The sequence below is a fragment of the Lissotriton helveticus genome, chromosome 3_1, assembly GCF_964261635.1.
Source record: "Lissotriton helveticus chromosome 3_1, aLisHel1.1, whole genome shotgun sequence".
NCBI classification, from domain to species: Eukaryota; Metazoa; Chordata; class Amphibia; order Caudata; family Salamandridae; genus Lissotriton; species Lissotriton helveticus.
The window spans coordinates 956,405,390-956,982,105 of record NC_136061.1 but is presented as its reverse complement, the minus strand read 5'-3'; the positions used below and the strand labels follow the sequence as shown (position 1 = coordinate 956,982,105).

At 46.0% G+C, this 576,716-nt stretch overlaps 1 protein-coding gene and 1 long non-coding RNA gene across 5 annotated transcripts; one reads left to right on the top strand and one right to left on the bottom strand.

Moving 5' to 3' along the window:
• Nucleotides 1–129,009: 129,009 nt before the first annotated feature.
• On the top strand, nucleotides 129,010–520,866 carry MLPH (melanophilin). Of its 4 annotated transcripts, XM_078681361.1 has the most exons (17): nucleotides 129,010–129,143; nucleotides 253,659–253,880; nucleotides 303,677–303,813; nucleotides 358,934–358,972; nucleotides 359,932–360,014; nucleotides 366,323–366,451; nucleotides 367,290–367,491; nucleotides 379,127–379,347; nucleotides 385,507–385,590; nucleotides 403,136–403,324; nucleotides 413,011–413,202; nucleotides 432,700–432,855; nucleotides 436,054–436,146; nucleotides 437,092–437,199; nucleotides 444,002–444,059; nucleotides 501,055–501,152; nucleotides 520,539–520,865. In XM_078681361.1, the coding sequence occupies exons 1-17, from the start codon at nucleotides 129,034–129,036 to the stop codon at nucleotides 520,560–520,562; spliced, it is 2,145 nt and encodes a 714-aa protein (XP_078537487.1). In that variant the 5' UTR covers nucleotides 129,010–129,033; the 3' UTR covers nucleotides 520,563–520,865. The 4 variants fall into 4 exon arrangements, with proteins under 4 accessions (XP_078537487.1, XP_078537489.1, XP_078537488.1 ...); XM_078681363.1 differs by lacking the exon at nucleotides 366,323–366,451 and having other exon boundaries at nucleotides 520,539–520,866; XM_078681362.1 differs by lacking the exon at nucleotides 385,507–385,590.
• Nucleotides 276,641–325,007, bottom strand: LOC144823134 (uncharacterized). Its single transcript, XR_013608741.1, has 4 exons — nucleotides 324,573–325,007; nucleotides 306,565–306,650; nucleotides 279,989–280,084; nucleotides 276,641–277,293 (listed from the first exon to the last, which is right to left on the bottom strand). It is a non-coding gene; the product is annotated as an uncharacterized LOC144823134 (long non-coding RNA).
• Nucleotides 520,867–576,716: the final 55,850 nt, after the last annotated feature.

The following is a 576,716-nucleotide window of genomic DNA, read 5'->3' as shown; positions in this document are numbered from 1 at the left end:
TCACTACTCCTAAAAAGAAGTGGGAGAACACTAAACAAACGCTTCCTAGAGAGAAGCATTCCCAGTCCAGAGAAAGATCTCCTCAACGAGGAGGTAGGTCTCCCCAAAGGGAGCCCTCTGAAAAGAGGTACAACCTTAGAAATAGGGATACTTTAAGGAAATCTGATAGATATCAAGATAATGATACACATTCCTCTCGTACCTTTCAGACTTCACCGCAGAAATCGGAACGAAGAGGACGGTCAGAACAGAAAGAAGAACGCGTCAAGTCCAAAGACAAAGAACCCGTTCACCAAAGTAAAAAAGCTACATTTGCCAAAAAGAAGGTAGCAAGCATAAAGATTAGACATGCCGAGGATTCTGAGGACACAACTCAAGAACGGGGAATGGGCTCAGACAATGCTAGACAGCGCAGCAGAAGTATCCATACTTCACAAGATCCTGAAGGATCATCTGGAGACAGTGGACTTGAATGAATTCATTCAAGTTGAAACTGCAGATACCAGGGTTACTGTACCCCACAAGTTATATGAAGTAACACTCCGGATGGAGGGGGACATAACTAGAAAAATAAAAGATCTCTTTTGGGACAAGCTTTCCAAGGGCTATGACATACTTCTAGCTGAAAGAGACTGGCCACCTGCAGTTGTTAGGGAGTGCCCACACGGCAAAGAGATAATTATGCCAGCCTTCTCAAATCACATTCCAATTCATAAAAAATATACATATGCCAGGAAATGGGCAGTAGCTCAGGCTCCAGCATGATATAAAAATCACGTAGGATGGGATGAGGATTCCCCTCACCACAAAATCCAGTTAAAAAATCAACCTACTGCTCAGAGGCAGTATCCAGATAAACAAGAAGCTAAAAAACAAGTCAAGGAGATCTTAGATCAACTTGAATATCAAGGGGTGATTGAAACATGCACCTCATCTATGAACAATCCTTTGTTTCCTGTCTCCAAACCAGACAATTCATATCATCTAGTTTTGGATTACAGACACCTAAACTCTTGTTGCAAAACTTTTGCAGTACAAAATTCACATAGTGCAGCACTGATGAATAACATCGTGCGCAAAAAATATAAAACCACATTAGACATTTCAATTGGGTTTTTCTGTCAAAATATTGATACTACGGACATTGCTAATGCATCAAACGCTGACGGTGATGATCCACACTTATGCACTTTTGATCTGCTAACTGAAGTGGTTCCACTTTCACCTACCACGGTAGACAGTTTCTTTGCCAGCCTAGATAATCTGATGTTTTCTCCTGACACTCCTGAGAATGACTTTTGATTGTTTCACACAGCGTTCCCTGAACTCTGCAATTCGGCCTTCATTTTTCAAAACAATGCATTAAGTTTAACTTTTTTCAAAATATAGCTTTTTGGCACAGAGTAATCTGGTTAAAGTAGAACTATTCTTAGAGAACAAGATTTTGTTTTTGAACTTCCTAAATGACAATATTTGGCTTCAACCTCGAAAACAAACACAGTTAAAAACTTATGCTATGGGATAGATTTCAGGTATCATTTGATGAATGTACTTTCGTTTTATTTAATGAGAGGATATATGCTCATGATTTATGCTTGATTTCAGATGATGCCTATAAATTTTGCATACAGTATATGCTCATTTCATGTGAACAAGCCTATTCAAATGCATTTTTGTATTTTGGGGTGGGATTGTGAACACTTTGCTTTAGATATGTTCAGTGTTATTGAACTTAATAATCGTGGAGTGGGCGTTATGTGGGAATTTAGGACCCTAGTCTAATTTTCCCGATTCATGCCCATATATAGGCATAAATCACCCAATCCTTATATAGGCATAGGAATCATTGCCTTATTTAGTCTTAGCCTGTGCAGCCCAAATACGGCATGGCTACTTCCACAAAACTCCGAGAATCCACAATGATTTCTTGGAAAAACCAGCGTTCAGCAGTCCGGGACTTCACCCTGCTTGAATACTAATTTATCCAAGCACTCCTGGCGTTTTCAAGGAATCGAGGCACTAGTGACAATATTATGTCCAATCTTACGTCAAACCCGGCACCTTCAAAGTATAAATATTCCCACATTTGCCCAGTCAAACACACGGTGGTTTAGGAGCAGATCGACTTGCCCGACGCCCTGCTGCTGCAAGTGCCGAAGGAAGCCGACCCTCCAACTGACGCACTGAGAAGACGATGTCTTTTCCCTTGCCGAGAAATCCAGCTCTGGTGTTTCCAGGCTACCCTTGCGGGTTGCTGGGAGATCGAGTCCTGATAGAGAGATACAAGACCTCTATCATTCTAAAACCAAGGTACAGAGCTGATTAGACCCTTAGAGAATTCTTGGAACAGAGTCTTGGCAGAAAATTACTAGACTAAAGCTACACCACACTTACTCCTCCCTCGTACTAGACTTAGGTTAGGTACACCGGGGTACACCGGGGTAGGCGTATTTTAGAAGCACCAGTTGAGTACTTTTAGCCACTATTTTATCACTGTATGTATGTTATGTATTCTATGTTTATGGCTTAGAAACCATATCATGCTCTTACAGCACTATTTTATAATACTATTCGTATTATATGCATTGTCCTTCTTAACTAGCATTTCAATTGTAGCAGTGCATTTCTTATGCTTAAGAAATAAGACTGTTCAATAAATACTTTTATTGAAAACGTCCGTCTCTCTATTTCTAAGCAACTCTGGTGAAACGAAGCATGCACATCTGACTGAGTGAAATAGCCATCTATTGTTTCCGCGACTCTAGAGATATGTTTCATTCTGGGGAAACAAAGTTGTCATGTTATATGGTTGTCAGAGACTAATCCCTTCTTGTTTATTCGAGAAAGTTTCTAGTGACCTCTGAGCTAGCTGGCACTCACAATTAAGTCTAATATATTCGGCAGAGACCTAGTCGACTTAAGACCTACGGCTAAGCTGCAGGATATATTATTCCAATGTGCAGAGCCTATTGGGAATATAGGAACTACACTACAGTTTTATATTAACTACATAGTTTAACACTAACCTGATTAGTGAGCGAATGTAGTTCTGACAACTACTCTAACTGACTTCCACGACGCTCGGGAAAACAGGTACTGTTCCAATTATTTCTTCAGTGAAGTGCGCAGTGGTATGTTGAAGCACACTTCACCAGGTGTTCTGAAGCCTAAAAGACTAGACTGCTAACAGCGGTGTGCTGTTGCAGTATGTGCATGTTGGCAGCCATCATGGAGTTCCATCGGTGCCAACAAGCACTCCAGCTTGAGGGATGAACTGACTTTTGATAATTTAGTAGGGGAGAGATGGTAGCCAGCGTTGCGTTAAAAGGAGGAATCCTCCCGTGAGTCCTGACACATATTCACCTAACTATAACATCACTGTTACTTTTGTTTTTTCAATGAATATGTATTTATAGCCATGAACAGAATTTAAGTGCTCACTTAGGGAGGTGCATGCGAATCCAAAACGTTTCTTCACAAACCAGACATTACATGTTTTAGCCCAGAGATCTTCATCAAATGACCTCAACAAGAAATGTCATCAAACTATAGAGTGAAAACATAGAAAGTGGACAAGTCAAAAGTGCGGACACCATATTGGAAGGTCACATGGTAAAGCAAATACATACAATAGTAAAAGGAAAACAATATCTCATTATTATTGCAGGGAAGCATTGATAATCAGGGAAAGAGAAATACAACAATGTAGTGCAGGGATCACAACATCACGCCGCAGTGGGCATAAATATATGACAACCGAGTTAAAAATGTATTAACCAAAAGGTTATAAGATCCTTTCCTCCCTTAGTGAGCACCTTAATTCTGCTTCTTGCGCTATACATATATTACCTACTGGTGGTTGCCAGTAGGTAGTTACAGTTAAATATCCCAAATATTGTGTGCCTATAGCTATTGGAGCAACATGATTTAAAGGCCTGACATCAATTGCAGTGCCAAGGCCACATCCCATTTATAAAATGCAAGCAGTACCCAGACCAACATTAGGAATTAAAGCTGCTTTGTCTCCATACATAAGGCGTTCCGTTGAGCAGTTCGGACTGTAGCCTTAGCTAAAGTGTCCTATGGAAAATTGATTTTGAAACTTTTATTTTTTCAATTTCTCAGCAACTACTGACCAGATTTACACCACTTAAAAAAAGGTGACTTTCTGAACCAAGACTGAAGGACAGGAGGAGGAGCCAAGATGGCGATCGGGATGGCTGCATAAACGCTTGGCTCCGTGAGCCCTCCCGCCCCGCACATATATCCTGGCGACTAACCTGAGCAGTATTTGCTGATCTAAGTAGGTGAAGGGAAGCATTCACTTACCGTCTGCTTCTGAGGCTCCACCGTGCAGTAGACCCGAAGAAATGTCCCCGATTGTTTGGCGGCCTTCGAGGTGCTGAGACCGGGATCTCGAGTACGGAGAGTGTCCCGCCGTGACTGCAACACCAGTGGCCTCTGGTTGCGCTGGGAAGCCGGACGGAGAGAACCTGAGAACTGAGAGCCGGAAGAGATGTTGCCAACCCACTCCCAATAGTGGGTTGCCCTGCGGGAGGTGAGATATAGCTGGGCCGGAGAGAGTCCATGGTGCCCAGTTCCCCTTCGGTGTGATACCCGGCCATGTTAACAGTCCCCTCCGGGAACCGGTGGGTGCCTCCCGGGGAGCAGCAGGGAGCTTGTTTAGCCTTTTGGTGACTCTCGTTTTTGTTGCCTGCCCCGACTATTGAGATCCCGCTGTGAATCCTGCTGATTCCGGGGGTTGGACCCGATCCTGAGGTGAGGTGGAGGAGAAAGAGACCGTGAGGGCTGAAATGGCGGATGCTGCCTTCTTGCGCGCCCCTCATCCGGGCAGAGAAACCGGTGCACAAGAGAATCCCGGGGTTTGGCTACGCGAGAAAACACCCACACCCAGAAATGTACTGGCTGCACTAACAACCCTGCAGACTACCCTGATCCGGGAGGCCCGAGAACTGGGGAAAAGGATGGCCGCCATTGTTTACCCGCCATTTTGTAATGGCATGGATCGCTCTCAAGGAGGCGCCGATGTGTCTGCCTCTGATTCATTGACATATTCCCCGGCTGAGTCTACGTTCTTGGAGACGCGGATGGCTCTGGTTCGTGGGCTTGCTGAAGATACACCTGTTGCACATGTGATTGTCTCATCGGGGCCTTTCTCTGATCGGCGAGTGGGGGAACTGCATCGATCCACGGTTTGGGCGGCCCCGGCGGGGTTTCGGCGCTTCCCGCATCGTGTGATTCCTTTTCCATGTCAGGCGGGACTGTGTTCGGACTCGAGACTGTTGGCGGTGTTGCTATTGTCGCGCTCAGACTTCCGCCGTGCATCGTCGGCGAGATTTCGGTGGCTGGGATCCTGTGGACGAAGACACTGCCCGATCCTCCCGGTGCAATCGGACCCTTTGTGCTACTTTGTATCCCGTCTGAGGGATGGTTCAACGTTGGTACTATTGACAGAAGAGGCCAGGGGTGAATTCGCCTGGGACATGGAGGGACTCATAGATGGTTGATGGTGATTTAAGGGGCGCTTAGCAGGGATGTAATTGATTGCGTTGTACGTGATTGCTGTTATTTGTACTCCTTTTACCGTTGCTGTTTAGACGTTTTTTGCACGTGGAGGTGGGAGGGGCCGGATAACCAGATCGAGGGCCCTTCTCCTGTATTTTTTCTCTTTCTTTTTCTCTTTTTCTTCTCTGTATTTCGGGTCTCTTATTTAGGGCGACAGGCACGCTGCTGGGTGGGTAGGCCGTAGCCTTCTGCAGGGGTGCAGGGTTGGGGGATGGGTTTGTTATTTTGTTCTCTCTTTGTTTCTATGGCCCTTTGCCCTTTTCCTTTTTCGATGTCGTCGTCTTCCATGTCTCCCATAGTGTGTTTCGCCTCGAGGGGTGGGGCTAGTTCGCCATGATTGCTATGTGCTTATTGCATCTATCCTGACTCTTGTACCCCGTCTCCCGTCCCTCACAATCTATGTACATCACTGGCGTAAGACTTTTTGCTTTTAGTTAGCTGAAATAGGGGCGTGTGTGACTGTGCGACATTGATTTTCACTTTATTTTTCGTTCTTGTAAAATGAACCGTCTCAGATCCTTATTATTGCATGGTAATTTCAATATATGTCATATCCTGGATGCTAATCAGCCTTTGAACTCCGGACCGCTGTATATTTTTACACTACGTTACTCTTTACCCGATTTGAATAGCGGCCGGCCGGATTGGTTGTAGGCCCATGTATGTATTTCCGTGCTACGCAAATAAAGGTTCTTTAAAAAAAAAAAGACTGAAGGACAGCTGCACCTGCGACCTTGGTCGTGAATGAGGCTGTTACCCCAGGAAACAGATACCATACCACATTTTAACGGCTCCCACACCACGAACTGCGTTAATGAAAGAGCTACTTGTCCACACCCCACACACAGTATTCACTGCATGAGGCACCCCTCCATGGGATGCCCTTGACACTGGTATTAAACGCAATTTATATGTCCAATTGTTGCACACACATAGGACACATCGCTCAGAGCTGTGGCATATCATCCACATAACTGATGCCGGTCAGGAGAGTGCCGGTTCTAGGAGACCAACAAACGTAATGGCAGGCCATCCCGGGGACATGCAGAATCCCTGTCATGTGGAACTGTACCCAGGGCCGGACTGGCCATAGCGGGCAACGGGCATTTTCCCGGTGGGCCGCAAGGGTGGGGAGCATTTTTGTTACCAGGGGCCGGAAATATTGCCCCCCTGTAACAAAATCGACTAAAACCAGCCCTAGCAAACCGCTCGGCCGCACACCCCATGGCACCCAGGTGGGCTGGCCGAGCAGTTTGCCAGGGCCAGTTTCGGTTCCCAGTCCGACCCTGACTGTACCGTGCACGTGGCAGTGCTGCAGATCACTTACCGTGTGAGCTTCCACCTTGAGTACGTCACCTGCGTCCAGCCCTGGTTCCACTGTCGAGCATACATATTTGAGTGTCCCATGGAGGTCTGACTATCCAACACAACGGTAGCTGAACTGGATTATGACTTGTGTCTGTGGCCCCTGTTGGCCCACGAATAGGAGTGTAACCGGGATTCCCGTGCGTGGGATGCGTTGATATGTGGATTATCTGCTGGCAGTAGTGGATGGGAGATTGCCCAAATCTTCGTGTGCTGTGACCACATCGAGGCGCTACCTTATTGGACTGTGGTGCGGATTGGTGAAACGGCTTGCACGCAGCACATATGTCCGGACCAGTTAATGGATTAGGTCTCCCTCATGTTCAATGAACTCGAGAACGACGTACTTCTGGAAATGATTTCACATGAGTCATGCAGCTACAACTGATTGTAACCCAGAGCACAGGTCCCAACACCTTGTTGCATCTCGGAGAAATGGTCACATATCCCATCACAACAGTGGACATGTCAGCATTCGGCCGGACTCAGAATGCATGTGCGTGTACCTACGCATGTTGGTACGCACCTTTGCAAGGTGATGCAGATCCCTTGGGCTGTGACTTTTGTTCCCTGACACGGGCAATGAGCAGACAGCGAACATCACATAACTCGTCCAGGAAGGAAAGCTGGGCTGAGCTTGTTGCCACCCATAATGATCTGTGTTCATTTTTGCATCCCCATATAGTGCACCTCGAAATGTACTTTTGCTTTCTGTTATTGTCTGATGCATTTGTCTGATGGTTCTGGCACTTGCCTTGCCCATACTGACATGCACATGCTAATAAAACATACGCTACTTCACCAGTGTCCAACTGTGATGAGTGTTGATGAGAATGACAAATTGTGTGCCTCGTTGAGCATTGTCCGTACACAGGGAGGGACTGACTGACGCTTGTACATTCGGGGCGAGTCCCTCTAGCCAGCCCTACCTCTGTGCGATAGAGATTGTGGTTGTGACTGCTGCTGATACAACTATGCCCTTACGTGTCCTCAGCAATGTGAGTATGGTGTCCAACTTCCTGCCAGGTGGATCAATGTGATCCATCATAACAGGCAGTGTCTACACAGATGTGTGTGAGTAGGTAATGCGAACAGATGTTATGTTGCAGCATGTGATGACACTGCTTTGGGCCTGCCACCGACTTTGACATTTCTACACACAGCTCCATTTTATACATGTACGTGGGCCTACGTTGGGGGATTGCGAGATTGTTGTTCATGTACAATGAGACCACAGCTAGTTCACCCCTTCACAGTAAACTAATTGGCCATGTGTGTCAGGCTCATAGATGTGCATTGATGTGTTTACTGGGGTGTATTTTTTGTACAATCTATGTCCCTATATTCATCTAATATTTTGAGTTTGAGTGAACATAGACATGACACATCTGTGTGATTCCGAATGTTTTGTTCACATTCTGTGGTGTGTCGGAGCTGGAGCAGTATAGGGTCATGCAAAGCCCACATTACATGTTTGCCCAGTGGTGGCCAACCACAGTCGTTGGGGGAATGAACAGTTACACTTAAGATAAAGAGTTTAGTCTGCAGCCGGATTGCTGTGTCATTGGCAAACAGAGTGGAAATAGCAGTCCATGTCGGGGTCCAGGTGAATGTCGCAGAGTGTTTCGGGGGACAGTGGTAGGTGTTGTTCTAGGGCAGAGGTCTTCAAACTTTTTGATGCCGAGACCCCCTTGTAAAACCTTTTTAGGCGTAAGGACCCCCTTCCGTCAAAAGTTTCTAGAAACTGGTACTCCTCATCATCAACAACTATCGACAACCATAAATGCGCCTGTTAAACCTCATCACATCCATCCATCCATTATTCATCCACCCTTTCATCCTTTCATACATCCATCATTCATCCACCCACCTTTTTACACATCCATCCATCATTCATCCATGCAGCCTTTTATCCATCCATACATCCATCCTTCGTCCATCCACCCTTTCATCCTTACATCCATACATCCATCCTTCATCCATCCACCCTTTCCTCCATACATCCATCCTTCATCCACCCACCCTTTCATACATCCATCCATCCATCCACCCATCATTCATCCCCCACCTTTTCACACATCCATCCATGCATCATTCATCCATGCAACCTTTTATCCATCCATACATCCATCCTTCATCCATCCACCATTTCATCCTTCCATCCATCCATACATCCTTCATCCATCCACCCTTTCATCCATCCATCCTTCATCCATCCACCCTTTCATCCATCCATCCCTCTACCCATCCACTTATCATTCATCCACCCACCTTTTCACACATCTATCCTTCATCCATCCACCCTTTCATCCTTACACCCATCTGCCCTTTTATCCTTACATCCATCCACCCTTTCATCCTTCCATCCATACATACATCCTTCATCCATCCACCCTTTCATCCATCCATCCATCCATCATTCATCCACCCACCTTTTCACACATCCATCCTTCATCCATCCACCCTTAACAAATACCAAATTTCATGTTAATGACTAATAGCAGCAGACATAGGCAAGTATTGCGGTCAAACCATAAAGTAGGAAGCAACTGCACACCGTTTGCATTTTAATCCATGGTTAGTCTTTCCAAAATCGCTCTAACCCACAGGTTTTATACAGCTCTTAGCAGCAGGCACATTAACGTACTCAAATATTTTCCCATAATGTGTGTAACTTGGAGAACACGGCTATTAGCCATGAGTTTTTACCTTCCCACTTGTGCCAGCAGCGCTGAGCTGGAGGTGGCTCCCAGGCGCTATAAATCATTATCAAGGGCAGTTGTGTGTAAAATCAGGCTGCTTACTTTTACTTTATTCGCTGCAGGATGTTTGTTTTCCTTATTCAGTATCACTTCCGAGTCTCATTCCAGGCACACTGACCTACATCCCAGCAGTCCCTTGCTTATCTTGTATTTCCCCCGTAGGCCCCATCCTCTTCCCCAGAAAGGCTCTGCTTGAACTGCTAATAAATGTGCTACACCGCTTGCACTTTCCCAGCCTCTGGAACTCCAGCTTTTAAACTGCAAGAATAAAGCTGCCTCTGATTAGAAATCCCTGTCTGCAGCATGATGCCCTCCAACCCCTGGTATTGCCATTATTATTGTGCATCAGTCCATATTAGTTTCCAAACTGTGTGCTTGTGCACATCTTTTCGCGGCGCCCCTGGCTACTTTCAATGGCGCACTGGGGTGCCCTACAGCCTCCTCCCCGAGCCACCCCACCCCGCTCCCCCCTTGTGTATGTGAGCCGAATGAAACAGCTTGGACACACACAAAGCCACGCCACAGTACTTCACAGGTCTTTAAACGACCTTTTACTTGTTAATGAGGCTTTGATGTTTTTCACACCTCGGTGTGAATTAGGCCTCTGCCGCGAGCACCCTCAATCAGCCCAGCGCCACTAAGGCAAACCACATGTTTCAAGGAACTGCTCTGACAGAATCTGCGACCCCCTTCCCCGGACTCCACGACCCCCCTGGGGGTCGCGCCCCACAGATTGAAGACCTCTGTTCTAGGGCATGATGCATAGGGCTGAATCAGACAGGAACAGGCCATTTGGCGGGGATGGATGCTACTACCTCCATCTTCACGTAGTCATTACCATCCAGTCACTACTAGGGGTGGGCGTAGTACTCCGCTCTTTCCACGGAGTGTGCGTAGTGTTGCCTACTTCTAGATTCGCAAACTAGGCGTAGTAGGCAACACTACGCACATGCCATGGAGGAGCGAAGTTCCCTGCCACCCCCCAAACTCCCGCACTCTTCTAAATGCCCTTAATATAATTTTAAAATATTCTAAAACTAGAAAATGACTTACCTTCGATGCGGCGTCCCGGGGCTCCCTCTTCCTGGTATCTTGCCGACTTCTTCCTCACAAATGCACATACGCGAGTGCCCGCGCATGCGCATTTCTTGCGAGAAATGCGCATGCGCGGGCGTTTAGAAGAGGGCGGGAGGGAGGCTGGCGGTATGCGAAGTGTGTGGGTGCGCGTAGATTCCCCCCCACTTCGTGGTGCTTCGTGTAGCCCCACTACGCCCACTAGGCCCAGGGTTAGTCACTACCCATGTACTCCTGCTATGAATCAGGCTCTAACTTCTGCACTGCTACAATACTCCATGCACTATCCATCCAGACATGCACTATCCATACAGACCTCTAACCCCCTACATTCTACTGATTCACTCCTCCAATTACCCAGGTAGTACCCATGCAATCCAACAATGACCCTGGCTCTTCCCATGCACTCCTCCAATCGCCCATTCCACACCATGTAGTTATCCAATCACTCCACCAATACCCAAGGACTAATACATTTACCATGCACTCTCTTTGCAGTACTCTAATCATCCAGTCACTACGCATGTACTCACGGAAAGACCCAGGCACTAACTAATGCACCAGTACAATTCTTCATGCACTGCCTATGCAGACCTCTAACCACCTACTCACTACTGATTCACCCTTCCAATTACTCGGGTATTGCCCATGCAGTCCAGCCATCTCCCTGCCACTTCCCATGCACTCCTCCAATTACCGAGGCAACACCATGCACTTTTCCAATCACAACACCAATACCCAAGCACTTATAAATTTACCATACACTCTCCTTGAGGAACTCTAATCATCCAGTTAATACCCATGTAGTCATGCAATGACCCAGGCAGGTGAACATGCAGTGCTACAATTACCTGTGCACTGCACATGCAGACCTTTGAATCAATCTCTATACATGTATCACCCAGATATTAGCATGCCTGTTATTTCTCTTTTTTAACCAGATGAGGTAGTTCTGAAAAGAACTCTTTTTTTTTCTTCTTTTTTGTTTTTACATTTTTTGGTGTTTAATTTAAACAATTTTGTAATTTTTTGGGGTGTTTTTAAAAAACTGAAAAAAGCAACAGGCTAAAGTCTTAACTTTTGGAATTATAAAGTTATTCCAATAAAACAACAACAACAACAAAATAGCAGCGATGATGCCTTGCTGCAAAACAAATAGCATCCACAGATTGCTCACCACAACATAATATGGCTTTGCATTTTATGCAGTGCTGTTGCAAGTTGGCAAACTCGGTGCGAATGGCCGGACCTTGAGACGAGGTGCTTGACGCTCCAGAAGTACTGGGACCAGCTACCTGGTCACCTTGCTGCATGTTTTCTTGTGCACTTCGTAGCTGCTCTCATGCAAAATATCTAGGATGAATTGTCTGCAGGTGCTTGTACATACTCGATGTCCCACACGAGTACTTTTTGGTCACTTCCTCTTGACAAGATCCGAGGACATAGAGTACAGCTCACCTTCCGAGCATTAACTCTGCTTTTACCATCTGGGATGGTGAAAAACTTCCAGACAATGGATTCAAGTCTTTTCTTGGGAGGTGGTTGTTCGATGTCTTTATCATCAGATAGAAGTTGTGGATCCGGATTAGAAAAATCCATTTCAATAGTTTTATAGTGAAAAACACCCAAAAAATGGACAGAATAGCTGCAAAACGACAAAAGGTGTCTGTCCAGTGATGCTGCAGAGAGAATGACTAAAATGGGTGGGGTCCTTCAATTGTTACAATGGGAAAACTTATGAACCAATGAAATGCTTTCTTTTACAGTGACATGGGAGTCATGCACCCGGCGCGCAACTAGCACGCAACTAGTGCGCACGCGGCGCGGCTTCACGAAAATATATTTAACAATAATATACGTTTATTACAAGTACAAATATATTATTTTTATGAATAGTTTAGATAATGTCTTGCTCTCATATAAACATTAAAGATATATATATATATATATTCACTGAAAAAACCATAGGTTATAGACCATATATAGTTAGGAATTAGCATTTACAAAACCTTGAAAATTCACTGAAAAAACCATAGGTTATAGACCATATATAGTTAGGAATTAGCATTTAAAAAACCTTATTTTACTCACACAAAACCATTGAAATTCCATATATAGTTAGTTGCACTAACTATATATCGTGCACCCGCAATCCACTGCTGATCATGTCACATATTACATCATTCATGACATGGTCAGTGACATCACTGATGACATCACTGATGACATCTCAAATGACATCACTGATGACAACATCCAGTGACTGTATTTTTCTGTAAAGTTAAAATATGTCTTGAGTGGATGTATAAGTGTCTGGATGAAGGATTTAGTAGGTGCATGACTGACTGTATGAGTGAGTGATTAAATGTGTCTCACTGAATGCATGGGTTAGTGACTAAACTGTCTTAATTTGTGCATCATTATGTCTGTTGTTCTGTAAACTGCTGCATGTGTTGATCATTAGCTATACGAGAGGCTATATGTGTTATTAATTGATTGCCCAAGTATTTCTATGGGAGATTGAGTTTGTGTGGGGGTGGCTGGAAGGTGTGAGACTCTATGCATAGATGTGTGAGCAGTTTATTCACTAGTTGTATGAGTTCAAGAGTGCATGTGGAAACAGCTACATGGGCAGTTGACTGTGTGCATGAGTGTATTGATGAGTGAATGGATATCTCAATGCTACATGTCATAGTAAGTACATATGTAAAACACAGTACATGTGAGAGTTGGCATATATAAATAACTGTGCATGAGAGCCACTGAATGAGTGAGTGGTTGTATCGATCATTGTGAACTTGTATCAGGGATTGTATAAGAGAGTAAATATGTGTTAGTATATGTTTCAATAAGTAAGGTGTGTTTAACTGTATAGTTGAAGAAATGGAGGTGAGATTGTTTCTTTGCATGACTGACTGGGTGTGTGAGTAACTCCATGGATGAGTGGCAGTGTGTGAGTGTCTGTATACACTGAGTGTATCTAAGGTTATATTAGAGTCTGAAGAGGTTTATCGTATTAGCACAAGAATGATGTCAAATGAGATGTCATCAGTGATGTCATCAGTGATGTCATTTGAGATGTCATCAGTGATGTCATCAGTGATGTCACTGACCATGTCATGAATGATGTAATATGTGACATGATCAGCAGTGGATTGCGGGTGCACGATATATAGTTAGTGCAACTAACTATATATGGAATTTCAATGGTTTTGTGTGAGTAAAATAAGGTTTTTTAAATGCTAATTCCTAACTATATATGGTCTATAACCTATGGTTTTTTCAGTGAATTTTCAAGGTTTTGTAAATGCTAATTCCTAACTATATATGGTCTATAACCTATGGTTTTTTCAGTGAATTTTCAAGGTTTTGTAAATGCTAATTCCTAACTATATATGGTCCATAACCTATGGTTTTTTCTGTGAATTTCATTGGTTTTTTAACAGCTAATATCTGTAGCTGTAAAATGTATTCTTCTTTAAATCCAAAAATATATTTTATATGTTTATGAATAATTTTTTTTTTAAATATTTTTTTTTCTTCGTTCCCGCTTCGCAAATCGGGAAGCTTCCCGTTAGCTGACCTTGATGCCGCGAAATAGACCGCGAGCCGGTAAACGTTTCTTTACCGCAAGTGCCGCGTTACAAAACAACATCGTGACGCCTCCCGTCCGCATGACGTTTCACGTTGTCGCGTGATACGTCATATGACGTACTACGTTAGCGAACTGGTACGCGAAGCGAGTCGCAAAGCGCAGGTTTCTGGAAGCAAACCGGGAGGCCCTGCAAAGCGCTTAACGTAAACACAGCAAGTCATGTGACTTGGTAATAACACTTTTCATTGGTTCATTTCACTTTTGGTTTCCTAATGATGTAAGACTAGGTCATATAATCTAAAATGAACACTTTTGATTGGTTGAGAACTCTTGTTTTTCGCAAATGATGAAAATCCCTCCTTCTTTCCTCACTCTGACTTTCATCATTGTGAGAGAAAGACCCTTTGTGATCACTGAGCAATGGCTTCTTTAGTAGCTTCAGCTGGTGCTTCCCCACCACCTCCACCACATCCAAGGAAGAGTGGACCACCTGCTCAAGTTATAATTCAACAAGAAGAAGAAGAAGAGGAACAGGAGGACGAGCACGAAGAGAGGCAGTTTTTGCCTGAGCAGCCCAGGACGTCTCACCGGAAAGAAAACTTCATTTGGCAATTTTTTAAAATTCCCAAAGGTCAGAAAAAAGTAAATGCAAGATACGTAACTTGCCTTATATGTCAAGATAGACTGTCCAGAGGGACCGACAAAAAATACAGTTTCGGAAACTACACAATGCATCGCCATATGACTAGGTGGCATCCTAACAACTACAGTGCTGCACAGTTTCGGAACGACCTAGATAATCTCCCTATTATGGCCAGAAGATCTGTTGTACCGGAAGTAACGGGACCAGAGGGCAGGGAGATGGTGCCAAATATACAAATGAGATTTGGTGAAGTAAAACACACCTGCGTATTTTGCGATGGATTCATTTCCTACGGAGAAAGAAGCATCACTCTGATCAACAGAGCTATTGACTATCATATGCAAGTTTGTCCGAAACGCCCAAAATAATAAATACTTCTTTTTTTTGTTTTGTTGCTCCTGTTGAGCCCTTTACAATGAATCGTTTTCATTGCCCCCTCCAAGAAAAACCCAAAAAAATATAAAACTGTTCCGAAAAATTCAAAAACAGTAAAAAAATGTTCAGAAAAATAAAAAAAAAAGTTTTTTTCAGAACTACCTCCCCGTTATTAAAAAATTGGTACAATATTTGGAACTGTGCCAACCTCTATTTCTCTTAGTTCGCTTCCTAGTTCGCTCGCCGGTACGCGAACTGGAAGCGAACCAAAAACAGTAAGTATAAGGGAGGGAAACACACACTTATGTTAAAATAAAGACAGCTATAGGGGAGTAAACTAGAGATACTATTACCCGTAATCCACTGCTGATGATGTCACATATTACATCATTCATGACATGCTCAGTGACATCATCAGCAGAGGATTGCGGGTTTTTTGACAACATGCCTTATCCACGGTTTAATAACGCTGCCTTTTGCTTTATATAAGTTTTCAAATTGTATGAAATATATACCAATAGGTCGTTATGAACCTTTAGGTAGTGCTTTTCTTCATGAGGTCTGGTCGCTTCCATACACATACAGATGTTTCAAAGATGATCAAGAAGTTTATCTGAATGGAGAGGAATGCACTGAGACGCCAGATCATTCACTAATGTGTAGGCACATACAGTTACACGGTTCATGCAACAAACACCGACCAAATATGGGTTGCGTGTTGCAAGGCACGCCAGTTCCTGCTATCATCCCCACGTTCAAGTTGTTGGAAAATGGTAGTTATTTGATGCTCAATAATGAAGATTGTTCTGAGTTAATTAAAAGTATTCCTTTTATCGTAACAGTAAGTGAACGGGTTATTTGCTGCAGAAATGTTCTATTTCCTCCCACACATGAACATAGGGAGTTTTCAATCTGGCCACAAATACCAACCTTGGGACACGTTTCAACGGCATGGCAAGAATAAGAGCTCTTTTGTCTCAGAGAGAGGTGGCCTTGAGTTCGGCCCGTGAAACTTTCGTACTTCACATAGCGAACACCCGTACAGAGGTGCACACCCTTTTCAATTAAGATTTGCCTTTCAATTTCAGCAACATGTTTCCGACTATCTTTAACGCATCCTCCACAAAGTCCCTGACACACTTTTTTAAAGTTGTTACCAGTGGCCTCGTGACTTCATTTGAGAAAATCTTTGGAGTCATCCCTGCTTCCTTTCATTGTATTTTCTGCACTCTGGTTCGTGGATTGGCATTTTTACTTGCATTACCAGCGGACGCTCTTGTGCTTTTTTACATTTTTAAATATGGATGTCCCTCCTATGCAACCTCCGACCCTGCAGCTGCTGACACTGTTCCGCAATCGCATGCTAGAATATTATGGCACAATGCCGTTGGCGATATTAAGCACGGCATATGGATTATCTTTTCGGTTCTCCTACTTCACCTGTATCCAGCCTGTATTTCACTGCCTGACCTGTGATTTCGATTGGGCCATTGATTTGTGTCTCTGCGGACCGGTTTCTCCTGACGTCGACTTTAATCAGCTGATGACTCCTATCATTACTCACGAGTTGGTTTGTCCTGGCGAAAGGATTATGGCTGTGGCATTGATGCATGGACTACTTGGTCCCTGGAATTTACTGGCGGCAGCACAGTCTTTCTTGGAACAGAGCTTTCTTGAAAACCCACCGAGCTGTCCTCTGATGGTGATAGAGGATCCGGTGCTGGGAGAGCACGTATGTTCTTTTCCGCTTTTAAATTGGATGGCTGAACTGTTTTCGGATGAAGACGGTGACTTCCTATTGGAGGCTGTTGCAGCTTATTTTGCATACACAGTTATGTCATAGACCTTTTTCATGTTTGATATGCTGAGTACTAGCATTTCATTGACAATTCATTAACTTATTTGTCAAGTTTTTATTATTTACCTTGCCTATTGGCTTAAGACTCGATAAAGTACTTGGCTGTTTTATTTTTCTTTAGCATTAAATTTTCCTAGTTTTTAATGCTTTACCTTGCGGACCGTCCACATATAAACTTGCAATCTGCTCTCATGAGATGGCACTTCTATTATCTTATTCAGTTCGTTTCCGGATCATGAGGAGGTGTCATCTAGGTCCTGGATATCTTTACACCGTGTTAAGTTAGCATGGGCTCATTACCGGTTTAAACGCCATTTTTCCTTTTTTGCAACTTCTGCACACGACACTTAGTTGTTGCTTTAGCTTTCCACCTAGTAGTTCATCGTGGTTTACATGAGAATAATATGTTATTGGTCTACTATCTGCTTTACTTGTTAAACTATATCTGTACAGCGAGTGCTAAAGTTTCAAGAACAACACGATACAGAATTGTTATGAGGTCTGATCTCCACGACTTCATACTCATAACATAAGTGCAACTTCTGCCAATTCTGGGCATGAGGCGGGTTTTATATTGCTTTGCCGAACACACATACACAACAGTTGATGCGGTTCACATGAAGAGAGAGCTGGTGTATGCTGATGTGATTCCTTCAAATCTAAGACACTAAAGTATGGGCACGCCCTAAACCAACACAAAGAGACCTTCTTAGCAAATAATATAATATGTGTATTAGGGAGGGTGAGATATAAGCAGCCGCGGGCCGTGGAGGGAGTTACGGTGAGGCAGGGAGGCGGGGAGGGGGAGAAGCAGGGTGGAGCCCTCTCTACCTTGCCCCTCCCCCTCCCCGCCTCCCTGCCCCACCGTAACTCCCTCCACGGCCCGCGGCTGCTTATAAGTGTTGCTAACTCTTATTCATTTACAGCATGTTAACATACTGTCACCATTCGCTTTTTATGTACTAGTAACTATGCTGGTAATTTTGCTACTGATAATATGTGTACTTGTATTCTCCACCCTGCTTCTCCCCCTCCCCGCCTCCCTGCCTCACCGTAACTCCCTCCACGGCCCGCGGCTGCTTATAAGTGTTGCTAACTCTTATTCATTTACAGCATGTTAACATACTATCACCATTCACTTTTTATGTACTAGTAACTATGCTGGTAATTTTGCTACTGATAATATGTGTACTTTTATTATCTAAGGTACTACGCCTGAGAAGACGGCATTAGTAAATAAACATTTCAAATACACATCTGTTCTTCTTAACTCCATTTTCTGGTTTCTAAGAAATCTATAACGACCGACTGTTCATGAGTTCCACGTATCCTGAGGTACTATAAGTTCATATTCTGGATTGTCTAAACATTGAGAGTTTGTTATATCCAATGTGACACTGTACCTAGCTTGCTAAGGAGTTTTTGATTACTAACGTGAGTTTTGGGACACCCTAATTCGCCGAGGTTCCAATCCTCTGTCCACAGTTCTGTGTGAGAACAGAAACCCTGCGACAGGGGCACCCCCGACCCTTGCTGGAGCTTCATCACACTTGCGATACAACTCCAGCAATGCATTCGCCGAGGTTCCAATCCTCTGTCCACAGTTCTGTGTGAGAACAGAAACCCTGCGACAGGGGCACCCCCGACCCTTGCTGGAGCTTCATCACACTTGCGATACAACTCCAGCAATGCGCCACCTTTACGGCACAGATACATCACGCATCTGTGCTGTTTTTGCCCCATGATGCGCCGCATTGTAAATGCAGCACACCATAGGTGACGGAACAGCGGCACAGAATGACTAACACATCCCTGGTGATGCGCCAGTCATCATAAATGTATCCCTATGCTTCTTATCTTGTTAGAGATGAACCGCCATATATATCATCAAAGTTTTTTGCATTTCCTAAATAGCGAACTTTAAGGAATAAATAGCGATTCTTTACCATTCCTAGTTTGCGATGAGCTATTTGCTAATTAGCCGAATGTAGCCCAATGAAGCCCAATGTAGCCCAATGTAGCCCAAAGATGGCCGCCAGACACACAAAAAAACAAATGTAGCCCAAATATCAGCCAGATGTAGCCCAACTATAGCCCAGTGACAGAATGACCAATCAGCTTCGCAAACCTCCGTTACGCGAAGCGGAGCGCTGTTACAGATATATATCTTTTTTTGAACGTTAATTTCTCAAAATCCACTGGAGCACATATATTGAGACCTAGCAAAGGCACATCGGGCTACCAGTCCCTACAATTTTGCCAAGTTTCGTGCAAATCCATTCAGCCGTTCGATTATTATTATTATTTTTTTTTTTTGCCCCGCGGGGCCCTTTTAAAACCTCCACATCAAACCTAGGGGGTCAGCGAGGATCTACTATTCCCCCTTATGGTCATTTGCCCCTTCGCTTTGGCCTCCTCTTGTCTCTCGATCCTACCGAGAGACAAGATGGCGGCCGCTACGGACTGTTTGGAATGTTGACAGACGCCAGAGAACCAATCAGCTTCGCTTCACAAAGCTCCGTTGCGCGAAAAGTACGCGTCCTGGGCCGCTGCCCGGTCCGCTGTTACAGATATATATCTTTTTTTAAACGTTAATTTCTCAAAATCCACTGGAGCACATATATTGAGACCTACAAAAGGCACATCGGGCGACCAGTCCCTACAATTTTGCCAAGTTTCGTGCAAATCCATTCAGCCGTTCGGGCTAAAAGTGAGGCCAACCGCCCTATGGAAAACTCAATGTTAAAAACACGTTTTGGGACCCCCCTTTTTTCTCGGCCCCCACTGGACGAACCCCCCCCAAATTTTCAAGGGCTGCTCAGAAACAAAATGTGCCATTTTCCTGAAAATTTCAGCCAATTCCGTCCACAAACGCCAAAGTTATTAGACATAGAATTTTCAAAAAACCCATAGAGAAAAAATCCTAACTATATATACCTACTGGCGACCGCCAGTAGGTAATATATATATATATATATATATATATATATATATATATATATATATATATATATATTATATATATATATACAAAAAAGAAGGAGAGAACTCTGGACCAGCGACACTCTAGATCTGCTCACCTCAAATGTCTGTTTTTCTATCAAAGTTTTTAAGCATAGGATTAGCAGAGTGCTATCCATGCCGAGATAGAAAATGACAAAGTCTTTTGAAATTTATACAGCAAAGTCTTTAAGCATAGGACTAGTACAGTGCAGTCCTTGCCGAGCTGTAAAATTTCAAAAGCCATTTATCACTCCAGGCACAATATTACAGCTTTGAGTTAGTAAAATACCAACTCAAGCCAACCTGAAATGAGTAAAAGCAACCCCTGACACAGTGTTTCACTCTAATTAGAGCTCTTCAGAGAGGTATAGCTTTGTCCAGACACAAGGGAGCACCCAGTATTAAGTCAAAACAAAACCCTTTCAGGCATAGAGTGACGCATAAATTATGCAAAAAAGAAGGAGAGAACTCTGGGTAGGTCTCAGTTTAGGTGGAAAGCAGCCCCTGTTAGAGCACTCTCAACACCAGCGACACTCTAGATCTGCTCACCTCAAATGTCTGTTTTTCTATCAAAGTTTTTAAGCATAGGATTAGCAGAGTGCTATCCATGCCGAGATAGAAAATGACAAAGTCGTTTGACATTTATACAGCAAAGTCTTTAAGCATAGGACTAGTACAGTGCAGTCCTTGCCAAGCTGTAAAATTTCAAAAGCCATTTATCACTCCAGGCACAATATTACAGCTTTGAGTTAGTAAAATACCAACTCAAGCCAACCTGAAATGAGTAAAAGCAACCCCTGACACAGTGTTTCGCTCTAATTAGAGCTCTTCAGAGAGGTATAGCTTTGTCCAGACACAAGGGAGCACCCAGTATTACGTCAAAACAAAACCCTTTCAGGCATAGAGTGACGCATAAATTATGCAAAAAAGAAGGAGAGAACTCTGGGTAGGTCTCAGTTTAGGTGGAAAGCAGCCCCTGTCTAGCGCCTACATAGGTGGGACCTTTTGATTAAATAAATATGGCGATCTGTTAAACACCGTTGTTTCTGTACTTTACTTTATGCCACTGAGGAAGAGCAACCATTACGCTCGAAACGCGTCTGGCAGTTCACATGTTTTGGGGGAGTGATGAGAAACCGTGTGTGCAGCTACCGGCTGTGGAGTGCGTATACTCCCTTTGGCGTGATAACTCCTCCGAGGCACTCTCGATTTTCTCATATATATATATGAGAAAATCGAGAGTGCCTCGGAGGAGTTATCACGCCAAAGGGAGTATACGCACACCACAGCCGGTAGCTGCATACACGGCTTCTCATCACAGCTGTTCGTTCACATGGTGATTAAACTTGAATAAGGCCGGGTGAGAATTTAGATTTAAATACTGCCCATTCAATCCGTGGTCTCTCTGCAGAGACTTAAAACATCTAATTTGTGACTATCAGTGAGGAACTAACATCGCCGGCTCCTCTTTAGACTGGTTTTGTATGCAGTATGTATTTACAGGTGTTCGTTCACATGGTGATTAAACTTGAATTTCACGAACGAGGGACGAAGGTAACAGGCGTTTTGTGGCTACCTTCTGTTTAGAGGTCCTTCAGCAGCTAGGGGGGCATTTCACTGGGGACTGGCCTTCGAGAAAACGGCCCAGGCCGGTGCCCATGATAGAGATCAGTAGGGCAGACTCAGTCAGAAATCACCCTTACGCCTGAAATCCTGGCAGGAACGTGACAGGAAGAGTTGCAAGCCAAACTCTGCTCCAAAAAAGTAAATGTAAAGCTGGGGAAGAGTCTGGCAAAGAACTGTGGTTGTCTGACTGACTCCTTCCCAGTTCTACAAGGCCCCTCAAGGAAGTTCGTTCATCACTGTAAATTTGTAATATTTTCTTGTACATCCTCACCCTACCTTGCTGTGTTTGATATTGTGTTTTTGCCTTCTATGGTTTTACCCTACCTTTTCTAGTCTCCTGTTTGTTTTTGTAACGTTCTAATTTGTACCATTTTCCTCATGTAACTTAACTGCTTCTATTGTGAAGCGCTCTGACACCTTCGGGTAAAGTACGCGCTATATAAAAATGCATTAAATAAAAATAAAAATAAATAAATACAAGCCCTTCAGAAACTTTGCTTGGTAGAACACCGCCAGGTTTCCCTGCAGCCAGTGGGCCGCCCATCTCTTTCCTGCGCCGCAGGTGGATCTGGGCTAATCCTGCTCTGATCTCCTCTCTGCCCAGTGCCAGCCCTGCCCCATGCGGGCACCGGTCCCGCCCAGAGGAGTGTCCAGGACGCCCCGTCCCTCCCGTTTGTTTGGCTCCAGCAGGGGAAGTGCGTCGCCGTCCAGACTTGGACTAACCGAGCATGTGACGCGGGCGGGTGATGAGAGGGGGTGCACCGGGCGCAGAAGGAGGCTTTCCTGCCTACGACTCTGCCAGCCGCCGCCTGCCACCGCCAAGGTAAGAAAGCAGGGGCACGTAAACTGCACCAACTCTTCTCATCTGTATCCCCGAGCTACATCATTTCATTGCGTAGCACTGTCTGGCATTACCCGGGATCTGGGAAGGGGTCTTTAAAGAACACTGCATCATTATTCCTGACGTCATTGGGACTATTGCTGTGTAGAACTGGTAACAGTGTACAGTGGCCCCATGCGGGACAGAGAGTTAAACCACATACTGTATTTATTTTGGTGAGAAAATGAACTCGGTAATAGTAACCTAAGTTATTTGCATGTTTAGGAATCCTGGAGTGCGACAGGCGCTACACGAAAGACGTCCAATGTGCTCATTTATTTTTAAACTGTTTATGGTCTAAAGGGTTTAAACTCCATGCAAAACACGGATTCCGACCGCCACAGCACACCTTTGACCCCGTTATTGAAACATTCACTCTTTAAATCGGTGAGAATCATTCTCTCGCCTTGTTTCTTGAGCTAACGTCAAAGGAGAAATGTTGCAATTCCTGAATCACAGACAATGGTATTAGTGTACACAAAGAGAATGTGAGTTTTGTTGGAAGTCAACCATGATTAGGAACCAAAACTTAATTGCATTTACAAAACAGGTGGGAAAACGGATTCATTCCCTAAAAAGAAGAGGTTCATAGTTAAGCAATGCAGTAGGGTTTCAAGGCTCAAATCCGACAAAAATTCAAGAAAATAAGACATACTGATGCCGGGGTGAATGCACAGATTATTGGTCTCATTTATGCATTCATGTTTTATATATTGTTTTGTTAGGCACTCGGACAGTAGTAAAGGGCACTTTATGGGGCACATAAGGAAGAGGGGGTGCTCACGCTGAGTTGTAGTCAGATGCACATGATCCACACGACATAAAAGACCATTTGCCTCAGCGAGTTGAGCGCGTGTTGTTGATAATTGGAGATTTGCAGGTCTTAATCTTGAGTCCTGCAAGGCCGAGCCAGCCTTCCATCCTTTTGAGGGTGGTCAGTTGAGTAATATTGATACTTGCTATTTTTAGTGCTTAGAAATGGCATAACAGGAGTACAAAAGAAGTTATTATACTAATCTATGTAAAGTGATGTTGGCCTAAGCAATACATCTGGAAGAAATGGAAGGTCTTTAGACCTTTTTTTATATTTTCTGAAGTTCGTCTCAAGGTGTAGAGTCGAAATGTTGGAGCATTGCAAATACAGGGATCTCCACCAACCCACTCGTTTCTCCCCTGGTGGAAAAAGAATCGGTTGTCGGAGGCTGAATTTAGCTATCACTTGGAATGGTATGGAAGCAGAAGCCTTATTAGCTGCTGTTCGAGGTACTTAACTTTAAGGGTTACAAGTCGACTAGAAGATCTTGACTGCAACTGTCAGGAACAGAGATAACAGACATGCTTGCTTTAAAATGTTTTTACAAATATTCAAAGAGGTGACCCCTTTCCATTTGCGAATGGGTTACCACCTACCTGAGGTAGGTGGTAAAATGCGAATAATTTGCAACTGCATTTTAGTCGCAAATCATTCACACATACCACTGCGATTCGGTATTGGGAAGAAACACCCTAAACACCCCCTTCCTAATACTGAATCACAAACTAAATTTGTGATTCTGTGATGGGTTACCGAATCCCAAATTGGGCTTTGTACATGTGAAAAAGCTTTTTTTGCAGTCACAAATGGGTCGATCCGGCAAATTGGCCCATTTGCGACTGCAAAAAGCCTCTGTATTTGTGGCCGTAGTGCCATGAAACCCTTCCGCCGTTCATGGGTAAGTCTTCTCATGCAGTTTACAGAGCAAGGATTGACAAACTTATGGTTTTGTCTTGACTTCTGAGAGCTCAATGTTGGCACGAAAATAGATGCACTTATTTTCCAGTGAGCTCATTGACAAGTTAGGGACTGCTCAGCTCCTGGGTTCATTTATCTTGAATTCTGGATACTGGCAGATTGACCTACCACAATTAAACAAAGGTCCAAGGATAATGTTCTGTTCCACATCAGTGAGTGATTAATTCAGTTTTAGGCACCACCCTCTGGGTTAAAGAACACATCTGCCATTTTACATAGGTTGATGAAGATTTTCCCCTCTGGACTGGACACATTATGTATCAGCTACTGTGCGAGACACTGTAGCAGTGGTTAATTTGTAAAAAATGAGTACTCTTGTGAGGGGGCAGTTTGCTCCCGCCCGTTTCTCCTCTTAGTGCCGCCTAAAACAGAACCAACTACTAATCATGAAAGTGGGGAGAGGATGTGGCATAGTGGCCAGAGCTGCCGGCTTTAGCGCTGGGGAACCTGGTTCGAGTCTTGGCTCAACATCCTTTGATTCTGGGCAAATCACTTAATCTTGCCGTGCCTAAATGAATGTGTCCTTAACTGATGCTCATGAAAATCACTGGTGTTGTTATTAACTGCTGGTGCTGAGCAACAGAAACCACCAGCTCAAATTAACACTTCACTCTAGTTTTCAGTTCCAGCTGGGAGGACCCCTTGCTATACCTCGGGAACGTTTTTCAGGGCCTCCAACATACTAAGCTCAACATTAAGCCTTCCATACGCAAGTAAAGTAAAAGTCAGAAGAGGCTGGGAATCTACAGCCTTTCCAGGCCAAGCTCTAGATTTTTCTTGACTGTGATCCCCTTGCCACTTAAGCACATGCATGTCCCATCTAGTACCCCAAAGGCATTGCAAAAATTATTAGCACAACTTTTGAAGAGCACATTTAGGGCATATGTATCAAGGCAAAATGGGTTCTCAAACGCCGAAATTCGCAGAATTCCGGCGTTTGCGAACCCATTTTTGCTAAATGGTATGTATGAAACATTTTTGGTGCAAAACAAGGAATCGCTAAATTTGCCATTCCTTATTTTGCGATTGCATTTAAGGGATTGCAAATTTTGCGATTCCTTAAATGCAATGTATCAAGGAAAAAAACATTCCAAAATGCCATTAAGGAATCGCAAATTACCACCAACTTCTAGTTGGTGGTAAGTTGCGAATTTTTAAAAAAAAGCATTTTTTTAAAAATCAAAAGGTGCCATGTGACGCTCATACATGCCCTAAGGGCATGTATGTGCGCCATATGCGCACACATGTCATTTTCAGGGGTGCAGCAGGGTGTTCTTGAGACACCCCTGCACCCTTGAAAATATTCACAATTTGCGATTAGCAAATTGCGATTCGCAATTTTCCCCTTCATTCCTATGGGCCTCCTGGCCCATAAAAATCAATGGGAGATTATTTCTTAATTGTGATTAGCAATTTGCTAATCGCAATTAAGGAATTTTAAGGAATCGCTAAAAAGACGCGATTTCCTACATACATACCATTTTGCGATATCTAAATAGCGATTCCTTAAAAATCGCTATTTAGGAATCGCAAAACGGAATGTTGATACATATGGCCCATAGTCCTTTGTTGCTCCATTAACTGCACCTCCAGGAAACACCCAGTGAAAGCCTTCCAAATTGACGAATGTCAACAACTGTTCTAGAAGAGGAAAAGCTCTTTTTTATAATGCACATACTTAAAATCACCTTATTCTAGTTAGCCCTACAGTGTACAGACTGTAGCATCAAACCATGGTTTAGAGCCATACATTGCTTCCCAGTCGTGCATGAATACAGGCTCTCAGACAACCAGTATATCCAATCATTTGATGACCCATCAAGACTTCTGAAGTGTGGTCTTTATGTGGCCCTCCCTCTCTTTTAATCTTGAACCAACATGGCTAGCTACCTTCTACTTGCTCCTGGCCTGTCTGTCAGCCTGCAAAGAAACAGACAGCCAGTAAAACAATTGGAGCAGTACTAGCCCCACACACATCCTGAGATTATGGTACCACCCCATTGACAGGACAGCACACACTTGGAGGAGAAACTTATCAGCTGGTCAAGAGAGATACTGGTACCATACTGGTGAGCCATCCATGTGGTCACCCAGCCTTGTGTTACAGGTTGCCAGCAGCAAAGTGCCAGGAACCATGTACCCTGGACTCTGGGTGCCCTAATGGGAGCCTGTGTTCAACATCTATCTTGCTCCTGAAAAGGGGCCACTCTGGGCACCTCCACATTGTAATATATCCCGCCTGAGGGCATTGAAAAGAGACCATTGACCACCATCACCGTGCTAAAGATGGTATCATGGTCTGCTATGCTGGCCACTTCATCTACATGCAGAATAAATATGAGCTGTCATTGCACAGTGGACACTACCGAGGTCCGGCACTGGTGGGATTGCAAAGAGGCTGAAGAAATTCAACCATGATTGTCAGGAACAGTATATGGCACTGTTGTGCACCCTTGTGGCTGTAAACATGCCAGTGCCCAGTCTCCAATGCACCCTAGAAAATAATGACAATTAAATTAAGGAATATAGATGGCACCCTTTTGTTGGCCTCTGGCTCCTAACCAAAGGCTAGCCAGGTCCGTGGGCCACTAGGGCATCAGAAAAGCTTGACGATAACATGAGCAGTCAGAAAAATATCAAGAAACATCTCACCACTTGTCTAAAGACTTAGGTTGAATTTGCTGACGGCGAAAGGTAAGCAGCAAGGAAAGCCAAAGGGGAAGTGAAATATGGAAGCAAAGGGTCCCAGGGAGTCATTTTCTCACTATATCCTCCCAAGTCCACTCAAAGAGTAACACCGCTCCATAAGCTAACATTGAGTCATCCCTTTCTGTGTATGTCGCACTATAAGCATCATGAGTTATGCCCACAGAGGGGGGGGCGTGGCTACGCGCGCAGCGAGACTGGCTGCACACTAGCGGAGCTCCGGCGTGATCCCACACTCAGGGGTTAAATTATCCGGCGAAATTAACTCGTAGGTGGCCCAAACTTGCAGCGAGTGGTCATGAGGCGCTGACACAGCTTCGGACCAAATCTTACGGTCCACCGAGCCCCGGGACCGCACCGGCACCAGTGAGGCCGCCATAGCCGAGGAAGAGATCGCGGACCCGGCCAGACCCGACAGGAAAGCCCGGTGCTGGAACCGGAAGAGTGGGCCTCACGGACGAAGCGCCCGAGTGACGCGAGCTGAGGCGGCGGCACTGGGACACACCAAGCGGACCGACCACCGGCAGGTCATCGGAGGCGGAGGCGACCCGACAGGCAACGCACGGAGGGCAGAGGAGGGGCGCATCACCGGACAACTGGGGCCGCCATCCGGACTGCTGCGGCGGACCTGGACGCGAGGAGGAGCCCATCCCCCACTCGGCCCAGCACTGTGATCAACGGACCCGGGAACGGTCGGGTCGCCTGCTGGGCTGGCCGCCCACTAGGTTCCGGCGGAGCAGAGCCCGGAGGACCCGAGTGCCCCTCGGATCGGAGATCGGATTCCTGCCGCCGCCTGCTGTGACCTTGGGTGGTGAGTGCCGCGGCGCGCAGCATACCAGCAGCAGCAACTGCCTGACGGACACAGGGCGTGGGCTCACCGCGCCACAAATAGCGGAGCCTTAGCAGCGCCTGCCCGACGGACACAGAGCATAGGCACACTGCGCCCAACACAGCGGAGCTTGCCGGCCCGGACTCGCGCGGCAGCAAAAACCAGGCCTGGCACGCAGGCACCCAAGAGACACCTACCGGGGCGCCCGGTGGGCCGTGCACGCGATCCACAGCGCAGGACGATCGCAGGGTAGCGCCAGAGGGAGCCGCTGACCAATTGCAGGGCTCGGGGTCCGACTGACCACGTCATCCGCCACAGCCACGGACGACCGGAGGGCACTACTGCTGACCACGCGCACAGAACTGTGGGGGCTGCTGGGTGTGGTGAGCGCCGTGGGGAGACACTGCCTGCCACGTGCTGCACACCACTCAGGTGCCCTTGTGATCACGGCGTACCTGGACGCCCGACGCGGTGGGGAGTAAGCACGAAGCCCAGAACGCACCCAACTGCGGGAGGGGCACAGCATGGCCCATTGCCAGAGCCTGTAACCGTATTGAGCGGACTAACGGCCACCGCCGAATCACGCTGCGCTTTAGACGGCTCGACCACACAAGAGGCTCTAAGACGACCGTAACCCGCTTTGGAAACGCCACCGAAGCACCAGTCAGTGGCTCTGGTGATCGGCGAGACCACGGACCACCCCCCCATCCGGATCCACCGAGAATCAGTTCCCTCTCATGTCTGGAGGTGCCGGGAAGCGCACAGGAACGGGGAGCACGTCCCAAAAGGGCAAAATGGATAAGCCACAGAAGCAAACGGACCCGGATCCGGTAACGGCCAGACTGGACTCGGTACTTGCGGCCATGGAACGCCTGGAAAATTCCATCCAGTCCACCCGGACATCCCTGGAGGCGAAAATAGACGGAGTCGCCATAGACCTCACGCACTTGAAGGAGGACCATAAGAAACTAGCTGAGCGCACCAAAACCCTGGAAACCACAGTGACGGGCATGGAACCTCGTGTCGCCCAGTCGGACAAACATATTAAAGACCTCCTCAACAGGGTGGAGTTCCTGGAGGACAGGGCAGAGGATGCAGAAGGGCGGGCGAGACGCAACAACGTCCGTATAGTAGGTTTACCGGAAAAATGGGAAGGCAGAGATCCGACCGCCCGTGTAGAGGACTGGCTACGCACCCTGTTACCCGAAGGCACCCTCTCGCCATATTTCGTGGTGGAACGGGCGCACAGAGTCCCGACCAGGCCACTCCACACCGGCTCTAACCCACGCCCTTTTCTGATCCGAATCCTGAACTATAGGGACCGAGACACTGTACTACGAGAAACGCGTAAACTAGGTACCATTCAAGTTGAAAATGCAAACATAATGTTTTTCCCGGACTATACAATCCAGGTGCAGCGCCAGAGACACTCATTCCTACTGGTAAAGCGGAGGCTGCGCCAACTGGGACTTACATACTCCCTCCTCTTCCCAGCGAAACTCAGAGTGATAGCGAATGAGAAAACACACTTCTTTGACTCCTCGGACGACGTGGAAGCCTGGCTGGACAATGGGACGGACAAGAGTACGGGAAGATCAGGAAACCAGGACAGGCCTAGGAGACGCAGGAGGTCCAGGAGGAGACGTGGCGCCAGGTCACCCTCCCCAGCGGCCAGCAGCATCCAGCACGGCGCAAGCCCACCGGAAGAGGAAATACGCAGGGAACAGCGGGAAGCCCTACGGATGGTCTCGGAGCTCAGCGGCTCCCCGTCACAACGTTCCCCGCCCGCCGCCAGCCCTGGGGTATTACCGAGCGACGACGAGGCGATATATGGTCTCCCGGATTCGCAACTCTCAGGTGGGCTACCAGACGTCACCCCACAAACGTCGGACCTGTACGGCTGAAGAAGTGCCGCACTGAGGGGCTCTCAGCGATGGAAACATTAACACGGTACTGCCTGGTGGTGACGGACGATGAACACGCAGTGAGTTAAGATATCGTCACGCTTGCAATGATCAACTGCGGAGCGGACGCCCCTTGGTGCTCACACCAAATGGACCACCACATTGCAGGGTCCCTAAGGGTGGGCGATGGTTATCAGCTACAAACTTGACCAGGGTGGTGCCCCCGTGTCGTTACGAATACACTGCTCCATAAACGGTGGGCCAACCTGTTGGCCGCTCAGACCTATAATCACACCCCCCTGGGAGGGCACTCACGTCTTCACGCTCAACAGACACTCACTGGCTGCTTGGACTGCGTGATGGACAGCAACCCCCCAGAACGGATTGTTCGCATTTTTTGCAGAATGTTTGGACGGCTGCCCGTTTGGCAACCGACCCGATGGTGTTATCCCCAGTTAATGTTTACCCCCCTTTTCCCTATTGTGAATCGCTGCATGTATGGCCCACAGGAGTGCTTGCTAGACTATTCAAGAGGTGGCTCGGACAAGGGTGGGGAGGCTCTGAACGGGGATGTTGGAGGGCCCATTGAGAGGGTGCTTGAAGCGAGGGGGAGAGCGGGAGCGACTACCTTGTTGGACGCTGATGGCTGAAGTCATAATGTGTACCTGGAATGTACGCGGAATACACACACCCGCACGCAGGTACATGATTTATTCATACTTGAAGAGACACAAGGTGCCGATAGCACTCCTACAGGAGACACACCTGACGGCCCCAGAGGTACACACCCTGCGCAGGCGGTGGCGAGGTCAGATTTATGCGACTGGGTTCTCCTCTTATGCCAGGGGGGCGCTGATATGGGTGAGACCAGGGCTCCCGTTTGAAGTTGAGGACTCACACATAGACAAGGAGGGGAGGTTGGTGGCAGTGAAGGGACGCCTAGATGGACGACCGCTGGTGGTGGTGTCGCTCTATGCCCCTAATACAGACCAACAGAGCTTCCTCGAAAAGGTGTCCACAACCCTGGCGCGCTGGCACGGGATCCCCTGGATATTGGGGGGGGACTACAATAGTGTATTGGATGCCACACTGGACCGCTCATTCCCACCTCTACCCAGCGCACCAGTGGTGGGTGCCATGAAAGCTCTTATAGCCTGGGCCTCGCACTGGAACTTACATGATGTGTGGCGTCACCGAAATCCAACGGCCAAGATATATTCGTACTACTCAGGAGCCCACACCCTGCACACCCGATTAGACAGATTCATGCTCACAGATGATCTACTCCCGCTAGTGACGGAAGCGCTTTACATGGGTAGGACACATTCTGACCATAACCCACACATGTTAACGGTCTCATGGGCGAACACCCGCCCCCCTGTCCCCAACTGGAGGCTGCAGCCGGACCTCCTGCTAGACGCACCCTTCCGGGGCTCACTGTTCGCGCATATTGTACACTACTTTGAGGATAATGCAGGTTCAGCCACCTCCCTACAGATGGAATGGGAGGCGTTCAAAGTGGTCATTAGGGGTCAGTGCTTGGGCACTCAGGGGAACCTCAAACGGCAGGTGGAGAGAGACTTACATAGGGTGGAGGAGGAATTGAGTCGACACGAACGGGACTCGGTGGGAGGACACATCACTGGGCTTCAAAAAACGCAGGCGACCCACGAAAAACTGCTAGAGAGGCTCAGATGTCTGAATTTCGCGGCTCATGCGGCGCGCACACACGATAGGGGGGACAAACCCGGTAAGTTGCTGTCGTGGCTCATCGCTAGGGAAGACCGGTCGAAGCCAGTCACAAAAGTACTAGACGCGAATGGGGTGCCCTTACATACGCAGTCAGAGATTCACGGAGCATTCACCACACACTACAAAATACTGTATCGCTCTAGCTTGCCCACACCCGCCCCGGACACGGAGGAATACCTTAACCAGGTACTGCTGCCGTCCCTTACCGATGCCCAACGTACCGTCCTAGCGGCACCCATTGACCCCGAGGAGCTCCGGGAAGTCATAGCGGCGCTCTCCAACGGAAAGTCCCCTGGCCCAGACGGACTCCCAGCGGAGTTCTATAAAGCATACCAGGACCTCCTGATTCCTGAACTCGTCAAACTGTACGAGACGGCTCTGGAAGACTCCTCCCTGCCCCCATCTCTGAGTGAAGCTACCCTGGTCTCCCTCCTGAAACCGGGTAAAGATGAGACACTCATGGGCTCATATAGGCCCCTTGCCCTCTTAAACACGGACTACAAGATACTAGCCTCTACACTAGCGAGGAGATTGGCCCAATACACACCTACCCTGGTCCACCCTGACCAGAACGGGTTCGTACCCACACGCAGCACATCGCACAACATCCGCCGGCTGTTCAGAGTGCAGGAGTATGCGAGAGGCCCTTGGCCACTATCGGGTTGCATAGTGTTAGACCTGGAAAAGGCATTTGACTCGGTGGAGTGGCCGTTCCTTGGGGCGGTTATGCAAAAGTTTGGACTGGGAGACGCATATCTGGACATGGTGGGACTCCTATACCAAACGCCAACCGTTCGGGTCCGGATAGGGGGCCTGATATCGGAGGCCATAAAGGTGAGGCGGGGCACACGACAAGGCTGCCCGTTATCGCCTCTACTCTTCTCGTTGGCCATGGAACCGCTGGCGGAGATACTGAGGATGCAGGGCGCCGAGTGGGGCATCCCGTTGATTGATGGGGTACACGCGGTTTCCCTATATGCCGATGACCTACTCCTCTACGTCAGAGACCTAACACGGATACCCCCGGGACTCACCGATGCTCTCCGTGAATTCACAACACACTCGGGACTGAGGGTCAACTGGGGTAAGTCCGGGGTCTTCCCCTTCCACCCGGATATGCAGGAATGCGCAGTACAGCTAGGAGACACAACCCTGACATGGTATGCCGGTACCTTCAAATACCTGGGAATCCACATATATAGGAATGCAGCAGATATACTGGATGGCAACCTGATTCGAGCCATAAATTCCTTGCGGGCCCAGATCCAATTCTGGGGCACACTCCCGCTCAATGTCCCGGCCAGAATCACCCTGACCAAAATGATAGTCCTACCTAGACTCCTGTACTATTTTTCGAACATACCGGTGTATGTCCCAGCTCGGGTCTTCAGAGACTTGGAGACCCTAACGCGAACACTAATCTGGAATGCGGGGAGACCAAGGGTGGCCCTGAAGAAATTGTATGCCCCGGCGTCCTCGGGGGGGCTAGCGGTCCCGAACCAGGAGCACTACTACCTTGCCGCGCAGCTCCAATGGGTGGTGGCCTGGCTTGCGGGTAGGAACCTAAATGACACGGCCTCAACGGTCCCAGCCTTGACTCACGCGGAAGCTCTCGCACTGTTCCACCCCCTCAGGGGCGCGACACGCGAGACGCAACTACACCTAGCAGTAGCACTGAGATGCTACAGGCGTGCACTGCGATTGACCAAGGAAACTACCCCCTACGCTCCAGCCCTGCCGCTGGAGGGACTGCCAAGGCCTGGGGGAGTGGTGACTGCAGCGCGCCTACATGACTGGGTGCAGGTGGGGCTTGAGACACTGGCGGATTTATATGGCGACGGGCCATGGTACGGTTCGAGGGGCTAGTGGAGAACCCAGGACTGCCAGCGGGACACTTCCTGATGCATGCATCAATGATACGGGTCCTAACGGAACACTGGGGCGATATGTCCGTGGAACCCGAGACACACCTCTTAATACAATACCTGCACGTTATGGGGGCAGGGTCGCATGTTGTGCACTGGTTAACACAGGCGCTGAGAACCCACACAACAGCCCCCCTTCAGTCGCTCAGGGACAGGTGGGCCACAGACAGGGGGAGGGACTGGTCGGATAAAGAGTGGGAAAGGATCCTAGAGGGCCCGCAACACGTTCCCCGCAATTCGAGGTTCAGAATCATACAGTTCTATATCATGCACAGGGCATATCTGTCCCCGGACAAGATTAACCGCTACTTTGGTTTGGATACCTCCAAATGCCCGCGATGCGCGCTACTGAATGCGGATCTCCTGCATATGCTGTGGGCATGTCCCAAGCTGCGGACGTACTGGTATGATGTTAACACGCTGTTGACGAAAGGGACGGCACTGGGCCAACGTCACGGCTGGGACACCTGTGTGCTGGGCCTCCTCACCAGGACAAAACATAACAAAGCACACATGAGGTTCTGGGACCTGGGGCTGATAACCGCCAAAAGACTCATAACCCGTCACTGGAATGCCGCGGAACCACCCCTGATGAAACATTGGAGTGCCTCCCTCATCTACTGGGCAACCGCAGAGGGAACGGTGCTCCGTAGGGAAGAGACGGCGGGACGGAGGGCCATACCGATAGCCCAGACATGGGAGGGCTTCCTGAGAGCGTTCACCAGGGCCTGCCACGATAAAGGGGTGTTGTAAGGAGATGGCTCCTCCACAGTGGAACGGAGGGGACATGACCGGGCCACAGGCTGCGTAATGAGAAAGGGGAGAAACGGGAGTCACACGCATACGGACAAGCCTCTTCTCCCCTCTCCACTCCCCCCCCCTCAACTCCTCCGCCCATCCCGCCTTGCCCTGCCCCCCCTCCCCCCCCCCACCTGTCAGCGGAGCCCGCATACGCAGTCGGCCCCACCGATACGCCCCCACCCGAGACCTAGAGCTACCACACACCACTAGTACCTCCTACCTGAGCACACTCGAAGCCAGCACCCTGCAAGACTATTACACCCGAAACTGACTAGACAGGGCCCATACTGCAACACCCCCCCCCACTTACCCCGAGATCGGAATCTTTACACCCTCACCTACTCTCCTGTTTTTCCCCAGTTTGCATTGGTGGTAACTACGGCAAGGACACCCCCAAGTTGACCACGCTGGGTCCGCCTTTCCCACACACACCTTTCACTTTTGACACACGGCGACGAGACACAGGAGTGCAGCGCACATGCAAGCCACTGCCGCAGCCTATTACCTCGCGGAGGCGTCCCACTGCACCTCCTAGCCGACCACAGCACACATACAAGATGCCTGGAGCCAGGCCCGGTTGGTTATTCACACTACTGGGGGACATCATGCTATATCGCTAACCAGTGAGTGGAGAACAACGGGGATGCGGCTGGCCATCAGGCTACCCGCCTTGACGGGTGAGGTCAGGCACCTTAGTAGGGCGGGCAGGGCGCATTGCATTATACAGTAGCAGTGAAGCAAATGGTTTGTTGAATGCAGTGACCGCCCCATGACAACGAATGGAGTTCTTTAACAACGAGTGCATTTATTGACTTTCAACCGTCGCCAACATTCGCATTGATGATGTACGTGCTACTCCAACTGTTGTTTCCCCTTTGATTATGCACACAAGACTCGTAACTGTATGCCACGTGTACCAATAAAACAGATTTAAATAAAAAAAAAAAATTTGAATCTTCCAAAAAAAAAAATAAAAAAAAAAATGAGTTATGCCCACAGAGAACAAGAATTCCAATTTCTCATTGGATTGTATGAGCTAATGGAGTTGTGAGGAAGCAGTAGCTCGACCATTTTTGCCTGACATAATTCCTCCTGAAAAGGTCTGACCAGAACTTTCTAGTTTTCTTTGCAGTGTTCCGTTTGTGCTACGTTATTAATCACGTATATTACAATAGATATTAATACCTATATCTGGACAATCATGTGTCCTAACTTTGGTAACGTGTGATCTGTGGCAACTGGAAGCAACCTTCACTTCTCAGCCACAGCTGCGACTGGCGAGTCAAAGAAGTAATGGAATCTTCAGTAGAAATGGCGGCCAAGGCTGGACTGGCTACTGGGCGTTTTGGAATGCTGCTAAGCTGGGGTCTGATTTTGTTGATGGGGACCTGTGTGTGCTGAATTACATTCGTTTTGCTTTGTTAATTTCAAAGCACACACAGGTCTCCATCAATGAAATCAGCCCTCACCGCAGTGAAATCAGCCCCCAGCTCGGCAGCATTCCAAAACGCCCGGTAGTCAGTCCGGCCCTGTTGGCGGCTGCCAAATATTGATGGCTGTTTTAACCACTTCCGTGCTGATGACGGAACCGCTCCGTCATCAGCCGCGGTAGCGCTGTGCTGATGACGGAGCGGTTCCGTCATGGCCCGCTCGACGCGACTGCGCGGCGCGTTCCATTGAGCGGGCGGGGCCATGACAGAACTGTTCCGTCATGAGCACAGCTCAACCGAGGCTGGTGACGGAGCGGTTCTGTCACCAGCATGGGCGCGCCGCGTGGCCCCCCGCCCCCTTAGCGCTGCGGCGGAATAGCCGCCGTAGTGAAGGTGTTAAACCATTTTGGAAAAGTCAGTCATAACCCATAATCAACATCTATTGGTGGACAAGGGTGAGACACCCCATCACGTTCTTGACCATTGCTCTTGTATTTTGATGCGGCTCTTGGTGTCACCACCAGCACAGACAAAGGAGTTTCTGGAATGTTTTATAAAGGTGGACGACAGGGGTTCATGTTTATTTATTTGAAAAGTTTTATATAGAGCTGGCTAGACCCGGAGGCATGAGAGCGCTTTACAATAGGATCAGCGAGTTACAGGTTACATAGTTACATCAATTAAATCAAAGAAACACGGAGGAGGGGGAGGGAAGGAAACTCAACGCGGAAACAAGGAAAACAATGTTAGATGACCGGCTGGGTAGGTGACCAGGCATCAGCTCCACCGTGCTTCGGCCAAGGCTGCTCGTGCACCGAGGTAAGCACAAACAGTTTTGGTATCGGCCCAGGGGGCATCGTCAAAGGTCCGTCGAAAGTTCCATCAAAGTTCCACCGGGCATGGGCCCTGTTGATCCTGCTCCGTGGTGTGTACAATGTTCAAGGTTTCAGAAGATCAGCGAGTTACAGGTTACATAGTTACATCAATTAAATCAAAGAATCACGGAGGGAGGAGAAGGGAGAGGGGGAGGGAAGGAAACACAACGGTGGGCGTTGAAGAGAGCAAGTGCCAGTGCCCATACATGATGGCACATGGCACACCACTTGTGACGTCAGTGACCTGGGAGAAGCAGGCTAATGTGTCGATCATTAGCTACCAATGGAAGGTCACTGAAGAGCAGCCAATCCGCTTCTGTTAGGAGACTTTACCCATTGGTGGAGAATGTTGTGGTCCATCCTATGAAAGCCCGCACATAGGTGGAGGAAGGAGATCAATACGCAAGTGTCGCCCCTGGCCCTAGAGATAAGAAGTTCCTCAATAAGGTACACGGGCAGTTTGGAGCCCTGGCATGGACGCAAACCTTGCTGCGTGTATGGAATTCTCAAGGCAAGAATCCTGGGAGTCCAACTCTGAGTGGACGCCTGTGGAAACAGAGTTATCACAGTGCAAGTATTTGGTGAATAAACATCGCTGTGTCGCTTCAGTGGAAGAATGTATATCCGGGAACAGAAACATTTAAATATATCAGATCCAGCATGAGGAAGTGTCTTAACCTCACTGTAACAATATCTGCCATAAAGCGCTTGCTATATTTACCTTGCGGAGGAGTGGTTGCCAGAACGAGTGTACCACACCTAAGCTCTGTTATTATCAACGTGAAATATGCCACGTGATAGTGGTGGGTAAGAAACAACAGCCTTTCCATCTGTGGTTAGAAATACCTCGGATGGTGCAAAAATGCAGTTTTACCTGTACCCAATCATCACCTCTCTACATATCTAACACCGTTTTTTTCCCTTTTCAGTTTAAACGGTAACCCGAAGACATGTTATTATTGCTGCCTTTCTAGAACGAACATCTATAATCGATCTGAATGTTAAAGTATTTCTCACGCATTTAAAGTACGCATTTTTCTCAGAAATTGAGTAAGATTCTAAAACTAAATTACGCACTGGAGTAAATCAGATTTTTTCTTCGGTGTCGCTAATGAAAGTATGTTTTGGGTGTGGTACTTGAAATAGGCTTTTGGTCTGCCTCTGGTTTTGCTCAGCGCTCAAACCAAGAAGTACGTGTTCACTACAGGACCGAGAGAGAGAAATAAACCGAGCCATCAAGTGAAGGTTAGAAGGACAATCTATATTTTACACGTCCTTAATCCTGGCTTGCTGCCAGCAGTTTGTGTGGCCTCTTTTATAATGCAAATGAGTTTCTGGCCACTGCCATTTTAATGACAATGAATATATAATGTGTGGCCCCAGAGTGCTACAAGTGCCTTGAATCCTCAGCTTTAATGTGTTTTTTTGCGAATCTGTTTTATTGAATTGTGACAGTAGTACAGCATAGATCATATGAAATGGAAGCCGTGTTGGGCGCCACAGTCAACATACAAGGCACAATAATGTCATATAGCATTGTTACAGCTCATGTTTGGTGTTATGTACAGTGGTCAGGCATGTGATTGACAGATATATTTGCGGCCCCTATGCGAAGACAGGTGAGGAGTGAGGGACAGGAAAAGAAGGAGAGAAGGAAGGCAGAATGATCACATCATTACCACCAGGTCCCTCCTGTTCTCATCCCCTTCATACCTACTATTAAGATAACCTATCTCCCAGACAGAAAAAAAGAAAAGCAGGAATGCTGGCACACCCCTCCCCCTCCCTACTGGGAGTATATAAGGGTACAGTACCCAGCATGCCTCCTGTTCTTTTTAGGGCTCGGGCCTACGTCACACTGCGTAGCAGTGTGGGCGGAGCCCAAGAGTCCTTGTGTGAGGGTGTCCGAAATCTTACCTAACACATTCCTGGCTGCTCGTGAATTTTTGTCCTTTTTTTGCCAGCTGCATGACAATTGGGCTTCGTTTTTCGAAGAGAGCACGCAATAGGCCATAGGCGATAGCGTAGCTCCGCCTATGGCATATTGTGTGCGGTCACGCGCAGCAGAAGGCCATATTTCGTCAATTATCGCGGCTGTCAGGGCCCGCGGTAATTTAAGACAGATGCTGGGCGCACGTTTCTTTTTTTAAAAATCCATTTCACGGAGCTCTCCCTGTCAGCGCCTCTTGTCTGTGTCTACGCTTTACCCATCGCGTGCAGCTCTCTACTCCCCCCCCCCTTCTGTTCCGGGGCCCTCGGTACATCTAAGGCTAACTCGATACAATATTTTCATTTCAGTAATACTCTCTGAATATGCAGTCTCACTGCTAACTGTATGTGATGTACTCGAATGAGCCTAGGGCTCGAATGTAAGGCTTACAATGCACATGTGGTGTGTCTGCTAAAATTGCAGAACGCATTTGAACCCGCTGGAGTCACATACAATCCATCAGTGTGTCACCCGTGCTGCAGCAAGACGCTTCCATTGTTTGTACCCAGACCATAAACAATGCAGCCCCCCCCCCCCCCCAATCACACCGACGAGGAGCTGTGGCACATCTAGAAGCCCCTTCCTGCTCACCTTCTAATTTGAGTGAATCCCACAACAATTTCTAAGCACGGCCAAAAGGTGAAATTTAGCAACGAGAAACTCGCCTTCATATACATATACATCTCACACACACACGCACAGCTGTAAGCAGGTATATGTGAGTATTTAAGAGCCCCCCCCACCCACAGAAAATAAAACTGTGTCTCCAATCAAAATTAAGGGTGAAATGTTCCCTCGCGTCCCTTCTGCTGTAACGCCCTCTTGTTCCCATGGTTAGCAAATATCCTGGCATAGATTACTCACAGAAATATGAACACGGTGTGGAATGTGCATCGTGTGCAGTGATGCCAGGGCCCTGGTACAATGCATGCGCACAGTCCTCTCCCCTCCACCCCTCTCCCGTCCACCCCTCTCCCGTCCCGCTGTGCTGCCCTTACCTCCACTTCGTCCTCCGGTTCTGGAACCAGGTCTTGACCTGCGCGTCCGTCATTTTGAGGCCAGGTACTTCTGCCGGTGGAAGCGCTTCTCCAGCTCGCAGATCTGCAGCCAGGTGAAGGCTTCTTCTTCGGAGGGGTCCTGTTCTGATAGGGATGACCTATACGGCGTGTTACAGTGAAGGGGGAGAGGGCCACTGGATGGGAGACAGACGGCAAAAGCAAGCAGGCGAGAGATCAGCAGGGTTCACAGAGCGGGCCAGAGACAGACAGTGCCCGGGGGCTGGGCTCAGGGGGCGAACAGCACAAAAGCAGCAGGCATTAGCAGACTGAACAGTCCGATAGGGTCTTTTGGGGGTACCCTGGCTGAACGTGATCTACTGGGGAGGCTGGTGTCGGCTGGAGTCTGTCACATGTCAGGCGCTACCCATGGGAAGAGCCTGACGTTCATGACGTGACCGGCTCTATTTCATCCTACCGGCCTTTCTACCTGCAGTCACCCCAATTTATGTAAGAGGGACCCCACCTCTCCTCCTAAAACGTACGCACACAAGTACATACACACACACACAGAAGGTTCATGTCCTCCAGGTCTATTAAACTGTGGTGCTGTCTCTCTTGTTGTGTACCCGGGAGTGCACCTCTCTCGCCGCCATTGCCGCCCCTCTCTGCTGTGAATGTGCTCTCTGTTTGGGGGGTGCCTTTCTCTGTGCGTTGCCCCTGTGCGAACGTTGTGATAACGTGTCGCCCTGCCTCGTGCTGGTGTGTGTCCAGCCTGTTCCCGTGTGTAAGTAGTCCCAGTGCTTGAAAACACACATTTTGATGAGTGATTCGTTTGGACGTTTGTGGCCTGCCTGAGGTATGTATGCAGAGTGAGCGGGCACAATACCACGCTCAATGCAGAGAAGCGTCACTAACCGTGAGACACTGCTGGTACCTGTAGCGGGGCTCTGTGTGCTGAGTGCGAGAGTGACAGTGAGTGCAGAGTGAGTGCGAGAGTGACAGTGAGTGCAGAGTGAGTGCGAGAGTGACAGTGAGTGCAGAGTGAGTGCAGAGTGAGTGCGAGAGTGACTGAGTGCAGAGTGAGTGCCAGTGAGTGCAGAGTGAGTACCAGAGTGACAGTGAGTGCAGAGTGACAGTGAGTGTAGAGGGAGTGCAGTGACAGTGAGTGCAGTGACAGTGAGTGCAGAGTGAGTGCGAGAGTGATTGTGAGTGCAGAGTGAGTGCGAGAGTGACTGTGAGTGCAGAGTGAGTGCGAGAGTGACTGTGAGTGCAGAGTGAGTGCAGAGTGAGTGCGAGAGTGACTGTGAGTGCAGAGTGAGGGCGAGAGTGACTGTGAGTGCAGAGTGAGTGCGAGAGTGACAGTGAGTGCAGAGTGAGTGCGAGAGTGACAGTGAGTGCAGAGTGAGTACGAGAGTGACAGTGAGTGCGGATGAGTGCGAGAGTGAGTGCAGAGTGAGTGCGAGAGTGACTGAGTGCAGAGTGACAGTGAGTGCAGAGTGAGTGTCAGAGTGAAAGTGAGTGCAGAGTGACCGTGAGTGCAGAGTGAGTGCAGATTGACAGTGAGTGCAGAGTGAGTGCAGAGTAAGAGTGAGTGCAGAGTGAGTGCAAGAGTGACTGTGAGTGCAGAGTGAGTGCAGAGTGAATGCCAGAGTGACTGTGAGTGCAGAGTGAGTGCAGAGTGACTGTGAGTTTAGAGTGAGTGCGAGAGTGACTGTGAGTGCAGAGTAAGTGCAGTGAGTGCAGAGTGAGTGCGAGAGTAACTTTGAGTGCAGAGTGAGTGCAGAGTGAGTGCCAGAGTGACTGTGAGTGCAGAGTGAATGCGAGAGTGACTGTGAGTGCAGAGTGAGTGCAGAGTGAGTGCCAGAGTGACTGTGAGTGCAGAGTGAGTGCGAGAGTGACTGTGAGTGCAGAGTGAGTGCGAGAGTGACTGTGAGTGTGAGAGTGACTGTGAGTGCAAAGTGAGTGCGAGAGTGACTGTGAGTGCAGAGTGCAGAGTGAGCGCCAGAGTGACTGTGAGTGCAGAGTGAGTGCAGAGTGAGAGTGAGTGCAGAGAGAGCAGGGTATGCTTGTGCGCTTACACGGTGCACTGACACACAGGAGCTAAAACAAAGAACAGCTGAACACATGTCTTGGGAGCTTCATGGAGGCAGCCGGCCCTCTGTGAGGGGAGCAGCAAGGAGGGGACGCCCCAACCAATCAAGCGCACCTACTCACAACCTACTGTACGATTACAACACAGGCCAAAGGGCAGAGCTAGGTCTTTTCGCATTATGTAGGGTGAGCAGTGTGTGAGCGTGCAAGGTGAACAGTGTGTGAGCGTGCAGGCTGAGCAGTGTGTGAGCATGCAGGGTGAACAGTGTGTGAGTATGCAGGGTGAGCAGTGTGGGAGTGTGCAGGGTTAACAGTGTGTGAGTGTGTAGGGTGAGCATTGTGAGTGTGTAGGGTGAGCATTGTGAGTGTGTAGGGTGAGCAGTGTGTGAGTGTGTAGAGTGAGCAGTGTGTGAGTGTGCAGGGTGAGCAGTGTGTGAGTGTGCAGGGTGAGCAGTGTGTGCAGGGTGAGCAGTGTGAGAGTGTGCGGTGAACAATGTGTATGTGTAGGGTGAGCAGTGTGTGTGTGTGTGTGTAGGGTGAGCAGTGTGTGTGTGTGTAGGGTGAGCAGTGTGAGAGTGTGCGGTGAACAGTGTGTGTGTGTAGGGTGAGCAGTGTGTGTGTGTAGGGTGAGCAGTGTGTGTGTTTAGGGTGAGCAGTGTGTGTGTTTAGGGTGAGCAGTGTGTGTGTGTAGGGTGAGCAGTGTGTGTGTAGGGTGAGCAGTGTGTGTGTAGGGTGAGCAGCGTGTGTGTGTGTAGGGTGAACAGTGTGTGAGTGGAGTGTGTAAGGTGAGCAGTGTGTGAGTGTGTAGGGTGAACAGTGTGGGAGTGTGCAGGGTGAACATTGGGTGAGTGTGTAGGTTGAACAGTGTGTGAGTGTGCAGGGTACGAAAACTCGAACTAAGTCCACCACACACACACACACATAACATCACACACATAAGACCACACACATAAGACCCCACACATAAGACCCCACACATAAGACCCCACACACTCACCACCACACACTCACCACCACACACTCAGTGCAAACTTACTCACACTCACCACCACACACTCACCACCACACACAACCACACATGCAACCACACACGTAAGCACACACACACACACAACCACACCGTCAGTGCAAGCTTTCACCAGACACAGACACCATAAGTCGTCTGTGCAGGCTTCCACCAGGCACACACCACCAGACGTCAGTGCACGCTTTCACCAGGCACACACACCACCAGCCGTCAGTGCAAGCTTTCACCAGGCACACACACCACCAGCTGTCAGTGCACGCTTTCACCAGGCACACACACCACCAGCCGTCAGTGCACCCTTCCACCAGGCACACACACCTCCAGCCGGCAGTGCACGCTTTCACCAGGAACACACACCACCAGCGATCAGTGCACACATCAATTGTTAACGCATCCACAATTAACTATTGTAGCAATCGCAATATGGTGCACTTTACTTTTAAACATATTCATCTAAAGCGCAGCATACAACTATTGCTACAATTCCAATCCAACCCACATAATTCCACTAAACACCACATGCATACACTCAATAACACATGGCTAAAAGACATTGCCATTTACAATGCCATTAGCTCTAACTCAAATAAATCCGAGACCTATTGTATTTCCAATGCTTGTTTCTGTCTTCCATCAGTTTTCTGCATGGATCCAGGAGCCTGTTGGCTCCTGGGGCTTCCCTGTTGCTGGGCTTCAGGTGGGGCTGGTCTTCTGGGTTTCCCCTCCTGCCGGGCTTGAGGGGTTCCCTGTGGATGCCTCCTGGCTGCTCCGGAGTTCTTCCTTTTTTTCTGTCCTGTGGTGGCGCTGGGGGTGTCCGGTCCAAGTCTCTGTTCTGCCGGGCTTTTCAGAGTCTCTGCGGTGTTTTCCTGTTGCTCCGGTGGTGCGGCGGCCCCAGTACGGCTGGGGCGCTTCCTTCCGGAGTGTGCCCGACTTCCTTTGTTTGAAGCAGGAAGTCAGGCGTTTCGATGGCGAGGACGGCTGGCGGCTGTGTTTGGGGACGTTGCTGGTCCTTCCTCGTCAGTACCGTGTAGCGGATGTTCCTTTCTTTATATTTCAGTGTTCCTGATCTGTTCCTGCATTATTTTGTGGCTTGCTGGGAGTGAAGTGCTTTGCTTCTCTCTGGTGCTGTTGGAGCGCTGTCTTTGCTGTTTTTTGGCGGCCATTGCCTTCCCTGTGATCCAAGAGCTTCTGGAGGGTCCTGCTCTACGTTTTGTGTCCTGCTGGAAGTGGTGGGCTTCGGTCCCTCGCTGCTTTCCGGTGCCTTGTCATGGGGAAACATGCGAAGAAGAGCAGGCATGTTGTGGAGTCCTCCTCTTCTTCTTCTTCCTTGTCCTCGTCTCCTTCTCCTGCGCAGTCCAGGCATTGTTCCAGGCGTGGTGATGCTAGATTGAAGGAGCTGATTAAGGAGACTTTGTTGGAGATGGGGGGTCCCAGGTCCGGGTCCAAATCCAAGTCCGAGTCCAGGTCCAGTCGTGCTCTGTCTCCTTCTTCTTCTTCTTCCTCTGGGTCTGAGGATGGATGGTTGGAGGGTGATGTGGTTAAGGGCAAATATGTGGATAAGGACATGTTGTCGGACTTGTTGAGTCATGTTAAGGCGAATATGGGGTCCCCTGCTGATGATGTCCCGGGTACTTCGCCAGTTCCAGTACACTGCTCCTGTGGTTATGCCTGTCCATCCTTGTGTGAAGGAGGTTTTGGATTGGGAGTGGAACGATCCAGATCGTATTCTGCTTCCTCGCTCCATGCCTAAGCTCTATCCTCTTCAGGATATGGCTAAGGATTTGCCGGACTCTGTTCCTGTGGATTCTTTTGTGGCGAGTCTGGTGGGGCGCACTTCATTGGCTGAGGATGCTGTTGTGCGTTATCCTGTGGACAAGAGAGTGGACGCCTCCCTGCGTAAGGTTTATTCTGGCTCTCATCTGGCTCTGCGGGCTGGCATCTGCGGGACTTATGTTGCTCAGTCTCTGCTTTCGGACTTGAAGACTTTGTATGGTTCCATGGATAATGCCACTGACTGTTCTGATATTCGGGCTCATGTTGAGCGTCAGGTGGAGTTTCTGTCTGACGTTTCCTTCGACGTGGTGCGTGCTTCTGCCCTCTCTGGGGGTGCTTGCGTGGCTGCTCGTAGGAACTTGGGGGCAGATTTATGAGGCCCTTGCGCCTCTTTGCGCCGCAATTGCGTCACTTTATTTGAAGCAAAGGCGGTACAAACAATGCACCCTATTTACAACGTGAAGCATCTAGCCATAAGGAGGCGTTCCTGCGCAGGGGGGGGCGATCCTGCGCAGGAACGCCTCCTGAAAGTGGCTGAGTGAAATCTATAAGATTTCACTCAGTCACTTTCAGGTCAATGCTGCGTCAAAACCCTGCGCCTGATTGAAGCAGGCATAGGTCTTGACGCAGCATTGTGAAGATGGGGCACCCCCGAGCCTTGCTGGAGCTGCATCGCGCTTGCGACGCAACTCCAGCAATGCGACACCTTTACGGCACAGATGCGTCACGCATCTGTGCCGTTTTTGCACCATGGTGCGCCGCATTATAAATGCGGCGCACCATAGGTGGCGGAGCTGACACTGTGGCGCACATTAACTGGCGCATCCCTGGGGATGTGCCAGTTAACATAAATCTGCCCCTTGGTCCTGAAGGACTGGAAGACGGATTCAGCCCAGAAGTCTGCTGCACTGCGTTTGCCCTTTCAGGGTTCCATGTTGTTTGGGGCGGAGTTGGAGGGCAGGTTGCATCGGCTTTTCAAGGAGAAGAAACATTCTTCGTCTTTCAAGCAGTCCTCGGCTGCTCCTGCTTCTTCTAAGCCAAAGCCCTTCTTTCGTCCTTCCTCTCACAGGCAGTTTTCCAGGGGTCATGGTCGTTTTAAGCCTGGTCGGGGTCGGGACCGGAAGGCAAAGTCCCCCCCTGCGAAGCCTCGTTCCTGACTATCTGGGGTCCGAGGTCGGATCCTTGGTCGGAGGTCAGCTTCGGTTCTGATTCCGGCCTGGATGTCCTCCTGTTCAGACTTGTGGGTTCTGGACGTTATCTGCTTGGGGTACCTCCTGGAGTTTTCCGTCCCTCCTCTGGACTCGGGGGTCCGTCCGACTCCCTGGCCGTCCTGTCGGGTCAAGAGGGAGGAGTTGTCTCGGGGGGTCCAGTCTCTGTTGGACAAGAGGGCTGTGCAGGTGGTTCCTCCTGGGGAGCGGGGTCGGGGATTCTATTCGATCATTTTTCTGGTCCCCAAGATAACGGGAGGTTTTCGTCTGGTGCTGGATCTGAAGGCCCTGAACAAGTTTGTGCTGCGGGTTCCTTTCAAGGTGGAGACTCTTCAGCGGGTGATCCATCTGGTTCTCCAGGGTCATTACATGTGCACTCTGGAACTTCAGGATGCCTATTATCACGTGCCTGTCCATCCACTTTCTCGTCCTTTCCTGCGGTTTTGTCTTCTGAGGGTGCTTTACCAGTTCATGGTTCTTCCCTTCGGCCTGAGATCGGCTCCCAGGGTAATTACCAAGGTGGTGGCTCCCTTGGTGGCTTTCTTGCAACTCCAGGGGATGATGGTTTATCCGTATCTGGACGATTGGCTCCTGCATGCTCCCTCCGCGGCTCTGTTGTTGAGGGATCAGGGGTTGGTGTGTTCGGCCTTGCGGACCATGGGTTCCTGTTGAATCTCCCCAAATGCCAGCTTCTGCCATCTCAGGACTTGCAGTTCATTGGGGCGCGTTTCCGCACGGATTTGAATCGGGTCTTTCTGCCAGTGGCTCGTGCTGTGACCCTGTGTTCCCTGGCACATCGGTTTCTGGTGGGTCGGTCCTTCCAGGTCCGTCTTTGGTTGCGCCTTCTGGGTCTGATGGCGGCCACGGTGTTCGCGGTGCCTTGGGCGCGTTTCCATCTTCGTCCTCTGTGGTCCTACCTACTGGCTCGGTGGGATCCCTTGTCGGGGGACTTGTCCCTTTGGGTTCCTGTGTCCCTGTCGATCCTTCCTGCCCTGCGTTGGTGGTCTCTGTCGTCCAATCTGGACAAGTGCTTGCCTCTGCAGTCTCTGCCTCCGGTGGTCCTTGCGACGGATGCCAGCGCTCTGGGCTGGGGGGCGACTTTGGGGTCGGAGTGCCTTCAGGGTCGTTGGTCCCTCCTGGAGGGTCGTCAGTCTTCGAACTGGCGGGAGATGTCTGCTGTGTGTCGGGCTGTCCGGGGGTTTCGGCTCCTTCTGATGGGCCAGCATGTGTTGTTTCGGTCGGACAACTCGGTGACGGTGGCCTACTTAAATCACCAGGGCGGTATCCATTCTCGGTCCCTGAACGCGGTGTTGTCCCCCTTGTTTTGCTGGGCGTAGTGCCATCTTTTGTCCCTGGTGGCTGTACATGTCCGGGGGGTGGACAATGGGGTGGCAGATGCCCTCAGTTGTTTTTTTCCTGCCTCCCTGGAGTTGGCCTTGACCCCGGTGGCCTTTCGTCAGGTGTGCGTGAGGTTTGGTCTTCCATTTCTGGACCTCTTTGCTTCCCGGCTCAATGCGCAGCTTCCCCGGTTCTTCTCCCGGATTCCTCAGGAGGGTCTTGGGGGGTGGATGCCCTGTCCCTTCCTTGGCCTTCCCGCCTGCTTTACGCCTTTCCTCCTCTGGTTCTGATTTCTCGCTTTCTGTCTCAGCTGCTGATGGAGGATCGGGAGGTGGTGGTGGTGGTGCCTTTCTGGCCCCGCAGGTTCTGGTTTCCCACTCTGATGCTATTGGCTGTTCAGGGTCCGTGGTTCTTCCCCTTCCCTCCGTCTCCGTTGCGGTCCTCTCCGATGTTGCCCCTGCGGCGGCTTCGGTTGTCGGTTTGGCGGTTGAGAGGCAAGGGTGGTGGAATAGGGGTCTCCCGGAGCATTTAGCCTTGGCTATTCAGCGGTCTCGGAAGCCTTCTACCCTTCAGTCCTATGGTAGGCATTGGGGTAACTTTGAACGTTGGTGTCTTGGCCTGGCATTGTCTCCCTTGGTTTGTCCTTTGCCGGATGTTCTTCAGTTCCTTTGGGATGGGTTCGAGAAGCGTTTGTCTGTCTCTATTCTCCTGGCTCAGTGGGCTGCTATCAGGGCTTTTCTGGCCCCTTGGGGGAATCTGCCTGATGTGGATGGTTTAGTTTCTCGTTTGTTGCGCAGTTTTGCGCATTCCCGCCCTGTGGTGCGTCCTTCTTTTCCTCTATGGGATCTTCCCTTGGTTTTGAGGGTTTTGGTTGCTGCTCCCTTTGAGCCTTTGAAGGAGGTTGACATGAAGTTTGTCACCTTCAAGGTTGTTTTTTTGGTGGCTATCACTTCATCTCGTCGCCTGGGGGAGCTGGGTGCTTTGATGGCTCGGGAGCCTTTTCTGTCCTTTTCTGCTGATGGTGTGGTCCTTCGTTTGGATTCCTCCTTCGTTCCTAAGGTTTCCTCCCAATTCCATCGCTCTCAGGAGCTGGTCCTGCCGGCTTTGTATTCAGCTCAGGTGGACGAGGACGACCTTCCTTGGTCCTTGCTGGATGTTTGCCGGGTTTTGCGGGTCTATGTTGATCAGACCCGTGCCTTTCGGCTTTCTGACTCCCTGTTTGTTTCTTTTGGGGCTGTCTCCAGGGGTTGCCATGCTTCTTCTTCTTCCATTGGGCGTTGGTTGAAGCAGGTTATTTTTCTGGCCTATTCTCTTTCTGGTTTTCCTCCCCTGGCAGGGGTTCAGGGGCGTTCTACTCGGGGGATGGCTGCTTCCTGGCCGGAGGTTCGAGGGGTGTCCCTTTCTGAGATTTGTAGGGCCGCCACTTGGGCTTCTGCTAATACCTTTGTTAGGCATTACCGTATCCAGAATGTTCTGGGGATGACACTAACTTTGGTTTGGGGGTTCTTCGGGCTGTGTGTTCCTGATTCCCCTTGTTTTCCTTCTACTGTGCTGTTGTTTTCAATAAATTGCTGGGTTTTGCTGTACTGCTGTGTCCTGGTGGTTTGTTGTTTGATGATGGCCGGTTGCTGCTTGGGTATTCTCAATAGTAAGTATGAAGGGGACGAGGACAGGAGGGACCTGGGGGTAATGTCCTATTACTTACCGGTAATCTTCATTACTCCGGGTCCCGTTGTCCTCGTCCCCTTCATACCATCCCTCCCTCCCTCCCTCCCTCCCTCCCGGGCTTTCCGGCCCTCATCTTGGGCTTGGTGTTTCAGGAGGCATGCTGGGTACTGTACCCTTATATACTCCCAGTAGGGAGGGGGAGGGGTGTACCAGCATTCCTGCTTTTCTTTTTTCTGTCTGGGAGATAGGTTATCTCAATAGTAAGTATGAAGGGGACGAGGACAATGGGACCCGGAGTAATGAAGATTACCGGCGGTAAGTAATAGGACATTGTCCACATATTGGGTGCCTTCCATTGCACAAATGTTGGCGAATGTCCGTTGCCGCCCATAAGTGCAGGTACTGTCCCATGAAGCCAGTAGGAGCACTGGTGCTCAGGTGCGAATGAGTGCCAATAACAGATTCATTATTAACGGCAGAAACTAGGAACTGTATATGCAAAAAGAAAAGGGGTAAAAGAAATAAAAGGGAGAAGTGCACAGGGTAAACGACAAACATTTAACACTAGCCCGTAGCCCCCCCTCTTCGAGTATCCGTACACTACATGGTTCATAGCTCATTGAATCCTCAGCTTTGATAACAGTGGTGCTTTGGTGTTGACCTGATCCATGCTAGTCCTTTGATCACTCGATATTTATAATAGCGTTCTGGTTTTGTCCTGACCATGTGCAAAAAACAGCACTCCGTTTAATGGCAGAAGGATTTCTGTACGCTTCCAGTATCAGGTATCCTGTATTCTAGTTTTATTGACAGAGGGACCCAGGCCTGCTACCTTGTTTCAGGATTACCTTCGGCAGGACCGGCTTTAGCACTGATGGTGCCTGTGCGAGAATTTTTGTTGGCACCTCGCCACGGATTCGCTCACTACCACCATTTGGCAATGCCCCCCAAGTCTCCATAACCACTGTCTCTTAGATTAATGTAGTTTTAAAGCGCCACTCATACTAGTTGAAAGTGTCAGAACTCTTTACATCAAACAAACATTGCACAGAGACAATCATAAGTGTGTAAATAAGTGTATAGGAAATGTTACATAAGACACAGGCCTAGAAGGCGTAGGAGTCACATGTCATCCATACTGGTAGGCAGTATAATTTAAGATTCCTTGAATTTAAAATGTACCATTGTTAGGGGTTTTCTTTAATAATAAGAATTGATTTTTACCCAAATGAACTCTTTTTGCAATATTAGGATAAGGAAAGAATGGGCAAAAAAACACTTAGATGTAATATATTCCTTGCAGTTTGCATGCAGCTCACTGCTCTATATTAGGATTTTACCTTTTAAACTGCAAGTGACAAAAGGATCTCTCTGACAAAAGTGATAGCCCATTGGCCTATTTTTAGTGAATGCACTTTGGCATCTGAATGGGACACCTTCTTTGCAAAAGGCGAATTAACCTTCTGCGCTATGATGAGTCAAAGGCTTCCTCTACCAGACAAAGCTCGGTCTCTCTCCAGGAAGAACATTAATCACCTGTGTTATTGTGACATTTCTATTGATGCTTTAAAATTGCTGGGACAAGGAACGTGGCATATGGTGCCTTTAATACAATAAACAAGGCGCCCCCACCCCATATCAGCGCCCGGTGCAGTGGCACCGATCGCACCGCCCTAGAGCCGGCCCATACCTTTGGTGTCTGTGGCTTTTCCTTCGATTCACTGCAGTTCTGGCCTTACCCGTAACCCTTGGTTTTAATTTAAGTGCCGTCCAGGCCCGTTGGCAGTCAATTTCTTGACTGCTGCTGAAATCAGGCAGGGCTCAAGTCCTATACAAGCATTGAAAATGCAATAGGTTTCGCCTTTGATTAAGTTAAAGCCATTTGCTTTGCTGTACAATACCATTAGCAAAGCAAATGGATTTAACTTAATGAAAGGTGAGACCTATTGCATTTTTCTTTTTTTTTAATTCAAATCATTTTTATTGAAGAGAAAGGGAAAACAAAAGAGTACAATACAATAAGGCTTCGAATGCATAGATTGAATCAGATGCGTCGTTCGAAAACAATACATGAAACTAAAAGAAAATCAAATTCTGCTTGTCTGGCGCTGCCTGTAAACAGGACTACATGTGGATAATTACAGAACAAAATAAAGAAATAGAGAATAGAAAACAATTACGGTTACATAACAATCCAAGCTATCAACAATGCGGTCAGGTATGGACTCCTGCTTCGACTAGAACTCTCCAGAGAGTATATAGCATGAAGTAGTACATCAAAGAGGGTCAAAATGAAAGGAAGACATATCAAGTGAATTCCAGAGTCTTTTGTTGGAGGGTCTCCAAGTGGCAGATTGCAGCGCCGGATTATCCGCACCTCTCATGAAAGAAAGCCAGTCCTGACAGATTTTAAAGTTAACCTCTGCTGTGTTTTTCCATTTACACAAAATCACTTTACACGCCAGTGTTAGCATCAAATCCAAGAGTTGGCGATCTTGTGTGTGCGGCAATTGTGGATCAAGGGCTCCCAATATAACATATACAAATTCCCTCACAGGATTTATATCGAAAACATGGTGTATGCAGTCAAAGATCTTCCCCCAGTAGGTCTGTAGTAAGGGACAGTGAAGGAGCATATGGGCGAGATCACCGATCCCTGACTGAGAATTCCAGCAAGTGGGGGCGTCCCTCAAATAACATCTAAAAAGTCTATCCGGGGTCCAGAACGTCCTGTTCAACAACATGTATTTAGTCTGAGAGAGGATTGGGGACACCTTGTTGGACAAGGCGGTTCTATGGATCGTATCCCAGTCAAACTCCACCCCAGTAGAATTGGGTTCTGACTCCCATTTGATTTCAACCTGTCTATGGGATTTCCTGGGGAGTGGGAGTAGGAGCTTATACACTTTAGAGACAAAGTGGCCAGCGTCTAGGAGACGAGGCAAATGGGTCACAAGCCAGGGTGTGTGAGGGGTAAGGCCGCGGTTTGGTATGATAGCTTTCAATTTCAAGAACCCGTAGAAGTCCATGGGCGTTAGGTCATATGTTGCCTGTAAAGTCAAGAAAGGAAGGGGGTGAGACCCTTCATAGAGGTCCTTCACCATGTTGATGCCTTTCTTGGACCAGGATTCCCAATAGAGAGTTTTGCCGTCAGACTTAAGACAGGGGTTTCTCCATAGGGCCAAAAATGTGGATTTTCTGATTGTTAAGTTAGTTTTGTGTGCCTGGTCGAGTCTTAATAGGGCTCGTCTGGTATTCAGCATAATATATTTGGAGTGAGGCAAGTGGGACAGATCCATAGTTAGCAGGGACGGTAAAGGTGCCGGAGCAATGATAGATTTCTCAATGTTTAACCACATTGGGACATAAGATGGGGAGTCTACCAGCCATTGCGCCCCCTGTTTGCAGAAGAATGCTGTATGGTAATTCCTGAACGAGGGAAGACCCAGGCTGCCCTTTTCTTTTGCTAGTTGCAGCTTTTTCAGTGATACCCTGGCTTTCTTGCCCTGTCACAGGAATCCGCCAAACAGTTTATCCACCTTAGTTATAAAGTCATCAGTGAATGACATAGGGAGCATGCTGGCTAAATAATTCACCAGCGGGGTGGACATCATTTTAAGGGTTTCAGCCCTGCCCCACCAAGAGAGGAACTTGGGTGACCACCCGTCCAGTAATGAGAAGATCTTTTTTAGGGTTAGTTCCTCATTGACTTTTAAAGTGGAGATTAGATCTTTATTAAAATCAAGTCCTAGGTACTTAAAACAATGTGGCTGCCTAGTAAGACCGGAGCTTCCAAGGATATCCTTATTACCGATATTATTAAGGAGTTTGACCTCTGTTTTGTCCTTGTTCAGTTTGTATCCCGACACCCGGGAAAACTCATCAATGGTTGCCATAAGTGCGGGGATGGCCTCCTCTGCTTTCTCTGACATAATAAGCACATCATCTGCATACGCGGTGAGTTTTATAGTACAATCCTAAAACGGAATACCGGCAATCGCATCATTATTCCTTATGTGATAAAGGAATGGCTCGATCGCCAACAGAAACAAAGAGGGAGACAGGGGGGACCCCTGTCTCGTCCCCTGTTGTAACCGTAAAGAGGAAGAAAAGGAGCCGCCCGCCCTGACTTTTGCTGTAGGGCAAGAGTGGAGAGACATTACTAATTTCGTAAATGTTGCCCCCAGGTTGAACTTATTTAAAACTGCTTCCAGGAAGGACCAATCGACTTTGTCGAAGGCCTTTTCGGCGTCTAGTGTTATTGCTGCTGTGGGTGTGTCTAGGAGTTTCGCTTTCTCCAGAACATGCGCTAACACCCTAGTGTTGTCTCTGGATAGTCTGTTCTTTAGAAAACCTGCTTGAGAAGGGTGGATTAGTTGAGGCAGTACACGTTGGAGGCGAGCAGAGAGGATCATGGCTAGAAGTTTACAGTCAAGATTAATTAGGGAAATGGGCCTATAATTTTTCGGGAGAGAGGGATCTTTACCATCCTTTGGGAGAACTGCGATTATAGCTTCAGCCAGTGAGCCTTTAACTTCGCCTGTGTCATTTATCTCCCGGAAGAGGTGGAGAAGAGGTTCCACCAACAGAGAAGGAAAGGTTTTATAATATTTAGCTGTAAAGCCGTCTGGGTCGGGGGCCTTTCCGCACTTCAAGGCTTTAATCGCTCGTTCTATTTCAATAGTGGTGATCGGTTCATTAAGGCGTAGTTGCTCTTCAGATGAGAGCATTGGGAGGTCACATTCGTTTAGGTAGTCCTGAATCTTGTCCTCTTCCACAGAAATATTTTTGGAATAAAGAGCCTCATAAAAGTCTCTAAATACCTCCGCTATCTTGTCTGGGTCTGAGTGAGCGTTCCCTGATGCGTCCTTAATGACATTAATTGTGTTCTTTTGCACTTTAAATTTCAAATATGCAGCCAGACTCTTACCCGCCTTATTTGATTCACAGAGTTTAAACCTCCTTCTTCTGTCCAACCAAACTCCAGCCCTCTCGCTCACTATTTTATTATATTCATACTTCTTGTTCGTTAATGCATTCAGTGTCGAACCCTCCTTGTTTATCTGGTGTTTACTTTCTAGGTCTAATATTTCACGTTCTAAATTTTCTAAGTTCATATTGTGGTCTTTGTTCATTGCTGATCGGATTTTAATGCATACCCCCTAATAGTGCTTTTCAGGGCTTCCCAGCGGACAAGATCAGAGGTATCACCTCTCTTGTTAATGTCCAGATATGAGTTAATAGCAGACTGGATAGTGTTCCGGTGCTGCTCCTTGTTCAGTATCTCATCATTCAGACGCCATGACGTTTGTCGGGAAGAGGGTTTCACATTACTGATGGATAAGGAAATGCATGAGTGATCGGACATAACTCTTGGCTCTATTGACGTATCTTCTATCCTCGGGACCCCATTTTGTGTTATAAGAATGTAGTCGATACGAGAATAGGAGTCATGCGGGGAGGAATAGAATGTATAGTCCCTGTCCGTGGGATTTTGTAGTCTCCACGCATCAACAAAGTGGAAGCGATTGCATAAGTTAAGAAAAGCTTTGTGGGATTTATTCGGCCTAAAGGTGCACTGTGAGTCTCTATCTAGGGTAGGGTCCATGGGAAGATTAAAACCCTCAGCCAGTAGGTGTACTGCCAAGTCCAGAATGGTCTCATTTTGTTTAGCCAGGTCCTCCCAAAATTTAAGGTCTCTAGTGTTAGGAGCATAAATGTTTGTGACATAGAATTCTACATTGTCTCTCCTAAGCTTAGCTGTAACCCACCTCCCTGTCTCATCTGCTGTGGATGAAAGAAGTTCAACCTTTGATTTTTTTGCTATTAACACCAGAACTCCGTTCTTCTTACCCACCGCTTCAGCCCCCACAACCTCGGTATAATATTTATTCCTTAACGTGTAAAATTGTTTAGCATCAATTTTTGTTTCTTGCAACAGAACAATATCCCCTCTCTGTCTGCGCAAGTAGTCTAGTATCTTTTGTCTCTTTATGGGTTGATTCAAACCTTTCACATTCATGGACAGTATTTTCAATTTGTCCAGAGTTGCCACACCAAGCGGCGTATCAAGTGTTGAGTGCACCATCAGAAGACATTACAGACATTACACAATCTGCTTGACCCTTGGTCAGGCTTTTTGTATGTGATTCACCTCGTGTATAGCTATTGATGCACCCTATAGACATGCTAAGTACAGCAGCAGACCAACCTAGATGGTAAATAGTCATATAAGCTTGTGAAAATGACATGCAACCGTCAAATAATATCATTACAAAAAATAAGAGAAGTAAAAGATACGTACACATAGCCCTCCCATGGCCCCCTGACCCCGCCACCCCGCCCTCCCCAACAGTAAATAGTAGGCATGGTGACTTGAGAAAAATCGCAGCGGATTCCTCCCATGATTATATAACATCATATAAACATTGGAACTGTTTCATCAAACGATAAACTTTGCTAAATATAACAGGATATGTAATCTAGCGACATATTCAAATACGCAAAGGTAGAGGCAAGGGTCCTGCCATTTAACAAATATGGGACCAGTCTGGTGTTTAGGGTAACTCAGTGGGCAGACTTGTAATCTACTCCACAAATAGAAATCAGTGTAGCTCTAGACGTAAAGGTCTATAGTTTTCAATGAGGTTTCCTGACACCTTCTACCTCTGCGGCAAGGACAGCTTTTTAGAAACATGTTACCAAGACAGGTTACAACATTCCATCTGAAGGATAGGTCTCACTCCATCACCCCTTTGTGGATCAGTGGACAACAAAGCAACCGTTTGTAATGCATGGCTTCGCAATAGGACAGTACAGCAAGGGGCATTGGGACCGCCATGACACAGAACGAAATGAACATGATCATAACCACCGTGTTGAATTGTAAATAGAAGTCAGTAAGGCACCCATAGTTATCCATTGAAGTATCAGGAGCACTATTCCATCATTATGGGCCAAAAATGACAATAGACCTGGCAACGTCATATCCAAGAAAAGTCTCACCAGTGATCATAGCATAGGAAAATATCCTAAAGGGTGTCTTCACCTAGAAAGACTGTATACAAAGGATACTCATTTGTAGCCGGAAGCTGAGGCTGCCATAGTACCTGGGCTGTTAGTGTCCATATCTTGTTCATCGGGACCATCTAGCATCCGTTTGAGTTTCACAGGACCTGAAAAGATGTGAGGGGATCCTTGTATGATCACTCTGTATTTCGCTGGACCTATGAAACCATACTGGTATCCCTTTGATTTAAGCTGTGGACGAAGCGCCAGAAATGCCTTCCTCACCTCCACTGTGTCTTTGCTGTAATCCTGTGAGATGTATACTTTGGCGTTCTTCCATAAGATGTGGTTGTGTTTTCGAACAAAGGTAAGGATCTGCTCCACATGCTGGTATCGTAATGGCTTGCACACAATGGGTCTTGGACCTTTTTGGGTTTTAGTAATCCTACCCGGTACCCTATGTGCCCTATCAAATTCTAGAGGCTGGTGGAAGGACAAGTTGGTGGCCTGTGTGAACCATGATTCCAGGAACTGCACACAGGAGCCCTGTGAATCCTTGGACCTTTCTGGTATGCCGAAAATGTGGAGGTTCCCCCTCCGATTCCTGTCTTCCAATTAAGCAAGCTTCCTTGTTGTTAGATCAGAGGCTATGTTCAATCGCTTGAGAGCTCCGCACGTTTTGACTTCAATATCTTCCAGCCGGCTAATCCTTGATTCTGTCTCTGTGAGCCTTGCATTGGTCTCTCGTATGTCCTGTCTTATTGCCACTACCTCTTCTTTAGTTGATTTGGCCTGATCTTTCACTTCGTCCAGTCTGCTTAGTATCATTTCTATTGCTTCACTAGTGTCTTTCTTGCCTTTAACGGGTGAGCTTGGGTTTGAGTGGTCAGATTTGACCCTTTTCAGGGTTTTTTGCTCCTTGTTCTCCATTACACCGAACATAGGCACTAATCGCCGGATCTCGGAAACTTATGGGGTCAGCAATCGCAAGATCGTGGGAATTAGGAACTCCTCACTCGCCAATTCGTAGGTATATTGTGGCGTGGCTAACTAGCCGTCAACGATTGAGTAGCAAGATCACAGGTGTAATTGACCACTTGAATGATAGTTAGTTCGACACACTCATAAGAAATGGTAGTAGTACAAAGTTCCGTATATATGACGCCAAGGGTATTGCCCTCAGGTAAGTGCGTGCAGTAATTAACAGTAATTAACAGTCGTGGCTGCCCTGTTAGGATAATCACGAAAACACATGGATCACAAGAACAATGACACCGGACTACCTTAGTGCAGGTCGATTCTGATGGATCTCCTCTCTACAGCGTCGGTAAGTTCAATAGCGCAGATAGCACGTGGGCCCCTCACCAGAAATGTACAACCATAAACGTTGCCGGTAACTACGCACTCGTCCTCAGTTTGACAGGACTGATGTGTATGTGTACATCATAGAGATCGAGTAAGCCACAATGCAATGCCATATATTCATTCCTCTGCAAATGCATTACTCTCATTTCTGGAATTGGTCGGGCTGCTGAGCAATTCGTTCGCTCCTGTTGTTATAAAATGACGCGTCCGCCATTTTATAAGCGCTTCCCTCAGCCGTGACAGGCCAGCGTTGTCGCATATCGTATAGAAAATGCGCATTGAACATACACCTCAGGGCATATAGCTGTAGTGGTGCGACATATGGATATGGGGAATCTTGTGGATACTTTCAAAAATGAATGTCTCTTGCTCGTCCCTCTATATCATATCGGGAACATCGGGAGCCGTCAGGCATACAGATCCCTTCATTAACCCTTTAGTAGCCACTGCATTACTTGGTGCCGGGTTTATGTCAGTTTTTTTGAAGGCCCACTGTTATTAGAACCGTTGTGGAGTAGATCTAGCGCAATTTTCTGCGCACGGTCACCTAATCAAGACTGATCCGCGGTTGTCAGTACTGGCGCCGCCATCTTGGGGAAGCTCCGTGTGTGGATTTGCTCGGACTAAATGGTGGCAGAGAGAATGGTGCAGGGTACTCACGTGCGGGCCCTGGGACCCCCGATGTTCGTCACCGTTTCTGATGTGGCCTGATTACATGCGGCCCGTGAATGTGGGAAAGTGTTCGGCCTCCGTCTGGTACCTGCGGGAGCCGCCGAATGTTCGTACGTCCTCCGGCGTCCGGCGCCAGGCGCTCCGGTCTCTCTCACAATGTGGTGCTCCCTGGTCACATTCGCACTCGAAAATCAGTTCATCTTGTGCCTCTCACGTTCCGGTCCCCGAATCTGGAAACGGGACCGGAATTGGATCAGCGGAAGAGGTTCCAAATCCGTCATCCAAACCTCGTCACGGGAGGAGAAAGCCCTAAGCCGCCATTTCTCTCGGCGTCCAAACCACGCCTCCCGACCTATTACATTTTTAATGCTTGTTTCTCACTGCAGGGATTTTCGACCTGTGCTTTTGTGCTGTGGATTGGAATTACTTGCCGCTGAACATGAGCCAGCCGAGCACATAAAGGATAACTCTTAGATTGGGCCTTGCCACCCTGGTGCTGTGCCCATTCCCCCTGCAGGTGCAGCAGTGAGGCAGGTATCATGAAGTGAACCATTGGTATGGATGGAGTCTTGATGTCGGATCGCAGGTTCCTCGTTCCTCGCCAGCACTCCGGTCGCTGCGTAAATGTAGGGCATGCTGGGTAGGCAAATACCCTTGCGTCAAGATACAACAAAACTCCCAATGGCTGTCCTCCTGTCTAGGAAAACCTTCCCAGATCCCTGGAACTCGCTGCAGCTCAGAAGCCGGCAGGCGTTCTTCAGCCCTTTGTTCCTGATACTGAACGCATAACTGCCAACTTGAAGAACAATGTTACAGTGTGAGGAGGGGTCGGGAAGTACCTCGTTTGAACCCCACCTGCCCCAAAATACCCTCCTCCCTAAAAAAAGCTTGCTGAGGCTGGAGACTTTTTCTTGTCCCCTTGATTCTTCAGCGGTTCGCACTCCACTCCACTCCACTCCGGAGTGGGACTGCTTGCCCTTTGCCTCTCACACAAAGGCAGCTACCTTTTTCGGCAGATAGACTATGCATTTGCAGGTCAATGTTTGTAAATGACTTCTGATAATTGAATACTCAAATAAGACACACACGTCAGCCTAATAGAAATGTTTTTGAACATGTGTGTGCTGGGTATGTGCTGGGTACAGTACTCAGTTTCTTTGAGTGTTTTCAGTAGAGGAAGCATTGGGGAGGTAGTGTGAGAAGATTGGTAGGGAATTGCATTAGGAAAGAAGGTAGTGTGTTCGCATGTAGGAGCAGGGATTAGGATATTAAAAGGCAAGTTCAGACCTGTAAATATGTATTTTTGAATGCAGATAACAAATGGATTGAGCCCACCACACTTCCTTCTCCCATGCAATTCTTCCCAATTTATATTTAAAATTGGGTCATGTGAACTGGACCCAACTAATAATTTAAAGAACTTGGCTCCCATGCCACAGTCTACAGAAAGGGAAGCCAAGCCGGCAGTCCTCCTATTTGTGCAACACGAAGTCATGTGTTCTAAAAGCAATGCAACAATTCATATTAGTGATTTAATGTAGGTGCTACCGCGATCTATGTCGCGTACACAGGTGGCATGCACTCAACCGTTCATCATTTCCCAAGTAATTAATTTTGTGCACGGTCCATAAAATTAGTCATCTGGTTAACAGCACTAAAATGCAATTGCATAACAATGAAATAAAAATATTCAACAGCAAGCACAAAATGCAACTATTAGCAGTGGGGTGTGAATCTATCCTTTGAAAATCAGTACATATGCAAATCCCCTCAGCTTTGTTAAAACGCCTTGGCCGCCTAAGATCGTCTTGAAATAACTAATAATTAAGTCCAACAGTGAAGCGACTGTGCTTCACGACGTCGCCAAAGCATCTTTAGGGCGCATTTGGCCTTAATGTAGTATATATAAAGTGATAGTCGGCTCAGAAGTTGATGCACGCCCCCTACAGGAGAGTGAACATAAGCATTAGGTCACTAGCAATGTACCCGGTTAGACAAATCAGTTAGTAAATACCACAGAGTTGAACCATATTAACACCTGCTATATAAAGAGTGTTTACACTTCTAGGAGCTTGCCGTATTTAATAATACATTATTGGTAAACCCATCATCAACATAGTGCCGTACTTTGCAGTGCTTGAACCGGCCCTCTAGGACGTTAACATACTGCGCTGCATTGACGAAGGTGGCAGGAGACAGCCCTGGGGAAGAGGGCGTCCAGGGAACATCCAACTGCCCCGTTTCGAACTGGAACATCTTTGATTAATTCGTTATAGCGCCTTGACGGCGAGGGTGGCACAACAAATAGAATTAAAAGAATAATTCAATGATGCAAGCAGATCTTCAAGTCGGTGCTCAATAAAGTATGATGTCGCTTTCTTAATAACCTAGAAGAGATGCAACGAGGGCTCAGTGATCTACGGGTCAAGTGTTCCCAACAGAGCCTCCAGCATCCCGAGACAGCCACCCCCCTCTTTTAGTTTTCCCTCCTAAAAAGAAAAGGAATTTGGAGTAGGAAAACAATCCCGAAATCTTGAGGAATGTGGTTTCAATTCCAGACAGGCCTGTGAGGGGATCTCTCTGTTCCCCCTGAGGTGGAGGAATGCGGAGCAGGAACTGATTGGAAACAGCAGCAGGAAGGGGCGGGCCTCCACGAGGTAGAGAAGAGGTATGTTGGAGGTCCTCAATAACCAGAGAAAGCTGGTTTTCCAGGGGTGTCCTCAGCAGCAAGCTGCCTTCAGCATGCTAGCATGGCAGAAGGTAAGAATCAGAGGAGCTTTGGAGCAGACAGTGGTTTTCAGCGCACTTCCAGTGCAACAGGAGGTGCTGAGTTGTCTACCGGGGTAACAGGTATTCGTGGACTGCAGCAAGGGGTGTTCCGATGCCCTTGGCCGGGCAGCTGAGGCATGCGGGGTTCTTCTTCGGTGGTACAAGGTGCGTGCTCGGGGCACCATGCTTGGCTGGCTCCCACTGGCCCCAAACTGCCGGGTCCTGTAAAGGGGAGGTGGTTGTAGTCTGCGATGCGATGGGCAGGGTCCAGCAATGCCATCTGCACTCAGTGGTCACCAGCCCCAAAGTAAACTCTTGGTAGCAAGCAGTGTGCGTGCTCAGTTGCAGGAAGCACTTCCTCCGTTCCCCTGCCCCACCCCGTCCAAAACTACCTGCACCCTGTGAGCTCAGCCAGCTCATTGCAGAGGCCATCACATAGCTGAGCCAGGAGCTGCTGCAGAACACTGTCACCGTTTACAGTGTTAAACAAGCGCAGTACACTTTAGGTGAAAGCGCGATGCGAAAGTTTACTTTTGAGAAGGCTCCTGATGAACGCAGGCCTCTTGGTTTCACACCATGGGCCTGCAGAGCTCTGGCTGGACGGGCGGGCGGGCCTCGAGGGAGGGAAAGCAAAAGAATGCAGGAGGGAGGGAAAGCGAAAGCACCCCACCATGTACGCATTGGGACAAATATATGCGCGTGCACATCCCTACGCTACTTAAAGTAAACAAAGATGGCGTTGGGCTGTCCACATGCGCGTGCATATTTTTTTCCCTGCACGTGCATGTTTAGCTTTGTGGATGGCAAGAGCAGCTATCTTTGTCCAGGCTGAATCGATTGCAAAAGGTCTTCTCCATAGCGAGAGCAGCGGGCGAGCGCAGCGCATGCGCTGCTTTCGCCAGGCGAGACCTAAAGAAGAAGTGGGGTACTCAGCAAGCTAGGCAGAATGGGTGTGACAGCACCATGTGTGACATTACAGGAAGTGACATCACCGGGTGTGACATCACAGAAAATGACATCATCGTGTATGACATCACCGGAAGTGACCACACGGCCCATTTCATCGCACCTGACATCACAGGAAGTGACATTACAACCCGTGACCTCACATGAAGTGGCATAAAATCTTAAAACCACACATACGTTTAGTAGGTCTATCACAAGTACATTTAAGCGCATTACAATATTTAACAAAGTAAAATTTTGCATTGGGATCGGGCCAAAACATTGACGCTACCCTGATGCAAAATTTAGGCCTCAATTGATACATTAAATAAAAGTGCCACAAAGAAATTGGCAACAAAGAGAAACATGGCATTAAATCTGTTCTGCGTAATTGGCTGCAATGTCTGTATTTTAAAATATCTTATTGAGTTAAGCAACCTGCTGTAAGAGATCTTTGTGTGACAGTTAAGTCTCTGGGAATAATAATAATGGTAAAATAACTCTGGAGGATAGCTTATTTGCTGGTGAGATCTGTGTTTTACCCAGTTCTTGTTTTGAATCAAAGTAAAATAGAGGGTTAATATGTCTCCTGCAAAGCACATTATGTAACACGCCGTTTACAGATTTTTATTTCACATAAATGGGTCAGTGGGTTACAGCTTTTAAGGCAGAGATAATTTTGTTACTTGCAGTTCATAAATTGTCATCCATCTAATATAGCACAGGGAAGTATGAACGACGTGTGGCTCCCACAAGTTATAAGCCTAACTGTCTTATGTAACACATTGTTTATATTGATGTAAACATATTTGATTTACTGTCGATGTATATTCTGTATATGGTATGTAAAGAGCTCTGACACCCTGCATTGGGATGAGTAGTGCCAAAGCGCTATAAAAGAAACAAAACAAAATATTGGTATTTGAATTATTGTTTGTGTAAATACTATGGTGCCCAACACATCTGTCATTCTTACACTGCATGCACATATCTTGTAGACAGGGACTGAAGAAAGTCAAAGGCATTTCTCTCGTAAGTACCTGTCAAGTGATAAGATGTAAGCCTTTGTTTCTCCTCCATTTCATCTAGGTGTGAGGCTCCCGATAGCTCCCAGACAAGAATACGCCAACAATAAGAGGCCTAATGGCCCCTTAACTGTGGCTTTTGTTATGAGGAAGCTGGAATCTGATAAGCCCCTTCCCCATCTGCACCTTGCTGCTCGGAAGGAAAGCAGACAAGATGCAGGCACTGTTGAAAATGTCCCAGTGTCTGAAAATTGCACAGGGACAAGTTTAGCATATTTCTAAGCATTAGGAACGCGGCACTCCGCTGAAAGTGCCCAGCTTTGCAGCAGAGTAGACAGCACCTACCCTCTGAAAATAGTGGGTACCCGTGTCGAGCCTCGACTCTAGCCCCGAGATCAGGCCTTCAATGTTAACAACAATGGAGGTCTGATATGCTGTCAGAGTGTTGTGCCCCCAGTTTACAGACAGCAAGGTTCTGGTTTGCTGTAAGTGTCTTTGGTCTGCAGTTTTACTGACAGCAGGGTTCTGATTTGCTGCCTGTGTCTGGTTTGCTGTCAGCCAGGCCTTTAAGTGTAATGCAGAAAGTTGAGGGGTTTCTCTAAAAGGGGCGTTGCCTATGTATTAAAGGGCGAAGCTTGAACACATTAACTACATTTCAGTGATTTCCATAGTGTGCCACCCGACTGGTATTTTGCTACCTTTCGGAGCTTTCTGTTATTGCATCCTGATAAATTTATTTATTTAGAGATTTTTTTATAGTGTGAACAAGACCCTTGCAGGTATCAGAGTGCTTTATGACACAATAACTGACATACATCCCAAAGCATATATCCATCTGGAGAGAATGCAGGATTAAAACCTCAAGCACAGCATCCCTTAGAAGAATATAAGACAGCACAGGTGCTTTTGTCATCAGAAATTACTCTTGATAGGACCCTAGATCGACTGCAGGTATCCAAAAGATATGACTAGGTCTCCTCACCCACTTATTGTTGTAGCATGGTTCATAATTGGCAACCTACTCACGCCTAGGTAGGTTGATTCCAAAGTGGGGGAGTTCAGATACAATCAACAGGACAATTGCAAAGATCCAGACACATAAAAAATATCTTGGGGTACACTCCTTACGGAATTTCCACTATATTAACGGGGTACCCCAGTTATGATTAAAAGCTTTCATATGGATGGTAAATGAGACATCATGAACCATCTACCCACTCATATCGTTTCTACATGTTTTGATCTTTCATCATGCCCATACGAGTCAACTGCCTTCATCAGGGCTCTACTGGTGTTGGGGGTCCCTGCTTACGTTTCACTCATTCCATGTATCGCACTAAGGAATGTGAATAGTGTTTCCTGACCTGCTTGGCAGTATTATGGAACATGCAGAGGCATGCATATGAAAGTGCTTATTTGTAATTGACTTGCAATTGCGTAAACAACACCCCTATGACTGGAGGACTTACAGCCTGATTCATGAAGCTAAATTGCACTCGCAAAGGGCAAGATTCTCAGAATCTTGCCTTTTGCGAGTGCAATTTTGGCATTTGGGATTCACAATCCCAAATGCAAAAATCGCTAATGAAGAATTAGCTAATATGCGAGGATTAGCATTTAAGGAATCTCTAGTAGAGATTCCTTAAATGCTATTCATGACACTTTCAAAAATTGCGATTTTGCTAATTTGGCCCGCTATTTACCGAGAGGTCAGACCTCTCGGTAAATAGCAAAAACTCAGAAAAATGCTTTTAAAAGCATTTTTCTAATTTGCATGTTGCACACACACATGTCCTTTGGACATGTGTGTGCGCAACACCTGTTGAAAAGTGCATTTTAGGGGTGCTACAGGGTGTCCTTTGGACACCCCTGGCACCCTTAAAATCGCTATCTTATTTGCGAGTAGTAAATTGCTACTCGCAAATAAGGGATACTCCCCATTCATTCCTATGGGCCTTTTGGCCCATAGGAATGAATGGGGAGTTATTCCTTTTTTTGCGAGTAGGAAATTTCTACTCGCAAATAGAGAACATGTAGGAATCGCTATTTATTTAGCAATTCCTACATGAATGCCGTTTTGCGTGTCCTCAATAGCGAGTCGCTATGATTCGCTATTAGTGCCACGCAAAACGGCCCGTACATGAATCAGGCTGTATGTTTTTTAATCAAAATGCCATGTTGCAGGAGAGGATATATGTGTCAACATAATCGGTAGATTCAACTTGCTCAAAGGACATGCCCATATGTCAAATGAATAGGACAACACATTACATTGAAATTGAACAAAAACAAAAACACAAATACTTGTATGAAGAGTTGCCTTTAAAACTGATCCTGCTGGGCAATTCTGTTGAATGTTACTGTCATTCTGGTCTTTGCATGCGTAATTATTGGGATGTGCTCTTTAACTGTTCCCACTCGTTCAGTGGATTTTTGAGGTGCTAGCTTGCCAATATCCATGCATGAACCTCTCTTAGTAGAAGTAGAGCATCATGCTTGATAGCCTGGTAGCGGCTATGCCAAACGACACCCACTGTATGGAAGTCGCTTAAGAATTCTGTCAAAATTAGTTGTCATGATCAATATATTATTGAGTAAATCATCTCACAATGTGGAAATCGTCATGCAATATATGTGTACTCTCTGGGGATATCTGTGGTACCTTGTTAATAAAGTGGATATGCCCCGTAGAGTATACCCAAAGACATTTTTATGTAGCTGGTCCCTGCAATTTTCAGTTGATTTTACTTGTACTCCAGCACATTGTTTGAGTACAGCACGATGGTATCTACCTATCTTTGTGTGGACAGGTGACTGATGATGAAACATGCCACAAGACTAAGTGGGTGAGGTGAGCTATCCATATCTTTTGGATGCCCAAAGTTCTTGGAAACCCTGGTGGGTAGCTACGTGCTAAATAAGCATTCAATAATAAAAATAACATTACCTGCAATCAGCCTAGGACCCTATAAGATGTCCTTTGTAATAAGCCAAGCATTTGTGGGGTGAGATATACACTATGGGCCCGATTCACAGAACTAACTTAAGACAAAATCCTAAACTTACTACTTTTGGTATTCAAAGGAAGGCACTTACTACTTTTGGTATTCACAGAATGGATTTACGACTAGTAACTTTGCATCCACATTCGGGCCGGAAATTACGGCCCAGAGGCAGAGCTTCCGGCCCAGAGGCGGAGCTTCTGGCTTGGAGGCGGAGCTTGCGGCCCAAAGGCAGAGCTTCCGGCCTGGAGGCGGAGCTTCCGGCCCAGAGGTGCAGATTTCAACCATGGCTAAATACCCACCTCTGAGCCGGAAGCTCCGCCTCCTGGCCATAATTTCCGGACGTAAAGTTAGTAGTCGTAAATCCATTCTGTGAATACCAAAAGTAGTACATTTAGGATTTTGTCTTTAGTTAATTCTGTGAATCGGGCCCTATGAGGCGATTCATTTGAAAGCATGCTCTAGAGAAGAGTAATATGGTACACAACGGAAAAATGCAGTAACACTACGGTCTAGAAATAGCTAGCACTCTTAGGGAATGCAATATTAAGTAAAACTTATCAAATAGAAATAGGATTTAAATCGCTGACATGGATTAACTCAACTTTTTGTACATTAATTGCTCAGAAATGTGAGTTAATTGACTGCAAAGTTAAGGAGGTAAATACAGGGCCGATCGGGTAAAGTTTTTAATTACTACCGGTTCTGAGAGGGACCCAGGCCACTTAAAGCTCTATTGTCAGTGTCTGGTGTCTGCAGTTTTACAGTCAACAGGACTCTGTTTCTCTGTTTTGCTGTCAACTCCTGGTGTCTGCAGTTTTACTCCTAGCAGGGTTCTGGTTTGCTGTCTGTGTCTGATGTCTGCAGTTTTACTGAGAGCAAGGTTCTGGGTTGCCCATGTCTGGCTTGCTGCCAGGGTCTGTTGCCCGCAATTCTACTGCCAGCAGGATTCGGGTTCCCTGCCCGTGTCTGGTACGTACACGTTTACTGAAAGCAGGGTTCCGGTTTGCTATCAGTATCTGGGGTCCACAGTTTTATTGACAGTAGGGTTCTGGTTTGCTGCCAGTGTCTGGTGCCTTCACTTCTGCTGATCGCCGGATTCTGATTTGCTGCCCGTGTCTGGCACCCTCTGTTCTACAGGGGTCTGGTTTGCTGTCATTGTGTGCAGTTTTACTGACAGCAGGGTTCTGGTTTGCTGACAGAGCCTGGTGCCCCCAGTTTTACTGACAGCAGAGTTGTGGTTTGCTGTCAGTGTCTGGGGCCCACAGTTTTATTGACAGTAGGGTTTTGGTTTGCTGCCAGTGTTTGGTGCCTAAACTTCTTCTGATAGTAGGATTCTGATTTGCTGCCCGTGTCTGTCATCCTCAGCTCTACTGATAGCAGGGCTCTGGTTTGCTGTCAGTGCCTTTGGACTTCCATTTTAATGAAGGTAGGGTACTGACCCTCATTCAGCATTTTAAATCTTGATTTCTAATAATAATGGGGTTCAGGCATGTTGTCTGTGTTTGGATGCTCGGCTTTAATAACAATGGGGTTCTGATCTGTTTGGATCTTGGTTTTAATTAATGTTCAATTCTAACCTCTCGCTAGTCAGAGGCCCCCAGATTCCATTGAAAAGGGTTTATGGCTTGCTGCCAGTGTCCATGGCGACTCATTCTTTAAAAGAGTAGGGGCCTGGCCTGCTTCCAGTGTCCCGAACCCTGAGAAGTGAGAAATTAATTAGGGACCATGAGGAAGTGAAGCGCCTTATACTTCGTATCTTGCACCAGTGTGTGAAACCACTGGTTCTGGGAATTAACAGATGAGAGGGAGAGGGAGCAAGGGGGATCTTTTAGGCGGCAGCTTAGAGGAGGGCGCCATCTTGGATGTTCTTGGGATTGTATTTTACCAAAGAAACAGCTGTTTTGGATCAGTGGTTGGCTTTCGAGCAAAAATCCTCAGTCATGGTGGAGTGGACGAGGGCCTGGTGAGTGGCTGCTACTTAGTCATTTGGACATTGAGCAAAGAGCAGGCTGGAAGCGGAGCTATGTCGTTCGACGTGAGTTGAAATGTTCATCAGCTGTGTAAAGCTTAGAGGGGCTTATTTATGAGCCCTTGCGTCACTTTTTGTGACACACCAGCGGTGTAAAAAATGCTCCATGTTGCATCATATTTACAAAGTGACCTATCTAGGTAGATGCGTCACTTTGTAAACCTCTGCGCCACATTATACCTGCGCCAGGTATAATGTATGTAGGGTGGGCGTTCTGACCCAAGTAAGCCTGGTAGAAGTGATGCAGTGAAATCTATCAGATTTCACTGCGCCACTTCTAGGACGCAGATGCCTCACAGGAGGCGTAAGACTGACGCAGGCACATTGAAATGGGACTTGCCCATTTTCGTGACACACTCCAGCAATGCGTCATTTTTCCGCCTACATATACGTCAGAAATACTGACTTATCTGTAACTCTTTGGGACATGATATAGCATATATGACGCATCCAGCATGTCGCAAGGAGGGCGCAATGAAAAGGACGCATCGCTGTTTTCACGCAGCGATGCTTCACTTTCTTTTATGAATGAGGCCCAAAATGCCCGAGTAATCCACTGCACCTTTTTGGACCACTTGTTAATTGCAAAACTGTCTATTGTTTGATATAAGTTTGGTCATCCCAAAAGAGGAAATGCCTTCCTTGGGCATCCTATTCCTTTATTTCATTTTTACTTAGATTGAAAGTAAGCTGTCGAAATACATTGGGTTGCTCACATTTGCAGAGTAAACCAAAATCGGTATCCAAAATGGATAAAGGGCATTAAGTGCGAATCTTACTCATTATATAAAGAATGGCAAAAATGTAATATTGATAACACCTCCAGACTTAGGCCTAGATGTAGGTAATAGCAAATTACCGAATGGTAAATACCGAATTTTACCAATTCGGTATTTACTAATCGGTAATTGCTATGTAGGTAAAAAATTCGGAAAAAATACAGAATCTGTAAGATTCGGTAATTACCGATTCGGTAATTACCGAATCAGTATTTGCCATTGATTCCTATGGGCCTTGAAGCCCATAGGACTCAATAGCAAATACCGATTCGGTAATTACCGAATTGGTAAAATTACCGATTTTACAAGGGGGACAGGGTGTCACTTTGACACCCTGTTGCACCCCTGTTTCTGGCTTGTGTGCGATGTGACACACAGACATGCCCTTAGGGCATGTCTGTGTGCCACATGGCACAGGTGTACATGCACAGATGTGCATGTACACTGGAATTCGTTATTTACCATGGAATAGTATTCCATGGTAAATAACGATTCGGTAAGGGCCTGTGGCACTGATTACAGTGCCACCTACATATTGATTTACAGAATCGGTAAATTTACCGATTCGGTATTTTACCGATTCTGTAAATTTACCGAATCGGTAAATATACCGATTCTGTAACATTAAGGCCACCTACATGTCAAATCCCAAATACCGGTCGGTAACGGCCGAAATCGGCCGTTACCGACCGGTATTTGGCGACCTACATCTGGCCCTATATGTCTTAGCTCACAGTAGCATTGATAATAACATCTACAGAATAAATGAATTAATTTCTTGATTCGCAGGTCAGATTCATCAAAATGCGTTTACAATTACCTACCTTACAGGTGTGCATGCAGGCAGCAGGTCTCCAACAGTGAACTGAGACAATGAGTTGGCACGTAAGAAAAAACACTATTAAAGTAAATGTAAAGTACTATACTCGATTAGGGGGGCTGGGGCTGATCCTCGAGAGAATAAAGAATGCACACTATCGCAGAGATTGAGGGAATACATGATTTAAAAAATTGTCTAACATTTATAAACAAAACATTATTATGTCCAGAAACAAAGAACAGTTAACACGCCAAAAATAAACACAAGACTTGGGAATGCTTTTCACTTGAAAAATATTTACCAGAAACAAGATTTATTTTTAAAAAAATAGAAAAAGGGAGTGAAAAAAGGAGTCTTTTTCGTGGTTATGAACTCCCCCAAAACTCTAATGCACTCAAAGCAGCATGGAAGAAAAAAAATATGGAGTACCTCAACTTGTGTGCAAAATATGGTAAAATGATCTGAATAGTTCAAATGTACTCTTTTGGAAAAGGGCACCAGTACTACCCAACAATGAGAAGTGTGCATCTTCTTATTACTTTGGGGAGTTTCTCGACCAGTGTTCAAGTTCAAAAGACCTTTATTCGAATTCCTTAAAATTCATAAAAGTACCGAACATAATTCATCAACACACCATAATAATATATATACATACAAACAATGAATAAAATGAGTAAAATAAACATACATATGACATTCTATTCCATACAGTGACAATACAATATATTTCAAGGCAATATGCTGGATTTCCATAATAACACTAATAAAAGCTGATTTACAATACTCAGGGGTTTTCCATCATCTTGCGTGCTCGTATAGCCAGTCTTAAGAAGGAGCTAACACGGAATGTTAATTCATCACTATCCAGAGCAATCAACATGTTATATGAATCTTGGAGCGTCCGCGGTCTGGATTTTTTAAAATACGGAGTTAAAAACCATTTGATATACACAAGATAAAATTTGCAGAAAAATAAAAAGTGCAAGTCATCCTGAATACTCACGCCGTCACAGGGGCATAAAATAGAATCAACACTATGACAATGTCCTAGTGGAAAAGACAACATAAATTTTACTGTTCCTGCCCTTAAACGAAACAACAATGATCTCTCCCAGCTAGTCATAGGCAGCGAGAGATAGGGCGGCAGAGTCTGTCCACACAATCCATTGCCTATGTATTTCATTACAGTTGATTTTTGTGATTCGCTCCTAAGCCTTTCACTATTGTAAAGTGCATACAGTGCATTCTTAACCTCAACTTTGTCCTGTAATTTTATAGTTGTAGGATCAGTAAACAAAGTACCTCTACCAACTTCATTCAGTGATTTTGAAACTTCAGACAACCATGGAATTCTCATTCCATGGTCGCAGTTTAAACAATCCTTTATAATATTCTGAGTAAGAGCAGCGGCATCATTCCTCCAGATTCTAATCCAGAAAAGTGCCGGTCTTGCTCTGATAAAATCACTAATATGTGGAAGAGTTAATTCACTATGACAAATGAAGGTGGATGAGGAAATTGGTGCACCCAGCACTTTCCTGCAGAAGCGATTTTCCTCCCTTTGGATGCAGGAGCTGTTTCTTGATCCCCATACCTCTGCTCCATACGTGGCAACAGGTGCGCACTGTAATTTAAAAATCTTTAAAATAGCCCTAGTGGCACCTATTTTCTTTGGGCGTGGGAGGCTCAAAACAGAATTGTTGGCTTTCGAGAACTTGCTCGTGGCGTGGGCCATATGCCCACTCCACGAGCCGTTCACAGCGAAAACCAACCCTAGATATGGGAAATTAGGGACAGATCCCAGTTTGTCTGTGCCTAACTCTATAGTGTTGAGTTTCCTTTTGCCAGGGCCACAGGACATGATAAAAGATTTTTTAAAATTTACCTTTAGATCCAGATCCTCCATGAACTTAACAAAACTATGTACAAGCAGACGAAGAGCATTAGGAGTGCGGGCCATAAGCACCGCATCATCTGCATATAAAAGCACTGGAAGTGGCTTCCCTAAAATAAATGGGACATCTCAGGTGGCTTTTTTCAGACAGGTGGATAAGCCGTTAATATAAATGATGAACAACAGGGGTGCTAAAACGCACCCCTGTCTCACCCCCCTCCCTATCTCAATGGCTCCTGATACCTCTCCGCCCATCCCGATACGTACCCGTGCTTTCAGGTCAGTATGGAGATAGGCTAAAAAATTTACGAGAGTGATATCAAGACCATTAGTTGAGAGAATGGACCAAAGCTTTGATCTATTGACAAGATCGAAAGCGGATGAGAGATCCATAAATGCAAGGTAGGTGGGGGAGGAACGGGCAACACTGTATTTGTCAATTATCAGTTTTAAATTTAGGCATTGTTCCACCGTTCCTACCCCACTACGGAACCCCATCTGACACGGATCTAAAAAATCAGTGTCATTTGCCCAATCCAATATTCTATGAAAAATTATGCGACCCAATACTTTTAAGGTATTGTCCAAAAGGGAGATAGGGTGATAATTCGCAGGATCAGACCTATCTCCCTTTTTGTAGATAGGGACAATAATACTTGTAGCCCAAGTAGTCGGCATAGCTGTTTTTGGTAGACTATTAAAAATATTGAGAAATATGGGTGTCCACAAATCAACATCATATTTGATGATATCAATTGGAAGACCATCCGGTCCAGGTGCCTTATTTCCAAGACTCTCTTTTATGGCTGTTTTAACTTCGTGCTCTAGGATTAGTAAACCACTTGATTGATCAAGGGTAGGTGGAGAATACTCCTCAGTAGGGGCTGCATAAATGCTAGAAAAATGGGTCTCCCATGCTGAGCTTGTTATGTTACAGCTAATTTGGGTAAGTTTCTTTCCCATTTCCCGTGTTTTTCTAACAGCTGTCCAAAATGGGCCGCTACCACCCAAGTTTGCACTGAATACCAAGGAATCCCATTGATCGGAAAGTAAATTAGCCTTACGTTCTGATATTTTAGCTTTATAATTCTTCCTGGCTAGTTGGACGGTGGCTTTACACCTTGGTTTCATAGAGAGAGCCTTCCTTAATTCTCTATTTGCCAAGGAGCATGCCGAATCGAACCACCTTGGTTCTTTACCTTCCTTGGGTAGTGGAACAGACAAGAGGGTTTTGATGGCTGAACACAAGACTTCAAAATCTGCAATTAATTGATCATAGTTGTCACTTGGAAATTTGCAGGAGTCAATCAGGTGCGGATATAGCAATTGTACATTAGTTAAGCTAGCCTCACAATCCACTCCCCTCCATTTTAACCGTAGGCCGTCAATTGATGGAGTAATGTCCCTAGCACCATTTAAGTTTTCAAAAATCGGGCTTGGAGCAAGATCCAAAATTACGACCAATGGATTGTGGTCACTAAGGGGTGTTTGTACCACAGAAGTTTTTACTATACAATCTGTTAACAGTGGTGACGTAAATACATAGTCAATAGTAGAACTACTATTCGCGCCAATATATGTAGGAGCGTAGGGGGAATCAGGTTTTTGTCCTATTTTCAAAGCATCATCTAAATCAAATTCAATGAGCAGTTTGAACAATTCAGAACCCCTGCGCTCTGCTGGATCAGAGTAAGTTTGATTAGCAGATCCAGCACTCACTGCTAGTCTTGCATTGAAATCACCCCCTATCAAAATGCCTGACTTATTGTCAATTGCAAGGGAACATTCCAAATTACATAAAACCTTGGATAATGCCAAAAAGTTCTTGTTCGGTACATGATAAAAGTCATTGTTATAAAAGTTTATTAAATAAATTGTGGTCTTTGACTTCTGCCTATATTCAAGAATCTGGATGTTGGAATTTTCCGGACCGTCGTACTGCAGGTTTTTAATTGTACCACCTGCAAGAATCTTGATCCCAACAAAAAGGCCACCCACTGCTCTGCCAAAACTTGGTTTAGACGACGTTAGGCTAAAGCAGTGATAGCCCTCTATATACAAATTACCAACAGCCCATGTTTCCTGAAACATAAGAATATCTGCATCATTAATTATCTCAATCCATGCAGGATCTGATAGTTTGGATTCCAGTCCTGCAACATTCCAGCTTAGGATTGATAACCCATGAATATTGCAATGATTGCCTAGCCTGACCCTAGTGCGAGTACTCACTGCTTTTCCAGAACTGGTGTTAACAGCAACAGTTTGATTACTGTGAGCGGGTTTTAATTCCAGGGTTTCTAAAGTGCCGTTTGAAACCTGACAATCAACAGTCGAAGCTGAATGTCCCTCTTGTATACTCACTGTAGCTAGGCTATCAATGTCTATTTTAGGCATTGTATTCAGTCAATCCTGGTCATCTAGATTAGAAAAATATTGAAAACGATTATAAGTGGGAATGTTGAATGTTGGCCTTGCTTCAATTGTCGGTTGAAACGAATGAAGTTCGGGGGCTGGATAAGATCTATCTCTATAATTAAATCGGTGCATGTTTGGGAATTGAAAATGATGCGGAGGTTGGATAGGGGGTACTAAGATTGACATCTGGTTTGGCATCTGGTTCCGCCAATTATTATGACCATTCAAATGACCAAAGTCCTGACTTTGTAAGAAGAGCGGTGATTTGAATCTTGCCCCAAAATTCAAATCTTGATGAGGGATAGTAGGGTGGCTCTCCAGGACTTGGTCCTGGGGTATCAAGTGTCTGTAAAAATAACCTAATGGAAGGAGTGTGGTGTTGAATTCCCGGGTTGAGGGTGATGGGGCATTTGCTAATGTTTTCTCTGCCCACTGTGGATTCTTAAAATTAATTGTAACACAATCGCCCTCAAACTTTTTCCTGAGTGGGCCTATCCAACCCACCCGCTGAGTATTAATAATTTCCCTTGCACCTTCTATGGGGAAATTGCAATTTGCAATTAGCCAATGTAAGGTTTTGTTTTTAAGAGACGAGGGAGTTTCTTCTTGGTCCTTCCTTAGTTTGGAAACATTAACTAGAACAAGGACATAAGCCCCACATTCTGGTGGTAAATTAATGCGAGAAGGGGCCTGTCTAAGTGTTTTTTGTAACGGTTGGGCCAGGATGGAACCACCTCCGGAATTCGGGGGCTGGCCCGCCGTAGGCATGCTTATATGTTTTGTGTTGTTATTATCCTTCCTTGTAACTGGGGCTGCCTTGTCACAGTTAACTATTGGTTGACTGACACTTATCCCCTTCGGTAATACCGGGGCAGGTTTGGGTAAATTAGCTTTGTTTGTGGATGATACTTGGGAGACATTGGAATCAGGACCGACTGTTTTAGTGGAGGTAGGTTTGATTACATCATTTGCAACAGTTATTTTAGCTAAGCTCCTAATGGGCGTGATTAGTTCCGCTAGTTGCTTTTCTATCCGGGTGAGCCTACTTTCGATAGGGGATAGATAGATACTAAGAAGTTCACCCAGTTTTGCCAACATATGATCATTCACCAAGTCGGTGCAGTCAATTATTTTACCATCCTTTACTACTGTCCCTACCTGCTGCTCCGTTTCTTTCCTTTTTTCAACCTCATGCTCGTCACGATCATTAGATGTCTCCTCAGTCCTACTTATATTTGGGTTGAGATTAAAATTAATATCATCCCCTTGATATTGAGGCAGGACATGTTTACTGACCTTAAGGGTTTTAGACGTAGGTGCGTTTTGGTTCTGTTGCAATTTCTGGATAGCACCCTCTCGTCTTCCCCTTATTTCCCTAGTATTTTCTACTGATATAATTTCAGGTGAGGGGGTCATATGTAGGTCAGGAGTCTTCTCTAAATCTAAACTAATGTCTGTGTCGGAGTCTATCAGGGGAATGGAGGCAGATAGATTTACTTCGTTTGGGATGGTGTGGATATCAGCACACGTATTTAGCAAAGGTCTATTATCTGTGGGCAAAACCTGGATAGGGGTAGGTGCGGAAGCAATGAGTCCCAGGGAAGAGCGTCTGGCATGGGCAAGATCTTGTGAGACCCTACGTTCCAGAATAGATATACCCTGATTTATAGCGTCATTTGCCTTAATTATAAAGTTATCAATGGGGCCAGTTTTGCTGCTTTTGCTGTTACCCCCGGCAGCTGCAGTTCTGCTACGACTTCCCCTTGGAGACATGTTTACAATAGGTAGCAATAAACTGTAGGTATAATCACCTAGTGAATTCAGAGTGTAGGGCCTTTGCCAAATACTGCGAGATTCAAATAACAAGTTAACAAATACCAGGTACCTAAGGCAAGTTGTGCGTGGACTCACAATCTGTAAATCAGGTCACAACCAGTAACTGCTAAGTAGTATGTTCTTTCCTCCCGATCCAATAATATGCAATGTGCTCCAAGAAACTTAGTCCTCAGTACAGTTACCCAAACACAAAGTCAATAACACTAACAGCCTGATACCTTGTTTGAAGACGTTAGAGGGCTGGACCCGTCCCGTCCTCCTCCGGCCTAAGAGGGCCCGCCCTTTGCCCGGGCTTAGCCCGGCGCGGCCCCGCGCGCTCCCGCGAGGCGGGAGGGGCAGCTGTGCTTTAAGCGCCTCCAGGCGCGGAAGTCCGGTGAGGGAGAAGGCGGCGCCCCAGAGGCTGCTGGGTGGTGTAGTTCCCGCTCAGGCAGCCGCGTTGGTTTGCGGCGACGGGGAACCACACACACGAACAGCCGGTCGGTTCAGCGTCTCTGGCCCAAGATGCTCCCCAAGGTGAGTGTATTCCCCGCTCTGCCGGAGGGGCAGCTGTGCTTTAAGCGCCTCCAGGCGCGGAAGTCCGGTGAGGGAGAAGGCGGCGCCCCAGAGGCTGCTGGGTGGTGTAGTTCCCGCTCAGGCAGCCGCGTTGGTTTGCGGCGACGGGGAACCACACACACGAACAGCCGGTCGGTTCAGCGTCTCTGGCCCAAGATGCTCCCCAAGGTGAGTGTATTCCCCGCTCTGCCGGAGGGGCAGCTGTGCTTTAAGCGCCTCCAGGCGCGGAAGTCCGGTGAGGGAGAAGGCGGCGCCCCAGAGGCTGCTGGGTGGTGTAGTTCCCGCTCAGGCAGCCGCGTTGGTTTGCGGCGACGGGGAACCACACACACGAACAGCCGGTCGGTTCAGCGTCTCTGGCCCAAGATGCTCCCCAAGGTGAGTGTATTCCCCGCTCTGCCGGAGGGGCAGCTGTGCTTTAAGCGCCTCCAGGCGCGGAAGTTCGGTGAGGGAGAAGGCGGCGCCCCAGAGGCTGCTGGGTGGTGTAGTTCCCGCTCAGGCAGCCGCGTTGGTTTGCGGCGACGGGGAACCACACACACGAACAGCCGGTCGGTTCAGCGTCTCTGGCCCAAGATGCTCCCCAAGGTGAGTGTATTCCCGACCAGTGCAGTAGAGGTGCGGGCATTAAGACGAGTGTATTCTCGACCAGTGCAGTAGAGGTGCGGGCATTAAGACGACGTGGCACTTTAATCTTGCTCCATCAAGATGATGGCATAGCTTCACGGGCCATTAGCCACGACTTCACAATGCTAAGTCACTGTGCAGTCAGATGAACCAAGAGGCCCTGCATCACGCGGGATGGGTAAACCCGGATGCAGAGGTTCCACAACTGAGGGCTGCTTAAGGGACCGAGAATCTACCCAGCTTTACAGTTTTCAATCACCTTCTTTTGGTTCACACCACCTCAATGTTATCCTAAACTGCCCAGATACCCAACACATCTCCACTGTATGCTTGAAAAACCTTACCTTAAATAAGCATGAATGTCAATCAGATTGCAAACATTTTGATGAAAAGGTAAAGAATTGGGTTGCCATGGAGGCACAAGTGCGATGGGGCCCCCTAAATATCACTTCTCCTTTCCTGAAGTATTTAAAATGATCAACAAGCATTGGATAGGTCAAAAGGCTTACGTAATCACTATAGCGGTGACAAAAGCAACAAAATAAATCCGCTGCAGTGAATAATAAAGTTTAAAAAAATCAGTTATTCACACAGTGCGTATATAACATATGGATGAGAAATAATTAAATGTGTGTTTATAGTATATTTTTCAGATGTACAAACAGCTTTTTATGCATTTCAAAGGAGGCCAGCAATCCAGAACAGGAACTGGCTAAGCAAATAAAGCTCTATTAAAGGGGCTCCCTATGAACAGTCTTAAAGCAGAGGGTGATCACAGTTGAAGTGTGCGGATCCTCGATTTCGCGGATTTATAGACTACCTCCCTTCGTGCTACGTGGACATCTGCCGTCTAGTGACATTGCAAGGGCGGTCAACTTGTTCCTACGTATTATTCGGCTGATGAGTGGGTGTGTTACAAATCAATAAAAAGAATCATCATGGCCACTGCAGCATAGAAGTTTGCAAAAAAAAACTCCATCGTTCGTCTCCTATGCTTTGCCACAATGTGGAGCACTTTTTAAACAATACTAAAAGCACAACAGAGAAGAACGCATGGCACTAACGAATGTGCATATGCTCATGTTGTGCAGTATTCAAAAAAACTGATACGCCCAGCGGAATTATGCTCCCATTAGTGAACTGACAATAACAAGTGCCATCCCATGAATGATCTACGTGGTCAGTCATTTTAATGCAAGAAAAAGAAGCATTTGCAATGTAATAGTTCCGATTGCATTGCAAATGCTTAAGTTTAAAGCTGAGAGCGGCCCCTCTTCATGGACACCGCGCTCGGTTTCTTTATATATTTCTTAACTTTAACACTGAGCGCGGTGTCCGTGAACCGGCGCCGTGCTCAGTTTCAAAGTTAAATTTAAAAAAACAAACACAGAGCGCGGTGCACTCTCATTAGTACCGCGCTGAAAATGAAAACAAAAGAGAGCTTAATGAGTAATAAAAGAGGATGTGTAACACTGACAGCAAACGATCCAATCCCGGTGGGCGGGGCTAAAAGGAGACAGGGTGGCAACAAGGAGGGATTAGTACTTCATAGATCCGGACCTTTGAAGTACTAATCGATAGGGCACTGATTGACACAGTGCAACGGATGTTGTAGCACACCATAAACGTGAAGAGTAATCTGTTAAACCTTTTGTGTTGAAATTAGTTTAATTTCGAGTGCACCGAGATAAAAAAAACTGCTAACAAGGAGGGATTGACATGTCTTCTGTGCAATCATTGCACTGCCTTTGGCATAATTTGTGACGCCAAACGACGCACACGAATGAAAGCTGAAGGCGGAGATGGGACACGGCTTCGGAATCCGTATTAATTCCAAGAAGCCCTTTGCATGGCAGACAGCGCATGCGCTGCTGTCGCCAGGCCGAGACCTAAAAAGTAGATGACACATTGCCACTGCTTAGAAATCCATAGGGGAGGCAGCACCGCACCTTCACTCCCCGTCAGGGCAGGCTTTAGCACTGGTGATGTCCGGCGCAACATTCTTTTTTGACGTTTTACACGAAGAGTCGTCAAAGATTAGCCCCCAGGAATACAGAATTAGACTTTATTTTTGGAACTGCAAGTATTTTTTTGAGAAACGGTACCACGATTGAACACACCTTGTTGTATACACTATGAAAGTCATAGAAATGATTTGTTCTGTTAATTCGAATCATTACAATAGTAAAGATGTAGTTACATATCATAAAACATTAAACTATTAAAATTGTCGGTAAATCAGATTTCATTAAATACTTATTTGCCATGCAATGCAAATATACTGTCACGGATATCACTCTTCCGTTTTTGCCTTTGTGCATCCCCAACTCATGTTTTGCCCTATACTGTCTATATATGGGCATAGCATTTCGATTAGCGGGGATTAACGGACACAAAATTAGCTTTAAGGTGTCATGTGCTTATGTAAACCATTTAAGCTCATAGTGAAAGTGCCATTTGCTTGAGTAAACCATTCAGGCTCAAAGAAACAGTCTTAGATCAGACTGCCGGTCTCTTGAAGATTAAAGTAAAAGTTCTGTGTGCTTATATAAACCCATAAAACTCAAATTCTGCGTAATGCTGTATTGTGCAAATCACAGACTCAATATCAATCAAACTCTATACGCCCTTGACCAACGTCACAGGACTTTAATGCAGTAGGCAGTAGAGGCGCGGGGAGCCATTTCCACTTTCTTTAATTCTGATATTGCTAATTAAAGGTGTTTTAATAATCAGCTAAATAACTGTGGACCTACACCCTGCTTGCACTCTATAATGGCTTTCTTGATCGACCTTACCCTAAATCGTTTAAAACTTAAGCTTAAAAACTTGGGGCAGATTTACAAGCCCCTTGCGACACATTTTGCGCAGCTGTTGCGTTACTTTTGTGGCACAGCGGTGGCGTAAAAAATGCTGCCAATTTACAACGATACGCATCTAGGGAAATGCGTCACTTTGTAAAGCCCTGCATCACACCATATCTGTGTCAGGTATGTATGCAGGTGGGCGTTCACACGCAGGAAAGCCTCATAAAAGTGACGCAGTGAAATCTTCAAGATTGCACTGTGTCACTTCTAGGACGCCACTGCGTCAAAACCATACGCCTGCTTGAATCAGGAGTAAGGAGTGACCCAGTGTAGTGGGTACAGGTCACAAAATGCATTGCTGAAGTTGAGCCGTGCTTGCTCCAGCAATGCGTGTCTTTTGCCCCAACAGACGCATCAGAATTTCTGACGCATCTGTCAATCCTTTCGCCATGGAGCGCCGTATTGTAAATACGGCGCATCCATGGTGGCACAAGGGAATTCAATTGAAAGAGAGGGTTTTTAGGATGGGGGAAATACCGGGCGCTCAGCTCCTGTTCTACGCATAGAGATGGAGATGGAGCACAGGAAAACTGTTGTCACTGGACTGGTGCTTTCACGTCTGGACTATTGTAACAGCCTTATGCTGAACGCCCAACATGGCCTACTAAACAAGCTCCAGATCCTGCAGAACGCAGCCGCCCGCCTGATGACCGACACCCTTAAGTTTGCCTCGGCAGCTCAGGATCTGATGAAAACTCCACTGGCTGCCAGTCCGAAAAAGAATAATCTTCAAAGCACTCTGCGTGGTCTTCAAGGCTTTACACGACCTTGGCCCTCGGTGCATGAAGTCACTCTTCCACTGGCATAAGCCAGCAAGAAATGTAAGATCCGGAGAGCAGGCACTGGTATCAGTTCCTAGAGTCAAGAAAGCACGATGGGGAGGCAGGAGCTTCTCCCTAGGCACGGCAGCTGCTTGGAACAGATTACCACTCAATCTCAGACAATCGTCGGACCTACTATCTTTCAGAAGAGCGCTTAAGACCTGGCTCTTTACTCACTAAAGCCCCCTACCCACACACTGGCTCAATCACGTTAGCGCCAGGACACCTCCGGGTAACAGTGCGCTTTATAAATGTGAAAAATAAATAAATAAATAGGTATCATGTAGAGATGGTAAGGACGGTGGTGCAATAAGGCAAGGGGATGAGCGCTGTAACCCCTCAACAAGTGTGTAGTCAAACCACACGCCTAAACAAAGACAACTGAATGCCTACTGCATACACCAAAAGATAAGTACAAATTTGTGCCACGATGGACACCTGAATGTTCAAATTGCAGCTGTCAGAGAGAACACCAATGTCTTTTGTGATCAAATCTTCATTTAATATTCTTTAGAGCCAGCCGACACGTGTTTCGTCGCATTGGAATGTAATGATTCCGCGACTCCTCAGGACTGAAAGATTAGGGTGGCGCACCACAGTCCGCTAGGCCGGTGATATTTCCAACCCGGCCCCGCTCGAGACCAGGTTAAAAGGTGTGGGTCCGTTCACAAGGGGAACCTTGTTGTCGGTTAATCGTCATTAAAAATAATCTATGGCGATTTAATCGGTGTTGGATTCTTCAAAAAGGATTTTCTCTTGTTAAATATTAAGGTAATGGCTGTCCTGTCAATGGGATGACATAGGTCAGGGAGTGCGAGAGCTCCCAGTCGTTATATTGCCCCGGTGCGGGGAAATACTTCGGAGCGCGTTCTCCGGCCGAGTTGCGGTGAGCCTTGTTCCGGGTTTCGGAGCTAACCCGGAACACAGAACTAACTTAAGACAAAATACTAAACTTACTAATTTTGGTATTCACAGAAGGCATTTAGTAGTAGTAAAGTTAGGATTTTGTCTTAAGTCTGTCTTAAGTCTGTCCTAAGTTTGTTTTAAGACTGTCTTAGGACTGTCTTAAGTCTGTCTTAAGTCTGTCTTAAGTCAAACTTAAGACAAAATCCTAACTTTACTACTACTAAATGCCTTCTGTGAATACCAAAAGTAGTAGGACAGACTTAAGACAGACTTAAGACAGACTTAAGCAGACTTAAGACAAACTCAAGACAAACTTAGGACAGACTTAAGACAGACTTAAGACATACTTAAGACAAAATCCTAACTTTACCACTACTAAATACCTTCTGTGAATAACAAAAGTAGTAAGTTTAGGATTTTGTCTACACTGTAGTCGAGAAAGCACATGTACAATGATGATTTGTGAGCTATTGCCTTTTTGGCTAATAAATTAATAGCAGTTATATTGGCAAATGTTTTGCAGCCTTCTCTGAAGCCGGTCTGAAAGGTTGGCAAGATATTTCATTTTTTGACCCTATCTTCTAGCGCGGCCAACCACACTCAGTCAAACACCTTTGCTCCGTTGTCATGGAGGGGCTATTGTCCTATCATTCGCAGGGCCACTTTTTGTGGATTAGATGCAGAATTCAGGGATTATTTCGCTGGCTAAAATTCCTTTGTATGGTATTAATAGAGGAGTACACCAAGACGTCGATTCCGATCCGGTAAAATTAACATCCGTACGAATCGTATCCGGAGCCATCTCTGTACGACTCGTACACACGTTGTACGACCCGACGAGTACGATCCGGACCGGGGTAAAAGGATGCGAGTCGTACGGTCCACGTCAGGTAAGGGCGATTCGTACGGAAAAGCGCACAATCACATAGACACCGTACGGCGCGTAAACCCCATGATCGCAGGGGTACGGCGCGTATCCCTGCGATCATGGGGGGTACGCGCCGTACACCCAGCATACATGGGGTACTCACCGTACACCCAGCGTACATGGGATACGGTGCGTACCCCATGTACGCTGGGTGTACGGCGCGTACCCCCCATGATCGCAGGGGTACGAGCCGTACCCCTGCGATCATGGGGGGTACGCACCGTACCCGGGGGGGGCTTTCCATACCTGTTTTGGCGCGAACTATGCTTTTACGGCTGTTTTATGCTCCCGTAAAAAAAAGGGTCGTACGGTGCGTCCCCGACACGTATCGTACTTGCTGGGTCGTAAAAACCAGCCGCTATGTCTCGTACAGCGGGTTCTGAGGGAGAATCGTACGGAGATTAGAGTCGTACGGACTCTGTACGACTCGTACGGAGTACGGCTCCTGGTACGAATCGTACTTCGTCGGACGTACGGGGGACGTTGCAGGGTACGATTCGTACGGGAGAAACGCTCCGAACGGCTATTCGGAGCGCTTTTTACCGGATCGGAATCGACCCCCAAGTATCTAGATGATGTTTAAAACCTGCCATAGGAACTCCATTTGGACCGGGCACACCACTGCTTCTTGAAGATGATACAATTTTTACTATATCCACTTGGGAGATTGCCAGCATTGAGTTGATTTTGAAAGGCTGGTCCTCTGTCAGCAACTGGTCCCCGGTTTAAATTATTCCTGTGATTTTTATGTTGGTCTTAATTTCTAAAGAGACGCAACTGGGGCTTTCTGGAGGCATTTTAGATGCAGGATGATCATAATGCAATTGTAAAAAGTGTTTTTCCCATGACGATGCAACTATGTTCTTTATTACAATTTGAGGACATTCTAGATTGTGATTTAGCCTCTAGAATTCATTATTGTCTCGAGTGAAGGCCCATTTACAGATATTATACCATCTCCTTGTTTCAAATCCTGACTTTGCTTCCCAGCATTACGCTCTGCATTCATATTTTAGATCTTTAATGATTGGTTTGGTGTCGACATGGCAATATTTAGAGAGCTATTTTAGCAGTTTGTTAAGTTCTTCTCTTAATGCTCTTAATTCCTCTGTGTACCATGTATCTTCTTCTGGCTTTGTGTGCTGCCCATGCCTGTCTGGATTCAGCAATCTTCTTCGATTATGAGTTGGAACCCCATAGCCTGATAGTGAGCACGAGGTAGACGTCCTATACCAGGCGGGTGGATTGCTTTCCAAAACTGGCTATTTAGCTGAGGTATATGGCCTACCATTAATCTGGCTCTCAAAATGTCTCTTTACACCAATGGATACGACTAGTGGAGTTTTGGAAATCCTGTCTAGACAGTCTAAGCGTAGTAGATACTGTGAGACCTATGCATATAATGTACACGAGACAAATGAAAGACTCTTGACCTCTTGATTTTTTTAAAACATTGTCAACTTAATTGGTTTACATTTAAATCAGGAAGAAGATAATGTTGGAGGTGCAAATTTTTCAAGAGCTGAATGAACGTAGTAGTGTAGAGTTCATGTAAATAAAGAAAACAGGTGGCGCTGAGCAGAAGCAATGCAAGTATCACTCATCTAGCAAACTGGTTGATTGCTGGCAGTGCATGACTCTCACACACTCAACAGGTACTGTGCAGACAACAGTAATGCATGTTTTGCTTGCACAAGAAAACAGTCAACATCCACTATGTTTGGACCTCTCCCTGTGGGTTGAACTGGGTGCGGAACCTATTAGAGTAAATAAAGCTGGTGCCCGTGCCATCCACCTTTTCCTTTTTTTTTAAGTTTGATTTTATTTAAGAACAAAAAGAACAGAAACAGAAAAGGAAGAAACAGTCAAAAAGTTATAACCATACAAGTTATACAGCGAAAAAATAAAAAGTGACAGAAAAGTTACAAAGTATATAAGAATAATTTTAGAAAAATAGTCGAAACTATGCATATATAAAATACATCGTAAGCATAACAAATGTAAGAAACAAGAAAAAATATGAATAATATATCAAGCAAAAAGTGAATGATAAACAATTAGATAAAAGATTAAGGGCAAGGGGAATTTAAGGGGGTTTTCGAACCTCAGCAGACCTAGTGTGAGAGGTGGAGGTTGGGGGAACAGTGGAGGAGAGGAAATTAACCAAAGGTAGCCGAAGGAGGTCTCTTTTGATTGCTAGGGAAATAGGGGACACATAATTAGTATCAAGTCAGTGGTGAAAACAAACTGCGTTCCACCAAGAACGAAAAGTGACGTTGTGGGCGTGTTTCCAATTGGAAGTAATGATGTGAAAGGCAATAGCTATCAAGAGGTCAATAAGTAAGTAATGAGATGAAGGTTGAGGGAAAAAGGAAGAGAGAGAACCTAGAAAAATGTGAGTAACAGAAAAGGGAATTTGAATCTGAAAAATCTTTTGAAGTTGGGACCAAACAAGTTTCCAAAATTGGAATATGCGAGGGCAATCAAATAGCATATGTTTTAAATCAGCATTAGGACATGAACAAGACCAACAAGTAGAGAGAGTGTCTGTTGAAAAAGCGATAAAATCAATGGAGTAAATAAAATCCAATTATAAATGAAAAAGAGGGTTTGGGTGGTATTAGCAGCTCTAGAGGTTCTATGAATCTTAGACCAGATCTTATCCCAAAAGGAAATTGACCAGTCGTGGGAAAAATCCTTCTCCCAAGCTAATTCAATCTTTGTCTTGGCTGTGACCGATGAGAATTGAAAAGATTTATAAAGAAAAGAAGCAGAGGAGGAGTGATCTAATACAAAAGATATAGGTCGATGGATAATGGGGATATCATTAGTGACCGGGAGATTTTGAAGGTATTGAATAAGGAAGGGATAGAGCGAATTATACTGTGGAGATGAAGGTAGAGAGAATTGGGACTGGAGTTCAGAAAAGGAAAGAGACTGATTATGAGAAAGGAGTTGAGAAATCCATTGCAAGCCTTTAGAATACCATGCCTTCCAAAAAATAGAAGGATTACGAATTTTGAGTGGTGTATTATGCCAGATAGGTTGATCACATAAAGAATGAAGAGAAGGGTAAGAGGATGGTAAAAAGGGGATAAGAAGCTTACGAGAGTGGGACATATTAGGATTGCGAAAATAAGTCATATTAGAAGAAAAGGATAAGTATTCACGAAAGTCAAAGGGAGCCAGAAAGGAAGATTCTATTTTTAGCCAGATGGGGGGGGTAAAAGGGAAGATCAGAGGAAAGCCAACAGGATGTTTGCTTCAAGGAGAAAGCACGGTAATAGGTCTTAAAATCAGGGAATCGAAGTCCAGCATGAGGTTTAACCTTTTTCAAAGAGGCTAGAGATGTACGCGAAAGTTTACCTTTCCATAAGAATTTAAGTAAAATAGAATCGATCTTCTTAAAATAAAAGTTAGGAATATGAATAGGAATCATGGAAATTGTATCAAGTATAAGAGGTGATAACATAATTTTTATTGAATCCACCCCACCAGGATAAAAAGAGAGGATTCCAACGGATGATGGCAGCAGTCAATTTTTTAAATATATAGTCAAAGTTTATTTTAAGGGTGTCAGATATATGAGGAGCAAACCAGACTTCCAAGTATTTGATCTTGGATGGTTGCCAAGAAAAAACAGACTGTTCAAAAAGGTGTTTTTGGCATAGAGGATTTAGGGGTAAGATTTCGCATTTGTCAACATTAAGACGATACCCAGACACACTGGAAAAAGAAGAAACCTGTTGAAGAAAGAAAGGAAGGGAAGATTGCGGCTCGGAACAGTAAAGAAGGATATCATCAGCGTAGACCGAAAGTTTAACTTGTTGAGAACCAAAATGAAAACCAGAGATGTTATCATCGAGACGGATCTTGGTGCGGAAAGGTTCTAAAGCCAAAACAAATAACAAAGGAGATAATGGACAATCCTGTCGAACACCTCTTTGTAATGCAAAATAATCCGAAACTATACCATTAACAAATATTGATGCCTGAGGACCAGAATAGAGTAAAGAAATAATAGAAATACATTTTGCTGGAAAGCCTGCCCATTTGAGAGCATGAAACATGAAGTCCCAACTGATCCTGTCGAATGCTTTCTCAGCATCTAGAGAAATAGCGGCCAGGGGCTGACTTATTGAAGGAGCTTTATTTAAAATATCAAAAAAGACACGTGAGTTATCAGAAGAGAGACGTCCCTTAACAAAACCTGATTGTTCAGGGCCAATTAAATCAGGTAAGAGAGGGTCCATTCTAAGTGCCAAAATCTTAGCAAGAATCTTGTAATCTGTATTCACTAAGGAAATTAGCCGGTAGTTTTTGCATAGTGAATGATCTTTGTCATCTTTAGGGATTAAACAAATCAAGGCTTGTTGAAAGGTACCACACAAAGAGCCGGAGTCAAGAAAGGACTGAAACAACAGTAAAAGCTTTGGCAAAAGAAGTGAAGCAAAATGATTGTAAAATTCAATGGTGAAACCATCGGGACCGGGGGCTTTTCCACGGCGTAACACCGAAACGGCATGAGAAATTTCTGTGAGAGAGATATCAGATTCCAAGGATCCAAAGTCAACGTGATCTGAAGGAGGCGAAGGAATGTTTTGAAAGTAGGATAAAAGATCAGATGGAGTTGGAATAGATTCCGGAGTGTAAAGTGTTTTGTAGAAAGTGACAAATTCATGTAAGATATCCTTGTCCTTAAAGAAAGAAACACCAGTAGAATTTTTGATACAATCAATTTTCGTCCGTTTCTTCCGTACCTTCAAATAATTGGCTAATAGTTTCCCCATTTTGTTCTGACCTCCATAATAACGAGAATTACATTTTAATAAAAAATTGGAGGCAGCCTCAGTGGTCAGTTTGTTAAAAGTAAATTTAGCATCAATGAGATCTTTAAGAGAGGATTCAGTATTGGAAGTATAATAGACATGTTCTAGTCGCTTAATTTTATTGAGTAATTGAGTGGATTGAGCTTACAAAAGCATTTTCTTATGTGACACATAATTAATTATAAAACCTCTAGAAGCCGCTTTAAAAGAGTCCCACACCATAGGGAACGAGGAATCAGGGGAATAATTGATGGTAAAAAATTCTGTGGCAAAAGCAGTACATTTTTAACAAAAAGTGGGGTCAAGAAGTAAAGAATTATTAAACCTCCATCTACCTGAATATGGGGAAAAGGGAAGGAGATCAATGTCAACATGGACAGGAGCGTGGTCAGAGACTAAGATAGAGCCAATGTCAGAGTGGACAGCATGTTGAGCTAAAGGTTTGCTGAGAAAAAGATAATCTATACAGGATTGTGAATGGTGGGTAGGGGAATAAAAACTATATTCTCTAAGATCAGGATGACATAATCTCCAGATGTCAACAAGTGCATTGTTGTGTATAGAGGCAACAAATTGTGAGTGCATCTTAGATGTAGAGAATTTAACTTTGGAAAATCTATCTAGGATTGGGTCAAAAATTTGGTTGCAATCACCACCAAAAATAATGTATTCCTCAGGGAGTGAAGCAAGTTTTTCAGAAATGGTAGGCCAAAAGGATTTGTCAACACCAGTAGGAGCATAAACATTAAATATAACAATAGGAATCTTATCTATACGCAATTTAACAATCACCCAACGACCATCCACATCGCATTCATGAGAAACAGTGGACACAATTAACTTTTTATGGCACAATATCACAACCCCATTCTTCTTGCCTGCAGCAGGAGAGTGAAATACATGACCAACCCAATAACTTTTAAGTTTCAAGGCTTCAGTCTCTGAAAGGTGAGATTCTTGAAGAAGGGCAACATCATTTCTAAGTCTGGCTAAATGGGATAACACCCGTTGCCTTTTAATTGGGTTATTTAAACCTTTGACATTCCAAGTGGTAACCCGGAAAATGTATCAGAGAGAAAATATAAGCAATAGTATGCTTACTAGTACAAAAAAGAAAAATTGTAGGAGAAAATGCAAAGATGAAAAAAGAATGAGATAGAATGCAAAGAAGAAAAAGGTGTGAGAAGGCAGAGAAAGAGAAATAGTATGAAAAATGAAAGAGAAAAGGAGCCAAGAGATACCAAAAAGGAAGAAAAGAAGGAGAAAGAAGATAATGAAAAAAGAAGATAGTACATGTCAAATCCAGACAACTGAGAGACATACCTACAAATACAAACGGAAAACGGGGGTGATGGCGCCAGACAGATGACGACGACAGCAGCCAGAGAAGCATCACCAAACGTCCGCTGGACTACATCAAAGTGTCGTGTGACAGTAGGGAGAAGAAGGGATGTTTGAAAGAAAAAAAAACTGTGAAGAAGAGGAATAAAATATTATAAAGTGGAAGTAAAAAGTTTGGGAAAACATAAGGTAAAGAACATAAGGTAAGAATATTATATAAAATGGTTTAGAAGAGCAAACCAAATAACAATTAAGGCAAGAAAGACAATGCAGAGACAATTATGACATATAGGGCGGAAGCAACAATTCAAGGAATTCGTGAAGTGTCCATGACGACAGCTCCATGTCGGCGAAGGGATTCTTGAAGTGCCTCTGGATCATCAAATGTCGTAGTCTTGTCTTTGTAGGTAACTTTAAAAAGGCATGGATGTAAAAGTTCAAATCTGGCATTGAGTGCACGCAATTGTGGACGGAGATCAAGAAACTTCTTCCGCCGGTCTGCAGTAACTTTAGCCACATCTTGAGAGAGATACAACCGGTGCCCTTCCCAAGAAAGTTGCTTTTTAGACTTTGCAGCTGCCAGAACTTGTAGAAGGTCAGTATATTGTGGAAACAGCATTATGACACAGCGAGGCTTAGTGGAAATTCTCGGACCAAGTCTATGCGCCCTTGAATGTTGAGTGAAAAGGAAGCAGGTATATCCAAAATTTTTGGAAGAAAGGATTGGAAAAAAGTTGTTGGATTGGAACCCTCTGTGTGCTCAGGAAGGTCATAAAGACGAAGGTTGTTCCTGCGATTGCGATTTTCCAAATCCTCTGCCTGCCGTTTAAGAAGGGAAACATCCAACTCCAGAGCAAAAATCCGAGAACATGAAGCTTGAAGAGATTCCGTCGCCTGTTCCACAAGGAGAACGCGAGAATCCAAGGAGGACCATTTATCATGCAAAAATTGTATTGTTTTATTCGTTTCCTCCATGAAAGGTTTAAGAGAACGTATTTCTGCAAGAATTAAGCCCATGGAGGCTGTCGAAGAAGAGGAGGAGCCTGGAGAAGGGGGATCCTTTTTCGGCCGTTTAGTCGATGTAGTTGTTGGTAGTTTACTCATGGTGTGTGTTTTGGGAGTAGCACCAGAAGAAGAGTCGGACCTCTGCAAGGGCAAATCTTCCGTGCCTTGCAAAGTAGAATCAGAGTCAGAACCTACAGCAGGTTTAGTAGAAGCGTAAAGTTTAAGCTGACGTAGTTTCCCCATCGACATATAGCAAAATAGGGGAGAATATGGCAGGAATCAAAAATTTGCAGTGATCTTCATGCAAAAAGAGCGCTAAAATACAAACATTTGATGCTGAAGATAATTCACTGTCATCATATAGTTATTTAGAGCTGTAATAACCATATTCTAGACAGGAGCACTTCTGCGTAGTTCAAATGACGCATGAAATCTCAATGGTAAAATTCAGAAACATGAACAAATACTCCGCAACATATTCTGTGGAGAGTTTAAGGCCATGAGATTGTTGCTGTATAATTATCACTCATGTCCATGCAAAATGCAATGAAGAGCTGGTATTCTCATAAAAACAATGCTTCTCCGAATAAAAAGGAAAGAAGCAATGAAATTATTCCATAATAGCCGCAGTAGCAGAGTTCAGCAAGATCTAATGATGCAAAAACGACAGTTTCTGCCGTGACAAACTGGAATTGCGATGTAAATCCACAAAATCGCGGCTGAGGCTGACAGGGCTCACCTCATCTTGAGGGAAAGAAAACCGGTGAGTTTGGTAGATGGAAACAGGATTTGTCAAGTGGAGAAGTCCGAAACTGGGACTCAGTGCCGGAGCTCCGCTACTACGAGTCCATCTTGAGCGGCGCGCAAGCCACGCCATCCAACTTTTTCATAACACTTTTTATTGGTTTTTCCCAACATCATCACAACCATTAGCCAGGGACCACCAGCAAACAGCATCATATCTGACAGTTTCAGGTAGTCATCAGATGCATATTGCTGTTACTCTTGGTCTACCCGGTGCGGCCTTCCCAACTGTGTCATTTGAATTATGGTGTGCCCCTATGGCGTTGTCATTTTCTCTGTGTGCCTCTCCCATTCTCCATCCAGGCCTCTCCCCACTCAGATTCCCAGGGAGTCACCTTGTATATCCTTCCATTTGGACCAGATCTTGTCAAAAGTCCGGGGGCACCTTCTCAGCTTGTAGACTGTGGCTTCTGCTTGAATGCACCCGTTCTTGTTAGTTACCCATTTGTCCGTACTCAGTAAGTTTTTTTGGGCCCCCTAAAGCAGAGCAATATCACTTTTTGCTACCACCAGGGCCATGTTGAAAAACAGTAGATCATATTTGAAAAGTGTGACATCTCACCACAATCCTAGGAGTACCAAAGGTATTGTGTAAATATGATCTTATCCTCTGCCACCCTTGATATGTATTGCTCCACTCACACCCAGAATGTAATTGGGGCAGCTCCACAGAGTGTGGCTCACAGTCCCTGTATTGCAGCCCCACGCTGAGGCATTGGTCGTCACTGGCTAAACCCATTTTTAAAAGTTGTGTTCGGCTACAGTTGACTCTATGCAAACTCCTAAGTTGTACCAGACGAGGCCCCGCTTTTATTGCAATCTCCCTCAGGTAGCGAAACACATCTGCCAAGTCCGCATCCTCCAGAGTTCCTAAGTCTTGTCCCCATTTGGTTTCCAGTTTGTCTAGTGGGCATTGACAGTCTGTCACAAGTGTTTGGTGTATGTGTGTAATTGCATGTTTGTGTAGCGGCATTGCCAAGATCCGAAACTCCAAGGGAGTTTCTTCTGCCGTGTTCGTCAGTAAGTCTGTGTATTCTCTCAATGTTTGTCTCACTTGGAAGTATCTCAGAAAGGGCCTGCCTGCCAGTTTGTATCTTGTTCGCAAATGTTACCATCCCAACATCCTCCAAGATATCCCCTACTTTAGAGAAACCTATTAGATCCTACTGGGGGTGCGCTTCCAAATCCTGCATCTGAGGTAGTATATTGTCTTCCCATAGTGGAGTTTCTAACTTCAACGTTGTCTCTCATCCCATCGCTCATGTGGCTGCTCTTCACAACTTGAGAATCTTAGTTGTTGTCGGGAGTGCTTGGGTGTTGCTCCCCCATACAGTAGACTGAGATAGTGACACGTTATCCATTGTCTCTTTGTCGTCCATCAGCACTGGCCCTGTTCAAGAAGAGAACACTCATTCATTTTCCACCAGCAGCAGGCTCACCCTTTAAGTGGATTTTAGATTTAGGAGAGCAATCCCTCCCTCAGAGGGCCCTCTCATCAGGTTTAGATGGGTTATCCGCGGTACACCGACATCCCATTGCAATGTGCGTGTGGTGGACTCCACTTCCCTGAAGAACGCATCTGATATCTCGTAGGGAGTATTTTGGAGATGTATAGAGTAATTTTGGGAGAGTGATCAATTTATTTGTACAGCGCCACTCTGTTTAACAGAAATATAGGCAATTTTCTGCAGTGGGCTACAGCTTTTTTTAATTCCTTGCGTTTTTTCTCAAGTTCTGTCCGTGGAATTCCTGTGTGTCAGTGGAGACATATATACCTTGATATAGTTGTTGTACTACTGGGATCACTCCCTTCCCTGGTCCCTTCCAGGGGAAGATTGGGTCTATCATCGATTTACGCCAGTTAATGTGCCTGTGTGTTTCACATATATGGCGAGATTCTCCAGCATCCAGCTATTTGTGGATATCGTCCGCATATAGAAATATCCTGTCGCTCCATTTGGGGGTCCAGTTGATCTCTCTTATAAGTGCATCCCCCACTTTGCCAGCAGTTCCAGGGCGATCGTGAAGAGGAGCAGGGATAGTGGGCTCTTCTGTCTAGTTCGCCGACCCAATGTAAAGCAAGCTGAACAAGTGCCTTTAACGTTAAGTCAGGCTATCGTTTCTATGTAAAGTAGTCACACCAAGGCCAGAAATTCCGGGCAAAGCCCCACTTTATGCAGGATTACCTGCTAGTAGGGCCATTCCAGGGAGACAAATGCCTTTTTAGAATTGAGCTGGAGCAAGATAACAGGTACCTGGATCACCTGGCATCCCTTCAGGCATGCAAAAAGTTATCTCAAGTTATGTTGTGAAGACCTCTGCGGCATGAACTCAGACTAGTCCAGGTTCACCAATTTGAGGATAATTGTCCTCAGATGGTTTGCCAGTATTGTAGCCATCACCTTAACCTCTGTACTACTAATCAGGGCTATCAACTTATAAGACGTGTAGTCATCCCTAGGTTTACCACTTTTATGTATGACGACTATCGTCGCTTTCCTGCGATCGTTTGGAAGACACCCCATTTGTTTGTGCTTTTGAACATCACTAGCATAGTCCTTGTTGTTTTCCCCGGCAGGCATTTAAAGAATTCAGGTGGGAACCCATTTGGTACTGGGGTCTTTCTACTGCTCATTTGCATGATTGCCTCTCCCAGCTCCCTTTCTCCTGCTCTAGTTGCACCATGTCCTCCCCATCAAGACGCAGGATAGGGTTGCCTGTAATGAAGCCCGCATGCCCTCTGGGTTTATATGCAACTTTGAGCTATAGAGTTTACAGAGGTGCTTCCGAAACACCTCCACTATCTCCTCCACAGTATATAACACCTTCCCAAGTCTCTTAGACGAATGTTGTGCCCCCCAGGCCCTCTTCCCTGCTCACCAGTCATGCCAGCATTTTCCCCATCTTACTGCTGAATTCATAAATCCGGTGATGATAGACCTCGTAATGTTTTCACAGGTCTTCCGCTACCAACTGACTATAAAGTTCTTTAACCAGCTGTATTTGTCCCACCATCGAGGAGTCAGGGGCCTCCATATAGTTTGTCTCCAGTCTCCCAGTTTAGAGTTTTCAGTTTCTTTATGTCTGTTCTACTTCTTGCTCTGAATGTAGAACTCCGGCATGTTCTACTGTAGCCCCGGTTGGAGATACCATGATGCTGCTGTCAATGTGTGCCTTTCCCACTCTCCCTGAATTGCAGTATAAAACCCACTTGGGTTCATCCAGGATCTCATGAGGGTGAGTAGGAAGGAGCGCTCGACTGGGATCGCTGCTCCTCTGGATCCCAATGAGAAACCAGAGTGCACCAGTACCTTATATTTTCCCCTGATCAGGAGTCCACAATTATTTTCTGCTAGGTGTGTCACTTGCAGAAGTACTAAGTCGGGGTTTTGTCTCACCTTGGCTACCAGTCGACTATTTAGGGCATTCACATTATTTATTTATGTATTTATTTATTCAAAGTTTTATATAGCGCGAACAAGATCCTTACAGATATCAGAGCGCTTTACAAAGACAGGGTAGGGGCAATAGGAAATAACAGAGAGAATGGGAGCAGTATAATAGTCGCTAACATGGTAGGATAATAATAACATACATAGAACATATCAATATACTATCAGGTAAACAGTAATAATAATAACATACATAGGACATATCAATATACAATCAGGTAAACAAGTAGTATCAGGAGAGCGAATCAGTAAAACAGAGTGTATCATATATTGGTCTGTAGTAAGAGAGTAGGGTGGGAGTGTACCCATCAGGTAGAAGTATAGTGCCAAAGGACAGGTGAACAGTGATACAAAGCAGTGCAGAGTCTCTGATCCAGCACCTATTAGGTTCAGGAGATCTTGGCCAGAAGGATGGTTTTCACCTCTTTCTTGAAGAGTGCAGTGGAGGAGATAAGCCTAGTTTCAGTAGGGAGCGCATTACAGATCCTGGAAGCCATTCCTGAGAAGGAGCGCTTGTATGTTTTCTCTTTCCGAAATCTAGAAGGTTTCAGGAGTAGATTTTTTGTACTTCTATTGGCTCTAGAACCTCCTGATATAGATAACTTTTGAGCGAGGTAGTTGGGTGCATTGTGGTGCACGGCCGCGTGTGTCATAACTGCAATTTTTAGTTGTATTCTGGCTTCAAAAGGCAGCCATTTCAGAGACTTTAAGTCTGGGGTTATATGCGAATGTTTTCTTGAGCCAGTAATGAGTCTTGCGGCAGCGTTCAGGGAGGCTCTTAAGGGTGCTGTTGTGGATAGCGGGAGTCCGCTGAGGGCCACAATTCCGTAGTCTATTCTAGGGATGACTAGAGCTTGTACGGCAGTTTGGAAGTCTTCGGCTGGGAGGAAGGGTTTAATTTTCCTCAGTGTGTTGATTTGGAAATTAGCTCCTTTTGTGGCTTTGCTAACGTGCTGCTGCATGTTGAGCTTGGCGTCGAGTGTAATGCCTAGGGATTTCGCCGAGTCCACGATGGTCGGTTGGACATTGAATGCTGTTAGGTTATTGAGCCAGGATTGGGTGGTGGAGCTTTTCGCCGGGGGTGAGATGAGTAGGAACTCAGTTTTCAAAGCATTTAGTTTGAGGTGATTATTGGCCAACCAAGATTGAGTGTTAATAAGCGTGGAATTCAGATGTTTGATCTCTTCCGGGGATTGTAGCTTTAGGTAAAGTTGTGTGTCGTCAGCGTACATATGGAATTGGACATTGGAAGCTTGGAGCAAGGTGGCGAGCGGTTCCATGACGAGGTTGAACAGTGTGGGGGAGAGGGAGGATCCTTGTGGAACACCTAGGTCTGCAGGCACAGGAGTAGATAGCACATTGTCGATCTTGAACTTCTGAGACCGGTTGTGGAGGAAGGACGAGAACCACTTGAGAACAGTTCCCGATAGACCCATTCTAGTGCTTAGCAGCTCCAGTAAGTTCTCATGTTTGACCGTGTCAAATGCTGACGAGAGGTCGAGAAGGATGAGGAGGCAGGACTCATTGCGATCAAGAATTTGGAGGGCGTCATCAATTATGTGTGTCATAGCTGTTTCCGTGCTATGTTTCGCTCTGAAGCCTGATTGATGAGGGTTGAGGAGGTCAAAATGGTCAATGTGTTTTGTTAGTTGGAGTTGGACACATTTCTCCAGCAGTTGGGCCAGGGTGGGGATATTGGTGATGGGCCGGTAATTGTTTAGGTCAGACGGATCTGCTGTAGGTTTACATTCCATTGCAACAGTGCCCTGATCGCCTATCTTATATCATCCTGGCCACACACTTGACCCCGTCTTCTCCACAGGCTCTCACGTCACCTTCGACCACACCACCGAACTCCACTGGACCGACCACCGCTGCATCCATTTCACCTTCAAGAAACCAACCACGCACCACTGCACCCAACAGCTGCCTCGCCGCTGCTGGAGCAAAGTCTCCGAAGACCAGATGATCACCTCCCTCGCCAAGAACCCAACCACTGACCCCACCAACCCAGACACCGCAGCCCGCAACCTCAGACAGTGGATCAACGACTGCGCCAAACCCTCCAACAGCCCCGCCAACAAGAGAGCCACGTGGTTCACCAACGAGCTCCAGGCCTCCAAACGCGCATGCCAGAAATTGGAGAGACATGGCTCCCCAAACGCACACCGGACAACCACGCAGCCCACAAGGACGCCACCCGCAGACACCACCACCTCATCAGATTAACCAAAAGATCCTCCATCAGAGACCGCTTGGAGAACAACGCACACAACATCAAAGAGCTCTTCAGCATCGTAAAGGAACTCTCCAACCCCAGCGCCAACGTCAACGACATCCCGCCCTCACAAGAACTGTGCGACTCACTAGCCGTCTTCTTCCACCGCAAGATCGCTGACATCCACGACAGCTGCAACACCACGACCACCCCGACTACGCCAGACTCCACCCCCCCTCCGAACACCACCAGCACCAACCGCCTGACCTCCTGGTCCAACGTCAACGACGACGAGACCCGCAAGGTCATGAACTCCATCCTCTCAGGATCTCCGTCTAACCCATGCCCACACCACGTATTCAACTAAGCAGGCGCTGCCACCGCACCCCAACTACGGAAGGTCATCAACATCTCCTTCGAAACAGCGACATTCCCGGAAATCTGGAAGCACGCCAAAATCAACCCCCTCCTCAAGAAGCCCAAAGTGGACCCCAAGGACCTCAAAAACTTCTGACCCATCTCCCTGCTCCCTTTCCCGGCAAAGGTCATCAAAAAAATCATCAACATGCAACTGGCCCGGCACCTGGAAGACATCAACATCCTAGACCCATCCCTGTCCGGATTCGGACGAAACCACAGCACAGAGACAGCCCTCATCGCTGCCACAGACGACATCAGGCACCAACTAGACAACGGCGAAACATCAGCCCTCATCCTCTTGGACCTGTCAGCCGCCTTTGACACTGTCTGCCATCGCACTCTAAAGACATGCCTCCTAGAAGCCGGAATCCAAGAGAAGGCCCTTGACTGGACCACGTCCTTCCTCTCCGGAAGAACCCAGAGCGTCTGCCTCCCACCCTTCCGATCCGAAGCCACCGACATCATCTTTGGCGTCCCCCAGGGCTCATCCCTCAGCCCGACGCTGTTCAACGTCTACATGGCCCCTCTCGCACAAGTGGCCCGCCATCACGACCTCAACATCATCTCCTACGCCGACGACACCTAGCTCATCCTATCCCTCACCAAGGGCCCACGCACTGCCAAAACCAACCTCCACAAGGGAATGAAGGCCGTCATCGACTGGATGAGGAGCTGCCGTCTGAAGCTGAACTCCGACAAGACAGAGGTCCTCATCCTCGGTCCCACCCCCTCAGCCTGGGACAACTCCTGGTGGCCGACCACACTGGGAAAAGCACCAACACCCACCGACCATGCACGCAACCTAGGATTCATCCTCGACTCCTCCCTCTCCATGTCGAAGCAAGTCAACGCCGTCTCCTCCTCCTGCTACAACACCCTCCGCATGCTCCGCAGGATCTACAAGTGGATCCCCACGGATACAACAAGAACGGTGACACATGCCCTCGTCAGCAGCAGACTGGACTATGGCAACGCACTCTACGCAGGAATTCCAACCAAACACCTACGACGACTACAACACATTCAAAACGCCTCTGCCCGTCAATGTTCCCCACCGCAGCCACATCACCCCCCACCTGAGAGACCTACACTGGCTCCCCGTCGACAAGAGGATCACCTTCAAGCTCCTCACCCACGCACACAAACACTCCACAACGCCGGACCAGCCTACCTGAACAGCAGACTTAGCTTCCACACCCCCACCCGCCAGCTCCGCTCCGCCAGCCTCGCAGCTGTCCCCCGCATCCAACGAACGACCTCCGGCGGCAGATCCCTCTCCTACCTCACCACCAAGACCTGGAACACCCTCCCTACCCACATACGGCAGACACAAGACCTTCTCGCCTTCAGAAGACTCCTCAAGACCTGGCTCTTCGAGCTGTAGCAGCTTCCCCCCCTCAGCGCTTTGGGACCCTTAAGGGTAAGTAGCGCGCTTCACAAATACGCTGATTGATTGATTGATTGATTGGTCCCAGTGGACCATACTACACATCCACAGGCTGTATCTTGTCATTTGTTGTGTGTCAAGAACCTCAGTTGTTGCCAATCTTGATAGCACCTGTTCCCTACCCTCCATTTCCCAACCCTCCTTCTTGCTGTCTCTTGCTGCAAGTTGCAAACTACTTGTCTCCCAACTGCGTAAGGCACTTATTGACCCTCCCTGAAAAACATCAAACCTGTGTTGCGAGTCCTTTAGGTTCAATACCATACTACATCATTCAAACCGGCCAGCTGAACCGAGACTTTATGGAAGTTGTGTGTGATCTACTGGCCTTGTATCATCATCCGGCCTTACTGGAGTGTCCATATCAGTGACCCCTCTTTAGCCGTCATTGTGCACCCTCATTTTCTGCCGCTTTGGACCATACCCTCCACCTGTTGATTCTTGGATGTTCACTGCCTCCTCCGCCTCCTGGTTTCAGAGTTACTGCCTTGTCATCTCTTTCTCTGTCTCTCTCTCTTCTTCACCCAGTTGGTGTCCAGCCATCCAGCCAGTCTCCCACTACATCAGAACCATGTTCTGCAATCCGTGATCATGCTTTGCGGGGAGCATCATAGGGTATTGTAAGTTTCTCTTGCGAACTTCCACTTTGACCCTGGTAAATGTTGATCTCTGTGATTGTGCCTTGTGCGTGTAGTCTGGGAATACCATTATGGTCTAGTTTCCCACTCTCAATGGGGGGTGTAACCGTGCTGCTTGGAGGATGGCATCCTGGGTCCCTCTGAGGAATACCCAGCACCCTGTGCGTCCTTTCTATTGCAAAGTGTAAGATAGATCGGTAGGGTGCATAACCTTTCAAATAAATTTCTTCAAATAGGTCTTATCATTGACTCCCTCTACCTTTTCCAGGAATCCCATAAAGAGCACGTTATTTCTGCAGGACCTATCTTCAGCGTCCTCCGCTCTATGGGGCAGCCTGTGAGTTGATTCCTTAAAAAGATCTACCTACATCTGCATGGTGGCATGTTCTCCAATTGTGCTTTACAAAGAGATTACTCTCTCCACTGTTTTTTTCACATTTGCACAAATCAGAGAAATGTCCACTGCAACAGTGTCATTCTTAATTTCTAGCACAGACCATGTGTCTTTTATTGGAAGCAGCAGTCCTGCGAGCGATGGTGCTTGTTCACGGGCCATTTCTTTTTGCCGTGTCTGCGGTTCTGCTGTATCTTTCCCATGACACTCCCAGCCTAAAGGCATATTTGTATAACTTGGCTGCCAATAGTGGCCTGAGCCCCTTGTCTGGCACCATCACTGCAAGTTCAGAGTGTTTTGACAGTAGACTCCCCTTGTGCATGACCGTGTCGTGTACACCACCATTATGTCTCTGATGGGTAAGTGGGGGGAGTCCCAGGCTTCTCGCTCACCAGCAACCCCAAAGCCCAAAGAATAACCCAGTCTTGGCTCCCTACTTTTTTCCCATTCAGTGACCCCCGGTACCACCAATGCTGCTCTTCTATGAGGCAGAATCTGGCAGTGTCCTCAGCAGTTTGTTCATTACGGTCCGCTCGATGTCGGGCCCATGTTGCAATCTTGTGCTGGGACATATCCCACGGACCCATGCGGCTCACGAGTGGGTGCCCCAACGCTTCACTCTCATTGATCTCTTGGTGTGCTGTCTTACGGAGCACCCATGCTGATCAGGGGCCACCCGGCTCCGTCCTTGCCCTGATCCTTGGCCCCCACCTTTGGGACTCCAGCACCTCTATGAGGTGTGCCTGCTGATGGCAGAGTGGGCTAAAGAACGATGATGGATTAAACCCAGATCAGTTGACTGGGGGTGAGTGCTTGTATTGTCAACGCTCCGTCCATCACCACCTTTGGTTTTGCTTTGTTCGCCATAAGTTGGCAGGGTATCCTCAGACGTGAGTCCCTTGCTCACTTTGCCACTGGATTCAAGCAAGCCGGGCTGAAGACGGCTGTAATGCCAGAAACCGGTCCTCGGAAGCTTGTTTCCGGTCCAGGGAAGGCATGGCTTGGCAGTTCGGGCTGGACTGTTCCCATGAGGCACAGGGTCAGACTGATTTGCATATGGCCATGTCTGAACTGGGGTGGCAGAGTGGGCTAAAGAACGGTGATGGATTAAACCCAGATCAGTTGACTGGGGGTGAGTGCTTGTATAGTCAACGCTCCGTCCATCACCACCTTTGGTTTTGCTTTGCTGATGGCCCCCAGGCCTCGCAACGCTGCACCACCCTACTCGCTGTGGACAGCACAGTCTCAGGTGCAAGCTGTGCCAGGTTGTGGCTCAGCGTCCCATGTGGTACACAGTTAGGTCCCTCATTGCTCTACCTTCTGTTTTTCCCCATGGGAGCTGTCTTATATGGGACCTGCGCTGCTTAGGAGCGGCCGGGTGCCATCTTTGTGGCTCTGGAGCGAGTCCAGGATGGATTTTCCCACTTCCACTGCGCTTCCTCAGTACCCTGACCTCGCCTTCTGTCTTTCACAGGTGATGATGTGCCTCAGTGTCCAGTATTGTGACGGATGTTTTGCTGGTGATGGTCCTCATGGGCCAGAGCAACGGCAGGTCACGACATGTTGAATCAGCGTCGTGACCACGCCTCTTGGCCGGCAAGTTTAATTACTAATCCCACTGCAACAGTGTCAAGGACTGGACGATGAAAATGTTTCTTGAGTTTTCTTCTTAGTTGCCCAAAGAAAGGATGAGTCCTCACAGTAGTCACAGTGCCACACTGCACTTAGTATTCATGTGAAAGGTGTGGCGTGTCTCCATGAGAGGGAACCAGATTCGAGCAAGAAGCCAAAAAGGGTAGATATTGCTGATCCATTCCACTCGGTAGTTTATGAGGCCTAGGTGCTGATCCCCACAAGTTACACCCAATGACTCTCAGGGTTTAAGGAGAACCTCTCAAATGTTTGGCCTTTGACCTCTAAAATCATGGATCATCTCCACCATCAGGAGTTGTAGAAATTGAGAGCTCCCTCTGCCGCTATTTTCATTGTGTCCACTCTCTCCAAATGCCACACTACCTTCCAATGGTTGCATCCACCACAGCTTCGAACCCGATGCATTCGAAATGTAGACTGACAAAACATGTCCTTCCCTCTGGCCCTTACCTGCACTGCAGTGCAGCAGTGGCATGTGAGAAGCTGTAATAATTACTCACCACTATCCTCATGTCTTCAGAAAAAGCAAGCCTAGCCTGTTAAACACATGGCGGTATTTTATGTATGTCACAAGCCTCACCATCGGCCTTTAAGAGGGAGGTGGTGCTAGTGGCATTGCTAGCTCCCGTGCACTGTGAACCACTTAATACAATTTATAGCATCTATTCTAGCTATATTTTATGTAGTGCTTCCTCTACTCATAACAAGGAGAGCCAGCACTTTGTAGCTGGTACAACTATATTCCACAAAAGTTACTGACTAAGTGGTTGGTTCTCAATCTAGCATATTTGATAGGAGCTTTAGTGTTGTGCAGGATGACCAAAGTTCTCCCCTTACTGTCTCTGTGCCTTGGTGTGTAGTGGAGAGAGAAATGATAGGAAGCTTAAACTTTTGAAGCACTGTTCTTATTGGTTGGAATGCTGTTGGTCTGAACTGCAGCATATTTGGGAGTGTTTACTGTTGTGCATTATGGATAAAGCCTGTTCATACTATACTCAGGGCTTTAAGTGGGCCGGGTCTCACCAGTGCTGAGCACCAGCAGTTTTTTAAAGGTGGCCTCGAAACAGGTCTCTAAAGGGCTCTGTTTTGTGCCCTGGCACAGGCGGTTCGTTTTTTTTTTTACGTGCTGCTGTGACAGCAGGTACATTGATGTGCATGTGCTCACCCTTCTCACTTCTCACTAGTGAAGAAGTTATGGCATGACGTCTTGCAGGTGAGCGTTTTAGGGGAAGGGAAATCCTGTAAAGAGAGTCATTTTCTCTCTGGATTTCCCTTCTCTTTTTCGTGGTGTCACCAGGGCTTTAAGTGGAAGCTTTTTCAATACTACGTACAAGCCATACTTGCTGCTTATTTATCTTATGCAACTAACAAGCATTGACAAAGCCAATAGTGTTGACTAGGTATGATGTTACTTGTTGTATCATATATCTAGATTCAATGCCAGAAACATCAAAATACAAGCCGGGTGGCACACTATGCTAAGCACAGATTTTTAGCTTATGTGTTTCAAGCTATGCCCTTAATTACATTGGCCACGTCCCTTTGAAGGACCCACCCAAGTTTTTTCAACCCACTTAAAGCCCTGACTATACTCTTGCATTGGTGTCCAGCACCTGGATACCCTCACAGGCCACACGTAGTGCTCTACACCCACATTTCACCCATGAAATGCCCTCCCAGGGCAGAGCAATGCAAAGCAGCAACTTGCACTGCCTTGAGTTACTCCAGATTTTCTATGTCAAGTAGTAAATCTGACTTAAGGGCTTGCATTGGCCTTGCGTTACCTTGCTTGACGCAAGGGCACCACAAGCCCATGATAAATCTGGCCCTTCATGTCAGACCAATTCCTTGAGAGAAGTCTGACTAACAAGACATGGCCTCCTCCTGAGAATGGACAATGTGTCTGAAGTCAGGCACGTTGCCAAGTTCATTGGTACCAGATCGAAATCACTGTCAAAGTTGATGAAGGACCTGTGGATTTCTGCCTAGACTACCAGAAAAAACTCAAGTCATCTACAACACCAACGGCATGATCAGTGTTTTTTGCAAGAAAGTGGCAAGAGAGGATACATAGCTGCCAAGGTTTCAGAATGCGATGTGTGACATTTTCATAATTTCATTGTAATTATGAGTGACATTTCAACGTCTATGAGTGACACTTTATTACGAGCAAAATCATGCAATAAAGAGGAGGGAAACGTATAAAAAATCAGAAATTACACTCATTTGAGTGACGGGAACCTCTAAAAAGATCTTAAAACTACTACAAAGCACCAGAAATGGAAGGGCACTAACCAGAGACATACTGCGTGACTGCAGTTCTCAGTAACAGAAGGCAGGCAGGCAGGCATTGTAGCTGCTCAGAAGATCTAATTGATTTTATCATTGATGACTGGATGCTAGCCTAAAAAACAAAGGTCATAGCATAGCAAGTGCCACTAGGAGATTATACCATAAATCAGGCCTCTCCGAGACCGGCCAAACTAACTTTGTTTTTCATTTCTTTGAGGATTGACTAGAGAACATGCTGAACATTTAACACAACAGACACCATCCCAAATGCATGCATTTGCTACGGTGCCACTTTCAGGGCTGGGAGCCAAGAGCCCCTCTTCTACTCTGTTGGTAAAGAGGGTATTGTTGTACCCTATCAAACTCAAAATAGTCCCTGGTTATTTGTGCACATTGTTATCATAGCCTATTTTACACTCTGTGTTATATTATTTAAAACTAATGGCATGCATATTCATAGTGCTGCCAGAGGCTAGGACTTCATAGCACTTCAAAAACATGTTCCTAATTTCAAATGCATCAACAAGGGTTAAATTCTGTGTTGATGTTACAGACACCTGTAGTGATCCCATTAACCAGCTGAGCTTCCACGAGCTAACAGTGCATTCATTTCCCACCTGCTAGTTTAACTTTCATTTATGTTCATTAAATGTGTGTACATTTTATTTTATATGCAGTTACCTGCAGGTAAAAGGAAAGCAGAAGAGTTAAAAAATAGTTTGTTTTTAGCCCCGTCGCTGGCCCTATTCCCATTGCACTCGGGATAGCTTCATATTCTTTCTTATGACCCGCTGGTGAAAATACGAGCTCTATGAGCTCTGCTGCGCTTTTTGAACCACACTGAAGTCTCCCTCTGACTTTCCCCACTGAATCTAACACCTGTTGTGCATTTCCTCTGGACTGCACCCTTCACCCTGGGGTTAGCAGCCTGCGAAGAAAAAAAGACATTGAACGAAGGAGGTCAGGTTTGCCTACTGAACAAAAATGTACTTTGAGTACCGCACGACAATGCCAACATAGCGTGGAAACTGGGATTGCTGCAGCTGGGCTGCGGCAGACCATGAAGCCGGCCTGAAGAAATAAATGATAGCAGCCGATCCAAACGTCTTGCACGGGGGCAAATGGAACCTCCGGATCTTGGCGGCCGTTCGTTACGGTGTTTACAGTCATTCCAGCCCCCCTATGGCATTTCAGTTACGCATCTAGTACACAGTAGTGTATAAGTGTGACAACACCGTACTAAAGTGCCTAGAAATACTTACTGCCTTTCTGTCACTGTGTGTTCATTTAACAGTTGGGCAGCACCCGGACAGCAGTCCTGTCAAGTGTCACGCAACTGGTGTGACACTCACGCATATCAGTGCGGTGATCCGCATCACCGCACTGAATGCATTTGTCACGCATTTTGCCAGCTGTGCCAGCGGCGCGCCAGCAGCTCTTGTGGGCCCGGGCTCTCAAGTTCTGAGAGTTATGCTGCCTGCGCAGCTTATTGCCGACTAATGTGTGCCGCCTAAAGAAACCACAGACTCACTGCAGCAGCTCTGACTGAGCTGAGTTCTCTGAGCGGCGCCGCCGCGCTACAATGTATCTCTGCTGCTAGTGCCTCTAGAGTCCGACGTCGACTCCCGTTTTCCCGTTGCCCTGGAAACTTAAACTTAATGCAGATACAGTCAGTCTGCAGGGGCCGGCCGGCGCCCGGCCTGCCCGCAGTCGATACAGCCTCAGAGCTGTCAATCATGATTCAACGGTCATGGCGCAACAGGGCGCCAGGATGATAAATCCGGATGTGCCGGCCTGGGACTGCCCGTCACGTCCGGAGGAAGCAGGAAGTAAAGCGGCGGGTGATTAGAGAGTGGTGCAGGCAGGCGGGCGGCGCGCATGCTGTGCACAGTCCTCGTCACTCTTAAGCATGGCCACCCGCCGCGGCCCCCTGTGCAGCCGCCCCCCGTACAGCAGGGTCTGCAGCGCACCTTGATCACTGTGGCAGCCGCAGGCAGCTCAGCTGTGCCGGCCGCCGCGGCCGACACAGGACACCGCTCTGGCCGCCACCAGGAATCGAAAGAAAACTGCGAGGGCCCGGCGGCCGGGCGGTGCCCCCCCGCCGCGGCAGCACAGCCGCCCAGCTTAACTATCTAAGTAAGTGTCTGTCAGCCGGTGTTCATGTTATGGTTTAATGGCGCATGAGACTTACTCTATTCTAAGCCTGGCTCGGCTGCAGAGTCACAGTCGACACAGCTGTCCGGGTGCTGCCCAACTGTTAAATGAACACACAGTGACAGAAAGGCAGTAAGTATTTCTAGGCACTTTAGTACGGTGTTGTCACACTTATACACTACTGTGTACTAGATGCGTAACTGAAATGCCATAGGGGGGCTGGAATGACTGTAAACACCGTAACGAACGGCCGCCAAGATCCGGAGGTTCCATTTGCCCCCGTGCAAGACGTTTGGATCGGCTGCTATCATTTATTTCTTCAGGCCGGCTTCATGGTCTGCCGCAGCCCAACTGCAGCAATCCCAGTTTCCACGCTATGTTGGCATTGTCGTGCGGTACTCAAAGTATATTTTTGTTCAGTAGGCAAACCTGACCTCCTTCGTTCAATGTCTTTTTTTCTTCGCAGGCTGCTAACCCCAGGGTGAAGGGTGCAGTCCAGAGGAAATGCACAACAGGTGTTAGATTCAGTGGGGAAAGTCAGAGGGAGACTTCAGTGTGGTTCAAAAAGCGCAGCAGAGCTCATAGAGCTCGTATTTTCACCAGCGGGTCATAAGAAAGAATATGAAGCTATCCCGAGTGCAATGGGAATAGGGCCAGCGACGGGGCTAAAAACAAACTATTTTTTAACTCTTCTGCTTTCCTTTTACCTGCAGGTAACTGCATATAAAATAAAATGTACACACATTTAATGAACATAAATGAAAGTTAAACTAGCAGGTGGGAAATGAATGCACTGTTAGCTCGTGGAAGCTCAGCTGGTTAATGGGATCACTACAGGTGTCTGTAACATCAACACAGAATTTAACCCTTGTTGATGCATTTGAAATTAGGAACATGTTTTTGAAGTGCTATGAAGTCCTAGCCTCTGGCAGCACTATGAATATGCATGCCATTAGTTTTAAATAATATAACACAGAGTGTAAAATAGGCTATGATAACAATGTGCACAAATAACCAGGGACTATTTTGAGTTTGACAGGGTACAACAATACCCTCTTTACCAACAGAGTAGAAGAGGGGCTCTTGGCTCCCAGCCCTGAAAGTGGCACCGTAGCAAATGCATGCATTTGGGATGGTGTCTGTTGTGTTAAATGTTCAGCATGTTCTCTAGTCAATCCTCAAAGAAATGAAAAACAAAGTTAGTTTGGCCGGTCTCGGAGAGGCCTGATTTATGGTATAATCTCCTAGTGGCACTTGCTATGCTATGACCTTTGTTTTTTAGGCTAGCATCCAGTCATCAATGATAAAATCAATTAGATCTTCTGAGCAGCTACAATGCCTGCCTGCCTGCCTTCTGTTACTGAGAACTGCAGTCACGCAGTATGTCTCTGGTTAGTGCCCTTCCATTTCTGGTGCTTTGTAGTAGTTTTAAGATCTTTTTAGAGGTTCCCGTCACTCAAATGAGTGTAATTTCTGATTTTTTATACGTTTCCCTCCTCTTTATTGCATGATTTTGCTCGTAATAAAGTGTCACTCATAGACGTTGAAATGTCACTCATAATTACAATGAAATTATGAAAATGTCACACATCGCATTCTGAAACCTTGGCAGCTATGGGACAGCTGTGTCGACTGTGACTCTGCAGCCGAGCCAGGCTTAGAATAGAGTAAGTCTCATGCGCCATTAAACCATAACATGAACACCGGCTGACAGACACTTACTTAGATAGTTGAGCTGGGCGGCTGTGCTGCCGCGGCGGGGGGGCACCGCCCGGCCGCCGGGCCCTCGCAGTTTTCTTTCGATTCCTGGTGGCGGCCAGAGCGGTGTCCTGTGTCGGCCGCGGCGGCCGGCACAGCTGAGCTGCCTGCGGCTGCCACAGTGATCAAGGTGCGCTGCAGACCCTGCTGTACGGGGGGCGGCTGCACAGGGGGCCGCGGCGGGTGGCCATGCTTAAGAGTGACGAGGACTGTGCACAGCATGCGCGCCGCCCGCCTGCCTGCACCACTCTCTAATCACCCGCCGCTTTACTTCCTGCTTCCTCCGGACGTGACGGCCAGTCCCAGGCCGGCACATCCGGATTTATCATCCTGGCGCCCTGTTGCGCCATGACCGTTGAATCATGATTGACAGCTCTGAGGCTGTATCGACTGCGGGCAGGCCGGGCGCCGGCCGGCCCCTGCAGACTGACTGTATCTGCATTAAGTTTAAGTTTCCAGGGCAACGGGAAAACGGGAGTCGACGTCGGACTCTAGAGGCACTAGCAGCAGAGATACATTGTAGCGCGGCGGCGCCGCTCAGAGAACTCAGCTCAGTCAGAGCTGCTGCAGTGAGTCTGTGGTTTCTTTAGGCGGCACACATTAGTCGGCAATAAGCTGCGCAGGCAGCATAACTCTCAGAACTTGAGAGCCCGGGCCCACAAGAGCTGCTGGCGCGCCGCTGGCACAGCTGGCAAAATGCGTGACAAATGCATTCATTGCGGTGATGCGGATCACCGCACTGATATGCGTGAGTGTCACACCAGTTGCGTGACACTTGACAGGACTGAAAGGTGATCGGTATAATGAAAGTCCTCACTTGTACAATACCGGAAGTGACGAGGGGGATGCTTTGATGCGTTTGTCACTTCTCGCATTCCTCCGGTGCCCTCTTCTTAAAACATCACTGAAACCACTGCTTTTAATGGAAATCTAGAAGCGTGGGTAATCGCTCTTACGGGCACCTCTTTGTTCCTGTGGAGTGTTGGTAGTCTCCCATTAGATGTATTGCAGCATTAAACATATTCTGGATTTCTCGCGTGCCCTGTTCATCTGTCCCCTTCCTACACATTCATAATGATCCTAGTGTCTAGACACAAAAGGGTTAAAAACCAAGGACAGAGCTCAGCCATCTTTTTTGACGTTAAACGTATTTCTGGAACGTAATGTCCTGTCAGCGCGGCAGCGTGCGTCATTAGGCGATTATATCTCTGTTCTCGCTTTTTGTTCAACTCATTAACTGCGGAAGTGGCTTCATATTCGGCAGCTTTTTTTTCATCTCAAACAGATAGTCCTTTCTAAGGACTAGCCTGCGGAATATACACATGCGATCAAAGTAGAGAGCGTATGTGATTTTTTAAACTATGAAAAGATCTTTTAAAGAGATAAATCCGTCACACTTCATCCAAATAAACAATGAGCCGGATATTCCAGTCTGGTCGTAGGCACGACACAGCTCCTAAACCTGACAGGCTGGTGGCCAGACACATTTTTTTCTGTTCATGTGCATTGTGCTAAAGACAATCTGGCCATCAGTAAGAAGCCAAAATGTGATTTCTCCTTGTGCCAATGACAGTCATTTTGAATATGCAGGAAATGGACAAATCATGAAGAAGGTACACGAGAAATCTATGTGCCTAACACGAGTTTTTTTTCATTGTATTTTTGTCCTAGTGAGAGTAGGTTCCAGTGGCGTAACGAAACTTGAGGGGGGCCCCCTGCAAGATAAGTGGAAGGGGCCCCTGCGGACTCAATCAGGAGGTCTCCAGCCAGGGTATTGTGCTGAAGGAGCCCTTGGAACTTTCCCCCCAACCCCACACCACAGGTGCTTCGGGTGCCTATGTTACCCCTGGCCTGCTGCTCCTGCTGCCTTCTCCTTTACAGTCCCTGCTTGGTCTCTGTTCTTGTAGCCAGACATTTTGAGTGATTTGTGGTGTTAAACAGCCACGGATCGTGCTGGTCAGACCTGATTGTCACATAACAAACAGAAACCTAAATTAGTGATGGTCAAAACGGTCCCTACCAGAAGGACAAGGTTGCATCAGTCCACCTTAGTGGTATGTGTCCTCATCTGGTATGTCCTATTGACTGCAAAACTTTTCGCAGTCCTAGGTTATAATTTCCCCAGCACGTAGAAAGGAGCTACTATGAGTAGCTCAAGATTACAACCCCTAGGTTCCTATGTGTGATGAAACACAAGTCTTAATTTTTTGTGGAAAAATGATGGGAATTGCAGTGCAAGTGAGTAAAGCTGTGAGAAAGTGAATTTTAAAATTGACTATCAGGGCACTCAACAATTTTAATAAACGCTGTCCTGATGCCAATGATAACAAGCATTTACAATGCAACGGTTTCGCCTTTGTAAAAGTGCTAAATAGTGAAATGGTTCGGATACAGGACATAAAGAGAGTGTGCAGCCATCAACAGAAACAAGTCACATGTTAGAAGATAACACCTACAAAAAATTCACCTTGCATAATGATTGATAGATGCCAGCACAGTGTGTTAAATAAAGCATCTTATGGTGTAACTAAACCCAACGCATTTGGTAAAAAGAAATATCCTTGAACCATACAATGGAAGGCAACCAAAACGTGAAACTAGCTGTGCTACTTAAAACATGAGGGTATGGGGATTCCCACCAATCAAATAAGTCTCACTCAGTTTAATCAATACATGGAAGCATATGTGAAATGGGAGTATAGGGCCCCAAGCCTGTGGCAACATAAGCATGCCACATCCCACAACATCCGCCAATATCTGAATGTGAGGTCTAGGCCTGGAACAATAAATGTATGGGGGGCATTCAGACCAACAAATAGGTACAGGGGTGCTTCATTGCCTTTCTGATGAAGCCCATGGACCTGTACCAATGGCAGACCCAAATCAATTGAGAGTTGAGGGGACCTATGACAATACAAACTTTGCAGCACTTTAGTCCTGTACCAACTGCTATGCGAGAGCATCCAGGTCCTGTCACTACATGTACTGCAACCCTTCCCTTCAGAGTTGTGCGAAAAGCACGGGGCCCTGTCTAGACTGGGATAAGGGGTTTCAAATGGCCACAGACAATAATATTAGGTACCACCTAAGGCCAGTGGTAAGGACTGCATGGGTGCTCCAGCTCATGAACCAATGATGGGTACCATTGGCCTGTTCCAACAGTGCACACAAGTACAATCTGTTCTGTGCCTGTTGAACGGTACACCCAGACCCAGGTCATTTAGGGATACTGAAGCCCCAGGACATGAGCCAAGTGACTCATGGGAAACGACCACCAGCCTACATATAAGCTACCTATAAAACAAGCTGGTCTGCACACTGTGGAATTGAGAATACCCAGAACCTCAGCCAATGGGCTATCCCAAAACAAGGCAAATGATTTTAAATAGTTCTACTATAAAGACTAGGGTTTTCGAGATCCACAGTTTGGGAAGCACTGCCCTGGAAGACGTCTACATCTAGTTAAACACCCGCATCCCTCTGGAGTAGGGGTTTACTAACCTACTATGCAGCGCACCCCATTAATTAAAATAACCAGGCTGGGATCACAAAAAGACAAAAGAATAATAATTTTCCTTGAATAGCTAAAATTGTCAAAATTCATCGTTAGGCAACACATTGTAATGGGGCTGGGGGACATTCTTTACAAGACGTGTACTTTTAAATCCTTATTCTGCATAGATGTAGTGTAAAATGCTGAGAGTGAGCAAAGCAGATCAAGGGTTGAGAACGTCGATAAATTATGGGGAGAGGAAGGTGTGTCAAAATGATGCTCATGTGTATCACACATTAGAATTTAACATTACATTACAAAGGTACCAATGATATTGGCTTGTTGTTCTCTTAAATGTATCCTGTATGGACAAAAGGCCACAGGTTTTAAGGGAGAGTTATTTGGCATATTTAACATTGTATACTTTGCTGCTGATTTTACTGCAGTACTTATCCTTCTGCAGGAAAACTGGAATTGATTGCGAAGTATGTCACAGTGGTTACATTAGGAACGCTCTTTGGGGTAAAGGGGGGGCACAGTCTGCCGAATAATAAATGGGATCCGTGAAAGAAGAAACAGTTCACTCTCAAGGGCGCAAACACCCCACCATTTTAAACATGTAAACACAATTACAGCGCGATGTTTGCAGCCTGCCAGTGTGGGCTGCCTCGCATTCCTTTTGGTTACTTTTTGTCGTAATCGTTTGCACTGCAACTAAAAGAAAAGGGCAACAAAGGGACACCGGAGGAACGGGTCAGGTTTACAAATAAAGCCTCAACACTCACCCTGCAAGTGACGCCCGTCACATAAGCGCCCGGATCTCGGAGTGGGAGGTGGAGGCCTCTGCGCCCGGCTCACTGATGACGCAGACCAACAGAGGAGGAGGCAGCGGTGAAGATAGAAGACGGACAAGGATTGCACAGTCTTTTGTGTATTTGTTCTTCTCTCTCTGCTTTGGCCGCCCTTTTGGAATAGAAACAAGGCAGCCTCACGGTGATACGAACATTGCTACTCAACTCAATAATCCATTAACCCGTTATTTAAAGAGTTGTTCTTCAAGTCTGTTTTTTTAAATGCATTTTACAACAAAAAATGCATATTCAAATTGCTTTGAGATGTAATGAATTTGGTAGTATATTCAACCAGACAATGAGAACTGTAGCTAACTTTCATCTTTTAAGTACGCGTTTCATTGATCTCTGGTGTGCTCTCAGACCACAGCCTTACAGCTTGGGAACGGGAACTACAACTCAATAACACGCCTAATAAACAAGTCAGGTCCCGGGCCGCGCTGTGATTGGCTGACGTCACGGGGGTGTCCCGGCCGGCAGCCAATCACAGCGCGGCCCGGGGAATGACGTCACGGGGGTGTCCCGGGCCGGCAGCCAATGACAGCGCGGCCTGGGACAAAGGGGCGGGGCTTAAAAAAAGCCCGAGAAACGCCCCCGAATCGCGTTTTCCCCGAGAAAGCGCGATTGACAGCCTCTGTCTCCCAATGGCTAGCCTCCATTTATGGAGCTAGCCAATGAGAGGCAGAGGCGGTGCCGACATCCATACTGTAGACAAAAGTTTTCGATCTGGGAGGGGCACTTCGTGCCCTCACCAGGTCGAAACCTAAAAACAGTGCGTATACAGTTTTGACAGAATAACTGTAGGAAGTCAATGTAAATGACAGGTCTACATGTTTCAGCCTATAGATAAAATCATCTAGGCTTTCGTCAGGACCTTAACAGATGGAATCGCTACTGCAATCTATTGTGAAAAATGTGTGAAACAACTAAATATTAGGTTTCAAAAAATAAAAAGGGTTGGTACAGTACAACCTATGGTCACCTGTGTAACTTGAATGTAGTTTGATATCACAGGAGTAATGGACCCATTCCTAAAACACAGAAAAATCATGTTTTAATTATCATGACCTCACATAGGTACATTGCTGTCAGAGAAAGATAAACAACACCTACACATCACTTCATTGATGACGTTGATGTTTCCACAAGTCGGTAATGTGGCCCTAGGTATACCTAGGGCCACATCACCGACTTGTGGAAACATTTTAATAAACAGCGTTTATTAAAATTGTTGAGTGCCCTGATGGTCAATTTTAATATTCACTTTCTCGCAGCTTTACTCACTTGCACTGCAATTCCCATCATTTTCCCACAATAAATTACTACTTGTGTTTCATCACACATAGGAACCTAGGGGTTCTAATCTTGAGCTACTCATAGTAGCTACTTTCCACGTGCTGGGTAGATTTTAACCTATGACTGCGAAAAGTTTTGCAGTCAATAGGACATCCCAGATGATGATACATACCACTAAGGTGGACTGATGGAACCTTGTCCTTCTGGTAGGGACCGTTTTTACCATCACTAATTTTGTTTTGAGGTTTCTGCTGTTGGAATAGATTTGTTTCTGTTTTGTCCAACGGTTTCTGTTTGTTATGTATCAGTTAGTTTGGGGATTGAATTCCGTTGGGTCTTTAAATATTTTCCCCAGGACCCCCCTTTTAAAATAGTTTGTGACAGACCGGATTGTCACTTGTTTGTGGCCTTTGAGACTGATAGACCAATGGAAACAATTTTTTAATTTGTCCAAATGGTCTCCTTTCTTTACCTGTGGTATTCTCTGAGACTTAGGTACAGCTCTTTGAAATGCATAGCCCTATATAAAACTCCACAATATATAAGCAGAGATCCCTCTCGAACAATGAACTGCTGGCTGGTGTTCGTTGCATCACATTTCTACTAGGATTCTAGAAATCCGTTCCAGATGTCGGCGTCTTCAGATATAGCCATCAGAGCCCTTCTGGTAACGGAGAATCTTCCAGAATGAGGTGCCCAGCTCATCTCGGGGCCTGCATTGTTGCTAAAGTCAAGAGCAACATTAAAGGATCATCTTTACTTTGTTCACATTACATCACAAGAAGATGACATCACAGGTCCTTAAATCACGCCCTGACCTAAAATACAAAAGATGCTTAGTGAAGTGATGACCACTCTTTCTAGAAGTAAAAAATCCAGAATACACCTGCATGGTTCGCCTTTCAGTATGGGACACATATTACGTTGTACACCTGACCCCATACCTATTGAATACTCACTGGAGAGACAAGAGAGGAGACTGAGGACAGGGATAATGTATAAAAGTTATAATTCAATGATATACTCTACACAAGTTATAAATAAACTGAAGCACTCCATAGGAGACATGACTCCGTAGTCCAACCTATAAAACATATAGGTACATTATATGATGGAGTGACAGGTGATGGTGGCCTTCGAATATGGTGGATCTCTAAAGAACAGCAGACGTGGCCGTGACCATTTATTTCACAATTATAAAGCGAAGTTAAAGTTAAGACAGTAGCATGGTTCGAATCTTCAACCGAGGACGTGCCCTCAAAATGAAAACGTAGGGTAGCATAGAGAAGGGCACATTTCTTTCATACGTTGGTATCAGCTGTAGGTGAATTATTTCTGTACTCGACAAACCCCAAGGTGTAGACTTCCTTGTTTCATGTTCTGGTTCTCTGGTAACAATAGATGCAAACTGAAGGTGTCTGTATTAATGCTGGTAATAGCAGATTCCAGGGAGGCTTCAGGGCCCTGGACCTAATGTTGATTGCCACCAAGTTCAGGTTTTGCAGCACAGGTAGGATAATATTATGCTATTCTATGCCACACTATGTTGCGTTATGCTATGTTATGTTGTGTGATGCTGTGCTGTTGTCTAGTAGCTACACACAAGGTGCATGATAGGCACAGATGCACCTCCATGTTGTGCAGTCCTTCGGAGGGGCTCCTAGAGCACAGGCTGAAGATGGAGGAGATACCTTGAGTAATAGAGGCAGGGTAGTTGGGAGCTGGCTGTGTGGGGGGGGGGGTCTTACACCATGATAGAGGCATGGAAAGGCCAGAGGATTCACACAGCGAGACGTGGGAATCAATGGTACCTGCCCCTTCCAGCTCTTCTACCCCACTGTCCTCCACACACACCATCAGCTGTACCACAGGGCCCTTGTAGACAGCTGCCCTACCCTGTGCCTCCCTCACTCTCACATAGAACCAAGCAGGAAACGACACTTAAGGGCATGAAGAGCTGGCTTGTGACTGTTTAGTACACGTCATCCCCCATTTCTGTAAAGGCCAGCAGGCTTCTTGGAACAAGGAGGTGTTGTGTCCTGCCTGGTGACTAACTGTACAGCGTGCTGAAGCCCTCACAGGCCAAGCATTACCCAACTCCCTCGACACACCCGGTGTCACGTCATCATCCCCCGATGACCAACCTCCTCGAGTGTCATTCAGAAGGCTTATCTCCTCAGAGAGTGGAGCAATTAAGGACACAGATGTAGTGGTTGGGCAGAGGGAAGCTGGAACTACAGGGATGTGGATGTCTAAGCTGTATCTGGAATAAACTTCATCTTAATGAAATGGATTTTGCATGCCTATTTACTACAACAGAGTACTGCTTCAAATGGCCCAGTATTGTCCCATACTGAGTACCGGCAGTTTTTTATTTTGAGATGCAGAGTACCTGCACACTTGTGTTGCATCAGCAGTTGTTGCATCAGCAGTTACATGCATGTGTCGGTGCGTGCGTGCGTGGGTAGAGGGCCTTCCTATAAGGTGTTTGTGTGCATCTGTATTGTCCATGTGAATCTGTTGGTGTGTTGCGTGTCTATATGTTGTTGGTGTGTAGCTGATTCTGCACATTGTCATCCAGGTTATATTTTAAGCTTATCTAATGAAGATGCAACTGGGGAGTGGAGGAAAGGAGGAATGGGTGACAGATTTGGGGGTCATATCAGGGGACAATGGCGCAAAAGATCAACCATCTTCTACCCGAGCAGGAAACTGTGCAGATGCTGTGAGCACTGCCCAGCTAGTGGGAGCTAGCCTCCCAGGTGGGCTGGCAATGGCCTTTCCCCACTGCCTTATGCCCACCTCGTTTGTGCCTTTTCTGCTGCTCTAACGAAAGCCTGGGGGACAATTTTTACCCGGATGAATGTCACCTCGGTGAGAATGAGCAGAGGGCTTATGAATCTACGTTGCCCAGTGGATATAATCTTTATTGTAATGTGCTAAGGCTCGGTTTCTCAACTCTCTTCATGGGAATAAGAGGGAGTCACAGGGTGGCTGGAGGTGGGGCAGGGGGGGGGGGGGGCGGGCAACAATGTATCACATAGAATGAAAGGCCTTTATGTAGTTATTTTTGTGATTGCATTTTTAGGGGGTATGATGTTTAAAAGTGGACTAAGAGATATGTTTGTTTTGTGTTTTTTCTCTGAATATTTATTTTCACATTTTTTACCCCAAAATGTAATAATAAAAATCTTTGTAAAAAGAGTCACAGACGTGTAGTTTAATAAAGCTTTATTAAATATTTTTAAGTAATCAATAATAATAAACATTATACTGTGTGTATTATTGAAAAATACAATTAATTAAAATTATTGCTAATTTTGGGAGAAAGAAGATAGATTTGCTTTATATTTAGGGAGTTGGGTGGGAGAAAGGGAAGTTGTGGCTAGGCCCTGTTGCCAACCGTGTGGGATTGGCTGACTGCAGTGGTGGGGGATATGGCAGTTGCATGCCATGCCCTGCGGTCAACCCACAGCTGCACACAGCCAAAGGCTGTTCGTGGCGGTGACGTTGGCTTTACGTTTGGTAATAAAATAATACTTTGCATTAAAAAAAAATAAAGGTTAAAGTAATTTTAAAGTTAGGTGAAATGTTCAGTAACAGCATGACGTTTTACACTCACTATGTATAGTTATAGTTACCTCAAATAACTATAACTCATGCCCTAGGGTAACTATAACTCATGCCCTTGCCATGCACTGCTAATTACTCCACATATTACATCAGTCATGACATCTTCTATTACATCATTGATAATATAACTGAACATTTGCAATGAAATTATCGATGAGAAAACTGTGCATGGCAAGTTATAGTTACCTTAGGGAACAAGTTATTGTTACTTGAGATAACTATAACTAGTGGATTTCTATGTTTTTTAGAGTTTAAAACGTTATGTTGTTACCTACCTATAATGTTACCTTAACTTTTGTTTTTTTCAGTGAAAATATTTATATATATTTAACGTAATGCTGCATTTAATACAGAGAGAAAATGATGTTCACTGTCATGAGGAAGGTTGCGAGCTGCAACTAAAATGCGTTGATGTCTAATTTCCTGTGAAATGTGAAAAAAATTCTTGAAATCCACTGCAAAGTGCCATTCTCATTCTTCACAATTTTTTTTATTTTTTATATTTAGGACCTACTTTCCTTAGGAAAGCATTTTTGTTTTTCTAATAACTTTGGCATCGTTTGACAAATCTTCACAACATTTTCAAAACTACTATGGCAATCCCGTCAGAGGGTGTATGGAAAGTTTTTGGGGGGGTTTGTCAAGCGGGCTGAGCAAAGGATGGTCCCAAAACACGTTTTCCCCATGCAATTTCCTTTTGGGGATTTATTCATGAATACAGCCCAAACCGCTGAACAGAATTACACTAAATTTGACAGAAAGCTAGATCTTTGTCCAGAAAGAGTACTTTTTGTAATTTGGTGTAAATTCGTTCAGTAGTTTTGGAGTTATTAAAGAAAGACGATTTTTGTATTGTTGGAGACGTGTATCCACCTCTTATCCGACAGATCTCATACTGAGATTTGATTGGCTACCACTACTTCAACCAGGAAGTGGAAGCAGCCAACTTGGGACTCGGCTAAGTCCAAATTAAAAACACAAGGGGGCAGGCTAGGAATGCCCTGACCCACTAGACCGGGTGGAGGAGTACCACAGGGACTGCTGCCTGGGGCCAAAAACAATTTTTTTTAAAGTTTAAGTTTGATGCGAATTCATGGAGGATCTGCAGATGCACTGCATTTTTTTTTTGAAGGGTGAACTCCATGGTTTGTTTCTTTTTGTAACACCCTTCCAGGTTGGCCAGGTCCTGGGGAAAATCAATATATATATATGGTAAACATCGTTTACAACGATGTTTTCACAACGCGGTACCTTTACACCGCGGCTGTGACAATGCAAGTCGTTACCACGACTTGCGCTGGAGGGCGCTCAAGGTCTAAAAATAGTTAATTTACTATCCTAACACCTTCCCTAGGGTCCACGGGGACTGGTGTTAGAATAGTAAATTAAACTATTCGAAATCCGCGCCCCCCAACGCAAGTCGTGGTAACGACTTGCGTTGTCACGGCCGCGTTGTAAAGGATATGCGTTGTGACGGTACGCGTTGTACCGTCATATATCCTTATATATATATATTTGGGAGGAGAAGGGAGGCGCATCCCCTAGAGCCCAGACACATCTGTAATGGGGAGAGGGGCCACACTGCCCCATTCCCGGTCCGATTTCGGACCCGGGGACTCCGTCCACTGGGGTCCAGCTTACTAAGTGGAGGGGGTGCCACACAACCCCCTTCCGTGAGCCATTAATGACTTTAGGTACCCCATCCCCTAGGGCCGGCTCATATGCTATGTCCCGAGGTGCCTACCTCTGGAACATAGTGGTTTCCCTGCCCACACTGGGGGGGGCAGGGAAACCTATGGTTGCTGTCGCTTGGCAGGCCTAATTTCAAAGCTCCAGCCACGCGGGAGCAAACACTAAGTCCTCTCCCAGCCAGCGGAAGCATGAAAAATGCTCCTGCCTGCTGGGAGGGGACTTTTCATCTGTTTCCCTGCCTACTGATGCGGTCAGGGAAACAGATGAAAAGGTTGCTCCCGCCCACAGGGAGCAGTATTTTTAGCTGCTCCCTATGGGTGGGAGCAATGCCAGCTACTGCTGGTGGGAGCTGGCTGGGGCTGCGGGGCCCCTTGGGGCTCCCCGCCGCCCCCAGACATAGTGTGGTGGGTGCCCTGGATAGGCACCCATCGTTTGTTGGCCGGGCCCCAGAGATGGGGACCCTGGGGCGGAAATCTGCCCAGAGAGGCGGGCTGTGTGCTTTCTCCCTCTATTTGGACTATGGCAAGGCCCTGAGAGGGAGTACAAGCCCCCACCTTGACCATAAAAATAGTGGCGGGCCCTTAGGTATGGGGTCCTTGGGGCCAAATCAGCCAAGGGAGGGTGACGCATGCCCTCACTCCCCATTAAATATGATGCCGGGCCCTGAGGGAAGGGGTCCCTGGGGCCAAAAGCGAACCTAGGAGGGGACCTGCGGTTGACTGCCATTGGGTGGTTGGCCACAAGGCCTCCGAAAGGCCAAGGCCTTGCGGTGAACCTCCCCCTCCCCCCCACTGCGTGGGTTTGGCTGCAAGCTGGGGGTTGACGGCGGACCTGGCCAACCCCTCGCTGTGCATGGCTAAATGCCATGTGCAGCAGTCTTTGGATTAACTTATGGTAATTAAATATTACTTTACATTAAAGAAAACCTATAAATTCCCTGGAAAAAATACAAAAGTTACAGGGACTTTATAGTTAGGAAATACAATTAAAAAAACCTTAGGAATTCACTAAAACACCGTAGGTTCAGATTTTACACACATAAAACCATAGAAAAACAGCAGTTATCATTATCTAAAAAAACTATAACTCATGCCCTAATGTAACTATAACTCACGCCCTTGCCATGCACTGCTATTTATCCCACATATTGCATCAGTCATGACATCTTCTATGACTTCATTGATAATATCACAGCAACATTTGCAATAAAATTATTGATTAGAAAACTATACATGGCGGAGGTGCGAGTTATAGTTGTCATAGCGCACAAGTTATAATTTCTTGAGATAAATATAAGTGCTGAATTTCCATGTGTGTAAAATCTAAATATAACGGCCCTGTAACCTTTATTCTTTTGAGCAAATATATATATTATATATATATTTATGCATATATATATATATATATATATAGCAGCTCCAGTTTCCTTACAATACCCAGCCGGGTTTAAGGAAAAGACAGCACTCACGGGTACAGCAGTATATCAGCAAAGGGTTTTATTCAGAACAAACGCGTTTCGGGAACAAAATCCCTTAATCAGTGTTTACATCGGAATACGCTGTGCAGCACCATTATAAATGTTTGTAAGAATGATGAAAACAAGCAATGGACTATGCCACAAACGCAATTTAGCGCGCCATCTTTGAATATGTTATAGTTTAACATTTGTCATAGGAAAATGTCAGTTAGGTCGGATAAACCATCATTCAAGCCGTGTATCGGCACAAATACACAATCGCATATAATAGCCAAGCAATAATATTTGTTGGACAAAATGAATCCAAACTCTAAGACCCTGAGAGCAAAAAACGTTGACAATCGCAACGTAACAACCTTGCAATGACCACATTTTTAAAAAATAGTCATGTCGGGCGGAAATCTTGCCGTGGATCGGCAATTGCAGCCTTCCATTGGCTGCTGAAATCTCAGGTAATTAACATGGAATAAACAAACCTCAGACAATTCCTATGTGCATCGAAAAATTCACATTTAGGTGCCACTTTAATCAAAAAACCCCATCTTTGCCGGATTATTACACTTAAACCAGATTATTCCATCATACAGTTTCACATATAAAATACTGCTATCTTCTCTTCAACCCAAATGAGATGCCAGTTCTTCTCCCATATTCAAACCTCTTGGCGCCCTTGTCTCTAGGTCAATGATGTAACGAGATTCTAATCTCTTGAGGATTTGCAATCTATTACCTCCTCTTGGACTCTCACCAACATGGTCCAAGCAAAAGTATCTCAGGAGATTCCTGTCACTATTGTACTTGATAGCGAAATGACGGGCCACCGGATACGAAAAGTCTTTATTTACGATGACCCTCATATGCTCCTAGCACCCTTAATTTGACGGGATTAATAGTACTTCCAATGTACCTTAACATACAAGGGCAGACCAGACAATAGACCGCATGGTCAGTGTGGCAGGACATGAATTTATTAATTTTCTTCCCACCCCTGCAGCCTGTTACCTCATATGTTAATGTTCTCTTGCTTTCCGAGCAGGCCTTGCATTTTCCGCAGGGGAAAAAACCTTTGGCATCCTTTAGGGTCCCTAGTTGTTTTTCCAGAGGTTGTAGGTAACTATGGACCATCTGATCACGTAGTGATCTTGCCTGCCTGAACGTTATCAACGTTTTTTGCTCTCAGGGTCTTAGAGTTTGGATTCATTTTGTCCAACAAATATTATTGCTTAGCTATTATATGCGATTGTGTATTTGTGCCGATACACGGCTTGAATGATGGTTTATCCGACCTAACTGACATTTTCCTATGACAAATGTTAAACTATAACATATTCAAAGATGGCGCGCTAAATTGCGTTTGTGGCATAGTCCATTGTTTGTTTTCATCATTCTTACAAACATTTATATTGGTGCGGCACAGCGTATTCCGATGTAAACAACGACGAAGGGATTTTGCTCCCGAAATGCGTTTGTTCTGAATAAAACCCTTTGCTGATATACTGCTGTACCCGTGAGTGCTGTCTTTTCCTTAAACCCGGCTGGGTATTGTAAGGAAACTGGCGCTGCTATTTTACACGCGGACACCATCGCGTGACAGCACCCGCTTTGAAGAGTATATATATATATATAAATATATCTGTATATATATATATATATATATAAAAATATATATGAGTATATATATGCGTACATATATGTGTGTGTGTGTGGCAGCAGGTATTGTGACTTCAGAACTCAACTGTAAGAAGATATTATAGTGGAGGACCAACACAATTTCTTTTTAATAGGCCACTTGTTACGTTATAAGCCACTGATTATGAAGAAATTCAAGAGTTTTTTAATACAGGGATTGCAGAATTCCATGTATTATAAAGAAATTAGAGACGTGTTTTTAATTCAGAGATTGCAGGGTGATGTAAGCAACTTTATATATTGCCTGAGCCATTAGAAAACACAATAGGAAACCTCAAAATGTTCCACCTTTATTGGTCGAACATGATTTTGAAATCAAAAGAAAATCTCTTAATATTTTAATTAGTGCTTTCTTTCTTATTCTATTCTTATTTATTTTTAATAACGCAACATGATAAAGGCCAAGTCAGTGTGTTCAGTCCTGAGACTGCAGTTGTGGATTTAATTAATTTTAATCCCTAAATGCCACTCACTGAAAACAATGTATCTTTGTAAATAGCTCAGAGCAGAACCCATATACATTTCTCATAACCGCGTAGGTCTCTGGCTTATAATTTGGACCCGCGCCCTTGCAACTCCGAAACAACAGCACTTTCTTCTCCCAGCTGTTGCAATCCAGGAAGCTGAAGAGAGCCGGAACAAAGACCCAGACCGGTCAAGATGGAGTCTAACTGGCTTAAAAGAAGGTGCTGGGATACGCCGAGGTCCCCAAGTCTTGCCTGAGCGTTTGCTGCCCTGCTAAAGCTACTTTCTGGCTCACAAGGAAGATTCAAGTAACATTCTCAAGCAATGCAACAGAAAGGTATATACATATTAGAAGTTCAACTCAACAATATGCTTCACAGACCCCGACCCCTATCTACTTTTCCATTTCCAAAGGAAACAATTGAAGGAAGCACCTTGAGAAATTAAGGACAGCAAAAAACATCTACCTACTACCAGCGGCTGCTATCTAAGAGACATACAAAACACAGGAATTCCATTAAGAGGAGGCACCTTTTATTCACAGGAGGTGAATGTAGTAACTTATTTGTCTCCTTTGTATATAGAAAATAAATAAGATTGCTTTTTATCTAGTTGATCTCATCATTATTTTGGGGATTGTGTAACCCACAAATGACTGTGTGCAATGTCCATGGGGCAATTTGTTGATGTGTTGAGAGCACACAATCCGTCAGGAGAGTGGGGAATGGCAGGCAATGATGGAAGCGCTTAACCTAGCAGGAGAGTGGGTGGTCAGTTATGGAACAAGTAATACTGCTTACCTCCTGAGATGCCAATCAAGGACTTGTTTTCAAACATACCCATCCACAAAATGCCATAGGTTAGTCTCAAATGTGATGGATCACCAGCAAGCCAATGTCTGAAGGAGCACGCCAAAACAAGTTTGCTGACCCAAATACCCTTTCTGTATGCAGCTTTGTATGTTGTATAGCGTACACTATGTGATATGTGTGTAGTGTGGGGTGGGGTGGGGTGTGGATACATGAGGTCTGCCGGGCAGCTAACACTGTGTGTAGTCAGACCCCAAAATAAATCAGTGATAGCAGATCCGCCATGCTGTTTTGTGGAAACTGTCACCACCTACTATGCTTTCCCAAAGACTGTTTCAAGCATTCAAACAAACATAACTAATGTCTCCAGATGCTAGGAGTTGTCTCTCAAGAGACAATTCAATGTGTAGAATGTAGTGCATAAAAGGTCAGTGCTATGCACTGTGATCCTACTTTCACTTGCCCCACCACAAGGGGCAAAGTTTATGGACATCATTGTTGTGTATGACTGATGTTGTGCAAATGCGAGACTCCGCCTCAAATTGCATTTCTACTGCATCACACTGGTAGGTTCTGATCAGGTAACATGACCACTTCGCAGTGCTGTCTGGAACATGTTTGCCTGCTTTGATCGAGGCAAGCAGCTGAGAATCAGCTGAGTTTCATGCCTTTTAGGCCACCTCCAAGAATAGCCTGCCGTGCTGTGGTCTATTTGCTATGAACAGTATCATTGTGTCGATGTTCTGAATGGAACCATTTTGTGATATTATGAGTTAACAGATCACATTGTCACTGTCTGAATCCCACGAGACTGGTAGCTTGAGGCATGCCTATTCCTGGCAATAGGAAAGCTAATTAGCAAGTTATATTATTTTTTTAATTGCTAGTTGTAGGCCTTCAAATACTGTGCATGACAACAACGTCCACGAGTTTCACTCTCTGTAAAACAGAAAAATATGGAGAATTGATTTCCAAATGATGCTTTCTCTATATCTTTTTCTTAGTTAACCAGGTGTAATTTTTCAAGGCTGGAACACTGTGGCCGGTTGGTAGGAGTGAAAGTCTTTAATGTGTGATATATGAAGTTTTTCTTTCCTTATTATTATCAAGAAGAACTTTTGTGCAGAACATTAATTAATACAATGCATTTTGTTCATATTCTGTTTCTGGTGAAAAGATGGCAGTAATAGTGAATATACAAGTAGAAATTTATAGTGTAGCTATATTTACCAAATACATGTGTCCAGGCGAAAAGTGGATAGAAAGCAAGAGAAATGTACTTAATTTGATGTAACATTTGAGGGGTATATTAACAAGGAGCTATCGCTAGCATCCAAAGTCGTGATACATTTACCCCATCATTCACAAGCTGGTGCTAACAGCCCACAGCACCAATTTTCCTGCGATAGCAGCCGCAAAAAACATCGCCACAAAGGACCCCTGCAACTATCACTAATGAGATGCAGAGTAGGCGTTCCCGTGATAAAAGCGGTTACGAAACCAGACCTCAACATTCACAACGACCAGCCAGACCGGCGATAAGTACACAAAACACGTGATAAGGCACGTTAGCAGCAGGATATTTACACCTGCCTTGACCTGGCATAAAGTCGGACCACAGCCCACATCCACACCTGAAGACAAACAGATGCCATAGAGCAACTGAACATGCAGCACGGACACCCAAGAGGGCCACAACACCCACCAACACAACACCCAGGACCACCACTCCCTGGCACCCCCGGACCAAAGACATGGCACATCAGCTACACCGAAACATGTATGAAATAATCCGCCTGATATCACACAATCACAACTGGTGACATGCATGTGTCATCACAGAAATTAGCATCACACATTCACTTTTCAAAGCAAACAATGAAACTTTATTGAAATTAACACAGAAATCAGATGATGACACATGGTGGCTCCCCTCGACACAATCCGTAAGTCACAGCCTACAAGACAAAAAACATGATGAGAAGGTGTGTCCTGCGCACATCAAAGGACAGAGAGAAAGCGAAGGAGAGAGAGAGAAGGAGAGAGGGGGAGAGAGAGAGAGAGAAGAGAGGGGGAGAAAGAGAGGAGAGAAGAGAGGAGAGAGAGAGAAGAGGATAGGGGGGAGAGAGAGAGAGAGAAGAGGGGAAGAGAGAGAGAGAAGAGGGGGAGAGAGAGAGAGAGAAGAGAGGGGAGAGAGAAGTGGGGGAGAGAGAGAGACAGAGAGAGAAGAGGAGGAGGAGGAGGAGAGAGAGAGAGAGAGAGAGAGAGAGAGAGAGAGAGAGACGAACCTGCGCACCCAGGCCACACTGCTCAACTGCTGCCATTGGTGTGTCTCAAACCACTTGCCTGTACGTATAGCAGTACACCAGGTCACACATCTGAGACAGAGCTGTCATCTGAAACAGAGTCCATAGACATGACTGGCACAGTACACACACTTGCACAAGCACACCAAGGCAGAGGCATCCCAGGCCCTCCCGCCGCCCATCGGAGCATGCCCGCCCATGCACACACGGGCCTCACTGCTCACCTTCTGCCACCGGTGTGTAGACTGCAGGTCCCACCACATGCCGCTACAAGCCACAAACCCAGGGCCAGTGGACATGGCACCCTCCACACCATGCAGCCACGCTGTGCAGGCCACCAGGTCTCATGTTTGGTGCTGGGTCTTGATTACACCATGGGATGGGACATGCCAGGGCACCCGGCAAAATCGCAGCCTCCACAGCCACTCAGCCCAATGGGTACCACTAACTCTGTGATCCCGGAAGCGAGGCCACGTGGCGGTAGGCCCGCGCAGCCCGCTGGTGCAGCCTACACTGCGTTCCAGCAAGGCACACTAATCCTGAGCAGTCTGGACCACCGGGATGGGCCATCATCGCGGCTGCACACCTGCTCAGCACCTCAAGGTGCCAATGACTCAGTGCACCCTAAGTCACCGTCCCGTGGTGGGGTGCCTGTGCCGGCCGCAATGCAGCATGTGCCACAAACCCTGTTCAACCCCAGTCAGCGACACGTGGTGGTAGGCCCATGCCGGCCTCAAGGCCTTGGGTGCGTCATTCAGTCACCATCGGCAGAGGGGTATGTGACGTCGTCGGCCCCATATAGTTACAGGTTCACATGGCCTGTGACACCTGTGCCGTATGGGTGTGGTGTGCGTGCAAACCTGCCCTCAGGGAGTGGCTGTGACATGCTGAGAACTAGACCAGTGACCTGCACACCACCAGCGAGTACGCCTGCGACGGGTAGCAATGAGGCCTCCCCCTGGGAGCGTGAGCGGATTGTTCTGACCTGCCGTACGCCGGAACAGCGCAGCCCTTGCAAAAATGACTCGTGGGCAATGGGCGTGGTTCAGTCCATGTCCGGACAAGAAAGTGGCTGGTGCGTATGTCCTTGTTGTGGTGTCCATGGGACCCGTGCACACATCACTATGTAGCACCCTTAGACTGGCTTCCCACAGGATGGGCATCATTGACGCAAGGGAAATCACTGGCCCTACATTCATCCACAAATACATACATTATTGATGAAAGACATGACACAGCAGTACGTCACTGGATGTTTATTGCACATCCAGTGCAGTTCCGCAGCTGGAGTGGTACAGGGCACTGCCGAATACACCACACCATTAGGCCCGTGGAGGGCCAGCCAGAGTCCATCTGTGAAACACAAGTACTGCGGAAGAGGAGGGGTGCAGTCCGCAGTCTGGTCGCCGTGCCATTGGTCATCAAACAGGATGGGGCGGTCCATGTCGCTGTCCAAGGTGAGTGCATCTGAGTGAATCGGGGGTCAGTGGAAGGTCATGAGGCCATATGCGGGACCAACCAGGAACAGGCCAGGTGGCGGAAATTAATGCTACTGAGCCCTTCTGATCACAATCCCATCCATGTCCTCCTCCCCGGATGTGTGCCCTGCCCCACCTGGGGGTGTTGCTTTACCGGCTGCGGCACTGTGTGCCAATGACACCTCGTGCCAAAGGTGGATTGTCGGCCGCACTGTGTACCAATGACAACTCAGGTGCCGAAGGTGAATTGTCGGCTGCCCTGTGTGCCAATGACACCTCAGGTGCCGGAGATGGATTGTCGGCCACAGTGTGTGCCAATGACACCTTAGGTGCCGGAGGTGGATTGTGGCCGCATTGTGTGGCACTGTAACATCAGGTGCCGGAGTGGTTTGGCATGCCGCACAGGGAGGCATGGACACCCCAGTGGGCAGAGATGTCGATGGTGTGGGGGCAGCAGCATTCAACATCACCACGCCTTGTGGCAGTAATGCCATGATGAGGATCTGCAGGGCATGGTAGATCCCAGCTACATTCCGCTGATGTGTAGCGGCGGCTGCCATCCTTTCCACCTCCAACCGCACCCTGTCCTCCATGAGCCACCGAATGTGTGTCAGCTCACGGCTGGTATGGCTGGAGCCACTCTGAGCGGACAGGTGTTCTTCTCTCCGCGTCATGACTCCAGCGATGTCAGTCAGGGCTCGTTGGAGACCATGGAGCGGGACTACACACCCAAGGATGGCGTCAAGTTAAGTTGCCATGTTGCCAAAGCCCAACCGCACCTGCTCTGCGGTCTCCCTCTGGCACTCCAGAACACGGCATTGGAAGGCCATGTATTGTTCCTTCGGGTTTTAGGGCAGTGCCAGGGATGTGGGTGCCTTCTGCTGGGTGCTTTGGCTAGTAGGTGGGGTCTCCTCGATGTAACTGGCCTGCCCTAATCCTGGAGGTGAGTGGTGGATGAGGTCAATGATGTCTTGGATGGATTGGGTGATGATGCTGGTGTCCTCCTCGTCATCAGTGAAGAGTGGCTGGAACTTCTCTGCAGGAGGTGTTGATGGTGCCCCTGCGATGTGATGGGGAGATGGTGTATTACAATGTGTCCACATGTAGGTAGCCGCATGGTACATGTTGACATTCAGACAGCGTGTCATTGTACATTGTGACAGTCTGTAGATCTGGGTGAGGACCCAGAGTCATTGTGGGTGTGCACTGTGCTCTGCTTGATTGTGCATGTGTGCCATTGTGCCCATCTCCACCCGTCCCCCCAGTATCTGGTGCTCACTCACCCTGTTGTGGTTGTGTTGTGCCTGTCGAGCAGTGTCCGATCCCCCGACTCCGGCCACAGTCTCCACACTGATGACTGTCAACAACAGCTCCTCCATGTCATCCAGCACGAGCTGTGGCGCTGGCCCCCCACCTCCAGTCTGCGTTGCTGCCTTCTGGTTGGCGGAGAGTTTCTCCTTGGTCCGCGGCTGATGTCATTCCATCACCTCTTGACCTCGTCCATTGTCCTCTTGTGCTCCCCGACAGCATTCAACTTGTCCACGATGTCCCGCTGTATTCCATTTTTGGTGCCCAATGACACGTTGGAGGTGACGAACAGTTGTTGATGGTGTTCCATCACCTCCGTGACTATGATCCTGTTCACCTGCGGACTGAACTTCGTCTTTCTCTTCCTCTTGTCCTTGTCCTTCCCTGTCCCCGAGGTCCCGGGCTGGTCATCCGGGGTGCTTGTAGGGTTGCGCTCGCTCCGGCAGCCTCCATGGTGCTTGGGTGTTGGTCAGTTTGTGTTTGGGTGTTTTTTCTACTTTTATGGTGATTTTTCCCACCTGCCAGGTATTTGTTGCAGGCCTGGCGCTGCTTATCGCTGGTTTTCTCATCACGCTTGGCCCATCGCATGTTTTTTGGTGTTGTGGTTTGTGTTTTTGTCTCCATCGAGGTGGTTGCTTAGAGGCTTTGACTTTACCTTACTTGGCACAATTAGCAATATTTTTATTTTAATGTAATAACAAACTTGTACAAGTGTTTATTGGCCCTTTCTATGAGCACACAATGTTGTTTTCTCAAGCAAATGTATTTTAAATGACTCACTTATTTTGTTTGACATCTTTTTAAATTGGGATTATTTATTATTTCTTTTGACAATTTGTGTGCCCAGAGCATACAATTGATTTTCTGTATTATATGTGCTGGCTACATTGCCGATGTTTCGAAGGCGATACTACTGAATAAATCTAATGATAAAAGACAAGCAAGAACCTTTTTGGTAAACTATTTTTAGCATTTACTTGAATTCACTTTGTCTTCCACTGATCCTGGGGATCAACAACAGCGGCACTTGGTATTTTCACCAGCAGGATAAATTATGTCACTAATTGTGTCTTATCACCTATCCTTTGACAAAACCGAGTGTTTTTAATTATTTTCTTGTTGAACATTGGAGTTTCATTAAAATGTGGTCTAACCAGTAGGAAACAAGGAGCAGGACCTCTGACCACAAAGAGTGTGGATGGAAAATATCAATGTATCTGTATCAACGTCTTGTTGGATAAAGTACTATACTAAGAAGTGATGCTGGGCCTTTTTATGTGCAATATAGCTCAGTCCTGATTGTATATTGAAACCTGAGTAGTGTAATTAAGTCCAAAATAATGTGATGTACTTAGCGAGACAAAATGAGAAAGGATTAAGTCTGGTCACAACATTTTTTGGTAGGTCTTGTATAAATTCCAGTGACTTAACTTTGGCCAAAGATGGGCCTAAACCTACATGGAATAATATGATTTCCGCGCTTGAAACTCAATGAGCTCTGCGACTTACCAACAGGGTGTTAGTTGTAATAAAAGTTCAAACTCACACTCAGTCTTTTACAGTGTTTAGTAATGTGGGCAGGCTGAATGAGCCTACTGGCCCTAATGTTCTTTCAATGTCTATGCATAAATGTTCTGAACTGCTGGGGTGAATGCTTGGGTTGGGGTGATATTTCCAATCTACCTATATTTTGTTTGCATTATTGACACCATTTGTTGGATAGGGATATACCCGGTTACACTACATATTGTACCGTAATACAGGTGGGGTGATGGTAGGTTTTTGGGGAAACTCCATCTGCTCCTTTTGAATACGCAAGGGCGCCTCCAGTGAGTGATATACTACTAACAGGGTCTGTCAGGGACAAGATATAAATTAAATGGACAATTTTGTATTTTGCTTCTGCATTTCCTATCTTAGTCATTGCTGTTTATGAGTGACTTACCTGCTTCTGTGTCATTCATTTATACAGGTTACAAGGAGTGTGCCTTCCCTCTGCCATGGGGCGTAAAATCGACCTTTCCAAACTGTCCGATGAGGAGGCACGGCATGTGTGGGAGGTGGTTCAGCGTGACTTTGACTTACGAAAGAAAGAGGAGGAGCGATTGGAGTAAGTATGCTGACCAAGGAGGAATTACAAGTCATGATGCACTATGTCTTCTGTCAGTAATGCAGATACTGCTACAAACTGAGGTCATCATAATTACAAAATCTAGAATACTTCATAGATCGCTAGACATTGCCTATTCAATGTAGGGTATTGTGCAGAAGATTATGAAGCAGTTGCCATACTGTTAATATATTGTATGTGTTATGTATCCACAATATGTATTGTTTATTGCGCTGCCATTGTAATTTAGATCACTCACAGCTGCAATTTGTGTGGCTTGGTGTCAGTAGCTTGTACAGTGTGTAAGCTAGCCAAGCTTGCATGTGTGGATTGCTTTTGTGTATTTTATACAGGAAGTATCGGGAATTGTGAGTGACATCCAGAAATACGCTTCGATCCTGTCAAAGCAAATGTAATCATTCAGGGAACAGGAGAGTGATAGAGATAATTGGGACATGATTCGATGAATGAAGAGATATTTTCACTCTTGGATGAATGGTAGAGGACTGCTGGACGATGTCCTGTGTCACATGCAGTTGATCAGTCTAGTAGAATAGGAGTGGCATTTAATTCTCTCAAGTTGTGAGTGTGACTTGAGGTCATTGCAGTAAGTAATTAGAATTGATTCAGTCTATACACGAAGGCAAAACCATGTTTTTGAGTCTGCTAGAAGGTTGCTGGACACCGAGAAACCTAAAGCGGTGCTGCCTTTTCAAGAAATGTTGCCAATGAACATAGATTTGCAAATAATCTATATTTTTCTGTGTCAATGATGTCAAATCGAGGCTTTAGCAGCAGACACCTGATCTAGAAGATCTTGAAATTATGAAAGAATGACCAGTTTAGAAGACCACATTATGAATCATTCTTGCACGAGCCACAGTGGAACATAAAACAGCCAAAGGGATGGGGGTCAGAGAGAGATCCGCACTTCCCGGTTAGATTCCACATAACCATCATATTATGCAGAGGAAAGCAAGGTGAAGGCTTTGTGGCTGTATAGTATTTGATTTTTCTTATGGTATTTTGGGTTTCTTAATCACCAGGATGTTGCTTGAAATTTGTGAGTATAATCATGAAATGGCCTCATACTTGCAAAGTGTGTAAACAAGAATTTTATCGGCTCTGTTTGTGGGGCAGATTGCATGAATTCAATTAGCTCTGAGATTGCCTATTTATTGCCACCAGGACCTGTCATTTAGAGGATTCCCTACAACTAAGGGTCCTTGACTGTGGAAAGGCAGATTCTTTGCAGCTGCTTGAACAGTTTTCCTACACTGCAATAGACCCTTGACATTGCCCCTCTTTTAAAAAAGTTGCAGGCTTCACTCTTTGTGAAGCTTGTGGGTTTGTTTTGGACAATCGTGTTTTTATGAGTCTTAACCCTTTGAAAATTCACACATCTTTTTCCTTAACCCTTTGTTCTTGTCCTTCAAGTTTCCTGCCCCATGACTGTCCGCCCATGTGTCTAATATTCTTTGGATCATTCCCACGGGTGTAACACGGTGCCAGTTTTAAAACTATAGGGCCTTTCTTGCCCTCAAAAATTATCTTCCACGTCACAGTGTAATACTGTAGCAAGCTCCTCCAACAAACAACACTTGAGAAGTCTACTAGAATAACCATATCAACAGATGTGAATGGGACATGTCTGGAGCGGATTGCTATACAGCAGATAATGGCAACAACTATTCCCCAGTCACTGACAATAACAATTCTAATAATAGCCAAAATTAACCCTGATCAAGTATAACCAAATGCACTGTGATGTGGGACATCTTCTTCTGCACTAAGGTGTGTTGCTGTGTGGGACAGCGTTTTGTGTAATGTAATATGGTATCTTGAGTTAGAACATGACATTGTCAAATGTGGCACAGTGTGATGTAGTGTGCAAGTGCGTAGTGTATCGTGGTATGGTTTTATATGGTGTGATGTTGCAGTAGTATGTGGTATGGTGCCATGTAGCGAGAAGTCTTAGTGTAAGGTGCCCTGTTGTCAAATAGTTGGGGGATGTGAAGTATGAAGAGTGTTGTCCTGTGGTTAAGTTCAGTGTGACATGGAATTGTGTGATGTGGCATGGGCTTTGTGTCTTATTATGAAATGTATATCATGCAATATGATCTGATGTGTTTGGTGTCCTAACTATGGTTTAGTGAAGCTTTTCAAAGGAGAATCTTCTGCCTAAAGAAGGGGCCTCGTGTCTTCTAATATCACACTTGAGGGGCCACACACAAACTACTACTTTGTGGCATAGGCTGAGTTTCCTATAGCTGTCCAACATGAGAGCTTATTGAATATTGATTTTTTTTTTCAGTGATTCCACTTACTATGGAGGCTAAGGTTGGCATGTTGTTGATATTGTCATTTGTACTGAGTGTTTTTATCTTTGAGATACACTGTTTGATTTAGTCACAAATATAGAATTTTGTACTGTGGTATTTTGTGCTGTGGTGAAGTGTGGATTGATGTATTGTTCTGTAGTATGACTTAGATTCATGTGGCATTTGATGATTGTATGTAGTGTGGGGAGTGCCATATAAGTGATTTATGGAATGTGTTTGTTAACGGTATGGTGCAATATGATGTGAGGTATTATAGCAAGATTCATATTGGTATAATGTGTTGAGAAATAAAATGCTGTGTATTGTGTTTGTGGAAAGATGTGCTACTGTACAGTGTGTTGGTGTGCAGATGGTGTGATTTGGCGTTATGCAGAGTGGCATAGTGTTATGTGGTGTGTGGCATTCAAAATAGTTCATTGTGTTATGTGGAGTGGTATGTTGTGGCATTGGATGACTTGATGTTAAGTGCTTAAAGTGATGCAATGTAATGTAAAGTATTATTCTGTATTGAAGATGTGTATGCTGTGATGTAGTGTGTTATGGTATAGTACAATGGTGTATGGTGTGATATGGGCTGGTTTGTTTTGGTGTGATGTGGGATGGTAAGATTTGCTCTGGTGCTGTATCAATTATATACTGAAAACAATCTGTTTCCAAAGAAGAAATACAAAATATCGCTGTCCTTTTCAATGTTGTTTCATGCTGGCAACCACGAGAGCCTGTCTGATAGGTTTGCCTATTAGAGACAGCACGGGGAATAATAAACAAGGATATGCTTTCGTGATGAGGTTTAAATAGCTGTAGATGTTCACATGGGTTGATGCTATAATGCTAATGTTTTACGGTTACTGTATTGTTTTATTTTATATAGGTAAACATGCCAAAACCCTACAGACACTCAAGTGTACACTTAGAGTTAAATAAATCTGGAACTATACTGACAGACTTGTAACCACTCTGGTTGAGTCTAGGTAAAACCTGTACGTGTCTATATCGTACAAATATGTGGCATTCTCCAGGCTGATAAACTCTCTAACCCTCACACAAAGACCACAGATCACTAGCTGGTCATGAGTGAACATAATTATGATCCTGCTTGCTAAGCAAGTTGAGAATAAGCCTATATGTTTATTTATTTAATTATATATGTATTTTTACAACTGTACATAGAGCGGACTTCACCTGAAAGTGTAAGAGTGCTTTACATAAGAAATGGTAAATTACATAAAGCAAAGAAGTTACACAAGCATTACAAATGACATATAAAGATAGATGAAGGTACAGTGTGTTACAAGCTAATCATAATGTACACATATGAAGAATCAGCAAAATATACAAGTTACATTGGCATGGAATGTGGGGCTGCAGAATTATTTGGCCACTGTCCAGATATAAGTAGATTGAAAATGTTAATAGGTAGGCCACCAAATTAATCAGAGGCACACAGATCGATAATTAAGCGAGGCTCAAAGATTTGGGAATCTTTTCTTAGGGAAAAAGGAAACCAGACGAATATTAATTAGTTAACTCGGTCTATCAGAAGTGTCTTTAAAATCTGTCTCTATCACGTAACACGTTATTATACTCCTATTATGTGAAATGTTAGCAACTGCATATGTAATGCTGAGTGCATCAACTATTTAATCAAATATGTATGTCATTTTATATTAGCGTGAAAGTTTCTGTGACAAGGTATATGCTTGCAAACTTTCATGACTCGAATAGCCCTGGAAGCCATGAGCTCAGTGTTGTATCTTGTACGTTTTCCAACGGTGTAACCTTGTTTCAAACATGTACAAAAGGGGGTGGTGATGGACGGAGCATCTGAGCCAATCAAACACTCACACTCAGTCAACAGATCTGGGTTTAATCAATCACCGTTCTTTAGCCCACTCTGCCACCCAAGTTCAGACATGGCCATATGCAAATCAGTCTGACCCTGTGCCTCATGGGAACAGTCCAGCCCGAACTGCCAAGCCATGCCTTCCCTGGAGCGGAAACAAGCTTCCTAGGACCGGTTTCTGGCATTTCAGCCGTCTTCAGCCAGGCTTGCTTGAATCCAGTGGCAAAGTGAGCAAGGGACTCACGTCTGAGCATACCCTGCAAACTTATGGAGAACAAAGCGGTACAAAAGGGGGTGGTGATGGACCGAGCATCTGAACCAATCAAACACTCACACCCAGTCAACAGATCTGGGTTTCCGGTCTAAAGAACGGTGATGGATTAAACCCAGATCTGTTGACTGGGTGTGAGTGTTTGATTGGTTCAGATGCTCCACCCATTACCACCCCCTTTTGTACCGCTTTGTTTCAAACCTGGCAAGGGAAGCATGATATTGTGAGAATAAAAGTTCCAGTTTTGTGCACATGAATGTTTTCTTCTCCTCTGGGCTGTTTTGTGCTTCCTTCAGGGGAAGATCTTGACACCTGCACATTAGATGTTTTCACTGAACGCAACAAGTTTTTGTCACATGATCATGCTACATTGACTTGTATTGAGAGAAAATGTATATATACTAGGTAGTTTGCAGTGGCGGCTGCCACATACAAAAGATAGTGGGGCGGGGAGGGCGTGTGGGAGAGGGAGCGTGGGGGGAATAAAAATAAACTTTAAAAACTTACCTCAAGTTGACAGCGTGTCCCGTGTCGTGCCGGGTGCTACTTCTTCCATGTCCCAGCAGGCACTGGGGCTGCATCAGACTCCCTGTCCAGCACACAGATTGGCCTAAGCAGGCTAAAAAGATGCCCTGCTCAGACCAAGGGAGTCTGTGGGGTTTCTCCAGCCCGGCTGCTCAATGCAGCCAGAATGGAGAAACCTAAGTGTGCATGTGTGTTTTGGTCAGCCTGAGATGGCTAGTCAAACACACCTGTGAACTTAGAGAGTGCACGTAGCACTCCTCCTAACCCCTCCCATGCCCCGCCCATCCTTGCACACACTAGCTGAGCCAGCTACTTAAAAATAAAACGATAATCAAATGTTGTTTTATTTTTTAGCGGCTGGCTCTGCCAGTGGTGCGATGCTCTTCCACCATTGCGGAGGAGCCGTTTGTGTATGAATTTTAGCTCTTAGCTCCAACTGACCATTTTAAAGCGAGCACCCTAGTCCGGTGAAATGACAACTGTCTTTGATCATTTGCTGTGCTGCTTGCTATTTTAAATTAAATGCTAGTTGGACTTTACACCTCCCGACTTGTGGTATTTTATTTTGAACATGGGGACTTGTTCAACCGCAGAACACCTGCGAGTAAACAAGACCACCCGTTAAAACTCCAATTATTAAGGGATTGTTTTGCATTGTGAACGGTTGCTCGCTTATTTTGTCATATACTATTGTTCCTGCGAGGTACAGTGTGGAACTGAAGAAGGCTATTTCCAGGAGTGACCTGAATGGGTCACAAATCAGTGTCAATAATTAGAACAGTGAGTGCTAAGAATCGAAGACAATGGAGTTCACAAGCTGCACAGTCCATGAGCAGGGAAAAAGTCCATTAAATGTGCAGTGACTAGCAAAGTGGAATGCTGATCTTGGTGTGATATGAAAAACAAAAAGCATTAGTATGAGCATTAATTGAATTGGGAGCTTGCGTCCAATCTTTAGTATTTGTAATACTTTGTAATACTTTGATATCAGTTAACATCATGAAACAAATTAAGTTGCTAAATATATCACTACAAAAAATCTTTCCATTTTTGAAAACATTCTAACAGAAGCGTTTTCCTTTTCATACTGGTCTATTCCCAGTTCGTTTAATAGTGATGGTGTCGATTTAATGTATGGAGCATCAACGGCATTGAATACACTGGAGCACATTTACTGATACTTTGCACTGGATTTGCATCACAAAAGTGGCATCGTTGCAAAGTGAAGAACTGGGATTTACTCTCCAGTGCAAAAGTTGTTCGTAGCTGGAAAGTAGTCCTAAAGTAACACAAAGTAGGACTGTGCTACTTTGGCAGACAAATTTGGATCCACACTTAGGCCCTGATTACGAGTTTTGGCTGTCCAGGAGCATGCGACATGCCACCACCCCACTCCAGGACCGCCGAAACTCACCGCAGACGCCTGCTAGATTAAAAGTAATCTTGTGGGGAGGAGCTTCGCGTGCAACCAAGATGGCCGCGTGAGCTTAGGGCTCCCGAGACCCTCGCAACCTCCGGCATATATCCTGCGGATAATCCTGACTTTTCTATACGTCTCCGTGAAGACGAACCACGGTAGACGCGAAAACTGCAATCAGAACTCGAATCGGGCCCGGGGTGCCGAAGTTGTGCCGATTGAGAGTTGCGGCCTTCTGCCTCCGCGATGCCCAGCAGTGGGGTATGTGTGGTGCCCGAGATGAAGGTGAACAACATCGGCCAGCTGTGAAGGAGAAGACCGGGTGGGCCTACTTTCACTTTCGTTTTCGCTAGATGAGACGATCCCGCATGAGCAGTTTCCAATCTCCTGCCGTGGCGGTTTGACTTGCGCTCCAGTGTGAACATTTATGAGTTGCTCGACTTCAAGGCGACTCTGGAGCCACGCTCTTGGATCGATTTCGGATTCCTCGTCGGCGACTTGGTGAACCATATTCCTTGACCTCGCCTGCATATTGGGTGTGGCCTGCTACTTGGCTCTTGTGTGTTGTCGCCATCTGGCCTTTGTTGTAACCGTCTTCACGGCTCCTCGACATGGCTGGCAAGCCAGAGGGGGACAAGCAGAGGTCTAAGACCACTCGACGAGGTGGCTACACCCAAACCAACATCATGGATCGTTATGCTCAGGCGAAGGTATCACCCGGTGGAACGAGTAAGGCGCCCGAGGGAACAAAGGAATCGTCGACCCCGATGGCAGACCCCACTTTGCAGTACGTAATGGTCGCCATTGATGGGATCCAATTGTCTCTTGGCAAACAGATGGAAACACTGGCTCATAACCTCGACACTGTTGCCATAGATATGAATTTGATACGCACGGACCTAACGAAAACCAATGAGAAGGTCAAATCACTTGATATTAAAACCTCTGCCCTGACGGGTGATGTTGTTGAGATTCAAACGGAGGTCCGCAATTTGAGGGCCTCTAATGATTTCCTTGTGCGTCGCCTGGAGGATTTCGAAGGAAGATCTAGGCGGAACAACGTTCGCATCATAGGTGTTCCGGAACAGGCCGAAGATTCTGCGACAGATCTTTTTGTTGAGAACTTGATCACTAACCACCTCGCCCCCAAAGGGCTCAGTAACTTTTTCGCTGTGGAACGTGCCCACAGAGTCCCTGGTGGGAGGCATAAGACCGGGGCCCCTCCGCGGCCTATTATCGCCCGGATTTTCAATTTTCGTGACAGGGATGCTATCCTGCAGGCTTCACGTTTGAGTGGACCCATGAAGTTTGAGAACACCACCATCAGCTTCTTCCCTGACTTTACTCAGGCAGTCCAGAAACAGAGACTCAGATTTCTGGGGGTGAAGAGGAGGCTTCGTGAGATGGGACTCAGATATGCCATGCTTTTTCCGGCTAAATTGCGCATTGAACACGCTGAGCGAACTTATTTTTTCGACCGACCAGAAGTGGTGGCCAACTGGCTTGAGTCACTTCCGGCCCGCCACCCGCACGATGGGCAGAGCGGTGGGACTGAGGGCGGAACGCCGGATCAAGAATAACTCTTTTACGTTTGTTTGGCTCCTGGGTTCCTGCAGACTTTGCACTATGATTCGTTGACTGTGCAGTAAGATTCACCAAGACACTTGAGGAGGGGTGGGGGGAATCGGAGGGTCGTTTTCCTCCTCTACTTAGACTTTCCGTAGATTAGTTGGGATGTGGGGGCAACAGGCACACTGCAAGTTGGGGTGGCTTTTTGGTCTTACGCAGGGGTGCAGGGTGGGGGGTGTTGTAACGGGGTGTGGTTGGGGGGGAGGAGGGATTTGTTTGTTTTTGGAGTTTTGTTTTTTGCAAGGCAATGCATCGTTTACATGTCTGGTTCAAGTGCTGACTGTTGCGTGTGGCTGGAATTTCCGCATTGTATGGGATGGGGGGTAGGGGGCTGAAACTATTGAGTTGGAATGTGAACGGGCTGGGGGATAGGATCAAGCGGGGTATAGTGCTGCAGTTGATTAAACGTCATTCCCCTGATGTGGTCCTGCTTCAGGAGACACATTTGGTCGGAAACACGTGTCATGCAATGAATAGGAGGGGTTACCGTTTGGTTGCTCATGCGGGGTTCTCCTCGGGCTCCCGAGGAGTTGGTATACTCATTAAGAATTCATTTCCTTTGGAGATCGACACAACGATACTGGACGATAGAGGCCGCTATGTTGTTCTTACTGGCCGTTGGGAGGGTAAGACGTTGTCCCTGGTATCAGTCTACGTTCCCCCCGGGTTGCAATCCACTACCTTTGCGGACCTAGGGCGGACTCTCCTAGATCTCCCTGTGGGGCCATTGATACTGGGTGGTGACTTTAATGCGGTTGTCTCAGGTACTTTTGATAGACACCCACCGAGAAACCTCAAGGCTACACGACTTTATTGGTACTTTGGGCCTGGCTGACTGCTGGCGATTGCTGCACCCCTCTCAGCGACAGTATACATTTCACTCTGGTGCACATGGTAGTCTTTCGAGAATTGACTATGTCTTGGTACCTGCCGCACAGGCGGCATCTGTGGCGGACGTTAGGCACATGGCTAGAGGAATCTCTGACCACTCTCCTGTTTGGCTCCGAATTGAACTCTCCGTGGGATCGGAAGGGAGGGTTGCGCCAATTAATCCCTGGTACCTTCGTAACCCTAAAACACGGTCTGACTTGATAAAATCACTTTACTTATACTTCCTGGAAAATGAGGGTTCCGTGTCATCTGCGATATCGCTTTGGGAGGCCTTTAAGACGGTTTTGAGGGGACAGGCTTTGTCGCTAATCTCAGGTGTCAAAAAACAAAGAGATGAGGCCGTAGTCGAGATTGAAACGGAAATAGCAGACCTGGAGTCTGTTCTGGAGCAAGACCCTACCCGCGCAAACATGCATCTATTGCGATTAAAACAATTAGATTACAAGGCGTTGGTCACTGAAGCGGCCAAGACTCTGTTCCGTGAGCAACAGGGCCGCCTCTATGATGTGGGAGATAAGGCAGGGAAATTGATTGCTTGGCTGGACAAAAAGGAGAGAGTTAATCGCGTAGTGCCTGAGATTGAGATGGATTGCGGTACACGGGTGTCTGATCCGATTAAGATTGTTGAGTGCTTTGCGGACCACTTTACAGCTGTGTATTCTCCGGTTTCGGACAGACCGGAAGAGGACTCCCACTTATTGCTGCGAGACATAGCCCTCCCCAAGCGCACTGAAGAAGATAGGGATCTTATGGACTCTGCGATAACCGCGGACTAGGTTGCCATCGCAATTCGTTCCTTGCGTTCTGGTAAGGCCATGGGACCGAACGGATTTTCGATAGAACTGTATAAGTTGCGACCTGATATGATAGCCCCCTATTTGAGAGATATGTTTTTGGAATATCGTAAATGTGGCACTCTCCCTCGGGACCAGCGGCTGGCGACGATTGTCGTTATTCATAAGGAAGGGAAACCAAGAGATAAGTGTGGGTCTTATCGGCCTATATCGCTCCTGAATGCCGAGCCAAAAATTCTGGCTAAGGTTCTTGCGAACCGATTGATCACGGTCATTAGTGACCTCGTTCATCCGGATCAATCCGGCTTTATTCCGCACCGGAATACCGCCCTGAACCTCAGAAGGCTTCATGGAGTTCTCGCGAGGGCGACGTCATTGCGTGAACCGGCCATTTTGGCGTCCTTGGATGCCACGATGGCTTTCGATACTATCGAGTGGCCGTATCTGTGGGCAGCACTGGCCAAGTTCGGTTTTAGTACCGGGTTTATTGGATGGGTGCGACTTCTTTATGAGGACCCCCTGGCGCAGGTGGTGGTGAATGGTCGAGTTTCGGTTCCATTTGATCTTGGGCGCGGCACCCGTCAGTGATGCCCGCTTTCACCCCTTCTGTTCGCCTTGGCCCTAGAGCCCCTTGCCGCCTGGGTTCGTTGAGAGCCATCTATAAGAGGAATTCGGTGGTCCCCTGAACACGAAGATCGTATCTCGCTTTATGCGGACGATATTCTGTTTTATCTGACCTCGCCCAGGAAATCCTTGATGGTTTTCTGTGATGTCCTAGCCTCCTTCGGGAGGAACTCGGGTTTGATGATCAATTGGGCGAAGTCCTACCTATACGTGATCTCAGGTGACCCGCCCCTTCCTCCATGGAATTGCCCCATTCAGGTGACACAGGCAGGATTTCAATATTTGGGTATTTGGATTACCGCAGACCCCGTGGCTAGATACAACCGCAATCTTCTTCCGCCCCTGGCTAGGCTACAGCGTGATGTCTTGGGTTGGCGTAGGCTCCCACTCTCCCCACTAGGGCGCGCTGCCCTTTTTAAGATGATGTCCCTACCTCGGTTCTTATATGCGCTCCAAAACACGCTAGATGTGGTCCCCGCCAGTTATTTTCGTAAGATTGAGGGCCTTCAGAGGAAATTGATATGGGATGGCCGACCACGTATTGCTCTGGCAAAATTAACACTTCCGTGGTACGACGGGGGCATCGCCCTCCCGGACATCAGGAGGTATTATTGGGCGTCCTAACTTGGTGCCATCAATCATGGTATGTATGGCCCTGCACTGAACCCGGCATTTGCGATGGATAAACTGTTGCTTCCCGGGGGTAGCTACTATAGAGCTCTATACTCGACATCGGTGATCAGGTCATTGTCTGGGCCAATTAGAACGGCCGTCCGCGTGTGGCATGATGCTACCGCCTCAATGGGCTGGAGGGGCCGACTGTCTCTTGCGACCCCACTCTTTGACTCTGAAAGGCTCGGTAATTTGTGGAAATCCAAGGGGTTTCGGAAAGTGGGATCTCATTGGAATTAGCAAGGTAGGAGATTTATGGGTTAAGGGACAAGTGAAGTCTTTTGATGTTTTGAAAACGGAATTTGAGCTGGGTGACTCGGAATATTTTAGATATATCCAGATCCGTCATGCTTTGATGTCGGTTTTCACTAGCGGTGAGTCGGTTCCCTAATCGACTCCACTGGAGGATAGATTGCTAGACGGTCACGTTCCAGACAGTACAATCTCCCTGGTATACAAAAAACTGATTAATGACAGATCAGATCTCCTGCTACCACTACGTGACCGATGGGTCCAAGACGGTCTCGAGTTAGATGAGGAGGACTGGCAGTCAGCTGTCTCCTCGCCTAAGGAGATTGGGATTCCTGCGAGGCTTCGACTGGTCCAACTTAAGATTCTGCATAGGGCATATGTCACTGGTCCCCGTCTAGTCCGTATGGGTTTTTCTGATGAGGGGCTCTGCAAGCGGGGCTGTGGCTCGGTGGGGACGTTTCTTCATATTCTTTGGGAATGTCCTGAGATTGTTGCATATTGGAACGGAGTATATGAGGTGATGAAAGAAGTCACGGGTGTCTCTCTCCTACCGGAAGCCAGGCGCTGTCTTTTGAATGTCTGGGAGCCCACGGATTATAATGTGGCTCAAACTCAACGGGCGACCCTGGGTGCCATGATAGCAAAACGTGACATTGCACAATTGTGGGGCTCGCACAGACCACCTCAGGTCGAATTTGGAAGGAAAACATGGACTGGTGCATGTTTCGTGAAAAAACTGTATATGTGGCCCGGGGCCGTCCACGGAAATGGCAGAGTGTGTGGGGACTGTGGAACGCTTACCGAGGAGATATATGCACTCCCCCAATGATAGATAACGTTGATACTCCGATGTCTCCCTAGCCCTGCATTCACTGATTGTAATTTTGATTTATTGTTTGCCCCTATGAATCCCCCCCCTACATGTAATGTTGATTTTTATCTTATTTACTGTCTGGCCTCATGCTCGTAACAGCACTCTGTATTTTGTTTATGCCTTGCTTGTTTTTATAATCAATAAAATTAAATACAAAAAAAAAAGTAATCTTGTGGTCTGGGGGCGGGTGGTTTGGTGGTCCCACAGGAGTGCTATTTAAAGGCTCATTATTAGCCTTAAACACCACCACTGCGGGACCACCAATGCACGTTCATGCATGGGAAGGAATGCGCCATGTCATGCATTCCTTTCTGTGCAGAAACTGGGCGTGCAAATCTACTGGGGGCACTAAATGTGTGCCCCTGCATGCACCCCATGCACAGGGGCCCCACAGGCCCTGTATGGCTCCCTTTCTTTCCTCACCACCAGCAGTTACATGGAGGAAGGACCTCCATGACACCGCTGGTGGTAAGGACAGTTGTAATATGCTTGGCAGTGCCTCAGGGCACCACCAAGCATGTTACAACCCTCAGACCACCGCGGGACCAACAGGGAACGTGGTTCCCTGGCGGTTGCGGCAGTGCACTGGCGGTCTAACAGCCAAAGTCCTAATAGGGTGGTCGGACTGCCAGTGGCGCAGTGGCTGGACTGCCACTGCTACATCCCTGCGAGTCTGGCGGTTCTCGGACCGCCAGACTCATAATCTAACTTGTTCATTCTGTCAGTTAGTATTTCACCCAAAATATGGGATGGAAACTGTCTTGCAGAAAATGAGGAGAATAAACCTTAGTAGTGACCCATGGTTATATTGTTGGGCCTGTTCCTAGCCTTTTATATGTTGGACTGTTCAACAAACTTTCTGAACCTCGTGGTTGAAACTATCCCTATAAAGAAGACAGCAATAGGTTGGTATTAGACAGGACCGGACTGGCTACCGGGCATTTTGGCATTCTGCAGAGCTGGGGGCTGATGTCACTGCGGTGGGGGCTAATTTCGTAGATGGAGACCTGCGTGTGCTTCGAAATCAACAATGCAAAACGAATTTCGTTTTGCACACGCAGGTCCCCATCAACGAAATCAGCCCCCAGCTCTGCAGAATGCCAAAATGCACGGTAGCCAGTCCGGCCCTGGTATTAGAGAGTGCAGACCTGAGTCCCTGTTTCTGGAACTCGGGGTCCTCAAAGTCAGACTATCCTCCAGCTTCCTTTATTGTGATTTCTTGCAATTTGCTGCACTTCATTCAAAGGATTTATAAGCATTTCTTGATCCAACAGTCCGCACAATAGCAATACTGATATTCATCTGCCAATGTCTGAGATGCTCAGTACCATGAACTACAGAAGTGGAAAGTTGGGCACCAACACGGCCTGCCAAACATTAATGACCACCACTCCTCCCCTGCTCTGTGAGCAGAACAACGCCACCCTCTAAATTGCCACAGCAGGAAAAAATTCAATGATAATAACATTGAGTTATTATTATTTTATTTTTCCTTTATTTAGACTGCTGAAAAGAAGTGAGGCAACGCTCCTCCGCCTTAGCAGAGGGACCGCCACTGGAAGGGAAAGTTTCTAGCAGTGAAGACATGTGAAAAAAAGGTATAATGGAGACTAAAGACAAGTGAATGTACAGCTCTCACTTCAATCCCTCAGTACTACCTTGCACATTGACATAATTAATCTACACCATGCACTCACCTATCCCAACACTAATGCAAAACATCAGGCAAACTTTTACCACATCCCACGGCAGTAGTTTACAGGCACATTAAACATCTACCATTGATTCACCACCATTCTCAAACACCACTAATCCCCCCTCATTACTGCCACCAGGCACTATTTTCCTTTATGTCCAGCTGCCACCACACTCTACTCACCCACATCCTCTACAGCAGACCCTCTACAACTACCTCATCTCAAAACATCATAAAACCCTCACTGTGACACCAGCCCACTCCTGCGCACCGCTCCGTTGCTTTGTATGTCAGTTGGTGCTGTGTATGCTACATGAATACATTTGTCAGATACATAAAATAACCGCATACATTGAACCCAACAATATATGGTCGGGAAACAACCTTTACAACGCAACTTTTACAACGCACTACCATTACAACGAAACTTTTACAACGCATACCATTACAACGCATGTTTTTACAACGCAAGTACTTTTACAACGCATGCCATTACAACGTAAGTATTGGTAAGTATATAATTATATTTAATATTTTATATGTTTGGTTTTTTTTTAAGTTTTCAGTTTTTGGGTAAAGGGGTATTTTTAGGGTTCAGGGTCAGTTTTCAGTTTTTGGGTAAAGGGGTATTTTTAAGGTTCAGGGTCAGTTTTCAGTTTTTGGGTAAAGGGGTATTTTTAGGGTTCAGGGTCAGTTTTCAGTTTTTGGGTAAAGGGGTATTTTTAGTGTTCAGGGTCAGTTTTCAGTTTTTGGGTAAAGGGGTATTTTTAGGGTTCAGGGTCAGTTTTCAGTTTTTGGGTAAAGGGGTATTTTTAGGGTTCAGGGTCAGTTTTGGGTTTTTGGGGTACAGGGGTATTTTTAGGGTTCAGGGACAGTTTTGGGTTTTTGGGGTACAGGGGTATTTTTAGGGTTCAGGGACAGTTTTGGGTTTTTGGGGTACAGGGGTATTTTTAGGGTTCTGGGTTAATTTGGTTTTTTTTGGGGTACAGGGTAAAAAAAATTAAATTAATTAAATTAAATTAAATTAAATTATATTAATTACAATTAATTTAAAATAAAAAAAATATTATATACTTACCAATACTTACGTTGTAATGGTATGCGTTGTAAAGGTATTTGCGTTGTAAAAACATGCGTTGTAATGGTATGCGTTGTAAAAGTTTTTGCGTTGTAAAAAATTAGTTGTAACGGTATGCGTTGTAAAAGTATGCGTTGTAACGTCATACATCCATATGGTCTGATACTCATGTAAAGCGCTCTGATACTTCCGGGTCTAGCCAGCTCTATATAAAACCTTTCAAATAAAATAAATAAATAAATAAATAAATACTGCCTTTTCCACATGTTACTCACACAGTCACCTTACTATCGCTTTCCTTTCACTATGTTAAGACTTTCAGCGCTAGCCACCGCTCTTTTACTCAACACAGGCTACCTTTCTTAGTTCCCACTGACACATCCCTTGTTTGCCTTTCCCTGTACATCAGTAATGACCCCAAAGCTCCAGTAGTAGCCAATCGCCTGCAATCCTGTGCCTGTGTCAATTTGGATAGAAAGCCGATGCCCGTGGGCTGTGTACACGCGGAGTCCCCGTCAGCCTCTTTCAAAGAGAGGTTCTGATCCGGTACATTGTGTGTGCAGACGGTGGCGTCGAGGAAGTGGCCAGCAGCACATTCTTATCACGTGCTCTCTCTTGTCCTGTGATTGGACGCGAGAGAGTGAATGAGCAGTGATACAGAAGTGGTGATTTAAATCTTATCTTTGTCACTTTTTCCACTTTAGTCGCAGAGCAGACAAGGCATAGGCAGGACCTCGGCAATGAAACTTGCGACTAACATGGCCGTGAGTCCGATAGTTACAAGGTTTAGACAATGCAACATCCACACGTACAAAAAGGCCTCACCTGTGGAAGGCAGGTGCAGAACAAATACCAACAACAATGCAAAATGAAAATGCTGACTGGTCAAAGAGGGAACAGCGGTGTAAATACATATATATGGATATGCACCCCGCGCACTGACTCTTGATATTACACTACAGGTGTGCGAACTCTTTATGATTCACGCTGAGTTCCTAATTATTGGTCTATCTGTAGTTAATGGTATTTCAACTTCTCCAACTCCTACGTGCATGCGTAGTTTTCTCTTCCAAGTGTTAGATGGCGTAGGTAACTGATTAGTATTTTGTATGCTAGTGCATAACTTGCTTAGCTTTTTATCGTGAAATATCTGAAGTTATGCCCTGCTAGTTGTTCACAAGACTTTGTATTACATCCATTTGACTGGTCAAAAAACTAATTTGTGCAGGTAGCTCAGGAGCATTTTGTATGTGAGTGCTTACCTTCCTTAATCTTGAATTGTAAATGAGTCAACACAAATTACATGCATGTATAAAATGCTCACAAATGTCTCACAATCCGAAAGGCCTACTCTTTTTGGCACTTTAAACGTTTATATGTTATTCATCGTTTTTAGAGAAATAACCAAAGTTCATGAGAAAAAAATCCTCGCTAATTTGTGCAGTCCTATATTGCACACAACAAAGGACAACTATGAGCAAAAATGCCACAGAGTTCTGTTTTGGTATAATTTGTTTATTAAACAGTTTTCATTTCAAACATTTCCCACAATATAAAAATCACAACTCTGTTGAGATCTATTATATCTTCATTTACATATTTTTCAGATGCATGCCCAACACAGCCGCAATATTTTACCTTTCAATAAAAAGTCCTTCTCATAATCTCAGAAATCCTGTTACATCCTTATGTCACCAACCTGCTAAAAATGTCTTACACTGTTTTTCCCTAGCTTTCCCCACGTATGCCATAATTTCACGAAGGGCCAGATGTATAAAGCTATTTTGTGATTGCAAACCCTACAATTCCCAAAATCACAGAGTTTGAGATCACATAATAGCTTCTATCTATTTACTTATACTTTAGCCAGTTGGAAAAGCTGTTCTGGCTTGCAAAATAGGTTTGCGTCCATTCTGAATCACAAATAGTAGGGGGCATGAAAGGGGCATTCCCTCCTAATAGAGAGTTGCGATGGAACTATCAAGGATTTGTGACTAAAATTGAAGTCACAAACCATTGATCACATACCAGACCTCAAAGAAGGTGGTAGCTGATTCTCAAAGGAGGAGAGACCCTGTTTGTGAATGCTGTCTGCAGTCTCATGGGCAGAGACAATAGGCCAGAGGACTACTAACTACTCCATCTGATGTTTTCTCTAGTGGGAGCCTTTTTTAGGTCGAAACCTAGCGTAAGACTGCGCATATGGGCAGTCTCGCTGGTGAGATTTAGTGTTATTGGGGAGATTTCACTAGCTGACTTTAAGCCCCGCCCCACTTTCCCATTGGCCGGTGTCACCGTTCATGCTAAACGGTGGCCAGCCATTGGGAAAGAGCTTGTGGTGATGTACAGTTTTCTCTTTTTTGTCCGTCCCACTTGGACAGACTGCCCTGACTTCCTTCTGCTGCAAAAGGTTTGTTATCTTTATGGGGGGCCAAACAGATGGCCTCATAAAGATAATAACAAACCTTTTGCAGCAGAAGGAAGTCAGGCAGTCTGTCCAAGTGGGACGGACAAAAAAAGAGAAAACTCGGCGTCGTGAAGCTATTGCTTCTGGGAGTGCCACAGTTATGTTTTACTTGCGCTGTTGGTATTATTGTTCACGTGTATTTTACCTTTGTAAAAAAACTGAATCACAAGGTCTATTCCATTTGCATTGGGAGCCTCGTTATCCGCCCCTCTGTTTACTTTTTCAACATCACCTGATGGGTGCTTTGACCGTGAGCAGCTGATATTTGTCTCTCACGGTTTCAATAAAGCTTCCCTATCCCCTTCCCTTCCCATCCTATCTGGCCAATCAGCACCCGTCTCTCTGCCTGACAGGTGCGGCACGGGCACCTTTGTCGCCGTGGTGACTGCGGGGTCCTAAGATTTGAACCGCTGCTAGCCAATGGGAGCAGAGGAAGGGTAGTGGCGTGGGGGGCTTGAAGCTGCTCTGAGTCTGGCGAGAAGGAGCTGGGAGGGATCAGGGGAACAAGAGGTTGGAGAGGGAAGGGGGGCGCAGGGGCAGGGATGCTGGTAGAGTTAGGGTCTGCCGGAGGTTGCTGATGGGGTGACAGGAGCTTCACCGCTGTGGGGGTGGGGGCAACATTTGAAAGTGGATTGGAGGAAGGGTGAGGATTTTTGGTGTGGATGGCTCGTGACTTGTAGTGTAACTGGGAGCAGCAGACAGACTATCTGGGCAGACCAGGCAGCAGAATGGGAGGAGAGTGACGAGTTACCCAGGAGGGATGATGGTGCCTGGATGTTGAACAGGAGCAACACGAGTGGGCAAACGGGCCAAGTAAGTCAAGGGCTGGCAGGAAGTGGACAGGAGTGACACAAGTGGGACAAAGTACCACAGGGGGAGCTGGGCTTAGTAGGTGAAAGGTTGGTAGGAAGTCAGTGGGGGATTCCGTGAGTGAGTCTGTGAGTAGATTGTTCAAGTAGTGCACAGTGAAAAGGTGTTTATGTAGCGGGTGGAGGGACGTAGAATCAAGATGGAATATGACTGGAAAACGTGGGCAAAAACTGTGAACTTTAACGACCATATGCGTGTCATGTGGCTAGCTTTTGGCGTTGCAAGTCTGCTGTTACTGACGTTTTTTCTGCTCACTGGCAGAAAAAATAGATTGTGAGACTGCTTGCTGATGTCGGTCAGGAGGGTGCGCGCGAGCTGTGCTCAAACTGCCTCGCAGAGGAGGGTGGACGCGAGCGGTGTTGCCTTGGAGGTGAATGTCGAAGATGCTTCCTCGATTCTCGACATGCTGCTGTGTTGCGGCGGAGACCTCTGCACAAGTGTTGCAGCCCACAGGCTCCGGGTCCTGGTGCAGAAGTAATCCCTTGCTACCCCCCCTTGCAGTGTTGGTATGTAGAGCACGTCAGCAGTTGTAAAGGGTAACAACCAATGGAAAGAAACATTGTGCTTTGGGCAGCTGCTGGGCTTCTCTGGTTGGTCTTGGGCTGTTGCTGTCCTGTTACCCATCCGCTTCCGGAGTCTAAATGAAACCACATGTTAACCTGCTGTTCGGTTCCCCCGCCCCTACAGCTGCTACAACTGGTATTGCGAGATGAAGATGCCTCCTTGCGTGCACCTGTTTACCCAGCCGTGTGCACGTGGCCTCGTGTTCCCGTTAGTGCCATCTGTAGTTGTCATTGTGTGGTTTGTTACTTTACGTAATACGCCCATTCAGGGAGATCACCACCCGCACCAGCCGCCTGACCGCCTGGTCCCACGTCAGCGACGAAGACACCATCAAAACCATGAACTCCATCCACTCCAGATCCCCATCCGACCCCTGCCCTCACCAGGTCTTCAACAAAGCCAGCACAACCATCGCACCCCACCTCCGGAAAACAATCAACAGCTCCTTCGAGACAGCAACCTTCCCGGAAAGCTGGAAGCACGCCGAGATCAATGCACTCCTGAAGAAGCCCAAGGCGGACCCCAAAGACCTCAAGAACTTCCGGCCCATCTCCCTGCTCCCGTTCTCGGCAAAAGTGACAGAGAAGATTGTCAACAAACAGCTAACCCGCTACCTCGAAGACAACAACATCCTGGACCCTACCCAATCCGGTTTTCGCAGCAACCACAGCACCGAGACCGCCCTCATCGCCGCCACTGACAACATCAGGATCCTGATGGACAAAGGAGAAACAGCCGCCCTCATCCTCCTGGACCTATCAGCAGCCTTTGACACAGTCTGCCACCGAACCCTATCAGCACGCCTCCATGACACCGGAATCCAAGAGAAGGCCCTGGCCTGGACCACATCGTTCCTCTCCGGCAGAACCCAGAGCGTCCGCCTCCCACCCGTCCGCTCAAAAACCACAGAGATCATCTGCGGCGTCCCACAGGGATCCTCCCTCAGCCCGACATTGTTCAATATCTACATGGCACCGCTCGCCCACGTCGCACGACAACACAACCTCAACATCATCTCCTACGCCGACGACACCCAGCTGATCATATCCCTCACCGAAGTCCCCCACACCGCCAAAGCCAACCTCCACAGAGGAATGAAGGCCGTAGCTGACTGGATGAAGGACAGCAGACTGGGACGACTCTTGGTGGCCCACATCGCTAGGCACAGCCCCGGAACCCACAGACCACGCACGCAACCTGGGGGTCATCCTCGGCTCCACCCTCTCCATGACCAGGCAAGTCAACGCCGTCTCCGCGTCCTGTTTCAACACCCTCCGAATGCTCCGCAGGATCTTCAAATGGATCCCCCCCCCGACACAAAAAAAAACATCACCCAGGCCCTCGTCATCAGCAGACTCGACTTCGGGAACGCCCTCTACTCAGGAACAACAACCAAGCTCCTGAGACCACTACAACGAATCCAGAACGCCTCGGCATGACTGATCCTCAACGTCCCCCGACGCAGCCACATCACACCCCACCTGAGAGGCCTGCACTGGCTCCCCGTCAACAAGAGGATCACCTTCAAACTCCTCATCCACGCACACAAAGCCCTACACAACACCGGACCTACATACCTCAACAACCGACTCAGCTTCTACACCCCTACCCGAAGCCTCCCCTCAGCCAACCTCGCCCTCGCCACAGTTCCTCGCATCCGGAAAGCCACCACCGGCGGCAGATCCTTCTCCTACCTCGCCGCCAAGACCTGGAACACTCTTCCCACCAGCCTACGACAGACTCAGGACCTGCTGGCCTTCAGAAGACTTCTCAAGACCTGGCTCTTCGATCAGTAGCAACGCCCCCCCCCCCCAAGCATTGAGACCCTCACGGGTATGTAGCGCGCTTTACAAATGCAGTGATTGATTGATTGATTGATTGAGGGCCAAACCCTTTATTCTTCTTGTGATACAAAACAATTGGCAAGGGATCAACTCTTGGCAAAATACAAAAATAAAGGAGTGGCCAAGGGGCACAGGAACACAATCTGGAATTGAAGTGCACCCGTTTCAGGAAGCAGTACACTTGATCGGTCAAAATATCAGTGCAGTGCAGCCAGTGGATGAAGTGGGCTGGCCTATTACTCCATGCTGTATAATGCGGTAGATGAAAGCAAAATGCCAGTGATATTTGAATAAACCAGTCGATAAAGATGGCTAATCAAAACTCTGAGGCTATGACGTATGCTCTCTACTACTCTACTACTCTCTACTACTCACTCTACTACTCTCTACTACTCACTCTACTACACTCTACTACTCACTCTCTACTACTCACTATCTACTACTCACTCTACTACTCACTCTCTACTCACTCTCTACTACTAACTCTCTACTACTCTCTACTACTCTCTCTCTACTACTCTCTACTACTCTCTCTCTACTCACCCTCTACTACTCACTCTCTGCTACTTACTCTCTACTACTCTATTACTAACTCTCTACTACTCTCTTCTACTCTCTACTACTCACTCTCTGCTGCTCTCTACTACTCACTCTCTGCTACTCACTCTCTGCTACTCACTCTCTACTACTCTCTACTACTCACTCTCTGTTACTCACTCTCTCCTACTCACTCTCTGCTACTCACTCTGCTACTCTCTACTACTCACTCTCTACTACCCACCCTCTACTACTCACGTCTACCGCTCTACTACTCACTCTACTACTCTCTACTTCTCACTTATCACTCTCTACTACTCTATAGTACTCTCTACTACTCACTCTCTACTACTCTACTACTCACTCTCTACTACTCTACTACTCACTCTCTACTACTCTACTACTCACTCTCTACTACTCATTCTTTACTACTCTCTCCTACTCACTCTCTACTACTCTCTCTCTACTACTCACTCTCTACTACTCACTCTCTACTACTCTCTACTACTCACTCTCTACTACTCACCCTCTACTACTCTCTACTACTCACTCTCTAATACTCTACTACTCACTCTCTACTACTCACTCTCTACTACTCACTCTCTACTACTCACCCTCTACTACTCTCTAATACTCACTCTCCACTACTCTCTACTACTCACGCTCCACTACTCTCTACTACTCGCGCTCTACTACTCTACTACTCAATCTCTACTACTCACTCTCTACTACTCACTGTCTACTACTCACTGTCTACTACTCACCCTTTACTACTCATTCTCTACTTCTCATTCTCTACTACTCACTCTCTACTAATCACTCTCGACTACTCTACTACTTACTCTCTACTACTCACTCTACTAATCACTCTCTACTCACTCTCTACTACTCACTCTCTACTACTCACTACCACTCTTTCTCTTCTACTCTCGACTATTTATTTATTTATTTATTTATTTTATTTATTTAAGAAGTTTTGCATAGCGCTAGCCTGACCGGAGGGTATCGGAGCGCTTCACAGCAATTGTATAGCAAGACATGCGAGAGCATAACATAATACAATAAGCGAGCAAAGGGAGCAAACAAATAGCAAAACAGTGAGACAGTCCGGGTGTGAGTCGGAGTAAAGAGGATGATGAGTGGTCCATTACAAGGACTTGTTATCTCACAGCTGGGGGGTACAGTGTCCTTTTCAGCATTCCGGTGGATCCAAACTGATCGCTGGAGATCGATCGAGGAAAAGGATTTTGAGCTGTCTTTTTAATTTTGTGAAGGAGGGAATAGTTCTTAGTATCTCCATCGGTACGCTGCTGCCCACATCCCCCCCATCCCAAATAACACACAGACACCAGGTATGTGGAAAAGAAGCTGCAGGTTTATTTGTTTGTACAAATAAGAGGTGGGTTATCTTAAATGCGATCCCGTCCGCCCCGCAACCCCTCGTTGCAGGGTACCTGAAGTTTAGCCAAAGAGAACACCTGCGGCCATAGCCCAGGGTTGTACCTGGGAGGATCTACTCCTCCCACCGGTGGACCTATCATCCACCCACTCCGCCTTCTGAACAAGGGAGAGTTAACTCACACCTTCCCCAGCTGGACGGAGCGCTATGGCAAGTCCCCGGTTGTTCAGGTTTACAACCGCCCTAAGGACTAACGGGGCGCCGTCGTACCCCAAGTTCCCAAGAAGGACCCCTTGGAGCATGTATGACTTTGTATGGTGCGCCTGCACTGGAGGCTTCAGGTCCTGTTCCTGCGCCTGTCTTGTATAGGGATCGCCCTGTAACTCCTCCACAGCCCTGGGCGTGGCGACCGCTGCGCCCAGAGCCCCCCACCACTTAGCTCCTTACTTCTCCTTATTTGCACCCCGCTGCTTCCAGAGCCTCCCCCAGGTCTAACAGGAATATAGCCATGCCTACTTTGGACCAGTGCACCCCATCAGATTCCCAGCAGCCAATGGATTTAGCATGGAGCAAACCGTGTCTTATGTAACCCATCCCACGCATCTCTGTGAATTTAAGCATAGCTGCGTTTACGCGCCTGCGGGTCACTTCTAGCGCCCCCTGGGATCTGGCCCTGTGCCACCTGGGTCTAGGAGTTAGTTCTGACCACAACCAGCCACACGATCCCATCTCACTGCTCAGTATGCTAAGGTCCCTCCTCATTGCATCCAACAGCCGCCTTTTGCCTACAGCTGCTAAGTCATTCCCCCCCAGGTGTATCACTACTATGTTTGGCCGGAGGCTACTCTCCTTCAGAGTCCTGCGCAGCGTACCTAGGAGGTCTGCCCAATGCATGCCCGGGAAACCGAACCAAGCTATCCTGGTGTTGTTGAAACCATGCTTCCAGGGAACTGCCTCCACCCATCTTGCAATTCTCGTGACATAGGAATGCCCCAACACCCACACATTCGTTCCTGCAATAAAGCACAATGTTTGCAAGTCTTAGTTTATTCGCACTTAAATCCAATGTACAGTCAAAAAAGGGGCCGCAAAAGCGTGGCCAAATCTTCACACTTCAAACTTAAAACCTTATATAATCAGAAAAGGCTCTAACCATGGCATATATACACTTTATACACTTTTACTCTCCCTACCTAATATTCTCTGCGTCATTTCTAATAGAAGGATGTGTTCCACTTACTGGTCTGACATATATTTTGTAGTAATTGGAATCCCATTGGCCCACTCTTTTGATTGCCTCTGCTGGCAGCCCCTCCCTGAAAGCAGTGGTGGCCACCCCAATCCGGAATGAATGGGAGCTGTACTTGGCCCCCCCCCTGGTGTATCCCGCTAGAAATAGGCAACCTTGCATTACGTGCTCCACTTGATACTTTGTGACCGGGGAGCCGTCCTTGTGTATCAATAATAACCCATCCGTGTGTGGGCGGCAGGACAGGAAGGCAGCCAGAAGGGCCACCGAGCAATAGCTGTTGTTACCCAGGCGATGCAGGGAGATGCCCCTTCCCCTGCCTGCCTGGTCTGTTTTTGAGTACTGTAGGGATATTTCCACTGATACAGCTGTCAGGCGCACATCTCTCATCTGTAGTGCCCTGGAGTTGCTTTCTGTCTTAGAGCGGGCCACCAGTTCACCTATTCTAAAGGCCCCAAAGAACGCTAAGCTGAAAGTGGCGGCAAAGAGTATTGCCTCGTAGGCGGACTGGGTGACCGATGGGAGGGCCTCCACCATCCTCTGTAATGTCTCATAATCAATGGGGGCCCTCTGGTCAAGCTGCGTGGGCACCACTCTGGCCCAGCCTTTTAGCGCCGCCCTGATCGTGAATAGGGCAGTAGGATCGTCCTGGCCGTGCAGTGTGGCATGGTGCCCGATGGCAGACAGGTGCCCTGCCATCCATGAGTGGCTCTTCCCCTCATCTTTGGCCCAAATCATAAAGGCCTGCACCCTGCCTGACCTGGGGTATGATGCTTGCTCCCAGAGGCCCATTATTTCACAAAACTTATCCACGCATGCCTGATACCTCCTCATAGTCCGTGGTGCTAGGGACATCTCGCCTAGTTTTCTAATGCGCTGTGCCACCACAGCAGGCGCCAAAGCCGCGCCGGGAAAGGCGTCATCTCTTCCCTCGCTCTCGGCCATGCCTCCCGGAAACTCTGCCAATGAAAATGTGGAAGAGCATCAGCGGCCGTGTTTTGTGCTCCTGGAATGTGTCTGGCTCTACATTCTACATTGTTGTACAGGCATACCTTCACTAATTCCCTGAGCAAGCTTAGTACGAGCGCGCAGCTGGCTGACTGGGTGTTAATTGTTTGGACCACGGCTAGATTGTCGGACCACAAGACCACCCTTTTTGCAGTTAACATGGCCGGCCAGAGGTGGAATGCCACCACAATTGGGAATAGCTCTAATACAGTTATGTTCGCTGTTATTCTTTTCTTCCTCCAAGCGTTCGGCCACTTCTCTGCGCACCACTCCCTATCCAAGATTGCGCCAAATCCTTCCCTGCCTGACACGTCAGTAAACAGCGTCAGTTACTGGCTGCTAGTCCAGGGTTCTCTCCAGATTACCGAACCATTAAACTGTTGCAGAAACTCCCCCCATATCTTCAAATCCTCTTTCACGCCCATGCTCAGCCTCACCTCATGGTGTCTCCGCTTAATCCTGGCAGCAGCCCTGGCCAGTCTGCGCGCAAACGCCCTACCCGCGGGGATCACTTTGGTGGCGAAGTTTAACCTGCCATGTAAACTTTGTATGTCATCCAAAGATACTTTTTCCTGCCCCAACACTGTTTGGATCTGTGAGGCCAGTTCACTGACTTTGTCCGCCGGGAGCCTGGCTTCCCCTGCCCTGGTGTCAATCTCTACGCCCAGGAAGACTAGTACTTGCGCTGGCCCAACTGTTTTCCCCGGAGCCAAGGGCACTCCTAATTGCTTGGTAACTTTCTGGAATTTCGCTAACGCCTCTGCGCACTCTTGTGAGTCCTCTCTTCCTACAAACAGGAAATCATCCAAATAGTGAGTCAAAGTTCCAACTCCCTCTGTTGCCTGCAGTACCCACTGGAGGAAGGTGCTGAATGCCTCAAAAAACGCGCATGAAATAGAGCATCCCATCGGCATACATTTATCATAGTAGTATTCTTGCCCCAGCCTGAACCCCAGTAGGTGCTGACTGCTGGGGTGCACCGGCAGCAGGCGGAAGGCCGATTCTATATCCGCTTTGGCTAGCCATGCCCCCCTGCCTGCCCTCCTTACCAAATCCATGGCCACGTCAAATGAGCAGTAGGACACTGAGCACACTTCCTCCTCCAAGTTGTCGTTGACCGACTCGCCCTCGGGGTATGACAGGTGGTGTATTAGTCTGAATGCGCCAGGGTCTTTTTTGGGCACTATCCCCAGGGGGGAGACTATGAAATTAGCTAGTGGTGGCTGCAAGAAGGGACCCGCTACTCTCCCCAACTCTAATTCCTTCCTAACTTTCGCTCTCACCACCTCTGGATTGTCCTTCGCTGACTTCAAATTTTCAGCGTCTCGCACCTGCGGGGTTCCTATATGAGGTATCACGAAGCCTTCTGCAAAGCCCCCCAGGAGCAGTCTCCCATCTACTTTGTTAGGATATTTGTTGAGCAGGGGGATCAGGCGCGCCAAATTCACAGGAGAGGGACCCTTCACTGCTATCGTCTGGATGGATGTCTGCATGGGGGGGCTGACTGCCAGGCTTTGGGGAATGCTGCCTAATGCAGAGGCGGTGCACTGTGTGTTAAGGGGGGTAGGGGAGTTGTGCGGTGGGGTGGGCGGGGGCTGCACATGCGCACTACTTATTCTGCCAAGCGCCACCTCTCCCCCCGTAATTTCCTCCCTGCTTCTGTCCTTTGTGCGACCTACATGAACCTGCCTGATGTTGCCCTCCACAATTACTGCATGTGTGTGTGAACTTGCAGGACTTCCCCCAGTGGCAGTGCCCGCTGTTGAATAGCCTGCAAGATCCGGCCTGGGGGCTCCCGCCTCCCCTTCTCTGGCCCCTCCCCCGGTGGCCACCTTGAAAGGGAGGGTTGCCTTGGTCAGTCTGCTGCTGAGGGCGACTTTTCTCAGTTGTTGCCACCTGTGTGACCTGCACTTTGCTGTCTGTTGTACCCCCTTGCAGTGCTCTAGACCCCATGTGATCCATCCATAGTTGCACCTCCTTGTGATCCCAACGCATCTTGGGAGATCTGGACATCTTCTTTCTGAACTCCCTGTCGTAGTTCAACCAACCTACCCCCCCCCCCATTTCTTTGCCTCTACATGTATAAGTCTGCCATACTGTACTAGGGCGGGCCTTGATCTGAACATTTTTCCATAATTATGGAAGATAATATGGCGAAAGCTTCCAACCAATTGTCAATAGTTTTCTCCGGCCATTGTTGAAACTTAACTTTCTTTTCATCCTCCTTTAACCCTGCCCTGCGCACGTCAGTTCCTTGTTGCCCTAACATTAGTAGCGAGAATATATCTATGAACTCCCTCTTCCAGATAAGTTATTTCGCCGCCAGTGGAATCTCCCATGCCAGGGAAGAACGCCCTGACAACAAGGGAGCATCATGCACCACCTCCTCCTCATCCTCCTCGTTCGGTGGCGTCGCCGTGGTTGGAGCTGGCACAGGGGGTGAGGGAAGAATCGGGGCTACCGGGAGGGTTGGCACCGTACTTAGTGCGGTAGGTGTCGTTGGGGGTGCGTGTGCCGATAACTCAGGTGCCAAAGGTACTGACGTGGGTACGGTGGGTACCGGGGCGTCTGGAAGCAGGGTCGTCGGCGCAGGGGAGGATGTTGGATCAGTTACCTTTGGTGCAGGTGCCGCATTGAGCTCTGTTAGCGGAGCCGCCGGGGCCCCCAGAGGGGAGGTCCCACCGCTTGGACGAGCAGGTGCGGGGGGGCTGGGGCCCGAGCCCCATACGTTCGCCGGGCACCCCCCCCCACCCCTGTTTGCTACACTTTCTTTCATTTCTGCCATAAACATGTGTAAGGTGGACATGATCTTACCCAGATCGCTCTTTGTGGCGTATTCCGCCGTAGGCTGCGCAGCGTTATGCATGCCCGAGGGGCCTGGTGCATCATGTACCATTGCCATTGTCGTTTTGGGCCCGCCCTTCTTATTCGGGGGGGCTGGAAATTCTTTGTTGGTAGTAACACGCGCTCTTTTAGACGCACAAGGATGTCCTGCCCCAACCATGTTATCCTCCTCTATGGCTATAATGTCATTATGGTCACACGCTTCAAGGGTGCTGTCATTGAGCAGCTCGGTGGCCCAAGCCAGGCCATTGGTCTTGACAAGCTGTAAGAAGGTCGCCGCTTGCACATCTGCTGCCGACCCGGGTGCCGATCTTTGTCCGGACATCTCGCGTGGCCTCACACTCCTGTAAGAAAAATGGGCGGTGACCAACTGACTTAGCGCCATCTGAAAACACTGCCTGTTTGGGAGGCGTCTAAACCCCCCCCCCCTTTGCTTTCACTGCCACCTTGTCTTTTGTGTACTTACTTCTTGCCCTTGCGTGCTGCGATGCCTAATGAACGTCGACCGGTCTTCGAGTGATGATGCGATCGCTACCGATTTTGTGTCCTGTACCTGTATTGCTGTGACAAAAGCATTGTTTCAGAAACTCGTCCTAGCCTCCTCAGCCCTCCTGAGGCAGAGGCAAGAGGACCAGGAGATTACGCCGGTCACCCGGGGGCGTGTGTCTTTACCATTTAGGTCCAAAAGTTGACCGCCCCCCCCACCTTGTCTCGCGCTTACCTTCTTACTGTGCCTTTGCACTGTGCTCTTGCGGTCCCGTGGAGCTCGCCCGCCCCTGCCTGTAACAAGGAACACGTGTTACACATCTACTAATATCATCAGTCATAGACATCACATCTAATGGAGAAAGGCAGACCTCAACGCACAAAAAACATTAAAATTGACTGTCCTCCCTAGCTGCACATCCATGATGGCATTGTCGAGACCTTGTCGCACTCGGTGTTCATGTCTCGCCCTCCAAAATTTTGTGTCTCCTTATTTGACTCTATAATTACCCGCTGACGTCGTGCCGTCCTAAGGTAGGTCCTTGACACATTAAAACACATTCTGTCTTGTTAATGCTGAGATATTAAGTGATTTATCCAGACTCACAAGATGTCTCATTCCATTACCGAAGCTCGTACCGTTATAAGATAGGCCCTTATTCCCTTAGCACATACATTGTGTTTGCTAGTGTAAGGTATTGAGTTTTCAGCCCAGGATCCCCGGATGATAGCCACCTTGCTGAGACTCGAACCCAGTTCACCCAGTTCCACGCGTGCACCCTAGCCGAATGCCAACAAAAGCGAGTAAAAACGTTAAAACGTCAGTGCCCATTCTACCGCTGCGGGGTCGAAATCGTCCGTGCAAGAGGCTGCTATTCCCGTGCGGTGTCTGCGGCAGTTATGAAGCCAGTAAAATTAGCGAACCCTTCACCGTGGTGTAACTGCCGAACTGATTGGGTTCGAGAACTTAGTTTACGTAACACTGGTACTCGTTAACAGCAAGCTCTGCCCCCAGAGGGGGTGCATTGTAGTGAATAAACAGCTTTGCCTTAGGCTTGATAAAATGTAACATATATTAATCCCTTGAACTGCGACACAAATTGAGGCTTGCATAAGCACTTGGGGTCTGAGCTGTTTGTCGCGCTTGGCTAGCTTACCAATTGCAATGCGTGATACTACAACAAAACTTGACCTAAAATAAACGATTAAAATGCGTCACAGAATGGGGCTTGCCGAAGCGCTTTGGGTGTGAGCTATTTGTAGCGCTTGACTAACTTTACCAGTTGTAATGCGTGATACTACAACTTATTCCTAGACTTGAAATAATCGTGATCTCATGTGCACATTTCGTGTTTCCTCAACAAAATTGCAATACATGATGTATGACACGCAGTCCTTCTCAACTACTCTATTAAATTGTAATTAATGCTTAACGCATTGCTCCTGCAACCGGCAGGCAGCGGCGGGGTCCGAACCCTCGCCGGTATAGAGACTGGAGCCGTAATCCAGCGCTTCAGACCACCCGGCCACGCTACTCTGCCCCCTTAAAGCGCCGGGTCAGCCATGCTGTCTTGGCCCTCAACCGCGTCGTGTTTACACAATAAAAGCTGTCTCGATCCCTTTCTAAATCGCCCACTACCCTTATATACGAATTTTAACTCCGAAATCCGAGACTTTGGGATGCCAGCTACCGCTATTTAAGACTTTGCTATTTAGCCTTTGCTGTGTGTGGGCTGTAACGCGGCGGCCTCTTGTATGCAGAGCGTTGTTCCAACATTTTGCCCTGGCCCGCCACGTGGCCGAAGCCCGCCCGGCCTGGCCGCGGCCTTTCACCTGCCTCTCGTTGAGCCCTCCACCTAACAACATCTTTGCTGCTGCCCTGCTGACCCTCATTCCCCCGACATCACATAAACCGCACACGGACCTTTAGCCCCCCCCGTGATCGAAGTCACGGGGCCCCGTACAACTTGGGTTTTGCCCAAGGACAGGGCCCAGGGGGAGGCCTGCAAGTGTCCGCTTACCTCAAAACGACGCTCGATGACCAGAGGGGAGAAGAAAGGGGGGTCTAGCGTCTGGCGGGGGGAGGGGCTCCTAAATCCGGGGCTGCTGCGGGGAGCAGCCAAGGGACGTCTAGGTCAGAAGGGGGGCAGCAGCAAAGAGAGCGTGCGAAAGGAGGGGCCACCCTTAAGAACCCCCCGTTAGCCCCACCCTTCGCCCCGTCCCCTTAGTGCAGCGCCGCCCTGTAACCCCCCCGCGCCCCCTCCCGGGGATGGGCCTCCCGGCTGCCCTCGGACCTCCTAAGGGGCCTGCCCTCCTACGGGGTCCCCTGCAGGGACCACGGGCATCCTGCAGATGTGGAGGGGAATAGAGTTCCATATTTTGGGTGCGTTGTCAGCGAAGGATCTTGCCGCGTTTTTCTGTTTTCGAGGTTTTAGCGGGATAAGCAGTAAGGTATTGGAGCTTCTGAGGCTCCTGTTCTGACCTGCTTTATTGAGTTTGGACACCAGATAATGGGGTTTGCCTATGTGGAGGGCTTTGTGGGTGAGGCAGGCCGTTCTGAAGTTCCCCCGCATTTCTATGGGTAGCCACTTGAGTTCTTTGAGGGCAGGAGAGATGTGGTCGAATTTCTTCAATCCCGTTACCATTCTAGCCGCCGTATTGAGGGTTGTTTTTAGCGGAGCAAGGTGTGTTTTCGCAATTCCAGAGAGGACTGCGTTTCCATAGTCCAGTCTTGACAGTACCAATTCTTGAGTGGCTTGTTTGAGGTTGTTAGTAGGAATGAAAGGTTTTATTTTGTTTAGTAGCTTTAGATTAAGGAAGGCGCTCTTGGCCAAAATCTTAATGTGTTTGGTCATGTCCAGTTTTGAGTCTAGCGTGATGTTCAGTGATTCGGCAGAATCGGCCAAGGAGAGGTTCCCGTTGAGCGCATCGATCTCCTTTAGTCACTCCGCCACTTGAGGATTCTCTTCTTTGTTCGAGATGAGGAGTAGTTCGGTTTTGTCCGGGTTCAGTTTTAGATGGTTGCTTGATAGCCAACGTTGCGCATCTCTGAGTGTTTCATTAAGTCTTTGTATGTCTTTGGCAGAGGAGATTTCCAGGTAGATTTGGGTGTCATCAGCATATAGGTGAAAAGGGATGTTAGCTTTCCTGAGTAAGGCGGCGCGGGAGTTCCATATAGATAAATGAGTATGGGGGAGAGCACTGATCCTTGGGGGACTCCTCTCACGACTGGTTGCAGGTCGGATTCAAAGCATCTGATTTTGATTATCTGGGAGCGATTGAGAAGGAATGAAGAGAACCATTTAAGGACCACCTCGTTTAAATCCGCTCTTTCTTCGAGAGCTTTGAGGTACTCACTCTACTCCTCTCTACTACTCACTCTACTACTCACTCTCTACTACTCTCTACTACTCTCTCTCTACTACTCTCTACTACTCTCTATTACTCTCTAGTACTCACTCTCTACTACTCACTCTCTACTACTTTCTACTACTCATGCTACTACTCTCTACTATTCACTCTCTACTACTCACTCTACTACTCACGCTCCACTCTCTCTCTACCTCTCTCTCTACTCTCTACCTCTCTACCTCTACCTCTCTCTACCCGCACACATATGCACATATATATATGTATATGTATTTATATGCATATATATGCATATGCATTTACATATATGTAAGTGTACATATATATATTTACATATATATATATATAAACAAATATATATACATCTGCATATCTATATAAATACAAATATGCATGCATGCATACATATACATATATGCATACTTATGCATGTTATGTACACCAAAGTATGAAAAACACTAATAAAGGCAAAGCTAAAAAGCCACCTAATTACAAATAGAATTGCTTTAACTTAAACGAGGGCGAGACCTATTGCATTTTCAATGCTTGTTAAACAAAAGCAGCACTGTTTCCTTTAAAAACAATTGCTCTGCTTAAAAAAGATATCCATTTGGGAATGGAAATATAAGGATGCTTTTCTGCTGTTCTTTTCAGGCCACCATTCCTGTGTTTGTAGCCAAATCACAAAGCGTCATAAATAGTGACCTGCCTATTATTAATATTCATTAAGCAGGTTGTTATGAAAACCCTTCAACTGGGGAGTATGCATTATGGCATATTAGTACATAGTAGTATTGCAAAATTAAAGAATGAACACAAAATGTAGGTGCATAATTTGCAATCACATTTTGCTACCAGTCTTTTAGTACATCTGGCCCTAAATCTCAAACCCCCCTGGTGTACATATAGGTTTTTTTCAATTATTCAGGAATTGATTTCAATGTCCCCCTTCCGCCATTGGGTTTCACTACCTGACCTTCAGTTTGGACTTCTCTACTCAAGCATTGTCCCAGTGTGGCCTTCCAGTCAGGGCTGACTGTTCCCTTTTCACATTGCCAATATGTACCATGGTTTCGATGTTGCAACTTTTTGAGTAAGTACCTTTGTCCAACGCATGTAATGTATATTTTTGTCCACCCTAAGCGTGGAAGGGTATACTCAGACATGAGTCCCTTGCTCATTGCACCATCAGGATTCAAGCAAGCCGGGCCGAAGACGGCTGTAATGCCAGAAACCGGTCCCCGGAAGCTTGTTTCCTTCCCAGTGTAAGAATTGGCTTTTGTAGTCTGGTCTGCCCTGTTCCCATGATGCACTGGGCCAGGGACAGACTAATTTGCATACAGCCAGGTTCTGAAACTGGGATGGTGCAATGAGCTAAAAAACGGTGTTGGATCTAGCCCTGATCTCTTGACAGGGTGAGAGTATTCTGCTTAATTCAGAGACTCTGTCCCTCACCACCCCTTGTTGTAAATATTTTTGTCCACCCTAAGCGTGGAAGGGTATACTCAGACATGAGTCTCTTGCTCATTGCACCATCAGGATTCAAGCAAGCCGGGCCGAAGACGGCTGTAATGCCAGAAACCAGTCCCCGGAAGCTTGTTTCCTTCCCAGTGTAAGAATTGGCTTTTGTAGTCTGGTCTGCCCTGTTCCCATGATGCACTGGGCCAGGGACAGACTAATTTGCATACAGCCAGGTTCTGAAACTGGGATGGTGCAATGAGCTAAAAAACGGTGTTGGATCTAGCCCTGATCTCTTGACTGGGTGAGAGTATTCTGCTTAATTCAGAGACTCTGTCCCTCACCACCCCTTGTTGTAAATATTTTTGTCCACCCTAAGCGTGGAAGAGTATACTCAGACATGAGTCCCTTGCTCATTGCACCATCAGGATTCAAGCAAGCCGGGCCGAAGACGGCTGTAATGCCAGAAACCGGTCCCCGGAAGCTTGTTTCCTTCCCAGTGTAAGAATTGGCTTTTGTAGTCTGGTCTGCCCTGTTCCCATGATGCACTGGGCCAGGGACAGACTAATTTGCATACAGCCAGGTTCTGAAACTGGGATGGTGCAATGAGCTAAAAAACGGTGTTGGATCTAGCCCTGATCTCTTGACTGGGTGAGAGTATTCTGCTTAATTCAGAGACTCTGTCCCTCACCACCCCTTGTTGTAAATATTTTTGTCCACCCTAAGCGTGGAAGGGTATACTCAGACATGAGTCCCTTGCTCATTGCACCATCAGGATTCAAGCAAGCCGGGCCGAAGACGGCTGTAATGCCAGAAACCGGTCCCCGGAAGCTTGTTTCCTTCCCAGTGTAAGAATTGGCTTTTGTAGTCTGGTCTGCCCTGTTCCCATGATGCACTGGGCCAGGGACAGACTAATTTGCATACAGCCAGGTTCTGAAACTGGGATGGTGCAATGAGCTAAAAAACGGTGTTGGATCTAGCCCTGATCTCTTGACTGGGTGAGAGTATTCTGCTTAATTCAGAGACTCTGTCCCTCACCACCCCTTGTTGTAAATATTTTTGTCCACCCTAAGCGTGGAAGGGTATACTCAGACATGAGTCCCTTGCTCATTGCACCATCAGGATTCAAGCAAGCCGGGCCGAAGACGGCTGTAATGCCAGAAACCGGTCCCCGGAAGCTTGTTTCCTTCCCAGTGTAAGAATTGGCTTTTGTAGTCTGGTCTGCCCTGTTCCCATGATGCACTGGGCCAGGGACAGACTAATTTGCATACAGCCAGGTTCTGAAACTGGGATGGTGCAATGAGCTAAAAAACGGTGTTGGATCTAGCCCTGATCTCTTGACTGGGTGAGAGTATTCTGCTTAATTCAGAGACTCTGTCCCTCACCACCCCTTGTTGTAAATATTTTTGTCCACCCTAAGCGTGGAAGGGTATACTCAGACATGAGTCCCTTGCTCATTGCACCATCAGGATTCAAGCAAGCCGGGCCGAAGACGGCTGTAATGCCAGAAACCGGTCCCCGGAAGCTTGTTTCCTTCCCAGTGTAAGAATTGGCTTTTGTAGTCTGGTCTGCCCTGTTCCCATGATGCACTGGGCCAGGGACAGACTAATTTGCATACAGCCAGGTTCTGAAACTGGGATGGTGCAATGAGCTAAAAAACGGTGTTGGATCTAGCCCTGATCTCTTGACTGGGTGAGAGTATTCTGCTTAATTCAGAGACTCTGTCCCTCACCACCCCTTGTTGTAAATATTTTTGTCCACCCTAAGCGTGGAAGGGTATACTCAGACATGAGTCCCTTGCTCATTGCACCATCAGGATTCAAGCAAGCCGGGCCGAAGACGGCTGTAATGCCAGAAACCGGTCCCCGGAAGCTTGTTTCCTTCCCAGTGTAAGAATTGGCTTTTGTAGTCTGGTCTGCCCTGTTCCCATGATGCACTGGGCCAGGGACAGACTAATTTGCATACAGCCAGGTTCTGAAACTGGGATGGTGCAATGAGCTAAAAAACGGTGTTGGATCTAGCCCTGATCTCTTGACTGGGTGAGAGTCTTCTGCTTAATTCAGAGACTCTGTCCCTCACCACCCCTTGTTGTAAATATTTTTGTCCACCCTAAGCATGGAAGGGTATACTCAGACATGAGTCCCTTGCTCATTGCACCATCAGGATTCAAGCAAGCCGGGCCGAAGACGGCTGTAATGCCAGAAACCGGTCCCCAGAAGCTTGTTTCCTTCCCAGTGTAAGAATTGGCTTTTGTAGTCTGGTCTGCCCTGTTCCCATGATGCACTGGGCCAGGGACAGACTAATTTGCATACAGCCAGGTTCTGAAACTGGGATGGTGCAATGAGCTAAAAAACGGTGTTGGATCTAGCCCTGATCTCTTGACTGGGTGAGAGTATTCTGCTTAATTCAGAGACTCTGTCCCTCACCACCCCTTGTTGTAAATATTTTTGTCCACCCTAAGCGTGGAAGGGTATACTCAGACATGAGTCCCTTGCTCATTGCACCATCAGGATTCAAGCAAGCCGGGCTGAAGACGGCTGTAATGCCAGAAACCGGTCCCCGGAAGCTTGTTTCCTTCCCAGTGTAAGAATTGGCTTTTGTAGTCTGGTCTGCCCTGTTCCCATGATGCACTGGGCCAGGGACAGACTAATTTGCATACAGCCAGGTTCTGAAACTGGGATGGTGCAATGAGCTAAAAAACGGTGTTGGATCTAGCCCTGATCTCTTGACTGGGTGAGAGTATTCTGCTTAATTCAGAGACTCTGTCCCTCACCACCCCTTGTTGTAATTATTTTTGTCCACCCTAAGCGTGGAAGGGTATACTCAGACATGAGTCCCTTGCTCATTGCACCATCAGGATTCAAGCAAGCCGGGCTGAAGACGGCTGTAATGCCAGAAACCGGTCCCCGGAAGCTTGTTTCCTTCCCAGTGTAAGAATTGGCTTTTGTAGTCTGGTCTGCCCTGTTCCCATGATGCACTGGGCCAGGGACAGACTAATTTGCACACAGCCAGGTTCTGAAACTGGGATGGTGCAATGAGCTAAAAAACGGTGTTGGATCTAGCCCTGATCTCTTGACTGGGTGAGAGTATTCTGCTTAATTCAGAGACTCTGTCCCTCACCACCCCTTGTTGTAAATATTTTTGTCCACCCTAAGCGTGGAAGGGTATACTCAGACATGAGTCCCTTGCTCATTGCACCATCAGGATTCAAGCAAGCTGGGCCGAAGACGGCTGTAATGCCAGAAACCGGTCCCCGGAAGCTTGTTTCCTTCCCAGTGTAAGAATTGGCTTTTGTAGTCTGGTCTGCCCTGTTCCCATGATGCACTGGGCCAGGGACAGACTAATTTGCATACAGCCAGGTTCTGAAACTGGGATGGTGCAATGAGCTAAAAAACGGTGTTGGATCTAGCCCTGATCTCTTGACTGGGTGAGAGTATTCTGCTTAATTCAGAGACTCTGTCCCTCACCACCCCTTGTTGTAAATATTTTTGTCCACCCTAAGCGTGGAAGGGTATACTCAGACATGAGTCCCTTGCTCATTGCACCATCAGGATTCAAGCAAGCCGGGCCGAAGACGGCTGTAATGCCAGAAACCGGTCCCCGCAAGCTTGTTTCCTTCCCAGTGTAAGAATTGGCTTTTGTAGTCTGGTCTGCCCTGTTCCCATGATGCACTGGGCCAGGGACAGACTAATTTGCATACAGCCAGGTTCTGAAACTGGGATGGTGCAATGAGCTAAAAAACGGTGTTGGATCTAGCCCTGATCTCTTGACTGGGTGAGAGTATTCTGCTTAATTCAGAGACTCTGTCCCTCACCACCCCTTGTTGTAAATATTTTTGTCCACCCTAAGCGTGGAAGGGTATACTCAGACATGAGTCCCTTGCTCATTGCACCATCAGGATTCAAGCAAGCCGGGCCGAAGGCGGCTGTAATGCCAGAAACCGGTCCCCGGAAGCTTGTTTCCTTCCCAGTGTAAGAATTGGCTTTTGTAGTCTGGTCTGCCCTGTTCCCATGATGCACTGGGCCAGGGACAGACTAATTTGCATACAGCCAGGTTCTGAAACTGGGATGGTGCAATGAGCTAAAAAACGGTGTTGGATCTAGCCCTGATCTCTTGACTGGGTGAGAGTATTCTGCTTAATTCAGAGACTCTGTCCCTCACCACCCCTTGTTGTAAATATTTTTGTCCACCCTAAGCGTGGAAGGGTATACTCAGACATGAGTCCCTTGCTCATTGCACCATCAGGATTCAAGCAAGCCGGGCCGAAGACGGCTGTAATGCCAGAAACCGGTCCCCGGAAGCTTGTTTCCTTCCCAGTGTAAGAATTGGCTTTTGTAGTCTGGTCTGCCCTGTTCCCATGATGCACTGGGCCAGGGACAGACTAATTTGCATACAGCCAGGTTCTGAAACTGGGATGGTGCAATGAGCTAAAAAACGGTGTTGGATCTAGCCCTGATCTCTTGACTGGCTGAGAGTATTCTGCTTAATTCAGAGACTCTGTCCCTCACCACCCCTTGTTGTAAATATTTTTGTCCACCCTAAGCGTGGAAGGGTATACTCAGACATGAGTCCCTTGCTCATTGCACCATCAGGATTCAAGCAAGCCGGGCCGAAGACGGCTGTAATGCCAGAAACCGGTCCCCGGAAGCTTGTTTCCTTCCCAGTGTAAGAATTGGCTTTTGTAGTCTGGTCTGCCCTGTTCCCATGATGCACTGGGCCAGGGACAGACTAATTTGCATACAGCCAGGTTCTGAAACTGGGATGGTGCAATGAGCTAAAAAACGGTGTTGGATCTAGCCCTGATCTCTTGACTGGGTGAGAGTATTCTGCTTAATTCAGAGACTCTGTCCCTCACCACCCCTTGTTGTAAATATTTTTGTCCACCCTAAGCGTGGAAGGGTATACTCAGACATGAGTCCCTTGCTTATTGCACCATCAGGATTCAAGCAAGCCGGGCCGAAGACGGCTGTAATGCCAGAAACCGGTCCCCGGAAGCTTGTTTCCTTCCCAGTGTAAGAATTGGCTTTTGTAGTCTGGTCTGCCCTGTTCCCATGATGCACTGGGCCAGGGACAGACTAATTTGCATACAGCCAGGTTCTGAAACTGGGATGGTGCAATGAGCTAAAAAACGGTGTTGGATCTAGCCCTGATCTCTTGACTGGGTGAGAGTATTCTGCTTAATTCAGAGACTCTGTCCCTCACCACCCCTTGTTGTAAATATTTTTGTCCACCCTAAGCGTGGAAGGGTATACTCAGACATGAGTCCCTTGCTCATTGCACCATCAGGATTCAAGCAAGCCGGGCCGAAGACGGCTGTAATGCCAGAAACCGGTCCCCGGAAGCTTGTTTCCTTCCCAGTGTAAGAATTGGCTTTTGTAGTCTGGTCTGCCCTGTTCCCATGATGCACTGGGCCAGGGACAGACTAATTTGCATACAGCCAGGTTCTGAAACTGGGATGGTGCAATGAGCTAAAAAACGGTGTTGGATCTAGCCCTGATCTCTTGACTGGGTGAGAGTATTCTGCTTAATTCAGAGACTCTGTCCCTCACCACCCCTTGTTGTAAATATTTTTGTCCACCCTAAGCGTGGAAGGGTATACTCAGACATGAGTCCCTTGCTCATTGCACCATCAGGATTCAAGCAAGCCGGGCCGAAGACGGCTGTAATGCCAGAAACCGGTCCCCGCAAGCTTGTTTCCTTCCCAGTGTAAGAATTGGCTTTTGTAGTCTGGTCTGCCCTGTTCCCATGATGCACTGGGCCAGGGACAGACTAATTTGCATACAGCCAGGTTCTGAAACTGGGATGGTGCAATGAGCTAAAAAACGGTGTTGGATCTAGCCCTGATCTCTTGACTGGGTGAGAGTATTCTGCTTAATTCAGAGACTCTGTCCCTCACCACCCCTTGTTGTAAATATTTTTGTCCACCCTAAGCGTGGAAGGGTATACTCAGACATGAGTCCCTTGCTCATTGCACCATCAGGATTCAAGCAAGCCGGGCCGAAGGCGGCTGTAATGCCAGAAACCGGTCCCCGGAAGCTTGTTTCCTTCCCAGTGTAAGAATTGGCTTTTGTAGTCTGGTCTGCCCTGTTCCCATGATGCACTGGGCCAGGGACAGACTAATTTGCATACAGCCAGGTTCTGAAACTGGGATGGTGCAATGAGCTAAAAAACGGTGTTGGATCTAGCCCTGATCTCTTGACTGGGTGAGAGTATTCTGCTTAATTCAGAGACTCTGTCCCTCACCACCCCTTGTTGTAAATATTTTTGTCCACCCTAAGCGTGGAAGGGTATACTCAGACATGAGTCCCTTGCTCATTGCACCATCAGGATTCAAGCAAGCCGGGCCGAAGACGGCTGTAATGCCAGAAACCGGTCCCCGGAAGCTTGTTTCCTTCCCAGTGTAAGAATTGGCTTTTGTAGTCTGGTCTGCCCTGTTCCCATGATGCACTAGGCCAGGGACAGACTAATTTGCATACAGCCAGGTTCTGAAACTGGGATGGTGCAATGAGCTAAAAAACGGTGTTGGATCTAGCCCTGATCTCTTGACTGGCTGAGAGTATTCTGCTTAATTCAGAGACTCTGTCCCTCACCACCCCTTGTTGTAAATATTTTTGTCCACCCTAAGCGTGGAAGGGTATACTCAGACATGAGTCCCTTGCTCATTGCACCATCAGGATTCAAGCAAGCCGGGCCGAAGACGGCTGTAATGCCAGAAACCGGTCCCCGGAAGCTTGTTTCCTTCCCAGTGTAAGAATTGGCTTTTGTAGTCTGGTCTGCCCTGTTCCCATGATGCACTGGGCCAGGGACAGACTAATTTGCATACAGCCAGGTTCTGAAACTGGGATGGTGCAATGAGCTAAAAAACGGTGTTGGATCTAGCCCTGATCTCTTGACTGGGTGAGAGTATTCTGCTTAATTCAGAGACTCTGTCCCTCACCACCCCTTGTTGTAAATATTTTTGTCCACCCTAAGCGTGGAAGGGTATACTCAGACATGAGTCCCTTGCTTATTGCACCATCAGGATTCAAGCAAGCCGGGCCGAAGACGGCTGTAATGCCAGAAACCGGTCCCCGGAAGCTTGTTTCCTTCCCAGTGTAAGAATTGGCTTTTGTAGTCTGGTCTGCCCTGTTCCCATGATGCACTGGGCCAGGGACAGACTAATTTGCATACAGCCAGGTTCTGAAACTGGGATGGTGCAATGAGCTAAAAAACGGTGTTGGATCTAGCCCTGATCTCTTGACTGGGTGAGAGTATTCTGCTTAATTCAGAGACTCTGTCCCTCACCACCCCTTGTTGTAAATATTTTTGTCCACCCTAAGCGTGGAAGGGTATACTCAGACATGAGTCCCTTGCTCATTGCACCATCAGGATTCAAGCAAGCCGGGCCGAAGACGGCTGTAATGCCAGAAACCGGTCCCCGGAAGCTTGTTTCCTTCCCAGTGTAAGAATTGGCTTTTGTAGTCTGGTCTGCCCTGTTCCCATGATGCACTGGGCCAGGGACAGACTAATTTGCATACAGCCAGGTTCTGAAACTGGGATGGTGCAATGAGCTAAAAAACGGTGTTGGATCTAGCCCTGATCTCTTGACTGGGTGAGAGTATTCTGCTTAATTCAGAGACTCTGTCCCTCACCACCCCTTGTTGTAAATATTTTTGTCCACCCTAAGCGTGGAAGGGTATACTCAGACATGAGTCCCTTGCTCATTGCACCATCAGGATTCAAGCAAGCCGGGCCGAAGACGGCTGTAATGCCAGAAACCGGTCCCCGGAAGCTGGTTTCCTTCCCAGTGTAAGAATTGGCTTTTGTAGTCTGGTCTGCCCTGTTCCCATGATGCACTGGGCCAGGGACAGACTAATTGGCATACAGCCAGGTTCTGAAACTGGGATGGTGCAATGAGCTAAAAAACGGTGTTGGATCTAGCCCTGATCTCTTGACTGGGTGAGAGTATTCTGCTTAATTCAGAGACTCTGTCCCTCACCACCCCTTGTTGTAAATATTTTTGTCCACCCTAAGCGTGGAAGGGTATACTCAGACATGAGTCCCTTGCTCATTGCACCATCAGGATTCAAGCAAGCCGGGCCGAAGACGGCTGTAATGCCAGAAACCGGTCCCCGGAAGCTTGTTTCCTTCCCAGTGTAAGAATTGGCTTTTGTAGTCTGGTCTGCCCTGTTCCCATGATGCACTGGGCCAGGGACAGACTAATTTGCATACAGCCAGGTTCTGAAACTGGGATGGTGCAATGAGCTAAAAAACGGTGTTGGATCTAGCCCTGATCTCTTGACTGGGTGAGAGTATTCTGCTTAATTCAGAGACTCTGTCCCTCACCACCCCTTGTTGTAAATATTTTTGTCCACCCTAAGCGTGGAAGGGTATACTCAGACATGAGTCCCTTGCTCATTGCACCATCAGGATTCAAGCAAGCCGGGCCGAAGACGGCTGTAATGCCAGAAACCGGTCCCCGGAAGCTTGTTTCCTTCCCAGTGTAAGAATTGGCTTTTGTAGTCTGGTCTGCCCTGTTCCCATGATGCACTGGGCCAGGGACAGACTAATTTGCATACAGCCAGGTTCTGAAACTGGGATGGTGCAATGAGCTAAAAAACGGTGTTGGATCTAGCCCTGATCTCTTGACTGGGTGAGAGTCTTCTGCTTAATTCAGAGACTCTGTCCCTCACCACCCCTTGTTGTAAATATTTTTGTCCACCCTAAGCATGGAAGGGTATACTCAGACATGAGTCCCTTGCTCATTGCACCATCAGGATTCAAGCAAGCCGGGCCGAAGACGGCTGTAATGCCAGAAACCGGTCCCCAGAAGCTTGTTTCCTTCCCAGTGTAAGAATTGGCTTTTGTAGTCTGGTCTGCCCTGTTCCCATGATGCACTGGGCCAGGGACAGACTAATTTGCATACAGCCAGGTTCTGAAACTGGGATGGTGCAATGAGCTAAAAAACGGTGTTGGATCTAGCCCTGATCTCTTGACTGGGTGAGAGTATTCTGCTTAATTCAGAGACTCTGTCCCTCACCACCCCTTGTTGTAAATATTTTTGTCCACCCTAAGCGTGGAAGGGTATACTCAGACATGAGTCCCTTGCTCATTGCACCATCAGGATTCAAGCAAGCCGGGCTGAAGACGGCTGTAATGCCAGAAACCGGTCCCCGGAAGCTTGTTTCCTTCCCAGTGTAAGAATTGGCTTTTGTAGTCTGGTCTGCCCTGTTCCCATGATGCACTGGGCCAGGGACAGACTAATTTGCATACAGCCAGGTTCTGAAACTGGGATGGTGCAATGAGCTAAAAAACGGTGTTGGATCTAGCCCTGATCTCTTGACTGGGTGAGAGTATTCTGCTTAATTCAGAGACTCTGTCCCTCACCACCCCTTGTTGTAATTATTTTTGTCCACCCTAAGCGTGGAAGGGTATACTCAGACATGAGTCCCTTGCTCATTGCACCATCAGGATTCAAGCAAGTCGGGCTGAAGACGGCTGTAATGCCAGAAACCGGTCCCCGGAAGCTTGTTTCCTTCCCAGTGTAAGAATTGGCTTTTGTAGTCTGGTCTGCCCTGTTCCCATGATGCACTGGGCCAGGGACAGACTAATTTGCACACAGCCAGGTTCTGAAACTGGGATGGTGCAATGAGCTAAAAAACGGTGTTGGATCTAGCCCTGATCTCTTGACTGGGTGAGAGTATTCTGCTTAATTCAGAGACTCTGTCCCTCACCACCCCTTGTTGTAAATATTTTTGTCCACCCTAAGCGTGGAAGGGTATACTCAGACATGAGTCCCTTGCTCATTGCACCATCAGGATTCAAGCAAGCCGGGCCGAAGACGGCTGTAATGCCAGAAACCGGTCCCCGGAAGCTTGTTTCCTTCCCAGTGTAAGAATTGGCTTTTGTAGTCTGGTCTGCCCTGTTCCCATGATGCACTGGGCCAGGGACAGACTAATTTGCATACAGCCAGGTTCTGAAACTGGGATGGTGCAATGAGCTAAAAAACGGTGTTGGATCTAGCCCTGATCTCTTGACTGGGTGAGAGTATTCTGCTTAATTCAGAGACTCTGTCCCTCACCACCCCTTGTTGTAAATATTTTTGTCCACCCTAAGCGTGGAAGGGTATACTCAGACATGAGTCCCTTGCTCATTGCACCATCAGGATTCAAGCAAGCCGGGCCGAAGACGGCTGTAATGCCAGAAACCGGTCCCCGGAAGCTTGTTTCCTTCCCAGTGTAAGAATTGGCTTTTGTAGTCTGGTCTGCCCTGTTCCCATGATGCACTGGGCCAGGGACAGACTAATTTGCATACAGCCAGGTTCTGAAACTGGGATGGTGCAATGAGCTAAAAAACGGTGTTGGATCTAGCCCTGATCTCTTGACTGGGTGAGAGTATTCTGCTTAATTCAGAGACTCTGTCCCTCACCACCCCTTGTTGTAAATATTTTTGTCCACCCTAAGCGTGGAAGGGTATACTCAGACATGAGTCCCTTGCTCATTGCACCATCAGGATTCAAGGAAGCCGGGCCGAAGACGGCTGTAATGCCAGAAACCGGTCCCCGGAAGCTTGTTTCCTTCCCAGTGTAAGAATTGGCTTTTGTAGTCTGGTCTGCCCTGTTCCCATGATGCACTGGGCCAGGGACAGACTAATTTGCATACAGCCAGGTTCTGAAACTGGGATGGTGCAATGAGCTAAAAAACGGTGTTGGATCTAGCCCTGATCTCTTGACTGGGTGAGAGTCTTCTGCTTAATTCAGAGACTCTGTCCCTCACCACCCCTTGTTGTAAATATTTTTGTCCACCCTAAGCATGGAAGGGTATACTCAGACATGAGTCCCTTGCTCATTGCACCATCAGGATTCAAGCAAGCCGGGCCGAAGACGGCTGTAATGCCAGAAACCGGTCCCCGGAAGCTTGTTTCCTTCCCAGTGTAAGAATTGGCTTTTGTAGTCTGGTCTGCCCTGTTCCCATGATGCACTGGGCCAGGGACAGACTAATTTGCATACAGCCAGGTTCTGAAACTGGGATGGTGCAATGAGCTAAAAAACGGTGTTGGATCTAGCCCTGATCTCTTGACTGGGTGAGAGTATTCTGCTTAATTCAGAGACTCTGTCCCTCACCACCCCTTGTTGTAAATATTTTTGTCCACCCTAAGCGTGGAAGGGTATACTCAGACATGAGTCCCTTGCTCATTGCACCATCAGGATTCAAGCAAGCCGGGCCGAAGACGGCTGTAATGCCAGAAACCGGTCCCCGGAAGCTTGTTTCCTTCCCAGTGTAAGAATTGGCTTTTGTAGTCTGGTCTGCCCTGTTCCCATGATGCACTGGGCCAGGGACAGACTAATTTGCATACAGCCAGGTTCTGAAACTGGGATGGTGCAATGAGCTAAAAAACGGTGTTGGATCTAGCCCTGATCTCTTGACTGGGTGAGAGTATTCTGCTTAATTCAGAGACTCTGTCCCTCACCACCCCTTGTTGTAAATATTTTTGTCCACCCTAAGCGTGGAAGGGTATACTCAGACATGAGTCCCTTGCTCATTGCACCATCAGGATTCAAGCAAGCCGGGCCGAAGACGGCTGTAATGCCAGAAACCGGTCCCCGGAAGCTTGTTTCCTTCCCAGTGTAAGAATTGGCTTTTGTAGTCTGGTCTGCCCTGTTCCCATGATGCACTGGGCCAGGGACAGACTAATTTGCATACAGCCAGGTTCTGAAACTGGGATGGTGCAATGAGCTAAAAAACGGTGTTGGATCTAGCCCTGATCTCTTGACTGGGTGAGAGTATTCTGCTTAATTCAGAGACTCTGTCCCTCACCACCCCTTGTTGTAAATATTTTTGTCCACCCTAAGCGTGGAAGGGTATACTCAGACATGAGTCCCTTGCTCATTGCACCATCAGGATTCAAGCAAGCCGGGCCGAAGACGGCTGTAATGCCAGAAACCGGTCCCCGGAAGCTTGTTTCCTTCCCAGTGTAAGAATTGGCTTTTGTAGTCTGGTCTGCCCTGTTCCCATGATGCACTGGGCCAGGGACAGACTAATTTGCATACAGCCAGGTTCTGAAACTGGGATGGTGCAATGAGCTAAAAAACGGTGTTGGATCTAGCCCTGATCTCTTGACTGGGTGAGAGTATTCTGCTTAATTCAGAGACTCTGTCCCTCACCACCCCTTGTTGTAAATATTTTTGTCCACCCTAAGCGTGGAAGGGTATACTCAGACATGAGTCCCTTGCTCATTGCACCATCAGGATTCAAGCAAGCCGGGCCGAAGACGGCTGTAATGCCAGAAACCGGTCCCCGGAAGCTTGTTTCCTTCCCAGTGTAAGAATTGGCTTTTGTAGTCTGGTCTGCCCTGTTCCCATGATGCACTGGGCCAGGGACAGACTAATTTGCATACAGCCAGGTTCTGAAACTGAGATGGTGCAATGAGCTAAAAAACGGTGTTGGATCTAGCCCTGATCTCTTGACTGGGTGAGAGTATTCTGCTTAATTCAGAGACTCTGTCCCTCACCACCCCTTGTTGTAAATATTTTTGTCCACCCTAAGCGTGGAAGGGTATACTCAGACATGAGTCCCTTGCTCATTGCACCATCAGGATTCAAGCAAGCCGGGCCGAAGACGGCTGTAATGCCATAAACCGGTCCCCGGAAGCTTGTTTCCTTCCCAGTGTAAGAATTGGCTTTTGTAGTCTGGTCTGCCCTGTTCCCATGATGCACTGGGCCAGGGACAGACTAATTTGCATACAGCCAGGTTCTGAAACTGGGATGGTGCAATGAGCTAAAAAACGGTGTTGGATCTAGCCCTGATCTCTTGACTGGGTGAGAGTATTCTGCTTAATTCAGAGACTCTGTCCCTCACCACCCCTTGTTGTAAATATTTTTGTCCACCCTAAGCGTGGAAGGGTATACTCAGACATGAGTCCCTTGCTCATTGCACCATCAGGATTCAAGCAAGCCGGGCTGAAGACGGCTGTAATGCCAGAAACCGGTCCCCGGAAGCTTGTTTCCTTCCCAGTGTAAGAATTGGCTTTTGTAGTCTGGTCTGCCCTGTTCCCATGATGCACTGGGCCAGGGACAGACTAATTTGCATACAGCCAGGTTCTGAAACTGGGATGGTGCAATGAGCTAAAAAACGGTGTTGGATCTAGCCCTGATCTCTTGACTGGGTGAGAGTATTCTGCTTAATTCAGAGACTCTGTCCCTCACCACCCCTTGTTGTAAATATTTTTGTCCACCCTAAGCGTGGAAGGGTATACTCAGACATGAGTCCCTTGCTCATTGCACCATCAGGATTCAAGCAAGCCGAGCCGAAGACGGCTGTAATGCCAGAAACCGGTCCCTGGAAGCTTGTTTCCTTCCCAGTGTAAGAATTGGCTTTTGTAGTCTGGTCTGCCCTGTTCCCATGATGCACTGGGCCAGGGACAGACTAATTTGCATACAGCCAGGTTCTGAAACTGGGATGGTGCAATGAGCTAAAAAACGGTGTTGGATCTAGCCCTGATCTCTTGACTGGGTGAGAGTATTCTGCTTAATTCAGAGACTCTGTCCCTCACCACCCCTTGTTGTAAATATTTTTGTCCACCCTAAGCGTGGAAGGGTATACTCAGACATGAGTCCCTTGCTCATTGCACCATCAGGATTCAAGCAAGCCGAGCCGAAGACGGCTGTAATGCCAGAAACCGGTCCCCGGAAGCTTGTTTCCTTCCCAGTGTAAGAATTGGCTTTTGTAGTCTGGTCTGCCCTGTTCCCATGATGCACTGGGCCAGGGACAGACTAATTTGCATACAGCCAGGTTCTGAAACTGGGATGGTGCAATGAGCTAAAAAACGGTGTTGGATCTAGCCCTGATCTCTTGACTGGGTGAGAGTATTCTGCTTAATTCAGAGACTCTGTCCCTCACCACCCCTTGTTGTAAATATTTTTGTCCACCCTAAGCGTGGAAGGGTATACTCAGACATGAGTCCCTTGATCATTGCACCATCAGGATTCAAGCAAGCCGGGCCGAAGACGGCTGTAATGCCAGAAACCGGTCCCCGGAAGCTTGTTTCCTTCCCAGTGTAAGAATTGGCTTTTGTAGTCTGGTCTGCCCTGTTCCCATGATGCACTGGGCCAGGGACAGACTAATTTGCATACAGCCAGGTTCTGAAACTGGGATGGTGCAATGAGCTAAAAAACGGTGTTGGGTCTAGCCCTGATCTCTTGACTGGGTGAGAGTATTCTGCTTAATTCAGAGACTCTGTCCCTCACCACCCCTTGTTGTAAATATTTTTGTCCACCCTAAGCGTGGAAGGGTATACTCAGACATGAGTCCCTTGCTCATTGCACCATCAGGATTCAAGCAAGCCGGGCCGAAGACGGCTGTGATGCCAGAAACCGGTCCCCGGAAGCTTGTTTCCTTCCCAGTGTAAGAATTGGCTTTTGTAGTCTGGTCTGCCCTGTTCCCATGATGCACTGGGCCAGGGACAGACTAATTTGCATACAGCCAGGTTCTGAAACTGGGATGGTGCAATGAGCTAAAAAACGGTGTTGGGTCTAGCCCTGATCTCTTGACTGGGTGAGAGTATTCTGCTTAATTCAGAGACTCTGTCCCTCACCACCCCTTGTTGTAAATATTTTTGTTCACCCTAAGCGTGGAAGGGTATACTCAGACATGAGTCCCTTGCTCATTGCACCATCAGGATTCAAGCAAGCCGGGCCGAAGACGGCTGTAATGCCAGAAACCGGTCCCCGGAAGCTTGTTTCCTTCCCAGTGTAAGAATTGGCTTTTGTAGTCTGGTCTGCCCTGTTCCCATGATGCACTGGGCCAGGGACAGACTAATTTGCATACAGCCAGGTTCTGAAACTGGGATGGTGCAATGAGCTAAAAAACGGTGTTGGGTCTAGCCCTGATCTCTTGACTGGGTGAGAGTATTCTGCTTAATTCAGAGACTCTGTCCCTCACCACCCCTTGTTGTAAATATTTTTGTTCACCCTAAGCGTGGAAGGGTATACTCAGACATGAGTCCCTTGCTCATTGCACCATCAGGATTCAAGCAAGCCGGGCCGAAGACGGCTGTAATGCCAGAAACCGGTCCCCGGAAGCTTGTTTCCTTCCCAGTGTAAGAATTGGCTTTTGTAGTCTGGTCTGCCCTGTTCCCATGATGCACTGGGCCAGGGACAGACTAATTTGCATACAGCCAGGTTCTGAAACTGGGATGGTGCAATGAGCTAAAAAACGGTGTTGGATCTAGCCCTGATCTCTTGACTGGGTGAGAGTATTCTGCTTAATTCAGAGACTCTGTCCCTCACCACCCCTTGTTGTAAATATTTTTGTCCACCCTAAGCGTGGAAGGGTATACTCAGACATGAGTCCCTTGCTCATTGCACCATCAGGATTCAAGCAAGCCGGGCTGAAGACGGCTGTAATGCCAGAAACCGGTCCCCGGAAGCTTGTTTCCTTCCCAGTGTAAGAATTGGCTTTTGTAGTCTGGTCTGCCCTGTTCCCATGATGCACTGGGCCAGGGACAGACTAATTTGCATACAGCCAGGTTCTGAAACTGGGATGGTGCAATGAGCTAAAAAACGGTGTTGGATCTAGCCCTGATCTCTTGACTGGGTGAGAGTATTCTGCTTAATTCAGAGACTCTGTCCCTCACCACCCCTTGTTGTAAATATTTTTGTCCACCCTAAGCGTGGAAGGGTATACTCAGACATGAGTCCCTTGCTCATTGCACCATCAGGATTCAAGCAAGCCGGGCCGAAGACGGCTGTAATGCCAGAAACCGGTCCCCGGAAGCTTGTTTCCTTCCCAGTGTAAGAATTGGCTTTTGTAGTCTGGTCTGCCCTGTTCCCATGATGCACTGGGCCAGGGACAGACTAATTTGCATACAGCCAGGTTCTGAAACTGGGATGGTGCAATGAGCTAAAAAACGGTGTTGGATCTAGCCCTGATCTCTTGACTGGGTGAGAGTATTCTGCTTAATTCAGAGACTCTGTCCCTCACCACCCCTTGTTGTAAATATTTTTGTCCACCCTAAGCGTGGAAGGGTATACTCAGACATGAGTCCCTTGCTCATTGCACCATCAGGATTCAAGCAAGCCGGGCCGAAGACGGCTGTAATGCCAGAAACCGGTCCCCGGAAGCTTGTTTCCTTCCCAGTGTAAGAATTGGCTTTTGTAGTCTGGTCTGCCCTGTTCCCATGATGCACTGGGCCAGGGACAGACTAATTTGCATACAGCCAGGTTCTGAAACTGGGATGGTGCAATGAGCTAAAAAACGGTGTTGGATCTAGCCCTGATCTCTTGACTGGGTGAGAGTATTCTGCTTAATTCAGAGACTCTGTCCCTCACCACCCCTTGTTGTAAATATTTTTGTCCACCCTAAGCGTGGAAGGGTATACTCAGACATGAGTCCCTTGCTCATTGCACCATCAGGATTCAAGCAAGCCGGGCCGAAGACGGCTGTAATGCCAGAAACCGGTCCACGGAAGCTTGTTTCCTTCCCAGTGTAAGAATTGGCTTTTGTAGTCTGGTCTGCCCTGTTCCCATGATGCACTGGGCCAGGGACAGACTAATTTGCATACAGCCAGGTTCTGAAACTGGGATGGTGCAATGAGCTAAAAAACGGTGTTGGATCTAGCCCTGATCTCTTGACTGGGTGAGAGTATTCTGCTTAATTCATAGACTCTGTCCCTCACCACCCCTTGTTGTAAATATAGAAATGTGGAGCTGGTCAATGTATATTATTCATGTTTATTGCATTGAAATCAATAAAATAGGTTATAAAAAAAAATTGCCAATATGACCACAAAATCTCACCATGCTAAGTGCTTTTGTCCAAAAAACTAGGAATGGCTTAAGGTGCCATTCATGACATGGGCTAACTGTCAACACGGTATGATTATGCAAATAAATGAAGGAGGAATGATCATCCACATTTGTCAACAGTGTTTGGACATTCTGTAAAGTCTCTACCACATTTTGGATCTTTGGCAATTTGCTGTATTTATTTGGTATATATGTTTAAAAAACGTAATACACCACATTACCTTTGGACTACTATTTTAAAATACCCCCATCTCATTTGAAATATATGCCTCGCTTCCTATATTTTATACTGCATATATGTATTGTGATAAAACGAAACACACTACTGCTTCCCGGTTCTGTCCATATTAGAGGGTGTCCCCTAAGACCCCGCTACAATGATTTCGCATTTTTGCAGTATTTAAAATTATATTGAATAATTGTGCAAAAATATAAATACATTATTCTATGGGACACATCAATAATACCATTGCTCTAGAGTATTGAAATGTGAAGACATCTCCTTTGATTAAACATACTTCACCCCATGGGTTAAGAATTACATTGGTCAAATTCTGTTTGAAATGTATTTTATCCATGGGCAGGACACGGGGTTCGGTGCCACGCAGAGGAGTTTACGGCATGGGAAAACTGGGCAACTGCCCGGTGCTCCACCTTCCAAGGGACCTCCTGGTAAATGTTCAGAGTAATGCTATGATTTTCATTGTTGCATCAAGAATGCCAGCCTTGATTAGGGATTTATTTGTGATTACACATATCCAGCAAATATATACATGTGACACAACTTCAAGTGCAATGTAATATCTGCTAGCCTAATAAATGATCCACCAGGGTGTGCTTACTGCGACTTTTCTGCGATGGCAGGACCAGCTGGACAGATACTCAACTGGACATAAAATATTGTTGTTCCAAGACCAATGACAGCCATAAGCGAAAAGAAAGGGCTTCATCAATGCAAGCTCACATTTTCTCTTGGTGCTCTTAGAACCTCTGCTGAGGCCGCCCCAGATCTGATTAATTGACATTTTCTGGTGATAAATTCAAAGTTGTTTCAAGCGGGGCCGCAAAGCAAGTCTTAACCGGGGCCACAGAAAGCCTTTAGATGGCACTGCCCTTGAGTGAGGCAAAGAGTGCGCCTTGTGTGCCCCGCCTACTTGAAGGCGCTATTCGGCGTCCTGGGGCTTTGTCTTCTGGGAGGGACGGTGCGCCACAGAAAGCTATTTCTGTTGTTTGTTGGGTAATAAATCAGCACGTGTTTCTCTTACCCAGTTGTATGTCAGACAACACGACCAGAGGCGGGGTGTTGGTCTAACTTCGTATGATATGTTGTGTTTGCATTCCTGAGGTGGGAGGAATGGTTAAAGGTCGCGAAAGCGCGTCTGAAAGTGTGACTGATGGTTTAGCAGAACAGGAAAACCTGGCATTCGGTGGTAGTTTTTAACCGCAAATGTGTGTAGGAAAGGCGGGTCCACTAACAGGTACCAATTAGACAATATGACCATATGACCTCAAAGTCCAGACGGAAGAGTGACGTGAGGGAAAGAAGCATGAATTGCTTAACTCATTATGAGGGGTGAACACCTGCTTAGGCCTTTCAATACAGGCAACTTAATACATATCACTTCCGCCAATGAACAACTGGAAAATGTATGGTCAGAAATGGAATTAAAACACTCAACTGAGCCAAACGTCGTCCCTCTGTGATTAATACAGTACTTGACAAAACCCTCTCCCTGCAATTTTCTGCTGGCAAATTTATGCAGCTCAAACCTGTCCAAAATCACTGAGGGAAAATGGCTAGTAAACAATGAGAAACACAGAATCCGGTGTGGCAAATACCAAATTGAACATGTTATTCCTCATTTACCACGTGTGTAAATACCTCAGTGCATTCCAAGACCTTCATAATTGAGGCATAATAATTGACGACATTAAGACCTGAATCCGAGTAGTAAATTCATTTCCAATCCCTGTGGAAACAGGAACTTGAACTTTGAAGTTAGATTTGTTTGATATTTATCACGCCAATCAGTTTTCCCCAGATAGATTTGTTAACACCAAATCGGTGCTGGCTGTAATGTAGCTTGGAAAAATGCAGCAAAAAAGGTCAAACCTGGCTGGTGACCATCATTCAGATTATACTTGATTGCTCATTTTGTGGGTGGAGGGGAGGGGGTTAAGTGGGCAGGGGGGGTGGGGGGGGTTTGGGGATGTTTTCGGGAAGGGCATTTATTTTGAGGTTGGTATGGGTTCTTTTTTTGGTTGGGTTTTGGTTATCATTTCAGTCTTCAACACCATTCATTGCAGAGACAGACAGGGTTAGTAAGATTTTTGATAGTGCACATTTGATCCTTTGGGGCAGCATGTATTATTTGTTCTTTGTTTATTTTTTTGTGTAACCTTTATGCATGTGTTAAATACTATAGTGTATCACAATGACCAATACAACACATTTTAGAATTGTCTCACTAAATATCTGTGGCTTGAATGGCGCTCGCAAACGACTTAAAGACTCCCAAGGTCTTAGACTTATGGGAGCGGACGTAGTTTGCCTCCAGGAAACTCACGTTGAGGGTTCGCAATTACACCTTCTGAACTCATTAGGATTTAGCCTATTGGGGGGATCTCGCAGGGTGCCCGGATAAAAGGGGCAGGCAATCTGGCTCAACGCGACCGTTTAATATGGCCCTCTCGCATTAAATCTGATCCCCAAGGGAGGTGGGTTTTAGCAGAATGCCGGCTCAACATGGAATCCTCTTTCACCCTCTGTTCAAGCTATGGGAGTACCGCAGACGATCCTGGGGTAATCAACTATATTTCCGAAGAGTAGGCACAGTACTGGGCACACATGATGAGAATATTATAATGTTAACATGGGTTTCAAAGCATGATATAAAAGCAGTGGTCAACACCAGTATAAGTTCGAAAATAATTTTTATATATTGCAGCAACGACTGTGTTGATCAGAACAAAACCAGCCGACACGTATTTCGTCACTAGGAGAGGTCCTGTGACTCATCAGGGCTGGGAAGAATACAAAACATTGGGTGAGTGGAAGGAAGGGGTAAAAATAGGGTAACCTAGTCGTTGACTTTCACAGGGAATGGTGAGGAAGGAATCACCCTAGGTGTTGCTAAAAAGAGGAAAGAGAAAAACACTGCGAGACACGTATGGTGCGAGGTGACTCTTGTGAATGTGCCGCTCTCATGAGTCACTGTTCATGCTGAAGGTGCGGGAAAACACGGTAACACTGTGACTGTTTGTGAGTGTGCCGCTCTCATGTAATGGTAACCATGATTAAAAAAAGCGGGAAAACATGTAAAACAAAGTTGTGTTGTGAGAAGTTAGCCTGACAAATGATGTCCACTAGTTCTAGTGGGCACCTTGCACCAGTCTAATCGACCCTTATTGATGGTGGTTGTAAAGTCAACCTTATAGAAAGCTATCCTAGTGGTAGCATGAACCAGCAGTCATCAGGCAAAGACTTCAGTAGGCGAGTTAAGCAAGTTGTTTTACCATTTATAATCCCTTGGGTACCAAATGAAAGGACACCACTCAAGATATATATTAAATATATATGTATTTAATCTAAACACAACCCCTCTGCACTCTTTATGAGGTCAGAGGTAAAACTACAATACAAGTCACACAATTAATATACGATAAGTTGCACAGTATACGTTATGCCCTAGGGGCCTCAAAAACCATATACTAAAATAGTGGTATAAGAACCACAAGAGAATTAGAAATCAGGCCTAGGGCCTGCGGAATCTCTGGGGCTACTCTAAACAACCAAAGGTTAGGAAGGAGGAGGCCCACGGGAGACACGTGCAGTGTCTATACACAGGCGTGGGTTACCATTGACTTTCTATGGTGATGGTAAAAGTTACAAATATACAATTTAAGGACACTTCCGGATGGACTAGGATGGAACCCTTCTAAACTAAGACACTTTGCGAGTCAAGACCCACAGGAGCACCGGAGTGCTCGTGTTACCTCACCCAGGGAAGCCAGGTGCATAGGTGTCTTTTCGTGTCAGGTTTCGTAGTCGTTTTCTATGGAGAGCTGCAAAGAAGTGCTGCAGGCGACCAGAGGAAAAGTGTCCGGGTGGATCCAAGGGTGGATCGAAGATCTGAAGAACCTGAAAGAAGAAGGGACAGAGTCTGGGTCACTAGCCAGTAACCAAGAAGAAACCAGGCGATGTCGGGTGATTTCAGGTGAAGAAGTCGAGTTTGTCTCTTCAGCCACGAGGTCAGGAGGCATCGATGATGAACAGGCGCTGGATTCAAGCTGTTCCATAACAGATCTAGTTGACTGCTGTGTCGGTATCCAGATTATACCCAGCATTCCTTGGCACCCGCAGCCCATGCAGGATGTCAAGATTGGATCTGTTTCAGACCAGCAAGGTCTGTGGCACTTCTCCTTTGCAGGGAAGCTGGAGCAAGCCTGGAGCAACCAGGCAAGTAAGTTAAGTTCAAAGAAAAGTCTTCAGGGAGCTCACTAGCCAATGGGCAAGGAACCGGGAAGATGCGTCAAGCTCAAATGCAAAAGCGGGACCCACAGAACACTCGCGGAGTGTGGGGGCCTGGGCTTCGGTGCAAATGGTGATTGGGACTGAGGCTTCAAGCACCCCAAAGCACAACTTGGAGATACCTCGTTGAAGGAGTGCAGCTTGCAAAAGGCAGGATGTCCAGGAGTTCCGGTCCGACGTCTCTCGTGTCCGCCATGTGTCTCAGCTTTGCTGTGGGTGTGGGTCGGGGTCAGAGATGTCTGGAAGTCCATGTCCTGGGTCACAGATTCTTTAGGATCTGGCGGGAGCCTCAAAAATGCAGACTGGCAAAGTTGCTGTTGGTGCCTGTTTGAACAGGGTGGTCACTCTTTGACCACAAGGGAGAATTCTTCCGTCTTCCAGTCGAAATGGAATGTCGAAGGTCCAGGATTCTGTATCAAAGTTTCGTCCAGGGTAATCTAAAGTCCTAGGGACACAGCTCCCATACTTATACTAAGTTTGTGGGCTGGACTACCTGAAAAGGTCCCTCATATGGGTGGACCTGAGCAGGGGCTGTTTACACCCCCTTCCCTTTGTCCAGTTTCGTGCCAGAGCTGGGGCTGAGTGCCCCAGCAACTGGTTTGAACCGGGCTATGCATGGACCATCTTGTGTGCCCCATGCAGTGTCTGGAAAGCATTCACTGAATGCAGCCGAACCCTGCCCCAATATACTACAAGCCTGTCTGGGGAGGTGCTGGTACCTCCCTGGACAGGAAACCTATTGTCCAAGCCTCTCCTGCCGGAGTTTCGTCCAGCAGCAGGAGGTCAGACTCGTGTCTGGGGCAGCAGCATCCATTTTGTGATGCTGGGGCTCTGTTTAACTTTAACATGTCTTTTCCCTCTAGAAGGGTGGAATGCTATCCCCGCCACCAGGACTGGCGGGGGGTGGGGGGGGGGGGGAAGGGGATAGTATTCCAAAGTGTTTGACACCTTACACAACATGTTTTGATAAAGCCAAACCAAAGTTAGCATTAACCGCGAGGATTATAATGTACTTAAGAGTATATGGTATGGCTATATCATAGAACAGCTATAAGGAGATGGTTCCGAAAGCTGCAGAGGGGCTCAGCTCATGCTAGGGCACCCTCTCACATAAAACCAAGCACTCTGCCTGCAGGATTGTTAAGGCCTGCCATAGGAGTGACTTATAGGTGTATATGTGTCCGTATGTATATATAGATATAGGTATACTATATCTAAGTAAGGGGTGCTTACACCACCTTACCCAGGCTGTGTGAACAGACCTGTTGTGTCAGTTTGGATGGCAAACCAGGGGTGGCACAATACATGCTGCAGCCCCTGGTAGGCCTAAGGTGCACCTATGCCCTGGGTACCTATGGTACAGTATACAGGGGCTCACAAGGGTGACCGAGTAACCAATCTGGTATGTACCTAAAGTACATGGTATCAATTTAGAGAGAGAACAGCTGGGCTGTGGGTCTGATTGGCAGGACCACAGCCACACTAAAGTCGAAAAACAGGAGAATCACAGCAAAAAGTGGGGGTAACCATAGGAAGCAGACCCTACTCTCCTACAGGTGTGACATAAAACACAAGTGCGAGCAGTAGTGGATGATTGGGTGCCAGGGATTATCCCAGTGGACAACATGAAAGGTGCACAATCGCGTCGGTGGAAATGGTATCATACTAATGGGCAGTGTGCGCCAACATTAATCATCACAAAATATTTAAATTTTTAAAAGAGAGCCTCGTATAGAGCGGGGCGGTCAAAATAGATGTGGCGAAAAGGAGGAGTGAGAGACCCGTAGGGCAGGAATGCCGGATAGTACGCCGACACGGGAACGTGACCTACTAGAGAGCTGGGTGAGCAGCTAATGAAAGGTATAGAGCCTGTTACCTCTATTGCGGGTGATTTTGCACCTGTTTTTTATGCCACACCACTTCGTTTTACATGTTTTCCAGCGTTTGTTATCATGGTTACCATTACATGAGAGCAGCACACTCACAAACAGTCACAGTGTTACCATGTTTTCCCGCGCCTTCAGCATGAGCAGTGACTCATGAGAGCGGCACATTCACAAGAGTCACCTCGCACCATCACGTGTCTCACCTAGGGTGATCCCTTCCTCACCAGTCAATGACTAGGTTACCCTATTTTTAACCCTTCCTTACACTCACCCAATCTTTTGTATCCTTCCCAGCCCTGATGAGTCACGGGACCTCTCCTAATGACGAAATACGTGTTGGCTGGTTTTGTTCTGATCAACACAGTCGTTGCTGCAATATATAAAAATTATTTTCGAACTTATAGTGGTGTTGACCACTGCTTTTATATAATGCTTTGAAACCCATGTTAACATTGTAATATTCTCATCATGTGTGCCCAGTACTGTGCCTACTCTTCGGAAATATAGTTGATTACCCCAGGATCGTCTGCGGTACTCCCATAGATTGAACAGAGGGTGAAAGAGGATTCCATGTTGAGCCTGCAATCTGCTAAAACCCACCTCCCTTGGGGATCATATTTAATGCGAGAGGGCCATATTAAACGGTTGCGTTGAGCCAGATTGCCTGCCCCTTTTATCCGGGCACCCTGCGAGATCCCCCTAATAGGCTAAATCCTATTCTAGTGACGAAACACGTGTTGGTTGGTTTTGTTCTGATCAACACAGTTGTTGCTGCAATATATAAAGAAACTTTTCGAATCTATACTGGTGTTGACCACAGCTTTTATATAACTCTTTGAAACTGATGTTAACATTATATTCTCATCACATGTGCCTAGGACTGTGCCTACTTTCACAGTGTGGATCCTGTGATTCACACATTCCCGGGGGTTATCGGGTTATTCCCCCGACCTCGCAGCACCATCCCAATACAGGTCCATAGATAAGTTCATGCAAGAGCCCGAGCGCCAGTCTTCCTGACTTTACTAAAAACTCTACCCCTAAACCTATATTTCCAAAAAGTTAGTCCATTGGCCTTTTCCAGTTATTATTAGTGGAGATTTTAATATCAATTTAGCTAGCAATTGGGGAACAAACAGCCATCGCAACTATACGGGTAGGAAACCCAAAGTCTTTCAAGCCTTAAAAAACTTAATACACACACATGGGCTGATGGATGTTTGGTCCAACCTCAACCCGAACCAGCCGGGATACACTTATTATTCAGCCCCACATAATTCTTTTGCCAGATTGGATTATTTACTGATATCAACTTCCTTACTTCTTGAAAGTAAGATAGATATCTTACCACACATTTTGTCAGATCACAATCCTTTGATCTTAAGTCTAAGGAGCACATCGTTTGCAAGCCAGTTTCGACTTGGAGCTTTGAGAGAGCATTATCTAAACCACATGAAAGGCTGGATCCAGGACTTTTTGGAAGTCAATACTGGATCAGCTCCAATTATGGTTCTTTGGGATGCCCTGAGGGCAGGCATTCAAGGGGAGACTTTGCAGTTCTCCTTAACCCCTTCCCTGCTCATGATGAGCTCAGCTCGTCATGAGTTGTGCCGCTCGCACGCTGATGACGAGTTGAGCTCGTCATGTAACGCGGCTTTTTAAAAAAAGCCGCACAGCGCGAAAAAAGCCGCCGCATGCATGCGGTTAAGGAAGATTAAACTTGAGAGGGAGCAGATTTTAGAACTCCAGAAAAAGCTGGGCCAAGCAGAAGAAAAACTCATTGGCGCGTTTCAGAAGGGGGCAGATATCGAACCCGCCCAGTTAGAATTAGCCATCAATAGGGCAGAAATTGACTCAATCTTGGCAAGAAAAGCTGCCGCGAAATGTGTCACTGCAAGGGAAAAGATATACGAATGTAGCGAGCAAGTCGGCCACCAGCTAGCGGTAAGAACATTGTTCTGCATTCTGTCCATCAACAGTTGTTTTTGCATTTGTCACCCCGAGTGGGACGGGTATGCTCAGACGTGAGTCCCGTGCTCTCCACGCCACTGGAGTCAAGGTATCCTGGCTGAAGACGGCTGATAGCCAGAAACCGGTCCTAGGATGCTTGATTCCGGTCCAGGGAAGACATGGCTTGGCAGTTTGGGCTGGACTGTTCCCATGAGGCACAGGGTCAAGGCTGATTTGCATATGGTCATGTCTGAACTGGGGTGGTGTGGTGAGCAAAAAAACGATGGATTTAGACCCAGATCTCTGTACTGGGGTGAATGTATGACATTGTTCTGCATTCTGTCCATCAACTGTTGTTTTTGCATTTGTCACCCCGAGTAGCACGGGTATGCTCAGACATGAGTCCTGTGCTCCCCACACCACTGGAGTCAAGCTATCCTGGCTGAAGACTGCTGATAGCCAGAAACCGGTCCTAGGATGCTTGATTCCAGTCCAGGGAAGACATGGCTTGGCAGTTCGGGCTGGACTGTTCCCATGAGGCACAGGGTCAAGGCAGATTTGCATATGGTCATGACTGAACTGGGGTGGTGTGGTGAGCAAAAAACGATGGATTTAGGCCCAGATCTCTGTACTGGGGTGAATGTATGACATTGTTCTGCATTCTGTCCATCAACTGTTGTTTTTGCAGCAGTAAGAACAAGGCAACATCTTACTACAAACGGGATACACTCTATACAGACACCCACAGGGGATGTCACTAGCAAGCCTAGCGAGTTCAGGGTGGCCTTTCGCGACTACTACTCTCGATTATATACTGAAGAAGGTAATGATTCTCAAGTTATTAGACAGGAGGAGATACATAAATATCTGGACTCAGTGTCACTGGCACATCTTGACATCGAGGACTGTAGGCAACTAGAAGACCCCCCCTCCTGGGATGAAATAGCTAATACCCTGGTAAATTTACCAGACGGTAAGGCGGCGGGCACCGACAGCATCCCGGTGGACTTTTATAAAGTTTTCTCCACTCAGATCAGCGGAATTCTTACGGCTTTGGTAGAACCGATTTTTAATGGGGCCACCCCTCCAGCCTAATGGGCGACAGCCAAGATAATTATCTTACTTAAAAAGGATAAACCCCCCCTTAGAAATGGGCTTGTATCGCCCAATCACACTCATAAATCGTGACTCTAAAATCTATGCTAAAATCTTCGTCTCCCGACTATCTACTAAACTTGAACATCTGGTATCCATTTGGCAACACAGTTTTATTCTGGAGAGGGGCACTACCGATCATATTCGGAGAACCATCACCCTGTTTGACACGGCACAGATTTCAGTAGACCCAAAGGGGCTTATACTACTTGACGCCGAAAAATCAGTCGATCGGGTCTCCTGGCTGTTTCTGTGGCGCGTCATGAAAAGGATGAACTTTGGCCCTAATGCCATGTAAGCCATTAAAGGTTTATACCTCAACCCTACCGCTAGGGTTCTGATAAATGGGCAATTAACCGAGCAATTTGAGATTACGCGCGGAACTCGACAGGGTTGTCCCTGTTCCCCGCTGCTCTTTGCTATATACATAGATCCCTTCATCAGAAAGCTCATTAACAATCTAGAAATCCCGGATATAAACAGACATGGACTGCATACCAAAATTAGCCTTCGTCACGCCTGACCCCGAGAAGGCTGTTAAAGCCATAGACACGTGAAGCACAGCATTTTGGGAAGATACCGGGGTATTCACTTAATAAGGGAAAAACCGAGATTGTCATGAATAGGCAGATCAATTGGGCTTATCATAGAGTGGTAAAAAAAGCCAAATACCTTGGGGTAAATATCCTGGCAGATACCGACTTAATAGTGAACGAGAACTTGGAGCCTCTTGCTGCAGATACCAAAAAGGCATTGAATAGGCTCAACAACCTACATTTGACTATTGTGGCCCGTTGTAATGTTATCAAAATGATGGTCTTCCCCAAAATGTTATATTATGTTAGAGCTATCCCTCTTGAGTTCACAAATCAAGCTTCACAGAAATGTGACCATTTGTTCTCCCAATTCATTTGTGTGTATTCTCAGCCCAGAAGATCATTTACATTTATTTCTCTTCCTCTCGAGAGAGGGGGTTGGGCCCTTCCAAACTTGCGACTATATTATTGGGCTACAGCTTTACAAGGATGCACCATATTGCTCCAAGAACAATTTCTACCTCCCACATGGTGCTTCCGTCACCATTTGAACTATTGGGTCCCGAGGCTAAAGGCTGTCTGTGGAGCCAATTAGCGTTTGGGTACTTTAAGAGGGTAAGATTCAAGACCCTTATCGGAGCTTACAAGGTATTCATGGCCATGCGAAAACTTCTTGGGGTGGGTAGACTAAATTATTATACCCCCACCAATAACAACTCCACATTTTTGAGAGTTCTTACTTCCATAAATGGTATAGCTCAGGGATAAAATCACTAGGGGCCCTGTACTCACCCAGTAGGGTCTTGACCTTTGAAGAACTTCAGGGGAGATTTAATTTGAGCCATAATGAGGTTTGTAAGTATTATGCAATTAGGGACTTTCTTTCATGAACTCGCAGAGAGTTTGTCTGCACCCTGCGTTCCCAAGGCTAGGGTCTATTTATGCCTTGTTAAACAGACTCATGCCTGATGATATGGCCTCAATTTCTAACAAATGGCAGCAGAAATTAAAAATCTTTGACAATACCTTTTACCTAGCCTTTCGATGCACTTAGAGCGACCTCCTATAGGCCAACTTAAAAGCACAATTCTATAAAAACCTGCTTTTTCCTTTATTATACGCCAAGCAGAATTGCCAAGTGTGGTTCCGGTAAAGGCACGAACTGTCCCCGATGTGCTGAATATAGTGCATATGTTTGCCTTGTGTATAGAACTAGGACCCTTGATTACGCAAATACAAACCTTTTTAAGTAAAGTAGTAGCACAGGATGTTTTGCTAACTCCCACGACCATCCTGCTGGGGATTTGTGACTTTATTAGCAGAAGGGAAGGTGGGGCCTTTATTTTTGTTGCCATGGCCACTTACAGGCTTTGTATAACCTCTGCCTGGATTGATTCAACTCCCCATTATTTTCGCACTGGTTGGCCCGGTTATTGTCAATAGGGAATCTGGAGAGGGCTATTTATGCTAAAAAGGGGTCACGAGCTAAAAAAAGGGAACTGTAATTTGGGAACCTCTGTTTAGATGACTTTCCCAGGTCAATCCATAATCAGTATGGTGTATTGAGCCATAAAGGTGGAATCGAATTGTATAGCCCCGTCTCTTTTGCATTCAATCCTATTCTGCAAGCATTGTACACATTCTAAAATGCTGCATTATATGCTCCGTTTTGCCTTTCGCGCTGTTTACACTTTTTTGTACGTTCAGCACTGGTCACTTTAACAAAGAATTACTCAAAGGTAGACTTCTAACATTATGCTTGAACTTTCTGGACTAAAATTACATGTAGTCCAGATGGTGTTTTAAATTAATTCACGCTGGAACTGCGGACTGATGTCCGGCGCAATCTGATAATCACTTCCTTCTTCTTTTGCTCTTCCTTTCATCGACTTATTGTATCTGTGACTTTATCAAGGGGTAGGGTGGGGAGGTGGGGGGGGGGGGGGGAATGGACTGAAAGTTTTGTATCTTTGAAGGTTCTCTTTTGTAAATTGCATACTAAAAAAAAAAGTCGAACATGCAGAAATCGGTGTGGGAAAATATGTTTTGTCATGTTATTCCTCCTTCCCATGTCAACAACTGAGAATAGGTGCTATTACAACACTTGTTAAATACTGCACCAAGGATTTACCAGGGGCAGTAAATATTAACACTATTCCACATAAAGTAAAAATGGGGCCGCAGAGGAAGGGAATGTCCTATTACTTACCGGTAATCTTCATTACTCCGGGTCCCGTTGTCCTCGTCCCCTTCATTAATAACAAGTGAGATATGTCCATCTCACGACAGAAAAAAGAAAGAAGGAATGCTGGTACGCCCCTCCCTCTCCCTATAGGGAGTACATAAGGGTACAGTACCCAGCATGCCTCCTGAACCACCAAGCCCAAGATGAGGGCCGGAAAGCCCGGGAGGGAGGGAGGGATGCAATGAAGGGGACGAGGACAACGGGACCCGGAGTAATGAAGATTACCGGTAAGTAATAGGACATTACCCCCAGGTCCCTCCTGTCCTCGTCCCCTTCATTAATAACAAGTGAGAATACCCAAGCAGCAACCGGCCATCATCAAACAACAAACCACCAGGACACAGCAGAACAGCAAAAACCCAGCAATTTATTGAAATAACAGCACAGCACAAAGGAAAACAAGGGAATCAGGAACATACCGCCCGAAGAACCCCCAAACCAAAGTTAGTGTCATCCCCCAGAACATTCTGGATACGGTAATGCCTAACAAAGGTATTAGCAGAAGCCCAAGTGGCGGCCCTACAAATTTCAGAAAGGGACACCCCACGAACCTCCGCCGAGGAAGCAGCCATCCCCCTAGTAGAACGCCCCTGAACCCCAGCCGGGGGAGGGGAACCAGAAAGGGAATAGGCCAGAACAATAACCTGCTTCAACCAACGCCCAATGGAAGAAGATGAAGCACGGTTACCCCTGGAGCCAGCACCAAAAGAGACAAACAGGGAGTCAGAAAGCCGAAATTCACGGGTCCGATCAACATAGACCCTCAAAGCCCGGCAAACATCAAGCAGAGACCAGGGAAGATCACCCACGTCCACCTGATCAGAAACCAAAGCCGGAAGGACCAGCTCCTGAGAACGATGAAACTGAGAGGAGACCTTAGGCACAAAGGAGGAATCCAAACGAAGAACCACCCCATCAGCAGGAAAGGACAGAAAAGGCTCCCGAGCCATCAGGGCACCCAACTCCCCCAGGCGACGAGCCGAGGTGATAGCAACTAGAAAAACCACCTTCAGGGTGACAAACTTCATATCCACCTCCTCCAATGGCTCAAAGGGAGCAGCCACCAAAACCTTCAAAACCAAGGGAAGATCCCAGAGAGGTAAAGAAGGACGCACCACAGGGCGAGAAATCGCAAAACTGCGCAACAAACGAGAAACCAACCCATCAACATCAGGAAGGTTACCCCAAGGCGCTCTAAAAGCCCTGATAGCAGCTCATTGAGCCCGGAGAGTAGAGACAGGTAAATGCTTCTGGAATCCATCCCAAAGGAACTGAAGAACATCCGGCAAAGGACAAACCAAGGGGGACAAAGCCAGGCCAAGACACCAATGCTCAAAGTTACCCCAATGCCTACCATAAGACTGAAGGGTAGAAGGCTTCCGAGACCGTTGAATAGCCAAGGCTAAATGTTCAGGGAGGCCCCTATCATGCCACCCCTGCCTCTCAACCGCCAAACCGACACCCGAAGCCGACGTAGGGGCAACATCGGAGAGGACCTCAACGGGGACGGAGGGAAGGGGAAGAACCAAGGACCCTGAACGGCCAACAGCATCAGAGTGGGAAACCACGACCTGCGGGGCCAGAAAGGCACCACCACCACCACCTCCCGATCCTCCACCAACAGGCGAGCCAGGAACCGAGAAATCAGAACCAGAGGGGGAAATGCGTAAAGCAGGCGAGCAGGCCACGGAAGGGACAGGGCATCCACCCCCCAAGACCCCTCCTGAGGAAACCGGGAGAAGAACCGGGGAAGCTGCGCATTGTGCCGGGAAGCAAAGTGGTCCAGAAAGGGAAGACCAAACCTCCCGCACACCAGAAGAAAGGCCGCCGGAGACAAGGCCAACTCCAGGGAGGCAGGAAAAAAACAACTGAGGGCATCCGCCACCCGATTGTCCACCCCCCGGACATGAACAGCCGCCAGGGACAAAAGATAGCCCTCCGCCCAGCAAAACAAGGGGGACACCACCGCGTTCAGGGACCGAGAACGGATACCTCCCTGGTGATTTAAGTAGGCCACCGTCACCGAGTTGTCCGACCGAACCAACACATGCTGGTCCAACAGAAGGAGCCGAAACCCCTGGACAGCCCGACACACAGCAGACAACTCCCGCCAGTTCGAAGACTGACGACCCTCTAAGAGGGACCACCGCCCCTGAAGGCACTCCGACCCCAAAGTCGCCCCCCAGCCCAAAGCGCTGGCATCCGACGTAAGGACCACCGGAGGAGGACACTGCAGAGGCAAGCCCCTGTCCAGACTGGACGGCAGAGTCCACCAGCGCAGGGCCGGAAGGATCGACAGAGACACAGGAACCAAAATGGACAAGTCCCCCGACAAGGGATTCCATCGGGCCAACAGGTAGGACCAAAGAGGACGAAGATGGAAACGCGCCCAAGGCACCGTGAACACAGTCGCCGCCATCCACCCTAGAAGGCGCAACCAAAGACGGACCGGAAAGAACCGACCCAACAGAAACCGCCGAGCCAGCGCACACAGGGTCACGGCCCGGGCTACGGGCTGGAACACACGATTCAAATCCGTGCGGAAACGGGCCCCATTGAACTGCAAGTCCTGAGAGGGGAGAAGCTGACACTTGGGGATGTTGATCAGGAACCCATGGTCCCGCAAGGCCGCACACACCAACCTCTGATCCACCAACAACTGCTCCACGGAGAGGGCATGCAGGAGCCAGTCGTCCAGATAAGGATAAACCAACATCCCCTGGAGGTGCAAGAAGGCCACCATGGGAGCCACCACCTTGGTGAACACCCTCGGAGCCGAACTCAGGCCGAAAGGAAGAACAACAAACTGGTAATGGACCCCCAGAAGACAAAAGCGAAGGTAGGGACTGGAGAGAGGATGCACAGGCACGTGATAATACGCATCCTGAAGATCCAGAGTGCACATGTAATGACCCTGGAGAACCAAGGGAACAATCCTCTGAAGAGTCTCCATCTTGAACGGAATCCGCAGCACAAATTCGTTCAGGGCCTTGAGATCCAGAACAAGGCGAAACCCCCCAGTCACCTTGGGCACCAGAAAAATGATGGAGTAAAACCCCTGGATCCGCTCCCCCGGAGGAACCACCCGAACCGCCCCTTTGTCCAACAGCGACTGAACCCCCCGAGAAAGTTCCGCACGTTTGGACGGGCAGGATGGCCAAGGAGTTGGACGGACCCCCGAGACTGGAGGCAGGCTTGAGAACTCCACAAGGTATCCCAAGCGGATCACGTCCAGGACCCACAAGTCCGAACAGGAGGACATCCAGGCTGGAAGAAACAACCGAAGCCGACCACCTACCAAGGATCCGACCTCGGACCCCAGATAGTCAGGAACGAGGCTTCACAGGAGGGGACTTCGCCTTCTTGTCCTGTCCCCGACCAGGCTGAAAACGGCCACGACCCCGGGAAAACTGCCTGCGAGAAGAGGGCCGAAAAAAGGGCTTAGGCTTAGAAAAAGCAGGAGCAGCCGAGGGCATCTTGAAAGAAGAGGAATGTTTCTTCTCCTTAAAAAGACGATGAAGCTTCCCCTCCAACTCCGCCCCAAACAACATGGAACCCTGAAATGGCAGACGCAGGGCAGCAGTCTTCTGGGCAGAATCGGTCTTCCAATCCTTGAGGACCACATTCCGACGAGCCGCTATACAAGCACCCCCAGACAGAGCAGAGGCCCGAACCACATCAAAGGAAATGTCAGACAAAAACTCCACCTGACGTTCGATGTGTGCCAGAATGTCAGCGCAGTCAGTGGTATTATCCATAGAGCCATACAAAGTCTTCAAGTCAGACAGAAGAGACTGCACCACATAGGTCCCATAAATACCCGCCCTCAGGGCCAAATGGGAGCCAGAATAAACCTTACAAAGAGAGGCGTCAACCCTCTTATCCACAGGGTCACGCACCACAGCATCCTCGGCCAAAGAAGTGCGACCAACCAGACTAGCCACCACAGAATCCACACGGACCGAGTCCGGCAAGTCCTTCTCCATATCCTGAAGAGGATACAGCTTCGCCATGAAGCGGGCAGCAGAATGCGATCGGGATCCTTCCACTCCCGATCCAAAACCTCCCTCACACAAGGATGCACAGGCATGACCGCAGGAGCAGAATACTGGAACTGGCGAAGGAGAAAACCTCCAGATGTACCAGGGACAACATCCGCAGGAAACCCCATATTCTCCTTGACATGGCTCAGCAAATCCGGTAACATGTCCTTGTCAACATACTTGCCCTTGACCAAATCAGCGTCCAAACCACCATCCTCAGAGCCAGAGGGCGAAGAAGAGGAGGGAGAAGGAGGAGGCACACCCCTGGACCGCGACTTGGACTTAGCCTTAGAACCCCCAGGCCTGGAACCACCCATCTCCAGCAAGGTCTCCTGGATGAGAGCCTTCAACTTTGCATCACCCCTCGAGCGACGCCTGGAGCGACTGGGATCAGGAGAAGAGGAGGAGGAGGAAGCCGAGGAAGCGGAGGACTCCTCGACATGCTTGCGCTTACGTGAATGTTTCCCCATCTGAGAAAGCCCCAGCAAGCAGGACAAACCAGCAGGCAGGAAAATCAGTAAAAAATGAGGAGCCCAGGCAGCAGCAGGAGAAACAGCAACAAATCGCCTGCAGTAGCACAAACCAGCACAGCGACCGTGATCCACAAGAAAAAGGACGAAATGCAGGGAACAAAGAACACCCAGTCCATTTAAATGCCCCCAAACCGCTATGCGGTACTTACGCCAGGAACCGGCAAACAAGCCTCTCACCGCCCGCAGCCGGGAACCACAAACGCCCGACTTCCGCTTCCAAATCCAGGAAGTCAGGCAAGGGCCGGAAGGAAGCGCCCCAGCAACCACGGAGCCGCCGCACCTCCCGGAGCCACACACGAGAATGGCCGCGTCTCGCACAGCCCGGCAGCACAGAGACGCGACCCGACACTGCCTCCATGCCTCCAGAGCCTCACCCCGCCGGAACAGACCTCGACTCCAACGAGCAGGGACAGAGGCGGCAGACAGCGTCACGGGAGACTCTCCAAGCCTGGCAGGAGGAGTCAGCCCGGAAGATCCAGCACCCACCCGAGGCCAAGCCACAGGTGAGACTCCAGGAGCCCACCGGCTCCTGGACCTAAAAACAGAAAAATGTCGTCAGACAGAAAAAAGAACAGGAGGCATGCTGGGTACTGTACCCTTATGTACTCCCTATAGGGAGAGGGAGGGGCGTACCAGCATTCCTTCTTTCTTTTTTCTGTCGTGAGATGGACATATCTCACTTGTTATTAATGAAGGGGACGAGGACAGGAGTCATTTATGTAGTATGTAGTAATGAGTAAGGACTGGGTTTGAGGTCTCCTGATGAGTCAATACGTTTTCACAAACAAGTATTTGGAATCTCCAAGGAGTTTGTTTTATTTTTTTTTTACAAATTAGACACCAAAGGCCAACACGTGTTTCACGACACAGGTCGCTTCATCATGGCCAATATTCAATAGCTAAAACAGGGTATAGCAAATTTATAATCATCAGTGAAAGCAAACAAGGAGAGAGAAGAAGAGTTTAAAGAACAAATGAACATAGAAAACACAGAAACATTAATTCTTTATTTTCGAAAATATGTTATTGTCGTTCAGAATAGACTTATTATTAAGGCTCCCAGTTTTCCATTTTTACCGATTTTTACAGATAAATACAGACAGAAAACTATTTCTTTTCCTGGCTGTATTTAGTCTTAAAAGTAGTAAAATACAGAAAATAGACCTTCTTTGAATTTTTTTTTCTGCTGTCAATTATGAGTGCAAGGTCAGTAGGTATACAGAATGAGAGGTAAGGGACATACAAAAATACAATAGAATTCCTATTTGAGCATAATTAAGTGCAGATCTACATTTTTTTTAATAGTATTCTACAAGGCAAGTGTTTTCAGATAATTCTATTGCACTGTACACTGCTGAAAGCTTTTGGACATTCAAATGTGATTATACATTTATCAGTTAAATAAATGTGGAAAAATACCCATTGTAGCTACATTTATACAGAAAGCACAAAATAAAAATGGAGAAATACAGAAAAAATTTGCAAAAAATAAATATGGATAAATACAGACTGAAATGTCGAAAAAATAAATACCATAAAACCAGGAGCCCTACTTATTATACAAAAAAGAGGAAACATGAAAAAAGAAGAATAAAAGAAGAACCAAAGGAAGACGAAATATGATAAACAGAAGGGTGAAAAGAAGTGAAAAGTGATGATCCAGGTGTGGTTAAAGTCACCCAATGTGTGTTTATAAAGAAAGAAGTAAAAGAAGGAATAGAAGAAAATTTAAGAGAATAGAATTCCTGATTTGATAAAGCATCTGAAATACAAATATAGTCCTACTCAGATTTTTTCTTTTTACAATATGTCATACCAACACAATTAATGAACAGTATAATGAGTCAACACAATATAGGTAATCCGCTGAACACGTGTAATCAGTACTTCCATAAATGAAACTTGAGAAAGGTGAAAAGTTGAATAATTAGTTGTATTTCAGATGGTTTATCGAATCAAGGATTCTATTCTCTAATAGATTAAAGAGATCATTATTCATTTTGCATGCTGCAAATATTATATTGGTATGAAAACAATTCCTTGGTTGTTACTTTGTGCACTTTATTGGTCGTTAATTCACCAGTGGATTATTTTGCTTTTCCTTTCAAGTAATTGTTTTGCCTCTGTTTATGGCTCTTTGGTTCTCTCTGGGTGTCATGGATAGGAAATGGTTCTCCCTAAATTTTAGATTATTTAAAGCTGGGTCTGCCGGATGTATGTGAAATTGGGTCTATGGTTAAAATCCATTACAATCTTCTTTCCAAAGGAGAATAACAGCCAAGATTCTGCAGGCTTTCTGCCATTCTCCTTCTGGTGCATATTGTCTTAAATATTAATGTTGAGTCTTAGAGCTTAAGTTTCTCAAACACAAATCTTCCTGCATCATCACACGAGGTTCTTACGATTTCTAGTCTATAGGGTTTACTAATCAGGATTGCCATCCCCCTATTCTGTAATTCAGCGGTGTGCAGGGTGTGTTGGTTACCTCCCTAGATACTTGCAAATACTGCCTTCCCGACCCAGGTCGGCTTCAGTTTCTTTCTTTCTATTGTGGTCAATTGGGTTTCTTTTAAAAAGGTCTATGCCCCGGATGTGTGGGTTTTAAGAGTCCAAGCACTGGATTGGGTGTATTGATTCTAGGCAGAGTGGGCATGAGTGTCTCGTTAGCACAACTTAACTTATTATAGTTCAGGAATGTCGACTACTCGATGTAGTAATGAATACCAGTTGTATTGTATAGGCCAGTTCTATCCCCCTCTGGTAAGGCTCGGTGAAGCCCAGAGGAACTCTGGGGCTTATTTATACGCCCCTCGCGCTACTTTTGCGCCACTTTTAACATGGGAAAAGTGACACAAAAGTAAATAGGCCCCTCTGAGTACAAGAAGGAGGCTGACAGTCTTCCACAGGGGCGCAGAGCTCACAGCACTAACTGAGTCACAATACTCTCGAACTGATTGTGGGAAGTATGACTGGTTGCGTGCCAGCCGCCCGTGCAAGCGTGGACTCAATGTTACACGTCATATGGGCTTGGTGAAGGCTGCTGTTTGAGGTGTCTAAGTAACAAAGAGAGCGCGCACAGAAGCCGCCCCCTGACATCACATACCACAGCTGTCAGTAGCACTGACTGACCCAAGCACCCTGGAGTGTACTCGGAAGCTTCATTCAGGGAGGCAACAATCCCTCCCAGACCCCGCCTGTAAGTCAAACACTTAACACGAAGCCCTCCTAACCCCTGCCCTGAATGCAAACACACTCAGGTATGCACGGATTCCCGTCACCTACCAAAGAGCAAACAGTCAGTCGGAGCCTGCATACCACAGCGGGACCTGCATTCAGCAGGGACGTCAACTAGCAGCCCAGGCAGGACATCTGCACCAGAACCAGCCAGATCCGAGCATGGCAGCCCTAAGCAGCACAACAGGAAGCCAATACACCACAGTCAGTGTTTTAAATGGCAGCTGCTCAAATGTACTTAATATCTGCAGTCCTTCAATTCGAAAGGGAGAGTGGCCGCATTTCTTAGCACTGGTGCAAGGCTTTAAATAGGACAACGCCTGCACGTCTCAGGAGCAAACAGGCACTCGAGGACAGGGAGTGCCTGCACTTTCATTTTTCTTCCACAGGCCACAGTGGCTTGCACACTGAACTATAGGTTTTATTAGGGCTTTAAGTGGGCCAGGTCCTGCCGGGGCTCAGCACCGGCGGTTCTTAAAAGCAGGTGCTGAGACAGGTCCCTATCGGGCTCTACATTTTTGCTCTCAGGGCAAGAAAAATGCCTTAACTCAGCAGCAGTGCTACCCTTCACTGCCTTTGATGCAACTTCACAGAGTTCATTCACAATCTCCTCATCATTTCAGAATTGAACCATTTTTAATGTTCTACACAACAAAGCCATGGTTGTTGCTTATTTATCTTATGCAACTAACAACCATTGACAAAGCCAATAGTCCTGGCTTGTTGTAGGTGTAATGTAACTAGCTGTATTATATATCTGGATGCAATGACAAGCAGCAAAATACTAGTCAGGCGGCACACTATGCCAAGCACAGGTTTTTAGTTTAGATGTTTAAGCCACGCCCTTAATTACACAGGCCACACCCCTTTGAGAGAGCCCCCAATTGTTTCATCCCACTTAAAGCCCTGTGTTCCATTCTATAGCAGGGCCAGCCCAGTACTCCACCAATAGAGCACAACCAGGGCACAAGTCCTAAAAAAAGAACTGGGGGTACGCTGACGTCACGAGAGGAAGTGACATCACGAAAGGTGGCTTGCACTCAGTTGTAGTTTATAGTTATCGAGCTCCCGGTAAAATAAGTGAGGGGACGCCGTCCACCCGCGTGGTACCCCGACTCGAGCCCTGAGCACAACACTGCACATCCGTGCACTGTGGCATCCCCTTATACTATTGCAAGACTGTGAACATCTGCAGCAGGGGTTGTATCGCACAACTGGGCCTACATACTAACAGCTCTTAATTTGCAGCTGTGGTTGATCGGGTGGGCCCGCGCACACATCATTCTGGACCGAGGTTTATTTCTCATCATCCGAATTTGACCCAGGGCAAAAGAGCGAAAAGCAGAAAGGGGAGAAAGAGCAACATAGGAAAATAGTGGCAGAGAGAGAGAAAGCAGAGATGAAAAATCACTTTCAAATTGGAGTGAAAAAGACAGGTTGGTGGAAGAAAGAAGCATGAGGTGGACTCAAGACTAAGCAGCCTTGGTATTCGAAAGCGCTGGTATTTGGTAACTCTGGCATTGGCAGTGCGAGCAGTGGGCTCCTAAGAAAAACTTTAAACCCCTAAACTTTTTATTTTTTGTATTGTTTTACAAATTAAAGAACTATATACTGTGACACACGCCTAAATAGCTCAGCCAACGTCTTTTCACCACATTCAAGAGTACATTGTGTTACACAGGACGGACTGCACTCCACGCCTGGGCTTTATGCCACCACCAGTGCCAGTGAAATGCTGTAGGACCTGCACATCCCAGCACGGTCTGTGGTGGCATATCCTGCACACTCCGGAAATCACCGGTATCCCACAGCCAGGACCTACCTACTTTGGCAAGGCTTCACTGCATATTTTCCAAGTCTGATTAGCATCAACTAATTGGAAAATTGGCAAGCACTTCAAAGATATTTTTGTGTTTCACGTGCCCTAATCCCGGGCTTTGAGTTTACCCAAGGATAATGTTAACTTTTCAAATGTGTCTTAGGTGCGCGTTGCTTAATTCACCAGCTCTTTTTCTTCACTGAAGTTTCTTTAAAATCCTGCTCTACCTTTATTAGTTTGCTCTTAAAACCTGTATGTCCGAGCAGCTGTTCGGTTCAGGACCCATTTTATTAGCATTAATCGTTTCTAGTCTATGCCACTGATTCAGACGCACTTCTGGAGCACGGACCTAGTTGGGGACCAGCGGAGCACAGCGAGTTACTGAGGGTAAACAAAACTGCACAACAGCGGGGAGTGAGGGGCGGGTTCCTCTTCTCGGCCTGGACAGTGGTTAGAGGAATTCATAGGGCTTCAACGAGGCGCTCCCTAAAGGGGCCTCGTGACTCTTACAACTCTTGTTCCCATGGCTGAAGGACACGCGTTGTATTGACTTTTAAAAGAACAAATGGTTGAGTTGACCCTGACCAGAATTCAGAGCTGAGTCCAGCGGGTTACACAACAGATCTGTTCAGCAGGCATTGTATACAACACTGAAAATACTGATGTTCCCCAACAATGGCCTAGAAACCCCATTATTGCACAGAGGTGCTGTACATATGGATTCTTAGTGGACATTATACACCCACCCCTTATCCCCTTATGACTGGCTGATGCCAGACTTTCCCCTCAAAATCTTACATCAAGATGTGTGTGTATGATGCTGAGGTAAATGTGCTGTGTGGTATTCGCATCCCCCTTTTTTGTACAAGTGCAGCACCAAGGCTGTGTTTTCATAGCTCTTGGTGCGGCACATTGAAAACCTTTTTGATGAGGTTTTCACCTGTGTGCCTCTTTACAGCATAGTTACTTGGGCTGTGGCTTGGCTGCTCCAAATAACAATGGCCAATGATTTACAGGCTACTTCTCAGTGTGGGGCCACCTTGGGACTTTCAGGATGTTGACGTGGAATATTACCTAAGTGACAATGGTGCCTGAACTCTCACTCTCTCATCTACCTATACATTCCCTTCAGTGTGTTAAGCACCTGTGCCAGCAGTCTGTCTCTAACCTGCATACCAATCATACCTTAGCTGTACATGTTCTCTACTGATGAAAGCTTGCAAAGGGGTGCCCTGTGTATTCTGTTCTGCTGGGAATGCAAGATTGCACTTGTTACTTTCAAAGTTTTTAGAGTTTTATATAGCGTGAACTAGACCCGACACATTGGGTATCAGAGCACTTTACATCTTGGGCGGTGGGTGACATTTGAAAGTGATGGTGCGCAAAGTGATTTGCATACAGCACCGCAGAGAGCGAGCGCAGCGAGCGAGCCCGAACCCCAAAAGGGAGGTTTGGGGGGATAACCCCCCCAAGAAAATTTTGAAAAAAAAGAAGAAAAATCGTGCATTTTCAAGCAAATTTGAGAAAGCAGGAAGGTTAAAAAAGCAATTGTGAAAGTGCAGTTATTACATTAATAGATGGCATAACATAGGTAGCTGCTTATTCAGTATAACGACAGAGCTTCATACATTCCGTCCTATTATGCTCAGGTGCTGAATTCAGACTATAAGACTTTAAATAAATACCAGCTTGAAATACCATGTTTTAACAGTGTGGCTCACGCTCGCACCATGCACAGCTTGAGGCAATTAAATAAAGGCATGTCAGTCGCAATGATTTAGATTATCAGCTTTCACAAAGTGCTAAAACAAATGCCGTCCCGAACAGTGCCGTCCTGCCGTCCTTAGCAGTGCCCACCACATATAGTGCCCAGTAACCACCTAATGTCCCAGGTCCAAAAGAAAAGGTCTCACTATCTACTACCGCCATGTTCGATTTGTTTTGAAATATGTAGGCAGCTTCAAAAAGACTCAATATAGGTAGCATGCGCTATTAAAAAAATAAAACACTTTCACAAAATACCTAAGAAGGTGTACAATTCACAGGGACTGGGCAGACACAATCACTATGCGTGGCAATTTGGGTATATTTTAGTCTTGCAACTAGCCCGAGGGAGGGGCAGACAGCTAAACAAGTCTGGTAGCCTAAAACAAATGTAAATGTGCTCAACTGGTCAAATGCGTTTACGCCGGTTTTGGCTGTAATTGATGGCATCACTTCAAACTTTCTGACAATGCAACCTATCTTATACTGTCAGTGATGGAACTTTCAAATATTTACGTACATATTCACATTGTTTTCTGGCACAGACTTGGACCTCCTAGCACTAAACATACAAAAATCATGGGGAATTAAAAAACAGGATGAGATTTCCTTAAATAGGCATATGTTAACATATTTTTGTAGTATAACACTAATATGTACTTATGATGAGTGTAGTGTTTAGTTATACATGGCTGCTTAATTTGCTAAATTGTGACAGGCATCCATGTATGCATGTTCAAGAGTTAAATAACACAGAAATATAAAATTTTACGGCTCCATTTATTCTCAAAGCACAAAATAAACATTGAAATATACCAGTTATATAGCCAAAAAAAATATGGATAAATACAGAGTATCACTTTATTATGTCGTTTGGTCTGTATGAGCCCTCTTAGACCTTACTGCCTTCCTACTATATGTAATGCAATGTCCTTCTGTTTTACAGTGGGTATGTAAAGCGCTCTGATACCTATGGGTCAAGCTAGCGCTATATAAAACTTTTAAAAATAAAATACAATTAAAATAAATTGCCGTTGTACGAGTCCCCCAGCACCCCAGCCTTGCACCCCACAGCCCCCTTAAAGGTCCCGAACTGGAATAAATCACTTACAGCCACTGGATAGCTCCACAGATCGCGATGCAGTACAGGAGGAGGACGGCGGTGATAAGCAGGGGGCTCTGGTTCCGGGGGCCATAGTCCGGTGTGCAGGATCCGGAGGGGGTTTAGGGGCGCTCAGGCCAGAGCAGGGAAGATAGATAAGTCCGGCAGGGGAGACGGCCCGCTGCAGTCCCGGCCGGGAGACACAGAATCCGCTTCCAAGTGAAAGATGCTGCACTCCTCAGCAGCGCTCTATGCTGCCCACCAATGCCCTTACTACCCATAAGTGTCAGCTGCTCCCACTGTCCATCAGTGCCAGCTGCTCACACTGCCCTGCTGATGAGACGGATTACCAATGGGATGCCTGGTAAATCCTTCACAGATCTGAAGAGACTGCAGAAACAAGTGCAGAATTCATGAGAAGAGTCACTGTGATGAGGACAGTGCGAAAACCAGACAGAATGGGAGAGGACATACCTGCAGGTAACAGAGCAATTGGCGGGAAAGGGAACTCATGCAACTCTACTTAATGAGTATATATGACGTATATAGTCCAAACCTTTGTTTGGAGCAACAGCGCACAATGCATCGAAGGTGAAGCACTTCAAAGTTGTGTGCAGGAGGTGGGGTGTCACCTACATGCATCACACGTTTGCTGCGCTGCCCCGTGAAGTGACGCTGATTTACAAAGTTGGCACCGGGAGATGAAGTTCTTCTGACAGACTGAAGCATCAAGATTAAAGCACAGGACTCCAAACCGCACGGTCAGCAGCTAAACCACCAGACCAGCCCTCCTCCACGTCCACACTTCACATGGACTGCAATATAGGCAGGTCACTGGGCAGCGGATGGACGTCAAAGGCGCCCGGCAATCGGGATCTGCTGTGATTGACACCACACTTTACAAATCTGAATTTCCGTCTGGCTCCGAGGAGGAAGAAGGACAGAGTAAAGCCCCTGCCAGAGCTAGAGCCTCCTTATCCCACAGCCATTGGAGGGGTCAACACTTGTGCTAAATCCTGTGCAGGGAGGGTCTGGCTCTGCTCTCAGGTCCTATGCCGGTCAATGGTTTGCAGATGAACACATTCATTGACATCAGTCTCAAATGCTGGGATGGCTTACATGTCTGGGACAAACCAGGAGCACATGCAAAGGACAAAGACAAGAGGTCTGGCACTTTAATAGTGCATCCTTGCAGAAACACACAACACTTAGACACACATTAACATAGATCACACATACATGTAGATATATACACAGAACAGCAAAACTACAGACATCTATATGTAAGCAAACATCAAATACTGGTAACTTTGTGCACAATGGCAAGGCACCTAGGCAAACAGACAACCTAAGTTAAAGACATTTATTCATAAAGCTGAACAGACTTGCAAATACCGATTGCAGTGTCACCCATACACACATTCAGTTATAATGACAGGCTCCACATAAGCAGACAAACATAGACAGGCAGAGAGGACAGATGGACGGACAGTAGACTAATAGAGGTAGACATGCTTTATGTCTGCTTATTATTTGCCCCCTCGATGGAAGAAATCAAGTTCAGGGGAAGAAAAAGTGGAGTGTCAATGCTCATTTATACGCAGCCTCGCTTTGGTAAAATCACTTCTATCGGGTAATGGAAAACTCGAGTCTCAAAATCCATCCAATCCATGCCCACTTTGTAACGGTCACCTGTAGGTTACAGGGCTCTGTTTTCTACTTGTCTATTCTTTTATTAACCTCTTTAGTCTAATCCTATGCATGTAGCACTGCAGTCCCTTGCTTTCAACTCTTTAGTACCGCCATCCATCAGTCTGCCATAGTCTAACATGAACGGTCGAACACTTTCTCTAAATCTGGATTCGCTTTTCAGAACCATCATATTATCAGGTGACCAAACAAAGGCTACAACTGCCAGAATGCTTTGAATAGTTGAATGAAAAAACAGGCCAAAAAGTATGATAGAAAGTACCCCCAGAGCAAACTGTACTGCAGTCGTGAAACCGTCAAATCACCCAGTTTGAGTTTCTGTATAAAACATACATTTCATATTCGTCGTGATATTGACAATTTCAAATAAGTCAAGTCTTTCAGCTTCCCAAGGAACTAAATGAGTTATGCATTTTTCAATATAGTTTAAAAAAAACAGACATCACATGTACGGTCTTGAATTATTTCACTGTGCTGGTCACCGTCTTAGACCTCTTAGACCTTACTGCCTTCGGTAAAGCGCTCTGATACCTACGGGTCAAGCTAGCGCTATATAAAACTTTAAAAAATAAAATACAATTAAAATAAATTGCCGTTGTACGAGTCCCACAGCCCCCCTTAAAGGTCCCGAATTGGAATAAATCACTTACAGCCACTGGATAGCTCCACATATCGCGATGCAGTGCAGGAGGAGGGCGGCGGTGATAAGCAGGGGGGCTCTGGTTCCGGGGGCCATAGTCCGGTGTGCAGGATCCGGAGGGGGTTCAGGGGTGCTCAGGCCAGAGCAGGGAAGATAGATAAGTCCGGCAGGGGAGACGGCCCGCTGCAGTCCCGGGAGACACAGAATGCGCTTCCAAAAAGTTCCTAAAATCTCTTCTCCAGGGCACTGCTTGCTGGCTGCTGTGGCACCGCTGCCCTGCTCTGTGCTGCTGGCTCTGCCGTCTGTCCTGGCACTGCTGACCGGCCGGGCCTGGGGGGCTCTCACCGGGTCTGCTTCTTGCTTCTTCTCCTTCTGCCAGCCCGGGGTCGCCGTCGCTCCACTCTGCCCCCGCCCGCCCACGCGCGGCATCCAATAATGGATGCCGCGCGGTGGACCAACCAATCCTGGCGCTGCATGCAGCACCAGGATTGGCTAGGGGGGGCACACTGTGTGCTCGCCCTGGGCAGCCTTTGAAAACCCCGCCAGGCTGAAGCCACACCCCCGGCCCCTTCTATATGCTTGCTGGCATCGGCGCATCGGCGCATGCGCGGGCAAGTCTCAGCCGGCAGTCTCATGCGCACAGTGCTGGCCTGCTGCAGACTGTCACTCAAGCAGCTGCAGCAGACCAGCAGCCCCGCCCCCCCCACCCCCTGTGCACTCCGACCGCACCACCTGCCATTGACTGTATTGTCATGATCCGATCATCCGACATGGATTGTCACTCCCGCGCTGCGCTCTTTAACTTAAGCTGCCTGCAGACTACTGCCACCGCCACGGTGCGTCCAGGGCTTAGTGGGGCTACGCCCCTACGCCCCAATGGACGCACCGCTGCTGCTTTACATGAGCACCAGTTTCGTTACAGACGGACACATTCATTTTTGTTAGGCACAGGAAGATTAAGTGATTTGCCCAGAATCACAGGATGTTGAGCGTCGTTGCCGAGACTCAAACCTAGTTCTCAAGCTTCAAGGTCGACAGCTCTAACCGTAAGGCTACATCCTCTCCCCTAGAGTTGACCCCAGATGCGTGCCCAAAAGGCAGAGTGTTGCTGGGCAGGCCAGATAATGTGGAATACGTTACAGCAGTCAATGCTGCTTCTCCAGCAAGGATGTATGACGTTACAACGCATACTTTTACAACGCATGCCTTTACAACGCGGTTTTTACAACGAAAACCTTTACAACGCATAGCGCTTTGGGGTGCTGGATAGTGAATAGTTTAATTTACTATTCCAACTCCAGTCCCCGTGGACACTAGGGAAGGTGTTGGATAGTAAATTAAACGTATTCCCTATCCTAGAGCGCCCCCCAGTGCAATGCGTTGTAATGGTTTGCGTTGTAAAAGTTGCGTCGTAAAGGCACTGCGTGGTAAAAGTTGCATTGTAAAGGATGTTTCCCTCCAGCAAAGGTCATGGGGTAGAAGTTTGGCCCTCTTCAGTTTCCATGGGGACTAGTACCAGTGATTCAGGATTTTAAAATAGAGGAATTTCAAACAAGTCTCCTGGAGGACTTTGTCATGGTCTACCAGCACAAATGCCCAGGGATGTATATGCCTTTCCCAATAGCAGTTGCCACCAGACTCTGATAGCTATGAGGGTCAGAAGTGAATGTACAGTGTGTTAATGAGGATCACATAGACGCCATACACCATGCCTCTAAATTGTCCCAGTGTGAGAAATTGGGTTGTTGGTTGACTGAACTATGAGCCTTGGTCAAGCAATAACCACAATCCCTTACCAAGTAAACCAAAGAAAATCACAAAATTAACCTATTCTTAATCCTGGGTAGCTTTGCGCAAAAAGCAATCAGGCTTAACTCGGAGGCAATATGTAAAGTATTTATGCAGTACACAAACAGAAATGATACAAAAACACAACACAGAATTTAGAAAAGTAGAGTACATTTTAATAAATTATTTGTCAACAAAATGACAACAATCCAATCATATAGTTGTGGAGGACCAGGTCAAAGTCGAAAAATATGTCTGACTGCAATGGAACGCATTTCGGATACAGGAAGTGGATTGTTCCCCTTCAGCGCTTACTTTCAGACTTAGAAGTATTTCTGAGAAAAGTGTTCTGCGAAAGTAAAGTTAAGCAAGGCAAAGCTGCAGGCAGTGTCTAAGCAGGGAGCATTTTCTTTGGATAGCCTTGGGTTGAAGCAGCGGTGAAGATTTCTACGTTTGGAAATTGAAGAGGGCTGTAGCCAAAGACAGTTCCACAAAGCCGAATACCCCTTTGGCGTAGACCGCTGAAAAGGATTTGCTGCGGAGAAGAACGTAGTGAGAGAAACCGCAAAGTTAATCCGACCAGCGATGCACCTCAGGTAGATAGGCGAGCAGGTTAATCCCAGACTTCTCCTGGTTCTCATAGCAGATTTTAGCTAAAAACGTCCCCACTTTTGGGTTTGTGGCTATCTGGTAACCTAAAACACCACTTTCAAGGGTCCAGAACTGGTGGAACACCACTTGGAGGGTCAGAACTCACTGAGGCTGGGTTCAGTTGTGGGTCCAATGTTGAAGGGAGCTTTTTGCGTCCTGGAGGCTTAGATCAGGAGGCCAGCAAATTAGCTCTCTGGAGTCACTCTGGTGGTCCAGGGTTCAAGTTGCACATCCCTTCCTTCTTCCCCAGGCAAGAGAGCAGCAGGGCAGAAAGGCAGCAATTCAGCAGCAGCAGGTCAGCAATCCAGCAGAGTGTTAGTCCTTTCAGCAGCAAAGCAGCCCTTCTTCCAAGCAGACTATCCACAGGTCCAGAAGTCACTAAACAGTAGGTGTCTAAGGTCCTATTTTTATATCCTGGTGCCTTCCTTCTGGAAGGTAGGAAACATTCCTATATAGTGGCTTTGAAGTACATGGAATTTCCTGACTCCACAGCCTTTGCTCCTAGCTGGCCGCAGGGACAATATGGTGATGTTAATCCTTTGTGTGAAGGTAGAGCACTCCATATTCAATTGCAAAAGGCCTGTTCTCAGCTCCACCCCCCATCCTCCCAGCCGATAATCCATCCAGGCACACCTTATCTCTCTATTGCGTGACTGTCTAGGAGGAATTCACAAAGTCTAACTGTGAGTTAAACCCAGTCTTGTGGCCTAGGCCAGGCTGCAGGCACAAAAGGTCTAAGGGCAGAAAAATGGCAACTTCCTAAAAGTGTAGCGTAACAGCTGCGGTGCACTCAGTTTAGTGCTAATCTAATTAAAGTAAAGTACTCAAAATTAATCTCAATTGATGTGCTCACTTTGAAGTGATTCTACCTTGCGACTAAAGAGAGATTCTTTCTACAGACCAATGGTACTTCCATGGGTTTTGCAGGGGCACCAAGCTATGCTAACATATTTATGATGAAGTTTGAGAAAGAACATATTTTTAATGAAAACACTTGGACTGACCAGCTGATCATGTATCGCAGATACATAGATACATCTTCATCATTTGGCAGGGAGCAAAACACGACTTGGAAAGCAGACTCGGGGGAATGAATGATATAAACTCGAGAATTCAATACACCTACACCCTGGACATGGATAGGATTTCCTATTTGGATGTCAGTTTGGAAATCCATGGCACGGAAATAATCACTAAGGTGCATAAAAAGCCCACGGACTCTCAAGAAACATCTGCCTTATTTACAATTCCTGAGAATGAAGCGTATTGCATCAAATAACAGCCAGTACTTACAGGTACTAGCTGAATCTAAGAAGAGCTTTTTGGATCGGGGGTATCCCAGTGAGGTGGTGGAAGCATCCGCTAGACGAACAGAAGACATTCCCAGAGAGTCGCTGCTTGAGAAAAAGAGAAACCAGAACTTAAACAGGAAGATTTTGTATCTACATTTTCGACCCAGTCAGCAGCCATAAAAAGGATCATCTCACGTCGGTGGGATGTATTACAAACAGAGCCAGATTTTTAAAATCTCTTTCAGGAACCTCCCATTTTTGCATATAAAAGATCCAATAACCTCCGCGAGATTCTCAATAAGAAATCCCCCAGAAACACAGAGCAATACAAAGGTGTGCAAAAATGCTGCAATTGCTCACATTGTAATAATGTTCTCACTGGAACATCAATACCACACCCATGTTCAGGCAAACCAATTGAATTAAGGTTTACAGCAAACTGCAAAATGCTACAATGGCTCGCATTGTAATAATGTTCTCACTGGAACATCAATACCACACCCATGGTCAGGCAAACCGATTGAATTAAGGTTTACAGCGAACTGCAACACCCAGAACTTTATTTATATGATCCGCTGTCCCTGTTCACTACATTATGTAGGGAAGACCGAAAGAGCACTGAGGACACGAATTACACAACATAAGAGTAGGATTAGAACACACACATTAAGTTCACCTTTAGCCAGTCATTGGACAGAAACACAACACAACATTCCATAGCTCAACTCAGTTTCACCATTCTTGGGGAAGTAGCACACCGCAGTGATAGGGACATGACTAAAATCATCACTCAGAGGGAATATTCTGGATCAAACATTTGAACACCTTAACTCCTAGGGGCTAAATGACAAACTGGAATTATCCTGTTTCTTGTAGACTGCCCTTATGAACTGCAACAGAGACCCTAACATGCTGATTACTCGTGATAATTGATGGAATCTTTATTTTGTAGAATGGGTTTTGAGATGTTGATTATGAATTTTATCCAGTAGCACAGCTTATTGTATTCAATTTGAGCATCTGTATGTCATCCTGTACCCCCTCAACCACAGAAAGCACTTCAACTCGAGTATTTGGTTATAGATTAACTTGAAGTTAGCAGAATAGGCAAAAAACATTTGAATTATTAGTTTTTACATTGTCATGGTGGTTTTCAAGTGATTTCACAGTATCAGCACCAGGTATTTTCACATTATGTCTACTTGTAAATGTGTCTGATTTCACATTGACAAACTGTCTTTATGCATTGTAACATATTCAACTTGAACATCTGTATGACATCCATTACTACTGCCAACCACAGAATGCACTTTATCTTGAGTATTTGGCTATAGATCAACGTCAAGTTAACAGAACATGAAAAATGCGCTTGAAATATCAATTTTCACATCGTCATGTTTGTTTTTTTGTGATTTTTACAGTGTTATTATTTGGTATCAGTACATTATGTCACTTGAAAATAAGTCCAATTCCCATTGATAAGCTGTCTACATGTTATGTAACTTTGTACTTGACACAAACACGACTTGTGATTTTCATCATATCTAGACTCAGGGTTCTCAAGTACACAATGTATAAGGGGCATGCGTGGTCCATTGGGTCCTCTTACCACTCCAATTACTAGCAGACATACTTTTATGTAGAGCTGAATATCAGCACATGGTCGACAGTTAACAACAATTGTGTGATTTTAGCCCGCAATTGTATTTGTTTAGTCTAGTATTTCATTGTTGTAGGGTTAACTTTGGAAATTACTTAACTCTTGCAGGAAATTGTGAGGAACGTAATACATTGAACCTTGATGTATTTATTTCGCGGTACTTTTTTACTGCTTACACTCTCAATTTCTCTTGAGAGTGTTTCTACATTTGGGTTTCATTTATCTTTCACATGGCATAAATGTGTTCTTTTAGCACTTTCGGGGTTACTGTTTTCACATTTCACAGGTTGGTTTAAGTATAACAGCGGGTCAACATGGACGCCGCGTCTGTCCGCTTTTGACAAAACATATGAGTCCTGTGTTTGTGTTTAGTGTTATCGCTGACGTCACATGCAAGTTCAGTGGCGGGACACGTTAAAGTAGAGAGCAGGAATCATTGGTGTATGCTGGAATGTGTGGAGCAGGAGGTTTGGTCAGACGTGGTTTTCGATCTGCATTCAGTAAGCTCTTTTACACTACTGGTAATTTTTGTCGTTACGTTGTTGGGGATAACCGCTTGTGGTTTTAAACCCTCTCATATCAGTTTAATTTTTTTGGTACAGACAGGATAAAGGACCCATAAGATTATTCTTCCCGCTCTGATAAGCTGATTGTTTGGCTGTCAGGTGAGATGCACTTATTGGGGGTCACAGTGGTGGTTGAGGATATAGGCGGTACACGAGCACTAGCTGAGTTGCAGTATTGTCCTTTTATCTTTGGATAGGGCGAGCCTGAGCGAGTTCTTTTTTCTGACGCAGAATAGTGAACTGTAATGGTGTCTTCCACACGCAACAATTACTTGAACGGCAGGAGAGGCTTGAGTTTATTGATGGAAGATTCCCCTGATTCTTCCTCTAATCACTCATATTACAACAATGAGTTCTTGTATTGCAGATAGTTCACGTGCTTCAAGAAGCGCAGTACGTGCACAATCACAGCAGTTGAAGTAATTTGGGAGCAACGGCTGGAAACGTGTTGTGATTGGTTACTATGGTATATTAGATATAAGTGGTATTCATCTCAACTTAACCTGCATGTATTCGCTTAATTCACACTGACACAGACAGCTATTCGGTTCACTGAGATGGGCGGAATGGCTATTTTCTCTTTAATTCCTTGTTTTCCACACTTCTGTTTGAGCATGTTCTATCAGGATTCCACTATTAGATTCACAGGGTTGGCTACAGCAGTGATAGATTCTTTCTGAAACTAAATCTTATGCTTTTTATTTTTCTGTTTTTCCCGGATAATGGGAGGTTGGTTAGCTATTATTTGGAACATATGTAATGGGTGTTAATCCATTGTACATACATTTGTTGTAGAGTTCCCCTGAAGAAGGGTGTATGATACACCCAAAATGCATTGGGAACAGTTATCTTCAAGTTTTTAATGACTACAGAACGTACTATGAAGCTCTTTGTCTTCTACGAATCGTGTTTTTGAATAAAAGAAGCATTAAACAACGGTGGATGGAATCAATACCTTTGTTTGATTTTATGGATGTACTAATTCATTGATTTATGCTTATACTGATTACTTGATGAAAATCTGTTTCACCATTGTATTATAATTGTTGCATAAAGTGACACACACTCTAGGTAGAGTGTATTCAGGTAGTGCACACTTTGTCTAGGACAGTTTTGTCATAGTTGAAATCAACTTTCTAAAAGTGGCCTTTTTTTCAAAATTGTAAGAAAAAATCAGAATTTAGCATTAAATAGGGGTTTTCATTACAACAAAGACACCAAACACGAGCTAGCTACCTGCTTCCAATTGGACATTTCAGCTTAATAAATGTAAAAAGAAATCCCCTATTTCAGTTTATGGAGAGGTAGGCCTCACAGTAGTGAAAAACAAATGTATTCATTTTTCACTACCAGGACATGTAATACTTAAAAGTGCATGTCCAACCTTTTAATTACACATCATCTTGAGCATGGGCTACATGCCAATTTTAGAGGTGAATTATACATGATAAAAGGGGAGTTTCAGCCTTGGCAAGGGATGTTTTAATTTAATGCCAAGTCAACATGGTAGTTTAAAACTGCATTCAAGCTGCTGTGGAAGGCCTCAGACATGTTTAAGGTGCTACTTAAGTGAGTGGGACAATGAGTGCTGCAGACCCACTGGCAACGTTCAGATTACAGGCCCAGGGTATATGGTATACCACTCTACAAAGGACCTAAATATGCCAACCAGATGTAAACCAATTAAACCTTGTTTAGGGGAGTGACCACAAGAACTTTAGCTCTGGTTAGCAGTGATAAAGTGCAGAGAATCCTAAGGCTAACAAAAACAAATTCAGTAAAAAGTGGAGGGAAAAAGGGAAAAAGGGAAAACGTATGGGAATGACACTGCAGAGAGGGCCAAGTCCAACCCCCAGCATCAGGAGGCATGGGAGGATACGCAAGAGGCTCAGCTCCACAGGGGTGCTTTTCATGTTGAGCCAAGACAATGAACCAATGGGTGGTAGAGCCAATTAGCTACAGTACCACACCGAAAGTCCATACAAAAGACAGGAATGATGTAAGCCACCTCCCCCGAAATGGTGGATCAAACTGTCGCTAAGTTATGCCAGAGTGAGGCCTTATGGTGTGCCGGGGAAAACCTCCATAAATTTATGAGCTGCCATCCATGCCACCGAAGTTTCAGCCAGGACCAGATTGGAAGCTACCACTGGACTGGTGTTAGAGAGGTACGAGGCAGTACCAGGTTGTGGGGCATTGAGGAGACTACGTTTCAGGCATGCTCAAAATGTGGACTCATGCCCAGGGTTCAGGTAAACAGCTAACTGGAAGAGATGGGAGGCTAAGCTATAGAAGGCCAGTGTGTCTGCCTATAGTTGAAATGCTCAAATCCTTAGTTTGTACCCTCTCCAGATGTAGGATTGTATACCTGTTTTGATACATGCTAGGCGCTGTCAGGCTATCCAGAGGGACAGCATGCTAAAGAGGTGTTAAAAATAGGGTACCACGGTCATCTTAATTGCCTGACTTTGCTGCACAGTGACAGATTGAGATACAACCATTTTAAAAAATCCCTTTGGGAGCATTCTAAGAAAGGGGAGGAAGTTATCCTCCACCATACGGGAGAGTATTCTGTTGATACGAATGACTAGATAACGGAGCACCACCAGGACCCACCTCATATTATAGCCATGTATGAATAGACGTGGGTGATGACCCTGGTCATAAGTAAGAACAAGTCCTCTATGAGGGATATTGCAGCTTGCGAATGGGAGAGGAGGAGCAGTATATCACCTGCATAAATCAGTGCCTTTACCTCACCCATTTCTGTGGAAACCCCTCCCATCTCCTGCGACTGACAGATGGGCACCGTCAGAGGTTCAATAGTGAGGAGAAAGAGCAGCTGGCGTACCATGGCCGATCGGAAAGGAGTCCAAAAGGAAACCTCAACAGGACACCTCCGCTATTGTAGAATCATTCAAGAGGCAACCCTTGTTAATACAGTCATCCCCCAGACCCATACGAAACATGACCCGGAAGACGTACGGCTACTCCACCCTGTCAAACATCTTTTCTGCAGCCAGAGAGTGCACCAGCAGCTCCGATAAGTCATCCATTGTGTGCCACACAGGTGGGAAAGAGTCTGAAGATTATTACGGGAACCACATCCCAGGACAAACCCCACCTGTGACTTATGAATGAGTTGGGGAGATCCCCTCTACAGGTGAGTTGCAATGATCCTAGCCATAAGCTTGAGATCCACATTAAGGAGGGACATCAAGGGGATCTCTATTGTCTTTAAGAAGGAGGGTGATGACACCTTATTAGAAATGTTGCCATGTGAGTTATTCTCCATTGCCTTAATAAATGTCCATGTTAGGTGGGAGGGAGGGGATGGTAACAAGGTTCTTCCTGGAGTTGTACAATTTCCCAGGGAATCTATCCTACCCTTTGGGGATTAACAAGTGGGGAGTGCATATATAGCTTCAGCCACCTCCTCTTCCATGAAATTGCAGTGTATGGAGTGGCAATTCTCATTAAGGGTGGGCAGGCACAGAGGTGTTAAGAAACAATCCACCTGAGGAAATGTAGCTTCGAATTCTGAGGTATAAAAAGGGAGGAATAAGCAGCAAATCTGTTCACTATGTCTCTAGGGTGCACTAGGGGCTACTGATGCATCCTGAATAAAAGATAACGCTAATTGGGATTCCTTCTGCTGCAGCTGAGCGGTCAGGATTCTGTGGCTCTCTCCCCTTGATCATAGAGACACCATTGTGGTTTTACTAAGGCCTTTTCAGCTGCATCTGAGAAGAAGGAGTTCAGAGGTATTTTTGCAAGGTCCAGCTGGTTCTGAGAGGCCTGGGTGAGGGCTGCCGTGTATCGTGCTGTAAGGATGCAAATCTCTGCTTCCAAGGCCCAAAGGTCTCCCTGATACCTACGTTTCCTATCACCAAGTCCCGCCTCAACCTTCCCCTCAATGTCACCTTGTCCGCCGCCCAGAGCACCTTATCGGAGCCTACCGACCCTTCATTGTCCAGGAAGTAGGAGTGAATATGATCACAAAGTTGCGCTTTACCTTCCAGGGTCTTGTATTCAAACACCATCTTGTATTCAAACACCATTGGACAGGTGGAGTGCAGATCATTCCCAACTCTAGGCCTAACCTGACTAGGCTATAATCAGTAAAGTCCCCCTACAGGATGTCACAGTGGATGGGGCGAGGGATTAACCAGGCACAAACAAGGTACTCTGCGGGCAAGAAAAAAAGGTGTCATCTCTATCGGCCATATAAAGTGACTGCCAAACATCCAGAAGGGCATGATCATCCTCTAGGTCCTGCAGTAGTGCCCGGTCAGTCCGGGGGTGAAGGTCAGCACAACTAGTCCTATCAAGCCTGGAACCAGGTTGTAGTCACGCTCTAGAAAAAGAGGCATTTTCCCAAACAATGTTAATAACAGTGACAGTTGGGTGAGGCAGCAGGTTTTATCTGTGTTGGGGGCATAAATGGATACCACTACAACAGATCTCACTAGAACCGTATCTTGACAAATAACCACCTGCCCTATTCGTCTGCCTAGGTCTTAAGAACCTTGCATGGTAGTCGCTTACCGATGAGTATTGACACTCCACACTTCTTGGACCAGCTGCTTGTGGTAGAGGACTCCCCTTGGTTATTGACCAACCTACTACTACTGCTGGTCACACCCACTCATTCACACTTCAATCAATCAATCAATCAATCAATCAATCAGGGGGTTTATAAAGCAAGCTACTCACCCGTGAGGGTCTCAAGGCGCTAGGGGTTGGGGGGGTGGTGCAGCTCCGATTCAGTTGAAGAGCCAGGTCTTGAGGCTCTTTCTAAAGGTGTGGAGGGTGGTGGAGCATCTGATGTTCACTGGGAGCTTGTTTCAGGCTTTGGTTGCGATGTAGGAGAAAGCTCTTCCTCCTGCTCTGGTTCTGCGGATGAGGAGGGTCTCTGCGAGGGCGAGGTCTGCGGAGCGAAGGTTTCTCTTGAGTACGTGGAAGGAGACTCTCTCATTGAGGTATTTGGGTCCGATGTTGTGGAGGGATCTGTAGGCGTGGGTGAGCAATTTGAAGGTCACTCTTCTCGACGGGGAGCCATAAGAGGTTGCGTAGGTGTTGGGTCATGTGTTCGTGCCGTGGAGTTAAGAGGACGAGTCTGGCTGCGGTGTTCTGGATGGTCTGTAGCCTGTGTAGGAGGGGTCTGTTGATTCCGGCGTTGCCGTAGTCCAATCTGCTGGTTATGAGTGCGTGGGTGACGGTTTATCTGCATTCTGGGGTTATCATTTTGAAGGTCTGTCGGAGGATCCGAAGGCAGTTAAAATTGGTGAAGGTGATGGAGTTGATCTGGCCTTGAGTTTCAATGACTCCTCCGGGGACAGATTCTTCTCTTGAAGCAAGGCTATGTCAGTGTGCTTCATGTGTCGGTAATGCAGGACTGTTCTTGATCTTAATATAATGACCCAGACCATTAGTAGAGGTGGTGCAGAAGGGGGCTAAACCACCCAAATGTTGTGGGAAGCTGATGGAAGGGAATCGTTTGGGGAAGGGTATATGGTCTGTGAACTAAGGTGGTCCTGGGGAAGGGAAGGGAAGAGTAAGGACGGAAGGCACTCAGATGTGCCCTGGTATACAAAGGGCATCACAAAACAAAGTGATGGATGAAATACTTGAATTAATCTTAGCCACTGGCGATCGCTCGGGCTGCATCCCAATCCAAAGATTTTTATCCACTGTGCCATCTCAGTTTGAACCTAGTCATATACAAATCAGCCTTGACCCTGCTATAGTGGGAACAGCCCAGCCCGAACTGCCAGGCCAGGTCCTGCCTGAACTGGGAAAAAAGCAACCCAGCACCAGTTTTGCCCTTACTATGGGCGCATCAGCCAGATATAACTTGAGGCCAGTGGCACAGTGAGCACGTGGCCCATGTCTGGACATACACGTCTCCCTTAGGGCATCAAAAACAAAGTGATGGATGGAATGCTTGAATTAATCTCTTTCATTGGCGATCGCTTGACCCGCATCCCAATCCATCTATTTTCTCCTACCATGCTACCTCATTTGGACCCAGCCATTGGCAAATCAGCCTTGACCCTGCTCCAAAGGGATCAGTCCACCTAGAACTTTCAGGCCAAGTACTCCCTGAACCGGAAAAAACAAGCACCCAGAACAAATTGCAACCCTTATTATGGGCTCATCAGCCAGATACAGCTTAGGTCTTGTGGCCCAGAGAGCACGAGGCCCACATCTGGGCATAGTTGTCACACTTAGGGCATTAAATATCAAAAACCAGAGTGGAGGATGGGATCCTTGAATAAATTTCAGCCACTGGAACAGACATGCAGCCCGTGTGCCTACCAGTGGCTGAGATTAATTTAACCATTCCATCCATCACTTTTGGTAAACTTGTGTATGTCGCCCTAAGTGGGGCGGGTATGGCCAGAATTAGGTCCCGTGCACACTGTGTCGCTGGAACCAAGCATTACCTGGCTGATGAGCCGATAATAAGGATTAAACCTGTCCTCGGTTGTTTGTGCTCCGGTTCATGGAGGGCTCAACTGTTACCATTGGAGGAAGGTCAAGACTGATTTGCATATAGCTGCGTCCAAACTGAGGTGGCATGGTGTGAAAAAGAATGATGATCTAAGATGTGGCCCGACTGCCTATCAGTGGCTGAGATTAATTCAAGCATTCCATTCATCACTTTTTGTATACTTTAGTATGTCACCCTAAGTGGGATGGATATGCCCAGACGTGGGTACTGTGCACGCTGTGTCATTAGAACCAAGCTAAACCAGACTGATGCGCCCCTAACAAGGGCGAAACAGGTCCTGGGTTGCTTGTGTTCTGTGTTCTGTGGGTTGCTGGGTTGCTTGTGTTCTGGTTGAGGGAAGACCTAGCTTAGCAGTTTGGTTGGACTATCCCAATGGAGTAGGGTCAAGACTAATTTGCATATGGCTGGGTCCAGGCTGAGGTGGCATGGTGTCCAAAATATGGAAGGACCAGGATGTGGCCTGAGTGCTCACCAGTGGCTGAGAGTAATTCAAGAATGTAGTTCATCTTTTTTTGCATACTTTAGTATGCTGCCCTAAGTCAGACAGAAATGCCCAGACGTGGGTCGCTTGTCACTGGAACCAAGCTGTACCAAGCTGATGAGCCCATAACGAGGGAGAAACTAGTCCTAGGTTACTTGTGTCCGGTTCAGGGAGGACCTGGCTTGGCAGTTTGGGATTGACTGTTTTCATTGGAGCAGAGTCAAGACTGACTTGCATATGACTTGGTCCAAAGTGAGGTGGAATGGTGGGTGTGCAAAATAATGATGTACTGGGATTCAGCCTGAGTGCTTACCAGTGGCTGAGATTAATTCAAGCATTCCATTCATCATGCTATCTATACTCTGCTACAAGAAGGGACCCAGGTTTCCCGCTTGCAGACGGTCGGCACATCTGTTATCAAATATACCGGGAGCTCTTTACGCTCGGTCTTTTTCGGCAGGCAGTTCAAGTCTCGCTATCTACAAAAACTGGAAACTTAAAGTGTTCCTGCTACTGCTGTCAATAAATAAAAAATACGGTTTAAAGAAACCCATGCATCTAATTGATCCTAGCTCCTGGGAAGTTATAGACAATCTCATTTAAGGACAACTAAAGACGCTGCCATATCAACGCTGCGCTTTTCCTCTCAACTCCTGTGCCCTAAAAGAATGTTCAAGTTCTAAGATTTCATTGTAAATACTAGTCATAGTGACAGTCGTCACACAATTTACAGCATCAACTTCAAACAAAACATTTCGACTAGTCTCCATCTACGAAGATTTAGATAACTACCACACTGTAACACGACCGAAGCGAACGCTCACAACATTACTTTTGTTCTTCTGCATTTTAACAGATATCAAGAAACCTTCATCTGCGACTGCTCCTCCTCTTTTGTTGTCCCGGTTTTTTTTTATCCCTGCCATATATCAGGTCTGGGTTCAACTTTATTATTAGCAATAGACGGTCACCTGAAGAAGGCTCAAGAGCCGAAACGCGCGTAGTGTTATCTACCGCTTTGCCTTCAACATATTTGTTTAGCTTTAAGTCTATTGATGATGCACTTTTTCTAAATGTGTTTTTAAATTTAATGTTATAAAAATGTAATATACGATTTTCATGTGCAATACTAATCACTTAAAAAAAAGATAATCAAAAAAAGAGAAAAAATTATATAAGTAAACATTGAATACAAATATTGAATATCAATAAAATCAAATATTTAAGTATTTACCGTTTGAGGTTTTTCAATACAGTTGGACTTTACATGTTCATGATGGTAATTAATTGACTATATCCAGATATTAAAATGTTTGATTATTCTGTCACTTGGCTATAGACCTTTTCTAAACCCAGTTTTTCCCTATGTATAGCAAGTGAAAGAGTATTATATAGGGGTTCCCTTTTTCCAAAATACCTATAAGAAGGGACACTAACCATCAAACTTTTGATCTCAGGCTTGAACCTGTGCTGGTCAGGGCCAAGCTGGCGCCCAACTTCAACCGCATTGCACAAGGAAGCAGGATAGAATAAAATAGCCTAAGTGATGGAGTGCATGCAGATGCGTGCCAGATGGGCCCTAAGAAATCGATAGCGACCAGACTCATGCTCAGGAGGGCCAATCGGATTTGGGGGGAAAGGGGCTGAAAGGCTCCAATTTAAGGTGATCTCTCCCTGTATCTGGTCACGATGTGGAGGGGGTCAAAGAGGTTCCTTGTTGTGTGTCATGCAGAGAGGTGAGTGTCTGCATGTCTCCACTTAATTGATAAGTGAATGAAAAAAACTTTTGTTGCGGATATTCCCAAGTCTCTGATGGCGAGGCTGGTACCCAGGAGGTTTCCAAGGGGGGAACAGAGAACACCAGAGGAATGGAGATGGTAGCAATTTCTTATGGAGCTAAGTCCTTCAGGGCACCCCCACGGGCATCCAGAAACAGCATCAGCTCCTCTAGGTTGGAGAAGTCCATAGTTCGCCCATCCTTTGTGAATTCTAATGTCTCTAAATTTCATCTGCGATCAATGCGCTAGGAATCTCTGGAATTTAGCATTGGTGGCTGCTGAATAGTCTGCTGAAAATGAGATGCCTTAACCGTCTATAAGAATTGGTTGAGTCATTCTCCTGGCTACTGACAAGACAGCTCTGGTCTAAGCAATAATTGGGCATGGGGTGTTGGAGACTGGAAAGACCGGACCCTGCGTACTTTTTGAAATTCCAGACGCTCAGAAAGCTGGAAGCACAGGAGTTCCAGTATCTTGGTTGCCAAGCAAGCCATCTTGTCCAATTTCTCTGTGCTCTCCGGAACACCATAGATCCGGAAGTCATCTCTTCTTGCTCTATCCTCCAAGTCTGTGACTTTCCACTGGAGAAATTCAATGTCCCAGCCCTAGTATACAATCGTATTGGGAATCAACTGCATCCAGGCATTGGTCAACCTTGTCCAGCTGAGTGTTTACGATGAATATTGGAACCAGAACTTTCTGGTTAGCTGAAGGGATGCTCCCAGCCAGGCAGAACCCCCCACTCCTATAAAGGGCAGGTGATTACACTCGCTGTATGCCTTTGCTCACCCTTGGGTACCAAATTACATACCTCCCTGGAAATGGGGAACAATGACCGGTGCACATTGAGATGGGTTGCACCAGGCAATTCTAATCACACCTGGAAGAGTTGCAAATTCCTTACCCCCTGGTAAGAAGGCACCAGATCTGGTGCACAATGACACAGGTGCATTAGACCAGTCCGGTCACACACATACAGGTGCAAATTCAGCAGAGCCATGCGAGGTAGAATGAGGCACTATTATGGGTATACCCCCATCTCGAAGGGTCGCACCCTGTGATTTGGACACTGCACACAATGAGCATGCAGTAGGCATGTCGCACAAGAGAGATGCAGCACAAAAGATGAAACGGGCGATGCGGGGTTCCACAACTGGTGAATCCACACAGGACCCAAACGCCTTAGGTACGGGCAACATTTCTGGGGCTCTGCACTAGGCAATCCGGTCTCCAGACACAAGGCTTAGTTTCAAACTTACACCGCGCTATCAGTTGGGATTCGGTAGCCGATGTGGGCCCTTGACAGGGCACTGCTCTCCAGATGTCACAGGTAGATGGTGTAGGTTCCTCCTGGGATATCTTTGATGTCCCCAAAATCTTCGGGAGAACATGAAGCCCGCAGACAGACCCTTGGAGAGCACACTTCAGTAGGTCTTCGACCCAGGCCAGCCACTATTCAGAAAGGTGCACACAACTGAGTCCTCTGGCAAAGTACACCACGCAGTCCAGGTTTTCCGGTTTTGCTTCCCTGCAAGCATATCTCACCCTTTGCTGCAGGATGGTAGTATATACAGCTCCGTGTCTTTGCAGTTAGGGGTGGTTCAAGGGGTTTCCCTTTGAAGCACAGATGTCTGCCCTAAATTGTAGGCTTGCCGGCCATGGTGCCATGGAATGCAGATTTTAATCTTTAGTGGGGCCATGATCTGACCCATAGAGGCTAAGTGTCAGAACCTCTCTCTCCAATCTATCCCATTGGGCCCCTAAGCCCCCAGCACCAGGGGTGCAAGTGCAACAGCAGACTTGACACAGGTGTTACTAATACGTGTGTCACTGCTTACGCACAAGCCTGAGATGGCAGGCGACACACAATATCATGGGCACCATAGGTGCTGGGCGCACATGTAGCAGCCTGCTTTGGCTGGCGGCTCATGAGTTTAATCACAGTAGCTGCTAATGCGCACATACCGGTCAGCTGTGGCCAACCAGTCCTGGTATTACCCAGGCCCTTGCACCTTAAGTGCGAGAGAGTACTCATCACCCTGCCCAGGCCAGCCAGACTCAGGTCAACCCCCCTTAGGGATGAGATTGCGCCAACCCTGCCTGCAACAGCAGGCTAGGGCACTCTGCCACTAGCACCTTGGGTGCAAGCACCCAGACAGAGGCGTGCCACAGCAGGTCTGACGGGGGTGTTAGAACACCTGGGGATACAGGTATGCACTCACTGGTCCTTGATGGCAGACCGGGCATCTATTCACAATGCAATGGGTGCCAGGGCGCATCCACCAGCCTGCCACGGCAGTGATGACCTGTATTCGAAACAGAATAAGAGCCAATGTGCACACCCTGACCTGAAATGGAAGGATGAGCACATAGTTAACACCACCCAGGTACAAGTGCCCATGTTTCTGAACACTGAGTCAGTGCCTCTCCCTAGCCTGTGTAGGAAGGCACACGCACTTCCCCACTGCCTAGACAGTGAGGATGTGCTCAGGGCTCTGAGGCCACACAAGAGATTCGCGAACCCCTGGAGTATCCAATGTGAAGAGCCGAACTCCAAGACAGGGTAAAGCCCATGTGGGAGTTTCTCACTACCTGGGCAGGAAACATCCATATGTACCCGCCAGTCCTTCAGCCTACCACCCTCCTGCGCCCATCATGGCTTCCCTGGGGGTTGCCCTCATGGTATGGGATGACCCACTCAGGGTTGGCTGAGGTGTCAGTAATGCTAACCCGGGAAGGGGCGCAATGGCACCACACAGGCCTGCTATGACAGGCCCAATACAGTGTTGACAGGCTATCCATTGGGTGGTACACTTAGTGCTGCATCCCACTCCTGACCAGTGCTGTACCGGCCACAGGTATGGGTTGTACCTGTTTTACGTAGTGCACGGAGGTATGGCACCTAAACCCATCGTGTCCGCATCCCCTGCCCAATGCAGGTGAGGCAGGTGCACATACTTTCCCTCTGCAGCACAGTAGGAAGGTTCTCAGATTCCTAAGGTCATGCGATGTAGCAGGGTTTCCGTTCTCCCACAGAACTGTGCATAGAGATTTGGAACCTCTGTGAATTAGGGTGACCCAAAACTCACCTCAGTACCCAAAACCCCTTACCAGGCTAGCTACAGTGTCTCATTGGTCATAAAAAACTCCCAATGTTTAGACAAACCAGAACATGAACTTACAATACCTCAGGTTACGTGGAACACATGAGCACTCTTTCGTTATACAATCATTTCAAACCAGAACGTGGAGTAAATGAGGACACGTGCACATTTGAAATATTTATTTACTAATGCCGTTTTCTCAAACGCAGTATCTTAGATAATACAAGGAAACATATTATCAGAAGCAAAGTTATCAGCATAGTTACTAGGTTATAGAAAGCAAAAGGTGACAACATGCTAACATGCTGTAATGAATAAGGGTTAACAACACCTATTTCTCACCCTCCCTAACTAGCATATTATATTAATATCTAAGAAGGTCTCTTTGGGTTTTAACAGGGCGGGCCCATACCTCAAGATCCTAGTATGAAGAGATCACATCTGCTTCCACCAGCTCTCTGCATGCGAACCGCATCAAGTGTGTTTGTGTGCTCTAAGCAAAGCAATATAAAACCCGACTAAAGCCTAAATTTGGCAGAAGCTGCACTTATGTTATGTCTATGAAGGTGCGGAGATCAGACCTCATAACAATTCTGTATTGTGTTATTCCGGAAGCTTCAGCACTCTCTGTACAGACATAGTTTATTAAGCAAAGCTGATATCAGAGCAATAACATATTATTCTCATGTAAACCACAACGGACTTCTAGGCTGAAAGCTAAATAAACAATTAAGTGTCGTGTGCAGAAGCAGCAAAAGGAAAAATGGCGTTTAAACATATAATAAGCCATGCCAACTTAACACATTATAAAGATAAACAGTAGCTATATGACACCCCCCCATGATCCGAGCACGGACAAGATAAGATAAGATAAGATAAGGGCAACTTCATGAAAGCAGAGTTCAAGAACGATGAACAATGTTATAATCTTAATAAGTGATGGAAAAAACTACATGAACCAAATCAAAAATTCAAAATGTCAATACTGTGTTCAACAGCACTCAAGTCAATAGGTCTGGGAGGTGAAAAAATGCAAAGAAAAAGGTGGCATCATCATAAACCAAGAAAGTTTTTAAGGCAAGACCGAATATGCAAAATATGCAGCAACAGCCTCCAACATGAAATCACCGTCCTCATCCGAAAACAGTTCAGCCATCCAATTCAAAAGTGGGAAAGAACATACGTGCTCTTCTAGTACCGGAGCCTCTATCACCATCAGAGGACAACTCGGTGGGTTTTCAAGAAAGCTCAGTGCCAAGAAATCTTGCGCTGCTGCGAGTATGTTCCAAGGACCCATTAGTCCATGCATCAATGCCAAGGCCAAAATCCTATCGCCAGAACAAATCAACTCGTGAGCCACGACGGGACACATCAGCTGATTAAAATCAACGTCAGGAGAAACCGTCTTGCAGAGACACAAATCAATGGCCCAGTCAAAATCACAGCTCAGGCAATGAAATACAGGCTGGACACAGGTGAAATAGGAAAATCGAAACGATAATCCAAACGCCGTGCTTAAAGTCGCAAGCGGCAGTGTGCCATAATATTCAAGCATCCTGTTGCGAAACAGTGCCAGGAGGGGCTGCGCGGCTTCTTGCACATGAAGGGCATCCATATTTAAAGAAACAAAAAATCACCAGAACGCCTGCCGCTAGTGCCAGTAAAACCGGGAATCCACCAAACAGACTTGAAAAAATGGAATGAAAGAAAGCAGGAATGACTCCAAATATTTTCTCAAATGAAGTCACGAGACCGCTGCTAACTATTTTAAAAAAGTGCGCCAGCCCCGTCGTCGAGGAAGCGTTAAAGATAGAATTAACCAGTTTGCTGAAATGCAACGGTAAATCAGTATTTAAAAGGGCCTGAACGTCTGTACGGGTGTTAGCTATGTGAAGCACGAATGTTTCTCGAGCCGAACTCAAGGCCACTTCTTTTTGGGACAATAGAGCTCTTATTCTGCTCATACCATTGAACTCTGCTTTCAAGGTTGGGATGCGCGGCCAGATGGAAACATCCCCGTTACCATGCGTGGGTGGGTACAGCACATTTTTGCAGCAAACTACACGTTCAGTTACTGTTACCACATAAGCAACACCTTTAATTAACCCGCAACAATCTTCATTATTTAAAAGTAAATAACTTCCGTTCCCCAGTAAGGTAACAGTCGGGATGATTGCTGGAACTGGAGTCCCTTTTAAAACACAGGCTAAGTTTGGCCTGTCCTGGTTACAAGAACCGTGCAACTGTATGTGTCTACACATTAATGAGTGATCTGGTGTTTCTGTACAATCCTCCCCATTCAGATAAACCTCATGTCCGTCTTTCAAACATCTATAAGTAAAAGGAAGGGACCAGACTTCATGGAGAAACGCACTACCTAATGGTTCATATCGACCTATAGCAACATATCGCATACAATTTGTAAATTTATACAAAGCAAAAGGTAATGTTATCAAACCGTGGATAAGCCACGTTGCATCGGTGGCCTCTGCCACAGAAAAAGGCAAGGACTCTAATCTCTCAATATTTAACATTGAAAAGGACGCATCTCGCATGGAAAGCAAGCGCTGTTTGTCAGTTAAATTAAAGGGGGCAAAGAGAGAGGAAACATTCATGTAGGTCCATGGCACCTTGCCAGATTTCAACGTTTGCCGGGTCCACGCAAATTGCATTATAGAACGCAATTGATTTTGACCATGGTACAATACCGACACTTCATCCTGCACAATGTCCACTACAGAAGACACAATATTATCTAACGTGTAAATGCGGGAAGAAAGCATGTTAATACTATTGTCTACCACTGCAAGCACTTTTTCTAGATTAGCTTGATCTATAGCTCTAAGGTGTGTCGCCGCCTCAATCTGTGATGTCTTCCAGATTTCATTGTAAATAGCATATATCCACCTTTTCGATCTACCAGTAGCCGGGCCTTTTATGAAATCATTTAAATCTACATCATCATTCAGCTTTGCAAGATGTAATTTAACTGCAGACAATTTAGAATGTTTTAGCCAATTCTGACATAATTTGCCCAATGAGTAAGTCGTGACAGAATGCTCAGATTCAAAATGTGGATCAGGTCTGACCTGTGTAAAGCCATCAGATAAACCTAGAAAACGGTGCTGGCATGAATCAGCACTTCTGTGCCACATCAGCCAACCTTTCGGATCCATACTGGATATGTTAAAGGAAGCATTCAGTAATAGGGTTTGCAAGTCCCTAATCGAAAACTGAGTATAATTACTCCAGCCAGAATATTCTTCTAACTCAGGGATGGTTGGAGTATTCAATTTTTTAGAAGTAGCCAATCCAAAGCATGTTGTCTGTGAAATAGAGGAATTCAAAAACAACATATGATTCGGGATGAGACAAGCATGGTGCAAAGCCTCAGTGCCTTGTACCTGCCAGCGTTTAGAACCCCAAACTGATTTAAGGGCAATAGTTTCCTTCCACAATTCATAGCCGCCAACAGGCAGCTGATCAAGAAAGGACTTCGAGTACAATAATTTGGTATCGGTAAGTCTAACCTTGGACATAGGCTTCTGTGTCATTTTGAAATAAAAGGACTCGGGATTTGACTGATTGAAGTCAGTAAAATAAGTGTACTTTTTCAAAAAAGTACTTGAACTGCCTTTTTTAGGAGCGGGACAATGCTCCCATTGTGTATAATTAACAGTGTTCCTTCTAGAAGTAGTTTTATGTAAGAAGTGATTGCCAAAATGTTGAAAGCAAACCAAATCACCATAATTAGCAGATTCTAAGTACAAATCTTCTGCATCGAAGGCAGCATAGTATTTCAAATCAGAAAACAAAGACTCTACGGCCTGAACATCCCAATCATCAGAACGTATGTTTTGTTTCTCCAGTGATGGAACTCAGAAACCTGGGAGTGTGGTTAGATCACACCCTCTGCTTTACGACCCATACTAAGAGAGTGGCGTCATGCTGTTTTGGTGTCCTGCGTGGGCTAAGGCCGGTGCTCAAATTTTTCGATGCTCCGACAAGACAGTTGGTCATCCAAGCGACGATTATCTCCCGTCTGGATTATGCCAGCTCGCTCCTACTGGGAGCTAACCAATCGGAGATCGTTCGCTTACAACGCGTACAGAACGCGGCTGCGAGAGCAGTGGTCGGTTTGCCAAGGTTCTGTCCCACTTCTAATACTTTGCGGTCCCTACACTGGCTACCGATCAAAAGCCGAATTCATTTCAAGGCCCTTAGCCTTGTTTTCAAAATGTTAAAAGGGTCGGCACCTGAGATACTTAATAATCTCGTATCCGCCTATGTCCCGACCCGTTCTCTTAGATCTTTCGGACAATCCCTTGTGGTGGTCCCGCGTTTCAGGCTTAGCCGGATGGGCGGGCGTTCTTTTCGTGTGAGAGCTGCGACCCTCTGGAATGCTCTCCCTTTAGAAATCCGCCTGTTAGAGGACTTATTAGTATTCCGTAGGGCCCTGAAAACTCATCTGTTTTAAATTTTCCTCATCTTTATTTTTCTGTTCCTTTCAGCGTTGTGTTATGTCCACCATTCCCTGCGCCAGGACGCTCCTTAGCTGGAGCATCTGTGCGCAAAATAAATGATATTAACATAACATAACATAACATCCCCCATGTTAACTCTAAGCACATTAGGGACATTAACAACCTCAGTAGGGCCATGAATTTGAAATCTAACGGCATCCCACACTATCCCATCAAGGACAGGCCAAGCAGTGATGTTAACAAATGTCAAGTCTCTTTTCAGTCTGTGTGCAGAATGTGATGAGGAAAGGGGGGCCAAAGTTCCATTAAGATGTCGAATGCATGTTCTTTCCTCGACATAGTGTCCATTTACAATCCGGAAAAAATAAAACACAAACCCAATTGACATAAAAAGGTAAATAGAAAAAGCACCAGCCAAATATATGTCAAAGGGGGAATCAAAAAATGTTTTTTAAATAAGCTGGCATAAACTGCAAAACGTGAGGGTTTCTTCGAGGCATTGGAAACAGTGTCAAATGAAGATCTGGATTCTGTGGCCAAACGTGCTTGCAGGTCAGGCATGGATAAGTCAGTGGGGTAAGTGTAGTCTATTTCATCATGGTCAGTACCAGGCAAAGTACTTAATAAAGGACTGGAAATTGCAGGCAATTCGATGGCCACTTCAGTTTCAGGATTAGAAGCAGTGGCCAAAACTGAATTTCTCACAATGGAAGGACAGGAGACTGCCGGTGTCATGATAAGAAGAATCGGCCACTCTGTGTATCTTGACATTGTCAATTGAGATAAACCTGTTTTCCTTACGACCAGGAAGCGGTGGTAAAATGACTGTTCTTGTGCCCTTCACTCCAAGGACTGGAACCGGAGCTCGATAGGAAGGACCAAATTCTTTCTTGTTATCGATCTTCTCTCGAACCAGTTCTCCAACTTGGTGTAGCCAGCCAACTACCGGGATCTGCAATGCAACATCCGATGTGGAGGGCAAATGTTCCTTTGCAAGACTGTCTCTGGTCTTTTGTAGATCCTGTAAAACATTGCAATGTTCATCTACGTCAAAGGTTGTGGCGCGAACCACGCAGTCTAGACCATCAAGGTCAGGGACGTACATCTTGATGCCAAAGAGCATTTCGTATGGGGTCCGCCCACCCAGAGACCTTCTAGGGAGATTATTAAGAGCACGCTGCACGCCATTGAGGTGGGTCAGCCAGTTTCTGCCAGTGCCTATAACTCGAGCTGTCAAAGATTGTTTTAAATCACGTTCATTCGCTCCACTACACTATTACCCTCAGGTCTGTAGGGAGACGAAAACTTGACTTGGACCCCCATCGAAGTCATGGCATCCTTATACGCCTTAGATGCGAAAGCCGGACGATGTTCCGAATGGAAGGTACCACAGGCAAAAATCCCTACAAAGATACGCAAATCTCTAATGACAGTCCGTGAATCAGCGCTGCGATGGGGCCAAACCCATACAAAGCGTGTGCATGAATCCACTGCTACTAAGATGTACTTATACGCAGTATCATAGGTAAAAGGACCGCAGTGATCTAAATAAACACAACCTAGCCGTTTATTAGAAATGTACAACTGTGTCTGTGGCGGACGCGCAGCAGTCGAAGGTTTAATCTGCTGGCAAGTGTCACATTGAAGGACATAATCTCGCGTCTGTTTGTACAGCCCACGCCACCAGAAACGTTGTTGTAATTGAGTTACAGTGGCCGAGACGCCCGAATGCGCAGACGCCACACCTTCATGTGCCGCTGTAATCAAGTCAGCCCTGCAATCCGAGTTGGGAATTAAACGTTCTCCAACTTCAGGAATTTTCACAAAAGGAACCTTTTCGGGACTTAAGTGGTATGTGTACTTCGAAGGGAACCCCGTAGTATGTTTACCTCCCTTCCCAGTGGCAGCAACAGCCGCCAAGATGTCATCATCAATCTTACTTTTGGACTGAGTAACTGCTGCAACTAAGTATGTAGACACCGCTGATTTCGCTGCTTCATCAGCAAGCGAGTTACCGACAGCGTGGACTCCCACACGCTGATGGCAGAGAGAATGAATTACAAAAACGAGTGGCAATGTAGCCTTAAGCTCTGCCACTCGAACCCAGATCATCTTGTGTTTTATTGTGCTACCCTTCGAATCACGAAAATAATTCTGAATCCAAAAGAACAAGTTTTCATTGTAAGACTGTACACAGTAGTAAGAATCACTCACAATAAGAGTAGTTACACTAGGATCCGCGTACTCCAACGCTAGTAAGAGAGCACGAAGCTCTGCCAATTGTGCGGTGCAGTCCCCTAGAGGCTGCGCGTGTACTGCCTTGGACTTGAACTCATCGTTCACCATGGCACCGACCACAATGGCGCACGCGGAAACGTAGGCGTGTTTAAAGCCATGCGAAACCTGCGCCGAACCATCAGTGTAAATGATGCAATGGAAGTCCTCCAAAGGTCTCATAGCTAGAGGAGTAGGATGAACAAATTCATACTGCAAGTACTCTTGCGACCGCAATGAGGCGTCAAAAATAAACGTGACATCCATGGACGTCAAGGAAGCAGCCCATTGAATCCACCGAGGGTGCAATGCTTTAGAATTCGGTACACTGGCTTTCGTAACTGCCTCCAAATGAGGACAGGGAGTAACAACCAACATGCGTTTCCCCTGTGACAGAGCTCGTTCCTTAAGAATCGCCATCTGCACAGCTGTTGAAACCTTTTCCACAGTGGGAAACCGCATTTCAGCCAAAGTGTACAAGTGTGACTTGTAAGCAATAGGTACTGTGTCTCCTTCATTAAAAGTTAGGTACGTGAAACCCACTGTCCCAGGAATTATTCTTATCACCAGGTTGGTGTGGTTATCACGAGTCAGTAAGAATTTATAAGGGAGCAGATCAGCCTGCAAGGATTGCAAGATGGCTGAGTGCTCAGGCAGCCAGCATGATTTGGAAAAAGTTGGTTGTATCAAAGCATACACAGGCTTGATACGCTGGGCATATTCGGTAATGTAAGTCCTCCCGAAATTTAAAAAACCCAGTAAAGACTGTAATTTTTTCAGTGTTGTAGGAGCGCGCAACTGTGCGCATTTCTCCAAGAAGTGAGGAGCCAAACCTCTACCTTCATTGTTGAGCTCATAGCCCAGGAACAACACTGTGTACTCAGCAATGTGCGATTTTGCAAAGTTAAATTTGTAACCCATGTCTGCAAAGTTACAAATTATCGAATTCACACGACACAGATGCTCCCAAATTTCGTCGTCAGTGAGATATATGTCATCCACATACGAGCAAGCATCAGGGTCGATCCTCTCTAAAAGAGAGACTATGCGGGCGGTAAAAATACCAGGACTATACATACAGACCATTGGGAGACGCCGAAATTGTTTTTGAACTCCAGCGCTTGTAAAACTGGTCCATTGGGAGCTAAAGCTATCCAATCTGTGGGCATAGAAACCGTTGGAAATGTCAAGCGTTGTTTTAAAACGCTTACGCACTAGACTATCCACTAGGGCAGAGCCGTGAGTATTCTGTACTGCACAGTTACGGCAATGCGAGTTCAAATGCCGGTAATCCAATACCAAACGATACGATCCGTCAGGCTTGGTCACTGTAAAAAGAGGGTTATTCATCGGTGACACACATGTTTCAATAACTCCCTGATATTCCAATTGTTCAAGGATTGCCGCGACGGAAGCCTTGGCTTCACGTCGAATGGGATATTGAGGTTGAGGCTGCGGCTGAGACCGCAAAGGAATCTCGTGGCTTGGGGACAATTTATCCCAACCACACTGGTTGCGGTACAGAGCCGGCGCTAGAGCCCTAGCCCACTCTTCTGCAAAATGCTGCGCATGCTCTTTCGAGACAGTGTTCGCGAAACTCGGGAGGATTACCTCCTCCCCTCGCGGCGCCGAGAGCACAAAAGGTGGGGGCCAGTCAGCCTCCGAAAGTAAAATGTCATACGTAGATGAAAGATTTTCCCAAAATACCCCTTTGATGGTACGTTGTATGTCACCTTCTATCAACAGGACAATTTCATAAAGTCTATCAGGGGGAGCAAGTCTCGTATCGGCTGTTTCTATCACAATGTAAACATCAGTCGCTGTCACCCTCAGTAGTGGACGCAGGGCCTCTCTCACAATGGTAATCTCCGCCGCGCTGTCCAGCAAGGTCAGAGCCCACGTCAGATTCCGAAGCCGCGTTCTCACTATCTGTGGCATATCGATGCGCTGTTAAAGCTGCGACTTTCTTTTTGGCAAACTGCGGTCTCTTCGGCGTTGAGCCGTCCTGCTGACCCGTGCCGTCTGTCTTGCGGGGCTGGTCACGTCCTTGCTTATCAACCACCCCGTCCCCTACCGCCTCCTCCACCACCGGTCTTCGGAGCCGATGAGTCCTGAAAGGAACGAGGAGAGCGTTGATCAGAAACCTGAAATCGATCAGGTGATTTAATCGTCGCGCGATCGCGCAAGTCATAAACTCGTTCAGTCGGCGCAGGCACCTGAGCCGCAGGAAAAGATTCTTGAGTCTGCTGTTTCTGCTTCCCCTGATTCTGTTTCTTAGGCCAATTTTGTTTTTTGGACTTGGGCTGGACATCTGCCTGAGCAGACTGCCCCTGCGGTTGTTTTTTCTCTTTGTCAGAAAAATACTTTAGACCCTTACTTGTGCGACCCACTGTTTTATAAGCAGCCACTACAATCTTCCCTAACTGGCGGGGTTTTTCGGCATCGGGAATAGCTGCCAACGCGTTAAACACCTGAAAGTTCACAGCGTCCCCCTTGACATTAGCAAGTACGAGATCGCAAACTATTTCAAAGGAGCTTCACAGGCGCATACCCAATTCAACCGCTGCTTCCGGTCCGTGATCGTCCTGAACACGTTTAATGATCGTAGGCAGTACAGCCATAGACGGGGTGCCGAAACACCTCGCATAAACAGCCGCAAAAGTCCCCCCCCAGCTCTCACAGTCAACGAGTTCGGGAGCTAAATCTTGAGGTAAACTAATCGTCAAGATTCTATGTTTTTCACCTGGAGTCGTGTTAGGAAATACTGCTTCCAGTTGGTCAAACTTCTCGGCAAGCCAAAAAGGAAAGTCATCCTTATCATCTGGTCGCTTACCAAACACTGCATTGACCATAACCAGATTGAGCTTCAATCCGCCATGTTCCGCTGGAAGAGCCGGACCCCCCGGGGGTCCACCCGGGAGATGACGACCTATGTATTGCACTAATGCACGAATCACGGCAATGGAGACAACATGTAGCCTACGTACCTCCGCTAGGGTACAATTGCCGTGCTGAGGATGAGGAGTAAATCCAGCCAAAACAGGCCTATTTGCGCCTGGAATGGACAAAGGACCTAACCTCGGAGCGTCAACGAATGGGGTAGGGCGCCACCAAACCAAACGCGATGCTCCCAATGATCAATAGGTATTTCCAGTGCCCTGCACGGAGTATATTCATTAGGTACAGGTGAGGCAGTGTAGTTGTGGAACACACCAGAATTAGCGTCCACAGCCGGAAACGTCACCCACGAATAAAACAGTTTGTATGGGTAAGCTGCATCCGCACTCACCACCAAAATCACAGCCAAGCCTTCCAATAGGACTTGGAAAGTCTGTAAATGGTTGTGCACCGCAATGCGACTATGCTGCGGGATGTCCACAGGCTGGGCCATGATAACACAGGAACGTAGAAAAACAAAGTAAACTTTGTAGCACAACTGGGTAGTAATTCAAGGAAACCGTTTTAGAAAGATTCAAGCTTGAAAAGACCTATTTCAAAAATAGGTCGGTTTTTCGGACACCACCGTTTTCCGGAAACGACAGTGAAGGGGTTAAGGTTTGAATGATATACTACTCGAGTGTCATGATATAAGACCACCAACGGTTGGGCGCCATGTAGCAGGGTTTCCGTTCTCCCACAGAACTGTGCATAGAGATTTGGAACCTCGGTGAATTAGGGTGACCCAAAACTCACCTCAGTACCCAAAACCCCTTACCAGGCTAGCTACAGTGTCTCATTGGTCATAACAAACTCCCAATGTTTAGACATACCAGAACATGAACTTACAATACCTCAGGTTACGTGGAACACATGAGCACTCTTTCGTTATACAATCATTTCAAACCAGAACGTGGAGTAAATGAGGACACGTGCACATTTGAAATATTTATTTACTAATGCCGTTTTCTCAAACGCAGTATCTTAGATAATACAAGGAAACATATTATCAGAAGCAAAGTTATCAGCATAGTTACTAGGTTATAGAAAGCAAAAGGTGACAACATGCTAACATGCTGTAATGAATAAGGGTTAACAACACCTATTTCTCACCCTCCCTAACTAGCATATTATATTAATATCTAAGAAGGTCTCTTTGGGTTTTAACAGGGCGGGCCCATACCTCAAGATCCTAGTATGAAGAGATCACATCTGCTTCCACCAGCTCTCTGCATGCGAACCGCATCAAGTGTGTTTGTGTGCTCTAAGCAAAGCAATATAAAACCCGCCTAAAGCCTAAATTTGGCAGAAGCTGCACTTATGTCTATGAAGGTGCGGAGATCAGACCTCATAACAATTCTGTATCGTGTTATTCCTGAAGCTTCAGCACTCTCTGTACAGACATAGTTTATTAAGCAAAGCTGATATCAGAGCAATAACATATTATTCTCATGTAAACCACAACGGACTTCTAGGTTGAAAGCTAAATCAACAATTAAGTGTTGTGTGCAGAAGCAGCAAAAGCAAAAATGGCGTTTAAACATATAATAAGCCATGCCAACTTAACACATTATAAAGATAAACAGTAGCTATATGACAGCGATCAGAGTAGGCAAAGACTAGGTGGAAAAAGTGAAAAGTTTCGGGGGCAAATTCCCCCAAGAAGGGTAATTTCCAATAGCGGACATGTCCAGTCAGATGGTTTTGACCTACGAGGTAGGGTCTGTCATTTTCGCATCCATGGTGGCGAGGGTGGTCTATGAATGAAATCTCTTTATGGAGGGTCTCCATGGTCCTGGCAGAGGGAGCCTGAGAAGGAGTCTCCAGAGTCTGAAGGGAGCAACTCACCAAGCCTGAAAACAGCGGTGAGTGACTGTTTGTCGAAGAGTCGACATGTTAGGCCGAAGTAATCCATAAGAGTCGGGGATTGGGGCACACTACTCAGTAGTCTTAAAGCTTAGACGTGTCCGAGAATGCAGGCACTACATGGAGTTCAGCGAGAGGCAGCCAATCATCCCTCCACAACTGGAGGAATGGAGTATTTTGACAGTTGCAAGTATGGGAAGGCAAGCAGTTCAATACCGAGGCACATAGGCCAACAGTAGAAGGGACAGTCAGGTATGTTTCAGAGGCTTCTGTGGTGAGGAAACTAACTTCAAAACAACAATAGAGGAAGGAAGTGTAGAGGTAGTGATAGAATCACCCTCCTTACAGATCTGTTCAAACACTGGGATTCTATCAATGTGTAGGTGCAGTGAATTCCAGTGAAATGTAGGGACCTATTAAAGTGAATGCCAAAAATTAAAAATTCCCTGGCTAGTAGAAAAATAGAATTTATTAGGTTCTCTGGCTGGGAACGTTAAAAAGGGGGTTTGTGTAGGTAGTGCAAATTGCTTACTACCTGGTCGACATGTTTCGTAAGTAGTCCCCTACTACTTACTCATCAGGACCTCTGATGGTCCCTACAGGGAAAATAAACTCAATTTGATAGTCTAAAGGGTATATGCCTATAGTCCTATAACTGAGTAGCAAAAATCGGCTACCTAGTTAGGCTTCCGGGCTTGAGTGGGCCCCAGAGGAAGCTTTGAAAAATCTGACCCGGTGTGGTCTTGATTAGACACTTTTAGCGTGCCTCATGAGCTGGCAAAACGAAGGGTGTCTTCCGCGGTATAATGTCCGCTTTTTGGAGCAATGCCTTATTCCTATCCTTGTCCCACTCCGAGGAACCCTAACTAGGTAGCCGATTTTTGCTACTCAGTTATAGGACTATAGGCATATACCCTTTAGACTGCCAGAGAACCTAATAAATTCTATTTTTCTACTAGCCAGGGAATTTTTAATTTTTGGCATTCACTTTACTAGGTCTCTACACTTCACTGGAATTCACTGCACCACACATAGCCTATCGTCACAACTATCAGTGCTCCCACGTAGTCCGTAGGTCGTAGCACGCCCCGCCCCGTAGAGGGAGGGGAAGACCTCGATGATGAAGCATGACACTAAGGGGTTTCTTAGTGTGTGAGGGGTATTTTAAAAGCACATAAGTGCCCTTATTTTGTCATCACAAGAAAGGGCCATACCTCACCTTTAGACCTACTATCACCAAGAATAAGTCTATTCACTTATACACATTGAGGAAACTAACTTGCCAGAGTGGACTGTGAAGAAGGACTCCCACTCTCCAAAACTGTGCCTGGGCCGAGGTGGTCTGCCGCCTTCTGAGGGGTACCAGGCAGGTTCAAATACCAAGGTGTCTTGGAGAGTTCCAGGCATCCCCGAGGCATGATCGGCCCTTTTGTAAGCTCCTGGGTGCAGCAGGTGGACGGGCCTGGTGGTTGTATGACCAGGTCCAATAGCATAAGGAAACAAGTAACTGACTCCAGGTCCCAGGGCTGCTGTCGAGAATGACCGCCACCAGCTGAGAGACGCTAATGGTGGGCCGAGCGGGAGCAGCAGCGATGTACTGCAGGGTATCCAGCTAAGCAAGGGCTGGAGCTCCTCGTTGTGCTGCAGTCCCAAGAGTGGTGATTAAGTGTCTACGGCATGAGAAAGGCCCAATGTGCTCCAGTCACTGCCAGCTAGGGGTGACAGCAAAGTCGCCACCATCCAACAAATGTGGCCAGAATGTGAGGGTAGTGGGAGCATGGGCATCCGCAGAAATGTTTCCAGGGGGGCACATTTTTAACTTCATGACCATCCCCCTTGCACCCTTCTCCCCCTCCTCCTTGTACCCTTCTCCACCTCCACCTTGCACCCTTCTCCCCTCTGCCTTGCACCCTTCTCCCCTCTGCCTTGCACCCTTCTCCCCTCTGCCTTGCACCCTTCTCCTCTCTGCTTTGCACCCTTCTCCCCCTCCGCCTTGTACCCTTCTCCCCCTCCCCCTTGTTTCCCTACTCCACCTCCGCCTTGCACCCTTTTCTACCTTGCACCAGTCTCCCATCTGCCCTTGCACCATTTTTTTTTTTTTTGCAGAGTTTTATATAGCGCGAACTAGACCTGAACCGAATCAGGTATCAGAGCGCTTTACATATTTTTCCAGTTACGTTACATTTTTACGTTTTCCAGTTATTTTCATTTTAGGCCCGGGGAGATTAAGTGATTTGCCCAGAATCGCAGGAGGTTTTGGCGTCGTTACCGAGACTCGAACCCAGTTCCACCAGGTCCGAGGTCGAGCGCCCTAGCCGTTAGGCCAACTCCTCTCCACCATTCTCCCCTCTGCCTTGCACCCTTCTCCCCTCTGCCTTGCACCCTTCTCCCCTCTGTCTTGCACCCTTCTCTTCTCTGCCTTGCTCCATTCTCCTCTCTTCCTTCCCCCCTTCTCCCCCTCCGCCTTGCACCCTTCTCCCCCTCCGCCTTGCACCCTTCTCCCCCTCCGCCTTGCACCCTTCTCCTCCTCCGCCTTGCACCCTTCTCCTCCTCCGCATTGCACCCTTCTCCCCCTCTGCCTTGCACCCTTCTCTCCTTCTACCTTGCACCCTTCTCCGCCTGGCACCCTTCTCCTCCTCTGCCTTGCACCCTTCTCCCCCTCTGCCTTGCACCCTTCTCCCCCTCTGCCTTGCACCCTTCTTCCCCTCTGCCTTGCACCCTTCTCCCCCTCTGCCTTGAACCCTTCACCCCCTCTACCTTGCACCTTTCTCCCCCTCCGCCTTGCACCCCCCTCCACCTTGAACCCATATCCCCCTTTGCCTTGCACCCTTCTCTGCCTTGCACCCATCTCCCCCTCCCCCTTGCACCCTTCTCCACTCTGCCTTGCACCCTTCTCCCCTCCGCCTTGCACCCTTCTCCCCCTCCACCTTGCACCCTTCTCCCCTTTACCTTGCTCCTTCTCTGCCTTGCACCCTTCTCCCCTGTGCCTTGCACCCTTCTCAGCCTAGGACCCTTCTCCCCTCCCCTTGCCCCCTTCTCCCCTCTGCCTTGCACCCTTCTAGCCCTCCCTCTTGCACCCTTCTCCCCCTTGCACCCTTCTCCCCCTCCCCCTTGCACCGTACTCCACCTCCGCCTTGCACCCTTTTCTACCTTGCACCATTCTCCCCTCTGCCTTGCACCCTTCTCCCCTCTGCCTTGCACCCCTCTCCCCTCTGACTTGCATCCTTCTCCTCTCTGCCTTGCACCCTTCTCCTCTCTTCCTTCGCCCCCTTCTCCCCCTCCGCCTTGCACCCTTCTCCCCCTCCGCCTTGCACCCTTCTCCCCCTCCGCCTTGCACCCTTCTCCTCCTCCGCCTTGAACCCTTCTCCTCCTCCGCATTGCACCCTTCTCCCCCTCTGCCTTGCACACTTCTCCCCCTTGCTCCCTTCTCTCCTTCTACCTTGCACCCTTCTCCGCCTTGCACCCTTCTCCCCCTCTGCCATGCACCCATCTCCCCCTCTGCCTTGCACCCTTCTTCCCCTCTGCCTTGCACCCTTCTTCCCCTCTGCCTTGCACCCTTCTCCCCCTCCGCCTTGAACCCTTCACCCCCTCTGCCTTGCACCTTTCTCCCCCTCCGCCTTGCACCCCCCTCCACCTTGAACCCATATCCCCCTTTGCCTTGCACCCTTCTCTGCCTTGCACCCATCTCCCCCTCCCCCTTCCACCCTTCTCCCCTCTGCCTTGCACCCTTTTCCCCTCCGCCTTGCACCCTTCTCCCCCTCCACCTTGCACCCTTCTCCCTTTCTACCTTGCTCCCCCTCTGCCTTGCACCCTTCTCCCCCTCTGCCTTGCACCCTTCTTCCCCTCTGCCTTGCACCCTTCTTCCCCTCTGCCTTGCACCCTTCCCCCCTCCGCCTTGAACCCTTCTCCCCCTGTGCCTTGCACCCTTCTCTCCTTCTACCTTGCACCCTTCTCCGCCTGGCACCCTTCTCCTCCTCTGCCTTGCACCCTTCTCCCCCTCTGCCTTGCACCCTTCTCCCCCTCTGCCTTGCACCCTTCTTCCCCTCTGCCTTGCACCCTTCTCCCCCTCTGCCTTGAACCCTTCACCCCCTCTACCTTGCACCTTTCTCCCCCTCCGCCTTGCACCCCCCTCCACCTTGAACCCATATCCCCCTTTGCCTTGCACCCTTCTCTGCCTTGCACCCATCTCCCCTCCCCCTTGCACCCTTCTCCCCTCTGCCTTGCACCCTTCTCCCCTCCGCCTTGCACCCTTCTCCCCCTCCACCTTGCACCCTTCTCCCCTTTACCTTGCTCCTTCTCTGCCTTGCACCCTTCTCCCCTGTGCCTTGCACCCTTCTCAGCCTAGGACCCTTCTCCCCTCCCCTTGCCCCCTTCTCCCCTCTGCCTTGCACCCTTCTAGCCCTCCCTCTTGCACCCTTCTCCCCCTTGCACCCTTCTCCCCCTCCCCCTTGCACCGTACTCCACCTCCGCCTTGCACCCTTTTCTACCTTGCACCATTCTCCCCTCTGCCTTGCACCCTTCTCCCCTCTGCCTTGCACCCCTCTCCCCTCTGACTTGCATCCTTCTCCTCTCTGCCTTGCACCCTTCTCCTCTCTTCCTTCGCCCCCTTCTCCCCCTCCGCCTTGCACCCTTCTCCCCCTCCGCCTTGCACCCTTCTCCCCCTCCGCCTTGCACCCTTCTCCTCCTCCGCCTTGAACCCTTCTCCTCCTCCGCATTGCACCCTTCTCCCCCTCTGCCTTGCACACTTCTCCCCCTTGCTCCCTTCTCTCCTTCTACCTTGCACCCTTCTCCGCCTTGCACCCTTCTCCCCCTCTGCCATGCACCCATCTCCCCCTCTGCCTTGCACCCTTCTTCCCCTCTGCCTTGCACCCTTCTTCCCCTCTGCCTTGCACCCTTCTCCCCCTCCGCCTTGAACCCTTCACCCCCTCTGCCTTGCACCTTTCTCCCCCTCCGCCTTGCACCCCCCTCCACCTTGAACCCATATCCCCCTTTGCCTTGCACCCTTCTCTGCCTTGCACCCATCTCCCCCTCCCCCTTGCACCCTTCTCCCCTCTGCCTTGCACCCTTTTCCCCTCCGCCTTGCACCCTTCTCCCCCTCCACCTTGCACCCTTCTCCCTTTCTACCTTGCTCCCCCTCTGCCTTGCACCCTTCTCCCCCTCTGCCTTGCACCCTTCTTCCCCTCTGCCTTGCACCCTTCTTCCCCTCTGCCTTGCACCCTTCCCCCCTCCGCCTTGAACCCTTCACCCCCTCTGCCTTGCACCTTTCTCCCCCTCCGCCTTGCACCCCCCTCCACCTTGAACCCATATCCCCCTGTGCCTTGCACCCTTCTCTGCCTTGCACCCTTCTCCCCCTCCCCTTGCCCCCTTCTCCCCTCTGCCTTGCACCCTTCTAGCCCTCCCTCTTGCACCCTTCTCCCCCTTGCACCGTACTCCACCTCCGCCTTGCACCCTTTGCTACCTTGCACCCTTCTCCCCTCTGCCTTGCACCCTTCTCCCCTCTGCATTGCACCCTTCTCCCCTCTGCCTTGCACCCTTCTCCTCTCTGCCTTGCACCTTGTCCCCCTCCCTCTTGCACCCTTCTCCCCCTCTGACTTGCACCCTTCTCTACCTTGCACCCTTCTCCCCTCTGCCTTGCACCATTCTCCCCCTCCCCGTTGCACCCTTCTCCCCTCTGCCTTGCACCCTTCTCGCCCTCCTCCTTGCTCCCTTCTCGGCCACCCCCTTGCACCCTTCTCGGCCACCCCCTTGCACCCTTCCCACCCAATGGAGGGGGCTGCCACCTAATGGTACTATTTCAAAAGCATGATGGACTAGGCCCACACCAGACGCACTGGCGATCCAGGGGTCGGGCAAGTGCCCCCCCTTGCGCCCCCCTGTGGACGGCAATGAGTGGCAGGTCAGGCACAGCACAGACCATTTCCTGGGTCTCTCACCCCAATGGCCGCAGCTCTGTGGGTCCCAGTTTGGGAGAAGCTCCCCACGAATCATGTGAATCTGACATGGTAGTGGAGGCAGGGGAGACTCAGGGTCCAAGAGGGGAGGATTAGGCCCCATGCTTTCGCTCCACCATGTCTGCAATATGATGATGGTGGTGCAGCATACACTGAGAACTAGACTGAAACAAGGCCGCTGATGCAGGTGGCACCAGAACCTTGAGGGGCCAGGAGAGGCACCATGCAGCTCTAGGAGAGGCCCGATCGACTGCGCATAGTGGTCTAAGAGGTAACCACCTCTGTCATCAGCGCAGGGACACATTGCACCTCGGTCAAGACCTAATGGGGCTGTAAAACATCAGGGATAGGACAGACCAGAGTGTGACCTCTGAACTCCACCGACATATGTCTTCCCTAAGTGATCTGGAGGGTGCTGTGTCATCAGTAGCCAGCACAGAGCTCAGGCTGAGGAGCCACCTCCACTACCCCTGCCGCTTCGGACGACTGCCTCGCGGTGACCCCTGCACGTGGGCGGCGGTGACTTCCAATTTCAGGCATGGCCCCCGGGCAAAAATGGGACCAGCAAGGTGGCTGGGTTGGCAAGGCAGAAAAGTAGGCTACAGGTTCCATCTGTGGTCGGGCTGGAGGGAATAGATGGCACCACTAGGGGAACTAGATCAGGGAACAGCCATCTTGGTCGACTCCAAACTCCGCCTCCCAAGAAGCCTCTTCATTTGCAACTGCTGAGGGCAAACACTTTAATGTGATAAATCCTTACAGCAGGACATGTGTACTTCAGCTGGGCCAACTCTAAATTGTGAGGCCGACTACGCCATGATTTTAAAGTGCAAACATACCACAGGGAATGCGGGTACATTTTCGGAAACTTCTTGCATCTCTAATAGCAACATTAGAAGTCATTGCATAACTAAAATGATTTAGTTAAGTAGTCTAAACAAACAGTCTTTGAACAAATGCAGAATTCAAAATTAGACCCCTTTAGTTGTGCTATTTTGCCTTAGTTGGCCTCACAAATGTTTAATGAGACTCTTTTACATGTTAGAGGGCTATTGTTATGTCTTGCATTCTTTGCACATAAAAAATAATTACTAATGAGCACATAGAAGGCGTCTTGGTGTACATGTTCAGTGTTAGTGGTTAATAACCAATTGCATTTGTTGTCTCTGCTGTAATAACTACGTGTTCATACTATTTTAACATTTATGTTTTACTAAATAATTTTTTGACGTATCATATATATTTTTTTCTACCTAAAGAATAACTACATTTTTTGTTCCATTGAACTAACTTCTTGTGGCCAAGGATTGCCCGCTTTCTTTGCCAAGTTAACTTTTTTGAAAAACTGTCTTAATTTGATCTTTTCTTTATTGAAACAGAAACGTTTTGGTATTGTTAAACAGTTAAGTCCAGCAATCAGTGTGGTCAATAATTTAACTTCACAAACTGGAGAGTTCAATTTATCATGTTGGAGTCAGCTTGCTAGAATTGAAATATCAGTCATCGTACATAATTCAAGCATCCATCTCTTTATGTCCTCATCCATTGGTAAGTTCAAGTATCATCCACATTTTACTTCTTCAGCATGCAGGAACAGGTAATGGGTCAGCCATTGGTTCTTTCCACCATGCTTGACAGTATTTTACTTGGAAAGATGTGCACATCCGCCATAAAATAGCCCACTTTGGTGCATGTGCTGGGGTAGGCAACTTTTTCTGGTTTCAGTCAATAATTCTTTACATTTATTTTTTGTGGTGGCTCATTTGGCTTTTTATTACTTTAACAGGTTCAATGCTTAGTACATATGTTTAAACAAAAGAATAGAAAAATCCCAAGCTTGCCAATGCCACACCTATTGGCTTCGACAGTGCTTGTTTATCCTTCTGTTGTTGGTGGTATTGGTGATTAGTGTGAGAGGGAATGTGTGCATCCGCGACTGGTTCGTTTTCTCACTGTCTGTTTTGCTTTTCTTTACCATCGAGGGGTTTGCTATTTATTCTGTTTGATCTCTTCACAGATGTAGACATTTTATTAATTAAGGAGGTTACCAGTTCGTTGTAGAGTTTGCAGCATACAACAGTAGATGGGACTAAGTAGGTAATGTTTAGCGAGTGGGATTGCTTTGAATAGGTGTGGGGGTAGATTATAACGATAGTAGGTGGCATATTAAAATTGTGTTTATTTTGCAGATAAAAAGCCTTTTTGCCGTGTCCATAGGAGCTTGTACATAGGTGGTTTTGCATTGTGCACGGCTAGATGAAGTCGGTGATCATCTGTAAACTGTTTCAGTTCTTAATGGATTATAATCTATAGTCCTGAGAAAGTCATTGTATTACTCCTACATTTTAGAACTTGGAGCTCTGTGGAGGGGAGCTACTGAGTTTCAGGTGTGAAAAATGTAATTGTGGAAAAAGCAGATTGTTCTCCCTGTAAGTGTTGTGTGGTAATGCAGCGATGCTCTAGAAAGGGTGACATGGCACACAGGTGAGAAAAGCTTCTTTAGAGGTCTTGGGTCTGATGTGCCAAACACTTTTGTGCTTGCAAAGCCTGCAATTCACAGATTGGCAGGGTATGGAAAGTGTTTTAAAATGTCGAAACCAACTTCTTTCAGTCTGAAACGTCTTTCTAACTCGTGGGAGTTCTGTGATTCGTCCAGATCACAGGTGTTAAGGGGCGTGAAAGGAGAATCCGATCCTAAGTGCAGTATATTATGAAATGCATTAATCGTTTGTGACCTCAAGTGCAGTCACACACCATTGAAAAGTCACCAGCTTCCAAGATGGTGTGGTGACGTATTCGAAAAGAGGACTTGATTGGAGCAGAGGACCACTGGCAACTTCCACCATTTTCTTACCAACGGGGAAGGATTTTTTTTAATTAAAAACACAGCAGCTCTACATGGACTGCTTAAAAAAAGGGGTTCCCATTATGGAATGTTACTGCAGAATGGAGGTCTGCTATCTCTTGCAGACCACCATCCCTGCATCCATTGCCAATCAAAGGGAATTGCAAATAGAGACCAGACTAATTAATATTCATTGGACAGGTAATTTTGCCAATGGGCGTATTGCAATACAACCTATTACTACATAGGTCCCACTGCAACATTTCAGACAAGTCGTTAAAATTCAGTGTGCCAATTACTATTTGTGACCTACCTTTAACCGCATGCGTGCGGGCGGAATTCCGCCCGTACGCTGGGATTTGCGGTATCGCATGTTACATGACGAGCTGGGCTCGTCATCAGCGTAGCAGGAGGCTACCTCATGACGAGCCCAGCTCGTCATGAGCGTCGAAGGGGTTAAGTAGATCAAACCTCTGATCTGGTGTGTTTTACTTGTTGAGTTTGGTTGTTATTGAAGTGAAAGGGATCCTGGGAGTGTGGTTGTCTAACCAATGGAAAGCTATATTGTCCAAAGCATGTAACTCCATGTTGCACTGATAAGGCCACTTTAACCCCTTCGATGCTCATGACGAGCTCAGCTCGTCATGAGTTACGCCTCTCGTACGCTCATGACGAGCTCAGCTCATCATGAACCGTGGGTTTTTTAAAAAGTCAGCGCACAGCGGGAAAATGCGCCGCGCTGATGGTGTTAATGTGTGGCCCAGTCAGGCGCGCAACACCCATTGGGCTGAACGGGCTTCAGCCCCCCCCGTCGTCATCTCCAGCCCGGGCTGCCAAGGTTCAGATGACAGCACAACATACTTTCCTGATTTACAATGATGTAAAATAATGAAAGTATGAAAAGCGTTTTCCCACTTTCATTTGTATTAAGGCTCCACTTTTATTCTCGGATGGTTTAAAATCCGAGATTGTGATTTTAATGACCCCTTCAGAGAGGCCCAGAACCAGCCGGAGGCAGCTATCCTCTGACGGTTTCAGCAACCCTCCCTGCCCCCTACCTTTTGTTTTCTTTCAGAGGGGTGCCACCGAGGTGATTTCCTTGCCTGAAGCAGGGGATTTCACTTAAGCACGTTTGATGGTCTGTGCAGCATGGAGTGTGAAGATGTGCACAGCAGGGAGATATGACGCCAGCGGAAATTCCTGTACAAAGGAAAAGCGCCACCTGCACTGGCCACCCCTTTACCCCTGCTGTGCACATCTTCACACTCTCTCAAGTGAGGCCCCGCCTGCCCTGGGCATTTGGGACACAGCTTTTCGAGGAACACCTCAACTGATTTTTTTTTCTTAGGAGCTGTCCTTACTTGTATCCAGCCTGTACTTGGAGCGTTGCTCAAACCGCAGATCTACATGAGGAGGGGAGACGCATTGCAATGGTAAATGTTAGAGGGCTGTGTGAAGAGCACTACACTCGCGACCTGTGGGTACTGTACGGGCATTCTTTATGCGACCCGCCGCTGTGTGCACAGTACATCCCAGGATTACACGCATTATCAGTTTCCTGACTGGACACAGTGAATAGGGGTGCACGATAGTGCTGCTCATTGTGTCCTATGGCCCCTTCATTGGTTGGAAGGGATTGCTGGGGTGGAGAGTAGCTGTGAATGTGCGTAAGCACGGATATAGCTCCAAGTGGGTTTTGGCACTGGTTTCAGTGCTTGTGCTGGCTATGAAAGCAGCACATTGAGGTAGGGAGAATGGAAGCACCTACTGTTGGTGCCTGGGGTGGGGCTGTCACCAGATGCTGTCAACAGTGGCCCAACTTCTAATAGGAAGGCGCTAGCAGCCGAGGGGAAAGCAACTCTTTAATCTAATGCTTGAATGGTCCGTTCTATGATCAATCCGATTTTATTATTTTTAACAAATCTTGCCACTGAAGGGTGTTACTTGGTTGGAAATAAAATGTTAGGCCCTGGTTCCCCACAATGTTTGTGCATCGATGGATGTAGGAGCTTTGAATTGGTTTCTGCACTCCTGGGTGGGCTGTAGGGTAACATGGTGAAGTGAGAGCAGAGATCCTGCATTGAGAATTATGGCTGTGAAGTTTTGCAACACCTGGTGTGTCCTCACCTTACACCACAAGTGCGATGGAGGTGGTGGTCAGGGGCACGTGCTAGGCCTCAGTTCAGCTGTGTGGGCTTGGGGCAGTGATGCCACACATACCTGCCCCCGTGTCTGCTGAGTGGGCCGGACAGTGGTACTATGGATGGGTGGTACTTGCAAGTGATGCTGTTGCGAAGCAGAGGTGCTATGGATGGGTGGTACTTGCAAGTGATGCTGTTGCGAAGCAGAGGTACTATGGATGGCTGGTACTTGCAAGTGATGCTGTTGAGAAGCAGAGGTACTATGGATGGGTGGTACTTGCAAGTGATGCTGTTGAGAAGCAGAGGTGCTATGGATGGGTGGTACTTGCAAGTGATGCTGTTGCGAAGCAGAGGTGCTATGGATGGGTGGTACTTGCAAGTGATGCTGTTGTGAAGCAGAGGCGCTATGGATGGGTGGTACTTGCAAGTGATGCTGTTGCGAAGCAGAGGTACTATGGATGGGTGGTACTTGCAAGTGATGCTGTTGCGAAGCAGAGGTACTATGGATGGGTGGTACATGCAAGTGATGGTGTTGAGAAGCAGAGGTACTATGGATGGGTGGTACTTGCAAGTGATGCTGTTGAGAAGCAGAGGTGCTATGGATGGGTGGTACTTGCAAGTGATGCTGTTGCGAAGCAGAGGTGCTATGGATGGGTGGTACTTGCAAGTGATGCTGTTGCGAAGCAGAGGTGCTATGGATGGGTGGTACTTGCAAGTGATGCTGTTGCGAAGCAGAGATGCTATGGATGGGTGGTACTTGCAAGTGATGCTGTTGCGAAGCAGAGGTACTATGGATGGGTGGTACTTGCAAGTGATGCTGTTGCGAAGCAGAGGTACTATGGATGGGTGGTACTTGCAAGTGATGCTGTTGCGAAGCAGATCGTAGCCGCATTCTCAGCAAGTGGCCTTGTGGCGGTGGTGGCCCTGGCATGTCCTTGCAAGAGATGTGATGCTGATGTGAAGCAGGACACACCCCCTTATCTGCAGAGTGGCCCCGGCCACTGGTGCCACAGGTGGGGTGTCCCTGTCCGGGATGATGTTTGAAGCATATGGGGCCCACTTCTAATACATCCCGTCAAGGGGTAGGTTGGCCTTTCTAAAGAAGTCTGCAGTACTGTAAAAACAGATGATGGTTGAATATGTCTACCATTTCCTAGGTATGTGTATTGTAGACAGGTTCGTAAGTTTATTTGTGGATTTTTAGTTTATTTTCTTGTTTTTCTTCGATTCACCCTCTATCTCAATAAAGACCGATAATACCTGCCAATCTTAAATATTCACTGTGCAGTAATTCAATTGTTACATCATCATAATACACATTTTAAGAACATGAAAATAAATAAAACAAATTTTGTTGTGCGCACTGCATCGCATTTGGCGATGCAGTGCGTGCAACGAAATTCGTTTTATTTATTTTTATATTACCTGTATTTGTCCATATTCCATAGTTTTCTACCCCTCACCCTGCCCCTCCCCCATCCCACATCACCGCCCGGCAGCACTCCCACCACCGACCGCTACTGGTTCTTTGTAACAATTTCCTCCATCTGAAGCCAGGCCCAATGTGTTAAGCTGATATATAACACCAGGCTTGTTCCCAGGCCATGAGTCTAGACTAGGATAATTACTTTTTATTAGTTTCATTTCATATTTTGTTTACTAGATAAATTGGCTTGATTGTGGTCTCATTTTGTTACTTTCTTCATTCTTTAGTATTATTTGGCCATTTGTTAAGCATGTACGCTAGGAGCCTCTTGGTGCTATAGATATGAAACTTATAACAGATTCAGCTTGGTGGAAGGAACTATAATGTGAAAATACAGGTTTTTAGCTTTTTCCTTTATTTCAGGCGGGATAGTGGTCTGTAATGGTACAGAATGATCTAACACCTTACACAAACACATAAGTACAACAACATTTGAAAGTCTTAGTGTATTAAATGCAACTTTATTCTACATAGATTCCCTTCCTTATGCATTTAGATACCTTTCATGTACTTAAGTATCTTTATGTTTATTACTTTGCACTACCCTAGATCTCACCATATATCTCTCGCAATATATTCCCTACCTCCACCCCGACTCATCTCAAACCTCACTCTACTACTCTCTCCAATGCACTGCCATATTTTTAACCCCATACCTCTAGCAGTATATTCTCTACCTACACTCTTTCATTCATCCTAAACCCCATACTCTTCTATCCTCTACCCCTCCTTCCATCATCTCATACCACTTTTAGTATTCAGATCGCCCAAACAAGCCTTTATAAACCCTTCACGCTGACTCTTCCACCTCCTTTCCAAACCACTTCCTACTGCTGTTACCCCCCCCAAAAACACATTCTAGACCTTTCCTTCTTTCTTCTATCGCTCCACTATTCCTTTTCAATACAAATAACAGACTAAGATCTCCACCACTCAGATTAATTTCATATTTCCCTATATCAGTCCCCACTAATTCTGTTTGGGTTCCAGAGTAGCGTGCTACCCACCAAAAACCGCTTCAACACCTCATATGGGGTAGTAAGTGCGAAGAACAGCAAATGTAACATGATATTATCAAAATGTAAATGCTTTATTATTTCTCATGCACCCTCTGAATTCCAGCATGATTATTATGCCTGTACATTAAAGCAACATGCTTTAATGTCTGTACTGCCAATAAATTAATGTTTATTGATACTATAGTTTGTAACAACACTGCAAATGTACACATTGCAAAATCTCAAATTCCTTCTTTGTCTTTGGGGGGTGGACAGAGTCCCCTTTTTTGTGTGAATTATATCTGTGAACAGTCTAGGTTTTTCAGAGAGTAGCATGTTGTTCTGGGCTCTTTAGACCCAGTTTCATGGGCATTCCATTAGAATAAAGGGTGTAATTTTAACCGTCTACATAATATCGTTGTGAGACAATATAATGTATTTGAGTGACACTTTATTGCAAGATGAACAAATCCCTTGTCTGCTATATAAATGGTTCACATTACCCTCTGTTCTCCAATTTACTTCTCATAAAACTGATTGTTATCCAGTTTTGAATGGAGAATTTGCCACTTCTTTTTCTTAGCTTGGCCTGAGCATTATCCGATCCTGATTGTCTGCCATTTTAGCCCCGCCCCCATTAACATGTTAACCACGCCCCTTTTTATGCCATGTCAGCCCCCCCCGAACTTAAGACCTAGTTGCGCCCCTGGGCCCAGTAGTGTAATATTTCACTCAGTATTAATCTGTAAAAGCCTTTAAAAAGACTTTGGATTGGACAGATGCGCCCCTCAAGAGCTGAAGTTGCCATCTTCACAGGAGCCTATGATAGACCTGTGTATGTCCAACATAACATAACAGGCTTATTTGTATATCTAACATCCACTCCCAGGGCTCTCTTGGCAATACTAACTGATGGCATGTTTGTTGTTACCCAACTCAATGGTATTCATTGTATTGACCTTGGAAAGATGAAAGTCTAAGTGGACCCGGGACAAGGGATCAAACACAGAATATTAAAGTGGATGCATTAGACCAGAGAGCTGCCAGATCCAACTGATGATGTGTTCCACCGATTGGTTTAGTCCCAGGGATTTCACTTCATTATTGCAACATTTGGGAATGGTGTCATTGATTATATGAAGTTCATTTTGGGGGACTGAAGGCGTGCTGTGTCCCCCTGGCCCTGAAGCCAGGAATATGTTTCCCTGGTTCTTGATATGCCATGTGGCATCCCTGGGGCGTCTCTACTGTGCTGATGGCCGCCATGCTGAGCTCTGAGATGTATTCATACAGTTAGAACAGTGAAGGGGCCCGTCCAATGGTTTGGAGGCTTATTAAGCAGGAGTACAGACAATTTCCGGGCTGCAAACAACGTTTTCTATATCACTAAATCCTCGGAGTTGTTGAAAGGCTGAAAGAACAATGTAGTTATATCCTTTGATTCAGAGGTACAGGAGAATTGGAAATGCATCAAATGTTCAGGGTTAAAACACAAAAATAAATGTACATACGCCTAGTTAGAATTCATTTACCTAGTGACTGTGTTGAAACTCTTTTTATAGACCTGGAACTACTTCTACTTACACACCCTGTTGACTTCTGCTCTACCACGCTAGAAACACAATCTCCTACTTGTTTTCGGATTCATCTATCACAGTGAATATACTGGACTAGTCAGATAATTAGTGAAGCTGGGTGGCCTTAACTGCTAAAAATATGGAACAAATCTGACATTAAATGTGAACTTTGTAAAATAGGAGACTTGATAATTAATACAAATGTAGCTCATCATTTGACGTCAGAACTTTAAATGGAAATATAGAAGTGGCCGTCTCACTGACAAAGAATACATTTGTTACTGAGAAGTATCAGTAAAAGTATTGGCCAAGTGATGTGAAGTAGAAGTACTTCTGCTGTCATATCGAAGAAGTGTTGTTAATCTCCCATTAAAAGTATTGCACAGTGCTGTAAGGGAACCCAGGTGGAGCAGGGTGCGAGCCGGTCTCCACCTGGGCTATTTGGCGCAAATGAAGCAGCCGCGCGAGGGGCAGGTGTGGGTAATTAGGCTGGGGAAGGGATTCAGGCGGCATTCTGAAGCAGGCTAGCGGTAGGACAACTGCGGCAGAGGTGCCCGGGGTGTGTCGTCGTCGTTTTTCCCCGTTGTCCCACCCTCCCTCCCTCAGAGGTAAAAAAAAAAAAAACGAGAACTGTTGCTTGCCACTCTAGCACGGCATTGAAGTTTCCCAATTTTTCCTGTTGTCATTTATAGCGGTTTTGGGTGGGGGGGAGGGTAAGTCAGTAGCGGTCTTACCCACTCCTAGGGGTGGGGGGAAATGTCTGAACGCGGGGGTGGGGGAAGTGAGAAGTTGGGGTTTACAATGACATGGGATATTTTATATGAAGTTTTGATTGAATTATTGGAATAAAGGTTGGGGGATTTTGAGGAAAATGCAATTTATTTCATGATGTTATACTGTATATAGTTATGCGATTGGGTAAACTTAAAATAAAGTGGCCTTTTCTACTATGATTAGGCTGTGGGGTTTTAGGTTTAAACCTATAATAACTGATAAAACCCCACTGAAAGAAAAATAGCCCTCACTGGTGAAAACATATAAACACTGAAAAAACACCTGCACAACCACAAACTAAATGCCATTCAAAGAAAGGAGAAAGAAAGTGAAAGAGTCATTTTGTTCTTACTGAAGGGGTCAATAAAATGTAACTTTGTTATACAAGCTAGCAGTAAGAAAGACTGGCTAACATTATTCTGTTTACGTTTTGTTCTTTAGGGATGCCACTAAAATATTGTTTCTTCTTCCTTTTACTTTTTTTCAGTTTTATGGCCTTTGGTCTAAAGATGCAGGGTTTAGTTTCACGTCTTAGGTTTAGTTTAATTATTTTATAAACTGTAGAGAATCAGGACATATCAAACTCACATTTGATATTTTGGCTGAATTTGATTCTTTCACTGATAGGTAAAATGGCTATTTTCATAAAAATCTTTCCTAATATGTGTCATCACATTTACCCACAGAGAATGTGTAAAAACCCTTAATACATCAGACCATAGTTTCTAGTGGGTCAGTATTGATAGTAGGCGAATTGCCAACACCTCAGGCTTTACACATTAATTGCAAGGTATAGTGACAAGTATATATATCACCAAGCATCTGGGATAGTGGTGAAAACGTGAGACCAGACTTTTGGAAAACATGGAACGCAGTGTCACTTGTTATGCTCTGCAAAAAAGGTTCTTTCCAAGTTCAACAAAGATTGGAGTGGTATTGTTTGTATTTGTAGTGATTCAGCTACGTATATAAAACATTTGTGTGATGACCTGTCAAAATTGATACCCGAGCTGAAGTGATTCCCTGTAGGAGATCCTTGCCACTTGTTAGATGGTATGCTGAAAGCATCTTTACAATCTTCAGAGTTAATGAGGGATGCTATTGACTTTTTAGTCCATTCTGGTGCACTGTTTTCTTATGTCCAGGAACTAAAACGCAAATATTTATCATTTCGTGCTTTATGTGGCATCAAAGAAAGAGTCATCCCAACTGTGTCCCTTAGCTGACGGTTCTCAGCCCAAGGGGCTATGGCTATGAGCAACTGTTCTCCCGCTTACAGGTCCTTCAAAATCAGGCAGCCAAACTGGTATGCAACAAGGGCAAACGAGATTCAGCATCAGCATGCCTGAAACAACTCCACTGGCTGCCAATGCGCCAGCGAGCCACCTTCAAACTACTCTGTCACGCGCACAAAGCCCTCCACAAAACAGGCCCTACAATCCTGCAAGGGAAAATCGAGTTTTACATTCCGAACAGGAACTTACGATCCAATAACTCAGCCCTAGCAAAACCCAAGCGTATCTACAAAACAAGAACGGGTGGACGAGCCTTTTCACACCTGGCGGCCAAACGATGGAATGAATTACCCATGGATCTTAGACACACCACAGACCTCCTTCAGTTCCGGCAAAAACTCAAAACTCACCTTTTCCCTAAAAACTAACTCCCCCCGCATAATTTCAGCAGTCCCCTTTTTCTTTTCAGCGCCGTGATATCCCTTGGGATGAGTGTCGCGCTCTACAAATACCAGAAATAAATAAATGCTGAGAAGGCCTTTTCACAGAAGTTTACATGGGAAGGAAAGCACGAGCGCACATGACCAAATACTCACTGAAGAAGTATTGTATGGTGTACTACAATAAGTTTAATTTGCAAAAATCTATTTGGACCTCATATACACTATACATACACTGTCTATATACCATGTTTTTTCAGTGCAGAAAGCAAGCAATGATAAAAGCAAAACGTTCCATAAACACCCGAAAAACACATTTTCTTTTGTTTTTAATGGCGTGAAAATGTGTAACCACTGATAACAACTGTTTTTTAAAATATTGAAAACACTGAAAAAACCCCACCAGAATTTACCAAAAATAGAAACTGAAAACAGGACAGCCTAACTATGATGTACATGAGTGGGGCTGTGTTTATTGCACAAACGAGCTGGTACTCTCGCTTTCAAATTAAACAAGTGCAGATATTTGGGGCCTTATTTAGAGTTTGGCGGACAGGATACTCCCTCAAAATGTGGCAGATATCCTGTCTGCTTCATTATAAGTGCCATAGACTATAATGCGTTTGTGAAACTCTAAATAAGGCCCTCAGTATCTTTCAGTACCTTCCTATTGAAAGCACTGCTTACCTTGACACGCTTGATAAGGTGCCTCACAGTCTTTTGTTTATTTCTCCAGAGATCTGAAAGGAAAGGTGGAGAAGGAGAGCACCAAGCGAGAGCTCATCTCCAATCAGTCCCACCTGAACGAGACGCACTGCGTGCACTGCCTCCAGCCCTTCCGGTTCCTGGTGAACAGCAAGCGCCAGTGCCTGGACTGTCACTTCTACTCCTGCAAGAACTGCAGCCGATACAACAAGAAAGAGCAGGGCTGGGTCTGCGATGCCTGCCGCGTTACCAGGTAATGGGGCCTGTCGCTGTAGAGAGGGGACTTGGGTGCATGTGCACTGATCTGACATGTTGAAGAATCCATCATAATCAGCAAAAAGCATTTGTAATGCAATCGGTCTCGCATTTGTGAAAGTTACAGCTCTTGGCATTGGAAATGACTATATTTTTTACTTTTGTTTTTTATTTGCAGTGGAGTGATCATATTTGCATAGCGCTATTGTCATTCGTATGACTTCGTGGCGCCGGAGAACTAGAAAATGGGAAATAGTTTATGAGGGAGGGGAGACAAGAGTGATTTGCTGCCTGAAAAATAAACAGTAACAACATCCTGGGAAAAGCAAACACTCATAGGGAATGCAAGATTAAGTAAAGCATGTAAAATGTAAGCAGGAACAACATGGTTATCTTAACGCTTTTACACCTATTGTTCAGACATCAAAAATTATTTGCCAGACATTGCTCCTCTTAGAGGCTGGTCTAAAAACTGCAAGATTCGGGGGTCCCTTGGAGCAGTAAGCAGGATAAAAGGATAAAAAAAGTGATACTAGTGACCCCTGCATCCCCGCTGACCCATTAAAACAAATTAAAAGATCTGCAGGAACTGTAACCCTTTCGTCCCTAAAGACCTCCTGCGTATGGGATGCCCAATATTTGTCCATGGGGACAAATTCATGCCAAAAAGTTAGGCTATTCAAACAAGGGAGAAAATATTTAAAGCAAAAATCACTGGAAGAAAGCCCTGTGTCAAATATGGAGCACCGGTTTACCAAGTATACTTACCTTACCTTACCTTACCTTACCTTACCTGGTTAGAGAGGAAGGAAAGTGATCTCTGTTAAATATTGGTGTTGTGTGCAATAAATGCAATTAGGGGTGTGGGAGGAGGACATCTGGGGCCAAATCTGCCCAAATCCAACCGTATCCTTATGTGGAAAAAAAAAGGAAAAGGGGGAAGGAAATTGAGTGAGGAATGGCCCAAGGAAGGCTGTAGGAAAGCTAAGAGGGGTAATCGAAGCACAGATCTGGAGAGCCAAAGTGCTGGAGAAGGAGCCGTAGAAATTTCATAGAAAATTCAGGTCCCAAGTGAGGGGAGAAGTAAATCCCTGGAGAGTGACCAAGGTATCTGATGCCATTGGCACCATAATCCAACCAGTGCATGTGTAGTCGCATTGGGTGATATTAATCCATCTGATACCTAGCGCCAAGAGTCAATCATGCCAGGGGCTCACAAACCCTGGGAGAGCGTGCAAGGTACCTACAAACTTCAGCACCATAATCTGACTGCTGGTGGTGCAGTCCTGTGGGGCGCTGATGATGATGTACGCAGTGCAAAGAGTCTGAAGAAGCATGAAGAATGCATACCTGGGGCTCTTGGACCATAGGAGAGTACTCCCAGGGAGATCTATGGTAGTGTAGTTGTGTAAGGAGGTAAAAAAGGGGAGAACAGGAGAAGTGCAATTGTGTAGGGAAGGGCTTACCAGGTTGAAGGCAACTGATCCTCGATTAGAGGGCGGATTGGCCCGGTCGTCGGGCATGGAGGGAGTCACTGCCGAAAGCAGTATGACTCATGATTGCGGGCCGGGAAGCAAAACCAGACGTTAAGTGGTGTGATGTGACGGTCGAGAGCTAGACCGAGCGTAATCAGGAGAGGAAGAGGAGCCAGGCACCCCGGGGGGATGAGTGAAAGAAAAGAGGGGAAATGAAACAGTCATGCTGCACACAAGGGTTTTATTAAAGCGTAACGAGCACACAGTCATGCTGCCCACAATGGTTTTATTAAAGCTTTAAGACATATGACGTGGGTAGACCAGTGAGTCTGAAGATGATCTAAATGTGGAACGGAACTTAAAGATAAAGCGTGGCGGCAGTCACACTGATTATAATAAAGAAATGCAAGCGCAGGGTCAGTGAAGCGGGCGCTTTGTCAGGGCACTGGGCGTGGCCTAATGCGCCTGATAGAAACAGAAGACTCTTAGCGATCTGTAGTTACAAACAGAGCGGCCGACTTTGGGCCTGGTGAACCGGGTTTGAGTCTCGGCATGGAATGTACAAAAAAACATGCCAATGGTAAAAAATAAATGTAAAGTCATTATAAATATAACTAAACAATGGTTGAATATGTACAATTGCACGATTGCTGAACAAACCATGCAGGAGAACAAGCAGGAGGGGCAAGTGCATGGAAGAGGGGCCCTGGAAAAGCATTGTATGAGATGCAAATGCCCTGTGTGTTTGTTAGCTCTAAAACCAATGGAGATGGGGAAAGTGAAGGAATTGGCACTCTAGGAAGCATCTGATGAGCATTGGGGAAGTGCTAGCTGTCGTGCCTGTGACGAAAAAGTCATTAACAAAAGTGCTTTGAAACTGTAAATAAAATGTACAGAGTAAAGTCACATGTAACATGGGGAGTCCTCATGGGAGGTTACAACAGTAGAAAAGGAGGAACTACTAAAGACATGAACCAAATAAAAGGAAGCATTTCTAAAAGACAGTTAAAGGAGCCAATTAAAAACATGGGAGGAAGATAGGCAGATATTAAAACCCATATTCTGAATACAGTATTTCTCGAAGAGACAACGCAAGCGCTGTCTAGGCAAGACATATAAAATAAATCTACTCCTAGAAATGAGGTTTCCTTGGTGCACCATGAAAGTACTGAAATATTTCATGAATGCCCTATCCCTATAAGGGTCTGCAGCCTTTTAGCAAATTTGACCCAAAAAAAGTTCAAAGAATTCTCAGAGGAGACGTCACACCCCACCACTTCCAAGGAACTTTTCCTTCATATAATGGCTATGTGGTTAGCTCTGACCCCATTTCTGCAAATGCTTGTCCTGTCCCGTTGCTGGAGGCAGGACTGGCTTTAAGGGCAGTGCGACCATTGCAGCTGTACACGACGTTGACTTTGGTAGGGGGGCTGGGGGGAGCTGTTGTCTTGGCTAGTGGTAGTTTTGACTCATCGTAAAGTAGTGTGGAGCAACTGGAAGTGGGGTGTTCTGCGGTGCGTACAAAAATCGGGGAAGAGACATCATCTTAAGAGCAGCAACTTCCAATGCTGAACATCAGACTTGAGACGTATCAGTGGCGGCCGAAGATTGTGGTCATAGAATTTGGAGAGATCTTTGGAAACCCATATTCCCAGATATTCGAAGCACTCCTCAGCCTCTGTCAACTGGCAACCCTGGAGGAGTGAAGGACACCGTGCATAGTGGATATAAAGCACTGACTTAGACAACAAAAAAAACAAGCATTTTCAATGTATTAGGTCTCGCATTTGCGAGTGTTAGGGCTATTGGGATTGTAAATGACAATTTCTTTTAGTTGTGGATTTGTGTGCAGTGGAATTGTGTGGTGTGTACAAGAGAAAATAAAGACAATAAAATGAAAAAGTCATAATGTACATAGCATATTATAAAACATAGGTAAAAGAAATATTATAATGGTTTAATATACACATAACATTAGGGAGGTAAGAGGGAGAAAAGAAAAAGATAGAGAAAAGAAAGATAGAAAAGAAAGAATAAGAAACAGAAGGGTATGAAAGGTCCAAACATTTTGCAGAAAAATAAAAGAAAGGAAAGAAAGAAGTAGGAATTAGTGTACAAAAATATGAGGAGAGAGATATGATGAAAAGGGAAACAAAAGAAGATCAGATTTAATTTTTGGGGAGATAGAGATGGAGGAAACAGTAGCTATTCTATGTTCGTCACAAATAAAATTTCACCATGTTAGAATTATCTTTCCAGGATGATAAGATAACTTTGAAAGCTAATGTAATAAAAAGATCAAGTAACATGGTAACAGAAGATGAGTCCACAACATCAGGTGAAGAAGAACATAGAAATACATTTTGTAATGATAATGTAAGATCACACTTAAAAATGTTCATGCATATGGACCAAACAGATTTCCAAAACATAAAAACATTAGAGCAATCATAAAGTTGATGCTTCAATGTGCCAGTATCATTAGACCAAGACCAGCATAAAGGAGATGAAGAGGGAGAAAACTTAGAAATACCAACAGGAGTGATAATAACTCTATTATAAATAAAATATAAAGATTGGGTAATACGAGCAACAGCAGAGACTTTAAATAACTTAGACCACAATTTATCCCAAATTGTAATGGGAAAAGAAACGGATTTCAGTTTCCCATGCAATTTCAGTAGGGGATTTAGGTCTCTCAGTAACATTTAATAACAATAACTTATATACAAGAGCAGCTTTAGGTCTGTGTGTGGGAAATAAAAGATATAGGTTAGAGGATGGAGTAAGAGAAGGTGTAATAGCTGGAAGGTCAAAAGTATTTAATTGTAAGGCGCTGAAAATGATAATATATTCTTGAATACAGGGGTCAGGTAAATGGTATTGTACTTGTAAAGTAGAAAAAGAATAACAGAATTTTGAGAAACCAATTGGTAAACAAAAATAATTCTCTTCTCTTTCCATAATTTGTAGTAAAATGATTTACCTTTATATTTAAGATATTTGTTATACCAAATTGTGGAGGATAAAAAACACTGAAAGGGAGTAAAACCATTAGAAAATGTATTATATAATAAACTCTGGGAATATTTTAAAATAGGATTATTTGACAGGAAAGTGCAGTTGGACATAAAAAGTACATTTTGAAAAGAAAAGTCCTTAATTAAGGAGCGTTCAAAAACAATCCTTCTGGGAACAGGGGTGTCAGCAAAATCATGGGATAAAGCAAAGGCTTGCTTGATTAGGAAAGCTGAATGATATGCTCTAAAATTTGGAAAACGAACACCACCCTCAGATTTAGAACGAATAAGACTAGTAGGAGCAATACGCGGATGTTTCTTGTTCCACAAAAATTTTATACAGGTAGAGTTAATTTGGGAGAAAAAGTGGATGGGAATTCGAAAAGGTAACATAGATAATGTGTAGAGAACATGAGTAACAATCATCATTTTAATGGTATCTAACCTACCCCACCAGGAAAGATATAGGGGGGACCAAGTGTGAAGAAGTGATTGAATTTTAGTGAGTAACGTGTTAAACGTAAATTTAAGTGTAGCAGGCAATAAGGTGGAAAACCAAATACCAAGATATTTAATTTTTGAAGGACACCAAGTAAAATTAGTATCATCAAACATAAACTGATAACATATGGAGTTTAAGGGTAAAACTTCTGTCTTTGAGAGTTTTAATTTATAACCGGAAATGCTGGAGTATAAATGGACTTCTTCTATAAAAGGCGGCGGGAGAGATTCAGTATGGTTCGACATGTAAATTAAGATATCATCTGCATAAGCAGATACTTTGGTTTCAATGGAATTATGAATAAAACCAGAGATATGTGAGTTAATACGGAGACGCTCCAGGAATGGCTCAAGGCATAAAACAAAAAGTAAAGGTGAGAGCGGGCAACCCTGTCTTGTACCTCTGGATAACGAAAAAAAGTTAGAAAGATTATTATTAACAAAAATACTAGCTCGAGGACCGGAGCATAATAATTTATTATAAGAGATAAAAGTGGGGCCAAAACCAAACCATTGAAGAGTTTGAAACATAAATTGCCAGTTAATGCAATCAAATGCCTTTTCGGCATCCAGTGACAAAGCTGCAAGGGGAAATGTTTATTTTTTAGCATGAGAAATAATATTTGCGAACATTCGTGAATTATCTAATGCTAATCTACCCTTCACAAATCCAACTTGGTCAGTTTTTACCAATGAAGGAATAAGTGATTCAAGTATTGTTGCAAGAATCTTGGCAAATATTTTACAATCATAATTGATTAAAGATATAGGACGGAAATTTTTACATTGAGAATGGTCTTTATGTGGTTTGGGGATGATGATAATTAAGGCATCCATAAAAGAGCCAAAGGCTTTGGCATCCTTAACAAAAGAATTAAAAAGTATTAAAAGGTGAGGGACAACAATGGAAGCAAAAGTAGCATAGAATTCAATGGGTAGACCATCAGTACCAGGGTCTTTGCATTTTTTTTAAAGATTTAATAGTATTCATTATCTCCTGTGAAGTGACCTCCTTCTCCAATGCATCAAACTCATCAGGAAAAGACGGGGGAAGGGAGGCCAGAGAAAAAGGTATCTAAATTTTGATTAGAGGGAAATGTGTCATCAGAATAAAAGAGAGTTATAATACTCATGAAAAACCTCTGCAATATCTTCATCTGACTACACCATTTTTTTAGTAGATTCATTAAAGATGGGACCGATATTTTTATGTTCAGATTAAATTTTCAAATAATTGGCAAGCATTTTACCTGCTTTATTTTGACCACCATGATATTTGGATTTAATTTTGAGAAGAACATTACAAGCTTCAATCATTGCTAATTTATTGAGTTCAGATTTGGCCTTAATTAATTCATGGAGAGGAGAAGGCGATTTGGAAGTGAAGTAAGTATGTTCTAGTGATTTGAGATGTTGTAGCTGGGCAGTATATTTTTTCCGCATGGCATTCTTTTTATTCGAGACATAAGAAATAGTGAAGGCACGAAAAGAGGCTTTGAAGGCATCCCAATTATTAGAAACAGAGGTGTCAAATGGATTATTAAAGTGAAAAAATTCATTAATAAACGTGGTGGCTTCCTTAATATAAACAGTGTCATATAATAAAAAAACATTAAGTGTCCAGCGACTAAAATGAAGGGGAGTGAGAGATCAAGTACAGCATGGATGGGAGCATGATCAGAGAAAAAAATGGACCCAATTTCTAAGGATTGAATAGAAGGGAGTAGAGGCTTACTAACTAGAACATAATCAATCCTAGAACGAGTTTGATGCACATTGGAAAAAAAAGTATATTCAAGTGAGTCAGGATTACATGTCTTCCAAACATCATAAAGTGGACGAGAGGTAATGGCCAATTGAAATGTTTTATGAGATTTATCAGGGGTAAACTTACACTTAGATAATCTATTGGAAAAAGGGTCCATCCATTGGTTAAAATCACCAGCAACAACAATATTGGGACAATCTATGTAAGAAATTAAAATTTTAATTTTATTCCAAAACTGCGGATCTGGTTTAACAGGGCCATAGATATTCAACAAAACTAGAGTCTTGTTATGTATAACAACCTTTGCCATTACCCATCGTCCATCATCATTACTCTGCGTAGACAAAATTTGTACAGATAATGACTTATGAAATAATATGGCAACACCACCTTTTTTGCTAGATGCAGGAGAGTAAGCAATTTGCCCCACCCAATGCCTTTTCAACTTAAGTGATTCTGCATCAGTACAATGAGTTTCTTGGAGAAAAGAAACCTGAGAATTAAGCTTAGATAAATGAGATAATACCTTTTGTCTTTTGATGGGGTGTCCAAGACCCCGAAAGTTCCACGTGACAAACTTACTCATATTGGAGGGTTAGGAGGGTAAGAGACGAGTGGATGTGATACACAGCAGGAGTACAGCTACAACACACATGAGATGCATATACAGTGAACATCGCACAGTACCATTATATACAGACATCAAATTGAGTAAAGTGAACAGCTCAAGAATAAGCAACGAGAAGGTAGGAAAAGATAAGAAGATTGAAGAAAGAAAAAAGGGGAGGAAAAGAGATGAGGAAAAGAATTGAACACAGAAAATAAAGAAAGGAAAGAAACAAACAAACAAACAGATCAAGGCAAAACAACCAGATCTGTAAGAAAAGAGGAAAACAATGGAGAGGGAACATAGGGACGCAGGGGAAAGCGGACCTCAGAAATAAGAATAAGAAGATAGTAGATAGAGAACCTCATACAAATGAGAAACAAAAAGAGAAGGAAGCAATTCATGTCAGAGAAAAGTAAGGAAAACATAGCAAATGAGTTGGAAGAGGCAATCCTGAAAGGCTAGAGAGAGAAAGAAGAAATCAAGTGTTAGTATCCATTCCACTGGAAGAAAGTTTCTGAAGAAAAAGTTTGAGTTTTTCCGGATCATCAAAAGTACGTGAACGCCCATTATGGGTAACCTTGCAAAGACAAGGATGTAGTATTCCGTATTGAATATTAAGATGTCTCATCTGAGGGCACAAGGGGGGGGAATTCCTTACGACGTGCATTAGTTGCATTGGAAATGTCCTGTGAGATGAAGATATTATGACCAGACCAAATAAGACGGCATTTGAGTTTAGCTGCCTTCAAGATTCTCATTAGTTCAGTAAACTCCAGAAAGAGCATGATGATGCCACAAGGTTTCGTAGCGTTGGTGTTGAGGTGCCCCAAGCGATGTGCTCTTTGTATGTTGAGTGGAGTGGTTGAGGACGGAAGACCTTAAAGCTCTGGAAGGAATTTCTGAAGAAACAGTACCATATTTGACCCTTCTACATTTTCCGGAAGGCCATAAAGGCGTAAGTTGTTTCTACTATTTCGATTTTCGAGGTCTTCTGTGTGGATTTTCAGTTTATGAATTTCTTGCTCTAGTATTGGAATCTTTGTAGATAATTCCTGTAGGTCACTAACACGTTGTTCCAGTTGTCATACTTTGCCCTCGATAACAACCCATCGATCCTCAATTTGTTTTAGCTTTTCATTTGTTGCAGACATAAATGGTTGGAGACCCCGAACTTCATCTAAGATAGAATCCAGAACAGTGTTCAGAGAGGAGTGAATAGGAGACGGTGGGTCATTTTTATGTCTCTTTGGTTTAGTGCCTGTTACAGATGATCGTTGAGAATCTATGTGTGTACTGGTCTACATGTTTCAACCAAAGGAGGGATATACCAGGTTTTCATCAGGACCGTTAAGACAGGGAACTGGCCGGTATGCGCCCCCAAAAGGCACACCCAATCCTAGTTCCTTGTGACCAATGTTAGCAAAAATCGCTAAATGGTGAAAAGACTCAAACTCTGTGGGTGAGTAAGGAAAAAGTCAAAAAGACTCCTATTTTAGTGTCTTTTTTCATCGGAGGGCAGGAGGTGGTATCCCCACTACTGAAACATATTAATTATCTCATGGCGGGAAGGCGGAAAGGCCGATTACCTATATCACTCCTCAGGGCAGCGGAGGAGTGATATAGGTAATCGGCCTTTCCGCCACAAGAGTTTGAGTCTTTTCACCATTTAGCGATGTTTGCTAACATTGGTCACAAGGGACTAGGATTGGGTGTGCCTTATAGGGGGCGCATATCGGCCAGTTCCCTGTCTTAACGGTCCTGATGAAAACCTGGTATATCTCTCCTTTGGTTGAAACATGTAGACCAGTACACACATAGAGATACTTTTGGCCTTAATTACCCTCACAGTATCTCGTTCCACCTTTTTAATATTGTCCAGTTACTTGTAAATAAAATGTATCTTCCCACTAAGTTAAACCAGGACAATTATTAACACACTTTTTTCTGCACTTACACTCACAACCTGCTCCACTGTATTCCAGGTGTTGTAGCACACCCTGGTGACGCTAGGCCGCCCGGGTGGACCCCGATGATGAAGCATGTCACCACTAGGCTAGTGAGTGAGGGGTTTTTAACAAAAGGTTACATTCTTTTCTTTTGTCAGTTAACCACCACATTAGGAAACTCTTTTGATTTTCCAATGATGGTACTCCTCTCTTTGTTTATTTAAGTAGTGAAATAGTGTCCTGATAAACATGTGGAGGCACTCCCTGAAGTTACATGCAGGACTATGCACCACTGCCATCCAAAATCATTTTGTGAACAATAGTCCATAAAACAGGTTGCCAATTTTAAAGTTCCTTATACTAACTGAATAGCAGAGAGAAAAAGAAAAAAAAAACTGGTCGATGAGGAGACGCGAGCGTTGCGACCTAAAATGGCCGCCACCCGCGTCTCAGATGCGAAAAAAAAGACTGCATTTAAAAACGAGGAATTGCAGACAAGAAAGCGGTCTCAATGCGGTCCATCGACTCACCGCATGCTCCGACCTCGATTCCCGGCACTTAGGTGTAGAAAGCGGCAGAAAAGAGGCTCGAAAGACGAACACGAGTCCCGCTTGAAAGCGGAGCTCACGCTGGATCCGCCATTTCCCTTCGGCGTCCAATCCACGCCCCAAATACCTTTATTTCTGAGAGCATATTTCTTGCCAAGCTGCACCAGCGATATTGCGTGCTTGAGGATCTCCTAGTGCCCGCATGAGAGATCCAGCAACACTACCCTCTTTTCTGATGCGGAGCTAGCATATGGTACGATAAGGAAAGAGGCCCAACTAGCCAAAGAAAAAGAATAAAACAGGGACAGCCTACAAAATGAGGACACACGGTAAAAACACACACAGCCTATTATTTGGTGATAGGACTTGTTTTTATATCAACCGCATGTACTGACATTACAGACTGACATCTGTTAAAAGATTATAGCACGCAAAACGGGCATTATGCTAAAATCATGGACGATCTGTGTAAGTACTTGGCACGGGCAGTTGTGTCCTTATTGAATAGCATGGCAAAACCTGCAAATATTATGCGTTGAGAAATTCAGCAAATCCGAGGCAATTCAACATAGTGGTGTTGTGTTATGCTGTTGAGTGTTAATATGGTACGGCGATTTTGTAGTGGACTGAGGCTCACTTTGGCTGAGCGGTGTTGTGCCAAGATGAAGCAATGCTCTCGCTCCTCTGACCTGCCGTCATGAACCCAGTTATAACAGGAAATTAAAACAAGTCGGCTGAAGTGTGTCCCTGTGCCACTCACGTTATGTTTTCAAGCTTCAGCACTTTGCTTTGTTGAGGTAATCTCTTAAGGAACATACAAACAGCTACAGTGTACTTAAACAGTAGTTGGCCGCTGCTCCTGATCACAAAACAGAAGTCATGTTTTGGAAGCACCAGCCAATGAAGACCCAGTAAATAAGACACACACAGGAGTGAACCAATGGTAAGCAGTAGGCGGGATTACACTCTGTATAGTGATAGTGCAGGCCTTGAAGACAGCACATACATGATGCCTAGCCTCGACCTAAATAAAGCCCACATTGCATTTCTTATTGGCGGGGCTGTGCTATTGGGCAACGCCTCAAAGGGAAAAGCCAATAAAGACTTCTGTTTATCAAAAGACAAGAAAAGGCATGGACATGTCTCTGTTCCCAGATTGACATTTTTTTCTACAGCTTTTTGCTGTATGGAACTTTACAAGGTTGAAAAGAGACTTCGGGTGAATGGAGGTGATTGCAACAAGGGAATTTTAGCTTATGAGTTATGGAAGAGACTGATTCTTAATTTTAGTAATTCATTCTGTGTTATAATGTGTTAATTTATATGGAGACATGATTTGCATGTGGAAATGGCTAAAGGGACGAAGGGAAGTGAAAAACCGAGAATTGTGATGAAGGATTAGTCAAATGTTTCTTTTTGAAAAGGTATGTTGTTCGAGCATTCTTAAAAGCGCAGACTTTAAGGAAATGCCTCTTTTTTCATGTTCAACCCGATATTTTTGGACTGATGCTGCTGGTTTTCCTAATCTGAGAGTGCACTGACGCATGCTAATCAGAATTTAGTGCCAGTGTTCTAACCCATTACAAAGTTATGTTGAATTGACTATGCCCAGTTGGCAAGGACTGACTTACTTATTAGTGCCTAGTATATGGTACCCAGGAAGTGTAAGGCTGAGTGTCCACCCAGCGCTGCAGCACTGCTTGTGCTAGCCTGTCTGTGACAATGCTCAAAATGGTCCCAGCCTGTCACTGCAGACTGAAACGGCAGTGGTAACATTGCTAAATCGACTTTGCCAATGGCAAAGCCCCCACTTTCTTAGTATCAAATCAAATTGTCTTTATTCGGATTTCCGTAATTATTGAAATTCCATAAAAGTACATAAAATACATGGCAACTTTTAGATAACTGTTTAAAACTAATAAAAAGCGATTTGGATTTTACACGGCTTTTAAAACTAATTATACATAAATGTACAGATGCAGAATTTAAAATATTATATATTTATAAAAAGCTACTTTAGCCAACATTTAAAAATTAATCACGGAGCACTTAGCTCATACTAGTGTCATCACAGGATACAATAGACGAACAAAACATCATAGGTTACGACGATGGCTAACACAGAATTTGAAGAAATAAACTAGGGATTTAGCAATCAGTTCATGTTCCAGGTACTGGAGTACCAGATATGCTGGGCGGCACTGCCGCAACCCCATTACCCTCAGAATAGGAACAACCCACCTCGTGCGTGGAGCGGTATAGAACTTACAAAAAAATACCACATGAATGGTAGATTGTGGAGAGGTGGAATCACACGGACAGGGGAATAGGTTTGAGGACCAATCATTTTGAAGTGGAAAGGAAAGCATACGATGTAACAAATTAAATCTAAAGCGGGTCAACAAAAATTTCCCATATTGATTTATACTGTAATTTAGGTAGGGCTGAATTGTGGGCACAGTTTGGATTAAGAGACAGTGTTGGACTGATGTTTTCCCGGCCTCCTTCGATAGGCGCAATTCGCTCAAATGTGACAGGCAAGCTATTCTTAGTTCAGTTTTTGTTATGTCCGCTATTGCGGGGGGATCATCAAAGTATTTCTCGAGGCCCATGTCCTTAAGAAATGTCTTAACATAGGCCAACCAATTGATCCTCCTCATGTTTTCAAGCTTCAGACAATCCTGCACAATTGCCCTTGTCAGGTGGCACTGGTCTGTAACCCAAATTCGCCGCCACAACATAATTGGTTTAATTTTTATTATATCCGAGAGGTAGTTTGTTATGGCATCCGTAAGTAGTCGCGCTTCTCGGAAGCGATAGCAGATACCTTAGAAAAGAGTTCTCAATTAGTTGGAGCTGGTCCGTATTCGCTTCTCCCCAGACCCCTGCCCCATAGGTTGCTGCGCTTATACACTTTGCCTTATATATTTTAATCATTTCTGACGGTGGTTTTTTCCCTAACTTTTGCGCAAAGGATTTGAGCGCTGTTACAGTTCTGAGAAATACTAACTTACGAGATTTAATAGCTTCCCTCCATTTAAACTTGTTATCAATTAGAATTCCTAAATAAGGATATGTTAATGTTTGTTCAAGGGGCGCTTTGTTAACACAAATTGTCTTCGGGTTTCTATGTTTTAAGCCAGCATGCATCACATAGGTTTTTTTATGTTTATTTTTAGATTCAGGCCAGCCATAAATGAACAATACTTGTCCAGAACCCGTTGAAGCTGTACTGGGGTTCGGGCAAGGAGAACCGCATCGCCGGCATATAGTAGGGCTGGAATATGCCGACGACCAATGGCTGGAAGGTCATCCGTGCCCTCGAGTAGAGCAGCCTCAAGCCCGTTTGTGTAAAGGGTAAAGAGGAAGGGGGCCAGAACACACCCTTGTCTGACCCCCTTCTCGACCCGGAAGCTATCCGTTAACTGGCCGTTAGTTCCGTATCTAACTCTTCCTGTAGCCCCCGTATACAGCTCTCGCAGGAAATCTACAATCGGTGGATCAATGCCCATCTGGAGTATGATTGTCCACAGCCTTGAGTGCACAACGCAATAAAAGGCTGCGGACAAATCAACATATACCATATGGAGAGAGGCACCTTTAGCATGTACATATTTCTCAGCCAAGAGCGTCAGATTCAATGCCTGGTCAACCGTACCCAGTCCCTCCCTGAACCCATATTGCAAATCCGAGATCACATTTTGTTGATTTGTCCACTCCTGGAGTCGCTCGAGAAGAATGCGTCCAGCCATCTTCCCGAGCGAGTCCAGGAATGAAATGGGTCTATAACAGGATGGACTGTTCCTATCACCCTTTTTGTAAATGGGGACCAGTATCGAGGTTGACCCCGATTTTACCAGGCCCACCTCTTTGGCTGCGTTTAATACGTTTGTAAGAATCGGGGTCCAAAGGTGCGGGTTGTGTTTGAAGAGATCTACTGGGACTGTGTCTGGGCCTGGCGCCTTCCCCCCTTTAGATAATTTTAATGCGTTTTGTACCTCTTTATGATCAAAACAGAGGGTTAATGGATATTTAATATGGGGGAGTGCTTCAGTAGAAGCCATCTCATGGGGATTCTCCATACGAAAGACCTCAGAAAAGTACTCAACCCATTCTCTGGCGTCAATAGCAACGTCCAAAGTTGAAACGTCTGCCTGAGCAAGGAGGAAAGGGGATCTCACTACCTGCCAGAAGGCAGAACTATCCTTTAGGGCGCTGCTCTTCTGTAATTGGTCCCACAGATCATCTTTAATTTCCTTTTTTCTATTTTTTATAGCTAAGGAGTAGGCCTTCCTTAAGCTAATAATCTCGTCTTTATCTCTCGTTTCCTTAGCTAAGGCCTTTCTTAATAATGTGTATGCTTTAGTGCATACAGGACTAAACCATCCCTTCCTAGGCTTCTTCTTATGTTTGCAGACTTTGGTCAATTCCTTCTTTATGACTTCAACAATCGCAGCATAGCTAGCTAAAATTTGGACCGAGGTAGCCAAAGGGTCAAGACACTTCATTATATGTGAGTTGCTTTCCTCCACTATTTTTGCCACTACTGCTTTCTGGTGTAATTTGCCCCATTTTAAAGTGTAACCATTCAGACGATCCAATACCAATTCTTGTTGGTCTAAAACATTGGTCTGCAATGAATCTACGTTGATTTGACTATCCCAGTCTGAAGGGTCACACTTAAAGGAGAGTGATCGCTGAGGGCATTGTTAATAGTTTGAAAGTTCTTAACATGAGGGGCTTTGTTAGTGGAAACTAAAATATAATCAATCACAGTTTGTGCACCTCTTCCATTAAAAGTTGGAGAAAATGCAGCTGCTGGGGTTTTTCTTAGTAATATATGCAAGTCTCTCCTATGGAGGGCCTGGAGAGTCCTAAGTCAGGGAGCGGTATAACATTTAGGGGTACATGTATTTTTATATATGTCTTAACAGCAACAGTTCTAAAATCTTGTTTTGCAGTGAAAGAGCTAATATAAATTTGGCTAACGCAGGGTTACCGCCTGACCCTTCAGCCTGGCTAACTTCTAAATGGGACTACCTAGCTGGGTACAGCAACGTGTCAAATTAATCGTGGCATTAAACCTGACTCGATGCCCAGGTTGAATTTAAAGTCACTATTAAAGAAATGCAACTTTTAGAAAGTTTCCATTTTGGACCCAGTTTGTCCAGTGGCCTCACACGGTCACTGGCCAACAGACAGCATTCTGACCACCTAAGGAGTTGTGTGAACGACTCCCAAGCTTAGGAACAATAGTAGCTTGCTACAGGGCGAGATGTTACTCCCCCTTTACAGGAAGCCACTCAGGGTGTTAGCTCAAACGGCAAGCATCAAAGGTTTCATATAGCGTTCACACTCCTGAGGGTCTCCCCTTTATCCCGGTAGATAGACTGGAGACAGGGACAGAGAGAAGAGGCCAGTGCCCAAGCCAGTTTGCCCATGGGCGTTTAGCCCACAGATAGCCACCTCTATGGTGGCCTACCAAGCTCCTGACACCCGAGGTAGGGTCCCGACATCTTGAGAGAGGACAGAATAGTGCACTCTGGAATTGCTACATGCCGCACATAGCTGGAGAGTTGGCACCAAGAGGGAGGGGATCTGGTAGTCCATTGATTAGTGATCGCATCTTCCCCCAGGTTACTTTCTGGGAACAAATATGCGCCCTGGTTCTCCAATTAACATCAGAACTAGAACAAAGACTTAAGAAGGACTGTCCTGTTGCCCCCTGGATTGCACAAAGTGAGGCTGCACTGTCTGCTGGAAAGCACCTGTTGAAACTGGGGCTAACAAAGAAAGGACTATGTCTGCAGCTCCTGACTCAGGGAAAAGTCATGCACAGACCAAAGGAGTGACTCAAAAGAACAGTGGACTGACCCCCTGGACCCTGCACCATGGTCAGAGCAACTGAAGTAGCCTACATCGGCAAGTTGGTAGCCACTAAGGAATATTTGTTACCAGCTGTCACTGAGCATCCCAAGAAACCAATCCTTGATGGCCAAAAGTAGCATTTGAGTCAGTCGGACCCAGTAGTGCCATTTGAGTCCAGATCGGTCACCCAACACCAACCCCCACCAAAGTACATCACTGGGACCTCTGTGAATCGAAAACAGTAGCCCAACGCTGCTGGGATTCTACGCTATCAAAGAGGACTTCGAGTGACCCCAACCTCTGTGGCCAAAGTCATACTACTTGACCTATGGACAGAGGAATAACCACAAAGATACCCGCATTGACCACACAGCTCCTGGAGCATCCTTGAACATCTTCATCTCCTGCATCCGCAGCATCAAGACCACTGCATTGAAGTCAAAGGTGGTTGTGCTGTAAAGTTTCGAGCTGGACTGGAAAATGCTCTGGGGGCCCGGTAACTGTCCAAAACGACCCCATTGGCTCTCAAGACCTTCTCCCTGTTCGATTTGGTCTAACTCTTATAAACTTTTCAAATGTTTACAAACTTTACGGTTGCCAATGCTTGTTTGTGGTTGGATTTAAAAAATAGGATTTGTTTGTGGTTGGATTTAAAAAATAAGATTTTAAAAAAATCTGTATTACTGGAACCCACCAGTGGATTTTGATCATCCTGGACTCTAACAATTCATAAATATATAATCTGTTATTATTAATTGGAGTTGTATTTCTTTCATTTTGTGTGGCTTTCTAATTTCAATGTTTGGTACTGTTAAATGCTTTAACTAGTTCCTTTGTTCAAGCCTTGCTGATCGAAGCCACAGCTACCCAGGTTTGAGCTAAGGTTGTGCAAACAAGCCTGACTAGACCCAAGACAGTTTTTGCAAATGTATTTTACAGTACGGCCACACAACCATACCATATACATCCAAATCCTCACGGAGACAGAGGAGACAAAGTGCAGGAAGCAGGGAGTGAATTTCAGGGACGAGGTCCAAACACGTTGAAAGACTAGTACTATTAGTTCAAGTGTTAGTAGACGATTATGGATTGCTGACTGAAGATCCATGGGGCGATGAGTACCTAATGAGAATAATGGTTCTGTAGAATAATCGTTCTGTAGTTAGGGGATAGTCTGTTCATCGTTTTACGGCTACGACAAGCAGTTTATACAAAGCTTGTTTTTGGTAGTTACAATCCTACTTGGTGAGCACAGCATGAATTATGGGTATATCATGGAGGTCTTAGAGAGTCTTGATGGTGACATTATGAGGTGGTGAAGATGGAAGTTGAGGGAGACCTACTAGTAGGTTGCTAGAATAGTCCCACTTTTTTAAGATTAATGCAGCAATGGATGTTAGGGCATATTTCGTGTATGTTAAGCATCTGGTATGTAGTAGCATGTGATGGGGTTGTTATGCAAGACTGCAGGCAGGGTTGAGGATTTCATCTGATGTCCTCCAACTGATTTCTGCATTCTTATTAGACCTCTAGATTATTGACCTTTATTGAACCTTACTTTTAGAAATGGGGTCTTAGTTGGCAGTGGTTTGCACCCTGCCCAAGTAGGGACCCTCACTCTAGTCAGGGTAGGGGAGTCACACAGCTAAAATAACCTCTTCTCACCCCCTTGATAGCTTGGCACGGAGCAGTCAGACTTATCCCTGAGGCAATGTGTAAAGTATTGTACACATGCACACAGTGAAAATGCTACAAAAGGAGTCCACACTAGTTCAAAAAAATTGTTAATATATATCTGAATGAAACAAGAACAAAATGACAAACATCCAACAAACACAAGTCAAGATATGAATTTTTCAAAGATTAAATAAAGTTCAAGTTCTTAAAATCAGGACAAAGTACCATAGATGCGTCAAAAATCAAAGACGAGGTGAGGCGCAAGGGAGGTGAGGCGCCCAAAAAAACAGGTGATGAACCAGTTCCTTACTACTACATGGCAGGTGATGCTGTGTTTTTGGACACTCATTCTCAGTTCCTTACTGCGGTACAGTGTTGATGAAGAAAATGGCACCCTGGGACGATGCGTAGAAAGTCAAGTCACGCTGCATTGTCCCACAGCTTTGAAGCAGATTCTGCGTGAGAGTCGGGGGGATGCGTCACATACTTCGGTGATGCAGTGCTTGAGACTCATGCAGCAGAAGTTCTGCAGAGGTGCTGCGACAAAAAATCTAGGGCGTGCATTGTAAGCCGCAGTCATTGCGTTTAGCTGGAACGTCGACCCTGTGCAGGCAGCGACGATGCGTCTAGTTTTGGCGGTGCTGTACCGATTCCCAATGACGCTTGGAGTCGAAACATAGGGCTTCTGACACACCAGGGAAGCGCCAGGAGGCGCCTAAAAGGAGAGCTCCGTTCGGCGGAGCGCGGGGGTCACTTGAACTTACCAGACCAGAGGAGGGGGGTGGAGAGCAAGCCCCCACTGTTGCCGCCACCGCCAGGAGTCCACTCGTGCAGCCCACAGCGCCGCCGCTCCGGGACTACATCTCCCGGCGGCCCTAGCGGCGGCGCTGCTTCTGACACACCAGGGAAGCGCCAGGAGGCGCCTAAAAGGAGAGCTCCGTTCGGCGGAGCGCGGGGGTCACTTGAACTTACCGGACCAGAGGAGGGGGGTGGAGAGCAAGCCCCCACTGTTGCCGCCACCGCCAGGAGTCCACTCGTGCAGCCCACAGCGCCGCCGCTCCGGGACTACATCTCCCGGCGGCCCTAGCGGCGGCGCTGCTTCTGACACACCAGGGAAGCGCCAGGAGGCGCCTAAAAGGAGAGCTCCATTCGGCGGAGCGCGGGGGTCACTTGAACTTACCGGACCAGAGGAGGGGGGTGGAGAGCAAGCCCCCACTGTTGCCGCCACCGCCAGGAGTCCACTCGTGCAGCCCACAGCGCCGCCGCTCCGGGACTACATCTCCCGGCGGCCCTAGCGGCGGCGCTGCTTCTGACACACCAGGGAAGCGCCAGGAGGCGCCTAAAAGGAGAGCTCCGTTCCGCTCCGCGGGACGCGAGAGCGGGACGCCGGGCTAAGCCCGGGCAAAGGGCGGGCCCTCTACGGCCCTCAGAGGACCCGAGAAGGACGGGCCACCCCATTTGGCTGCAACAAAGGAGGAGGTACAGAGACGCTTAATCCTTCTTATCTTTACCGCTTTGGAGTGCCTACTGTTGTTATTGGAGTTCTGTCTCCCAACTACTATGTCCATCTGGGAGGAGCTGAATGCCCTGTGTGGCACAAACTATGGCCCGGATGTATCAACTCCCCCCATAGTGGGCAGAGACACTGTCCAAATAATCCGCACTCCCCAGGATGTATCTTCACCCCCCGAAACTATCCTTTCTACCGACCAATTGTGCTGTAGCCCCTCATTATCCCCTCCCAAACCAACCCTATTAATGTCGGATAAGGCTGGGACTCGAACAAATGACTCTGTATCGCCCCTCCAATTGACCCTACTGGCGCAAATAGAGCGATTGTTAAACTCCGCATTGTCACCTTTGGTTGCAAAAATCAATGATTTGGGGGACAGATTGACCAGTATTGAACAAACTGTAAATAGGATTTATACATTAACTGAAAATACTGCTATACCAATATGCTCTACTCTCACTACCAACAATGAAAAACCTAAGACCATTGCTCCCAGGAAAGTTCAATCTTTTGACTCCCCTTTTACTACACCCAATCCAAGTGGCAGCAATGCTACTTTTAATCCCGCACACGTCCCCAACATAGTTCCTAGGATTTCTCAAAAAAGAAGGCATCGAATCAATTTACCCCCTGAAGCCGCCCCATACGTCACCGTTCTTTCTGGGGTCCCTCCACTCAGTCAGGGCAAACGTGAATTACATCAGGACTTGCTGAATAAAGCCATCTTTTGGCTCAAAAACAACAGACCGCTACCACCTGCTCTAGATGGCGGGATCCTGATCGTCAGGAGGGTGGGGTGGCTAGGGATGTTGCCCAAAGATATTCCAGGGGACTTGATACTAATTAAATTTAAACACAGCAACATTGCCCCTTATTTACGATCTACTCAGCCCAAAGTTGGAGATGGTCCCATCTGTATCTGGGACCTGTATGACTTTTATCCTGGACCCCGAGCACCGAATTATAATATCTGGTGAAAAGGAGTCTCTGTGCATCTTGGGCTATTATTTTGATTATTGTGATTAGTTGATTTGCTAAACTTTTTTTTCTTGTTTTAAATAGTCGGTTTTCTTTTAATCTTGAAATGAATTGTTGAGTTATTTATGCATGTATGTATTTCTTTCTGTTGCTTTTATGGTTTTAAACTCAAAAACCGAATAAAGCTTACTTGAATGGGTTTCTCCTTAAAAACACCAGAATTCACTTCCAAGGGCCCAGAAACTGGATTTGGCACCACTTGGCAAGTCAGGACACTCAGCAGAAGAACCCAGGCACTGGCAGGTAATATTTGATGGCCCTGAGACTTTTGAACAAGAGGCAAGCACGCTCAATCCCTTGGAGAACCTTGGAAGCAGGATGTAGAAAGTAAAGTCCAGTCCTTTCACTCCCGCGACAGAAGCAGCTGCAGCAGGCCAGCACAGCAAACCAAACAGCAAAGTGGCAGCCTCTCCTGACAGAAATCCAGCTCTTCTTCCTGGCAGAATGTCCTCAACCCAGAATGGTTCTGAGGATATGGTGTCACAGGTCCAGTACTTATACCCATTTCAGCCTTTGAAGTAGGGAAACTTCAAAAAGGATAGACTTTGTAGTGCACATGACCCTTCCTTTCCTTGCCCTGGCTCCTGGCACACTACAGGGGGGTTGACATGACTTTGTGTGAGGACAGGCACAGCCTTATTCAGGTGTTAGTGTCAACTCCTCCTACCACTCTAGCTCAGGAAGACCCATCAGCAGGTGCTGGGCATCAGGATATGCAGGGCACACCTCAGCTCCTGCTGTGTGACTGTCCAGAGTGAATGCACAAATAGCCCAACTGCGGTCCTAACCCAGATGTGTATTCAACAAACAAGCAGAGGCACAGAATGATTAAAGTAAGAAAATGCCAACTTTCTAAAGGTAAACACAAGGAGATGATGGACGGAGCACTGAAACTTTTCAGACACTCACCCCCAGTCACAGATCTGGGTTGAATACATCTTCATTCTTTAGCTCACTTCACCAACTCAGTTCAGACCCAGCTATATGCAAATCAGTCTTGATCCTGTGCCTCATGGGAACAGTCCAGCCCGTACTGCCAAGCCAGGTCTTCCCTGAACCGGAAGCAAGCATCCTGGGACCGGTTTCTGGGTAACACCCTTCATCAGCCAGGCTAGCTTGAATACAGTGGCAAAGTTTCAGGTCCAGGGAAGACATGGCTTGGCAGTTCGGCTGGAATATTGCCAGGAGGCACAGGGTCAAGGCTGATTTGCATATAGCTGTCTCTGAACTGGGGTGGCGAAGTGAGCTAAAGAACGATGATGGATTCAACCCAGATCCGTGACTAGGGGTGAGTGTCTGAAAAGTTTCAGCGTTCTGTCCATCATCTCCTTGTGTTTGCTTTGTTTGCCCTTAGTTGGCAGGGTATGCCCAGACGTGGATCCCTTGCTCACTTTGCCACTGGATTCAAACTAGCCTGGCTGATGAGGGCTGTTAGCCCAAAACCGTTTCCAGGATGCTTGTTTCCAGTCCAGGGAAGACATGGCTTGGCAGTTTGGGCTGGACTGTTCCCATGAGGCACATGGTCAAGGGTGATTTCCATACAGCTGTGTCTGAATTGGGGTGGCGAAGTGCGCTAAAGAATGATGATGGATTCAACCCAGATCCGTAACTGGGGTTGAGTGTCTGAAAAGTTTCAGCACTCCGTTCATCATCTCCTTGTATATGCTTTGTTCGCCCTTGGTTGGCAGGGTATGCCCGGACGTGGGTCCCTTGCTCACTTTGCCACTGGATTCAAGCTAGTATGGCTGATGAAGGGTGTTACCCAGAAACTGGTCCCAGGATGCTTTTTTCAGGTCAGGGAAGACCTGGCTTGGCAGTTTGGGCTGAACTGTTCTCATGAGACACAGGGTCAAGATTGATTTGCATATATCTGGGTTTGAACTGAGGTGGCGAAGTGAGCTAAAGAATGATGATGGATTCAACCCAGATCTGTGACTGGGGGTGAGTGTCTGAAAAGTTTCTGCGCTCCGTCCATCATCTCCTTGTGTATACTTTCTAAAAGTGGCATTTTCAGACATGCAATTAAAAAATGATCTTCACTAAATGATCCAATTTTCTACCAGCTCCCAATTGGAAGATACACTTGTAAGATGTTCGAGACAGCTCCGGTGCTAACCTATGGGGGAGATAGGCCTGGCTGTAGTGATAGAAACAAATATTCATTATTTCATGTTCCATGACATGTAAAACACAGCATTACATGTCCTGATACACTGCACCCTGCCCATAGGGCTACCTCTGGCCTACCCTAGGGGGCGCCTTACATATAATAAAAGGGAAGGTTTGGGCCTGACACGTGGGTGCACTTGCCAGGTCGAAATGGCAGTTTAAAACTGCACACACAGACACTGCAGTGGCTGGTCTGAGACATGTTTGCAAGGCTACTCAGATGTGTGTCACAATCAGTGCTGCAAGCTCACTAATAGCATTTGATTTACTGTCCCTGGTGTCACATGGTGCACTGTACTAGAGTCTTATTAGTAAATTAAATATGCCAATCATGGAGTACTCAAATTCCATTACATTTTAGACAGGAATCACTTGAACTTTAGCACTGGTCAGCAGTGGTAAGGTGCCCAGCAAAAACTAAATGGAGCACACCGTCAAAAATAGAAGGCTGAGCTAAAAGACTGGTGAAACCATGCCACAAGATGCCAGGTCCAACACTTATTAAAAGCAAAATTCATATTGCAATAGAAAATTAATAAATGTAGTCATGATTTACTACTTTGGGTTTGGTGGTAGTAAGTAGATGTTGACATTGGCGTCAGAAGATCAGATATGAAGATTACATTTAAGTTATTTATTTTACCATTTAAGAAACAAGAAATGAAATAATTGATATATTCAAGCCATAATAAATTAATGCAGACATGCGGGTAAAGCTGACCTGGAGTGCCTGCTCTGCTCTTTGGCTTCCAATCAATGCCTAAAGATAGGTTTCCCAAGCTGAATGACGTGTATTATCCTGTCGCAGTAGGCATGTGCATGGAGCCTTTGGCCTACAGGTTAGAACATGGGATCGTATCAGGAGTATCTAGAAATGAAATTTCCAAAGATGCACTCCTTAGTATCTTGTGAGTTCATCCAGTGAATTATTTGATGCGTGCTAGCAGGTTGCCCCCTCTGCTCCTGGGTGCCTTACATAAGAACAAAAATAACTTGTTGGTGCACAAATGGACAAAACTGCTGCACCGCTCTGTGGCTGCATGTGCTGCTAAGCAACTCATTCATCCAGATGTTATCTCAAGATGGAATCTTTCTCTTGCATATGAATAGTTATTTCATTTTCATCATTCATATTTATCCATGACTAAGGATATATTACACTTGCTGTATTTTCCAATGCATCATAATTCCAAGTGTAATAAATAAATTCAACGTTTTGCATTTCAGATCTCAATCCTTCGTCGGGGAATTATTTATCTTTTCACAAAAAGTACATCTCTGCAAAAACAAACAAACAGGACGGATATAAGTTCCTAATTATGAGAAACCAAAACTGTTAAAAATATCCATATTAATGAACAATCAATGTGTTAATCTTTTGTTATCAACATATTTCTAAATCAACAATCACATTACATGTATAAGCCACTTGCAGAGTGGCAGAACTTATTCCAGTCTATTTACGCTATGTCTAGTATCATTGCTATGGCCTCAAACTGCTACAATGTATAAAACAGAGATTCGTCAAATGAGGTCTTAAAAGTGACATGATGTCAGTCATCCCACTTCTATTTGTAAAGTCAACCATCTGCCTCTCCATGTGTGGTGAGATCCTGCAATCTTAGGGAGTTCTGCAAAGGCTCATCTTTGTGTGCTAAATATCAAAAACCATTACCTATTATTTAAGTCATACTATGTTTGAGGAGATATGTAAGAAGAGATGACATATGAATAGTGTGCCAGAATTCCATACTTATGGATTTGGTCAAACTTTTGAGTAGTGAGTGGAGTTGTGTGTTGCCTACTACTCATCGAAAAAGAATGTTTGTAAAGTGAATTGCCTTTAACAACCTCTAGCTATCGCCCGTGAGGCTAATGATAAAAGGAACCACCATCTTAAAATGTGTCATAAGTCCTGTGCTCCTCTCTAATGTAAAGGCTTCAAATCCCTTTAAAGTGTGCACTTGTATGGTCCAGATGCAGAATTGTGAAAGAAAGAAACTTTATAACTGAGAAAATGAACACCAGTATGTATTCAGTGATGGAATATGAGCAGGTTATTTTTGTTACCCAGCAGCTATCATGTATTCAAATCACATGGTGTTAATGATCAGCAGAACTGCCTTCATAACATATGTGATGAATATAGTGCTCCTTACTCATATTGGATCTCTAAATCCGTGGAAAGGCAATAAAGGAATTATTTGTTTTAGAAAAATTATTTGACTTAACAACTAAAATACTCAACACTTGTATAGTGTGTGTAACGTAATATATCACACTACACGGCTGTCATGTAGGTCTCTGCTGTAACCGCGTCGTGGGGTATCCTGGGTACACTAGATGATACAGGCTAACTCTGCTACCTGTATACATGCCTGCTGGCAAAACAATATTTTGCATGACTTAAGGAACTAACCTACATTACTGATGTTTTCCGGCCATGTGATTGTGATAATAAATGTAGCAGTCATCTACACATCTTAGAACTCAATTATGTGAGTGTCTGCATAAACTAAAAGTATGGTCATATGACTAAATGACTGTAATCATAATGGTATTTAGCTATATCCTATGTATACAGTTCTTAAACACTGGAGTATTGTTGTAACACAAAATATACGACGCGCATGAGACATTAAGTGTTTCATGGTTCAATCCTCGTGGTTGTATGGTAGATAATGATAAGATAAAGTTTGCAGAAAGCAAGACATTTATATCCGATGATTCAGTCCTCGTGGCTCACGCAACATAATCCAATGCATCTCTCTCTATAAGAGTCTTTATGACATGTTTGTCCCTGGCAGGTTTTCTTTCTTATACTTCAAGGATTTGGAAACATAGTTGTGATACATGTTCAAACTCTGAAAAATTGACTGAAACAGAAAATTTGATGGTTTTTTTCAAATATGTGTAGTAGAATCAAAAACTCCCATTAAGAAATCACTATGCCATATACATGTACTGAATACACTTATCCATACTCTAAGTAGACTAATGTCACAAACACATTGGGGTCTATTAGCATGTCGGGTGGATCGCCACCTGCCCGCATGGCATTGGTGATCCGCCCGACATTTACCTCCGCCTGCATCCCATTCCCCCCCGCCATATTAAGATTGTGGGGGACCCCGTGGACAGAAAGACCGTCCGCCGTTTTTCCACTGGTCGACGAGTCGACCGGACAGATAAGGGGCTGTATATGGTGGCGGTGTCTGCAAAACACCGCCATCCATATTACAAATCAGGCAGAGAAGTGCCTTCTCTTGTGGGCATTGCCGCCATGGAAAGGCATGCGGTTTCTGTATGTAGGGGCCTGTTGCGGGCCCCCAGGGTAATGGGGGTGCACATGGGGGGTACCTATGGTACCATCCTGCATTTGCAAGTGCAGCCACAGCATTGTGGCGGGCGGTGCAGTGTGTTCCGCCCGCCACAATGATGTGGATGGGGGAAGCCACCGCCTCCGTGGCGGTGGTATCCTAATTGCCTGTGCGGGACTGCCGCACCACTGGCGGCCGGTCCCAGCACTGCTACGGTCGTCCGCCCGCCATCCTAATAGGCCCCTAGGTGTCCAACAAACCCAGTACTACTAGAATATAGAAAAAACAGGGCTTTAATAATGTGTTCATAAAACACCATTTGTCAATTACAAATCCATACAGTATGTGTATCACAGTATCATCGTAGTCACATTACCTACAGAAGTTAAAAAACACTTGTTTTAAACAGAGTGTAAATAGTTACATTACAAACCACTCAATTCGGCACAAGGAAAACACATTTTTAAATAAATAAATTAACAACAAATAATTGAAAAAGTTTCTTTCAAACAGGGAGAAACAAGAAAAGACAGCTAACAATTGTCTATTTCATCAGTACTGATCGGTTCAATCATTTATACATAAAGCATGATATAGCACAAAGGTCATCGCCTATTGCATCAAGATATTGTACAGATTCGATATATTAGTACCATTGACGCATTTCAGTGGATCTCACAGTCTTATGCCACCTTCTTCAGGACCACATAGATATTCTCCCACATATAAAGAATATGTTTTTTAAAAACCTGTAAGAGAAATGGTACAGACATAGTAGTAATACCCATACATTATTTAGCTCCATAATTGACATACGTTTCCTCTTTTAGTCCACAACTTGAAAAACAACAGTGTTTCCCATATCGTAGTGGTACCAATAATAAGGCCATTATTTTTAAGCTTCATGTCCATAACTTACATTCCATACCAAGCAGACATTCATTTATAATCTCATACCTCTTCAATGTTTCATATTTTGATGATTTACTTACAGCCAAATGTGGCTCTCTCATACTCTTTTCTCTGGCACATAAATACTTCAATCAACCAATTCATTGCCAAAATGTGGCAATTCACACTCACAAATAGGTAAACGTATATAGTTTCCGTCAGCAATCAGTTTGCAAAATGTTCCCCAAATGGAGATGAAAGGTTCGTGTTTGTAGGGGAACTAGTCCTCTTTCCGACTACAGCGGTCGCCTCACAGTTTCGATATGTGTTTTCAAGTGCAGCTCATTTCCTAAAGTAAATCGTGATAAGGAGGTTTCCTATTTTATATGTCAACTCATTTCTCTGATGATTGATAACATGTTCACTTGCTTTGGGGAATCATTGGTTTCACGATCCATCACATATATAAATATGCCTAGCTTAATCACAATCAAAATTCTTCTTTTATTCAGTTCCTAAGTTTTTATTAATTCTTTTGTAGGGGCCTCTAAGGGTTCGTCATGTATTCTAATTATTGAATATGTCTTCACTTTACAAGTTGAACTAAGCCAGTGCCTTGAGTACCATTATTATTTACAGGGTTTCCTCATTTATCACCCAAACGATGAATGCCAGTGTATACAAAAAGTATTGGCCATATACCCAGTAGCTCAAAGCATATAGCAAGGACCCCCTGTCACTACTCCAATTCGTAAGGGCAGGGAAATAATACTCTTGAAATGCAAATCCCTAGGCAATTAATGGGTCACCTATTCATAAGTGACTCATATCAAAATGTGCATGATACAATACACTCAGTGTCTCTATCTAATCATGTAAAAATATCATATTTTTATTCTTCTCTTTTTAAAAACATTGTAGTACATATATAAAACAAAAAATCAATATACGACATACTAAACTTATTACATATGAACAATAACATATATAATAACATTTTACACACTTCGTGAATTGTGTCAATGGACACCATGGAACAGACAATATTGCGAATTTCACAAACAACAAATAGAGAAACACAAAAGACGGTGGCTATACGATGGATCTTCTTCTCTACGCCCATTTTGGCGCACTCTGCGCCTTCATCAGGAAAGCCACAAACAGTTACCTACGATTAAAATTAAGAACCATGTAAAGATATATTTATTTAGATACTGAGTGTCAAGATAAGAAAGAAATCAATTATCTGCTACCATCCTCTACTATACTTATGAATAACAGATATTAACTGTACAAAGTTATTCTTCTACTGCTGGCAGAGTGTTAAAAAAAATTAGTAAATTGTGCACCTACACCGTATTCCAGTGTGGTGGATAAATCAGTAAGGAAATGAGAAAACAGAAAGGAGCAACGAAGAACAAAGAACCACAAAAGGGGGAAAAAGAAAAAACAAGGAAGAAAGAAAAAAGAATATATGTGTTTTAAAATGGCTCATTAGTAGCCGAAGTTAATTTTAAAAAGGTGAGAAAAGTTGAGCTTGTGATAAAGCAAACCAAACATCAACTATTTTGATAACTGGGTCACCCTCAAAGGATAAGGGGCTAACCTAATAATGATTCTGATCGGAAAGTAAAAACATAGAATTTAATCAATTAAGCATAAATGCTATCTGATACTGGAGCAAAATCTTTATTGGTAAATAGTCAGAAAGGATAATTAACCTATTCGAACTGCGACTTTTTAAGACATGAACCATATAAAGCATCACTAAATATGCCTACACGGTGTCAGTGGCAGCCATCTGCGCAAGGAAACACAAAAAGTGTAAATTTGCACATTATATTTACCATGTTGTGAACGCGCATCTCTTAAAGTCTATATTTAGTCATGAGGGGTAAGTATGTTGTTGTTAGCTGAAGGTACCTGATAAATGGTGTAATTAAGGCAGGTACTACGGATATGTCGTCCTTGATCGACAAAATACACTGCAGCCGTATTATCTCTAAAACAGAACATAGACCGGTAAGTTTACCCTTTAGCGAGTATACATAACGTTGCATTAACTAAGCACTAGCACTAAACGGGGTGAAAAACTGTAATTACCTAAGGTTAATCATGAGTACCTCACACTGGTAAAGTGTGGAGGCATAATCCGAGACCGAGAGATCCTGTGATGTGGATTCTCCCTTATGTCGATACTCAGGATGGCATACCTTGATTGAAAAATTAAAACCACGGTGCGTATTAGAGAAGAGAGCTATGTAACTTCTATGCTGTGTAGCATTTGCGGCTTACACAAATGATCATATCTTACCGGTTCAGATGTACAGAATACCGAATATGCGGCATTCAGACGAAATACCGATGCCGGTCATCATCTAAACTTATATAAGCGGTCCCGGTCACATGGAGAATCATGTGACTAGTGTAATGTTTGACGTGAGAGACAGACTGACGCTTGAATGTGAAAAAAGATAATACTAAAATGATTCGCCAAAGAGAATTGAGAATTGAAGTGATCATATGACTAAAGTTTCAACTGGAAGATATTACAAATATCACATCCGATTATGGAAGAACTATCCCTCAACTTCTTATTCGAAATTCAAACCATAACTGTTCAAACCAAGAAATATAAAGAATTTTTCTAAATTGTGGAGCAGAATGGGAAATAAACACAGACTCTGTTTGTCAAACACAAATGTTTTTGATTGCTAGGGTGCACTGTTCAAATCGCCCTATTAGGTGCTCATTCCTTTAAACATATGTTTGTCAATAAACTGTTTATAACTTTTTGCAATTTTCAAAAAACTTCACAAGTTTCGTGGTTAATGTCATCAATCAATATGAATTGCCATTTACGTTATCGTGTATCAACACCATATAACTTTAGCATAATTTGCGTGTACCAAAGATTAACCACTTGTAAATATGAACATAACAGCTTTAACAAAAAACAACTAGGACTTCAGTCAGTTTCTACATGCATTATCTGTATTAAATTTTCCAAAATATTCATATATCGATGATACAATGTTCCAAAGTTTCACTTATTTCAATAGTGCTTCACAAGACTCCCAATGCATTTCGGTGCGTGCACCTTCATCAGGGGAATAACACGGAGACCGGCATTTACCAAGCAGAATAGCAGTGGGCGGGCACCATACAACGGAAAATAAGCACGCAATACAATACAAACGATTTCACGCAGAGACGTTCTTACGTATACACCAATCCCTGGCCGCCGTGCAGCTAATACATGAATGACAACTTTGTTTATTGGTACAGACGTGTTCATGAAACACGCCACTTACAGTAGTGTTTCCCTGATGAAGGTGCACGCACCGAAATGCACTGGGAGTCTTGTGAAGCACTATTGAAATAAGTGAAACTTTGGAACATTGTATCATCGATATATGCATATTTTGGAAAATTGAATACAGATAATGTCCAAGTCCTAGTTGTTTTTTGTTTTTTGTTAAAGCTGTTATGTTCATATTTACAAGTGGTTAATCTTTGGTACACACAAATTATGCTAAAGTTATATGGTGTTGATACACGATAACGTAAATGGCAATTCATATTGATTGATGACATTAACCACGAAACTTGTGAAGTTTTTTGAAAATTGCAAAAAGTTATAAACAGTTTATTGACAAACATATGTTTAAGTGAATGAGCACCTAATAGGGCGATTTGAACAGTGCACCCTAGCAATCAAATACATTTGTGTTTGACAAACAGAGCTACATGATACAACTGACAGGGGCAAGTCTGGGATCGCAGGGTTGCACCAATGATGACACAGTGATTACTTTGCACCTCAAATCCCTAAAAGTGAATATAAAGCCAGGAGTGCAGGTTATCTTTTGCAAAAAATAAACACAGACCCCATATAAGGTTTCTAACCAAGCTATGCCAGATGATATGTACATTCTACCTATAATTCAATGTAAGATCTCATGAAGTACTACTAAATAATTATCTTCTGTATAATAATACAATTCCCAATAAAAAAAACAAGGGGGGGCACTGAGTATTGTTTTTATCATAAATTATTAAACAGTATGGCATTTTCTCATGTCAATTCGCTGTTCAGTCCTCGTTCAAAGGTATTTAAAGTAAATACCCAATAAACGTCTCTTTTTTTCCTTATGTCGTTACTCAGGTCAGTGTCTACGCTCTCTATTTTTTCTAAAACAGGCCATCTAACATCTTTTACTGTATGGCCAGAGTCAGAAAAATGTTTAACTAAAGGAGCATTCGGTTTACAGGTGCGAATGGCCGAACGGTGTTCGGTTAGGCGAGTTGCAACTGACAGAGATGTTTCCCCAACATAACCAAGGTTACAGGGGCAAATTATGAGGTAAATGACATTTGTCATTTTAAAGTTCCACATCTTTTTGGTATGTACACTGTATCCATTATAGACACAATTGTCACCTTTAATCACTGCTTCACATGACTTGCAACTGGAGCATTTGTATGTACCTTTGACAGGCATTGTACCATCAAGAGATTTCTGTATTATTGGAGTCGTGGAACCGAATCTTGAGTGTACAATAATGTATTTAATGTTCCTGTTGTGTTTATGTGCAAACATGGGTTTCATCAACTTCATTTGTTGGTCAGGGTCACTATTCAAAATATGCCAGTTGGAATCGACAATTCATTTAATCTTTTCATTCATAGTTGAATGTTTTGTAACACAGACCAGTTGTCTAGCCCATTCGCTGCGCGCATCGGCCAACGGCTGTAGCGAGCACTACCTCGGTAGTGCTGTGCACGTCCGTTGGCAAACGGGCCACAGCACTCCTTTAAACCGCCGCACCGCGGCGGAATTCGCGCCACAGTTAAGCTGTTAGACTTAGGAGGAGTAGTAATCAAAACTAAATGATCACGATCATAGAACCTGGCACATTTGTTTTTTATTTTATATTTTTATTTTATTTTGTCAGCAAACAGCCACAAAGAAGAAAAAGTTACCAAAAAAAGCAAATCAGATACAAATAACAAGACGTTATCATATTATGTCATGACCGTGCCCAGTACATGATTCCTAGTTACAATTTTACCCCTTTAGCACACAATAAATCATTTGTTCATAAATTCATATCCATTTTGATACCGGGGACCACAATTTCTGGCCAATTATCTTTCTTCTCCTGCCTTTTGACTTGTACATCGCAGTCTCCATATGATACATCGAAAGTAGTCTGGATTGCCAGTTATTAAACACTGGTGGATCTCTATCAAGCCATTGAGTCGTTATACATACCCGATAGATTGACATACATATAAAAAGAAACTCTTCCTCAATTTCAGACCTAACCCCCCCTAAATTTTCTTGCAAACCAAAAATAACCAATTCCGCCGATAATTGTATACGAATGCCTAAACTAATATTAAAAAAATAATCTATATCCTTAATGAATTTACTCAGTTTAGGACACTGAAAAAACATATGTATAGCATCCGCGGTGACTTCCCCTCATCGATTACATTTACTCTATCGGAATTCCATTTAGCTAATTTTGCGGGGGTATAGTATAGGTCAAATATAGCCATGAAATGCTGACTCTTCAACTACCCATTAAATAATACTTTTATAGAAACTTCAATTATTCTATCCTTATCAATTTTTTCCACCACTAATCTATGTTGCCATTTATCCTCGCAGGCCGATATATCATCCTCTAAATTATTGACCATTAGTTGATAAATAGGACCAATTCTTGATCTTAATCGGACAGCTTCCAGAATTTTAACTCTGTTTAATATAACCTGATTTTGAGATACTTTCTGTTCACCAAAACTGCGAATCTGGAGATATTTAAAAAACTCGGTTTGTGCTAAATTATATTTCTGTTGCAAGAATAAGAAAGAAACTACCTGACCCCCTTGAATTAGATCCCCCAGATGACATATACCTCCCCGGTTCCATCTGGCCATTACCTGGTCTCTAAAAATGTCTGGTAATAAGGGACAATTACTTAAGGGAGTGTAATAACTTAGATTCAATTGTAAGCCAATTCTCTTTTTTACCTTATGCCATATACCAAAGGCCGTCAAAATAACTTTAAATTTAGTATTTTTATAGTAACTAGGTTCAATTATGCGTACTAAACATTGTCAGGCCTCTTCACCCAGTACCATCTCGTATATTGAAGGGCTAACTGCCTCCTCCCTATCGACATCTGGCAGCAGCAAAACCCCCATATGTTGCAGGAGAGCTGCCCAATAATATAAACGAAAGCTAGGTATCCCCCAACCTCCTCTAACTCTGGGTAGTATGCACCATTTCATAGCTCTCCTAGTCCTACGGTAGCTCCACAAAAACCTAGCACACATTCTGTCGATTTGCGCAAAACCAATTGCGGGAACAAGTAAAGGAATCGTAAGGAATAAATACAAAAATTTTGGAAATATGAGCATTTTTAAAACATTACTACGCCCATATAAAGAAAGATGAAGATTGTTCAACCACTCTAAGGTCTTCTTCGCTGAGCCTAAAATTGGATCAAAATTTAAGCGAACAATCTCATCTATTTTTGTTGAAATTTTGATTCCTAAGTATATAGCACTTGAATCAAAATCCATATCATTTGGGCGCCCTGCTTCTGAATGAAGTAGCTGTGTCTTTGCTACATTCAATTTATACCCCGACTGTCCCCCAAATGGGTCTGCAGCTTCCACTATCATTGACAGCGCCTTCTTAATATCTGTCATGACTATGGCAACGTCGTCTGCGTAGGCAAACACCTTATACACTACATTATGTATCCTAACAGGTTCAATTCTGATATTATTTTCTAATTTGTTTAAAAAAGGCTCGATGTATAACGCAAATAACAGGCGGGAACAAGGACAGCCTTGTCTCGTCCCCCTTGTTATTGCTATATTTCCAGAAAGCCTACCCGAGATGCGAATAGAAGCTTTTGGCTGAGCATACAGAGCCTGAATTGCCATTATATAGTCCACCGGAAAACCCTTCCAGGCTAAGACAGACCATAAACACCTCCAGGAAACCCTGTCAAATGCTTTTTCGGCATCTAACAGGGCTACCGCAACAGGAGAGTTAGTAGCTTGAGACCAATCTAGCATGGAGATAATTCTTTTGATATGATCTGTTGTATCTCGATTCTTTATGAACCCATGCTGTCTTTTAAAAACTAAACTGGGCATTAAATCCTTTAACCTGGTAATTATCTTAGAGTAAATTTTGCTATCTGCGTTGAGCAATGAAATTGATCTATAAGACCCCATATCCATTTCCGGCTTACCCTTTTTCTTAAAAATTACTATAACTCACAGGGACGTTTTGCAGCGACACATGGTCAGTGGGAAGGGAGGCCGCTAAATGTAGTCTCGGTGTATATTCCGCCGGCATTGCACGCAGTCGCTCTCCCAGAATTGGGGAAATTTCTGTTGGAACTACCGGAGGGAGATCTCATCTTGGGGGGGGACTTTAACGCAGTGGCACACAACACACGTGACAGATTCCCGGTGCGAACTCAATCCCCCGGGCCCTCCCGGCTGCATGACTTCCTGGAGGCACAGGGCTTGGTGGACCTCTGGAGGCAACTCCACCTGGACGACCAGCAATACACGTGCCACTCGGCGGTCCATGATAGCCTGTCACGGATCGACTATTTCCTAACAATAGGGAACGGCCTCCTCACTATCGATGATGTACAAATTAGGCCAAGGGGTATTTCGGATCACTCCCCGTTGACACTGGCTCTCTCCAACCCTGAGCAGACCCAAAAACGCATCTACCCGATCTACCCAGGGTACCTTAAAGTGCCACTGGTAGCTAAATCACTGAAAAAGGGAACAAGGTCATACTTTGCGGAAAACGAAGGGACAGTAGCGTCTCCCACTATCCTATGGGAGGCCTACAAAACGGTTCTTCGAGGGCAGGCTATCTCCACGATCACGAGACATAAGCGCACACAAAAACAGGAACTTTTAGACCTAGAAGACAAACTGGCCAAGGCCAACAGAGACCATGAGGTTGACCTGACGAGGGACACGCTGCACACGCTCCAGCTGTGCCAGCAGTGTCACACCGACCACGTACGCAGCAGGGTGGTAGACAGTATAGCGACCACAGCACACAGGATATACGATGTGGGCGATAAAGCTGGTAGACTCCTTGCCTGGTTGGAAAGGAAACGGGGTGGACAGAGGGCCATACTACATTTGAGGGATCGTGCAGGTGTGTTACAGACCCACCCATCACTGATAGTCGAACTCCTGGCAGACCATTTTCAAACAGTATACACCCCCGAATTCGATGTTACCCGGGAGATGGCAGAGGCATCTCTCATGGGAGTACCCACTCGCACCTTGTCACAGGACAAAATAGACGAGCTAGAAACAGACCTGACCGCTGAGGAGATTCAGATAGCTATCGCAGCACTACACTCAGGGAAAGCGTTAGGTCCCAATGGGATACCGATTGAGTGGTACAAAACCATGTCGGAGACGCTTTCTACACCCCTACTTCACATGTTTAAGGACAGTCTGGAACGGGGACAATTACCGCCCGACCAACGTGCGGCGACTATAGTAACGATACCGAAACCCGGCAAACCACCTGAGGATTGCGGGTCATACCGCCCAATATCCCTCCTTAACGCCGAGAGCAAAATCTTGGCAAAACTACTGGCCAACAGACTACTGCCTCATCTGGTGCACCTAATACATCCTGATCAGTCAGGATTTATGCCGCACAGAAGCACGGCGATGAATCTCAGACGATTGCATGGGGTGATGGCACGGGCCACGCTACTGTCAGAACCGGCAGGGATCCTCTCGCTGGACGCCAAAATGGCGTTTGATCTGGTAGAATGGCGCTACCTTTTTGCGGTTCTAGAACATATGGGTTTCGGCCCGAAATTCATAACATGGATTAAGCTGCTATACAAAAACCCAGTGGCGCGAGTGACGGCAAATGGCCGAATCTCGAGAGAAATATCATTAGCAAGGGGTACGAGACAAGGATGCCCACTCTCGCCGCTACGGTTCGCCCTAGTGCTGGAACCTTTAGCCACTATCATTAGGATTACCCGGTTGCTGCGGGGCATACAGTGGGGCGGCGACTGGGAGGACAGGGTGTCATTATATGCCGACGACATGTTAATTTACCTAACGGACTTAACGGTGGGTATACCGGCATTACTGGCGTTGTGTGAGAGGCATGGGATGGCCTCAGGGTATAAAATCAACTGGACGAAATCGGTGCTTTACGTGCTATACGGCACGCCGCCGATTCTGAGTGCAGACTGCCCATTAATAGTGGAGACCGTCTCCGTCAGGTATTTAGGGATCCAAATTACACGTGATCACACGACCTTTCAGGACCTGAATCTATGGCCACTGCTAGAGAGGCTGAAAACGGACGTGCGACACTGGAAAACCCTCCCATTAACATTACTAGGCAGAGCAGCGCTTTTCAAGATGATGGCGCTACCCCGTTTCCTATATGTCTTGGAAAATACGCCAGCGACGGTCCCATCATCGTTCTTCCGACAGATATCGACTCAACTGTCTGGCCTACTATGGGGAAGCAGACCAGCGAGGGTAGCGCACTTGAAACTGATTAGAGACTGGTACAGTGGGGGGATAGCACTCCCAAATTTGGAACTATACTACTGGGCAGCTCACCTCAAGGTGATCAACCAGTGGATACATGGACCGCATGATGACCCGGCGTTTCCAGCAGACAGACACCAGCTAGGCACTACCACCCTTTTGGCCCCACTCTACAACAGAGGACTGATGGCAAAACTGAGCGGCCCAACTAAGCACACTGTAACACTATGGCATAAAGCCCAGACACGATTGAAATGGGAGGGTGTGATTACACGCCTGACACCCTTGTGGGACTCCAAGGCCCTGGGTAATCTGAGGCACAGCAAGGGCTTTGATCAATGGGACAACATCGGGATCTCCACGGTGGGTGATATGTGGACGAAGGACGGGGTGGTGTCATTTGAGACCCTCAGGGAACAATACGAAATGGGTGTGAATGAAACATACCGATACATACAGATTCGACACGCATTAATGACAGCATTAGAGCCTGGTACTAATGTCCCGGAGTCGGCTCCTTTGGAAGACCGACTGCTCACGGACTACATGGAGGCCAGCGCTACTTCCCTCACTTACCGTAAATTGATAAACAACCTACCCGACCCGTTGCAAAAACTGAAAGAGACATGGGAGGACGAGATAGGGGAGTTAGATGAGACGAATTGGAATGCTGCTCTGGCGTCACCCAAGGAAGCCGGTATATCGGCGAGATTTAGGCTAGTGCAATTTAAAATATTGCACCGAGTCTACTATACACGCACTACGCTACACAAAATCCACAGAGCAGATCACCCATACTGTCTGAGACAATGCGGAGAACAGGGTACATTGTTCCATACCCTTTGGTCATGCCCCAGCATCGTGGACTACTGGCGGAGAATAACACGCACTGTAGCCCAGACTTTACAAATCCCTATCACACCTGACCCCAGGGTTTGTCTACTGAATGTGTGGGGCCCAAACAACTTGACACCACATGGGGGACAATGGGTGGTTATCGGAATGATGTTGGCAAAGCGAGACATAGCGCAGAAATGGGGGGCATCCGAAACACCTACCCTAGCTCAATGGTGCAGGAACATGGACATGCTGATGATGGTGGAGAGGGCGGTGTATCAGCATAGAGCCAACCCACGTAAATGGAACAAAATATGGTCACCTTGGAACACATATAGGGGGGATCTGTGCGAGCCGCTGCCAGAGGAGGAAGACATCGATAGTTATGGGGAAGACGATGACATGGAGTAGGGGTAGGATGGGAGGTGGGACAGTGCAAAGGCAGGGAAGGCCCCATGATTTTCCGTGCTCTCCTGGCTGAGATACGGAGCGCACGTGCCGTAGAATACAAAGCCTTCATTGCTATACTGCTTCTAACTAATATGGTAATGTTTAGATTGATCAGTGCCAAATATCCAATCAGTGACCTTTTAAGTTGACAGTTATAAAAATGAAAATAAAAGTTGCGCTAGCGGTTGGTTGTAGCTGAATGTTGACGCTGCACCGACGAATATATACGTCTGCAAATGTGATTATATGAATGCAACAATAAAAACAAATAAAAAAAAAATAAAAATAAAAAATTTACTATAACTGCTTCCGACCAAGAATCAGGGGGATTACCCGTAAAAGATTGCTGACAGACTTCTACTAACTCTTTTTTGAGTACATGTCTAAAAGTGCGATAAAATTCTAAAGGAATGCTGTCAGGACCCATAGCCTTGCCTAAAGATAAGCCTAATATAGCAGCTTCGCATTCTTGTCAAGTTATAGGTGTGGACAGAAGTGTTCTTTGCACATCCGTAAGTTCTATAGTCTCTATAACTCTCAAGTAATCCCCTGCTCTTGAACCCCCTATCTCATCAATCGGAGCGCTATACAATGATTGATAGAACCATTGAAATGCCTCTAAAACACCCTCTTTAGTCTCTTGAAGTTCACCATTTATATCAAAGATCTTGGATATGTCACTAAACGCTGCTTTTTGCCTTAGTCTTTTTGCCAAAATTCTGCCCGTTTTTCCCAAATTCATACGCTTCTTTTTTATATTGGGCATATTTTACCGCCAGTTGGTCGGCCATATTAGAATACATTGCTGCTCTCTTAATAGTAAGTTCTCTTTGAGCCATGAATACATCCAGCCCTTGTCTAATCGCATCTGCTAGCTTATGCTCCGCTGAAATCACCATTGCGCAGTCCTTCTTATGTTTGTCTCGTATTTTTTTACGTCGCATATTTGCATAGCTGAGAGTTTCTCCCCTGACAGTGGCCTTCAAGGTGTCCCAAACTTTTTTTGTCGAAGCCGTTAAATCTAAAAAACTCCTGAATCACCTTTGCCATAAATTGACAATATTCATCATCCAATAACAAACTTCTTTCAAAAGACCAGGCCCGAATTCCCACTCCCATCTGGGAGTCCAGTTTAACTTCAAGAATTACAGGATTATGATCAGAGATAAGTTTGGGTAAAATCTTCAAATTAACTTCCCCTCTAAATTGTGATAAAGTAAAAAAATAGTCCAGCCGGACAAATTTGCTATGTGGGGCCGAGAAGAATGTGTAACCTAGCTCATCTGCATGTATACTATTCCAGACATCAAACAGCCCGTGATCCATCACTAATTCTCGTAAGGCTGTAGATACCCGTTGCTTTCTTCCCGTATACCACATATTCTTTCTAATGTCAAAATTAGCCTCAATATGGATATTCAAGTCGCCACACAAAACCACTGGTTGAGGCCACTCAGCCAATTCAATATTCAAAAACCTCATGAGCTCAGAATCATCCAAATTCGGACCATACACCGTGCATAACGTAAATCTTTGTTGGCCAATCTTGATCTCAGTAATTGCCCCACGACCCAAACCTGGCACATTTGAGCGATTCTCTTATGAGTCTATGGGGATAACCTCTTGCTATAAACTTAGCTTTCATCACTATAGCTTGTGTACTATGATGTTTTTAAAAAGAGAAGAATAAAAATATGATATTTTTACATACTTAAATAGAGACACTGAGTGTATTGTATCATGCGCGTTCTGATATGAGTCACCTACGACTATGTGACCCATTAATTGCCAAGGGATTTGTATTTTAAGAACATATACCCAGTAGGGCCATTCCAGGTATCACTTCTATGGTGTCCCCTACCACTCTCTCTAGGAATCTGGTAACACGTTCCCAGAAGAGGTGTATGTGCGGACATTGCCACCAGGTATGGATGAATATGCCTTTTGTACTGCATTTCTGGTGGCACAGGGCATCCCCCACCTTCCCGATCTTACATAATACTTACCTAGTGTAGTATGTTCTGTGTAGGAGTTTCAGTTGGATTAGCCTATAGCTGGCCTTAATTTCTCTCAGCCAGGAAGCCTAGGGTGTCTTGCCAGTCCTCATCATCTGTTTCACCAATGTGTTGACTCCCATCAGTCTTTGAGGTGTGAAAGTGTCCTCTGGGTGTTACGTACCAGTGTGCCATACGTCAGGGAGATCAATTTACCTTTGAGTCGTCCATCTACAGCCTACTCTTCTGTGGAAACTCTTCTTGGGACTCTCATTCCTTAGCAATGCTGTGTGTGAGTGCATGTCTTAACTGCCTATATTTTAGCCATTGAGTGGGCAGAACTGGTATTCTTTCAGCAGATGTTCAAAGGGAACCACACCGTTAGCAACCCAAACATCCACCAACCTGGTTATTCCTATTCTATCCCAACCTTCAAGCCTGGCAGGGTGGTCACCTGTGGGAGCTGCGTGCCTTCCCAGAGTGGCATCTTGGGTGTCGGCCTCGTGTTCCACTTCATTTCTCTAAGTAATTTCCTCCAAATGCTAGAACCACCCTTGTTGCATTGCAGTTTTGCAGCCTGCCTCCATATAAGACATGCATGCAATTGTAGTCACCCATCCCCAATCTGTCTAACCTGATCGCCGGGTCATCTGTATCTATGTAGACCCAGTTGCTGACTACGCAACTTCGCATGCGGCCTCATAATGTTCCCTAACATTGGGAGCTCTATACCATCAACAAATTTGGAGCATTGTAGGGTCCACTTTGCTACCTGAGGTCTTCCCTCCGCCTGTAGTAACATCCTGAACAAAGATTCCACCCGGGCGAAAAAGGCTCCAGACAACGTAAATGGGGTACTCTGCAAAACATACAGCATCCAGAGAACGGCAATCATTTTAAACATGGCTGCTCTGCCCAAAAAAGACAAACGCAGCATGTACCAGTGTTTCACATCCTTCTCAAGTTTTTGGATCAGCGGGTCAAGGTTCACTTGCATGTTTGACTTTGCATCTCTGGTAATCCAAATACCAAGATTTTTGAATGCCTGGGGCTCTACTCGTAGAGGTAGCGGCAGTAGGGCATATTGCTTCCAACCCCCCATCGAGAAAATGAGCCATCCAGCCACTGATCCTAGCATGTACAAGTGCTTCCAGAGGTTCCGCCACCAGGGCAAATAGCATTGGGACGTTATAGTTAGGCCGAGATTTCACTCATACAAAACCAGTGAAATTCAGAAGTTATAGTTACCTAAGCTAACTATAACTTACGCCCCGCAATGTACTGCTTAAGACCTCACATAATACATTACTCATGGCATGGTCAGTGGCATCACTGAAGGCATCACAGATGACATTGCTGATTACATCATCAAGTGAGTGTGTTTTTAAGAGTTCATGGGAGTTAAACATATATGCTAACTACTACTTTTTTATTTTTTTATTTTTTTTATTTTAAAGGTTTTATATAGCGCTGGCTAGACCCAGAGGTATCAGAGCGCTTTACATGAGCATCAGATCATAGTTACAGGTTACATTGTTACAAAGGTTACACAGTTCTTAGAGCATGGCAACATAGTTACTATAAAGTCGAGACAAACAATAAGCACACATACGTAAGGGGAAAAGAAGGCAAGGTGAGAGATTCAGGGGGGGTTGGAGTAGGGGAGGTAGACAGATAATGAAAGTGGGAAAGAGGAGGGGAGGGGAGGGTGAGAGACACAGCATGGGGAGAAGAGGGGAAGGGTGACGGGGACACAAACCGGTGGACGAGTCAAGGCAACGTCCAAAGTCCAGTAAGCTGTGATCCCAGTGGAAGTCTATTGCGAGAGGCTCCCTTTACGCAGTGGACTCTCTCAGAGAGGTCTCTGAGACTCCAAGGCCTACATACTGGATCCTTCCCCAAAAAGGGGAGAGGGAGTGCTTTGGCAAGGGGTGCCATACCATACCTCAAGTGTGAATGGCTCCCTTGGTGCAGTGGACTCACTCAGCGCGTTCGCTGAGACTCCAGAGTATAAATATTGGATCTTTCCCCAACAAGGGGAGAAGGAGTGCTTAGGTAAAGGGCACAAAGGACAGGGGGTAGGCAGAGTAGCAGGCAAGGGGAGAGATTCAGGGGAGAGAGGATAGGAGCTAGGGAAGAGACAATAAGGAGAGACGAAAAGAAGTCTGCCTAAAGACCGACTGGGTAGGTGACGACCAAGGAGGGAATCCAAGGCCCATCTCCCCTATAGCTAAACCAAGTAGCTCCATCGGGCATCAGACAAAATAGTTCAGTCTCAAAACATTGAGAGAGGAGGGAGGGAGAGGCATAAGTAGAGGGAGGATGCGGTAGGAGACGATAGAAGAGACGACAGGAAGTGCAACAATGTGGTTCAACAATATACTAGAATTAGATCAACAAATAAACATTAAATCAAACAATCAGCAATACAATTAGGGGAGGAGAGAAAGGCGAGAGAAAGTAGTGGGGGGTAGGGGAGGAGAGAGAGTGAGGATAAGGGAAGAGACAACCATAGAGACGAAAGGAAGTCTGTCTAAGGTTCACAGAAAAACAGGGTGGGTACAAAGGGCAAGGGCATGTGAGGGCTGAGGACAGAGGACAGAAGCTGGAAAGAGTAGGAGCGGAGAGGGGGGAAGGTTGCATAAGGTGAGGATCGCTAGGTTCAGGATCAAAAGTACCGGGTCATCAATCTGCACAGATTCTCAAGGTGGGTGCATTGTTAAAAAACAGGCCACAAGGTGGAGCTCCAGGCTAAGGAAGGGAGCAGTTTAAAATTCAAAGGAAAAATAGATCAGGAGTGTTTCTTTAGAAAAGAGGCACTGTTATTCTAATGAAGCGTCCATCTACAGGGGCCTAGAGGTCGTCAGATCTAGGATTTGGCGCCATTTTATAAGGCTAGTTGGATCACGCAGTTTCGTGCGGCAGTTACTACTCTATTCATGCCAGTGCTGCTTCGCTCCTGAATTTCACCCTGCCCTGCCACTATAACCATTTAACCCCCAATTTGAAATCAGTGCTCCCAGAAAGTGTCTTCCCTTGAGACCAAACAATCAAACAACTAGGGCATTGCTGGGCTAGGCGAGGGAGGCTTCACTTGGTGCCGGTGCTGAGTTCCAAAGCTGTGCCTGCAATCCCCGCTAGGAATCTCGTCAGCCAATCTCGCACGGTCCGTTGAGCTGTGGCATGTTAGGGAGAGCTGGAGCAATGCCTGTTCCGAGGCGCTGAGCTGGGACAAAGCAGCGCAAGAGAGGCAGGCCTCACCTTGTGTCGGTGGGGGATCAACGCACCATAAACAATTATGTCCGGTGGGGGTCATCGCACTATCTATTGTAGATCGGGCAGTTGGGTCATCAGCATCCAGCCACGTGGCGCTGAACTAGGCATGGAGCACTGGGCGGCGAACTGGGCAAGCCGCGGATGGAGCGGGAGCACTGGAAAGTTCCTAAGCGCCTTGCAGATACAGGCACTCAGGAAGCGGAGATGAGCCGTGCAACTCCCAGGCATTCGGCGGCGATGAGGAAGATGCTGCCACTGTCGATGGTCGATGGGGATCTACGCAAACTAGCAGCTGGTTCAGCCGTCGCAGGTCGATCTTTGGCCTACCGCAGGAGGAGATAACGAGAGGCACATTCCTCGGCAGGGAGGGGGCATGGAGCTGGGGAAGACTTCAGTGCGGCTGAATCGGTGCATAGCTGCATCCCAGAGGCGACATGGTGCCCAGAAATCACAGTCTCTGATAGAAAGCACAGACCCGGTGTTAAGGTCTCCATGGCCATCCAGGCCAGACCCCTGCAGGCGGATCACAGCGTTGGGCGGTCAGTGGCCAGGAGGAGCGTCGGGTACCCAGCGCTAGCGGCGAGGTGGAGAGGTCCTGGAGGAAGAAGCCTGTGGCCTGCGTCCTCGAGGCGCCCAAGCCAGGAGGGGTACGATGAGGCAGGAAGGTCCCGGTCGTAGCAGTGTTGAGCGTCGTCCAGGTGAGTGGAAAATATTTTCTTTTCTTAATGCGAACCAGTTTCTTGTAGTGATGCTTGTAGGTCGAGGGAAACGGGTGCACTACTACTTGTAATGTACACTATGTGAGTTATTGTGTGGCTGTATGTATCCTTGTGTGTATGGGTGTGTAAGTGGCAGTATAGGTGTATAGGTGGGTGGGTGAGTAGCTGTGTGGGTGAGTGACATGCTGTGTAAGTGACGGTATTGGTGAGTAGGTGGGTGTGTCAGCAGCTGTATGAGTGAGAATGGCAGTGTGAGTTGCTCTATGGGTGGGTAAGTGGGTGTGTAGTGACTATATGGGTGAGAGAGTGGGTGTCTGAATGGCTGTATGAGTGTGTTATTTGGTCTGTAAGTGGCTATGAGGTGAGTGAGTAGCTGTTTGAGTACGTGTTTGGTTAAGTAAGTTGGTGTGTGAGTGGCTGAATTGGAGAGCATGTATGAATGGCTTATTGGGTGAGTAAGCAGATATGTGAGTACTTGTATGGATGAGTAAGTGACTGTGTTGAGTGGCTATATGGGTGAGTGAGTGGGTATGTGAGTACCTGTATAGGTAAATAAGTGGGTGTGTCAGTAGCTGTGTCAGTAGCTGTATGGGTGAGTGTGTGGTTATGTGAGTGGCCGTAAGGGTGTGACTGGTTGTATGAGTGGCTATATGGGTGAATGAATTGTTGTGTGAGTGGCTGTGCAAGTGAGTGAGTGGATGTGTGACTGCCTCTATAGAGGAATGAGTGGGTATATTAGTACTTGTATGCTTCTGTGGATGGGTATGTGAATGGTTGTGTGGGTGTATCTGTGGAAGAACGAGAGGTTCTATGAGGGTGAGAGTGGGTGTGTGAGTGATTCTGTGGATGATGTCAGTGATGTCATTAGTGATGTCATCAGTGATGTCACTGACCATGTCATGAGTAACCCTGGGCGTAGTGGGGCTACGCGAAGCTTCCTGAAGTGGGCATGAATCTACGCCCACCCATCGCGCTTCGTGTAGCCCCACTATGTGCCGCCCGCCTCCCTTCCGTTCTCTTCTATACCCCTAATTTGGATTTTAAATAGGTTAAAAACTAAAGAAAAGCACTTACCTTTTCTGCGGCGTCCCGGGGCTCCATCTTCTTCTTTGCGCCGACTTCTTCCAAACCAAATGCGCATGCGTGGGTGCCCGTTAGCAGATTTTGTGAAGTAAACTGTGTGACAATCGTGTTGAGACTAATTCACTGGTCAAGTACATTACAGTTAGGTCGAGTAAATTTTTAAAGTTACGAGACCTATACTGAATCTGTACACTATTGTGATACAATAGATAATCACATTTGTGCGATATCATGTATCATGTATGAATAATTGAACGGATTGGTAGTGATGAAATAGACAATTGTTAGCTGTCTTTTCTTGTTTCTCCCTGTTTGGAAAAAATGTTCTGTCTTTTTTGTCAATTTATTTATTTAAAAATGAGTTTTCCGTGCACTGAATTTAATTTTTAATATAACTATTTGCACTCTGTTTACAACGAGTGGTTTTTAACTTGAGTATGTAATGTGATTACTGGGATATTGTGATACACATACTGTATGCATTTGTAATTGCCAAATGGTGTTTTATGAACACATTATTAAAGCCCTGTGTTTTTTCTATATTGTTGTGGTACTGGGTTTGTTGGACACAGTGTGTTTTTGACATTAGTCTAAGTGGTGTATGAATAATCATATGCAGTATATGTATGTAGCATAGTGATTTCCCAAGTGGGTGTTTATATTCTACTGTTATAAATGGTGCCCCATCCCCTGGTTGTGTGGGGCTCTCTCTCTTGTCCTTTTGAGTTTTTACATTTCTTAGTTGTGTGTTCTGAAATCCTGAGTTTTAATTTTCTGTCGTTCTTCCCTCTATGATAAACCACATGGGCATTTCAGAGCATAGGTACAAGTATTACTATTGCATTAGTATACTAATTAGTATCATAACTTTGCTTGTCAATTTTATTTGATTCCCTTTGTGTGGATGCTTAACAAACTCTCCTTTCATTGCATTATTACAATGCACTCTGTCCATCCATGTCTTTTCTGATGAATATTGGTGCTAGCGAGTCCTTTGATATTCTTAGATTGCTGAAATGCAAATATATGTTTCTCACTATAAAGTGTAACAACATTCTCTTCAACTATAAGAATGTACAATCTTTTCATGATTATGGTATGGATCTTCAATCTTTAGGTTAAGTATTTGTAGACAAACATGAATTTTGATGTTTGTTGCATGTTTGGCTACAACAATGGTTGTCTTGACATTCTTTTAACTTTCTCTTTAGCCTCTTGAATGACTGGTTCAGGGTAACCCCTTTCCAAAATTGTGTTATCAATCTGTAAGTAATTGTCCAGTACTGAGTATATTCGCTTGAGTCTGCTGAACTGTGAAAATGTACTTCTCCTCAAATCAGCCCATGAAGTTGTTCATGTAGGTACGGGCCCCTGCAAAGTGCATTGAAAGTTCTGTTTTTCTGTAAAACATCTTTTTCTTTCCAATGGAAGTAGTTGGGGTACACAGAGAATTGAAGTAATTCAATAAGAAATACTTTGTTAGCTCTGATTTCTTCAGTGTTAAGTTAAGCCCATTCTATAGCCTCAATGCCTTCATCATGTGGGATTGAAGTATATAATACATTAACATCCACTGTCCCAACCAGATTTCTTCCAAATTACAATAATATTTGCTCATCAGTGATGTCTTTAAGATATGGTCTATACTTCTGAACAATGAGCTGCAGAAATCTGTCAATACATTTACCTAAGGGATAATGTCATGATCCATATCCCGATACTATCAGGAAGGCTTGAAGATCCATCAGGTTTTTATAAAACTTAGGTCTTTCAGGGTTGCTAGTCATAAAACTTAAGATTATTTCTAAGATTTTTCTGAATTTCTGTTGTGGGAACCTCTAACGGAATTAAGGGGTTGATATAATATATGTGTTCCATGACTTCTCTTCTTTAATGTTCAGTGTACATTACCACCAAGCCTTCTCGGTTGTTTGCCATTTGAAGAGTGATATCTCGATCATTAGGAAATGATTGTAGTGACTTATACAGGTAATGTGATTGTTCACCTCAGACACTGGTAATCACTCATGGCTGCATCTCAGTCCAAAGTTATTTTGCACTCTATGTTCAGAGAGGACCTGGCCTGGCAGTTCTAGCTGGACTGGTCCTTTTGGAGCAGTGTCAAGACTGATTTGCATATGGCTGGATCCAAGCTGAGTTGGCATGCTGTGCAAACTGAAGCCACCTATCCATCACTTTTTTGTATACTTTAGTGCATGGGTACTCACAAACATTTTCCCATGGGCCAAAAAGTTTTGTCTGTGGTATGACCGAAGGCTGCATTGAAGCCAGCAGGGTGGCGGTCAGGGAGGAGGGGTAAGGTGGGCATAGAGGAAGCAAAGCATGTGCATCTCGTGGCTCAACTGCAAAATGTGAAACCAGAAAACCTGTAATCAATGCCAGCTTTCCCACTTGACCAAATTGTATGATCCTGTGCAATTGTTTTCTTTCACTTTTCCTCCATTTACTTCATTACCACATACAAGAGGATCTTGAAATGCTTGATTTTAAGATGTCCACTGTACAAAGCCTTCTCCTATGTTTGATTTAATAAACTGTAATGTTGTCCTTGCATATTAGCAACCCAGGCCACCCAAAGGCTGCACATAACAACTGACTTGCCTCTTAGTTCCCTATTAGCATTGTTGTCAGGGCACTTGAATGCATTAATGTTTCTAAATCCATGTTTGAAAACAATCATTGTTTAAGAAATGCTTCTCAATCCACTCATATAATCTGATATGCTAAAGTAAAGCAGTTCTGCATGTTAATAAAATACACTTTGAATTTGAAGAGAATTTATCGATACTCAGTGGCATAACATTAGCCCTCGCTGTGCGGGGGTCCACAAGCTCCAGATGGCTCCCCCTGGCACTGTGCACGGGCGGCAGGCCTTTTGCCGGAAAGCTCCTGACTGGGTTTGGAGTATGGGGGGGCCCTTCCATGTACTTTGCAGGAGGGTCTCCTTTAGTTTTGTTACACCACTGTCTGTGCATTTGTTGCAAGATATCTTTAAACTTGACAGCATTCCTAAAGTTAAGCACCGTAGGACACTCTAGTTGCTTCCTTTTTTTATCTTCAGCTAAATCGTAAATAAATGCTTAAATGCTTATTTCACATATTTTTAATGTCGGTGCTGAGTCGAGTAAACAGCGCCCTGTTGCTACAGTTGACCTGGGGGACCCATTGAAAGGCCAGGAAGCCCACAAGGGACCCCTAGGCTTTGAGTATCACAGTTTTAGTGTATCACTCGGAAGTGGGGCAGGTATGCACACTGTGTCACTGGAACCAAGCTCTACCCGGCTGATGAGACCTAACTTGGACTAAACCAGTCTTGGGTTGCTTGTTATCCGGTTCAGCAAGGACCCGGCCTGGAAGTTCTGGCTGCACTGTTTCTATATGAGCAGGGTAAAGACTCGTGCTTATGTATGGGTCCAAACTGAGGTAGCATAGTGTGCAAAATAATGATGGACTGGGATGGAGCCCGAGTGATTATTGGTGGCTGAGATTCATTCAAGTATTCCATCCACTACTTTTTTGTTAACTTTAGTGTGTCACTTTTAGAAAGTTGGCCTTTTCCTACCCTAACCATTTGAAGCCTTCTGCTGGTGTCCTGGGTCACATGACTGTGAATGGCTTTGCTGTTGGGCTTTGTGTATTTCTCCGAGTCAGTGAGACAAAAGGGAAGTAGATATTAGCAGGATGGGTCATCCTGCCAGGATGGCTGGGGTGGAGCTGTTCCCTGCCCCACTTACACTTCAAAGCCCTTGCATCCATCACACATATTGCTCTCAGAGAAGACTGGACCTACCGCCTTCATACCAGGCTAACTTGAGTGACTCCAAGGATCAGTTGGCTGACCTGCAGTCCTGAGCTACATAGTCACAACAAGATCCAGAGTCCTCCATGCAACTGCCCGGCTGGCATACCATAACTGGACCAGAACCTGCCTGAGCCCTGCTTGCCTCTGCTAGAGTGAGTCCCTGATCCCCAAGAGGCACCTCCCCAGGTCCTTGGCTGGTATATTTGGTTGGCACTCCTCTGTAAGAAAAGGTGGAATTGTAAAGTTACTGACTCCTTGCAGCAGCAAACAAGCCCGTTCATGCTGAGACCCTGCTGCCGCAACATCCACCAAAGCAAACCTTTGGTGAAACCGGCTCATCGAGGTACAGCAACTGACAGAGATGACTGGCAACACAAGTTCTGCACTTTGCACTAAAGCAAAGACAGACTGCGGTGACTGCTAACAGGAGGACAGACTGGCTGTGACTGCTAGGACAGAGGGACCTGGCCTGGCAGTTCGGGCTGAACTGTTTCCATGGGGAACAGGGATAAGGCTGATTTGCATATGGCTTGGTCCAAACTGGAATGGCATGGTGAGCAAAAAACAATGGCTTTTGGCCCAGATCTCTGTACTGGGGGTGAATGTTTGACATTGTTTAGCATTTCGGCCATCAATTGTTCTTTTTGCACCACTAGTTCCTACGCCTTTTCGACGATAGAGCATATCCTCTTTAACTTTTTCTCATAATTACTATACATCCCTATTTGCTGGTAACTCATGATAATTTTGCATGCAAGGGTACCCGGCCTATCTTTTTTTTGGAGTACTCTCAACCCCGGCCTCACTAACAACTCGTTAGCATTTTGCACTAGAGCATACTTGCTTAGCTTTTCCTCACTAGTGACTCAACACCAGTGGCATAGCTAGACTAGTTCACGCCCGTGACGGTCCCTGCGGCGGACGCCCCATGGCATATGTGAGAGTGGCAGCTGCAGCCGATACCGGTGGCAGCTGCCCCGCGGCCATGTGTATTAGCAGCAGGGGGGTGCTGGCGATGCAGCAGGTAAAACTCATGCCCCCTGGGGCGGACCGGACCCCCTTTGCTAAACCACTTCTCTGCACAAATTACACTTGCATCGCAAGCATTAGTAAACGTCCTGTTAAAATGTGAAAGCACAACTCGTGGAACTTTCCATATTTCTCCTAGGTTTTTGCTATATGTACCTGACATTTTCAAGAAAAAAATGCATCGAGTGTATCTCTTGATTATAGTTCTTTATAGTAAATCTGTGTTCTTTCACAAATAATTTGTTTGGAAGTATCTAAGAATTAAATCTATTTTTTTTCAAAATGATTGTTCTTCGTTGCTATTTTATTTCAGTTAATTAAGATTATTTATATTGATGCACACCTAGGTAAGGGTAACTGAATGATCAGCGTTGCAAGGCAAGAGAAGCCTAACCAATGATTTTGGCAAATGAAGAGCTTATTAGTGACAATTGGTCAAACCTGTTTCATTAAAAGTCAAAGGGCTCCTTCTACGTCACTTGTGCTACCCCTGGCTTATGAGTCAATCGATGTCCATGATTAACCCTCAAAAGAACAATCTTTCCCTGTTAAAATGGGAGTTCCTCCTGGTGGTTGTCTTGTTTGTTCATAGTGTTGACTGTAGGGTCTCAATGAGCACATCTCTTTCTTTACTTGCAGGGTGGTGAAGATTGGATCACTGGAGTGGTTTTATGAACATGTGCGGACCCGCTTCAAGCGCTTCGGTAGTGCCAAAGTCATGCGGTCCCTATACGGGCGTCTGCAGCCCGGGCAGAACTTGGATCCAGAGCTCCTGGGTATGGAAACTATCCCTTACTACCATGTCATGCAGTCTCTTTGTTAACATACATTCAAAGTCCCACATGTATATTCTGAGCAGTGCAGCCCACTGGATGAGTGATGCTATAGAGCTAGAGCAGATACAGTGTTTTGCTAAAGGCAATGTGTGACTTATTTCATGGTGTAGTTTTTCTACCTTCCAAACTTCTTTCTTCTTCTTCATTCAACTATAAATCCTTTCTTACTTAACATCCTTCCTGCTGACCTAGTCCCCTTATTTTTCATTCCACACCCTTATCTTCTTAACACCTTTATTTTAACATGGCAACCATTTCCTGCTTGCTTTACACCTAAGCTACTGTTTAGGTCACATCTTTATATTGTTCTTCTCTTTTGTCTATTTATCATTTTCTCTCCTTTCTGTACTTTATTTGACCTCTTTCCTTTTATTGATCACTGAATTCACTTCACCCCTTCCTACTCCTTTTTCACTCTTGCTTCCCTTTGACTCCACCCTTTTAACTCTTCCTTTATTTTATTTATTTCCATCTCCCATTCCTTCTTTCTATCCTTTTTCGTTGTTTCTTCACTTCTTCCTTCTTTGCCGACTCTCTCTTTTGCAAATCTTCTACACTCTCCACATAACTTCCTTTCCCTCTTTTCATCTTTGTTTCTTCCCCTCATTGTCTAGTTTTCTAAATTCTGCTAGGGCCACCACCAAAGCTAAGATGACCCATCAAAAGAGTTTTGTATCCGAGCTGTAAAATTATTATTACGCAAACAAGCGCATTAAATTTGCATTAAAAAATTGAGAACTAATTCAGTGAATGGTAATCTTGCAAATTCTGTTAGAAATCAAGAACATGCAGCTCCAATTTTGATTCAAGGTATGAAATCCATTTTCCAAATTCGCATTATTAGTGATTTTGCAAATAAAAAAAGTGGAAACCAAAGTCATCAGGCGTATGGCTAGGTACAGAGATTTGGTAGAATTCATAAATTCTACCAAAGTGCTCTGATACCCTCACGGGTCTGGTTTACGGTCTATAAAACTATAAAATAAAATAAAATAAATGGTTCTGCACAGGCCCTGACTATAAGTCAGGCTCTGCGTCGAACATTAGTGGTGCAATTTGGCAGGCCAGGTTCTGCATGCACTTGCTGTTACAGGTGGATGGTTGGATGCAGGGTTTTCAAATGTCTTGTACTTTTCTTAGGATCATCTCCTGATTTTGATATGTCTACTTCTGTTGGTAACAGTGGGTTGCTCTTGCTCCAAATTACTGTGAATCGTGTCGAATTTCTCATGATTTATAACTGGCATATGTTGTTGTATTCTGTATATTACATTCAAACCCCAGATTCATGTATTATTTCTGCTGTTTCCACATCATTGCAAGATGGCCCTTCATGTGAGGCATTTGTTGTTTGACTATGTTGAAGGTGTCTGTTTTCTATTTTCTAAGGGGTCCACAGAGACAATAATGGCCCGGGGAAGGGAGCTGCGTGCCCCGGGCCTTTAATGTCCCTGGGGACATTCGCATGAAAATGCCCTATCTACAACTATATGGCACTTAAGCAGTGCTTAATTTGTAAACCAATAAGTGCTGGGGCTCTCGTCGGGAGGCCACTGCAGCTTGCACCACACATTGCTCCTGCCAGTTGGAAATGACAGTATGAACACAGCTACTAACTGTTGGGCTAATCCCAAAATTAGTCAGACAGCGCCACCATGTAGCAGACTGTCATAAGCCCCGGTGATGGCAATTAGGTGCTGGTGCTAAGCACCCGAAAACACCGGCTCAAACTAAGCACTGCACTTAAGCACTCTTCCCAAGCAATGGCAAAAAATGTGGCTATCTTTCGAGGACAAAATACGATGCTTAGACTAATATTAAAATGTTTCCCACTTTGTATTTATACTCTACAGTGTTGCAGGCATGCAAAGATTGAAAACCTTGGAGAAATAAAAATATTTTTCCTACTTTGCACCTGCCTCGAGGAGGAATCCTCTTTTGTCCAAAAGCCACATCTACAAATTTTAGTAGATATGGCTCTGTGTCAAAAACCAGGAATGGTAGCATGGTAACACCCATGTACCCCCCATGCAACAACTACTTGTCGCAAGGTAATGCTAAGTAGCACAAGTTTCTAATTTGTATAACTTTTAGGAAATGTTCGAGCACAAAATAGTAAGCGTGCAATTTACATTGCTGCAAAGGTTGTCCGACAGAATATTGTTTGTGTGGCAAAACAATTGCCCTCAATTCAGTACTTGTAGCTCTGTTTCATTTAGTGTTCTATAAGATACATTAATTATAGAGAGGGTTTTGATGTTCTCAATTATTACTTTTGTTTGCTGCCTCTTGCAATCATTTCCACTGGCAGTCCTTTTGTTTGTTCCTTTCACATATTCTGCTCTTCCTCAACTGCCTTTTCCTCCTTCACCTCTTGGTCATCTCCTCTTGTCATGTGTTTGAGTCCTGCCCTTTGTCATCAGTAAGAACTCGATAAAAACATTATTTTTCAGTTTTTGATTGAGTGCCAGCTCCATCTCATTCCTTTTTAATTCACCTAAATCAGATGAGTCATTTTCTACCCAGGTGACTGATGTTTCGGATAACCATGAGGATTCAACAACTTCTTCCCCAACATGTAAAAAAACAATAAAATAACATTAATTAACTTCCCACCCTACTTCCCTACATATCCAACACCCTGCTATTAGACTATAAACTATATTATATGAAAAAGACTAATATTCTTACCTTCAATATTCTGTTCCACGATATTTTGATAGTCACAGATTTTGGTCATTCACCGCTAAAAATTGCATATTCGTCTGTTGCCAGTTCTGTATAAAAGACAAGATATTTACATTAAACCCAATGACTTAAAATAGATAGAAACCACAACATCAGGTTCAGTTGGCTCATTGGGTTAATTTATCCACTCCAGGATTCTGTGTTTGCCACCATAGTCACAGGTTCACATACTGGCAGGTCTACTCAGCCTTTCATCATTACGAGGACAATAAAATAAAATTAAAGCCATTCCATTGAGTAATAATTAACATCAAGGGCCATATTACAGATAGTGCACAAGGGGCGCAACAGGAATGCATGCCCACTTTTTGTGCCCCTAGGGCACTATAGTATTACAGAAGGGCCCGCAGATGCTTGTGTGGTCCGTTCTGGAACACATGTAGCATCAGCTCTATCTGCACAGGGCATTCCCTAATTTGCTTGGGGTTGTGGCCCCATACAAATGAGGGAATAATTTTGTGCCAGCACAGTGTTACTGTCACGCGTCCAGATACAAACATGACCTTAGGAGGCACACTGACAGTGCGCCACAAAAAAGGTGGTGCACTGTTAGTGAACCCCTGAGAGCAGCCCTCTCAAGGGGTGAAGGGATCCCTTTGGAGCTGCAGGGGAATCTCTGCCCCCTCACTTAAGTGCAGGTATGTGACAACTGCACAGTGAAATAAATACCATCAGATTAAATCAGCTGCTCCATGTTTCTCTGAATGCACTGCCCCCATGGCTGCCCCGAGTTTGCGGCTGCACATTCATTGTAATCGGGCACACTGTTATTGTTTGAGCCTGACAGACCTGTTTATATGTGCGCCATGTTGCAAACATGAACAATGCGCCAGCAGCAGACATGGAGCCCATCTAGCAACCTGCCCCTCCTTCAGTTAGGTTGGCCACATTTCTGACTTTGTGGGGCATATTGGATGCAAAACACACTTTCAGCTCACTTGAAATATCTAATCTCCCCAAAACAATTTGAATAAATAAATTCCAAATGATCCACAACAGCTGGGATACAATATCTTGATTGTTTGTGAAGAAAGAACGTAGGATATTAGGACAGAAATGTTTAGTAGGTCTGGAAGTGTGGTAGGCCAGATGGAAGCTGAATGGAATAATGTGTAAGATGAGGAAAGAAAGTGCTAACAGGAGAAGGGTGCAGGAAGAAGAGAGTGAAGGGGCTGAGGTGAGATGGATGTGAGAAGTGTAAGGGTTAAGGGTAAGGTGACTCGAATATGGAAGAGAATGGCTAAGGGAGATATATGAAGACAAGGGATGCCATTAAGGGTGTACAATGAGGGGCAGAAAAGGGTCTTAGAAAAGAATGAGGGGTTGAAGAGGACTTATTGTGTGGTATATGGTAAAGGGGTCATACACTGTGGGGTTGAGAGGTGAAGTAGAGGGAAAGAGGGAGTGAGGAAATGATATATGTTACAAATGGAAATATCTAGTTGTCAGAGGCTTTAAATCTGTCCACCTAGGGACCCTACCTTCTGGTCAGGGTAAGAAGATTGCGCAGCTAAGATAATCCCTGCTCCCCCCATTGGTAGCTTGGCACGAGCAGCCAGGTCTATCTCAGATGCAACATGTAAAGTATTTGCACATAAACGCACAGTAACACAGTGAAAACACTACAAATGGACACCACACGAGTTTAGAAAAGTAACTAATTTTTATCTAAACCAAACAAGACCAAATAGACACACATCCAACATACATAAGCAAAGATATCAGTTTTAAAAGGTTAAAAACAGTTCAGTCTACATAAAACTATGGATGCGCCACTTTTTGCACAAAGTACCTGGGATGCATCAAAAACAAAAGACGGAAACAGGTGCAGGGGAGGTGAGGCATCAGAAAGTAGAGCGATGCGTTCCTTACACTCCAGGAAGGTGATGCGTTGGTTCCTTGCTCCCAGGGGAGGCGAGGCATTGGTTCCTTACTGCTACGCAGGAGAGATGAAGAGTTGGTTTCTTACTGTGAGAGGAGGGGATGCTTCGTTTTCTTACTGCGTGGGGAGGTGATGTGTAATTTCTCTGGACATGCGGCCTCTGTTTCTTACTAAAGCCCAGTGTTGATGAAGATTTTGGTGCACATGTGCCGTGCATGGAATATCTGGACATGCTGGAGTCGATATAGCAGTGGCGAAACAGGCACTGCATTGATTCTTCCAGCCATGAACAGGTGATGCATCATTTCCTTCAGCTGCACAGCAGGGCCTGCGTCGGAGCGGGGATCTCGGATCTCGGAGACACATTTCTCTGAACTCAGGCTGCAGCGGTTATTCTGCCCACAAACAGGCACTGTATTGATCTTTTCTGCTGCACCGCAGCAATGCATTGGTTCTTCAGAGCAAGCTTGCAGGAGGAAAAATGTCGCTGAAGGGTGATGTGCACATGTACAGCTCATCTGCTACAAAAGCCACCTCCAAGGGCCCAGAACTGGCATTGGCACCACTTGGAAGGTCAGAACTTCCAGCGGAGGAATCTAGGGAGCTTCGGGTGAAGCCTTTGTTGGCCCAGAGACTTCTTAACAGGAGGCAAGCAGACACAATCTCTTGGAGAATCTTCTCAAGCAGTATACCAAAGCAAAAGTCCAGTCCTTAGTCTCTCCAAGACAGAGGCAACAACTGCAGGCAACCAGGCAAAATAAAAGCAGCAAAGGGATAGTACTCTTCTTAACAGCTCTTCTGCTCTTCCTCTTGGCAAAGTCTCCTCTTTATCCAGAAGTGTTCTTAATGTCTTGGGTTACAGGTCCAATACTTATACCTCTTTTGGCCCTTGAAGTAGGCATATTTCAACGGAAGGTTTTTGTAGTGCACAGATCCCGTCTTCCCTTGACCTGGCTCTAGATTCACTACAGGGGGTGGAGACAGCACTGTAAGAGGACAGGCATAGCCCTATTCAGGTGTCAGTGACAACCCCTCCCACCACTCTAGCTCAGAAAGGCCCATTAGCCTACTGATGGTCCATCAGGATATGCAGGGCACACCTCAGCTCCCTTTGTGTGACTGTCTAGAGTGAATGCACCAACAGCCCAACTGCCAGTCTAAACCAGGTGTGGATTCCACAGGCAGCCAGAGGCAAAGGATAGTAATCAAGAAAATGTTCATTTCTAAAAGTGACATTTTCAAACATACAATGTAAAAGCCATCTTCACAGAAAGATGTGTTTTTAAATTCTGAGTTCAGGGAACCCAAATGCCACATCTCAATCTCTTCCCAATTGAAAGTTACATGTGTAAGGGGTTACAAGGCAGCTCCAATGATAACCTGTGGGAGAGATAGTCCTTACATAGTGAAAAACGAAATTGGCATTATTTCACTGCCAGGACATGTAAAGCACACCAACACATGCCCTACCTTTCACTTACACTGCACCCTGCCCATGGGACTACCTTGGGCGTACCATAGGGGTGCCTTACATGTAATAAAAGGGAAGGTCTCAGCCTGGCAAGTGGATGCACTTGCCAGATCGACATAGCAGTTGACAACTGCACTCACAGACACTGCAGAGTCTGGTCTGAGACATGGTTGCAGGGCCACTCGTGTGGGTGGGTCAATCAGTGCTGCTGGCCCACTAGTACCATTTGATTTACAGGCCCATTTGATTTACAGGCCCTGGGCACACACAGTGCACTTTCCTAGGGACATACCAGTAAATCAAATTTGCCATCATGGATAACCAATCATATTCACAATTTACACAGGGTGTACTTGCACTTTTGCATTGATCAGCAGCGGTAAAGTGCCAGGAGCTCTAAGACCGGCAAAAGCAAAATGCAGCACGCAAACAGAAGGTCAGAAGCAAAAAGGCAGGGGAAAAACATACCCAAGATGCCTGGTCTAACAATATGTAATAGGCAGCCGCGGTCAGTAGTGCGATGAACTGCAAGGCGGTGACGTGGAGAGGGGGAGGGGTAGGGTGGGGGGTAGTAATGTATGGATTATGGAGTTTTACAGGTAAGTAAACATAATCATAAATAAAACAGATTTCGTTGCGCACACTGCATCGCATTTGGTGAAGCAGTGCACGCAACGAAATTCGTTTTATTTATATGTTTACTTACCTGTAAAACTCCGTAATCCATACATTACTACCCCCCACCCTGCCCCTCCCCCTCCCCACGTCACCGCCCTGCAGGTCATCCCACTACCGACCGCGGCTGGTGATAGGATGAAATGAAAAAGTGTTTGTGGTGAGTACGTATTCCTTCTCAATTTCACCAACAAATAGAAACCATTGTTGTCCATCCCGGTGCTGTGCACAGGCCACCAAATAGTGAATGAAAGACCCAAAGAGAGACCAAGAGATAGACAGAAGCTAAGACAGAAAGAGAGAAAGGTTGTTTGTCTAGTTCTCTGTGGAAATCGCAAACATTACTTTAACAACACACAATCCAATAATATAGAACCTAAAGTAAAAGTAGGGTCACCTCAGCGCACTTACAGCCTGATTCATCAAGCCGAAATCAGCTCGCAAAGGGCCAGATTCTGAGAATCTGGCCCTTTGCGAGCGCTATTTTTGCATTTGGGATTCATCATCCCAAATGCAAAAATCGGTAATAGCGATTTCGCTATTTTGCGAGGAATTACATTTAAGGAATCTCTATTTGAGATTCCTTAAATGCAATTCATCATCCATTTAAAAATTGCGAATTCGCAATTTCGGCCCGCTTTTTACCGCGAGGTCAAACCTCGTGGTAAATAGCGACAACTTAGAAAAATGCTTTTAAAAGCATTTTACTAAGTTGCATGTTGCACACACACATGTCCTTTGGACATGTGTGTGCGCAACATCTGTTTCAATTTGCATTTAAGGGGTGCTACAGGGTGTCCTTTGGACACCCCTGGCACCCTTTAAATCGCTATCTTATTTGCGATTAGCTAATTGCTAATCGCAAATAAGGAATAACTCCCCATGCATTCCTATGGGCCTTTGGCCCATAGGAATGCATGGGGAGTTATTCCTTATTTGCGATTAGCAATTTGCTACTCGCAAATAAGGATTGTGTAGGAATCGCTATTTATTTAGCAATTCCTACATGAATCCCGTTTTGCAAGTCCTTAATAGCAATTCCTTATGAATCGCTATTAGGGGCTCGCAAAACGGGAGATTGATGAATCAGGCTGTTAGAGTGAAGGGTCATTGGAAAAGACAAGAGACACCAGGAGAGAGGAAAGGTGGAGACATAATATAGTGAATGAGAAAGGAGCCTTGAGGTTGACATGGAATAATCTACCCTATCAATCAATCAATCAGGATATATAAAGCGTAGCTAATGACCCGGTAGGGTATCCAGGCGCTTGGAGATCGCGGAGGCTTATTCAAACAGCCAGGTCCTGAGGGCCATTCAGAATTCCAGAAGAGAGGTAATGGTCCAGAGCTTTATGGGGAGGTTGTTCCAGCACTTTGCTATGATGTGGAAGAAGGAGCAGCATCCACTTCATTAGAGATTCAAAGGGCTCATTAACGCAGAAAATTCCTGTGAAGAATGGCTTGAGACAAGGGTGCGTCTTGGCACCCTTGCTCTTCTCAATCTTCCTAGCAGATCTTCCCATGGTTTTGGAAGTTGAAAAGAGTGCGAGCCCGCGCATGAATAATAATAAAGTTGCATGTCTTTTATATGCTGATGATCTAGTGATCGTGGACCAAACTGAAATGGGCCTCCAAAGGAAATTAAATGCCTTTAAAATATATTGTGATAAAAAGTTTCTATCGGTGAATATGGAGAAAACAAAGATCCTATGTTTCGGGAAGAGGGTAAAAAATTTTAAATGGTTTTTAGGGTTAGACAAATTAGAGGTAGTAAATGAATATAAATATTTAGGCCTTTGGTTTGACAGTGCATTAAAGTGGAATATCCACGTGGCGGCACAAACTTCAAAGGCGGCCTCATCGGTCTGTGGATTGAAAAAATGTAATAAGAACTATGGTGACATGTCACACAGACCGTTACTAAAGGCATTTGAAGCTATGGTACCCCCACAAGTTCTTTACGGCGCTGAAGTGCTCTATCTGAGTGGTAAAAGGGGTTGGGACCGGGAGGAGGGAAAGATAATTAAAATGATGTTGTCCCTTCCTAACGGTTCCATGTTGCAAGCTATTAGATTGGAGGCAGGCTTGACGGCATGGGAGGTAAAGGCACAAATATCATTGTTAAGATTTTGGAACTGCCAGATGCCCGGTGATGAACAGAAGGTGTCAATTTGGTGCAGAAAGGAAATACAAGCAAGCAGCTTACTTTGGAAGTGAGGAAAATCCTCCAGCTAGTAACTGCACAATTAAAGTTGACCCTCGAACAACCTCTATTGGACTTAGTTTTTACTAAGAAAATGCTTAGGGACCAAGGGTTTGAATATTCAAGATCACAAGATCTGGAGTACCTGAAGTCGAAAAAATCAGTGAACTGGGTAAGGAATGAATGGGAAAAGGAGGTCCGGTTTCCATATTTGGATGCGCTACCCAGTAAATGGTTGAGGTACGAAATCATGAAGGTTCGGATAGGTTTACATCCATGGAAGATTGATAGTAAATTAAAAGCAACCCTGATCCAACCTGATGGTATTTGTAAATGTGGCCTAGGTGTGAAGAATGATATTTCACATATACTACTGGATTGTAAATGGATTTTTAAAGTGCGTAAAATGTTTTTACGTCCAATATTTTTAAAGTATAAGGTGAACAAACGATCAGAGGCTGTCGTTCTCCTTACAGAAATGTCGTTTTTAGATATTACAATTGTGTTGGGGAAATTTTTGAAAGCAATAAGAGAAGCTGTAATGGAGACAACTAAGGAAAACGAGAAATTTTAAGATATTAAGATTTTAAAATATGAAAAATGTCAATTTAGTGTTTTTAGGGTTTTAAATGTGTATTGAGTGTTAAATTGAACTATGATGTGAACATTTCTATTGTTAAGTGGATCCATGGTCGTGTGTATGGTTTATCGACTATTGTCTAAATAAACTTGATTTTACTACTACTACACTTCTGCTCGGTGGGGGGAGTATGTGCTGTGTGCTTTAGAAGTAACTATTTGCCAATTTGTCGGAGAAACTGGAGCACAGAATATTTAACCTGTCAGGCATACCAGCCCAATAAGTGTTAAAATGCAGTATTTAAAGGTGAGTGTGCTACGTGGTACGTAGGTACATCCCCGTGAAGTGGGCACACTTGAGAAGTTCAGATAAACTGACTCCAGTATAGTTCAATGAAAATAAAAATTAATGAAGAGTCAATACATAAGTTTTCATCATATAGTCTTTTTTAGTGATTTCACGAAATTTTGTATGAGAGCGTTACATCACGCTGAACAGGTAAATACAATCCAAAGATATTTTCAAGGCATGCTCCAATGCATTTCGGACTAACAAAAGTCCTTTATCAAGGAGCGCTGTGGAAGGATACAAAAAATGCAACTTAGATCAACAATAAATGAATGCCAATACAGAAGTATTGTGCGAGTGACAAAACCCGGTGTGTGCTTGAACATGCATTCACATGTGAATAAGCGTATAAAACAGTCCAATAGTGTGCATTAATGAAGGTAATCAAGACGGGGTCATACATTTGTAAATATGTGGGAGTGCGTGTGAAACTGCCATCTGTGAGCATGCTTTCATTTAAACTGGAAGAAAAAAGGTTGTGAGGGAAATTCGTGTGCGGTGATCAAAGTATCAAAAGGTAGGGGTTGAAACAAATCTTACGCTTGTGAAAACAGCTAGGCGCTCATATCCGAGCTGCAAGAAGGCGAAATGTGATCGTTAATAAGTCTTATCGAAACCTAGCGAGGTTGAGAAGGTGGGGGGCGCGTTATGGTGATTACTTACTAGTGAAAAGGTTCAAGCTGTGAACTGCATCTCTCGAGCTTCGCTTATGCAAGAACTCAAAAGTTTTTTTGGAAAAATGGTATGCAATACTAAATAAATGCAGTCTGGACTTGATACTATTGATTATCGAAGAACTGTCGGGTATTCTCGACGAGCTCACCCTCGAAATAACATCCACAGAAAATGAACTAAAAGACCTTTTCACCCCGGAAGAATTAGGGACCACCTTGGAAGACATCAACAGACAAATCGACCGTCATACCAGGGAGATTAATGAACGGAAATTGCGCAAATTTCGGCGCGACACTTTAGACTACAAACTTGGGGAAGTATACACCTGGGCGGAAGTCTACGCCCAACGCCGGAGAAACAAACCATACTCCCAAAATACTGATACCTCATCTTCTGACAGCGACCACACTAACCGACCCCCAAGACAACAACCTACTCAACGGACAACCCCTAGAGATCAGTCTGCACAAGGTTCTACCTCATCTACCTCTCAAACTGATACAACCACTGTCGTGCCTTTTTTAGAGTCACGCCCAGACAGAACCGACGACCCAGACGGGGAAAAAGGAAAAACAAAAAACAACGAGAAGACGCCACCACAACAACAGGTCAAACCCAAAACGAGGAAGCATCGTTAGTAATAAACATCTCAGACACTAATCTTACCATGAGTGAAACTAAAGTTCTACAAAAAGGCATGTCATTTATTCCCACCAGCAATACTAATCTCCTTGAATTAGAAGTCAGCACCTTTAAGCTCACTAGGAAGCTGCGATTGAAGCACTTTTTTGAGAAAGTCTTGGAACCATCTAAAGAAACGAAACCGGATCTACTATTAGGCTTGCGACCACCAAGCAACTATATGCCCCCAAGCAGCCACAAAAGCATTGATACCTTCTAAACTCTGGTTCGACAAGATATCGCCAAAATGAATTTTAGAAAGATCACACGTAGGAACATCACCAACAAGGATCAAGACACACTGAAGAACATTGCTAAGAATCCCAAAATCAAATGCTTGAAAGCGGACAAGGGAGGCGCTTTAGTTATCCTCAACACGGATCTCTACAACCGTAGAGCCAGAGAACACGTTCTTGACATCAACACCTACTTGCCCTTGGATGGCAACCCTACCAACGAATATAAAACCGTGCTACTTGATATCATTGATAAAGCTAAGGAACAAGACATCATTGATGACAGAACTAAGCGATACCTAACAGTGAACCATCCAAGGAGTCCCAGTTTAACCATGCTCCCCAAAATCCACAAGGATTTGATGGATCCACCATTCCGCCCAATCGTCTCCACACGAGGATCAATTCATGAGCCTATCGGCAAATTCATTGACCGCTACTTACAACCCATGGTCACAAATCTAAAGAGCTACACCAGAGACACCAATGACTTCATCAACAAGTTAAACTCCATTCAAATCAATGAGGATGAACACATTCTACTATGCACTGCCGACATCAAAAGTCTATACACCTCCATTCCCCACGCCGGTGGAATTGAGGCAATTGAGCTAGCATTATTGAGATCTGACATTACAGACCCTATGAAGTCCTTTATTTTAGAACTTATGATTTTCACTCTGTACCACAGTTATTTTTCCTTTGAACAACATTGGTATCTACAAATGTCCGGGATGGCAATGGGCAATTGCGCAGCGCCCACGTACACTAATATTTACATGGGCAACTTCGAACTAAACCACATTCTGACCAACACCGACTGGAACGACAACCTCAAACTATATGCACGGTATATAGATGATTTATTTTTCATCTGGAAAGACTCTCGAGAACACTTGGAATCAGCATTAACGACCTTGAATTCGAAAGATGACCGGATCGAACTCACTTGGAGCATTTCTGACAAAGAAATCACGTTTTTGGACGTACTAGTAAGAATCACCCCTGAAGGCATTGAAACCGACTTGTATAGAAAACCCACTGACCGCAACAACACCTTGTTGTATAGTAGCTTCCACCAAGACTCATTGAAGAGACATTTACCGTTCAGCCAGATGTTGAGAGTAACTCGGATAGTATCCAACGATGGAAGGAGAGATTCCCAATTACAAACTATGGCCGACAGGTTCTCCACTAGGGGGTACCCACAAAAAATCATTGATGAAGCCCGGGATAAAGTCAAGATGATCTCTCGCCCAGAAGCCTTAAAAAGCAAAAAGAAGGATCCAACTTCTAGAATGGCACTTGTCTCCAGGTATTCCACCTCGAGTAAAATCTACAAGAAGACCATATTGAAACATTGGCGAATTCTCTCGTCAGAACCAGACTTTGGTGACTTATTCAAAGAACCACCCATCTTCGCTTACAGTAGACCTCCAAACATCAAAGAAATTCTATCCAAACCAACGGTCATATCAAGCAAGCACACTGGTACACGTCCATGCCATCATTGCAGCAATTGCAATAATGTGATGGGAGGTAACACTTTAAATCACCCCATGAGAGGATACAGCATCAACCTCAATGTAGATGCCACATGTGATTCAGCTAATCTGATCTATTTACTAAAATGCCCATGTGGGAAAACCTATGTGGGAAAAACTAGTAGAAAAATCAAGACCAGACTTAATGAACATAAGTCAAACATCAGGACCAAGAACACTAAATCGACTGTGGCCGTCCACTTTAATGAAGCACACCACAGCGTGGCACAATTGAAGTATTTGGTACTTGAAATGGTTGCCCACGTTGAGGGCAGAGACAATAACAAAGTTCTTCTACAACGAGAGACCTCATGGATATATCGTCTCCAGTCGTTGAAACCATTCGGTCTTAATGATCGGACCGAACTTAGTTGTTTTTTATAATGGTTTACAATGTCACTGTTTAATGCTTGTTACCTGTTCTGCTCATGCACTTCACCCCGTTTACTTTTACCCACTACAAGATGGCCGCCCTCATCTTTTTTCACTTGGTGTCCCTCATCTATTTTAACCTTCACACACTTTCCCCCGTCGAACTCCGCAGTAACTCCGCGAAGCTCGAGAGATGCAGTTCACAGCTTGAACCTTTTCACTAGTAAGTAATCACCATAACGCGCCCCCCACCTTCTCAACCTCGCTAGGTTTCGATAAGACTTATTAACGATCACATTTCGCCTTCTTGCAGCTCGGATATGAGCGCCTAGCTGTTTTCACAAGCGTAAGATTTGTTTCAACCCCTACCTTTTGATACTTTGATCACCGCACACGAATTTCCCTCACAACCTTTTTTCTTCCAGTTTAAATGAAAGCATGCTCACAGATGGCAGTTTCACACGCACTCCCACATATTTACAAATGTATGACCCCGTCTTGATTACCTTCATTAATGCACACTATTGGACTGTTTTATACGCTTATTCACATGTGAATGCATGTTCAAGCACACACCGGGTTTTGTCACTCGCACAATACTTCTGTATTGGCATTCATTTATTGTTGATCTAAGTTGCATTTTTTGTATCCTTCCACAGCGCTCCTTGATAAAGGACTTTTGTTAGTCCGAAATGCATTGGAGCATGCCTTGAAAATATCTTTGGATTGTATTTACCTGTTCAGCGTGATGTAACGCTCTCATACAAAATTTCGTGAAATCACTAAAAAAGACTATATGATGAAAACTTATGTATTGACTCTTCATTAATTTTTATTTTCATTGAACTATACTGGAGTCAGTTTATCTGAACTTCTCAAGTGTGCCCACTTCACGGGGATGTACCTACGTACCACGTAGCACACTCACCTTTAAGTATTCAAAGACGCATTCGGCCAGTTGCGTCGCCCGTTGGAGCACCTTTATCAATCTCTAAACCCACTTCCAATTTCCCCTATCATTACTCAACTTGACGCTGTGCGCCTAAGCCTCACTACTGATCTTTTACAAAATGCAGTATTTAACAGTGATGGAGGACCCAAAGCGTAATTGTGAACCTGGCTTTGAAGATGGCACTGCCCCACATGTTAAAATCTTAGCCTATCCGCCAGCAACCCCTCCCACCCACCTTACTGAAAAATGTGGGTCTGTATGCGCCCTTGAATCAGAACATGAAAAAGCTCCTAAATAATAAGTAAACAAAGTAAATAAAATATGCTTTTGCAGATCGTGCTTTGTCTGTTCCTCTTCAATGTGTACATTGGAGCAAATGCAGACACGGAAACAGCATGGAAGAAATACAAATAGTAAATATGCACTGTAATGCGTACATATTTTCGTGGTGCATCTGCGACTGAGTATCTTGAGAAGGGTGAGAAAACAGGTTCCCTCAGCAAGCCGACGCTGTACCCACTGGCTTCCTATTCTGCATTACTCCAAATTTTCCCAGTAAGATGATGGGGCACTCGGCTATAGAACTCTCCAATATTCAAAGCTCTGGTGTGTCTCGCAGTTGTCCACTTTTCCAGTAGATGGCAGCATATGATAACATATCTGCTTTTAAATTCACGGTCCTCGGTGTGTATGTGAACAACGGATATCTGCATTTAGCGTCGCCATCGATTTACAGCTATTTCTAAGAAGCAAAAAGCTTTTAGAATTCTGTCTTTCTAAAGGAAAGCTTTTAAAACTGCGCCTTGTTTTTTAAGAAAAATTGTCAAATATTACAGACAGGCACTTATCGAGAGGCACTTCAAGTGGAGAGGCAAAGCAAGCAGAAAAGAGATACTTAATGGCATGTCGCTTTGTGCTCTTGAGTTCAAAGGATGTGTGAAAAGTGAACGGAGATGAATCTTCACAAAAAGCCCGAGGAGCCATGAAAACAGAGAGAATTGCAAAATAGAGGTATTAGTTAACTCTGAATAGGTGTTTCTTCGGGAGGAGAGGTTCCAATAAAAGGCACTGATTATTATGCAAATATAATGCGTGTGTAGGAGCAAGGCGGGGGTGGATGCACGACCACCTTTTCTAAAGACAGTTTGCCATTCTGGGGAGAGTGTTTCAAGGCGCCTGTTCTGAATTCGGTGAACAGTACCTGACTAAGGCCAGGGATCTTGGTGAATTTCGCGGCCACTGTCATAAGCCGTCTCTCCTCGTCATCTAATGCCCTCTGTAACAAATGGTGTATCTGTTTCTAGAAATGGGGAGGCCGACAGGTAATATTTGGACTCACTCAGATCTAGACACCACTGATTAAGAACAGTGGAAATATTATCAAAAGAATAGCGATAAACATCGCTAAGCGTACTTAGCGCGTTTCTGTTTATCGCTGTCTATCGCTGAATTACATCGCCGTATTATCAACGCTTTGCTGACAGGCGATGTATTGCCAGCGATAGACGGCGAGAAACAAAAATAGCGTGTGAAATCCAGCGATGATTTCACAGCGCTATGGAGAAGCTTGCCGATAGGGGAGTGTGGACCTAACCAGTCGATCCACCTCCCATTATCAGTATAGCTAAGTCGATTCAAAAGCAGACGTTCAATACCTGCGATAACCGCGGTTAGCACGGCTGTTTTAATCAATTCGCGGTTTTGGGGCCACGTTGATAATAGAGCAAAGTTGTGTCTGCGAGTGTTTCCATGACGTGTTAGCCAGGAACGCCTACTTTGCATGTCATTAGCGATATATATCGCGACATACAAAGTGGAAAAAAACCGACAGCTAACGCCTGTAATCCTAAACTAACGCCTGTTAGCGCAGGCTTGTTAATAGGGCAATAGAAAAAAGGTATTTTTACTTGAAGTATAAGTCTCCTAATAAAACTAAAATACACACTTGATATCATAAGATAAAGCAACATGCTTAATTATGATACAATAAACGTGTTTATTTTATCACGCATTGTTTATTATTGTATGACTAAATACAGTTTGTGGATGTTCCTAGTACTGTTTGTGGCTCTATTTGAAGAAGAAACCAAGGGACATATTTATGAATTACGTGGCGCACGGCATCGCAGCATGTCACCGTGCTGCATCACAGGGAATAGCAGGAATGAGCCATATTTATCCAATATGGAGCATTCCTTCCCTTTTCCCTTGCGCTGGTGCTGTTTTGGCAGCCTAGTGCCAACGTAGGCTTTCTTGCACCATGGTGCAAGGGTGCCTGTGTTTTAGGCAGGATTGTTTTTGAGCAGGAAGGGGCACCATCCTGCACAAAAATAATCCTGAGAGGCTTTTTCCTCCTTCCATGTGTGCTGCGGAGCACACTGTGGACGAAGGAGTAAGGAGAGAAATAAAGATATTTCTCCTTGTTACGCCTCACCTGGGGAGGCTAGCTTTTTTGGCGCATTCCAAGGTTTACAAGGTTTTGTAAATCTCGGAATGCGTCAAACACCGTGGGAGTTGAATGGGAACACCCACGCAACGCCCATAGAATGCCTACCCTGGGCAGAGTAACGCAGTTCAGCGATTTGCGTTGCATTGCTCCAAATATTTGGAGCCGCTCAAAGCCATGCAAATTTGGGCCCATATGTTCTGATTTGGTATGGTGACTCAGTCCCTACATTCTGACGCCCTTTGATTCCAGGCATAGTTCTGTTTCCAAACAGAATCCCTGCAACGGGGAACAGCCTTTACAACGCGGGCATTACCACGCGCTGCCATTACTACGCTGCTTTTACAACGCAAGTCGTTTCAATGACTTGCGCTGGAGGGCGCTGTTGGACAAGGAATAGTTGAATTTTCTATTCCAACACCTTCCCTACTGTAACGTGGGCTGGAGTTGGAATAGAAAATTAAGGTATTCCACTATCCAGCGCTTACTGCGCAAGTCGTTGTAACGACTTGCGTTGTAAGAACAGCGTTGTAATGGCACGCGTGGTAATAGCCCGCGTTGTACTGTCATACAACCCCTGCAACAGTATAACTGAAATAAAATATCGTATTGAACTTTAGCGGATTCAAAGGCACTAATATTTCATGCCTTTTGATCGTGCTTAGTTTGTAAAGATGATAGTACTGATGACCAAAGCTTTTCTGAGGAGCCCCCTGCCAGCAATGCTGAATTTTAGGGTTGCTGAATACCAAGGATGCCTATACTTTTTTTCCCCAAAACATTTCATTGAGTTTAAACGTACAAAATGTAAAAGAGGAAGAGGTACTAGATTGGTACAGAGTGTAGGAGTGAACCTCAGAAATCAAATTAGATGAAATACAAAGCATAAATGCACAGAGCAGTCACACTGTTGTCTCATAGAATGTTGCAATCACCTAGGTAGATGAACCATATAGAATACGTCTGATTGACGATGACAAAGATTTCTTTAATATAGCTGTAATAAAGCTCACAAGTGTGACCCAAAAAAACCAAATGAACAGGTATTTGAGGTTTAACACAATACACATATTCCTCGAGCAACAAAAGGTACATCTAGATTGTTGGAACTGGGGTCACCAGTCCCCTAGGGTAGCATGGCACGAGCGGGTAGGCATCCGAAAGCACATGTGTTAAGCGATCATGCAGCACACACTCACACTGAGACAGAAACCTGGGCACGCAATAAATGACTCCACTCCAGAGCTTGTATAAAAACAAGTGATTTGTATTAAGATAAATAATCAGATAGATAGAGCAGGATCAGGGAAATCATAAATTCATTTAAAATACATGTGTCTCAAGACTTGCAATCAATATTGGATGAATAAATATCCATTCTGCAATAAATATTAAATATTGGATCAATAAATAGTTAAATACATTTTTAGTGGGACACAGGCCCAACCTACGCCTTGCTTCTTGGTCAGTACCTGAAAGGAATACATCTCAAAGTCATAAGAACAACACTGCATTAAGCATCAATATCCATTTCCTCAGGTAAACAAAGGGACAGTTCCATAACAGAAACATCTCCCCGCTGTAGGAATAAACAATTCGTTAAGTGTAGTTCAAACATTTCCTTAAATATGAAACATTTCATTTGCCACAAAAGTATGTGGACGTAACTCTCCTCCTGTAATAGGAATTAAACATTTCATTAAGAATAATTATTCCATATAGCAAGGTTGGGCATCCCTTTGGGAGAACTTCTCATTTGGCCCAGCTAACCATTGCATTAGCCAGCACTAACTAGGAGAAAACATTGCAATCTAGGTAACCATCCCCTTGTGCAGGTTTAACTGTATCAGGGCTACACCAACATTCCATCAGGGAAGTAGAAATCCCTACATTGAGCAGGTGTAAGTAGATCTCTGTTATAGCAGGGGTATGAGACCCTTCCCTTGGCAGGAGTAAACATTGCCTCAAATGAGGTCAACACCTTTCATTAGGCATAAAGTATTTCTTTAGGCATCACACACCATCCTATTACCTGATGCCTGAACAGGCAGGGCCTTCCCCCTATTAATCAGGAGCTTACAGGTAAAACATTTCCTGCAATAGAGATAATCAGTTTAGCAGAAGTAAAACACTTCACTGAGGGTAAAACATTTCATTAACCATTTCCTTAGGCAGGAATGAAACTCCTATGGCAGGAATAAAAACACGCCACTGCGGATAAAACATCTCATTAGGCAGTGTAACTATATCCTTATAGCATTAACGTTCCCCTACTCAGCAATCAACAGTTAACAACTCTTCAAGGCAGAGATAACCATTTTTAACAGGCAAGCCTGAGCTTAGAAGACTTGGTTTATGCATGTAAAGCCTTTTAGTAAATGTAAACATTTCTTTTAAAGCAAGGAGCACCTCACTCCATAACTGTGGGCATGTGCTCCACCTTTCAACCAACATGAATACATGTTTCATTAGTCAGCAGACACAGTTCATTATGCAGCTGTTGGCGTTTCCACCCCAGGCCAGGATCAACATTCTAATTCCTACATTAAGCAGGCATAAACCTCTCAGCACCCAAGAGTAATCCTGTAAATAAGTAGAGGTTATAACACTGGGGCAGGGGTGTAATAAAACTTCTATAGTTCAGAATAATCCTGGTTCCAAGCAGGAATAACCACTTCAAAACTCTTCCCCAATCATAGGTAACATCCCCCTAATCAGGAGTAAACATTACATGGAAGGAATCAGGCATAGGCATTTCATTAAGTAACTTATAAATAGAACATTACTCATAGCTTGAGAGCAACATCTCATTAAGCAAGCACAGGCCTTGCTTTAGATTAGTAAAACATTTCTGTTAATTAAGGTGAACATTTCAATAAGCAATTCAGTAAAGCATTCTCAATGAGCATTTTACTATGCCTTGGACTCCCCTATGCAGGGCTAAGCCATCGCAGGTGAACTCAGTATGTCTTTAGGCCTACGCCGGAACCAGGGCCCAAACAGTTAATGAATGGCAAGCCTGTCCTCAGGCATAAACAGTAACTTAATGGCCTCCACGTCACTAGAGGCACATAGGGGCCAACAGGTGGGCACTTAAGGTAAAAAATACAGCGTTTCTCTTGGGCCTACAAGAGAGCGCTTGGAGGCACAATTACAGCGCTTCTATGGGACATTCAAGAAAGCGCTTGGAGTGAAATTACAGCGCTTCCCTGGGCACTACCTCAGTTCCTCACATGACAGCGCTTGGCCACAGGCAATGCTGGGGACAGCGCTTCAGCAGGCAATCAGGTTTAGATAATAGCACCCTGCAGGTACAGCACTTCACAAGGCAGCAACCCCCTTCAGTACCTCAGCACTCTTCACAGGGACAGCAAAGGAGCATTGGGGGAGCAGGGAGTCAGCGCTTCAGAAGGCAGCAACTTCTAGAGCCACAGAAGTTCTTGGTGACACAGCGCTTCAGGGGGATAGCGCTTTTCAGGATTCACAGCGCTACAATATAGCAGGCAATTCACAGCAGAGGTAGCGCTCGGCAGACAGTTCATTCCAGGTAGCGCTGCTGAAGGGCACCACAGAATATAGCGCTTCAGGCAGGAATCACGCCCAGGATTCTAGCGCTTCACAGACAGCAGGGTGCAGGGCTATAGCGCTTTGGCCCACACAAGGTGGGGGCAAGACCAGCAGGTCTAATAACATTCAGTTCAGGGTGCTGCAGTTCAGGCAAATATAGCGCTTCAGAAGGCAGCAACCCCCTCCATTACTTCAGCGCTCTTCACAGGGTCAGCAAGGGCAGCGCTAGATATACAGGACAGGTGACACCCCAGTAGCAGGTTAGCAAGGGAGACCCCAGGTGACATCAGGAAACGCAGGGTCAGTACCGCGCCAATACCTGTTTGCTTCTTCAAAAGTCCTGTGATGATTTAATTTCTTCTTAGCGATTTAGGTTTCTTGCGCCCTTGTAAATAGAGGCTTAGTTTCTTGTTGGCGTGATGTTTCTTGCGCCCTTGTAAATAGAAGCTTAGTTTCTTGTTGGCGTGATGTTCCTTACGCCCTTAGTTTTGTTGCTTGGTTTCTTGTTTCTTGAAGGGGGGAATAGTTTGGTGGCTGGTGTTCCAAGTTCTTCTCAGCCAATCCCTTCAAGTGGTCCCTGGGGGTTCCCTGCCGCGGGGTTAGGTCAGTGGGGGGGGTACAGGATGCCTCAATACTTGTAAAGCAGCACACTAGGCCCTGTCATTCCAGCATCATAAGACCCTGCCCTGACCCCCACTGCCTATCCTCCTGCGTAGGTACTTCCCCAGGTCTCCCCTTAGTCCCTCTGACAGGAAAGTTTACCTTCCTTTCCTTATACAGTGCCAGTTGACAGTTGGCAGTGGCAGTTGGTGTCACCTCACCTGTTCCAGAAGGTTCCAGGGGGTTCTAGGAGGTTCCACCATTCTACCTGTGGGCAGGCTGGCAGGCTAAGTTGATACATTGTTTGGAGGGTTCCAGCCAGGCCCTAGCCACTAGAATGCGCCCACTAAACCCCGCTGCAGCAGCAGTGGTCAGTGGCAGCCATGTTAGGGGTATAAGACACCTGCATCTTAACATCAGTTTCACAGTACACAGGGCTTTCCTCACTACACAAGGCCTATACATTGTTGTTACCATGAGGGCATTCTGATTTAAAAGGGAAATAAAAAGGCGAAAAATTTTGGGGAAAGGGCCAAGTCTCACATAGATCATGAAAGGAAAAATGCAGAAAACAAAAGTATATGAAGAGGGGGAAAAAGGAGAAAAAGATAAAGCCATGTGGGTCAAACCCAGAATGTACTAACAACAGCAAGCACATATTTATGGTGAACTTGTTTATGGGGTGGGTCCCGAATGAAATTATTTGGTGATTTCTAAATTTTCTGTGATATTTTGGCTCGCTCATAATCTTCATCTGGGTTTTGAGGGTACTTCTAGTATTAGTAACCCAGGTCCACCATGGGCACTACGAAATATGATTAGAAGATTTCCAGACAATAAGAATGACTAAGATCGCGATCATTAGCAAAAGGTCTAAGTTTACGAAGTCTGGCTCTGAAAGCAGGAGACTTAGAAGCTGCATGAGGGCCAGTAGAATCATGGGGAAATCTAAGGACATGTTGGTGTTAGAAATTACTGGGTAGAAGTCTTGTCCCGGTGTGGAGTCAGCCACCTGCAGCCAAAAAACATGTGTTCAGGATCACCACTAATGCTGCAAAATGAACAGATGTCTGAATACAAAGGTTTGAATTTGAATAATTTATCCAGGGCTCAGTAAAGTAGCTGTGATGAGAATAGTTTGGTCTGAGTTAACGATAGAACAATTTTGTTCTGTAGAAGCTGAGTGCAATTATTTGTCCATGTATGTATTGAGGGGGGCTCTCTAAGTATACTCTGAAAGTATTTGCGCCATATGGTCTGAGTGATAGGGAGATAATTTTTTTTTTTAAGCAATACTCAGTGTTTTGTAGATCTTAGATGAAGTATGGCCCAATAAAAGCTTCCGGTTAAGAAACACGAACAAGGCAGGTTTATGAAGTGTGCCTAATTTTGTTCCCCACTCATTTATAAACGCTTTGCCCCACAGCGCTCCTCCGCGTCCTTACTTCACTTTTCAACACTCTCACAGCAAATCTGGGAACATCCGCAGGAATGGCAGAAGCATCCATCGCATTGATAGCCAAACAAGGCAAGGAGATAAAACTCTGGGGCATATTACCAACGTTAAGCGATATTTATCGCTAACGATGCTTAGCAACAAATTTTTTAACGCTAAACATCGTCAGAAATTATCGCAGATAAACCTTGCTATTATCAAGGTTTATCGCGAATGCGATAAAAAACGGCCGCAATGCATGAATATCGCTGAAAAGTCAGCGATATTCATGCATTACCGAGCTAATGCTCTTAGCCATGTTATCCACCTCCCATTGGATAACATGGCTAAGAACTGCTCAGGGCAGGTGTTAGTTTTTGGAGATATTCGCGCTTAGCGCGAATATCTCCAAAAGTTGGTAATAGGAGATAGCGATGTTAGCGACTGTTTCCAGTCGCTAACATCTTGGCACGCCCACTTTGCATGTCATTAGTGATAAATATCACTGACATGCAAAGTGGGGCCCAAGATGGTCGCTATCTCCTACTCGCTGTCGCTAACTGGTGTTAGTGACAGCTAGGTAATAGGGAGATAATTTTATCTCCGCTTTCTTGGCTTTTAAAGCCAAAAAAGCAGAGATAAACCCCCTTGATAATATGCCCCTCTGTCCCTCCTTTGGGCCATTCTGTCTCTACTAAATCATGACCTGATTTTTTTTGTGAAGGCCTTGACCAACTGCCTCGACAAATTGATGCCCGATCTGATCCACATTATAAAGGAGGATTCATAACCAGACCACTAGCGATAAAATGAAACTTGCGTTCCACCTGATAAAGCCAGAAAAAAGGGAAGGTGCCGTTCCTCCTATAAATGGATACCAAGAAAAAATTAGATAGAGCTGACTGGCACATGCTCTCTGAGGTCCTCAAGCAGTTTGGCCTAGGATATAGGATGGCCCTAAAGCAAATGTCAAGGTCAATGGTCAATGGTCACTCTTCAGCCCCTGTTCTGATCCAAAGGTGCCCACAACAAGGATGTCCCTTTCCCATCTCCTGTTCAATCTCTTCTTAGAATCCCCTCCTCCAGAAAATCAGAGATGACCTACATATTCATGGCATCTCGTTCTGCAGAGAGACCTTCAAGGTATCTGACTTCGCCGATGACATCCTGCTCACTCTCACAGAGCTGCAAAGCTCGGTTCAAGCCCTGACCTCTCTCCAGGACGGATTTCAAGCAGTTGCAGGCCTGCTGAGTTACATGATAAAAGTGGAGGGCCTGATAGTGGTGGACAGGAACCTCCTAACAGATCCCCTGACTAGCACAACGCCATTTAACTGGGCGGTAAGTTCCATCAACTATCTGGGTGTCCACCTGACTCCATCCCTCTCTGCCTGAGCCAAACTCAGTCTTGAATCCATCTTGCAGGAGACTAAATTGTCAGCCTGGAGAAATCACTCACTCTCATGGGTGGGATGCAGTGCTGCCTTTAGAATGACCCTACTTCTGCGCACTCTGTATTTATTCCAAACGATGCCCGGCATATCCCCAAGAAGGATTTCAGTCACCTCCAAACAGCCTGTATGGCCAATATCTGGGTTGGGAAATGCTCCAAACTGGCTCTCACGACCTATACAGAAACCCTAGGGAGGGAGGAATAGGTGTACTACACCTACTATGCTACTACCAAGCCACCCAACTACGATACATGGATGAATGGTTTAAGGGAGAGACCCACAACTCTCATGATAATACCACTAGGCGAGGTCCAATGGGTCCACAAAACCATGAGAGGTAGTCTTATGTATACCTCCCCGGTTGCTAGAGCCACTTTACCAGTCTGTGACTCAGTGGCTGCACAACAGGGGCTCACCTCCTTCCCCTCGCCTCTTCTGACCGCCCTGGGTAGCTCAGAATTCACCCGAGGTTTTGCAATACATGCATTCCATATTTGGAGGTACAAGTGGAGCTTTTGACTACTGGACTTCACCATGTGTCTTATCTGGTGTGGGGTTTGGGGATATCTAGGGACTCATTTGGAGATGTTCTATTCTCGATTGTATTTACCTGTGCACTTATTATTTGAAAATCTCAATAAAAACCATTGAAACATAATTTGGAAATGTTAGCCTTAATATAGAGTGGATAGGGAAAATGTATCTTGAAGGGTAGCAAATGTCAAAGTACCAGCGTCTGAGTAGAGATCAGCAACCAAATGAATACCCTTTGCTACCCAGATAGGACCAAGTGTAGTATTGATTGTTGTCTCTGTCTTTTTATTATTCCATAGGAACATATAATTGAAGTCAGAAATATTACCAGCATGGTTTTTGTCCTCCAATTTTAAGTTTTTCTTTGTATAGAGGTTAATTCATCTTGAGTGAACAAGATTAAGGGTGGACGTGTTTAAAGAGGCAGCAGTAGCCAGCAGCCGGCGGGAATGGCCGCACACTAGCGCAGCTCCGGAGCCCGCGCCTGCTACCTGACATCTATCCTGAGTCAAATTGCAGCACGGAACCCATGAAAAGTGGGACCGCAGCCTCTGCACCCGTAGGCACCCGCACGCTGGCTGCAAATCGCCTGTGAAAGCCGCGTAGCGGCGTCTCTGACTTTGCATCTGCTGCGGTGCGAAGAACCAAAATGATGGCAGCGGGACTGGTGTAGTCCCAGGGACAGATCACGCTGCTGATTCGCTCCTCTGGATGGCCTGTGACCCTGCAGCGGATCAGAGGTGCAGATCCTGAGGCATCAGAGCCCGACAGCGGCAGACATCGAGTGAGCGGCCGCCCGAAGAGGAATATACGGCTCCCGGCCGAGTAAGCATGACATTTAGGGCGGAGGCCTGAGTGCAGGCCTTCACCCAGACCATGGGTACTCACAAACGTTCTCTCGGGGCCAAATTTACAGTGTGGTTTCTGGCCGAGGGCCGCACCGGTGGGGGCGGCGTCAGAAGGGGAAGGGGCAGGGCTAAAGCAAAAAAAAACTGTGACCATGTGTTCAACAGGTCCCTACAGCAGACACCTTCGTCCACTAAGCCACCAGACCCGGCAAACACACATCTCTCTCTCTATCTTGCTCTCTCTCTCTGTCTCCCTCCCTCTCTCTATCTCGCTCTCTCCCTCTGTCTCACTCACTCACTCTGTCTGTCTCGCTCTCTCTCTTCCTCCCTCTCTGTCTCCCTCCCTCTCTGTCTCCCTCCCTCTATCTCCCTCTGTCTGTCTCCCTCTGTCTGTCTCCGTCTGTCTCCCTCTGTCTCCCTCTGTCTGTCTCCCTCCTCCCTCTGTCTGTCTCCCTCCCTCTTTCTGTCTCCCTCCCTCTCTCTGTCTCCCTCTGTCTTCCTCCCTCTGTCTCTCCCTCCCTGTCTCTCCCACCCTTCGTCTCCCCCTCCCTCCCTCTGTCTGCCTCCCTCTCTGCCACCCTCTCTCTGTCTCCCTCTCTCTGTCTCCCTCACTATCTGTCTCCCTCTCTCTGTGTCTCCCTCTCTCTCCCTCCCTCTCTCCTCCCTGTCTCTCCCTCCCTCTCCCTCTTTCACTGTCTCCTTCCCTCTGTCTCCCCCCTCTCTGCCTCCTTCTCTCTGTCTTCCTCTGTCTCTCTCTCTCTCTCTCTGTCTCCCTTCCTCTCCCTCCCTCTGTCACCCTCTGTCTCCCTCCGTCACCCGCTCTCTCCCTCCCTCTCCCTCCCTGCCTCCCTCCGTCTCGCTCTCTCTGTCTCCCTCCCTCTGTCTCCCTCTCCCTCCCTCCCTCTCCCCCTCACTCTCTGCCTCCCTCTCTGCCTCCCTCTCCGTCTCCCTCTCAGTCTCTCTCTGTCTCACTTCCTCTCCCTCCCTCACCCTCTGTCTCCCTCCCTCTGTCACCCTCTGTATCTCTCCCTCTGCCTCTCTCCCTCTCCCTCCCTCTGTCTCCCTCCCTCTGCCTCCCTCTGTCTCCCTCCCTTTGTCTCCCCTCCCTCCCTCTCCCTCTTCCTTTCTCTCCCTCCCTCCCTCCCTCTCCCTCCCTCTATCTCCCTCCCTCTGTCTCCCTCCCTCTGTCTCCCTCCCTCTCTGCCTCCCACTCTCTGTCTCCCTCCCTCTGTCACCCTCTGTCTCCCTTCCTCTGTCACCCTCTGTCTCCCTCCCTCTGCCACCCTCTATCTCCCTCCCTCTCTCCCTCTCCCTCCCTCCCTCTGTCTCCCTCCCTCTGTCTCCCTCTCTCTGTCACCCTCTGTCTCCCTCCCTCAACCTCTGTCTCCCTCTATTTCCCTCTCCCTCTATCTCCCTCTGTCTCCCTCCCTCTCCTTCCCTCTGTCACCCTCTATCAACTCACCCTGCATGTGTATCTGCCTGGGCTGACTCAGCTTCTCAGGCGCACACACACAGCTGCACCCAAGTACTTCACAGGTCTTTAAAAGACCATTTACATGTTAATAAAGCTTCCTTAGCGCCCCTGCATCTCCACTCTGACAGTCACTGGAATTGCCTGGCCCCCACAGAGCAGAGTCCGCGCTGCTGCAACCGGCAGTGTTTGCGGACACTCTTTAAAATGTTTTTAAAAAACACAGGTTCGATGTCTGCAAGGTCCGCAGGCCACCAAAGAAGGCTTGCTGGGCCGCAGGCGGCCCGCGGGCCGTACTATGAGTACCCGTGACCCAAACGGACTATTTGGCTTCAGCCTGCGGGATCGGGAATGCTTGGCGGCCTCATGAAGAGTGAAGATTGTCCGGTGGTGGTACTGCTCTGCGGGGGTCCGCATCGGGACCCGTGAGAGCATCCTGACCTTAGCAGTGGGTGGGGAGAAACGAACCGACCCGCCAGCCACCCGCTGGGCACCACATTGTGCTCCTGCCCTGCTGGAGGTGCAGTGGAGACAACAGACGCAGGCACTGAACACCAGAAAGGCCCGGGGCTCCATAGGGAGCTGTGGCCTCCTGAAGATGGCCCGCTTTTAACTGAGGGCTATACATGTACACTCGCCGATCGGGCCCAGCAGACATGGCCCCATCAAACTGTATTGCTTGGATCTTGGACTCTCCGCCTGATGAGGTGAGAAGAGACAGCTCTGACAGCGTGCCTGCACCAGCCGATTTGGCCCCCGCTTACTACGCAACAATGTAGGTCTTGGATAGTGTGAGCTTTTTCGTTCTGAATGGCCATCCACTGGGACATTGCAATGCTCTTGCCAGTTAGTCAAGCACCTCTCTGGCGGGGGCGCCCACGTGCTTGTGAGAGGGGTGGATTCCCCAGCTCTTCTGCACACAAGCCAAGGTACTGCACCCCCCCCGGGCCGGGAAGAAGGAGGTGACAGTCACTTCGGTACTTTAGGAGAGGGAAGGCAGCCCTGCTCTGGGGATTGACAAGTCATTAGAGGGACCTGCATAGGGGGGGCGTGGCTTGGCACGCAACGGCAACGGAAGCTAAAGGGATTGAGCTCTGGCCGGAGCTCCCCTTCCACGGGCCAGAAATCCGTCCCAATTCCTCGCAACCGGCACAAACCGCAGGCAGAGCACCCCAACATCGCCCTTCATCCACCTACCAACTTTGGGGGGACTCGGCTGCTCCTGGCCACTCCCGACCTCCCCTGGGCGATGCGAGGCCGGAGATCACGCCACGATGCTAGGCCTGGAGGCGGGGCCTGCGCCGGGAGGCGCCGGAGGCCCCCGTCGGGCGCGGTGCCCGGGCCTACACAATTGCGGTGCTACCCGCTGCTGATCCGCGTCGACGATCCTGCACCCCACATATCCTGCCGACAACGAGCGGGGAGAGGCCCCGAACAACGAGCCCGTGAGGGACAATGGCGGAAAGCTTAGGCCGAAGACATCGCGGCCTGGTAGCGGAAGCGGGCCCGCCCTGCTGGCTGGGAGACCCGGAGCACACTACGGAGGCACCCTCCTAGGCACACACCGCCTGGGGCAACTGCGGAGACGCTGCTCGTGCTGTGTGGAGGGTAAGACAAGCAGACACCACCCTTGCCCCTGCAATCCCTGGGTCCCTTGAAATTGCCGCCTACATATCACGCACCATCGCGCTAACAAGCGCGACCATAAGGAACGGAGGATCGCACTGGAACACGGGGCCATAGAGGACCCCCTTTCACCCAGGCCCAGCCCCAGGAGACCACGCCCGACCAAAGGAGGATCTGGTGCCTGCGGACGGACATCGGTGCATTAGCGCGGCATGGTATAGAGTCAAAATATCGAGTTTTTATTATCGACTAGACATAATATCGAGTAAAAAAATAGAATAGACATAATATCGACTAGACAGAATATAGACTACCAAAATATCGACTAGAACATTTTAATATCGAATAAAATGGACATAATATCGAATCAAAAATATAGAATGGACATAATATCGACTAGACAGAATATAGACAACAAAAATATCGAATTTATGGTAAGTTAATAATAATTTTTAATATTTGTGTAATATAATTCTGTAGCGAGTTGTGGGTTTATAGGGGAATAGGGTGGGAAGTAATTTAATTATAATTAATTAAATATGTTATTTTTTTTATTGATGTTTATTTAAAATTAATTGTCAATTAATTAATAATTGGTAATTAGTTAAAATGTAATTGGTAATTAATTTTAATTAATTAATTGATAAATATGTTAATTTTAGTAATTTGTTTTCTGTAGCGGGTTGTGGGTTTATAGGGGAATAGGGTGGGAAGTAATTTAATTATAATTAAATAAATATGTTATTGTATTTATTGGTATTTATTTAAAATTAATTGTCAATTAATTATTAATTGGTAATTAATGAAAATATAATTGGTAATTAATTTTAATTGAATAATTGATAAATATGTTAATTTTATTACATTATTTTCTGTAGCGGGTTGTGGGTTTATAGGGGAATAGCTTAAGAAGTAATTTAATTGTAAGTAATTAAATTTTTTAAATACTTTTATTTGTGTCTAATTTTTAATTATTTTTATATTGTAAATTAATTTATTGGTAATTGGTATATAATTAGTATTAGTAGGTAATTTTTATTATTAGTTAATTTCTATTTATAATTTTAATTGATTAATAAATATATTTTATAAAATTGTAAAATATTTTAATTAATTTGTAATTGGTATTAATATTTATGTTATTTATATTTATATATGAAGTATTTACTTTCCCTACTATTGCACTCACTGGAGTGGGAATAGTAATTTTTAACCCTACGGTATCCAACGCTTTCCCAACTGTTGCACTCTCTGGAGTAGGAATAGTAATTTTTACCCCTATGCTATCCAACGCTTTCCCTACTGTTGCACTCTTTGGAGTTGGAATAGTAATTTTTACCCCTACGCTATCCAACGCTTTCCCTACTGTTGCACTCACTGGAGTAGGAATAGTTATTTTTACCCCTACGCTATCCAACGCTTTCCCTACTGTTGCACTCTCTGGAGTTGGAATAGTAATTTTTATCCCTACGCTATCCAACGTTTTCCCTACTGTTGCGCTCTCTGGAATTGGAATAGTAATATTTACCCTTACGCTATCCAACGCTTTCCCTACTGTTGCACCCACTGGAGTGGGAATAGTAATTTTTATCCCTACGCTATCCAACGCTTTCTGTACTGCTGCACTCTCTGGAGTAGGAATAGTAATTTTTATCCCTACGCTATCCAACGCTTTCCTTACTGTTGCACTCACTGGAGTGGGAATAGTAATTTTTACCCCTACGCTATCCAACTCTTTCTCTACTGTTGCACTCTCTGGAGTGGGAATAGTTATTTTTTACCCTACGCTATCCAATGCTTTCCCTACTGTTGCGCTCTCTGGAGTGGGAATAGTAAATTTTACCCATGCGCTATCCTACGCTTTTCCTACTGATGTTCTCTCTGGAGTGGTAATAGTAATTTTTACCCTCCCACTATCCAACGCTTGCCCTACTGTTGCACTCTCTGGAGTTGGAATAGTAAATTTTACCCCTACGCTATCCAACGCTTTCCCTACTGTTGCGCTCACTGGAGTGGGAATAGTAATTTTTACCCCTACGCTATCCAACGCTTTCCCTACTGTTGCACTCACTGGAGTGGGAATAGTAATTTTTACCCCTACGCTATCCAACGCTTTCCCTACTGTTGCGCTCACTGGAGTGGGAATAGTAATTTTTACCCCTACGCTATCCAACGCTTTCCCTACTGTTGCACTCACTGGAGTGGGAATAGTAATTTTTACCCCCACGCTATCCTACGGAAAAAATATTGTATATGTTTTGTTAATAATATGTATATATATATATATATATATATATATATATATATATATATATATATATATATATATATATATATATATATATATGTTTTAATGTGAAAATATTTTTTTTTTAAATTACATGAATTATTTTTTAATTTTAAGTTCATTTAAGTATTTTAAGTATGTTTAAATTAATTATATTCATTATTATATTAGTTTCCCCCCTCACCCCAGCAACCTCATCCTCCGGAGGACCCCCGCACCACGCACAACCGGCGGCCCAGTGACACCCATGTGTCCGGAGCGGAGGAGAGCCAGAGGCTAGAGGGCATCGCACAAGGTGGCACAGGCAGATGCCACGAATAACGCGGCGACCGTTTGCACACTGACTGCCTGCGCTGTGTGATGACCCCCGCCACATAGACACTGCACAGATGCTGCTGCTGGCACCCAACGCCCTGTCCCACGGCGGCTGTGCCCATCTGGGGTTGTGAACAACGCGAGGTGATCGAGACGAGAGCGCTAAACAGCCCGGAGACTCCCCGAAATTGCCACACTCCTGAGACGGTGCTCCTTTACCCATCAGTCGGAGGGGCCCCTGCCGTAGGGGATTCCAGCCAACACCGGCTATCCTACTCATCGCCCTGCCCATGTCTGGGGGAGTGAAGACTCGAACTGGCACTGGGGGTGCGTCTTCTAAGGGGAAAATGGATCAGTTGTCAAAGCAGACGAACGCAGACCTGGTGGCGACGAAACTGGACACTGTACTGGCTGCCATGGAACGACTGGAGGAATCGCTCCAGCTCACCCGCACCTCGCTGGAGACCAAAATAGACAGTGTGGCGATTGACCTCAACCATCTTAGAGCTGATCACAAGAAACTGGCTGAACGCACCACATCCCTGGAGGGTACACTGACAGATCTGGAGCCCCGGGTCAGCCAGTCGGACAAGCATGTGCGAGATCTCCTAAACAGGGTGGAATTCCTGGAAGACCGCGCCGAAGATGCAGAAGGGAGGGCACGGAGGAACAACATCCGACTAGTAGGTGTACCGGAAAAATGGGAGGGGAGAGACCCCACGCAGCATGTGGAGGACTGAACTAAGGGTGGTCGCGCAAGACAAAACGCATTTCTTCACCAGCCCGTAGGAAACTGAGGCTTGGCTGGACAACGGAGTGGATACAGCGCCCAGACGTGCGCAAGGATCCACGACCACGGCACGCACCCGAGGATCGCGGCATCGCCGCAGACACAGGACGCCCTCAACCCATCAATCACAAGGGTCGGCGACCCACTCCCCACCCGTGGAACTTGTCCTATTGGAACAGCAAGATACCCTCCGAAAAGTGACGGAAATTAGCGGTTCCCCAACATCGAACCTCGCCATGGAAACCAGCCCTTGGGCTTTCCCGAGTGATGATGAAGGTATTTACGGTTTAACTGACTCTCAGCAGTCCACGGAGCAACCGGATGTAACACCGCAGACGGCGGACTTGCTTAATTAACGGACACCATTAGTCCTCATCAGGGTGCACTCGAACAACAATGTCGCCCAGACCTCCCAGTCAAGCAGGCATCACGGCGGGATTGCGGACAGTTGTACACTTGGGGCGGGGCCCTTTGATGAGGCCTCCGACTACAGACATGAGACACAGTGAGTACTACTCTTGGCACTTGTTCGGGGGTGCGATGCCCCAATGGGGTTGGTCCCAGCCTGCCAACACCTGCTGAGCTTTGACTTTTGGCGACTCAGCCGCAGGTGTGCAATGCAAGCCTACACCACCTATTTGACTATGGCCGGCTCTACAGGAGCATATGCATGGAAAAGCCATGCCAGAATAGACTACCATGTTTCTTTGCTGGACACTACTTGTTCCCTAGGGCCCGTGGAGGGGCGATGTCTTCTCCGCTGATCGTTTTGTCCTGAAGCCATATCTGTGCCTGTTATATAGCACCCCCCTGAACTGAAAAGTTACTCATCTCGCTAGAGAGTTTGGACGGCGGCATGTTCAGTAACTGACCTTTTGGCATTTTTATTGGTTTAGCCCCTTGCGGTTTGTTATATTTTCAACCCCCCAACCCCTCTGTTTTTTTGGACAATTTAATCAAGTATCAGCGAGGATGTCTTTGTCGGAGGATAGTGGAAATGTGCAGAGGTCCCGGGGGCGGGCTCCTGGGGCGGGAGGGCGGAGGGAGAAGAATGTGTGGAGAACATATTATGGTTAAATGACTGCAATAAATATATGCACCTGGAATGTTAGAGGCATGTACACGCCATCGCGCAGGTATCAAATGTATTCCTACCTCAAACGCCACCAGGTCCACATCACCCTTCTCCAGGAGACACATTTGAATAAGGCAGAAGCGCAAGTACTGCGCCGCAGATGGCGCGGGCAACTCTGTGCCACTGAACACTCCTCCTATGCCCGCGGAGCGCTGCTGTGGGTGAGACCCGGGACCCCCTTCACGGTCTCGCACACACACATAGACCCTGGGGGCAGATTTGTGATAGTACAGGGCAAACTAGATGGGCAACCGGTGGTCTTAGCTTCCATATATTCCCCTAACACAGATCAGGGAGATTTCTTAGCGCAACTGTCCACGAGGCTGGCGCCCTGGCATGGTGTCTCTTGGATACTGGGGGGTGACTACAATTGTATACTCAATGCCACACTGGACCGCTCCTCCCCACCCATTGTCGGCACGCCAGCGCATGGACCTATGAAAGCACTCGTCAATTGGGCAACACAATGGGGATTACATGACGCCTGGCGCACTCACAACCCCACCTCCAGGGCCTACTCCTACTATTCAGGGGCACACAATCTACATGTGCGGTTAGACAGGTACATGATATCCACAGACCTTCTTCCCCTAGTGACAGACACGTACTATATGGGTCGCACCCACCCCGATCACAACCCACACATACTGAACATAGCGTGGACACGGCCACACCCACCCGTGCCCACCTGGAGGCTGCAACCGGCCCTACTCCTAGACGCCCCCTTCCGCGATTCCCTTTCCGCACGAACAGCGCAGTACTTTGAGGAAAATACCGGCACAGTGTCCTCCCCTCAGATTAAGTGGGACGCCTTCAAGGTCGTACTCAGAGGACACTGGCAGCGTTTTTTAAATTTACCTGTTGCATATTTGTTTTCTCTTTATTTCTTTAATCCCTGCTTTTAATCCATAGCGCCCTCACCTGCACCATAATTGTTTTACCCACCGCGTTTTGCGGGTCCCGGTTCCTGTGGGCTGGTTGTAGGAGCCCAGTGCTTCTGTGGCGGCCATATTGGATGAGGGGCGCGAGCTGCACGGTCTAGTGGCTCTGGCCTTGGGGGCTCGTTCTTGTCACTCTTGGCTCCGCTGATTTGAGAGCGGACGCGAGACCTACCAGAGCGCTTCTTGGCGCCTTGCTAACCTGACGCGCGTTTTGGCAGCGTTTTTTAAATTTACCTGTTGCATATTTGTTTTCTCTTTATTTCTTTAATCCCTGCTTTTAATCCTCATAAGGGAGTCATGCTTACGCGCAGCGGTCACGCGCTGCGGATACGCCGGATCACCGCCGGAGTCACGCCTGAGTCCAGCCCGTCTGCGCCCGTCAGCGTCCCGGAGGCGAGCGGGGCGGTGGGCTGGGTTCAGCCTCTGGGCCCTCTAGCTCCTGGGCCGCCCCAGCTCCAATATACTTCACGTGAGCTACGCTCACTTCGCCCTTGTTATGTTATGTTATGTTAAACAATTTGTACCGCGCACGTACACCGAGACGGTTTCTTGGCGCTCATAACAGACCTGACGAGCCGGGGCAGGGAGAATTACTCAAGAGCCAACTTGAAGAGGTGAGTTTTCAGGGTTTTTCGAAACAGTTCGTAGGTGGGACAATGGCGAAAGGAAGAAGGGAGGGAATTCCAGAAGGTGGGACCTAAAAAAGAGAAACGGAGGCCGCCGTGTTTTTTGCGGCGGTTCAATGGAATGCATAGAAGATTATCGGCAGAGGATCGAAGATTGCGAGATGGGAGGTAGCGCCTGAGTTTAGAGGAGATGAACTCAGGAGCGAGATTGTGAAGGGACTTGAATAAAGTACAACCAAGTTTGAAGAAACACCGTTTAGCCACCGGGAGCCAATGGAGGCTCCTCAGGAGGGGGGAAACATGCTGGTGTTTGGGTTGGTGAAACACCAGGCGGGCAGCCTGGTTCTGAATTAGCTGAAGTTTTTGAAGCTGGTAGGCCGGGATCCCCACATACAAGATGTTAGCAAAGTCAACCCTGGAGATGACCAAAGCCAATACAGCTAGTATGAGTGCCTCTCTGGTGAGGAATCTACAGATCTTGCGGATCCTGCGCAGCTGGAAAAAGCAGGAAGATGTTACTGCTGAGATCTGATGTTTCATGGATAGATCCTCAGAGATGATCACTCCTAGACTTTTCACGGTGTTGACCGGGCGAGGGGGAGAGCCAAGGCAAGAGGGCCAAAAGTTGTCATCCCAAGGGTTGGAAGGGCCGCCCACCAGCACAAGTTCCGTTTTAGCCGGATTCAGCTTGAGCTGGCTGTGAGCCATCCAATCGGAGATGAGTAGCATAGTAGTTTGGAAGTTAAGACGGGAAGAGGGTGAGGTATCCAAAGGAAAAATCAGTTGCAAGTCATCTGCATAGTTATATATAGTAGCTGGGAAGTGACGAAGGGATGCCATGAGCGGTTGCATATATAAGTTGAAGAGGAGAGGGGAAAGAGCTGAGCCCTGGGGAACACCACAGGTGAGGGGGATAAAAGGGGCAGAGAAGGTGGAGAGGTGGACTGCCTGGGAGCGGCCTTGCAAGAAGGAACGAACCCAGTCCAGGGCAACGCCGCGAATGCCGGCGTTGCTGACACGGTCGATCAAGATGGTATGATCGACCGTGTCAAAAGCCGCCGACAGATCTAACAGTACAAGGGCTTGAGGAATATTATTGTCGGCACCGGTTCTCAATGTGTCCATTACTGCCGCAATCACCATCTCTGTGGAATGAAGAGGGCGGAAACCAGCCTGATGAGGGTCAAGGAAAGAGGAAGTTTCCATGAAGGTACTCAGACACTTGGTTACATATGTCTCCATGATCTTGCCTAAAAAAGGGAGGAGAGAGATGGGTCTGTAATTACTCATCACAATAGGGTCTGCGCTGGGCTTTTTCAAAATAGGTAACACTATGGCCTGCTTAAAAGTCTCTGGAACTACTCCGGATGTTAAGGAGGAGTTGAGAAGGGCCAGGGCAGGGTCAGGGCAGAGCCTAAAGATTTCCTTGAAGATTTGTGGGGGGCAACAGTCCCTAGGGGAACCAGAGCTAACTTTATGAAGAATGCTGTGAAATTCAGTAATGGAAATGAGGGGAAAAGTGTGAAATTTAAGGGCATTTTCAGAAGGGAGGGGAAATGATTTGGAAGAGGAAGGTGGAGAGATATTGTGTTTAATTGTAGAAATCTTATCCTGAAAAAAAACATTGAGCTCATCACACAAAGCCTGGGTGGGAACGGGCGGGAGGGTAATACGATCGGGGAGGGAGAGCTCATTGACAATTAAGAAAATGTCCTTGGCTTTTGAAGCCGACTCCAGAATTTTGCGTGAAAAGTAGGAAGTCTTAGCCTCTAAAATGGAAGATTTATATTTATTTAGTAGGTTGGTAAATTCAATCTTAAGTGCAGAGTCGTACTTCTGGCGCCAGCGACGTTCAGCCTGGCGGAGGGCCAGCTTATCAAGTTTCAGCTGGTCAGTAAACCATCGCTGGGCGTCATGGGGGCGTGAGATTTTGATAGTCTTTAGGGGAGCTACAACGTCGGCAGCTGCCTTCAGCCAGAGCTCATGAGTGGAGGCTTGGTGAGACACAGATTCAAGAGCTGGCGGAATTGAGACTGCCAGGAGGGAATGAAATGTTGTCATATCGGCGTTTTTCCAATTGCGGGCCATGATGCCAGCATGGCGCGAAGGGCGGTGAAAACTGGGAAGGTCGACAGAGAGGGAGATGAGGTGATGGTCTGACCAGGTACAAGGGGTGATCAGTGGAGGCGAAAAGTCTAGATTGGCCACCCAGACCTGGTCAAGTATATGACCCTTACAGTGGGTGGAAGTGGCAATCAGTTGCTGACAGTTCAAACTAGTAAGGGTTTCAGTGAACAGTTCAGACAGCCTGCTTTCTTGGGGGTCGGAGGGCCAGTAATTGAAATCGCCCAAGAAGAGAATTCTAGAGTGATTTATCAGAAGCTGGGAAAGGAGTTCCCCGACTAGGAGGGCAAAGGAAGGCATGTAGGTGGGGGGTCTGTACATAAGAACACAGATGAGGGAGGTAGTGGTAGAACGAAGCTGGATGGCCAGGGTTTGGGAGTTGGGGATGGGGGTGCAGTCTAAGATCGAAAAAGCGTATTCTTTGCGAATAATGGCTGCTACTCCCCCGCCAACTTGCCCTCCAGGACGGTTGACATGTAGGATATAGTAGCCGTTGGGAAGAGCGGCTAGGATATCGGGTACAGAATCTTCTGTCAGCCAAGTCTCCGACAAAAAGAGAATATCTACATTGGTATCGTCTAATAGGCGGTAGATCTCAAGTTGGTGTTTAACCATGGAGCGCGTGTTGAGGTAAAGAATTTTAAGGGTAACAGTAGCAGGTGAAGGAGAAGGGGAAACACCAGGGACGGGGGAAGGGACAGGACCAGGCGAGGGAGGGCTCACCGTGCAAGGAAAGGTTGAAATCCCGCACTCCTGGGACCTCCTAATGGCCTCAGAGGGCAGTGGAACTAGATGTTGTAAAGAGCATAGGTCCGCTGACGAATAGCGAAGCGTTAGGGCAGGGTGAGGGGCCGTAGGCTGCAGCCGGCCGCGGACGGGCGCAGACGGGCAGGATTTTGGCTTGACTTCGGCGCGAAGTCGGCGCTCCCGCTGCGCTCGTCCGCTGCGCTTCCGCCAAGCCACCATATTATGTAGTGGGGGCGTTTAACCACTAAACCGCTAACCTCCGCTGTATGAGGCAGGGCGGAAGTGGAGAAAGGAGGCGGGTGAATGGCGCTCTGCAAGGCGACCCTCCGCGCAAACGGCACTCAGCCGGGGCGGACCGGGGTCTAGAGCGTGAGGAAGCAGGTGAGAACTCTCACTTCTCTATCTTCTGCGGGGGAGTGCCGTACTGTCTTCCCTGGCCGGTATAGGGGCAAGTGTTGTTGTCCTGGGTGCGACTGGCGTCCTAGTTGTGCTGTGTTTCACCCCCCTAACCTAAGGTCCGATCATGTGGGGCATCTCTGCATGCTGCTGAACACTAGATCTTTGGCTAGGCATGCGCAGGACATTTATGACCTCCTAGACCTGGAAAAGCCCCTTTGTCTCATGCTAACCGAGACCTGGCTTGGGGAATTCTCTAATCCCGATGTGGCTGCTGCCATCCCCTCTGGCTATAATGTCTTTAGGCAGGATAGACGCAAGGGCAGGGGTGGAGGAGTTGCACTGGTGGTGAAGGAAAGTGTGGCCTGCTCCATTCTGCCTGTAGACGACATCCGCGGCTCTGAGTCCCTTGCCTTCTCCATCACCTTGGCACCCCACCAATCCTTCAAAGGTCTGCTGGTTTACAGACCACCCGGTCCTCCGGGCACCTTCTTCGAAGACCTTGAGTCCGTTCTATCAGGGCTGGTTCTGAAAACGGATCAGTGTATTGTCGCTGGAGATTTTAACTTCCATATGGATGACCCTTTTGATCCGGACACTACCAAATTTTTGGAGGCCACCGCCCCCCTGGGCCTGACTCCGTTTCTCTCGGGACCCACGCATGACAAGGGGCACACCTTGGACCAGGTTTTTTCGACATCCCCTTTGGAGGTTAAGGAGATAATTCCGGTGCTCTGGTCGGACCACAGGCTCGCCAAATTTCTGGTTAAGGGCATCATGAGATCTGCCAATTCCGGAGCTCACCAACAGCACCGCGCTCATCGGGCTTATCATTCTGTGACCCCGGCGATGCTTGCCCAGGCGGCGGTGGATCATCCGTGCCCCTTCACGGGAGATCTCGAAAAAGATCTGGAAGCCCTGCAGGGTTGGCTGTTGGACAGGCTTAACGACCTTGCCCCAGTGATGGCCCCCCGTGCAACACCGAAACGGGTGTCGGCCCCTTGGTTCACTGCGGCACTGTCGACCGCCCGACAGTCTTGTAAGGTGGCTGAGAGAGTTTGGCGCTCCCAATATGATCCGGAGGCAAAACTGCTCTACAAAACAGCGGTTAAGGCATATCAACGGGACATTCGCCTTGGAAAAAGGGTTTATCTTGCTGGGAGAATAGAGGCGGCCTCTAACTCCTGCAAGGAAATCTTCTCCATACTGCGAGAATTTACAGCTCCCCGCTCTAATGTTTCCCGCGATATGCCCCCGAAGTCCTGGGCAGTGGATCTTGCTAACTTTTTCACCAGCAAGATAAAGCTCATCCAGGACTCTTTCCATCTGGTGGTGCCTGCAGGTGTAACCTGCTCAGAGGACAGCTCGCGCCTGGCAGTTACATCTGGCCCGTCGCTGGCAACCTTCCCCCCTCTTTCAGCCGCCGTCTCTCTAGGTCTCATGGGCACGCTTAAATCTGGATCGCCCTTGGACCCTTGCCCGGCTAAGTTTCTATCCAGAATGGCGGAAGTCTTAAATCCTTTGGTCAACCCTCTTCTTAATCTCTCACTAAGTCAGGGTCTGGTTCCGTTAGCATGGAAGCAGGCTATGGTGATCCCTTTGTTGAAGAAGCCTGGCCTCGATCCGGAGGCTTTGGTCAATTATAGACCGATTTCCCTCTTGCCTGCCCTTATGAAAATTCTGGAGAAGGACATAAATACGGTGCTCTCCAATTTTCTGGAATCGCATGAGATCCTGCATGCCTCCCAATCGGGCTTCCGCCCTAATCTCAGCACTGAGACAGCGCTCCTGGAGGTGTCGGAAGACATTAAAGGGGTACTGGACTCGGGGGGCAAGGCCATGCTGGTCATGTTGGACTTGTCGGCGGCCTTCGACACGGTCCCCCATGACCGCCTTCTCTCCAGACTCTTTGAAATAGGCCTCAGGGGGACGGTGCTCAGCTGGTTTTCATCATTCCTAGCTGACCGCCGACAAACGGTCTGGGCCTCCCCGTACTCTGCTGTGATGCCGCCACTGGGTGTCGGGGTCCCGCAGGGCTCTATTTTGAGCCCGACCCTATTTAACATCTTCATGACCCCTCTGGCGGCACTGGCGGAGTCTTTTGGGGCCCGGATCGTGTCCTACGCCGACGACACACAGCTCCTCTTCTCCTGCAAGAATGGAGGAGACTTTAATGGAGAGAGCATCCGGGATTGCCTTGGGGCTGTCTTTAGATGGTTCCATTTGAGTGGCCTCAAGTGCAATTCCGAGAAGTCCGAAGTTCTCTTCTTTGGGTGTGCGTCGGGACCTGACTGGCCTACCTGGTGGCCTACTAGCATGTTTCCACCTTCCTGTCCATCTCTAGTGGCTAAAAATTTAGGGGTCAAGATGGACAAGGGCCTGACGATGAGAGCCCAGATCTTGGGGGTGACGGGCACCTGTTTCGGTCTCCTTAGGGTACTGAGGAAGTTTCTACCCCTTTTGTCGGAGGAACATCGGAAACTGACTGTACAGGCCCTGATCGGGTCCAGGCTGGACTACGCCAACGTCCTCTACCTGGGCCTGCCGGAGTACCTGTTACAGCGGCTCCAGGTGGCACAGAACGCGGCGGCTAGAGCTATCTATGGCGTAAATAGGCGTGCTAGTGTGGCGGGTCTCTTGCAGGCCTTACACTGGCTGCCTATCCGCAGGCGCATCATCTTCAAGACGCTGACTCTGGCCTATAAGGCCCTTCATGCTGGGGGCGCGAAGTACCTTCAAAGGAGACTGTCTTTCTACCATCCGGCCCGTGCTCTCAGATCAGAGTCACAGTTCTTGGCTGTGGTGCCACGTGTGAAAAGAGCCCGCATCGGAGGTCGTTCTTTTGGACTGCTGGCACCACAGCTGTGGATCTCCTTGCCGCTGACACTCTGGGGCGCCACCAGCCTGCTTGCTTTTAGGAAGGGTCTAAAGACCTGGTTGTTTACTTTATAGGCCTCTTTTCCTCCTCACACTGCATTCCCCTCCTTTTTCTATTTCCGTGTTGTGTTATTTTATCGTAGGTCTCGCTGCTAAAGCGCCGGGATACTCTTTTTGAGTCGCCGCGCGCTATACAAAAATATATTTAACATAACATAACATAACTGTCTGGGCACACAGGGGTGTATACAGAAGCAACTAGAGAGGGACCTGACACGCATAGAGTCCGACCTGCTCCGACGGGAACAGGAGGCGATCGGTGGCGAGGATGCATCACTACACACGGCAGGCGCTGAGCAGGAGAGGTTACTGGAGCGGCTACGCCATGTCAATTACGCAGCCCACTCGGTGCGCACGCACCACCTTAGTGGTAAGCCCGGTAAATTATTGGCTTGGCTCATCAGACAGGATGACCGCTCGGCGCCGGTATCCGGTATCCGCGATATATATATACGGACGGAGGCGAGGTGGTGTACACGCAAAGCAGAATACACGAGGCCTTCATAGGCCACTACCGAGCTCTATACCGCTCCCAGCTCCGAGTCCCTGATGGGGATATTGCGGACTATCTCTCGGGCATACAGCTGCCGAGAGCAACTGCTGCACAGCGGGACGACCTGGGCGCGCCGCTCACGTCCGACGAACTGCGCGCCACCATTTTTGCCTTATCGAACGGCAAGTCCCCAGGTCCAGATGGGTTGCCGGCCGAATACTATAAGGCTTGCTCAGATATCCTGATCCCAGAACTGCTGAAGATGTATGCAGCGGGCGCTGACGATTCCGCTCTCCCTCCCATGCTCAACGAGGCCACGCTTATTTCCCTCCGAAAACCCGGCAAAGACAGCATGCGTATGGGCTCTTATCGGCCGCAGGCCCTACTAAATACCGACTACAAAATACTTGCCTCTACTCTAGCTCAACGTCTAGCCCCCTTAGTCCCAACCCTTGTACATCATGACCAGAATGGCTTTGTGCCCACACGCAATACTTCCCGCAACATCCGTAGACTGTTCAAAGTGCAAACGTATGCCACCCACAACTGGCCCCGATCGGGATGCCTCGTCTTAGACCTTGAGAAGGCCTTTGACTCTGTTGAGTGGCCCTACATCAGGGCGACGCTGGAGAAATATGAGCTTGGGGACGGCTATATTGACATGGTGAGACTACTCTATCACAGGCCGACTGTGCGTGTGCGCACGGGCGGGCTGCTGTCTGACGCAATTCGGGTACAAAGAGGGACCAGGCAGGGATGTCCCCTGTCCCCATTGCTTTTTTCTGTGGCGATGGAACCTCTTGCAGCGTTATTACGAGCGCAGGGAGAGGAGTGGGGTATCCCACTGGCAGATGGCTTACATACGGTCTCGCTTTACGTGGACGATCTACTCCTGTATGTTAGAGACCTGACCCGACTCCCGCCGTCCTTGTCGGACACCTTTCGGACCTTTGAGGCAATGTCGGTACTCAGAGTCAACTGGGCAAAATCCGGAGCGTACTCCTTCAGCACAGACACACAGGAGTGTGACATCTGCATTAATGGCGGGAGAATCACCTGGCACCCCACGACATTCAGGTATCTTGGCATACATATCTACAGAGCACCGCCTGACATACTGGAGGGAAACCTGATCAGAGCTATCTCCTCCCTACAAGCGCAGATGACATTCTGGAAGACCCTTAAACATGCCCAGCCGAGTCGCACAGACAAAAATGATAGCCTTGCCAAGACTATTATACTACTTTGCCAATATCCCAGTATATGTTCCGACCCGGATATTTCGGGAACTGGAGACACTGATTCGGAACCTCATCTGGAACGCAGGACCCCGAGTAGCATTGACGACACTCTATGTGCCCACGGAGGCTGGTGGCCTTGCGGTTCCCAACTTGGAGCTGTATTACCTGGCGGCCCAGATGCAATGGGTGACGGGATGGTTGAGTGGCAGGAACCTAGATGATACCACCACAGATGCTGTAACCTGGACACACACGCAGGTGTGCACGCTGTTCCACTATTTAACTAGGACTCCGCTCCCGATGCAGATTCACGTGACCGTTGCTCGCAGATGCTTGCTACGTTGCTTAAAATTGACATGTGGGGTGAAGCCCTACGCCCCAGCGCTTCCGCTCCTGGTCACACCCAGAGATGGTGGAGTAATAACAGAGGCAATGTTGGACGGGTGGGTGCAGGCTGGAGTGGAGACACTGGGTGATCTATATGCTGATGGCGCCCTACTTCCCTTTGGGACTCTGGCTGGGGACACTGGACTGCCGGCCGGGCAGTTTCTCCTTCACGCGTCTATCACACGCACGCTGGCACGCCCCTGGGGTGACTTGACTGAAGAACCGCAGACGCACCACTTTATGCAATACCTTCATGTCATGGGCAACGGTTCCCACGTGGTCCACTTGCTGACACAGGCCCTCCTGATGCACACACAGCGATCTACACAACAGCTCCGAGACAAGTGGGCGGCAGATAGAGGAAGGGCATGGACGGACAAGGAGTGGACTGTGGTGCTGTCCAGCCCGGACAATGTCCCACGTAACTCACGCTTTAAAATCATACAATTTTATATACTACACCGCGCATATTTGTCGCCGGATAAGATTAACAAATACTTCTCGGTTTCCACCTCTACGTGCCCCAGATGCTCCCTGGTAGGCGCGGATCTCCTACACATGCTCTGGGCCTGTCCCACCATACTAACATATTGGAGCATGGTGACTGCCCTGCTGAACCAGAGTACCAGTGGCGATCTGCTGCACACGTGGGAAGCCTGTCTCTTGGGACTGTACAAAAGGACCAAAATAAATAAGGTACCGACCAGGTTCTGGGACCTGGGACTCATCACAGCCAAACGCTTGCTCACTAAGCGGTGGAAAAAGGATGCACCCCCACAAGTCACACATTGGTACACCTCCTTCGACAATTGGGCGAGAGCGGAGGGTGTCACACTGCACAGGGAGGAGACGGCGGGACTGAGAAAATTCCCCATCGCACAACTCTGGGATGAAACCCTGAAATACTTCCAACAGGCGAGCCTGGAACAGGGAGTTACATAATGGTGCACTTCTCTGGGCTGGCCCCTGACGATGGCCAGGACGAAACACATCATGCTCCCACTGACACCTTACTGCCATGGTCAAACGACAGATACAACACATACCTGGGTGATGAGATGCTGCTTCGGAGATGTGATGTGACAACAACCTAGAACCCCCCACTGCTTTGGCACTGACGTTCTGATGCCCATCGGGCAATGTCGGGCCGCCTCCCCCATCTCCACTCCTCCCCCCATGGAGTGAACTCGCCCTCCTCTTGACCACAGTTACCCCGAGCCTCTGTTACACCACGGACTCATTACCTCAACAGAAATACATTGACACTCCTCCCACTACACTGTCCTTTCATTCTCATCCTTCCCCTCTAGGATTTGTCCCCCCCTTTCTTTTTATTCTTCCGCCCCCCAGTTCAGTTCGAGGGTCAGGACAGTTCCCCCCCCCGACACATTTGTTATAATGTTGAGAATATGGTATTAGTTACATGCAACTGTTTACTCCGGACCAAACACATGGCAACCTCGCGATGGAGGAAGTATCGCATACTATTTGAAGGAAGGGACGAGGGGTAGACGCACGGACGCAAGAACATGCCGTCCCATACCACATCCCTATGCCTCGGCTTGCAATGCGCTTAACGCCATGCAACCACAAACTTGCTAAAGATTCCTGTATCTATCACGTAATCCATCAACTGTATCGAAGTACTGTGGTGTGACACAAACTCATTTCCTACTATCATTGAATTGCATAGTCGGTATGGTGTGAAGCAAATTATGCATAACATTTTCTTTTATCCAATGCCTTAAATGTGTATTGTATTGACAATAATTGTTTGAAAACTAATAAAACTTATTCAAACAAAAAAAAATCAGAGGGACCTGCATAGACCACCCTTCAAACCTACGGACACCTCTCAACTTAAACGACAAGTACAACACCTAAAGGAAAAGCAGGACAAAATGAAGGCACAACTGGATGAATACAAAGGCAGAGCATGCCGAAATTATGTGCGCATACTGGGGGTGCCGGAGCAAGCAGAGGGGCGGGCCGCGGTCCTCTTCGTTGCGGAGTTGATCACGAATCATTTGCGACCAAAACGCCTCTCAAACTATTTTTCAATTGAACGGGTTCACCGGGTCCCAGGGGGGGCGTCCTAAACCAGGGGCTCCTCCCCGACCGATAATCGCTAGGGTCTTCAATTTCCAGGACCGGGATGTGATACTCCAAACAGAGTGAAACAACTCACTGGTATCGCTGGAGAATAGTGTGATATCCTTCCTCCCGGATTTTACAACGAAAATCCAGAATCAACAGCGAAGTTTCCTGGAGGTGAAGAGGGTGCTCAGGGAAAAGAACATAAAGTATGCCATGCTCTTTCCAGCCAAACGGCGCATTGAAGCTGACGGAAAATATTGGTTCTTCCACTTCCGGGAGGAAGAATGGGACTGGCTGGAGGGCTGGCGACAAGTGGGAAAACCTGGCAAAGATAAACATGTCGGCGCGAGAGAGAACAGGCTCGACCACTTCCGAGGGACAAGCAGCGGTCCATCTGGTGGAGGAGCGGACATGACTCCTGGTAGCTGAACTGACATTGTGGTATACTTACCATTGAAGGATTTGATGTCCAGAATAGAGGGGGGTGGGCTTCTGTGAGCAAGAGGGGGCAAGATCCCGACTGTGACACTGCCTTGATTTCTGAGGCGGGTGGGGTGTGCTCCTAAGACCAAACGTTGAGGTTGCCTTGGTCTGTTCGGGCTGTGGTCCACATGTACTATGCTCACATTCCAGTTCTGTTGATCAGGTCAGGGTTGGGCAGGGGAAGGGAGAGAGGCTGCTTCTCAGTCACCTTTCCATATAGGGAGGGGGGCAATGGGTACTCTGTCGTGTTGGGAGTGGGTAGTTTGAAATCCACTGGCACGGGGGCAGGGAGATGGGATCAGCTGTTGGGGGGTGTTTTGTTTTTTACACACATGTCACTCCACATCATTCGCATACACCGTTCATCTCTCTCATTTCCATCCAAGGCCCACATAGCCCCACAACCTTCATGCTGGATGGCGCAACTACACCCCACTTCTCACCTCGCAAGACGGGTAGGGGGCCCATGCTGACCTTACTGACCATAACGATCAGGACTCGGTGCCCAGCCATCTCCCTTAGGATGACATGATGGCTACACAGCTCATAGAATCCTTATTGACGGTCCTAACCTGGAACGTCAATGGGATGGGTGATAAAATTAAACGGGAGTTTGTAATGCAGGACCTCAAACTTCAGGCTCTCGACATAGTCCTTTTACAAGAAATGCACCTGGTGGGCAACGAATGCAAAGCTCTGACCAGATGGGGGAACAAACTCCTGGTCCATGCAGGATACACATCAGGGCATTTTAATCAAGAAAACTCTTGCGTTAACTCCACACCACACCAGTGGCGTAACAAACGTTTGAGGGGCCCCCCTGCAATGTACACAGAGGGGCCAGCTCCAGACTTAATACGGAGCGCTCAGGTTTAAGTACTGTACTGAGGGAGCCCCTACAGCTCGGGACCCCCGCACTGCCGGTGATGCAGTGGCCTGTGTTACACTCCTGCACCACACATAGGCAAACCCTGAGGGTAGATTAACGGTTTTGGAGGCTAGTTGGGAGGGGAGGCCAGTCAATATCATCTCTGTTTACGCCCCTCCAGCTCTAGGTAAGGAAACACTGGTGGACCTTGGGAAGGTCTTGCTTGATCTCCCGCTCGGTACGTTGATCCTAAGGGGGGATTTTAACGTGACGCTAAATGATCAGATAGACAGACAACCTGCACACCCCTCAACGAGGGTCAGCAGGCACATGTCGGAGTTTTTGGCAGCCATGGGCCTTAATGATATGTGGCGCCACTTTCATCCTGACTTGGCACGATTTACATATTATTCTAATGCACACCATAGCCTCTCACCTATAGACTAACTATTAACCCACTCGGCAAGTATTGGGAGTTTCCGGGAGTCATGCTGTCTTCTGCGGGGCATCTGAGATCACTCCTCGGTATGGGCAGAACTTACAATAAACAGCGCGAGAGATCTACAATATTCATTAATCCATGGCTACTTACGGTCACAGATATAAGAGCACGCCTGCGAGAGTACTCTGAAAACTATTTTAAGGAAAACGTTGGCTCTGTCGACTCAGCTCAGACAATATGGGAGGCCAATAAAGCAGTGGTGAAGGGACAAGCACTATTACTTAAGGTTACATCAAAAAACAACGGCCGCAGATAGAACAAGTGGAGGCCCATCTCGAGGCAGAACATCTACAATCTCCCAATGAGGACACTAGGCATAAACTAAAGGTCAAGCAGCTTGAATGAAAAGCTATAGATTGTGAACAGGCTGATGCCAAGCTGCTGGCAACGCAGCATAGACTGTATGAGCTCGGGGACAGGGCCAGAAAGCTGCTTGCCTGGTTGGAGCGGAGGGAGGCAGCTGAGCGATGGGTCCCTTAGTTAAATATTAGTGGTACACAGACCCTGTCGGACCCACAAGATATTGCAGAGGCATTTGAAGATCATTTTAAGGAAATCTATACTCCCTCAGTCACCACTACCACCGAAGATTCCTGTCAATTCTTGGTGAACTTACCTTTACCTACCCTGTCCTCCAGCGCAAGAGACTCACTGGAGGACAATATTACTGATAAGGAAGTCCCCAGGGCGATAGGTAACATACAATCCGGGAAGGTGATGGGCCCTAACTGGATCCGTATTGGATTTCTAAAATCTACCAGCTTGGTAACGGTACTCTACCTGGGGAACATGTACAACGAGAGCTATGAGAGGGGGTTTTTGCAGGAGGATCAGAGGCTCGCATCCATTGTAGTCATCCTTAAACCAGGGAAACTCGGGGACAAATGTGGGTCCTATCAGCTGATTTCACTGATCAAAATCCTTGTGAAAATACTGGCTTCCCGGTTGGCGACACTCCTCACCTCACTTGTACTTGCGGATAAGTCCGGCTTCATGCCGGGCCGGAGCACGGCCCTTAACTTCCGCAGGCTCCATAATGTGATCAGCCGTAAACACGTCATAAAAGAAGATGCCATGAACTTATCCCTGGACGCCAAAATGGCGTTTGATTCGATCGAGTGGCCGTACCTTTTTGAGGTGTTACAACGCATGGGGTTCGGACCCAAGTTCTTGGGTTGGATTAGGCTATTTTATCCAGGTCTCAGAGGACAAATCAAAGTTAATAATTACACATCCCAAGTGTTTCCATTGAAGAGGGTTACCAGGCAGGGACAAGAAGACCGGATATCCCTCTCTGCAGACAATATCCTGCTCTATCTAGTAGCCCCCACGAAGTCACTGCGCAGAATTTTAGACATCTTTACAAACTTTGGGAAATACTCAGGGTATTCGATCAACAGGTCCAAATCAGTGCTCTTCTTACTACATGGGCCAGTTCCGAAACTCCTGCTGGGGTGTGAGGTGGAGGTGGCGGAGAAAGGGTTCCGCTGTTTGGGAATCTCCTTCACCCCGGATTCTAACATTTTCCACACTAAAAATCTAGCTGCACCCCTGGGTAGGCTGAGGAACAATGTTAAACATTGGAGGACTCTGCCTCTCTCCCTACTGGGTTGTGTTGCGCTTTTCAAAATGCTTGATCTCCCTCAGTTATTATACATACTTCAGAACTGCCCACTCAAACTACCAGAGTCCTATTTTACGAACGTTGAGAGCGAAGTGAGGTCCCTGCTGTGGGATGGGAGGGCTTCCCGCATTGCCCTGCATAAATTGACCAGGAGTTGGTACAATGGGGGTATCGCTCTCCCAGATGTACGCCTCTACTACTGGGCTTCACAGTTGGTGGTGGTGAATCACTGGATATATCGCCCCCGACAGACCCAGCTTACCTTCTGGATAATTACCAGATGGAGAGGGAGGAATATCTAAGGGCTCTGTATTCCAAGGCCAAGGGGGGCCGATTCTTCGGCCCTACGGCTCAAACTATTGCGATCTGGAGGCAGGCCAACAGGAAACTTGGCTGGCTGGATTCCCTAACTCAGGCCACCCCGCTGTGGACAACCCAAAAACTTGGGACACTATGTCATCAACCCAGGTTTGACAGATGGGACACTATCGCAGTCTCTACCATTGGTCACCTTTGGAAAAAGGTGAAAATGGTGACATTTGCACAACTGGAAAAAGACTATGACCTGGCCGGGGGGGGGGGAGGTTTTCCGTTATCTGCAAATCCACCATGCCCTCACAGCTGCACTCTCCGAGACTGGGGAGATACCGGAGCCCTCCCCCCTGGAGGATAGGTTACTCTCTGAACCCCTGCTGAAAAAAGCGATATCACTGACCTATCGTAAGTTAAGCAATAATCTGCCAGACCCACTTCGAAGTCTTCGCGAACAATGGCAGGGTGACATAGGCCCATTTGAGGAAAAGGATTGGCAATCTATACTTATGTCTTTGAGAGAGGCAGCCATTCTTCATAAATTCCGACTTATACAACTGAAGGTACTTCACAGATCGTATTTTACCAGGGCTACACTTATGAAGATCGGGCGCAGGGAAGATGCACTTTGCCTGTGACAGTGTCCTGAGGAGGCCACCCTGTACCACACTCTATCGGATTGCTCACACAGAAAGGTTCTATGGGATGGAGCCACATGGCATATGCACTGGGCTATTAGGAAGGATATTAAACTGACACCAAGATTGGGGCTTCTGAATATTTGGGAGGCAACAGACCTCACTGTTGTGGAACAGCAATTGCTCACCTTGGGTTATACTTTGGTGAAACGTGCAATTGCTATGCTTTGGGGTGCAACTGAGGTGCCGACTGCGGGGGGATGGACTACGGAGTTGGATAAATGCATGATTGCCGAAGAAGAAGTATTTATATCAAGAGGTTATCACAAGAAGTGGGACAAAAAGTGGGGCAAATGGAACATTTACCGGGGGAGATATGTACCTCTCCCACTGTGGAGATGGAGGGGTGAGAACAACAAAGGAACAGACATTTATGAGCAGGTTTATGGGGGTGTACCAATATACAAAAATTGTAATTCGATCCATAAGCAAAGGTTGTTTATATGATATTGATACTGTATTAATTTGATTGCTCAGTTCTATAAAATAATAAAAAAAATTGTATAAAGAGGCAGCAGTAGAGAAGGGAAAGAAGAGGTGTTGTTTGATAAGTAACCAAGGCAGGTGTTTCATAGGGGAAACATCCTTTACAACGCAACTTTTACCACGCAGTACAATTACAACGCAGGTTTTACAACGAAAACCATTACAAAGCATTGCGCTGGGGGGCGCTCTAGGATAGGGAATAGATTTAATTTACTATCCAACACCTTCCCTAGTGTCCACGGGGACTGGAGTTGGAATAGTAAATTAAACTATTCACTATCCAGCACCCCAAAGTGCTATGCGTTGTAATGGTATGCGTTGTAAAAACCGCGTTGTAAAAGCATGCATGGTAAAAGCATGCGTTGTAATGTCATACATCCGTTTCATAGGATCCCCAGCAAACCAACAGGTACCTTGAGTAGCTAGAAATATTGTCTCATAATCACACCAGTTAGGAAGTTTGCAACCACCCTCTCTATAATTCAGACAAAGGTTTTTAGATGTTATTCTGAGCTTCCTATTGTTCAACAGGAATTCAAAGGTCATTTTATCAATAGTAGAAAAATAAATGAGAAAAATGTACAGGAAGCATGCACAAGTGGACGTTTACTAACTGGGAAACCATCCTTTTCAAAGTTTCTTTCCTACCCCATCATGAGATGTGTTTAAGTGACCATATTGCTAACAGTTCCTCTATTTAATCTACTGTTTTTTGTTCATTATGTGTCACAGACTCAGTTAAGTCACAGCTCAAGCATATACCCAAGTATGAATGTGTTTTGTTGCCATACTAAGCCTGTATTCCTGCTACAACTAAGGTGACACTGAAGATTAAGGGCGAGAACTTCAGTTTTAGCTCTGCTCAGTGGCTAGCTTGAAAATGTAGAGACGGTCTGAATAATAGCAATAATGGCTGTAACAGGGGTACCGGGGTCTTCTGTGAATATCAATGGGAGCTGCTGTTTCAAAGCAGGAGTATTGAACCAAAATCCTTTGATATCAGGAGAGTTATTTGATATGAGTAACAGAGGGTCAATAGTTAGGAGGAACAGAAGGTGGGTAAAGGGCAGCCTTGATGTGTTCATTGTTGCAAAACAAGGGAAGCAGACATAGAGCCATTAAGTTTCATTATTGTGGAAAGGTTAGCATTGAGAGCAATAAAGAGATCATTTTTATAAAGAGGCCACCAAGATTATGGCAGCATATGGCCACTTCTAATTTGGCTATGTGACCTTGTCAAAAGCTTTCTAGCATCCAAAGCAAGAGACTGGGAAAGGGAGACTTTTTCAAGAATGTAACACAAAATGTAAATGTCATACTACCAAGTCTGCCCTTGACAAAACCTGACGGTGAGGCACGGATTATTAAAACATTTGATGCCCTTAGCGAGGATTGTATGTAACAAACAAGTGACCAGATAGGTTATTGCGCAATCTTTCATCTGCACTTAGACAATCAATTCCAAGTGCGCATGATTTATTTCACATTAATTAGAAACGGTAATCACATTATCCAAAACAACATTTCATCATCTCATAGAGAGAGACACACAGCATATTTAGTATGGTAGACTTGTGAAAACATGAACTGCATGAATAACACTGTGACATATAAAGAATCAAACTCAACATCTATTTACATCCATACTAATAATATAAAGAGAGAGACCAAACCTGTGAGGCGGGTAAGCTCCGGAACTACTCTGCCAACCGGAACACCGCATACAGCATTGGAAAGGTGAGGCAAAGCAGATGGACATAGGCTATACACCAGCGAAACATATACTTTGGAAGGGACAAAGCACGTTTTGGGACAAAGTAGTCCGTTCGAAGTAGCACCAGCTCTAAAGTGGGCGTGTGCGTACGTTTGGAGCGTGAGAATAGCGTTCTATCGCGTTGGAAATGTGTGGCGGCTGAGTACGCCGTTGGATGACGTTGACACGGTGTGTGGCGTCTCAGTGCACCATGCCGTGTTGTTTAGTACACGCCGTGAAGTGCGTGAAAAGGCCAAACAGAAGACACCCGGGCACGATAAGCATGGCAGGACCGCTGTGCCGCATTTGCAGACTGTGAGGCTAGAACTTCAGAGCAGGTACACACACGTCGGCGCCTTAATCAGCGGATGCAGAAACGGGCACGATGTGCACGGCAGGACGGCAAAAGGCACATATCGCTGGGGCGCTTTCCAATTGCAGACATTTCTGTCATACCCGGACAACGTCGGGACAGGCCGCTAGTACACATATAAAAACACACAACATATCAAAACAGACATAAACACCAATCCAATTGCAATAGTCCTGCTAGTATTTAGGTGGCACCAGTCCTTATGTAACACATAAAAAACAGGCGGACCAAACACAATTCAAAAAGATCCTGCCTGAATAATGGACCGAGGGCAACACGATTATCAATGGGGTAATGTGACCAATGGCAGAAAATTACTTGGGACTAATTCCCATATGCACCCCAACACTACTTTGGCCATATCGAGGATTGTGGCATATGCTTTTGGTTCCATGTTTATCACCGAGATTGGTCTGAAGTTATTTGGAACAGAGTTCTCCTTTCCTTCTTTTGGAATGACAACAATTGTAACTGTGTAATCTGAGTGAGAGCAAACTTTTTTAGAAACTAATGGGTAAGCCATCTGGACCTGGAGCTTTACCACCCGGAATGAGATTAGAACCATTACTCCATTTTTTTTGTCACTTTCAGAGTGGTCATATTGATGAAATGTAAACAACACTTCCACTGTAGTAATGTAAGGGGGAACGCACCTCAAACAAGTCTATAATCAGATCGGGTCATCGAATAATATTTTTGTCTTCAATGTTAGCAAATCACAAAACAACAATTTGAATGCGGTGCCACTCAGGATACACATGCACCCTACTACATAGATGCTAAAATACACAGGTCCTGCAAAGCATTCACCGTGATAAACAATGTAATTATACAGATATCCCAGCACTCAAAGGTAACATCTCCTATTCATAATTAGTCAAAACATACTACATTGTATACTCTCAGAATATCACTGGCAACAAACAGATTTAGGTTCACAAAAAAGTGATTATTTAATTCAAAAAGACATTTAGAACATCACAATTTCCAAAAAGGACCAAGAAAGGTTCTTCTCTTATTGTGATCTCCTAGATCTGCAATGTCATAATAAAGGGAAGCAAATAAGGATTCAGATTTCATCAGATGTTTTGCATTTATGCAGTTATGGCCCTCCACTGCACTGATCCTACATACCGTATTTGTAATTATGATGTTTAGGTCTTTGAGATCCTTTCTGATTCCAGCGTCTTCCAACTGTAATAAGTCTCTGTCTGTTTTGGCTCTTTGGGCAATATCATGGACAGTGTTCAGTTTCTTTAAGCTAGCCTCTAGTGTGGTCGCACTGTCCGGCATGCCGTTCATCGTAGAGTCAGTAACTGGTAGTTTTTGTTTGGTCCTTTTGAGGTTGCCTTTCACCTCTTTCTCTTTGGGATTCTAGGATTCCACCATATTGGAGCTTATCAGCACTCTTAACACCAAGTGTGTGTATCAAGGCAAGAGTCACTTTGAAGGAATTGACTTTAAAACAAAAGTCTATTAATGACACACAGCACTAACTGGACGTCTTAAGATATCAGGGACCCAAACAAGCGCTTATGATTTGCTGAGCATTTTTACTAATTTTATTGGATGATAAAGAGGTAATGTATGCAGGAGCAATTCTGAGTGGTTGCGGGTCCCACTTGGATACCATGCAGCACGGAGATAGCCACTGCAGGAGTCCCTTTTGTACACTAGATTGGAGCCATTGGACTTGATTCAAGGATGAGCGCACAGATGGACAACCTGAAATTAAAGGACATGTAACAACATACAGAGTCACTTAAGGTTTAGCTCCCCATTTAAGATAGTATTTATCCCCAGTAAGTGTCACTTGGGGAGAGCCGAGTCATAAAGAATCATCAAGTGGTTTGGGAAACCCCAAACTGTGAGCCAGTCTTCAGAGAGAGCGCAAGTCTATCACATCAGAGTCAGGGCCAGAGAAATCCTAGCGCATCGCGACAACCTTAAGCGCAAACGTGCTCGAACGTGAAATGGATTGTGTCTTTAAGTCACATGGAGAACAGAATGAGGAGGCATAGATTAGGGAGGTGAAGGCATTGCCCCAGCTGAGATAAGATGAGTAATAAGATGGGTCAGTGCCAACTATTGGGGATAGCGGTGCTGTGCCACGGGTGGAGATGTGGCCTGATTTAAATTATGTACCACAGCGCGAAATGCGTGGCTCAAAGCTGAGCAGCCAAATGTGTTCAGCTTTGTGGGATCAGATTGCAGTGTCACAGGTATTGTGCCCTTGCATTCAAAGAGGCTGGCTGCGGGGAGGATCTGGGACAAGATCTAGTGTTAAAGTAATGAAGAGTACAGGTAAGTATTTGAAACATTTACCCCGGTTCAGCATTAGCAATAGGGCCTAAATAGTCTAAATAACATGCTTTTCTCTCGCTTGTCATTAAGAAGAGAAGCCCAAGTCACAAATTTATGGCAGCTTAATCAGCAAATGGTGGAAGGTCTTAAACTCCACGGGGACCCTAGATATTGGCTTTGTTTGCTTTACAAGGCAAGTATTAAGTGCAAAATAATAAAGTGACAGATCCAGTGAGACTGAAGATCCCTACTTTTTCTGTTCTGGAAAGTACAAGAAACCCAGATAAAACTTGAGCTCTCAGCTCATCCATGGGGGCTGCATATCTAGTATTCAGACCTCCTTCCGCTCCACTAGATCTTCATATATTGATGCTTCTCAGACAAGAATGGTTATGCCAAATAGTGAAGCAAAGATTTAAAACTTGATTCCTGTTCTTTTTGGATCCCTGGAGTAAAGTTTAAAGAGCCATAAAACCACTTCCATTACTAAATATGTGATTACAATTCTCATGCATGTTGGTCCTGTGCAATATTAACATGTTATTAAGAGAACAGAACAGTCAGGCTGGTTGTAGAGGAGAAAGGTTGCTGAATTCCACATCACACTATTATTCCTCCGCAGTGGACCGGGTCCCGAAGGCTTTTCTCTTCTTAGGGATGATTAATCAATTCATTTGGAAATTTGAGTAGTGAATGAGAAAACCTCATTCGGGTATTTCATCTAAGGTTGGTTATGTCATAGTAGGATGAATATTGCTAGTGAATTATCAGTAAAATATCTGTTGTTTTTTAGGTCTCCATGACAGATTTTCCAGCTTGCCAAATATCAACAGTAAGTCATTTTGTTATGAGGGGATCCGAATAGGGGTATTTCTGTTTTGATGTCACAATTTGTAAGGTAGATTTAAGGCTTTAATATATTTTAATTTAAACAGGAAGGTGAATTCAGCGAGGGTATCCCCCATTCTCTTCCTCCAAACTAACCGACTCCCCCCACAAACAGGTAGTATGAGACCAGGAGAGAGCCTTCTGCCATTTGTATACATAAGTAGGCCCAGCTGCAAGACGGAGGCAGGGCAAACAAAGAACTGGCACAGAAAGCTGCTATGCAGGCACAAGACATGGAATAGGGAGTTTCTGCCCCCGCCACTCCACACACACACACAAGAGGCTTAACTACACGTGTCACAACAACTCACTACAAGCTCCATCTGCGTGTGAGAGGCCTGTCTTCTTGACTGAGATGTTTGAGACCTGGAAGGGTGCACTGGTGACACAGGAAGCAGACTCTGCTTATGTACAGTCTTCCTAGTATGTGTCACCCATGGTGACTCAGAACCATTAGACATTGGAGCAAACTGTCCTCTGGCAAGTGAGTTGCCCAATGCCTTTACATTTTTCTCTTCCACATGTATAAATGTTTAGAATAACTAGACCAGATATGTTCTTCATAGTTCCTGAGAATCATAATCACGTCAGGTTTTCAAGACTACCACCACTGGGTATCTCTTCTCCGCCTGAGTGGGTGTGTGGCCATGGGACGTGTTGTCGCTGAAGACTTAGGTGTTCCAGTTAGTCTTTGCTCCAGTTAGAATCTCCAGTCTAGGCAGGTGATGTGCCTGGTCAAGGTACCTTAAGTTATTTCTACGACAGGTCACACCCATACTGATGTCATGTCAGACAGGATTTAAGTTGTTCCATCAGCACTGTGTTCCAAAAGATTGGTTAGGCTTTTCCACGTCCCTCCTGCAAGTTCCTTTAACAAATTATTTCCTAATGTTTTCCAACTAGGAGAGTACCTGCGACAGGTGGATGCTGACATGTTTCCTGATGATATAGCGGAGGATGACGACGAGGCACAGCGCTACAGTCTGGTAAACCTAACATACTGCAGATTTACATCTCACCTATTGTTTTTTTCCCGGAGAGGCGACATTAAAAGTATATAATTATTTATGGCACTGTCTCATTGTTTTCTAGTGCATTTGTGTAGCAATGATAGACAATTTCAGCTTGGACAGTTGCTGTTTTTACTGAATAACTTCTTATAAAGGTATAAATCGAGTGCATAAACAGTTTGTATGGCAACGGATGCAGCGCTCAGAACCCTCTTAAGGCTTGTGAATTACAGTTCTTCAAACTGAGAGCCAGTCTAGCCAAGGTCACACAGAGTGTCACAGGGGATAGCTGAAACTTGAGCTCACATCCACGATCAGCAACATAGTTGCGTAAACCCAGGAAGCTCACAACGCACGGCAACGGTTCAACTCAATATTCAAAAGTGGCTTTTGTGCTGTTTTGTGTCGCCTGTCCAGGGCTCGCACTCACGTGATGTGGTGAGCTCTAACGACAGGGATCATGTGTCAGGAATGGTTTTTATTTCATCGCATATGTGGTTGGCTGGTATTTTATTTATGCCTACGATGTAATACGTTGCCTCAAGGATAAATGTTTTGCTTTCTAGCGTGCCCTGGATGGCAATTTGCAAACTGAATATTTTAAGATTTCCAGAACCCTGGCATTTGAGAAGTTAAATGAGAGACAAAGCTCTCAAGAGTCCTAGGGCAACGTGTGAGGAGCTTCTCAAGTCCCGGGTTTTTCTTTACATTCACTGATTTTTATTCCTGTTCATCCCATTATAAATCCGGACTGCAAGTCTCAGAATGCAAAGTACAAATATGAACTGCATGAGCAACTCATGGATTTAGGAAACCTGAGGGTTCTGTGAGGGTTCCTGCTAGAAAGATGCATTTCTCTCTAAACTGACATGGTAACTTTCCAACAGCGCCTGGTTCCTGCTTCACAGAGCTAACCTTCTTGCCGTCTTGTCTGCAGGAGTAACTAGAACTGTCCACAGACCTGGGTTTGGAGTCAATATGGACCCCTCGTTCAGCCATGTTGAAAATTGTAGGTTTGGTTTCTTCGTAACTACAGGCACGGAACTTAGTGGCTGCCTGCATTTTTAACTTTTACTTGTAAGGGCACAAAGGATTTGGGGGTCTGGTAGGTGCGAAGTGGGCCCCTGGCAGTCCATATCAGCTGTTGTGTTTCCTTTTTCTGTGTCAACTCTAGCCTATAACTCTGCAAGAGAGTTGAAGGAAGCAGCGTATTGTAGCTTCCGTCTTCTCGCATGTGAAGCGAGCCATTGGGTGCATGCATTACAAATGGCCCTCTTCCACCTCAGGAGATGAGCTTTTTAGTTTTAGGAGCTATGTAGCTTTCATGGCAAAGTCAAAAGGTATGCTTGTCTGCAGCACACACAAGGCCGTGAAGTGCTAGCTGCAAAGCACTAGAAGCCCCTCGTCTTCCTAGCGGGTGAGAGGTTGACTGGATGTTGCATCCCTGGAGATGTTTTACAGGGTTTTGGTCTCCGTTTGGCCTCCTACAGAGTTTCCCCTACTCTCCTCCAGTGTGTGTCCCTGTAAAAGTATTCTCTTGTAAAGTAATCCCAAATGCTTTGAATTGAATTGAAAAGCAATTTGTATTGCGCAACTAAAACCCAAAGGTTTCAAGGCGCCTATCAAAACAGATCAAAAAAGACACAGCACAACTACATATATGTCCGCACAAAAAGAAAAGTTTTCAGGGCATTTCTAAATAGCTGAAGGGTGGGAAGAGACCTTAATTCCAGTGGGAGGGCGTTCCACCACTTAGGTGCCAGGATGGAGAAGGCTTTACCACCCCATTTGGTTCTCCGAATACGAGGGACTGATAAAAGGAGTCTGTTAGAGGAACGTAAGTTCCTAGAAGGGCTGTAGCGGGACAAAATGCTTTGTAGCACTTGCCAGGAGCTTCCCTCAGAAGCTCATTTTGATTCTGTGTACCATGTTTTGGAGAATAGAGAATTATGGGGTTTTCCAATTGGTATAGTGGGATGGGAAGCCTTTTGTCTTGCATGGGTGGTATCAGGGTTTAACAGACATCTGTTATAAAGCAACAAAGTTAGCTCAGTAGAATGGGTATTGGGTACCATGTGTTATTTCTGTTTCATGTAATGCAAGTTGCTCCTGCCTCTAACGATGTGCACACAAGTTTTTGAATGAAAACAATGACATGATACGATGTTTTATTGGCAGGTTCAAGGGGTGCGATAAGTTTAAACTATGTTGAGCCATAGACGCAACAATCATCCTAACATTTTCAAGGCGATGGGTACTCTGCTGCCTTTTTTACAGTTCTTTTCCCATAGACTACTGCTTGCAGGTACTAAACCCTTGCGTAACTCTGCATTGTGATAGAAGATAGAGCATTCACTCTGTGAAGTTCAAAGCAGCACAGATTGGAATAGAATACAGACCATGTTGATAAATGTTCCCATGGAATACTGAAGTTACAACATTCCCACCTTTGGCCTCCTATGCACCCTGAATATCGACACCAGAATACCAATGGTGTTGCTGGATTACACTAAATAAAGGACCAATGGGACAGATCAGGGCTGTGTAAGTACCAAAGGATGAGGGCCCTCTGCAAATATAAGAAAATCCACACCAGAAAACCCACACAAGACAAGATTTAAAGTTCAAACCATGAAGGTTTATTTAAAACTAAGAATCGTTACAGAAGACAAAACGATTAGTTAGTGAGGCAATTCAATAATTCATACAATATTTTAAGAATAGAGTCAGTGAGCAAACTGTCATAGGGACTGCTTGGTATGAAAACAAGGAAATGTTTGTAAATTATCTAAGTATAAAACAACAAGAGGAGTGACATGAAGTCTGACACTGATAAAAGCCAGGACAGGTCAGACACACTTATCAAAAAGTATGCATTCTATAGTTTCACAGGAATAAAGAATATTGGGGCTGATTACGATGGTGGGCGGTCCGCCACCGCCGGCCCGGTGGTGGCGGACCGCCCGCCATCAACCTTGAATATTCCCACTGCCAAATTAGGATGGCGGTGGGAATGGTACCACGGCCCAGCGGACGGAAAGACCGTCCGCCGTGGTCCCGCAAGGCAGTCCTTTTCCGCCCGCCTTGCGGGACAGGGTACTATGGGGCAATGCAGCAGTGCAGTGCAGGCACCACCGTGGGCATTATGATGCCTGTCTTTTTCGGCGGAGATCCCGCCGCAAAAAGATAGGCAGAGAATGCCTTTGGGGCCTGTTGCGGGCCCCCGGGGGGGATAGCGGGGGTGGGGTGCGGCAAGTGGGGGGGTACCTATGGTACCTCCCTGCATTTGCATGTACAAGGTGGCAGGCACTGCACGGTGCCTGTCACGTTGTACATACAAAAGCACAACATGTATTTTTACATTGTGGCAGGTGCTGCCTCCCGCCGCAATGTTAAAATACAAGATGCGCCCGCCAGTGTGGCAGGCGCATCCTAATTCGTATAGCGGGACCGCCGCACCTATGGCGGGTGGTCCCTTTTGCAGCTGCGATGGCGGGCGGACATTGTAATCGGCCCCATTGTTCTTTGCATGGTGTGAAGTGGCCCCGTGGGTTGTTCTTATAAATATACATTGACAGAAACCAGTCAGCATTTCAGAAATTGTATAAAGTAAAATATATTTACTCCAGGAACCTACTTAAAATAATAATATATGGAAATCTATTGACCTGATTAAGAATTGATGCATCATTTATCTCCCCACATAAATAACAAGGGAATATGTTATCTATTGAGTGTGGTAAATAACTCCTATTATGAATACATGGGGAATAACATGCAGATGTTATTGTTTAACGCACCAAAATCCTCATGATTCTGTAAATACCATACCATATGTTTTCCCCTGTTAAAATACGGCAAGTTTGACCTGCCAAATTTGATCGAATGTTGGGGTATTTAACAGATCCATTATTTACCGGATGTGTTAAATAAAGCCAAACTTATAATTCCGTCCCATGTGTAAACCGGGGTTTACACACAGCACGGAATTATTCGAGCCACTTGTAATTGGGCCTATGAATCCCTTTTTCCTACAAACAAGAAGATGACACCAAAGCTTTGCACTCATTCTATACAATGGGTGCTTCAGAATCCTCCACAGGAGCAGAGAAACGTCCTTGACTTGTTACAGAAGTAAGTAGTTAGAAAGCAGCTTCCTCCCAAGCCATGACAGAATTTAATTTCATCTCAGCTTAACACCTCAAAATAGAGCTTATTTCAACTACTTTATGAAAAAGGCATATCAAATTATGAGAGTTAGAAATCATGCACCCTGTGCAACTTTTAAAAGCTAAATTTCTCAGTTGTCAGTTCAACCAGCCTAAGACCAAGTAAATGAGTTTTATGGCTTACTTATTCTAATTTAAACACACAATAGTGAACATAAATCGTTATTAATACGTGTGCTCTAACATTGGGACACAATATTGAGGACAAAATATCGAAAATAAAATATTGAGAGGTAAGTATGTCTAGAGACTTTCTATACCCCACTCCACATATATGTACCTTGGCATTCAAGTACGTAGATATGGAATTAGAAATAGGAAATCTATACACTTCTCTATATGCACCTACCTTTCGAGATGTTGTCCCTCTATATTCTGTCCCCGATATCCCTGTGCCACAATGTTCTGGGGGTCGATATTTAGTCGCACAACCCTTTGGCCTGCCAGTTTCTCTGGATGACATGCTAACTGTATTAAAAGTTGCAGAGTTAGACCAGTGGGTCACTGGACTGTTTTGATGATCTCTGCAAGCTCAATCAATACCATTTAAAACATCTTATATAACCTTGCCTCAGTGACCATACAGTGAGCTTGTCAGTTAGAAATTAGTCTGAAAATAATAAGGACAACTATGTCTTTCTGGATAGACGACAATGTAAAGTGTGAACTCAACGAAGGGTCTCTGTAAATACCACCTCATTGAGGAACAGGTGTCAAACCCTTCAGTCTCAAATTTAATGAACCTCCCCCACCCTTCTGAGACTTAATGCTTGTTTCTTTCAAATTAGGTAGCGAGAGTAAAAATGTCTTGGGTTGTACATTTGTGCAACAATTTTTTCCAAAACACAGACCGAATATAAAGATTAGCTGAAACCTTTTTCTCCACAGAGCATGAGCTGTGATTTTGTGGAAAGAAACACAGATTTCCAGGCTACAGCTGGCATGCAATGTAACCCAATCAGTGAAACTATGCATATGTTTAGCCATAAGGTCTTGGGGACTTAGGGGCATGGGAGGGTGGAGTGAAGCAGCCCACGAGGGTGAAAGCTAGAAAACTTACATTCTCATGCGTTGCTGAAAGAAAAAGAAAAACGTAGGGGCATATTTATCAAGAACGGGCATTACATTATCGCCGCTTTTATCGGCAGGAAACGTGGGCTTCGATTGGAATTCATAGAGCATATTATCAAGCACATTATAGCCGCTTTATCGGCAGTTTCCTGCCGATAAAAGCGTCGATAATGTAACGCCCGTTCTTGATAATATGCCCCGTAGTTCCATGATAGTGAGCAGTGGCAGATGCAAGTCATCCAGTCGAAAGGATGGTAAAGAGAATATGCTCCATGGGCGGGACAAGCACAAGGAGAAGAAAGCAACTCATTTAACAAGAAGCAGAAATCAAATGAGAGTGGCAGTCAAGCCAGCCAATGGTAAGCAATGAGTGGGTTCTAAGCTCACTGTAGGGGTTTGGTATGCTCCACAAGAGCCTTTCACATACAGACAGTTAAAAGCTAAAAGGTTCTCTGGTATGTGAGATCTGAAACAGGGGTGGGCGTTGAAATTATGGTTTCGATACAGTATATTAAGAGATAACTTTATACAGAAAGAAATAGTAAAGGCTGGCTTTAAGGTTAAGTTTGATGACATATCTTCATCCTTATTGCATTTGTTTTTAGAGTTTCGTCCTTGTCAACCTATCATCAAAATGAAACTTTTGGCATCATGAACTGTTCATTTTGGTCTCATCACTGTAATATTTCTTCATTACGGCAGTCTTCATTTCTCTTTGATTTGTGTCTCCTATTGCCCCGGTCTGTGAGAATGTGACCCCAGTCATGCTGTGCTATCTCCAGAGTCTGGGGGTGGTGTCACCTGTCCTTGGACATATGACAGGGGCCCGCAGCAGTTGACAGCGAGCCCTGTCTTCCTGTTGTTACTATGTCTGCCTCCCTTTGATCTTCCTCTCTGCCCTTCTAAGGTGTGGTGACGGTCTTATGCTATATATGCTTTTTTTTGGAGTACTTTACTTCATTCCACTCTCTCTGCCTCTCTAAGATGCGAAAGACAAAGCGCCTACTCTCTGTCCACCCTTTTGACTTCGAACTGGACTCTGAATATTCGGCGCAGTCTCGCCGGCCATCTGTGCAGTTCTGTTTGACCCCTGCTGAGCATGATGTCGCAAAGGTACTTGGGAAGCGGGCTTATGTCTCTCACTCACTTCATCGCTTTTCTCCTCTGTCTCTCTTCATATTTCATGTACTTTTCTTCTCTGGAATGTTCACTACATCGTTTTCGCTCACCCTTCTCTCTTCTCTCACTGTCTCGCGCTCAGCCTCACTCTCATTCCCTCTCTTGAATCCTGTTTGTCTCTTTCGTTCTATCTAGCCTCTCCCCTCTCTGTGCCACGTCTTTTCTTGTCTCGATTCAGATGTGTTAGTGTATGTTGAAGTCATTAGGGCTTGCTGAAGCTTTTTCCCTTTAGTTAAGGGATGATGACGCATTTGGCATCAGTTCTTTTGACCAATGTGCAATATTTTCAGGAAGGTTATAAGTGTTTGTCATTTAGTTAATGCATGATGACAAAGTCAGAAATTGGTAATGTTTCTTTTACTCTGGCCAATGCATGATGATAAAATTAGGCTTTAGCAATGTAGGCCTCACGGAATAGTGAATGTTAAAGTCATCCAGCTTGGCTAAAGCAGCTTCCCCATTGGTTAGTGGACTGTGCTGCAATCCAGCATAATACATTTTGGCCTCCATTTTTTATTCAACGTATACAATGGAACACGTTCCATTGCTACGCCTCTCTTGTAAGATGCCAAACGGGTTTTTAAAGGGAGATCGTTTTATTGTTGAACTATGGCATATTTAGAATGTTCTGAATCTACTCTATTGTAGATCTCAGTCTGATTGGCTATCACCATGAGCATGTATATGTATATTTATATATATCTATTAATATATATATATATATTTGTAATTGCTTGCTGACTTTTCAAAGTAGTTGCTTCCTTGTCCTCAGTCTTTCTCTGAGTTTAGCGGCCCCGGGAAGGACACCTTGCAGAAGGAGTCTATGATCGCCGAAGCTGAACTTGCTGCCATGTTTCACCACATCCTACAGGAGCAGGGCCACCCCATGGAGCCACCGGATCAGGAGTTCAGCACCGAGGTCCGGCTCACAGTTAACTCTCGCCGGAGGAGTACCGACAGCACCTACAAACCTGGTAGGTTCTGGAGCTGCACATAAGTTCACAGAGAGGCTCAAACTTCTCCAGAACTCCGATCATGGACAAATGTTGACCAACTTAGCACAACAAGAAGGGTTCTATATAATGGGTCACATTAGCAAGCTAAAGGGCATCTAAATGATGCCCTGCTGACCAAAAATTTCAAAACCAGTGTGTTTGAGGCATATGAGCTGTGGATCGTATACTTGTGCATAGATCACCATCTGGTGTTGAGCTCAGATGTTTGCACTTTGTTTTTGTCTTGGAAGAAGTCTTTGTAATCACGCGGTAGGTGACTCCTCCTTAGGACGATAGTACGCATGGGCATCAACTCCATCTCCAGATTGTTTTTTTCCGCCATCGAGTTTGGATGTTATTTGCTGCACTCCGGTTCGGTGTCGGTTTCAAACCCCCCTTTGATGCGCAGTCCCTCTCCACTCAACAGTATTGTCTCGATCGCGTTTCCCTTTCGACGCGCATCTTTAAAACAAACTCCTCGAACTCTTTAGAAAAGATGGAAAAAGTTACGGACACTGCTAAGTCCATGGGGGCCTTACAATACCCTTTTCCTAGAGGTTCTTTTCCCCACTCCTTCTACAGGGCTGGCTCCAAAACTATTGGCTCAGAACATCCCTCTTCTTCCTATGAAAGCTCCACTCAAACGCCCTCCATAGGATACTTTCGCGGAGGCTACAGAGGCAACAATGGTAAGGGAAGTGGTTGTGGCAACAATAACAGCTTCTCCCCTACCACCTAACAGTGACTTCCCTGTGCTTCCCCCCGATCATCTCTCACAGTTCCTACCTGTCTGGAATTCAATCACAACAGACAAGTGGGTAAGACAAATTATCCAGTATGGTTATTTCCTGGAACTCACCTCTACTCCCTCAAATATTCCTCCCAGACAACGTCTAATGTACTCGGAACATCTGACATTTTCAAACAACAGGTTCCCTCTCTATTACAAAAACATGCAATAGAACCAGTCCCCTTACCTCATCAAGGCACAGGGGTTTACTCCCTCTATTTCCAAATTCCACAAAAGGACGGCTCTCTCAGGCCCATTTTGGACCTCAGACCGCTAAACATCTATATTCAGTCGGATCACTTCCCCATGGTCACTCTCCAGCAGGTGCTCCCACTGCTTCAACAGGGCGACTTTCTCTCCACTCTGGATTTAAAGGATGCCTACTTTCATATTCCCATTCACCCCGCTCACAGGAAATATCTCAGGTTCGTGGTACATGGCCAACACTACCAATTCAGAGTCCTCCCATTCGGGGTGACTACAGCACCAAGAGTCTTCACCAAGTGTCTTGCAGTAGTTGCGGCCCACTTACGAAGACAGCACATTCATGTCTTCCCTTATCTGGATGACTGGCTCATAAAAGCCAATTCACACAGCAGCTGTATGCAACACACACACAATACAATCCAACTGCTTCATGACTTGGGATTTACAATAACCCTCACCGAATCCCACCTCCAACGGTCCAGCATACAACAATATCTAGGGGCTGTGATGCACACTTAAAAAGCTCTAGCATATCCCAACCCTGTCAGGATAAGCACCATATAAGCTCTGATAGCAAAATTCCAGCCTCAACACTCACTACCAGCTTGAGTGTTCATGCAGCTAATCAGGATGATGGCCTCTTGCATTCTCATCATCCCTTATGCAAGACTCCAAATGCGTCCCTTAGAGGAGTGTTTGGCATGTCAGTGAAACCAGGCTCAAGGTTAGCTAACAGATCTGGTGTTGGTAGACGACCGCACCCATTGCACTCTGCAATGGTGGAACACACAAAACCTTTCCAAAGGGCGGGTGTTCCTCCACCCGGTTCCACAGATAGTGCTAACAGCAGACGCATTGCTCACCAGCTGGGGAGCTCCTCTTCAAACCCATACCATTCAGGGCATATCGAACCCTCAGCAAAAACAATTCCACGTAAATTACCTGGAATTGTTGGCGATCTTCTTAGTGTTAAAATCTTTTCAACGCCACCTCATAAGCAAAGCTGTCCTGGTCCGTTCAGACAACATGACAGCAATATATTATATACAAAAAACAGGGGACGCACACTCTCTGCAGCTTTCACACCTAGCTCAAAGCATATGGAGATGGGACATTCCTCAAAACATATATCTCCTTGCAGAACACCTCCCAGGAGTACACAATCAGTTTGCAGATCTGCTCAGTCATCAAAGACAGCAGATCCACGAATGGGAACTTCATCCTCAAGTTCTGCTTCCATTCTTTCAAATGGAAATAGACCTGTTCGCCAAACACCAAAACGCAAAATGGCCAAGCTTCACATCCAGGTATCCACACCCATTGTCCAAAGGCAATGCGCTATGGATGAAATGGTCAGGCAAATTTGCTTACTCTTTTCTGCCTCTCCTCCTCATTCCGTTAGTGGTTCGGAAGCTCAAACAGACTTCTTCCCTCACAATGATCTTGATTGCTCCAACATGTGCACGACAGCCGTGGTTCACAACCCTCTTGGAACTATCAGTAGTTCCTCATCAAAAGCTACACTTCTCATCCAAGCTTCTCACTAAGAACCATGGAGAGATAAGGCATCCAGATCCCAGTCAACTCAACCTTGCGATCTGGCACCTGAAATCTTAGAGTTGGGCTACCTTAATCTCCCACCAGACTGCATGAACATCATTAAAGAGGCTACACGTCCTACCACTAGAGCTTGCTATGCAGCAAAGTGGAAAAGATTTGTAATTTACTGTACAAATAACAAAATCTATCCACTAGATGTTTCTATTTAAAACATGATCTGTTACCTTTTGCATCCACAACAATGTAACCTAGCGTCATTAGACTACATCTCGCTGCAATAGCAGCCTATCTCCAAAACAGACAACACTTGTCTTTGTTTAGGGTACCAGCTGCCAAGGCATTTATGGAAGGTCTTAAAATAATAATTCCACCTAGAGTTCCACCCTCTCCAGTATGGAACTTAAATGTGGTACTTTCTAGACTCATGGGTCCCCCATTTGAACCTCTGCATAAATGCGAATTACAATTTCTCCCTCGGAAAGTCAATCAATCAATCAATCAATCATTTGTAAAGCGCACCACATACCAGCAATGGTCTCAAGGCGCTGGGGGGCGCTACTGATTGAACAGCCAGGTTTTGAGTATCCTCCTGAAGGTAAGCAGGTCTTGGGTCTGTCGTAGGCTCAGTGGGAGTGTGTTCCATGTCTTGGCGGCGAGGTGGGAGAAGGATCTCCGACCAAGAAGGATCTCCCACCGGTGGTTAGTCTTCAGATGCGCGGGACGGTGGCGAGTGAGAGGTCGGCCGAGCAGAGCTGGCGGTTGGGGATGTAGAAGGAGAGCCGTCTGTTAGGGTAGGCTGGGCCGGTCTTGTGGAGTGTCTTGTGTGCATGGGTGAGTAGCTTGAAGGATATCCTCATGTTGACGGGGAGCCAGTGAAGGTTTCTCAGGTGGGAGGTGATGTGGCCGTGGCGTGGTACGTCGAGGATCAGTCGTGCCGAGGCGTTTTGGATGCTTTTTTGTCGTTTGATGAGCTTGGTCGGGGCTCCCACATAGAGGGCGTTTCTGTGACGAGGGCCTGGGTGACTGTCTTTCTTGTATCTGTCGGGATCCATCTGTAGATATTGCGGAGCATGCGGAGGGTGTTGAAGCAGGAGGAGGAGGCGGTGTTGGCTTGCTTGGTCATTGAGCGGTAATGGCAAACACAACAGTGATGGACAGAATGTGGATCAATGTCACACATTCACCCCAGTCCAAAGATCTGGGCCCAAATCCATCGTTTTTCCACTCCACACCACCCTGGGTTAGACAATGGCGATATGTAAATCAGCGCTGACCCTGTGCCCCATGGGAACAGTCCAGTCGGAACTACAAAAGCCATGTCCTTCCCAGAACAGAAACAAGCATCCGAGGACCGGCCCGGTTTCGAGGTAACACCTCTCATCAGCCCGGCTAGCTTGATTCCAGTGGTGTGGAGTGCCTGGGACTCACGTCTGAGCATCCCCAGTACACTTAGAGCGGTAATTGCAAACACAACAGTGATGGACAGAATGTGGATCAATGTCACACATTCACCCCAGTCCAAAGATCTGGGCCCAAATCCATCGTTTTTCCACTCCACACCACCCTGGGTTAGACAATAGCGATATGCAAATCAGCGCTGACCCTGTGCCCCATGGGAACAGTCCAGTCCGAACTACAAAAGCCATGTCCTTCCCAGAACGGAAACAAGCATCCGAGGACCGGCCCGGTTTCGAGGTAACACCTCTCATCAGCCCGGCTAGCTTGATTCCAGTGGTGTGGAGTGCCTGGGACTCACGTCTGAGCATCCCGAGTACACTTAGAGCGGTAATTGCAAACACAACAGTGATGGACAGAATGTGGATCAATGTCGCACATTCACCCTAGTCCAAAGATCTGGGCCCAAATCCATCGTTTTTCCACTCCACACCACCCTGGGTTAGACAATGGCGATATGCAAATCAGCGCTGACCCTGTGCCCCATGGGAACAGTCCAGTCCGAACTACAAAAGCCATGTCCTTCCCAGAACGGAAACAAGCATCCGAGGACCGGCCCGGTTTCGAGGTAACACCTCTCATCAGCCCGGCTAGCTTGATTCCAGTGGTGTGGAGTGCCTGGGACTCACGTCTGAGCATCCCCAGTACACTTAGAGCGGTAATTGCAAACACAACAGTGATGGACAGAATGTGGATCAATGTCACACATTCACCCCAGTCCAAAGATCTGGGCCCAAATCCATCGTTTTTCCACTCCACACCACCCTGGGTTAGACAATGGCGATATGCAAATCAGAGCTGACCCTGTGCCCCATGGGAACAGTCCAGTCCGAACTACAAAAGCCATGTCCTTCCCAGAACGGAAACAAGCATCCGAGGACCGGCCCGGTTTCGAGGTAACACCTCTCATCAGCCCGGCTAGCTTGATTCCAGTGGTGTGGAGTGCCTGGGACTCACGTCTGAGCATCCCCAGTACACTTAGAGCGGTAATTGCAAACACAACAGTGATGGACAGAATGTGGATCAATGTCACACATTCACCCCAGTCCAAAGATCTGGGCCCAAATCCATCGTTTTTCCACTCCACACCACCCTGGGTTAGACAATGGCGATATGCAAATCAGCGCTGACCCTGTGCCCCATGGGAACAGTCCAGTCCGAACTACAAAAGCCATGTCCTTCCCAGAACGGAAACAAGCATCCGAGGACCGGCCCGGTTCGAGGTAACACCTCTCATCAGCCCGGCTAGCTTGATTCCAGTGGTGTGGAGTGCCTGGGACTCACGTCTGAGCATCCCCAGTACACTTAGAGCGGTAATTGCAAACACAACAGTGATGGACAGAATGTGGATCAATGTCACACATTCACCCCAGTCCAAAGATCTGGGCCCAAATCCATCGTTTTTCCACTCCACACCACCCTGGGCTAGACAATGGCGATATGCAAATCAGCGCTGACCCTGTGCCCCATGGGAACAGTCCCGTCCGAACTACAAAAGCCATGTCCTTCCCAGAACGGAAACAAGCATCCGAGGACCGGCCCGGTTTCGAGGTAACACCTCTCATCAGCCCGGCTAGCTTGATTCCAGTGGTGTGGAGTGCCTGGGACTCACGTCTGAGCATCCCCAGTACACTTAGAGCGGTAATTGCAAACACAACAGTGATGGACAGAATGTGGATCAATGTCACACATTCACCCCAGTCCAAAGATCTGGGCCCAAATCCATCGTTTTTCCACTCCACACCACCCTGGGTTAGACAATGGCGATATGCAAATCAGCGCTGACCCTGTGCCCCATGGGAACAGTCCAGTCCGAACTACAAAAGCCATGTCCTTCCCAGAACGGAAACAAGCATCCAAGGACCGGCCCGGTTTCGAGGTAACACCTCTCATCAGCCCGGCTAGCTTGATTCCAGTGGTGTGGAGTGCCTGGGACTCACGTCTGAGCATCCCCAGTACACTTAGAGCGGTAATTGCAAACACAACATGATTTGGGCCCAGATCTTTGGACTGGGGTGAATGTGTGACATTGATCCACATTCTGTCCATCACTGTTGTGTTTGCAATTACCGCTCTAAGTGTACTGGGGATGGTCAGACGTGAGTCCCAGGCACTCCACACCACTGGAATCAAGCTAGCCGGGCTGATGAGAGGTGTTACCTCGAAACCGGGCCGGTCCTCGGATGCTTGTTTCCGTTCTGGGAAGGACATGGCTTTTGTAGTTCGGACTGGACTGTTCCCATGGGGCACAGGGTCAGCGCTGATTTGCATATCGCCATTGTCTAACCCAGGGTGGTGTGGAGTGGAAAAACGATGGATTTGGGCCCAGATCTTTGGACTGGGGTGAATGTGTGACATTGATCCACATTCTGTCCATCACTGTTGTGTTTGCAATTACCGCTCTAAGTGTACTGGGGATGCTCAGACGTGAGTCCCAGGCACTCCACACCACTGGAATCAAGCTAGCCGGGCTGATGAGAGGTGTTACCTCGAAACCGGGCCGGTCCTCGGATGCTTGTTTCCGTTCTGGGAAGGACATGGCTTTTGTAGTTCGGACTGGACTGTTCCCATGGGGCACAGGGTCAGCGCTGATTTGCATATCGCCATTGTCTAACCCAGGGTGGTGTGGAGTGGAAAAACGATGGATTTGGGCCCAGATCTTTGGACTGGGGTGAATGTGTGACATTGATCCACATTCTGTCCATCACTGTTGTGTTTGCAATTACCGCTCTAAGTGTACTGGGGATGCTCAGACGTGAGTCCCAGGCACTCAACATCACTGGAATCAAGCTAGCCGGGCTGATGAGAGGTGTTACCTCGAAACCGGGCCGGTCCTCGGATGCTTGTTTCCGTTCTGTGAAGGACATGGCTTTTGTAGTTCGGACTGGACTGTTCCCATGGGGCACAGGGTCAGCGCTGATTTGCATATCGCCATTGTCTAACCCAGGGTGGTGTGGAGTGGAAAAACGATGGATTTGGGCCCAGATCTTTGGACTGGGGTGAATGTGTGACATTGATCCACATTCTGTCCATCACTGTTGTGTTTGCAATTACCGCTCTAAGTGTACTGGGGATGCTCAGACGTGAGTCCCAGGCACTCAACATCACTGGAATCAAGCTAGCCGGGCTGATGAGAGGTGTTACCTCGAAATCGGGCCGGTCCTCGGATGCTTGTTTCCGTTCTGGGAAGGACATGGCTTTTGTAGTTCGGACTGGACTGTTCCCATGGGGCACAGGGTCAGCGCTGATTTGCATATCGCCATTGTCTAACCCAGGGTGGTGTGGAGTGGAAAAACGATGGATTTGGGCCCAGATCTTTGGACTGGGGTGAATGTGTGACATTGATCCACATTCTGTCCATCACTGTTGTGTTTGCAATTACTGCTTGGTCATTGAGAGCATTGAGTCGAGGATGATTCCCAGGTTGCGTGCATGGTCGGTAGGTGTCGGGGCTGCCCCCAGTGTCGTCGGCCACCAGGAGTTGTCCTAGGCTAAAGGGTTGGAGCCGAGGATGAGGATCTCCATCTTGTCCGAGTTCAGCTTCAGACGGCTGGTCTTCATCTAGTTGGCGACGGCCTTCATTCCTTCGTGGAGGTTGGCTTTGGCGGTGATGGGGTCCTTGGTGAGGGAGAGGATCAGCTGAGTGTGGTCGGCGTAGGAGATTATGTTGAGGTCGTGCTGTCGGGTTACGTGTGCGAGGCCAGGTAAATGTTGAATGGCGTCGGGCTGAGGGAGTATCCCTGGGGTATGCCGCACATGATCCTGGAGGTTTTGGAACGGAATGGGGGGAGGCGGACGCTCTGGGTTCTGTCGGAGAGGAAGGAGGTTGTCCAATCCAGGGCCTTGTCTTGGATCCCTGCGGGGTGGAGGCGTGAGCGTAGTGTGCGGTGGCAGACGGTGTCAAAGACGGCAGAGAGGTCTATGAGGATGAGTGCTGCGGCCTCGCCGTTGTCCAGCAGGGTCCTGATGCCATCGGTGGCGGCGATTAGGGCAGTCTCGGTGCTGTGGTTGCTGCAGAACCCTGACTGGGAAGGGTCCAGGATTCTGTTTTCTTCGAGGTATCGGGTTAGCTGTCTGTTGACGGTTTTCTCAATGACCTTGGACGGGAAGGGGAGCAGAGAGATGGGCTGGAAGTTCTTGAGGTCTCTTGGGTCTGCCTTAGGTTTTTTGAGTAGGGCGTTGATCTTGCCGTATTTCCAGATCTCTGGGAAGGTCGTGGTCTTGAGAGAGAGATTGATGACGTTGTGCAGGTGGGGTGCGATGGAGCTGCTTGCTCTGTTGAAGACGTGGTGCGGGAATGGGTCTGACGGCGAGCCGGAGTGGATTGTGCGCATGGTCTTGATGGTGTCATCGATGCTCACTCTGGCCCAGGTTAGCAGGGGTTGTGGTCGATGGTGTGCGGAGGGTCTGTTGTGTTGCTATCTGTTGGGGCTGTCTGGGTGTTGAAGCTGTCGTGGATGTCTGCTATCTTGCGGTGGAAGAAGGTGGCGAAGGTGTCGCACAGGGCTTGTGATGGCGGGATGTCGTTGGTGTTGGAGCTGGGGTTTGAGAGTGCCTTCACGATGTTGAAGAGCTCCTTGCTATTGTGTGTGTTGTTGTCAAGGTGGTCTTTGAAGGAGGTCCTCTTGGCCACCCTGATGAGGGGGTGGTGGTTGCGGATGACGTCCTTGTGTGCTGCGTGGCTGTCCGGGGTTTGTTCACTGTGCCATTTCTTCTCTAGTTTCCGGCAGGTTTGCTTGGAGGTTAGGAGTTCTGGGGTGAACCAGCTGGCCCTCTTGCTGGTGTCTCTCTGGGGGGGTTTCTTCAGCGGGGCGAGGGTATTTGCGCAGTCCTAGATCCAGCGTCAGAGGCTGTGGGCAGCGTTGTCAATGTTGGAGGGTTCAGTGGGTGGGCTGAGAGCGAGGTTTGCGTGTAGTTGGTCTTTGGAGATTTTGCTCCAGCAGCGACGGGGGATCTGTTGGGTGCGGTGGTGTGTGGTGGGCTTCTGGAAGGCAAAGTGGATTCAGCGGTGGTCGGTCCAGAGGAGTTTGGTGGTGTGGCAGACAGAGACGTGCAGGCTTGAAGAGAAGACGGGGTCAAGCGTGTGGCTGGCGGAGTGGGCGGGCGTTGTGACGAGTTGCTTCAGTCCGAGGTTGGCGAGGTTATCGATCAGGGTTGTGGAGTTGTTGTCGTTATTGTTCTCAAGGTGAAAGTTCAGGTCTCCAAGGAGTATGTAGTCGGTGGAGGTCAGGGCGTGCGTGCTGATCGAGTCGGCGATGGAGTCGCTGAACTGTAGGCGGGGTCTGGGGGTCGGTAGACGAGGGTGCCCCTGAGGGTGGAGTTAGGGTCTGTGTGGATCTGGAAATGCATGTGTTCAGCAGAGCAGGTGTTCAGTAGTATGCATCAGAGGTGGTTGGGGTCTTTCTTGGCGGGTGGTTCGTCGGCTCTGAGGCTGGTGTAGCTGCAGTTCCGGCAGGTGAAAGGACTGTGTGTGCGTTTTGGGGTGGCCTTGAAGCAGGTGTGGCTCCGTCCGGAGTTGTGAGTGTGCAGAGTGCTGGCGTCGTAGTGGCCGTGGTCGTCGTGGCGGGTGCGGGGGCCAGGGGTTCAGGCGCTGGGTGCGGAAAGTAGCTTTTCTGGTCATGATCACCTCTCTCAGAAGAGTCAGTGAACTCCAGGCATTAACCATACAAGAACCATTTCTGCAAATTCATCATAACAAAGTGGTTCTTAGGACTAGCCCACAATTTCTACCTAAAGTCGTGTCTGCTTTCCACCTTTACCAGTCTGTAGAACTCCCAGTGTTTTTCTCTCTACCACACTCAGTAGCAGAATGAGCTCTTCACACGCTAGACGTAAAAAGAGCAATACTTTACTACATTGAAAGAACAAAATCCTTTAGAAAGACTAAACAACTTTTTGTGGCTTTTTCCCCACCTCATTAAGGCAATCCTATCTCAAAAACAGGGATTTTAAGGTGGATTGTTGAATGCATCCAAATATGCTATGCTAAAGCCAAACGCACATTAACCATTCCCCCTAGAGCTCACTCCACACGTAAACTAAGGGCTTCTATGGCATTCTTAGGGAACATTCCCCTAGATGACATCTGCAAAGCAGCAACTTGATCTACACCACACACGTTCACAAAACACTATTGTGTAGACGTGCAAGCAAAACAACAAGCCAGTGTGGGCCAGGCTGTATTAAGAACACTCTAACAGATACAGGTAGCCACCACTAACAGGATAACTGCTGTATAGTCTATGCACAAGTATACGATCTACAGCTCATATGCCTCAAATATAAAATGCTACTTACCAGTATGCATCTGTTCTTGGCATGTAGAGTTATAGATTTGTATACGCCCACCCGCCTCCCCGGATACCTCTATCTGTTCCAGTACTATCTTACTTAGATACATTACACCTGGACATCCTTTTCTATTTCTTACTAACTCCATCATAACCCTCCATGGAAAAACAATTTGGCAATTGAGTTTTTGCCCATGCGCACTATCATCCTAAGGAGGAGTCACCTACCTTGTGACTACAAAGGCTTCTTCCAAGACAAAAACAACGTGCAAATATCCGAGCCCAACACGAGATGGCGATCTATGCACAAGTAGACGAATCTACAGCTCTACACACCAGGAGCAGATGCATACTAGTAAGTAGCGTTTTCCTTTTCTGTGATCCTTTGTCTGAGTCTTATGTTACACACAGGAAAAACAGAGAAGCCTGCAATTGCAAAAGCTGTTTTGAAGCGCCCACCCTGTTTTGCTCACAGGGATTGTGATTCTGATGTCATTGCTCTGTACTTTTGTCTATATCCATCAGTTATTCAAGCACGGTTTCACTCTCTCGCCTTTTTCCTCCTTGGAAAGTGTTTCCAGGAACAACCATTACAAACATGACAAAGGTGGCAGGAACCCCATGGCCTTTTATGGTGTTTTAAAGTCAGAATCTGAGCATCTTCTAGGGCTCTTCTGGAATGCACACCTAGTACTGATGACCTTATCTGTATCTTTCTGGAGGTGGAGAGAGAAAGAGAATGTGACAACCCGCATGACATCACTGAAATGCAGGGAGTAGAAAGGCTACACATTACAGTAAACCATGCTGAAATCCCAATTGGTCATTTAATTCCATCACTGTTCTTCAAGACTGTGCATCATTCACACCTACACACACTGATGGAATAACCTATCACGTACTCTGAGTGACAGAGGACTGCAGAAGAGAACAGCAGTTTCTTATTAAAAAAATAACATAGGTAAATTACAAGGGATTCTCAACAAGGGTAATCCAAAGATGCTCAACTGGTATTTCTCAGCAGGAAGTGGTGGCCCAACCCATGACAAAGTCATAAGTACACCTGACAAGCTGCTTCCTTCCACAGACAGGCAGGGCTGGGAATGAGTTAGTTGCATGTTTCAGTTTGGTCAAGGGTTGAAGGGTGTTAATTCCCCAGCTCACTGGTGGTTTGACCTGCAAACCTCAGTCTATGAAAATTCTAATTCGTTGTTGGAAAAATCTAAATATTTACTATATTAATTACATTCTTTCTTTACCTTCTGCCTTCTCTCCACCCTTCTCTTTGTTCTCTTCCACACATCACCGCAAGACACGAACACCAGCCTAGAACAGCCGCAGGTTGCTCGAACCACTGCCTTGGCAAAGGGTGCCCCCCCCAGCATCGAGCACCGGTCCCCATACTCTGCGGATATGGACACTTCAGAGGAGGAGACTAAAGGTGCCCCCAGGTTTCCAGTCTATCATCCCCACCACTTCAAACGGAGGAGCAGGACTTCATCTCAAGAGAGTGGTCCCCATTCTGGGGTACAGGTAAGATTTGAGGGTCAGACTATTGCCTGATCATATTAAGGATGCTGACTTGCTACAAGCAGCAGCTGTGAACCAGGGTACGTGGAGATACATGGAAATGCCATGGTACAGCGGTGTAACCATGAGTGCCTTCTTCTATGGGTTCTGGTAGAAGTGGGTGCAAGTGCTTGTTGTATTTAATGGTTGTTGGCAATTGAAGTTGGCTTTTGACTTAGATGTGGCAGTTTGTTCCAGGAAACCCTCACCATCTTGAAGAGGCAGAAAAGTGCACAGTTCATTGGGGATGCAAAGTGCTGCCCTCTGACGTAGAGGCCTTAGCTCTGCACAAGTCCTCAGTTGCGTCCAATGGGTCACTAGCCTCCGAATGTGTCTAAAGTCTAGAGAAAGGTTGGGTGTGTTTTGTTCGGACCTATCACTAGTCAGCTCACTTACAGTGTACCATAAAGATTGTGCCTCTCACCTTGCTATTCATTATTTATGTACAACAGTTGCACCAGCTGCAGAGGTTGAACAGTTGATACCAACTACAGCGATGTGGGTATAATTGCTCACACCTATACCAGCCACACTAAAGTAGTGTTCTGACTGCCTTAACTACCTGTCAGTTTTTTCTGATTGCCTGGTCTACTTTTTATGGAACCTACATCTGTATAAATTACAATTGTCTCAGCTTAAGGAAGTCGAACACAGAGTTCCTGATTGTAATGTTAACCTTTAACCTTTAAATTTACCAAAAAAAGAACTCGTATAACCACGTTCAGACTGAAGAATCTGTGATCTCGTCTTCAGAAAAAGGAAAGCACCTTAGAAGCACCTTCTGACCCCCTTATGTTTCTGGAGAAATAAATAAATACTATTGTAGCCTCTTCGAACTTTAACATTCAGATGCTAAGCCGATTCCACCATTTTGTGTCAAGGAACACCACAGTCCTGTACACAAGAAGTAGAAGATTAAGGCGGTGGTCACGTCATCATTGAGTACAGTCACTATACCTGTTAGCCTTGTCCAGATTGAGGCATGCTGCAACCTTGATGATGATGATGATAATGATACAGTGCTATTAAACATGAAGATGCGGTTGTGATTCGTACGTGCATACGTTGGGCCTCATTTATGAGGCTGTGCATGACTATTACGCGGCTGGTGCGTCACTTTTTGTGACGCACCAGTGGCGTAAAAAATGCGCCTTGTTGCGCCATATGTACAAAGTAACGCACCTAGGTAGATGCGTCACTTTGTAAACCCTTGCGCCACATTATACCTGCGCCAGGTATAATGTAGGCAAGGGGGGTGTATTGACACAAGAAAGGGTCGTAGAAGTGACGCGGTGAAATCTATGAGATTTCACTGCGTCACTTCTAGGACGCAAATGCGTCAATATCTTGCGCCTGACTCACAGCAGGCGTAACACTGACGCAGGCCCTTTCACATGGGGCTTGTCCCATGTGAAAGGACACATTGCTGGAATTGCATCACTTTTGTGACACACTCCAGCAATGTGTCACTTTTGCGCCATAGAGATACGTCAGAAATACTGACGTATCTGTAACTCCTTGCGACATGATGCGTCATATTGTAAATATGACGCACCAATCATGTCGCAAGGAGGGCGCACTGAGAAGTGACGCATCGCTGCTTTCACGCAGCGATGCATCACTTCTCATAAATGTGGCCAGTGGATCCTATAACACAGACAGTGGCTGGCTTCTTGCCTGCGTCACATGGTATGTCACTCCTTGAAGCTCTGAAGATGCTGTTCTTGTCCCCTGGGTCCCTGAGTCACTCAGTTTGTTTGATTTTCTCTAAGGTGGGTAGCCACTGCCTTTTTGTTTCATCTCACCATGTCCGCCTCGGCCAATGTCCACATCTCATAATCGCGAATGACTTCATTGATTTCCTCCTGCCTGCCAGGATGGCGCAGAGAATGACGCTTCAGATTCGAATGGCTAATTAAGAACTTGATATGTGTGAAGTGGCAATTTTATATTAACTTTGCAATGTTTGTTGTATTCTTTGGGGTGGACGTGTCCACTCGATACTGAGAGGATGTGAACATCCTAATTAGCTAACATTGAGACAATGGAGAAGAGCAGGACGGGCTTGAGTGCGAAGGCCAGCCTGCTGTCGCAGGCGCGATGTATTGAGTGATCAGCAGAGATGGTGAGACTAGAGCTTTTGTTCTCTTTCCTTTCATTAACTAGAGTTTTCAAGGAGGTGAAAGGAAACGGCCATTGACGGAAAGCCTCATTGAAGCAAGCGCTAAGCAGATTCAGCTACAGTTCTCTGCCAAGAAGGCCCCATGTCGTCTTCAAGTAGAGTTAGGCAAGATGTAATCTAAAGCAACCATACAGTTTTATAGTTCTAGTAAATGTAACCCATTTCATCTGAATGTACACACTGCACTTGAGCCGCTGCATTCACATAAGAAGTGCTCATAAGAAGTGTCAGTTTCCTTCATGTCAGCAGGACACCATGTTTCCAGTCAAGACATTACATTTGGTGATCTAATTTAAACTTAGATAAATATTTTTGGGTTGCTACCACTGGAACAATTGGACTAACATGCTCAATAAAATTAATACTAGTCTGCAAACATGAGGCAGTATCTCTGTCATAGAGAACCACCTGCTTCTAACGTGTGCAAGTGTTTCTTACATGAAAGCCTCCCCAACACTTGAGCTTCCTTGTGAGATAAAAGATAAGACTCCTCCACTATGGCTTCTTATATTTTATGTTAACACCTTTTGTCATCGGGAATATCATTCAAGGATCCCCATTTTGAGACATTTACTGAAAGATGGGTAAACAATTTTATCTGGGGTCGACATGTTTCATCCGTTAGAATCGCCCGTGTGGGTCGGCCGGCTTTCTTCAGGACCTTATTTTTGCACTAATCCCTAGAAGTGTAACTGGCCTTTATCGCCATGTATATCCGTCTTTTTAAAAAAGGTTTTAAGAAAGGCATGTGCACAAATCATACAGACCAGTATTTTGAATTTTTATTTTTTGGCGTTGGTCTGAGTTGGCCTATTTAGTCAATAAGGCTTCAAGGGTTAATCTAGGGGGTGGAGGATGCTCCTTATAGTCACACTTTTGTCAAAGGCCAGTGCCCCCGTCTATTTGACTCCCAGCACCTCAAATGTATAGGGTCACTACTCCCCTGTGACATTGCACTGTTTTTAACGTTGCCAATGGACCAACCGATAGAAAATTAGTAGGATCCGGCAAGCAATTTTAATTTCTTCTCACAATGCTTAAAACCACATAGCCAAGGAACTCCACTTACAAATGTGTTGAGCCCTTCCCCCCACACTGGGTTAGCGGGACGAGGGTCCGATGATGAAGCGAGCCATTGCTGGTACCTGTGGGTGAGGACCCTAAAATATATCCCACAAGGACACAGTGATTTTTTCCGATTTACCTGGGTGAACAATCCTACATCCGAGTGAAGCAGTGGCAATGCAACAGTCTGTCATGTGGATAGGGATGTATGACGTTACAACGCATACTTTTACAACGCCTACCTTTACATCGTAAGTTTTACAACGCATACCATTACAACGCATAATGCTTTTGGGCGCTGGATAATGAATAGTTTAATTTACTATTCCAACTCCAGTCCCCGTGGATAATAGGGAAGGTGTTGGATAGTACATTAAACCTATTCCCTATCCTAGAGCGCCCCCCAGCGCTATGCCTTGTAATGGTTTGCGTTGTAAAAGTTTCGTTGTAATGGTAGTTCGTTGTAAAAGTTTTGTTGTAAAGGCTGTATACCGTGGATAGTAATAGGATCCAACAAAATAAGATAACCCTCCTCAGGTATTGTTTTACAAATTAGGCACTGGGAACCCCATATACAATCTCATGTATCTACACACCTAGCTTAGGTGTGTAGGTATTTCCAGTTCAGACACTGCTACTTACTAAATCCAGCACATTGGTGCTGCAGGTTCAGGATGTAATTGAGGACTCTATAATGGTAGGCCACAAACCAAGAGAGGGCAAGCTACAGACCTATAAGGCACCAAAAAGATGGTGAGTCAAGTGTTCCTTGTCTAACTAAGTACCATCAGGCAGGGTAACTTCGGTTCCTAGTCGAATCGGAAAGACCTGAATCTAAGAAACAATGGTGCCAAATAGGTCACATAGATAGACATTAGACCAACTTAATAAATACATTTGATCTATAAAAGAGTAATTCAAACATAAACACTGAATAATGAGTCTGAACAGGAGTCCGAGAGCCTGCATGTGAATGCCTGACCACGTAATGGAGAAACGGTCAAATAAATGTAATCAAGCCCCTGAGCAGAAGTGTGGGCCAGGACATAGCATACAAGTGCTTAACCAAAATTACCCCAAATCTGAAGTTGCCCATGGCTACAGAACTGAGTTTGCAGCATCCGCAACCTGACAATTTGTCAGTGTTGAGGTGCAGCAACAAATGACCGGATGTCAATATAAAATCTAACTCCATGAGGCAATATTTTTTTAGATAACATTTAATACACAATCTTTATGGCAGACCATATTTTATCAATGATATTCTGACATACACTCCTCATAACTGAGAAAATTGTTACCAACACTGCTACCATAAATACTGCTATTAAAAATAACATCATCCATACATTTTGAAGGCTTCATTAATGTTACAGCATAGAGCTTTATTCACTGGTAGTATAAGCGTAGGACTATCCGATTTCTATTTTTAGGTCTGGCCTAGAGACACATTTAGAGCCTCGGTACCTCATGTATCAAAAATTTAATAAAAAACCTACACATCAACATACAAAGAGGAGCTTTGGGTCTTCTCAACTGTCATTGTTCTTTAAACTGTCATTCATGTTTTGCTCCTGCCCACCACCGCACACAGCAGGGGGAATGGGTTAATCCAGTTCAACCATTGATTTCAAGTACTACGAGTGACAACGTTTAGCATACTCTTCGTGCACATTGACCTTAAAAGAAGTGCAATTTAGTGCCAGTGGTGGTGAACCCATATTTTAAGTTGTCATTTCTTTTTGATGTCTAGCCTTTATCCTTTTCTATTTCTTTCTTAGTTATTTTGTGTGTTTAATCTATTTCTTACGGTTACAGCAATTCAAAGTCAATACTATCTGTCCTTTGCACCAGTACCAGATTTGCCTGTGAAATGCAATAAGAGTAAACTTTGTATACATGTTCTAAATACATCTGCTTGTTAGGAAGCACCCGTGCTGTTCTATTAAAATAATATGCAATGGTTATTTTTTATTTTATTTAAATTTTTATTGCAAGTATATGGTTCAAACCTTCAGCCATGTTTTCTTTTTTTCTTCTTTTTATCACTGTAGTATTTTCTTACTATGACATAGAAATAAAATAACATGGCACCAGATTGCCAAGGTAAGACCTGTTGGCTTTGCCAAGACTTGTAGGAAATGAAAGCGAACCAGGCGGAACATCTCGTGTCAGAATCCTTGTGCAGTGTTTCGATCTTTTCTAAAGCACAGCCTTAAAGTGCATCACTGCAGACAGCCCATGTCTCCTTGAACCCTAGTGGCCGACTCCCAGTGATAGGCTCCACAATACTGATGTTAAAAGAAACTCCCCCACAAATTGACACCAACACATCAACATGGCCTGAAGAGACATTCCAATTGCCCATATCTCCCTAATATGGGAAGAATTGCCCCCAAAACCTTTAGGCAGTTAAACATATTGTGACTGGACAATGTCTTTAGGGTTGAATAAATGCCAAATTATTGATAACCTTTTATGGTCATTTCTATCCCTAAAACCGGTTTCCACACTTGGGCTGTCACTCGGTGTTCGCACGTGAATTACAGCTTCTGTCCTCTTTTTTGGGGGCGTTCTGCATTCTGTCCTACTGTGTGATGGGTCTCACTGTTTCCCTGAATTCCATAAATTAACCTAATCCGTGAATTTCTCAGCACACCATCTCTGCTCTTTATTTATTTCCTCCTTTCTGTTGTAAAAAACAAACAACACGATCTTGCACATTTCCCTAGGGTGCTAATGTGGGTGTCTGTGATTGTGGTCTGAGGAGGTGGCGGTGCTCCTGCATGCAGTGAGGGTTTTGCTGGGGTGCAGGTGTGGGTCTATGGTGGTGATTTGGGGTCCTGTATTCCTACTTTCTCTGCCCTCTGTCGTAGATGTCCGAGCTGAACAGGCGCATGTTAACCATCGAGCGGATGCTGAACCGCCTGGAGGAGAAGATTGCCGGGCACTCGGACGAGGTAACGCCCGCTACTCAGCACTCTCTTGCTTGCTTGCCGTAAGGCCCTTCCCACTGCTCGGCGCTCTCTTGCTTGCTTGCTTTTGGGCCCTGCCCACCGCTCAGCGCTCTCTTGGTTGCTTGTCATAAAACCCTGCCCACTGCTCGCCGCTCTGTTGCTTGCTTGCCTTAAGGCCCTGCCCACTGCTGGGCGCTCTCTTGCTTGCCTTCAGAACCTGCCTTTGCCACTATTTCTCCCTGCACATGCACCTGGCACTCACCTAACTGTTTCTTTTATTAAGGTACTGAGCTATACTGAGCTGGTACAGGACAACTAGACCGCTACCTTTAGCACACTGAGATAGCTAAGTGAGTTAATGCAGCTGCTGAAAAGCTATGTCTCAAGTTCAAATCACGATTTTTACAAATTCAGCATAGCGGATGCGGCCTTTCAATTCCTTGCGGTGCCAGTGAATTCAACAATAAATAGCAGATGCTCTTTATAACACCGTGGAACTACAAGAAGTTGGTGACCATTACTACACCAGTGATTAGAAAACTTTTTTTTAACTAAGGGCATATATAATACAGTGCAGTGCATGTATTTTTGAAAACCACATAAGCCTTCTTTCAAAATTAAGAAATTATTCTGCATGTCTTTGGTTAATGGGGTGAGTCAGGAGCAAGAGTGGCTGTCTCTTCTCCCGGAGGAACTGTTACTTCTGAAGCCAAGCATTTGCAATGCAATAGATCTTGCATTTACCAGAGTTTGAGCTATTGGCATTGTAAATGACAATGCCTTTTATTTATGTGTTGTTTCTAAAACAGATAAATTGCCATTTACAATGCCAATAGTAATGACACAAGCCAATGAAAAATATAGGAGAAGAGTGGGCAGAGCTTTAAGTCCCTACCTGAATTCAGCACGCCTCACAGCCCATGCGCTTCCCAGGCTCAACCTAAAAAATGGGCTTGCATGAGCTTTGTTTACATCTCAAGCATCCTGTGTCTTGTTTACATGGCCAGTGTGCAGGGAGGGCGGAGCTGTAGTGGTCAGTCACTACTGGAAGACCCTCACAGCCAAAGGGACATGCATGGAAGAAAGGCTTTCTTTTCCACTCTCAGAAAAGGCTGCTTTACAGACAGTACACACCTGCGACTCACATACACTCTTGTCCCAGAACAGCGAGGAATCTTTCTTTAATCTAGTGAACTGTTGGTTCTAAACCCCGCCTCCAACACTCCAAGACATATGATCAGTGCTGGATGGTAAGTTTTGGAGGGAGGGGGTGGATGGGACACACACACACGTACACATACACATAACACTCGCAGCCATGCATTCACGCACGTGCACACACACAAACACATCCATTCACAACACTGTGTACCAAACATTCATACATAGATGCACACACCAAACATTAATTTAAAAGGAAACACACACTTACCTGCAGCCAGCTCTGCCTCAGAGGTTCCAAGAGGTTTGGGACTGCTGCCTTCCCTCATTGACTGAACTAAGGTCAACCAATGAGGGAAGGCAGCAGTTGCATCGTCATCACAGAGTAGGATGGGGTCAGTGAGATCGCTGACCCCACCCCACTCTGGGATGAAGTGTCACTGATTGACACTCAACCCTGGGCGCCTCAGGGCTTAAAATTGAAGCGTCCATGTGTGAGGCAATCAGTGACGCTACCCCTTGCCCCTGAGGGGAGGGCCTCAGGGAACTTTGCTGAGATGAGCTTGTCACTCCCACAGGAGCTGTGACTTCCTCAGCCCAGCAAAGTTCAGCTCAGGCAGCCAGGAGTCTGCACATTTAGCGCATTTCTAGCTCCTGGCTGCCTAACCTGAAAATGAACAGTGTCTGTCGGGATGACCCTTGTTCAGACTAACAGACACTGTTCGTGAGGGCCAAAAGGTGGAGGGGCTTGACCCCTCAGCCCCAATGGACTACCCACAGCTGCCTGTGATGCAAGTCAGTGCGCGTACTCACCTGTGTCCACAGAACATTCTGTAGGCCCCTCCACATATCACAATAAGTTATTTTTATGGGATAGGTAAAACTTGACAATAAATCAAACACTAACTTTTTCAAGGGGAATCACATTAGCACTACGATACAAAGTAATAGATATGTTTTTTGACAGGACCAATCTCTCCCAGTGGCATCAAAGACAAAGCTGTGCCCTGTGTTTATTGGGATGTTCTGCAAAGGTTCGGATTGCAGGCAGGTACTGTCAGAAAATTGACCACAGGTATTCCATAATCCTAAGCACTGGAGCAGTATCTGTAGGTGTGATTACACTACGCGGTAGTGGCCTAGTGCTCCCGCATGCAGGTGGGACAGATGTGGGAACACCAGACCCGATTATACCACCCTGAAAAGCTGGGCAGTAAACTTGCGTGGTTCGGGCAGGGAAGACCGGTACAAGCACAGACTGCTCTGAGCTGCCTTCCTAAGTCATAGGGGAACATGGATGGCTTCCACCTGTCTGATCCCGGCCTCCCCTGTCCTAGATTACTTGCTAACACCCCATGCCCCACCCGCAGTGTCTTCCTGCCAGGGGCACAGCTACCATTGGTGCAGCAGGTTAAGTGGCACCAAAGCCCGGAGCCCTCAGGGGCCCATTGGATTCTGATTATTTCTGTATATACTATCCCAACAGCAGTCAAATGGTCACTTTCCTTGCTTGCACCAGGGCCCATGGCATCCTTGCTAGCTCCTAGCTTACTACAGTCTCAGAAGGAATATATACCTTTACTTCGCATGCCTTTACAACGCAGTCGTTATAAACTGTGTTGTTACAATGCGAACTATTACATCGCAAGTCATTTCAACGACTTGCTGTAGGGGGCACGCTGGACTTAGGAATAGTATAATTTACTATTCCTACTCCAGTTTGTGCAACAGCAGGGAAGGTGTTGGATTGTAAATACAACACCAGTGCGCCCCCTACAGCAAGTCGTTGAAACGACTTGTGATGTAATGGTTTGCGTTGTGACAACGCGGTCGTTGTAACAACAGCGTTGTAAAGGCATGCGGTGTAGGGCATACATTGTTATGGCTGTTTCTCCTCAAAAGCAGGTGGGAAATGTGAGAGGTAAAGAGCCAGTTATTCCAGCTGCAATGAGGATCAGCATGCAGGTTTTATGCGATGAAACCGGTTCCCCATTCCCGATTAAATAATTCAGAATAGCTGCATTTAGGTGCGGAGATCCTGGCTAGCAGTGTTAATTTGAGTCGCACTGAATCCTCACAGCTAATTTGGATAATTCGTGACCTTGTCCCTAAATTCACAGCTCAGAGAGGTGCTGCGATGGCTGGAAGCCCCCAGTGGCTAGGAAGCCTCCGACTTTAACATTAATTCTTTGTCTAGACATTCCGCTCTGGAGGACGAGAGGTATTTTAGCCTAAGGGTCCATGGTGAGGGGAAGTGTTTCCACTTCACACATTGCTTGAAGGGTAAAAGCACAGTGCTGGGAGAGTGAGGAATACCGCCAAATTCTAGATCCAGCAGCTATTTGTAAGCCGGATTCAGGATCTTGGCCGGCCTCAGTGAAATGTGCGGACTGTGCTGAACTCCCAGGGCTGACGGTGTCCCAAGGATGACTGTGTTCCAGGGCTGACGGTGTCCCAGGGCTGACGGTGTCCCACTCCCAGAGCTGACGGTGTCCCAGAGCTGACTGTGTCCCACTCCGAGTGCTATTAACACAGGGACACATTCAGCAGCGCCCGCACTGTGTGTGTTTTGCGTTCCTTAACCTCAGAAGAAAATTACTTCAACGTTTGTCCTTATTGCCAAAATCTTCTTTGTTGGAGTCTTAAAAAATAAATGTATGTTCTGTCGGACTCTTCCCATCGTGACTCGAGCCCGCACCCCTTTTGGTGCCACCACACGACCCCTCATTTATGGGGCCCGGAGTGGTTTTTTTTTAGGTCTCGCCTATTCTATCACGTGATAAATAGGACGAGAGTATAGAGGCTCATCCAAGCTCTGAAACCATCGCGGAGTTCGTTGAGTGCATGTCCTCGTGCACGCGCTCCCCGAGCCGCCTGCCTCCAGAGCTTCACTTGAAAGGGCTCCGCTCCCCCGCCCCCTGCTTCACACTTTTCACGGCCGCCAGGCCGTGTCTCGCATTTCTCCTCCCCCCCTCCCCACAGCAATGCCAAGCCAAGAGCTTGCCTGCTTTCACTTTCACGGCCGCGAGGCCGTGAGCTTCTTTCTCTTCAAAGGGAACAAAGGAATGCGCATTTCCCGGCGCTTGCATTTCCCGACCGCTTTTCATTATTAGTCGGTGAACCTTTGTCAATGTGTTAACTGGTCCAGACCACATGGGTGCTGCTGCAGTGGACATCACACATGGTCACAGTACTTTAAAAGCTACCAGCAGCAGTAGACCGTGTGTGCTCTCTGCACTTCTTCCTATTTACTTTTGATGTAAAAATATTGGTCTTTTTCCTGATACCCGGCTAAAAAACTCCGAAGAGCCATTGCCATGCACAGCCAGGCCCAGTCACCGAGACAGCACCCGCGTCCCATGATTCTCACAAAGAATCCTTCTGTAAACCTGCACCTCCCCCTGCCCCAGCGCAGCTTTCACATTCACAGCAGCGACAGAGTGAAGGCTTCAAAATGACTGCCGCGAGCCGATCATTTCTATCAGACGCAGGACTCCGAAAGGGTACCCTGCAGCAGGCTTCATTACATATCCTAACATTGCCGGATTTGCATTCAACAGGATGTGGCCTCGGGTTTACTGTCTTGGGGCAGTACTATTCAGCGCCTCAACACGAAAAAATTTAGTGCTGCTGCAGCAAGTGCCAGGTATCATAAAATGACCCCTCGTCAGCAGTATTAGGTTATTTGGGAAGAAAACCTTCTTTGTGTTCAGGCACACAAAAGGCTTGTTAAAAGCGTTTTACATGTTTGCAAAGTATTTCTGAATTATTCCACTTTTTAGAGTGCTCTTCGATATGTAGGGTTAGACTAAAAGGAATTTTTGGTGCCTTTCTGCCCTCTGTTAGACTCGTTTTTTTGTGCCTTTCTGCCCTCTGTTAGACTCGTTTTTCCCTTGTTTTTCTGCCCTTCTGTCCTCTGTTAGACTCGGTTTTTGTGCCTCTCTGCCCTCTGTTAGACTCGTTTTTTGTGCCTTTCTGCCCCCTGTTAGACTTGTTTTTTGTGCCCTTCTGCCCTCTGTTAGACTCGTTTTTCCCTTGTTTTTCTGCCCTCTGTGAGACTCGTTTTTTGTGCCTTTCTGCCCTCTGCATCACCACATCATCACTCGGCGCTACCCCAGCATCACTCAGCACCACTACATTATCACTCAGCACCACCACGTTATCACTCAGCACCACCACATTATCACTCAGCACCACTCAGCACCTCCACATTATCACTCAGCACCACCACATTATCACTCAGCACCACCACATTATCATCAGCACCACCACAGCACCACTCAGCACCGCCACCACAGCACCACTCAGCGCCACCACAACATCACTCAGCAGCACCACTCAGCACCACCACAGCACCACTCAGCACCACCACATTATCACTCAGCACCACCACATTATCACTCAGCACCACCACAGCACCACTCGGCACCACCACAGCATCATTCAGCACCACCTCAGCATCACTCAGCACCACCAAAGCACCACTCAGCACTACCACAGCATCACTCAGCAGCACCACTCAGCACCACCACAGCATAACTCAGCACCACCACAGCACCATTCAGCACCACCACAGCATCACTCAGCACCACTCAGCACCACCACAGCATCACTCAGCACCACCACAGCACCACTCAGCACCACCACAGCATCACTCAGCACCACCACAGCACCACTCAGCACCACCACAGCATCACTCAGCAGCACCACAGCACCACTCAGCACCACCCCCACAGCATCACTCAGGGGCACCACAACATCACTATGCGCTACCACAGCATCACTGAACGCCACAGCATCACTCATCGCCACCACAGCATCACTTGTCGCCACCACAACATCACTCCAAGCCATCACAGCATCAATCTGTGCAACCATTCAACAACAACTGGTTCAAATATGTTCTCTCAATGTTTCAAGCTTTATTACAAATGTCACAAAAAGATGTTAATATTTCACTTCTGTTCTTGGATTTTCGTCACAATAAAATACACTGAACATAATCTTCACAAAAGTTATTTACAAAAGTTTAAGCTATTGCCATTATAAATTACAATCACTTTTATTTAAGTATTAATTATTTAAAAAAATTAAAAGCCATTGTTATTTGTAATATCAATACATCTAAGTCACGCAAATACAAAACATGTTGCATTACAAATGCTATAGGTGTCACATTTGTGAAAGTTATAACTATTGGCATTGTAAATGACAAAGCTATTATTTTAGCTATTTTCAAAACCAACACATAAATAAAAAAAATGTCATTTACAAGACCAATAGCTCAAAGTTTCCTAATGCGGAACCTATTGCATTGCAAATGCTTGTTTACTCTTCCAGCCCTGGGGACTGCATCACTAAAGGGAGGAGCGCATTTTGCACATTGATTAAAAGGAAGCCTAATGCATATATCCAGTAAGGGGGTCTTAATTCACCCAACCAGGCAAATGGAACCCACTTATCACTTTTTCAATTGTCTCTGCATCACACATTAAAAAGGAAGTCTCATTTCACACAATGAGGTAAATGACCACAATTCAAACACAGACAAAATGGACCCACGACCCCAACACATACGGAAGGGCCAGTGGAGCCCTCTTCAAGTAGTGGGGGGGACAGGTGTCAAAAGGGAAGAGAAATGCGTCCTATTTCATGCAGTGACAGAAAAGAGTGCCGCTTCATACATTTAGAGAGGATGGGTACAGTGGCGGCCTTGTCACTCTTTACTCATCAGCACTAGCGTCCTGCAGCTGGTCACCAACGCTACCCGCCAGCGGGGGCAGGATCTTGGATCGATAGGAATACCAGCCGGTGAGCTTTGGAATGCACACATCTCGTTGTCCAAAAGAATGTCTTTTATTATTATATACGTGTGCTACGTCTGTAAGCTGAGACGGCCTTCAGCCTGACCACGCAGGCGGATTTTTTTGGTCAATGAGACATTGTGCTCTGCCCTTTTAGTGGCAGCAATTAGGCTGCGTCAGAAGCCTGCGGCGCAAGCTGCCCGGGGGACCTCGACAAAGTGGACGAACAAAGAAATACCGGCGGAAGTGGAGGGCTCACTGTGTGGGCACAATGAGGAGAGAACACCCACTGAAACTGCAAAGCTTCAAAACAAGATAACTCTGGGCAGAAACTTTGACATTTGCAGCATTAAATTTGATGACAGGAAATGACTTCATGGCAGGCACATGCTTGCCTGCTCTTGCCACAAAGGAAGGCCTTGCTTGGTCGCCAGGTTCCTCCTTGTTTAAGAGTCTGTATTGTTGCCCTTGTTGCATATGACTGGGGATGTTCCAGGAATTCTCTAAATTTTCACAACAAAAAAAAACTTATTCTTGATAAATCTAAGCTCTCCACTCAACCATGTCTCAAACTGCAACTTTTAGTATTAAAAGTAGTTACACACTGAGAAATACATTTCCCTCTACTAGTTCCTATTAAATAACTTACTGTCTCTCTCCAATAAACATCTGCATTGCTTATTAGAATATGTCCAGATTTAAATTATTGAGATTTGGCGTTGGTGTTGCTCATCACCCCTCAAACTGTTCATTTGCCCATCATACACTTTGTTGAAAATTGCCTTTATCCTTCAAGAGAAGTAGTCTTAAACATATACATAGGGTGTGTCCTATAGAGTTTTTCATGAAACTTCTAATGGAGGCCTCCAGAATTGCGCACCATGCTCCAGTGAGTCTTCCAGAACTGTGCACAACCCTCAAGATAAGGGCACCAGAGCTGCACACAAGACTCCCGTCGAGACTCACATAGCGAAAGTTATTGATGAGGTCCCAGGGCAGGACACCATACTACACATGACACCTCCCTACCTTGATACAATATTCCAGATGAGACATCCGGAAGTAGCACAATAGTAAGGTAAGACCTCTAATGATGTGTGCAGTACTAGTACATCGTATTCTTGTGCCCCCCAGTCCTTTTTTAATGCACACAACATTCCTGTCTCTTTAACCCTAGATTTGAACCCCTGCCTAGGCAATTTGAAGTCACTGATAGTCCAACCACATCATGCCAATCCTATATGTTGAATTATAATGGCATTTCTTTCTACTTCTACCATCTGGGCGTGGCTTGTCTTTGGACTTCCAAGATGGGTCACGGCGAGTGATCGAAAGTGCTGCATTGAACAACCACAGACACAAACGACGAAGAGGGACACTAAACAATATACTTGAGAGCGTCTCCCCAAATTATGAAGAATCTGCATTAGTTCCAGTGCTGTCCTTCAAGGGGCTTAGTTATTACCTAGCTAACAGGTCTATTGCATCTCAGTTCTGACTCAATCAGTCTCTTCACTACTAGCCTCAAAACCTTGCAGCAGTGGTCTCACTCCTTGCAAATTGCACCAGGCACCTCAGCGGAGCGCCGGCCATTCCCCACATAAACCCTTGTGGGCTCTCCTCAATCTTCACATCATTGCGTTTTGGCCGCAGTGGAATCTCCCTTGTGCCCTCATCACTGTCCTTGTACACATATGTGTCATTTCTTCAGTGCTTCGCCTCACTGTGCTCATGTTCTTCAGTAGAGCTGCTTTGAGAGCCTCAGTCAGTGGCCCACATGCTTCACTGGAGATTCCCTCGTTCCCCGCGTTGCTGGCCTTGTATACTTCAGAGGACTCAATGTTTCATCACATCACTAGGTTTATACACCTTGATGGAGTATCTCTTCTTCCCCTTATCATAGGCCTTGTACACTTGAGTGGAGCCTGTCCCATTGCCCATATCATTGCCCTCATACTTGCCAATTGATTCTCACCAGCCCCGTATTACTGGCCCTCAGACCTCAATGGAGCCTCCTCATCCCCACATCTTGGACCTCAAACATCTCAATGAATTCTCGCTTTACCCACACCACTGACCTCCTACACCTGAGTAAAGTTCCCCTACATTCCCTACACCACTGGCGCAGTACAGTTCAGTGGAGGCTCGCCTTCACTCCTTTTAGTAGACTTAAAGACATCAATGAATCTCCACAGTCTCAACATGATTGAGCTGTGCCAAAGAAGCCTGTCTAGCACTGCCTCAAACAGTGCTGTGGAATCACCCCATTCCATTATCACTGACCCACACAAATTTGTGCCATCTCTGTGGCCAGCGCCACAAATCGTTAGCCTATCTGTTCTGCATTTGCCCCGCTCTCCCTGAGGAACGCAGAAGATGCCTGAGGCCTCTGCTGATTAAAGAAGTGATAAGAACCATTCCAGAAGCTGGTAAAAACTTTTTGAACAACGCTCAGCCCCAAGCGTACTTCAGATCTATAAAATTCGTAGATATAGCAGACATTAAACTGAGGAACAATACCACAGGTCTAAAGTTTCCCGCCCAACATGGCCAGGCTCAATGATGAAGTCGCGAATCACGCACTTATGAGATGGTCCACTGTCCGTTAGCTCCACATTGCGGTAAAAGACACCAGAAAAACTTGGAGTTAACAGAGCTAACGGCTCCACCATTAAAATCTTTTAGTATCAGCTAATGAACAAAATGTTCAAAATGTATACCGCCGCTCCATCATTCATCTGTACTGACCATTATGACACACTATTAATATTCTCGCTTCCAAGGTGCTGATGACTCATTTTTAAAGTGTACATTTTTTAAAGATATATTTTTGATATTATACGTTTTTGTTTTTATTTTATTTATATGGCTAAATCTGTGCATTATGCTGCTTATCTTATTCTAACATTTTTTTAACCTGCACATGGCATTTTAATGGGCTTCTAAATTTGTGCATTATGCGGCTGATTTTCTTCCAATGTACTTTAACCGGCACCTGGCCCTTTAATGGCTTTGATTGTCTAAATAAAGTATTTTTCACCCACTGACCCACGCGTCTAAATTGAGCTTTATGCTTCCCCAGCATCACTTGCTTCAAACTAATGATCTGTTATGTTATGTTATGTTATGTTATGTTATGTTATGTTATGTTATGTTATGTCATGTCATGTTATGTTATGATGATTTCTAAGGCGGCATATCACCCATGGGGGGATGTACGTTAGTACAACGCGATCTTTTAGATCGCGGTACTTTACAACGCTGCCTTTAAAACGCAAGTCGTTACAACGACTTGCGTTGGTGTGCGTGGATTGTGTATTATTATAATTTTATATTCTAACACCAGCCCACATTACAGTAGGGAAGGTGTTGGAATATAAAATTACAATATTCCTTATACAAAAGTGCCATCCAGCGCAAGTCGTAGTAACGACTTGCGTTGTAATGGCACAGTTGTAAAGGTACTGCGGTGTAAACACCGTGTTGTAAACGATGTTCCCCCCCATGGGGTACCCTGGTGCCTAAGAAGGGAAGGAGCTGCCCTGACTGGGTCCAACTGGAATAGCCAGGTTTTCAGTTTTTTGTCAAATTTTAAGATGAAGCGAGTGATTCTAATGTGTAATGGGAGGCTGTTCCAGGCTTTAGTAGCCAGGTAGGAAACTGAATGAACCCCGGCTCTTTGGAAGCGAGGAATGTGAGGGAGCAGGAGTTTGGTAGAGCGGATTTGTCTTGTCATGGTGCGTAAGTTGGTGCAGCTGTTCAGGTATGCAGGTCCTTGCTTCTGTATTGCTCTGTAGGTGTAGTTAGGAGTTTGAAGAGGGCACAGTTGTGTATGGAGAGCCAGTGGAGGGCTTTGAGCGGATTGGATGCATTGTGCGTCTAATGGGAGTTTGAGAGTGAGTCTAGCTGCTACATTCAGAATGACCTGGAATCTCTTAATGAGTTGTAAGATGATTCTGAAGTAAAGGGATTTTCCATAATACAGTCCACTGGTGATCAGTGCTTGAGTGACAGACCTTCGGGTGTTTAGCCATCTAGAAGCTTTTTTGAGGAGTTTGAGGGTGTAGAAGCAGGTGACCAGGTTTGATTGTTGATTATGATCCTAAATTCCTTGCTGACTTCAATGGGGTGGGTGTCAGTTCTAGTCCTGAGGGCCATCAGGCTGCTGACCAGAGGGGGTGGTGTTTCCCGAATATGACAAATTCTGTTTTGTCGGAGTTGATTCTCAGGTAGTGGGTCCTCATCCAGTTTGCAACTTAAGACATGCAGTAGGTGAACTACATCTGGGTGCTGGAGGTATCATTGGAGAGGGAAATAATAATCTGGGTCTCACCAGAGTAGAAGATGATGTTGAGTCCATGGTAACAGACGATGCTGGAGAGCTAGGCCATGCAGACATTGAACAGTGTAGGGTTGAGCGAGGAGCCTTCAGGGAGGCCACAGATCAGTTTGGAGGCAGAGGACGAGTGCAAGGCCAGGCTGACAATTTAGCTGCATCATGTGATGACGGGGCTAATACAACGCAGTGTGGGTACATGTATTCCAGTGATGTGTTGCATTGGATGATGGGGTGGGAGACAGTGTTGAAAACCTTTTAGAGGTTGTGAAGGATGAGTGCCCCTGCATCCCACTGTACGATTAGACAAATATCCTCGGTGGTGGCAATGAGGGCAGTCTCAGTGCTCTGTTTCGGTCTGAATAATCATTGGGAGTGATCCAGGAGGTGGTTGGCATCTAGGTGGTTAGCCAGACATTTGTTGATGAGTTTTTTCAAGGGTATGGGAGGAGGGAGATGGGTCTGTAGTTTGCCAGTGTCTTCGGGTCCAGTGAGGGTTTTTTCAAGAGGGTTAAGATTCTGGTGTGTTTCCAGGAATCCGATGAGGTGGCTTTGGTGACTGAGCCATTGAGGATTGTCATGAGTGTGGTGCAGATGGAGTTAAGTTCTTAGTTGAAGATGAAATTGGGGCATGGATCTGAAGAAAGGGGTCCCATGTGGATGGAGTACAGGAGGTTAGCGTTTTCCATGGGTGATGGTAGGCCAGCATTTCACGTTGGTTTTTGGAGTGTACTTCTGATCTCATTGGAGGATGATGAGAGTGGAGAGGTCCTGTTGGGATGCGAAGTCTGGTGTAAATGGTGGTGGTGATTTTGTTGCTGATTTATTGGGAGAGCTGGGTGCAGAGTTCTTTTGATAGAGTGATGGTCAAGGAGCTGTCAGCGAGGAACATGAATTTCTTCATTATTGCAAACATTTCCTTGAATTCTTGAAGCTGTTTCAATCTGGACATTGATTGCAAATCGCTTGGTGGTCTTAAGTCATTGGTGAAAGATATGGAGGACTGACGTGTATATGTGTCTGTCATTGTTATCTTGACAGATCTCAAGTGGTACTCCTGATGTTTGCTTGGAAAGTCAGAGGCCTTCCATTTATCAGCTTGTCTGTGGCTGGTGCAAACCGTGGGCGCCTTTTGAGCGGGGTCAGTGTGTTTTAGAAGGAGATGATCCAAGTCTTAAAGTTCGAGATGAAATGGGTAAGATCACTGGGTTGTGCCCGACGTCGAGAAAGAACTGTCATTCAGACTTCCTCAGGGATCATGTTCCAGTTGCTCCAGGAGGTCTTGTTGAGAATGGTTCTGCGTTGGTTGGGTAAGTGTAAGCTGAAGCGGACAACGAGGTGGTTGGTCCAGGTGAGGGGGTTGGGTTTGTCGACTGCGATGTCTGTGAATTTAGTGAAGACGGGCTCAAGAAGGTGTCTGGTAATGTGGGTTGGTTCGCTCCCTCGCTAGATGAGCCCAATTATGCTCAGGTCTTCCAGGATGTTTGTAGTGTTGGTGTTGGTAAGGTCCTCTAGGTGAAAGTTGAGATCACAGAGGAGGATGAAGGAGATGGAGTCAAGCACAAGTGGGGTTGTTGGGGTCCGTGAGGGTGGTCTCAAAGTTGGATCTGCTGCCAGGAGGTCCATAGAGTAGGGTACCTTCTAGGCTAAAGGTGCTGATTTTGAAGGCCATGCGCTCGCGGTGGTCACTGGAATTAGCTGGTGAAATGGGGCAGGTGCTGTTTTCTTTGTGAATGATGGTGATTCTTCCTACGGGTTTGCTGGTTTTGTCCTGTGTTGCAATATTGTAGCTGAGGGAAGGTTACTGTGATGTTTGGGATAGATGATGTGTTGAGCCAAGTTTCGGTGACGAAGTGTAGTCATGCAGGATGGCCCACACTTTGATAGTGTGTTTGATGAACGAACAGCTGTTGAAGAGAGCGCAGTACAGGGTGGGGTTTGTGTTGTGTGTGGCAGGGTCGGCTCCTCCGCTATGGTGGAGGAGTGTCACCCCACTGCTTTTAAGCAGTGCACTGCAAAGAAAACATAAAATGATAATAACGTTGAGTTATTATCAATTTATGTTTCCGGTTGCTTTGCGGGCAGGTGGGTAGGGCTGCTCTGCTCTCAGAGCAGTCAGGGGAGGAGTGGTTTGCCCATTCCTAAGTGCACAATGACTGTTTGGTCGGCCCTCTCGGGCCAGCCAAACCAGCCATGCGCACTTACCCCGTTCTCCATGCAGGCTGCATTACAGCCTGCGTAGAGAACAAGCCCAAGCCCCAATTCCCTGGTTAAGCGTTGATTCAGCATGCTCAAAACGGTGTACAGTCATAATATCGAGTCAATTATTTCGACTGGACAGAATATCGAGTAAAAAATATAGAATGGACATAATATCGACTAGACATAATATAGACAACAAAAATATCGACTAGAGAAAATTAATATCGAATAGAATGGACATAATATCGAATCAAAAATATAGAATGGACATAATATCGACTAGACATAATATAGACAACAAAAATATCGAATTTAAGGTAAGTTAATAATAATTTTTATTTTTTGTGTAATATAAGTCTGTAGCGGGTTGTGGGTTTATAGGGGAATAGGGTGGGAAGTAATTTAATTCTAATTAATTAAATATGTTAATTTATTTATTGATATATATTTAGAATTAATTGTTAATTAATTATTAATTGGTAATTAATTAAAATATAATTGGTAATTAATTATAATTGATTAATTGATAAATATTTTAATTTTAGTAATTTATTTTCTGTAGCGGGTTGTGGGTTTATAGGGGAATAGGGTGGGAAGTAATTTAATTATAATTAATTAAATATGTTTATTTATTTATTGATAATAATTTAGAATTAATTGTTAATTAATTATTAATTGTTAATTAATTAAAATATAATTGGTAATTAATTATAATTGATTAATTGATAAATATTTTAATTTTAGTAATTTATTTTCTGTAGCGGGTTGTGGGTTTATAGGGGAATAGGGTGGGAAGTAATTTAATTATAATTAATTAAATATGTTAATTTATTTATTGATATTTTTAAAAAATTCATTGTTAATTAATTATTAATTGGTAATTAATTAAAATATTATTGGTAATTAATTATAATTGATTAATTGATAAATATTTTAATTTTAGGGTTCAGGGTCAGTTGTCAGTTTTTGGGTAAAGGGGTATTTTTAGGGTTCAGGGTCAGTTTTCAGTTTTTGGGTAAAGGGGTATTTTTAGGGTTCAGGGTCAGTTTTCAGTTTTTGGGGTAAAGGGGTATTTTTAGGGTTCAGGGTCAGTTTTCAGTTTGTAGGTAAAGGGGTATTTTTAGGGTTCAGGGTCAGTTTTCAGTTTTTGGGTAAAGGGGTATTTTTAGGGTTCAGGGTCAGTTTTCAGTTTTCAGGTAAAGGGGTATTTTTAGGGTTCAGGGTCAGTTTTCAGTTTTTGGGTAAAGGGGTATTTTTAGGGTTCAGGGTCAGTTTTCAGTTTTTGGGGTAAAGGGGTATTTTTAGGGTTCAGGGTCAGTTTTCAGTTTGTAGGTAAAGGGGTATTTTTAGGGTTCTGGGTCAGTTTTCAGTTTTTGGGTAAAGGGGTATTTTTAGGGTTCAGGGTCAGTTTTCAGTTTTTGGGGTAAAGGGGTATTTTTAGGGTTCAGGGTCAGTTTTCAGTTTGTAGGTAAAGGGGTATTTTTAGGGTTCAGGGTCAGTTTTCAGTTTTTGGGTAAAGGGGTATTTTTAGGGTTCAGGGTCAGTTTTCTGTTTTTGGGGTAAAGGGGTATTTTTAGGGTTCAGGGTCAGTTTTCAGTTTGTAGGTAAAGGGGTATTTTTAGGGTTCAGGGTCAGTTTTCAGTTTTTGGGTAAAGGGGTATTTTTAGGGTTCAGGGTCAGTTTTCAGTTTTCGGGTAAAGGGGTATTTTTAGGGTTCAGGGTCAGTTTTCAGTTTATGGGTAAAGGGGTATTTTTAGGGTTCAGGGTCAGTTTTGGGTTTTTGGGGTACAGGGGTACTTTGTAAAAATAAAGTAAAATTACATTTAAATTACATTTATTTAATAAAATTAAATTATATTAAATTATATTATAATATTTTTTATTAATTTATATTCAAAAAATTATTATATACTTACCAATACTTATGTTGTAATGGTATGCGTTGTAAAGGTATATGCGTTGTAAAATCTTGCGTTGTAAATGTATGCGTTGTAAAAGTTTTTGCGTTGTAAAAGTTTTGTTGTAATGGTAGGCGTTGTAAAAGTATGCGTTGTAACGTCATACATCCCTGGAGTGGGAATAGTAATTTTAACCTCTACGCTATCCAGCGCTTTCCCTACTGTTGCACCCACTGGAGTGGGAGTAGTAAATTTTACCTCTACGCTATCCAACACTTTTGCTAATGTTGAACTCACTATAGTTGTAACAATAAATTTTAAACATTTTCTAAAATGTTATATATGTTTATTTAATAATATGTTTAAATATATATATATATATATATATATATATATATATATATATATATATATATATATATATATATATATATATATATATATATATATATACATATATATATATATGTGTGTGTGTAATTTTTGGTGATATAATTTTTTTAATTATATAAATTATTTATTAAAATTATATTTTTTTAATAATTATTTCTACGTTTATATTAAATATATTTATTACTATATTAGTTTTAACTTACTTTTAAGACATTTTAAAAAATCGATATTTTGACAGTCTATATTTTTGTAAGTCGATATTTTGGAGTCGATATTTTGGTACTTACCTGTTTGAAGATAGGGAGTCGATATTTTGTCAATCGATATTTTTGACTCGATATTTGTGTATCTCGATATTTGTGTCGTCGATATTATGTCAGTGATCCGCTCAAAACCAATCACAAAGCTGCATTGCAGCATTGTTATTGGTCAGGAGAGCCTTTTCTGTGCTTTCTGTGCCTCGGAGAGCAGGAGCAGAGACGCAAGACTGTAGCGGAAAGGTAAGTTTTTCTTTTATTATTATTTTTTTTTTACTGTCTCCCCCCCACCAACCGCCTCTCCTGCACGCCCGCACCAGGCCCGCCAATTGTGAACCATGCCAGCTGCCACTGGTGTGTGGCGGTATTTTATGAGGTATGGTTGAGTGTGTGGTGAGAGGGATAGGAAGTTAACTGGGGGAGTGGGCTGGGGGAAGCACAGGAGAAGTGGTACGAGGCACAGCAGTACACACCTTCCATCCTGGCAGGGGAGGCCAAGGTGGAGCACAGGGATAGAGGTATGGTGTTCATAGCTTGGAGGGCTTTAGTTGAGTAGCATCTCCAACTGCAGTGGGTAGGTGGTGTGCCATGGGCACGTTCGGGGAGTGGGTGGGCACACATAGACTTGCCTTTGGTGCACCTTCAAGGTCCCGAGGGTGCATCCACTGCATGTCTACTCTGCAGTCAATATTAAAAGAGTTCAGGAAGGGAGAGGAGATTCTGGTTGTGGTAGGCGGGTCTGAGCAGAACAAGAGTGTGTCGAAGAAGCTACAAGAAGCAGCAGGAAACGCAAAGTGCAAAAAGGCAGCAAAGACAGAAAAGATGTGGCAAAAATGGCACTAAAGTAGAGGCAAAAAGGTGAAAAAGCAAATCGGAGAACAGAGGAAAAAGAGAATGTCACAGGGGTCAAAGTGGAGTGGAATGGAATGAAAAGTGGAAGAAGTGGAAAAAAGGCAGAGTGACAAAGCTGAAGCCGGGCAAAGTGTGAATGAGAGACACGAAAGAGTGAGCTGAGTGGAAAAGAGGTCTGAAGGAATCAAAAGATGAGAGAGTGCAAAGAGTGAGAGAAAAAGTGGCAAACAAGTGGCAAAATGTGCAACACACACGTGGAGTAAAAGCGGGGGGCAAAAGGTAAACAGAGGCCAAAGACGAAGGCGAAACATGCTAAAGGGGCTAAGCAGGAAACAGAGGAGCAAGAAAGGTAAATATGAAAAAGCAAAGGACCAAAAGGAAGAAGCAAAAGGGTAAAAAGGTTGGTGTAAGAGAGAAATAGATAGCAGGCTGGGGGGCCTCAATCTGATGCAGTTGAGCCAAGCAGGGTCCAAAGGGGCCAGGCCTAGTCGGAGGACTGGGCACAGGTAAGGCGATCAGGCAGGGTCAGGTAGTGACTTTGTAATGGATTCTATCCCTTTCCCAACAGACCTGGATCCTACCCCTTTCAATGAAGCGCCATCTTTACACGAGTCATAATTCGCCTCTTTTTTCATTTGCCTCCAGTCCCCAAGCCAGGATCCGCAGACAGATGCCGACCTGGAAGAGGTGACACTGAAGAGGAAACTGGGTGAACTGGCAAGTAACATCAGTGACAAGGATGTGTCCTCGGAAGAAGAAGGAAAGAAGGTTTCTCACAAGACCGTGGCCGTGCTAAGTTCCTCCAGTGATGACCTACCTACCGAGGCCCAGAAGGTACCTTCTTGCTTGCTATCCGATGGGCATGCAAGTAAAACCTATAGTATATGTTGTGCATGGCTTGCATTCACCCCCAAAAACAGATGTTCCCTACACAGCCCAAGCCCAACCCATTCCTTCTAGCACACGAGGAACAGTGTAGTGGGCAAGAGATTGATTTCCTAATAATCTCTGGATAACACGGCCAGATAACACTACACGACTCGACACCAGTGAGGGGCTGCGGACACTGTAGGCTGTGCACTACTATTGCCCAGAGAGCTCAAGATGCTCAAAGGAAGATGAGCTGCCATGTTTGTTGTGATGCCTTGTTTCACTACAGAAGATTCTTGATCACATGCACGAATCTAAATGAAAGAACAGAGTCAGTCTATGAAACTGAACATGATTGAGACTGAGCTAGGGGGCAGCTATAATCCAGATGTGAAGCATATTTCATACTGGTCAGTTACAATTTAAAATGCCACACGGAAAAGCTGGATGGAAGATAACAATACTCCTTTTTATGCATGTGAAGCTGAGTGAAGGATTAACAAGAAGGCATACAGGCTCTTAACAACTAGAAATGTGTAGGGAGAATCTAGGTACAGTGCAACATAATCTTTAGAGTTGCAAGACAGCATGAATGCCCATCCAAAGTCATAATATCTCAATATATTTACTGTATAAGCAGTAATTTGAAAATAGAAAGTTCATAAAACACAGTAAGCCATTTTAACACGGTAATCGCAAAATGAAACCCTCAATCGCATAATGGGGAGAGTAATCTCTCCTAGAAACAAGTAATCAGTTACTGCAAAGGGTAGTAGAACTATACCCTAATTAAACCATAGCCTATGGCTAACAACTCTACATAATGTTTGTGAAGCTCTAATTTTCAAAAAGCTCTTACATTCATAAAATCTATAGCACACCCAGAATATGAGAGATAGAGAGCTAATAATTCATTGTTATCTTTATATTACCGTCACACAGCCCCAAAAATGTAGAAAGAAATCCACACTCCCTCCCCCGAACAACTTCTTCAGTCCCCTACCTTCAGTCATTGCATGGATCTCCCAGTTGCTGTCTAGACGTAAAGCCCTTTATTGTCTACGAATGTCCTTGTCTTCTTGATCTACAAACTCTCCAGATGGTGTCAGTTCCCTCACTCTGCGCATAGCCTTGTTTTCACTTTCATAATTCAATTCCATCTCCAAGATCCTCATTGATAAATAAGAAGAAATGACACAAACCTCGACAAGTTGTCCAGGAACTGCAGCATTTGCCCTGACCCCGACCACCTTTGAAAAAACAATTCAAGAAACGTACGAAAGATCTCCTGTTGGCACTGAATATTAATATTTTTACTATGCAATCGTTCATGGTAGCATATTGGCACCAGGAGCAGAAAAAGAACAAAAAAAGAGAGAGAGAAAAGAAAATGACCACCATGGGCCTCCCTTTGTTAAAAGGGCCTGACACCCACTTTGTCTGCCAGTTGCTGTCTTGGGTGATCATTCCAAACCCCTTTCCTTGATTGCCCCACTGTCGCCGCGGTGTCTATGTTTGAATAAACCTCTGAGCAGTACTGCCTGGTCTAGGAGACTCTTCACTACTCTCCCCTCAGGCCACAACAGGCGACATATGAGTTTAAAGGGAATATTTGACTTTGTGAGAACTTTGCTCAAAAGCCAAATCACCAAGTTCTCCAACAGCATGAACTCATCTCTCCAATGTGTCCTTGGCCCTCATTTGCCTTTTGTGACCGTAGAAGATACTCCGGCACTGACCTCTGAGCCAACCTCCAGTATTTTTGCACTCCATCACTCATGTAATGGGTCAGTCTTTTCCACGTCTTGTTCAGCCTTTTAAGATTATAATGTTGTCCCCATAACATCACTACCCTCATCCCACTCTCTTCCTCTTAAAAGTCTATATCATGGCGTGTGTGGGAGTCTACCCCTTCCTTTAAACGATGGCCCTTTGTACACGCTGACCTGCCTTGTGCCCATTTATTTACTGGAAGGCTGCAGCATGCACCTTCACGCAAGGCTGTACAACCACTTCATACATCGGGGCGAGGAGCCCAACAAAAGGGATTGCAAGGTAATGTCAATGCATTGACTGTTCACAGCGCTGACCCAGTCTCAACAAGGCCCTTGACTTGCAGCATATGTCCTTGCCAAGATCCTTCCAAGTGTACTTAGTTGTTTCACCATTCGGGATAGACATTCATTCTTATGCCCTTGCCACATCACCCGAGCAATTTGGAAAATCTAGGCTCAACTCCAAGGATTGGAAAAGCATAAGATTTCTTTCTGAGACTTTTTCACATTAAATAATGCAAACATTTAAAAAAGAAATATGTTTCATTCTTAAGCTATTCATGGATTCAATGTCTCCTCTTTAGTCTGCTCTGCTCCGCCTCTTTCTTTGATCAGTCTCCTCCTGACATTTAGTCTACTTTTGTTGCAATTCGGAATCAACCATTTTCTTTTTCCATCTTTTTGTCTTAGTGGTTGGAAAAAAACCTGTACCCAATGACATGTTATTCGCATTTATGGCAACCTTTGTTCCATGCGGCCACATGCATCAATCTAGGATTTTGCATTTCCTAAATAGCGAAAATTAAGGAATCGCTATTTAGGAATTGCAAAATCCTATGCATCAAGAAATCCTCAAAATGTTTAGGATTTCATAAATTTCGGAATTTGCTATTCCTTAATTGCGAATCGCAATTAAGGAATGGCATTACATTGATTCCTATGGGCCTAGAGGCCCATAGGAATCAATGCCGTTTTGCATTTCTTTTTTTAGGAAATCACAAATTGTTGATGCATTGCAAGGGTGCAGAGGGGGGTCCAAAGGACCCCCTCCTGCACCCCTGAAATGTATCTTAAAGTGCATGTTTCACACACACATGTCCTAAGGACATGTGTGTCTGTAACATGACACTTTACAAAATGCATTTTTGTGCTTTTTGAAAGAATTTCGCAAATTAACACAAGGGTCAACCTCGTTTTAATTTGCACTTCCTATTTCAAAATTCGCTTTTTTTTTTAATTGATGCATTGCATTTAAGGAATCGCACAAATGCGATTCCTTAAATGCATTCGCATTTTTAGGAAATGCAAAAAAAAACGTATTTTGAAAAAATGTTTAATGCATCCCAAAAACGTATTTAGGAAGCGCAAACGGCCGAATTTACCGATTCGCACCGTTTGCACTTCCTAAATAGGTTGATGCATGTGGGGGTTAGTTCCTTTGTTCCTCTCCATGTTTCTCCCAATTTTAGTTTGTTCTGCCCATCTTCTTTGTGCTACCCTCTCTGTCCTTGAGCTGGTCAGGTCATTTTTGCCTGCATCCATGTGCACTTAACATTATTCGCCCTATCTCCTCCCTCTTAAGGGAGGTCACAAGTTAACTGCTGGTCCTCTTCCATTCATCATCATGCCCTTCTTAACCCCACTCTGGGCATCATAGAAGTTTGATAGAACGAGAGCGAAACCAAACTCGCTATTTCCTGCACTCAATTAGAGGTGGTGGTAAACCAGGTTTTCAACAGGGAAGCCTCAGCTGGCTCAACAGTGGAGTCTGATCTTCAGTTCTGGATGATCAAAAAGGCAAAGTAGGCACCAGCCTATGGGCCCGACTCCTTATAGGGGCCCCCAACAACAGATCAAAATAATATTGGTTTGATCTTAAAAGAAAATTACAATCAATCTTTCTTAAATATTGTTACAAAAAGATAGAACAAAATAAATCAACTCAAAGAAACAAAAACTTTACATTAAAGACTCCAGAGAGAAATTACAGTATTAATGTAATGTACCCATTAACAACATAAAGTACATCAGATTCACATAACAGTCTGTCTCTTAAAAGGTCATCTTCTGGCAGCTGTTAGTTTGTGAAAAAATCCAGTGCATTGGTTATTAGGAGATAATTTGCGAGATGGGCCCCGAAATTTCGATTGCCTACAGGCCTCGAAAGGGTTTAATCTGGCACTGCTCAGATCACTTTGACTCAGAGGGCAGACCGCTACCGGACAACTTGTTTGCAATGGCAGTAGTCCCAGCATGGTTAGAAAAATAGAAAACTCCCTTTGTGTCAGCGAAATATATATTTATCTGTACGATAGAACCCCTACTTTTGGGCTTTTATTGTGCGGATCAAACAAAATGAATTCATCATGTGGGAAAGGCGATGGAAATTGGTTTGCTAAACTCCAAATCTTCATGTTGTGTCTCATTCCCACCAAAGAAATGCAGAGTAGGAGGTATTTACCACATGAGGTAAGCACCCCAATTTGGGGTACACCTTTTTACCTGGCGCAGTTAGCACCACTTCTTTCCCACAGTATTTTGAGTCAAGGACAGACTATACGGACACAGTTATTAGGTCAAAGAGACACACTTTAGAAGCACCGTAAATACTTAGAAATGTAAAAGTGAAAATAAACAGTAGAATTCACACAACATAATAGATACCCAAAGTATCAACTACAAATCAAATATATCAACGTTGTATACCCAAATTGCAATCAAAATCTAATGGTTTTTTTGTAATTAACTGAGTGTAATCACCACGCTGTTTGTAATCATGCATAAACAAGAGCAGCATTTTAATCGTCTCAGTTTTGAAAGAGAGACCTGTGATATGTTACTCTATATGGTGGGATGTGACTACCAATACTTCCACCAAAAATGATGATGTCTCCCCCGTTACCATTGGCGATCACCACAATAAACCATTGAAATTGCGTGAACCATGATCCTCTCTATTAATCTGTCTGAAGAGGTCTGATGTGCATTAATGAGAATCATCCTCCTAAAGTCAGGTTTTGGCGCGAAAAGTGCTTAGAAGACCATAGGGTTCTCACTGGTATGTAGGGATACAGAGGGTTGAGTGTGGCTGTGACATTAACCAATCTCGGTGCTCTCTCCAACCTTCTGAAAATCACATTGATCTTATCCTGGGTGCCTTTTCTTGCTTGTATTGAGTGGTGTATTAGGCAACTGGTCCCCATACTCCTATTTGTATGGGAGAAGCATTTTTAAAAAAACTTCTTCGGTTTGATCACTGACAAACCTGAGAGGTTTAAGAAGAAAGGTGAGTCATGGGTATGCTGTTTGACATCACTTGCAAGCAAGGGCAGTGGTGTATGCTTCCACGCAAGACAACACGTTGCTCAGCACTCTACTAATGGCCTGGTCATTTTGTGAAAGTCTTTTATTCTAGAAGAGCCCCCACAGCAGATGACTACCAAACATTTCCTTTATCCTCTCTCTGTTTTCATTGGCTTGTTCTTTTCTTTAGTCAATCTTTTGTTCTTTCTTAGTTTCTGCTTATTTGATTTAAGAACCTATGTGTCCTTTGCCCACACCGTCAGGCAAAGACAGACTGGGTTGTTCCTATAGACTAGAGAGTAGGAGGAGGTAAAGATACGGTCACAAGAAGGGAAAAGGTAGTGCTCAGTGGAGGGCTACCCTGGGCATCCAATATGTTGGTATTAATGGCCTCACACACCCTTGCGAGTGTCATGCTTCATCATTGGCGGTTGCTCCTCGTTGGGCAGGCGGTGCAATGCCCAACGGGCACACCTCAAAGAGGGGCTATTTGGCGGAGATCTTTTTACCAACTGCCTAGGGTGAAGTGCGGGTGAGGGGCCAGAAAGGAACGGATAGTGTAAATACGTGAGTTAAAATGTGATCAATTTATTCTGGTGGTCCCTTGTCACAGGTAAAAACATTGGATAGCCTGTGATCGCTGGAAATTAGGATTCCACGTAACGATCCAGGACTACAATACATATCGTGAGGTCAACATGTTTCTCGCCTTAGCACTCTGGCTGCGATTCTTCAGGACCTAGTGGATTACATCTATCCTCAATCAATCATGACCTAGTTAAGTGTCAGTTTAAAATAGTTGTACTACCTGTATGGGACAGCTCTTGCCTAAAGGTCAAAGTGTCTAGGTGTCCACAGTACCCGGTAGGTTTTACTTCAAGGTAAAAGAACCATAGGGGTTTAAGGTTCTTACTGCCTTGGTCAGTGCAGTCTGCCTACCCATCCTACCGGGATCCGGATAGTCTTTTGCCCACACCCCATGGAAACCATGATCATCTTTTAGGGTATGCTTGTAGGTTACTGATCAATATCATACAACATATTGATTATGTCTACACCTTAACTCTTGACATGGAACTTAGAGTAACCACTCCTGTGGGTCGTCTACTACCATCCAGCCATCCTGGCGTATATACATCTCCCATTATTGGAACCTGAATGCATTGTAGACCCAGCCTTAGGCCCAGTATTTCCCATATTTGGAACCTTGGAACAGTGGAGTACTCCTTAAGATTTGGAAGTGTCCCTAGCTACTGTGGCTGTACACTTGCTTGTCGTTTCTGATCCATCCTGTTAAGAACGTACCTATCTACCCCCAGAGCCATTTGCTTGAGGTTTGTGCCCTGGTGTCAGCAAGGTACTGGTAAAGATTTAGGGGCATATTAACAACGGCCAGCGATAATCATCGCTGGCCGTGCTGAGCGACAGTTTTCTTATCGCCGTCCATCTCTGGTTTTTATCGCCCTGGTAGCGCGTAATTAACAACGCGTTACTCCAGGGCGATAAAAACTTCCCGAGATAGGGAGTTCATCACCCTTTTGCAGGGAACATCGCTGGTTTTCCAGCGATGTTTCCTGCAAAAGGGCGATAACCTTGCTGACACGACCCACAGGGTTGTATCAGCATGATCCACCCCCTATGTAAGTGATGGCTACGTTAGGATTTTAGCAGACGTTAGATTTTGGCGAAAACTGAAGTTTTTGCCAAAATCTAATGTGTGCTAAAATCATGTGGACTGCATTGTAAATATCGCAATGTAAACATCAGCGATATTTACAAGGTAGTACATCTAGGGTACGCCCACTAACGCCCACTTTGCATCTCATTGGAGATGCAAAGGGAGGCGTTGGGGAAAAGGGTGCTAACATGCAATTATGCATGTTATCACCCTCTTGTAAATAGGGCGCTGGTTTTATCTCCGCTTTTTTGGCTTTGTAAGCCAAAAAAGCGGAGATAAAGCCCTTGTAAATATGCTCCTAAGAAGACTAGTCACAAAAGGTGCTTCATTCATAATACATCAAAGACTGCCACATTTACCCAAAACACCTGATCCTTGTTTCTTTCTTCTCCCACTCTTCTGTCTTTCACCAACGTCCAGTTCCATTATCACTTAAGTTGCTCTGAGAAATAAATAGCGTTTCTAGGATGCACGAGTGAGGAGAGGTTGCATATATGTGTAAAACATCATGAGTTGCTTGAGCGGGGAAGTTTGTTAGTACCACAGTCCTCAGCACTCTAATCCTTCTGTTCTCCTTCTCTTTTTTCTCTATGTGCTCCTTATCTCTTGCACATCCACTGTCACAGCTTCCACTTGCCTGGTTGTCTCTACCAGACCTCCATCATGTTGTTTTCTAGAGATGTGGGCTCTGGGGACAGAGAGAGGGGATGAACAGAACTGGGCTGACTTATTATGTGGGACCCTCAATGGCTCCAGGGATTGGGTTTATCTCAGTAGATCCTCTTCCCTCCCTCCCCCTTGACTACATGCCCCGGTCCCTCAGCAAAGACCCTAGTAGTGCAAGCCTAAGAGCAGTTGTTTTTAGTTTACTTTATTTGAACTTCCCCTTCAAGGCATCAAAACTCATGTCCCTTAGCCTAGCCTCATCAATGTCTTATACCTGAGCTATTCTTGCTGCTGGGGGTATTAAAATGTCTACTTCATTGCACAATAATAATCTGTTCTCAGAAGCCCAGATTCAGCTATCACTAGCTGCTCAGATAGTCAGGGGCTTTACTGTCAGTGGTCCTGTCCCCCAGGGGCACCCTGTTCAGGCCCCCTTGTGCGCCTGCAGGGATTGGTAAGAGAGGGGGAGATCCATAAGCACCAATGATTCATTTTACCCAAGGGGTGATCTTCTCAACTCGTGAAAGACAAAGTGGCAGTGAGGTAGAATGGCTTCCTGATGTACCAGCAGCAGAGCACAAGTCGGGGTACACACAAGTAGACAGCGTCCACCCACTATTCTCACAGGGTGGACGCCATCCACCCTGCAAGAAGTGGGCCCACTGAAATATACTAACCTTGTCCTGTTGTAATTTTCAGACACCGGGACACATTATGATAAGCCTGCACATTATCTGCTTTCATTCTGAGTAGCAGGTGGGGAGGGGGGTTTATCAGATTCCAGCTGAGCCTATAACAAAGGGTGAAGTTAGAAGGCCATCATGCAAGGGGGGCAACAAAGATACACAGCTTGTTAACACTTCACAAGAATGTGAGAGGAATGCTTTTTACTTTGTGCAGACCTTGTATACAAGAGTTGCATGCACTGTAAGAATGCCAGCTGTGTTGATCTGTCCCAGTATATATTCGAATAATTTAAAAAGCCACTCTTTTGTTTAATTTCTTTTATAGCGCTACTCATCGTAATGCAGGGTGTCAGAGTGCTTTACATCACACATACACATTATACATTGACAATAACTCATATAAATATGGAAATCAATGTACAGAATATGTTAAATGAGACAGTCAGGGTTGCAAGGTAGAACAGTTACATCTCCTTCATAGCTCGCTGTGCTATATTAGAAGGATTACAATTTATGAAATGCAAGCAACAAAAGGATCTCTGTGTGAAAAGCTGTATTCCAAAAACCCATTCACATAAAATAAAAATGGTGTCATCTGCATGTTACATGATGTGCTTTGAAGGAGATATATTAGCCCTCTATGTAACTTTCATTCAGACCTGGGTCTAGCTAAAAATACAGATCTCTCCAGAAAATGCGTTACCCTCCAAAGTTGTTTTACCATTATTATTGTTCCCTGGTACTGCAGCAGATGCCTTCATCCCATAAGATATTTTAAAATGCAGACTCTGCAACCAATTATGCAGAATAGATTATAGATTTACTGCCACGTTTCTCCTTGTTGTCAATTTTTTCTGCCACAGTTTAAAAAAAAGAAATCTATCAGTTGAGGCCCCGATTTTGCGTTGCATCACTATTTTGGCACAACCCTGACGCAAAATCTCATTTATTAAATCTCGTAATGCGTTAAAATGTACTTATAATAGACCTGCAAAACATATGTGTGAAGGGCTAAGATCTGATGTCACTTCCTGTGAGGTCGGGGTTTTGGGGCCACTTCCTGTGGTCACTTCTTGTAATGCCACACCGTGATGTTGTGCTGTGATGTTACGCACCATGATGTCACATGCATACTTCCTAACTTAGTTAGTCCCCCACTTCTTTTTTTAGAACTTGTGCCTTGACCAGCTGAGAGGAGGTTCTGGGCACGCCTAGCTCAATCCCTTCTCCTAGGAACACTGCTCGCCCCCACCACCAGCACGGAGTGTACTAATGGTGGCCAAGAGGCAGGCTAATGGGAGCTCTTCCCTCATCTTGAAGCTCTCTCTTTTGTGTGAACGGCTAACGACGCAAGATGAAAGTGGCACTCAAGGACGGGGTCCATTGTAGCATCCGAGCCTGGCGTGCAGCCGCCAAGGGCTCCATTAACACCATATCCTCTTGAACCCCTCCTAGCCCCCGGTGTCGTCGCTGTCTCGCGTCTGCTCGCTGCCTCATCTGTAGTGTGTATTTATTGAAGTAACCTCTCTCTGGCGTTCGCAGAGGTCAGCGGCCCGGGCTCTGAGTGACATCACTGCCAAGGCCTTGAGGGTCCTCAGTGCCAGCGAGAGAGCCGCGTGCGAGTCCATGGGCGTGGACAGCCAGCACCCCCTCGCGCCTGCCCTCCTCCCCGTGACGTGGACGTTGAAGGACATCGAAGAGACGGAAGAAGTCTTCCAGAACCTCGAAGAACGTGTAAGAGCCTCGGATGGGCGCAGAGGGAGGAACCGGGTGGTAAACACGACTCAGAAACACAGGATCCACATTCATCGTTCCCCGCCATTTCAGCATGCTGCATGCTACATGCTAGGCTTCATCAGATCCCAGCAGTGTCAGCTGTGCCACTGACAGTCTGTGTGACATTTCGTAAGGCAGTGTAGCTTCGTGTATTGTAGATACTAGCTAGATCATATGAAGGTTATGCATCCACAACACGTAAACCTATTAAGGCACGGATGTGTCGCATTTACAATGCGGCCCACCGTGGCGCAAGGATAGGCAAATGCGTGTCGCATCTTGTGGCGTAAGGGCGGTGCATTACTCGAGTCACGTCGCAAGCACGACGCAACTCCAGCAATGCACAGGGACCGCCGATACCTAACGTGATGCGCCACTTCTTATGCCTGCTTCAAGCAGCCTTAAGGTTTTGTCGCAGCGTCCTCGGGTAAGTGACTCAGTGAAATTTTGTAGATTTCACTGCGTCACATTTACGCGGCGTTCCTGCAACGGAATGCCCACCCTGCGATGGAACGCCCACATGAAACCTAACACAGGTTTCATGTGGCGCAGGGCTTTACAACGTGACGCATCTCCTAGATCAATATCAAGACACAGGTTGTGGGTTTGCTCAATTCGATCCGCACATCTATTGACAAACTTAGTCTGAAAGGAGATCTTTTACTTGGAATTGGCTAGGTAAGAGGTGCTCTTGAAAGTGTTTTTACACCCACCCACTGGGGTATCACTCAGTCCGTGGATCTAAAAGATCCTGACCCAATGTTATATCCACTACACCCGAGCACACCCAATCATTATTTCTATACTCCAATCAATGTATATGGCACTTGGAATTTAACAAGAAAACAAGTCTTTTCCCGGTATGGTCCAATTTCCCAGAGTTCAACTTCGAAGAAGTATTCCAATCACACTCTTCAATCAGATCTTGTATGCTCTATTTCAAATCAAATATATGAAGACACTGCAGCAGCCGACGCGCGTTTCACCCGCAGGGCTTTTTCAAGACTCAAATATGTAGGATGAGTCGGAAAATTTTTGTTTTTTAATTATTGAAATTTTGACTGCCAGGATACAATTCAAGTATTTTTAAGGAAATTTGGTTTGTTCAACCACTCACATTCAAATGTGCCCCTTTTTCGCTGTCTGTGTAAAATCTCCAGATTTTATACAGACAGCGAAATTGGGGCACATTTGAATGTGAGTGGTTGAACAAACCAAATTTCCTTAAGAATACTTGAATTGTATCCTGGCAGTCAAAATTTCAATAATTAAAAAACAAACATTTTCTGACTCATCCTACATATTTGAGCCTTGAAAAAGCCCTGCGGGCGAAACGCGCGTCGGCTGCTGCAGTGTCAACATATATTTGATTTGAAATAGAACATACAAGATCTGATTGAAGAGTGTGATTGGAATACTTCTTCGTAGTTGAACTCTGGGAAATTGGACCATATCGGGAAAAGACTTGTTTTCTTGTTAAATTCCAAGTGCCATATACATTGATTGGAGTATAGAAATAATGATTGGGTGTGCTCGGGCGTAGTGGATATGGCATCTCCTAGATGCGTCACCTTGTAAATAAGGCGCAACGTGGCCCATAGTTTATGCCGCCGCTGCGTTACAGAAGTAACGCAACGGCAGGGTAAATGTGTTGCAAGGGGCTTGTAAATCTGCACCACAGGATTCACATTCATCGTTCCCGATCATTTCAGCATGCTGCATGTTACATGTTTGGCTTCATCAGATCCCAGCAGTGTCAGCTGTGCCACTGACAGTCTGTGTGACATTTTGTAAGGCAGTGTAGCTTCTTGTACTGTAGCTACTACTAGCTAGATCATATATAGGTTATGCATCCACAACATGTAACCTAATAAGGGGCATATTTACATTGTCTGGAGCATCTCTGCAAATCAGCAGGGATGCACCAGAACAGATGCGGCACGCAAGTCTCTCCTTGCGCCACCACAGATGTGACACATTTACAATGCGGCGCACCATGGCGCAAGGATAGGCAGATGCATTTTGCATCTTGTGGCGTAAGGGCGGCGCATTGCTGGAGTTGCGTCAAAAGCGTGCCGCAACTCCATCAATGCACAGGGGCCGCCCATACCTAACGTGATGCGCCACTCCTTATGCCTGCTTCAAGCAGGCGTTAGGGTTTGTCGCAGCGACATTGGAAAAGTGACTCCGTGAAATCTTGTAGATTTCACTGCGTCACTTTTACGAGGCGCTCCTGCGACGGAACGCCCACCCTGCAATGGAACACCCACATGAAACCTAACACAGGTTTCATGTGACGCAGGGCTTTACAACATGGCGCATCTCCCAAGATGCGTCACGTTGTAAATAAGGCGCAACGTGGCGCATGGTATACGCTGCCGCTGCATTACAGAAGTGACGCAACAGCAAGGTAAATGTGCCGAAGGGGGCTTCTAAATTTGCCCCTTAAATCGCTGTAAAGTGTGAAGCATGTCCTTCTAAGTAGCCATGTTTTATGTCTGACAGATTTTTATCACTACTGTCTGGGCAGATGTCACGTTATATTGGTGCATGCCAGACTTTCAGAGTCATTTCACACACTATAGCTAACCATACAGATAACCTCGTAAACTGGTTACATTTTGTGTGTGTATTATCTTTATCACAAAGAATACGTAAACTACGCACCTTTCAACTCCACAAATAAAGTACAAAGCACCACACACCTTCATAACAATCAGGAGTGCTTTAAATATCATGCAGCTGAATGTACATGTCAGATTACGCTTCATCAGGGGTAGCAGTAAGCACTATACAAATATAATTACAATACTACATTCATTAATGCAACAAAGTAAATGGGATGAAGCTATGTATATGGACTTGTCTAGTGATGAAGGAGTTAATAATCGATGCCAGGTTCTTTCGTGTTGTGATCTGTGGTGATTTGATGACCAGCCAGTGGTAGGTGGATAGATTTGGGGTTAGTCGAAAACTAGCGCCTTGAAGCGACCCAAGAGTTTTGTTTGGTAGCTCGTGAGGGTCGTGGTTCGGCTTTCCTACCATCAAATGGTGGCGTGGAATAGGGCACCAGCCCTGGCTGTGTCAGTGATGGGGGCGGCTTCTTTCAGCCATATGGTGAAACTGTGCCAGCTACACAGGTTTCAAACGCCCTTCAGCAAGGAGAGCGAAGATAGGCCTCAGCTCATACATGGGGCGACGGCTTGTATTTTAAAACGTCAATCCAATTAATGTATCCAATCAAATAGGACCATATGTATGCAAAAGCTTTATCACCAGATTATGTGAAAGCACAATACGCATCGCGAGGAGCTAATGTAACCAATACTCGCGACTTCCATGAAGTCAGTAAATTGTTAATGTAGTCGGTTCTGAATTTCAGCACCATGGACAGCAATGGGGCCTCAATGTAAGGTACGTGTGCAAAAACAGCAACACGAGCTTCGAAATTACACATGCTGGGTCGGGTTATAGCTGGGGAAGGGGCACTTTACACAGAGTGGCATTCAGCAGAGATCAACCACAAACTCACACAGTTGTAATGTTCACTCACATTTTAGAGGTAACTCGTCAGCAGGAAACGTATATAGCTATTCGTCGTTACAGGTAGGAGTGTGCGCCATTGCAGGGTGGAATCAGGGAGGGGAAGAAAATGTCTCCATATAAAAAGAAGGTGTATGTTTTCCAGGGCTTCATCATAGGGAAAAATGCAAAATAAACAAGTTAATTATGTAGCTGCCCCTCTCCACACGATGAACGTTTGTAGATTTCCAGTGCACTTTGCACACTCAAATTACTCTTGGAAATCTATGACTCTCACAGAGTTCCATGGAAACTTGATGGCTTTTTGTTAATTCCTAAAGTGAAACATCTAACTCCAAACTCAGGAACAAACCTACAGGAGCTCATTACATATATATTGATGACAATACAGATGCACAATCAGTATCAGAAATATGTCTATTCTGGAAACAACCAAACTACGGTTTTCGGAGTAAAATACGGGCTTTATGTGGATATTTAAATCTATACCTACTGTAAAGCCCGGAAACCTAAACAGGATGTAAATATAAAGAAAATATACGCACTAGAGTGTTGTTATTTAAGTACAATTTATGTATTACAGAAGTGCAAGTGGAGTTAAAGTACATCAAAGTATACCATTTATTGCACAATAAATAGAATGACATAATCTAAATTTCCTTCACAAATGTTTTTAAACACTGAAAGTGAAATAGTTCTTTATTTAGATATAAAATATATCTTTAAAAGGTCGCACCAATCACATTATATACAATTTTATAAAATAAAAGAATGATTAAAAAAGAAGCAAACAGTAAAATGTGGCCAAAAGCATGCCAGTTAAAACATTACAGTTTGTAGATTAACCCTCCCGGTCTTTGCAAGTGTGTTAGAATGCATTTTCAGACTTAGCGATGAGCAGAGACCTCAGCAGTGTCCACTTTATCTAGGTTACCGTATGCTTGCTGAATGAATTTGGCCAAATTTATATTTAAAATAATATTATCTAGAGACAAAGCAGCAATAATGGCATGCCTACAAGACCGAACCCCCAGCCTGTTCCATTGTGGCCTAAGCAGACGTCTGCGTTGGAGATTAAATGTGGGGCAGATGCAAAGCACGTGCAAGATTGTTTCAGTTGCTAACCCACATCCTCTACATGTTGTGTCCTCTTTCTTGCGGCGCCAAGTGGGTAGATTTTCAAGAAAGCGCCAATCTCCCATTCTTAGGGCAATCAGACAACGCTTTAGATGAAGTGAGAACGTCGTAGAAAGGTAGGCAGCAGGGGTTAGTAGTTTGTAAGAATTGACTACTGCCCAGGAATGACTACGCTTTGTGACATGAGCTTTGTCTGCAGCCAAGGATTTCCTTCTTACACATTTTTTGATTATATTTTTAAAAACAGTCTGACTAGGATTAAGAGCCCAGAGTTCGGCAACTGACATTTGGTGGATATAGTCCTTCAAGAGGCGGCCAAATGTTCCCCCTGGGTTGGTCTCATTGATTTCTTTCCAGGTTAAAGATTCTAGTGTCCACGGTTCGGCCTGTCTTAGTTTGTGGCACAACTTAAGATAGGTACCGACATTAGAGGCTTCATAATTAATTAGTCCCAGCTCTAATCTAATCTGGGCCGGGGAAGCGGTGCTCGGCAAATGAAGTGCCTTTCTGTAGATTTTAATGGTATTTTTGTTTAGGGCAGTATTCATTTTGCCTTTAAAGATCTCTATGCCATATGAGAGTGTTGGCCCGATCTTTGCTCTTAGAACTTCTAATAAGGGGACAAGGGTTGGACCTGAAAGTTTTTTTGATAGTTTGGCCAAGGATACCACTAGAGCCGTAGTTTTGGCTGCAATCACACTGCTTTGCTTTGTGAAACTACCCCTGGAGTCCAAGTGGACGCCTAAATATTTGTATGATTGGTCAATTGTGAGACGTGTTTTGTTGATTGACCAGCCACCGCCAGTGTAACATTTCTTACCAAATGGGACTATCAGGGTTTTCTCCATGTTAATTTCTAGTTGGTTATTAAACACTGAAATATGCCTTATATGTTTGTGGGTGGTAGGTGTTACTCTACATAAAAGGAGAGCCTCGCTCAGGATTCTTATCTGGGAATCACTAAATGTGGAGGTGGTCTTAATCCAGGGGAGCGAAGGTCAGAGCCTCCCCTGACCTAGCCGACCACCAAGCCACCCACCAGGGCCTACATGATTCCGTATGTTTTCACATAACACTAGTAGATGGAGACATATAGTTGGTGTTTCTTGAAGCACAAAGAATAGTCTCTTGAGAAAGCAGTTTTCTTTAAAATCTAAATGTAATGACCTTTCAGAGTGCCAAATTTGCACCAGCCAAAGCACAGAGGCAGTGCTCTGCTTGTGACTGAAGTCTAAACTGAGTGCCACAGCATCTCTTCCTTCGTGCTTAAGAAATCATGAGTATTTGAGAACTAGATTTAGGACCCTCTGTAGAAGGTTGCGCCTCTCAACATATTTGTTGGACGAGCCAGATGGGCAAATGATTTAAGGGGTTTACTACTTTAAATTGAAAACCAGGAGCAGTTTTTACTGCAGGTGAAAGCTCTCAAGAGCGTTTCCTTCATTTTCACTACCTGTACTGTTAATTATTTATTTTGACAATAAGGTTGGAAACCATATAGAGGTTGTTGAATCCTAAGGTGATTTTAATATGAGAGTCTTGTCAAAGACAAACATAAATATGAGAATTTGTATTCCCACACAAGGTCAAGAAGCCTACTGTAACATAATGAATAACTATTTAAAATAGAATAGGTGCTAGAACACATCCCCAGTGGGCACCTGAGAGTCTTAGTATTTCTCTGTTAGCACCACAGACATTGTAGTACATCCAGGCATACTTTGCCACACGCAACTGACCCACATGGGATAACGGAGGGGAGTCAAGTCCTTCCTTTCCTGGGATATTCTAAAGGATACTCCTTGTATGCTATGAAATGTCTATCAGTCAATTAAGAAAACCTACATGCAACCTCTGCTGAATCTCACATTCTTAATGCCTTAAAGGTAAAGATGGAAGACTTGGTCAGTGTTCATAATCTGACTCTGTAATACAGAGATCATAGCAAAGGACTTCATCCAGTAGTCCTTTCTTTCTAATAAAAGCCAGCCATCTGTGTTTGTAAAGCAATACATCAATGATTAAAGTCACTAATGTCCCCGCCTCCACACCCAAGTTTTGAATAGGAGCTATTGCTGCTCCTTTTCAGTTGGAAGAGACCCCTACATTTCTTAACTTGCAGTTGCAATGGCCTCTCGTGTTTTTAAGGTACCCCTCCAAGTATTTGATCAATTCCAGGGCCTTTGTCTTTGTTTTGCTAATTTACCTCCTTAATCGTATGGGGTACACCTATTATTTTGATTTACTATAAGGTACTCTGTGGTAAGACTCCCGGTCACTTTCCCTAGTGCCAAAACCATTGATTGTTTCACCCCCGTATTTCTGCCAGTAACTTTTGAGGTGCTTTCTTTTCTGAGGCAGCTGTCAAAGAACTCAATTTGCATCCTGCAAAGGCATGAACACTATACAAATAGTTTAAACTGGGAGTGACACACTCGCACATTCCTGGAGTAAATGTGTTATTAAGAGCAAAACAAAACCAAAGCCGTCTTTTCATGAAAGCTAATGTCCGCTCATGTTGAATTTTTCATGAAGTCTTCTACGTTTAAAATTAATTTCAATCAAATATACAAAACATCATCCAATGCGTTCGTTTCACCACCTTGAACTGCTTCAGGGCATTTCTGGAATGTAAGTCATCTTGTTTTAAAGCCACGATATAGTATTGATACATAGTTTCTCTTCCAATGCATGTATAATTAGACGCTCCCACCCTCTCACCATGTGCATTTAATTACAGGTGCATTTGGCTCTAAACAAAGGAAGAAACAGTGAATCATAACTACATGTTGTGACTTTAAATCAAGAAGATTACTAATGATCCTTGCAGGTGTGGCTTTAGCTGCACAAACTCTGCATACTGCCATCTAGTGTTGGGTCCACATGTTTCTTCAAATACGTTTGAGTCACAAGTCCTGTTGTGAATCTCCCCGTGGTCCACAATTCACCAGCCCACTAGCACCACCTCAGATTGTTTTCTTCCGCCACTGGGCTTGGATGCTCAGGAACGGTGCTCCAGGACCAATGTGTTTCTCACCAGTTTTCTCAGTTCCTGATACTCACCCTTCAAACCCCGCAATGAAAACAACATTATTGCTCCACAGAGAGATTCTACCCATTAAAACGGTTCCTTCTAATCCAATGGTCACTTACCTGTAACATCAATACTCCCCCACACCTTCAGGTCTTCGTTCTCAACAAAGTTTGAGCCTTATCTGTCATCTCTTGGGAATGCTCCTAGTGTATGAGTATGAATCGTACACCCTTCCAGTTCTACCCCAGGTGTAACACCATATATCCCTGCAATGACCACCTCAGTGTTGAGCTTACCGCAAATGTGGCTACAACTGTGATCGGAGATACTGCACATCTTCAGGTCCACAGACTTGCCTGGCGATGGGCCCTACGTCATTCCAGCAGGCCAAGGAGGAGAGAGTTAAGAGGCCATCTTCTCTGAGGCTTCCACCACAAAGGAGGAGGCGTTCCTATGGTCTGCATAGAAATATTAATCAGGTCTGGACCAGGTTGCCTTCCCATCTATCAACAGTACCATAGGTGCCACAAGGTGATTCTTGAGCCCTAAAACACCCTTCCACAGAGACAGAATACTGATCCAGTGATCTTAGAGCACCTGATCAAGCCACAAATGACAGAACCCTTCAGGTTTGGCTCTTCTGTGGGACGCTCCGGAATCAACAGACTATGTTGACACCAGCAAAAGCCCCATTCAAGTGCACCAATCTGTGTGTTGCTTCATTGGCGACTCCAACCTCGAGGCCCTGAGAAGCTGCACTCTTGAGATGAAATCAACACTGAAAGCCGCTCCACCACCAGCAATGAAGCCAAAGCCCCACTCAACACTGAGATTGGGCACCACCGATGTGTTGATTGTCGAAAACCTGTATGAGGTACTTGATGCAAAGTAGAGGAAGCTGTTTATACATCCAAACATGGACAAGATTTTTGCTAAGCTCTCGGCACCAGGACTTATCCAGGTTTCAAGGACATGCAAGCTGTCTTTCGAAGATGAACTTTGCCTCAGCCCCTCTAGGCTACCTACCCCAAAAAACCATCATGGACTTGGCCACTAGCTCACCAGTGTTCCCATCTTACCTGCAACATTACCAGCAATATCACCACTACCTCCAGACTCTCCTCGCATGAGCTTATGAAGAAGACCCATGGGAGGGTTACACAGTTGACATCCTAGATGAACCCTACCTTTAACCCTTCGTTACCAAGGTAGCACCACCAGACGATACTATCACCTACCCTATGGTAATGCGAGCCACTCAATACCATCATGTAAAAATGCTCGAAGTGCAGGCCGGAAGAGGTTGACTTAGTCCAAAACAGAATGGACAGTGAACTACCTCCGCATGCTAAAGGGAATGCTTATGTTCACCACAGAAATCGTTACCAAGTCTGTAAAGGCCAAAGTGGTCACTCCAGGGGTAAAAAAAAAACTACAAACCTACCACGCATGACCCTGTGTACAGCTGTGGGCAGGTCGCGTGTCTCTTCAGTCGTGCATACCACATCTAAGAGGGTAATGGCTAAAATTAACATGTGACTTTCTGCCACCTGATAAGGTGTACAAGCTCACAGACAGGGTAGAACATAGCACTTGGCGAAGCCACCCATTGGCATATTGCCAATTCTTTGGGCTTCCCTTTTCAGTACGACTGGTAGCACTGGGAGGAATAGGGGGAGCTGGTGACGCACCTATTGGAATTCTTCAAGAAGAAGGGACAGGAACTCCCTGCTAATGGCAAAGCTATCCACAATGCCAATATCAGATGCATCTATGACTCAGTGGATACTGCCGCTAGAGGGATTAACACCAGCATCCTGCTCCACAGACAAGCCTGCCCCAAGGCATCTGGGTTTGGATACGAAGTAAAACGTCACCTCATGAATGGCCATTTTGATGCCGAGCATTTATTCGCCATCTGGTGGACAACATACTTAAAAAAGAGAATAGAGTACACCATCATTGCACAGTTTATGGGTGCCCTCCTTCCTCCATTCCAAGAGCTGCCTTTCACAGAGACCAAACCAAGGGTGGAATTGAACCACAGGCTCCAGACAGAGATATTTTTACCAACAAGAGCAGCAGCCCTTTCAGGATCCCATGCAAACTAAAATCTTCCTGTGGGCGCCCTACAAAGGAAATGGCCGTCATAGAGGCAGAGGTGGCTCCGCTAGTGGCAACTCTACTACTGACTCCCAATCTCTCCCTCCATCACATCACACCTGTCAGGGGAAGACTGAGATACTTCTTTTCTCAGTGGATCTGATCAGTGGATACTCTCCATTGTGCGAGAAAGGTACTGCCTTGAATTCCACACCATTCAACCTAACATACCACCTCAACATCACATCCTAAGCTTAGACCACCTCTAGCTCCTAGAGGAAGAGGCTCAAGCGCTCCTTGCCAGGAACACCATTGAACAACTCTGAAACGGGGTGTGCTTCCCCCCTCTTCCCCCCTCTTCACTCTACTTCCTCCTCCCCAGGAGGGTCATCTCCCTCCAGTTGATCCTAGATCTCCGGCCATTGAACAGGTTCATACTATCGAACACTTTCATATGGTCACAAAGCAGAACGTCATCTTGCTGCTCTGCTAAAGTGGCTTCATGTCAGCACTGGATCTGAAAGATGTGGACTTTGACTGCTTAATCCATGCAGAGCATCACAAGTGCCTTCAATGTGTAGTAAGTGAATGACACTACCAGTTCAAGGAGTTACCGTGCAGAGTAACTACAGGTCCACAGGTGTTCACAAAGTGCCTAGCCGCAGTAGTAGTAGCGTATCGGTGCAGAAACACCATGCATGTCTTTCCATACATGGCTGACTGGCACATCAAGAGCAGCACCAAACTTTAATTCCTAGCACACACTCGAACAGCAGTGACTGCATTTCACAGGCTAGGATTCAACATCAATGTAAAAAAAGTTTTACTTTTAACCCCAGCATGTCCTGCCTATCATGGGTTCTCTTCTAAATGTGGTCACAAGGAAATCATACCCCAACAGCCAAAGGATGATGTCATTTCAACATATGCTGCCTGTTTTTCAGACAGATTGTCCCCTCACTGCCCAAACTAGCACTTGAGGTCCTAGAGGTCAGCTATCTCAAACTTTCAGGGGAAGGCATGCTTATTTATTGAGAGAAGCGAAATCCCACCACCTGTACCTGTTATGCAGCTAAGTGGAAAAGGTTCATGCACTACTCTATCTCCAAATAGTTAGAACCTTTGAATGTTTCCGTGCAAGAGATTGTCTTTTACATCCTGCACTTATACAAGTATGATATAATAGGCCTTTCCTACACTTTCATATACTCACACGTATCTGCAGTTCAGAGTACTTAGAAAACAAACCACACACTCTCTTTTGAAGGTCCCTGTCATTAAGGCTTTCATGGAAAGTCTTAATTGGGTAATACCTGTGAAAAGGACCCCAGCTCCTGTGTGAAACCTGAATGTGGTTCTCACAAGACTCGTGGCCCCTCCCTTTGAGCCCCTACACTCATGTGACCTGCAGCTATTGCCTTGTAAGGTGGCATCCTATTTGCAATCACCTCTCACAGACAAATTAGAGAGCTTCCGAATCTTTTAGTATGGGTACCATTCATCCAGGTTTGCAAAGATAGGATAGTTCCCCGTACCAACCCCATATTGTACCAACCAGGCCATTGAGCTACCCATCTTCTACCCAGAACCAGGGTCTGTAGTAGAAAGGGCCCATCACACTCTGGATGTTAAGAGAGCACTCATATTATATTGGTGGGACATTTATGAATTCCAATCAATTTGTGTATCCTTTGCCAAATGCCACAGGGGTAGCATTCTGAGATGAGCTGAGCGAAACACAATCTGAGGTGGAGCCAGTGCGCTGGTGCATTGTGGACCAGAGGTGGAGTCACAACAGGTCTTGTGAATCAAACTTCTTAAAGGAAAACCACTGTTAAACATCCAGGCCCAATACCAGGTGGCAGAAGTATGCAGAGTATATGAATACATGTCACTACACACAAACAGATACAAGATAAGTAACATGTGCCATTCCCTCAATGCCCTGAAGTCCTAGGTGGTAGAACAAAAAGCATTGGGCTGATGTTTTGTATAGTACGTCAAAATGTATTTTGAATAAAGAAGACCTCACCAAACATTCAACATGACTGGACATTATTAGCTTTCATGAAAATACTGCTTCTGAGCTTATTTTGCTCATTACAACACATTCACTCAGTGTATGTGAGAGTGTGCCTCTCCCAGTGGAAACTTTTCTTTTTGCCAATGACATTAGTAAAAGTCTCATAGCTTCCTACGAACTGTTTCCTGATATGGGCGCCTCTATCGTTCTAAGCCTGTTGATTCTATGTTCTAAAGACCTATTTTAATAAGCACTGCCACATACAAGGCGTTCCTATTGTTGTTTGTTTGCCTTACTTTCTTGTCCAACCACCTGTTTGTATTTGATTCTTTATGTAGGCAGATTAGAGTGCTCTGTCGGATTCTCTGCTCTAAGTGCACTTTGACGATTTGCCTTTCTACGGCTTTGGTCGAATCATGCTGTTGAAACATTGGCGCTAATTCTGTTCCTGCTATGAGCCACTTTAGTCAGGAGTAACCCCCGCACCGCGGGGGCTGCAGGGGCCTGTGTTACGCCCCTGCTGTATCAATTATTTCACCGTGGGCGTCATTACTGAGTTTGGTTCATTGATTGCTTCTTATGGCAGAGATGCTATCGACAATAATACAAGCAATCGAAATGGGCCCGCAAGCGCCCATTCGTATAGTCTAAGACGACCACATCTTGGGGGCAGTGGAACCCTTACACTCCTGGCCCTGATTTCACTGCACCTGCTGCACTAATAATAGGTACGCTGATTCCAGGTGACACTTAAATGTCTTAAGAAAGCCAATGGATGACACCCTGATTAACTTGAGACACTCTTGAGGGCTTGAACCACGGAAATCGTGTATGAAATGTACTTGGGCATCCATGGCAGTAGAAAATATCCTGATGGAAAACTCTACTGTCTGGTGTCTGAACCTTTAAGATTAGTAACTTTAAATGAATAAGTAAACTGTCCCTGACCAGCAGCATGGCATTCTGATGACTGACAAACTTCTGGCCTCCTGCAGAATAGGCGGCCTGATGGCGAACTGGCCAACTAAGCGCTACTCGCGCCCATTACGAAGTGATCCATCACAGGCGGACATTTTGAAAATCCTATTATAAGAAGCAGAATTGTTCTATTGTACCACGGGAATGCAATTGCTATTACCCAATAATATTCTAGCAGCACTCGCATTTGTTTTGGAGCCCCCCCCCCCCCGGCATAGGATGGCAGAACCAGGGTATACAGTGGAATCCGTTCTGATGTCATTTTGTTTTTAGCTTCAGGTCCTGGTAGAGTATTTAAATATGGCGCTACCTTCCCTGGCGTAGGATTTTAAACTGCCCCTTATTCCAGGGGGTGCATGTAATCCATTAGGTAGCTGGTGGTTCTCGTGTGGCACAAGCATGTGCCTACCATGCACCCAATGTTTAGTATCAGTCGTCCAATTTTCTCACAGGCAAATTCGTGATTCGCTGCTAACTAAACGGCCACGCTCCCTAAATCCAGGTCTGGAATGAAATCATTTGTCAGACATTACAGCACTTTCCATGTCTCCAATGAAGTGCTGTAGGCATTGGGAAGATGTTATAGTTACGAGAGTCTAAGGAAATAATACATACCAAGTGTTGACCCTAACATACAAATAGGCATTGTCAACAAAAACAGGCGTCCCCTTTCTTCACTGGAACACAGGTGACGGTTAGCTGACCCTAAACACAACTTTGTCAATTCCACCCCAATCCTAACTCGCCACACCCTCCTCTACTCCAGTGCTAGGACATGCGCACAGCTGTGCCATGGAACTTTGTTTTTTAACTTTCACATTTAGCACACATGCTGTTCCAAACCAGGAACACACACGCCAGTGGTGCAAGGCAAAATAATGGGCCCTCTGCAGAATGTGATAAGCCCCCCCCCCACACGATTCTCCAATAGCTCACACATATTCAAAGGCTTTGGGCTGAATGGGGACCCCCTGAATTGCAAGGGGCCCCCTCAAGTGTTGCCTCCCCCCCCTGTACTTGTACTGCAGGGTCTGCAGGGACCTGTGTTACACCCCTGACACACACACACACGCACACAACTTTGCCAATGCAGATTTATGCTTGACCTGCAGGCACCCCGCTGCTTGCACAGCGCGTGGAATAACATACAGTTCTTCATTGGTGCTTCTGTCCAAGACAGAAGCTTCTGCTGCCCTCCTAGATGTGCAGCCCAGACACACCAGTGCTACCAGTGCGTATCTGCTCCCTCCAAGGCATGCACTGGATTTATTCCAGTGTTTGTTTCCTTATAATTCTACCCAATCCATGTAAGTCCTAAACTGAAGCATTGATTACTATCCCTTAACTCTATATCTACGCCATCCCACACCTTAACATGCCACACTGCCTGGAGGTAACCTGCCCACCGGGAGGCTTCTTCTAACCTAATTCCTCTGCAAGGTCAAAGGTCAAGGGCAATGTCATATAAGAAACATGGGGGCATATTATCAAGGACCGGTGTTCAAATTATCGCCGTTTTATCTGCAGGAAACTTTCGATAAAATGGCGATAATGGGCTTGATAATACGCCCTTGTTCATTCCCATAGAAGCCCAGGTTAACATCAGAACATGGGCTTCTATGGGAATTAACAAGGGCGTATTATCAAGCCCATTATCGCCGTTTTATTGGCAGTTTCCTGCAGATAAAACGGCAATAATTTTAACACCGGTCCTTGATAATATGTCCCTTGGTTGGTTGACAGCAACTTCCTTCCCCAGCACCAAAGACATGTCTGCACCATTTAGAGCATGGTCATAGTGTGTACTCTATCTCTCAGATCTATCTCTCAGATCGATTAATCATTTATATTATTTGTGAGAAATGATCGGACCCTGCAGTATGAACAGGGGCATGACCCACATGCAACCAGATGTTACCGAACGGACAAATATACACATTAATCAAGTAAATAGTATAATCAATGATTATTAAATGGATTTAACATGCCCATAACTTGAAGGACTACTTCATAATTTCTAATCTTTCTTTTTCTGGCACATGGTAGGTACCCCATCCTAGCTACTATGGTAGGTGCGCCATCCTAGCTACTATGGTAGGTGCGCCATCCTAGCTACTATGGTAGGTGCGCCATCCTAGCTACTATGGTAGGTGCGCCATCCTAGCTACTATGGTAGGCGCGCCATCCTAGCTAGTGTGGTAGGTGTGCCATCCTAGCTACTATGGTAGGTGTGCCATCCTAGCTACTATGGTAGATGCACCATCCTAGTTACTATGGTAGGTACGCCATCCTACCTACTATGGTAGGTGTGCCATCCTAGCTACTATGGTAGGTGCGCCATCCTAGCTAGTGTGGTAGGTGTGCCATCCTAGCTACTATGCTAGGTGCGCCATCCTAGCTAGTGTGGTAGGTGTGCCATCCTAGCTACTATGGAAGTGTGCCATCCTAGCTACTATGGTAGGTGCGCCATCCTAGCTAGTGTGGTAGGTGCGCCATCCTAGCTACTATGGTAGGTGCGCCATCCTAGCTACTATGGTAGATGCACTATCCTAGTTACTATGGTAGGTGTGCCATCCTAGCTACTATGGTAGGTGCGCCATCCTAGCTAGTGTGGTAGGTGTGCCATCCTAGCTACTATGCTAGGTGCGCCATCCTAGCTAGTGTGGTAGGTGTGCCATCCTAGCTACTATGGTAAGTGTGCCATCCTAGCTACTATGGTAGGTGCGCCATCCTAGCTAGTGTGGTAGGTGTGCCATCCTAGCTACTATGGTAGGTGCACCAACCTAGCTAGTGTGGTAGGTGCGCCATCCTAGCTACTATGGTAGGTGCGCCATCCTAGCTAGTGTGGTAGGTGCGCCATCCTAGCTACTATGGTAGGTGCGCCATCCTAGCTACTATGGTAGGTGTGCCATCCTAGCTACTATGGTAGGTGCACCAACCTAGCTAGTGTGGTAGGTGCGCCATCCTAGCTACTATGGTAGGTGCGCCATCCTAGCTACTATGGTAGATGCACCATCCTAGTTACTATGGTAGGTGCGCCATCCTAGCTACTATGGTAGGTGTGCCATCCTAGCTACTATGGTAGGTGTGCCATCCTAGCTAGTGTGGTAGGTGCGCCATCCTAGCTAGTGTGGTAGGTGTGCCATCCTAGCTACTATGGTAGGTGCACCAACCTAGCTAGTGTGGTAGGTGCGCCATCCTAGCTACTATGGTAGGTGCGCCATCCTAGCTACTATGGTAGATGCACCATCCTAGTTACTATGGTAGGTGCGCCATCCTAGCTACTATGGTAGGTGTGCCATCCTAGCTACTATGGTAGGTGTGCCATCCTAGCTAGTGTGGTAGGTGCGCCATCCTAGCTAGTGTGGTAGGTGTGCCATCCTAGCTACTATGGTAGGTGTGCCATCCTAGCTACTATGGTAGGTGCGCCATCCTAGCTAGTGTGGTAGGTGCGCCATCCTAGCTACTATGGTAGGTGCGCCATCCTAGCTAGTGTGGTAGGTGCCCCATCCTAGCTACTATGCTAGGTGCGCCATCCTAGCTAGTGTGGTAGGTGCGCCATCCTAGCTACTATGGTAAGTGTGCCATCCTAGCTAGTGTGGTAGTTGTGCCATCCTAGCTACTATGGTAGGTGCGCCATCCTAGCTACTATGGTAGATGCACCATCCTAGTTACTATGGTAGGTGCGCCATCCTAGCTACTATGGTAGGTGTGCCATCCTAGCTACTATGGTAGGTGTGCCATCCTAGCTAGTGTGGTAGGTGCGCCATCCTAGCTAGTGTGGTAGGTGTGCCATCCTAGCTACTATGGTAGGTGCACCAACCTAGCTAGTGTGGTAGGTGCGCCATCCTAGCTACTATGGTAGGTGCGCCATCCTAGCTACTATGGTAGATGCACCATCCTAGTTACTATGGTAGGTGCGCCATCCTAGCTACTATGGTAGGTGTGCCATCCTAGCTACTATGGTAGGTGTGCCATCCTAGCTAGTGTGGTAGGTGCGCCATCCTAGCTAGTGTGGTAGGTGTGCCATCCTAGCTACTATGGTAGGTGTGCCATCCTAGCTACTATGGTAGGTGCGCCATCCTAGCTAGTGTGGTAGGTGCGCCATCCTAGCTACTATGGTAGGTGCGCCATCCTAGCTAGTGTGATAGGTGCCCCATCCTAGCTACTATGCTAGGTGCGCCATCCTAGCTAGTGTGGTAGGTGCGCCATCCTAGCTACTATGGTAAGTGTGCCATCCTAGCTAGTGTGGTAGTTGTGCCATCCTAGCTACTATGGTAGGTGCGCCATCCTAGCTACTATGGTAGATGCACCATCCTAGTTACTATGGTAGGTGCGCCATCCTAGCTACTATGGTAGGTGTGCCATCCTAGCTACTATGGTAGGTGCGCCATCCTAGCTACTATGGTAGATGCACCATCCTAGTTACTATGGTAGGTGCGCCATCCTAGCTACTATGGTAGGTGTGCCATCCTAGCTACTATGGTAGGTGTGCCATCCTAGCTAGTGTGGTAGGTGCGCCATCCTAGCTAGTGTGGTAGGTGTGCCATCCTAGCTACTATGGTAGGTGCACCAACCTAGCTAGTGTGGTAGGTGCGCCATCCTAGCTACTATGGTAGGTGCGCCATCCTAGCTACTATGGTAGATGCACCATCCTAGTTACTATGGTAGGTGCGCCATCCTAGCTACTATGGTAGGTGTGCCATCCTAGCTACTATGGTAGGTGTGCCATCCTAGCTAGTGTGGTAGGTGCGCCATCCTAGCTAGTGTGGTAGGTGTGCCATCCTAGCTACTATGGTAGGTGTGCCATCCTAGCTACTATGGTAGGTGCGCCATCCTAGCTAGTGTGGTAGGTGCGCCATCCTAGCTACTATGGTAGGTGCGCCATCCTAGCTAGTGTGGTAGGTGCCCCATCCTAGCTACTATGCTAGGTGCGCCATCCTAGCTAGTGTGGTAGGTGCGCCATCCTAGCTACTATGGTAAGTGTGCCATCCTAGCTAGTGTGGTAGGTGTGCCATCCTAGCTACTATGGTAGGTGCGCCATCCTAGCTAGTGTGGTAGGTGCGCCCTCCTAGCTATTATGGTAGGTGCACCATCCTAGCTACTATGGTAGGTGCACCATCCTCGCTAGTGTGGTAGGTGCACCATCCTAGCTACTATTGTAGGTGCGCCATCCTAGCTACTATGGTAGGTGCGCCATCCTAGCTACCATGGTAGGTGTGCCATCCTAGCTACTATGGTAGATGCACCATCCTAGCTAGTTTGGTAGGTGCGCCATCCTAGCTAGTGTGGTAGGTGCGCCATCCTAGCTAGTGTGGTAGGTGCGCCATCCTAACTAGTGTGGTAGGTGCGCCATCCTAGCTACTATGGTAGGTGCACCATCCTAGCTACTATGGTGGGTGTGCCATCCTAGCTACTATGGTAGGTGCGCCATCCTAGCTAGTGTGGTAGGTGCGTCATCCTAGCTAGTGTGGTAGGTGCGCCATCCTAGCTACTGTGGTAGGTGCGCCATCCTAGCTACTATGGTAGGTGCGCCGTCCTAGCTAGTGTAGTACGTGTGCCATCCTAGCTACTATGGTAGGTGCGCCATCCTAGCTAGTGTGGTAGGTGCACCATCCTAGCTACTATGGTAGATGCGCCATCCTAGCTGCTATGGTAGGTGCACCATCCTAGCTGCCATGTTAGGTGCCCCATCCTAGCTAGTGTGGTAGGTGCGCCATTCTAGCTAGTGTGGTAGGTGTGTCATCCTAGCTACTATGGTAGGTGCGCCATCCTAGCTACTATGGTAGGTGCGCCATCCTAGCTAGTGTGGTAGGAGTGCCATCCTAGCTACTGTGGTAGGTGCGCCATCCTAGCTACTGTGGTAGGTGTGTCATCCTAGCTACTATGGTACGTGTGCCATCCTAGCTACTATGGTAGGTGTGCCATCTGAATGTATGATATTACAATGCATACATTTACAACGCATGCCTTTACTACGCAGTTTTTACATCGCAACATCCTTTACAACGCATTTCATTACATCGCATGACACTACATTGCATTTTTAGAAACTACCTTTACAACACATTCCATTACATCGCATACTAACTTTGCAACGCTTACCATTACAACGCATACCATTACATTGCATTTAAGGTAAGTATTGGATAGTATAGGGGTAAAAATTACTATTCTAACTCCAGGGGGTGCAACAGTAGGGTAAGTGTTGGATAGTGAAGGGTAGAAATTACTATTCTAACTCCAGGGTGTGCATCAGTAGGGTAAGTGTTGGATAGTGTAGGGGTACTATGCATTGTAACGGTATGCGTTGTAATGGTAAGCGTTGTAATGCCTGCGTTGTAGTGGCATGCGATGTAGTGGCATGCGATGTATTGGCATGCTTTGTAATGGTATGCGTTGTAATGCCTGCGTTGTAGTGACATGCTATGTAAAGGATGTTGCGATGTAATGACTGCATTGTAAGTGTAGTGCGATGTAATGGTTGCGTTTTAAAGGTTGTTTTCCGCGCCATCCTAGCTACTATCCTTTAAATCAACTTCGGATGGGGTTATTGCTCCAAAATATCCAATGATACAGCCCCTACTGTGTCCAGTTGTGGGCCCATTGCTAAATCCCGTTGTGGCCTTGTTTCTAGGTGTACATGACCGCCAGCAAGACATATGGCCTGGAAAGAAGGCTCCAAAGCCTGGAGGAGAAGGCGCAGCAGAGCGGCACCACTGACTCCGAGCTTTCAGAGCTGGAAATTGGGATTGCGTCATCTGCTGCCATGGTACAGCAGACAGAGAGCGAGGTACGGTCTGGTGGATAGCCCTGTTGTACAATCATGCGCTGTTGCTGAAGGAGCATGTCGGACAGGTGTGGTAATCACTGCTCACATATGGAAGTGTGTTGTATGCAGGGGGGGCTGGAATGTACCGAGGGTGGGGGCTGTGGGGCATAACAACAACAAAAATAATAAATAAAATAAACTGACCTTCCTTTCTTGCAGCGCAACTTCCTCCCCCCTTGGGTGTCTTCTGGAAGCTCTGGAAACTACACTACCCAATCCTGGCACTGCTCTCACAGCATGGGAGCAGCACCAGGATTGGATAGAGCAGCCTCACTGAGCGCTCACAAGAGCACTGGAGACCTGCACTTTCTTTAACCCAGCTGTCTAAGACAGCTAGGTTAGAGAACTTTGAAATGTGCATGTCCGGCTGGCTGACCCAAGACAGCCGGCCAAAGAGACGTACACAATTTAAAGCGCACATATCCATGCTGCTGCCACTCGGCAGCACTGGCCTCATCTTGTCCTGACAATTAGGGCCTGATTACAATGGCAGACGGACTTCAATCCATTCGCCATTGTTTCCTATTTGGGACCATCCGCCTACAAGGCGGCAGTCCCACAGTAGGAATTACAATGCGACAGCCACGAGGCAGTCGCATTACCTATTTTTTGCATTGCGGCGTGTGCTGCTGGCTGCAGCACACGCCGCAAGACAAAAAGGGGTCACCACACATATCCCTGCGGTGCCTGCGACACGGTGCAGGGACATGTAGGGTGGCACCCTAGGTGCTATGCACTGCCACCAATGCAGGGATTGCAAGGCCCTCCATCGCACCGGCAGGCTCAAGCAGCCATTTGGATGCATGGCAGTCGGTGTTTCCGACCGCCAACACACCGCCCACCAAACGAATGTGGCGGGCGGTGAAGGGGGTCCTCATGGCGGTGAGACTGACAGCCTGTTGGTGGTGGTATCGCCACCATCGTAATGACCCCCTTCGTTGGGGACGGGTTGCTAAAATATAAAATTGTAATAAATCTTGCCATTTTATTTTTCAGCTCTGGGGCTTGTGGGGCAACGCTCCTCCCCTCAAATTGAGGAGCCGCCCCTGGTTGTATGCGTCCAGTTTTATTTCATACACTATCTCTTTATTTAATTGTTAATGAATAGGTGTAAGAATCACCAACAATGGCTTAGTGAGTAGCAATTATCTTTAAACACCGTCACATGAAGGTGTCCACTGGACCTAGGACAGGACACTGTCACCAAAGGAAACCTGGTTTATGCCCCCTCGCCTCCCTGGCTTGAAGGAAATAGACTCATTGCTTGCTCCAAATCTGAATGCTGGCAGTATTGGCCATACAGTAGGCCTGTAGGAAATGTATTAATTTGGCGATGCAATCTTGTGTAATTTCGGATTTTTGCATAATGATAAAATAGTGACATTTCAGGATGTCACTGAACTTAAACTTTTGAGTAATTTTTGCCGACGGCAGCCTTTCATCCTGCCAGTATCTTTTACCTTTCTGTGTGAGGTGTACCCTTATAGGGAAAAGTTACCCGTGATAGCACCGAAATGTATTTTGAGCAGCATACATACTTTCACTAAAAATACATATTTCATTGAGCTTGTTGCAACAGCACCCATTTCCTCACTCCTCGGAGACCCTAAAGAGTTTGTCTTGTTAAAACCATGATAATGTCTTTAAGAACCATAAACCTGATATAAATGTTTACAAATAAAGGAAACTCAATAGACATGTCTATGTGAATTAGAAAACTCGAGATTAACATGCAGACGAACATGAAAATCGATATAAAATAAGAAATATATGTTATTGAGAATTAGTATTAACTTTCATAAGAATAAGAAGCTTCATAGAAGTGTATAGCGCAGTAAACAGTCCATAGTTGTATAGCAACAGTAAACAATATGTTGTAGGAGCAGAAAACGTAGGGGCTGTTTCACAGAGTTATTTATGACTATGTGAAGTAGTTAGACAGGAGTACTATTTCACTTGCTCATAAATGCATGTTTGCATTGGTTTCAAAATGTCCAACTCTCTATTAGTAAAAGTGCAAAGGGGGCCCAAACCTTTGTATTCATATCTATTCATATTAATTGTACATGAATATTCCCTGAATATTCCATTGTATTCCCATTGTAAATGCTTGGGGCAGTTTACAATGGCATTTAAGGTTATGTGAAGTAGTACCACAAGTATACAACTTTACATACTCAAATACCTTTGTGAATCAGCTCCAATAAGTTTACAATATTTGGAAGTTTATATTTGCATTTATAGAAAAAGTAAGCGTAAAGACAAGAAATCCGACTAATATATTTTAAGAAAAAAACTTTTTATATGATGGATAGTAAGAATTTAGAAACTATTAATATTGTTTATTAGAAGGGGAAACTCGATATAAATGTTTACAGCAACAGGAAGAAAATGAATCTTGATATGTATGTTTTACATTGAGCAAACTCAAAAATATTGTACGAATGTAGAGGCTCAATAGTAATGTGTGTAGATACTTATAAAGAAAGAGAACTCTGCAAATATGATTATGAGACTAGGACAGTGAATGTGAGTTTTTATGAGATCTAAAAACTCAAAATAAATTTTAAGAAAAACAACAATTTTAATATATATGTAAATAAAAATTCAGAAAGACAATACTCAGGTTGATTGTAACAGGAACCTGGCTATTAGCTTATCAAAAGAAGAGCAGTCACCTTGTACATCTATCATGGTCACCCAAAGGCATGCTACAGTCAGAGCTAGGCAGCGGACAGCATGATATCATTCAATTCTCTTGATAATTTCAAGACATACACACTAGAAATCAATATAGACCCAGCAGGGCCAGCCCATACCCATGGTAATCAGAAGCAGTGGCCAGATATTGCCCAATCTGTCATCAGTGGTCAATTGCCCCTAGCGCACATTGGACGGCACCTTGAGGCCTTGAGGTACATATGCCAGAAACCCTTAGGGATTTTTATAGGGAAAAAGTTCACACTTTGCAGGCTGTTCTCAGAATCAATAATCGCTTTCTTCAACACCCTCTGATATCGCTAGCGATCATGCACCAGGGTTGTACTCTTTTGTGAATAATTACAGTAAGCCTTGTCTGTCTTGTCATCACCATACCAGTGCTTTTCTTTGCTGTGCTCTCCATGAACACTGTTGCCTTCATTTGTTTTTGTCTTTCAGGTTTCCGACATTGAGTCTCGGATTGCGGCTTTGAGTGCAGCTGGCATGACTGTCTCACCTACAGACAAACCCAAGAGGCGGTCCACCAGTCACGTAAATACTTCCAACGATTGTCCGACCTTGTGGGTGTGGTGTCTTCCATGCTCTTCTGCTGCGCTTCTTACTGAAGTCGCTGGTCAGGTATCAGAGTGCAGGAGATGTAAGGTAGCTCTCTAGGTAACCATCTCTAGGTAACCATCTAAGTGATCTCAACCCATAAATAAGCAGTCCTAGAGTAGCAATTGTCGGCACTCCCTGCAGGAGATGGTTCCCTTCAATGATACATTTCTCAAAGCTTCTACAAGGACCCCTTGCAGGAGAAAACATCAGACAACATTTCTGACCACTTCTGCCATACCTCGACGCAGCGAGCAGTCGTTTCCATTGAGTTAAACACAGGATAGTTGAGGTTCTGCAGGGCGCATGTGCAAGAGGCAGGGATTTCCTTAATATTAAACTCCAGATTCTGAAGGTTTTTGTGGGTCATCTTTACAATAGAATATACCTAGAAGTGCACTCAGGCTTATGTTCCTTGAGTTCTTGCAAGTTCTTAGTGAAGGAGATAATGTATTCATTATAGTTAATGCAGAATTCTCAGAGTTACTGTAGAATTTGATGATGCAGAAGAAATTGACTTAAGACAATGTCTCTGAGTTCTTAAAGAGCGGCTGTGTACCAAGCATTGGCCAACATTGGATCTAAGAGATTTATTGCAATAGCTACTGGGACCCAGGGTAGGCCAGCATTACTATAGCTTTTTCTCATATATGCTTCCCTCTGTAGATTCAGAATTTCATTTGCCAACTACAAAGTCTTCTATTATTTCCACTGCTCATGATTTACAAGTCAGAAGGCTTGGATTTACTTGGACAAGGCACAAGCAGTTCTAGCTTTGCCTTCAGGATCTCATTTTTCCACATCTCTCTGCTGCTGGGAGGACACCCAACCTTCATTGCACCATTGTTCGACCTGTTTTTGTTTTTCTCTATCTTTCACTAGACATCAAGCCCTTCCAGCCCTTCTAGCGCAAATGCTGTTCCATCCCCAGGATCAAGGCAGCACGAACCTCTGGAAATTCCTAACCTGCCTTCAACCGAAGAGGTCAAGGCAAGTATACGAGACCACCCTAGAGACAACTAGTCACATGTCCTAACTGCAGCATCCTCATTTTCAACTACTGAAGGGCGAGCTCTTAGATAAAACTGTTAGCCCTTAGGACTCTGTTGGATGATCTTTCGGCTCAATGATTTTGCTATGCAAAGCACAGCACCTGTTATTTAAGGTATCTGTGGGGCTGGCGTAGGAGAGCCGAGGCGCTGATGCTAGTAAAGAATATCTCCCCTCTGCTCCTTAGTTGGGTAGTAAGAGACAGCCATAATTTGGGTTCAGTGAGACCCCATCTCTATGAGCATCAGAGTAACTGCACCTGTTGCATGTTCCAGATGGGGCATTGATTTCCCATAATGCTTGTGTGGGAGGATTTGAGAGGCCACAGGCGAAGAATGAGGGGTGCCTTCACTTAATGCTGCCTCTGGAACCATGGTAGCTCTCGAGTAGATTCAAGTCACATATCAACCAATTGACTCATTCTCACTCCCCACAACCCCTAGTATCCTTTTAGTGATACTGTCTTATCATGAAGTCATCCTTTTTACCTGTAGGCACGGCACGTTATGAGTAATATGAACATTTTTCATACAAAGAGCCGTATAAAAGGAAAACCTCTGAAAAAAATAAAATCTACAGGACTTATCGAAGAGTCCTTGATACATAAACAATTAACCCATTCATGGAGCTCTCGGTTTTCTGGCCCAGCATGCAATTAGAAGTAAACTGTATGAAGTCCCAAATGGATTTCTCATTCTAATATGTGCTATCCCTGTCACTGAGGTATGTGATGGATGTGGCAGTTTCTCAACCCCTTTCGGTTTTTGAAAAGCTGTTCACCATTGCACAAAGTATTTTCATCCATGTTAAAGAAACATAAAATGTGCCTAGCAAGCATGTGTGTGTCTGTATGTGTGGACACATGTGCATGACCGTATGCATGTATATACTTGTGTACACATATGTGTGTGTGTGCTTGTAGGTCTTCAAAATTGCCCATCTCCCTATCAGTTTAATTAACAAAATAGTCTACTGACGATATCATTTATAGTGCCGTGCAGAAACCAGATCCTCTGCACCAATGTGAAAGTAACATTTCACACTCAAGAGATGCTGCGTTTCCTCTTGTTTTTCCATGCGCTAATGCAATATTACTGTATTTTGTAATGTGGTGATGGCACATTAATAAATATCCACTGGGCAGATATACATGGTACACAAAACCTGATTATCTCACATTCCCACTACTACTAAACCTTCCCAGCTCAGGGCAATAGATACTCTAGGCCTGATTAAAGAAAACATTCTCTCTGCACATTGATCCCACATACATTTGTGCAGACTATCAAGTAAGCAGCAATGGTTTTTTTTGTTTTGTTTTGTTTTCTCTTTTTTTTGTCCTCATTCTCCACCCAACTAGCTCCAATCTACCCTAGAGATATCCACACACTGCCTCAGCATACTGGATATGTAGGCATCTGGAGGTTACGACCCTCGTCTACCAGTGTTAACGGATACTCAAAGGCTTATATGGAGACCTATGGGGAGCTGCCTTACCGGACTTGGCCAACACAGCCATATCCGGACGCAACCTGGTATCTCCGGATGTATCTACAAAGTAGCAGGGCTGTATGATCATAGGACAGAGGAAAGAATAAATAAATAAATAAATAAACCCCTGTCTATTGTCTCCATACTACCCCTATTTCAAAAGATTCCAAAAGGCTTGCTTATTTTGATTGCCTGATCTCATAGGTCCAATCTGGAAACCTGTAATACCGATGCCTGCCAATCCAAAAAAGAGGGAGATGAAGAATCCTTCCATTGTTTTGCAGATTTCTCTTCTGGCCATCAGGATAGCATAAAAGAGAAGTTGTTTGGCGGAGCCTGTCACACCCTCCAACAAGCCGAATATAACCAACGAAAGATTGATTGTAATGGGACAACCTAAATATGTTGTCAATGATTTTCCTATGGAACCCCAAAAAGAGGACAGGACTGGACAATTAAAAGACATATGAATGTCGGAAGCAGCTATTGTCCCGCACCTCATACAGGGCACAGGGGGGCCCTTTGAACATTTTGAAAGTCTCTGAGGTGAGTAATAAGCCCTGTGCAGAGTGAAAAGATGATTCCTTCGGAGCCATGCTGGTTTGACTTCCTCCCACAATGTCTTACAGGAGTTCACTGTTGTGGCCCAAAAGGGAGCTGCCCCAAAGCTTATTAGCCAGTTGAAATCCACCATCTGCCTTTTCCAATATTGCGTTGTACCAGAAAGAGACGTCCTTCCTTCCAGGGGCTTTGTTAACAAGTTGGAACTCTAGATGGTTACCCCCTCCAACTGGGTATTTGCTCTGGGTGGCTGTCTGCGACCGGGCCCAGCTGGCCATCTGCAAGTATTTAAACCTAGAGAGACCAGAACCAACCCTATCCCTAAAAGAATCCCACGAGACAAGGGTCCCTTCCACAAACAGATCTCCCCACACCTCCACACCAGCTTCTCTCAAGGGTAAAACCAATCTATCTTTAAGCACGGGCCCCCCGGTGTATCCCACAAAGGAGCCATGCTGGAAAAGTATCCTAGCGCTACCAAGCTTCTCACCTTAGCCTATGTTTTAGCTAGCCCCTGTAAAACCTTTAGCTTAATTTAAAAAAAGAAATTGGGATCACCAAATTTAAACAAAAAGCCCTCATATGGTAGCGAGGCCCCTCTAAGCATGGCCTGGAACATGCAGCCCGCCCACTGTTAGTAGGCATTTTCAGTAACATACGAGAATGGGAGAGTTGAAAAGCCCATGCATACAACTGAAGATCCGAAGCGGCTAAGCCTCCCTTTTCTCTTCGCCGCCTTAGTTTTTTCCAGGCGATCCTAGGCATATGGTAAGCCCAAATAAATGAGTTAATGTTGCTCTGCAACTTAAGTAAAGAGGCAGCCTCTAAATGAAGGGGAATAGTATTAAAAAGAAACGTAATTCTAGGCAGATTTGACATTTTTACTAAGTTTACCCTTTCCAAGACAGACAAGGGTAATAAGGACCATAAGTTTCCGACACTCCTTCGCCACATCTGAAAGATTAGTTTCCACTATTTTGGAGACATCCTGAAGGATGCTGATTCCAAGGTACCTCATTTTAGAGCTAAGCTGCTGCCCTAACTGGACCTCCCCCATAATCCAGGCCATAATTTCTGTTTTGAAGTGTTAATCTCATACCCAGAGACCGCTCCAAAGTCCTGGGCTAGTTTGACAACCAAGGGAAGCGCTGTATGCAATTCAGAAGAGAAAAATCAAAATGTCGTCTGCATACAGGGCTACCTTCCTCTCCCACTCCCCGTACCTGAAGGGCTTGATGTTAAGGTCCTCCCTAAGCAGTTGGGCAAAAGGTTCGAATATAAGAGGGGAGAGGGGGCAGCCCTGACGCGTACCTCTTGTGATTTTAAAGGGATCTGAAAGAGTTCCATTCACCAAAAGACTTGAGGAGGGGTTCTGATATAACAACCTCACAGCTCAACAACATTTTTCCCTGATAATAAACTTACCTAAGACCCCCGACAGGTATGACCAATGAACCCTGTCGAAGGCCTTAGTAGCGTCGAGAGTCAACACAGCCAAAGGGAGAGATTCGGTAGAAGCAATGTCGATAGCGCCGATCAAGTCATACGTCAAGTCAGAGAGCTGTCGACCCTCAACAAAGCCCATCTGGTCCTGATGCAAGATACCGCCTACAACCAGCCCTAGTCTTTTGGCCATAACAGAGGTATAAAGATTTTATAGTCGGCATTGAGAATAGATATTGGCCTAAAAGACCCACAACTGGATGCAACTTTGCCAGGTTTTAAAATCATCAGGGTTATAGAAGCATTATCCCACAAAGCTGGAGGGGGTACCCCCTCCTGGAGTATCTGATTAAAGAGGAAAGTCAAAGTAGGAACTATTTCCTTACCCAAGACTCTATAAATTTCTGAGGGAGGCCGTCAGGACCTGCTGCCTTCCCCTTTTTGCAGTTTACAATGGCTGCATTAACCTCTTCCTGTGTGATCACTTGATCGAGGTGGCCCTGTTGTTCTATAGTTAAAGAAGGCAACGAGACCTTGTTCAGCCAAGCCTCAATACAAGAAGGGTCAATACACTTGTCCTCTGTGTAGATATCTTGGAAAAACGCATGGAAGACCCTCCTGAAATCTTCATCAGATGCAAACGTTAAGTTACCTTGAGTAGTTGACCCCATATTATTTTGAACTTGGTCAGTCTTAACTTTCCATGCGAAGAGCCTACCTGCACCTTCGCCGTACTCAAAATGAGAGATTTTGCTTGCCTCCCATCTACGAAGTAAACGTGTATTTAACACCGTTTCCAACTGCCCTTTTAGTCTTGTCAGTTTGTTTTGTAACTCGTGAGGTGTTTCGACAGAGGTGCAAATGGATTATTCTACTTCAGATTGCAACCTTTCAATTTCGGCCTCAATAGTGGCGACCTCCTCTCTATATGTTTTTTTCCTATATGCAGCTCTGCTGGTAATTTGACCCCTTAGAAAGGCCTTATAAGCATCCCATACACACCCCATTGAGGCCGAACCTATGTTGGTTTTCATAAACCACTCTGTCTCCATTATCAAAGATGAAATCTCCTCATCTTCCAAGAGTAATGAGCGATCAAAAGACCACGATCTAGAAAGAACAGGGTCTATGCCCTCCAGTTCCAGCCAGACTGCAGAGTGGTCAGATAAGTGAGAAGGAAGATATGAGATGTAAGCAGCAATGTTAGAATAGACTTCGCTATCTCCACATTTGCTGATCTGTCCTTCCTTTATGTGTGACAATCACTTTGTGACCCTGAATCCTCTTTATGGCCTATTCACAAATTGCATATTATAGAATTTAAAGTAGTACTACAGTAGTACTACTCACATAATACAAAATGCTGTTCACAAACCACAGCCGTTCTTACCATTTCTTTGTGTAGAGCTCCAACACGGTAGCAGAGATCTCAGCACACGTAGGTATAGATTTTAGTAGTAAATGTGGACGGAGCAAGGTGGAGTGGCTGGAAAATTGGGATTACATACTAAATGGAAAGGGTTTAGGGAAATTTTAAGAGGGGTTCAGGGAGGGACAGGATAATAAAACATGCATCCACAGAAACTATAATGGGGCAGGTCAGGGATACCCTACCCCCTTTGCCTAGGGCCCAAACATGTTTTACAGGTTTTTCCCTGCGATCTTGCTGGGTGTAAAATATGAACCACATATTACCATTTTAAATGTTTTGGGGGTGATTCACAAAGGCATGTATGAGTATGCGTATTCCTTTGTGAATCAATCCCTGGGTTTCTGTCTAAAGCTCAAGCTGCTCTTCCATCCTGCAAATGTGAGTATGATTTTGGAGCTCAGCCACAGGCCTCCTCCCCAGGGATCACAATTAACTTAGCTTATACCAGACCAGCCCTGAATCTCCGCATATCCTACCTATGGGTCCCAAATACATATGCTCCAGCTCTCCTTCATAAATTAGGTGACACAGCGGCCTAACTATCAATGGCGCACCAGGTGCAATGTAAAAGGACAAGGAGATTTGGGAGGTCCAGTATACAATCTCCTAAGCAGTACAACAATCACAATAGTGTATACCATTCTGATATCTAAGTTGAAGGTCTTACATTAGAGACCCAGAATGTCGTTGGCCACTAGGAGCGTCTGCTCTTAGAAGCAAGTGTTGTCACCCACCGAAGCTGGCATGCTACATCATCGGGCCTTCTCCTCATTGGGCTGGCACCACAATACCCAACAGGCCCCGCAAGTGGGCACTTTGACTGCGATCTTTTAGATTCCCCAAAGGAATATTGGGAATTTTAGTGTATCTCAGTATAAGAATGGGAAGATTGGAGAGGGATCTAGGTAAAATTGGCAATGGATACTTCATAATTGTGTTTTAATTATTGAAATAGGAGGGTCACTATCACTAAGATCCTACACATATCAGTATGAGTCTACCATGTTACCTATTCGTATGGTATAGTTAGCACAGAGGTGGGGTAACACATACATGGGAGGATCACTCTATGCCCTACTCTTCCTAAGTGAAGATTGTGTATATATACATATAGCCACGAAGGAAATGCCACTAGATCATCTATTACTGTACAAGCATGAAACATGTTGACTTTTAACTGTTATTAAATTCATTGTATTCGATCACGCTGCTCTTATTCAGGAGAAGCTAGCATCATTATATGCCCAAATTTCCCACATTGTTTTTAGCATTGACATAGATTGTTTCACTCTACTTAAAACACGATTATGAAGTATCTTAAGACAATTTTAACCTAGATCCATTTCCAATCTTCCCAATCTTATATTGCTGTAGGCAATAACTGAGTGTAAGGGAGTCGACTGGCAGTTACATTCACATGCTTTCCTTGAGCACGAGTTAACACCTTTACAGCATCCACATGTAAGTCATGCAAGCAAGTTACCTTTTCACTCTACTCTATTTTTGTCTCTCATATCCTAAATCTCTTCATAAACGTTCTGGATTTAGAGCTATGCATCAGCATTGCATACATTTGTTCATCAGTGATCAAGACTCCCATGGGCTGAGAAGACTTGAAATACCTAAATTCCTGTCTGTTCCGACTGGATGATGTCATGGCTGCTGTCGATGGATGCACACTTTAGCATGGAGCCCCCTTTCAAGCTCCTTAGTTAGTTATTACACTTTTTCATAAGAATACAAACTTTTTAAGGGCTTAAGATTTGTTTGGTTCATAATTGACTCTGCTCCTGTATTTTCCTTTTGCTACTTCAGGTGACCGCTATGCAGCAAGCCCTGCGAAAGAAATTCAACATTTCCTTGGAGATGCCAGGTAAGAGCACATTCATAGTCTGTATATGTGTATATAAATATATATTCCCCACATTCTTCTCCTTTCAGACTCATCTGCGTCAAAGAAACATAAAGACAGCCAGGGCTCCAATACTTTCTGCATGTTTAATTTCTTTATAGGCAGCAAAAAAAATAATGCCTGACACGTTTCGAAGCTTTCACTTCTTGTTCACAGGTCATTTTCGTTTACCTCCTCTCCTCTCACCATATAAACATCTGACCTCCCACCACCATTGAAGTAGGACTACATGGATATACCACTTTTCTTTGCCGCGATATGGCGGCCATCTTATAACACCTTCTTTGTATTATATCTTGCACATTTCATTATTGAACCTGGTTTTATCACAGTTATCTAGCATTTTTGTTTCACCTGCAATGCTTAATTATATTTTTTTATTGTATTGGCAACACAATACTACATTTTACATGCATTTCTACATGTAAATCAAAATCTTACCCCCTTTGTCCTTTATAGAAGTGGAGCTTCAACAGGGACAACTGATATGGTAATATTTGTGACCAAACTTCTTGGAGAAAGTGGGCTGCTTGGCCCCCTCCTCGCACAGATTTAGGGCGCAGGGAACTCCTTCCACCAAGGCCCAGCAACATTTGAATGGGATGGGGGGCAGGGGGGCACATGCCCCCCCCCTTTCTGGCCTGATTTTGACCCAGGGGCCAAGCTTTGTCTCCCTAGGTGCACTGGTCGCACCCAGTCTGCATGTTGGTGGCCGCGGGGGAGCCTCAAGGTCCCTGCTGTCCCAGCCGGCTGCCCGCCTCCTGCGGGAGCCAACATTGCTCTTACACACAAGGAGCTGCTGGAAATGCAGCTCCCTGCATGTGAGAGTAATCCTTTCATCTCTTTCCCTGCCCGCATGTCTGCGGTCAGGGAAAGAGATGAAACCTCCACTTCCAGCAAGCGGGAGTGGTATGACAGCTCTCGCTTGCTAGGAGTAGATAATTGCTTTTGCTTGGCAGGATCTGTCACAGCGAAAGCAAACAGATATGTCCCAGGGGGTGGGCACCCCAAGACATAGCAGGAGCTAGCCCTGGGGACCATCAACCCCCAGAAGGGGCGCCTCACAGCCCCGTCCTTTGTTGTGTAAGGGCCATACCTGGGAAGGTGGTGGTGCCAGTTCACTGTACCCTACTCCAGTGTATGATATTCCACTGTATGTCACTTCAGTGTAAGCCACTCCACTCTACGCTACTCCACTCTATTCTATTTCACTGTATGCCACTACACCGTACCTCACTCCTCTCTATGCCACTCCACTGTACATCACTCCACTTTATGCTACTCCACTGTACACCACTCTACTTTATACTATTTCACTGCATGCCAATCCACTCTAACACATTCCAGTGTATGCCACAACACTGTACCTCGCTCCACTCTATGCCACTCCACTCTACACCACTCCACTCTACGTTATTCCATTATACACCAATTTACTCTAACAGATGCGACTATACCCCACTGCACTGTACATCACCACACTGTATACCAATCCATTCTACACCATCTCACTGTACAGCACTCCACTCTATGGTATTCCACTTTATGCCACTCAACTTTACACTACTCCTCTGTAGGCCACAGTGATATACAGGATTCTACTGCATTCCACTCCATTGTATGCCACTGCACTCTGTGCCATTCCAATCTATGCCAGTCCAATCTTCACCACTCCACTCTATGCCACTGCAATCTATGTTAGTCCCCTCTGAGCTACTCTGCTGTACTCTATTCCACTGTACACAGTTCCACTCTTGCCACTACACTCTTCGCTATTCCACTGTACTCGACTCCACTCTATGCCACTCTATTCTGCACCACTCCACTATACACTATTCAACTCTATGCCACTCTATGCTATTCTACTGCATGCCACTACACTGTACATCGGTCTACTATACGCCATGCTACTCTACTCTGCTCCACTCTAGGCCATAGAACTCTACGCTACTCCACTGTACTCTATTACATTCTACCACCACACTACACTATACACCACTATACTCTGCGCTATACCACTCTATGCTACTACACTCTACGATACTCTACTCTACCCTATTGTACTGCATACCACTACACTATATCTTAGTCCACTCTATGCCGCTTCACTCTACGCCACTACACAGGACCCTACACCACTTCATGTGATTACACTCTACTACACTACACTCTACGCCAGTCCATCTGTCACCATTCCACTGTATGCTATTCTACTGTACGCCACTCCACTCCACACCACTCCACTCTACTACACTACACTCTGCGCTATTCCACTCTACACCACTCCAGTACACACCACGCCACTGTACGCTATTCCACTGTATGCCACTCCACTGTACCGCATTCCAATTTAATCCACTCAGCTTTACAACACTATTCTCTACAACAGTACACTGTATGACACTCTCCTCCACCGTAGTGTACAACTCGCCACTTAATAATACTCCACTCGACGATAGTAAACTATGATTTCAAAACAGTTTTATTGAAACTAAAAAAGCATTGAAATTCAATTAAAAAAACTAAGGTTAAACCTTTGTTGTAGTTAGGAAAATTGAATTTATTCTTTCTAAACAAAGCAAACTTAAAATGCACAAACATTAAATACTTCTGAAGTTATAAGAATATCTTAAATGTATAATTTACTCACCAAATTGTTTTAAAAATTACTTTTATTCATTTTTTATCTACAAACCAAACTTAAGCTACACAAATATTAAAATTTCGAAACTTATAGTTATACCTTTAATTTATAATTTACTCAACAGCTTCAAATTATTATAACTTGTGCACCTGCATACAAAGTGTATTCAACTCGGTAGCCACAGGGCTTCAAATTATCATAACTTGTGCACCTTGATACACAGAGTATTCGATCAATCAATTAGTATTTGTAGAGCATGGCACTGTCACCCCTGGGGGTATCTGGGTGCTGGGGTGGGAGGTTTCAGTCAAATAACTAGATTTTGAGGAAACAGCATGAAGAAGAAAAAACAGTCTGTAAACGTCAAAGGAGAGGTCAAAAAAACTATCAAGCAGAGAAGGCAAACCAAAGGGCAGAAAAGGATAAACAGAGGGCAGAAAATTTGCAGAAAAGGCAAAACAGAGTAGAAGAGGGCAAAATAGAGGGCATAAAAACGAGCAGAAAAGGCAAAACAGAGGGCAGAAGAGAGCAAAACCTGGGGCAGAAAAACAAGCAGAAAAGGCAAAACGGAGGGCAGAAAAACAAGCAGAAAAAGGAAAAACAGAAAGCAGAAAAACAAGCAAAAAAGGCAAAGTAGAGGACAGAAAATGAGCAGATAAGGTAAAACAGAGGACAGAAAAGGCAAACCAGAACAAAACTTGGTAGTCACACTACATTAACTATATCTCACCACTCTCCATATACACTGTGTCTTCATAAAAGGTTTGTTTTGCGATGTCATAACTGTTCTTGTAAATACAATTATTTTAGATGGCATAAGTAAGGTAATATAAAATAGTATAAGCAGAGCATGGATATGGCAAATGTTATAGTTAATGTAGTGTGGCTCCCGAGTTGAATACACTGTGTATGTAGGTGAACACTACTATCATCTAGTGTTGAGTTCAGATTGTTACGGCATGTGTTTAATTGACAAAGGTGATTCATTATACCTTCCCTGAAACCCACAATGTGCCAGGCCACAGACTCCACCTCAGACTATTTTTACCATCATGGGACATGGTTTTAGCGGCAGCATTACTGCTACAAATTGGAAAAGAACTTTGACACGAGGAAGTCAGAATTTCCTAAAACAGCATTGAAGAGGATCATAACCACAATCTCCTGGGGATCAACACATGGAAAGAGGCTCTCTGGTTGAGGTTTGCTCCCTTTGCAACAGCAACTTCCCAAGGTCAGACCAACACTGGGTTGACAACCTGTGTTCACCCATTGACCACATTCAAAGTGTCTGCTTGAAAAAGCCTTTCTTCACTGACACAATAGAAGATGGGCACACTAAGCAGAATTGTAATGCAAGATTCTAGCTGCAGTAACTGAGGACATTGAGAACTTTGACTCTAAGACTTGCGGGACTCTGTGTTAGTGTGTAGATCCAGGTAGAGCTAAGTCCTATTTCTTTGACCCCTGATAAATCTGACTTGGGAGACAAAGGGTCTTCAGCGGCAATCAATCTCAACATCCTTGACCTCAGAAGGAAACTAACAATTCCTTCAGAGGATTATTCCTCTGGGATAACTTCAAAAGCCCCTCAAGTCCATGCTATGGAACAAAGCAAGAGTGCCATGCATTTACCTGACCATCCGTCTCTGAAAGACTCAACAATCGGCAATGCCCACTGTGTTTGAGACCATTTAATGCCAAAAGACACTTTCAACAGAACATCAGAAGCTCCTTGAGACCAAGCCACTATGCCACAAAGCTGAAATGCAGTAGTAGATTCAGTGTGTTTTATGCCCTAGACCAAGGCCCTAGACCAAGAAGATGCAATAATCAGGGTTTAAAGGGCCCCTCAGGCATCTGGGGCCTGAGGACACTGCACCTGCTGCACCAATGGAAGTTAAACCCCTGCTAAAATGACTGCAACAAACCGTCAGCACCAAAATCGGATTTGACATAAAAATGGAGCTTGATGTCAAACAAACTCTTGTTACCGAGTGAGCAAACAGATTTATGACAGAGAACTTTTTATGTAGACCCAGGCAATGGGTACATTGCTGCTAGGCCACCACAATGTTCCCATCCACCCTCCCAAAATCCTAGACTCACATTTGAGAAAGCCATTTCAGAAGACAATCCATTGCTTATACCTAAGAAAAGATAGGTGGATTTTACACAAATAACATCACCACAGCCCTCAGATTTTGTACTATGATTTCACCTAGACTACGAGGAAGAGCCACCCTTAATAAAATATCATCACATGATATGCCAGGCCTCAGAGATCAAGAAGAAAATGCAGAGCAAGTTTAAGGAGTAGATGCTCAAGAGTACTCCTACTTCCCTTTGGAACCTTACCCTGTAAAGGCGTCCCTGCCCGATGACACGTCAGCCTATTATGAGGTCATCTCGTGTGCTGCCATACATCATAAAGTACATGTGCATACTGAAGAAGAAAATAAAGGAGACTCTCGCTTAGATATGCTTATAAAAATGAAGTATAGTACACAAATCCTCACAAACTTTGAAACAATGCTTAATTGCTCCAATGAGAATTTCCAAAACCCTGTAAGAGTCAGATTGGTAACACTGCTGTTATGAGAAAAAAGTTAAAACAGTGTCACACAGCCCCATATTTATTTTCTCCCATGTCCCAGCTGAATCTCTTGTAGCTCATATTGTCTGTAAAAAACCTTTCATGCAAGGGGCAGGGGGTACTCCCTCTCTAGATAACAAAGGGAGGAACATTCAATCTGCAGGCAAACATGGTGCTATGGGAGCAATTCCACAGTGGTGCTTTGCTAATTCACCTTCTATTAAGGTATACTTGTGGGAGATGATTGAATAACTCATGCAACAGAGCTAAAAGGGATAAAGACATGATTAATGGAGGAAACGCTGTCTCCATTTCAAACACTAGATGTGTGCTAGATGTGGCAGACAATGCCTCAAGGCAAATAGGCACAAGCATATTGCTACATCGACATGCCTGGCTGTGTATTTCTCGCTTTCATCCTAAGGTACAACAGTATCTCATTGGCCAACTATTTGATGGGGAACATCTGTTTGGTCCACAGGTAGACACCATGTTGGAGGAATTCAGGAAGAACACATACAGAACCAAAGCTATGGGTGTCCTACAGTTTGTGTTTTACAGTAAAAACACAAACATGACAAGCACCAAAAGTAGGTCCTGGTATCAGCAGACAACTCTATGAGCAACAAAGGCGTCTTTCCTGAAAATCAAAAGAGGCAAAGGCAGAGTAACTCATAGTTACTCATAGTACCTCTGCTACTAGACAATAATCAACCATTCATTCCTCCAACCATCCATCACCTGTCGAGGGAAGGCTGGGGTTATAAACACAGGTTTGAGTCGAGATAACCTCAGATCTTTAGGTGTTATCCACCATAGTTCATGACTAATTTCTAGACTTTCTTACCATCCCTCTACATCTTCAACTGCACCATCAACAAGATCAGAAACTTCCATCTAACCTTCGAATTGAGGAAGGGCAGGTACCCCTGCAAAAAGGGGCTATTACGGTATTTCCTATTAGTTAAAAAAGAAAGAAGTGTACTTTCTATACTTCCTTATTCCCATAAACAGAAAGACACAAAGACTAATACTGGAGTTATGAGCAATGAACTATGTCAGATCAGATAATTTCAAGATGATAACCCTACAAGACGTCACCCAATATGAGACGATATGGCGATATTCAGTTTGAAAGACACATTCCTTCATATCCTGATATATTAGGCACATTGACAGTACCAGAGTAATAAGTGGAACACGTCATCATTTCAAGTCATGCAGTTTGGAGTAACCACAGCTCTGTGAGCATTTTCCAAATGTCTAGCTCTAGTGGAAGAGCACTTAAGGTGCAGCAAAATTCATGGTTTCCCATCCTCTAACTACAGGTGGTAATCTACACAGACGCGTCCATGAAAGGTTTTGGTGCGCACATGGTTTGCATTGCTGTACAAGGTCAATGGTCTGCCCAAAAACAGCTCCTCCATATCAACATGCTCCAACATATGGTGGTGCAGTTAGCCCTTTGAGTGTTTCAAATGACAGTTTGGAGAAACAGTGGTCTTAATTCGAATAGACATTATGCCCAAAGTGTGCAACATACAAAAAGCAAGAGGTCACAAACTCTTCACAACTGTCCAAGCTAGCACAGGCCAATTGGCATTGGGCCTTACACCATGAATTACACTTGTCGACAGAACATCTTGCAGGGGCGGACAACAATTCTCATGCTTTTATTTTTATTATTATTTATTTTATTGAGGTGTAGTGAAATCACATACGATGTTGTAGCCAATTACAGGCAATGTCCTTTGCATACAATGTAAAAAACCGGAAGAGAAGGGGAAGAAAGAAGGAAAATAAATGGGAAATAAGAAAAAAGCAGCGGTGCTGACACAATGTGGCATTATGCATTAAACATGAGTCCTGAGTTACACAACCACCCTTTTGTGATGATATCACCTAGATACACAGTAATGCATGCAAACCAAGGTGGAGAGTGAATCCCAATATCATAAACACAGGTAGTGCAATAAAGACAGTTAATGGATGTTGGTTGAAGAATATGCTAACTGATTCTATTTGAGGGGATGGTGTTATGTGTGGTGTCGAAGCTCTAAAGCACATCTTGTGATGTTATCGGCGGTGATAAAACAGCAGTATATCTTGTTCTCAGATAAACAAGCAGAGGTTCCCATATATATTTGGGACGGGTCTGTGGTGGCAACAATTCCAAAAAGTGTGACAACTTTTCAGCGCAGTATCTTGTAGCCAGTCTTTTACCCTTGGTGCCGGGCGTCTTCCCTAGTTCATGGCCACTCTGCGCTTGGCCAAGAGAAGCATCATAGCCGAGAGCCTGCAATGCTCCACTGGGATGTCCCTGACGTAGCCCAATAGTCCCACCAGTGGGGTGCAATTAATTTGCAATTCTGTTATCATCTGTAGAGTAGTGAAAACTTCTCTCCAGAAATTGACCAGAAAAGTCCCACAGTAGATGGAGAAAGGAAGCGCGAGACTCGGCACACCAGAGACAGCTAGGGTCACCGGCCAGGCCCAGAATATGCAGCTGTGTATCCCAGAAGTGTAAGTTTTGCACCTGGGTGCATAATTCATAGAGAGCTATATCCAGTGCCTCATGCCACTTTGAGCGAGAGGCAATGTGAGTACCTCCCAAGAGATACAGGGTTGGCCGCCCGCCCATGTTAAAGTGATTAAGTTAAATTGAAGACGCCGCAGGAAGGCGCCCATAAGCGGCAAAGGGACATTGAGAAATAGATAAAGGAATTTGGGGAGCACCATCATCATGGCAATGGCGATTCGGCCTGCCAATGAGAGAGAGAATTTAAACCATGTGGGAATCCTATCTTCCAGCCATTCAATTGCATGGCCAAAATTTTTCAACGACGGTTCCTTCATGTCGCGACTTAGCCATATACCTAGGCATCATACTGGGCCATCAGTCCATGTCAAAAGGTAATTTGTGTGACCTAGATATCGTACAGGGCCATCAGCCCATGTCAAAAGGTAATTGTGTTGACTGGTTGTGTATGGTCTATGAGGGGGGGAAAGTGGGGACTTTGCCCAATTAATATGTATGCCGGAAAGCCCGCCGAAGCTTGCAAATATATAAATGAGATATTGTCTGCATATAGTGAGATATAGATAATCAGCCTGTGTGAGGTGAAACTGATGCCACAATGGATGTAGTGGTGCTGGAGCCTAGCAGCTAAGGGCTCCATCGCTATATCAAATAATAATGGCAAATGTAGGCAGCCTTGCCGCATTCCATGGGTGATAGGAGTGGGATCAGAGATGTTACCTGCACGGACCGCGGCGGAATTGCGGCCTCTCTGAGTGATGGAGGCAAGCTATCTGCCTTCAAGGAGTCCTCAAACATGGTCAAAAGGTGTGGAGCCAGGAGATCTGCATATTCTTTGTAAAAAGAGGTAGTAAAGCCATTGATGCATGGTGTTTTGTCGCCCGGTAGCAAACTTAAGGTCTCAGTGATTGATTTCCTCTACTGTGATGGTGGAATCAAGATATTCCCTCTGTGCATTGTCAAGCCATATAAGCTTAATTGTGTCTAAATATGCGTTCAAGGCACTTTTGTCATAGGTCAGTGTCGCCATGTACAATTGAGGGTAAAAGGTGGACATTGTGTGTAGTATTCCTGCAGCTGTGTCTTGAAGTTGTTCATCGCCGTCCTTCAGCTCAACTACATATGTGGAGGCACGTGGTTTACGGAGTAAATTCGCTAGCGTTTTCCCAGGGCTTTGGCAGAATATTCCGATATTTTCCCTGTATAGCTGCTAGTGTGTTTTGGTCCTTGGTCTGGTGGCAGTCTAACTCTAGACCGTGTATGTCTCACTCAAGTCTAGCCATTTGTGGCTGTATCGCCTTCAGTGGACCTACCTGTTTGGAGATACACACTTCCCGTAAGACCACTTTGAACGCCTCCCATAGTGTCGATGGAGAAGACACAGTACCTACGATATGTTCAAAGTATGCAATTATCTCTGCACTTACTTCTTCCCAAAACACTGGATCTAGCAGTGCCCCCACAGGAAGGCGCCATGAACATGCACTGGGGGGAGCCTGAGGGTTTTACAGTTCCAGCAGTACCGGGGCGTGGTCTGATAGTGTACGTGCAAGATTGGTAGTCCTGGCGCCCCCCGTTTGCACATCTCTTGACACAAAACAGTAGTCTAATATAGTCACAATATGTGAATGTACAAGATGAGATTTTCGATCATCGTTAAGGCCTTGGCTATTCCATGTGAGGCATTTTACTGTCTAGAAAGGTCCATACCCTCCCCCCACCCACACCAACCCCCAAACGTGGTTGAGAGCCAAATTACCTCCCCAATTCCCCTTTGTATCAACAACAACTGCAATGGGAAACTCCCCTGCCACATAGGCTGAGTTGTAGTGTAGTTCCTATTATCCCAATAGGCTCTGCGCATTGGAATAATACCTTCAATAGCATAGGCCTAGACCAGACGTTAACTAGGTCTACTACTGTCGATATTAGACTTAAAGTTTTGGGTTTGCCAGCTAGCTCAGAGTTCACTAGAAACTTTCTCGAATAGGCAAGGAGGAGTTGAACCTCCCTGGATAGACAAGAAGGGATTTAGTTTCTGACAACCATAGAACATGACAACTTTGCTCTCCCCTAATCAAGAGTGTATCTCTAGAGTCGTGTGAAAACAAAAGACGACTTATTTTACTCAGTCAGTACGTGCATTCTTAGTCTCACCAGATTGTAGAGAAAAGGAAGAGACGGGCGTGTTCAATAAAAGATGGTATTTATTGATCAGTCTCTTTTCTCATACAAGAGAAATGGATTGATATTATCGCAATACTTATGGTTAAGTAAAGTGCATACAATAAAAGCAGAAGTATAAAATAATACTGTAAAAACATTTATATGGTTTCTAAGCCATATGAAGGTTTAAAATGAATAAAATAGATACATACACATATACATTTGACTAATCGTACTCAACTGGTGTTTCTAACTACGCCTACCCCGTGTACCTGACCTAAGCCTAATACGTGGGCGGGAATAGAAAGTAGCAGTTTAAGTTAAGTTTGCTTTTCCAAGTGACTGACTAAAGAATTCTCTGGAAGGGGTTATTCAGTTCTGTACCTGGAATCTAGGATGAATGAGGGATGGTATCTCTCGTCTCTGGTCTCGATATTCCAGGCTGCCTGCGAGGGCTACCCGGAAGCGCCGGAGCTGGATTTCTCGGCAGGAGAAACCAGCGTGTCGTTCTCAGCGCGTCAGGAAGGCGGGGCTGCGCCAGCGGGGTCTGCTCTGCTCTGGGCTTCGGCAAGTCTGGCTGCTCCGATCTCGTCACCACCGCGTGTGTTTGCATAGGGCAATAACGGTGATATTTATACCTTTAAGGTGCCGAGATTGACGTAAGGATGGACATAGATACGTCAATAAGGATGTCATACGACTTGGTCGTTAGCACATTCTTTTGCTGAAGTTCTCGATGAAATCAAAACAATGGCCGCAGGGTTTTTCCCAGGTTGTCATAGGTTTGATTTGTTTTGAGAACTCCGTATGCCTTATCAGGGGCTGGAGGAATATCGCTTGTCTAATTAGATGGCAAGCGTTATGACCTAATCAGATAACACGTTCCTGTGCCGTAGTGTGGCTTAACCAGATAACGGTTTCTGCATCATGGGGGTTTTCTGCATCATGGGATGGCTGCTAGTTAACTTTTTAACCAGAATAGGGTCAGGAATAGGGGGATCGATACAGAACCTATAGGAATACATCACACCCACTCCACGCTAACTATGGACATATTTACTAATCTAGGCATAGTAAAACATACTGTAGAGTATCGTGTATACCTTACCACCCCAAAATACATAAATGCATTTTGAAATTATCAAATATACGGAAAAAGGCAATCACATGTATTATATGCACTCAAGCTGTAGAATAATGCTAAAGTAATCATACATATCTATACATTATCACTAATTTGTATATGAGAATTTACACATGAAATTGCTCTTAATACAGAAAAAAGGTTCGAGACCATTTCATCACAGAATAAGAATAATTATGAACATACCAGCGGGCAGCTAATGTCTATAAAGTATCTAAAAATAGTAATTTTAGTTCTCTAAGAATAGTTCTTACTTTAAGCAGAAGATAAGTGTCCCGAAAAATTGTAAACATATTTTGGGGCTGCTGAAAAAAATTGCTGTCCGTGAACTGGAGGGAAAATTGTTCATGTGACTTTATTATCAAAGTTGAAGGCCGAATTCAGGGTGTTGGGAACGCCGTGTGCGAGCTTACTCAAAAGTCTCTATTTCTGCTCTGGTGAGAACATCATATCATTTAGACTGTCGAAAAAGCTGTCAACAGCTTCCTGGGAGAGTTCCACTAACTCGGAAAAAGGTGTAACCATGCATTCGTGCGCATGATTGTCTCCATTGACGTTTTGATTAGTATTGCTGACAGAAGGTCGTACCTGATCGATGCTGCTTTCATCCTGAACTTCACTACCCCTTAATCGTAGTGGTGAAGCTTCCACGAATGCCGTCATCAGGATTGGTAGCCGTTGAGGGCAGCACAAAGCATGAGCCTTTATTGGACTCAACAATGTTTCTGCATCCATTGGCGCATCCGATTGTAGCGTCAGACAGGTGTCTAACACGCATTCTTCTCCGTATAGCAGGCACCTTAATACAGGTAAAACACATCGATGCCACTTTGGTCGAAATGAAAGAAACCAAGTCATGTTCAGGTCTCTAAGCCGGGATAGTCCCAGGATTTTTGATATCCGGTCCCGGTATCCAATGGCTCGGATTGTTTCTTCCCTTGTCGCAGGTGTTTTGTCTGTGACATGGTTTGCCATAACGAAATATAAGGACTAAGAATAGGATTCCTGCAATTAGTCCCAAAATGAGGGGAAGTCCGCCAAAAATCGAATGGACGAAATCTGGAAAAATACCCAGTATGGCTTTGAATGGTGTTAATGCCATTGAAAATACTGTCTTAAATACCTTTGAGACTCCACTGGTATCAGAAATATTTAAGATTTCATTCAGGATTTCTGCGAAATGTATGGGGGAATTAGTTGATAACAAAGAGTGAATCTCTGCAGTCGTCCTTGCGACTAGGAGATCATACGTTTCTTTTGATGACGTGAGCCTGGTCGGCGTCTGAAGAAGCACTGTTTTCATTCTGCTTAAAGTATCTATTCGAATAGAAGTAATTTTCAAGTTGGGCCATGCCCTTGCCTCCCTGTCTGGAAAGGAGCTGGGGAACAATGAGTGTCCACAGCATTTGACCTTCGCAGTCGTAGTTACGAGATAAGGAGTCCCGGGCATAAGACTACAACATCTGCGATCTACAATTAGAACGTAACTCCCATTATAGAGTCTTTGAAAGAATGGTTCTATCTCTGTTGCAGGTGCGCCTAGCTGGTGACATGAAAGGTTATTTGAGTTCCCTTCACAGGCTTCATGCAAACTAATTCCATTACACAGAAGTGTACCGCTTAGTGACATCGCACAATTATTGCCACTAAGAAACACTTTCTGTCCTTTATTACTGACACATGCATGTGAATAGGGCAAGTTCCATGTTGTTTTAATGTACCCTTTCCCCAGTTTTTCGTACATGCCAGCCTGTACATATTTTTGGCAGTATTGAAACCTGAAGGTTGATATTGGAATATTAATTATCCCATGTATTATCCATTCACTGACAGGTCGTTCTGACATTGTCACTGGTAATCTCTCGAGTTTCTCAATGCTCAGGATTGTATAATCAGCACCCTTCTGTGCCATACTGATTTGTTTATCAGTAAGGTTAAAGATATTAAATAGTGACGTTGTGTTGATTAAACGCCAAGGCACATAGCCTGAACGCAGATTTTGTAACGTCCAGCCAAGCTGTACAATAGAACGCAATTGAGACTGACCGTGTTGTAACAACAGTAAGTCTTGCGATATTATGTCGATTGCTGAAGACACAATGCTGTCCAGAGAAAAAATTCTGGAGGACAGAGTCATTAACCCATTGTCCACTACAGAAATTGATTTTTCCAAATTAATACGGTCAATTTCCCGTATTCTTTCTGCTGTTTCAATTTGAGTCACCTTCCAGGCCTCGTTGTATGCTGCATATACAGAGGCTGCTATGAAACGTTTTTGACGCTGTTTGCGCGGTCCCATAATGAAATCACGCAAGTCAGCACCATCAGTAAGTAAAGTTAGGTGTTGCTTAATTTCTGCCAGTGTGGAAGTTTGTAGCCATTGAAGGCATAATTTGCCCACACTGTAGGTGGTTATTATTCCTGGGTGGTGTCTTTGGGAATATCTAGGGTCTGGCCTGGTCAATTTGAACCCCTGTGTTTTGTTCAGGAATCTGTCTTGACAGTTATTAGTATCTGTGGGCCAGATCAACCACTGTTTCCAATCAGGATGTGTTCTGTTTTGGTTTAATACATAGTTTACGTCTATCTCTTCATCTGTAGAGCTATTGCTGTTCATTGTTGGCTTTGGAATAGACTGTTTATTTAAGTCTTTGATTTTGGCTAGGCCAAGACAGGTAGTTTGTTGAACAGTGTCATTTAAAAATATAATTTGTTCTGGGATCATGCAGGCTCTAAACAAAGATTCTATACCTTGTACTTGCCATTCTTTTGTACCCCAAACACTTTTTACTTTAACATTTTTGTCCCAATAATCAAAACCAAAAGTATTAATTTGTTCAAAAAATGAGTCTGAATATATCAATTTCGTGTTTGTTATCATGGTCTTTGTCCCTGTCTTATTTGACAATTTGAAATAAAATGTTTCAGCATTACTTGTGTTAAAACCTGAAAAGTATGAATATTTGTCATAAACGGTTCTTGAGCTTCCTTTTGGAGGGGTTGCACAATGTTCCCATTGATTATAATTTAAAACATTTCTAGGTTGTGCAGATCTATGTAGAAAATGGTTACCATAGTGGTTATAACAGTACATACTATCATAATTTGTCGAACCCTGCAAATAATCATGTTTGGTAAATTTAGCAGACATCACTAAGTCAGACATCATATTATTTATACTTTCAAAGTCCCAATCATCAGCAAACGAGCTTGGTTTTACAAAGTCACTCAATGAGATCTTAATTTGGTGTGGATATTTCAGGATTTCAACCGGACCATAAATTTCGTAGTCAGTGTTGTCCCATGCTACCCCACCCGGTATAGGATTGGCTGTGAAGTTGACTGAAGAAAGTTCTCTTTTCTCGACGTGTGAAGATGTGTGTGGTTTGAGGATCAAGTTGATTTTCTGACTTGCTGTGTCCATTTTAGCATATTTTCCCTCAATGAAGCGTCCCAAAGTTAGTACCATGATGAGCCAAAGTATGAGGATAAATGCACCAAAACCCACACAAAATTCAATCCATGGAGAAATTAGATATGTTTCTTTCAGTTGTTTCAAAAGTTCTTTAGCTTTATCTTTAAAGGTTTTTGTTGATGGCTGTGTCTTTGATTCACTGAAGCCTTCAGAGGAATCATCGAAGTTTATGAAGTAGCCGGATGCAGTTCTGTCAATTGTTCCAATTGCTTCAGGATTACTGTTTCTTGCATATTCGTTTGTTACTTCATTGTAGGTTGGTGTGTCTCTGCTAAATGTTTTTATTTGGGTTTTCAGAGGTCTAAGTTCCATTGCATTGTTGCATAGTCCTTGTTGTTCTTCTGTAGGCGTTTCGAATGTGATTAGCCTCTTAGTTAGGACCTCTGTATTGGTAGCAAACCTTGGTGTTCTGCTACTTATGGGGAGTCCACTTGGCCTACTGTTTATCGGCCACATGATTGTGGTTTTACCAGGTCGATGGATACAACTCGGTTCTCCTTTTTACCAGCAAGCGGCGGTAGTACAACTGATCTTGTCCCGTAGATAGACAAGACAGGAACTGCTTTTCTGTAAGAAGGCCCAAATTCCTTCTTTACCGCGATCTTTTCTCTGACTAGATCCCCGACTTTTGGAATCCAGACAGGTCTTGCTGGGACAGGTGGTGGTTCTTCAGTGGTTGTTGGCTGTTGTTTCAACTTTATGTTGCTCAGGTCTTTTCTTGTTTCGTTTAAGTCCTGTAAAATAGCCAAACGGTCTTTGATATCAAAGCTTTTTTCCTTCACCACTGAAGTCTGACTGTCGAGGTCTAAGACTAACATCCTAGTTCCAAATAATAATTCGTACGGACTGAATCCCTTCAGAGAATTTCTTGGTATGTTGTTTAGACTACGTTGGACACTTATTAGATGTTTGACCCACCCAGCTCCCGAACCTAATACCCTTTCCGTTATAGAACGCTTTCTGCCTTGGTTTTTTCTTTACACCATCCCGTATCCCTCAGGAAGGAAGTGAGAAGAATCCCGCTGTGCTATGCTCATTTGACTATGTTTCCCCACAGGCTTGAGGGCTAAATGTGAAAACATTGGTCAAACGTAGCATGTTCCTAGCGTATATGCCATTTAGACTCGCAAATCTCTGTATAACAGTCCAGACGTCAGCCGAGTGCTGAGGATCTACATTATAAGTGGAAACTAGCCTGTATATGTTAATCGGACGCTTTGCTTTTTTCTGTTCATTTTTTCTGGAGTGAAACGCCACGGTAGTATACCGTTTCTCTCGCCACTGCGATCTCTGTTGCAGTTTGGGCATTTTTTTACAAAAATGTGATGCTGCAGGCTCATGCCTGGCCACCAGTACCTTGATTGTAATTCTTCCAGAGAATCTTTTAGTTTGAGGTGTCCGAGACCCTCGCCCATATGTGCGTCTGCAATTAACAAGGTTCTCCTGTCCATGTTTGGAATTACTCTATCCCCCACTCCAGGGATTCGAGCAAAAGGGACGGAGTTTGCATCGATTGTGTATGTATAATTGAGTGGATAATTGATCGGTAGCGCTGAGCAGTCGCCTTTTGATGACGTTTTCACCGCCAGCACTGTTTCACCGTCAAAGTATTTTAATGTACGCTTTTTTCTAGCTACTGAAGCCGATTTAGTTGCTGCCGCTGTGGCTGTCTCAGCCAATGAATTCCCTGCAACGTGAACGCCATCACGCTGATGACTCAGTGAGTGTGTCACGTGAGTCTTTGGTAGTTCTTTTTGTAACAGAACTATTTGTTCCCAAAGCAGTTTTTGCTTTATTGTTGCACCTGTGTCATCTTTGTAACCGTTTTGAATCCATGTCTGCAAATCCTTGTTATATGATTTGACGCAGTAATATGAATCGGACACTATAAGTGTCGGGAATTCGCGATCCGCATTATCTAGCGCCATTTTCAATGCTAATATTTGAGTTTGTTGTTCTGAATTAGTTTCTACTGAGTGTGTTTTTGTTAATAGAGGTCTTAGTTTACCTCCGCGCCACACTTCTTTTGTAATCTCACATGTGGGGTTGTATGCTTGTTCTCCCCAAACGGAGGGTTGAGCATGTCCGTCTGTATAGATTACACAGGCGTACTGTCGTAAGGGCAGAATGTCGATTGGCAGAGGGAATGTTCTTTCATTTTCTAGATTTTTTAATTCCTTTAGTTCTGGATCAAAGTAGTAGTATACTTTGTCCGTTGTAATTGAATTCACCCATTGTATCCATTCCGGATTCAATGTTGTTGTTGGTAAATTACACGGTGTTGTTAGTGCCTCAAAGGCTGGTTCTGCTGTTCTGACTGTGATATGTCTACCGTCAGCTTTGTCTTTTTCTCTAGCTATTGCGGTTTGAACTGCATGAACAATGTTTTCTTTAATACTGAACTTCTTTTCAGCCTCTGTGTACAAGTGTGATTTGAATGCAATTGGTACCTTTTCTCCCTCATTAGAGGTCAGGTATGTGAATCCGCATCTTCCTGGGATGACTCGAATCACAAGATTGCGTGTGTTATCACGTGTTTCTAATTTTGTTTTAAGTAACATGTCTGTTTGTAAGGATCTCAGAATTTCTGTGTGTATTTGAGTCCAATTGGTTCTTTTAAAATCTGGTTTTATTAGATCATAAAGGGGTTTGACCCTTTCTGCGTAATTTGCAATGTATGTTCTTCCGAAATTTAGGAAGCCTAGAATTGACTGTAGGTTTTTTAGTGTTCTAGGTGCTTGGAGTACGGCACATTTCTCTAGGAAATTGTCAGCCAGGCTTTTGCCTTCACTTGATAATTCATATCCTAAGAACAGGACTGTCAGATGGGCAATTCTGGATTTTTTAAAGTTGAATTTGTAACCCTCTGCTGCGAACCCAAGTATTATGGTGTTCACTCTCTTCAAGTGAGTATCCAAGTCATCATCTGTTAGGTATATGTCGTCGACATAAGATAATGCTTCGTCATCATATGTTTGTAGTAATTCTGTTACTCTCGCTGAGAATACTCCCGGGCTGTTCTTGTACCCCTGGGCTAACCGACAGAATTGTTTTTGAGTGCCATTTATGGAGAACGCAGACAAATATCTGCTCTCTGGTGCTATGTTTTGACAAAAGAATCCATTAGAGATGTCTAATGTTGTTTTGTATTTTTTGCGCACTATGTTATTCATTAGTGCAGCACTATGCGAGTTTTGCACTGCAAAAGTTTTGCAACATGAGTTAAGGTGTCGGTAATCCAAAACTAGACAATATGAATTGTCTGGTTTGGAGACCGGAAACAAAGGGTTGTTCATTTGTGAGGTGCAAGTTTCAATCACCCCCTGGTATTCTAATTGATCTAGGATTTCTTTTACCTGTTTTTTAGCTTCTTGCTTAATTGGGTACTGTCTTTGTGCAGTAGGTTGTGATTTTAACTGGATTTTGTGAGGAGGAGAGTCCTCATCCCATCCTACGTGATTTTTATATAAAGCAGGAGCTTGAGCTACTGCCCACTTTCTAGCAAGTGTGTATTTTTTATGAATTGGGATATGATTTGAGAAGGCAGGCATAATTATTTCTTCGCCATGAGGGCAATCCCTGACAAACTCTGGTGGCCAGTCTTTTTCAGCTAGAAGGATGTCATAGCCCTTGGAGAGATTATCCCAGAATAGTCCCCTTATTTTTCTAGTCTTATCCCCCTCTATACGTAATGTTATTTCATATATTTTGTGAGGTTTGCTAACTCTGGTGTCTGCAGTTTCCACTTGAAGATATTCATTCGTGTCCACTGTCTCCAGATGATTCACAAGGACTTTGCGAGCTATGCTCACTTCTGCTGCGCTGTCTAGCATTGTCTGAGCCCATTCTCCGTTTTTCAGTTGTGTCCTCAGAATTCTCGGCATTGTTAACTATTTTAATGCTGGCTACCTTCTTTTTTGGAAATTGTAATTTTTTTTTTAGATGAGCAGGTTCCTTGTCTTTGGACTTGGCGTGCTCTTCTCTTTGTTCTGATCGTCCTCTTCTTTCCGATTTCTGCGAGGAAGTCTGAAAAGATTGAGAGGGACGTGTATCAATGTCTTGATATCTATCAGGCTTCTTTATATTATCCCTATTTCTAAGGTTATATCTTTTCCCAGAGGGATCACTTTGGGGTAACCTATGTCTTTGGTTCGGAGATTTTTCTCTCCGCCGAGGAGATCTTCCTCTGGACTGGAATTTCTTTTCTTTAGGATTGGATTGTTTGTTTCCATCCCAGCTCTTTTTTTGTGATGTTAAATTATTATTAAAAAATATTTTTTCAGGACTTTCAATTAGCTGTGGTTTTACTGGTATTCCACCTAAACTATCTCTACCTAGTTCCTCATAGGATTTTTCTATAATTCTGGCAATTTCAGCTGGTTGGTCTGCTATATCTGTCTCTTTTAACCTCTGGCGGATCGCCACGTTTGCTGCTTCTCCCTTTATGTTGGCTAATAATATAGCCGAGACCTGCCTGAAGTCTTTCAGTAATTTCATACCAAGAGTTAAAGCGGGTTCTGGACCGTATTCATCTTGAATTTGTTTTAGCACATCTGGTATTACCGAGATGGATGGAACGCCATGCGTTTTTGTGTAAATGGAAGCAAAGACTGTACCCCAAGTGTCACAGTCCTCAACGTGTGGTGCGATTCCCATTGGAAGACAGATAGTCAGAATCCTGTGTTTTTCTAACGGGGTGGTGTCTGGAAACACCGCCTCTATTTGGGTGATTTTCTGTGCTAGCCAGAATGGTATTTGTTCCCGTTTAGCTGGTACTTTACCTAGGCAGGACTGTATGTTCTGTGGTGTAATTTTATTTGTGTTCCCCTGGTAAGGGGTCAGCTGTGGAATTTTAATTGCTGGTTGAATTGTTGAAGTCCGCATCACATATTGGACTAATTGTCTATGTAATTTTATTAATTGTTTTAGCTGTGTTAGAAGCTCTGCTGCAGACATCCCGTCGATGTCTGGATGTGGTGTGTATCCGGCTAGGACCGGCCACGTTGCTCCTGGTCTACCTAAAGGACCGAGCCTGGTGATATGATTATTATGTTTTAGGGCGCCATTAAATAAGAGCAGGTGCTCTTGAAATTTAAGTGGTACTTCCACCTCCTCGAAAGGAGTGTACGTATCAGGAGGTTCCTCTGTTTTGTAATAGTGGAAGTACTTTGTTACAGCATTTGCTGCTGGAAAATGTATCCATGAATAGTATACCTCTGTCTGCCGATATTCGTGTGCCTCAATTACGAATATGACTGTGCCACCTCTAGGTGTCAGTCCATTTTCTATAAGTTTTAAAGTTATAGATTTTCTTGTGTTGGCCGGGATGATTATTATACCCGGGTCTGCTTCTTGCATAGCAGTATCAGCTGCTGCGAGTTCAGTTGCTATTCTAACTGTCTCTCTTTCATCATCACTGTCTACCATTTTACCGACAGGAAGGTTTTTTCTTTTGTTTGCAGATCAGGTTTCTTATGGAAACAAAGATTAGATGCACAATATTTTGGAACAGTGTATCCTTCAACGTTGACTAAACCAAGAACCATACATAGGAGTTCCCTCCTGCGAGGTCTGGCGGATATGACCTTTCACCCACTCCAGACGTCTTTGGAGTATTATGGGAAAAAAGGGGTCTGAGTGAAAAAGCACGACTGAGTTACTCTAAATGTCTTGCGTTAGTTTTATCGCCTTATCCAAACGAGTTGGGCGCCATGTAGTGTAGTTCCTATTATCCCAATAGGCTCTGCGCATTGGAATAATACCTTCAATAGTATAGGCCTAGACCAGACGTTAACTAGGTCTACTACTGTCGATATTAGACTTAAAGTTTTGGGTTTGCCAGCTAGCTCAGAGTTCACTAGAAACTTTCTCGAATAGGCAAGGAGGAGTTGAACCTCCCTGGATAGACAAGAAGGGATTTAGTTTCTGACAACCATAGAACATGACAACTTTGCTCTCCCCTAATCAAGAGTGTATCTCTAGAGTCGTGTGAAAACAAAAGACGACTTATTTTACTCAGTCAGTACGTGCATTCTTAGTCTCACCAGATTGTAGAGAAAAGGAAGAGACGGGCGTGTTCAATAAAAGATGGTATTTATTGATCAGTCTCTTTTCTCATACAAGAGAAATGGATCGATATTATCGCAATACTTATGGTTAAGTAAAGTGCATACAATAAAAGCAGAAGTATAAAATAATACTGTAAAAACATTTATATGGTTTCTAAGCCATATGAAGGTTTAAAATGAATAAAATAGATACATACACATATACATTTGACTAATCGTACTCAACTGGTGTTTCTAACTACGCCTACCCCGTGTACCTGACCTAAGCCTAATACGTGGGCGGGAATAGAAAGTAGCAGTTTAAGTTAAGTTTGTTTTGCCAAGTGACTGACTAAAGAATTCTCTGGAAGGGGTTATTCAGTTCTGTACCTGGAATCTAGGATGAATGAGGGATGGTATCTCTCGTCTCTGGTCTCGATATTCCAGGCTGCCTGCGAGGGCTACCCGGAAGCGCCGGAGCTGGATTTCTCGGCAGGAGAAACCAGCGTGTCGTTCTCAGCGCGTCAGGAAGGCGGGGCTGCGCCAGCGGGGTCTGCTCTGCTCTGGGCTTCGGCAAGTCTGGCTGCTCCGATCTCGTCACCACCGCGTGTGTTTGCATAGGGCAATAACGGTAATATTTATACCTTTAAGGTGCCGAGATTGACGTAAGGATGGACATAGATACGTCAATAAGGATGTCATACGACTTGGTCGTTAGCACATTCTTTTGCTGAAGTTCTCGATGAAATCAAAACAATGGCCGCAGGGTTTTTCCCAGGTTGTCATAGGTTTGATTTGTTTTGAGAACTCCGTATGCCTTATCAGGGGCTGGAGGAATATCGCTTGTCTAATTAGATGGCAAGCGTTATGACCAACCAGATAACACGTTCCTGTGCCGTAGTGTGGCTTAACCAGATAACGGTTTCTGCATCATGGGGGTTTTCTGCATCATGGGATGGCTGCTAGTTAACTTTTTAACCAGAATAGGGTCCGGAATAGGGGGATCGATACAGAACCTATAGGAATACATCACAGAGTGACCAGGTGGGTGACCAGGTGGGAGTAGATCCCAAGAGGGTGACACAGCAGAAAATCCGGATCAGCAATTTAATAAACAGTAGGATGCCACAACTGCAAACATGAGGGCCACTGCACCAGATGGTATGGCATGATGTTGTGAGACACAGGTTTGCCATGGGACTCCATCATCTGGGACTGTTCAGTCGTTTTCGTCTAGAGGGTCATTGAGTTGACATGCACCTACCTAATCTGGTCATCGGATGTGAATGCTATCTGATGCCCACTGTAGATGATATCATGGCAGAAGTCAGTGGCTAGTGCTATCTGATGCCCACTGTAGATGATAACATGGTAGAAGTTAGTGGCTCGAGGTGCTTCTCCAAGATGAATCTCCTCACAGGATATCACCAGTTAATGCTTGCCCCGGTATCCAGAGCAATCACCAACTTCTCCACCCATGCAAGTTTGCAGAGGTATCAACGCCTCAGTCTTGGAGTATCAAGTGCAACAGAAGTCTTTCAGGACACAATTCGAGGAGTATTGGCTGGCCTCATGGGTGTTAGCAATATCAGTGATGACATTCTAGTACACGCCCCCCCACACTGGAAGAGCACATCGACCGCCTGAGAGCAACATTTCAACGACTAAGGGACACCGGTCTTACGCTCCACAAGGAGCAATGTGCATTAGTTCAGAAGGAAATAGTGTTCTTTGGATACCATTTCTCAGTAGATAGAGTCATGCCACATCCTGCAAAAGTCCATGACATCCAATCTGCACCTGCACCCACAAGTGTCACAGTGGTGCGCAGTTTTTTAGGGATGGTTACATACTGTGGGCGTTTCATCCAGAACCTAACCGCCCTCACTGCAGCACTTAGAGAACTGGCTAAAGCCAATGACACATTGAGCTGGGGACCAGTGCAGGAAGAGGCTTTTACAGCAACCAAGAGAGCACTGTAGGCAGACACTACTTTAGTTATGTTGACCCATGCCACGAATCAGAACTATCCATAGATGCCAGCCCCCAGCCCCACTGGCTTTGGGGCTGCATTATCACGGAAACAAACAAATGGTGAGTGGGCCCCAGTAGTGAATATCAGTTGTACCGTGCCAGAGACCGAACAACGTTACTCCCACATCAAAAAGGAAGCCACTGCAGTGCACTGGGGCTGTTGCTATTTCCTCATACATCTCTTCGACCAACCCTTCACAGGTCATACTGACCACAAGCCGTTAGTCCCTCTCTTCACAGGGCCTTCTTCCAAACCGTCACCATGGATTGAGAATTGGATTCTTCAACTGCAGGCCTACCGTTTCTTTGCGGTGTATTGCCCTGGTGCACATAATCTTGCTATTTGTCAAGACATGCCCAGCTGGCCACCGTGGAGGAGGAGTCAGATACCGAAGGAATGGAGGAATATGTTCAGCTGGTAGTGTAACGGTCCCACCCGCTGCCCATCTCACTAGTGGAAATCGTTCGGGCAGCCACCAGAATGAATGCCTCCAATTGGTCATTTCTAAGTGGTGTAAAATAACTGGGGGGTCTCTTCAAAGGGGATGTTTGATGTAATTAAGGGCGTGGTTTAAAACACCTAGGCTAAAAATCTGCGCTTAGCATAGTGTTGCCCCCGACTGGCATTATGTTATTTCTGTCATTGCATCCAGATATATAATACAGCAAGTATCTTTACACCAACAACAAGACAGGACTATTGGCTTTGTCAATGGTTGCTAGTTCCTTAAAATAAAAAAGCAGCAGGCTTTGTTGAATATTATATTGAAAATACTTCAGTTCTAACATGACGAGACAGAGAAAGAACGATAACCCGTTCTTTTTAACTTGTTTTGCAGGCTTCTTTAAATAAACTGTTCTCTAACGTTGCAGCATTGATGTTTTACCTTTTATCGTACAGAATGCCCTGCTGTACACTGAGGCAGGAAGAGGCCACCACATGCTGTCACACACCAGACTGCCCTATTGTCATTCTGTATGTGGCAATTACCCGGCATACAGAATGATAATAGGCGGGAGGGGCTGCTCTTGTGCTCCAGGAAGAGTGCGAGGTGGGTCCATCAGGAGGGGAGGGGGGCTCTCACAGGGGGCAGTGCTGCTCCCTGTGATGGCCAAAATTACGGACAAAAGGCGTCTGTAAAAGGAATCCTCATGGACAACGGACGTGAGGTCCCAATTACGGACGGTCCGTGAAATTTACGATGGTTTCTCACCCTAACTGGAATACCCTCACTCAAATGGCCTCTCATCCTACAGAGGAAGCAAAGCTGATACTGGCTTCATTACACAATGTTCCACTTGAGCTAGCTGCATCTCCCGAAGGGTGCCTAATGAGAGGCTCCCGCCTGGTGATCCCGAGAACGATGCAGCGACAAGAAGTTGACTTCGCCCACACTGCTCATCAAAGAATAGTTCAAACAAAATTCCGACTTAGGTGCAGAGTACGGTTTCCTAACCTGGATGACCTAGTGGAACGGATAGTAAGATAATGCCCGCCACGTCAGGCTGCCAGTCCAGCAGATTTTCCAGCACCCATCATTATGGAGAACATTCCCCCAATTCCGTGGCACAGGGCCAGTGCTGACTTCGGAAACCAGCCTGGTGGCAGACACATGCTGGTCATCATCGATGAATTCTCAAAGTATCCGGAGGTTGAGATCATGTAGTCAACAACAGCCATCCAGACGATTCCATGACCCGAAAAGGTCATGGCCACTCATGGTCTGTTGTACGAACTTCGAACTAACAATGGTCCCCCTTACTCCAGCCAGGAGTTTTCTGAGTACTTACAGTCCCACTCCATTCATCATCAGAAAATCACACCCAGTTTGCCGTAGGCCAACGGCGAGGCCGAAAGGTTCATGAGAACATTGAACAAGGTTCTTTGAATTGCCCTAGCCAATGGACAGAACATGGAGTGTGCCCTGTACACTTTTCTAAGGGAATACCGCCTCACACTACATGCTACGACTAAGGTGAGCCCCAGCAGTCTGTGCATGAATTGGGCAGTGGGGGACACCATTCCCCATGTCAAGGGGCCATCACCACTAAGAAGCCAGTTGTCCGAAGCCCTAAGTCAGCGACAAACCCAAAGCGACAAAATATCTAGAACCCGACGTGCTCAGCAGAGATTCTTCAGGGCTGATGATCTTGTGCTAGTACGGAATCAACATCCACGTAATAAACTTCTGCTGCCTTTTGAGACTGATTCTTGGTGTGTGGCCTCTGGAAAGGGAACTATGATTGCTGCCCAAAAGGACGGAAAGACTGTCACGAGAAATATATAATTCTTCAAGCTATACAGGCAACCTGTCAACAGGCCTGCTGACCCCTCACCGATGCCCCCTAGGGATGACATAGAAGACAGCGAGGAGTGTTCATTGTTCAGGTGTTCGAGAGGCCCCTCCTCAGTCCCAGTGATGGTGCAGTCTCAAGAAGCAAACGTTCATCAGGTGCCTATGGGCTCTTCTGTTTCCCGTGAGAGCACCCAGGAGGGCAATTCGAACCTGTCAACTCCTGATAGGTGTCTGAAGCAAGAAGAACCAGGAGTCATGTGTGGAGCTCCTAGGCGGCAAGAGACTGAGAGATTATTCCATCCTCGTCGCCAGTTGAAGTAAGGCGAGGAGATGGTAGGTAGTTAAATGGTTTATTGTATAAGTAGCATATCAAAAGAGGAACAAGCAAGTGCCAGGCAGCACGACTTATCATCAAAGCAGCCAGTACAAAACAAAGCCCTAATCTAGAACATTAATGAGAAACTTCTAAGTTCTATGACATACAGCTACGTTCTATATCTCGCATAAGCACGAGTCATTAAAGGGAAACACAGGAAGAAACATAAGTAAAAGGATACACTACAGATACCACTGCAGGCCACATACCATGAAGCTCTCCCATTCCAAAGACTTTGTATTGAACTGAGCTGTTTGTGACGCATGGCATGGTGTGGTTTATGTTCACCGATGCGATATATGGCCATCTCTCTATTTTCTCTCTCTCTCTTTTTCACATAAGCTGCGCCGTGTGTGCCTTCATTTCAGCGCAGCTGGCTACTGGTGGGGCCTTGCCAACTCAACAATGCCCTAACCCGATAAGGTATTTTAAGTCTGTTTGTGATCACTAAAAAAATCCAGAACATTCCATCACATGTGCAGTCCTGTCAAGTATCACACCTCGTGTGTGACACTAACGCATTTCAGTGTGGTGGTCCGCATCGGATCACTGACATAATATCGAGGGACATAATATCGACTACCAAAAATATCGGCGACAAAATATCGACAGACAGAATATCGAGTTTGTATCTACAAACAGGTAAGTACAAAAATATCGAGTAAAAAATATCGTTTACTAAAATATAGTTTATAAAAATATCGGCTTTATTAAAAACAATGTTAAATTAAATTAATATTAAAAATTAAATACTAAAATATACTTTAAAATACTTAAAATAACTTATAATAATTAAATAATTAATGAAAGTTATAATAAACATTTTTTACAATCATATTTTTTAAAACATATATATATAGTAACATAATATAATTAAATAATATCCAATATTATTACTGTACGATAGCGGAAGTGTAAAAATTACTATTCCCACTCCAGAGAGTGCAACAGTAGGGAAAGCGTTGGATAGCGTAGGGATAAAAATTACTATTCCCACTCCAGTGGGTGCAACAGTAGGGAAAGCGTTGGATTTTGTAGGGGTAAAAATTACTATTCCCACTCCAGTGGGTGCAACAGTAGGGAAAGCGTTGGATAGCGTAGGGGTAAAAATTACAATTCCAACTCCAAAGAGTGCAACAGTAGGGAAAGCGTTGGATAGCGTAGGGGTTAAAATTATTATTCCCACTCCAGTGGGTGCAACAGTAGGGAAAGCATTGGATAGCGTAGGGGTAAAAATTACTATTCCAACTCCAAAGAGTGCAACAGCAGGGAAAGCGTTGGATAGCGTAGGGGTAAAAATTACTATTCCCACTCCAAATAGTGCAACAGTAGGGAAAGCGTTGGATAGCGAAGGGGTTAAAATTACTATTCCCACTCCAAAGAGTGCAACAGTAGGGAAAGCGTTGAATAGCGTAGGGGTAAAAATTACTATTCCCACTCCGTTGGATAGCGTAGGGGTTAAAATTACTATTCCCACTCCAGTGAGTGCAACAGTAGGGAAAGCGTTGGATAGCGTAGGGGTAAAAATTACTATTCCCACTCCAGTGGATGCAACAGTAGGGAAAGCGTTGGATAGCGTAGGGGTAAAAATTACTATTCCCACTCCAGTGAGTGCAGCAGTAGGGAAAGCGTTGGATAGCGTAGAGGTAAAAATTACTATTTCCACTCCAGTGGGTGCAACAGTAGGGAAAGCGTTGGATAGCGTAGGGGTAAAAATTACAATTCCAACTCCAAAGAGTGCAACAGTAGGGAAAGCGTTGGATAGCATAGGGGTAAAAATTACTATTCCCACTCCAAATAGTGCAACAGTAGGGAAAGCGTTGGATAGCGAAGGGGTTAAAATTACTATTCCCACTCCAAAGAGTGCAACAGTAGGGAAAGCGTTGGATAGCGTAGGGGTAAAAATTACTATTCCCACTCCAGTGGATGCAACAGTAGGGAAAGCGTTGGATAGCGTAGGGGTAAAAATTACTATTCCCACTCCAGTGAGTGCAACAGTAGGGAAAGCGTTGGATAGCGTAGGGGTAAAAATTACTATTTCCACTCCAAAGAGTGCAACAGTAGGGAAAGCGTTGGATAGCGTAGGGGTTAAAATGACTATTCCCACTCCAAAGAGTGCAACAGTAGGGAAAGCATTGGATAGCGTAAGGGTTAAAATTACTATTCCCACTCCAAAGAGTGCAACAGTAGGGAAAGCGTTGGATAGCGTGGTGGTAAAAATGACTATTCCCACTCAAGAGAGTGCAACAGTAGGGAAAGTAAATACTTCATATATTATTTAAAAAATATATAAATTAATATCTATACAAAATTAATTAAAAGTAATTACCAATTTAATATAATATGATAATTAATCAATTCAAATTACAAATTAAAATTAATTATTACAATTAGTTACCTATTAATACAAATTAATTACAAATTAACAATTAATTATTTAACAATTAAAAATTAATTAACAATTAATTCAAATTAAATACAATGAAATAAATTGAATTATTTAATTAATTATAAATAAATTACTTCCCACCCTATTCCCCTATAATCCCACAACCCGCTACAGAAAATAAATTAGTAAAATTAACATAATTAGCAATTAATCAATTAAATAAAATTAATTGGCAATTAAAATTTAATTAATTACCCATAAAAAATCAATTAACAATTAATTCTAAATAAATACCAATAAATAATTTAACATATTTAATTAATTATAAATAAATTACTTCCCACCCAATTCCCCTATAAACCCACAACTCGCTACAGATAATAAATTAGTAAAATTAACATAATTAGCAATTAATCAATTAATTAAAATTAATTGCCAATTAAAATTTAATTAATTACCAAATATAAATTAACTAACAACTAATTAAAAATGAATATCAATAAATACATTTACATATTTAATTAATTATAATTAAATTACTTCCCACCCTATTCCCCTATAAACCCACAACCCGCTACAGATTTACGCAAAAATTAAAAAAACAAAATTCATTAATTAAAATTATTTATAACATAAATACACACTTTTCACACATATAATAACATAAAAAACACTATAAAAATGTCGATATTATAAAAAATTCGATAATTTTAATAACCTATATTATATACTTCGATATTTTAACTTTCTATACTTTTAACATTCGATATTACATTACTTACCTTAAAAACGATATTTTTGATGTCTATATTCTGTCCATTCGATATTTTGTCCATTCTATATTTTAAACTCGATATTATGTCCATTCGATATTTGTTACTCGATATTTTGACTGTTTACCGTCCGCATCACCACACTGAAATGCTTAGCCACGCATTTATAAGGCCTCAGTAAACCTGTCAAGCTGATGCGCTATAATTAGCATTGAGCAAAGCAGCATGTAGCGCGCTGCTCTGGCAGCCAACCTGACAGGGACTCTGACTGCTGCAAGCCCAGGAGCTGGTTTAGCTGCGCAGGCTCCATGGCATTCGTCATTCACGTGACACAATGGCGTTATTATGGAGAGTGCAACAATGTGTTCCATATTTAGCCGGTGCCTAGACAGGCATGACGCGAGCAGGCGGTAGTTCTCACGTAGTCTCTTAAACTTTGGCTGGAGTGGAGCTTCTGCCAGCAAGTATGGTGCGTGCAACCTGCAGCCTCTCATCAAGGTGCTGCTCGAGTCCTGACCAGAGTGGGACTAAGGCCGCTGCTGTGCCAAAGAGAGGATTCACTTGTGCCTGCGGCCTCTCATCATGATGCCACACATGTCCGGACCGGGCCGAGTCGAGTTTGGGGCCTGCAGCCTCTCATGCCGCTAGCCGCTCTGCCAAGCCCGCATTGTCTATTGTCAGGTAATGTGTAAATTTCAATGATATTTAATTTTAGTCTGTCATGATCTTCACTACTGCCATCTCACCTGATAAAGCAATAAACGATGAGACCTCTTCATCAGGGAGTAAAACGTTCTTACCTAGCGCCCCTTCACGGTTATTGGTGCGAAATGAAAAATAAAGACCTGACACTGTTGTTTGTGACAACGCTTCGAATTGTAAATATTGGACAAGCAAGCACGTAGCTGCTTTCCTCACAATTTAACTTAGCTGCGTCATTGAAAAATAACTTCAACCTAATGAAAATCGAAGAGTTTTGTTTGTATCAAGAAAGCAGTTGGCTACAGACTGCTGGGTCACGTGTTCCCTGCTCTAACAGAAGGAGATAGTACAACATAGCCAGAAGATGGTCTTCGTCTGTATCGCTGCATAACCCCAGCATGCTGGTGCCACACAGCATGTAGGAATCCCCCAATAATGCAGGAGCCCCACAGTATTCCAAATCCCCAGTTCGCAGAGCCTAGCTATTCATTCCGTTCACACTGTCCGTGTTCTAAATGAGGAGGGATTCGTTCTTTACTTGCACTTCTTCATTTTAAAAGAGAGTACCTGCACTTTTTATCACGGTCCGATACTTTTAAAAGGAGAGTACCAGCTGCACTTCTTAGTAGCAAACAGGAACGCTGGAATAGCGAGCAGTAACATTTTTATATTTGCATTGCAAAATCCTGCCAACTCAGAACTCTGTTTGTGATGCCAGAGAAGTAGGCAGCTTCGCTGCTTCAAGAGTCAGTGTTACACGTCATGGACACACCCAACGGAAGTGACATCAATGCGATAATACCATTTGAAACTAAATGGTAAATAAGCTGTAAGCCCCGTCAGTATACAAAAGACAGGGTTAAATGGAGCACGACTGAATTATATCGTAATTATATCGTAATACTGAAAGGGACCACAAAGTCCATGTTGAGACACTGCTTCTACTTGCTGGAATAAGACGGGGGAATGTATTATGAGGCAAGCTGTTTTCGTATTGAAAATAAACGTGCGCTAAGCACCAATGCTGAGACTGTGAGTTTCAGCCACTTCTAGTCTTCAGGAGTACTGCTAGTAAGCTCTCTTGCTCTCCTGTCCAAAAACACGGGCCAAAGAAGCTCTCTGTCTCAGCCTGGCACTGCAGGTAGGACTTACTTCTGGAAGCAAAGGCTAGTCCAGCAAGAGAACCGTTTCTGATCTGTGCAGGGGGCATTTTCTTTGAGACTGTGGAAGATTGGCTAAGATACTTTTGAAACTTCTAATTTCTCAAAAGGGTCTCATTTTTAATACTTTATCATGTCACTTGGCAGTTGGATGTCACTCATAAGACTGTGGCCTAGTAGCAATAAACCTACACAAGTCACTATTTTCCACTGCACCGACCAGTATTCAATCTGTGGCTCTCTGGTTCAGCGCATTAATTAATAGTAGTCCCTAGTGGAGAGCCCAGACAGACTCCCATTAGTGCCTTTCCATTTCTGGTGCTTTACAGCAGATTAAAGATCTTCTTAGAGTTTCTCATTGCTCCAATGGGTGTAATTTCAGATATTTACATATTTTCCCCGTATTTATTGCTTTATTTTTGCTCGAGACAAAGTGTCACTCATCGTCACTGAATGTCACTCATAAATACACTGAATTTATGAAAATGTTACACATAAGCATGGCAGCTATGCATGTGAACTAGCTGCCAGTTTCTTTGGAGGGCAGATTAAAAAAAAATACATGTATACATTTGCCTAATGACTCAAATCCACGTGACTCCACCATTCGCGACTCTCCCTCTCTATCTCACTTTAGTCCCTCTTTCTATTCCCCATTCACTCTCTCCCTGTGCGTCTTTCTTCGTGACCTTATGCTGCTCATCCCTCATTCTCGGACCGGCGCTAAAGTCCCCGAGCGTGCGCCTGACGTAGAGCGTGAATATCAGAACGTGCGCTTGACGTTGAATCTGAATGAACCCTGCGACCTTCAGTCTGCTGATGACTTTACTCCATTTAGTGCTTATCTAAATGTGAACGTCTCTTAAATTGAAGAAGCGGTGGTGTACCCTCTCTGGGGAACTCGAAGAGGCCGGTGTTCGGCGAGGCCTCCTCGGCCCTGATTGAGTCACCCTGACCTGCCGGAGCGGTAATTAACCTCCTTGCCGCATTACGCTAGACCCCTGCGGTATCAGATGAGTCGAGGGGCTCGGCTGGATTGACGCCTGGGCTTTTTAATATGAAAGCTGTAAAGCACCAGGCATGTGGTCTCGCTTGCTGACATATATGACGGTGCGCTACCCTACCCAGGCCTAGAATGAAGGACGGAGAAGGGCGAGGGAGCCAGGAATTATTGACAGCCCCGGGGATCTGATATATTGTGGGTCACGTGTTTGTCCACGTATTGTTACATCTGTTAAGTTTTATTCATGGACATATGGAAGAACCCCTTCATAACTAGAAGCAATCCAGCGTGCATGTTTCCATAGACTGTGTGTTATATGTTCAAACGTGCAGCGATGCCCTCTCTTGTTCCCTATCGCCTCCCTAATAAGGGGCAGCTGACTGATATGATTGTGCCTTTATCTGTGATGAAGTATAAGGGACAGTGCCTCAGAATCTACTCTTCTCTTATGTCCCAATACTAACTCATTAATAAGTGTCTGGGTCCTACATTTATCACCGTAAGTCAGTTTTTGTTTAAAGCATGGGATTAGTGTTTATATTTGGGAGCGTTTCCTTGTGATGTGCAGTTTTGACCACTGTGTAGGAGTATGCATATCAGGGGGCAGATTTACAAGGAACTGACACATCTGCATAGATGCGTTAGTTTCCTTGCGTCAACGTTGAATGTCGTTGCGCCACAATGGATGCGCTGTATTTTACAATACAGTGCTCCATGACGCAAGGATTAACAGATGCGTCAGAAATGTTGACGCATCTGTTTGCGTAAAAGTGACGCATTTCTGGAGTTGCTCATGAAAGTGATGCAACTCCAGCAATGTGCCACAATAGAAGGGTGAGTCCCAGTCAAAAAGCCCTGCTTCATTTCTTACGTCTGATCTGAGCAGGCATAGGGATTTTGATGCAGTGAAGGCGTAGAGTGACGCAGTTAATTCTTGTAGATTTCACTGTGTCAGTTCTACATGGCTTTTTGCGTGGGAATGCCCACCCTGCATACATTACGTGACACAGGGCTTTACAACGTGACGCATCTCCCTAGATGCGTCACGTTCTAAATGGGCTGCAACATTTACGCCGCGGCTGCGTCATAAAAGTGACGCAACAGCGGCACAAAAGTCACGCAAGGGGCTTGTAAATCTGCCCTTAGATGTGTTATACGAGTATCTGTAACAATCTTGTCTCATATACCGGCCTAGGTGGGTCCCCTAATTGTACTGCCCCACCTGTAGCCCCTAGAGGATTGGGTCATGTTTTAGGGGCCATTCCCTCCCCCCCACAGGCAGATCCAAATCCACAGTGCCGTAGGTGCCACCCTCAGTAGGTAAATCCAGTACTGACCGGGGTGTGCCATTTGGAAAATCCTATAGTACCTTAGGTGTCTCTTCAACAGATCCATTTTTGCCTCAGATGTGCGTTTTGGTAGACTGCATGGTGACCCAGGAGCCCCAAAGACTGTGCAATATGCTTGCAGTGTCCTTCAGTAGATTATGCAGAGCCCCACACTAGATCCTGTATAGCCCCTGATGTGTTCTTCACTAGATTCCGTGCTATTCCAGGTGTGTCCTCAGTGACCCTATACCCAGCTGCAACCCCCAGTAGATTACAAAGCCATTAAGGAGTGTAGAGTTATACTAAATGGACTAAAATGGTCCACCCTCCACTCAGAAAGCATTAGCATATATAAATGCCCGTTTAGACTTACATCTATTTTTCCAAAGATGTATATAGATCCTGAACGCGTCTGTTTACTGAGGCTTCAAACAGTTTATTGAAGCTTAACTATCACCAGGCAGGTGTATTTGGGAGTGATTTTTGCTACCATACGAGGATCTCTGGTACCACAGTGGTTCTGTTCATTCACAATGAGAAGCGACATATTAGGGGTGGGTCCATTGTACGATGTCATAAAGTGCCCCAGGCTTTTTATCATTGGTGTGATCCTGAGATCAGGTGTGGTGTGGAGGTTTTTCAGTATTAGGGTGCATCTGTAATTAGGGGGTCCTGTGGAGCCTTTTTGTAGATAGGGAGGTTGTCGTGCCTGACTGATACAACCTCCCTCCCTGTAGTGGCCCCACCTGTTAAGTTAGCTGAATCCTGAGCTGTGTGGGGTGCCACTTGGCATATAGTGACTGGGTGTTCTAATAGTTATGAATGTGCCATACCTGCCACGTAACAAATAAACATGTGGAAAAAAGTGTTTTGTTGTTTTTATTTTTATGCCACTTTGTTTATGGGTTAAAACATGGTTAAAAGAGACAAGTCATACCTGGACTGTAGTTTAAAAGGCTAGCATGTTTCGCTGTCTAGTACTTATGACATATTCTTCAGAGCCAGACGACTAAAGTTAAACCATTGTCTCCCAGTTCATCATTCTTGAATCCTGCACCTAGCGAAACATAGACATACCAGTAACAGTCTTTCTAGTCGATCAGACAATAATGGTGATCTATGTTCTGGAAAATGTTTTTCTCCTAACAGGTCACAGACTTCTCAAGTGCATATTCATTAGCCCCATGCCACTGGTATTCATAGAGGTTGTCAGAGACGGGTATAATGGCGTGAGTCTGGTTTCCTAAGTGGAGACATGGATGGTATTTAAAGCAGACAGACAGTCAGTACTACTGTTTGTGTTTTTCAACAATGTAAAACCATGTGCTGCTCAGCAGTTCATGTGATTTTATCTTACAGCTACAGAGCAGACTTTTGTGTAGTTCCAACTAATCCGTAGGACCTGCGCTTTTGTTGAACAACATACACTTTGGGTGAGGTACCTAGACTGATTACAGGGCACCCTGCAGGGTATGTTGGACTAGAAACCAGCTAGCTCACAGTGCCACCACGAGCCCCCATAACCTTACCAGAGAGTGAATGGTTTCTGGCAACCACTGAACATGACAACCCTGACCCCTCTGTGAAGGTGGAAACAAATCAGAACCTTTCGCTCAGTCACTCGTGCTTGCTAGTGCTCCGAGTAATATACAGAATACGCAATGGGACGTTTTCAATATATTTATTGAACCAATATTCTTTTTGTATAGAATACATGTGCTGCGATAATCAGTAGACAGAAGCACATGACATTGATTACAAGCACCCAAAAAAAATAGATACATTTCTACCATGGAGCTAAACAGTGTATATATGCAGGCATATAATAAACAAGGCAGTAATCAGGCGTACTCTTACGATGCAAACACTACTCTGCGTGTAACTAGAATGTGTGTAGGTGTGAAGCCAAGAATACCCCCACAGACGTATATCCTGGCGATAATCCTGAGCAGGGTTTGCTGATCTAAGTAGGTGAAGGGAAGCAATCACTTACCGTCTGTTTCTGAGGCTCCACCGTGCAGTAGATCCGAAGAACCGTCCCCGTCTGCTTGCCGGCCTTCGTGGAGCTGAGACCGGGGCCTTGAGTACGGAGGGTGCCCGGCCGTGATCGCAGTGTCGGCGGCCTCTGGTTGGGATGAGAAGTCGGTCAGTGAGAACCTGAGATCTGCGAGCCAGGAGAGATAGTACCAACCCACTCCCAATAGTGGGTTGCCCTGTGAGAGATGCGATATTGCTGGGCCGGAGAGTGTCCATGTTGCCCAGTTCCCCCTCGGTGAGAGACCCGGCCATGTTAACGGTCCCGTCCGGGAACCAGTGGGTGACTCCCGGCGAGCGGCGGAGGGCTTGTTTAGCCTTTTGGTGACTCTCCTTTCTGCTGCATGCACCGACTATCGAGATCCAGCCGTGAAGCCTGCTGCTTTCATAGGTCGGACGGGACTCTGAAGTGAAGGGGAAGAGAAGGAGGCCGAGATGGCTGAAATGGCGGATGATGCCTTCAAGTGCACCCCTCCTTTGGGCAGAGAAACTGATGGACGTGAGAATCCCGGGGTTTGGCTATGTGGGGAAATACCCACGCATAGACATATACTGGCTGCTCTGACAACCTTGCGGACTGCCCTGCTCCGGGAGACCCGGGAATTGGGAGAACGGATGGCCGCCATTGCTGTCCCGCCATCTTGTAACGGTACGGATTGCTTTCACGGAGGCGTCGATGCGTCTCCCTCTGCTACATTGACATATTCCCCGGATGAGTCTACATTCCTGGAGACGCGAATAGATTTGGTTCATGAGCTTACTGTTGCTACGCCTGTTACACAAGTGATTGTCTCATCTGGGCCTTCTTCTGATCAGCGAGTGGAGAAGCAACATCGATCCATGGTACGGGAGGCCCGGGCTGTGTTTCGGCGCTTCCCACATTCTGTGCTTCCTTTTCCGTGCTTGGCGGACCTACTTTCGGACTCAAGACTGTTAGCGCTTTGGATATCGTCGCGTTCAGACCTCCGCCATGCATCGTCTGCTGTCTCTCGGAGGCTGGGACCCTGTGGGTCAGCGGCGCTACCTGGTCCGCCCGGAACGTTCGGACCCTTTGTACCGATTTGTGTCCCGTCTGCAGGACGATTCAACGTTGATACTATCGACAGAAGAGGCCAGGGGTGACCTCGCTTGGGACTTGGAGGAACTTATAGATGGTTAATGGCGATTTACGGACACGTTTAGTGGGGTTGTAATTGATTGCGTTTTATGTGATTGCTGATATTTGTATTTCTTTTATTGTTCCTGTTCAGACGATTTTTGGTATGCGGAGGTGGGAGGGAACGGATAACCAGACTGCTGGCCCTTCTCCTGTAATTTTTCCCTTTTTTTTTTCTCTCTTTTCTTATCTATATTTCGGGTCTCTCATTTAGGGCGACAGGCACGCTGCTGGGGGGGTTGGCCGTAGCCTTCTGCAGGGGTGCAGGGTTGGGGGATGGGTTTGTCTTTTGTTCTTTCTTTGTTTCTGTGGCCCTTTGCCCCTTTCCTTCTTCGATGTCGCCGTCTTTCATGTCTCCCATAGTACGTCTCCCTTTGGGGGGGGGGCTAGCTTGCCATGATTGGTGCGTGTTTATTACCTTTATCCTGACTCGTACACCCCTTCTCCTGTCCCATTCGATCTCCGTACATCATCGTAGTGAAACTGTGTTTTTTAGCTAACTGTGTTGGGAGCGTGAGTGGTTGTGCGACGTTGATTTTCGATTTACTTTTGTTATTATAAAATGAACCGTTTCAGGTCCTTATTGTCATGTGATATCTTGCTTATGTATTGTATCCTGGATGCTGCTCTGCCTTTGACCGCTGGACCGCTGTAACACTTCCTACTTAATTTTTAATCGATTTGAATAGCGGCCGGCCGGACTGGTTGTAGGCCCATGTTTGTATTTTCGTGCTGACAGAAATAAAGGTTCTTTAAAAAAAAAAAAAAAGAATACCCCCACAGGACAATCCAACCCCATTACCTGGCGGGAGAGAATGTAGAAGCCCATCTGGGAAACATCCTTTACAACGCAACTTTTACAACGCACTACCATTACGACGCAACTTTTACAACGCAAGTTATTACAACGAATTGCGCTGGGGGGCGCTCTAGGATAGGGAATAGTTTAATTACCATCCAACACCTTCCCTACTATCCACGGGGACTGGAGTTGGAATAGTAAATTAAACTATTCACTAACCAGCGCCCCAAAAAAACGCACGGCGTTGTATCGACTTGCGTTGTAAAACCTGCGTCGTAATGGCATGCGTTGTAAAAGCATGCGTTGTAGTGTCATACATCCAGCCCATCTTGGTCAAAAACGGGACACCCACTCACGGAGATGTCAGACCACTGCGTGGTGAAGTCTCAGTATGCAGGGACCCTCGGTGTCAGCTGAAGTGCCTTCTCTGCTACTCTTGTGGGATGTTCTTTATTTACAATAGAAAGCAGCCTTGAAATGTGCAAGTAGAGTAGCGATATGGATATGTAGATAGCCTTGTCGCCCCATGGATAAAGATGGAACGACATTTGTACATAGTGCTTAGAAGGGCCTTGTACATGATGTTTGAGGCATTGTGATAATGTTGTGCAAAGCTAGATGTGTAAACAAAGTAGTTTCAGAGAAACAAATCCAACGTTGTCCTGCACGCAAATATGTGCAAAAGGTCTCTGCAGAAATGATATTGTGAAAAATAGGACAATATAATAAATTAGCCACTTTGCTACATGGGCCTAACCCGGGCACATAATAAGAGGACCTATAATCTCATGTTTTTTAGTGAAATTATTATTAGAGAAGCACATGCTTTCAAGTGAGCTTTTAAGGACTGGTTAGGGAACAATAAGGCTGTTGTATTTCACTACATGAGAACCAACTAATTCAATGTGTGACCTGAAACAATTTCTCTACACAATTTGACTAATCCGAATAAAGACAGTTCTTTTCTTTCAGTGAACTAGACAATGCTGCAGAGTTATAGGTGTATCCAGCAAATTCTAGATTAAAACGCTGGCAGGGAAGCTCAGATGGTTAATGCACTTACTCGAGAGAGCTGAGCGTAATCTCTGGTTACATGACTAAATCATCATAAAATAGCTTAGAAGGTGAATGTGCCTGCTGCAGAGCATTTCATGTAGCATACATGTAACAGATTGTATTTCCTGTAACATAGCACTTTGTGTTGATGAGTTTGTTGCAGAGACACTTTGACACTCCCTATTCACACCGGGTACTGACAGCTGAGAAGGTTCTGCTGGGGAAATGAAAAGTCCACACTCATGCAAATGCACTGAGGAAGCATCTATAGATGGAGATCTCACTCAAGAGGTCATACAACACTGAGAACATACATCCCCCCGGATATGATAGAGCTTTCTCAGGAGCAGCCCCCAGAATATGGAACTCACTTCCTCCAAACATCAGGAAAATCCCAAGCACAGCAACATTTAAGAGGGAAGCTAAGATCTTCCTAATGAGTAAGTTCCTACCGTAGTCAAGATAGGGCATCACTAACACCATAACCTAGGAGTTACCAAACAGAACAGCAATGTAAGAAAAGAGAAAATCGCCAGCGATACTGGAGAGAATATCGGACAGTACTATTCCTCACCTGGTTCAGGAAGGGAGACTACACGGGGAAAATACATGACAGAACTTTTGGTATTGGAAGTTCCATACTCCTTGATACCAAACTTTATCTAACATGTCTGTTTATACTTATGTTAATACTTATTTCTGTATAATTACCTACCTCATATCATTGTGAAACATCGTCTATGCAAAATGTATCGCTAACCTACCTCATATAATGTGAAGCGCTCTGATACTTAAGGGTCACGTTCGCGCTATACAAAACTCTTTAAATAAAATAAATCTCACTGGTGCTGCGGGTCATCTTTAGGGTGACCATCCTCCAATACTGTCCCTGTGATTTAAAATATTTAATGGTGTCCGCTTCCTTTAGCAATGCCATCCCAGTTCTAAAGTGATCCTGCTGTGGGAGCAGCTACCAGAAATTCCTTCTCATTAGTGAAGGACTCCAGCAGCATGCCTTAAGCCCAGCTGTGCCTTCTCAGAGTAAGAGGGTACAGCAGGACGCCCTTTTTCCAGATGTGCGTCCTCAGAGTTAGAAGACACCAGTAGTGTGCTCTTCTTTCAGATGTACCTTCTCAACTCTAGATACTTCCAGTATTGTACCCGTCAACCAGAAGTGACTTCTCAATACTAGCATGCTCCAACATTGTGCTCTTCTACCAGAAGTGTCTTTTCAGTGCTAGAGGCCTCCAGCAGTATGCTCTTCCTCTAGAAGGGTTTCTCAGTGCCAAAGAGCTCCAGCAGTCTGCCATTCTTCCAGATGTACCTTCACAGGGCTAGATGGCTCCAGCCGTGTACCCTTCCTCCAGAAATGTCTTATCTGTGCCAGAGGGCTCCAGCCACGCACTGTTCCTCCAGAAGTGCCTTCTCAGTGCTTGAGGCCTCTAGCATTGGGCTCTTTCTCCACAAATGTCTTCTGAATGCACAAGGGTCCCAGTAGTGTCCCCTTCCTCCAGAAGTGTCTTCTCATTGCTAGAGGGCTCCATCCTTCGCATGTGCAATTACCCCAATAAACCTTCTTGAATGCTTTAGGCTCCTGCGTTCTGCCATCTTTCCGTTGTAGTGCCTTCTCAATAGTATGAAATCTCAGCAGTAGAATATGCATCCAGATGTGTCTCATCAGTGCTTAGTCAGTGTGATCTGCCTTATGAAGTATCTGCTCACTGTTTTAGGATACAGGCTCAACTCACCTTTCTCCAACAGTCTGCCACAAGGCCTAATTGTAAAATCTTACTATTTTGCACCAATAGTTTTTCCCTTTTTCACTATTTACTTAACAGCAATGTGATTTTTGATCTCAAAGGGACTGCCCACTGGGTTGCACTGTAACTAATGTCGTGAGGCTGACCCTGTCCCACCCCCCAGAATTTTAGTGCCTCCTAGTCTGTGGGTAGGTATTATGTGGGATGGGATGTATAGGTGTGTTGTTCCTTACTGTGGGTGTCCTAGGTGAGAGGCAGAGAAATGTGGCAATTACTTTTAAATAAAAAAAACATTTTTTTTATTAATTTAAAATACATTTTCTCAAAATTTCCATTATTTTCTATGGGTATATCTCTACCTCGCTCGTGGAGACCCCACCAACTGTATTAATCGGAACGTCACACTCTATAGTAATGTTACACCTGTAAATTCAGTTGTAGGAGTCTCCATCCACTCTTTTGAGTTGGTGGTAGTTCATAAGTCTATGTCTAGATGTCAATCTTCACACAGAATTAGTGAATTCCATCTATGAGGAGCTTTACAAGTAGGTGTTGGTGTAACTGTACATGTGAGGAGAGCTACCCCTTTAAACTTAACTTGGAGCTGCGCATTTTAGGACCGACTCACAAAGGCATAAAAGAGCATGTCAAAGCGCATTCCTGTAGTACTACTTTCCGTACCCAAATGCTTTTGTGAATCAGTTCTACGTATGCGTTTGAACAGGGGATACTATATATCCTAATGGTTAATATCCTATTTCGACATTTGGAATGGGATCCCAATTGGAATATCACATAACTTTCTTGAGAATCTCCCCGAAACCTGCACTAGTTGCACGTTTCCAAGCAGATTCATGAGAATTCTTGTGAATTCCAGAAAGTGGGAAATTAAATCGCACAAGTGTAGACTTTCTAGTTCCTTTGTGAATTTGCCCCAATTGTTTTTTTCTGTTTGGAACTCTTAAGATTAATTCTGCATTTCTGTGGCTTGGCTCAAACTGCTCTGAATGGCTCCTTTAATTACTTCTTCTGACACAGTTTACAAGTTCCAGCAAAGTTGAGTCCTGTGCAGGTGGTGATTAGCACCTGTTACTATATCAGGACCTCTACTGTTCTGTGTTTCCTTGTAAAGCCAGGCACATTTTCGAACTGATAGCACGCTAAAACATAGGGGAGTGTGTGGTTGGCACAGGCACTTGCTTTTTTAAAGATTAAATTCACATCAGTTTCACTGGTAGGAGTTTACCTGCCAGAGGTATGTAAATACCAACAAACGTCTTTTGAAAGAACGCTCCATCTAGAAATAAAAACCCTCCCTAACCTAAATATTGCAAAAACAGCAGTTGCGCCATCCTGACACAATTTCTAAAATCATAAGTTTGCGTTATTAACATAAAATTCTATAACTTCTAAATGTAACTCTATCTTCAGAAAGTGCTCTTTTAGTCCAACTAATTTCAATGTTGGACTAACTTCTGAATCCGGCTCTTAGTTTCAGGACCACACCGTCCAAAAAGTCCTAAAAAAGTCAACTTTGGAAAAGCATGCTTTGATTTCTTTTTCCTCTCTGGTGTAGAGGATTTCATCCACAAATTGTGCCTAGATGTCTGCAAGCTTTTCTGTAGAAGACTGCTTGAAATAGCATAAATGGCGTGCAAATGAATGAGTTAGGCAAACGCAAGGAGATGATGGCCGGAGCACCGAAACCTTTCAGACACTCACCCCCAGTTACAGATCTGGGTTGAATACATCATCGTTCTTTAGCTCACTTTGCCATCCAAGTTCAGACACAGCTATATGCAAATCAGTCTTGACCCTTTGCCTCAAGGGAACAGTCCAGCCCAAACTACCAAGCCATGTCTTCCCTGGACTGGAAACAAGCAACCTGGGACCGGTTTCCGACTAACAGCCCTCATCATCCAGGCTCGCTTCAATCCAGTGGCAAAGTGAGCAAGGGACCCAAGTCTGGGCATACCCTGCCAACTTAGGGCGAACAGAGCAAGCAAAATGAGATGATGGACAGAGCAAATGAATGAGTTCAGGCCTAACTTTTCTTTCGATTATAGACAATCAATCAATCAATCAAGAAATTTGTATAGCGCGCTACTCACCCGGAGGGTCTCAAGGCGCTTGGGAGGGTGGGGGGGGGGGTCCGCTACTGCTCGAATAGCCAGGTCTTAAGTTGCTTCCTGAAGGAGAGGTGGTCTTGGCTAAGACGGAGGTGGATGGGGAGGGAATTCCAGGTCTTGGCTGCCAGGTAGGAGAAGGATCTTCCTCCCATGGTGGCTCTTCGGATGCGCGGAACGGCGGCGAGGGCGTGGCTGGTTGAACGTAGTTGGCGGGTGGGAGTGTAGAAGGTCAGGCGGCTGTTGAGGTACCTGGGGCCTAGGTCGTGGAGGGCTTTGTGTGCGTGGGTGAGGAGGCGGAATGTGATTCTTTTGCTTACGGGGAGCCAGTGCAGGTCTTTCAGGGGTCCGGCGATGTGGCTGTGGCGGGGGATGTCCAGGATGAGTCGTGCGGAGGTGTTCTGGATGCGTTGGAGTCTTTTCTGCAGTTTGGCTGTGGTTCCGGTGTAGAGGGTGTTTCCGTAGTCTAGTCGGCTGGTGACGAGTGCCTGGGTGACCGTCTTCCTGGTTTCGATGGGGATCCATCGGAAGATCTTTCGGAGCATGCGTAGGATGTTGAAGCATGAAGACGAGACGGCGTTGACTTGTTTGGTCATCGACAGGGAGGAGTCCAGGATGAAGCCCAGGTTGCGTGCGTGGTCCGTTGGTTTGGGTGCGCTGCCTAGGGCCGGTGGCCACCAGGAGTCGTCCCAGGCAGATGGTGATGATCCAAGGATGAGGACTTCCGTCTTGTCTGAGTTCAGTTTCAAGCGGCTGTTCTTCATCCATTCGGCTACGTCTTTCATCCCTTCGTGTAGGTTTGTTCTGGCGGTGGTGGGGTCATTGGTGAGGGAGAGGATCAGCTGGGTGTCGTCTGCGTAGGTGATGATGTTGAGGCTGTGTTGGCGTGCGATGGTTGCGAGGGGGCTCATGTACACGTTGAAGAGGGTGGGGCTGAGTGATGATCCCGGTGGTACGCCGCAGATGACTTCGGTGGCCTCGGATCTGAACGGGGGAGGCGGACTCTCTGGGTTCTTCCGGCGAGGAACGAGATGATCCACTTCAGTGCCTTCTCTTGGATTCCGACGTTGCTGAGGCGGTGTACTAGGGTGCGGTGGCAGACAGTATCGAACGCTGCGGAGAGGTCCAGGAGGATGAGGGCCGCTGTTTCCCCGTTGTCAAGCAGGGTTCGGATGTCGTCAGTGGCTGCGATGAGGGCAGTCTTGGTGCTGTGATTGGCTCGGGAGCCGGACTGTGAGTGGTCGAGGGATCCGTTCGTCTCGAGGAAGGCGACCAGCTGTCGGGTGACGATCTTCTCGATGACTTTGGCAGGGAACGGGAGCAGCGAGATGGGGCGGTATTTCTTGAGGTCGGTGGGGTCTGCCGATGGTTTCTTGAGGAGGGCGCTGAGTTCGGCGTGCTTCCAGCTCTCCGGGAAGGTGGCGGTGTTGAAGGAGCAGTTGATGATGTCCCGGAGTTGGGGTGCGATGACGGAGTCGGCCTTGTTGAAGACGTGGTGAGGGCATGGGTCGGTTGGAGATCCGGAGTGGATGGTGTTCATCGTCCGGATGGTGTCTTCGGTGTTGACTGGGGTCCAGTCGCGGAGTGTGGTGGTGGGGGGCGTCGGTTCTGTGGTTGGGTGCGTGGTCTGTTCGCCGAAGCTGTTGTGTATGTCTGCGATCTTGTTGTGGAAGAACGTGGCGAGTGAGTCGCAGAGGTCGTGTGAGGGAGTGATGTCGTTGTTTCCGGCGCTGGGGTTGGAGAGCTCTTTGACGATGCTGAAGAGCTCCTTGCTGTTGTGTGCGTTGTTGTCTAATCGTTCCTTGAATGCTGTCTTCTTGGTGGTGTGGATCAGCTGGTGGTGTTTGCGGGTGGCGTGCTTGAGGGCGGTCATGTTGTCTGTGGTTGTGTTCTATCGCCAGGCTTTCTCGAGGGTGCGGCAGTTCTTCTTGGAGTTCTTGAGGTCGTCATTGAACCACGGGGCTTTCTTGCTTCCGGGTCTGCTGGGGTGGGTTTTCAGGGGTGCGAGGTCGTCGGCGCAGTTGTTGATCCATTGTGCGAAGTTGTGGGCTGCTTGGTTGGGGTCCGTTGATTTGGCGGGAGGGTCCTGGTTCAGTGATGCGGTGAGCTGGTCGGTGGTGATCTTGTTCCAGTTCCTGCGGGGGACCTGTTGGGGGAGGTGGTGAGTTGTGGTCTTTCTGAAGCTGAAGTGGACGCAGCTGTGGTCAGTCCAGTGGAGTCCGGTGGAGTGGCTGAAGGAGATGTGTTTGCTGGAGGAGAAGATTGGGTCAAGGCGTAGTGGGTGGGGGTGTTCACCAGATGCTTGAGTCCGAGGTTAGCGAGGTTGTCCAGTAGGGTGGTGGTGTTTTTGCCGTTGTTGTTCTCCAGGTGGAAGTTGAGATCCCCTAGGAAGATGTAGTCGGCGGAGGGGAGGGCTTGTGGGCTGATGAAGTCTGCGATGTCTTCGCTGAATGGTGTGCGGGGTCCTGGGGGTCTGTAGATGAGGGTGCCTTTGAGTGTGGTCTTGGGGTCGGTGTGTATCTGGAAGTGAAGATGTTCGGCAGCTGTGAGGGTGTCTTCGGAGTTGATCGAGATGCGAATGGTGTTCTTGTGGACGATGGCGATGCCTCCTCCAGTCTGGTTGACGCGGTCCCTCCGGGTGATTTTGTATCTGTCCGGGATGGCTATGGCGATGTCGGGCGCTGAGGAGGTGTTCATCCAGGTCTCCGTGAGGAAGGCGACGTCCGGGGATGTGGTGTCGAGCAGGTCCCATAGTTCCACAGCGTGTCTGTGGACGGAGCGGGTGTTGAGCAGGATGCACTTCAGGTGGTTGCTGTTGGTGCTTGGCTTGGCGTGTGCGGGTGGGTTGCAGGTCCGGATGCCGGCGAACTTGCAGGGTTGGCAGGTGAAGGGTCCGTGGGTGCGCCCTGGGGTAGCTTGATGGCATCCGGGGAGGCGTCCGGTGTTGAGTGCGCTGAGGGTGGCGGTGTCGTACGTCCTGCGGGTGGGATGGCATCTGCGGGAGCCAGGGGTTCTGGTGCCGGGCGCGGTCCAGGCGCGGACGGGCGCAGACGGGCTTGCCTTTGGCGCACCCGCTGCGCGTGAACGCTGCGCGCACGGACGGACTCTGCCATAAATGGAGAGTGGGGGGGCGGAGCGAGGGAGGAGCAGCTGGGAGGCGGGAGCGGGGTGGCGAGTGGGGAGGGGAGCGATGCGAGGTGAGGCTGAAGGAACGGGGGTGAGGCAGCGGGGGAGCAGCGGCAGGGAGCGGGGTGGGTCAGCGGGAGCACGGAGAGGACCGAAGTACAATCACGGGCACACCAGTGAAAACAGGGGGCACAGCAGCACGAAGAGAACAGAAATACAATTAAGGATGCAGCAATGAAAGAAAAGTTACTAGCAGTGGCGGCAAACAGTCAGGGGCACACGGGGAGAATAGAAATACAATTAAGGATGCAAATACAACAGCACGGGGAGAATAGAAATACAATTAAGGACGCAGCAATGAAAGAAAAGTTACTAGCAGTGGCGGCAAACAGTCAGGGGCACACGGGGAGAATAGAAATACAATTAAGGACGCAAATACAACAGCACGGGAAGAATAGAAATACAATTAAGGACGCAGCAATGAAAGAAAAGTTACTAGCAGTGGCGGCGGCAAACGGGGACTGGGCACACGCAGGTGGCCCACGCTGCGGGTGGAGCGACCGGCACTGACCAGGTCAGGTCAGGTCACAGCTCCCCGCATCGCGGACCCCACCTAAGTACTCAGTGGGAGGGAGGAGCAGCTGGGAGGCGGGAGCGGGGTGGCGAGTGGGGAGGGGAGCGATGCGAGGTGAGGCTGAAGGAACGGGGGTGGGGCCGCGGGGGAGCAGCGGCAGGGAGCGGGGTGGGTCAGCGGGAGCTCGAAGAGGACCGAAGTATAATCACGGGCACACCAGTGAAAACAGGGGGCACAGCAGCACGAAGAGAACAGAAATACAATTAAGGACACAGCAATGAAAGAAAAGTTACTAGCAGTGGCGGCAAACAATCAGGGGCACACGGGGAGAATAGAAATACAATTAAGGACGCAAATACAACAGCATGGGGAGAATAGAAATATAATTAAGGACGCAGCAATGAAAGAAACGTTACTAGCAGTGGCGGCAAACAGTCAGGGGCACACGGGGAGAATAGAAATACAATTAAGGACGCAAATACAACAGCACGGGGAGAATAGAAATACTATTAAGGACACAGCAATGAAAGAAAAGTTACTAGCAGTGGCGGCGGCAAACGGGGACTGGGCACACGCAGGTGGGCCACGCGGCGGGTGGAGCGACCGGCACTGACCAGGTCAGGTCAGGTCACAGCTCCCCGCCTCGCGGACCCCACCTAAGTAATCAGTGGGAGGGAGGAGCAGCTGGGAGGCGGGAGCGGGGTGGCGAGTGGGGAGGGGAGCGATGCGAGGTGAGGCTGAAGGAACGGGGGTGGGGCCGCGGGGAAGCAGCGGCAGGGAGCGGGGTGGGTCAGCGGGAGCATGGAGAGGACCGAAGTACAATCACGGGCACACCAGTGAAAACAGGGGGCACAGCAGCACGAAGAGAACAGAAATACAATTAAGGATGCAGCAATGAAAGAAAAGTTACTAGCAGTGGCGGCAAACAGTCAGGGGCACACAGGGAGAATAGAAATACAATTAAGGATGCAAATACAACAGCACGGGGAGAATAGAAATACAATTAAGGACGCAGCAATGAAAGAAAAGTTACTAGCAGTGGCGGCAAACAGTCAGGGGCACACGGGGAGAATAGAAATACAATTAAGGACGCAAATACAACAGCACGGGGAGAATAGAAATACAATTAAGGACGCAGCAATGAAAGAAAAGTTACTAGCAGTGGCGGCGGCAAACGGGGACTGGGCACACGCAGGTGGCCCACGCGGCGGGTGGAGCGACCGGCACTGACCAGGTCAGGTCAGGTCACAGCTCCCCGCATCGCGGACCCCACCTAAGTACTCAGTGGGAGGCGGGAGCGGGGTGGCGAGTGGGGTGGGGAGCGATGCGAGGTGAGGCTGAAGGAACGGGGGTGGGGCAGCGGGGGAGCAGCGGCAGGGAGCGGGGTGGGTCAGCGGGAACACGGAGAGGACCGAAGTACAATCACGGGCCCACCAGTGAAAACAGGGGGCACAGCAGCACGAAGAGAACAGAAATACAATTAAGGATGCAGCAATGAAAGAAAAGTTACTAGCAGTGGCGGCAAACAGTCAGGGGCACACGGGGAGAATAGAAATACAATTAAGGATGCAAATACAACAGCACGGAGAGAATAGAAATACAATTAAGGACGCAGCAATGAAAGAAAAGTTACTAGCAGTGGCGGCAAACAGTCAGGGGCACACGGGGAGAATAGAAATACAATTAAGGACGCAAATACAACAGCACGGGAAGAATAGAAATACAATTAAGGACGCAGCAATGAAAGAAAAGTTACTAGCAGTGGCGGCGGCAAACAGGGACTGGGCACACGCAGGTGGCGCACGCTGCGGGTGGAGCGACCGGCACTGACCAGGTCAGGTCAGGTCACAGCTCCCCGCATCGCGGACCCCACCTAAGTACTCAGTGGGAGGGAGGAGCAGCTGGGAGGCGGGAGCGGGGTGGCGAGTGGGGAGGGGAGCGATGCGAGGTGAGGCTGAAGGAACGGGGGTGGGGCCACGGGGGAGCAGCGGCAGGGAGCGGGGTGGGTCAGAGGGAGCTCGAAGAGGACCGAAGTACAATCACGGGCACACCAGTGAAAACAGGGGGCACAGCAGCACGAAGAGAACAGAAATACAATTAAGGACACAGCAATGAAAGAAAAGTTACTAGCAGTGGCGGCAAACAATCAGGGGCACACGGGGAGAATAGAAATACAATTAAGGACACAAATACAACAGCATGGGGAGAATACAAATATAATTAAGGACGCAGCAATGAAAGAAACGTTACTAGCAGTGGCGGCAAACAGTCAGGGGCACACGGGGAGAATAGAAATACAATTAAGGACGCAAATACAACAGCACGGGGAGAATAGAAATACAATTAAGGACACAGCAATGAAAGAAAAGGTACTAGCAGTGGCGGCGGCAAACGGGGACTGGGCACACGCAGGTGGGCCACGCGGCGGGTGGAGCGACCGGCACTGACCAGGTCAGGTCAGGTCACAGCTCCCCGCCTCGCGGACCCCACCTAAGTAATCAGTGGGAGGGAGGAGCAGCTGGGAGGCGGGAGCGGGCTGGCGAGTGGGGAGGGGAGCGATGCGAGGTGAGGCTGAAGGAACGGGGGTGGGGCCGCGGGGAAGCAGCGGCAGGGAGCGGGGTGGGTCAGCGGGAGCACGGAGAGGACCGAAGTACAATCACGGGCACACCAGTGAAAACAGGGGGCACAGCAGCACGAAGAGAACAGAAATACAATTAAGGATGCAGCAATGAAAGAAAAGTTACTAGCAGTGGCGGCAAACAGTCAGGGGCACACGGGGAGAATAGAAATACAAATAAGGATGCAAATACAACAGCACGGGGAGAATAGAAATGCAATTAAGGACGCAGCAATGAACGAAAAGTTACTAGCAGTGGCGGCAAACAGTCAGGGGCACACGGGGAGAATAGAAATACAATTAAGGACGCAAATACAACAGCACGGGGAGAATAGAAATACAATTAAGGACGCAGCAATGAAAGAAAAGTTACTAGCAGTGGCGGCGGCAAACGGGGACTGGGCACACGCAGGTGGCCCACGCGGCGGGTGGAGCGACCGGCACTGACCAGGTCAGGTCAGGTCACAGCTCCCCACATCGCGGACCCCACCTAAGTACTCAGTGGGAGGCGGGAGCGGGGTGGCGAGTGGGGAGGGGAGCGATGCGAGGTGAGGCTGAAGGAACGGGGGTGGGGCAGCGGGGGAGCAGCGGCAGGGAGCGGGGTGGGTCAGCGGGAGCACGGAGAGGACCGAAGTACAATCACGGGCCCACCAGTGAAAACAGGGGGCACAGCAGCACGAAGAGAACAGAAATACAATTAAGGATGCAGCAATGAAAGAACAGTTACTAGCAGTGGCGGCAAACAGTCAGGGGCACACGGGGAGAATAGAAATACAATTAAGGATGCAAATACAACAGCACGGGGAGAATAGAAATACAATTAAGGACGCAGCAATGAAAGAAAAGTTACTAGCAGTGGCGGCAAACAGTCAGGGGCACACGGGGAGAATAGAAATACAATTAAGGACGCAAATACAACAGCACGGGAAGAATAGAAATACAATTAAGGACGCAGCAATGAAAGAAAAGTTACTAACAGTGGCGGCGGCAAACGGGGACTGGGCACACGCAGGTGGCGCACGCTGCGGGTGGAGCGACCGGCACTGACCAGGTCAGGTCAGGTCACAGCTCCCCGCATCGCGGACCCCACCTAAGTACTCAGTGGGAGGGAGGAGCAGCTGGGAGGCGGGAGCGGGGTGGCGAGTGGGGAGGGGAGCGATGCGAGGTGAGGCTGAAGGAACGGGGGTGGGGCCGCAGGGGAGCAGCGGCAGGGAGCGGGGTGGGTCAGCGGGAGCACGGAGAGGACCGAAGTACAATCACGGGCACACCAGTGAAAACAGGGGGCACAGCAGCACGAAGAGAACAGAAATACAATTAAGGATGCAGCAATGAAAGAAAAGTTACTAGCAGTGGCGGCAAACAGTCAGGGGCACACGGGGAGAATAGAAATACAATTAAGGATGCAAATAGACACGGGGAGAATAGAAATACAATTTAGGACGCAGCAATGAAAGAAAAGTTACTAGCAGTGGCAGCAAACAGTCAGGGGCACACGGGGAGAATAGAAATACAATTAAGGACGCAAATACAACAGCACGGGGAGAATAGAAATACAATTAAGGACGCAGCAATGAAAGAAAAGTTACTAGCAGTGGCGGCGGCAAACGGGGACTGGGCACACGCAGGTGGGCCAGGCGGCGGGTGGAGCAACTGGCACTGACCAGGTCAGGTCAGGTCACAGCTCCCCGCCTCGCGGACCCCACCTAAGTACTCAGTGGGAGGGAGGAGCAGCTGGGAGGCGGGGTGGCGAGTGGGGAGGGGAGCGATGCAAGGTGAGGCTGAAGGAACGGGGGTGGGGCCGCGGGGGAGCAGCGGCAGGGAGCTGGGTGGGTCAGCGGGAGCACGGAGAGGACCGAAGTACAATCACGGGCACACCGGTGAAAACAGGGGGCACAGCAGCACGAAGAGAACAGAAATACAATTAAGGACGCAGCAATGAAAGAAAAGTTACTAGCAGTGGCGGCAAACAGTCAGGGGCACACGGGGAGAATAGAAATACAATTAAGGACGCAGCAATGACAGATAATTTTGGTTATGCTATCAGAGCTTTTTTGGATATATGGATATTTAAGGAGACAAAATGAGTCATCAGAAAGATTACTCTTCCACGTTCATTCTAATTTTCTAAGTGTATGTTTAACATCCATGAGCTCAATAGAGAAGGTGAGGATTTGCTTTACCCTCACATGTTTTAAATTGTACTTTGCAAATATACTAATTTCTGGACATGAATGCAGAGTGTTGAGCTTAAGTGGAGTTAAAATTGCTTACTTTCGGGGGCGTGGCCGGCGATCGACCAAGATGGCCGCGTTCTGGTGAGGCTCCGAGGGTGAGACCGTAGCCCAGCATCAATCCGGCAATTAATCCTGTCTTCCAGTACCCCAGACGCGACAACAGTGCAGCGGAGGTGATTTGACGTGCAGCGACCCCTCTCTGAGCTCGCCACGACGCCGGAGACCCGAGCTACGTCGTGAGACACGCTGCGGCCTGCATTGGCGCCAGAAGCACCGGCCTAGATTTGGCGGACTGACCGAGGAGGCGCCTTCGGGGCCATCGAGTGTGTACGCGGGGCTGAATTGGACGCCGGGAGGCGGGTGAGTGACGACTTGGCTGGCCCCCGCGCCCTCCCCCCTGCCCGACATCGGCCCATTAAAGACCACATGGGAGGGCCCGCTGCGTTCCAACTCCCGTCGGAGAGGCTGAGCCTGAGCCGCTGGTGACCGCTGACAACACCGGTCCCGGCGGCGGCTTGAATCACGACCCTTGATGACCCACCACAGCCAGAGGCGACGGAACCCCTCCTGCGTCCTCCGCGAAAGAAAGCACACGCGCTGAGCGGAAGGGCCACTCCTACACTCCGACTTCCCAGCGGCACAACGGCGGCGACAAAGCCCGGGGACTGATATCCCCACCAGGCCCAGCGGTGGCTTGACTCGTGGCCCTGACGACCCACCGCAGCCTGCAGCGGCGGGATTCCTCCTGTGTCCACCTCGGAGGACAACACACGCGCCAGGCGAGGGGTTCACTACAGCCTCCCCCGCCCCCTCCCCTGCTTCTCAGTGGCACAGCGGCGGCATTAGACCTTGGGATGGCTGTCCCCACCAGACCCGGCAGCGGCGTGACGCACGATCCACCACAACCCGCAGCGGCGGGATTCCTCCGGCATTCATCACAGAGGCCAGCACACACAACAGCAGTGATAATAACCTGGGACTGACATCCCCCGACACGTGAAGGGACAGGCTTTACCCTCCTACCAACCGACTCAAACCCCGATCTGCGGCACATCCCCTCTTCTGCCCGGTGTGGCCTGGGGCAACGCCCCCCCCCCTTTGAACCACAATGGGCGGCAGGGGCAATCGAGGGACCCAGCAGAGCAAATTGGATAAATTTGCTTACGCCAAGGACTTTCCACCGCTGCCGGAGCAAAAAAGAACCAGCGTAAAGGGTGCAGAGGGTGGCGCGGTTTCGGCCATAACCCTGGAAGACATTATGGCGGCCCTGACGCAGGTGCAGACCACGGTGGGCACCATCTCCACGGACGTCACGCTCCTGCGGGCTGATCTACAGAAGATGTCGGCGAGAGTATCCACGGTTGAACAGGTCACTACAACACTTACATCTGACACGGCGTCGCTATTGAAAAGAGTGGCGCGATTGGAGGAGGACAATAAAATCCTGGCAGACAAGATGGATGACCAGGAAGGGCGCTCCAGGCGCAATAATATCCGCCTTATTGGCCTGCCAGAATCGGAAGGGGGGCCTGCCATGGACCTATATGTGGAAGACCTAGTAAGGAATGTGCTGCAGCCTTAAGGCCTCTCCAACTTCTTCTCGGTGGAGCGGGCGCACAGAGCCCCGGGGGGGCGTCCTCGCTCAGGGGCACGACCAAGACCTGTTGTGGCACGCATATTCAACTTTAGGGATCGCGATGCCATCCTACAAACGGCGAGGGTCGCGCCGCCCATACGCATACATAACTCAGAAGTTTTAATTTTTCCTGACTACACGACGGCGGTGGCGGCGAAACAGAGAAGTTTCATCGAGGTGAAGAAAACACTGCGATCTCGTGAGTAACCATACTCCATGCTCTTCCCGCCGCGCCTCAGGGTGGTGGCTGAGAAAAAAACGTGGTTCTTCGACACGCCGGAGGAGGCACACGACTGGCTCGAAGGGTGGAGACCGGCGGAGGGCACGGGCAAGGAGAACAGCAGGCGAAGGAGACGAGAACAGTCCGGCGAGCATGCATTGACCGGGCAGGAGGAGAAGGCTGAGACAGGCCCAATCGAGGACTCTGGTGACTGACTCCTGCTGCATTAAGGGAAGTGTCTAAACCTTTTTATTTTTTCTTATTGTTGAGAACTACCGCAGAGACGTTGAACTAGTCCTTATGGACACTGACCTCCTTGGTGTACTACTGAGACTTTACAAGTGAACTGGGACACTGAAACTGTCGGGGGCTACTGGTCCCCCTTGTACTTTCACCCCCCCCCTCAAGCTCTTGTAAGCAACGTTGTCCTTTGACTGGGGTAGTTAGCACTCTGCTGAGTTGGGGTGGCGGGCAGTTTGGGGTCCGCGAAGCAGGGAGGCAGGGAGGGGGGAGGGAAGGAGGGAATGTTCTATGTTGTTAGTTATGGTTTTAGTTGCAACGATACTCTTGACTACTCTGATTGGCATGATGTTGGGAATCACAGAAACGATTATTTGTCTGCTGAGCACACTGATCCAGGATGATGGGGGCTGACACACTTTTGACTCGACGGGGAGGTGGAACTGCTGTGACACCGTCTCTGTCGATACTTTCCTGGAATGTCCGGGGCCTTGGGGACAAGGTCAAGCGGGGACTGGTCCTGAAACACATCAAGAGGGAAGGGGTTGCAGTGGTCCTCCTACAGGAAACGCATCTCACAGGCACGGCTGTGAAAGCTATGGATCGCTGGGGTTTCCAGATGATGGTACACTCTGAGTTCACCTCTGGGTCAAGGGGAGTAGGCGTCCTAGTCAAGAAGCAGTTCCCCCTACTTGTCCAGTCTGCCAGGTCGGATACGGCAGGAAGATTTGCCGCTATACACGCACAGTGGGAGGGAAAACCCATCAACATCGTCTCAGTATACATTCCGCCTGCACTACAGGCAGCAGCCCTAGCAGACCTTAGCACTTTTATACTTGGGCTCCCCGAGGGAGGTTTACTTCTGGGGGGAGATTTCAATCTGATAGCTAATAGCCTGCAGGATAGGGTCCCCCCGAAATTGGCCCCAGCTAACGCAACACGCCTGGCAGGTTTCATGACTGCGATGGGACTGGAAGACCAATGGAGGAAATACAACCCCCAGGGCCGACAATACACATACCACTCCGACGTTCATAACACTCTCACCAGGCTCGATTATTTTCTTAGCTCTCCGGGTGGGCCTGGTACTGTCTCCAGAATTGAGATAAGGCCACGAGGTATTTCAGACCACTCCCCGCTGCTACTTACCTATACACATCACCAACCCATACGGCGTCGGATTTATCCTATCCACGCATCATACCTACATAATTCTAAGGTCAAAAAGGAGCTGAGAGTGGGAACCAAACAATACTTCAGGGACAACACGGGTTCGTTGTCTTCAGCTGCCACTCTATGGGAGGCTTACAAAACAGTAATTCGGGGATGTGCGATAGTCTCCATCACAGCGCTTAAGCGGGAGGGGCAGGCGGAGCAGTTAACCCTAGAAACAGCGGTGACGGAAGTTGAGGCGCAGCATGCGGAAGATCCAAACCCCACTACGGCGCACGCTTTGCGAATAGCAATACAACAACACAAAGCACATCTCACAGAGAAGGTCCAATTGCAACTGTCTGCCACACGACACAGAGTTTACGAGATGGGGGACAAAGCGGGCAAATTACTGGCCTGGCTGGACAGACGAGACAGACGTGACAGGCGGATAGCACAACTGACGGTACAGGGCGATGCCCCCATTAGGGATCCTGGTGCAATAGTGCAGGCTTTGGGGACTCACTACAAAACGGTATACGCGTCCACGTCCACAATCTCGGAAGACGAGGCATACACTTATATCAAAGATCTCAAAATGCCAGTGTTGACTGAGGAGGAGACGCGGGCCTTGGACGTAGACTTAACGACCGAGGAGATACAACTGGCGATCAAAGCCCTACAGACGGGTAAAGCGCTGGGGCCCAACGGGATACCAGTAGACTTATATAAGCAACAGGCGGAAACACTCGCACCGCACCTGCTACATATGTTCAAGGATAGCCTAGAGACAGGTGAACTCCCGCCAGATCAGCGAACGGCCACGATTGTGGCGATCCTCAAACCGGGGAAACCAGCAGACCAATGTACGTCATAGCGCCCAATTTCCCTCATTAACGCGGAGGCCAAAATACTTGCGAAACTGTTGGCGCAGCGTCTCACGCCTTATCTGACCAAACTTATACATAAAGATCAATCCGGGTTTATGCCGGGCAGAAGCACAGCACTTAACCTACGCAGAGTGCACGGTGCACTTGCGCGGGCAAAATATCTGTTAGAGCCCGCGGTGATACTGTCTCTTGACGCCCATATGGCGTTCGACACAGTCCACTGGCCCTTTTTATTTGCGGTTTTACGTCACTTCGGTTTCGGCCAGAAATTCTGCTCCTGGATCCGTCTGCTATATGCAAGGCCGATGGCACATGTGGCGGCGAATGGCCATATCTCGGCGGACTTTCCCCTATATAGAGGCACGCGCCAGGGCTGTCCACTCTCCCCGTTGCTGTTCGCCATGGTCCTGGAACCCTTGGCTGAATGGGTAAGGTGGGAACCAACGATCAGGGGTATCCGCTGGACGGATGACTGGGAAGATAAAATTTCCTTATACGCCGACGATGTGCTGATATACCTCACTGCCCCCAGGCGCTCGATTAACACGCTATTAGATGTTTTCACGGTCTATGGTCGAGCTTCCGGCTATTCGATCAACTGGTCCAAGTCCACCATGCACATACTGCGCGGCCCTGCACCGAGCCTGCCAGACACCTGCCCGCTACGGATCTCGGTCGACGGGTTTAAATATTTAGGGATACACATTACAGCTGACCCTGCTTCCTTCCACAGGCAAAACCTACAGCCCCCCCCTTGACCGCCTCAAACGTGACATTCGTCACTGGGAGTCGCTACCGCTGACACTGCTGGGCAGGGCTGCCCTATTCAAAATGATGGCCCTGCCCCGCTTCCTATATGCTCTAGAAAACACGCCCTATCCTGTCCCCCCCGCATACTTTAAAACCATCACAGCACAAGTCTCAGTGCTATTGTGGGGCTCTAAACCTGCTCGAATAGCGCAAGCCAAACTCACGCGTGGCTGGTACGACGGAGGCATAGCGCTCCCAGATGTGCTCCTGTACTACTGGGCGTCACAGCTGAAGATTGTTAATCAATGGCTTCATCTTCCCCAGTCTGAGCCGGCCCTAAAGGTGGACAGGGCGCAGTTGGGATTCTCCGGAATGCTGACTCCCCTGTACGATACATCGCTAGTAGCATCGAAAATCGTCCCACTACGGAACACTCACCGTGTGGCATGCGGCGTTGTGCAGACTGAAATGGCGGGGAGTGCTAACGCAGCTCACCCCGCTATGGGACATAAAACAACTTGGACAATTGCGGCACTCCAAGGGCTTCGACCGTTGGGATGCAATTGGCATCTCCACCATTGGAGACCTGTGGCAGAGAGGGCACGTACTGCCTTTCGAAACACTGCAACAACAATATGAGCTGGCGCTGACTGAACGCTTCAGATATACACAGATACGTCATGCCTTGACGACGGTGTTCAAACCTGGTACAGATATCCCAGAGGCGTCCCCACTAGAGGACAGACTGCTGACAGACTTTATGCCTTCAAAAGCAACATCGCTAACCTACAGAAAACTTGTAAATAATCTGCCTGACCCCCTAGAGGCCTTGCGGAAGAAATGGGTACATGACTGTGGCGACATGGATGCCACGGAATGGCAGGAGGCGACTTCATCTCCAAAAGAAATAGGTATCCCCGCGCGTTTACGCCTAGTACAACTCCGTATATTGCACAGGTCATATTACACAAGGGATGCACTACACAAGATGAACAGGATTGCAGACCCTTACTGTCTGAGGGGATGCGGGGAAATAGGGAACTTCTACCACACAATATGGGAATGCCCCCGAATTGCGCAATATTGGGCACAAGTGATGCGCACCATGTCACAATCTGAGGAAATATCCATACTCCCAGACCCCAAACGATGCCTCCTGAACGTGTGGGAGCCCAATGATCTCACGCTATATGGGCAGAACTGGATGACAATAGGTATGATGGTGGCGAAGAGGAATATAGCACAAAGGTGGGGTGGGGGGTTGCCACCATCCATAGCGACCTGGAAACAGGACATGGACGCTGCAATGATTGCAGAACGGGCTGTGTACCGGAACAGAAGATGTCCTAAGAAATGGAAAAGGGTATGGGGGGCATGGAATAAATATAGAGGAGACATTTTTGACCCACCTTCTGATGCAGACGACACTGGCTCTGATACCGAATGATGCGGCTCCACCCAGGGTGTACTCCGCAACCCTTGATTTGCCATATATAATGTTCAGCTCTTGTGTTAATGATGTAATTACAAAGATTTCTGGTCCCAAACTCAAATGCATACCATATTCTATTTTTCCGAGAGACATTGTATCGCTCTGTTTTAAAAAAAAATGCTAATAAAAATGTTTTTTTTTTTTAAATTGCTTACTTTCTATGGGATCTGCATAGTTATATCATTTGATTGCAGAAAAGCTAAAATCTAAAATATATCTAAAACCAAACTATCCATTTTAACTTCCTTTTTGAAGGGGGCAGCAGTTGTGAGTGGGTAGTAGATGTGATTGGGGAGGGATATGCTGTCTAGAAACTGTAGAAAATCACGCAGTCTTTTTTGCTGATGTGTTAGGAATAATAAATTCACCAGTGTAGATGGCAGTTGCTGAAAAATAATTGTGTTTTCCATCTCCATAGATGGCCCTGATGGTTTTGACCGCAATGCATTTTACAGAGGATCCTTAACCCAGAGAAATGCCTACGGAAAAAATAAGAAACTGGACCGAATCTTTGCGGTAGCTATAAATAAGAGTTTCTCAAAACTTTCTGCTGGTGTCTGCTTCAGAAAAGGGAGGGGGTGGGGGTGAACTGGACAGTGTTTTGGCAACTTGATTTGGAGAAAATTGCTGCAACAGTGTCATTTTATGGCGAAAGACGTGCATGACCTCTGCAGAGGAGGGGTGCACAGAGGGTGTTTATCCATTTTCATTTTAAACTCACAAACAATCCCTTTGTCTCCAACAAATCTTGAATTACGTTTGTGATGTCACAAGAACAGATAGTAAATGAATACTTATAGTAATCTTTACAGTACACAAGTACTTTTTATCACACGTGAGAAGGAAAAGATTTGTAAAGCATTCAGTGTGCAACAATAATCGAGTGCTTTGCCAGACTATCTACACATAACAGGGTATAACATAGCGTGGAAACAAGATTCCAACAGGTGCCATGCCGCCAAGCATACAACACAAATGTCCTTACAAGTTTGTCTAGAAAACCACTTTACTCCTCCGGTCTTTTTGACCATCATTGTGCACCTCTAGCTGTACACCATCTCGAGAGAAAGCTGCAAAGAGTTAAAACTCAATCATCTGGAATAGAGATGGAAAAGAGATATGAAAGAGAGATTTGGGGTGTACATGCAACTGCAGAGCTTTATTTCTGCCGGTGGGTTGGGGGCAGGGAGGGGTGGTGGTGGCACCAGCATTCACTTATGGGGACCGACATTTGTTTTTCCTCATCAGACTTTTACCCAGGTAGAAATAACAGAAAATGGGGAAAGGACGTGGAAGAGAAAGATGGAAAACAGTAACAAAGGGAGAAAGTAGGGATAAAAAAGAACCTGCAGGAGTAAGGTAACGGTGCTAGGAGTGTGTAGTAGTGGATTGTGATGGTGGGTGTGCTGCAGGCTGGAAAATCAGGCAAGGAGGCCGGATATAGTGGGCTATGCCGGTATTTATTATACACAAAGTCAGGGAACAGTAGGGTCAAAAGAAAAAGGGGTCCAAAGGAGAGTCCGGGTCCTTCTTCGGGGCTTGGGTCCGGGTCCTTTCTTCGTGGCTTGGGTCCGGGTCCTGTGGCGGTTCTGATGTCGGGGATGAACTTCGGAGGGCAATAAGAGAAACAAAGAACCGTTAGTCCTGGCGGGTACTCTGATGAGTGTGCATTCACCGACACCCAGGTAGTGAGGAGAGGAAAGAGAAGACCGTGAGGAAGGGAGGTATCGCAAGGGGGGGGGGGTTGGAGAAGCGAAGGATAGGGATGTAGCGAGAGAGTGTCAGATAGGTACGTGAGGGGAGGAAGGGCTTTTATACATGGAGGGTGCTTTACAAATATCATACAGTGCAATTTATTACGTGGTTTGTGCCTAAGAGAGCGATATTTACACAGTAATTACAACGAGCACCTAGCGTACTCTGAGGTGGGATTACGGGTACTCACACGGTCCACCGCAACTCTCCAGTGAGTCGCGGCAGCTCTTCAGCCACCTCCTAGGGACTCCACCAATCTTCCGACCACACGTCTTCCTCGGGGTTCGCCTCTTCTCCGTCTTCTGCGCCAGTCCGAGTGTCCAGTCACAATGCTCCGACGGCGTTCTGGGCTTCGCGTTCGATTTTCACTTGTTCTGCCGCTGCCGTAGGGGTGGGACTTCCGGGGTCGGAACGGAGTGCTTCCTGTCGATGGCGACCTCTTGTTGGTTCCTGCAATACAGAGAGGGGCGGGGGTCTCCTGGTCATGGTTACTGTTCCGGGACTGTTTCCCGATACAGGAGAACGGCCGAAGGGGCTTACACCTGGCACACCAGATAGCGGTATGTTTATAGGAGGGTCCAGTCCTGGCGGGGAAGATAGCGGGACCGGATCACATGGATTAAAGAGGCTTAAGGGGCAACCAAGAATACGCATCCTTGGTATTCAGCACCCCGACCTACTATAGCGCCCGTTACAGACTTCTGAGCAAAACTTTGGACCCTGACACATATTCAGTTGCAACTTAAGCACTGTCAGGAACCGAGAAGACCAGGGGACGATATATTAGAGACCCTTAAATATCATAATGGGATTCTGGAAGCAAAGCAGCATGTCAATAGCGAACAACATCAAACAAGAAAACATTAAGCGGCACCAAATGCGGCAGCCATCATCTATAAGGATGCCATGTGCACACAGCAGAAGTACTTTGTGGTAATCTGGGATGGAATGGCAAAAAAGCCCTATCCTCTCTAGAGAGGGTTATAAATATAATCTGTACTGTGACAAAGCAATGACAGCAGTGAAAGGCAAGAAAAGACTGGAAAAGGTCTTCATTTGTCATTGAAAAGAGTTCTGAGTAAATAGCCCTGCTCATTTTCTGATGGATACATCTGCCAGTGGATTCCTCATCTTGTGAATATCCCCCTGCGTCAGCAACGTTCAGGAAATTCTTTTGTAGTACGCCGGCGTGGACGACGTCATAGGAGCATGGCATCGCGCGCGACTCCGACTGACGTCACTGACTCCTTATTAGGCTGATGACATCAGTTCCCTTTTTTCCGCGTCGTCAACACTAACGGTTTTGAGGGATCTTCTGTTGAGTTGATAGTAACTTTGTTACTATTGTGAGTTTTCTGTATCTCTTCAGTGTTGCTGTCTTCTGTTGTGATGTCGTCGAAGAAGACTGGGTTCAAGCCGTGTGATTCATGCGGAAAGATGATGTCCATTACAGATCCGCATGGTGACTGTCTGTGGTGTCTGGGTTCGGATCACGATGTCCAGGGTTGTCGATCCTGTTTGAAGATGAACCCAAAGGCTCTTCGGGAACGTGAGGCAAAACTTCTTGTTGCCAAATTGAAGGGTAAGGATGCCAGGAAGAGTTTGAGGTCGAGCTCGAGACGCCCGAAGTCAAAGTCGAGGTCGAGGTCCCGGTCGAGGTCGGCTTCGAAGTCAACTTCGGGACATGCTTCCCGATCATCTAAGAAAAAGCATAAGAGAAGGAAGCATAGTTCAAGGCACCATTCCGGTAAGGAGTCGGATTCGAAAACGAAGTTGTCTTCTAGAAGGCATCGTAAGGACATGGTATCTCCCTCTCCAGTTCAGAATCCTGTAGGTGAGGCCTCGACTTTGGAATCACGGGAGCATTCACCGGCTCTGGTGTTGAATCCGTCTCTGGATCCGTCTCAGTCTTCGGGACATGAGGAAGAAGAAGAAGTTCTTGTTGCTCAGGGTTCGACGACTCCGGTTCACCAACCCAAGGAACAAGAGGAGTCGATTCCGGTGCAGCCTCCTCAGGAGCAGCCGGTGGGTTCGTACCCTCCTTTTACGGGTCCAGGACAGGACTCTTTGCATTTTTTAAACGCCATGTATGTTGTTTATGCGAGAGCCATGTACCCTTTTGGAGCACCGGCTGGTCCCATGGATCAGTTGGCATACAATTTGGGGGTTCCCCAAGCCTATGCTCCGGCGCCGTTTTTGCTGTTTATGCCAGCTCCGGCTCCACCTTGGCATCTCTTGGCGCCGCCGAAGTCATCAACGCCGTTTACGGCTTCACCGGCTCCGGAACGACCTCGAGATCCAACTCGGAGTTCGATGCCGGCTCCAGCTCCATGTTCGACGCCGGCTCCAGCTCCATGTTCAATGCCGGCTCCAGCTCCACATTCGACGCAGGCTCCAGCTCCACATTCGACGCCGGCTCCGGCTTCTTCGGAGTCGATACCAGATCCGACGACGTCGATTCGAATGGAGTGGTCGAGGGGTAAAGCGCAGCGCCTTTTGGAGGAGAAGAGTTATGGGGAAGCTGAAATTGAAGGTAAGCTTCAAGATCAGGAGGATTATTTTGACGATCTACGAGATGCAAGTGGTCTAGAACTGTCTCCCGATTGGGAGTTGGCCACGGTGTCTGATGCTCCTTCTAAAGATGTGGCTCCCTACCATGTGGTAATTAAAAAGGCTGTAGATCTGTTGAATTTGACTTTGCCATCTATTGAGTATAAGTCGAACATTCTGACTGAAGTCATCCATTCTCCTTCATCTGTGGTTGAGCCTATACTTCCTTTTACTGAGGCTCTAACGGATCCCATCTTGGAGGTATGGAATAGACCACTTACGGCTCCTGCAGTTTCTAAGGCCGTTGCAAGGCGTTATAGAGTGGCTCCTGGCGACCCTGAATTTTTGTCTACTCATCCCTTACCAGAGAGTTCGGTAGTACAAGCTGTCTGCTCTAAAAGATCTGCAGGTGCTTTCCCCAGGTACCTGGTGATAAGGATTCCAAAAAGCAGGACCAAAATGCAAAAAAAGTGTTTTCGTCAGGCAGTATAACCCTGGCCTACAAAGCCCTCCATGCTGTGGGAGCGAAGTATCTCCAAAGGAGACTTGCCTTCTATCACCCGGCCCGCTCTCTCAGATCGGAATCGCTGTTTCTGGCAACGGTGCCGCGTGTAAAAAGAGCTCGTATTGGAGGCCGTTCCTTTGGATTGCTGGTGCCACAGCTGTGGAACTCCCTGCCGCTCACACTCCGGGGTGCCACAAGCCTACTTTCTTTTAGGAATGGTTTAAAGGCCTGGCTGTTTACCCTCTAGGTTTTTTTTCTTTCCTTTTTCTTTTACTGGGTCTTCCACTCTGTTTTTATTACTGTGTTGTGTTATTTCTTCGTAGGTCTCATTATTAAAGCGCCGGGACACTCTTTTTGAGTAGCCGTGCGCTATATAAAAATAAATATAACATAACATAACATAACAGTATGGCCCTAAAATCTACAAATGCCACTTGTTTGCTGGGTCGATATATCCATGCTTTGATGGATACTATTAAACAGCTGTCTCCTAAGCTTCCTGAGGAGGACAGAAAGAATTTTAATGAAGTGGTTTCTGACACGCAGGCTGCTGCTCGGCAGGTCATACAGAGTGGTATGGAAACAGCGGATTCGGTGGCTAGAGTCATGGAGTCTTCGATTGCCACCAGAAGAGCTGCCTGGCTGAAGACTTCCGAGTTCTCTGCGAATGTTCAGGCTGCTTTAATGGATTTGCCCTTTGATGGTTCAGGCCTTTTCGGTAAAAAAGCTGATGCTGCATTGGAGAGGTTCAAGGACAGCAGGGCTACAGCCAGATCTTTAGGTTTGCAAACTAGAGGATCTGTGGGCAAAAGTTATAGAGGCTTCCCGCCCTCCCACAGTATTTAGGCGCGCCCTACCCAGTGCTCTCTGCCCTACAGTAGCTCTCCCTAGAGAGGTTATTGGGGCTGCGAGCTGCACTAGAAACAAGAGGTAGTGCTAACCTTTGTGCACTGTTTACAGGCTGTTTAAAAAATAATTTAGAGCGTTTTTAGCGTTTTTATCATTATACCGCTTTTTATTCTGGGGGCTGCTTTTAGAATGGGGAATTGAAATAGCAGGCACACTGACACTCTACACACCCTTGCTGTTATATAGTGTAAATGACACGAGATAGCACGAGATGTCCTCGTGGCTATCTCGTGTATATAGTTGTTAGCGCACATGCATGCTGCATCTTTTGAAGGTGGGAGTTGGTTAAAGGGCATAACGATCTTGACTTGATGGAGAGAGCAGCGTCTCTAATAAACTCCTAAGAAACCTCATATTGGCTTCCGTATCTTTCCTACGCTTCCTACACTTGCCTCTTAATATTGAACTTAAATCCGCTTTGTTCGAGATTTCACTCGGCGGTGGGCGCCATCTTGGGTGAGGAAGGCGAGGTCAGCGCTCAAGTCGGGCCGGCCTCCCGCCCTCCCACAGTATTTAGGCGCGCCCTACCCAGTGCTCTCTGCCCTACAGTAGCTCTCCCTAGAGAGGTTATTGGGGCTGCGAGCTGCAGTAGAAACAAGAGGTAGTGCTAACCTTTGCGCACTGTTTACAGGCTGTTTAAAAAATAATTTAGAGCGTTTTTAGCGTTTTTATCATTATACCGCTTTTTATTCTGGGGGCTGCTTTTAGAATGGGGAATTGAAATAGCAGGCACACTGACACTCTACACACCCTTGCCTCTTAATATTGAACTTAAATCCGCTTTGTTCGAGATTTCACTCGGCGGTGGGCGCCATCTTGGGTGAGGAAGGCGAGGTCAGCGCTCAAGTCGGGCCGGCCTCCCGCCCTCCCACAGTATTTAGGCGCGCCCTACCCAGTGCTCTCTGCCCTACAGTAGCTCTCCCTAGAGAGGTTATTGGGGCTGCGAGCTGCAGTAGAAACAAGAGGTAGTGCTAACCTTTGCGCACTGTTTACAGGCTGTTTAAAAAATAATTTAGAGCGTTTTTAGCGTTTTTATCATTATACCGCTTTTTATTCTGGGGGCTGCTTTTAGAATGGGGAATTGAAATAGCAGGCACACTGACACTCTACACACCCTTGCCTCTTAATATTGAACTTAAATCCGCTTTGTTCGAGATTTCACTCGGCGGTGGGCGCCATCTTGGGTGAGGAAGGCGAGGTCAGCGCTCAAGTCGGGCCGGCCTCCCACCCTCCTCCTCCCCATATTATGTGTCACCCAACCAGACGGCGCAGCGGGCTGGCGCAGCGGGCGCGCCGGAAGCGCGCCGAAGTCGAGCCAAAGTCCAGCCCGTCTGCGCCCGTCCGCGACAGGACGGGGCGCGGGGCCAGGGGCCCTGGCAGTTCAACTCAAAATACCATAAGGTATGGCAGACACGCACTACTTGCTCTACAACCAGACACACCTATCGATTGCATACACGCAATGTCTGCCCAGTCACTTACAGAATGCACGAGGTGCCGCTTTGTACCCCTTCCTCAAATCCCTGACACTACCTCGGGCCCTATCATCAAAGCTGCACTATTGAATTGTAGATCCCTACGGAAGCATGCTTTAGAAATCTACCATCTACTAGAAGACCTAAATCTTCAGATCCTCTTTCTAACTGAAACCTGGCTAGATGCTCACTCGGATCCGGACATCATCCAGGCCATGCCCGACGGCTATTCCCTAGCTAGATTGGACAGACAGGACGGCAGAGGAGGCGGCATCGCCATAGCCACGAAAGCTCCTCTAGTCTGTTCCCTAGTACACACTCAGGTTGATCACAGTGAAGCCGGCACCTTCACAATTAACACTGGCCCCAATCATTCGATCTCTGGCATTCTGATATACCGACCGCCAGGTACACTACATGAGTTTACATCGACCCTAATGGAAGCGGTCACTCATCTAGCACTGAGGAAATCCAGACTGTTAGTGCTAGGGGATCTCAATGCTCATTTCGAAGATCATCTAGATAAAAACGCTGATGATATCCGGATGGAATTGCAATCTATTCAGCTTGATCAAATAAATAATGAGCCTTCTCATCAATTAGGACACCTTCTAGACCCCGTTTTTAGTAATTGGCAGGGAGTGCATACCTCTGATCCTATACCCATACCCTGGTCGGACCATTATATTATTCCCATCACATTACAGCTTGACAGAACGGAAATTGTTCGGCATCAATCCCTGCGATACAAACGCAGGAAATGGAAGAACTTCTCCCTTGATTCATTTAAGCAAATTGTACATGACGAAGGCCCTCCCAAAGGGGTCGACTGTGAGGCAGCTAATGACAATTTAAACAACATCGTCACCAAGGCCCTGGACATCACAGCCCCAAGTCGTACCCTGTCCAATGCCAGGAGACCTAAGAAAACTGCTCCTTGGTTCAGCCAAGAACTGCAAGCCATGAAAACGGCTTGTAAGAAACTCGAGAGAGCTTGGCGCCAGAATCTCTGTGCTGATATTAAAACACAATATAAAACAACACAGAGAGAATATTATAAATCAGTTCGTTTGGCCAAAGCAGAGCATTATCACACCCGCATTATGGAAGCAGGCAATTCCTCCAAGGAACTGTTTTTGATATATAAAGAGATATCCATAGTGGACGTGACCTCCCCCGCGCACAATGACTCGGTGGAAGTGTGCAACAATATTGCACAATATTTTGCAGGCAAAATACATAAAATCTATTCTAGTTTCTCTAACCAGACAGATCCGGCCACGGATTTTATCGAAAATGACAAACTTGTAAATACACCTGTATGTTTAAACTCTTTTACAGTCCCTTCCTATGAAATCCTATCCAAAATGTGCAAAAAAATTAAATCAGGATCCCCTAGGGATCCAGCACCCCCGAAAATTTTAGCCGAAGCCTTTCCTGTACTAGAGCCTCATTTCAGGCACTTATTACATGCTTCCTTTACTACCTCCTGCCTTCCGGAGGAGTGGAAACAGGCAATAGTATTACCCATTAAGAAAAAATCAAACATCAGCTTGGACATAATGGACAACCTACGACCCATATCCCTGCTACCTTACGTGGCCAAGTTAGCAGAGAAAATCGCTAACAGTCAACTTATGGAACACCTTGAGAACCATAATGTTTTCCATAAATCTCAGTCGGGTTTCAGAACTGGCTTCTCTACGGAGACAGCTCTCCTGAGGGCCACTGAAACCTTACGTGAAGGAGCAGATAAGGGAAAGACAATGGCCCTCATCATGCTTGATCTCAGTGCCGCTTTTGACACTGTAGCACACTCCATCTTGCTACAGTGTCTAAATAAAGCGGGCGTCACCAACAAGGCACTGGGTTGGCTGAAATCTTTCCTGATTAACAGGACCTTCCAGGTTCAAAGAGGGACTTTCCTCTCCGACAGGGTGATGCTGGAACAGGGGGTTCCTCAGGGCTCTGCCCTGAGTCCTACCCTGTTCAATCTCTACATGGCCCCTCTGGCAGAAGTGGTGCAATCGTTCGGCGTAGAGCTTGTCTCTTACGCCGACGACACGCAACTTCTCATATCCCTGACCCATGCCCCTTCTAAGGAAGCTGATAACTTCAACGCCTGCATGTCCAAACTAGCTATGTGGATGAATGAACACTGTTTGAAATTAAATGGGACAAAAACAGAGGTCCTCATTATGGGAGGAAATGAGGTCAAATGGACGAAAGAGTGGTGGCCCAGCTGTCTGGGTCCCCTGCCCACGCCTGCACAAGAGGCGAAGAACTTAGGTGTATGGGTGGACAATAAACTGTCCTTTGACAGCCACGTAAAGAGGACTGTTGGCAAATGTTTTGGGGTGATGAAAACCCTCAACCGCACCCTCGACCTGTTACCCACTAACTCCAGGCGCACCATGACGCAGGCACTAATAACGTCCCGCATTGATTACGGTAATGTACTACTCATGGGGACTTCAGTGAAAAACATAAACAAACTACAGGTTCTACAAAACTCGGCAGCTCGCCTGGTGCTAAGGCTTCCCCGCCGTGCTCCCTCATGTCCCTCTCTAGCAGCCCTCCACTGGTTACCAATCAGTAAGAGGATTGTTTTTAAAGCAATGCTCTGGTGCCATAAAATAATTCATCACAGAGCGCCGGCATATATGTCTGATTTGGTGTCTGTGTACGAACCCAACAGATCTCTTAGATCCAAAGGAATGGGTCTACTTAAAACTACCTGCCCCAAAAAAGCTAAAATGGGTGGCAGATCATTCCGCACCTTAGCTGCCAGGCAATGGAACCTCCTGCCTCTAGATATCAGGTTGGAGAGTAATGAAATCGTATTTAGGAAGAAGCTGAAAACTTGCCTCTTTGCTGTGTGAACTGGCTCTTTCTTTTTTTCCTCTGCTGCTGCTTTCTTTCTCTATAGCGCGGGGACACGCCGGGAGGTGTTACCATGCGCTCTACAAACTCCTTTAAACTAAACTAAACTAAACTTTGGAAGATCTTCTTTTCGTCCCTACAAGCAATCACAGCAACAGCAGCAGCAACAAAATCCGTTGTATAAATCTTACAGGGGAAAACAAAGGTCGTCCTCGAGGACATCAGGTCTCGTCCTCCTCATCCACTTCCACTACCCACCCCCTCCTACTACAGTAAAGCAGCCCTAGATCCGCGATTCTGGAGCATGCGGGTCCTGTAGGGGGTCGGCTTACCTATTTTCTATGGGATTGGGAATTGGTCACGTCGGACCTTTGGGTTCTCAATCTCGTGGAGAATGGGTATGCACTTCCCTTTTGGGAATTCCCTCTGAATTACCCTCCTTGCCAAGGTTTTTGCTCGGAGGACCACCTGCTACTTCTGCAGGCGGAAGTCCTGGCATTGTTGAGATAGGGTGCGATAGAGGTGGTTCCGGAGCAAGAAAGGGGTCAGGGATGCTACTCCCGGTATTTCCTGATCCCCAAGAAGGATAGCAGACTTCGTCCAATCCTGGATCTCAGGATCTTGAACCTTTACCTGAAGCAAGAGAAGTTCAAGATGCTCACCCTTGCGCAGGTTCTTCAAGCGCTGCTGGAAGAAGACTGGTTGGTGTCGATCGACTTGCAGGATGCATATTTTCATATCCCAATCCTGAAGTTGCACAGGAAGTATCTCCATTTTACGGAGGGATCGCAGCATTACCAGTTTGTGGTCCTTCCGTTTGGTCTTACTACTGCGCCTCGAGTCTTTACCAAGGTGATGGCTGTGGTGGCGGCACATCTCAGAAGGTCAGGGATTCCAGTATTCCCTTATCTGGACGATTGGCTAATCAAGGCGGAATCTCCAGCGAAAGTGCTCCATCATCTGCAAGTCACAACTCAGTTGTTGTACAGGTTGGGTTTTTCGAAAAATGTACCCAAATCTCACCTGGTGCCCTCCCAGCGCAACCTGTTCATTGGTGCGGTACAGGATACAACTGTATATCGGGCATTCCCTCCTCCACAACGGATTCGCGACATACAGGAAATGATTCCTTATTTCACAATGGAGCGGTCGTTCCAGTCTTGAAGGTCTTTCGTCTGCTCGGTCTGGTGGCTTCCTGCATTCTGCTGGTCAACCATGTACGCTGGCACATGAGGGCACTCCAGTGGTGCCTCTGCAGGCAGTGGTATCAACACAACGGAGATCTCAGGGAGTCGATCAGGATCTCCAGAGAAACTGCAGCAGATCTGTCTTGGTGGAGCATAGAGGGCAATCTGTCTCAAGGAAAGCCCTTCCAACTACCTCCATCTGTGGCCACGGTGATAACGGATGCATCCACTCTAGGGTGGGGTGCTCAAAGCCTTCCTCCCCTCCCTTCGCGGTCGGTCGGTTCAGGTCCTGATGGACAACACCACCGCGATGTGGTATGTCAACAAGCAGGGAGGAGTAGGGTCGCAGTGTCTCTGCAGAGAGGCTCTGCGTCTCTGGTCTTGGGTTCAGGATCATCAGATTTGTCTGATGGCAAATCATCTGGAGTTCTGAACGTGCGTGCAGTCAGTCTCAGTCGGCAGTTCTCAGCCGACCACGAGTGGAGGCTTCATCCAGAGGTGGTTCGTCACGTCTTTCGGACGTGGGGAACTCCTCGGGTGGACCTGTTCACCACTCACGAGAATGCTCACTGCCTGTCATTCTGAAGTCTCCAGTTTCCGATGCAGGGAGCATAGGGGGACGCGTTTCAGTTGAGTTGGGACTCACAACTCCTTTACGCGTTTCCTCCCATACCCTTGATTCCTCAGGTTCTGAGGAAGATTCGCCAAGACCGGGCCCAAGTTATTGTGATCGCCCCGGATTGGCCAAGAAGGGTGTGGTATACAGATCTTCTCCACCTCTCCTCGTGCCTGCCGCTCCGTCTCCCTCTCAGGGCAGATCTCCTCTCTCAGATGGAGCGGCAGGTTCTACACCCCCACCTCCAGACCTTACACCTTCATGCCTGGAGATTGAACGGGACAACCTGAATTCCTTTTCTCTCCCACATGACATGGTGGATGTCATTCTATTGGCCAGGCGTGATTCCACCAAATCTATCTATTCTTATAGATGGTCTAAATTTGTTACTTGGTGTGGGGAGAAGTCCGTTGATCCTTTGAGGGCTCGGTTGTCTGATATTCTTCAGTTTGCACTTACTTTGGCTCAGCAAGGGTTTGTTGTGGCTACGGTCAAAGGTTATCTTTCAGCCTTGTCGGCTTTTATCTGCCTGCCAGATCAGCCGTCCTTATTTAAATCTCCTGTGGTTCTAAGGTTTCTGAAGGGTCTTACAAATAAATTTCCTCCTTCTCCCTTTATTGTGCCTCAATGGGACTTGAATCTTGTGCTTACTTTTCTGATGGGTTCTCCTTTCGAACCTTTGCACAAGTGTCCCATGAGACTTTTATCTTTTAAGACGGTCTTCCTGGTTGCAATTACCTCGGCAAGGAGGGTAAGTGAGCTTCAAGCTCTTAGATGAAAGCCCCCATTCTTGACCATTCATGCTGAATGAATGGTTATTAGGACCAGGGCTGGTTTTCTGCCTAAGGTGGTAACTCCCTTCCATCTAGGACAGTCCATTACCCTACCTACCTTCTATCCTCCCCCTCATCCTTCCAAGGAGGAGGAGAGACTTCACCGCCTGGACCTTAAGAGGGTGGTGAGCTTTTATCTTGATAGGACAAGAGACTATCGAGTGGATGACCAGCTCTTTGTTGGATTTGCTGGCTGCAGAAAAGGAAGAGCTGTGCACAAGCGCACACTCTCAAGATGGATTATACTTTGCATCAAGATCTGCTACTCCCTGGCGGGTAAGGAGCCTCCAGAGGGTATAAGAGCTCACTCCACTAGAGCAAAGTCTTCTACATCTGCTTTGTCTAGGGGTGTACCTGTAGAGGACATTTGTATACCTGCGACTTGGGCTTCCCTCCACACTTTCGCGAAGCATTGCTCCTTGGATTCCGAAGTGAGGAGGGACGGCCACTTTGCGCATTCTGTCCTCCAGGATTTTCTGGAATAGGAGAGTGGACACCCTCCTCCGGGAGTGGGGACCTCTGTGGGACTCCATTCACAAGGTGAGGAATCCACTGGCAGATGTATCCATCAGAAGAACAAGTTACTTACCTTCGGTAACGCTTTTTCTGGTGGATACAGTATCTGCCTGTGGATTCCTCACATGGCCACCCGCCTCCCCGTTGTCCACTCTTCTATACCTGAGTTTATGAAAATATTTAAATGCATTTATATGTATGTTTATATATATATATATATATATATATATATATATATATATATATATATATATATATATATATATATATATATATATATATATATTTGTATATATATTGTGTTTTTCATGCATTGTCTACACACTAAGGGCCTCATTATCATTGCGGATAATCCGCATACTCCAGGCCGGCAGAAGCCACCGCCGGCCCTGAGTATGCGGATTATCCGCCGCAGTGACATAGAAGACCCACCGCCAGATCAGGATGGCGGTGGGAGTGCGGTTGGACCAGCGGCGGACGGCAGGTCCGTCCGCCGCTGATCCGCGGTGTGAGGAGGGCTATTTGGTGACGGTGTCTGCAAGACACCGTCAGCCAAATTAGGAATTGCACAAACACATGCTTTTCCGCGGCGGCTTTTCCGCCGTGGAAAAGCATGTGGACTTTGGCTTTTGGGGGCCCGTTGCGGGCCCCCAGGGTGTCGGGGGGTGGGGGGTGCACATGGGGGGTACCTATGGTACCCCCCAACATTTACATGCACAAAGCGGCAGGCACCACGCGGTGCCTGCCGCTTTGTGCATGTAAATGTAACACATGCAGTTTTAACATTGCGGCGGGTGCTGCTTCAAGCAGCACCCGCCGCAATGTTAAAACATACAGGATGTGACCGCCAGGGTGGCGGTCACATCCTAATTTGCACGGAGGGACCGCCGCTGCCCCTGCGGACGGTCCCTCCACCTCTGGGGTGGCGGACGGACGCAAGTCCGTCCGCCATCCTAATCGACCCCTATGTGTGTAATTTTGGATATTATGTACTGTGTACACTGTATATGTTTATATCTACTGTCATTGGTCCGTCCGGGTGCCTCGAAGGCACGGAAAAAAGGGCGGAACTGATGTCATCACGCCGACGTAGGCCTAATAAGGAGTCAGTGACGTCAGTCGGAGTCACGCGCGATGCCGTGCTCCTATGACGTCGTCCACGCTGGCGTGCTACAAAAGAATTTTCCGAACGTTGCTGACGCAGGGGGATATTCACAAGGTGAGGAATCCACAGGCAGATACTGTATCCACCAGAAAAAGCGTTACCGAAGGTAAGTAACTTGTTCTTTTGGCTTCAAGTGAACTCTATTTTAGTTCCTTCTTTTCTAACCATGATGCATGTACTACCTTATAACAAACATGGGTAATTTGTGAGCTTTAAAGTGTTCCAAGAGGTATATGTCACTCGCACTGACATCTAATGTGGCTTGGACATGTTGAAAAGAACCTAGGATGGAAGAACAGCGATTGAAGTGCTGTGTTATAGAAACACCACTGCCCAGAAGGGCGCAGCCTAAACTCAGTGGTTGAAAACCACAAAATCATAAAGACAAAATAAGGAAAAAGTAGGGTTTACTCATTTAGTAGGGCAAACAGAGCAACAGGACTTTATTGGACAATGGCCATCGTCGTCATCATCAGAACCAGGAGTTTGAGCAATAGTGCCCACCAATTATCCTGCACCTCGGTTAACAAAACCTGCTCTCATCTTTCGATGATCGTCCATCATTCCCCTCCACTTGATAAACGTTGATTGCTGTGGCACCGCTATAAAGGTCTGTGGAAGTCTACTCTCACGGTAGCTCGCACTGGGATGAATCGCGTCACCTCTGGGGTCGCCCAATCAGATGTCAGGACCAATCTTGGTAATTATCATTTCCATTTAGAAACGGTGGTAGTGATTGGTAAAGAGCTAAGAGCATAGGATGACACCGAGAGAAACACTCAAATGAATAACTCAACCATTCCAGAATGGTATAAAAAACGAATGACTAAAACAAGGAGCCGAACATTTCATGGTTGTGTGGTGCATACCAGGAAAGAGTGGGAGAGCAAGAACAGTACCTGGAGGCTGCAGCCCCATGGACATTTCCTAGTTAGATTTCTGCCAGTGGTTAATTTGAACTCATGGTTGCTGATGCGCAGCACAAGACTCTTTTGATGTCACTCGGCCATCGCTCAGGGTGGTAAAAGTTAAGTCCTATTGTGGCTACATACAGGACCAGGAATAGACGCTGCATAGCACGAGGCATATGTTGTCATTGCCACTGTGTCACTCTGCCTGTAAGTTCTTGTTTGGCTGTATGACAGACGCCCATAGGTGAACGAAAAATCTTGCTTCCCACTCCTACCTGCTGCCTGTTTAAGTACTGATCAGCTAGTCCATGGCTCTCCAACCATGATACTAAACTGTCAGCCCCTGTGAATATATGGCTCAGACCTAGGTGTATTCTCAGGCAACCTGTCATGACTAAGACTATATGAGGTACAGAGCCTATGTCTGCCCTTCCTACTCCAACCCCAACAGCAACACTACTGGTAGAAGTGGGTCCCACCAATAGTGGAAGTGAGTGGCAGCCTACAGTGGGAGATTGTGGCCTACAGCACTTTTATTATTCCAAAATATTCACTGCTCTATGTTTTCTGCAGCACCTTTTACCTCACCACACCTCCTCATTGTGGTGTCTGCCTTGGCACTATCACAGGCTCTTCTGCTATCCATGGCATCAGAGGAAAGTCAGCATTATGCTCCTGGTGGGTTGTGGCTACAGTCCACGGTGCCTACTCCCACAGCCCTGCACAACTCTCTGAATGGGGCTCTGGAGCTGTAAGTCTCTGCTGCTTAGACTAAGCCTGTCAGCAAAGGTAAAATAACCAGTAGCAGCTCCTCGAGGGAGTGCTGTGGGATGGGAAGGGGCAGGGTGGAGGGGTAGTAAACTACGGCATACGGCCAAACTGAGGTAAGTAAAGAAATAAATAAATACAACGAATTAAATTGCACACGCTTCACTGCCCGCAGCACTCCCTCGAGGAGCCGCTACTGAAAATAACATGTATCTGTAAAGCAGGCTTTCACTGCTTGCTTCCACTTGGCACTGATTAACAGATGTTTCTTGTTGACCAAATCTATGGTACTTATTTTATTGACTCCAAAAGGATAAAAGACTGTTTGGACACACTTGGTTTCATATGTGACCATTAGGTCAAAGTCCGACACTTGGCGTGAACGCACTTGTCAACTGACCCACCAGATCCAGCACTTGGACATGCTACATGGGAGTGAACACAAAGCTGGGAGCAGCTGATTCTGTGCCTTTCCTTAAATGCATGAAACCATCGTTGCCCATGTGTGGTGGGTGAGGAAGCAAGAAACCATCAGTGACATAATTAATCAAGTCATTTGCAAATGCAAAATGTTTGGCCTTTTATGCTCTATAGATTTAAGAATGATCACCATTATGCTAGCACCACAGTGTGGTTCTGAGGAGATTCATAATGCCAAGAATGTCTGTAATAATAAAGGTTTGGCCATCCTCATGCCAAGGGCAGGTACCCTCGTGCCACAACCCCCATAACAAGTCAAAAATGATATCCAATATTCTAGGACCAACATTATGCCAAGAAGAGTCCATAATGCAAAGTATGAAAACAATTTGCTAAGGATTGGCTGTAGCATGCTTATGTTGGACACCATCATACCACATATGCCACAAACTGAAAGTATTTTTCCGTGGATCCGCCCATCATGTCAAGAGTGTCTGCAACTTGCAATAATGAGCCATATGATGTGGCCGGTATGATATCTTGGGTAGGTACCGTTATGCCACAGATTTCCATTATGTGCCAAGGACGGCCATCATTTTAGCAAGGTTGATGAGAAATGATCTCTCCTTGCTTTTAGCCGGGTCTGGTGGCTTAGTGGTCTAATGCATCCACTGCGGGGTCTGTGTTTGACTTCACGGTCACAGGTTCAAATCCCGGCAGGTCCACTCAGCCTCTCATCCTTTCTGAAGTCGATAAAATGAGTACCATTGAGTTGGGTAGCAATCAACATCTGTTATTCAGCGACAAGATACCCTGTTGGGAGTGAACATGCGCTTTACAAATACGCATGTTATGTTATGTAGGACCATTAGATCTCACTAGTGAACGAAGGTGTAGGGCCAGTTAGCTACCTGGGAGGGACACTGTCAAACAAGTGGGACACCACATCAGGCACACTCACACTTTATCTTCGAACACACATATGCATGCAGAAAAGCACACATGCATGTTTTGTATGAGCAGTGTACACACACACAGGCCTTCGGAGCAAAAGAGAACATTACTTACCAATCTCCTGCATTTCATGGAGCTCCCAGTCTGGCTTTTGCTATGCTGCTGAACCTTCTTGTTGACGCTATTTGACACCTACTCTGACTCCAGTATGACAGGCCCAGGATTAACATACACAGGGGTAGATTGTCAAACATTTTGCGACGGGTTGACATCACAAAAGTGATGCTAACCAGCAAAAAATGTTTTGGGTGGAATTTACTCGAAAGTACCCTAAAATTAGTGCAAAGCGGTGTGAAGCATTGCTTTGCTTTACTTAGCGCCACAAGGGTGTTACATGGGTTGTACATGGGCCTTCCCATGCAGCCACCCATGCCTTTTTATGCAAAACCCTATCTACAAACAATTGTAGGTAGGGCTTAGCGCCAAACTTTACAGCCACTTCACAGGAGGTGCTAACTGGACAAATAATTCATTTCTCCTTATTTCCCGACTTTGAATGCGTGCTGCACTGTGCAGCACACAAAAAAGTGGGTAATGCTTAAAACTTGTCTAGGTATGGTATTTTGTACAGGAACGATACTTTTGCTGTACAAAACCTATGCTAGACTCACACACACACCCTAGCGCAATGGCGCTAAGGTGTGTGCCTAGCACACGGCAGCTGAAATCTGCACGGCGCTATGGAGGGGGGGGAGCAATATCTCTGAAGACATGGCGCTCTCCTACTCCCCTGTCACACAACGCAGCACAGTCTCTTTAGGTGCTGTGCTGCAAAGCATGACTTAAAAAAAATCTGTCCCATAGTGTAATGTTAGTGTTGGGCCTGCAATGTGGCCTATCACTATGCAGACGTAGCCAGTCGGTGACACGCCATTTTTAGGACCAGCATTGTTAATAATACTGTGATTGAGTGTAGGGCACTGTATTCAAAGCCAAAAGCAGTCTTTGTCTGGTTGGTACCCTAAAAAAGCTGACCCAATCAAAGCCCTGACTCACTTTACAGTACTGGTGCCACCTCTGCTTAGATCCGGCACCTTGTAGGTGACTGTGAGGAGTGGCATTCAGCAGCAAATTATCAGTGTGCCACAATGCTGGTAGAGATATACTTCCCATCTAGTAATGACACTTTTCCCAAGATAACAACTGCATCAGATACTCACTTTATACTGGATCCATACACCATTACAATACGTTTGCACAGAAAGGCACTGAACACTATTAAGGCCAAGCCCTAAAAAGCATAGAATGGGCATAAGGGATATGCAGTTAAAGATAAATCTGAGTTACAGATTGCAATGGGCCTGAAAATGTGCAAAATTCATAAACCTGACATTATACTTTCAGAATGACCAGGTCTGAGCTTTCTTATATCTGTGGAGCTTCTGAAAAGTACATCTCAGCACCTTGTAAACAACACTTTTGTTTAGCAGTCCATGTAAAGATATAGGGACAATTTCTTAAAATAAAATATTGTCATAGACTTCCAGCAGGTTTGATTCCCAACACTGCCTGTCTTATTCTCCCAGTAGATCACACCTTGTCAGCGGAGTTACACCCCCATTACATTTCACTTTACTAGAACGCAAATCTCAAAAGTCATACTTTCTCTACTAGACCACAATTCCCCCACTGGATCAGGCTTTTTTCAGCTAGAGCACACTTTGCCCCCTTGGAACACTGCTACCTCTCCTATCACAAGTATACAGCTATGCTACATCTTTTCATAAGACATCTACCCTCCACTCAACCACAATTCACTAATCAACAATGTTAGGGCATCCTTTCCACAAGGGTCCACATCATTAGAGTAAACCTGCATTAGTAAATAGTGTTATGCAGCCATACGCCTGCATGAACGTGCAAGGAGTGTATACATTTTCCTTAAAGTATTGAGCTATCCTGACTTTACATCAAAGTTCGCCTCAACACACCCTTTTCAACCTTGTATCTTCCTCAAAACATTGTAAAATATTGCAGGTTGTAAAATAGGCACATGATTATAGCTTTTGCTGGGAACACACCCCTAATCAGGTCTGATGTTATTACAGTTATTTAGTCATGAGTTAGATATATTGCCAGAAGTCTGTTTTTTGGTCTGTCTGAATGTGCAATCTGTGTCAAATTATTCCACTCAACTGTGTCTTCAGAACCATTTCTTTAAAATGGAATTGCTTCATAGTCATCTATCCAATCCCTGCTAAAAAAGGAATAGAAATATTAACTATATAATCAGTTTACTTACCGTGTCAGCAAACTGAGATTTAATTAATTTGGAGCCTTTCTTATTGGGATTTTCTTATGGTACAAAGCCTTGATTAACTATTTTTGAGTGGTAGAGTGAAGAAAACAATGCATAATTATTGAATAATTAACCTTATGGTTCGATGTCTTATAGAAACCTGTTCTCACACATCGATAAATTCCAAGAAGATGATGATGGCTCCAATGAGATGATGGACTCCGATGAACACCCCCACATATTGGTCATCAATGCTCAGCACAAAGTGCCTTTATTTCCTTCTATCTCCTTCCTCCATCCTTCACTAATGTGAGATTGCTGCCATTTGTCTTTGATCAATATGGTCATTACCTGGTGTTACACGTCTTCACACATATCATCATAGAAGTGAAGGGACAGTGTTGGCTTTACATTTCCTATCGGGGCCCCTTTCACCCACTGCTATCCTGCTGTGTCCCCAGAGAACCAATCTTATCCTCTTGTACCATTGCTTGCCTGATCATCTTGAAGAATCTTGTTGAAGAATTGTCTTGAATGATTGCTTTGAGTCGTCACTTTGAATGATCATTTTTGAATTTCATCTTGAAGACCTACCCTGAGGAGTTGTCCTTAAAGATTGCTGACTGAGCCCAGCATAAATATATACTGACTGACCCATATGAGATACACCCAAGCCTTGCAGATGAAGAAGTCATTCATTTGGCTCTGCTGACATTGAATGGTCACCAGACTCCAAAGTAATCATGGTAACAATGATGTACAATTGAGACTGATTATCGTTTTTTCAGAATTGTGATTTATCTAACAGAAAGTTTGAAGAATAAAAGATGCACAGGAAATGAATGTATTAGAAGAGGCAGAAAGAGGAATTATGAGTCAGGGATCTTGGAAGTAGGTGATGACGCCTACCCACATACAGAACAGCCCTTGAAATGCATCTGTTGCCCTAACACAACAGCTTCTATGCAGAGTCTGGAAAAGGCAATGGTAAAACTGCTACTTTAGAGGACTATCTTGAATTTGGCAGAGCTTAATAATTATTATCGGATTAAAGGACTGCCTGTCCATAGAGAAGTATTGAAATAAATGTGGCAAAGCAGCGTCTGACACTCTAAAAAAATGCAATCTTTCAGATGAAAACCAGGCAACATTCAGCAAAAGATATGGGACAGTGATCCTTCTGTTTTTCGTCACTGACAATTTACTGTAAACATTTGGGTGAAGATGAATATAAATCCTATTCCAATTGCACGTTCCCTTGTGCTTTGATGCAGTTGATCTTAACTTCTAGTCCTGCATTTCAAGAGAAAAAAGCAGAAGTAAATAACTCAGCTAGTTGTTAGCCTTCCTGAATGAAAAAGATCAAGTTATGCAAATATGACCAACGTTTTTGTGCCAAACATCCACTGCCTTACATTTGGAGCATTTTAGTTATGTTTTTAGCATTCTAGTTACGTATGTGTTACTGTTTTAGTCAACCTAACACTAAATATTACCTAAGTTCTCATTTCCACATAGTGCTATATATTATTAATTGCTTTCCATGTGTTGATTATCTTTGTTGACATGCATAAAATGTCATTCTTTGCTTTATAGTTTCAATTAACTGCTATGTTTTTCTATTCATGGATTTAATCACTTTTGTACAGTCTAAACCATCTAACTTTTTTGCTCTATTGTCTCTTTACTGCCATTTTATATTACTTACAATATTTGATTTGTGTTTGGAAATTCACATGAAGTTGACTTCATTAAAACTGGAAAATGCACAATCATCATACTTTGAGCCTCAATGGTGCTTTTATACATAGATCATATAATTGAATCGATTTATTATTTAAAATTGCTAATATGAAACTCAAAACTGGCTCATTGTCCCAAGAAAGACCAATCAAACAGATGAATGAGTGTATTGCAGTGCTCTGGACTAACATCCATGCTTTTTCTGAGGACACATACCAATTTGTCAATTCAATTCAATTTTATTAAAAAATGTGGATCTCTAATGAGGTCCACTTAAAATACACACAATTATCGTATAGATACGCATTAGAATACAAACTCAATTCATTGCCATTGTAAATGGAATAAAATACTAAACAAATTAAATTCCGGCGTAATTATATCAAAGTTCACTGAAACACAGAATGTATAACTATGTAGCAACTGCAGTATTAAATTCAAAGAATGCCCATCATCAAAAAAGTGCCCCTTCAAAGCCAATTCTCAAGTTTCCATATCATTGTGAAATAAGAGGTCTACGAACACATTAAAACCATCAGTAAACACAGATATACAAAAAGAAACAAAGATATTCATTAATCGGCAAAAAACGTAGATTTAAATACATATACAGTTTTGTAGATAGTAGGGTACAATACAATATCAACTTCACTAGAAATCTAAGTTAAATAAAGTGCAACTTGCAGTAGCAGAAAATTATAAACACAACAGATTCTAAATAGATAGCCGGAACATTCGTGACTAAGGACTGTTTTTACCTAGAAATGACGAATAGCAGCAAGATATGATCCAATTCTATATAAAGTGCATTTAAATAGCAGCAGAAACATGTGTAAACATTTAGGATAATATACAGTATCAGCTTTAGAATAGGACACATTTTTAGATAAGGTGCATTATATAGCGACAGAAAATTGTAAGTCAGACGGAGTTCCAAAGAGCAAATTGGCAGATTTATTATTAAGGTTTCATTCTCCCTTAGCAACAGCAATTAAAACAACAATTTAAAATTGGGACCAGCATAAAATAAGGGTAATGAAGGTTAAAATATATATTCATAAACTCCTTAAAAAAATGTATACACACTATTTAATTTTTCGGAAAAAAAGGAATTTACGAGCTGATGATACATTCTTGATGTTATTTTGTAAAAACATAGGTCGAAACCATCTGTAACGAAACTCAACTAAAACTGGGCAAACAAACAGAATGTGATTGAGATTCAGAGTGCCCACATTACTATGGGTTACTATAGATCTCATCAATTTTGTACAGTCTAAACCATTTAACTCTTTTGCTCTATTGTCTCTTTACTGCCATTTTATATTACTTACAATATTTGGTTTGTGTTTGGAAATTAACATGAAATTGGCTTAATTAAAACTGGAAAATGCACAATCAGCATACTTTGAGCATCAATGGTTCTTTTATACATTGATCATATAATTGAATAGAGTTTTATCATTTAAAATTGCTAATATGAAACTCAAAACTAGCTCATTGTCCCAAGATAGACAAATCAAATAGATGAATGAGTGTACTGCAGTGCCCTGGACTAACATCCATGCTTTTTCTGAGGACACGTACCAATTCATCCGATTTCTGAGCAAATAATCAAGCTGCTACAAACTACTTTTCCCATCCTGAGGTTGTGCCACCACACCATAACTTCTCACTTGCTTTGATATACCAACACAATCTAATCCGTGGTTGCCAAGGGGCACTCATATTACACTAAGAAACGTAGGGCCAGATGTATCAATCAATGCTTTTGTGATTCTAAAATAGCAAATGTTACCGATTTGCTATTTTGGAATCGCAAAATGCAATGTATGTAGGAATCACAACATTTCTTCACATTCTCTAATAGCGAATCGCAAATTGGGGATTGGCTATTCGGGAATTCATTCCTATGGGCCTACAGGCCCATAGGAATGAATGGGAATGCATTTGCAATTTGCGATTACCAAATTGGTAATCGCAATTTGCGAATGCAAATCCAAGGGTGCTAATGGGCCCATGGACCCCCTGATGCACCCCGCACAAATGGTGCACACACATGCACTTAGGGCATGGCACTTTGAAAAATTCACTTTTGTGCATTTTTCAAAGGATTTGCAAATTACCATCATCTTGAAGTTGATGGTAATTTGCGATTTCTAAATGCAAAGTTGCATTTAGTGAATGCTTCATGCATTGCATTTAGGGAATCGCAAATTGCCATTCCCTAAATGCATTTGCAATTTAAGTAATCGCAGGAAATTACGATTACCTACATTGTGAATGCAAAAAGTTACATACATAGCAAAAAGACTTGATACATCTGTCCCTTAGGACCTTATCTCCAACAAAGTAACGCAGCATGGTGCCACAAGCCATTTGGCAGCTCCTCTCTGCTTTACGTTGGAAGGAAAGGGATGCGTCATATGTACAACAATATCACGGATCCCCTTGCTCTCCCCTGCGCTGGCGCACAATGAGCTACTAAGGGCCGACACAGGCACCCTTGCACCATGGTACAACAGTGCCTCTGTTGCAAGGATGATTGTTTTTGTGCAGGAAGGTACACCTTCCTGCACAAAAACAATCACAAGAGCTGATTTCCTCTTTCTATGTGTGCTGCAAAATTTCTCCTCGTTGCGCCTCCCTACACCTCCCGTGGGGAGGCGTAGCATGCTGACGCATTCCCAGGTATACGATTCGTCATAAATCCAGAAATGTGGCAGAAGCCATGGGTGTTGCGTGGGAACATCCACAGCAACACCAATGGCACGCACCTTTCACTCAAAGCGATGAGTGTAAAGGGTCTGTATTTACAAGGACACATAAAGCCACACAGGTTGGCTTTACGTGTCTTTGTGAATGCGGGGCAGTAAGATGCACTGCAGGTGCGTCACAAAAAGTGACACACCGGCAGCGCAAGGGGCTTGTTAGTAAGCCCTGTAATGTTTACTTTAATATTCAGGAAACACATTCTCTTCCAACTATTCCAATTTTTGGATCGAAAATATGTTTATTTACCACGTATGTCGACAGACGATAACCTTACTTTTAGTGTATATGCTGCTCCACCTATCCCAGCATGGTGCTCCAGTCCCGCCGTAGAACCTTCTCCTTAGGACTATGACAAACTTGCTCCTTCACCCATTTATGGACTTGTGATAAGCCACCTCACCCAGCATCTTGGCCTGTAAGTTATTTTTCTGAGGTCAGCTTTATACACAACCTGTTGACTGTAGGAAATCTGCCTTTTCTGTGTGGGCACACTATAGGCACGATTCCGATCTCGCTCGGAAAGCCCTACGGCCGACTTGCGCCCGTAAAGCTTTCTGAGAGACTCTGGCTCCTGGGCTCCGAGAGACAGAGTACAATGCGCTGACGGACTCGGGTCGCTCGGAGCCCCATTAAAGTCCATGGGAGCCTGGTGTATGTTGCGTACATAGACTCCCAAAGACAATGAACTCGCGTCTCGGACATGGGCGCCCCCTGTCGCGGGGATGCCTCGGTCCCTCCCGCACTGTGCATGCATGTGTAGGGGGGAGCCTTGGGTCCCCCTCAGTGATCAGGGTGAAGAAGGGCCCGCTACGGACCCCAGAAGTCTGCTTCCCCGAAGTTTTTCGAGCAGAGGCTCCGACTCGATCCAGCTGCATGGAGCCCGCGTCATACTTGGTTGTCCGGGTATCCGCCCCATTGCGGTGTGCGTGTTGGCCATGGCGGAGTCGTCCGGAGGAGATCACTGACACGTAAGAGTCGCACGGAGCGCGAGGCGATTATCGCATTGTACTTGCTCACTCGTACATCTGTATGAGTCGCACAGAAATCACAGGTCTGACTCGGACTCGCTACTGACAGATGCCATCAGGAGCGCTTCCGAACAAGATCGGAAGCGGGCCCTATATGTTTCGCCTTGTGCAAGACCCAATATTTTTGCTGGCCTTCAAACTCTGGGCGTTGTGCTTATCAGTGATAAAGTGCCAGTGTTCCCCCTTTAAACATTATCAGTCCCTACTAAATGGTACAACATGTACCCAGGGCCTGTACATTTTATATCACTAGTGAACTGCAGCACCTATTGTGCCATGCACTACAATAACAGTGCAAAACTTGGCTTCAAGTTTACCAGTGTAGTCTGACAGTAGCAGTGTGGAAACTGTAATTTGACCCGTTGAAATTAACCCTTTTGACAGGTCAAAACCTCCCTTTTAAATATTAATATGCCACCTCATGTAGACCTTGTAGTCCACAAAGCTGGGTGCATGATATTTAAAAGCAGGACATGTAGAAAAAAAATAATGGCAACATTTTTAACTGTGGAAGGCCTACCTGTTATTTGTAGAAAACCATATTAAAATCCTAATACTGTACCTTGTAAATGGGACTAGCTAGAAACATAATTGAACAACTATTTGTAACAATTACTAAAAATTCAATTCAATGGTGAAGTCAAGAAAGTCTTTCTTAGAAGGCTTGCTTTTCCTTTCCTGAAGTCCCTGGAGGCTAGATTTACATTTGTTTTCCCACTTCTGCCAGCCAATAATTAGCATATGAATATGTGTGAAAAAGTTGTGAAATGCTACCTAGGACCAAACATTAGGCTGACCTAAATGGGCAGACATTAATCCTCGAAACCTCCCAGAATATGCAGGGTGGTGCGCTGTGAGCATCCTTTTTGATTTTACGATGTCAAATCCTGCTGGAATGTCAAATCCTACTTCACATGTCAGCCGGGTTTACATATAACGCTGCAGGTGCCCTTGAAGGAAACAGGTTGCCAAAACAATTCTTGTGTTTCTACTGTCTGGTTACTGGAACCCCCTACTCTTCTTCTCCCAGACTTCTATGTCTGAGTTTCACTTGATACATCGGATGCGCACTTAAAAGGAAGGAAAACAGGATGCAAAACAATTCTTGTGTATCTACTGTCTGGTTGCTAGACAACCCTACATTTGTTCTGCCATGCTTCTGTCTCTGGGATTATTGTGTGTACACTCTCACACTGGATCGTAGTGTTAGATGTGAGAAGGCACTAGGATTACTAAAGTACCCCCACACACACACCCACACCCAGCTGATCAGAGCCCAAGTTTAGTGTGACTGAAAACTTTGGCCTTCTTAAAAATGCCCAAAGTGGGTAACATCGGCCCCTGGAAATTTTACCCTGTGCCAGGCATAAATGTGGCAACTCTAGGCATCTACTTCAGACCACTCTTGGACCTGATGAAGATCAGAAGAGGACTGAACCTGCTGTATGCAACCTGAGCAGAGCCCTGTAGGACTAGATCTGTTCTGTTTTGTACCCAGGGCAAATAAGTGGACCCCAAGAATCATAAGGCTGACCTCCTCTTCCTGTTAAAACTAAAGGGGCACAAAAAGCTAAAAGAGGCGTTTTTCTACAATTGCCCCAGCTGATCAGGGGCACCCGGACCTCGACTGGACCCTACTGCTGGCCTCTGCCTGACACCATGTGAATCTTTAAGTGCCTTTCCTGAAGTACAGGGTGGCTTTAGAAATGTATTCCTGTAGTGGATTACATTTGTTCTGCTAGGCTTCTGTCTCTGGGATTATTGTTTGTACAGTCTCACACTGGATGTTAGTGTTAGATGTGGGAAGGCACTAGGATTACTAAAGTACCCTCCCCCTACACACACACACACACACACACACACACCTAGGCATCAGAGCCCAAGTTTAGAGTGACTGAAGACTTTGGCCTTCTTGAAAATGCCCAAAGGGGGTAACATTGGCCCTAGGAAATTTTACCCTGTGCCAGGCATAAATGTGGCAACTCTAGACATCTACTTCAGACCACTCTTGGACCTGATGAAGATCAGCAGAGAACTGAACCTGCTGTATGCAACCTGAGCAGAGCCCTGTAGGACTAGACCTGTTCTCTTGTGTACCCAGGGCAAATAGGTGGACCCCAAGGGTCATAAGGCTGACCTCCTCTTCCTGTTAAAACTAAAGGGGTACAAATAGCTACAAGAGGCCTTTTCCTACAACTGCCCAGCTGATCAGGGGCACCCGGACCTCGACTAGACCCTACTGTTGGCCTCTGCCTGACACCATGTGAGTCTTACAGGATGTCTTTAGAAATATATTCCTGTAGTGGATTAGGACTTGAGAGGAATAAAGTCAGAAGGTAAAACCTTTGACCAGGATGAACCTGGTTGGTGTATCCATACCATGCTGCATTGCGATCAGTGTCGAATTGCACCTAGGTCCTAGTCTACCACAACCACTGAATATCATTGGCACATAATGCTTTTTGGCACTATTCCTACTGAAAACTTTTTAAAATGTGTATCTCTGATTCCCCTTATTGGGTGTTAATCATTTTAGGTCAGTTTGGTTTCTTAGATTTTACTCCATTTTTCTATTTGAGTTGAGAATTTTATTGTTTCGCATTTCGATTTTTCAAACTTTTTTGTTGTCCATACTCTACACATTTCCCTAGTTTACACCTGTCTGCTCTGTGCCTTAACTGCCAGGGGTGTTTGGGCGCTGGCTAATTTAGTGACTTTGAGGGCTTACCCTGATAAGGGCTGTGAATATTCCTCAAGGTGGTTAGACACCCACCCCAAATTTTGATCCACTTTCTAACACTTACCCTTTTGAACTACTTTCCACAGCTCTGTATCATACCTCTTGAAAGACCACATAAAGGTATTTTTATCAGTTCTTGCTACCTATTTTTTCCCAATCCTTTGAGTTTGCTCATACCCCCTTCCCCCTCTTTGGTCTTGCGTACTCAGCAATCGTTGTATTTCAGTATGGGCAGGCCATGAGGGTTATTAGGAAACTACATTTGTAACTTATTATTATTTATATCCTATTGACTTTACATCATAGTGTAGCTTTTATACTGATCTGAATTTCCTCCATCCTACAAAGTACTACTTTTTTTACATAACGTTCTGATTTCTGAAACTAATTAGTAGCTTTTTTGTGTGACTTACCATTTTTACATGTATTACTCTCATCCCCCAGGACCTCTCAATGTCAGTAAACATCCCTCCCATAGTTTCTCAATTACTAATAGCCATGACTAGTTTAGTTTGATAGCCCATGTTGATAGCTCAACTCCAGCCCATTGATTGTTGCTCCTTCTAATACCCTTACTGTCTGGACACCCTCCCACAATTCCCTCCCACTTAACCTAATCAGCATAGACCCTATAGCTGGTCTTACTTCACATTACTAAAGACCTTCACTACCATTGCATATCCCTTGAACTTCCAGACGTTGCCCCATACAACTCCCAGCCTTTGATTCACAAAGTTATCCTCCTCTTTTCTCATATTTCCCTTTCTTCCTCTGCATCTTGCAATGATAAACTTATAAAATAAGACTTCTAGGCAAGTGTGAAATCTTCTCCGAATTTGTGAACTTTCACGAGTGCAGCACTACACTAGTGTGTCATCAATCAATCAATCAATCAAAACAATTTGTAAAGCGCGCTACTCACCCGGAAGGGTCTCATGGCGCTGGGGGGGTCCGTTACTGCTCGAAAAGCCAGGTCTTGAGTTGCTTCCTGAAGGAGAGATGGTCTTGGGTCAGCCGTAGGTGGATGGCCATGTCTTGGCCGCCAGGTAAGAGAAGGATCTTCCTCCGGCGGTGGCTCTGTGGATGCGTGGTATGGTGGCGAGGGCGAGGCTGGTCGATCGCAGCTGGCGGGTGGGTGTGTAGAAAGTGAGGCGGTTGTTGAGGTATTTGGGGCCCAGGTCGTGGAGAGCTTTGTGTGCGTGGGTGAGGAGTCTGAACGTGATCCTCTTCCTGACGGGGAGCCAGTGCAGGTCTCTCAGGTGGGCGGAGATGTGGTCGTGGCGGGGGATGTCCAGGACGAGTTGTGCAGAGGCGTTCTGTATGCGTTGAAGTCTTTTCTGTAGTTTGGCAGTGGTTCCCGCGTAGAGGGTGTCCCCGTAGTCCATTCGGCTGGTGACGAGTGCCTGGTTTCGGTGGGGATCCATCGGAAGATCTTACGGAGCATGCACAGGGTGTTGAAGCAGGATGACGATACGGCGTTGACTTGTCTGGTCATTGCGAGGGCGGAGTCCAGGATGAAGCCCAGGTTTCATGCGTGTTCCGTTGGCTTGGGGGCGGTGCCCAGGGCACGGGGCCACCAGGAGTCGTCTCAGGTGGAGGGGGATGATCCCAGGATGAGGACTTCCGTCTTGTCTGAGTTCAGCTTCAGGCGGCTGTTCTTCATCCATTCGGCGACGTCCTTCATTCCCTCGTGTAGGCTGGCTCTGGCCGGGTCGTTGGTGAGGGAGAGGATCAGCTGGGTGTCGTCAGCGTATGAGATGATGTTAAGGTTGTGTTGGCGTGCCATGGCTGCGAGGGGGCTCATGTAGACGTTGAAGAGGGTGGGGCTGAGCGAGGATCCTTGAGGTACGCCGCAGATGACTTCGGTGGCCGCGGAACGGTGGGAGGCGGACTCTCTGGGTTCTTCCGGCGAGGAACGAGGTGATCCACTCCAGTGCTTTACCTTGGATTCCGATGTTGCTGAGGCGCTGTATTAGAGTGCGGTGGCAGACTGTCGACTGCTGCAGAGAGGTCCAGGAGGATGATGGCAGCTGTTTCCCCGTTGTCAAGCAGGGATCTGATGTCGTCAGTGGCTGCGATGAGGGCGGTCTCGGTGCTGTGGTTGGCTCGGAAACCGGACTGTGAGGGGTCGAGGGGTCCGTTCGTCTCGAGGAAGGCGGTGAGCTGTATGTTGACGGTCTTCTCGATGACTTTGGCAGGAAAAGGGAGGAGCGAGATGGGGCGGAAGTTCTTGAGGTCGGTGGGGTCCGCTGTCGGTTTCTTCAGGAGGGCACTGTGTTCGGCATGCTTCCAGCTCTCCGGGAAGGTGGCGGTGTTGAAGGAGATGTTGATGATGTTCCGGAGTTGGGGTGCGATGATGGAGCCGGCCTTGTTGAAGACGTGGTGGGGGCAGGGGTCAGTAGGGGATCCGGAGTGGATGGTGTTCATCGTGCGGGTGGTGTCTTCGGTGCTGACCGGGATCCAGTTGGAGAGGGTGGTGGTGGGGGGCGTTGTTTCGGTGGTTGGGTGCGTGCTTGGTGCGTCAAAGCTGTTGTGTATGTCGGCGATCTTGCGGTGGAGTAATGAGGCGAGTGAGTCGCAGAGGTCTTGCGAGGGTGTGATGTCGTTGTTTCCGGCGCTGGGGTTGGAGAGCTCTTTGACGATGCTGAGGAGTTCCTTGCTGTTGTGGGTCTTGTTGTCCAGGCAATCTTTGAATTATGTCCTTTTGGTGGTGCGGATCAGCTGGTGTGTGTGCGGGTGGCGTTCTTGAGGGCGGTCATGTTTTCTGTGGTCTGGTCGTGGCGCCAGGCTTTTTCGAGGGTGCGGCAGTTTTTCTTGGATGTTATTAGTTAGTTGGTGAACCACGAGGCTTTTTTTGCTGCCGTGTCTGCTGGGAGGGTTCTTCAGTGGTGCGAGGTCGTCGGCGCAGTTGATAAGCCACTGTGTGAAGATGCGGGCTGCTTCGTTGGGGTCCGTCGTGTTGGTGGGAGGGTTCTGGCTGAGGGAGGTGGTGAGCTGGTCGGCGGTGATCTTGCTCCAGCTCCTGCGGGGAACTTGTTGCGGGTGGTGGTGGGTCATGGTTCTCTTGAAGCTGAAGTGGACGCAGCTGCGATCGGTCCAGTGAAGTCCGGTGGAGTGGCTGAAGGCGATGTGCTTGCTGGAGGAGAAGACGGGGTCATGCGTGTGGCCGGCGTAGTGGGTGGGGGTGTTCACCAGTTGCTTGAGTCCGAGGTTGGCGAGGTTGTCCAGCAAGGTAGTGGTGTTGCTGTCGTTGTTGTTCTCCAGGTGGAAGTTGAGGTCCCCTATGAGGATGTAGTCAGAGGAGGCGAGGGCGTGCGGGCTGATGAAGTCTGCGATGGCTTTGCTGAATTGTGTGCGTGGTCCTGGGGGTCTGTAGATAAGAGTGCCTCTGAGGGTGGTCTTGGGGTCGGTGTGTATCTGGAAGTGGAGGTGCTCGGCGGCGGTGAGGGTGTCGTCGGAGTTGGTTGTGATGCGGATGGTGTTCCTGTGGACGATGGCGTTGCCTCCTCCGGTCTGGTTGACGCGGTCCTTCCGGGTGATCTTGTTTGTATCCGTCCGGGAGGGCTATGGCGATGTCGGGTGCTGAGGAGGCGTTCATCCTTGTTTCTGTGAGGAAGTGCGACGTCTGGAGATGTTGAGTCGAGCAGGTTCCAGAGTTTGACGGCGTGTCTGTGGACAGAGCGGGTGTTGAGCAGGATGTACTTGAGGTGGTTGTTGCTGGTGCCTGGCCTTTCGGGTGCGGTGATGGTCCGGAGAGAGGTGAACTTGCTGGCTTGGCAGGTGAAGGGTCCGTGGGTGCGTTTCGGTGTGGCTCCGTAGCAGGCGGGGTTCCGGTCGGGTTTGAGTGCATTTAGGGTGGCGGCGTCGCACGTCCATCGTGTTGGCTGGCATCTTCGGGGGCCAGGGGTCCTGGCGCTGGGCGCGGTCCAGGCGCGGACGGGCGCAGACGGGCTTGCCTTTGGCGCGCCCGCTGCGCGGTTGCTCTGAGGTCATCATAAGTAAGGAGCCGGAAGGTAGGAGCAGCTGGGTGGTGGGAGCGGGGCGGCGAATGGGCTGGAGGGGGTGGGGCCGGAGAGAGGCAGCGGCGGAAAGAGACTGGAGGTGGGCGGCTCATCGGCGGCTGGGTCGTCCGAAGAGAAGCGGCAGCAGGAAGCGGCAATCAGCAGGCAGGCTTGCTGGCAGGCAGCAGTGCGTGGGGGCGACCTAGCCTGGTGACAGGCTCAGCGGTTGCTCCCTACTCCAGGTACACGGTCCCCTTAAGTAAGGAGCCGGGAGGAAGGAGCAGCTGGGTGGCTGGAGCGGGGCGGCGAATGGGCTGGAGGGGGGCGGGGCCGCAGGGAGTCAGCGGCGGGAAGAGTCTGGAGGTGGGCGGCTCAGCGGCAGCTGGGTCGTCCGAAGAGAAGCGGCAGCAGGAAGCGGCAATCAGAAGGCAGGCTTGCTGGCAGGCAGCAGTGCGTGGGGGCGACCTAGCCTGGTGACAGGCTCAGCGGTTGCACTGTCACCAATCACCTACTTGCTATTACTTGACCTATCTGCATAAGTGTTAAATAAAATAATTATTGCCTTGAAAAAGCTCCAACCTGCAGACTAATTTGGGGCGGAACACATGTTGGCTGTTGAACCGTTTAGCATCCTTTGCAGCTCTTACCAGTAGATAGGAGACTGGACAAAGAAGACACAGCTAATGAACCTTTATTATGGTAATGAACTAAGGAACAGTGTTAATGCTCATCACAAAGAAACCGGAATAATGTTATAAAGTTTGTGATGTCATTGTAATTGTGTGGTGTTGTGCACTCAGCTGTGCTTATTATTACTGTTGTGTGGGCTGATAGACCATAACCCATGGAGCTATGAATACATATATACACCAATTAGATTTCTGAGCAAACCAGACGGAGGCAATATAGGGGGACAGCAGGCCCAGAGGGCCCTTTTATTTAATTCTTCAGTAGTTTGTGTAAAACCTGTAGAATGATGTCTTGATTTCCAGCAGTGCCGCTTCAGCCTTTCATTCTCGGAGGTCGATACTCGGAGTAATAGTATTGTGGTAATGTTTACACCTGTTATTTATAGCACAACACAATGACAACTTTATGTGTCAAGCAAAACATATATTTTTCTTCCTCCATACCTGCCAGAGATGAAGTTGGCTGAACATGTAGCTTCCTTAACCCCTTCACTGCGGCGGCTATTCCGCCGCAGTGCTAAGGGGGCGGGGCGGCCGCACGGCGGCCGCATGCTGGTGACGGAACCGCTCCGTCACTAGCGTCGGTTGAGCTGTGCTCATGACGGGGCGGTTCCGTCATGGCCCGCCCCGCTCAATAGAACCCTCAGCGCAGGCGCGGAATTCACGCCGCGCATGAGCGTTCTATCGAGCGGGGCGGGCCATGACGGAACCGCTCCGTCATCAGCACAGCGCACCCGCAGCTGATGACGGAGCGGTTCCGTCATCAGCGTGCAAGGGGTTAATTCTTCATTGGAACATATCAAGATACCAAGGTTTGAGTGGCCCTCCAGTAGCGTGAACACAGCATGACTAAGAGCCTCCAGTGGTAGAGCTGTATGCGTAGATTTTCTAGGACAAATTCCCCTCACTACTGTTGGGCTCCAGAGAAGAGTCGTTCATTACCTCAAATGAGTACCCATAACATTAGAGTGTCATAAGGGTGTCTTCACGTCTCCTATAGAACAGTGGCAGTTCCACTCCATGAGAGTGGAGGAGCACTGCCCCCCTCCCCAGACAGCTGCAGAAAGCTGGAAAAATAAAATGGTAAGGATTTTATTACCATTTCAGTTTTCAGGCTTTCGGCTAAACTGAGGGGGGCACGGCGGTGCCAGTGTGTCATGATAAGTGGACCTTTCAGTGTGAATTGGGCATGTCGATTTGGCTGGCTACCTTATTACAGCCACACAGAAATGCACAGTGTAACCTCTCCTACCCACTGTCATAGACAGCCGGTTTGGAGAGCAGGTACGGGACTTCAGGACTCTTCCGAGCGCTGAAGCAGCCTGTTCCAACCAATCCAGACACTTCTATCATGCAGCATGAAAGCAGTTTCTGGATCGGATAAGAAGCTGCGAGGCCTTGCGCTGGAGGAGTCTGGAGCTGGCTGGAGGAGTCAGGAGCCGGCTGGAGAACATCGAGGACAGGACGTGCTGCAGGCTATTTTAAAATGTAAATGTTTATTTGTATATTATTTTATTTTATCTATGTTGACTCACCATTTTTGTGGGTCACCAACCGCCACTGCTAGAAATGGACCCTTGATAGAGTCTCAATTGATGCAGGAAAAATACAGTTATTGATGAATCTCAGTGCATGTCGAGTCTACTCTTCTCAGCAGTGTAACTACGTTGGTCTCTACCACTAAGAGATCCATTTACAGTGAGTATAAGCACAGCAGCTTCCAAAGCCCTCTAGAACAGAACTGGCATGCACCTATGCACAAAAACATCAAAGAAGTGCTTAATGTAAATGCAAGAGACAACATTACATAACCACTGAGAATTTCTTGGCGTAGCGTTCCACCATTTTTAGTTTATCTGTGCTAATACAGAATTAGTTCAACATATGTAAACCCGTATTGACCCTGCTTCAAAGGAACAGCCTCACCTGAATTGCTGACCATGCCACTTCTGCAGTGGGGTGCAAACAATCCCACCTACATTTTAGCTTTATTGGAACTAACGGTTGAGGTACAGATTCAGTACTTAGCCAGTGCAAGCTTGGGTTGCACATCTAAGCATTCCTCTCATGCGAAGAGAAGTTCACATTGCAACAAAAGACAAGCGCTGGCAGAGCCAATAGGTCTCGTCTATGTTTTATTCATGTTGTACACTAGTGTGGCTTGTGTCTGCATGGCAAATAGGCAGTGTGGTAAAGGAGAGTAGCCTGGAGTGTTATGGAGTGGCGTAGAGAGTCGTGGAGTGGCGTAGAGTGAAGGGGTGTAGAGTGTCTTGGAGGGAGTAGAATGTTGCAGAGTGGAAGAGCATACAGTGGAGTAGAGTTTAGTGAAGAGAGTAGAGGGGCATGCAGTAGAGTAGAGTTGAGTGGATTAGAATGTCAGAGAGAAGTAGAGTGTTGTAGAGTGGTTTGGCATAGAGTGTTGTGGAGTTGTGTAGAAGGTGTTGCATACAGCAGAGTAGATTGTTGTAGAGCAGAGTGGTGTAGAGAGGAGTAGTGTAGGAGAGTGAGATAGCCTACAATGGAATAGAGTGTGTGGAGTCGAGTGATGTTGAGCGGAGCGGAGTGGAGTCGTTTTTTCTAGAATAGAGTGGAGTAAAGAGGCATGAATGGCATAGAGGGAATGGCATAGAGGGGAGTAGTGTTTTAGAATGGAGTAGAGTGTTCTAGAGTGGATTGACATAGAGTGGACTAGAGTTTAATGGAGTAGAGCATCATAGAGTGTCGTGTCATAGAGTGGCCTAGAGTGAAGTGGCATAAAATACAGTGGTGCAGAGCAGATTGGCATAGAATGCAGTGGCACAAAGTGCATTGGTTTTGAGTAAAGTAGAGTAGAGTGCAGTGGCATAGAGTAAGGTGGTACAGAGTAGATTGAAGTGAGGTAGAGTTCAATAGTGCAGAGTGGAGTAAAGGGGCGTAGAGCGCAGTGGTTTAGAGTGCAGTGACGTAGAGCAGATTGTTTCAGTGTAGAACAGTGGTTTCCAAACTTTTTTGACCCGCGGCTCCCTTGGCCCAGTGGCCATTACTCGTTGCTCCCCAATTTTACTTTTTTTGGAGGGTGGGGTGATGTAAGCCTGGTGTCTGGAGTACCTGCATTTTTCTCTCTGAAAATAATTGGGATGAAGCTGATGAAGGTATTATAATCATATACGCAGGGTGTTTCATATTACTAAGACGGCGCCTCTAATATAATATTCCTATTTACATTTCTTTGCCCATGCCTTTTTTAGAGTACCCTCTCAAACGTTTGCATCCCACTTACAGTGCTAGATAGCACCCCTATGCATGTAGGCCTCATTGCCCAAGTGTTTCTGTGCTTGAAGAACATTTGCATGCACTTCCATTTCTACCCAGGTCATACGTGGCAACACACCTGTCTCAGCAGGGTGACTCACAATTTTTTAAAACACATACAGCTTTATTTTTGCTGTCTCCTCCCTAAAATTTCCTCCAAATTAATGCAAGCCAAATAAATTCCTCAGATTTTTTTATTTTTAAACGTCCCTCTTTCTTTCTTCCAAATGATGGCATTATGCCGTATAGGGTGTTTTACTTCCCAGTGCGCAAGGAGAGAGCAGGTCTGTCTGGAAATGTGTGTGTACTGAAAGAAGGGTGTACTGGAAGTATCTATCGTTCGAATACAAGTGTCAATACTTAATAATACTTAAAGTGTTTTATAGACAGGACAACTGTACTTTCCTTATAACTTGCATTGGTGTAAAATGCATCTGGAAAAAAACGAAACTATTAACAAATTTAACAAAATAAATCAGGGATCTTCCGCTTACTCTGGGAGAGTTGGACCGTGGGTATCTAGTGAAATATGGAAGTTATCTCCCTTGACATGACATCATATAAGCACTGCATTTACAGTTTTAGGCATGTCACTTACAAATCATTGACATCATGCGTTTAGATCTAATTAGTTTAACTGAAGCCAACAGACCCTTCAACATTAAATTCATTAAATCATTAAAGTGCTTGGTGTGTGGCTCCCCTGGCTAGGTTTGGCAGCTCCCCAGGGAGCCACAGCGTACAGTTTGTGAACCATTGGAGTAGAGTGAAGTGGCGTGAGTGGAGTGCTGCAGGGTAGAGTGGAGTGGTGCAGAGGAGAGTCCTGAGATGTAGAGTAGAGTGGTGTAAAGTACAGTTATGCAGAGCAGATTGGTATAAAGTTAATTGGCATAGAGTGCATTGGTTTTGAGTAAAGTGGTGTAGACTGCATTGGCATAGAGTGCAGTGATGTAGAGTAGAATGGCGTAGAGTGTAGTGGCATAGAGTATATTGGACAGAGTATATTGCATTGGCATAGAGTTCAGTAGCACAGAGTGGAGTCGAGTGGTGTACAGTGCAGTGGTGCAGAGTGCAATGGCATAGACTGTTTCAGAGTAGGGTGAATGGGAGCAGAGTAGAGTGGTGCAGGGTAGATTGGAGTGGTGCAGGGTAGAGTGCAGAGGTGTATAGTGATGTAGAGTGAAGTAGCATGGAGTGCAGTGGTGCACAATAGTTGAGAGGAGCATAGAGTGGAGTGATGTAGAGTGTAGTGGCATAGAGTGCATTGGCGTAGAGTTGAGTTGTGCAGTGGCGTAGCATGTAGTGACAGAGTGCAGAGGTGGCGATTACAGTGGCATTGAGTTCAGTGGTGTATAGTACAGTCTTGCAGAGTAGGGTGTCTAAGAGTGCAGCGGCATAGAATGCATTTGTGCAGAGTAGAATGGTACATTGTAGAGTGGCACAGGTGCAGTGACATAGAGCGCAATGGTAGAAACTGGCGTATCATGCAGCGGTGTAGCGTGCAGTGGCATAGAGTACAGTGGCATACAGTGCAGTGGCATACAGTATTTTAGAGTACAGTATAGTGGTGTAGAGTGCAGAGTAGTTGGCGTAGAGTCCATTGGTTTTGAGTACTCTGCAACACTCTATGCTATGTCAAATCTACACAGTAGAGTGGCGTAGAGTAGATTGTATCAAAGTAAAGTGGCGTGGAGTGGGAGTGGTACAGGGTAGAGTGCTGTGGCATACAGTAATGGTGTAGAGTGCGGTGTTGTGAAGTGGCATAGAGTGGAGAATAGAGTGGAGTTGCCTAGACTGAAGTCATGTAGAGTGAAGTGGTGAAAAATGAAGTGGCACATAGTAGGGTGAGGTAGAATATACTGGCATAGAGAAGAGTAGAGAGGCATAGAGTGCACTGTCATAGAGTGTAGTGGTGCACAATAGATTAGAGTGGCGTAGAGTGGATTGGCACAGAGTGTAGTGAGCAGAGTGTAGTGATGTAGTAGAGTGCTTTGATCGTAGAGTGCAGTAGAAAGGGGTAGAGGAGAGTGGTGCACAGTAGAGGGAGGAGACAGAGTGCAGTGGCATTGAACTCAGTGGCAGAGAGTGCAGTGTTGCTAGGTATCATAGAGTAGCCTAGAGTGCAGTTGAGTGGATTGGTGTGTAGTGGAGAGGCATAGAGTGTTGCAGAGTAGAGTATTGTGGAGTATGGTGCAGTGGTACAGAGTAGATTGGTGTAGGGTGCATCCGTTTTTAGTAAAGTGGGGTTGAATGCATTGGTATAGAGGGCAGTGGTGTAGAGTACAGTAGCATAGAATAGGTGGAGAGGATTGGCACAGAGTAGATTGTAGTTGCGTAGAGTGGTCTGGTATAGAGTGGCATAGAGTGCACTGTCGTAGAGTGCAGTGGGGCAGAGTGGTTTAGAGTGGATTGGGGTACAGTGCAGTGGTGCTGAATGGAGCATGTAGAGTGTAGTGGATTAGAATGCAATAGAGTGGCATTGATTAGAGTGGTGCAGAGTATAGTTAGGTGACATAGAGTGCAGTGGCGCAGACTGACTTGGTGCAGATTAGAGTGGCGTACAGTTCAGTGGCGGTGAGTGGCATTGAGTGCAGTGTTGCAGAGTAGAGTGTCATAGAGTGCAGTAGTGTAGAGTGATGTTGAGTGCATTGGTGTAGAGAGGAGTGGCATAGAGTGTTATTGAGTACAGTATAGTGGCGTATGGTACAGTGGTATGGAGTAGATTGGCATAGAGTGCATTCGTTTTGAGGAAAGTGGTGTAGAGGGCAGTGGCATAGAATAGGTGGAGAGGAGTGGCACAGGGTAGATTTCAGTGGCTTAGAGAGGTGTAGAGTAGAATGGTGCAGAGTGGAATAGTGTGGCATAGACTGCATTGTCATGGAGTGCAGTGGTGCAGATTACATTAGAGTTGTTTAGAGTGGATTGGGGTAGAGTGCAGTGACATAGAGTATAGGGACATAGAGTGCACTGACAGAGTGCAGTAGAGGGGCATAGAGTAAAGTGATGCAGAGTAGAGTGCAGTGGCGTAAAGTGCAGTGGTGCAGAGTAGAGTGTTGTAGAGGCCAGTGGTGGAGAGAGCAGCGTTGCAGAGTAGAGTGGCATGGAGTGGAGTGGTGCAGGGTAAAGAGCAGTGGCATAGAGTGTAGTGATGCAGAATAGAGTGGCATAAATTGTACTGGCATAGAGTGGTGTAGAGTAGAGTGGGGCAGTGTAGAGTGTAGTGGCATAGAGTGCAGTGTTGCAGAGCAGGCTATCTTAGAGTGCAGTGGTGTATAGTGCAGTGGCATAAAGTGCATTAGGGTGCAGTGCAGTGGCATAGAGAAGAGCGGTGCTCAGTAGAGTGGCATAGAGAGCAGTGGCATAGAGGACAGTTAGCTTAGACTGCAGTGATGTAGGGTGTTGCAGAGCAGAGTATAGTGGCATAGAGTGCAGTGGTGCAGAGTAGATTGCCACGGAGAGCATAGCTGTTTAGTAAAGTGTTGTAGAGTGCAGTGGTTAAAGTAGAGTACAGTGACGTAGAATAGAGTTGTGCAGAGCAGAGTGCTGCAGAGTAGAGTGCCATGGTGCAGAGTGCTGTTGCAGTGAGTGTAGAGGCCCCAAGTGCAGTGACGCAGAGTAGATCATTTCAGAGCAGAGTGGAATGGTGCGCAGTAGAGTTCAGTAGCGTAGAGTAGAATGGTGAGGAGTGAAGTGGCACAGAGTAGATTAGAGTGGCCTAGAGTGGACTGGCACAGAGTGCACCGGCGGGGAGTGGAGTGGAACAGGGAAGAGTGCATTGTTGCAAAGTAGAGTGGCATAGAGTGCAGTTGTGCATAGTAGAGTAGTGTGGGGAAGAGTGCGTTGGCATAGAGTTGGGTGGTATAGAGTAGAGAGGCGTAGAGTGGAGTGGTGCAGAGTGGAGTGCAGTGATGCAGTGTGGAGTAGTGCAGACTAGAGTGCAGTGGCCTGGAGTGTTGCAGAGTAGAGTGGAGTAGGGTAAAATGGCGTATGTATGGTGTGGTAGCGTAATGCCATTACAGACAGCACATCTTCAATTAAAATGACCAATGACATTTGCACAGACATATGGATTTACTGGTGAAAGTATACAGCGCAGAAACAATACTGTGTGGAAATGCCATCACCTAGTGCGTTGACTTGTTTTGATCGTATTAAAATATTTGTTTCTACCACACTTCAGTATAATCCAAAAATGTCCTTAATTGTTTGCTGTCCTAATTTTGATGGTCCCCCTAATCCTGTAACTAATGCCCATAGTCTGTGACCAGTAAGGATGTTTCTCCTGTTTCTATTTTGTTAAATAAGGTTATTAAAATACTTCCTCTGCTACCATCTAGGAAGAGTATTTTATACTGCTTGCCTTTCTTTGGGCTTGATTCACAAGGTGCTTTTTGTATGTAAAAGTGAACTACCGTAGTACTACTCATGTACTACAAAAGGCAATTCACAAATCCACAGCTGGGGGCCACTGCCTCTCCTATCTTTTCTGTGCATAGATCTCCCTACACCGAGGTTTACATTTTAGTAGTAAATGTGGGAGGGAGTTGGGGAGTGAAGTGTAAATGTGGAATAATTGCTGCTAGATGGTAGGAAGTTTATGAAAGTTTCAGGAGGAATTTGAAAGGGACTTGCTAATACAAAATGCCCCAACAAAACAGTGACAATTTTGATTCACAAAATACACTAATAAATTTACAACTGCCCTAAAGGTGTCAAAAAATTGTGTGTTTGTGTGCGTGTGTGTGTGAGAGAGAAACCAATTAAAAACATACAACATTGTTTTTTAAAATATCTAATACTGTTTTTTTAAATATCTAATACACTTAATTTTAAACAGTTAAATTACATTTTTCAACTTAAAAAACACTTTTTAAAATAAATTAAATATATGCCTTAAAAAGTTATATTAATAAATTAAATTAATGGATTTAAAATGTTATTATTTAATGCAAATTTAATTTGATGAATTAATGTTCTATAAAACATATTATTATTTACAGTTTATTGCTAAATATTTACATTAATTTATATTTAGATTACACATTAAAATATTTGCATTATTTTTCAATAGAATACTAAACTTTACTAATTTACCCTATACTTTCCTATAGGGGAGATCTCCACCTTGGTAGCAGTAATCTCAAATAACAGATAAAAGTATACTAGCGTGGATGTGGGGAAATCCCTAAATTTTTTACACCTCAACATATTACCTTATTAATCCACCCATTGGTTAATGAATTGGTGACAGTGTTAAACTTCAATTTAATGAGGCAATGAGCTCTGAAGTAAGGCGCCTTGCAACATCTCAAAATGTAAGCAATCAAGTAAGGACCCACTCAATGAATTTTGCTCTAGTTCAGCAATAAATTATTAAAGATGTATTACAAAAATTCAAAAGGTGATACAAGATTTATAGTCCGATTGTATAAAATTATTGCCATGAAGGCTTTCAGTAAATAGGGCATTCAGAATAAAGTGTAGAAGCAGGACCATCTAAACCCCAACTAAGCAGCAAAATCAATAGAGAAATGGAGAGCAGTCTTAGTAGCATTCAGGAAAGCTCTGGCTCCCCCAGAATATCGGGGTTTATAAGTAATTTTATTCCATTGCAAACAATTAGTGCTGCAGAATTATCGTGGTGTGAGTAAAAGAATAACATTCTCAGCAAATCAGCGCACAACATTATAAAACATATTGCCTTAGCATCGAAGCACTATTCCACTACATGAATATTAATTCAGCCCACTCTCTGTTAATGTCATCCCGAGATGACAGGACAAACTTGCTACTTAAACAGCAGAAAACTATTATGAATGAATAGGATACAGTAAGTTAGCTAAAGGTCCTTGCGGAAAAAAAGATTGTGACCATGCTGGAAAGCTTCCCTTGAGAACAAGAACAACGTCAATGGAAATAAAGAAACATGGCTCTACGTGTATGTTTGCAGCAGAAGTAATCAACAGTGTAAATGCAGGAGAAGTCATTCTTTTTGAACAAGATGGTACAAGGGCCTAAACTGAGGCCTAGTTAACAAAAGCCATAAAAACACACCAGGTCAAAGAAAATTTGTTTCAAATACGTTTGCACCATGTCAGTATTTACATGTAGAGTCAAAAGTAAACCCACATTCTCTAAGCTGTTGATAATGTACAAAAATAGGAAATGTACAAAACATCTAACACTAGTAGTAACTTTCCCCTCATAAATTCTGTTGTAGTAGGCTCCACATCGGCATTTGAGGAGGTGGAGAAATGTTTGTCTACACCGAGGTGTAAATCACCATGCGGAAATGGTGAATATAAAAAAACGAGAGTTGCACCTAAGTGTAGTAGTAAATATATATGTGAGGTAATGTATATGTGTATATTTAAAATTTGTGATTAGGCCCTTCATAGCTGGTCTTCCAAAATTTCTTCTGACTCGTTTGCAGGTTAATCAAACCCAGACCACTTCTGGGAATTAAATGGCATTTGCAAAATGTGATGTCCCAAACAAGGTCTTTTGAAATCACTCTGTTTTATGAACTAAATTGCTTTATTCAAACAAGTTTTACGTCCTAGTGGCCTCCTTCATTGTGTTTTTCATGCCAGGTACTTCTGTTCAATCCTAAAACTAATTGGATTTACAAGATGAGAGATCCTTCTCCTTTCTAGCTGCTAAGCACTGGAATTTCCGCAAAAGAAAAACTAAACAGCATATACCAGAGTTGTGGCGTGTACTTGCATTCTGTATCTCTCTCATAATTAACAAGAATTGAAACCCTTATCAAACAGGCCCTTGATATTACATTTATTATTAAATATATCCGTGGTACAATCACCGAAAGGCTTAGAAATGAGAGCACAGTGTATACGCCGCAACTCTTGTATATGCTGTTTACTTTTTCTTTTGCAGAAATTCCTTCAACATCTATGGGTATTTAACCAACAGCAATACTATAACGTGGTAGGTAGTTTATCCACCATTACCACTGGATGTAGGTAGTTTCACATCACAATTTTTTTTTGGTCCTGATGAATTGCCATAGACCCGACAGGGCTGTCAAGGCAAGAAACATGTTGACCTTTTGGAATAGAGCGTTACTTTGTTCTGGTCCACTAAGTCAGACAAAGCCGCCTTCCTTTTTTCTTTTAATCAGGTAGGAACCAGCGCCTAATACATTTAATTGGTTGCCCTAACCTGTTTTAGCCTTCACATTTAATGCACACCTACACTTTTTAGGCCCATCACTCACACCACACCGATTGGCAAGGAACAAAAGTTCTCTGCCAAAGAGCCCCTCATTGGGTGCCCGTTGGGTATGCAGCGCCAACCCAACGAGGAGCAGGCCCAATGATGAAGCATGACACCCAGCTTGCTGGGTGTGTGAGGGCCCTAGTTCCGAAGGAACCAATTTCCCTCCCGGACCCACACTATTGGTTTTAGGTGTCGGGTATAACTGTCCTCCTGGTAGGCATTCCCTTGTATCTCTCTATCTCTACTTAACCCTTTAGGAACAGCATACCTTTTCTTTGAACTATATGTTGCGGGCTCGTATGCTGGACCTCCTCAAAAAACCATTTGCCCCTCCCTTTGTTGATTATAGAATGCTACAAGAATACCTGAGCAAAACATTTCATTTTTGTTAAGCACTGATTTGCATAAAATAGGGTAAGTATTCCATATTTATATCAACACAACACAGCAATGAGCACACTGTATTGTGGATACAAAAATATAATGCTTTGTTCAGTCGGAGGAGCATTGCCCCACTGCTTTTAAGCAGTATGAAGAAGAAACATAAAATGATAATAACTTTAAGATATCATTTTATGTGTTGTGTTCTGTTGCTCTGCGTGCATCTGCTCTGCCACTGAGCAGGGGAAGAGTGGTTTGTTCACTCCTAAGTGTGCAATGATTGTTTGGTCTGCCCTCTCGAGCCGCCCAAGCCAGTCATGCACACTTTCCCCTTCTCCATGCAGGCTGCATTACAGCATGCATGGAGAACATGCCCACCCCTCCAGCCCCTGGCTGAGCACCGTGTCATGGTGCTCAGACCAAGCACAATGCTGCATTGCAGCGCAGTGATTGGCGTAGAGGAGGGAGCCTGGCTGCCTGCTTCCTGTTCCTGGAGTCAGAGACAGAAGAGCAGTAGCAGAGACGCAGGACCCAGCCAAAAGGTACGTTTATTTATTTATTTTTCATTCTCCCCCCGCGCGACACCCCCCACCCACAGCTCCCCCCTCTCGACCCCCTGCGCCTGGCCCTCCACCCACGAGCCATGCGGGCTGCCTCTGATGTTGTTACTTTCTACCCTTCACCTCACACCTGATATAACAATTAAAATTTGGTTTCCTCTCAACTGGTCCTAAGGCTTCACTGCAACATCTTTAATTAGGGGTGGACGGAACTTGTGGAGTTACAGGAAAACTAACGGGCAGGAAATATGCAGTTTACGCTGAAATTTAGCACAGGTAGCGCGAGCAGAGCTGAAAATTAGAGGGAATGGCACCATGCATTGCGGAAGGGCGCACACCCATCCCAGTGATTTTGCTGCTGCTTGACTAGAAAATCTACTTGATCTCTAGCAAATCTACTCAAATGCAGCCCTCTGACCACTCGTAAATGCTGGTGAATGCCCGCATCACAAAATCGCATAGTCTGAAGCCTCACAAGAGAAACATTTCACCACATTGCAACTGGCAAAATTTGGACAGGACTCTAAGTTAAGGAGTAACATGGATTGGCCAACATTCTGCCAAATTCCTTGGGCAGAACAGAACATTCTGTCCACTCCTAATCTTAATAACAGCCAACCTTAGAGCAGCAGGAGGTTTGGAAACTTCCAAAGGCATAGAAAGTTTAAGTGTACAGAACATTATCATGATACGTGCTGAATTATTAATAAGGCTTATTCACCTCAACGCCTGGATACAAAACATAAAGCTAACCACTTCCAGCAGCAACTGACAATCATTCATGCAAAGAGGGCCTGTCTTTGGTGTGTGAGAGCTGGGCCCACGCCCAGTGCATAGACCTCCAGGTGGACGTCAGAGCTCCCAGCAACAGTGTCCCTATGACCTAGGTCAAAAGAAAAGTGTGCTTAAACACTTTCTCTGAAGACTACTGGTGTCCTTGTATGGTTTTTGTTTGTTTTTCTTGTCAGGGAGGTCCTCAATCTTGCCCCCTTCAACTTTCTCCTTCTCGGGCGTGGACAGACTGGTGGTCAAGATGGCTGAAGCAGTAAATCTCAGGAGCTGATCATCCAAATTAGTCAGTTTTTTCAACTATATCCAACATCATCCTCATTCTTAAGTAGTACTGGTGACATGGCCATGACTAGAGCATCAGATGAACCCAACTGCCAACTGATCGATTCCAGATTGCAGGGGTAAGTCACGGACGGCGATTCACTGCAGCCTAGCGCACTCCTCTGCAGCAAAAGTGATGAGCCTGAGGTTCACGGCTACAGAACCTCCACAGGGTGGCTTGCTGTCCTGTCTAGTCCTGACTCCCCGACCCGCTGCTGCATGCCCACCCCATGAGAATCTCTGCATGGGGAGATGCTGTCTTTCCATGTGGGACCTGAGGCTGATGTCAGGACTACATGGGCCCATCCTGCCACACACCTCGCCCGTCTACGTATCTCTGCCTGCTTGCGGGTGATCCTCCTCTGGCTGACCTGGAGCCACAAGGCCCTCAATCCTGTTTACTCTGCTGCTGGGAGACTATACCAAGGTGGAGGAGAGTTCCTGTGTTTGACCTTGCCCCGCCCAGCCCTCTGAGCCCTCCGTGCACACGCTGGATCGCACTATTGTCAGGGACTGTCCGGGACTATGTCGGGAACACAGTCAGGGACTTGGGCAAGAACTGGGTAGAAAACATACACAGAAAGAGTCGTACAGCGCTGCCCAGGCACACACAGGAAGTCAGAGGAGGAAAAGGGATCCAAAGGGGACGCCTGTACAAGTGAACAAGATGGCTAAAACATAAAGGATAGGCATTCAAGAGGCAATTTAGCATTCAGAAAAACTACACCCAGCATGGACGTGCAGACATATATATACACACACACACAACAACATTAACATTAAAGGGAATGTGGGGTAGAGCACTCAGGAGCTCCACACAGTAAGACTGAATCTCAGTAAGTTCCTCACCCACAATTGCTGTGACAGATAGTGACTGCAAATACCCACATATAGGATATGCATGCAAGGGCAGAGTCTGTGGAGCTGATACCTATGGTGATGTTATAAATGTGAGTCGAAGACAATACTTACAGTGACCAAGAAACACCACCTAGGTAGTCAGTTGCGCCCACGGATGCTGGCTATCAAACAGGAACACACAAGGCAGTAACAGCAAGGGGGTAGAACTAAACACAAGCACAATAGGCAAGGAGCTAGCAAGGAGGAGCGCTTAACAGGAAAGGAAGAAATCACAGTTGTCTTGTTCAGGGGTTTTAGATTCCCACTTGAACTCTGGGTTATAATTTTTTAACAGAGTCTGAAACATGTTATTCTCACGTTGTATTCAATAATCTTAGATGTAATTATATCCTGTGAAGACTGCAGATTTTTCTTTACAAGGACAGTGGTAGACTTGGCAATTTCACAACAAGCAACAGAGCTATACCTTGGATTTTGTTCACACTGGCTATTAGCCGCCTGTGTTCTAGTAGGTCTTTTCTCTCTTTTGTTAAACTGTTTATTGTTTACTTTGAGTGTGGTATTTAACAAGGTCCCTTTAGTATCCAGGACTGTGATCTTTACTTGACTAAAATACTCTGTAACATTATTTGAATGGAGAACAGAGGTTATGAAATGAATCTGCTCTTTCTTTGGTTGTGTGGTTGAATACTGTATGTTACAACCACTTATAGCAAACATGCGAGAATCAGAATTCTTGTTCAGCAAACTGAGTAAGGTATCATTCTGCTTTTGCAATGCTGACTCAGACATTGAATCTGGATTAGAACATAAGATTAGGTCAGAATCTGGCAAAGAGATATTTGAGAGCCAATGAGTAAAATCTTCAGAAGGTAAATGTCCATTTCTCATAAGAGGATTAATTGTTTCAGGATTAAGGTTAACAATCTCAAATTGTAAAGTAGACACTAAATGCCTCTCATTGTTGGGTACTGGTGAACTGACCTGAACAAACCTAAGTGATGTGCGGGTGTGTGTCTTTCTTAAACCTCCCATTGTGACACACTTCAATAATTTCACATGTAAATCTAAAAGAAAAATGGTAGCTAACTGACTGCAAAGAACCCTCAAAAGTGACCCAGAAAATGTGGGTTGGTCATTCTGTCAGGGACTGTCCGGAACTATGTCGGGAACAGAGTCAGGGACTTGGACAAGGACTGGGGGACTGGGTAGAAAACATACACAGAAAGAGTAGTACAGCTCTGCTCAGGATCACACAGGAAGTCAGATGAGGAAAGAGGATCCCAAGGGGAAGCCTGTACAAGTGAACAAGATGGCTAAAACTCAATCATGGGCACTCAAGAGGCAATTTAGCATTCAGAATAACTACACCCAGCATCGACGTGCAGACATATATACAAATATATATATATATATACACACAACCACATTAACAATAAAGGGAATGCGGGGTAAAGCACTCGGGAGCTCCACACCGTAAGACTGAAGCTCAGTAAGTTCATCACCCACAATTGCTGTTACAGATACTGACTACAAATACCCACATATAGGATATGCATGCAAGTGCAGGGTCTTTGGAGCTGATACCTATGGTGATGTTATAAATGGTGCACAGTCAAAATATCGAGTTTGAAATATCGACCTACAAAAATATCGTGTTGGAAATATCGAAGATACATAATATCGAGGTCAAGAATATCGTTGGACAGAATATCGACCCTAAGGTAAGTAATATCGATTTTTTATATAGCGATGTAAAAAGGAATACGCAAGGCAGTAACAGCAAGGTGGTAGAACTAAACACAAGCACAATAGACAAGGAGCTAGCAAGGAGGAGCTCTTAACAGGAAAGGAAGAAATCACAGGGCACACTTGGCAGAAAGCAAGTACCAAACATACAATGTAACAGAAGCAAGACAACAGGAATAGCAAGACAGTAAATTAGGAACTGGAAACAAGGAAATGGGAAGAAAAGCAGGGACGTGAAAAGCATATACAGAAGGGGATGCTATAAGGGTATACTAGAATAGTATTGACTCAGAAGACAAGAAAACACAGTAGCACTGAAGGCTGTGCAGGAGCTGAATTGAATTGAATTGAATTGAAAATAAATTTATAAACGCGCAACTTTGCCCGAAGGCATCAAGGCGCCTACAAAGAAAATCAGAAAAAGAAAGAAAAAGCCAACACCCACGGCTATGGATATGCTCTGCCAAAGAGCCAAGTTTTTAAAGCCCTTCTAAAAGAGGGCATTGAAGGTAGGATCCTGATCTCCACGGGAACCATATTCCACCATCTAGGAGCCAGATTGGAAAATGCTCTGCCTCCCCATTTGGCTCTACGCACCCGAGGTACAGTGAGGAGCAGTTTCGACGAGGAGCGGAGGTTCCTTTCAGGAGAGTACAAGGAGAGGAGATTTTTTATGTCCCCGGACTCCTTCTTGTTTAAAGCACCGTATGCCAGGCAAAGCACTTTAAATGTGATCCTAGCTTCAATGGGGAGCCAGTGCAGGGAATTCCTGGCAGCGGTCGCAGACGACCTTTTTGGGAGATCCAGGACAAACTTCGCCGCAGCGTTTTGCACCGATTGAAGACCTTGCAGCAGACCTTTATTGGCCCCGGCATATAGGGCATTGCAATAGTCGAGCCTAGATGTTATCAAGGCCACGACCGTCTGTTTTCGAGCTTGCAAAGATAGATAGTATTTGATTTTGCGCAAGATTGCAATGATGCCCCAGCAAGTGGAGATAGTCCGCCGTACTTGAAGAGCCATGTCAAGGGAGGAATCAATCATGACCCCCAGATTTCGTGCTGCCCGCGTTGGAGCCGGGCAGGTCCCCAGAGATTCCGGCCACCATTCCGCCGACCAGATGTCTTCCTTCTCGCCGAATACAAGGATCTCTGTCTTTTCGCCATTTAGCCGCAGTGAATTGTTGATCATCCAAAGGGCGACTGCCTCCATACAGAGTCTAAACTTGGAGGCAGAAGAGCTGACAGATTCGGCGAGAGACAGTAAGATCTGAGTGTCATCGGCGTAAGATACTACCTCCATCCCAAAAGATCTAATGAGCCGGGCCAGGGGGGTCACATAGATATTAAACAGGGTCGGACTTAACGCCGACCCCTGTGGGACCCCCCAATTCAGCGGCAGGGATGGAGATAGGAACTCTCCCAGCTTCACTCTCTGTTCCCTCCGGTCCAGGAAAGAGGCTAACAAGCTTAACGCCTGCCCCTCCACCCCTATCTCCCTCAGACGAGATGTTAAGACGAGGGGAGACAGGGTGTCAAACGCAGCTGTGAGATCCAGAAGGATCAGCAACGTACTTCCGCCCCTATCGACGGTGGTGCGGATGTTATCAAGCACCACGGTAAGGGCGGATTCCGTGCTATGACCCCTCCGGAAGCCATGCTGCGAGTGATCCAAAAGACCGGCGGTCTCCAGAAAGGCAGAAAGGTGCTGGTGTAGATGGATTTCCAGCATCTTAGCAGGAGCTGGGAGCAGCGAAATGGGGGGGAAGTTTTTCAGCACTTCTGGGTCCAATGACGGCTTCTTCAAGAGCGGCTTCACAACCGCTTTCTTCCATTGGGAAGGGAAAATGCCATCGCTTAAGGCCTTATTCATTATTTGAAGTAGCGGGGGCAAGAGGGTCTCCTTGCATTGTTTAATGATATTAAGAGGACAGGGATCAAGGGGCGAACCAGATTTGGTCTTACTCAACAACACTTCCAGTTCCTGTAAGGAAAGTGGAGGAAAAGTAGACAGCGAGCTCGAACTTGCATGTCCAACTGGTTCAATATCAGGGGAGATCTGGGGAACAAGAGGGACAGGTAGAGATACAGAAATCCTTTGGAGCTCAAGAGTCGCGACAATATCGTCGATTTTATCCTGAAAGAATTCAGCTATGTTATCACATAGCTGCTGTGAGTTAGTAACAGGATCAGGAGTCTTCAAAGTAATTAAAGAGTCAACGATGTTAAAGAGCTCTTTCGATGAAGTGAGAGCCCCAGTAAGGTTTGAAAAGTATTCTTGTTTGACTCTAATAAGCTCCGTCCTGTATTCCCTCAAAAGATTTTTATGAGATTCTCTATCTTGCATGTTCCCACTAGATCTCCAACACCGTTCCCGCCTTCTACAGGCTTGTCTCAATAGCCTTAGGGATTCAACATACCAGGGGGCCGAAGGTCTTTTTCTAGCATTGTAGCGCAAAGAGGGAGGTGCGAGCACATCCAGCGCTGCGGAGGTGACATCATCGAACCTCTGCACCGCGGAATCAATGTCCTCATCTCTCAGAGTTAGAAGGGTAGAGGTTAGGGGTGCCAAAGAATCATTGGTCACCTTCCTCAAATTCCGCTTAGGTTCCATTTTACTGGGACCCTTAGGTATATTATTGGTGGGGGTCATCTCCAACAACAACGGAACGGCGAAGTGATCTGACCAGGAGAGCGCCAGAGGTGCTTCCACTGACAGCCGTCTATCATTTGTGAAAACTCCGTCCAAGGTGTGACCCGCCTGATGCGTGGCACCCTTGACTAGTTGCTGCAAGCCACAGGCAGATAAGGTATCTAGGAGGCATTTGGTGTCATTTACCTCGAGATTTTCCAAATGGAAGTTCATGTCTCCCAGAACTGTAACCGCCTCGGATCCAAAATATGGTTCCAGAATGGTGAGCAGATGATGAGTGAAATCCACTCTGGGCCCAGGGGGTCTATAAATAAGCACCCCCTTGAACGGGATGGAGTGAGGTGCATTGATGGAAAAATGCAAGGCCTGGATAGCCTCACCCGGGACAGATAGGGGCGTCATATGACACGAGTAGGAGTCCTTATACAGGATGCCAAGCCCTCCACCGACACGTCCCACTCTATCTAACCTGACCAAAGTATAGCCCTCTGGGACCGCTTCAACGAGGTCCGGCCCCGAGGATTCTTTAGCCCAAGTTTCCGTTATAAAGACCCAGGAGGGGTTATAAACCCCCACGAAATCCTTAAACGAAACATTATTCCTGATCAGCGATCTAGCGTTGATCAGGTACCCAAGCTCTCTAGTAGTATCTGAAGGATGACCTGACAGGGGGGTTGAGTTAGTATATGCACATGGGGGCCCAACATCAATACGATGTGACCAGCAACATCCACAAATGGAGGCCGATCGTACCGCCTCAGGGGGAAACGTATGATGGCAGGGTAATCGCCCAGGTTTCAGATCTAACAGTGCCTGAAGAGGATATAAGAACCGCCTGGGATGAGTCCCAAAACCAGTGGGCGTCCCCTCGTCCAGCTCGTCCTTAGCGCGGACGGGCGCAGACGGGCTGGACTCTGGCGTGACTCCGGCGTTACTGCGGCACACACGCCGTGCGCACGCGCCGTGCGCTAGCATCCTTGGGTTAATGTAGGGCTCAGGCTAGTGAACCTGACTGCTGGAGCGCTGACCTGCACTGGCCTCAAGCGTCCCTTTCTAACCCCTAAGATGGCGGCAAGGGTGACGAGGAGCAGACAGAAGACCCGCTAAATCGCGGTGAGGGCACACTTTAGATGCAGGTATGTGGGCAATTATTTTAAAATCAAGGTTTACTTAAAATAAAAATCAAAGTAAATCGAAAAACGGGCATTTCAAAATTCACAGCGCTTGGAGCACAGCGGTAACATGCAGCAGGGAGTAGCCTTATCAAGGCTGACCTTACCTCTAGCCAGCTCTTAAGTACACTGCGCGCTTCACGCTTGCCTCAGTCCAGTCAACCTGACTGCTGGAGCGCTGACCTGCACTGGCCTCAAGCGTCCCTTTCTAACCCCTAAGATGGCGGCAAGGGTGACGAGGAGCAGACAGAAGACCCGCTAAATCGCGGTGAGGGCACACTTTAGATGCAGGTATGTGGGCAATTATTTTAAAATCAAGGTTTACTTAAAATAAAAATCAAAGTAAATCGAAAAACGGGCATTTAAAAATTCACAGCGCTTGGAGCACAGCGGTAACATGCAGCAGGGAGTAGCCTTATCAAGGCTGACCTTACCTCTAGCCAGCTCTTAAGTACACTGCGCGCTTCACGCTTGCCTCTGTCCAGTCAACCTGACTGCTGGAGCGCTGACCTGCACTGGCCTCAAGCGTCCCTTTCTAACCCCTAAGATGGCGGCAAGGGTGACGAGGAGCAGACAGAAGACCCGCTAAATCGCGGTGAGGGCACACTTTAGATGCAGGTATGTGGGCAATTATTTTAAAATCAAGGTTTACTTAAAATAAAAATCAAAGTAAATCGAAAAACGGGCATTTAAAAATTCACAGCGCTTGGAGCACAGCGGTAACATGCAGCAGGGAGTAGCCTTATCAAAACAAGAATTGAGCAAAAGCACAAGAGCCAAGGTAGCACTGCAGGCAGTGCTATTTCAGGTACAGGAAATTACCATAGCTCAGGAGTCAAGGTAGCACTGCAGGCGGTGCTAGTTCAAGGAAACAGGAAATAGCTATAGCTCAGGAAACAAGGAGTCAAGAGAGCACTGCAAGCAGTGCAAATCAGGAACAAGAAATAGCTGAAGCTCAGGAACAAAGAATAACTGTAACTCGGGAACTAAGGAAACACGGTAGCACTGCAGGCAGTGCTAATTCAGGCACAAGGAATAGTTATAGCTCACAAATCAAGGAACAGGGATTAACTATAGCTCAGGAATCAAGGAATTTCAAAAGCTCAGGAAACAAGAATCGGTTTTACCGGAACACAGCTTCAATGACCAACACTGGACTGAAGGGAGCTGGGGCTTAAAAGAGCTCACAGTAATCACATGCATCAGGAGTAAGCAGGCTAGCAGCAGCCACCCACAGGTGAGCTGATTTCCTCCACCCATCCTTGGCATGCAGGGTTGGTAAACGAAGCAGTGAGCAGGCTGGCTTCCACAAAACCCGGCATGGATTGGGAATGAATGTCAATTCCCAAATAGTGTCCAAATGGCTGGAAGTCAGTATATGCATGAACGAGAGGACCGAGTAGCTTATTATGACACTGGAGAGTACCACAATTCAGCCACCCGGGTGGTGGACATGAAAACACAGGGTGCAAGTTGTGAAAATGATAGCGCTACATAGCTCCGCAGGACTCGGGCTGGATTGTATGGACGAGTGCTTAGATCACCATACAGTCAGACTTGATGGCGCTGGCAGTCAGATCTGGCGCCACCAACATGACGAAACGTGTGGAAAATTGGCTGAAATTAACAGTGGCCAAGAAGGAAGATCTCTAAGCGAGGCCTTCAAATAATGAGAGTGTCAGAATCCAGGATTATGGGCCAGCAACTTTGTTGAGCATTTACTCACCAAATTTTTCACCAGGCAAGAATTCGCTGATACACCCGCCATGGAAAGCCCCCAATGATAGCTCGATCCATGGCCTATGCTCAGAGCACCGACCCGCTTGATAATAGAACGTTTCCTAAACTACAAGGATTTAGACACTGTGTTGCATCTGGCTCGGGAACCAGGCTCACTACAATACCAAGACTTTGCCATTTCCCTGTTTCCTGACTTCACAATCGCTGTACAGGAGGCAAGGAACAAGCTCACAGAAGTCCGAAAAAGTTTGCGGAAAAAGGGGCTTAAATATAGTATGCTGTACCCAATTCCTCTTCGTGTTAAAGTCAATGGACAGTTTCGGATTTTCTGCACCTCTGCTGATTCCAATGCACTCTGCAAACACCTTGCCAGCCAAAGAGGAAGCGCCCTTCTGACATTCCACCCCTAGCCGCTCACCTGACCCTACTGTTGTAGATTCCAGTCATGACCCCCAGATTAAGCGATGTTTTCCACATTGAATCTGGTTTATTGCTGTCCATCTCCAAGGTCCATGTTGTTGTTCTTATTGCTAACTGTTGTTGCCCGTATTTCACCACGACAAATTTGGCATTCGCTGTATAATACCCGACCTTTTTCCACACATCTCAATGCCATAATACACAAGGAAACCGACTGCTGTAGTGTTGCCACACCTCTGAGGTGTATACCATTTGGATTAGAACTGGATTTTTGTTGTATGTTTAGGATTCCCTTGTTGTACTTGGCACTGGTGTGAGTGCTTTTTTTACTGCAAATTGTTGTATATGATTGTTTGTTTATCATTGTGCCATATCATGTCACCGCTGAGACACCTTCTGCGACTGTCCTTAGTCCTTTCCCTGCCTAATGAGATCCCAGACTAGAGGGGCAGGGGTGATGGAACTGGCCTGCATGTCATGAACATCTATGGTCTTAACAACCACCAGAAGGATAAACAAGCGCTTTCCTCTCTGGCTCGCCATGGCTTTAAGCTATGGCGAGCAGATCCTTCAAGAGACATGCCTCTCACCCAGAGACACGCCCACATACGCCTCTACATGGGGGGACAATCGATATTTTGCCTATTATAGTTCATACTCCTGCATAGTTTGGACCCTGATACATGAAAGTATCCCCTTCACATTCCATACCAGCTTTATATATACAAATAGAAGATACTTACTCGTCTCCGGCATACTGGCAGGAAAGTGTACTCCTTTAGTTAACGTTTTGCCCCCTTTCCGTCCTTCTATCATGAACTCTCAGCTCTTATGGGGCAGTCGGTGGCTTACAACCCATTGTTGGACTCCAAGGGATCTAATGTCAGAAGCAAGCCGCACGCCCTGCTCGTATTTCAGGACATTATTGACGCATTTCAGCTAATGGATGCATGCTGGTCATGTAATGCTACCATCCCAGACTACACGTTTTATTCTGAACCCCCATGCTGTCTGGACTCACAATGATTATTGATTTGTATCTACAGAGGCAACCCTATGGCTATCAGACATTAGACATCTCCAACGCACTTTATCCAACCATGCATCAGTTAAGATGGTCCTGAAACTTCCGTATGTGAGTGGAATTTCTCAACAGTGGAGATTCCCCAACATGCCCTCTACGATATGGTATTTTATCTGGAGTTACATCATTCCATAACAGAATACTTTACTCTCAACACCGGGTTGGTCGACTAACAGGCCACCCTCTGGGTGTGGCTCACTGGTTAGAGGAGGCATACCCTGAAGCTGAGGTCAGACCCGGGACCAGGGTTCGATTCCCGACGCGGCAGGGTCCTGAACCCAATTGTCCACGGACTCGATAATTCTCGCTTCGGTGCCCACTCTAAGCACGAGTTCACACTATGCAGCTCTGGGCAACAAGCTTGCTTAATCTCCACAGCGGCCCCCCCGCGGCGGGATGCCTGGCTTTCACCTTGGGGATGCCCAGCATGGGTGATCTCACAGGGAAAAACAGGACGGGTTCCCAAGGCAAGCGCCAGATGCCCAAGGGTAACATCGAGCGCTATGTAAGAACACACATACATACATACATACATACATACATTCATGGTGTCTGCATCGCCAAACATTCTGGTATACTTAAAAGCATCAAACACGACCTGGGTAGCACAAAACTCGAGTTGTCAGAGATAGAGTCCACATAGTTACCATGTAACCACATTTTTGACCAATGAAGGTGAGACGGCGGTTGATAATGATAGTATCACCAAGGAATTTCTGCAGTACTACCAGCAGCTGCACACTCAAGCATGGTGGAGGATGCTAACAAGATCTACAAATACCTGTCAGAAGTAGCAATGGTATGGTTGACGGACAACCAGCAGCAATTTCTTGTGGCTCTCATCTCCAGTGAAGAAATTATTCAGGCGATTAATGTGCTAAATGGCTTCACAGCCCCGGGACTGGAAGTTCTAACGGGCAGCTTTTACAGGGTCTACAAACATGTGCTTGCCTCCCATATTTTGAAGGTCAACATGGAGTTATTTGAATCTAGCACTCTCCCCCACTCTAAGAGAGGCTGTAATAACATGGTTGCTTCAACCCAGTAAAAGATCTTCACCTCTGCACATCCTTTAGGCCACTCTCACTTCTTAACCATCACAGTAAGATCATTGCCAAAGTAATTGTTATGAGTCTTGAGCTTTAAGTGAAACAAATTAATCGCCAATAAAAACAGGCTTTGTCCCACCCAGGTCCACCACCATGAACCTCCGGAACATTTTCGCTGTGCTGAATCACATCTCTCCAGCCCTATCTGCGGCTGTCGCTCTTCTAGACACTAAAAAGACCTGTGATTTGCTGGAATAGCCTTTTTTTAAATCAACCATGGTTAACTTGGGTCTCCCAAGAGGCTATCTCAATCGACTTATGCTGTTATACTCCAATCTTGTGGCCTGCTGGCGAATCAATGGTTCCATCTCTGATCCATTCCCAGTGTACAGGGGGACTAACCAGGGTTGACCCTTGTCCCCTTACTTTTTATAATTGCCTTAGACACACTTGTCCGACAACTACAAGCGAAACATGTACATCATGGCCATGGTTCAGACATGGCCCCTCTTGGTCTCCATGTACGCATATGGCATTTTACTGTTTGTCCCTGATCCTACCATTTACCTGGCACCTCTTGTCCATGAAGTTATACGATTCGGATGCCTCTCTGGTCTCTCTGTAAACTGGAATAAGTAACAACTCTTTCTTCTCATGGACGCCTATGGCATTTTACTGTTTGTCCCTGATCCTACCATTTACCTGGCACCTCTTATCCATGAAGTTATACGATTTGGATGCCTCACTGGTCTCTCTGTAAACTGGAATAAGTAAGAACTCTTTCATCTCATGGACGCCACAACACCAAGCACATTGGAATACCATCTGAACTGGTGTGATGACTCCACAAGTACCTTGGTGTCACTGGACATCGACAAAAAGAAATGGTGATCCGCCAGAACTATGGCACTGCGATAGACAGGCTTACTGCACAAATTGAACAGTGGATCAAATTGCCACTATCCACGGTGGGATGCATCACCATTATCAAAACCGTATTCCTCCGTCGTTTTCTTTTCAGTTTACAAATATACCGATCCCCTGACTAATCGTTTTTTAAGGACGTTACGGAGCCTTTTGCTCTGCCTGATGTGAGAGGGTCGTCGACTCCCATATGAACAAGGAGGGTTTGGTGTACCGAATTTACACTTGTATTTCTTGGCTGTGCAATGTTACTTCTCATAATGCTGGTACCACCCTGATGCTCACCTACAGTACCTGAAGCAAGAAAAAGACCTGGTTGGGCAAATCTCACTCTCCTCTATATTGCCATTGGGCCTCCAGAGAGATCCCTCTGATATTCAGTTTAAGAATTTTTTTATTAAGTTTTAACAAATACGATACAAAGCCATATAATAGTTCAGGTAAACCAAAATAAGATAAACATGAGGCATATGGTGAATGTCGAAAAAAAAGGAAAAAATATAATAAAAAAAATAAAAAGTTAAGAGAAAGAAGATGAGAAGAAAAGGAAAGTGAAGATTGAGAAAAAGAAGAAAGAGAGGAAAAGAAGAGGAGGGAAAGAGGAGAATAGAAGAAAAAGAGAGAGCTAGATCAAGACTAAGGGGAATATCTGCAAGGAAGGAAAGGACTAAGTAATCAATTGGGAAAGTTGGACGAGAGATAGGTAGTAAAAGGGAGCCATAGAAGATCAGATTTAATTTTTAAGGAAACAGAAGAAGAGGAAGCGACAGCAATCCTATGCTCATCACAAATGAAGTTCCACCAGGTAAGTGCAGACAATTTGGAGTTATCTTTTCAACAAGAGAGAATCACTTTAAAAGCAATAGCAATAAAAAGATCAAGCAATCGAGCACTAGATGGCACAACATCTATATCAGCTGATACAGAGCCTAAAACACATTTAGTAATGATAATGAAGAGGAGCAATGAAACATTCGCATGCAAATATTCCAAACAGAATTCCAAAAGGATAAAACAGAAGGACACTCCTATAAAAGGTGTTTAAGTGTGCCCGTTTCTAAAGAACATGGCCAACATAATGTAGAAACTGATGACGAAAACTTAGAAATACTTACAGGTGTGATAACAGCTCTATGATATATAAAAAATAGTGATTGAGTAATGTGTGCTGCAATAGAAACGTTAAACAATTTAGACCATAAACGATCCCAAACATCAACAGATAAGGAAACAGACAAATCAGTTTCCCATGCAATCTCAACATTTGATTTAGGTCGATATATAACAGTTGATAACAATAGTTTATATACAAGGGCGGCTTTAGGTTGGTGTTTTGAAAACAACAGATATAGGGGAGTAGAGGGAGAGAAAGACGGTAATGTATCAGGTGCTGAAAGAGTAGCCAAGTGAGAGTGTATGGCGGCAGTAATATTAGTATACTCAGTAAGACAAGACAAGGGCAAATGATATAAAGCTTGTAGTTCATGAAAAGGAATAATAGTATTATTGGAGAAAAATTGATGAACAAATAAAATATCCTTTTCTTTCCAATATTTATAATAGAAAAATTTGCCCTTATATTTGAGGAATTTATTATATCATACAATGGATGACAAAAATAATTGAAGAGGGGATAGATCCTTCGAGAATGTGCCGTGAAGTAGTGTTTGTGAATATTTTAAGACCGGGTGTTTAAAAACAATGTGTTGAAACGAGAAATCTTTTAACGGTGAGCGTTCAAAAGCAACCCATCTGGGTAGCGGGGTATCCATAAAATCATAAGCTAAAGAAAAGGATTGCTTAATCAGGAAAGCAGAGTGATAAGTTTTAAAATTGGGGAAACGGACACCACCTTCATTCTTAGGGCAGATGAGTTTGTGTAAGGCAATACGAGGGTGCTTATCATTCCACAAGAATTTAGAACAAATAGAATTTATACGATTAAAATATGAATTAGGTATTTTTACCGGGAGCATAGAAACAATGTAAAGTATATGTGGCATGATCATCATCTTAATAGTATCAAGTCTGCCCCACCAGGACAAGAACAGGGGAGACCAAATGTGTAGGAGGGATTGGATTTTTTGTACAAGGGAGGCAAACGTAAGTTTGAGCGTGTCCGCGAGGGATGAAGAAAACCAAATGCCAAGGTATTTAATTTTGGAAGGGCACCACGTGAAATCAGTAGAATCAAACATGTATTGATAGCAGACGGAAATTAAAGGCAAAACTTCTGTTTTGGACAAGTTAAGTTTATAGCCTGAAATGGAGGAATATAAACGAACTTCGTCCAAAAAAGGAGAGAGAGAGGTGACAGAGTTAGCCATATAAACCAAGACGTCATCAGCATATGCCGATATTTTTGTTTCAATAGAGGTGAGTTTAAAACTATTAATGTTGGGGTTAGTTCGGATGCGTTCCAAAAAAGGTTCAAGACAAAGGATAAACAGTAATGGGGAAAGAGGACAGCCTTGTCTTGTACCCCTAGATAAGGAAAAAAATCTAGAAAATTGGTTATTAACAAAAATACTGGCTCGGGGAGAGGAGTATAGGAGCTTAACCAGGGAAATAAAAGCAGGCCCAAGACCAAACCATTGTAGGGTACGAAACATAAATTGCCAATTGATACAGGATGGAAGCGTTGTAAATCTACTAAGCTTTCCCCTTTCCCCTTGGTTATAATAAACATCTGGAACAGTTGGATTGTCCTTGTTCCGTGGGAGCAAACAAAGATTGACACACTATTTTTTCTTCTGTGGTTTTTATAAACTTTATTCTTCCCAATACCTGATGCCGTATTGCCGCAGACATGATTTCAGGGATTTTACTCAGGCAATGAAAACTTTTCAGATAATGATCTCAGACGAAGTGATATTTATCGTGAGCTGCTTTTTTAAAGCTAGTGTCCGTTCACGGGCAACTATGGAATTTGCCTGATGAATATTAGCATATTGCTTTTTTGCACATTTGCTTTTTGTATATCCGAGTATTGCATATTATTGTATAGATATGTAGATATTCCGATACTTGTTTAACAGCATAATGCATCTGTTATTTTTATTAAATTATCTTTATTGTATTTTTTAAATTTAACCTGTGTATACTTTTATGGATGTTTTAATTCCGAATAAAGATCATTTGACTTTGACTAAATTGCCAATTGATACGGTCAAAGGCCTTCTCAGCATCCAAAGAAAGGGCTGCTAGTGGAGCTTTAACATTTTTACTATGAGAAATATTATTGGAAAACATACGAGCATTATCTGCGGCTAACCTGCCTTTCACAAAACCAACTTGGTCAGTTTTAATCAAAAGCGGGATAAGAGAATCAAGACGGGAAGCTAGGATTTTGGCAAAAATTTTACAATCATAGTTAATCAGGGATATAGGACGATAGTTTTTACACTGGGAGTGATCTTTTTCGGGTTTGGGAATTATAATAATTAGAGCATCCAAGAAAGACCCAGACGCCTTAGCGTCAGCTATAAAGGAATTAAAACGTTGCAGTAATTTCGCACAAAAATGGCATGAAATGCAGAGTAAAACTCAACAGGTAATCCGTCAGGTCCTGGTGCCTTTGATTTTTTGAGGGACTTGATAGCCCGAAGAACTTCTTGAGGAGAAATATCTTTCTCTAACTGGCCAAATCCATCGGGAAGTGACAGAGGTGAGGGGAAGCCATCGAAAAAAGACGTTACATTTTGTTCAGAAGGGTGTGTGTCATCGGTATAAAGAGCTTGATAGTAATTATGAAAAACTTCTGCAATGTCTTCATCAGACGAAACCAGTTTATTGATAGTATCATTAAGAATAGGGCCTACCGTTTTACATTCAGATTTTATTTTTAGATAATTTGCCAACATTTTACCAGCCTTATTTTGGCCCCCATGAAATTTAGATTTGACTTTCAGCAAGGTATTACATGCTTCAACTCTAGCGATTTTATTTAACTCAATTTTTGCTTTTATTAGGTTCTGAAGGGCATCTGTAGACTTAGATGAGAAATAAGAGTGTTCAAGCCGTTTGATATTCTTGAGTTGGTCTTCATATTTAGTTCTATTTAGTTTCTTCTTTTTAGACACATAGGATATAGTGAAAGCTCGTAGGGACGCCTTAAAAGCATCCCAATTATTAGGAAGAGAGGTGTCTGACGGGTTGTTAAAAGTGAAAAACTCATCAATAAACACAGTAACTTCTTTTACAAAAAATATTATCATTCAGCAGAAATGTATTGAATTTCCAACGACTAAATTTAGAAGAGGTAAGGGTAAGGTCAAGGACTGCATGGACAGGAGCATGGTCAGAAATAAAAATAGAACCAATTTCAGATTTTTTAATAGAGGGGAGTAAAGATTTACTGACCAAAATGTAGTCAATCCTTGAGCGAGTATGGTGAACATTCGAGAAAAAAGTGTACTCAAGGGAATCAGGAGTTTTCCATATATCATAGAAGGGACGAGAGGCAATGGCAGATTGGAAACATTTATGGGATTTGTCAGGATGAAATTTGCTCGAGGAGAGTCTATCAGAAAAAGGGTCAAGCCACTGGTTAAAATCACCAGCAATTACAATATTTGGACAATCAATTGAGGAGATAAGGATATTAATACCATTCCAAAATTTGGGGTCAGGTCGAACAGGACCATAAATGTTGAGTAAGACCAATGTCTTATTCTGGATCACAACCTTAGCCATTACCCAACGACCTTCATCATCAGATTTAGAAGATATAATTTGGACAGACAACCCTTTATGAAACAATGTAGCCACACCACCTTTTTTGTTAATAGCATGGGAGAACACCACTTGACCCACCCATTGTCTTTTTAGCTTAGCAGATTCAACATCCGTACAATGGGTTTCTTGGAGAAAAAAAACTTGCGAATTAAGTTTAGATAAATGGGACAATACCTTTTGACGCTTGACAGGATGTCCAAGACCTCGAAGGTTCCATGTAACAAAATTACACATGAAGGAAGGTAAGGAAGAGGGGAGACACTTGGAGTAGACACACTGCAGGAGAACAGCTACAAAAAAAGGACACAGCAAACAAATACATTACAAATAAATAAAATACCCAACACATGCACATTGATAGGATTAAATGCGCCCAGAGTCATAATGGACAGCAACACGAAATACGGAAACCATAAAAAAAGAGAGTGTACAGGGAAAGGATAGCAGACGAGTAATTGAGAAAGGAAAGAGATAGAGAAAGGGGAAAAGTAAGCTAGGAAGAAAAGAAAAAAGAGATAGGTGAGAAGGAAGAAATAAGTAGACAGATCAAGGCAAAAATGCCAGGTCTGAGAAGAAAGAGAAAAACAAGACATCGGGAGCGAAGAGACGCCAAAGAGGACACGGACCCCAGCGAGCAGCAAAAGAGCAAAGAGGGGAGCAAGAAAGTAATCAAAAGGATGATAAGATAGAACCTCAAGAAAAGTATTACGTAGAAAGGAAAGGCTTAGCGGAGCCATAGTAACCACATCAGCATAACTATTACAATCAAGAAGACGAAAAAAACATCAAGTATTAGTGTCCATGCTGGATGAGGAAACAGTTTGTAGATATGCATGTAGCTTTTGAGGATCATCAAACGAGCGGGTACGGCCATTATGAGTAATTTTGCAAAAACATGGATGTAGGATACCATATTGGATGTTCAACTGTCTCATTTGAGGACGAAGATTCAAAAATTCCTTGCGCCGAACATTCGTTGCAGTCGACAGGTCTTGAGAAATAAAAATGTTATGACCAGACCATCTGAGACGTCGTTTGAGTCTAGCAGCCTTCAGAACATTCATTAACTCAGTAAACTCAAGGAATTGAATAATAATCCCACGAGGTTTGGACACGTTGGATGTAAGACGACCTAAAGGGTGAGCCCTCTGGACGAGAAGAGGATGAGACCCAGGTTGAAGATCTAAAAGTTCATGCAGAAATTTTCGTATGAAGGACACCGGACCCCTCCAAATTCTCCGTAACACCATAAATACATAGGTTATTCCTACGATTGCGATTTTCAAGATCCTCAGTATGGAGTTTTAGCTTTTGAATCTCTTTTTCCAGCAGAGGTATTTTAGAAGAGACATCCTGAATATCACTAACACGTTGTTCCAAATTCAAAACCTTGCCTTCCATAATGACCCATCTTTCTTCAATTTGCTTGAGTTTTTCATTAGTGGCAGACATAAAAGGTTGGAGACCCCGTACCTCCTCTAAGATGGAATCCAGACCGGGATTTGGAGAGGTATGAATAGGGGAAGGTGGGTCATTCTTAAGTCGTTTAGGTTTTGTTCCGGTGTGGGAAGATTTTATATTGCCTGCGTCATGAGCCATTGCTATAACGTGAGCTCACACCAAAATTGGGGAAAAGTGTAAGTTTTGAATATATACAAAACACTCACAAAAAGTACTGAGGTAAAGGAGTCAGGTAAGGCTTAAAAAGGTCGATAAATATGACAAGAAAGTGTCTCCAAAGAGGCTCTTACAAAAATTGACATTGTATACCACAAGATAATAGTTCCGAACTAGGCTGAAGGAAGCAGCCACTACTTCGTCAGGCAATATAAGTAGAAGTATGATGACCAGTCACTGCAGCAAATTAGTATGGGAAATCCTCAGGTATGAAAGGCAGACACAAAACGGCAAATATTCATTCAAATATTAATGAGGTTGCACCATTGAGGAGAAACCAGTGCCAAGTAATAGAGGAGTCAGGGTAGAAGTAATCCTCCAGCCAATGACTAAAATGGCGGCCGTTGTCCCACAGGAATATAAAAACAGAGGCAGTCTTTATGAAACATGCCAGTAGAAAAACAGCTGCAAACTCGCGATTTATGCCATACCTTTACTGCTGGTGAAGAGAGAGTGGCAACGCGATGTAGATGCTGGCACAAAGGCATGAGGAGGCACTGCAGTGTTGTGAGGGAGGACGCGGGCTCAGCGGCTCAAAATGGTGGCCGCCCGCGTCCTGACACTCGAGAAATAACCGATGATGAATAAAGCTGCAAAAACGGCAGGGGACCCGCAAATGAAGCCTCCGACATTCGCGAACCATGTTCCGCTGTCAAGAAATGCGGGATACAGACTCTGAAGGGCAAGAAGAGAGGTCCAAATGTCGCTCACAACTCCGCAGCTCTATGGAGCTCACGGGAGAACCGCCATCCCCTTACGCGCGTAAGCCACGCCCCCCCGATCCCTCTGATATTCAAACGCTCACCATGACACACTGGGTTTGGCCAAAGCTGCATAGGTACTTGGGTGGGGAGTAGCTCTAAGCCCTAGCCCTACCTCCAACCCACAACCCTTGGCTCCCCTTAGCACAAGAAAAACGTGTACAACGCTTGCAACTAAAACATGACTTACATATCATGGGTGATCTTTTCCCAGATGGGTAGTCTATTAACACACAATGCACTTACCACTACTGGGGCCTCTGCGCTTATGGACCACTTCATACACCGACGCTTACATAAAATGTTACGTGACAGAATTCCCTTGTACCCAGTGGTGCCTGAGGAGTTCCCCCATTGACATTGATTATCTCCACTGTCAAAAAGCCCTGCTTACCATCTAGGCTATATCAAACTTGCTTGGCTTTGAAATCCAGCGATGTGAAGCCAGAGGCAGCATGGAAAAGTGACTATGATCACCCAATGTTGGAATCAGCAATGTCTGGTTTGCTGAAGGGATGCTCCCAGCCAGGCAGAACCTACCGCTCCTGTCAAGGGCAAGTGATTATTTTCACTGTATAACCCGTGCTCACCCTTGGTTAGCTTGGCACTGAGCAGTCAGGCTCATATCAGAGGCAATGTGTAAAGCAAATGCACAGCAGTCACTCACAATAAATACACCGAGCATCACAAAATGAGACTTCACACAGGATGTATGTAATAATGTTTATTTTCAACTCACATTTTCAGTCATTATAACATGAACATCATATAGTCTTTGGGCATAAAACACATTTGGCAATATTACTAGCAGTCCTAGGCCAACTCATATTGTCATGATATCAATAGTATGCACACTGTGGACAATTCCTAATCTACCCCTCCCCCCAATTGGGAGAGAACACCCTTATGTGGTGCGCGATATCAACAATATGAGCATACATAAAAGTAGAACACATTTTAGCAGCACCGCAGGCAGGAGCCACTCAGGTAAACCCAATGTCAAATGTATTGTACTTTTGGCATACAATCAAGGTATGAAACGGCACCACGGGCTAGTGTTGTGAATCTGCGCATGATTACTCCCACTCACACACATTCATTCTGCACCGCTATGTGGTACGCCAGGTATCAGCCAGTCTGTACGGAACGCTGGTACACACATACGCACTCAGCACCCTAATGCAGTGCCACTGGTAACCAGCAGGTCAATGGTTTACCCTCGGCAGACTCCGTGGCCCAAGCCAAAATAACCAACCCCACCTTCCGAACAATGGGCCGCACACGGCCAACATCACACTTATTCTAGGTCCTTGGGAAGCAGGTGGGAATATGTAGCAGTTTTAAATATGAGGTAGAAGTAAACTAGGGGAGTTTAGCAGCCCCTTGGGATGTTTACCCACAGGTCTTAAACCACAAAGGAGCCACGCAGTCTCTTGACCTGCATCCAAATTATCTCGGAAGCGTTCCTTCAACCAGGTCAAATTTGATTTTGCCCAGGATGATCTCTGAGAAAAGGCCAGCTCCGCATATGTACGTGCTCTGTTGGGTCATCATTGTGAGCTCTTTGTAAATCCCAATGGCTAGGGAATGGGCCGATTAGTGAATCATTTGTAATGGCCCACACACTGAGTTGAGAGGCAGTACAATACTATTTTGCTTCCCCTCATAGTCACATTCTAAAAAAAAGAATTTCTTGGCCTGGAACATCATTCTGTTTTTTGAGTGAAAAGTCAAAAATGAACAAATTGAACCCTGATTCCTCGTGATGACTCCAGTGTAAAAAGACTCGATTTTCAAAGCAAGTTTACCTTGTACTAGAAGCAAACCTTTAACAACACCCCCATTATACTGTAAAGCCAATATGTAAGTCGGCTGTAACATTTCCGGATAGAAAAGTGCAGCGGTTCAGTAAAGTGCTTGTCATGTCATGCTAAGTGCTGTGGGACCCAAATCACCAGGAGCAGCGCTGCTCAGGCTTATCACTGCTTATCATAAGTCAGCAAGTAGGAGGAAGCGCAACTCTGTAGCAGATATATCTGTCACCCCCGTCCAAATAGCTCTTAGAAGAAGAATGACGCGCAAAGAGCAAGGCGATTTACGTGCAATCAGGTTTCCGAAGAAGCATGACTCTCATTGTGTTCAAATTCCCAGCAGGCACCTGTGAAATTGCAGCCATTATGGGGGCGTCAAAGTTAACATCTTCTTCACTCCTTATCTATTTCTGTTCCTAAAAAGTGTCTCCGGCTTGGATTGTGAGCCGCGAAGCTTCAGCCGGATTATGGATACCTGGGTATCTCTATAGTTAGAGGTGATGAGGTACAGCATCTCAGAGATGATGCTGGTCATCATTACTGACACCAGATGGACCCCCGCCATGCCTCTGTACATACAAATGTATCCCACGGCATGCTAAGGAATATGTTCCTCAACTGCGTGCATAGTCCGTTGATGTCCTATACAATGGGGGCCTCCATGGCTTTCCCTGCAGTCAGACCTCTATTCCCTGGACAGTGCTGTCGAGACATTTCATGGAAGCAGGTCTAAAAAACAGATAAACATAGCCCAGCTGTTAGGACACATCATACAGCTTGCCCCATGTTTACTTCGGCAGTAAGCACTACTGTCTCGGTGAGGGAGTACTCTTAGGAACGCAATGATCGGCAGTCGAATCAAAGGGTCTGTAAGATCCATGTAAAATACTCTCAAGAGACATGAGAAGTTGTAGAATCCACTTTATTAGGTTTCTAGTAACAGAGACCCCATCCAAAGCACAGACCTGGCAACTGTCATCTGAAACTCAGCAGAGCACAGCACAGTGTAGCCAATGTTCCAGATTCCAGGCAGAGTTAAAGGGCAACAGTACATTAATAAAAACTTCTATATACTTAAGACACTGCAGGGTCCTCTCCCTCGAAGGGATTTACAATTCAAACCTAGACTAAAATGAGACATTCCTTGCAACAAGTTTGTATAGTTGAATAGAGGATCCCCTCAGTAGTAAGAGCCATTTGGCTGTAGGGCTGCCAGGACCCATGAGAAAGGCACACACGTCTTTTACACGTGCTCTTAAAGTAGCTATTGGCTAATGAGACACAGAATAGTGAAATCGAGTTTAGATTTCTAAATGTTCAACAAATATGAAAATAAACATTGCTGAAACGGATTATGTGCACGTTTGAATCATACATATTCACTCAATAATCCCAGAGACCTTGTTAAATTTTACGCCCAGCACCCGTTTAAAATATATATCTCCCCACCCAACATGGCCTACCTTAACACTGTCCCGTGCTCATCTGTTCTGTCTACACAAAATCAGCGTTCACAGCCTCTCTGGAAAGAGGTGGAGTACATTTTACTTCGCTCACTAACGGCGCAGATACCATCATTTAATGGTGATGTTACCGGTAAGAATCAATGGTAACTGTATTTGCACCATGGAAGAACCAAGTAGGCCACAGACCAAAAATCCGAACAGTATGGGAGATCCCATCTGTAGCATTACCACCAAAACATGTCTGCAGTGTATGCTGTAATGACACCTCATTTCCCACCCAGTTAAACACTCAAGTTTTTATGGTTCAGAGATGGGTAGACTTTAGGGTAGTAGGACGTTTTTAGGGTTCATAGATGGGTAGTTTAAAAAGACATTTGATTAAATCAATAAAGAATAAATATAATTAAAATAAAAGTAATATTATTCTATATTTAAAATAATATTGTTAGTTTAACATTTATTATTAATTAAGTTGAATACTATTACCATTAAATATGTGTGTATGTACACACACACACGTATGTCATAAATAGAAATATCTCGATTTGCACATTCTAAAATGGCGCGATCTTTTGCATGTAGAATGTGGTCTCCTTTCTATTCTATGCATTTTGCCATGTGACATTAATTTAAATACACTGCTGATTCGTGCGCGAGCATCAACACTGACGAAGGCTTGCAGCCGAAACGCGTTTTTTTACTCTGAATATTAAACCGGGAGTTTGATCACCAACTTGCCTACGAGTGCTGTTTTCCTAACGTAACCGGGAGGAATTTGAGCTACATGTTAATGCGGGGGTTCTGCCACCGCAGACTGCACCCATCCGCGAGTGTCCCGTCTTTTTTGGCAGTACCTGGAGCGTGGAGTGTTTCAGACGGGCACCGCTGCAGCCGCTGATGCGCCAGGAGAAACGGAACGGAACACAGGATCAGAGGGTAATTGACGGCGGAATAAACAAACATTTCCTGTCAACGCCATTGGAGGCTTTTGATCGTCTTTCCCATCCCGAAGGTGAGCGCGATTTTCAGAATACGTGAAGGGCGGCGTAATAGCAGCAGGGTGACAGTGGGCTTATGTTGGTGTTTAACTCCCGTACAACAGAGTAGAATCAGTCACTGGGGTATGTACTGTGAAGACGCGCGAAGAGATGCAGCAAAGGGGATGTTCAAGAGGCAAGATATAGCAACTGCTAAAACTAATGCACAACCCCCACAACAATTTGTAAAAACCAAATTGGATGAACTTTTTTCAAAGCTAGAAAGACTATACGAGCGCGAGGTGCGCAAATGGTGGGAGGCAACTAGCCTCCAAAGGTACATTGAGGATAAAAGAGTGCCAAGAGGGTTAAGGGTTTACACCATTCCTTCGTACGAAAACCCAGACCCTCAGTTACTAACAGACTGGGCGGAGCACACAGCGAACTACTGCGAAGGAACCCTACACATCCTAGTAAAATATGCCTGGAGTGATCGGGATAAGGCATTAGCAGAAATTGCAATATTAGAAGAAGAACTTTCTAAGGAAGAGGATGCTGGCAAAGTAGCAACACTGAGAGAACAAATGAAAAGCAGACTGACCAAATACGAAGACAAGATCAAGACCAGAAAGCAGGAGAAATACACGAGAGACGAGAACGACTACCTACAAGGCAGGGTGCTAACCTTCGCAAAAAAATACGACGTACCAAGAAAGGAGGTGTCTCGGAAGGAAGCTCTGGGGATAACCTCACCCGAAGTCACATCCGAATCTGATGTAACGGATAGCGAGGCAGCGGCGGCGGATAACAGACAAAAGAGGTCAACAGAAGGAAGATCTAAAGGAGGCCAAACTGCATCCCCTCCTCCCCTTTTTCACCACGAATGTACCGTAATACGCCAGGCCTGGCTCCGCGGGGGCAAGCTGAAGCCACCAGAAAATCAAAACGCAGGACCCGCCGGGCAGGTGGCGGCCGGAAGAGGACGAGGACAAACATGGAAAAACAAAAAGAAAACCTACAAGCGCTAAGGATGGAAGACAACCTAACTGTAGTAAATCTCACACAGAAAAATCTAACTGAGGCTGAGAAAAAACTCCTGAGTTTAGGGCTAAGTTTCTGCCCGAACAATAAAATTGAATACACTCAGACAAGAATTGATTTACATGGCTTTGTGAGAAAACTTAAACTTCATAAATACCACAAATTGAGAGCAGCATCTAAAGGTCCTAAACTAACACTAAAGAGGATGACGGCAACTGATGTATTAACATGCGAAGATCTGAGAGGTACCGAGAATCTTGAAAACCTCAGACTTGAACAAGACACACCAGACACCCAAGATGACAATATGGTTAACAGAGCCATGAGGAACGATATAACTCAAGAGAGGGAAGAAAGCGTGTTTAAACCAGCCTCCACCTTCTGCCCAGGAATGCCATGGGACGCAATTGATGCATTCTCTGAAACAGTTCTTAAAGAACTGACGGATATGGGAGGGTACCAATTACCAAAGAACATGGGAGGATAATATCTCAGCACAGGAAAGAAAAGCACTAAAGAGCCTACAGGAGGACGAGGAAATTATCATCAAACCCTCCGACAAGGGTGGCAATGTGGTGCTTTTAACCAGAGACTACTACCGCAAAGAGGCCCTAAAACAGCTATCAGACACCAAATATTATCAAAAAATTGGTACTGAACAATATACCAAGAGTGTGTTACAGTACGACGAACTCGTGAACAAATGGTATAAAAGAGCTATGCTCGGGAGTGAGGAAAACATCTTCTTACGCAGTAATAACCCTACAATACCTACCTTCTACCACCTACCCAAACTGCATAAAAATGCCACTGAACCGCCAGGGAGGCCGATTGTATCTTCAATTAACGGACTTACAGAAAACATGTCTAAATTTATTGACAGTTTTTTATTCCCCCTGGTGATCCAACTGAAATCCCATGTGAAAGACACAAAAGACTTCTTGTTAAAATTAGAGGATCTGGTTTGGGACTCTACATATTTGATAATGGTATTGGACATAACCAGTTTATATACTAACATCAAGCATGAACTGGGAATAACAGCTGTTGGACACTTCCTCAATAAGAGATCGGCAAGATTTGCTTTACACAATTGCATGCTACAGGAGTTTGTGGAATTCTGCCTGACTAATAACATCTTCCTGTTTGATGACCAACTGTATACACAGGTGTCCGGGACTGCGATGGGCACCTGCTTTGCTCCCAGCTACGCGAATTTATTCGTGGGCTGGTGGGAGGAGTGGGTGCCCATGGCACTTGAGACCAGCGGACATGAGGCAGGCAGGATAGTGAGGTGGTACCGATATATCGATGACCTCTTCATCGTGTGGCAAGGGACGGTGGAGACGGCTCATCGGTATATCGAGGTTCTCAACAACAACACTTGCGGCTTGCATTTCTCGGGGACAGTTAGTCCGGTGGCAGCTGACTATCTGGACCTGAGGGTGTTTGTCGAGCAGGGTAAACTACACACCTCCCTATACCGTAAACCCACGGCAGGGAACTCAATACTAAGGGCAGACAGCAACCATCCCGTTAGACTGATACAAAGTATCCCCTACGGGGAACTACTCAGATTGAAGAGAAACAGCAGCAGGGATGAGGACTTTGAAGTAGCAGCAAAACAATGTGTTGAAAGATTCATCGTAAGAGGGTATGAGACTCATTCCCTAAACAAAACATTAAACAAAGTAAGGAAGATACCTAGGGCGAGTCTACTACAACCCAAAATGCAAAACAAAGATCCAGACACAGGGGGAAAATTTCGGATGATCACATCCTACTCCACACAAGCCTGGAACCTTAGAAGAATTTTTGCCAAGAATTGGCACATTCTTTTAACCGATCCGGTGATTAAGGAAGATATCCCTCGGCAACCCCAAATAACTTTTCGAAAGGCAAGATCCCTTAGAAACACCCTGGTGAGAAGTCACTACGAAAAAAAGAAACCTAAGAAAGACACACTAGCTGAAATGAAGGGCTTCTTCCCCTGCGGAAAGTGCAAGGCCTGAGCAGGGAGTAAGAGAACGCTAACATACCGGGTACCGGGGGTGGAGATGATTAAGCCCATCAAGAAATTTCTGACTTGCAGCACACCATTTGCTGTATATTGCCTTGTATGCCCATGTGGTCTCAGATACGTGGGTAGTACGATTCACCCGCTAAAAATCAGAGTACTTGAACACCAAAGAGCTATCGAGAAAGTAGACCCCTCTTACCCTGTCGCAAGACACTTTGCCGACACACACAACAAAGACAGGAATAAATTGCAATATTTTGGACTGGACTACATTCCTGCAAACGTGAGAGGGGGCGATAGGTTAAAGCAACTTAGACGCTTGGAGTCCAGGTACATTATTGATCTGATGACTAAGTCACCACTAGGGTTGAATAGCGGAGAAGATCTCGCTGTGCATTTGGGGAAATGAAATATAATCTTTCAAATGGATTAGCAGTAACACGCTCCATGAACACTGGAAACTGTGTTACTATCTCTTGTCAGATATAGACAACTATATGCAGAATTACTAGGACCTGACAACCTGTAAAATCCTATAAACTTTAAAAGTGAACTAAGAAATAGAATAGGTAGTAATTAGAGGTATACTTTACATGACCTGTCTCTTATTGTATTTGCTCTTGTTTATGGTTTGTTAGGTCTTGTTAAGGGGTTTGGCCAGTAAATATATGCAAATCAGATGTGATGAAATGCACCTAATTAAGACAACTAGCTTCATATGGTTTTTACGCATAATGGTGTTGCATTTGTGATATGGCTTTAATAGAATAGAGGGACGACAAAAGTGGAAGCTTGATTACACTTTGGACATTACATTCCGGTTATGTTGGCTGATACATCATATCACAAACCCCCATTAAAGGTTGGAAGGGGGTTACTTGCCGATCCACGACGAGATCCTGTGATCCTGAGACCTATATATAGGTTAAAAAAATATGTAACATTATCAACTCACACTTATGGTTAGAATTGAAAGCATGTGATATGATACCAATACCCGGGATGACAAGCCGATACACGGCAGTATTGTTCAAACATCAGCTCCACAAAGTAAATGTGATATGCATTCGTGATACACAAACAGACTCGATTTGCACATTCTAAAATGGCGCGATCTTTTGCATGTAGAATGTGGTCTCCTTTCTATTCTATGCATTTTGCCATGTGACATTAATTTAAATACACTGCTGATTCGTGCGCGAGCATCAACACTGACGAAGGCTTGCAGCCGAAACGCGTTTGTTGACTCTGAATATTAAACCGGGAGTTTGATCACCAACTTGCCTACGAGTGCTGTTTTCCTAACGTAACCGGGAGGAATTTGAGCTACATATATATATATATATATATATATATATATATATATATATATATATATATATTAACTACTGGTGGTCGCCAGTAGATAGTTATAGTTAAGACCTATTATCCATAGGAAAATCGTTTTTTTCTTTTCCCAATAACTTTGGCGTCGGTTGACGAATCTTCGCGAAATGTTCAAAACTCATGGGGCGCTCCAGTCACCTCCTATCTTGAAAGTTTTGGTGTGATTCGGCAAGTGGGAGCCGGGCAAAAAGGGAGGTCTCAAAACATGTTTTCTCAATGTTATTTCCCATAGGAAACTTTAGACACGGCTACAGCCCGAACTGCTGAACGGAATTACACCAAATTTGGCAAAAAGGTAGCCCTAGGTTCAGAAAGACCTCTTTTTGTTAAATAGTGTAAATCCGTTCAGTAGTTCCTGAGAAATAAAAAAAATGAGGTAAAAAATGCATTTCCCATAGCAAACTTTAGACACGGCTAAAGCTCGAACTGCTGAACGGAATTACACCAAATTTAGCATGAAGGTAGCCCTTGCCTGAGAAAGAACTCTTTTTCTTAAATCGTGTAAATCCGTTCAGTAGTTGCTGAGAAAATAAAAAAATAAAAACATCGATATATAGAGGCGCGGTGGATCCGCACACCCTCCCGATCACGAGCTTCATGCTAATTGGCTGTCAACACTCCAAACCAGGAAGTGTTGGCAACCATCTTGTGCCTCAATAGAACCGAATCACAAGAAAACAGAAAAACTAAGGCGCCAAACAAGAAAAGGGGGCAGGGTAGAAACACCCTGACCCACTAGGCCTGCTTAGGGGGTCCCACAAGGACCCCCAGGGCCCAAAAAGCATTTTTTTTTTTTAAATGGCAAGATGCACGCTGGGTGCGCGGATCCGGCCGCGAAAATAAAAAAAACAAAGCGTGGGCTCCTGCACTTCGTTATTAATTAGCCCCTGGGTGGGCCAAGTCCCGGGGGCATCTCAAAAAATATTTGCTGGGCGCCCAGGGGGGCTTTCTATAAATATTTGCAGGGGGCATACAGCCCCCCCCCCGCAGCCTCGGGGACCACCACCCCCTGGGCTTCTTTTTTAAATGTATGGGGGGCCTCAAAGGCCCCCCAAGCCCTGGGGACAGCCACCCCGGGGCTTTCATTAATTATTGGGCGGGGGCACACGCCCCCACTGCCCCGGGAACCACCACCCCGGGGCTTCTTTTAAAAAAAAAAAATACCTGTGTGGGGGGGCTCGAGGCCCCCCACATGTCCTGGGGACCACCACATCCCTGGGGCTGTGTAGATATTGGGAGGGGAGTGCGCGGCCGCCCTCCTGGAGCCTGTGATGGCCCTGGGGGCCGCCACCCCCCAGGGCCGGCTCCTGCAGTGTCCTGGGGTGCACACCCCCGGGACACTGCTGTTTGCTATGACAGGGCGGCTCCCGCCCTGTCATAGCAAACACTGGTTTGGATTTTGGAAGAGAGAGCAGGAAACCTGCTCCCTCTTCCAAAATCCAAACCAGATTGCTTTTCCACACGTGGAGCTGCATCTTAGCAGCTCTCCGTGTGGAAAAACAATGCTGGCTCCCACAGGAGGTGGGGAGCTGGCTGGGACCGTGGGGGCATTGGGGCTCCACCCATGGTCCCCAACGAGGTGGCCCTGGAGGGGGGTCACGCGGCCTCCCCCTCCCCATTTACAAAAAATAATAATAATAAAAATTAAAAAATGCAAAGGCCGGGGCCAGAAGTGGCCCAGAAGGGAGGGCCACGCGGCCCCCCCTCCCCCTCAAATGTTTTTAAAAAGAAGGCAGGCCCCAGGGGATGGGGTCCCCGGGGCCAATAGAGGCCTTAGGAGGGGGGGCATGCAGCCCCCTTCCTATGAAAAACAATATGTTTGGCCATGCCCCAGGATATGGGGTCCCCGGGGCCGGAAAAGACCACAGGAGGGGGGCCCAGTCGACCCCCCTTCCTGTTCATTTTGTTTGTTTTTCTTAAAAAAGGGATCCGGTCCTGGGGGATGGGGTCCCCAGGGCCCAAAAAAGGGGAAGGAAAGGGGGGCCACACAGCCCCCTTTCTAACAAAAAAAAAAGACTGATCGTGCCCAGCCCCTCCAGAAACAGTTGCCCTGTGGCGCGTTTTAATTTAGGAAATTATTTCCCCTTCTATACTAGGGGTCCCTGGGGGCCAACTAGCCCACCAGGTACCTCCAGTAAGCGCCACAGGGCTGCAATGCAGAGAGGTGGTCCAGGTCACGCCCCTTTTTACACCTCTCTGCAAAGCAGCTCTGTGGTGCTTACTGGAGATACCTGGTGGGGTAGTTGGACCCCAGGCACTGTCAGGATTCAAGAGGACTTAATCCCCCAACTTAAAACGTGCCACAGGGCGCATTTGCACAGTAGTGAAGGGAGGGGTGGGGCCTGAGGTGACATGTGTGCAAACACACCCTGTGGCACATTTTAAGTTGGGGAATTCATTCTTCTTCAATTCTTAGGGCCCCTGGGGGCCAACTAGCCCACCAGGTACCTCCAGTAAGCGCCACAAAGCTGGTTCTTTCTGCACTGCCTGCTTCTTCCTGCAATTTTCTTAGTCTTTGTGGACTTCTGTTGCCTCTTTCTGCATTTGTTTAGCTTCTTTCTGTGTGTTTTTATTCTTTCTTCCCACGTCCTACCTCTGTAGGCATAGTTAGAAACTAACATTTAAAAAACCTTTGAAATTCACTTAAAAAACCATAGGTTTCAGGCATGTTATAGTTAGAAGTTAGCATTAAAAAAACTTTAGAAATTCACTGAAAAAAACATAGGTTTTAGGTAAAGTTATAGTTAGTTGGACATTTCACTCGTACAAAACCAGTGAAATTCCCCTGTTATAGTTAGTTCAGCTAACTATAACTTCCGCCCCTGCAATGCACTGCTGATGACGTCACATATTACATCACTCATGACATGGTCAGTGACATCACTGATGACATCACTGATGACATCTCAAATGACATGGCGGAGTGGTGTAAAAAGGGGGCATGGCCTCTGACTGCCTCTCAGCAATCCATCTGTGTGGGGCTTACTGGAGGTAACAGGAGGGCTAGTTAGACCACAGGGACGCACAAGAGGCAAGGGGACTTTATCCCCAACCAAGAGCGCGCCAGGAGGTGCGTTTGCAGAGTGGTGGAGAAAGGGGGTGTGGCCTGCGACCACCTCTCAGCTCTGTGGGGCTTACTAGAGGTAACAGATAGACTAGTTGGCCCCTAAGGACCCCCAGCAGCGAAGGGGACTTCATCCCCCAACAAAGAGCGTGCCAGGAGGCGCCTTTGCAGAGTGGTGGACAA

Bases quoted from the DNA above. Each gene is read 5' to 3' on its own strand.
- MLPH (XM_078681361.1), top strand. From the start codon at position 129,034: ATGGGGCGTAAAATCGACCTTTCCAAACTGTCCGATGAGGAGGCACGG. The intron at 303,814-358,933 runs GTATGGAAACTA...GTTGTTTTTTAG, and splicing joins CTTGGATCCAGAGCTCCTGG to GTCTCCATGACAGATTTTCC. The intron at 379,348-385,506 runs GTAAGATTTGAG...CCTCTGTCGTAG, and splicing joins GTCCCCATTCTGGGGTACAG to ATGTCCGAGCTGAACAGGCG.